The 497,762-nt window shown below is 40.1% G+C and overlaps 1 protein-coding gene and 3 pseudogenes across 10 annotated transcripts; 3 read left to right on the top strand and 1 right to left on the bottom strand.

The window, feature by feature from the left end:
- Positions 1-18,159: 18,159 nt before the first annotated feature.
- Positions 18,160-329,887, bottom strand: PAM (peptidylglycine alpha-amidating monooxygenase). Of its 10 annotated transcripts, none has more exons than XM_065920039.1 (27): positions 329,757-329,887; positions 281,727-281,834; positions 191,262-191,684; positions 190,133-190,253; positions 152,008-152,065; positions 139,441-139,528; positions 123,859-123,944; positions 122,045-122,128; positions 97,119-97,167; positions 95,506-95,573; positions 94,376-94,456; positions 94,018-94,094; positions 93,567-93,670; positions 87,078-87,262; positions 85,941-86,009; positions 72,192-72,512; positions 62,330-62,459; positions 48,675-48,791; positions 46,779-46,851; positions 45,373-45,583; positions 44,793-44,993; positions 42,122-42,237; positions 36,435-36,534; positions 31,523-31,576; positions 22,609-22,812; positions 19,646-19,702; positions 18,160-18,985 (listed from the first exon to the last, which is right to left on the bottom strand). In XM_065920039.1, exons 3-27 carry the CDS (start codon positions 191,348-191,350, stop codon positions 18,810-18,812), a joined length of 2,919 nt encoding a protein of 972 aa, XP_065776111.1. In that variant the 5' UTR covers positions 191,351-191,684; positions 281,727-281,834; positions 329,757-329,887; the 3' UTR covers positions 18,160-18,809. The 10 variants fall into 10 exon arrangements, with proteins under 10 accessions (XP_065776111.1, XP_065776040.1, XP_065776181.1 ...); XM_065919968.1 differs by lacking the exon at positions 329,757-329,887 and adding an exon at positions 329,499-329,632; XM_065920109.1 differs by lacking the exon at positions 329,757-329,887 and adding an exon at positions 329,499-329,631 and having other exon boundaries at positions 19,646-19,699.
- On the top strand, positions 171,934-172,288 carry LOC136169141 (small ribosomal subunit protein eS26 pseudogene; annotated as a pseudogene).
- Positions 235,660-235,798, top strand: LOC136156549 (U2 spliceosomal RNA; annotated as a pseudogene).
- A 33,567-nt stretch (positions 329,888-363,454) lies between the features above and the next one.
- Positions 363,455-364,589, top strand: LOC136158660 (succinate--CoA ligase [ADP/GDP-forming] subunit alpha, mitochondrial pseudogene; annotated as a pseudogene).
- The last annotated feature ends 133,173 nt before the right edge of the window (positions 364,590-497,762 follow it).

Below are 497,762 nucleotides of genomic sequence, written 5' to 3'. Positions count from 1 at the left end.
ATACGAAGATGTAAAAATAAATTAGTAAACTAACTCCAGTGACCTATAAAAATACACACTATGACCAAACTGAGTGGATTCCCAAAATGCAAGTTTGATTTAATTAACAGCTGTATTTCTAAGAGACCTGGCCAAAAATAGAGAAGAAACACAATGTTTTAACAGAAGAAAATTTAAGGAACTTTTTAAAGATGAACAGAACCCACAATGAATGGCTGGGCGTCTGGCAACCAAAAATAGCCAGAGACCTCTAGGCCTGAGGGGGCAAAGAGTGGAAGGGCCCAGTGAGAGATGAATTTATGGAAGAGAATTTAACCATCACTGGTGGTCATCATAGAGAAAGGCAACCTCCGCCAGAACCGTACAAGTCAGAACTGTGACGATCACTGTCAGAACTGACCCTCGGAGGGGACCACCCTCCCATCTCAGGCTAGTGCCTCTCATGTGTTGGCGCCCACCCCGCCCCCCAACGGAAGTCAGTGGCAGGGAGCTTGGGGGTGGAATGCAAGCGATAAGGATCAGCCTCCTGGGGACCAGAGCCGAAAGGGCAGAGAATGGATATGGGTGAGTGATTTGAGAAGAATCAGCAAAACCACATGATCAGATGTAAAAAAAAAAAAGAAAGAAAAAAAGGTCACTTAATCATCTAGTTAGCTGGCAAACACTTTCTGTAAAGTACTTAGCTAGATAGTAAATATTTTTCAGCTTTGCAGGCTATACATTCTGTTGGAATCACAAAATTCTGCCACTGTAGTAGAAGCAGTCATATATACATACTAAACAAAAGGGTGTGTCTGTTTTTCAGTAACATTTTATGTACCCCCCGACCCCTGCAAAAAAATTGTGGACTGAATTCAGACTGTGGGGTCATAGTTTGTAGACCCTTTATCTAGTAGATGAAGAGAAAGCAATTGCTCAATGTTAACATCCATGTGAAATAAAAGATTCTTGGCAAACTCAGAAGGGCATTCTCTTATCCTGATAAAGTATCAGTTCAGCTCAGTCACTCAGTTGTGTCTGACTCTTTGCAGCCCCATGGACTGCAGCATGCCAGGCCTCCCTGTCCATCACCAACTCCCGGAGTTTACTCAAACTCATGTCCATTAAGTTGGTGATGCCATCCAACCATCTCATCCTCTGTCATCCCCTTCTCCTGCCTTCAATCTTTCCCAGCATCAGGGTCTTTCCATTGAGTCAGTTCTTCACATCAGGTGGCCAAAGTATTGGAGCTTCAGCTTCAACATCAGTCCTTCCAATGAATAGTCAGGACAGATTTCCTTTAGGATTGACTGACTGGATTTCCTTGCAATTCAAGGGACTCTCAAGAGTCTTCTCCAACACCACATTTCAAAAGCATCAACTCTTCAGTGCTCAGCTTTCCTTATAGTCCAACTCTCACACCCATACCATAACTACTGGAAAAACCAAAACTTTGACTGGATGGATCTTTGTTGAAATCTAAATACAGTCAATAAATACATTAAAAGAGGTTCAACATTATTAATAGCCAGAAAAATGCAAATTAGAACCATTATTAAAGATGATTTAAAACCTACAAGATTGGGAATATTTTAAAATACTGATAAGGATGAGGACAGACAATACAATTATACATTATTGGTGAGTCTATAAATTGATCTAGCTATTTTGGAAAAACAGTTTAGTATTATATATCAAAGTTGAAGATGCACAGGCCTATAATCTAGCAATTTTGCACCAGGAGCTGTGTTCAAGGAGGAATATTTGCAATAGCAAAACCCTGGAAACAACATAAGTATCTATCAACAGAATGAATAAATGAACTGTGGCATATTCATAAAATGAAATACTTCATAGCAGTGAAAATGAACAAATTACAGGGTAACATAAAAAAGCATGGAGGAAGTCAGGAACACAACAAGGAGCAGAAAAATCAATGTGAAAAAGACAGAGAGACATGGGTAAAGTTTTGAAGAAAATGAGAAATGGAGGCATATGCCTCTGGGATGTGGGGGAGCATTCCAGAGAAGAGACAGAAGTGCAAAGATGCTGAGGTGTTTGTGTTTGGTGTTTTGAGGAATAGTAAGGGGCCCAGGATACTCAAAACAGAGTAAGAGGAAGTATAATAAGAGGTCAGAGAGGCAAAGGGGTAGAATAAATTGTTTCATGACTTGTAGGTCACTGTATGAAGTCTGCCTTTTAGTTTGAATAACATGGTTGGTCACTGAAAGTATCTAACAAAAGTGACCTGATCTGACACGTGTTTTAGATAAAAACACTTTGGAAGCTGGAATCAGCATGGCTTGAGAAAAGGGCAATGCAGGACTGGTTAGGAGACCATTGCAATAATTCAAGTGAGAGATGACAGTAGCATTGGAGCAATGGATGTGCCGAGAAATGCTTAGCATGCATTATATTATAAAGCTAGGTTACATGGAACTTGTTGACACTGAATGCAGGTGTTTAAGGAAGACAGGAGTCTGTGATGACTCTAACCTTTCTGCATTTGTACACCCACACCCAGAAGGATGGAGTTGCCGCTGAGATGAGGACGACTTGGAGGAGCAGGTTTGGGAAAGACAAAACAAATTCAGTTTTGAACGGGTTGTGTTTGACATAAACATGCAAATGGATCTGTTGGGTAGACATTTGGATATAAGAGCCTGAAGTTCAGGGGATAGGAATTCAGTATTCATTTATGCACCACCAGAACTCTTCAAAAGAAAACTTGTAATATGTGTCCTTTGGGGGAAGCCAAGACATTATCTTTGCTTCAGAGAGTTGCACTTGCTGTTGACCCACCACACTCCTTGTTAATTATTGCTGAGGCAGCGATCGAAAGCACTGGGTGATTGATTACACACTTTATGGCATTATTTACATTACCTGGCAGAGCAAACAGATGTTTAAGCAAGGCTCCTAGTTTCATGAATGATGGCAGCTGAGCATTCACCTCCCTTCCCCCCTTTGATAGATATAGCTGATGCTAACACCATGTTGATGAAAGTGAAAGAGGAGAGTGGAAAAGTTGACTTAAACCTCAACATTCAGAAAACTTAAGCTCATGGCATCTGGTCCCATCACTTCATGGCAAATAGATGGGGTAACAGTGGAAACAGTGGCTGATTTTATTTTTGGGGGCTCCAAAACCACTGCAGATGGTGACTGCAGCCATGAAATTAAAAGACACTCGCTCCTTGGAAGGAAAATTATGACCAACCTAGACAGCATATTAAAAAGCAGAGACATTACTTTGCCAACAAAGGTCCATCTAGTCAAGGTTATGGTTTTTTCAGTGGTCATGTATGGATGTGAGAGCTGGACTATAAAGAAAGCTGAGCGCCAAAGAATTGATGCTTTTGAACTATGGTGCTGGAGAAGACTCTTGAGAGTCCCTTGGACTGCAAGGAGATCCAAGCAGAACATCCTAAAGATGTTCACTGGACGGAGTGATGTTGAAGCTGAAACTCCAATACTTTGGCCACCTGATGCGAAGAACCGACTCCTTGGAAAAGACCCTGATGCTGGGAAAGATTGAGGGCAGGAGGAGAAGCGGATGACAGAGGATGAGTTGGTTGGATGGCATCACCACCTCAATGGACATGAGTTTGAGTAAACCCTGGGAGTTGATGATGGATAGGGAGGCCTGGTGTGCTGCGGTCCACGGGGTCGCAAAGAGTCAGACACAATTGAGTGGCTGAACTGAACTGAACACCATGTTTAAGGGACTAAGAATAAAGCAGGTAAATTCTCAAGAATCTCATTCTTATCTACCAGTGGAAACTGAATGAGGCAGAACATTAGTTTCGCAGTCACTGATAACTTTGCCATCACATAGTACTTTGTCTTTCCTAAGGAATTTACAATCTGATGTAATTTCCATAGAATTTTTCTTCAAATATCACCTTCCTATTTCCACTTCAATTTGCACTTGAAAACTGAAGCGAGAACTCCCCCCCCCCCACCACACACATGCATGCGTGCGCGCGTGCACACACACACACACAGAATAAAGATTAGATTCTTTGCAATATCTTCTATTCCGCTTCACAGACTTAAAGTTATTAGTCCTTAGTTGTAATCATCCTTTGAGTTCCTATCAGTGAATAGATTCTAAAAGTCTTAGCATCATACCTAATTTTCCTAAGATACCTGAATTATCAATTTCACTGGGATTCAGGGCTTTACTGAAGCAACTCACTCAGAGGAAGAAGCTGTGTTTGGCTGCCGTGGTGAAAAGGTTTCATCTCAACTGTGACGAGTGACTGGAAGGTCATGCACAACCTGGGAAGCCAGACTGGGTATTATTGAAGGCAGTGAAACAGCAGGAAGCGAAGTATTTTCCATTCTCCCCTCAAATCTCTTCGGCTCTTTCCACAGTTAGCATCACACCTCTCCCCAGGAAGAGGCCTGGTCTTTAGGGTTTCAGTCTCACAGACTGAATCTCCTTGAACTGAAAAAACTAAAGAAGGGAGTAGATCTTCCTGCTGGTGGGACGGGAGGGGGTTAATCACTGCAAAAGGGCACCATCAGGCTAGGAGATTCTGCTGTGGGACACAGACTTCCAAATAAAAGTCACCCCGGATCTGTGAGCCGCCTCCTAAGGGAGGAAGGCAAGGTGCAGGCCACCTTGAAGAAGGCTTCAGAACTGGCTTGGGCAGCCCACCCAGAGACGTTTCCCCCGTGTGCAGTCAGGGGATTACTCACCCAGACTCCTGGTGCGAGTAGGAGCAATTCAGCATTTGAAGACGCCGTGACAGGGCTGGGGAGGCCGAGAATGCATTTTCCTGTGGCCCAGATCTTTGTGGGAGTTTTCAGGCCTTGGGGTTGGACAATGGTTTACCCGACTTGAGATTACGGGATAGTTTTTTTCTTTGGAAGGGCTTCCCCGGTAGCTCAGCTGGTAAAGAAGCCGCCTGCAGGGCAGGAGACCCTGGTTCCATTCCTGGGCTGGGAAAATGCCCTGGAGAAGGGATAGGCTACCCACGCCAGTATTCTTGGGCTGCCCTTGTGGCCCAGCTGGTGAAGAATCTGCCTGCAATGTGGGAGACCTGGTTTCGATCCCTGGATGGGGAAGTTCCCCTAGAGAAGGGAAAGGCTACCCACTCCAGTATTCTGGCCTGGAGAATCCCATGGACTGTATAGTCCATGGGGTTGCGAAGAGTCGGACATGACTGAGTGACTTTCACTTCATTTTTTTCTTAGGAGCTTTGTTGAGATAGTTTACAAACCATGCAATTCACTCATTTAAGGTGACAATACAAAAGCTTTTAGTATTCAGAGCTGTGGGTTTAGTCATGTGATACATGTGCATGTAACCTTGAAACAACTTGCAACCCGCTGCCTGCGGGGGCAGCAGAGGGACACCTGCAAGCTGCCCTCTCTCTATTCCTCCTCCTGCTGCCAAGGAAGCCATGCCCACCCCTTTGTAATCCTTCCCCGCAGCTGAGAGTAAAGTGTCCCCGGGCCCCAGAGAGCTCTTTTGCCCCACGGTTCCCCCGCACCTGGCGGTGCACCGAGGTCTGCTTTTTGTGCCTGAGGTCAAACTTACCGTCTGAGTGGGTCCAGGTCTGGTGATGGCAGTAGTGTCATTCTTTTTTTCTTTTTAATGGCAGTAGATAAATGTTCAGTCATTTTATGAACAGCATTATGTATGCTTATTTTTCCTTCCTAAGTGTGCATGTGACATACAGCTAAGCAACTTCAGGATTTTTCTTTCTCTGATTGGAGAATAAGTTGGAGAGTGGTGGACATCGAGCCTGTCCGTATCGATGTGCGGCCCCTGATGGTCCAGACACTTTTAGACAGCTGCTGGGCATGCGCTGTGCTGTGCCTGCAGGCTTGCAAGGCTAGAGCAACTAGAAGTAAGAACCCAGAGACAGAGCCCCAATGGTTTATTGGATGAGAGATCTTACTCATCTGGAGCAAAACGTCCTGGAGCAACCTCCCCAGGGTGAACAGCAGGCAGGACACGGCAGCCATCCTCACTACCTGGGGGAGAAGGAGGCTACCACGTAAAGGGGCAATGGATGTCAGTTTAGCTCATCAGTTACCAGGGAAACAGGCAGCTAGAGGCATGTCTTCAGGGACCCTTAGGCTAGCAAAGATCACAAGGGCAGATGTTTCTCTTCAATAAGCTAGCAGGGAGAGCCGTCTGGCCTAAGGATTACAACAGTCACAATGGGACAGGGGACAAGCAGACTCGTGTGTACGAACTGGTGGATCAGCGGGGTGTGCAAATCCAAGAGCACACCTGTCCTGAGTGACCTGACTGTACATGCCACCATACAACCCCTGTGAGACCCTTACAACCCTGATGCAACCCTCTTCCAAGATGCCCTTGGGCTCAGTGATGTAGATGTTCATGCATATGCTCAGTTGCTAAGTCGTGTCTGTTTTGAGACCCCATGGACTGTAGCCCACCAGGCCCCTCTGTCCATGGGATTCTGCAGGCAAGAACACTGGAGTGGGTTGCCATGTCCTTCTTCAGGGGATCTTCCCAGCCCAGGGATCGAACCCATGTCTTCTGCATCAGCAGGCAGTTTCTTTACCACAGAGCCACCAGGGAAGCCCTATGTAGAGGTACACTTCCACCAAATACCACAAACTCAGCACAGACAACAGCAGCCGAAGAGTACTGAGTTCAAGCACCAGGTGCTCATCAAGTCAATTTTTCACAGAAGTTCAGGGATGTCATTGGAGCCTTGATGTAAACCCTGCAATCAAACTCCTTTGACAGTGAGGCCACGTTGTTGCTCAGTCAGATCAAATTTTCCCCACTCACAGACTAGGGGTGAAATGTACAATATGGGGAGATCATGGCCATTAAGCAAAATACACGTGGTAATAACCTGAGATCATCCTACTCCTGTGTGGTGTTCATCCCGAGCTGCAGGACCATCCGGCCTGTCCACCCTCGGGGCCCACAACCCCTGCAGAATCCTGGATGGGTGGTCTAACAGCGGACCACAGAGTTCACACAATGGTGCCTTTCTCCAGGGGGCCCAGATGGACTATGTCAGCAGTCTTCAGTGAGGCGGATAGAACACAGGGGCAATCTGGAAATCCCTTTCTAATCCCACTCCCCTCAGGGCAGCGCATCCAAACCACTAGGACTGATCTGCCATCCCAGAGACATTTCACAGTGCATTTATCCCCCGCGGGAGACCCAGTGGCAAGGGCAAAAGCGAGTTACTGTCCTGACCGGTAGCTGGCAGTGGTCTTTTGGTGGTCGCTAGTTGAACTTGACTCGTGCTGACGAGTTGCCTCTGGGTTAACACGGTGTCGGCACTGGGATGATTGTTCTAGCGTCTTCAGTTCTAGTTCACATGGCCTCCTGGTCCACATGTTGAGAGAGCAGATTTCTGCCTCACTTGTGAAGGCTATTCACCCTTTCAATTACCCAGCAGCAGCGGGGTTCTAGGACAGCTGGAAGTGCCAGGGTACAGCTTTTTTGTCAGCTCACTCCTGATCTTCATGGCTTGTGAAATCGGTTCTTTGCCTACTACCGATGTCCCTGGGGGGCCCCTATGTAGCGTGTAACTGTTCTAGACCCTGAACATTCTTTTTTGACTTTTCTCCAGGACTCAGGTAGGCTTTTTTTTTTTTTTTAAACACATTCACAGGCTATTTTATTTTTTTATTTTAAATTTATTTAAATTGGAGGCTCATTACTTTACAATATTGTAGTGGTTTTTACCACACACTGACATGACTCAGCCATGGGTGTACATGTGTCCCCCATCCTGAACTCCCATCCCATCCCTCAGGGTCATCCCAGTGCACCAGCCCTGAGCGTCCTGTCTCATGCATCGAACCTGGACTGGCGATCCATTCCACATATGATAATATACACGTTTCAATGCTATTCTCTCAAATCATCCCACCCTCGGCTTTTTAGAATGTCTTCTACCTGTTATTGGAGAAGGAAATGGCACCCCACTCCAGCATTCTTGTCTGGAAAATCCCATGGACGGAGAAGCCTGGTAGGCCCCAGTTCATGGGGTCGCAGAGTAGGACACGACTGAGCGACTTCACTACCTGTTACATCACAGTGCAGACTGCATAGAGCTGTTGTTCCAAAACACCAGATGCTTGCTTTGTCCCCTTCTAGGGCTCGGATCAAAAGTCCGAGAGTACTCTTTTTATTATTTTGCTCTTGGCACAGGCCTCAACCAAACCCTTCAGGAAAACTGATCACGTCCAATACACAAGCCTGTCCCTGAATTGATATTTCTAGAACCTGTGCCTGAAATTGTTTAGGGGTGGTGGATTGGGGCTGTGCCTATATTTTGGAGATAATCCAGATCCTTGAATTTTGTCTGTGTTCGCCAGGCATTGCACTGCAGTCAGATGAGCCCTGTGTGTGAGGTTTTGAGGTTAACAGGATGTCACCAACATAACGGAAGAGAAAGACATTTCTCATGGCAGATACAGCTGTCACAGGGCCCCACAAACTAGCGGGCAGCCGCCTCAGAATTACCCCTGTAACTTTCCATTCTGCATCCTATTTCCTGACATCCTAGAGCTCACAGGAGTCTCCCCCAGCCTCCTGGCAGGCTTGTCCACTGCGGTGTTGGGCTACACCCCACAGACCTGTAAGCCTTGTAGTTGCCCAGCCAGGAGGATCCTACTTAAAACAAAAGATTCTGCCGCAACGCCCCTACTGTGGACGGCCAATGGCCGGCAGGATATAGCAGCAATCTACACTACCTGGGCAGAAGGCGGTCACCATTTACAGGGGAACTGATGTCAGGCTGGCTCGTCAGTTACTAAGGAAACCAGCAGCTGGGGTGTGTGCCTCGTAGCCCTTCAGGTTCGTGCCCATCATAGGGGCAGACATTTCCCTTTAATAAGCTAGCAGGTGGAGCCATCCTTGCCCAAGGATTAGAGCGACTACTAGCCAGGGTGAGGGGCAATCACATTGATAAGTAGGGTATAGATGAAGCAGGCCCTGGTCCAGCAGGGAACACAGAGAGAGCGAGAGAACAACCATATTGATAGGCCTGATCATACAGTATGATGCAGTCATACAAAGTAGGTCACTAGGAGCACTTTAAATTACTCTTCTTGAAGGCAGAGCCATCACTCACTGAGCAGCGCCGCTTTTCTGAGGACAAAAATCCATGCAGAGTTTTTGCTAAGTTTTACCACCAGATGTCAGCCATTCACCGCCCTGCTAACAATTACCCTGAAGCCATCTTTATGAGGAATCTACAAATGTGGATCTCTTTGATCTTTCGTTCCCTCTATCTCTCCTTCACTCCTTCCGGCTGTGACTGTCAGTCTATCAACCAAGCATCTACAGTGTGCGTGCTGAGTCTGAGTCTCTGCGACCCCACGGACGGTAGCCTGCCAGGCTCAGGTTATCCACGGGGATTCTCCAGGCAAGAATCCTGGAGCGGGTTGCCATGGATCTTCCCGACCCAGGGATCAAACCCGCGTCTCCTAAGTCTCCTTTGTTGGCAGGCGGGTTCTTTACCACTAGTGCCATCTCAGAAACCCATTATCTATAGATTGATCATCAATTTATTGACTTGAAAGGTACATATTTATTCTAATTTATCTAAATAATAAAAGGGCTACACTAGGCATTTTAAGGAAAGTAACACAATAAAGAGTGCCCAGTATACAAATGTGAAAACTTCACTAAAAATGCTTTCTCAACTTTGGTCTGTAATTGTGGTTCTTTTTACCCCCGGAACTTTGGGACCAATGCAATGTTGTGCAGCCTTTGTTTTCGGAACATCCTTTCATCTGTCAACTAGAACCTTTGTGTTTTGGATCTTAGCTCTTGTTACTCTGGAATTTTATAATTTTTTAAAAAAATTTTATTTATTTAAATCCATTGCTCTTTTTTCATAACTAATATTTATTATGTTTACCTTTTACCAAATGTATATAAATAATAAAATACATATTTACCAGTGTAATATATAAAATGCTCTATTTCTGTAAATTTTCTAAATTCAATGTTCTTGTATCAAAGGTTTACCATTAGGTAAAAGTTGTTGGGGAACGCCGTCTTCACATGTCTTAAAGTGTTTTCTCTCAGAAACACTGTCTAAAGACAACTGGCCTGGATTTTTAAAAATATCCATGTTTTGGAAGGAAAAAATGACAAGAAAAGTCACTTTAAAGGAAACAGCAGAGATATAATAAATGCATATTTTCTGAATTTTAATAGGATTCTGGATCAAAACCAGAAAGCTCTGTGGGGCATTTAGGGGACATTGGGGGTTTGAATGTGGGCTCCATATTGGTTGATACTAGGGAATCTGTTAAACTGTTGGTTGTAATAGTGCTTCTGTGGTTATGTAGAAGGATGCCTAATTCTTAGGTGGTATGGTTGAAATATTTAAAGGTTATGATGTCCTCAACTTTTTTTCAGATGGTTCAGCAGCAGTTGTATTGGGGTGTGTGTGTGTGTGTGTGTGCAGGTGAACACATATATGCATGTACACGTGAGAAGGGGAAAACAAGTATGGCGAAATGTTAACTGCTGGTGAGTCTAACTGAAGAGTATGTAGAAGTTCATTCTAATAGTCTTTAGCATTTCTATAGCTTTGACATTTTTGGAGGAAAAAGTGGGGACAAAAAGAACATCATGATTTGCTTTGTTTCGGAATGAAAAGGACTGAGTGAACACGAATAATTCATTTTTTTTTTATAACTAAAGCAACCATCTCTCCTATTGATTGGAAGCTGTTTCCATAAACCTTGGTTGAGTAGAAATCATTGTATAAATATGGATTTTAGACCTCAAATCTCTGCTCTTGGTCCTCTGTATATTTTTTATTGTCATTGTTATTGTGACAAGCCAATGTTGAACATTTTTCTTGTATTCAATACTGTTTGTGAGCCTTTGAGACTATCTTCATGAATACACTGGTGTAGACTTAATCACTCAATGTCCCTTTTTGATGTAATAGTTTAACCACCACACACATAACTACTTCAGTAAACCCCTTGGTCTGATAAATATGTTTTAAGTGGTTATGGTCTTAAGATAATAATAATGATTGTATGCTATTTTCTCTTCCCAGAATCTACTCTATTCAACTAGCAATAGTATCAAAAATTTTCCTAGGGAAACAGATCCCTTATAAATCAGCAGTGTGGTTACTGTGGGACGTGACCTTATCTAGATTTGATGCATCACACTTTCCTTGTCTATAGTGACTGGTTCTGAGGTTGGTGCATGAAGCAAATCAGGCCAGTGAGTCAATGTGTTGAAACACTTCAGAAAGAGAAGCTATTTGTCTCAGAGTTACTGCTGGTAGGATTTAGACTTAGAGCTGCTGATTGCCACCTTCATTACCATGTACATGGAGAGTCTACATGAAAGTGAATCCTAGAAGGAAGAGAACCAAACCGAGGGAGCCATCCATGAGGGATGCAGGGAGAAGGAATCCTGATGGCATCAGCTGAGTCTTGGCACCTAGCCAGACTTGGGCTTTTTTGTGATGTGAATCTATCAGTAATAATCCTTTTTCTTGACGCATTAGTTCTTGATTGTTATATATTACATCATTATTAATTCTTAATAAACATGAGTTATTCTTCAGCCTATTTCTTCGGTGTTTTTTTGTTTTCTTAACTGACTCATTTGAAAAGACCCTGATGCTGGGAAAGATTGAAGGCAGGAGGAAAATGGGACGACAGAAGATGAGATGGTTGGATGGCATCACAGACTCAATGGACATGAGTTTGAATAAACTCCGAGAGTTGGTGATGGACAGGGAAGCCTGGCGTGCTGCAGTTCATGGGGTCGCAAAGAGTCGGACACGACTGAGCGACTGAACTGAACTGAAGTATAGTTGTTTTGATCCAAGGTGGCTCAGTGGTAAAGAATCTGCCTGCCAATGCAGGAGCTGCAGGAGATGTGGGTTTGGTCCCTGGGTAGGGAAGATTCCCCTGGAGGAGGAAATGGCAACCAACTCCAGTATTCTTGCTGGGATAATCCCATGGACAGAGGAGCCTGGTGGACTACAATCCATGGAGTCACAAAGAGTTGGACATGACTGACTGAGCATGCATGCCTGCATAATCTACAATACTGTGTTAGTTGCAGGTATACATCAAAGTGATACACGTGTTCTTTTCCACATAACTTTTCCTTATAGGTTTTTACAAAATACTGAGTTTGGTTCCCTGTGCTACACTGTAGGTCATTTTTCGTTATCTATTTTATGTATAGCCATGTGTATAACATTCATATGTTGCTGGCTAGTTGAATTCAGTTGTAATTAATGATTGAAGTCTGACTAGACTTCGCTTGCAGAGGTAGAGTCACAGACGTGGAGGGCAGACTTGTGGTTACAGGGAGTGGGGGGATGCACAGGGGAGAGTGTGATAGATTGGCAGACTGGAGCTACATATGCACTCTCTGACATGTTAGAGCAGATGACTAATAGAGATCTGCTGTGTAGCTTGGGGAGCTCTTCTCTAATAATGACCTCTCTATAATGGATGAGGAATCTAGAGTAGAGTGGACATTATGCATATATGTGGCTGATTTATTTACTATACGGCAGAAACTAACACAACATTGTAGATGAACTATATTCCAAAAAAATGATCAAGGAAAAGAAGTCTGACTAATACAATGGCATAAAAAATCATCAATGCTAGAACCTGGAATTGCAGATCTTTCTGATCTTAATTCAGTGTCTTTCCAAACTGCATATTGGCTAAGACTGGGCCATACTAATGAATATCACTTTCTCCTTATCTGGAAGTGAGTTGTAAGAATCAGCGCAATTGTGCTGTTCCATCCATAGGCATGCTTAGCCCACAATTCCCACACAATATATTTTTTTTCCCAAAAGATATGGAGAAGGTTGCAGTATAATAGAGGAAATATTAATAAGTAGAGCATTCTCAAGTAATTGGTTTTTTCATTTAGTAGAGTATACATTGAATAATGAAATGCATTTTTGCTCAGAAATGAAAAGGGTTCTCTTGGCTATTGTGAAACTTGTTTTTATAAACTCCTATTTTGTGTATTAACTCTGGGATATCAAACCTTACAACTTCATTGCCGGGTCTTCACTGCTAAACCCCTTCCCTATGACAGTACAGTGAGTCCTCAGTTTTGGAGCATGGAAAATACGTGCACTTGTTTTGGACCTGTAGTTTGGATATATAATTGACATCTTTGTGCTTTGGTGTTTCAACCATTTTAAGGCTGTACTGAGGAGTCATATTTACCATCATCAATATATGCTCTACAATGAATATGGTCCCTTAATTAAATCATGTTGCTAAAAAAACACACCAAATGGGTTTGGTTGATTCTTGCCTCCTTTAAATGTGATCGCACTTGTCCTCACGTCCCTCATTGCTGCAAACAAAACACAAAAAAACCACACAAAACCAAATACACAAAGTCTAGCATAGCAACCTGCTGAAGACATCACTTGTATCTTTGATGCTGTTTTAAACAAGGTTCTAGGGAGCCCCTAGAAGCCTTTCTGTGCATCTAAGTTATTTCCCATGCTGGGATAATCAGTGTCAGGGAATGACAGAAAGAAGCTTCTGGTAGATAAGTTCTGGCCCTGAAGATAATTTGCAACTGAGCTTTCTGCGGTCTACATTTGAGGAACCGGGGTAGATGACTTCTGGGCCTAACCATCATTCTACAGAGACCACATTATTTGAGAAAATGGTTTTGTGTACCTAATACTTTGTTTTACAGCTAAGCTACTCTCTGGAGGACAGTATTTCTTGGAGATATTCCATGGAACACCTGGATCTAAATCACCAGGAGTGCTTTTAAAAAATGCAGCTGTCTAGGCTCCAGCTAATAGAGTGAATCAGAAAGTCTGGGAATGGGACCAATAGTCAGTCCTCTTAAAGTAAGTACCTGTTTGGTTCTTAGATTCACTGACATCTGAGAACTACTCTAGGTAGGCTACATCAAATCTGACTTAAATCAACTTGGACCTACTAGGTAGGTGACGGTCTGGGGAATAAGCTCAAATACCAAGTCTGTGGCTTCCTTTGTCATTCAGCTACTTAACTATTTAATTTATGTAACATCTGAGTGAGACTTTAAAGATGCATGAGAACTTTGAAAAAGAATATGCTGATTTAATAAACTAAGAAGAAAGCTTAGAATAAAAGATTTTATGCATATGATCATTCAGGGCCAACTCAATGAATGAGAAAGCTATTCTTTTAGCTCCCCCAAATAATATTCTCTGGATAATTTATTTAAAAAAAAAGATCAAGTCCAGTTATTTCCCTTTGCCTTATTAATAAGTCATTATGCCTATTCTAGTTATCCAATTTAAAACATTCAACAATTAAGGCATTCAGATCTTAGTACTAATGGTCATATCAAAACACCTCAGACCACATCTTCTTTTGCCAAACATCTGTAAACTATAATTTATATGAAAATATAGCTATCCACTTGGAGCAACTGGCAAAGTATCAATAAAATAAAACAGTCATTCTTAAAGACAGTGGTTTTCAGTTCTGACTGCACATTAGAATTACCTGGAGAAATTTTAAAATATGACCCATAGCAACATAGTATAGCAAGCCAATCAAATCAGAATCTCTGGAGGTAGCGTTCAATCAGTTTTTTCTTAAATTCCCCAGTGACTCTGCTGTGAAGGAATCAATTCCATTAGGCACGTCCCAGGCAGTGCAATCTCTAACTCAATAACTGAAGTTCAGCTCAGGATAAAAGTCAGTGGAGAGCGCCTGAAGTTCACTCATTCATTTCTAGTAATACCCTCTTTAATTAAGCCAGGTTGGTAGAGTAGGTGTGGTGTTCCAGGGCAGGATGGTAACGCAGGCTTTCTCTTCCCTCAGTTTTCTTTTTGATAAGGCCGTTTGCTTATATTCGACATATAAGGCCATGCGTTATAATGAGACACAGGTAAGGGCCCAGGCACACATCGACGGCTCAATGCAGGGGCCCCCTAACCACGGGCCAAGGGCCGCTATCGGTCCGTGGCCTGTGAGGAACCCGGCCAAATGGCAGGACGTGAGCGGCGGGGCAAACCGAAACCGTCCCATCGCTCCCCGGTCGGTGGAAAAACTGTCTTCCACGAAACTGGCCCCTGGTGCCAAACATGTTGGGAACCGCTGGGTTAACGGATAGGGGCGCTTACATGTCTGACGCAAGGAAGGTTCCGGAGCGACACCTCACCACACGTCAGGTGAAACATGGCGGCCGGCCAGGCTTCGCTCTGGCTGCAAGGGGCGCTTGCCAGTTACAGCAGGGAAGAAAGTCAGGTTGCCAGGGAAACCAGCAGAGGCGCCGCCCACACGGCCTCTCTGATTAGAACAAGCGTTAGCTGGGCCTGCGGCAAGGGTGGCGGGAGGTCCGTGAGGGCAGTTGAGTGTGTCAGGCAGGCACTGCTTGAGCAGACGACGCTCAGAGAGCAAGGGGACGGCCATCTTGCCTGTGCTGCCTACTCACTCAGCTGGGCTCTTCACGGTCCGCCTAGGCAGCACAGGGTTCTAAGATATCCTTAGGCTTTCTACCGGAAGCAAGACCCGCAGTTCAGCACCACTTTCATTTTCGGCTTCCCAAGTGGTGTTAGTGGCAAAGAACTTGCCTACCAATGCAGGAGACAGAGGCGTGTGTTCGATCCCTGGGTTGGGAAGATCCCTTGGAGGAAGGCATGACAACCCATTCCAGTGTTCTTGCCTGGAGAATCCTATGGACAGAGGAACCTGGTGGGCTGCGGTCCATAGGGTCGCAAAGAGTCAGACACGACTGAAGAGAATTAGCATGCACCAGCAGGTAAGAAGACACCTGAAAGTGTTTTTGTCTACTCTGTGGATATTCACCCTTATGGCAGAAAGTGAAGAACTAAAGAGCCTCTTGATGAAAGTGAGACAGGAGAGTGAAAAGTTTGGCTTAAAACCCAACATTCAGAAAACTAAGATCATGGCAGCTGGTCCCATCACTTCATGGCAAATAGATGGGGAAACAGTGGACACAGTGGCTGACTTTATTTTGGGGGGCTCCAAAATCACTGTAGATGGTGATTGCAGCCATGAAATTAAAAGATACTTACTCTTTGGAAGGAAAGTTATGACCAACCTAGACAGCATATTAAAAAGCAGAGACATTACTTTGCCAACAAAGGTCCATCTAGTCAAGGCTATGGTTTTTCCAGTGATCATGTATGGATGTGAGAGTTGGACTGTGAAGAAATCTGAGCGCCAAAGAATTGATGCCTTTGAACTGTGGTGCTGGAGAAGACTCTTGAGACTCCCTTGGACAGCAAAGAGATCCAACCAGTCCATCCTATAGGAGATCAGTCCTGGGTGTTCATTGGAAGGACTGGTATTGAAGCTGCAACTCCAGTACTTCAGCCACCTGATGCAAAGCGCTGACTCATTGGAAAAGGCCCTGATGCTGGGAGGGATTGGGGGCAGGAGGAGAAGGGGACGACAGAGGATGATGGTTGGATGGCATCACCGACTCAACGGACATGGGTTTGGGTGAACCCTGGGAGTTGGTGATGGACAGGGAAGCCTGGCGTGCTGCAGTTCATGGGGTTGCAAAGAGTCGGACACAACTGAGCAACTGAACAGAACTGAATGGATATTGTTGAAGACTTTAATTACCCAATAAGGTGCTATCTTTCAGAAGCTACTTGGGAACAAATTTTTCTAATCTTATTATTAGCAACTCTACAAGTTTAATTGGCTCATGAATCATGTAACTAATCCAGTTTTATTTAATGAGCTGCTAGAAAGTTTAGAGCCAAATTCTTCTAATGAACAACTATAATAAGAATTATTCTTGTATAAATTTTTCCATTTTTATCTTTGTTTTCCCTTCTTTCCCACTTTCTTATAATTTATCATTTTGATCTATTTTTTTTCCCCATCCATGAGCCACTGTAAAGCCGTTCAGGAACAAAACTGAGCGTACATAACATTAAAGATATGTAGTTAACAGAGCTGATGATCAAATAGTGCACCAGAAAAGATGGCTTTAGTGCAAGTCAACTAATTTCCTCAATGTAAGAAAACTTGAACAGCATCAAAGTCAACGTATGCGTCTTGGGCACTGTACTAACACTGATGTTGAAATACAAGTATGTAAGATATAGTGAACAGGCACCCAAACTGGATTGGCCAATAGGTTTGTTGGGTCTATCAATAAGAGCTTATGGAGAAAACATTAGGAACATCTTGGCTCCCCCATATGTCAGAATAGTGCTGTTGTGAGTCTACATTTGTTAATGTGGTGTTTAGTTCAGTTCAGCCACTCAGTCGTGTCCGACTCTTAGCGACCCCATGAACCGCAGCACGCCAGGCCTCCCTGTCCATCACCAACTCCTAGAGTCCACCCAAGCCCATGTCCATCAAGTTGATGATACCATCCAACCATCTCATCCTCTGTCATCCCCTTCTCCTCTTGCCCTCAATGTTTCCCAGTGTGGTGAAAGGGGAATAAAAGAGTGATCAGGGGGAGCAAAAGTGTGTTTTCACTTGACAAGGAAAGAAATCTTTCAGTTAGATCAATTGGGTGTCAATTATGAGGGAAAAGAATCTAGGTTGTTAGATATTTTAAATAACTTAGCTAGAAGACAATTCCATTTTTTTTTTGCAAGTTATTCTATTTTGTTTTAATCTCTAATATGCCGCTACTGAGATGCCTGAATTGCAAGTAGGCATTCTGAAAAAAGGGTTCTAGAGTCTGATTATTATAAAAAGAAAAGCTATCAGGTTCTTACTAAACTTCACTGACAGATCATGAAAAATATGTTTTAAAAGTAATTTGTAGTCACTGTAAGATAGAATATTCCTACAAAATACAAGGATATTTGGGGTAAAATTATTCTTTAGAAAGAAAACCATTATTAGTAACTTACACTGATGGATTAATTTGTATGTAATTTGAGACACAGGTTTCCTCTTAGCTATGATCACCTTTTATTATTTACCTTCTGATTGTTATACAAGCAACAATCCTCTTTGAATTTTTAAAGAAAGCCTGGTTTTCACATGTATATAAACTCTTGGGCTGGTTTTTAATTTATATCTGCTACATAATCAAATGACTTCTTAATTTTAATACAATGCACTTGTTTTGAAACATTGAATAGGTTTCACTATAGCTTAGGTTTGTGTAATTATTACAAAAGTTGTATACAAGCCCTGCAAATATGCAAAAACTGCAAAATACACTCTGACAGCTAATGCTCTGAAAACACTTTATTACACAAATTACATTCAGATTCTGAAAATAGTGATCTAACAGTGTAACCATCTAAAAATAAGACATCCCCAAAACACACCAACTGAGGAAGGAAATTAAAAAAATTTAAATAGAGACTTTTTTCTTTCCCTTGTTGCAATATAATGTTAGTGATTTTAAAAAAATAGGAGATTTAGCAGCTTTGTCGTCATGTAGCACAGAGTTTCGCTTCACTGCCACAGGCTGAGAATGCTGAACAGGAAAGGCACCAAAGAAAGACACTGGCAATGGAAGTGCTATTGGGAGAATACTGTGTTCAAGCAGAGAATGGAGTTATTTACAAACTACAGAAAAGTCTCAAAAATGCAGATGAGCAAACCTTCCATCCCTAAATGACTAGCGTGATAGAAGAGGATCGTTTCTCTATCCTATGTTCATATAAAGACAATGGCATGGTGAATGAACTTTCAGGAAACTCCTCAACTTGGAACAGAAGCCAACTAATCCCAAAGGAAGTAAATAAAAGGTGTACAGTCCCACACAGAAGGGTACAGTTTACAATTAAATATGCAAAACGCTCAACGTGCTCAAGGGAAAGGAACCTGACATCCTTGGTAAATCTTGTCGACCTAAAACAAAACCCCGTTTCTCAGGAGGAAGGGGTGGGCATGGGCGGCGGGGCCGAGTACTCTTCTTCGGATTCGCTTGCATCCTCATCTTTCTCCTGGTCGCTTCCCTCCGTGCTGAGGCGGTCGAACCCCTTCCGGCTGTAGCCCTTCCGGCTGGCGAAGAAGTTGCCCAGGTTTAGGCCTCCACCTCCCTTTCCTGGAGAAAGCGAACAGGGACAGAGGATTGAGGTAAGGTCTGCACAAATGATTTTCAGTTTCCTCGCAAATTCTTCTGGGGATGGGAAAGGGCAGGTATTAGAGAGGGGAAAAAAATGACATACAGAGACACTGATCCGACAGAGTCAGAAAGATACGACTCCACAGGTTCATTAAAATAAATAAGGGGGGAAAAACCAACACCCTAACTCCCCAGCATTATGTATTTCTGCAGGATTATTTCAGTTTCACTTTTCAGCTCCTGCTTTTTCCAGGCTCTCGGGAATGGACGTCCCCTTGAGCAGCTCTTCATTTAGGTGACTTTATGAAAAGGTCGTCTTGACTACCACACGCACTGAAACACCGATAGGAGAGACAGAAAATCCGCTGAAGACAAATGCAACGAGATAAAAAGGCAGGGAGGAGAATTCGATGACACAGAATGGCAAGGAGGGAAAACGAAGCTGGGGAACATGCCGCTGAAGTCACACACTTTGAGCTGGTGCACGGTTTGCATTTGGCATTTGCCAGGGACGCTGTGTGACACAGAAGGAGCCTAATTTCCAGAGAGAAAATACAGAGTATCTCCTTGCTTTTTAAAAGACATGAGCTTGTTGACTGTGAATCAAATGGGAAGGACTCTAAAAGGTCACACGCATACCTCTAAGTCTTCCCAGAACTCTTGCTGAACTGGCCTCAAGTTTACGTTCAGAATCTGCTAGAAAAAGAGGGCATATTTCAAAATAAGTCCCAAACACCCTCCTCAATCCATGGGCCCAGCTGTCAATACAAAATAAGGAATTAATTCCTAAATGATTAATAACAAAGCCTGGCTCTTGTCTGTATGTATTCTTAGAATTCTAAGGGGGCAAAAGGCAATGTATCATTGTCATGCATACCAGGGCCAGAGCTGGGTTTGACTCCTACCTGGGTCTCTTACAGACTGTGCAATCTCAAATTACTTCTCTGAGCCTCAGTTTTCTCTTCTGAAGAAAATATGGGACCGATGACAATCCCTACCTCTCCGTAAGCATGTGACGTGCTTACAAGCAGTGCTTGGTATATACATAGGAAATGCTCAGTAAATATTAGTTACCTTTATTAGGACAAAATTAAAAATTACCCATAATTTGTAAAACCTTGGAAGCTTTGGTTACAACAATTTAGGAGTATTGGTCTGAGGTTTAAGGCTTTCTATTCAGAACAGTACATGTCCTGATTGAGGAAGCTCTGGATCCAAATGTACAGCATCTGCTTTTTATATAAGACTGAAGGCAAAAAACTTCTGAAACCCTGAGTATCTGCAGCCATACACGGTGACCCAAATTCTTGATCCATGAAAAACTGACTTTCTTTCCTTGGGTGGAGGCTGGACTCCAGATGGACTTTGCTTCTCCACGTGCTGTGTATCTTACTGTGCTCTCTGCCCTGCTTCCAACTCTCCCTTCCCGACTATGGACACAAGGCTCGGGGTTCTCCTCCGAAGCCTCTAACGGGAGTGGGGGCGGCATGGTGAAGCACGGGCAAAGGTAGAAGGGGAGGTGGGGAGAGAAACGAGCAAGCAGGGAAGAGGACTCTGATAAGATGTTAGCAAGCCGACAAACGAAGACTGTGAACTGCACAAGGATATGGGATGGCCCTTAGTTTGGCGTCCCGTGTGCCCAGCACAGTGTCTGACGTGAAGCTGACAAGCTATACGGGTGTGCTGAATAAGTGGAAGGCCTTTCACGAGGGTTATTAAAACCCTCACAGACTGGATAAGATCTATCAGGAACAAATGTTGAAACAAGGTGAGAGGCTGGTATACTTTTAGAATTAAATGTATTAGACTGAACCATATAAAGCTGTAATTTTTAAAATAAAACATGATTGAATGTGAATGGACAAAAGGTGAGAGGCTGGTATACTTTTAGGATTAAAATAGAATTAAATGTATTAGACTGAACCATATAAAGCTGTAATTTTTTAAAATAAAACATCATTGAACGTGAATGGCAATTTCATATGGTTCGACCTGGGTCCCTCTCTTCCCAGCATACTCCTGTGGACAATATTCTGGCAACAGTACCACGCACATGTGCTAACAGCAAAGAGGCTAATACCAGACCTTCTTGACACCCCATCTACTCCTCCTTTAAGTGGACTGATCAGCAATATTCCTGGCCCCCAGGCCTTGTGTATTTCTGATACTCCATACATTTATCACTGTATGCACCATCCTCTATTTATACCTTTATGTGTCATTTCTTTTTTAAGTCTTATCTATTCTGTGAGCTCCCTTTATTTATTCCATCCTTTCCCCAGTGACTATTTATCAAATCCTCAGGGCGAGGAACTGTTATTTCTGCTGGAGATATATCAGGAAAAAGCAAACATACAGGATTCTTGCTCTTTTGAAGCTTCCATCTAATTCCATGAAGACAATGACTATGTCTACTTATCACTGCCTCTGCTCAGCCCTTGTTGGGAAGAGTTAGCTGTATTTTTGAAGAGCTTTATTAACTGCAGGTGAAAAGCAAGAAGTCCTAGAAAAACTCCCTTTCACAAATTATTAATTTAAATCCTTTGGTTTTGTTTTCTGTGTCCTTTTCTGTGTCAGGGCTTTGCCGTGGGCCCTGAATCCCTGCCAGTCGCCTTGGCCTGAAACAGGATCAGATGCTGTTTCTTGATTAAATGCTGCCCACCATTCTGGTTCAGGGATACCTTCCCAGATGCAGCTGTAGCCTCCTGCCTCAGGACCTGCGGACCCCACCAAGGGACTGTTTCTGAGAGGTGAGAATCACAAGTTGGATTATTTGTTTATTTATGTGGATACCTCAAAAGGAAGTCAGCTACTCAGTCTGATACTATGATAATGGTTTGATAAAACACTGACACCAGTATTGGACTGTCCCCTCCTTCACGCTACTCTTTTAAAACTGTCAAATGGTTTTCTATGGAAATAGCTGGCTTCCTGAGAGAGGTGAGGTCTAAGACAAGTATCTTTTATGACTTTTTATTACTTTATTACCAATGATTATTCCTTATAATCACTGGTGTTATTAATTGAGCACTTATAGGTGCCAGGTACTGTGATAAATGCTTTATGAACATTATTTCATTTAATCCCTACACAACCTTTTGGGTATTTTATCCCCACTTTACAGATGAACAAACTCTGGCTTAGAGAGGTTAAGTAACTTGCCCAAGGTCATGGAGCTAGGAGCTAGAGCCAGGACTAGGAAAAATAGACAACTTCTAAAAAACTGACCCAGGCGTTTTGAGGACTGGGCCTGTTTCTAGTAGCAGGGATTCCCTCCTTCCTGACACTTCAGCTAATTTATACAGACTCTACTCATCTACACAGTTTCATATGGAGACAGCTAATGACTTTAAGCCAATGCTAAAAAGCAGTAATAGAGGTTGGGCTTTTATCTAACTATCCAAATTCTGAAGCTCCAGGTACATTTTCCCACTTAGATGCTAACTATAGACAATATTTGGAACACAGACAATCACACTGAAAGAGGTACAGAACACTTAAAAAAAAAAACACTGTTAAAAAGATCACAACCAAACTTTGATAATCAGGCCAAACACTCTGTCGCAGGGAGGTTCCCAATTCAAGGGGCTCGTTCTACTTGCCTCCAAAGGCCCTTGATTTTTTCCAGCGAATAAATAAGGCAATGGCCAGCAGGACCACCACAGGAATAACCAGCAGGGTTGTAATGAGAACAGCCGGCACTCCGGAGCCCGGCTCTCTGACCAGCTTCTGTTTCTCTTGTATCTTCTGCAGTTCTGAGGAGGTGGGTTTGTTATCCATTTTGGTTTCAACAACTGCCTCGGATTCTTCAGGGAAAGAAGAGTTGACAATATTCAACTGACTCAAAGACTCTGTAACCGTCCCACCCGCCCCTGCCCAATCAGATTAACAGCTGCTCATGAAGAACTTGTTGAGCTTAATGCATGTGGGGTTCAGGCTTCAGTATCTGCAGCTACTGAGCTAGTACGTGTGACTGGCAAATTCCCATGTAATGGTTTTTCACCTTTAAATTGGTTTTATTTGATTCTACCCTTTGTTCCCTCTTTAGGTATAATTCCACAGAAGATGTATCCTTCTTTTGCATTTTTTCAAAGTTAAAATGAACAGGTGACATGGTGTAGGGGACCAGAATTGGTGTGCATACTGGAGTTGGATGAATCTGGGCTCAAATCCCAATACAGCCAGCTTGCGTAACTTTGGGCAAGTTACTTAAATGACGTGGGCCTTAGACACCTCCTCTGTATAAATGTGATGACGACAACAACTTCCTTCATGAAATTCCTGCGTATCAATGTTTATCACTGGGTGCTTCGTAAGTACTTATTTCCTTGTGATTTTAGTTTATGAACCTCTTTCATGTTCAATGAGTCACTGGTACCTCACATGCATAGATGCATGCATTAACTCTAGAATTAAGAAATGGAAAAAGAGAGCTGTGTCCTTCCCAAGTTCTGTTCTACAGTTTCCAGCAAGTTATAAGTGTACCTGACGCACTATATGTCCGTTTGTTGTCGAGGAAAATAACTTACACAACTGTTCTGTGATACTGGCAGATACTGGGTACACATCAGGCCTAAAGCACTACTTGGGAACTGGTAACAACAAAACTAAGTAAGCGACTGCAGGAATCTTAACAACTACTGACGTAAGAATGAGGTTGAACCTTGAGATGTTCTTGCCCCCAAGAAACACACACATGTGTTTGCCCAAAACCCTGTGTGTGAAGCTAGAAGTTACAACTGTGTTTGCCGGAAGGCTCACAAGGCTTCTGAACTTCAGCCTCAGAAACTGAGGTGTGTGCCCGTTTGCCCTGGGATACAAACTGCATCGGATGGCCTCATGGTAATTTTGACAAAGTGGCAGGGATTAATGTTTTAACACGACCAGGAAAATCTTTGGTTAATGTTTAATATGTGTAGACATATTGGAAATGCTTCTCCAAGGAAGCATTTCTCAAATTACTTAAGAACTTGTAAACACTGTTTACGATACGCGCTGGTAGGTTCCAGCATTTTGCTTCAATATTCAGAGCAAGCTTCCTGCCTGGTCTCAATGGTATCTATGGAGCACATACACTGTTTCAGGTACTGTTCTCATTTAATCATCACACCAAGCCAATGAGTGGGCACTATTGTGATCACCATTTCACAGATGGCTTCACAGTTCTCATTCCCTTTCCTGCACTATCTTTAAGGGGAGACCATTATTTCTCTTCTTTTATCCCTGGAAGTGGGTCTTCAAACTTGAGTGCGAAAGGAGGAAAGGGACTGGCTCATAGATCTGAATGGTTCAAACTTAATCCAAGTCTGAGTTTCCAAGAGCAATAAGAGTATGAGTCTTACTTTTCCTGCCTACTAGCTGTTTTGTCTTTTTCTTCATTATTGTTGAAAAGGTATACAAATTGTTCTATGTTTAAGTGGAAAACAACAATAAAGTGATGACAGGATTACAAAATACAGGCCAAAGATGTGGAGATTGGAGGACAGGAAATTGCTGCCTTGGAAGAAGAGTTTGTGTCGGTTTGCAAGTGACTATAATCAGAGTAATTACATAGCACTTTCTACCTGTCACTTAGCACATTTACCTACGCCTAGGAGATTGGCTGTGCTAACTCATATCTAATTTCGTTTGTAAGTCTGAGCTAAGACGGAGCTCCACAAAAAAAGGAAAGAAGAACTATGATGTAGGTGACAGACTAAAAGAATCATTTTACCATTCACAGAAAGTGTGCCGAGAACAAGGCAGTGAACTTGCTAAGATACACACACTGTACTTTAGAGATCCTGGATATCCACACCTCTTCTGTACTCTGCATGTTTTCTACTAAAAATACTGCAACATTCTAACGTTTGGGACCAGGTGAAACATGTTTAGATTTTAAACAATGCTCTACATTTTAAAGAATGAAGACAAAAAAATTTTGATTTCCTACTGTGAAAAAAGCAATATGCTGCTCTTAGATAACTTGATAAGGGGGTAAAAAGCCTAAAGAATAGTTATCACTTAAGAGTCTAAGAATTTCACTCAAAGCATAAAGAACAATCTAAATTCTGTCACTTTTACTCTTTATCCTAAATTCTTTCACTAAAACCCCCAGTAATTCAGAGCATTCCTGATGAAGATGGAATGGAGAAGCTCTAAGCTTAGCCAGGACCTGGTGCTACTGGAAGCTGGGGAGTACCTCACTGACATTCTCCTATCATACAAGATGCCAGATAGATTCAATTGACAACAAAAATGTCTTCAAACAAGCTTTCCCAGCATCTCTGCAGATACCGGGAAATAAAAATAATCTTGAAGACTGATGCATACGTTTTCTTTCTTCTTTAAAGCAATGCATTTAGAAAGGGAGGTGCACTCTCGTGTGAGCTCACATACACAAGCACATGTGTGTCTCTCCCCTTTACAGAAGGGGAGAGGCCCAGATGCCTTTGGAATGGAAGCAACTGGAGCAGGAAGGAGAGATGTTCCAAATACAGCAGCACAACAATTACTACCCCGCTCATCACAGGCGGAACTGAAGGCTGAAGGTTTACATGGCATACTGGCAAGTAATGTGTGAGAAGAGATGCAAAGTCCATCAATCAACGAGATTCCAGGCTTATTTTGGAGCCACTGAGGTTCAGTTCTGGACCATTGCAATAGAGCGCATACTGCAATTAAGCAAGTCACATAAATGCTTTTGGTTCCCAGTACATATGTAAGTTATGTTTATACTATACCGTAGTCTATTAAACATACAATAGCATTGTCTTAAAAAATGTACATGCTTTAATTAAAAAATAGTTTCTTGCAACAAATGCTATTATCTGAGCCTTCAGCAAGTCAGTAATGTCAAAGATGGTGATCACAGGTCACCATAACAAATAACAATGAAAAAGTTTGAAATATTTCAGGAATTACCAAAGTGTGACAGAGACAGGAAGTGAGCAAATGCTTGTTGGAAAATGGTGCTGACAGACTTGCTCACTGCAGGGCTGCGTAAACTTTCACTTGTGAAAAGCATGAGTGTAATAAAGCAAAGTGCAACAAAACAAGGTATTCCTCTGCACTTTTCTGGGTTTGTTTGTTTAATGCACTGTGCTTCCTCCACAATGTATTGCTCTCCATACGGTCTAAGATGCCAACAGCATTAGAGAATTTATTTTTATTTTCCTAAAACAGATTCGCCATCATCATCTTCCACTGTGGGGTGTGGGAGGGGTGAAGGCTATGCTTTTGGAGGGATATTGGTGTTATCATGTTTCATCTTTAGTAACTTCATTTGAAAGTTTCAATCCCTTTCCTAAGTTTCTTATCATCACAAATTCTCTGATCCCTGAAACTCCCTGAGAACACAATACTGGTTCAGAAAGTCTGCTATTACTGATCAGTTTTGTAACCATTCAGTGAGGATGAGGGTCATGAAAGGTTAGTGGAATTTCAAAATTTACAATTACCATGTATCTACAGAGTTGTTAATCTGGGAAGATGTTTCTCTCTCTCTTTTGTAACAGCTGGTTGAAACCAAGCTTCTAGATTGTGATAAAAGACAAAAACTCTTAGAGATCCAGCATGATTTATATTCCTTTACGTAGTAAGAAAATAATCTTTTTTTAAAAAAAAGTTTAATGAGACTCATATGGGTTCAAAGAGGACTAGAACAAGTGCATTTGGGCTTGGGTATTCCTAACTATTAAAACAGGACTGTCATGACAAGAGACTTCAATCGCATTTACTATTTGAACTGCTGGGAAGTTCCATGACCAAATGGACCCTCTGGTGTGCAGAGGGAGAGAGAACGTGGTCAGTGCGTGAGCACTGCTCACTGTGACTGGCCAACCAGGGTGCGAGAGTGCGGCTGGGCTATTCACACAGGCCAGCCAGTTCAGTCTCAGGGTTTCGGTGGGAACAACTGAAAGGTAAATTGCAAGGGGTCAAACAGATGGCAAGAGTGAACATTGACATTTTAGGAATGAGTGAACTAAAATGGACTGGAGTGAATGAATTTAACTCAGATGACCATTATATCTACTACTATGAGTAAGAATCCCTTAGAAGAAATGGAGTAGCCCCTGTAGTCAAGAAAAGACTCCGAAATGCCATACTTGGGAACAATTTCAAAAACAACATAATGACCTCTGTTCACTTCCGAAGCAAACTATTCAATATCACAGTAATCCAAGTCTATGCCCCAACCAGTAATGGTGAAGAAGCTGAAGTTGAACAGTTCTTTGATGACCTACAAGACCTTCTAGAATTAACACCAAAAAAAAGATGTCCTTTTTAGCACAGGGGAATGGAATGCAAAAGTAGGGAGTCAAGAAATACCTGAGTAACAGCCAGTTTGGCCTTGGAGTACAAAATTGCTTCACAAGGCAAAGGCTAGCAGTTTTGCCAAGAGAACGCACCGGTCATAGCAAACACCCTCTTTCAACAACACAAGAGAAGACTCTACACATGGACATCACCAGATGGTCAACACCGAAATCAGACTGATTATATTCTTTGCAGCCAAAGATGGAGACACTCTATCCAGTCAGCAAAAACGAGATCAGGAGCTGACTGTGGCTCAGATCATGAACTCCTTATTGCCAAATTCAGACTTAAATTGAAGAAAGGAGGGAAAACCACTAGAACATTCAGGTATGACGTAAATAAAATCCCCTGCAATTATACAGTGGAAGTGAGACATAGATTCAAGGGATTAGATCTAACAGAGTGCCTGATGAACTATGGACAGAGGTTTGTGATATCGTCCAGGAGGCAGTGGTCAAGATCATCCCCAAGAAAAAGAAATAGAAAAAGGCAAAATGGTTCTCTCAGGAGGCCTTACAAATAGCTGAGAAAAGAAGAGAAGTGAAAGGCAAAAGATAAAAGGAAAGATATATTCATCTGAATGCAGAGTTCCAAAGAATAGCAAGGAGAGGTAAGAAAGCCTTCCTAAGTGATCAATGCCAAGAAATAGAGGAAAACAATAGGATGGGAAAGATTAGAGATCTATTCAAGAAAATCAGAGATACCAAGGGAACATTTCATTCAAAGACGGGTACAGTAAAGGACAGAAATGGTATGGACCTAAGAGAAACAAAAGATATTGAGAAGAGGAGGCAAGGACACACAGAAGAACTATACAAAAAAGATCTCATGACCCAGATAACCATGATGGTGTGATTATTCACCTAGAGCCAGACATCTTGGGGTGCAAAGTCAAGTAGGCCTCAGGAAGCATCACTACAAACAAAGTTAGTGGAGGAGATGGAATTCAAGCTGAGCTATTTCAAATCCTAAAAGATGATGCTATGAAAGTCCTGCACTCAATATACCAGCAAATTTGGAAAACTTCAGCAGTGGCCACAGGACTGGAACAGGTCAGTTTTCATTCCAATCCCAAAGAAAGGCAATGCCAAAGAATGTTCAAACTACTGCACAATTGCACTCATCTTGCATGTTAACGAAGTAATTCTCAAAATTCTCCAACCTAGGCCTCAACAGTACATGAACCTTGAACTTCCAAGTGTTCAAGCTGGATTTAGAAAAGGCAGAGGAACCAGAGATCAATTTGCCAACATCCACTGGATCATAAAAAAAAAGCAAGAGAATTCCAGAAAAACATCTACTTCTGCTTCATTGACTACACTAAAGCCTTTGACTGTATAGATCACAACAAACTGTGGAAAATCCTTCAAGAGATGGGAATACCAGACTACCTTACCTGCCTCCTAAGAAATTTGTATGCAGTTCAAGAAGCAACAGTTGGAACTAGACATGGAACAATGGACTGGCTCCACATTGGGAAAGGAGTACGTCAAGGCTGTATATTGTCACCCTGCTCACTTAACTTATATGCAGAGAACATCATGAGAAACGCTGGGCTGGAGGAAGCACGAGCTGGAATCAAGATTGCTGGGAGAAATATCAATAACCTCAGATATGCAGATGACACCACCCTTATGGCAGAAAGTGAAGAAGAACTAAAGAACCTCTTCATGAAAGTAAAAGAGGAGAGTGAAAAAGCTGGCTTAAAACTCAACGTTCAAAAAATGAATATCATGCATCTGGTCCCGTCACTTCATGGCAAATAGATGGGGAAATAATGCAAACAGTGAAAGACTTTATTTTCTTGGGCTCCAAAATCACTGCACATGGTGATTGCAGCCATGAAATTAAAAGACACTTGCTCCTTGGAAGAAAAGCTATGACTAACCAAGACAGCAAATTAAAAAGCAGAGACATCACTTTGTCAACAAAGCTCTGTATAGTCAAAGTTATGGTTTTTCCAGTGGTCATGTATGGATGTGACAGTTGAACCATAAAGAAAGCTGAGCGCTGAAGAATTGATGCTTTTGAACTGTGGTGTTGGAAAAGACTCTTGAGAGCCCCTTGGACTGTAACGAGATCCAACCAGTCCATCCTAAAGGAGACAGTCCTGGGTGTTCATTGGAAGGACTGATGCTGAAGCTGAAGCTCCAATACTTTGGCCTTTGGGCACCTGATGTGAAGAACTGACTCATAGAAAAGATCCTGGATGCTAGGAAAGATTGAAGACAGGAGGAGAAAGGGACAATAAAGAATGAGATGACTGGATGTTATTACCGACACAACGGACATGAGCTTGATCAAGGTCTGAGAGTTGGTGATGGACTGGGAGGCCTGGCATGCTGTAGTCCATGGGGTCACAAAGAATTGTACATGACTGAGCAACTGAATTGACTGATTTAAATAGAAATGGTGTGAGGCTACTTTGAAATCTAGCAATTTCAGAATAAACTACAACTGTCCCAAATCTGTAATTCTTGGAAGAACTTCAGTTCAGTCGCTCAGTCGTGTCTGACTCTTTGCGACCCCATGAATCGCAGCACACCAGGCCTCCCTGTCCATCACCAACTCCCAGAGTTTAAGGTGAATAAATTGGTGGTACTCATTTCTCCTCAACAGGATAGTAACAGTGGTTCAGAACATAGCTTTGTTGCCAGACTGGTTTAAATTCTGGCTTTACCATTTAATATCTTCGTATTAATTCTGTTCCTCAGTTTCCTCACATATGTAAAATGAGGATGAGAGCAATTATCATTTGGCTGGTGTAAGGATTAAACTTAATTTTTGTATAGCCCATTTTTTGTGCTCCATAAATGATGGCTATTATTTATAATAGTATCTTTTCCAATATCTCTATTTCAGTGCAAATAGAACTTATCAATAATTCTATATATAACAATAACAGAAAATAGGAACTTCTTCAATATGAGTGTTGTATGAATGTCACTCAGTAGTGTCAACTGGGTATAATCTCTACAAATGCCAAACAGTTACTATTAACTTATTTTATAATATTGTCTTACCCCTTTCAACCTTGAGCCGGCTATATTTTCTTATCTGCCTATATAAAATCCCTAAACTCCCTCTTGCTTCTCGCTTCTTTACATGTCTTTTCCACCTGCTTTCATGAGAAAGGAAAACAAGTAAGCCTACGGTTAAGTCTTAATATCTAGGAGAATAATTTGTAAAGTAACTAAGAAATGAACCACTTGGCTACTTAAACATTAGGAACACCTCTGGTGAGTTCTTAACTACACATGACCATGTCAAACCCCTGCAAATAGTAGAAAACGTATAAATATAAACTGAACCTAGGAAAGGGAGAAAATGACTGGGATTCCAAATGAATCCAGTAGTTATACCAGTACCTACATTCTATTTCCCCATTCCTTACAATATACACCAAAGAGAGAGGGGCTCAGATAGGAAAGAATCCGCCTGCAATGCAGGAGACCTGGGTTTGATCCCTGGGTCGGGAAGATCCCCTGAAGAAGGGAACGGCTACCCGCTCCAGTATTCTTGCCTGGAGAATCCCATGGACAGGGAGCCTGGTGGGCTACAGTTCATGGGGTCCAACAGAGTGGGACATGACTGAGCACCCAACACTTTCATGTATGCATATATGTATGTATGCACACACAGAGTCCTTATTACAGGCTATAAGCGTCTTGAAGTTAGACACAGTTTCACTTACCTTAAGCCTGCTGTCTCTTCACATAGATGGCCTACAGTAAATGCTGGGGGCCGAATGGTAGTAAGACTAGAGCTTAGGGAGCAGCTAATCTTTTCAGGCCCTTATATTATTAACTCACCAAAGATATTCTTCACTCTAACGATTAGAGCCTATAAAGGAAGCCTTTCCCAGTGTGCTGGATGTTATATTTCTAATTGCCTGAGGTTAAAAAAGTTCCAGAAGTGACCGACTGTTTGCTTCTCTAAATGTCTCTGGCCCACCTGTTGTAGATTTCGTACATCCCCGATCACTTTTCATCACTTGGAATCAGTGAATTTGAGCTCATTATTACTATTCCAGTTTATCAGAAAAAGCAGTGGCATCCTATAGATTTAAGGGCTCAAGTACATAGTAGAAATTATAGATAATTTACCAGGTTGTATTATACTTTTACCTGAAAAATTTTAAGTGCAAGCAAGAGCCATTTAAAATCATTCAACACAAACCGCCTTGGGTTTCACAGGCATAAGAGGAATCTGACCAACCTTTGATTTCCTGAACCTCAATGCCAGCCTTCTTAACTGATCGATGTTCCATTTCTGTAACATAGCACAGCAAGTAGAGAGAAAAATCAGAATTCCCCCCCGCAAAAATGTGAAACCTTAATTTTGATATTCATTTTTCTCAGCAGAAAAATTTCTTTAATTCATCAAATACATTTTTATACTAGAAAAGAGTTTAATGTTACAAATCACTGATTAGGTGCCTGGTCCTTGAATCCTGGATAAAATCCTCCTAGGGAAAGCTGAAATAATCTAAGAACTTTGTATATAAAACGAGACTTTCCATGTGCAGTCTACAATCCTGTATTATTTCTGAAACATCAAGGAACTCTGTTTTCACATGGATATCTCACAGGCAGATTATTGGATCTGTCACGTTTGATTATCAGTCTTCTAGTTGACAAACTGATTTGCCCAGTAAAATACTACAACATAAATACCCAAGACTCTTGTTCAGCCTCCCATGGCGGTGTTACTGCTCCCAAGGTACTGTTTTCCAGATTTATTACTTGGTTGCCTTCTGGACTATGCAGAAGGCTTCTTTTTCAAAGCTGAATGCTGTACTGAAGTACCTCTCAATCAGGGGATATTTCAAACCAACTCGGGAAGTCTTTCCAAGTACTCATATTATAACCCCTCTTTTTCCTGTAGATTTTGAGTGGGATCTGGCCATGTGTGCTCTGAAAACCTTCCCCAGGTGACTCGATATGAATCTCTGTTTAGTACCAACCCCTGGAGTGGAACTGGAATACTGGAATAAAGAGGCTTAGACAGAGTCTTAATGAGTTCAAGTACCATGTTCCTATGTGTAAAATGAAGATACTAGTTAGATTTCTGAAGTTTTTCCCATCTTGAAAGGTACTTCATCATTTATTTTTATTCTGAAAAGCCTGAGTTCAGTCATGCAGCTGAGAATTATCCATCTCTCCTTGCTTTCCTATATGCCCAAACCTTCTGGTTCCTCTTTGTGGAGACAGGTGGTAAAAGAGTCGTGCTTACAGAGGAATGTGCAGTCCACAGGCACCTCTGTGCACTCAGCCCTAACTAGGCCCTAACAAAACAGCAAAAATTACTCAAAGGACAATTCTGAAGACAACAGTTACCAAATTTACTTGGGCTCCAAGACCTATATTTCAGTACAGTCGCTCAGTCGTGTCTGACTCTTTGCGACCCCATGGACTGAAGCAGGCCAGGCCTCCCTGTCCATCACCAACTCCCGGAGTTTATTCAAACTCATGTCCATTGAGTTGATGATGCCATCCAACCATCTCATTCTCTGTTGTCCCCTTCTTGTCCTGCCTTCAATCTTTTCCAGCATCAGGGTCTTTTCAAATGAGTCAATTCTTTGCATCAGGTAGCCAAAGTATTGGAGTTTCAGCTTAGCATCAGTCCTTCCAATGATTATTCAGGACTGATTTCCTTTAGGATTGACTGGTTTGATCTCCTTGCAATCCAAGGGACTCTCAAGAGTCTTCTCCAACACCACAGTTCAAAAGCATCAATTCTTCACTGCTCAGCCTTCTTTATAGTCCAACTCTCACATCCATACATGACTACTGGAAAAACCATAGCTTTGGCTAGACGGACCTTGGTAGGCAAAGTGATGTCTCTGCTTTTTAATATGCTGTCTAGGTTGCCTGGAGAATCCCAGGGATGGTAGAGCCTGGTGGGCTGCCGTCTATGGGGTCACATAGAGTCAGACATGACTGAAGTGACTTAGCAGCAGCAGCAGCAGTTTGATCATAGCTTTTCTTCCAAGGAGCAAGCGTCTTTTAATTCAATGGCTACAGTCACAATCTGCAGTGATTATGGAGCCCAACAAATAAAATCTGACACTGTCCATTTTTTCCCCATCTAATTGCCATGAAATGATGGGACCAGATGCCATGATCTTAGTTTTCTGAATGTTGAATTCTAAGCCAACTTTTTCACTCTCCTCTTTCACTTTCATCAAGAGACTCTTTAGTTCTTCCTAGCTTTCTCCCATAAGGGTGGTGTCAGCTGCATTATCTGAGGTTATTGATATTTCACCCAGCAATCTTGATTCCAGCTTGTGCTTCATCCAACCTGGCATTTTGCATGATGTACTCTACATATAAGGTAAATAAACAGGGTGACAATATACAGCCTTGACGTATTCCTTTCCCCATTTGGAACCAGTCTGTTGTTCCATGTCCAGATCTAACTGTTGCTTCTTCACCTGCATACAGATTTCTCAGGAGGCAGGTAAAGGTGGTCTGGTACTCCCATCTCTTTCAGAATTTTCCATAGTTTGTGGTGATCCACACAGTCAAAGGCTTTGGCATAGTCAATAAAGCAGAAGTAGATGTTTTTCTGGAACTCTCTTGCTTTTTCAATGATCCAGCAGATTTGGCAATTTGATTTCTGGTTCTTCTGCCTTTTCTAAATCCACCTTGAACATGTGGAAGTTCATGGTTCAAGTACTGCTGAAGCCTCGCTTGGACAATTTTATGCATTAATTTGCCAGTGTGTGAGATGAGTGCAATTGTGCGATAGTTTGAACATTCTTTGGCATTGCTTTTCTTTGGGATTGGAATGAAAACTGACCTGTTCCAGTCCTGTGGCCACTGCTGAGTTTTCCAAATTTGCCGGCATATTGCGTGCAGCACTTTCACAGCATCATCATTTAGAATTTGAAAGAGCTCAACTGGAATTCCATCACCTCCACTAGCTTTGTTTGTAGTGATGCTTCCTGAGGCCCACTTGACTTTGCATTCCAGGATGTCTGGCTCAAGGTGAGTGTTCACACGAAGATCTCCTTTGTACAGTTCTTCTGTGTATTCTTGCCACCTCTTCTTAATATCTTCTGCTTCTGTTTGGTCCATATCCTTTCTGTCCTTTATTATGTCCATCTTTGCATGAAATGGCCCCTTGGTATCTCTAATTTTCTTCAAGAGATCTCTAGTCTTTCCCATTCTATTGTTTTCCTCTATTTCTTGGCATTGATCGCTAAGGAAGGCTTTCTTATCTCTCCTTGCTGTTCTTTGGAACTCTGCATTCAGATGAATATATCTTTCTTTTTCTCCTTTGCTTTTCACTTCTCTTCTTTTCTCAGCTATTTGTAAGGTCTCCTCAGACAACCATTTTGCCTTTTTCTATTTCTTTTTCTTGGGGTTGGTCTCGATCACCAGCTCTTGTACAGTGTCACGAACCTCCATCCATAGTTCTTCAGGCACACTGTCTATCAGATCTAATCCCTTGAATATATTTCTCACTTCCACTGTATATTTGTAAGGGATTTGATTTAGGTCATACCTGAATGTTCTAGTGGTTTTCCCTCTTTTCTTCAATTTAAGTCGGAATCTGAGCCATGGTCAGCTCCCGGTCTTGTTTTTGCTGACTTTATAGACCGTCTCCATCTTCGGCGGCAAAGAATATAATCAGTCTGATTTCGGTGTCGACCATCTGGTGATGTCCATGTGTAGAGTCTTCTCTTGTGGAAGAAGGTATTTGCTATGACCAGTGCGTTCTCTTGGCAAAACTCTGTTAGCCTTTGCCCTGTTTCATTCTGTACTCCAAGGCCAAATGTGTCTGTTATTCCAGGCATCTCTTGACTCCCTACTTTTGCATTTTAGTCCCCTATAATGAAAAGGACATCTGTTTTGGGTATTAGTTCTAGAAGGTCTTGTAGGACTTCATAGAACCGTTCAACTTCAGTTTCTTCAGCAGTACTGGTCAGGGCATAGACTTGGATTACTGTGACATTCAATGGTTTGCCTTGGAAACGAACAGAGATCATTCTGTTGTTTTTGAGACTGAATCCAAGTACTGCATTTCAGACTTTTGTTGACTATGAGGGCTACTCCATTTCTTCTAAGGGATTCTTGCCCAAGACCTGTATGCTATATGGTTAAAGTTTTTGGACTCATTATTTTCTTTGATATACCTTGTATTTTTTCCTTGTTATAATCTGCATTTTTCCATATTATAAGTAATATTTCTCATCTTCATCAAGCCCACCAGTCTTTATTATTTCTCTATTTAAAGAAACCTGTTGTAACTCCTGATACCTCAAATTTATTATTTATCCTCAATTCTTCTCCTTAACCCCATCTTCTCCTACTGTTTGGACCCTGACATATTTTAAAAGCATCTCTGGACATTGAATTTTGTGGCCTATTAAGCATTTGGTATAGTTCAAGTTAGAAAGCTTAGGTTTTTCAGCAGAATATCAGGCTGGTTGAGTATACCCTTTAAGAATTAGAAATAGTCTCCAAAGTGCAATTGGAAATCCCCAACTAGTGGGGCCCGGTCCTGATAGAGACACTCTTCTGTCCCCAGACATGATTTGTGAGTTCATGGAAAGACAATTCAGTATTTTGAACAAGCAGAAGTCTGAAGGGAAAATGCAGAGTGCCTCCTATTTGGGACGCAACATGCGTGACTCAGATACGAGTGTTTTGAGATGCTCTGCGGCTACTGACAGCCGAAGAGCCACGTGGGAAGTGATGCCTCCCTCAACCTCTCTGCTTTGCTAGAGCCAGCTCCTGCCTCTAGAGCTAAGTGGGAATTAACGTGGGCTTTCAATGTAATAGACATTGCTTCAGGCATCAAGAATTTCCTGTGGAATATCTATGGAAAGAAGACGATAACTGCCAGCAGGGGAAAAAAAAATGTTGCTTTCCACTTTAAACACATTTAGTTCCTGAAATGACTACCAAAGAGGTCTTTTAACAACTGCCAATCATACCTTGGGGTCGCAAAGAGTTGGACATCACTGAGTGACTGAACTGAACTGAAGTGAACTGAATCATACCTTCACTTCCTACGCTACTAACCATAACAAGAGAAGGACAGGCACATTTCTGTTCACGTGTTTTTAAGCAATAAACCTAAGTGAAAAGTGTGGACAGCCACGCTGCAAAAGCCGTACTTTCGGTGGAGGTGAACTTCCACACGGTGTTGGCGTGAGCGTCTCCGACGTACACGGTCCCGTCCTCAGACGCAGCGATGTCATGGGGCATGTCGAAGTGCTGCCGGAACAAGAAGCATAGGGTAAGGGCGAGCCTGCACCCGGTTCTTCATGAAGAGACAGAAAGGCACAGCGGAGCACACCAGAGAACTGTAAGCATGTGACTCAAACCAAAGAAACAGTGATGCAAGCAGCTCAAGACCAAAAATTTGAGTCATCCATTCACGCACTCAACACTGCCTTTGCCAGACCTAATTCTATGAGGTGGGAGCCACCCTGGCAGCCCCAACACTGACTTCAAGTCTTATAAAAAGCGAACATTTACAAGCAGATTACTTTTTTACAGTGTTGTTTAGTTGGTGTTATGCCATTTATCTAATTATTTATGTTTATCTAATTATTTATTTTTGCCTTCGGGCTTTCTTCGTAGCTCAGTTGGTAAAGAATGTACCTGCAATGCAGGAGACCTGGTTCTGGAAGATTCGCTGGAGAAGGGAAAGGCTACCCACTCGAGTATTCTTGGTTTTCCCTTGTGGCTCAGATGGTGAAGAATCCGCCTGCAATGCGGGAGATCTGGGTTCGATCCCTGGGTCAGGAAGATCCCCTGGAGAAGGGAAAAGCTACCCACTCCAGTATTCTGGCCTGGAGAATTCTATAGTCCATGGGGTCACAAAGAGTCAGACACAACTGAGCGAGTTTCACTTTTCCCTTTTGCCTTCATATTTTCTCTAACTTTGACCACTATCGAACTTGCTGGCTTAATTTAGACAACCAAAAAGGACCAGGCATTAATTTTTTTTTTTTTATTATTCTCATCAAGCTATCACATGCTTCCTTAAAAAGTATTTATGTGTTACTGATAAGAGGAATCATTTTAAAGATTCAGGGCATTCTGATTATTTCTGAAATGGATATTAAGAGCTGTGCAGTAATATGGCGTTCTCTTACTCTGAAGCCCAGTGTTGACAATATTTTCGGTCAGCAAAAGAAACAAATGGAGTGTTCCCTCCAGTACTTGCTGGCTTTTGTGCCTACTGCAGCTACACTGGTGTTTTACGATGTCTTTCTGCACCGCACATTTTCATTTCAACATCATGCCATCTCACTCACGAGGACACAGCAGAAAGGGCAGCTCTCTTATGTGACCTTCTCAGGGTCCCAGGCTAGTTCCTGGAAGAGCACGCTGAATATGCTGGGCGACTGACATTTCCATCTGTCTACTGAAGCTTTCAAAGGTGCCACGTGTCTACCAGTTGGCAGGAGGTGGATGGTATTTTCACCTTTGAGGCCAGGAGGCCTGCCTGAGGACACCATTCTATAAAATATGATTTGTGAGTATGAACAGGAACATTATCCTGACTGTGGACTCATCAGCCGGTCTCTGTCCACTTTGGTCTCCTAAATGTAAGGGGCGCAAAGGAGGCAAGCTCCTGTTCTTTGCTCACCGAGAGAGGGCCAGAATACATGCTTTGGTGAAACTACTGTCTTTTAAAATCAGTAACAACTGGTCACAGTGAAAAGAAAAAATGAGACAGCCATGCCAAGGAGGCACATTCCTTCAGACCATTAAATGAGCTCAAAAAAAGAGCAGAAGGACAGAGAGTCAGGAATCACAACACTGCCTTGTTGCAATCTCCTCGGCCAGTCAGGAAATGTTCATCTTCATTTGGGGTTCACCTGATTGGTGGCAAAAAGGCTTGAAAATCACAGGGAGTTCCTCTTCTCTACAAAAACACGTTTTAAAAAACCTCTTTGCAAACAAGGAGATCCAGCCAGTCCATCCTAAAGGAAATCAATCCTGAATATTCACTAGAAGGACTGAGGCTGAAGCTCCAATACTTGGGCCACCTGATGTGAAGAGCTGACTCAGTGGAAAAGACTCTGATGCTGGAGAGACTGAAGGTGGGAGGAGAAGGGGACGACAGAGGATGAGATGGTTGGATGGCATCACCGACTGGATGGACATGAGTTTGAGCAAATTTCAGAAGATAGGGAAAAACAGGGAAGCCTGGTGTGCTGCAGTCCATAGGAGCACAAAGAGTTGGATGTGACTTAGTGACTGAACGACAACAATAATATGGGTGTAAAGTACTTCACGTTTTCTGACGGGAAAAACATTATAATAGGTGGAGGAACAAAGGTGAGGAGGTAATGTTCGAACTATTCATTGGAAGGAACTTTATTTAAGTAAATTACAATATGCCATCAGTTCAAGGCTATAACAACAATGAACCTCTATCTGTGCTTCTCAAACTGATCTAGGGAGACAAGAATTCAGTGGAAATATTTTGGGGCCACAGGAGGGGTTCAGGGGAAGCTCAGTGAATGGGACTCTGAGACTTCTATTCCTACTGCAGTCACAGGCACTCAACTGCAGTCTTTTAGATGCATTATTCTACTGCTCTGTGTCATTTGAAACAACATGATGTTGTCAGATCTAGGGCTAAGTTTTACGACTTCAGAGTCGAAAAGATTTAAAGATCTTCTACTCTAGGCTTTGACATTTTCTCTTGAGGTTTTTCTCCCTAACAAAATAAAATTATAGAGGAAAGAATGCTAGCATCCTCCTCGGCATCTGGTGACACAGCCCAGAGCAATCTGCCCTCAACAGCTTGTGTTTTGCTTTAAAAATTCATAAGGAATTTGTGTTCTCCATATCCTAAGTACGTTTGCTTTAAATAAGACAAGTTGAAACTTAAAGTAAAATCGTTCTCTAAGAAATATGTTCATGTTATGGTTTAATACGTCTCCTGGCCTCAATGTTAAAACGCGTTTCAAAGTAAAAAAGACCTGTGTTTAAGATCCAGGTGTGGTACTTCCTGTTTAGCTTTGGACAGGTAACTTCCCTCGTGTGAACCTCAGGCTCAAATACTGTCAAATACTGTGATTTTAATCTCTATAATTAGGGTCAGAGAAATAACATGAATCTGGGGTTACTGTTCCCTTCTTTCTTTCTTTTTTTTTTTTTTTTGGTATTGTGCAGTGGGGATTATTTCCTTCCTTTTCCACATGAGCAGCCTTGCAAATAAAGAAGACAAAAAAATTCCAGCCTGAAGGGTGTGTGTGAAAGCAGATGGTAGGGCCCACAGTCTTTGCTGTGGCTATGGGAGGATGAATGTGGAGGGTGACTATATATATCTTCTGCCCTCAGCACTTTTTGACACCATTTGCTAGAATCATCTTCTCTACTGTCCTGCCATCTCAGTTCGGCTGCACAGGGAGAAAGACGGAGACTGTATATTCCAACATAAACATTCCTAAAGAATGTCATGGAAGAGGGAGATCTGAACTACATAAAGGCACAAGCAGTGGATACAAACAAACAGTGGCACAGACACAGTATGTAAAACTTGACTTCTGACTTGAAGGAAAAAAATCACTTCTTACATAAGAGTAAGTAATAATAATATTATATCATATTATCCTCCTCACCCAAACTTAACCTTTGTGATGATAATCTAATTAAATGAAAAGTCTGAGAATGTCATAGATGGGTTTCAGCTTACTGAGTCAACACAGAATACATTTCCATGTTTCAGTGTAATACCAAGTCCTGTTTATTGAAAGGAAAAGCAAATTTCACCTTGGAGTCAGAGTCTCTTTTCAAGTTTGCTGTACTGACCTGTATATTGTGACTTACTCATCATGGAATGTCTGATGAATACTTATGTTCAGGCACAAGGCTTCCTGAAACCTTCCTTCAGGGATGCTTTTATTTTTATGACAGTAAAGCTTATTTAGAATCTAGCCTCTGGCTTAGCACTTAGTGTTGCTCTCTAGATGCACATTTGAATTAAAAGTTAATATCCCGATTGACACCGTATTTTATTATTAAAGGAACAATCAAGCAAACACTGTGTGAAAACGAAGCGAAGCTCGGACAGGAAGTGAAGTGTCTGCCTTTCTTTATCAACAGATATGAAGAAGCCCAAAGTGGCAAAACAAGATCAGATAATCAATAAAGATCTGAAACACAACTGAAATAAACCATCTATTATCAACCTAATGAATTTGTTTCTGATCTGAAGGGCTATTATGATTGAACTGATTGTTTATTGCTTTTCAGGTGAAATACTTCTATGAAAAGTCCTGCTTCTTGTATCAATTTATCAACAGAAACAACAACAACAAAAAAGAAATTTGTACTGGAATCTTTACTTCAGATTTAGTTTGGTTCAACGTGGATCCTGCACGTTTTGCTAAAACTCCATTTGAAGGAAAGGCTGTGCTCTGTCCTGTTCACTATCATAGCCTTAGTATCTAGTATAATGTCCGGCACAGAGTAGGTGCTTAATAAATACCCTTAGAATGCTGCTGCTACTGCTGCTAAGTCGCTTCAGTCGTGTCCGACTCTGTGCGACCCCATAGACGGCAGCCCACCAGGCTCCCCTGTCCCTGGGATTCTCCAGGCAAGAACACTGGAGTGGGTTGCCATTTCCTTCTCCAATGCATGAAAGTGAAAAGTGAAAGTGAAGTCGCTCAGTTGTGTCCGACTCTGTGCGACCCCATAGACGGCAGCCCACCAGGCTCCGCCGTCCCTGGGATTCTCCAGGCAAGAAAAGTGGAGTGGGTTGCTATTTCCTTCTCCAAAGCATGAAGGTGAAAAGTGAAAGTGAAGTCACTCAGTTGTGTCCGACTCTGAGCGACCCCATGGACTGCAGCCCACCAGGCTCCTCCGTCCATGGGATCTTCCAGGCAAGAGTGCTGGAGTGGGCTGCCATTGCTTTCTATTTAGAATGAAGCTTAGTAAATCCCAGACAGGCTGTCAAGTGTTCTAACTGGCATTGTAAAGTTTTTTTTTTAAGCTAGCAAATTTGGTGACTTAAGAGAATACGGTAAGAATTTGAGTTTGGAGATATTTATACAGTGGCTTATGATAAGTTGCATTTTGACCCACTGAAGCTGATAAATCTTTACAAATTTTGAAAAATAACTCTTCTTTGCAGCATTTTTAGCTAAATGTGATGTACCACAAGCACATTCAGGCAGAACATGTGAATATTCTGATCATTCTGACAGTTATTCTGCAGAGAAAGTTAACTGAGGAGGCAGAGGGCTGTGGGTACACCACACCACGGTAGTTGGTATAAAGCACTGTTAGAATAGACCATGGGATATCACTGTGAGGTCAAAACTAGACGAGTCTTTTACTGAAACCAAGTCTCTGGAACTTGATTCCACGGGTGCTATTTTCAAGTCTTGTTGCTCAGTGTAGTAACATTAAAATAATATTTAAAAAAGCAAGCAAGATTTCTATTGAATCTAAGAGAACTATAAAATTACAGTTTAACATATTGTGGTATCTTTTCTACTTGGATGAAACCAGGAATATCTAAAATGCAAAATATCTTACATTTCTGATATTCTAACTATAGTGAATTTAAGCCTGCTAACATGTACAAAAGTCTACTAAGAACCTTAGAACTGCATATAGTGTTAACTTGCATCTGAAGAAATTCATCTAGGAATAGACAAGGACGTTGTTTCTAAATAAAACACAGTATACAGCATTCCCATCAACCTAGCTAAGAAACTATCACGTCGCCTTTAAATTTTTAAAAAATTACTGAAGTATAAATTGAGATCCAAGATTCACATTTTAGTTTTATCCTCATGAAAACTGATACATCGTTAATGTATGTGAATACCTTGCGCACTGGCTTGAAGACATCTATAATTTCCCCGCTGGAAAAATTCATCACAAATCCTCGCACAGGTTCTTGGTCCTCAAAGTAAGGCTTTCCATTCACCGCAAAGAGCAAACCTGTGACAACATATCCAATTAACCTTCCTTTAAAATACAGATAAGACTGGCTTTTAAATACATGTGTGCACATCACACAGACAAGAAACGTAGGGTCAACCCTACATTTGGCAACAAAAGCGGACAACGAAATACTTAGTAGATGTCTCTGAGTAATAAGAACAGGAGCAGACAGGTTAGGAGCCTAACCTTGTAATAGGAAAACCAAGAACTGCAAGGGCTGTCCCACTGAGGAAGCCCGTAGAAATCAGTAATCCATAGTTATAGAGGAGATGACATATGTAGAGGAATATATATGTAGATATATTAAATAGGCATGGGAAGAGTCAGGTTATTGAAAGCAATCATTTTAGGGTATCAGGTCTTTTAAAAAAATATATAATATCTACTATAGCTACAAGTAGAATCAGAGAAAAATAGGCAAAGAAAGTGAAGTTATAGCATAAATAGAAGAATGATCTGATTTTAAACAACTACCCCTTGGAAATGTGAGATGCATATTTCAGATTATCAAAGACATTTTTTCCTAATTAAAAAAATTAGACCAATTTTTATACTAATTCAATGAATACTCTTTGCAGTAAATCGTATTTCTTAGATTAGTAGTGTTTATCCAAAAAACTGCAAACTGTGATGCTTTAACTAGTACTGCAGATGACTGAATATTATATTTTAAAGAATAAAACAATAAAATACACAGAATACTGAACCAGTATTGAAGGTTTTTTCATCTTTCTTTAATGATTTCAGGACAGGGTTCTTTAGCACATCATATAAAAAATATCAACACCATCAACATCAGTTACTACTGTGTAACACTGCAGAGAGAATTCCAATTATAGTACACTCTGTCTTTTGCTGAAATTCTCTTTTTAACCAGATTTCCTCTAATCTTTTGTCCTGATGTTTTTCTTCTCATATTTGATTTATTTTTATTCACTATGAACTTGATCACCCTCTTTCTTAAGTAAATTTGTTGTTGTTCAGTCTCCCAGTCATGTGCAACTCTGTGACCCCATGGACTGGAGTATTCCAGGCTTCCCTGTCCTTCACCATCTCCCGGAGTTTGCTCAAACTCATGTCCATCGAGTCGGTGATGCCATCCAGCCATCTCATCCTCTGTCGTCCCCTTCTCCTCCTGCCTTCAATCTTTCCCAGTATCAGGGTCTTTTCCAGTGAGTCAGCTCTTTGCATCAGGTGGCGGAAGTACTGGAGCTTCAGCCTCGGCATCAGTCCCTCCAATGGATACTCAGGATTGATTTTCTTCAGGATTGACTGATTTGATCTGCTTGCAGTCCAAGGGACTCGCAAGAGTCTTCTCCAACACCACAGTTCAAAGGCATCGATTCTTCGGCGCTCAGCCTTCTTTGTGGTCCAGCTCTCGCACCCCACACGACTAACAGAGAGACCTCAGCTCTGCCGAGACGGTCCTCTGTCAGTTATGTCAGTGGTCCTGCCAGACTTATTCTTTAAATAGGAGGCAAAAACCAGCATGATGATTTATCTTTCATTGACATTAATGAGTCTTTTATTAGTTTTTAATTACTTATTCCTTAGGGACGCCAAGTCGTTTCTATTTCAGTCACTTGAGTCCCTTCATTCCATGTCTTAAATAAACTGGAGGCTGCCTGAGAAGATATTAGTTATGTGTGTGTTAGTTGTTCAGTTGTGTCCAACTCTTTGAGACCCCATGAACAGTAGCCGGCCAGACTCCTCTGTCCATGGGATTCTCCAGGCAACAGTACTGGAGTGGGTTGCCATTTCCTTCTCCAGGAATATTCCTGACGAGGGATTGAACCCGTCTCCTGCATTGCAGGAAGACTCTTTACTACTGGAACCACCAAGGAAACCCTGATTAGCAGCCATATGCAACTTTAATACCATGAGAAATATAAATATTATTGTGATAACTATGTAGTAATGCAACTTCAATACATGTATAGATGTATTTATTAAGTGTATTGCAAAAATCATATATAAATTCTAGAAATATATATTCAGTTGTTCAGTATTCATGATATAAAGAAATGCTAAGTTTTTTTAATATGAATTAAATAAAAGTTATTTAGTAAGTTTGGATTATTTTTCTGGTTTTCTTTAAGTCAAGAAAATCTATTTTGAAAATGAGAAAAAACTACAGATTTCACTGATCATTTCTCCTGACAATTACACATAAGCCCCCACTTACTTTACCTATTTATCTTTAAAAAATTGGCCATCATTCCTTAAAAAAATGTGAAGCAGAAGTATTTTGAATACTGACCTTATCAACATATACCATCTGTTGATGATGTATGAAGATAAAATATTAATGATTTAATAACTAGAGCAAATGATCAAAATTAACAAAAAATAAAAATTAATATATGGGAATACTTTTTTAATCCATCACAAACAGTTGCTAAATCTTTTGAGCTCATTATTTCCGTATAAAGAACAGTGGCACTTGAGTTTAAAATGGTTTACCATAAGATATGGTAGATATGAAGATCATACAGACACTTTTTAAGATTGGAGAGCAGTATGAAAAAACACAGAAAATAAACGTGAAATACCTGGTATGTATGAAATTGCAAACACATTTCTTCCAAACGACGGGTGCTTAATCTCGCGCACAAATTCTTTGGTGTCGGTTTTAAAACACTGGATCCGACCGTTCTCCCTGTCCGCCACACACAGCTGGCCCAGGGGAGGCACCAGGGCCAGGCTGTGCGGAACTCGGAGCTGGCCGGGTTTGGGGTCGCTCTCCGGAGACGCTGCAGAAGGAAGAGAAACCTCAGACTTACACTGCGTAACACGACCCAAACTCTGACTCTGGGGTCTCCCAAACTTCTAATTCATTACAGAAAGCCACTAAGTATCTGGAACCAGAGGAAAAATAAGGTAAGGCAGTTTGTATCTTTGCCCACAAACTCATGACAGATTTTCTCCCTGTATGGATAGAGTTTAAAGCTTTTGGGTAGAAGCATTCTTTTCCTCCTGTAAGACTGTGTGGGTGTGAGTGTGTGTGCGTGTGCGTGTGTGTGTGAGAAAGGGAGAGAGTGCACAACCAGCTGGATGCATACGGAAGCCCCGTCTTCCTCACTCAAGGGACAGTGAGTCCAAGATGAGAAGCAGGATCAAGAGTCTGAGTACCTTCTCCCCACTGCGTGATGAATTTTCCGCTTGGTGAAAACTGCACAAGGCGACTGTTGCAGTAGCCATCTGACACGTAGATGGTTCCAGTGTCTGGATCCACAGCCACGTCGGTGGGCTGACAGAAGTGATTCTGGTCACTGCCTGGTTGCATGCTCCTTCCCAGGGTTAGCAGAGGGCCTTCTTTACCGTGCGGGTCTAGTTTGAACACCTTTTTAAAAAAGAACGAAAGCCTCACTCACTTTGCATGGTTATTTATTGACGCCCACCGACCTGACTCAGGCAATCTGAGGGTCCGCTCTCAGAGACGTATTTACAAGCAGGTACTGTTCAGAACTGGATGGGACTCTAGAAGTGATCTGGTCTGCTTCCTTCATTTGATGAGTGAGGCTCACAGAGATTAAGGGACCTGCCCAAGGATCTTCAGGTCACTAGCGGTAAGCGGAGACTAGCACGTGGATGCCCTGTTCCACCCTCCTCCGCTTCCTCTTCCTCTTCCTCGGCTATCAGTACGGTGCGCCCCAGACAATACAAGAGCAATAAATGTCCACTGAGATGATGTTTGAAGGCTAGCAGTGCCTTCTGAGTTCTAGTTTCTTCTCCTAGTTTTCCTATTTCTTTCTCACCTATTCATCAAACAGGCATTAAACACGAGCTTATCCTTTAAGGAAGAAACATCATGACTACACTCTGATGGAAATAGAACTTTCTCTAAAAAGAACAAAAAATTGCTGTTTTACATATAAACATGTATGTACTAGAGACCCTGCCTCAATTTATAGAGGATTAAGGTGGTGTATGAAAAATACATACAACACATAAAGTAATACAACAGAACTAAGACCTGGGGACAGAGGAAAGAAATATGGAAAGCTCAGAAGGAGGCCGGGGGAGCCCAGACATTCGGTAGGGGGAAGCTTCACCTCTTGTCCTAAGATTCCTGCCAGCCCCACACAGGTGGGTGATTGGATCATTTACGTTCAAGTTTTCCTGACCACTGAGTGCTAAATGAACCACTTCAGACCTGGCCATTTCATTTTTTTGTTATAAACTCTTTGGGTCACAGAAAAAGACCCAGACAACTCCAGAGCGTTCTGAAAGCACAGCCTCATTAACTTCTATGTGCGTGGGTGCGTGCTCAGTAGCTTCTGCTGTGTCCGGCTCTTTGCGTCCCCATGGACTACAGCCCTCCAGGCTCCTCTGTCCATGGGATTCTCCCGGCAAGAACACTAGAGTGGGTTGCCATGCCCTCCTCCAGGGGATCTTCCTGCCCCAGGGATTGAACCCGCGTCTTTTGCACCTTCTGCGTTGCAGGTGGACTGTTGACTGCTGAGCCCCCGGGGAAGCCTGACTTCTATTCGAATAACCAAATGGAAATTCTATTTGAACGCCAAGTGCAAGATTACCTGATGAAGAGCCACATCTGTGACCCAATAATTTCCATCTTTGTCTATACTCAAGCCATGCGGCAAGTAAAACCTGCAAAATACAAATAACCATCCTGATTATGTAATTACTCCCAAAGTATATGAGAAGAAAGTTTTTTGCTAATTAATTTGTAATGGCAATATAAATTTATATACTGATAAATGTATACCTGCATGACTCTAGAAAAGGCCAAAATGAATTGTTAAATCAAAATATCCATTTTAATAGAAACTGCCTTGTGAAAAAATTTAACTGGCATTTAATCTTCTAAAAATATGTAAATGAAGCATACATATCAATTACAAATATTTATTATAAAGTATGATATATTAAATAACAATATCAATTTGAAAACAAGTTCTAAAATCATAAAAGAATGTGTATAAAACAAATGACATAGAGAAATATAAATGTGGATTTGTATGGCTTGAATAGTTCAAGTATGCTGCAAAATAATATAGCATTGTACTAATATAAAATATCAAATATATGGCTGAAAAGCTTTAAGAGTGATTATTAATAATAAAGACAGTAAAACACAAAGAAAACACCTTCCAGCAGATATGGGCTGTGATCAGCCAAGCAAAGTTAAGCGGTATGCTAGATAATAAAAAGAGAAGGTTAATCTACTTAACAAGTCAGCTAGGGTGACCTGGATAAGAGAATCATAAACTAACGTGAACAGAGACTCACAGGCTTAAGGTACGTGGACAGAGCTAACAAACACAAGCACAATGTCTTCATGTTTTGGGGATCAAATCCGACAAGCTACAAGTGTCAGCTTCTAGCCTGTGCAAAGTGTTGGCATCACAGATTTTTGTTTTCAGGAGCCAAGAAGCTAACACCTTGATCTTGACTAATACACTGAACTAGATCTCCCTTTTGATCACCGAATGTGAGGGCTATTATGACTCGCTTTCAACACAGACAAACCACTGCTGGCCACGTTGATTTAGCAGCAGCTGCCCTGCTCTCCTCTTTAACTCCTATCCAGAATGAGAATACTGCTGACTGACGCCCGGAGTACTGAACAGACAGGTTCGAATACCGTGAGTGCTGGGGCTGGTATCAGAACTTGGCCCGTGACTCACCATTTCAGGATCCTATAAAAAGCTGATTATTAGCATCTCCATAATCAGCTGTATTCAAAGTGGATGGCTCCCGCCTTTAAAGAAGCTGGCTCTCCCTCCCTGTGCCTAAGCAGATAAAGTAGGATATTGCTCCCGAAGCGGCCAGGCCACAGTGGTCGTGGACGCTCTGTAAGCAGGCGCCCCTTTCTTTCAAAGGCCATGAATATCAGCCAACTTTTTATTGGCTGCCAGAAGCCAAATCTAGGAATAAGACCAAATGATGGGCAGCTTTCAAATTAACTATGCATGCTATGGGAAGGTGAAAATGACATTTGTTTAAACTTCATTTTGAGACGGGAAGAGAGAAGCCTTTTTTTTTCTTAATGGTAACTAGTTGCTGAGTTTGGTTACATAACTTTTCTGCTTAAGAATTTTTTTTAATCTTCAGATCTAGCTGAGCAGCAACTCACTTCATTAGCCATGTGTATCAATTTTCTCTGAAGCTTGACTACCATTAGAATCACCGAGGGAGCTTTCACACTACTATTTTGATACTTGGGCCCCATCCCAGACTAAATATGAATCTAAATTTTGGAAGCTTCCCAGGTGATTTTAATGTTCAGTCAGAGTTTAAAACCACCTCTTTAGAAAATGAAAGACAGGATGGCTCTTTCAGTCTCCTACTTTCTTAAGCTGTGTTTTCTCACCACTGCTGTACAATATACTCTTCCTAAGGCCAGACCCAATGATACTCTTTGTACCAAATAGCACAAGCATTAATAACAACATACGCAATTTACTCACAGATTTTTCCCACTGGACTGGAGGACCGCAGCATTATTTGGATCTATGACAAGAATAGTGTCTTCTTCAATTGGTCCGAGACCTCTTTGCTGGTAAACAAACTTGCTATCAAAAGAGCTAGTAAAAAAAAAAAATGTAAGAAAAAGGCATTAGAATGGGAATAAGCCAATCAGAAACATCAGTGACCCTGAGAAACGCAGACCATTCACTTGAGATTTTAAACATGGAGTCAAGAGAGGGGCTCAGACGTGCCCGACGGCACTCTTTGCCCTTCATGCCTCAGTATCTTGGATCACAGACACACCATCGCCTGAGGAACTAGGCAGCGGTCAGGGGGGCAGCAGCCGAGGAACGGCCTGGAGGGGCGAGGTTTCCTACCCACCAAATCTGAATCCACACTTTCACAAGATCTCCAGGCGCGTCACGGCCAAGGAGACTTTGAGAAACACCGCCTAGAACTCTGAAAGAAGCCAATTTTTTCTCAAAAGTGCCTCAAATTGTTTAAATTCAGTAGTTACTTTCTTTCAAAATACAAATGAAGGTATAATTTATTTTAACTTTCCGTGTAATGGTAAGGAAAGTGTAAACGATAGGATGAAGCATAGTGATCAAAACTGTGTTTGCTATTTTACTCTCTGTAGGTACAACATGCAAATACACATTACAAGGACACAGAACAGAATGTTCAAAATATTTCAAAAATATAAAACATGATTCTTGAAACAAAAATGTGTTTAGAGACATAAAATTTTCTGTAAGTACAAAATGGATATCTATGTAATAATAAAAAACATTAACATGAATGACAATTTCTGCTTTTTAACTCTATACTGTCCAGGTTATTATAAAATATTGTGAAGATTTATATATATTTATATTTCTATCTGAATTATAATATAATATCTTTCTTTAAATTGATAATTATCACAGACCTTGTACCTATTTAAATTCCAGTTTCGAAAATTATTTGTGATATATCACAAAGACAAGTCCTTCCAATCTAAGCTTATGTGACAGAGAGAAAAATATATGAAGCACCAACAGACCAACTTATATTTCAAGAGCAAAGAACTAACTGATTAGCACACAGTTGAGACATGTGTTTGTGGGTGGGGAGCATAAAAATATAAAATGTATATGTTTTTTGCCCGATGAAGTCACTGTATAGATCAATAAATATTCCTGTAAAATATAATTTCCTTTATAAAATCAGACAAGGTTGTGGAAAAAAAACTATTAATACTTTGTAGTTCAACCATATAGTAAAAAATGAATCTGAACAACATTAAGTATTTATGGAGAAACATTTGCAATTTGGAAGGCAACAGACTGCTCAAATCTATCATACTCCTATTGATTAGTTGGTTGGTATTTTTATGGAACTTATGCAGAGTCCCAGCAGGAAAACAAAAATTTCAAAATTATACTATTTTGCCACTAAAAATAAACACCACATAACTACTTGAGCTTCTTAACTGTCATAGTCTTTGGGTATACTTTCCTGAAAGATAATAATAAGTCCCTGAAGCAGTTCTTATTAATGATGCATTCAATTGAATAAAAAATATTGATTCAGCTTTGTCAACTAAAACTTAAGCAATACAGCTTACATATGCTATTATGTGTAGTTAAAACCACACAGCAGAAAAAAATACATAAGTAGACGAAATGGAAGTAACATCACTAACAAAGCATATTTTATAAGACGATTATGACATCATTATTAAATTGAAACATACAATCTTGTTAGTTAGAATTAATGTAAGAATACGCAAGATATTAATAAATCAGGAGACACCAATAAAAGGCACACACAAGTAACTCTTAGTACTACGAAACACCCAGCAGTTTATCCTCCGTCTGACGTATTTTTCTTTATTTCCTTCTAATTGGAGGATAACTGCTCTACAGTACCGAGTTGGTTTCTGCCATGCATCAGATGAACCAGCCACAGGTATGCACATGTCTCCTCCCTCTTGAACCCCCTCCCCTCTCCCACCCCAACCCGCCCCTCCAGGCTGTCTCTAAGCACTGAGCTGGGCTCCCTGTCACACACAGCAAATTCCCTCTGGCCATCTATTTTACATATAGTAATCTATATGTTTGGACTTCCCAGGTAGCTCAGCTGGAAAAGAAGCCGCCTGCAAAGCAGGAGACCCTAGTTAGATTCCTGGGTCAGGAAGATTCCCGGAAGAAGGGATAGGCTACCCACTCCAGGATTCTTGGGCTTCTCTGGTGGCTCAGGCGGTAAAGAATCCACCTGCAATGCAGGAGACCAGGGTTCAATCCCTGGGTTGGGAAGATCCCATGAAGAAGGGCACGGCAACCCACTCCAGGGTTCTTGCCTGGAGAGTCCCACGGACAGAGGAGCCTGGTGGGCTACAGCCATGGGGTCGCAAAGGGTCGGACACGACTGAGCACTCACAGTGTCTATGTTTCAATGCTATTCTCTCAATTTTCCCATCCTCTCCTCCCCCCGCTGTGTCCACAGTCTGTTCTCTACGTCTGTGTCTTACTGCTGTCCTGCAAATAAGTTCATCAGTACCATTTTTCTAGATTTCATATATATGTGTCTCTTTTTGATGCGACTTTCTGTACTAAAAATCATAACCATTCTCATGGCAAACAAAGGTGTCGAATTCAACCATCAATGATATTTTTTTGCCAACTTGTCTAGGATACTGGATAACTTAAGTGCAGCATGTCTAACACTCATAGTATGCTACAGTTTTACATTCATATGTAGCAGCAAGAGGGCTTCCCTGGTGGGTCAGTGGTAAAGAATCCGCCTGCAATGCAGGAGACACAGGAGACGCGGGTTCAACTCCTGGGTCAGGGAGAACCCCTGGAGGAAGGCATGGCGACCCACTCCAGTATTCTTGCCTGGAGAATCTCACGGACAGAGAAGCCTGGAGGACTACAGTCCATCGGCCTGCAAAGAGTTGGACACGACTGAAGTGACTTAGCATGTACGCACGCACATAGCTGGATGAAGTCTCTTCATTCATTATTTGTTTTAAGGCCGAAGTCATACTCCTCATTATTCAGAAACGTTTCATGATTTGTAATGGTATAATGGTAATCTAAATAATGTGGGAATTATGTTTTTTTCTGACTTTAAGGAGTTAAAATTTGTTTTCCCCTTTTTAATGGAAATTTGATATAACTGTAGATTTACATGCAGTTACAAGAAATAATTCCTGCAGAAGGGAATGGCAACCCACTTCAGTATTCTTGGAGTATTCTCCAGAATACTGGAGAATCTGGTATTCTCCAGAAGAGCCGGGAGGGCTACAGTCCATGGGGTCACAGAGAGCTGGACACAATTTCACACACACACACACACACACACACACACACACAAATAACAGGGTTTCCCTGGTGGCTCACAGAGAGATTCTATGTACACTTTACCTAGTTTCCTCAATGGTAGCATTTTGAACAACTATGGTACAATATCATAACCGGGATACTGATATTGGTAAAATCCACTGATCATATTTAGATACCCTTTTCCACTTTGTATTTCCTAAAATTTTCATTTATTCTTACAGTTTATATACTTGGGCATGGAATACACTACTGTATTACTTCTCCACCCCACCCCCACCTAGGAGTTAGTAATATGGAAAGTGACCAAGTCTTCATAATTCGTACCAAGTGCTGTCCACGTGACATGCAGTGTTCTGGCCCACCATTGGTAGCTAATAACAGTGGCAGTCCAACTGTGTATATCCTGATAAAACTGGAACCTAGCATACCTCATTCTATACTTCTTATTTGCAAAATGACAAGCCACATAGGAAGCCTGACATATTTACTTGTTCATGATTCCCCCAAGCAATAGGTTGTAGTATTCTTTGGTCTACTTTGTCATTCACTTAAATATTCACCATCTGTCTTCAAACTCTGGTCCTACTATTTTACGAAATAACATTCTTACAACTTATTGATGGAGAGAAAGCAGATTTCCCCCACCCAACATCTTCAGGGGCATATGCTAAATTCCTCTAACTTAAATCATGTTTTTTATAGCTCTAGTTTATTTTTCCAGACACTTAAGTAATTGGAAATGTAAATTCTAGTTTAAATTATTCTCTGGTAGTCATGTAAGCTCAAAGTCAAGGACCTGTGATGCTGGGCTTGGCTTCCAAGAGAACAAGCTATGTCAAGGAAAAATATAAATAAACCCAGGCTCACTACTTATATGAGTCATATTGAATGAAATGTGGCTAATGGACAGGTAAGTAATAAAATATCCTTTATCAATGGAACAGTTCTACACTGTTCATGAATACAGAAAAAATGTATCAAGTACACAAACCCAAATTGTGTATGGGCATCTACACTCATAATTTAGAAATGTCAAATTTCTAGTGGTGAGAAAAATAGCAAAATTAACTAATTTGAGGATCATACTGTTTTATTATTCATTTTTTGGTGATATTATAATAAATTGTGAAATAGCAAATGAAAGAGTCAGAAGAAAAGTCAGTAACAACATGAGTAAGCTATGGAGTAAATAAATCATATTTTTATAATAAAATATTAGATGTATGAAAATATCAGCTCTCTCAAATTATCAAGTTTTTTTCTTAGTATCTTGTTGTTACACAATGTAACAACTAGTAATATGGTTTATCTTTTACGGTTTTTTAATTATCACAAATTAGCCCCCTGTCATTAGCATGTATAGAGGGCATTTTATATGATACTTCAAACTAACCACTTTTCCTATGGAATGCAGTTCTATGGTTATTAATAATAATATTACTATATTTCCCCCATATCCATTAAGGATTTCAGTGACTAGGCAAGTTTTTTAATTTACTGATACTAGCATCATTTGAATATTTTAATTTACTTCAGTAAAATAAGTAACAAATAATAACACTCTAGAATTCTTGGGGAGACCACAGCTTTAAAGGAATTAACCACAATACCATAGGTCCAACTACTTCATTGAAAATCTTTTGTGATACCCTTTACCAGATGTCTGTATGTTTAAACTGGCAGCATCAAGGGATATTAAGTCACTCAATAGATTGGTTGATGAGTCTTAATCCTTTCACTTGGGATAGCTGGAGCTTCATACAACTAACAGCTGGCCCCTGGTAGACACACAGGGCAGGTAATAAAAGAAACTGATGGGTTTTTTCATTCTGAAATGGGAAAAGTCACACACATACACACACACAAGCACACATACTCACATTAAATCTGCCAAATAAAGTAATTTATAAACTCCCTTGTAATTCAAAGAAAAGTAACCTTTGAACAGTTCACAAATGGATGTCAGATTATAGAGCTGGATACACCGTTGCTATAGCAAACTGCTTATTTAGTCTTCTAAAGCAGCTACCCCGCATTATATGCTGCAGAGAGGTCTTTATTTCAACCACATTTAACTTTGTACAGAATATAATAATACCCTGCACATTTCACATAGTGCCTGGAGCACTGCTGATTTCTGCTTGCTTCTCTGAAAAAGCACTCAGCGGAAAAGTCTGAATGGCGGCCTGTGGGCTGGAATTCATCAGTTCTTTATTTTAGCAGTTTGAATCCCCCATTAATGATTTTGCACATTAGCAGCTAATCAAACAGTTTAGATAAGGCTGAAAAGAAATGCATTGCTATATTCACACACAAAAGAATTTAGAATAGAGAGAAAATAAACTTCTGTGCCATCAATCAAAATTAAGGGAAATGCAAAATAAATTAAGAGCAACTGAAGACAGAAGCAAAATATAATGTTGTAATTATATAAATTAAGAGGCTGGAGAAAGGACCACAGGTTTTCAAGTGAGAAAATAAAGGGAAATATACCTTCAATGTTAGGAAAGCAAAGACATACCACACGAAGACTAAAGACTTTAAATGGAATATAATTTAATACTATGTTTAAAACATTTACTTCTTATACACATTGCAAAAATTCCCTATGAGGAGGAAAAAAGGTGGGCAGATAAGTCAGTAGGACTACTTGTGCCCTGATGGACCCAGCACTAGAGACACTGCAAACAAGGATGAAAAGAACAAAGAACTAGGTATCACAGCACCAGGCTCTACTCGGTCAGTGAGGCCACTGGGAACGTGTTACTTAACAAAGTGACTTTCGTTACTCAAGAGAAGGAGGGAGATTTTAAAGCCTTCATTTTTTTGGACTAGGGAACAGAGGCACAGAACTCAAATGTCTCGATACAGGCCTCAAAGCTAGAAAATGGAAACCAAGTTTGAAACCCGGATGTCCTGTCTACAAAAACATGTTTTTTTCTTATTAGGATTAACCTCACTGGACTGGCAGTCTCCCCTCCAGCTATCATATTTAATTTGTAGATGTAGAAGAGACAGGAATAGTCACATAGCCAAGAAGAATCAGAGAAAGTGGCATAAAACGGAAAAATTGGCTTGAGTACAACAGGAAATGGCAATACAGACAGAAGGGCAGACTGTGGACAAACATTCTTTTTGCAGAACTCCTTACAATTTTCTCTTGGATGGGAAGATAATAAGTTCAATTTCCCAGGTCTAGTTAATTCTAAAGATATGAAAGAATCTGCAGATACAGAAGCAGAACCTCAAGCAGATATCTTAACTGAAACTTCAGGCAACTAGTGAGGGAAATCTTGAGCTGATTTTTACGCAAGTTAGGAAGCAGACAGATTTCTGAAACAAAAAAACTTGGCAAGATTCCATAAAACATTGATGAGGAGATGGTTTCTGATCTGGGGGGCAAATGGGAGAAGATGCCCAGAAGACCACATCTCCAAGGATAAAACTTGTTAAACCAAGCAGTTAAGTATTCAAGTTTTATAAACAATGTGTATGAAGATACGAAAGGCAAATTCATCAAACAGACCTAATACCAGGCTGGAAGGGACAATTCATTCTCTGGTTAATTAAGAATAAAACAGTATTTGTAAAAATTGAAGCAATGCTAAACCTAGCAAAGTGAAATATAACTGGAATAAAATGCTGAATTCTGTGTTCACTGCATAAATAGAAATTTCCAGTAAAAACTTCTGCACAATTTTATGAAATATAATTAGAGATTTCAGTACATTACACATTCAACACAAGGTAACAAAGTGATATGACTGCTGAAGAAAAGTGAATGCAATCACTAGTAGATATCTAGAATACACATCAAGGAAAGTAACTGCATTGCTCATCAGGTAATACATGAAGTATTGTGGCTACTTCTCAACCAAACACTTTAAAGGATTGAGAAACCAGAGCACCTTCAGATAAAAATGTCATGTCAGCATGAAGACTGGCTCAGGGCGTGTGAGATATTTAGTCTGGAGAAGACAAGACTTCCTTCAAATATGCAAACAACTGACATGAATGAATGGAAGTGAATTTACTCTCCATCTGGCTGTGATGGAGGTGAAGTTATAGGACACAGATTTGAGGTTAACATGATGAAGAACCGAATGACATCTAGATGAGTCCCATAATTGGGAAGCATGTCTCATTCTAGGGAATTTCTTGCCTCTGAAAGGGTTCAAGCCCCAGATGACCGGGGAAGGTTTTGCACAGAGACATCCTGGCGGGAACCTGGCGCTGCGCTCTCTGGTGGACCCTGCTACTCTGGGGGCCCAGTGTCTACTGCCCCATTTCATGCCAACGAAACCTCAGTTTTTCTCTAGCTGACCCCACATTCTAAGCCTCACTCTCAGTCCACTTGTTTTGTTTTGTTTTTTTTTTTTAATTGAAGGATAATTGCTTTACAGAATTTTGTTCTTTTTCTGTCAACCCCCCACTTGCTTTTGATAGTATCAACTGTACTCTCACATTACAGAGATAAAACAAAAAGCTAAGGCTAAGCCAAAGAGTGGATTTCATTCCTTTGCCCACAGCGACTGGTTCAGGATGAAAGAAAAATGTTCTGCTACCTACCTAAAGTCAGGTAGAAGAACACTAAATGACTCAATTTAAGGATTTCTTGTGGACTTATCAAGGACACGGATGGTCTCTTCTGGTATTCTGGAGTTGCAAATAGGGAGGAATATCAATCTGAGCCTAAGAATGGAACTAACCAGGAGAATATGTGTTAAATAGACCCTGGTGGTATCGTCTGAGTTACCACACCCTGAAAGTTTTTCTTTATACAAACTAATAAATTTCTTCTTTTTATAAGCTAGTGTGTATTGGGTTTTCTCCTTCATTGGTTACAGAAGGAATTCCAAGTGATACAACTTTCAAAATCCCTTCCAAGTGAAGAATGACACATGGTATAATAGAAATACCTTCTATATAATAGAAATACCGCCTAAAAATAAGGGATAAAACCCATGATTCACTGAAGAGGGTATGGGACATGAGGCCTGTAGAGGAGAACCTCAACCATAGTTGAGATAAATAAAAGAGAGGCTGGGAAGCAATACCTGAGATAAATAAAAGAAAGGCTGGGAAGCAAGCCTCTGACCATGCTGGTGATTTTAAGACACACAACCAAAAACAACTGTTACTGAGGCAGGAGCTACCCAGCTCCTGCTGGAGGCATTTAAACTTTAAAGAGCCCTAGCTGTCCTGCTGCCCTAACATTAGGGCAGACAAGAGGCTCTTTAAAGTTTCATTACACCCTGTTGGTAACTGGCATTTCCTTTCAGCTAGAAGAAGTGTCTTAATGTAACCATGGGCTTACCCGATGACTCAGACAGTAAACAATTCTCCTGCAATGCAGGAGACTAGGGTTAGATCCCTGGGTTGGGAAGATCCCCTGGAGGAGGGAATGGCAACTCATTCTAGTATTCTTGCCTGGAGAATCCCATGGACAGAGGAGCCTGGTGGGTTATAATTCATGAGGTTGCAAAGAGTTGCACACAGCTGAGTGACTAGCACACCTACACCAAGTAGCCATACTGAAGTAAGGGGCTGACAAGGAGGAAAATGGAAATCAAACTGAGAAAGGGGATAACAGTCAACTTTATCATCATCATCACTGTTATTATGATTTTTGTTGCCATGCCTATTTAGCATAATTAAGTAGAAGAGTAAGGGCTGATTAAGCCTGTTGGGCAGTAACAATACTGCCAGTATTGATGAGGAACAGTACTCATAAAGAGAACTGAAACTGAAAGCTGCACAGTCGTGTCCAACTCTTTGTGACCCCATGGAGTCCAAGGAATTCTCCAGGCCAGAAGAGTGGAGTGGGTAGCCTTTCGCTTCTCCAGGGCATCTTCCCAACCCAGGTCTCCCACATTGCAGGCAGATTCTTCACCAGCTGAGCCACCAGGGAAGCAAAGAGAATTGATGTGATATCAAAAGAGTTTTGAGTACAGAGTATTAACTAGGGATTGTTTCTAACTAATAATAACTCCTAATAACTCCTCCTTCGAGAAGATGGAATGGCAAACTACCCCAGTATACTTGCTGTGAGAACCTCACCAACTGCATAAAAGGCCAAAAAGATATGACACCAAAAGATGCGCCCTGCAGGTCTGAAGGTGTCCAATATGCTACTGGGGAAGAGTGGAGGAGAATTACCAATAGCCCCAGAATGAATGAAGCAGCTGGGCTGAAGTGGATATGATGCTCAGTTGTGGATGTGTCTGGTGACGAAAGTAAAATCCAATGCGGCACAGAACAGTCCTGCACAGGAACTGGAATGTTAGGTCCATGGATCAAGGAAAATCTGACATGGTCAAGCAGGAGATGGTAAGAATAAACATAGACATCCTAGGAATCAGTGAGCTAAAATGGATGGAAATGGGTGAATTTAATGCAGATGACCACTGATCATCGAAAAAGCAAGAGAGTTCCAGAAAAACATCTATTTCTGCTTTATCGACTATGTCAAAGCCTTTGACTGTGTGGATCACAACAAACTGTGGAAAATTCTTAAAGAAATGGGAATACCAGACCACCTGACTTTTCCCTTGAGAGATCTGTATGCAGGTCAGGAAGCAACAGTTAGAACTGGACATGGAACAACAGACTGGTTCCAAATAGGTAAAGGGGTACATCAAGGCTGTATATTGTCACCCTGCTTATTTAACTTATATGCAGAGTATATCATGAGAAACGCTGGGCTGGAGGAAGCACAAGCTGGAATCAAGATTGCCAGGAGAAATATCAATAACCTCAGATATGCAGATGACACCACCCTTATGGCACAAAGTGAGGAAGAACTAAAGAGCCTCTTGATGAAAGTGAAAGAGGAGAGTGAAAAAGCTGGCTTAAAGCTCAACATTCAGAAAACTAAGATCATGGCATCCAGTCCCATCACTTCATGGCAAACAGATGGGGAAACAGTAACAGACTTTATTTTCTTGGGCTTCAAAATCACTGTAGATGGTGATTGCAGCCATGAAATTAAAAGACGCTTGCTCCTTGGAAGAAAAGCTATGACCAAACTAGACAGCATATTAAAAAGCAGAGACATTACTTTGCCAACAAAGGTCTGTCTAGTCAAAGCTATGGTTTTTCCAGTAGTCGTATATGGATGTGAGAGTTGGACTATAAAGAAAGCTGAGCGCTGAAAAATTGATGCTTTGAACTGTGGTGTTGGAGAAGACTCTTGAGAGTCCGTTGAACTGCAAGGAAATCCAACCAGTCCATCCTAAAGGAAATCAGTCCTGAATATTCATTGGAAGGACTGATGCTGAAGCAGAAACTCCAATACTTTGGCCACTTGATGCGAAGAACTGACTCATTTGAAAAGACTCTGATGGTGGGAAGGATTGAGGGCAGGAGGAGAAGGGGACGACAGAGGATGAGATGGTTGGATGGCATCACCAACTCAGTGGACATGAGTTTGAGTAAACTCTGGGAGCTGGTGATGGACAGGGAGGCCTGGAGTGCTGCAGTCCATGGGTCGCAAAGAGTCGGACACGACTGAGCAACTGAACTGACTGACTGGCCTTACGAAACTTACACTTTTGTGAACATGAGAAGAATCAGGATGGGATTCTGAGGAAAATTAATACAGAATTTCTCATCTTTCTAAACAAACAGTGGTAGCAATAAGAATGCAATTTCCTCCCCATTTTAAAATGTCCATTGTCTCTCACCAGCACATAAGAAATTCCTCAGGGAAGTGCTGTCTTTTTCTTTGTATAATCTTTGGATATTCAATGAACAAAAAGAAAGTTACTTTGCCTATTTTCTATAATTCACTTGCACATATAGGAAGGATGGACATGCACAACTGTTCAACACGACCAGGATCAGCATATGTGAATCTATTTACCTATAAAACTACTAGCAGAGTAATCCACTTCTAAGTCTCTTTATGAGTAACAAAGCAGACAGTGTTTAAAGCAGAGACTGGAGTGCTCAAAGAGAATTTCCATGAATGGCAAAGGCTGCTAGAGGCCAACAGGAAATACAAGAGAGGCAAAAGGAGACGGATGACAAATATTCTTACACTTGAACAATAAAGAAGAAGGAGAAAGAAGAAACGGACTTAATGGTGTAAATTAGCAACCCTGCTCTGAAGTCTTAAATTTTTAATAAGACCGCTTTGTCAGAGCCATTTATCAAGGTGAACGCACCAGGGCTTTGGCAACGGAACTGGAATCTATTTACACATGATATTGGCAAGTTATCTAGATGAAAGCATGAAGCCAGAAAAATCAGGTCTTCTGCAGGGACTGCCATGTATGTCCCAGAAAATATTCTTATGTGGCTCTTGTTTCAGTCTTGGGTCATTTACCCCAGGCTGGCCTGTACTGATCCCTTTTCCCCCCCTATTAAACTATTCCAGCCTCTGCTGTTTACTTGGAATGAATATCACATTAAAATGGAAAATTGGACTCTGTCCAATTTAGCTTTAGCCAGCTGAAACAGTATCAATGGAAGAAAATGATGCTGTAATTTTCTCGTCTGATAAAATGTGGCTAGAAATCCATGCAGAAAATGTAGTAATATTCATTAAAATGAAGAATATGCTACAGTGAATAGTAGTAGTTTCCTTTTGAAAGCACTTGTTAAAATATCATTAGATGTTCAATAATGACTAAGATGATGTAACAGAGATGTATAAACAGGGATGCTGAGCTTGATGGCTTTGAACTCTGAAGTGATCTCTTTCTTAGATTCCATTCTCAAGCATGACAATTGCAAAGGATAATTAAACAGTATCAAAGCTATCAATCAATCTACTCTAAAATGCTGGCTGAATTTCATTTTCAACTGCACCAAGAAAACTACATACATGTGTATGTGACAGCGCAGGTTTAGCCTAAGTTTAATCAGCATCTCTGAAAATGGAGGAAAAAAACAGTTGAACTGTATGTGTGGATCCTCAGTTTTCCAAATGAAACCCTAGAGTTGTACACTTGAAAGAAGAAGAAGATTCATTATACTTAATTCATAAGATATTTAAAAACTCACCTTCATATGAAAATTTGTGATAAAACAAAGGAATAAATGGATATTCAATACTCAGGAGAATTAAGATAACCTGATAAACTTTGGAGCCAGCTTTGAAAAATACAATCGCATAAATGTGTTCACAATCCTCTAAAAGGAAGTAAGTAAGTAAGTGGGTAAGTGGGCAACTCTGAGTCAGACGGACAACTGAAGCCTGACTGCTGGGCTAACTGTGAGACGTGGGGCAAAACACTTGTCTTCTCTTGACTTCTTCATGATGACACTACCCGTGCCAACTGCTGGGAGCTAATTCATGCAAACATTTAGAACAGTCACAGAGGCACAGCAAACGACTCAATAAATGTTAGGCGTCTTTTTAAACCAAAAATCCCTAAAAGATACTGGAAGACAGAATAAAAGGTTGGAAAGAGAAACCCCAAGGGAAAAGCAGGAGCATGAGTCTTGGCATTAACCTTGTTAAGTCTCCAGTGCTCATGAAAAGAGTGCATTTGTGCAATAGAAATGATCTACATGAACATGTGAGATCTACATGAACAAGGTACTATTTCTAAACATACGGTGGCCACACGGCTCCAACCACAGAACTCCCTGGAAGGCACCGCCACGGAGCAGCCTGAGGGGAAGCGAGAGTCCAGCGGCCTTAGTACAGCTCAACACCCAGGACATGGAGATAACGAGTGTCTTACTGCAGTCAACCAGGAACTTTTCTGAGTTGATCATTTATCATGATACGCTTCGTCTGAAGTCTTGAAATGCCTCAGCCACATACTGTCCTAATTTCTTTAATATTTCTCTCCTTAGGAGTGTGGAGGTGGCTTCAAGGAGGAGAGAGCAAAACGCCAAGTAGGTAGAAAGTCAAAGTGAAGTCGCTCAGTCGTCTCCGACTCTTTGCGACCCCACGGACTGAAGCTCACCAGTCCCCACCATTCGTGGGATTTTCCAGGCAACAGTACTGGAGTGGGTTGCCATTTCCCTCTCCAGGGGATCTTCCCAACCCAGGGATCGAACCCGGGTCTCTCACATTGCACACAGACGCTTTACCATCTGAGCCACCAGGGAAGTGGGCAGAATCACAGACTTCCTGCCCTCCTTCCATAAACTAGCTTGTAAAGCTATCTTAATCGTTTTCAAATGCACAAGACCTCCTCTTTCCTGTGAATCACAATCATATACTACAAGAACACCTTGTGTTCACAAAAATTATGTTCAAAAAGAACCTTGATAGTACTCTCACCATTATTCTTAGTTTAATGGAAAGCGACATATGCTATTTTTAATTTCATTTACGTCTCGAAGGAAAAATGATTACTTACTTTCCATCCCAGACGTGGTCACCTCGATGGAAAATCACTAGATTATTCTGAGGGTCCAGAGCCACCCCAGAAACCTGGCCTGGTAACAAGTATACTCCAGGCCAATCCAGTGCCTCTTCTACATGGAAATCTAAAAGAGAAACCCATACATTTAGTGTAAAAAAGAAAGTATAACTCCATGAAGATTCACAATGATTGTAAGAAGTTCATGCAGTAATGTCACTAGATGACAAAAAAAAAAAAAAAAAACAAGCATGCTCTATATAACATATACCACATGCGCATGCCATGGTGTAGCCTCCTGGGCTGTGAATAAATAAGTGACTGTGACCCTGCTTGGGCACTGAATGCTCTTTTCCTGTTGATAAGATGCCTTATAAAACCAGCTTATCCTTCACTCATTAAGGAGCAAATTTGTGACTACCTTCTTCAAGATTCTTACTTTAAATTAGTATCTTGGAAAATATGGTAATATGGGTAATATCATTTTAATGCAAAGCCTTTAAATATTGTACATGAATAGCATTCTTGGGCAATAAGCCTGTGTGTGTGTGTGTGTGCGCGCGCATGCAGCTGTCTCTCTCATCTAACTTCTGTGTAAACTGTGGATATTCAATATACATTAGACCCTATAATAAATCATCATTGCTAATCCCTTGTAGAAGGAACTACATAAGATGCCAATTTCATTCTGCCCAGCCTCAGTGTTCCTAAAACAATGGGAATGGAGAGATACTTTTTCACAGCTTATATTTCACTGTTTCCTAACATGAGAAAGGAAAATATAACAGACACTCTATGACTGAATGATTTACCAATTATGCTCACTTCTGTTCAGAATGCATTTATACTTAAGAGAATATCTAGGTTCAATTGTGCTGATCCCTTTTATAAAAATGCTCATGAGTAAAGAGGTGTGAGGTACAGAAGAGCTCTATTAACAGGATAAAGCTATGAAGATACTGTGAAGTCCTCTGTATCAATGTCAACATTTCCTTCTCTCTGAAATGCTTCAGGAGAGATGCTGAGAAGTAAAAAAGCAATTTGAGTCCCTTTCTCCTGCTTGTACACTGGAGAATGTGGCAACATGCAGTGATTCTCAAAGATGAACATTCAAGATTGGAGGAAGAAAGGGACACCCAGGGCTCGTATAATCAGCTTCTGAAAACTTGAGAGGATGCCACTGTGAGAATAAACACTTTAAGGTAATTCTCTTAACTACAGAAAAAGGACATAGTATGTTTCCACTCCAAATGTTCTTACCTTTGTAGGTTTAATTTTTTTAAATAAAAATTAGCAAAATATATCACAATCAATACAATGACTAAAACAGTTTTGCCTATAACCTTTGCTGATACATCTTCAACAAATATCCCCTAAGTGTACTGTCTATGTAAGGTATCATGCTAGATTCTGGGAACACAAACACGGCATGGTTGGGGGCCTGGAGGGACTCATAGGATAAAATGAGAAAAAAACAAACCCAAAACAGAAAGCAAGTACTTATAACTCAGTGTGGTGCAGGAAAACAGGAAAGGGCCCATCATCTTTTCTGAGGCTTGTCTGGGAGAGGGTAGGTGTTTTCACTTAAAGGTTTATCAAATACAGAAGCGGGTAGTCAGAAAGATGGAAAGTGAGGATGTTTATGACTGCAGAATGTATTTCAATATCTTTAAGTAATCTGTATATCTTTGAAGACACCTGTGTATGTCAGGTGGGGGGATGGAAGTGAGAAGCAGGATTAAACAGACCCCAAGACCTAGTGTAGACTGGAAGATATACTGTCAAGCACGTGGAAGAGTATGGATTTAACAATCAATGAGAGCAGTTCTATGCTGTGGTGTCTTGATCTATACTATGATTAATTCTGAGGTATGCTGCAAGTACTTTATTAATAGTAGTAAATCCCAGAGCCTGGGAATAATTTACCTTTCAAACATACTAGAGCACGTGAGAGTATCATTCTTAATCGTGTGTATTTTGCTGTCTTCCTGAGCTGGGGAGAAGGGGGCAGACTGACAGCTGGCATGCCTAAATTCACACAGCAGTGGCTATGAATGGGGCTGCTTGGATGAATAGCACTAATCATCTATCACGCTTGTCACAGTAGGAGAAAAGGAAGCAAACTGTGGGGCCACCGATAGCTTTCAAGCAGGGGGTGGCATGGATAAAAGTGTGGTTTTGAAGGTGAACTCAGGAAACAGGGTCTACGAATGATAATTAGAGATATATAGACGGATTCCCCAAAGAAACTATTTTAAATCATTTTAAAGTTGTATGAATCTCAGGCTGTACTTCATTCATTCTCATCTCCGTTACAGCTGGTCCTTTGGTGGTCATTCTGCATGCAATCAGCATCTCTTGAAGACTCTGGATCTTAAACCTTGAGCCTCATAACAACAGAGATATTTAACTGCTTTCATATGCTTCTCAGAGCCCAGCACCACTACAACTAAGTGAAATTTTGTGAGGGCAGAGATCCTGTCTTGTTCACTGTTTTCTCACTAAGTCTTGCTCAGGGCCTCGACCATGGTACTGGCCTAATAAATGCACTAAACTAAACTCTGTGCTCCACTTTCTACTTGCTTATGTTGCCAACCAGCACTTAAACACCTTTATCATCTTATAGCTCACCGGCACTACCTCTTTTTACCCCTAGCATTGTGCTGAAGACACCGTGAAGAGACTCAATTAAAAAATGTTAATTGGCTAATTATTTTCACTGAAGGCAATCAACAAATGTCATATTTACTGGAACTTTTTAATTCAGTGGTCTACCAACAAGGACTGGAAGCAAGGTGCTCATGAAGATTTAGAGATGCTAATTCTGATAGAAAATATGTGCTCTCCTAAATATACTATTCTGGGTTCAAATGAGGATTTCATAAAATACACGAAATACTGCGTAAAGGACTTTAATCTGGCTGTGAATATCCCATATTATCACTGGCCTTAGATTGGTAAACTCTCAAAATCTGCAAAAACCACGGACTGATAGGTTGTTAACAACCTATTCTGTCACTTACAAGAATTCCTTTTGGTTGGAAACTTTCAAGATGAAAAAGTAGGATAACTATCTAGGGTACATTTATACACTTTTGGTAAATTTTCAAAACAGTAAAGGTGATATGTGAGGAAATACATGAGGGTTAACAATGTGAGAAACTTGCTCTTTCAGAACTGAGTCTGTGCAAAGAAGAACAATCTTGTACAAGGCAAGAACATTCAGAGAAATTATATTAAATTACTTTAAATTTCATTAAAAATATCACTGCACATTCATTAAGATTACCTAGCTAAGACCTCAAAACTTCCAGGACCTGAAAACCTAGGTCTCTGTGTTAATTACAAATTCCCAAACAGTTAAAGAAAAACTGAGTTCACATTTTCTTATGTGAACACTAGCTCTGTGAACTGCTGTTTCTGCTTCCAGTGTCATCATCTTTTTTCATTATTACACAGTTTAAGGCTGTTCTCTTTAAGATAAAGTGATTAAGAATCAAAGCAGTCATGGAGGACTAGTGGTGTATGCATATGGAATGAATATTTATGCTTTCACAAGCATAAATATTTCACAGCATAAATATCCCTGCCCATCTTTACAAGGGAATTATAGGATGCTCGGACAGAATCCCAGGTCATTTTCTCTACTTATAGAAGAGTGATAGGCTTGGGCCTGACTTTGATCATCAATAGCAAGGGTGATTATTTTCTAACCCTCAAAAATATTTCAAATCCTTATTAAAAACTGTCTGATAAAATATATTTGTGTTCTAAGTTAAACTTGACATTTTCAATCATGGAAAAGTTAGAAATTCGAGTTCAGATTCCTCTTAGATTTTACTTAAGAAGTAATTCATTAGCATATATGACTAATGTTGTAAACTGACAGTCCTAATTTGAAAATTAAATACACATTTCTTACATATGACCTTGGGCACGCCATTCCCAACTCCAAGTGTCAGCTGCGCTAAATTCAGATGTCAAATGAGAGGGCTATTTCAGAAGAATCCTTGCATTCATTATAAATAAAGGTAAATGTACAGCCTCATATTCTACCACATATTTTTAAAAAGTTACTTTCAGAAAAAATTTAACATTAAAACTAAAACTATCAAATCAAAGAGGACACAAACAGATGGAGAAACATACCGTGTTCATGGATTGGAAGAATCAATATTGTCAAAATGGCTATTCTACCCAAAGCAGTCTATAGATTCAATGCAATCCCTATCAAGCTACCAACGGTATTTTTCACAGAACTAGAACAAATAATTTCACAATTTGTATGGAAATACAAAAAACCTCGAATAGCCAAAGTAATCTTGAGAAAGAAGAATGGAATTGGAGGAATCAACCTGCCTGACTTCAGACTCTACTACAAAGCCACAGTCATCAAGACAGTATGGTACTGGCACAAAGACAGAAATATAGATCAATGGAACAGAATAGAAAGCCCAGAGATAAATCCACCAACCTATGGACACCTTATCTTTGACAAAGGAGGCAAGGATATACAATGGAAAAAAGACAATCTCTTTAACAAGTGGTGCTGGGAAAATTGGTCAATCACTTGTAAAAGAATGAAACTAGAACACTTTCTAACACCATACACAAAAATAAACTCAAAATGGATTAAAGATCTAAATGTAAGACCAGAAACTATAAAACTCCTAGAGGAGAACATAGGCAAAACACTCTCCGACATAAATCACAGCAAGATCTTCTATGACCCACCTCCCAGAATATTGGAAATAAAAGCAAAAATAAACAAATGGGACCTAATGAAACTTAAAAGCTTTTGCACAACAAAGGAAACTATAAGTAAGGTGAAAAGACAGCCCTCAGATTGGGAGAAAATAATAGCAAATGAGGAAACAGACAAAGGATTAATCTCAAAAATATACAAGCAACTCCTGAAGCTCAACTCCAGAAAAATAAATGACCCAATCAAAAAATGGGCCAAAGAACTAAACAGACATTTCTCCAAAGAAGACATACAGATGGCTAACAAACACATGAAAAGATGCTCAACATCACTCATCATCAGAGAAATACAAATCAAAACCACAACGAGGTACCATTACACGCCAGTCAGGATGGCTGCTATCCAAAAGTCTACAAGCAATAAATGCTGGAGAGGGTGTGGAGAAAAGGGAACCCTCTTACACTGTTGGTGGGAATGCAAACTAGTACAGCCACTATGAAGAACAGTGTGGAGATTTCTTAAAAAACTGGAAATAGAACTGCCATATGACCCAGCAATCCCACTTCTGGGCATACACACTGAGGAATCCAGATCTGAAAGAGACACGTGCACCCCAATGTTCATCGCAGCACTGTTTATAATAGCCAGGACATGGAAGCAACCTAGATGCCTATCCACAGATGAATGGATAAGGAAGCTGTGGTACATATACACCATGGAATATTACTCAGCTGTTAAAAAGAATTCATTTGAATCAGTTCTAATGAGATGGATGAAACTGGAGCCCATTATACAGAGTGAAGTAAGCCAGAAAGATAAAGAATATTACAGTATACTGACACATATATATGGAATTTAGAAAGATGGTGGCGATAACCCTATATGCAAAACAGAAAAAGAGACACAGAAATACAGAACAGACTTCTGAACTCTGTGGGAGAAGGTGAGGGTGGGATGTTTCGAAAGAACAACATGTATATTATCTGTGGTGAAACAGACCACCAGCCCAGGTGGGATGCATGAGTCAGGTGCTCGGGCCTGGTGGGCTGGGAAGACCCAGAGGAATCGGGTGGAGAGGGAGGTGGGATGGGGGACCGGGATGGGGAATATGTGTAACTCTATGGCTGATTCATATCAATGTATGACAAAATCCACTGAAAAATAAAAAAAATAAATAAATAAATAAAACCAAAACTATCAATAACTCACTAAGCAGATTAATGAATTATATCTTTCCAGGAAAGATTAATGTTAGCAATCAATGCTTTCATATGAAACTATTAATAAGCATTTAAAAGGGCATTCCTTTATCTGTGTACACATGACTAACAGAATTAGATGAAAAAATTTGAGGAAAAAATATAATGTCAAACCTAGGCTACGACTTAACTTTACTGTAACAAAGCTCTTTATATGTAATTTTAAGGAGAAGACCCTAGAGGAATCAGTAGATTTCAACAAGAATAAAATAAAATTGTTGCTTTTTCTACACAAGTAGATTCGCATTTAGTGATGAAAAGATGCCTTATTTTGGTCAGGGATTGTTATTCATCAAGTGCCAGCAATAACTATAATTAAGACTATAAGAGAAATATTTATACTTAAGTGAGAAAGAAAACAAGAATTAATTATAAAGTCTAATTTAGTGGGAGTGAAGTAAGAGAGTTAAGATATAATTAGGGGCTCAAAGTATTAGCAGACTGCTTTTTCTTTTAAAAATTTAACTGCAAGTGAATATTCAACCTTAGTCAAATTGTTTGGATATTGATTCAGAAAGTATGATCAAAGGCAATCTACACCTAAGAGTTATTAAAATTGTAGAAAAGATGGTGGGAAGGTTGGAAAAAAACAGCCTGTCTATTATTTTATTGTGAGACAGAGTAATGAAGTAATTAAAAACCAAGACTTTGAGCAAATCTGCCTGGGTTTGAATGCTGGTTGACTGAACTGTGGCATTTTGGATACATGGCATGCATCCTTCCTATGCTTCTATAAATGGGTTTCTTCCTCTATAAATGATCTTATCACAGATTTTTGCTTTCATTATGCTCCTCTCCTCCAGAGATGAAAATTCAGCCTAGTGAATGCTTCATTTCACCCTGGGAATTCTATAAAACTTGAACCTAGAGTCAGCATACGACTGAAATAAGTTAAAAGTATGGCTTCTGAGTCAAGGAAAAATTGTCCATAGAAATTAAGTAAAATTTAAATGCACCATGACAATATTTAAAGACTGCACATTCTCTCATCTTGTGGGCGGTCTCATACAAATGTCTATGTATTTTCTGATGTCCAAAGGTGTACAGGCGGACGCTTTTCAGTCGTGTCTGACTCTTTGCCAGTCCATGGACTGTCGGCTACCAGGCTCCTCAGAAGACAGTCCGTGGAGCTTTTCAGGCAAGAGTACTGGAGTGGGTTGCCATTTCCTTCTCCAGGGGATCTTCCCGACCCAGGGATCGAACCCAGGTCTCCCGCATTGCAGGCAGACGCTTTACCCTCTGAGACACAGGGAAGCCCACCAAAGGTGTACAGCATATGTCAAATCAGGGTTCCATATGCTAGCAAACAGCAGTCCCATCAAATTTAACAGGAAGAGATTAGCTATTGGTAGTTTTAAATTTATTTTTCAATGAGTCTAGTTTCCAGAAGGCAACTAGAAAAGAGACTGTGATTTTCTTTCTTCTCTATTAATGCTGCCTTAATACATACATCAAACTAATGGTAGGAACCAAAGGACACTAAGAGCAAAAAGGGGTGTGTTTGCTTCTCAATTTACTAGGCCACACACTGTCACACTGTACATCATTATTATGGGAAAACATCAAGCCAGATCAATGTAAGTGACCAGTAATTTGAAGAGCCACAAATTCTCATTATGACAGAACACTGCTAAGTTACATTTTGTTAATCAACTTAGAGCGTCGACTTTTGCAGCTTTCCTACATATTCTAAGAAAATTCTCTCATGGATGCTGCTTAAGCTAAAATAATTAATATTTAGTTCTACTACTTTGGTGTTTAAAGTTTTGAAATCTTAGTCCAACATGACACTAACAATAGCAGCTCTAATCATAATTACTGTTAACTTATTATACCATTTACTAAGTGTTTTCTTCAATTAAAGTCAGATATTACATTGTGCTGTAGTAAAAAGTGAAAGAAAATTGAAAAGATTTTTTAGAAGTAGCTTATCTAAATATGGGCTTTGCTATTTTGCATTTAATTTTATAAAAACTTGGAATCAGAGTAGTGAAATAACACTAAAATAAATCATTTCAGAAAGAAAATACATGCACATTTTCTTCCTGTAACTAGAATTTGTATTGTATGTTTCTCTAACTCAATGCTTTATTTCAGTGACATTCACCCACATACTTAAAATGAAAGGAAACTTCCTGAACCAGGTCTTGGAGAAACATCTTTCTTCTGGGCACTGTCATTTTTACCACCTCGAAAGGAAGATGGAGACTTGGCCAGTAACTGTATTTTGAGTGTTTTAAGTATTTCTTTCTTAGAAAAACTTAGTAGGTCTTAGGAATATAATTCCTTAAGTCAAACTATGATTTTCACACTGACACTCAGGATGTCTATAAACGATCATGACGTTATTTCAAACTGAAGAGTAACAAAGGCAAGTCATAGACAACCAGAAACTAAATTTTTGGTGCTGGGCACACTGAAGGGTACACAGAGACAGAAATCTAAGGCTGCACACACGAAACTTATAACGTTATAAACCAATGTCACTTCAGTAAAAAAGATTTAGAAAAGATAAGTCATGAATAAAGCATGCTGTAAGGCTAACATTTCGAACTTGAACAGACTTGTATTCTCACCAAAGAAGCCCTTTTATATTTATGCATTGTTCAGGTTACAATTTACTGTCTTTAATACAGAGGTTCAGACAGACAATCCAGTCTGTCTATGAAATGGATAAGGGCATCATCAACTGCAGGTTCCTAGACACTGTGCTCAGAGATATCAACTCAGCTGTTCTTCAGTAGGATTCAGAAGTCTAGATTTTTCACAACCATATCCTAGGTGATTCTGATGCAAGGGGAGGTTCAGGGGCCACCTCTTTAGAAACAGTTTTATTAGGTAAATTTAGAAGGAGTTAGAGCAGGGCTGACCCTATTTAAATATGAAGAGGTAAAAATCTGGGTTCCAGTTAACACCTCATAGAGACTATTAGGCTAGTCCTAATGGACAATGCTTGAAACTTGTGTGTGAGAAAGAGGCACTGCATGCTAATTTGTTTTTCAATTATAAATAAAAATCAGTTGGGTGTTGAATAATTTATGGCTTCCTGCAAAGCTGTATTTGAAAACATCAAGCTGGCAGCCTGTGCCATTCCAGCCCACGCAGGGACTGCTGCCATGCACGCACACCCGTTACTTTTCTGGAGATTATCTCCACATGCTGTATGATCTGGCTTTCCACATTAGCAAGTAACATGAAACACGATCAATATCACAGAAGCCACAACACAAAGACAAAGATGAGGCATCCATAGCTTGCTGGTACAGAAACCTGAAGGGAATAAGGTACTGTCCTCCAATTACAGAAGCCAATCCTGGTTAGAAGATGAATCTGATAGTTACTGACTTGCCGGAGGTCCCTTCAGATATAATCACTCAGCTTTCCAATTAAGATGATAAATTGATCATGGAACTTAAGAAATCAAAGTCATAAAAAGGGTTACATTTTACAAGTCAATTAGATAAGAATGTTGGAAGTGTAGGATTCCTCTGAGAGGAATTAAATTACCTTAAAGGAAGGTAGTATATAACCATTTCACACACTGGAACTTTATGTATTAGGTTTGAATTTTTGGTTTATTCCCAATGTTAATTTGGTTAAGTATTGGTTATCCTGAATTTTATATGCCACCCTTCCCCATATGATCCAGAGAGTTTGGGTCCTGGAGATTCTGGCTCATCAACTGAACAGAAATGGAACGTATGTAGGATTGGACCAAAACAAAAACTCGTACGGAAGTGGTATCCGATAATCCAAATAGAATCATGTTTTTCTAACTGTGAGTTCTTTTCATCGGTGAATTTTCTCATGCATTGATTTTTATTCCCTTCAGATTTTGCTAACGTGGATTGTAGTATATCACATTTTATTCTTTAAAAGAAGCACCTAAACGCACCTCCTGTGTGTTCTGGCTCCCAGGTGCCTTCACCAGGTGGGGGCTGCTGTAATGACAGAACTCTGCTCTCTGCGGGCCTCAAGGTAGACACTAGCCTGTGGAATTTGTGGATTCTGTCTCTGACAAGAACAGCATTGCCCCTCTCACGTTCTGCACTCTCTCTGGTATCAGACCGACCAAGGTCCTTCTTCTGGACTACGTTTGCAATCTCAGCTACCAGGTCAGACTCTGATTCTGCCTTTTCTGTAGGATTATATTTATGCACATGAACAACATCTTCCCTTTCTCCTAGCAGCTTGGAAAGTAGTGAATAGAAATCACCTGCGGAAAAAAGAGGAGAGAGAAGGGGTGGGGAGTTGATAAGACTTCAAAATTTACAAAACGTTGTACCTTAAAAATATCATCTCTTGATTCCTGATAATAAGCGAGAGAGACGGTTGCTCTCAGATGCTGAAGCATGGGGAGGAAAAAAAAATGATTTTCTAGAACAATGAAAAAATAATAATGCTTCACATTTCATTTTACAAACCACCCATTTCCTTCTGTTATCTCAGCAGCCAATAACACTAAATAACGGCTATTAGCAAATAGTAGAAACAAAATCATGCATATGTGACTGCATGGCATGTTTCAATAACGGTTTTCACAAGGCTGTTAGACTGATTTAGAAGTCAGAATTCATCAGTTTTTCAAAATAAAATATTATCAACAGTTACATCAGAAAATAGCTGTATTCACAGGCAAACCCTTTGAAGTTGTCTTTATTTTTTTTGAAGTTGTCTTTAAAAGCCTATTAAAGTACAATATACAAAAATAAAATGTATGTTTCTGAGCAGGTGCTATAAAACACAAAAAATATAACATCCACTTGGCAACTGGAAAACCAAAGTTTTATTATTATTTTGTTAGCTGTGCTGCTCTAAGTAGCTCCAGTTGTTCATTTTAAACAAGAAATGAACAAATTCCTGAAAAATAATTTTGTGACAAAAGAATATTTTTAAATCAGTTTCTAGCAAAAAATATTTTTAACAAACTAGTATCATTGGAATGATTCATCACTGCAACGTTATTCCATGTCTTCCTGTACTAAGAAGTAAATATGGTTATGATAATGTAGCTTCATGAAAACAAATTATTTATAAAATATTATGACAGATTCAAAATACAAGTATGGAAGGTTCATGAAGCATTTTAATCTTCATCATTTACAATTATGGCTTCAAATCCATTCAGTCAACTGTGTGAATAGGAAACATTTATATTTCCAATGAAATCATAAATCTGCTTTTCTAACCCAAATCCCAAGGTAACCCACACTTCTTCCTTTTCCTCACCCTATATTAAGTACTGTTAATGAAACTTATGATTGTGGAGTCCTTTTGCTTAAGCTTTAATTACATTTATAGCATGATCAGATAACATTTATAAAATCTTTTATGATCATCAGGAAACAAAAATAATAACTGGTTTAAGCAGGATACATTCCACTAAAGAATATATTATTAAAATATATCGGTGTGTATTTGCAAATAATCTTGGTTTAATGATTTGAAGTGGGCTTTCAATTCTTGCTCATGAAAGCAGCTTCTCCCAGGTGAGATCTTCAATCACAGAATAATTACCAAGTATTAGGACCAGTATCAGTAAAATGAACAGAGCAAATCACAATGCACCTGATTGTGGTAGGCTACAGTGGCATTCTGCCTCACAGAAGAGAATTAAATCTATCACTGAGAAACTTACCTGCCCCACACACTAAACATAAATAGCTCAATATGCTATTGTGCAATGAAACGTTTTACATAGCGACTAAAAACAAGATTTCAGGGACAGATGAAGAACACAGTTTTAAAACTTGAGTCCATGACGTTAGGCTAACGGTGAGGAAGGAACACAGGCTTAGAACGAGGCATGGCTATTCAGGTTTGTCAGTAAAAATCTAGAAGCTGTGATAAAATACCAAAGGCACAGCACTTGGTTCCTCTGGAGTGGTCATTTACAATGATCACTGGGTCAGGAAAATTAAAAGTGAGCAATGTTATATAGGGTTGGCTGCACACAAATGCACTGGCCTCGTGAGAACACTGCTTCCAGAGCAGCAACTCACTTCTAGAGATTACACGCAGGAGACCACTAGATGGCTATCTCTTACACGCTTGTACATAAACCATGAAAGTGTTCCCCCCACCACCTTCTTCTCTGCTGGTGTCTGAAATAGATGAAATCTGGAAAGGCCAACCATTTTTCTTAGTCATGTTAAGATCTTGACTTAGGAAATCTAACCTTGAGTACAACAGATGGAATAGACTATAAATGGAGGAAGTTGGATGGTCTCTACCCCAGTGTCATCTCTCAATATTCTCTTTTTTATTTTCAGTTTATACTATAGCCACATTGGACTTTTACTTCCTTGAATGTCAACTCTAAGAAGATGCTGTTTCTCCCTCCCAGTACATTTTCTCTCCCCAGGGCCTCAACCTTCAGATGTTCCTTAGGCGTCACTTGTATCCAAGAAGCCTGCCTTTACAGCTAGATTAGGGGCTGCTGCTATGTGTAGCTACAGCTCTCTGCTCTTGTTCTGTATTGCTGTTACTCAGGGTCTGGTCTGCATTTCATGGTAGTGTTCGAATCCAACCCCTGACACTTAATAGCTACTCTGTGCCTTTAAGCCAGTTACTTAACTTTTACAAAGAGAAAACAACAGCTACCTTTAAAATTGTTCTGTGGATTTAACGGAGATAGTTAATGTAAAACGCCCAGTCCAACAGATATCATAAACTACATATCATTAAACTGTAGTTATTATAATTACTAATGACAAAGATACAAACTCCAGTTGCATCATACATCTGCTTCAATCTACAGTTTACTAAAACTTTTAAAAATCAGCTCTATTTCTTATTGAAGTACTGGGACTGTCATATGGAAAAAAGCCCCCTTTACGTTTACAGCCCTCTATTTTCTCAACAAGTCACCATGGCTACCTTTACGATCTGCTTCCTGATTTTGCCAAAAGAGCTTGTGTCTGTTCTTTCTTTTGCTTCTCAAGTCTATTTCTGGAGAAAGAATCATCCCCACTCCAGCGTTCTGGGTACCAGCCCTCTCTGAGCCTTTGAGGGCCTTTCCTATCTGCTCTTCCTTTCCTTCTCTGACACAAGTTCTCTGCAAAGATATGAGTCAGGTTATAGACACACACACTCTGCGTGTGTTTATCTCGAGTGGTCATAGAGGTGAGAAGAGACCTCTTTTGACACACTATGTCTTTTAAGTTTTTTCCATTTTCCCTCTTTCTGGAACAAGTTCCAGCACCATCTGCAAGAGTTTTCTGTGATAATGGAAATAGTCTTTACCTGTGCTTCCCAATAGGACAGCTCCTAGACGCAAGGGGCAATGGAGTGCTTGTAATGCAGCTAATACAACTGAAGGGAGAGTCGCTGAGTTGTGTGCAACTCTTTGCGACCCCATGGACTATAGAGTCCACGGCATTCTCCAGGCCAGAATACAGGAGTGGGTAGCCTTTCCCTTCTCCAGGGGATCTTCCCAACCCAGGGATTGAAACCAGGTCTCTGGCACTGCAGGCGGATTCTTTACCAGCTGAGTCACTAGGGAAGCCCAAGAATACTGAAGTGGGTAGCTTTTCCCTTCTCCAGGGGATCATCGAACTGCAGACTCCTGCACTGCAGGGGATTCTTTACCAACTGAGCTACCAGGCAAGTCTTAATTTTTGTTTGCTTACTTTTAATTCATTTATATTCAGATTTCAATCACCACATGTGGTTAGAGTCTACTGTATTGGACAGTGTGGGATGATGTGCTGCTTCATCCTTCCTCACGTCCTCTTTCTTCCTAAACGGAAGGTATCTGCTTCCACTCCCTACTCCACTCCTCTACAGTAAGAGTCACCTACAAGCTCCTAGTTGCCAAAGCCAACATACTCTCCATCCTGACCTATTGGTGCATGGAGCACTTTTAGAGTCCCTTCAGAAACTCTCCTTCTAATACTGTTCTTGCCAGCTCTTCACCTGTCATCTTTGCTTCCTCTTATTTCACTCAACATGTGGAAATGCTGGTGTTTTCTGAGGTCTACCCTGGGCATACTTTACTTCTGCTTCACTGACTACACCAAAGCCTTTGACTGTGTGGATCACCACAAACTGTGGAAAATTCTTAAAGAGATGGGAAAACCAGACCACCTGACCTGCCTCCTGAGAAACCTGTATGCAGGTCAGGAAGCAACAGTTAGAACTGGACATGGAACAGACTGGTTCCAAATCGGGAAAGGAGTGCATCAAGGCTGTGTATTGTCACCTTGCTTATTTAACTTATATGCAGAGTACCTCATGCAAAATGCAAGGCTGGATGAAGCACAAACTGGAATCAAGACTGCTGGGAGAAATATAAATAACCTCAGATATGCAGATGACACCACCCTGATGGCAGAAACTGAAGAAGAACTAAAGAGCCTCTTGATGAAAGTGAAAGAGGAGAGTGAAAAAGCTGGCCTAAAACTCAACATTCAGAAAACTAAGATCATGGCCTCTGGTCCCATCACTTCATGGCAAATAGATGGAGAAACAAGGGAAACGGTGACAGACTTTATTTTCTTGGGTTCCAAAATCACTGCAGATGGTGACTGCAGCCATGAAATTAAAAGACGCTTGCTCCTTGGAAGAAAGTTATGACCAAACTAGACAGCATAGCAAAAAGCAGAAATATTACTTTGCCAACAAAGGTTTGTATGGTTGAAGCTATGCTTTTTCCACTGGTCATGTATGGATGTGAGAGTTGAACTATAAAGAAAGCTGAGTGCTGAAAAATAGATGCTTTTGAACTGTGGTGTTGGAGAAGACTCTTCAGAGTCCCTTGGACTGCAAGGAGATCCAACCAGTCCATCATAAGGAAATCAATTCTGAATGTTCATTGGAAGGACTGATGCTGAAGCTGAGGCTCCAATACTTTGGTCACCTGATGGGAAGAGCTGACTCCTTGGAAAAGACCCTAATGCTGGGAAAGATTGGAGGCAGGACGAGAAGGGGATGACAGAGGATGAGATGGTTGGTTGGATGGCATCACCGACTCGATGGACATGAGTTTGAGTAAGCTCCAGGAGTTGGTGATGGACAGGGAAAGCCTGGTGTGATGCAGTCCATGGGGTCGCAAAGAGTTGGACACGACTGAGCGACTGAACTGAACTGAAGACCTCTTTCTGTTAAGTAATCTCAGACATTCACAAAGTTTAAGCTGCTACATTTGACAAATGACTCTGAAATCTGAAGATTTCCTAGTACCGAGATCCTAGAGGTATATAACTGTCATCTGGAAATTTCCACTTGGATTGAACGCCCAATTCAATGCGACTTTGAACTCAACAGGCCCAAACCAGAGCTCTCTCTCTTCTCCTGATACTTTACCTTTTAAAAAAATAATATCTCAGTATTAAACCATGTCTTAGGACAATCAATCCAGAAAGTTAGATTCATTCTTCTCTCAGCAGTGAATCACGAAGTCATTTGATTCATTGATGGTATTTGTCAACATCACGTTTTCCCTCCCTACCACAATTACTCATCCGAGATGCTTAACACCCTGTAACTGTCATGTTGAAAGACTCTACCCCTTATTCTTCAGAGTAAATCCTCAACCCTGCCTTCAATAGAAAAATCTGTTTGGACTTGGTATTAAAAATACTCTAGGTGAGGTCGCTCAGTCGTGTCTGACTCTGTGACCCCACGGACTGTAGCCTAGCAGGCTCCTCCGTCCATGGGATCTTCCAGGCAAGAGTACTGGAGTGGGGTGCCATTGCCTTCTCCAGGGGATCTTCCCGACCCAGGAATTGAACCCAGGCCTCCCGCATTGTAGGCAGACGCTTTACCGTCTGAGCCACGGGGGAAGTCTCTATGGAGTCTAGAGCAGGAAAATGCTCTCTCTTTGTGCAAATGACTTGTGATTGAAGGGAGCCTGCCTCCCCTCGATACTCCCCGGGTGTGACTCCTTTTCCTCAGCTCTGTCAACCTATGTGCTCCGGGACAGTATTTCCTCACTCTACTCTGGGTCCTGCTGCTAAGGGACCAGATGATTTAATTGCCAACTGGGACACATTTGAGAAAGAAAGGGGTGTTATTAACATTTATTCTAGCCATAAACTGGTACAGTCCTAGAAAACTGGCATGTATAATTACCCTACTTACTCTTCACAGAGATAACACATGAGGAAGTACTTTATAAACTGCAGAAGACAGTAATAGTAATAACAGCTAATGTTTTTTGAGAGCTTAGCATGACCAGGTCACTTTACTGGATACGTTACACTACAGAACACATTTGGCCTCCATGAGGGACTCATTTCAGATGAGGGAACTGACGGTCTGGTACTAAGGCGCACCGCTGCAGGTGCTGAACTGGGGTTTGAAGGCGACAGCCTGACCGGGGGCCTGCCTTTTAAGGGTGCTGGATCCAGGCTCCCCTCTCTGCTCTGCCCCAGCCAAAACTTCTCTGTGAAGTCACCTCGGACCTGTCAACCTTACTAGATTAATCTTCTTCTTTCTAAAGTAGTAGTCTTCTGAGAACAGGTGCTCAAGATTTACTCTCTAATTGAACAAGTTTCTTTTTTGTCCTATCCTAGCTTGTCTTTTTCTTACAACTGTATAAGACTCTAATAAATTAATCAATACATACATATACTACAGTGATTTTCACAATGCTGGCCTAAAGAATGATGACCAGTTTTTGGTTGCAAAAAGTGTGAGTTTTCTATTTTCTATCCTTTTTAATAATTTCCACTTACCACTGGCAATATATCTTACATGTATAATAAAATTCTCTAAGGTATTCTAAAAAAATTTTTTTGTACATTTAAATTATCTGAAAAGGGACAAGTAGCAAGCTACAAATATGATTTTATATTAACAAAAAAATCCTCTCATTTCTTATTCATTATCATATTACCAGCAGTTAGTACTGTTCCCATCACAGCAGATATTCAATAAATGATTCTGGAATGAATACTGTTTTAAAAATGCCACTCTTGGCTACTGCATTAGTAAAGATAAAAAATATTTCCTTGATGATTTTAGACTGCAGTGAGTGCCAGTTCTTTCTTCTTCTCACTTCAAACTTTGTTTCTTAAGAAATGTAGAAATGCTCTAGGTCTTTAAGTTATTTGGCTAAGTGGGTTTGGTATTTGGGAAACACAAGAAAAGGAGCAGCTGACTGTCAGAAAAATATGCAGCATAATACAAGAAAATCTAAAGCACTACAAATTAAACTCCACGTTTGTTAGCTGTTTGCTTGCATTAACTATTTCACGGCTCAACAGACAATTTTCTGTTTAGTTGGGACCACTCACTATTCCCTACCACCAGTATGGAAATTTCTCTGGTTTACTTTCAGAAATATGGTGAGATCAAAGTAAACAAGAGAAACATCCTTTGAAAAACTACCCCATACTTAAAAAAATATTTTAAGATTATTGGATTAAAAAATAACTACCCCTACTTTTAGAAACATAGAATCTTAATTCCGGCAGGCATTTTATTTTTAAAATGATCAAGAACCTCTTGGTAATCTTTCAGAATATAAACTCCCATTTTCCACAGAAATCACTAGTACTTCATCACCTAAAACAAATAGTTCTTGTTACTGCTTATTGCTCTGTGATTTCTATGGTACATGGAGAATAAATAGGATATTCATTAGCAATTTAACAAAATACGCCAAGTAACTAAGCTAATGAGGTTATAACCATGCAACAACAACTGTAATAAGAGGGATACAAAGAATGAAAAATGAAAGCATTTTTTTTTTTTTTTTTTTTTAATTTCATATCTTGGTTTATGACTCAGGCAGAGCTGACACTTTCCCTTCTGGTTAAACCTGATTTGGCTTACTGACTGTTGACTTATTACTAACCCACAGACGGTGACTCCAGCCATGAAATTAAAAGACGCTTACTCCTTGGAAGGAAAGTTATGACCAACCTAGATAGCATATTAAAAAGCAGAAACATTACTTTTGTCAACAAAGGTCCATCTAGTCAAGGCTATGGTTTTTCCAGTGGTCACATATGGATATGTGAGTTGGACTATAAAGAAAGCTGAGTGCTGAAGAATTGATGCTTTTGAACTGTGGTGTTGAAGACTCTTGAGAGTCCCTTGGACTGCAAGGAGATCCAACCAGTCCATCCCAAAGGAGATCAGTCCTGGGTGTTCGTTGGAGGGACTGATGTTGAAGCTGAGACTCCAATACTCTGGCCACCTGATGTGAAGAGCTGACTCATTGGAAAAGACCCTGATGCAGGGAGGGATTGGGGGCAGTAGGAGAAGGGGACGACAGAGGATGAGATGGCTGGATGGCGTCACCGACTCAACGGACATGAGTCTGGGTAAACTCGGGAGTTGGTGATGGACAGGGAGGCCTGGCGTGCCTGGAGTCTCAAAGAGTCAGACACAACTGAGCGACTGAACTGAACCCACAATATCTGTCCTACTAGCCTCAGAGACATAAAACACAAGATCATGGCACCTAGCTCAAGGATCACAAGTGAAGTCAACTTTATTACTTTTTCCTTCTATAGGATTCATCTGATTGGGAAACGATCAGAAGCAGAAATCGGCTTTTTGCTTGTTTTTGTTTTTTAGGAAAATAAGACAAATATAAAAAATGAAGTTAGGAGATGACTTTTGTGACTGCCATACACACTGATCTATATCGCAAGGGCCGACTAGGTGACAAATGATCATCCACATCTATTTACTCTGTTATTAGGAAACCAATTCAAAAGAGCATCCGCTCAGCTTCCCAGAGCCTTGGGGGGTATTTAAAATTGCGTTTGATAGATGAATTCAATAAATAAAAATTTGTGAGCCACTCATATATCATAACAAACCGATAAATTTTTAGTGACTGGAAAGAGAAACAAGACTCATGTTTTCCTTAAAACAGCAAACTGCATTGAGAATGCTTGGAATTAGCTAAGATGCTACTAAAATCATTGGGACTTTACTAGGGAATGAAAGGAGGGTCCTATTTTGAACAACAAAGGAATTAAATTTTAACCACTAAGCCCAGCCTGTATTTCACTCTTCTCATAAATGGTTTATCAACTCTTACTTTAATAAGCTTTCCAGCACACTATTGTCTTTTTAACTTGCAACCTTGTTCCCTTGATTCTCCTTGTTTGATAAAACATGCCAAAGGTAATTCATTTTTGTCAGCATAAAACCACTGTGAAATTATTCTGTTTCACAGAAGGTGTCTGAAGACCTTTAACTATCTGGGGCCATGGAGTGATTTCCCTCTACAAATTGTATTTTTGTCATACTCCTTCTGCCTTGGGAATACAGAAGCTCATGCTGACCTTTGAGTAGAAAGATTGATTTATATTAGGGCATGAAGACTACAATGAGAAGAGTTTGGAGCAAACTGAATAAAACACACTAAAGGCTCTTTCTGCTAAAAAAGAAATGCTGTCCAGAGAACAGTGTACAGTAACAAGGACACACCACGCCTGTAGATTTGACTTTTAATTCGGCCTTGAGATTTTTTTAAGGCCTAAAATTTTCCCAATACAATCAATACAAGTTTCAGTATTAGATCTATATTTTTAATTTTAAAGGAGAGAAACACTCAAAATTCAGAATTCTTAACAGCTGTCATGCCTCTTAGTTTCAGCCCACATTCCTTGCCTAAACAATATTGCCAGAAGGTTCCGGTTGTACTTTTGGTATAGTGAACGTTTATGAAAAAAATCATAATGCATAAGAAAAAAGAGGAAAAAACATGCCTCAGTTTTCTAAAAGTGCCAACCGGAACATACAAGTAAGGAATATATTTGCACGTGTCTGCTCTGGAAAATCTCAACACCTTTTTCATTCTGTATGATCTCCTAGGATTCATTTCCTCCGCCCAGAATCACTGTCTAGTTGGGTTTTATTATTTAGCTTACTGTACATATTACATACACAGGGAATTCTTCACTAACAATATTTTCAAAGCATGGGGACATTTTCGTTTGCCTTGAATATCCGTTAGTGCTTTTCTGCATTCACTCATTCACATAAGCTTACTATGTGAATTCACATAAGCTTACTTACTCACTCACCTATAGACAAAATGGCTATTTTTAAAGCACTATGGGCAGGAATATACGTATATTATGCAAGCACTGAAAGTCACACATGCCAATAATTTTTATAGTTGGAAGAAATACTCAAGATACAGTATTTTAAAAAGAGGATATTAAAAATCTGCATACATTATGATCTAAATATTTCAAAAATAATGTATGTATATATGTATAATACATATTTCACATACAGGATGTACATATACATCCATATTTCTAGGGATTATGGATGATTTTTATTTACTTCTTTATACCTTTCTATAATTTCCATATCTTCTATAATGAATATGATTTTTAAAAGCCAAATAACATTATTAAAAAAAAATCTTTGCAGATTTAATTAAAGCCTCATTAAAATGTTTTCCACTGTTGCACGATCCAGGACAACATGATAGGTAAAGATGTGCATATAATGAGGTTCCTCTGGTGTTTCCATAATTACACCTTTTGAGACGGAGTCTGAGATACATTTGCCTTCGGTCAAAATTCTGTTCAAGAGGGAGCAAAGGCAGACAAGGATCCTGCAGCAGGTTGGGCAATTCTACATGGATTCACAAAACTCAGATGTCGCTTTCAAACTTGCAACCTTGTTAGCTAATTTCCAACCAGGACGAATATTCTGGCAAAAATTAATAGCTAGCATTTTTAGTGATTAGAATTTCAAAGAAAACAAAATATTATATTTTTCCTGGGGAAACAGAGTATTAGATAAACCTGTGTTAAGTAGATTATTGGTTTGATGTGACTTTTGTTTTCTCTCCATGCTGGGGGTCCCTACCGCTTCCTGTCCATTTCTGGCATGGATACAGTTCTTTTTTTCAGGCTGTGGCATATGAGTATTTCTGTCTCACCCCCCATCTTTTTTTTTTTACTACCTCAATAAAGGTCATCCCTTCTTTCCAACACAGCATTTAATATTATACATCATGACCTTTATCTTTCTGTCTGCTTTGCCAACATATTAAGGAGCAGAAAAAAAAAATATTCTTTGCACTATCCAGGTAGAACTTTCTCTACTATTCAGCCGTTGTCAGGCACAGAGCTTGCCTTTGGGTACATGTCCTCTAATGTTTTGGGTCTTTCCTTTCCTGCTTCTTAACTGTTCTGTTTCCAATGGGAAATAGAACATAAATGCTGTCTGCTAGCTTATGGCTAGCACAACTGAAATAATTCAGGACTTCTATTTATCAGAAATTTAAAATATTGAAGGAATCAATACAACTAGGAGTAGTTGAACATAAATTGTTCTGGCTAGAACACCAAAATAAGGCAAAGGGTTAAGTCTGAGGGCTTTCTTTTAAAATTAGCCTACATGGTGTAATTTATTTGAATAACTAGAGCCCTCCTATCAGCTACTCAGTCAATTTAACACCCCAGGGGGATGAATACAAATAGATATTTTGTGCAAACAAACATCTCCGAGAAAAATAGGACACTCTCTCAGTAATGAGTAGATTTGCCCTATGTATTGCAAGGAGATAGATTAATCTCATTAGAGAATCAAATGGACAATGTGTACAAATATACATTTGAAATATTTCTATATTTCTCTTTAAATTCCAGGCTGGTGAAGACCAGCGGAAGAATAGAGAGGCTACACTGGCCATTGAAATGGCTTTTGGTGAAGTATTTGTCTTCACAAAATATAGGAGGTGACATTCTGATGGACCCACTAATTTTAGCATATAAATACCATAGCTTTTTCCCTGCAGTATGAAAACTGAGTCAGCCTAATGGTTTCTTCCTCCCAAGTTAAATAACTTAATAGCATTTTTATTCATAAGTAGAATAAAATGGTAACTACAGGAAAATAATTTATGCATCCCCAGAATTCTTCTCTGAAACCATTAAGACTATACTGGGTATACAGCCCAATATAAATATATAAGCATATATTTAAACTTAATATTATATGTACATGCTGTCAAACACAAAAGGGTAAACAAACAGCAATATATAAAAGTATACCACAGGCTTTGGTTTTTAGGCATATATGGCACCTCCTGAAATCTTATTGTTTGAAAAGAACTGGTTAAATCGAATATTTAAGGTTACTCAGCTAATAAAATCTCTAGGTTTCTAATCTTTCAGGGCCTTCAATATCTTCCTTGATCAACTCAACTTCAAAAAGAAGACATAGTCCAGTCTCAGTTTCCACAGAAGTATTTTACAAGCTGAATGGACTAAATGGGAGTCTCATTCCTTACTGTACCACATATGTTGGTGTCTGGAATTGTGTTCTAACATGACTCCAATTATTTCAAAGACATACAGTTCAAACAGTGTCAAAATAACTCATTTTAAGTCTGATTAAATTTCTGGACAGTTAGAGTAAACACTTAAAACTGCTATGTTTTAGGCTATAAGTTAGGCCATAAGTAACTAAGTTACTATGTTTAGGCTGTAATTATTGATTTCCTTACAAATTATATACACAGCATTAATAAACTTGGCTATTTTAAGTCATACTCAATAGTTCACTATGAACCATTTAGCATAGATTATTTAGTATAAAATTATCTCTTTTTTTTACTTAATAGAAAAATAGAAACAACTTTGAGCTAAGTTTTTAGATCACTTTGTAGAATGAGATGTTATGGAACATACGCCATATAATTCCAAAATTTTTATATTACAGTTCACCCTACTCCCCTTTCAGAATGCATTTTTTGCTTCAAAAAGCCTGAATTTTTAATCTTGCATATGCTATTTGTGTACTATTATTAGTGTATAGTGCATTAGCTATAAGTGTATCTTTGACCTAGACCTATTAAAACACATTTTGAGTGATTCCTATAGTGGTTTTCAATATCCAAAGAGTCACAAATTTCTATATCTGCTAATAGAAAAATCTTATTTCCTATATACTTTATGTTGTCATTAGAAGTGTGTTTACATTAACATTAAACTAATGTTTTAAAATATATTACATCTAGGCCAAAAACGACTTGATAACATACTTCAATCTAACACAAAGTACTATCTTCTAAACAACTGCAAGAAAGCAAGATTTGGGAGAATAAATTTTCAGGGCCAGCACATGCAGTATATAACTTACAACATCAAATATACCACTTTAAGTGAACAGAAGAGAGGAAGAACAAAGCCTTCTTAACTCATCAGATGGCAACTTAACACAAAACAGCAATTGCTTAAGATGATAATCCCTCCTACCTTAACTGAAGGCAGAGAAGAATGACTTAAAAGAGAGGCAAGATACGGTTTAACTCAATTTCTTTTTTTCTTGAACCTCAAATATAGCGAATGAACACACCATACAAAACACATAAGAATTTAAATGTTAAAGGTCATAAGGTTTCAAAAGCAGCCCACTAACCGTTTCTAATGACTATTATATTTGTACTTATTGCACTCTGTATAAAAGTGACAATATTAAATAAGATAAAACACAGAAAAATTTAATGGGACTAAATTACATTAATGAATTGTCAAAGCCAAAGTGTAACAGTTATTTTCTCATGAATTATACATTATATAAAATCTGTAAAATGGAGGCATTAGGTTGATAAAGAAAGACCTAAAATATCTCAATAACTTTAAATTTTGGTTGCCTGTTTGGAAGTGAATACTTTGATATGACCAGCTATAGCAGGAAGCATACATACCCTGTTCTAACACTTCTTCTTCTCGTTTGGGCTGCTGTAGTGGAGAAGTCTTGTCTTTGTTCTCTGTTTCTATAAAGGATCAAAAGAGCTGAGCATAAATTTGCAGTGTATATCACACACTGTAAATAGTTTTCTGGAAATATGCTATCAACATAAAAATATTTTCAGGATCCTGTGTTTCATAAAAAACAATAGTATTAAGAATTCATATGGTAGAAATGCCCTCCTAATTTACAAAAACTCTATCATAACTACCAAGTGCCAGACTCTGGCTTAATACCAGAGTCAACTACCATTTCAGTAATATATAGATGATACAGAATTTTTAAGATGCATTAATAAAACTGCTTGTATTATTTTTAAAATTGAACTTAGGATATTTTCAGAACATTTACAAGTACATTTTAAAAATATACTGGAATGTTAATAAATGACCTGCTTGCCATGTTAACTTCTTTTATAAAATATCCTGTAGAAAGAAATAAGAAGTTGTTCTGGCATTAAGACTGAACTTGTAATACTCAGTCAAGTCTCATGATACTTCATCCAATAAAAAGTATGGGTTTTGCAATTTTAAACTAAAGAAATGACAATCATGACCATTTTGCAGATGAACAGTCAGTTAAAGTACCATTCTGAGAATGCGATGAAAAAGACTAAGGCTAGTAATGCCTCATAGATCAAGAATTGTTCTTAGCTTGAAGAGACTCACTAAACAGATAATGTAAGGTATGATCAGAGATGATAACCATTTCCATGTACAAACTGTGGCACTCTTTAGAACATGGTATATAAATTCATAAATTGCATAATTCATTACTGGCTACAGAAAGAATGAAATGAGGAAACTAGAAACATGAACTACATGAAGAAAGATCTTTATTTACAGACTTGGTCGCAAATGAATCTGTTTCATCACTAGTTGAGAATTTTCATTTTAACTGTTTTGATAGGGACATGTCAGGAGGGGAGAAAGAGGATAAAAGGGGGAAAAAAGAGAATCAGATTTCATGAACATGTGCAACTGTTTGACAGAAAGAGGATGATTTGAGCTATTAATCATATCGTCAAGTAAAACATGTAAGAAAATGAAAAACATAAAAACACATGTTGCTTTAAATTAAACCCCAATTTTACCTTTGTGATGTCCATGCATCATAACCATATCAGATTTCACAGGAATTGGAATATTGGCCTCTGGTGGTATGGTTCTGAACACATCCGGAGCTACATTCTGTGTACAGGTCATGAAAGAAACTGCATGCTTGGCTTCCATGTAATACATAATGTATAAGTTGCACATTTCATCACTAGACGTGCCACTGCAGGCAAAAAAACAAAACAGAATGAAAACAACCAACCAAACAAGAAAAAAATCCACAGACACGACAGATTAGTCATTCACATAAAACACATTCTTCCTGCAAGAAAAATGTAACTGGTCAATCTGCCAGCAGTAGATTCAAAGGTGGACATATTATGCATTTATTTTATAGCTTTCATTAAAATCCATCACAGTTTTCAACATCAAGAGCACATTGTCAATGGCATTTTTCCACTTAATAATGGAATATCTTTTTGTAGTCACTCCATGGATATCACCAAATACTACAGATGGAAATGACATTTTAGTTGCAATGAGAGGCTTTCTTTTCTCTTCTAAATTCTTTTATTTTTTAGTCCTTCTTCTATTTGTTAAAACTCATTGATAAAGCAAACTATTTTTCTCATGGGAAAATTTAACTATTTACTTAATAACAATAAAATTCAGAACAGTTCAACAGAAATATCATATATTATTTACAAGTTTATATTAAAATGGCTTTTTCCATCTAACCATGAGAGTCTGGGATCTCGCTTTTGGTTATTGCTTTGTTCCTTAGGGTGAGATGAATCAAGAATCATGTGTTGATACTAGGATATCATAAACGTATCTCTCCTTTCTGACTTGGCACCTTGATTTCTATAGTAGGGAAGAAAAGAATGCCTGAGGAATGATACAAAGTGAAAGCAGGCCTAATCTCTTCTGAAAGTTCAGATCTGAATGGGGTAGTGCTGGACAACTGAATAACTCAAGGTTAAAAACAGATTTTTAAACAGTGGGGTGGTCATTTCCAAGAAAAAAACGTTTCAAATAATATAAATCATGCCTAACAGTTTATAAAACATGTTTTCTTCTTCCTCAATTCACATGGGTTATTATGCATTTCATACTCTTTTTCTATTATTCGGGAGGAAATGTTTAGGTACACCATCACCAAACTTTTATAAACCAAAGTGGTTCTGGCAAAGGAACATTTCCTTTTTGGTACTGGTTCTGACAATTTTTAGCAAGCCTCTGCTAATAAAAAACAAGCTCTGAAATGGACTATTTGCTGTACAGAAATACGTCAGTGTTGATTTTTCCAGCAATGTCACGCAGCACTTACTTCCTCTCCATAGCAACAGTAATGACGTCACCAAGGGAAGGGAAAAAAAGAAGAAAAATCTTTTCCAAACAGGGACGTGGTTTCTCTAAGCCCTGAAAATGGAGAGCCCTGAGAGACCACAGGAATGGTCATAGGGAGCTCTGTTTATGCTTCGAAAATAATTTGGCTTTCCACCCTTCGAATCTGATACCTGTCAGGGTAATTGCCTCTCCCATGAAATATAAGCAAAGGGTGAAGTCCAATCCCAAACAAACACCTGTTCCCTACACGTATCTTCATGTGTCGAAACGCCACCGCTAAGAATTATATTTTAGCAGCTTAGGAGTTGGTCAGAAAATTATGTGCTATGTAAAAGGAAGGACTGGAGCCAAAGTAATAAGCTGAAGCCTCTCACTGTATTATCTGCCCTTCCCATTCAAAATGAGGAAAAGGGTATATAGACTAAGACAGAGAAATGAGCGAAAAGGAATTTAAGATGTGGCCCTGGTTTAGAAAACCTTGAAATCATGGTGCAGAGCAGGAAAGTGAAATGAAACCTTCCCAAATTAGGGAAAGGAAAAAACTGAATAGGTTTATATAATAATAAATGAAACTTGCAATTAACCCATGGAAAGATCCTTCTACATTTTATCCGCTTGGGAATGTCGTGCCCATGTTCATCTCTAAACACGTGTGATTTTGTGAAACTGCCTCATCAGTTTACCAAATATAGCTCATTTGAGGCATTGACTCTATGATACAATATTGAGCTGATTAAATAAGAGTCTTCACAATCACAGAGAAAATTTCATTTTACAGCTGAAGGAAAAGAAAAGCCATACTTTCTTTCCTTCCACCGATAATTGAACTTGTAGTCAAAGGAACTCTGAGCTCCTAACTGACAGAGAAACTATCATATCTTAAACAGGTTAGGATTCAAATGATCCTTAGTATCAGCCGACACAGTTTGCCTATATTATTCCCCATTCATCTTTCTTTCACTCAAAAGATTTGACTTTAAACCAAGTTGCTTTCTATGTTCCTAAGGAAGAACTGCAACACGTCCAGCTCCTCTTCCATAGAGAACAATATATGCAATTCGACTCTGTCAACCTCATGCATGTTAACGTAAGCGAGCGTGGAGGAGGACCGTGTTCTGACTTTCTCCGGCCCCACCAAATGGCCCTTTCAACAGTCCCTGTCGCCACTGTTGGTTCCCTGAATGATGACGGCTGGTATCACCTAGATCCCCAAACTACAGGGCTGCTTTTCTCTCCTCTTCACGCATAATAAGGCATAAAAACTTCACGCATAAAAACTGTCACATATGTGACAGTTACTTCTTTTACACCAGCTAGCTTTAATCCTGACAGCGTGTGGGGAGCCTGAAAATAGTAAGTCCTCAATAACTATCTGTTGAATGAAGCAGAATAAATCATTTGTCTTAACAGATGCCTATAATTTATTACAGGTAGCATAACCTGTTACCCCCAAACATCATACTGCTGAGTCAGGTCAATATTATGAACTCAATTTACAGCATTTGTCATAAATATTTATGTCTGTCTGTTTCTCTTTCTTTCATCTATCCATCTGCCAGAGTTTTATTAAAAATATATCATTTCATATTATAAAGGTATGTAATAGATATTTAAGGAAGCATCAAGTATTCTGAAATGCATCATTTATAAAAACCCAAACACTGCAGAACGCCGTGACTATGTTTCAGCCAGTGACACGCCACTCTGGCGATTCCCTCATCCCTAGCCCTACATGTATCTTCATATGTCATGCTAGACTGGGCCAACAATGATAAAAGACTAGCTTTGGAAAGAAATACAAAGACTTTAAAGACGTTATTTTGCAAAGCTCTGAATTGTTTCTTAAAAGGTTTCCTGGTGCTTTAAAACTTGTACACTACTACGAATACATGTGTGCTCAGCCATACCTGACTCTTTGTGACCTATAGGCTGTAGCCTGCCAGGCTCCTCTGTCCATGAACTTTTCCAGGCGAAAATACTGGAGTGGGTTGCCATTTCTTTCTCCGGGGGATCTTCCTGACCCGGGGAGCAAACCCACATCTCTCGAGTCTCCTGCACTGGCAGGCAGATTCTTTACCCCTAGCACCACCTGAGAAGCCCTAAAACTTGTATATTAAGGTGCTATTGACCATGTAACTTTATTTGCATATAATATACTTTAAATGCCGATTAAAGTGTTGTGCTTGGTAACTACAAACATTTATTAGACCTTCTCATATGTATATGAAATAACTGTCTCCAAACGAAAAATATGACCAACAAAACTGACCAAATTGGTAAATAATATCTACCAATTCTCAAGAGGTAATTCTAAATTTTAGCATATATACTTTTAGGCAAATTAGCTAACTTAATTAGCTTATTTGGCTCACTCAATTTAATTCTTCTTTGGATGTTTAAACTTGACTAAACATTGAAATGAACTAAGAGAAGCCTCATGTTGAATATAAAATATACAATGCAGTGTCAGGCACAAAATATTGCTTATGTGTAGGTCAATTAGTACTATATTGTCAATATATACATGAGTACAATTTGCCTAAGATATATTATTCATAGATACTATTTGAAAAGAAGTAACGTATCTGGGTTAAAACGTTATCATTAAGTTTATTGATACATTTTGTCTTAAATTCACGTGTTTCTAATAGCTGCATTTTGAGTTGAACCTCTGGTTAAAAACTGTCCTGAGTTTTTTAACTGTTTCTGATTAGTTAACTCTGCTCTACGTAAGTTTTCTCCAGGTCTAAAATTTCTAGCGTAATGCAGAGTTAAACCAGCACTGGGCAGATGAATCACTCAGCTGAAACTCTTACTGGTAAGGCCACTGATGGTATAATTTTCCCGTTAAACCTAGTTTCCAGGTGGCTGGGGAACAGGAAGGTTAAAAACTGGGAACCCACAGTTCTTCCAGCACATGGAGGGGACATCTGCTGGCCCCATAAGACCTCTGGATAAGTGAGACTTGTGTTTAAGTTGGGCTTTAGGCTCAGGGCTCAAACCTATGCCAGTGGGAGTGATGTCTGTGTATGTGGGTTGGGGGTTAGATGGGAACAGAGAAGAGAGGGAGATTTACAGAATATCATTTACTTAAAATGGGCTTCCCAAGGGGCACAGCGGTAAAGAATACACCTGCCAATGCAGGAGATGCAAGAGACGTGGGTTCAATCCTTAGGTTGAGAAGATCCCCTGGAGTAGGAAATGGCAACCTGCTCTAGTATGCTTGCCTGAAAAATTCCATGGACAGAGAAGCTTGTGGGCTACAGTTCATGAGGCTGCATACAGTTGGATATGATTGAGCACACATAACACATGTTTAGTTTAAAATACATCATAAACAGACTAGTTTCCTCCTTTTATTGGTTACCTTCTCAATTGTGATACTATAGTACCCTATGGAGGTGGTATTCTGTATTTTACAAAATGGATGCATTGTTGTTATTACTGAGAAGCATACCAAGTGCTATAGGAATGCTATGCATTATTATGAGGATTTAATTCATATTTAAATTTATCCAAAATTTCCTGCTCTCCTAGTACAAATTAAATATTCAGAATATAGATTGACCCATAAGTTAATTTCCTATAATTTCTTTCTACTTCATTTATATTACAAAGTGGCGTCTCATTTAGCCCACAGGACATTTACAAAAAGATAGATTGGTATAGTCATTTTAGCATATTATTTTAAAGCAAAATGCACATTTTAAAAAAAGGCTAGAATTATTCCAGACTCATGAAACTGAAAGAGGCCCCTAGAGATCACTTTGACCTCTCATCCTGGTACTATAACAAGTCATTAATTTCCATGGCTGATATTGCTACACAGAGGATACTCAAAAGATAGAATCTGTCAGAAGTTACAAACCTGCCCAAATTGTAAAGGTACCTTTAAGCAAAAAAAAAAAGTTCTACTTATTTCACACCTGAACTTGAAAACTAACACAAAAAATGTGTTGAAAGGGACTTGTTTTAATCCTTTGTTTATTTCAAAGGTTAATAAAATAACGAATGGCATTTAAATAAAGTTCCAGAAACACTACACTTCATGTATTTAAAGATTGTTAGTAAAGTGAATTATTATACTTTTTAAAATCTAATTATATCTACTTTGTCAATTCTTTTGTTACCATTTTATGCAACTCAATAATTTTATTGCTTTCCTCACATTTCCATCTTAAATTTACCAAATTCACCTAAAAGCAAATCTGTTAAAATTTCCTTGTTTAATATAAAATGATAACTTTTTTCTATTTATCATTAGTCTCAAAATTGATGCTTATTAATAAAAAATCCTTTTAGGCTGACATAAAAAAATCCTATTCTACCATCTCAAATGGTTTTTTCTTTTCATTCACCTGCATCAGTACCTTTTCTGTATCCCCTAACAACCAACAGCTAGCGTTGTCATCATAAGAATCATCTGTGCATCTAATGCATATTTTCAGATGTCTACTCTCTGTAACTCCTCTTTGATCAAAAGATAAATGGTTTAAAGCTCCATCTTCTAGGTGGTGTCAGTAAATATTTTATAACCTAGTTTAAAATGGAAAGGAGGCTCCTTAGTTCTTTTCTAACCAAAAAATATGATAAGAGACTTTATCTTTCATTTTTAATTTAGGCAAACCCTTTGTGAAAGAGTTCATAGTGCTTTGAAAAATGTACTTGGTGTTATAAAATATACTTATTTCAAAGCAGCTAAGTATTTTGAAGCTTACTTAAAAGTTGAACATTCTCATAATGAATACATAAAGGTTTAAACAGGTAGAAAAAAAATCCTGGTTCTGAGTAATTAATGGACACCATTATATGCAGAACCTATATATTCACCTAAATTTGACTATAGGGCAAAAGGACACTTGAGAAAAAAATTATAATCATTACATTTTTCTTTATTAAGATGTACAGGAAGTAATATACACTCTTGTGGCAACTATACTATGTAGAGGTGTGATCCTAAAGGTCTTCAATAAGCAGGAAGAAAGGAATTATGAAAATCGAAGCGCATGTTCTGCAGTTTGACCAACTCAGTCCTAAAATCATAAAACGCTAGGGTTTGTCCTAACTGTTTATAATAGAGAAAAATATGCCATTCATTCATGCAGATAACTGTCACTTATAACCATGCCTTGTCCTAATACAAGTATTTTTAAATAATGGAATCTGTGAAACCATACCCAATGTGGGTGACTTCTGTCCTTCCTTCACCAGTGAACACACATCTCGCTGCCAGCACGTCACCAAAACTAACATCCACTGGGTGCTCTGCTGGGTAGAAGGCCTGCAGAGGAGACAAGCACAGTAATTCCTTAAAATTATCAACAAAACCCAGAAACTCACGCTTAATAACGTGAGGCTCGGGGTACCCTGGGTAGAGAGGATGAATATACACGCATACACAGATACACTTCACCCTGCTTAGAAATACTAAGAGAACTGATAAGGAAACCATCACATTGGAAATAAATAAAAAAAAAAGAATATACACAGCTTAGATATAGAGTAAAGGTAGATTTAGAGATGTTTAGATTCTAGAGAAATTCACAAGGGTTCTATAAGGGCTTTACAAATTACTACCTGCTGATTAATAATTTTTTTTCTCTCAAAATTGTACTATATTCTACACACCTGTGGCAGTTGGGGGCTTTGGCGTCCAATCAGGGTCCACTGTCCATTTCTTACTCTGTATCCACTTACTACCTTGCCTGTAATGAACACAAATTATAACTATATAAAGTATTAGAAAGATAAAAGGCATTATTTGTTTTCTTACTGCAAAAAAAAATACAAATATTTTCAGAAACCAGAATGCCCGGCACTTTAATGAAAACAATATGATGAAAACACATGCAGAATTTTAAGGTACTGCACAAAATCTCTTTCACTGAAACAGATGAAACAGATTTAAGGTCAGATATACTCTACATTTTACATTTACAGCATTAGCAAGCACAGTGGCATATCATTTAATATGTGCAGTTCTTACCTAAATGGTGAGTGTGAACTCTATAGGCAAAGACATGCATTGGATACTTTTTATAATGGCATGAAATATCAGAATTCACCACTGTTAGAAATGAAAACACAGAAAAAAGTCATTACTCAACTGGAAAATAACATTATTTTTGACTAAAAGTATGTATAGAGTATCCACAAGCAGCTAAGCATGGGATTTTTAAGTAAATACAAACTCATGTACTCAGAGGTATTAAGCACTTACTATGGGCCAGCTTCTTACTAAGATGAGTTAAGAACCCCTTATATTCTGTTTAACTCATAAAATGACTAGAGTCAGATCAACACACATTGTCAGTGAAAACTCAGGCTTAATTTGATACCTTTATCATGAAATTTGTGCAGCTGAAAAAACTTAAACATTGGTTTTTATTTTCAGAACAGAAGGATTTTTGAAAAATTTATTTTAAACACCTAAGATAATGAGATTGACAGTTCCTGTGGAGAAGGAAACATTTCATATACTTTTCCTTCCTTATAGACTAACACACAGCTAATTTTTCAATAAATGTCTTTTTAAAATTAGACAGTGAAAAGTAATGAGATCGTACTCGTCATTAACTTTAACAGATCCCCAGTAGGAACAAATGAATAATACGACACTCCCACCAAAGGATAAGATATTTACAGCAATAAATAATATTATACTCATTCTAATAGTTTTTTTTGTAAATTTAGGAGAAATCAGCTATTATTATACCCATTTTACAAATCTATGTTCAAAGACTGGATTTGATAGCTTTTGATTCTTAATCTGATATTCTTTATAGTAGTTTATGCCACAGTATGATAAGAAATTTGTTTTGGCATCTGAAGAATGGATGATTTATTCGTAAAATACTCAGGAATTATATTTAAATTTATATTACTCACTACGTTCCTATGGACCTCAATTCTTGGCATACAACTGGAAAATAATAAACTGCTGGCTTGGTTTAACACAAAAACCCATTTTAACTCCAAGGATATTAAAGAACTGGTTTATTTTTCAGGGGTTCAAAAATATTGGTCATTTCAAGTGTTTATAAAAGATGTACTGTAAATCCATCCTTAAAGATTAGATAATGAAGTAATGGTAAATTCCAAAAGATCATTACTCACCTTTCCCTCCTGGTGGTATAACAGTGTCAACAGACATCATAAGGTACATGCCAGCAATTAAAGGCTGTCTGCACAAAATAGTAACATTTATTTCAACTATTGGAAAACATCAAAACAATTGCCTTAGAAAAATAAAGTATACTTCAATGCATTGATCTATAAAATATGATTCATGTGGAAATTAAACTAATACATGGGGAATGAGGTAGAATATATATTTTTCTTGAGAATAACTTATTTTCTTGGGCAAATAGCTGAATACACATTTTTGTGGCATGGTAAATGTTTCTACATGTGCGTGTGTGCTAAGTCAGTTCGCTTGTGTCTGACTCTTTGTGACCCTATGGACTGTAGCCTGCCAGGCTCCTATGTCCATGAGATTCTCCAGGCAAGAATATTGGAGTGTGTTGCTATAGTCTCCTCCAGAGGATCTTCCTGACCCAGGGGTAGAACCAGCATCTCTTAAGTCTCCTGCATTGGCCAGGGGGGGTTCTTTACCACTAGCGCCACCTGGGAAGCCCAATCTCTAAATGGCTCCTGTAGTGATTAATTATAGGTATCAAGTCAGCTAGGCTCTAGTGCCAAGATATTTGGTCAAGCACTAGCCCAGATGTTGTTATAAAGGTATTTTTGAAGATGTAATTAATATTTAAACCATTGACTTTGGGTAAAGCAGATTATGGTCCAAAATGTGGATGAGTGTCTTAAGAAAAAAGACTGAGGTCCTCGGAAGAGGAAGGAATTATGCCTTTGGACCCAAGATTGCAACATCGGTTCCTGCCAGGATTTCCTACCTGCCATCCTGCCTTGAATATTTTAGACTTGCCAGATCTCACAACTGTGTGGGCCAATCCCCTCAGGTCAATCTCAATTTCTCTTTCTCTATCGTTCTCTCTCTCTCTCATACATTCTATTGGTTCGGTTTCCCTGGAGGACCCTGAAGGGTACACCTCCCAAGGACCCACAGCTCTGACATTCTTGCCCGTGTTCAATCATCTTCCCTTGACGCAGGCTGGGCCGAGTAACCTGACCCAGTAATCTGTTATCTCTAACAGACAGAATACAGCAACAATAACTTTTCTTCCGTCCACTGGAATCAGAGTAGGAAGACGCGTGGTCACCACCTTCTTGACCTGTCGCACACAGGCTGGTAACCTCTGAGAGGAGGATACAGGAGCACCCCGGCTTCCACCTCGGTCGCCCTCTTGCGCTCTCCCTCGCTGACTGGGAGGCGCAGCCGGCGGCACCAGGCTGGGAGCTGCCCTGTCTAGAGCCCACACGAGGAGGAAACGAGGGGGTCCTCCAGCCCGCGGCCAGCGAGGAACCGAACCCGGCAACAGCCACACGAGAGCCCGCGAGCGAGACGCCCGGCCGCGTCCCCAGACGGCCGAAACCCTGGCCGAGGCTCTCCCTGTGGCCTCGTGGCAGACCCCCAGCCCCAGCTGAGCTCTGCCCACGCTCCCTAGCCAAGGCCACCGGGACGATAACGTCTGCTGTCTGAAGCCACGACGTGGAGAATAATTTGTCATACAGCAGTAGGTAACAGCGTAGTGGATCTCCCACTTCTAAGCTCTTGAACGTTGTCACTCGGCGAGGATATCCGAAGTACTTACGGCAGGCGTGTGAGGTGTAAGGAGACGCCAGAGCAGTCCTTGTGATTATCTGCAAACACACACACAAGACACACATCTCAAATACGAAGAACGAATTTCAAATCAAAAATGTTAAGTAATAAATCAGTCCTAAGTTTAAAAACCCTATATATTTCGTTTGCCTGGTGTTCTACAGTTTACGGAGTACTTTCATACTCATAAAATCCATTTAATTCCAATGTATCCAGAGCAACAACAAAACTATCATTTCAAGTAGTTGTAGCTTTTTCTTGACTCATCAAACTGACCGGTTATCTGCTTTCTAGCAGACACACTGAAATTCTAGCCATAAGCTCACAGAAGAAAGCTATGCCCACTCTCTATGAAGTGAAGTGAAGTGAAGTCGCTCAGTCGTGTCCGACTCCTTGTGGCCCCGGGGACTGTAGCCCACCAGGCTCCTCCGTCCAGGGGACTCTCCAGGCAAGAGTACTGGAGTCGGTTGCCATTTCCTTCTCCAGGGGATCCTCCCGACCCAGGAATCGAACCCAGGTCTCCCGCATTGCAGGCAGACGCTTTAACCTCTGAGCCACCAGGGAAGCCCACAGAAGTTCACAGAAGAAAGCTATGCCCACTCTCTATAAGACTATTTGTATTGTTGAAACATCCAGAAAAGCTCGTGAACTGAATTGGTTTTGTTCTACGGGTATCCAAACAATTAGCTTTTCTACTTTTCAAAAACTGAATTAGTCCATAATTTGGGCTTTCAAGGTATTATCATTTTTTGGAGCCTATAATGTCTCAAATTTATGTATAGGAATCACCTTACTTGGTTTCTAAGCCTCGCTTAATCCTACCTTCTAAATAGGAACCGTATGTTCATTCTTTTTATACCCTAACTTCAGTGGAAAGTGTCTGAGTATCTCTGTACCTTTGCCAAGGACACTTCAGAGACCTCTTACACATCCTCTCCTTTCTTCCTTCGTCTTTCTCAGGTAGAAAGAAGGTAAAAATTTAAATCACCCATCCAAATTCTTATCTCTTTTGAAATTGCTGATCTTTAACCACAGACACCATGAACAGTAACTCAGACTTACTCATTCCTTCCATTCCTGTATATGTTAAATTCTTTCTACGCATTTTGTTCTAAGGAATTGTAAAACCTTATATCTCAACTTGGATTTGACTTTAATATAACTATTGAGTATGTACAAGAATGTTAGATTTATATTAGAAATTAAGACATGAAGTATACTAATAAATAATAGCATATAAGTTTTTAAGAAAAAATTTTCCTTTCATCTGCAATTCTCATAAGAAAAGCAAAGGCAACATCACATAAAAATGTATAATAACAGGTAACTTAACTAGTAATATAGACATATTGATTTACTATAGATAAAGTTTAGCAAGAAAGTATAAAAAGTCATGTTTAATAATTTAGTAGTAAAACACAAAGGAAACTTCTCTGTATAGTATTAAGCTTGATCTTCACAAAAATAGTACAGAAATAAATGCAATGATGAACATTTTATAGTTAATTTTACATTTAACATCACATTAGAGTCAATTTACAAACAGACTTTGTCTGCTCTCCTAAATTGATTTCAGTGAGATCCTATTTTCATAATAATTTCATTGAAATCTTTTTAAAAAAATTTCAACTGAGTTTTAAATAGATGAGTAAACAGTAATAAACAAAAGAATGAATACAACAGGTTTATCTTAATTTTTGCCTATGCTTTAGATATAGAAAGGAGAATTGAATATTGTTGCTTAATTTATTAAAATTGTTTATTGTTGAGAACAAGTTTTCCTAAGTGTGCTGATTGAAACTTAGCAGATACACCTACTTTATACTGCTTTCAAAATGATTAGCCATTGGATTCACCCTGAATTACCTAAGTATCTTCACTGATCAAAAGAGAATAGTGGAAAGTATATCATTCATTTATACCAAATGAATTCTACACTCCAGAGACTCATCTAATTAGCTGAGTTGTTTTCAGAAAACATTTATCCTGTGTATAAGAAAATATCTATTGTCAAAGGGTATTTCGAGAAATGGTAATCATCTGTGCATTCAGTGAATATTCACTGAGCAATTGCTATATTCTTCACAACTGGGATACAGTGAAAAGCAGCAGGTCCAGATCTCCTGCTCTCATAGTGTTTCCGCTCTAGTGGCAGTGGAGACACAGGGAAGTGGGGTAGGAGGGACAAGGAGAAACAAAATACCAAGCAGATAAACATGATACTGTCACGTTGTGAACTCAACAGGATAATAGGACCCTGGGTAGCTGTTTTATCTATTGAGGTCTAGGAAGGACACAGTGGCCAAGAGACAGGAGACTGGCTAGGCCATGCGGAGCATCTTAAGATTCTGGGTTTCATTTTCTGTCTCCCGAGAAGCCCACTGGAAGATTTAGAGCAAATGAGGACAGGATCATAGAAGGTGTGCACCTAGGACATTATCTGGCACTTACAGATGACTCATTAATTACTGAGTGGCTGGGTTTTGTAATTTTTTATTTTAATTAATAACACCAGGTGAGAATTTCTCCCACTCCACTAATGTCCAACGAAGCAAAAGGTTCTAAGCGGATAACTGTCTCTTAGTTTTATATTATATCCTTGCTTTGAAAGAATCAAGTTAATCACATTTTGATGTTCAACTTGGCTATATTCTTTACCACGACTTCAAAAAAAAAGTCCATGAGAAAAATAAATAAGTTAACTGACACATTTTGGCAACTATTAAATAATTTATCACTAAAGCTGAAATATGTCACCAAATTAAAAGTAGTAGGAACGTTGTTAACAGCAACATGCCAGCTATTGCCAGTAACTGATCATCCTCTTAGGTAATGTTCTTGATGAGAACTGTCTAAATTGAGTAGATTTTTAGTCAAAGGCATGAAAATAAGTCAAAAATAACTTTTAATTTGAAGACATTTTCTAAGCACACATCAACATTTTCATGAAATTAAAAGATAGGAAATTAAATAATTTCTATATAATTGCTTTTTCCTTCCCTACAGAGATTTAAACGTGATCAATCAATGCCATATTCTGTAAGACAGTCAAGGATATCTCACAAAATAACTAATTAGCTAAAAACTCAAGTAGTAATATGAGAAGCTCAACACATTCTGGAGAAAAATATACTGAACTTCTGACTTAGGTATTATAATATAATGACTTTAGGGAAAATTGTGTTTTGAGACTCTTAAGTTTTGTTTTACAGAATGTACATCCTGTATAGAGCTTCCTAGGTAGCTCAGTGGTAAAGAATCCACCTGCCAGTGCAGGAGACGTGGGTTTGACCTCTGGGTTGTGAAGATCCCCTAGAGCAGGAAATGGCAACCCGCCCCAATATTCTTGCCTGGGAAATCCCATGGACAGAGAAGCCTGGTGAGCCACAGTCCATGTGGTCAAAAGAGAGTTGGACACAACTCAGGGACTAAACAACAACAAAATCTCATATGGTTAGAAGGCTAGTGAATATACAAAGTGAAAATCTTACCTGTTTAACAAAAAGCTCCAGAAATCAAAATATACAGAAGGAAAACTGGTGAAGAAACACACTTAAAAATCACACTAAATAGAGTTCCTTAGTCATGGATGAAAGAATTTGTTTCCATCAAATTTATCTTGGGAATTTGATCCACTGAGTCAGCAAAAAATGAGGCATTCTAAAAAAAACTGCTGTGTGAATGTGTGCCTATGTGTATGAGTGTTTAGATATTATGCTTTATGCTTTAGATAGAAACATCACACTTTAGATATATATATATCATTATTTATCCATGGGGTAGCAATCACAAGACCAGCTGAGTAACTTGAGGAAATTCTTTAACTTAGTAATGTATAAATATTTTAATGATGATATTTTAGTTGAGCAACATGCTAAGAGTTATCACAAAGTAAAGAAAATACTTATAAAGCATATTCAGATACATTTTTGATATTGTTTGAATCAATGGCTGTGAAAATACATTATTTCAGAATCAAATTTTATTGTTATAAATCACTAGGATTTCTTCCAGTTTGACTTTCTACAGTTTGACCTAAGGAGCCCATGTGTTTGCATATACATACATTGAGAAGTTTCAGCAAGAGTAACCTGAACTCCCTCAGACAAGGTTGTCTGGAGGTCTGGAGGGCTCCAGGATCCACAGCTATTCCTATTGCAAGTGGCAGCTTTGGAGAGAAGCATATTTCAGCCTAGCATTTGGTGTGGAGATTATGACCTTTTAACTCTAACATGACCCTAGCCACAGTTATGCAATATTATTTCCATAACCTCCACACTGATCTTACTTCTGAACTCAGAAACTTCAGTTGGTTTTCCATATTTTACTGATGATTTCCAGTGGGCTCTGACTTTGCTTGCCCTTCTATTGTAACATGGCACTTCAGCCACAAGATATGAAGCCTCATAAGAATTAATTCATTTCAACTCACTAGGCTATAAATGAAATCTGTCTCTTAAAATGGATGACGCTTTAAAGGTTTATTATCCTAAAGAAACACATCAGTGCTTCTGCTAATATTTTACCACACACGATGAAAAAATGCAGTCAGGACAGAGATAGTTAAGAAAGGTACAGGAAATGAACTCGAGTATCCAAATCATATGCTGCTTGAAAAAACTAGTCGAGAAATGTAATTCTGTGACTAGGATAAAAGTAGACAGAAGAGAGGAAGAAGAATAGATGGAAAAATTGAAGCATAACAGAAGACCAGAGAAATGGAACACCACAGCTTAAGTAAAGATTGAATGGTGATGGATAAAATAACTGAAATGGCCTGAAATCACAGGATTGAAGGTCTGAATGAAAGGTAGAACAGGAAGTGAGGACTATTCTCTTGACTTATATTTCAACACAAATGTTGCACCTTTCCAATGTACAATGTGTAAGGTTTGTTGGGTGGAAACTTTAGAATTAACCTTTACAGTTTCATCACACACAGCTACTTGACCACAGTCCCTTACAAAATCATCACATGTTTCCCCTAGGTCCTCTCTGTTTAAAAGGAGTAGGATCTAAAAAGTTATCTATTTAATATCTGATACAGTAGCACTCATGATCAATAATGACACCACTAAGAAACTTCAGGCTATACATGAGACATATACATAAAGAATGTAGCACTCTATTTAGATCATAGAAAATACCCAATAAATATAAGTTACTATGATCATTACTCTTTTTATTGGTAGATTCTAAAAAATTTCAGAACATGAATACTTTACTTTTAAGAACTATATTTTCAAAGTTATAGGTCAGAAATTTCTTTAACTGAAGAAACTGAAGCACATCACATTTTTCCAACTTAATAACAGGAATGGAACAAAGTGGGGGGGAATGGGAATATCAAATGAGCAAAGAGGATTAAAAAACAGAATTAGAATTGAAATGGTGTGCTAAAGATATTGCACAAAATAGGTATTTTGAAAATGGAAACAGAAATGCTGATTCAGAAAGGTACAAACTAGGGAGATACAGAACAGAGTCATCAGTGATACAGTGAAATGTCAGTGAGACAAAAACATCCTGGTCTGGCTAAAATGAAATTGTTGCATTAGGGACTACAGCACCTTGATGAAGTTGATAATGCACTATTTCAAAGTCCTTCCATGACTTTTAGTAATAAAGATCCCCTTGACCAGACTCAAGATAACCTGTTTCTAAGTTCTGGACTAGAAGAAGTTAGTTCAATAGGATTATATGTTTATTAAAAAAAATGAGTGAGGCAATTTTTATACTGATTTTGAAACTGTTCTCTTAATTATTCACTTGTCCTGTACAGCTATCATCATGCAAAAATCTTGACAGCTCTTCTTTCCAGGTATCTCTACTTATTTATTTTAGTCTTTTTCAAAAACAAATTGCTCTCTCTTTTACTGTACTGGGCTGTAGGCACACGCTCTCTCCAAGGTACACTGGTGAACACCTGACTTTCAGCTATTAATGTTTTGTATTTATAGAAGATTGAACCCTAGATATCCCCGTTAAAAGGATCTTTCATGACTGCTGTTCTCCTTCATTAAGAAATGCTTTTAGCCTTTCATTAAGAAATACTTTTCACCTTTATTTATTTTTATTTATTTTTTTTTTGAGCTTTCTGAAAGATCTTTAATAAGGTACCTTGGGAACTCAATTCATTAAGGAAAAAAACCAGGTTGGTTTAACTATAACTGATGTTTCAGTGCAGCTCCAAAAATCTTTATAAATACAGTCAATTGGAGAGGTGGTCCTGGTCCTGGATCAGATTATTCCTTGTGTTTCTGAGAACAGTAAGAAGGGGGAGAATTGTGATGTTGGGAATATGCTGCTGCTGCTGCTAAGTCACTTCAGTCGTGTCTGACTCTGTGCGACCCCATGGACTGCAGCCCACCAGGTTCCTCCATCCATGGGATTCTCCAGGCAAGAGTACTGGAGTGGGTTGCCATTGCCTTCTCCATACTTTTCACCTTTAAATCAACCCTTTTAAATTGATTTAAAGAAACAGTGATGAAACTTCATTCACTAAGTAGGGATCAGATGACATTGGGAAGTATATTTCATTTTATGTCATTACAATCCATTATAATGTCATGTGTATATACTGGAACTTTTTGTAATGGTGAAGATATTAACAGTGAAAATGTTAAAAGAATCATTTTTAAAAAGAAAATAAAGTAAAATCAAGTCTACTAATGTCTTAGAAGCACATCAAGCCATAGAAGTACTGGTGGTTCATTGGTTAAGACTTCTAAAGAATCGTCTGATAATGAAAGAAACAAGTGCTTCCAGGCTCTGGATGAAAACTGAAAATAACATTCAATCAGAACCTAATCTTGAGTCAGATGAAAACTGGATGACTGCTCCACAAGGGTTTCAGCTTCTCTTTTTGGAGAACTGTTCTCTGCTTAGGCAGAGATGTATAACCACAGCGAGGTATTTTATCAAACATCTAGACTCATTGAATTTCAGAATAGGAAGGCACCCTGGAGATGATGGAGTTCAGTTCTTGTACTTTATAGATAGGGGGAAAGTAGCAACCAAGACTTAATCTTGACCAAAGTAATTCAGTTAACTGGTGATACATCTGGGTATCAATGCTAATCGGTACTAATTCTCAAAAGTCAGTATTTAGTAAACATTATTTACTTATTTACTTATTTAAAAAAAGAATTCTATTTCTTAGAAACTTCCAAGGAATTTTATCTATGAAATGTCTTGAAACTAAGATACAAGAATTAAGCAAGGATGGATAAGTAACCAGTGGTACTTAAGGATACCCACTTAGATAGGAAGTTCATTTCTCTTAATGGGAGGTGGATGCATGGGATATGAGGTTATCCATTCCACAGTATTTAGCTTGCTTTTCTAATAATAGCTTTTAGTTCCTGCTTGGATTCATAGCTAAGTAGTAAGGATGTGGAATAATGCATGATGATAACCTATTACATCTTTGGTCCTTAAAAGTCTGCTGTCCTAATCTTTCCCTCAAGAGATATATTTCATGAGCTCATCTTGTCCTGGATGCTTCCTGCTTCAATAAAAAAAAAAAAATTGTTCCTGAGGGAACCAATGTGTTGTTACAACAACATCCCACTAATTGGAAAAGTCCTTCAGAAAGACAGTCATAGCAAGGATTTCAATTCACTGCACTCTCCTCAAAAGGTAGAGGATAAAGCACACCCATTATCTCCTATCCCCACCACAGTTTTAGATGATGGATCCTTTCCTCATGGAAGTACTAAAAAGCATGCCTGGAACCACTGTCAAGTCTTATGAAAAACAAAGAACTAAGATCTTTAATATCAAAAACATATTTTAGAAAATGTGAGCAAACAGTAAACTGTCTCGTACCCTTCCACCCTCTCAATCGAGTGTTCTGAACAAAAAATTTAACGATCTCTTTCTGTTTTTCTGCCTGTCTTGAATTAACAGAAAAAAAATGATTTAAGGGTATAAGACACACCAATAATTTTTCCATAATATATGTCCACAGATTTCTTGATAACAATTTGAATGCTGGCTTGATCTTAACCTTATGATTCTTTGTTCTGAATTAACACCATTAAATGAATGGGACAGATGATGTTTTGTTTGCTGAGATTAAATCATGGCTCCCAAAGGTGGCAAGGAATAGATTACTTGGGGATTCATTTCAATAGTCAGGGAAAATTTCATATACTCAAAATTACTTGGGGAATCCCTTAGGAGAGTGGAGAGTGAGGTCTCTTAGTAGATGCAACACAGTCAGCTTCCTTGGTACTGGAGCAGCCTGCTGTCATTTCTGTCAGTTGAGCCATATCTTATTTTTTTAAGTTATTTCCATACAGTTGGACCATGCTGTTATATAAAAAGGGTTATTTCTGTACATCTGGAACCCTGCTGCAGCAGAGATGACACAAGAATGAGAGGCAAAGAGGAAGCCACGGCGGGCACAGTGGCTCGGGGTCCTGTGTTCATTCTGAGCACAGGCACGTTGAATGGAACCCTGGTTTTAATGAAGATAAGACACAGCTCCTTTACTGTTATTTTTGGTACTCCTGGAATATAAACGCAGGTCATGCAGTCACTTAATAGTACTCGATAAAAAGATGATTCTCCAAAGTAACCCAAACAGGCATATATCGAAGTTTTTTTGTTAAAGAGTTTCCACAAAATGAGATCTCAGTCACCGAATTTCTCCTAGAGAATTCACTGAGAGCATATTTTCATCATCTCAGGACTCTCCAGTTACAGATACATTGATATAAAAATGTCTCCACTCAAAAAGCGCTAACATCTTAAGCCGTCACGGCAAATGTGTGTCTGGTGGGCAAATAGAGCCAAAGTGGGGGCACTATTAATACACAACAGAAACTGCACAGAGGTGTTCCTGGAGGCTGCTAAAAGCTGGCTCAGAGACAAGCTTCGGTGCTAAATAAACCAGCACTACAAAAAAAAAAAAAAAAAAAAAACTTCAAAAAAGGATTCCTTTTGAAGCTGTCACTGCAGTGAGTCAGCCTCCTTTGATTTTGTATTCACTGCCATGGGACTAGAAATTACTAGCTCCCATTTGTCCTGTGGCAAAGAAGAGAAAATGCATTTATCCATCCTGCAAGAAGATGACTTTCACGAATGATGGCTTGTGCTGTTCCCAAAAGAGATCAAATGGAAGGCAGGCAGGCAGGCTCACCAGCGAACTTTTATAATCGCTGTGTGTGCAGAGGATGTTACGGCAGGACAAGTGTTGGAGCACGTTCCTCTTTCCATCTCTTATGAATGCAGAGAAAAGACTCCACGGCGAAGCTTAGGCTTCACACTGGTTCTTCTCTCACAACGATGAGCCTGCTCTAGAATCATGCTTCTAAGAGAGTAAAATTAAAAGACGAAACCCCCGAATCCTAAGTAAATACATAATTTTTAAAAACATGGCATGTAGATTTTAAAAAGATTGACTGTTTTTTGAACTTTTTGTTGAACTATAATATACAGAATAGGGCACAAATCATAAAGTATAGCCTGAGAATTTTAAGAAAACTAACACACTCTTGTAACTAGCATTCAGATCAAGAAGCAAAAAGCTCTCTACTTGTGGCCCCTTCCCGAGGCATTAAGTTTTAAATCTTTACTTGGTGTACACAGTGTATTTAAACATTCATTTGTCTTTCCAAAGGTGCTGTCTTTTCACACCTTTAACTAGCCTGTCTACTAGTTCCATGGGCTTTTGGCAGTTTTTAAATATGATACCTGGTGGTGTGTGTTTAGTTGCTCAGTCGTGTGAGACTCTTTGTGACCCCATGGACTGTAGCCCCCCAGGTTCTTCTGTCCACGTGATTTTCAGGCACGAATACTTGAGTGGGTTGCCATTTCCTCCTCCAGGGGATCTTCCTGACCCAGGGATCGAACCTACGGCTCTTGCATCTCCTGAATCGGCGGGCAGTTCTTTATCACTGTGCCACCTGGGAGGCTAAATACCTGGCACTAATAGTTATTTTATTATTTCCCCTTTCTCTCAGTGAAAAGTCCTTCAAACTCTTTTTACTTCCTGTGCATATGTCAGTTTTTAATATATACTCATCTTTAAAGTGGAAATCTAATTTTTTTCTTCTTTTTTTGCATTCTCTCAATTGTCTGTCCTCCCCACTGAGGGCAGAATGTAAATGCACAAATCTAGGAACCACAGAAAGGAAGAATAAGTTATGGAATGAAGAGGAACCTTAAGAGTTTTAATCAAGGAAACTTAATTTGAAATATAAAGCTAAAATCACATGTCTCATATAAAGTGCTCCATTATGAATTTTTGAATCATCTTGAGTGCATGTTTTGATATACATAAAAGGCTTATCTTTCACTTTCTTTGGAATTCTCAATTACTTTCTGCAATAATGTGTTCTCCCGTCTTTATTTAACCGAAACCTCTAAGTGCTCATAAATGATAAACAGAGAGAGGGTAACCTAGCAGCAACACCATCCTATTTTCTTTTGAAAACAGGAAGCTCATGTGGCCCAAATGCTGTAATTTAGTTGGAATATGTTTTTTGAACCTCAGCCTAAAATCAGTGGCTGAATTTGCAATGCAATTATCTTCATCAACTTAAAATACTATATTGTGCATTGTATTTTGGTTCTTCAATTAAAAAATCCAAATTTACATAAAATTATGCATGCATATAGTCCGTGGTATTAATTAGGAAATATACTTTGGATATTATAGCTTATATATTTGATTTAGCATTAATTTTCAGTCATTTCAATATATTCAAGTTGTAATGTGGCAGGTGGATTATTAAAATAATTTTTATACAGCATTTGTGAGTTAACAAGTAGTAAGGCAAACACTAAAATCCTTCAGTGACCCAGATTATCAGTCAAAATTTCCTGAGACCATAAGCAAATCTTCACACTCTAAGATAAAGGTTTTGTTTGGAAGGATCTTCAGTTACTGCTTAGATTTTATTCTCGTTTCTGTTATTATAGGTGATGTGTTACACTTCAGTTGGAAAAACAAGGATAAGTAATACTTGCAAAGAAATGGAGCTAGAAAATTGTGTGTGTGGGGGGTGACATCCCTACAGGAAGATAGACTCAGGAAAATTTCCAAAGAGGGACAGAAGAAGAATTCATCTAGAATGAGAAGAAATAAGGAGCAGGATGAAGGGTTTCCAAATTGGATGAAGAGGAGAGGAATGTTTCAGTTGGCAGAAAGAGGAAGGTGAGAAGGGTCTCTTCCAGGCCTATGGAAGGTTGGACTTTTATTTTTCTAACAGAATTATTTTGTAAATATCACTAAAGTAATATCTGAATAGCTTTCATTAAATGTCTTTTTGGTAATGTACTTATTAAAGGTATCTCTTGCATTTTATAAGACAGTCAACTACCATAAAAAAGGAATTAATAGAAAATAGGAAATGGAATGTACAGGTGCTAGCATTTCTGTCTGATGACTTCCATCTTTTACCAGAATTCCTGTAACACAGGAGACAAGACATAAACATGCCAAGGCAATGAGGGGACCAGTAAGGGACAGGCCGTAGACACCAGCCTGAGTACTCATGGAGTACGTGAAAAAATGCCTTGAGTCTCCTAATTTTAATGTAAGCCCATGGGCAAGTAACTTTATTTCTCCTCTTAATTTATTTTGGTTAAAAATGAAAGGTTATCTGGTATTAATTTAAATGAAATTAATTAGTGACTATGTACCCCTGACCTGCTTCAAAAAGGTGCTGGTAATTATGGGTGATTAAAACAGCATGAGCTGCAAAGGGGTACCTGAAGGCCAAGTATAGGCCTGTCTTGGAAACAACTAGAAAATAAAGGCAAAATATGAAAGCTTGAATAGTATCAGGGAATTTTTTTTTCCTAAAAGACATCACTTACGCTAAATATTATATTGTTCAACATTACACTGCTTTAAAAAACACATTTTAAGGAATAAAGACATTCTGAATACATTCCTTAAAAAGCAATAATACTGCAGGGCTTTCTGCATCTTCTCATAACCAAATGAATGAAAATGCAATTCTTGAAACTTAATGACCGTATTTAGGTATTAAAATAAACAGGTGCCCCACAGAATGAATGAGACGAATAAGGACCATTAGTCTTCCAAACTGAAGATGAGTAACAAAATTGAAATTCAGGAAGCTAGAGAATCAGGGAGCTCACATTTATGTGATGAGACTGACAAAAGCCAAAAAAAAAAAAAAAAAAAATTGCAGGAAAATAGACTTCGTCTGCATCATTTGAGAGGTATTGAAGAGTCCTAAAATCATTCCCGTGACTCACAACAAGCTGCTTGTGTTTAATGAAGGTTACAGAACATGAAGAACATCCTATTATAATTATCCTGAAATCAGAGGGATTATCAAGCAACCTGGTGTAGAACTATCCCTCCATAAGGGAAGTGGATTCCTTCATACATCAGAATGAGAAGGAATACATGAGATGAGGTGAACATTCCAGCCTCTACTCATATTTACTCTATTGGGCAAGGATGATTTGTGCAGAATTTCTAATTTGTAGCTTGTTAAAGTTCATGTCCTCTTTGTTCCTAGTGGTTCAAAGGACTTGAAGAAGGACTGACTCCATTATTTATCTTATATAGTCAGAACTTGAACTTTGACAAGCTACAAATTAGAAATTCAACACAAATTAAATTCTTCTAGTTTTAAATACCATTGGACTAGTAGCTATACCACCTCGGGCAAGTCACTTAACCTTTCTGAGTATTGATTTCCATTTCTGTAAACTGGAGGGGCTGAGATAGATGGAGACATCTTTACAGTCACACTTCTACCATCCCAAAGACTGTCTCTGGTGTTAAAAGCAAATGTTTTAAAAATGAATTAGTACATAAGACATAAGATCTTTGGTTTTTACCCTTTATGGAAGAAAGTAAAAGTCACGGTTTCCTTTTCCACAATGCCTTTTCAGCAGTGTTCCAATCTCATCCCCTTTGAAAATGCCTAAGAGGCTAAGGAATTTCATGCAGGTTGAACAGTACCTTCCTGCCAATCATTTATCTCTCACAGTTGGTCTCATGGTCTCTGCCATTCTCTCACTTTCTAGTCTCTGTCACCCCATATATTCCACTTAAAAATTTTTTTAAAATGGAAAAAATGGAAGGATATAACTTATTTTTGTTCATTTTTTGAAAAGGTCTATCTTGATTAAGTGTCAAGAGTGAACATTTGCATCCCTATATATAGAGAGGGGTGTCTCCAAGAAAGTCATACATACATTCAAAGTGTCTTCTCTATATTACTAGAATAGCATCTTAAAATCCAAACACCTAATTTTGTGAAAATGTTACGAACAAACATAAACTCTCCTTCAAATTTCTAAGTGAAATAAAAAAGTGGTAGAATAACCAGACGGTAATTAAATGCATTTTCTTCTTTCAGAACTCCCCTTTTCTTAAGAGAATTGAGATTTAATTATACTTATTGTGATAAATGCAAATTATTCTGCTCATGGCCCAAGTCTCAGGAGATGTCGCTGACATACCAGGAGTACAGGGGGAAAAAAAAAACCTAGAAGTAGATTTAATCCTCTAGGAAAATTTGCACAGAAGTCAACTGGGGAGCTCGTTAAAATTTCAGAATGTTGAGCTCCGGGGTGTGCTGATAACACACAGGCTGTCTGAAAAAAATGTGCACATGTATGTAAATACACATTTATTATAGTTTTTATTAACATAAAAGATATGTAGGACACAACTTATAAAAATAATAAAATAAATAATACTATTTATAAATTCCATATAACCAGATGAATTTCACAGAATTATTTCCTTAATTCTTGCTGAACTTTTCTTAGTTCACCTATGGTTACAAGTGATTAGTGAGTCCTGCAGATAAGAATGTTTGTTGATATCCTGCTTTATTGAAATGACAAAAGATACAGGCTGAAACTGCACTTGCTCATCAACAAGGTGAGCAAAATCTTTGCAGTGTTGGATAGTACTTTTTGAATTGAAAAAATATTTCCTAAAATATTTTGGCTATTCACAATAATCTGCACTACTAACATCGTTTTCATTATTTTCTTAAGTCTAAACAACCAACAAAATAGTTTATGAAGCACTGATTTGTAGCGTTTGTCTATTTCAGTGGTGTAAATTTTCCCACCATGACTGATTTCAAGTTATCAATGTGACATTACTGAGCACTGTGCTGGGAAAAAAATGAGCCATTCATGCACCATTCTATAGTATTTCCACCATACAGATCAATAGACATAAATACCAACCAGAGTACAGATAATAGTAAAATGTAGTAAGATAATTAGAGGATGATGATCTTTGAGCATTTATTGCCTTTATTTTTCATCACAGCTATACTTAACAATGGACCTCCTTGGTGGCCCAGCTGGTAGAGACTCCAGCTACAATGCGGGAGACCTGGATTTGATCCCTGGGTCAGGAGATCCCCTGGAGAAGGGAAGGGTAACCCACTCCAGTATCCTTGCCTGGAGAATCCCACAAACAGAGGAGCCTGCTGTGTCCAAGAGTTGGACATGGCTGAACAGCTAAGCACACATGCACACTTAACAACAAGCTCACTAAATAGCTGAAAATTAACAGTTGGCTCCTTCTGGTCAATAGAAATAGTTCCAGGACACAACAGCCAGTCCTGTGCTTCTTGTGCATTTGACTCAGTAGGTCTGGTTGGAACTAGGAATTTTCATTTTAAAAAGCACCCCAAGGAGATTCTGGCACAAGTAGTTGACATAAGATTTTGAGAAATTCTGACATAGACTGCTATGTACTTTAGAGGTAATTCTATTAAAGAACTTTTTGCTAATTCTAATTGTTTTAATGGAACATTAAAAAGAGTTCCTTGATTTAAGTAAACACTGGGTAAAATGTTTCAACTATGAAAACATCTAGTGCATGTTAGTCCCTTGGATTGCAAGGAGATCCAACTCGTCCATCCTAAAGGAAATCAGTCCGGATTATTCACTGGAAGGACTGAAGGTGAAGCTGAAACTTCAATACTTTGGCCACCTGATGCAAAGAACTCACTCATTGGAAAAGACTCTGATGCTGGGAAAGATTGGAGGCAGGAGAAGGGGATGACAGAGGATGAGATGGTTGGATGGCATCACCGACTCAATGGACATGAATTTGAGCAAGCTCCGGGAGTTGGTGATCGACAGGGAGGCCTGGTGTGCTGCAGTCCATGGGGTCGGAAAGAGTCGGACACGACTGAGCGACTGAACTGAACTGAGTGCAGATAAGGATATGAGGCCTGCTCATTCATTATGCACTGTCAATTGGAAAAATCCTTCTGTCGGGTAATATGGTGGAATCTCTTAAGGTTTCAATATTCTATAACCCTAAAATCCCATTTCTAGACATCTACCCTGCAGTAGCAATACATGGTTACCTAAAACATTTCTAACATTAAAGTTCAAAATTCAGAATTGCTTATAATAACAAATAACTCCGTATATAAATGTCTTTAATGGGGAAAAGGATATATAAATTATAATATATTCACCCAACAGAATACTAGGTAGTCACTATAAATAATGAAAGAACCTTACATGTGCTGCCTTAGAAATATGTCCAGGGTACATTGTTAAATTAAAAACAACAGCAGATGCAGATCTGTGGTGAGAGTGATCTGAATTTTGTCCAAAAAAGGAAAAAAGTGCAGATACACATATCTGTGGTTTCTGTGTGTATACAGAAAAGTGTAAGGGATAAGCACATGGAAAACCAGCAGATATAAACAGCAGTTACCTGGGGGTAGGGCTGGGGGTAGAAAGGGAGATGGGATTGAAGAAGGTATTATAAACTTTTTTCTTTTTCATCTATATACCTTCTCTTCAATAATTTTACTGAGATACACATGTCAATGTGTGGCAAAAACCACTACAATATTGTAATTAGCCTCCAGCTAATAAAATATATGGGGGGAAAAAGAATTAAAAATAAATAAATAAATAAATTGCATGTCTGAACAACAACAACAAAATAATAATTATACTGAGATATAATTTACATGCGTTACAAGTGACCCCTTTAAACTGTATAATTCAATGGCTTTTTAGTATATTTACAGATATGTGCAAATGTCACCTCATATTTATATATATTTTTAAATAGGTATTGTGACTTTTTACTTTTCTTTTTAATGGTCTTCTGTATTTTTTAAAAAAATGAACAATAAAGCTTGAGAGAGATTATTCTAATGAGAAAATATTCAGATATATCCAGAGTCCTTTAATTCTTGTTAGCATTTTAACTAATTAAGGCTTCTTGTTCCCCAACTGGAACTTTTTCCAATTCTGAGGCCTGAAAAGCTCTAGAAGCCTAAAGTTTTTCTGGTTAATGTTCGGTAGCAAAATCTGATCAGAACGAATGTGATGCTACTTATTACCTCTGTCTTTAACCCTCTCAGTGTGACCACCTGAAAAATGTGCTACAGGAATCTAGCACATTTGACTAGGGACAGGGTCTAGACTCCCAAAGGGGACATAAGGTAATATATGATTTCTGCACCTGAGTATCTTTCAAAAGGGTTTAATGCTCTTAATTCCAAATGGCATGTTTCCCAAAGCATGTGAATGAAAGTTTGGGCCCCTACCTCAAAGTATATTAGAGAAACAGAAAATGGGAGGTGGGAAGGAAGAAAGGAGACTTGCTGAATGGCACGGGAATCTCAGGGTTGACAGTGAAAAGGGAAATTCAGATCAAGAGCACCCTTCCTGGAACCACGGGTGCTGCTGTCCCTGGAGTTGAACTTGGAAACATGTGTGCCCTGGGGAAAAAGATCACGTTGAGAGCTAACCTCCTATATGCCGGAAGTGATCAGGACTGCTGGAACGTGTGCAGGTCAGGGTCCTATTTAGAGAAAGCCGGACTGAATGCTAGAAAGGTGTCATCTTCGTCTCCTTTGGTGTAGAGATAGTGGTTTTCAGGTTTCTCCTTGGGGAGGGGAAGCTTTAATCACCCTCTCCCCATTTGGAATTTCAAGGGAGATTCTTACACATGGAAAGTCATCCGGAACACTTGAAAATACGTGGGCTTAAATACCCCGAGCCACAGTATCGCTCACTTTGCAGGGGAGAGAGTAAAAGCAGGTGTGGTGTATCTCCCTGGAAAGCACGCAGGAGGAAGCTGCCTCAACAGATTGAGAAGACAGCGCAGGAAGCATGGGGAGCAGCCTTCCACCTGAGTCCCGGCAGCTCCACTTTCAGGAAACAGTCAATTAAGAGCATCTCGATTCTTTCACTGAAGCCAGAGGAATCTGCTTTCTACTCAGTTCAGTTCAGTTGCTCAGCTGTGTCCGACTCTTTGTGACCCCATGGACTGCAGCATGCCAGGCCTCCCTGTCCATCACCAACTCCCGGGGTTTATTCAAACTCACGTCCATCAAGTCAGTGACACCATCCCACCATCTCATCCTCTGTCCTCCTCTTCTCCTCCCTTCAATCTTTCCCAGCATCAGCGTCTTTTCCAATGAGTCAGTTCTTCAGGTGGCCAAAGTACTGGAGCTTCAGCTTCAGCATCAGTCCTTCCAATGAATATTCAGGACTCACTTCCTTTAGGAAGGACTGGTGGGATCTCCTTGCAGTCCCAGGGACTCTCAAGAGACTTCTCCAACACCGTGGTTCAAAAGCGTTCTACTACAATGACATAATTTGAAGCACAGCTGCCCTGCCACTGATCTATGCTCTGCCTTGTTCAAAAATGCATTAGCAAGGGATTTTTCCTGGGCTCACGATTTCAAAGCTTTTTCCAACAGCTTGCCAGCAGCAGTCTTGTAAGAGGCAGATAAGCAGCAGGAGTCACCGTGGAATCAGAATTCCTCCAGGGTCCTCTGTTTTCCCTTCTCCCCGCACTGCTCCGCTTACCTCACGCTCACTCAGCCACTGCTTCAGTTGTGGTGGAAAGGAAGCCTCTGTGTGTGTACACGTGTGAGCACGGAGGGTGCATTTCACGAATGCGTGACCCATGTCTACTAACACGTATGTCTAATAACACCCACCTGTGTGGGACTAAGCTACACCGAAAAGTGAAAGCGTTGGTCCCTTCACTGTACCCAACTCTCTGCCACCCTATGGCCCGTAGCCCACCAGGCTCCTCTGTCCACGGAAGTCTTTAGGCAAGAATACCGCAGTCGGTAGCTGTTCCCTTCCCCGGGGGATTGAATCTGGGCCTCCTGCATTGCAGGTGGATTCTTCTCTATCTGAGTCACCAGGGAAGCCGCACAGCAAAGGATCACAGCCAGGACGGAACAACACACGCGGGTGAGAAGAAATCAAGTCTGAAGGCTACCAAGTCCAGGCCCCGGTGTTCCCATGATTTTATTCAAAGAACGCCCTCTAAGGGTTTCAACTCAGAGTCTGTGTACTCTAAATTTACAATTATATGGAACCTGACTGCCGAGATGCCACATCGTCAGCTTAGGACGAGAGAGAAGGATGCCTAGAGATCATCAATCTGGGAACACAGAATCTCTTTCTGAACGAGGTGTGGTCTTCTTTGCTTCCCACCCCCTCTCTCACTGCACTGGTTGTTCCGGCTCCGGGGATCACAGTTACTGTTTTGTTTTCATGTGCCCCCACCGGATGAGGGCAGACTTTCCTTCTCACTCATCTTCGCCTCCACACGCTGCTCTGTCTGAATTAAAACGAGTTGAAGCGGTAGCTTGACAACTGAGGAAACTATCACACAGAAGTAGACGGAAGAAGGCAAGAAGCCCAGTAACACGAAAAATCTGTGTCTACTCCTAAAATTTGGGAGGAAATTATTGTACAGTAGTTGATATTCAGAATAATCGCCGAAGACGATGATATCCCCCAACGGATACGAATAAACGAACATTTACTGCCAGTCTGCTCTCTGTTGGGCAGAGCATCAGGTAGGTAACATCTGCCACCTGTTCCACTTTCATCAGGCCCATCATGTATTTGGGAAAGATTTCTGTCCAAAATGTTTTAAGGTTATGGTACTTACAATGTTAAAATCTTAGCTTTCTGGAAAGCTTGGCTACTGAAAATGCTTTGTTCTTTTAAGAGTTCCAGCTAGAATTTTGTGATTTTACTAATATAACCTCAGAAATTTGGAGATGAAACTTCTCAGGGCTCACTCTTATATAATGGAGCATTGAAAACAGGAGTCTGAGGCTTCATTCATCTCATTTATAAAATAAGCATCGAACACTCACTCTAAGGAAAATGAACGTTTCTGCTGTGCTCCCAGGAAAATGCTAAAACATAGGTGCACTTTGAGGGTTGTAAGGAAGGGTTCGTAGAAGCAAACTCTGAATGTGTGTGTGTGTGTGTGTGTATGTGTGTGTGTGGGGGTCTCTATCCCTGATAATACCTGTCAGTTTTCTTATAGGCACCACACACTTAGGGACGAATAGTTTATAGCTTGGAAATTCTGCCAACTCAAAGACAGTCAGAGCTTGTGCACTTGGGAAGAAATTCTTGCCTCCTTTTTACATCAGCTCCAACTTGAGCTGGTCAGTGCAAGAGTTTTCTGATTTGAGAAATGAGTTATTGTTGGAGACTAGTAAGCTGCTGCCAGAAACTCTGCAAAGAAGAGGTCCAGTTCTTTTAAGATTCCCTTGGGCCAAAACATCTAGAAGAAAAGTGGTGAGTTTCTGCAACAATCTCAGGAGAATTTTCTCTGTTGGAATAAGACATTACTTAGAAAAAAAGCTGGCAATGAAAAAACTAAAGAAAGAAACAGGACCAGGAGGAACCTCTAGTTTCTGCTATTCTAATTTCCTTAAGGGCAGGGGACTCGGCCTTGTGGTTTATCTCTGTACAACTGAGGCTCTGGATGGCAGAAACGGCTGCGGAGAGCAGGAAACAGGGCCGAACTAGGACACTTCCACTGGCGAGGTGACAAACGCAAATACAGCTCTGCGTCTGAATGTAACAAGAAACTCTGACACCCTTGAAAAGCAACCAACATATTCTTTATATTATGGTAACTAGGACAAAAGGTGGCGTTTAGGGGAATTTATATCACCTTAAAGTCTGTTATAGAAACTATGAGAGCGGCTAACATGGGAGTGCTTACCAGATAGCTTCATATGAACCGCGATGATCCCACTTTACAGACGAGGAAAGCAGAGAGGTTTAGAAACTCGGTGAGGATAATAAAATTAGCAAGTGCCGTCGCCAGGCCATCTGGTCTTAGAGTTTGATCACGTAACCAAAGACTACGCTTACACTGGACAGGCAGTTCTAATGGGGTTACATTCTGTTTTCTACAGAACATTAATTTCTAAAAAAAATTAAAGCTTACATTAAAAAAAAAAAGAAACTCATTCTGGCCTTCCAGGACCCCATCCAGGCCCACCCTGGCCTCCTAACACCCCAATCTTTCTTCCTAAGGCTGGGGGCTTTGTCATGCACAAAAGCCCCGGACCCAAGTGAAAATCTGATCAGGTTACTGCTGGGAAGCACGCTGGGTGGTTTCAAAGCAGTCCTAACAGGGTCTGTGTGGTCCAGTCCCCACCTGTCAGCTCTCTCTTCATCTCTTGCCACTTGTCCCTTGGCATTTCACACTCCAGTAAGGCTAAGTCACCAAGAGCTCCGGGTGGGCCTGAGGCTCCTCACCGCCCAAATCCACGCACACACTTTTGCTCCGTCTGGGGCACGTCTCCTCCTGGCCCCATCTGAGTGCAGGCTCGATTACCATGTCAGTTCAGTTTAGTCCTGTCGCTCAGTTGTGCCCGACTCTCTGTGACCCCATGGACTGCAGCCCGCCAGGCCTCCCTGTCCATCACCAACTCCCGGAGTTTACTAAAACTTGCGTCCATTGAGTCTGTGATGCATCCAACCACCTCATCCTCTGTCGTCCCCTTCTCCTCCTGCCCCCAATCCCTCCCAGCATCAGGGTCTTTTCAAATGAGTCAGCTCTTCGCATGATGTGGCCAATGTATTGGAGTTTCAGCTTCAGCATCAGTCCTTCCAATGAACACCCAGGACTCATCTCCTTTAGGATGGACGGGTTGGATCTCCTTGCAGTCCAAGGGACCCTCAAGAGTCTTCTCCAACACCACAGTTCAAAAGCATCAATTCTTCGGTGCTCAGCTTTCTTTATAGTTCAACTCTCACATCCATACATGACCACTGGATAAACCATAGACTTGACTGGACAGACCTGTGTTGGCAAAGCAGTGTCTCTGCTTTTTAATATGCTGTCTAGGTTGGTCATAACTTTCCTTCCAAGGAGTAAGCATCTTTTAATTTCATGTCTGCAGTCACCATCTGCAGTGTAAGTCCTTGAAAAGGTTCATCTTCTAAGAAGCCTTTCCGAGACAATGTCCCCCTGCCCTTCCAGGTAGACCCGTCTGCCGGCCACCCCACGGCCCCTGTATCTGGGATGCATTCCTACTTCTGCCTAAAGACGTCCTGTCCCTGCGCTTGTCTCTCCTGCGAGAATGTACTAGACTCCTCTGGGCAGGAAGATCAGCACAGCCCGCACCAGCCCAGATCTGACGTAAGACTGGCATGGCATCGAATAAGACTGGCCCCCTTTAAATGTCGCGTTTACAGCTTCACATTCTGCTCCACTCCTAAAACAAAAAACCAAACCAAAACAAGTATTTCAGGCGATCCCGCAGATCAATCTTTTCCCACTACTAGACGTCCCAGTCCAGGACGCACCCAGCTGGCTTCAGGGTATGTTCTCCAACAAACATCAGAAGACATTTTACCTTCACTTTTGATGCATGATTAAAGAGACGTCCTAGGCTTCTCAAGTCTCTTAAACCTTCCTTGTGTAGGAAAACGCTCATATGCTTAAGCCAAACATTTTCTCACTTTTCAACAGAGCGCAGGGATTTCCTTGTGGTGCAAATCTGCTTCTGATTTATAATTTATATTCTAAAAAATATCATTAATAATTTTAACATAGAGTTCACATCTTCAATAAGATGATTACTTCAGTAAGCAAGAATATGCATAATGTGTATAGATGTGTACACATATCTATATATGTGTAAATATATAGATATGTGTATAGATATGTACATACATCTATATATGTGCACATATACAGAACATATGTAATTCATTTTTAATTATTAAAAGACATGATGCTGTAATTCCACTTCTAGGTTCATCTGGCAATAACTGTGAGATCACCATATAGAATCTTTTTAAAGTATAAGTCACTTCTTATAGTTAATCAGGTACATAGAGATTTAATTTAACACTTTTTCTATTAGGAGGGTATGAGTGGAAGTATAGTGTGCCAACTGGCAGGCACTTAACATAGTGTTTATATTAGGAGAATTTAAAAACATGAAAAGAATTATAACATTGTAAAGGGGGAAAAAAATCGCACAATCCTGTCTTTCAACTTACTGAGTGCTTGCTTTTATTCCCTGTTCCTTTTAACCCTTGAAAACATACAAGCATATCTATGGCTTTATGTAGTCTGTATAAAAATTTATGAGTCGCTATTTCTGTTGTTATACCATTTATTTATTTATTAGTCCCCTATTAAGGGACATTTGTTAACTTTCCAGGTTTTCATATTACTAGTTAATGGTATATAAATAACTGTGGGTAGGGAGTGCCTTAGAAAACGAAACCAAAAAATTCCAACAAAACCCTTCCTTTAGTTGAAGACAGAAGCCTAGAGAAAGGTTTTAATGTTTTATATAAAATGTATATAATATGATAAAGCTGCTTTCCAAAGCACTGCACTAATTCACAGAGCTCCCCAAGCTGTAGCATATTCATGTAAACCCTGGCAGCCCCGGGTTTTATAATTCAATCTCCACTCACACCCAATTAAGTATAAATGCAAAATGCTCCCTTGTTATTTTAGTGAGATTTGATATTTTCTCATGTTGTTTACTTACTATTCTAAGCTATCCAGGTATAGCTTAAGGCACAAGATAGTATCTAATGCTACTGAGTGAATTACACGGGTGAAATTTTTTGTTTACATTTCTATTACATTATAATAAGATCTACAAGTTATAGGACCAGTAATCTTCCTACCTCATATGTACCATTTCTTTGAAAAACGTTTCTCAGAAAAGTGAAAAATGAAACACTAGTATGAAAGTTTCCAGTCAGTCTCTTATAGCAAATAATAACTACATATTTATATATTAAACATCAGTACTTTTTCATGATCCCAAATTAAACATAAATTACAAAACAAAATTAGTTCTTCATCAGTAATAAGTTAAATTATTACAGCAATATGTTTTAAAAACTAGTATATTATGTATTTTCCCTTCACCCTGGGGTGCGGTATCTACAAGGAAGTACTCCAAAGCTCAGAGGAATTAGGTTGAAAGTCTAGAGTTCTATAGCGGATAGATCTGGGGGTGGGGGGTTGTGGGGTATGACCAGCTACCTTAGTTGTGGTGACGGGAAAGCCTTCCCCCCTTCTTTGGGAAAATAATAGTCTTGTCAATGCTTTGGAAGTCAGCAGTCTTAGAATCGGCCTGCTCCCCGACACCCATACGGCAAATTTTAGAGCAGATAATTTGTGTCTTTGTTCCTCAAACACGAACATTATTTATTCCTGTTTTCAACAAAACCTTGGCTCAGCGCTATAATTAACAACTTAAGACTTTAGGTTCTGTTCCAAAAATGGAAAGCTATTTATATATAACTCACAGCATACTTTAAATATAAAACAGGTTTTACTTGGAAGTTAGGCTCATGAGCTGGTCCACAGGAGCTTGTTTAATCGGTAATACATCTGATGGCAATACTAATTATAATTTTTCAATTGCATAAATTTATTCTTTCTAAAAATTTTAACTGAAGCATATAGTTGACTTAAATTTATTCTTTCCAACATCCTTTTCCAGAGGAAGACTGTACTTACTGTCCCAGCCCTGAATGCGGAGAACCTATCGTCACCCTCACCATGGGGTGCTCTCTCAGCAAAGGCCCTGGGGATATTTCACAGGCGGAGATGGACACGTACTTCTGCGCTCTGTTGATGGATAGAAAGCTAACGTATCTAGAGACTAGAATGTATTAGGTTAGTTAGTAGAAATACAGTGTTGGATTAGAGAACTCGAGAAAACACGTATGTCGGCAAGGCAAAGGGGAAGGCTGACATGCCCAGAAGACTGCTTAATGTTTATACTCCTGTGAACACCAAAGTGTGAACCTGGAATGCAGCTGGGGTTTGATTAAATGCAGCAGAAGGTGTAACAACTACAGTCTCGGTTGCCTTGGGAACAGGGCCCCATCCTCATGCTAAAGATTCTATAATAAGAAAAGGAGCACTTAAGCAGAGTGCCTAGTCATATGGGTAGACCAACAAGTTTCCCAGGCAATATTCAGAAGCCTCTGTGGAGTGGAAGGGGTCTGTACATCAATGCAGCTGACAACAGATGAAGTGAGAAGTGTGGATTACAGATAGCACTGACGTGAGCCCAAGTGTCTGAGAACTTCCCTGCTATCACGAAACCCGGTGACTCTCCAGTGACTTGCTTCTAAGAATAGATATTAATTACTAGTCTCTATTCTTTCCAATGCTGCTGCTTAGAAGGAACCTCTTAATAGGAGACAGTGGATAATATAATACCCTGGAAAGGAAGAGAACCCTAAAGTCAGTGTAAGAGAAAGCACAGTAGGATGAATAAGAGAATATGTGTGTAAGAGACTGTAACTTTCAAAATAAAACTCATGTCTGGTGGCTCAAATGGTAAAGAATCTGCCTGCAATGCAGGACCTGGGTTGGGAAGATCCCCTGGAGAAGGAAATGGCAACCCATTCCACTATTCAGCCTGGAGGGCCCCAATCCACAGGGTGGCAGAGTCAAACACGACTAACACTTCTCACTTCCACAGTCCCAAATTCCAGGACACAAAAGCAGCTGTTTCCTAGTGGGCAGAGGGTATAGTTAATTCTTCATTTTATTATATAGGTAACAGTTAGTGCATATAGTTTAAACAATATAGTACTGAAAGTTGAGCTTAATTTCAACATTTCAAAACTTACCTCTAAAAGCACTAATATCCCCATAGTGTACTTGGAGGACAAAGTATTTGCTTCCAGTCTCTCCACCAACTCTGAATCCAACACCTTAAGATTTTCAAAAGAAGATAAATCAGTATTTTAGAAATGGAACTCTAAAATAGAGCTAACCAAAGATTGCTGATCTATGAAATCCAAATGGAAAGAAAATAGCATGTAACATATGCAATTATATGAAAATAATAATAAACTAGCTGTTCAATGAAAATCTCTGATATAGTCTATTATTTCTCCTCAAAACTCTGATGGAATTCTATTTGTAATCTCTACTTCTGAACTAGAGTAATCACTTATACTTTAAGAGGACAACTCATTCACTTTTTAAGAAACAGAACAAAATAAAGAGAATGAAATTCTGTCCTTGTTGATTATGTAACAGACACACACAAACCTATTCTTTCACTTTGTTTTGCATTTACTTATATCCATTTTTGGGCTTCCCTGGTAGCTCAGCTGGTAAAGAAACAGACTGCAACGCAGGAGACCCAGTTCGATTCCTGGGTTGGGAAGATCCCCTGCAGAAGGGAGAGGCTCCCACTCCAGTATTCTGGCCTGGAGAATTCCAGGGACAGAGGAGTCTGGTGGGCTATAGTCCGTGGGGTCGCAAAGAGTTGGACAGGACGGAGTGACTTTCACTCACTCACACATCCATTTTTACTCTGATGGAATAAAGGAAATGAGACTTCTTAAGATCATCTCAGGGGAATTGTATTTTTTCCCATGTGAAAACAGGTATCTGCAATAACATCACTGAAGAAACCAACTACTTACTAGATTATGATGTCAATAAATTATTGGAATCTGAAGGGTTCCTAAGAGTCTTACTAGCAAAGTTTGCTAATAAACCAGGAAAAAAAAAACTCTGCAGAGAAAATATTTACAGACAGAGAAAAAAATATCTTACCTTCTCTACTAATGTATCTTAAAAACATCAACAAATCTATGACAAACCTTCCTTTTAATTTCCAAACTTGTTTGGTAGTGGCTGCCTGGAAAAACTCTAGAGAATATTCTAGCACTTATTTGAAGTAAAGCAAAACAGACATCAAACTGTAGGGCTCGAGAGAGGCTCAAGGCTTAAGTCTTACATGACATGAGGAATTTAGGCAACATTTTGTACTAACTATAAATAGAAAGTAACCTTTAAAGCTGTCTAAAAAGATTAAAAAAATTAAAAATTAGTGCAGGCGGCAGTTAGGGAGGCATTGCAAGATGCCACTACTCCATCCCTGAACCACGGCAGTCCTTCTGGCGTCAGGGCCGCACGTTCACTCTGATACTAAGAGAGATCCCGGTAATAAAGGAGACTCTGGTAATTCTCTCACACCTTGGAAGTTATGAACAATTTAGAGGGGAACTCAGACAGCCAGCTGAGGTTCGGCATAACATTAAATAGCCAGGCTCCAGAACTATTAAAAAGAAAATTTTGTTTGCTGAAATGGCGATTTACTTAATTCCTGGCTCTCTTGGCTCATGGAATGCTCCTGCTGTCAAGAACGAATGTGCCTCAGGCCAAAGGTGATTTGAGGTATACCCAGTTACTTTCTAATTCTATCTAAACTGTTGTGTGAGCAAATTACTTACCAAACAGAGGCAGAGGAAGAATAACTACCTAAATGAAACCTATTCAATACAAGCAGGAAGTAAGGGTACTTTAGTGTGAAATTACAACATAGAACATGGCCAACAGCTGCTGGAAAGAACATACAATAAAAAATATTTTGGAATCAAAAACTAAGCAGCTTAATATAAGACTATCCAAGAGGCCTCAGGTATACCTTTGGGGAGTCTCGTTGGGGGAGCATTTCTTGCCCAGGCATAGAGAATATTGGCTTTATCTGTACAGGTGCCTTCATCACAAAACCTGAAGAAGAAAATAAAGTAACTGTAAGTAAAGACTCAACTACTAAAATGCATAAAGCTCTCCCCATTGGAGGGGTGGGGAGGGGAAGGTATTTGAAAACAAGGTCAAGGAAAGTACAATACACCATCATTATACACCATTGATACACCATCATTATAGCCACATCAGCTTTAAGATCATAATGAAGACTGGAGCAAAGAACAGTTTTATATGTGAAAACAAGCATATGTAAAGAGAAATTTGTCTGTTAGTTGCTCAATGTGAAACAACCCTGTGAGGTAGATATATATATTCAGTACATCCATCCTTGGAATGTACTCTATGTACTCAGGTAGAAAAGTAAGCATTACACGAAGAGTGTGTAAACCAAAGCTAAAGCAGTGGGAATCTGGAACCGGACTAAAACAACGTATGCATTTCCCATTTGGGGATCAGTGTAATTAACAGATCTTTGGCCACAGTAACCAGCAGGACACAATGTCCGCCCTTAGCAGGGGGAACAATGCAAGTACATCCCACTGACAGAGTTCTTGTGGCTTTTTCTAAAGTTTAAGAATACTGGTTTTGCCATTTATAAACTGCTTCAAATCACCTAACCTTACAGAGCCTCAGTTTTCTGTCTTGTGAAACAGGGATCGTTATACTTACCCCAGAGTTGTTCTGTAAATCAAATGATACATAAATGAAAGCACTTCATAAACCTCAAAGCGCTATACCCGGGTAATGCATTATTTAATAAAACATTCACTTTATCTAAAGACACTGCTGAGAGACCGTGTTTCATGGTCAAAGGAGCACAGGCAGAAAGACCCATCTGGAGCCGAGTCCCACAACCTCCCCGTAAGAGGCATGTACCCGGACATGCGCGCCAGCCCTCAAAGGCCCGGTTTCTGGTGGAAACCTCTCTGACGGGCTGCGGGTGACGCGTGTGAGACAGCCACTGCAGTAACCAGCACGTTGGTATCTATCTGGGAGATCCAGTTTCACAAACGCTATACTGTCTGACCCCAAACCACACATTTTTTCCCCATGACACGTCATCTCTTAGTTGGTTCTGTTAGATAATTTGACTTGTTCAAAACACTGTTAGGTGATACTTTCATGCTGCTTTCATAGATTTGCATCTTGATAAACTGGCACCAAGCAAGGTCAGAGTCAGGAATTTAGGCAGAGCTGGGGGCTGTCAGGAACAAGGACGAGGAAAAAGACTGCTTCTTGGCGGGGAGGCTGGCTCACACAGGAGGAAAAGTGCACTGCCTGTGGCCTGGAAGGGAGGTGAAGGTTTCCTCAACAGGTTAGAGACCAAGCCTAGGATCCCAGAGAACACCCAAGCCAGCCTCCGTGGCTGGGACCCCTAACATGCCTCCTGCTCACAGCCAGAAACGGGGGCAGACGACAGGCAACACGCACAGACTGCTGTTTTCTGTCTGAATCAAGGCCAAGGAACCAGGAGGCTCCAGGAGGCTATGCTGAGCAAATGTTCTCGCGTCTCTAAATCAGGCTGCAGAAAGGAACTGGGTGATGTGCAATGTAAAATGCAGCCACCAGTGGTTTCTTACTGTTCACTGTTGAGAACAATATACTTATGATGAAGCAGCCTCACCACGTGAGACGTGCGTTGGAACTAACGTCTGTGACAGCCTTGTGCCAACTGTGCTAAAAGGCTTGGGGTGATGGTGGTACCCAGGAGCAGAATTTCCCTCCGTGGCCTCACGCTATAAATTAAGAAATGAAACTGTCAGATGTGATGAACTTGGTATCTCACTGCTGGGAGCTACTAAAATTTAAAGATCTGCAAGGCAATTTTCACAGCTTTGCAAGAAAGGTCATAAATATGCAAGTGCCTAACATCCATGTGATGCCAGTCTCAGGATTAACAAGGTAATTGTTTCCTCTGATATGAAAGTCAAGTCAGTGTACGACTAGAAAGAACTAGAATGAAATATACCAGAAAAAAACTGGTTTAGTAAAGTTTTCTAAGCGAAGTCAGTGTTTTCTAAGCTATGTGTTTGATTAAAGTCACTTGCTGGCACAAATTCTTTCACATGCTTCCCCAAAGTAACACCAGAATAAAAATTAAACATTGTTGCATAACACACGAGGCATTTATGATCTGGGCCCTTGTCATATCACCAGAAAAACAAAAACAAACAAACAAAAAAAAACCCTTTTCAGTCATGCCAAGTTTCTACCAGTTTTTAATCTCTCTTCTCCACTGTTTTCTCTTCTGTGAAACCCCTTCCCCAACTCTCTGCCTGACACTCTTGTACTCACTTTCTCATTCGAGATTCAATTAAACTCTTCCTCCTCAAGGACACTTCCTCTGATGAGAATCCCACCCAACTTGCATCCTTTAAGGAGAGCAGGCCTCCCAAGTATCAGCTTACTTATCTCCTCTCCAACCAGACTGTGTAGACTTTGAGGTTTTGCTCCTGTCTTTCGCCCTGTACTCCCGGCACCTGCCGCCTTGCGAGGCATTTAGTAAATACTCACAAATGTATGGGGAAGTTCACTTCTAAGTCAATTTTTAACTTTTTATATACAAACACATAGATAATTGAACTGGCCTAAGTTTCATTGTATTGTCAAGTATAACATTTTAAAAATCTTTAGTTGAAAAGTTAACTAAAATATGGGAAAAAAAATTGCAGTATCATCTGCCTGGTATTTTGTACAAAGCAGCTCATTCTCTCACAAGAACATTCCAGGTAGGTTATACTTTATAGCTGAATAAGCTCAGAGAGTTTAAGTAACTGTCAAAAGGTCACACAGCCACATCATGACTCAAACCTATGTCTGTCACCCTCCTTTATATCTCTAGTTATGAGACTGACTTATGGGCAGAGACTTCATGGTATTATATGATCAGCTTTGATGACTACTATCGTACCTAAACTAAGTTGCAATTTGAGTATGCAATTCTGACATCAATTTTAGATAAAATAAGTTCTTCCGATTTGTTCGCGAAACGACAATGATTTTATATTTTATGGTCTTTTCAGGTCTGGTAAAAGAAGAGCTCCAAAAGCAAACTTTGATTTGAGTTTAAAATCCTTTTTTATGATTTTTTTTTTTTTTTTTTAATTTTATTTTATTAGTTGGAGGCCAATTACTTCACAACATTTCAGTGGGTTTTGTCATACATTGACACGAATCAGCCATTGAGTTACACGTATTCCCCATCCCGATCCCCCCTCCCACCTCCCTCTCCACCCGACTCCCCCGGGTCCTCCCAGTGCACCAGGCCCGAGCACTCGTCTCATGCATCCCACCTGGGCTAGTGATCTGATTCACCATAGATAATATACATGCTGTTCTTTTGAAACATCCCACCCTCACCTTCTCCCACGGAGTTCAAAAGTCTGTTCTGTACTTCTGTGTTTCTTTTTCTGTTTTGCATATAGGGTTATCGTTACCATCTTTCTAAATTCCGTATATATGTGTTAGTATGCTGTAATGTTCTTTATCTTTCTGGCTTACTTCACTCTGTATAATGGGCTCCAGTTTCGTCCATCTCATTAGAACTGATTCAAATGAATTCTTTTTAACGGCTGAGTAATATTCCATGGTGTATATGTACCACAGCTTCCTTATCCATTCATCTGCGGATGGGCATCTAGGCTGCTTCCATGTCCTGGCTATTATAAACAGTGCTGCGATGAACATTGGGGTGTACGTGTCTCTTTCAGATCTGGTTTCCTCGGTGTGTATGCCCAGAAGTGGTATTGCTGGGTCATATGGCAGTTCTATTTCCAGTTTTTTAAGAAATCTCCACACTGTTTTCCATAGTGGCTGTACTAGTTTGCATTCCCACCAACAGTGTAAGAGGGTTCCCTTTTCTCCACACCCTCTCCAACATTTATTGCTTGTAGACTTTTGGATAGCAGCCATCCTGACTGGCGTGTAATGGTATCTCATTGTGGTTTTGATTTGCATTTCTCTAATAATGAGTGATGTTGAGCATCTTTTCATGTGTTTGTTAGCCATCTGTATGTCTTCTTTGGAGAAATGTCTGTTTAGTTCTTTGGCCCATTTTTTGATTGGGTCATTTATTTTTCTGGAATTGAGCTTCAGGAGTTGCTTGTATATTTTTGAGATTAATCCTTTGTCTGTTTCTTCATTTGCTATTGTTTTCTCCCAATCTGAGGGCTGTCTTTTCACCTTACTTATAGTTTCCTTTGTAGTGCAAAAGCTTTTAAGTTTCATTAGGTCCCACTTGTTTAGTTTTGCTTTTATTTCCAATATTCTGGGAGGTGGGTCATAGAGGATCCTGCTGAGATTTATGTCAGAGAGTTTTTTTAAAAAAAACTTATGATTTTTTTAAAAAATTATATATAATTCAAGGTTGACTAAAGAATCTCTCATTGGAGGGCTCAGGGATAGTGAAATTCATTCTAAAACTTAAAGTGTGGGAGGACTAAATGAAGAGGAAAAACAAGAGGCCAAGAGAAATGAGTCCTACAATGGATAATATAAAAGAGTAACAAAGAACATTTGGATAAACTCTGCACCTTTTCATCGTCAAATTTACATTTCTCATTTTAAATGGAAACAGTTATCACGCTTCCTCTACATATCAATAAAATGACAACAAGATAAAGATAGTATTGCATATGTGGACTTTCCAAAAAGGGTCCTATAAAAATAGTGAGAATTTTTACAATTCTTATTAAGAAGAAGAAGGGTATTAAGGCTAGGAAGCAAAGTAACCCTTGATCAATGGCTGTTGTAATTTCAGGCCTCATCGACCAGGTTTCTTATTCTTATAATTCTAGGGGCTTCTCCTAAAGGCTCCTCTAGATTAGACCAATTAATTGTGAAAAGATTCTCACAGCTCCCTAGTGGTTTCTTAGTAGTCATAGCAAAAATGGTAAGAATTAACATTTGAAAATAAAACTACTCTGGATTCTTGGGTCTTTGCTGTAGAACCTTTTCACCTCTAATCCATGGGGAAACCATTCAGATGGCATGAATATTTCCAGACTATGCCAAGCTCTGCAAAGTGCTAGCCTGTCATCTTGAATTATACAAATAAAGCACAGGTGACTGTTAAAGTACTCCTCTGGTTCTATCTGTTAAATGCTAGTTAAAATCCAAGGTTACTTAGGGAAAATCAGAACTGATAAATCATTCCTACCTTTGTCTGAAAAAAATTTTTTAACAAAATTGTCATGCCCTAAAGTTAAGTCTGTATGGTCTTCAGTTCCAGTTTTAATGCATTAAGTATTTAAGAGAATCACAGGAAAATTAATCCAAAGTTAGAAAGCTTCTTTAAGAAACACTTATAAAATCAATGACATATATGGTATGTCCTTTTCAAAACTGCATCCAGCATGAATCAGGAATTCAGATTTCATCAACTGCTTTATAAACCCACAGCACATATTTCCCAGTTTAGACAAATCCTATGTGAATTTCAGTGCAACGGGTATACACCAACCAGGAAATTCCCCTGGTGGCTCAGATGGTGACGAATCTGCCTGCAGTGCAGGGCGTACATTAACACAGTAATTAGAAGGATGCCTGCACGCGTGCTCACTGTGTCTGACTGTTTGTGACCCCATGGACTGTAGTCCACAGGGCTCCTCTGTCCATGGGATTCTCCTCCAGGGGGTCTTCCTGACCCAGGGATTGAACCCGAGTCTCTTACTTATCCTGCACTGGCAGGTGGGTTCTTTACCACTAGCGCCACCTGGGTAGCCCAATAGGAAGGATAATTCTCAGAAGGTAAAGAATCTGCCTGCAATAGGGAGAGCTGGGTTCAACCCTTGGGTCGGGAAGATCCCCTGGAGAAGGAAATGGCAACCCACTCCAGTACTCTTGCCTAGAGAATTCCATGAACAGAGGACCAGTATTCTTGCCTAGAGAATTCCATGAACAGAGGACCAGTGAAGGAGAATCCAATGGACAGAGGAGCCTGCCGGGCTACAGTCTATGGGGTTGCAAAGAGTTGGACACAACTGAGCAACCAACACTTTCATTTTAATGCAAAAGCTAAATAGAAGCGATATTTAAAAGGAACCAGCCTGAAAAATACCACAATATCCAGGCTTCACCCTCACTCCCCACCCTGACCCTACCCCTCTTCATCATCAGATCAGAGAGGCTATAAAGTCTACAACAGCAGAAGTGTAACCAAATTCTCAGTGCCTAAGAATGCCCTTGATACACAGTGGGTGGTTAACAAATATCATATTAATAAATAAATAAAGATAATTGCTACCATTTTTTAAGTACTTCTATGTGTCAGGCACTGAACCAACCATATTACTTACACCCACTCCCTTACTCTTCCTGAAGGCCCAAGCAGGCAGAATTAGTAGCCCCACTTTATAGAAGAGGAAACAGACCAATACAGATTAAATAACTGGACCGATGTTTATTACAAGTAGTACAATTGAGATTTGAACCCAAGATGCTCTGACTTCAAAGTTCCAGTTCTATATTAAATGTTACTGTACTGTGCTTTATTTTCCTGGACTCCCAAATCACTGCAGATGGTGACTGCAGTTATGAAATTAAAAGATGCCTGCTCCTTGGAAGAAGAGCTATAACAAACCTAGACAGCATATTAAAGAGCAGAGACATTACTCTGCCAACAAAGGTCAGTCCAGTCAAAGGTATGTTTTTCTCCCAGGAGTCATGTATGGATGTGAGAGTTGGACCACAAAGAAGGCTGAACACCAAAGAATTGATGCTTTTGAATTGTGGTGTTGGAGAAGACACTTGAGAGTCCCTTGGACTGCATGGAGATCAACTAGTCAATCCTGAAGGAAATCAATCCTGAGTATACATTGGAGGGACTGATGCTGAGGCTGAAGCTCCAATACTTTGGCCACTTGATGCAAAGAACTGACTCAATGGAAAAGACCCTGATGCTGGGAAAGATTGAAGGCAGGAGGAGAAGGGGACGACAGAGGATGAGATGGCTGGATGGCATCACTGACCCAATGGACACAAGTCTGAGCAAGCTCCAGGAGACAGTGAAGGACAGGGAAGCCCGGCGTGCCGCAGGCCATGGGGTAGTAACGAGTCGGACAGGACCGAGCGACTGAACAGCAACATAACACTGCTGTCCTAGTGACCTTAAATGATCATCTTGTGAAAACATAGTAATGTTTAAAGCCACGTAATGTTAGCTTCTGTTGAAACAATCAAGATGGTTACAACCATGCCATTCCATTTTATTAAAACTGACACTAGTCCACTAAGAAGTGACCAGTTGCTAAGGAAATCCTATCAACACCTCTAATACAAGCACCTAAAAAGCAGCCAAGGAATATGATCATTGGTGACTAGGAGTTACAGCAAGATGACAACTCTGTTTTAATGAGGATTCTTTATACCATTCGGATATACAATATAACATGAATCTATTACAATCTTAAAGTAGAAAAAGGAAATGGATACAATTAATTTTAGCCTGGCAGTAACTTAGGTCTAACTTTGCTACTACACTCAATGACACATTTTATAGTGCTCAGAACAAGGATGGCACAGATTTTGAAGACTGTTATTTTTATTTATAGTGACAATATGCAATGTATGTTAAACTTTAGAAGTTTCACTATGGCAGAAAAAATAAAGAGGGACTGCAAAAGACACCTGGTGAATCTTGCTGTAGAGCCTATAGATGACAGGTAGCTAGGATGTGGGGAGAAGGCAATGGCACCCCACTCCAGTACTCTTGTCTGGAAAATCCCACGGACGGAGGAGTCTGGTGGGCTGCAGTCCACGGGGTCTCGAAGAGTCAGACACGACTGAGCGACTTCACTTTCACTTTTCACTTTCATGCATTGGAGAAGGCAATGGCAACCCACTCCGGTGTTCTTGCCTGGAGAATCCCAGGGACGGCGGAGCCTGGTGGGCTGCAGTCCATGGGGTCACACAGAGTCGGACACGACTGAAGCGACGTAGCAGCAGGATGTGGAGAGGGTGCCTACTGGCACCATATACAAATACCATTCTCAACCAAAAAATCATTACCATCATAAGGGAGGCCACAAAGCCGCATACTCATCTGGGAAGTAACATCCCCCTAAAAAAGAAACCAGTTATTTAAATGAGTGACCAAGCAGGGTGTCTCACATACAGGCTTCTCTATATGTATATTTATGTTTTAGCTACTTCTCTTTCTTCCCTCATCAGCATCTGTAACCCTGTGGAGACAGTGGGATTAAAAAAAAAAACAAAACACAGCAGGTGGTTAATAAATAGAAGCAGTTGAAAGGAATTTAAGCTAAAGCTTCATAGGATGGTAAAGCAATACCGCTTCAGCTTGAGAATGAGTCCAAGTTAGAACAGCTGGAAACAGCCTCATTTAACCAGCCAGAATTCTTCTTTCCAAAAAAAGATTCAACAACCTGTAGAAGCACCCTTAGATGTGTAAAGTGTAGCTGGTCATAAGCGTCATTAGAAACAGTTTTCAAATCCAGTGTTAATTCCTAAGACTGAAAACAGTCATTTTAACTCAACATAGATGATCATGTCAAAGTACAAGGCACAGTACAGAAGAGGCCCATTCACTCTAATCACCCAGTACTGTGAACAGACAGTCTTGGGGTCTGCAGTCACAAGCTGTCTTGATCCCCAAGCCCTGCGCTCAGTTCAGTTCAGTTCAGTCGCTCAGTCGTGTCCGGCTCTTGGTGACCCCATGGGTTGCAGCACGCCAGCCCTGTACTCAGCAGAATAGAAAGTGTGTGACGATAAACCTCACATTACAAACAGAAAGTGCTCCAAAACTATTCTAAACGCCAAAACAATGTACATGAGCAAAACATTATTATTTTCAAAGCGTGAAACTCATCTAGCTAACCACTTATTATTTTTTAAAAAATGACTATTACAGTAAAAATAGAATAAAGAAATGCATTCATTGAATTAATTCAGTTCTGTCACTCAGTCAAGTTCAACTCGTTTGGACCCCATGGACTGCAGCACTCCAAGCCTCCCTGTCCAACACCAACTCCCGGAGTTTACTCAAGCTCATGTCCATTCAGTCGGGGATGCCATCCAACCATCTCATCCTCTGTCGTTCCCTTCTCCTCCTGCCTTCAATCTTTCCCAGGATCAGGGTCTTTTCCAATGAGTCGGTTCTTTGCATCAGGTGGCCAAATATTGGAGTTACAGCTTTAGTACCGGCCCTTCCAATGAATATTCTGGACTGATTTCCTTCAGGATGGACCGGTTGGATCTCCTTGCAGTCCAAGGGACTCTCAAGAGTCTTCTCCAACACCACCTTTCAAAATCAGTTCTTCGGTGCTCAGCTTTCTTTATAGTCCAACTTTCACATTCATATATGGCTACTGGAAAAACCACAGCTTCGACTACACGGATTGAACAGATACATGGAATCTCCAAGATCTAAAATTTACCATATTTTCATGGAGAGTGGGAATACATCTTTTAATATCTAAACTACCTAAGTTTCAGCACTTCATTTTCTGACCTCATTTTCGTTTACTGACATCTAAAAGCCCCAAACAGTACCTGCTTAGTTATGGTTCCAATTCAGCCAACAAGTCTGGGGAACTTGGACCTGCTACACTTTGACTTAAGCCTGCAAGTACAAATGGGGTCCAGAAAATCGAGCTATTGCTCTGCTTGCTCCAATGCTGATGCCATTACTCCCCCTCGGTCCCTAGATGCAGCCGCCTCCTCCTTTAAAAGTCTAGGAAGGAAGGGATGAGAGTTCCCCCTGACAGGTACTGCTGCCTTCCTGCCACGGGCCAGCAGAGCTGCTGCTTTTCCATCAGCTGGTTATGTGCATCCTCGAGAGGTATGTTAATTTAGAATTGAGCACCAGGCCCACCCTAACTATAAAGGGACCACCCCACAGTATATTAAAAGGTTCACATCAATGTATGCAATTTAAATGCACATGCACATAATTAACTAGACACATTACCAGTGTGAGCTGCTAATTTGGAATGAGACACAAAAGACTGGAATATGTGCAGAGGAAAAAAAAAACTTTAAAATTAAAATAACTACATAATGAAAACTGCTTCATGCTGTGTCTACTGTTTTCATGTAAACTTAATACAACTGTAAATATATTTTAATGAACAGGAGAAAGAGGCAATTACAGAGAGCAAAGGAGGGCAGCACCACAGTGAAACATCATCAGAACAGCTCTTCGCCTGCATATTAAAAGTGCTGCCTGAGGACAGGGGGTGAATTATGACTTCATAATTTCAGGGGGAACTGTTATTACACACACACCTATTTGCCAACTTGCTGGCACTGAAATAAAACACTAGCGTGAAAACAGGGGGAAATCCTAGCTAACAAACAGAGAAGAGAGGAAATCTGAACTTGATGTTTTGGGTATAAACAACAACAAAAAAACAAAGCACAGAGAATGCACCATACGACAGTGTGAATCAGCCATAGATACACATTTGTCCCTCCCTCTTAGAACCTCCCTTCCACCTCTCCCTCCCGCCCCCGCAGGGTGTCACAGAGCACCAGGTTGAACTCCCCGTGGTACCAGCAACGTCCTATTAGCTATCTACTTTACACGTGGTAATGTACATGTTTCAGTGTTCCCCTCTCCATTCGTCCAAACCCTAAAGAAAAGTGTAAACGTTAGTCAGTTGTGTCTGATTCTTTGCAGCCCGTGGACTGTGGCCTGCCAAGCTTCTCTGTCTATGGAATTCTCCAGCCAAGAATAGTAGAGTGGGTAACCATTCCTTTTACCATGGAATCTTAACCAAGGGATCAAACCGGGTCTCCTGCATTGCAGGCAGATTCTTTACCATCTGAGACACCAGGGAACCCCTAACACAGCAATGTAAAAGCAATTATCTTTCAATTAAAAATAAACTTAAAATAAAGAGAAATGTAACACATAAAACTTAAAGTAATGTAACATAAAAATTGGAGTTCTTTATTAAACTTAGAACCATGAGGAAATTAAATAGTTTAACAGGGTTCAAGGTAAAAGAAGGTGGTCTAACACACTGTGTAAAACACTGATTTTTGCTATAACCCCTCCAACTGGACTCAATCCTAGCACTCCTTTTCACATTTTTTCTCTTTATATAATTTTATATGTGACTGAATAAAGAAACACACTTTAAAATTAATGAAATTAACCAATCTAAATGGAACAAAATATTTTTTCCAAACCGTAAAAATAAATTATTTTTACAAGTTGAAAGAGTAGTGACCCTAAGAAAGCAATGGAAAATTTTCTTGGAGCCAAACTGAGGTTTATAACCCAGGAGGCAGTCTCTGAGAACTGTTTGGGAACGGTAGGTGGGGAGGTCAGGACATATCTGATTTTGGTGCAGGGAGCGTGTGCAGCCAAGCACACAACTCCGGACAAGGTTGCTTCTAGTCACGAGGAGCAGACGTCTTAGTTAACGCTGTAAACGCTTTTCTAAGTATGGGCGGATGCAAGAAACTGAGTCATAAAATCTACCCCCCACCCCAAATGTCTATCTGACGGCCAGTTGTGCCAGTTTTCCCAGAGCACGAGGGGTTACAGCCTGACCTTCGCCCTGAATTCCTTTCAGGGTGTACTGCAGGGGAGTGACTGCAGTGGCCAATGACTTGATTCCTATAGAACTGGATGGTGGGCAATAGTCTTTATTTTACAAGCCCTTGTCTTTCAGTCCTAATTTGCACCAAGGTTTGGGAGGCATTCTGTGACCGGTTTGTCCCAGGATGCTTGGAATGCTCATTCCCAGATCAGGAAAACATTTTCTTGATAGACAACTCGATGTTCTATTACTGGGCCTCACCCTGTAACCCACAGCCGAGAGCCTCTGGCCCATCTGTCTTCCGAGTCTGTTACGGTCCAGGAAATGGTTTTCTCCTGTCGCTTCTTCCCGCATCTAGAGTGACACTACCACATTCACTGATCTTATAGGTCTATATATTTGATGAGCGGTTTCAAGCTGCCTAATCATCATTAATTTTCATCTGAGGCTCAGGCACATATCTGGAAGGGTAATGAACAATTACCTTGTAAAACTGGCGGAACACAAATAATATTGCTAGTGATCACAGATAAGGTCACAAGTTAGTATTTCAGGACGTCCATTAGGTATAGCCCAGCATCTCCCAGATTGTCTGACCATCAGTTCTATACCAATCTCTGTCTTTAAGGAAAATGATATATTGGCATTGGACATAAAGTTCACCAAAGATGTCCGCAGGCACACGGTGGGTTCTGGGTCATCATGAGCCCTGACAGGACTGGGAAAGGAATGTTATTTTCTAAAGAAGTACATGACAGCTGCCAGGAGAAGAAAGGCTGATCTTTACCCTTGACCAGGTATTTTAATCCCAATTTCAACTGGGGAGGTCTGACCAAAAGGCGAGAAAAAAATTGTTTAAATTTTTCCTGTCTTGCTCTAAAGGTGGATTTTTAATCTCATCATGGTATTAAAATATCCTCTTCACTTTATCTTTTTTCACTAAAACAGTTGTGTATTCTCAAAATGATTTCCTCAGAGTGTGAATGAGTTCTTGATATTCTTACACATCAAAAACCACTGCTGGTATCATAACCAAAAATATACGTGCAAGTTTGGGAATCTTTATTTAAGTACTGTCTATATCTTGGAGCAACAGAAGAATAGATTTGCAACTGTAAAATGAGTGTGATAAATTCCATGACTCAAACAATGTAGACAAATAATGCAAGGCTTTTGGCACTGATTGACTTTTGCTATTAGAATTATAATGCAGGTGGGAGGATAAGAAGCTAAGCAATCGGAAAATATCTGCTGACTGTCTGAGCCTGAGGGGCATCAGGAGTAGGGTGTAGGGGATGTTTCTGTGAAGCAACTGAAAAGTTCAGCTGTGAGCTCTAATGCTTTAAACATTAGTGGTAGTGTTAGCCGCTCAGCCATGTACGATTCTTTTCGATGCCATGGACTGTAGCCCGCCAGGCTCTTCTGACCATGGAATTCTCCAGGCAAAAATACTGGAGTGGGTTGCCATTTCCTTCTCTAGGGGATCTTCCCAACTCAAGGATCACCCCGGGGTCTCCTGCATTGCAGGCAGATTCTTTACCTTCTGAGTCACCAGGGAAGCCCAAAAGATGCACGGATTTTGCCAAATATTGAGGGATAAAAAGTCTACCTCATTTTTAAATGGAGAATAAGGCTGGACTGTGAAAGCCTGAGTCACTAGAACAGTTTTATTTAATGTACATTTCCTAGCTTGCATATTGAGCAGATCCTACACTTATGAAGTGAAAAAAAATTCTACTTCAAATGCTAGATGGACACTTTGAGCTGGCTGAAAGCATCAATTATTGTCTGTGGTATATGGTTAGAAAGTCAATTATAACTAACCTATAGATTAACAGGGAATATGGGCTGCAAGGCAGATTTTTAAAAGTCCACTTAAAATGATGTGGGTATAACATCATTAAGAATCTAATTACTCAGTGATGCAACTCAATGGCAAAACACAGTGGCCTGCCTGCTTGAGATGAGTCCACCGGTATAACTCATTCCTGTCTCTAGCTCCTGATAATGATGCCTTTGCATGCAATTTATATTCATAGAATTATGAAAGTTTAGAGCATAGAGTTCTATAAATGATCTAGTGTCAGTCCCTTGCTATAGTGAAAAAATAAAGGACAGCCCACATGGAATAAATAATTTACTGATGGAATCCAGATAGTTTATTACACGTTTATGATACCTTTCAAGTAATAATTTTAGCAAAAAAAAATTGCAGCAATTACTTTACTCAAAATGGCTGTTTTTACTTTCACATACATCTTTCTTTGAATTTTTTCCCCAATCTGGAAGTCTCTTGGAAAATATATTTTATAAACTTAATTTCAAAATAGTACATTTAAGGACATTAATATTTTTAAAAGAGTCAAAATAATATGTTTCTTTTGCTACTCCCTAAACATGAAAATGATGAACCAGGCTTAGTTCATTTTATATAATTTTTCTTAATAATTAAAGCCATGATAACAATTAAGTGCTATTTTATTTTTTCACTCATTCTCTTGAATTACGGTGAAGCTAAGGCAGATTTTAAAAGCTTATGTGCCCTCTAGCTATTTTCACTAATTCTAATTCAAAGGTAAATATCGCTCATTTCACAAGAAATATTTTTAAAACATAAAAACCAGAATATGTGATTTGCTGAATAAGATTCAGAAAAAGCTGTCACAGAATAACCTTTTAATCCCCAGGATTTTATTTACAAAAATTTACTAAAGAGCAAAATCTGGAATGTTGATGTCAAAGGGCATTAACTGTGATTTGCTGACTCCATTTTTCCACACACCAGTCATGTGAGCTGGCTTCCTTCGTGATACGCCCCTTTCCTCAAATAACTTAAGCCTGTTAACAAATGCTTTGATGGTACTTGGTCCAGGGAGATTTCTACTAATTGCCCTGTGCTTTTAACAGTTCCAAATACACATTACAATTGTTTATTATAAAAGTGACTAGAAAGCAGTTGCTGCGTGCCTCGAATCAGCCTGATGAACATTAGGATGTGCAGAGAAGGGTCTATCGGCCTCCCTGACTATGCAGGAGCACAGAACAGTCCCTTTCCAAACGCAAAGCAGGACACACCAGTCATTCTGGTCTGTTAAATATGTAACAGTGATTCTGGCTAGAGGTGCAAAATATGAGGCTTAAAACGCACGGCTATTTTCAAAGATCACTGATCTTCATGAACTCCCAGAGGATAAAATGAAAGGGAATTTCTCAAGCCACAATTATGCTGTAAGCTTCTGGAGGCAGAAAATATATCTGTTTATCTGAGAACATCCCCCAGCACCTGCTGCAGTGTTGGCATATAACAGACATTTAATAGATGTTTATTGATTGTTCATGACATGATATTAAGATTCACCACAGTGATTAGAGATTCTAAAACTGCCACAGTTACTTGAATAAATGGGAGGCAGTGTGGTAAAACAGAAATAACTTTGGATTTGGAACCGGACAACCCAAGGTTCAGTCCTGGTGTGACTCCAACAAGCTGTGTTACCTTGCACAAGTCACTGACTCTTTGAGCTTCAGACTCTTCATCTATGGAGTGGGGTAATGCCTCCTTGAAGAGACGTCAGCCAAAATTTTCATTTTCATTTTAAATGGTGTATACAGGTCATCTAGCACAGCATATGGGGTAAGAGGACTCAATGAACAGATCCACGGTACTCTTTGGGTTGAATCATTGACTTAAAAAAATAAACATCAGGGTATCCATCACCTGGGCTTCCGTCTTTCTCTACAAGCTGTCTCCATCTTGACACGCGATCTCGGACAACGACCATATATTCATTAAGTCAGTGACAAAGACTGATGCCTATGCCACAGCAGACTGAACAAGTGTGAAAATCAAACCGTGATAAGCATGAGATGCAAAGGAACAACTCTCTTCTACAAAAGAAATGTTCTGCCTATTTATTAATCAGCCACAAGATATTTGCAAAGATGCACTTTGTACTAACAAAAAATACATTTTCTACACCCCTTTGTATTATGAACCCATCCCTTACCAGTAATTTCCAGTGGACGCTGGCATATTGCATCCAAACAGTAACATATGATGGACAGTATCCATGCTGGCACGGGGTTTGAAGTCAACTGTTAAGAGAAAATGATACATGATCCTGAATATAAGTTATACATCTGTGTACAAGTGTCACAAGAGACCCCAGCGTTCAATATTTTGAATAGCTGTCTAATACAGATGTTTTGATGCTCTTATGATAGAATGCTCTGGTTATAGACATTATTTATCCCTTAAGATGAACATGATTTGATAATTTAATCTAGTAGGATAGAAAACTATTAGTTAACAAAAGAGAAAACGAGAGGCTGAAACTACATATATACCCATATGCACTTATTAAAGCTCTCTCTGAAAGTGATGAGAGATCGTGTGGGTACGAAATGAAAGCTCCAGGCGACATATTCACAATATATCTCCTTCCAGATTTTGGTAAAGTTCCGAGTACCATTCAACACTGTGCACACTGCACCAAAACGGTGAGCGGTCAAAGTGTAAGCCAAAGGATTCATAACACAAATTTATTACCATCTTAAAAGAACGGTAGTCACCGGATGGTGACGCGGAGAAACACGTTATCAGAAAAGTGGCAAAATATATCTTTCCAGAAATACAGAAGAATAAAAGTGTCCAGAATGAACACTGGGCACTTGTTAAAGCACTGTGTACTGAAAACTACACAATGCTATGCCTCATCTTGTCCCAAGAACAGCGGTTGAAGGCCATGAAAATAAACAAGTCAGTTCAGGGCTAAAACAGAGAAATCAGGGATAAGTTATTTAGTAGGATCAGTGCCCAGCATGAGCTCTTTTCTGGTTTGGGGCTGGCTTATCCCCTGTCATCCACATTCAAAACGCTGCCCTACTGGGCGGTTTTCAAGTCATCTTTACAGATACAAATGCTAGACAGTCTTGGGCATGTGCAAAGCTGCGCCTTCTAGCTCTTTCTATCTGTCTTATGAAGTTAATGAAATACCAGTGACTGGGGAAACGTGTATCTGAGACACATATATTTATAAAATAAAAGTTGTTCTATGTCAACGAGAGCACAGTGACACGCATCATGGGCTTGATCAGGAAACACGAGGTGCCACCAGGAGCCACCCCGACTCACAACTTTCATGGGAAATAAACAGCCTTTCATTGACTGCCCTGAAAATAAGAAATTAAAGTCTAAAAATCACATCTTGAGATTTTCATACCACTATCTAAAGAGACAACAGAGAGGTCAGCTGGGAGATGGACTTGATATAACCTGAGGCTGCGTTTTCTATTACCAGAGAATACAGCAAGCCTAGGAGATTGAATATACCGTGGAAGGAAAGAAGCAATTAGAAATTACAACACTTCACACACATCACAGAAAATCATAGCACCACCAAGCCTAAATAACAAGAAAAACGGAAGAGGGATTCTACCTCCGCAGGCTCACTCTCCAGCTGAGGGCAGGGTTTCCTTCCTCTCTTCCAGAATTCTCCCAGAGGATCATTCCTCCAAGGAGGCAAATCTAAAAAGCCTTGGGGAATACCTGGTTTTTGTCTTTTACTCACCTTACATTTATTTTGGTATGTGATGCAGTTTGTTATTTTATATTAATTTTTATCAAATGATTTCTATCATTCTATGGGTTACTATAACTTTTTAGTCTCTTTCCCACTGTTTGTTTTTTCAATATCTATCCCTATGCCAGTCTATGATGGGTTGTCAAACAAGAGGCTGACTGCTCTGCTTTTTCAGAATCGATGTAGATGATGACATGGTTCCCAGTACCCTTAGATTCTTTGGTTATGGGTGGATTATATGAATAGCTTTCCTTATGACTGAGTCATTCTGGGAATTTTGGTAATAAACCAACACGGCCACATGCATTTTATCAAGGATTATATTGTTAAATGAAAATGTGAATTCGAGGTCTCAGCTAAAAATTCGGGTGGAATGATCCAGTAGAAGATTGGAATTACATGTCTCTTATTCAAGGAAGAGGTCAGAGAGTTACACAGTTGGACATCACTCAAAAGCTGAACTCTGAAGCCACGGGGACAGGCAAAAGCACCAACGGTGACACCAGGCGCCACAGAAAAGGCTCAGGGTTGTTTCAGGGAAAGCTCTGAGCTGTGAGGGGCTGTGTAGGAGGCCCTAACAGTGCTTTTTCTCATATTAATGCAGTGTGTATACTGTTGTGAAACAAAGCAAAAACCTTTTTGGAAGAAGAGTAGGCTCTCTTTAAATTTATAAAATGAAATATTAAGCAAAAGATTCAGGTAGGGACAGAGAGGAGACCTGCTGGGAGAAGAATAGATTATGAAGACAACAATACACAGTCTCTGTGGCTTTTCATTAGCAAGGAAAGCCGAGAGTTTTGTGCGGGGCCCCTGATTATGAAGAGGATTTTCTTCTCATTGTCCTTTGTAAAGAGCAAACGTTATTCAAAGTACAACTTCTCGAGCCATTTTCTGATTTTTTTTTCTTCTCTGACATACTATTTTCAGAACCACTCATTTGTTCCACATTGAACTCTTCCTAGATATGTGTTTAATTTCAGTTTCTATAATGAGAAACAAATCAATATCTTTAAGTGCTAGTAAAAGAAAATCCCTCAGAGTTCCGTCTCATAAAAACTGACTCATACATTCTCCAGAAACTCAGGATTTAATTTAAATGCCAAGTAAAGTATTGGTACAGAGTGAAAACAAACAACTAGCCATCTTCCTCATCTCCTGAAGAAAATAAAAACACTGTCAAACTGTTCATATAATGAAAACTCAAAGCAAAAGTCAGTCCAAGTTGAAATGAAAAACACGTCCAGCAAAAGGAATGGCATATCCAAGTGTAAATCTAAACCAAACAGTAGATGCCATAAAACAGAGCAAAAATAAAGCAAGAGTTGGACAATGTCACTGCAGGGCCTGCTGCAAGTACTGGGCAGAGGTCAACTGGGAAAAGATCAGGCTGACAGGTTCATCTCCTGGGTTTGCATCACTCCTGCTTATTAGCCCTGACTTTGCAAGAGAAGACCCCCCACCCCGAGGGAATAAGAATAAGGTCCCTGAGCACAGGATACACAGAAAACTATGCTAGAGATTTCAACACTGCACAAAATCAGACTATGGAAAAACAGTTAAAAATCACACTTTAAATTCCCCCTTCTTTCTTTTTTTCCGAACATACAGGGAAAGAAATAAAGGATCCAAGGGAAAGAGAGGTAGAGAATAATAATGAAAACAGCTGCACCTTTAAGGGTGCAATTCTGACAGGCAGAATAAAGGCGGCCCTGAGATGGTCATAAACAGGCAAAAACACAGCCTCGTGCGAATGCGAGGGAAGATTACACCCGATAAGATTAAAAGTGCCACTGACGCTTCTAACTCAGTAATAGATGACAGTTGCTTAAGTGGAAGTGGTTCTTCAGCCCCAGTAGGTGTTAGCAGTTCAGACTGCCTGATGGATAAGACCTGGGAAAATTTTACAGGCAAGGAAGTGTCAGTAAGGGCTAGAAAACAAATATGTTCGAAGGCTTAAGACTCCAGAAATAGTGACTTGAGAACATCAATTACAGAAAATGTGATGATACTGAAAGTGCATAGGCTGGAGGATTTCTGGGAGAACAGTGCCATCTGAACTGAAAGACTTGAAAGTACGTGTGTGGGCAACATCCCGAGCAGACAGAGAACTAGGCCTCTTCTCTGGAGTTCTAAGCAAAGTTTGTTCTAACTGCATGGGCTCGTTCAGGATTTATGGCCTCTTTTAGCTCACATCAGACTACAATCAGGGCCATAACATTTTCTAAAAATGTGATCTAGGAGAGAATTTCATCTAGCATTTGGCTTTCTCTCCATTTTTCCTTTCCAAAGAGGATATCCAGGTCTGCATGTCAAATTCTGATCTATCTGCCAGACTCAGGGCGTGGAAATATTTCAAAGAACCCACACAGCCAAGTGGAGCAACATCCAATTTAGGAGATAACAATGCACACATATAACCTACCCCCAAAGGCCACTGGAAACGGGAGCAAAGGAAGGCGCTTCTGAAATACCATCAGTCAGTTCGTCAGTTCAGTCGCTCAGTCGTGTCCGGCTCTTTGTGACCCCAAGGACTGCAGCACGCCAGGCCTCCCTGTCCATCACCAACTCCCGGAGTTTCCTCAGACCCATGTCCACTGAGTCAGTGATATCATCCAACCATCTCATCCTCTGTCGTCCCCTTCTCCTCCCGCCTTTGATCTTTCTCAGCATAGGGTCTCTTCCATTCAGTCAGTTCTTTACAGTACGTGGCCAAAGTACTGGAGTTTCAGCCTCAGCATCTGCCCTTCCAATGAACATTCAGGACTGAATTCCTTTAGGATGGACTGGTCGGATCTCTTTGCAGTCCAAGGGACTCTACTTATCCATGTCTAAGAAATACTATGCTGCTGCTGCTGCTAAGACGCTTCAGTCGTGTCCGACTCTGTGTGACCCCGAAGATGGCAGCCCACCAGGCTCCCCCATCCCTGGGATTCTCCAGGCAAGAACACTGGAGTGGGATGCCATTTCCTTCTCCAAGAAATACTATAGACATGGATAATTAACCTGTCAAATAAAGAAGAACTGACTTGCAAATGCAAGTTTGAATCTCCAGAGATGAGGCGTTCCTGAATTATTGCCTGTATATATCATCGGAGAAAACTGTTAACTTTGTTTCTTTTTTCTCCCAGTGGAATCATATTATACGCAGTAAACAGCTGATTTCACTAAACAGCTTATTTCACTACTGTGGATATTTCTACATGCTATTAAACAATTTTTGTCAACAGTACTTTTCAGCTAGTGCTATGCTTTAGAATCACCCTATGGACAGGTGCTCATGGTCAACCCTAGATCAGTTCTGCCTCTTAGCCCAGCAGTATCTTATTTGAATCTACAGAGGCTGTTCCAGGCAAGTGTATTTTTGCAAAATTTCACATGTGAATGAGAGGTGATCCTGACAACAGTCAACACTTTAAGTGGCTGACTATGTTCTATTATGTGAGCATCCTCAAGAGTTTAGTTAACTTATTTAACTTGGATTATTTAGCTCTTTCAAATGTACAGGATAAACAGTAGAAACAAGATTTCTTTTAAAATAAATAAAACCTTTTGAAGGCAAAAATCAGTTGACCCTTTAGAATTGTTTTATTAAATCAGATCATTGATTTAATCACTGAGATCACTGGAATGCTATATTATATCAGACAAAATTAGCTGTATCACCTAAACTCATTTTGGGGCTCAGGTCTAAAGCAAGCATACCAATGGGGCCCCTGGTGACTCACGTCTGTGATAGAGTCAGTTTTCTAATAATCCTACTGCTTTCAAGCCATTTTCAATATTGAGAAAAGTAGGCATAAAGTTCAAGAAACAATAATGTACAAAAGTTGTCATAATTAAAATTCCTGGCCCTTAATATCATTCCCATAAACATTTGCTTTCTAAAAAAGAGATTATAATTCAAGAACCATTCACAGGAACTGAAGATAATGCAAAAATGGCAATTTAAGTGTAGGATATGATCAGCTTTAATGTTCATAATCTTGCAGTTGGGCGAGAAAGGTTCAGACAATTGTAAAGCTCACAGCAGCGGAGTCCATTTGGCAGCTTGCTGAAAACTCACAGCAATGGCATATTATATTATCTCCTGCCAGCTTCCCACAAACCATAAAGCAATTCTACACTAAAATAAAGACCTCTGCTTGAACATTTTTAATCAGAAAGTTTAATAGAAAAGTTGTCGTTAGCTCTCGCTAGCTTGGACCATGATGTACAATTCAGAAAGAATCCTTAATGTGTTTTATGAGGACTTTAAGCTACTGTTGCCAAATTAACCAAGAAATAAGACACCTGAGTGAGCCTATAAATCCAGTGAAACAATCCTTACCGCCGAATAAAGGAATTTCAGCACCAAAAAGAATTAAACTTCTAGATGATATACCTTTTAAAAGGAAACTTTCTGGTATATGCCAGAACCAACTAAACAATCAATAAATAGTATCAGTCAAGCTGTGCAAGATAAAACAGCATAAGCTTCATTAAGCCCTGTTTTTGTAATGTCATCTCTATAACACCCCCCTATTAATTTCCTAGGAACGCAAACCCACAGTCCCCTTATTGCCTTTCCAGAAATCTCCAGCGGTCTTCGACACCTTCCATGATTCCAACAAGACAACCTCCAACATCCAGTCTGAGCTCTTACTGGCTGCCCTTCTCACCTAGTAACCACACCCACTAACCCTGACTGAAGGCTAACCCTGCGGGCTTCACTGGTGGCTTAGACAGTAAATAATCTCCTTGCAATGCAGAAGACCTGGGTTCGATCACTGGGTCGGGAAGATCCCCCAGAGATGGGAATGGCAACCCACTCCAGTGTTCTTGCCTGGGAAATCCTATGGACAGAGGAACCTGGTGGGCAACAGTCCAGTTCAGTTCAGTTGCTCAGTCGTGTCTGACTCTTTGTGACCCCACGGACCACAGCACGCCAGGCCTCCCTGTCCCTCACCAACTCCCAGAGTTTACTCAAACTCACGTCCATTGAGTCGGTGATGCCATCCAGCCATCTCATCCTCTGTTGTCCCCTTGTCCTCCTGCCCCCAATCCCTCCCAGCATCAGGGTCTTTTCCAGTGAGTCAACTCTTCTCATGAGGTGGCCAAAGTATTGGAGTTTCAGCTTCAGCATCAGTCCTTCCGAACATCCAGGACTGATCTCCTTTAGGATGGACTGGTTGGATCTCCTTGCAGTCCAAGGGACTCTCAAGAGTCTTCTCCAACACCACAGTTCAAAAGCATCAATTCTTCAGTGCTCAGCTTTCTTTATAGCCCAACTCTCACATCCATGGGGTCACAAAGAGTAGGACATGACTGAGCGACTAACACTTTCACCTTCTACCTTGTGCATGGCTCACTCACTGTTCACAACGGCCCTGTGAGTCTGGCCCTTCCTCCCTTAACAGACGAGGCCGGGGGAAAGAGAGGCTGAGTGACCGCCCATGGCTATGCAGCCTGCAAGAGCTGAGGCTCATGTGTGAGCTCAGTATGCTCCGAAAATTGAGCGTTCATATGGTTGGCAGCTAGAACATCCTCCTCCCTCTGCAGATCCAAACCGACCATCTTCCCAGATCCAGATCAAACCTTGCCATCTCTCTCATGAGATTATTTTTTTTCCTGACTGAAATAGTTCACATTGGCCTTTTTAGAGTTGGCCACTGAAATTGTTCCCACTGCAATAGCTGAAATGGCTACTTCCAAATGACTGTCAAAATGCCAAGAACCCACAGACATTGAAGGACGTTTTACACATCAAACCTGATTCAACCTTGGGCTTTAAGAATTGGCCATTTTCTGGGGAGGTGAGGAGGGGTGGCATTTTGATATTATGGCATCAAAACAGCTTTGTCAACCTGTCAGTTACTTTTTGGAGACCCCTAGATGCATCAAATTGAAGACATTTCTAACTCTCAGTTTCATAAAATATAATGAAATGGTTCCTACTCCTCCTCATTTTTTTTTATTACCTGACAAAACTCTGGAATTTTGGGGGTTGTCATGTTGGAGATGCGGGTATTTGGGTGACCAAGGTTAGAAGACATTAAAAAAATATGCTGAGACAGAGTATATAGCAACAGTTTCTCGTTCACGATGAGGAGCAAGTGAGTGAGATTTTATCCACTCATCACAGACCTCCAGCACACTGCATCTTATTTGTGCTATTTCAGCTCTCTCCAAGTAGCTTTCACTAAGAAACTAAAATAGCCTCTGAGGGTGCCTGCTGGAAGGTCCCCGATGGTCATGTGGAAGACGGGGACTAAATTATTCATGTTGGAGAAAACCCTAGGTGAAGAGTTAGAAGGAGGGCATGTGCAGTGACTAATGGGAAGCAGAAAGGTGACAGAGTAATTGCGTGGGGATGGACACGCACACACATGCACACCCTTCTATTCAGTATTTATTGCTGCCAAGGCCACAAAATATGGGTAAAAGAGCACTGTACCCTGCCAAACCTTGGTCTTTACAGTCATACTATGTAGCTGAGCCATAAACACGATCAAAACTAGACATGCCTGGGGTTTTTGAAGTACCCCAATATCACCTTAACATGTGCTTTGTTTAAGAAAGCTCACATTTGGAAATGTTCGAATCTAACTGTGCAATTCTGCCGTGTTCCACGTTCAACAGAAAAGCCCGAGAAGACAAAAGGCAATGCATCATTAGATGAAATTTTGACTATTTCTAAATTCGACGCTGCTATCTCATTTGTATAGTGCAATTTGATAGATAGGGACCTGCCATCACTCACTAAGGAAAAGACACATTTATTTACTGGTCATCCATGTGAGGGAAAGCAAGTGGATGAAGATGACAGTCAAATTTCTTGGCTGAGTGGGCTGCTGTCAGAGCCAATTCTTCTGAGTGTCTATAAAACACCTTTTAGACAGCATCACAGTTCAGTGATTAAATGTAGATTTTCTCATACCCTCACCCGTTCCAATTCTGTGGCTCTTTATTAAAAAAAAAAACAAAAACAAAAGCAATGTTCTAGGGAAACTATGATTTTGTTCAAAATATAAGAATTATACTTATCTTCATTAGAGTATTTTCTCAAATACCTACTTTTATTCATATTTAATAATTCAATGCCAACATATAAACACATCAAGCATGTTGGGTAGGCTTATATGTATATATTATAGGCATATGCACATAAAATTTCATGACAACTGTGATGGTATCCTCTCAAAATTGAGAAATATGTTTATTTACATGATACACAATTAGTCACACAAGCATAAAGTCAAAATTAAAAATTACTCAAATGTAATTTTGGGTTTTACCACTATCAGAAGAGTTTGTTTTAGTCCTCATAAACAGTCTGCCTTTTGTGAATTTCTTCGGAAATTTGAAGAGCAAGGGAGAAAGTCCTTTTCCTATGTTGTAACATTTGTATTCTTGTCTCCTAGAATCCTGCCAGGCTGTGATTTCCTTGAATTTGTAACATACCACATCCCCAGGGCTAGCCCAATAATGGGCACATAATAGGATTTTTTAAAATTTGCTGATTTATGGACAAGTGGTTTTTCTTAAAAAAAAAAAAACAATTATTCTCTTATATTCAAACAAGTATAACTTAAGACAAAACAGTAAACTAATATTCAATATATTGCCTTAGAAAATGGGCAAACAAAACACTTTTTTTTAGTAACCACTCATGTATCAGGCAGGAAGTTTCTGAGTGGCTTTTAAATTTTTTTATTATTTTTTAATTGGACTATAACTGCTTCATAATTAGGTGCTGGTTTCTGCTGTACAACATGAATCAGCTGCATGTACACATACAAAGCCCCGCACTTGAGGCTCCCTCGCACACATCGCCCGCTGCCCACCCCTCTAGGTCATCGCAGAGCACTGGGCCGGGCCCCCTCTGTTACACACAGCTCCCCACTGGCTGGCTGCTTTACAGGCGGTCGTGTATACATGTCCAGGCTGCTCTCCTAGCTTGTCCCACCCTCTCCATCCCCAACTGTGTCCACGAGTTCATTATCTACATCTGTGTCTCTATTCCTGTCCTGTAGCATTCAAAAATTTTTATAGCACAAATAATGAAAACAAAGTATAATATATACATATTTATAAATATAAACTATAAATATAAACATTATTTCATATTTTAAAATATTTTAAATATATTAAATATAAACATAAAAATAAAATATAAATATATTAAATATACAAATATAAAATATTTTTTAAAGTGTCTTAAATGGACAAAGTTTTATAGGTCTTTACAAATATTCATTTTCAACCAAATTTAATCTTCTGATAAGGTGCCACAAGACCCAGAATTTCAGACAATCCACAAAAAGGCCAAAGTTTCATTCACGGAAAAGCCTTGGTTACCCCACAAGTAAACCTTTCACTTTGGGAATTAGGATACATTATGTATAATTACCCTTCCAACATATAATCTGTATATCCAAGTGCTTTTCCTTCTGCAAATGTTTACATCTTCTTCCGTACTGGGTTTTATTTTGTAAGACAGTTTGCAGTTTACCTTTTTCGCGGAACTGCCCAGAGTGTTCCCAGTAAGGAATTATGGAATACTTGTTTCTCTGGTGAGGAAGACTGCAACGCGCTTCTGCTGTATTTCAGCTCCTTCTGTCCATTTGATAACTTCTCCCCTTTATTCCCTGTGTCATCATCCCCACACCTACATCTGTTATGACTTAAATGGCATTCAGATAAAGCAGCACCCATACAGTAAAAACCTTGGGCATGGCCTTTAACCTCTCTGAACTTTTGCTTCTTCTTCTATAAAATAGCTTAGATGTGCTTAGTTTTCAGTATCTTAGTGTCTGGCAAGTCCTCAGGAAACGATTGCTGGTGGTGGGTTGGCTCTAGGAACAAAAATTCCTTTAATAGGACTGACTATTGTCTTAGGACCTGCTTAAACCACAGACACAGATGTTCCTATCTCCGTTTCTCTATAAAAACAGGACTACTGACAGTGTCGTCCTAAGAATTAATGAGATTACACATGCAAATATATAAATAATTGTTTGGTACTTCTCTTCGGTTTTCAGTTTTCCAGTTCTATTTTGCCTACACCTAAACTTCTGTGGTTGCTGAATTATATAAACAATGGCAACCAAAAATTTCCTGGGGGTGGTAAATTAAAGGATTAACACTGAAGATAATCATGTTTTGTACAGGTGACAAAATGATTAGTCTTCATGCAGTCCTCCTAGCAATAAAGAAGAAATAATGAAGACATTGTATTGGCCAAAAAGTTCATTTGGGTTTTTTGTTAACACCTGATAGAAAAACCTGAATGAACTTTTTGGCCAAACCGATAGTTATAATTCTTATAAGACCCTTTAAGTTGCCTAAGAAAAACAGACAAGCGTTTGATACCCTGGTTCTAATATAGCCCTTTATGTGTTTCCTGTGAATATTTTCCTTGACTGAATATACTGACTTGTACTTTCAACTTAAAAGTTACATGAAAGTAAACACATTTCTATTAGGAGAGCAATAACACATTCCAGGATATATATTTATAGGCCTTCGAGTCACCAGCTCTGACATCATTTACCACCACCTCCAGAAACAAACCAGGAACCTATTAATGTGAGACCTGTAATACTGCTCTAAAACACGACTACCATATTTACACAGGTGTGTATAGAGTGGCCTTCTCTTCAACAATAGGAGCAATCAAGTCTACCCCGAACATACAAAATTAGTAAAGAGAAACTTCGGGGACAGTTTCTCTTTATTGGCAAACATTATTTTCTCTTAGGCTGTCAAATATGTGGATATGATTGAGGGAAGCTTTACTGTTAGTACTTTAATTATGAATTTATATCCTAAACCACTTTTAGTGTTACTCAAAGCATGACAACTAGAAACTTAAAAATTACTTTTGTCCCTTTAAAGTTCAGGATCTGGAAGCACCAAGTTTCTAACTTTTTTCCTAATAATATTCAATGATTACACAAAGGAATGTCAGTCAGGCAACGCTCAGGTTTCCAAGGTCTGACTTATTTTTAGGAGTTAACTATGGAGCAAGTTTTGTTTAGAGAGTGTCAATACAAGTTGTATTTTCTGTTGTGACTGCCACCAAAATGTGTGAAAAACACTGAGGCATGTTGTTCTGGCTTTGAAGATCTGTAATGTATTTTTCAGTGAAGAATGCCTCATGAAAGTTCATCCTCCGATGGCCCCAAGGCTACTATACACATTTTGTAATTCACATGATCGCCATTTCAGACAGCCCACTTGAAGGTTAGTTTCAAGGCACCAAAGTACAAACTTTCATTAGCATCACTTTCTCTTCAAAATCAACTTCTCAAATCAGAAAAGTAAAGGAAGCGGGGCAAATCCATGAATAACTTGCCAATCACACATCTTCCCCAAACAGCTGAAAGTCTGTCATAAAGGATGTTTAAATTAAAACTACCCAGATGAGGAGCGATGGTGCTCTGTCACCTTCCCCGTCTGACTGAAAGGCTCAGCTGGGGAAGGAGCTGTCATATAAGAGTCCTCTGACTGTAGACAGCAGAGTCTGTCCTCCCCCTCTCCCTCCCTCCTGCTCTTCCCTCCTTCCTCATTCTCTGCTTCTTCCATCCCTTCGTACCCATCCACCTGTCAGACAGGTAAGATCTTATATCCCCCAATGCTGATTCTAAGTGCAGTCGATTTATAGCACGAACCAGCAGGTAAATAGAGGGTCCACTGAGTGCAGCGGAATGAAGCATCCAGCCACAGACAGAAAGCCAATCCTCCATAAACGGGCCACATGGTACTGGCGGCCGTCCACATCGGCCTGCAGCCCCTTAACTGCCATTCCTCATGAGTCTCTCCAGATACAGTCTGTACGCTTGTCTCTCGGTGGCTCACTAGTAGTGTTTCTGCACTAGGCATTATCAATGCGCTTCAGAAACTGGCAGTAGAAGATTAACGCGCTCACAGCCATCACAGAGAAGCCTTCACTGATCTCAAATAGCTGCCCTTCCACGGTCCACCCCTCTGCACCATCCAATTAATACTTACTCACGAAGGCTTCCTCATCCATTGGCAAACGTACTGACATGCAGAAGTACGTATCAGACTGTGAAAGAAAGAAAGACACAAAATTCAAATTAAACTGCTGCTAATGAAAAAGAAATAACTTGTAAAAGCATGGGCTCTATGACTGAAAAATGACTACTGGTCCAGTGAGTCGAGGTTATCTGTCAAATGCTGGGTGCCAGGTGAATGCAAGGGCTAAGTCTAAAATGTAAGTACTCTAAACATTTTCCTATGACTCTCTTCTAAATGCTATTTATAAAATCCCGTATATAATCCTATTTGTAAAACAATGCTAAATCCTATTTATTAAAATAAATTTATGAGTAATATTTCTAGTACTGTCACAGTTAAAAGGCAATATTTTAAACACTTCTACAGAAAGAGTAAAATATTTCAAAGCATTTGATTTTAAAATGTAGGAGTTAGTTTTGACCATTTTTGCTATATGCATAATTAAATATTTAATTTCCAGAATACTTTATTAAATTATTAATTTAACAGAATTAAAGTATTAATTTCAAAGACAGAGTGAATAAAGGGTGGTTTTAATACATATATTTGGTTGTTCTCCCTTCAAAATTTTTATGTAGAGCATTGAAGAAATCAACGTTAATTCAAGTTATTCTTTCTTTTCCAGTTATCAGTCTCTTATCTAAGTTGCTATTTTCCACTATTAAATATACTGACAACAAGATTTGATTGATAAAAACTGCAAATTAAGGATAATGGGGATCTGTTGATCTATGCATTCCACTTTCTTAATGAAAATCCATATGCAGTGAAGTTATGTGCTGTGATTGGTAATATACCCAATGCAAATAGAGACTGAACCCACTTAACAATTCATACTCTATGGATTATTACTGCACATTGTTGGAATCAAGAGACTCCACAAACATGTACAGAGATCATCTGAGTTTCTTTAAACCTACTGGTCAGCACCACAATTGTGAAATTTGAACGTCTTTTTTCACTTCTGTGTTGCAAGGAGATTCAAATACACATTAAAGAAATACCTTAAAATTAGAAAAATTATAGAAACATGATTCAGTCTTTATCATTACTTTTGTATACACTATTTCTTCTATTTGAACAAACTGCTTCATTTCTTAACAGGCTTTGTAATTACTTAGGTTCACTTTTATTTTGGTTAGAAGGATACAGGCTGGGAGATGTTGAAGGCTGCACAGCAAGAAGGTTAAGCCACATAAGTGCTGGAAATGTAACCTCTGTATCCAAAACTCAAGATATATACTAGCAAAATATTAATAATGCTTCAAGATCTTACAATCATATACAAGATTACTCATGAATATTTTCCTATCTCTGAATTACTAATGTTACAAAACAGACCCATTCTGTTCTAATAGAAATAATAATAAATTCAAGATTCCCTACTATTTGATCATCCTGAGCTATGAGTAATTCAGCACTGGAAGATATTAGTGGCTACTAGAGCAGCTGTTGTGGGCTTCCATGGCGGCTCAGACAGTAAAGCGGGAGACCTAGCCTTGGTCCCTGGGTTGGGAAGATCTCCTGGAGAAGGGAATGGCAACCCACTCCGGTATTCTTGCCTGGAGAATTCCATGGACAGAGGAGCCTGGCAGCTACAGTTCACAGGATTGCAAGGAGTAGGACACGACTGAGCAGCTGACACACACACATAGCTGCTGCTGCTAATACTATTTCCAGCCAACCGCTACTGAATTGTTATTATGTGCCAGGCATGGTTCTCAATGTGTTATGTGTATTATACTATTCAATAATGAAAGCAATCCAATATGATAGGTGTGTGCGTGCTCAGTTGTTTCTGACTGTGTGACCTCCATGGACTGTAGACCGCCAGAGCTCCGCTGTCCATGGGATTTTTCTACGCAAGAATACTGAAGTGGGTTGCAATTTCCTACTCCAGGGGATCTTCCCAACCCAGGGATCAAACCCAGGTCCGCTGCGTTGGCAGGTGGATTCTTTACCACAAGCACCGCCTGGGAAGCCCTAATGCGATACAGAGATACTCCTTTAAAGATAGCAGGAGTAGTAACGAGCGTCTGCTGAGAGCTTACTATGAGCAAGCACTGCTCTCGGAACTTCACATGTACAGTGTAACTCCTTCGATCCTTAAAACGTATTCCCATGACACAAGTACTACTATCATCCTCGTCTCACAGACGAGGCAAACCAAGGTCTAGGTAGCAATCACTGGTCTTTACCAATCATTCCAGCCCAAACCTGGCAGTGTGCAGATCGGATCCCGAACCCCTCTTAGTGCAGTTACTTTAGAAGGCTGGCAATTATAAATCCTTCCTCTGCCTGGCTGCGTTGTAAATCTTCCACCCAGAACCGTCTTCTCACGTCAAGGAGATAATTCTGCCCTAGTTCTCGGCCAGTGGCTGCCTTGCTCTAGTTTACGTCACTGCCTCCTGTCATAAAGATCGGACCAGTTTGCTTCTCCTCTGGAGAGGTGCCAGTCAACAAATCCAGACGGTCTAGTCCCCTGGACTGACCACCTCACCGTCTCAGTGCCTTTCCCTTAATGCGGCCCAGCCTTTAAAACAAGGCCTCCTGCTTTTCCTTTCAGCAAAGTTGAACTCAACTCATGCTGGACCTCCTTCCTTATTTGCAATAGTTTTTTACTGAAAACAACAACAACTATCCTTTCTACTTTAACCAGTGACCGTGTGCATGAACGAGCGAAGATGCAGACTGCATTATGCACCATAGGTCACTCAAAGCGATACGAACAATCAATGTCTTAGAAGCGAATACCAATCAAAAGTAAATTTAAAGTCGCTAAGTAAACACTTGTAACAAGAAAGGAACCACAGATTGCAATGAAAAGCAAACCAAAGAGAAGTTCTTTTAAATTTGTACTTCTAATTTAGGGGTTTTATCTTACCTTTGATTTTATCATAAGCCACCCTCAAGTTGCTTTTGGAATAGACAAGTTATGGGCATAGATAGGTATGTCAAATTCAGCAAGTTGGTTCTTTTGCTTTAAAACAAAAAACTAAAAAACTAATTATATGTAACTAATAATGGTTCAATCAGTTCAGTTCAGTTCAGTCGCTCAGTCATGTCCGACTCTTTCCGACCCCATGGACTGCAGCACGCCACGCCTCCCTGTCCATCACCAACTCCCGGAGTTTACTCAAACTCATGTCCATTGAGGGGGTGATGCCATCCAACCATCTCATCGTCTGTCGTCCCCTTCTCCTCCTGCCTTCAATCTTTCCCAGCATTAGGGTCTTTCCAAATGAGTCAGTTTTTCACATCAGGTGGTCAAAGTACTGGAGTTTCAGCTTCAGCATCAGTCCTTCCAATGAATATTCAGGCCTGATCTCCTTTAGGATGGACTGACATAGAATGAACAGAACTACTATTTATGCTCAGAATGGATGAGAACCACATTTGATTCTTGCTCTTATCATCCTTCTCATCACCTGCATAATTTTAAATGACAGAATAGCTCGAGAATTACTTTCTTATATAGATTTTTATTTCTTGCTTATAACTTCCCTAACAATAAATATGTGTTCAGATTTCAAATGTTTCTTTTCTATTGTGTTAAAGCCAGGTTTTTTCAAAAAAAAAAAAAAGGAGAGAAAAGGTGACAAAGGTCCTCCACAGAATAAACAGTATCCTACAAAATTATTTTTGGAGAGTGTATATTAGACCCTGTGTCAGTCTAACATGCACCATCATATGCCCCATTTTCAAGATAAAGAATAATTCTGTTAGAAAAAAGGTAAGACTCTTCTTTTTTAAAAAATGTGATTAAAAATTACAATGTGTATCAGATCAATAATTAGCCTTCAGCTGAAAGCTCTGAAGATCACAGCTCAATAGAACAAAGAATAACAGAAAAGTAATTATTCTTTTCTCGGCAACTATAAAAAGTATCAGCAATTTTGTTCTGAAGTATTCTGGTGCCACAGTTTGGTTCTTAGAATTAAGTTGAAAGGTCAAGTTCTTTGAAGAAATGTTCCTAAGGGTCACTTACAGGGTCCAATGGGAGATGCCAGATCTTCAAGGTCTGTCTCCCTTAGGGCGGCTGAGTAAAAGTTTTTGTATTACTTTATTTTCCTCTCACAATTATGCTGTGAGGCGGTCTAACAGGCACTGCATCTTTTTTATAGAAATGAAGACTTTCACAGAAAGGTTATCGATCCACCTAAAGCCAAGTAGTTAGGGTCAGAACTAGGATTAAAAATCTTCAAATGTATGCCCTCCAGATGATTAGAAATAACTATGAATCTTTCTTGTCACTTGCTTGCCATGAAGTCCTAATCCTGTTAAAACTGTGATTCTTAGGAGTCTTTCAACCTTCCTATCTCCGTTTTTCTAACTATGAGACTAACTTCTATACTTCAAATAAAATTTAAGACTCTTAAGTAAATGAATAACTTTTTAATAAGATATGGGATGAAAAAGATTATTTAGGTGATTATAAATACTGTTTCATCAATATAGGTTAATTTCTATAGCAGGTCACCAAGAATGGATAGTACTTTAAATTACAAGCTGTAAGTAGTGAGCGGTCAGTTTAAGAATTTAAGACTATCCTAACATGTAATCACATAGTTAACTACAACCAACTCTCTGATGAGAAACTTTTTTTTTTTTTTTAAAAGCAAACCCTCGTGAGGCAACAATATTTAAAAAAACAACAACTGGTCAACCACTTGTAAAAGAATGAAACTAGAACACTTTCTAACACCATACACAAAAATAAACTCAAAATGGATTAAAGATCTAAATGTAAGACCAGAAACTATAAAACTCCTAGAGGAGAACATAGGCAAAACACTCTCTGACATAAATCTCAGCAAGATCCTCTATGACCCACCTCCCAGAATATTGGAAATAAAAGCAAAACTAAACAAATGGGACCTAATGAAACTTAAAAGCTTCTGCACTACAAAGGAAACTATAAGTAAGGTGAAAAGCCAGCCCTCAGATTGGGAGAAAATAATAGCAAATGAAGCAACAGATAAAGGATTAATCTCAAAAATATACAAGCAACTCCTGAAGCTCAATTCCAGAAAAATAAATGACCCAATCAAAAAATGGGCCAAAGAACTAAACAGACATTTCTCCAAAGAAGACATACAGACGGCTAACAAACACTTGAAAAGATGCTCAACAACACTCGTTATTAGAGAAATGCAAATCAAAACCACAATGAGGTGCCATTACACGCCAGTCAGGATGGCTGCTATCCAAAAGTCTACAAGCAATAAATGCTGAAACGGGTGTGGAGAAAAGGGAACCCTCTTACACTGTTGGTGGGAATGCAAACTAGTACAGCCACTATGGAAAATAGTGTGGAGATTTCTTAAGAAACTGGAAATAGAACTGCCATATGACCCAGCAATACCACTTCTGGGCATACACACCGAGGAAACCAGATCTGAGACACGTGCACCCCAATGTTCATCGCAGCACTGTTTATAATAGCCAGAACACGGAAGCAACCTAGATGTCCATTAGACGAATGGATAAGGAAGCTGTGGTACATACACACCATGGAATATTACTCAGCCGTTAAAAAGAATTCATTTGAATCAGTTCTAATGAGATGGATGAAACTGGAGCCCATTATACAGAGTGAAGTAAGCCAGAAAGATAAAGATCATTACAGCATACTAACACATATATATGGAATTTAGAAAGATGGTAACGATGGCCCTATATGCAAAATAGAAAAAGAGACACAGAAGTACAGAACAGACTTTTGAACTCTGTGGGAGAAGGTGAGGGTGGGATGTTTTGAAAGAACAGCATGTATATTATCTATGGTGAAACAGATCACTAGCCCAGGTTGGATGCATGAGACAAGTGCTCGGGCCTGGTGCACTGGGAGGACCCAGAGGAGTCGGGTGGAGAGGGAGGTGGGAGGGGGGATCGGGATGGGGAACACATGTAAATCCATGGCTGATTCATGTCAATGTATGACAAAACCCACTGCAATGTGAAGTAATTAGCCTCCCACTAAAAAAAAAAAAAAAAAAAAAATTAAAAAAAAAAATAAAATGGGTACAAATTTAAAAAAAAATAAAATAAAAAACTGGATTGGTACACCTCTCAAACTAATAAAATTATTTTATCAGTGATACAAGTAACCAGTTGTGATTTTTTTCAGGATGAACACCGAGAATGCTATTTAACAATATTCTGATTAGGTAAATATGACCCCACAACCTCTATCATTCAACATTACAAAAAATTCAACTGATTTAAACATATGATCAGTACTTAGCATATAATACCTTGTAAAAGGTAGAACATTTATTGAGCCTTCTAACTCCACTCTATTAGTAGAACCTTCCATCATAATGACTTATCATGACAACGTCACCAGGGAGGTATTATAGACACTAGCGTAAATATGGAGGGAATTCCGTGGTGGCCCAGGGGTTAGGGCTCTGTGCTTTCACTGCCGAGGGCCTGGGTTCAATCTACGGTAGGGAAAGTAAGATCCCATGAGATGTGCAGCATGGCCAACAAGCAAACAAATAAGGATGAGAAAACCAAAGTTCAAGAAGGCCACTTGTAATTAAGAAAAGAATTCTTAAAACTTACTAACTAGAATTTGAACCCAGTTCTCTAAAGCACTTCTCTTTCAGCTATAGAAAGATAGCTATCAAAAGGTTGTTTTTCAAATCTCTCTAATGTTTGAAAAGACAATGCCAGTTCTCAGACACAATGTCATTGTTTATTTGATTAACGGCATAAGTAAAGGCATCAGAGACATAAAATTTAAGAAGTTTTAGCCCCAGTCCTATAAATTTTTAAAAGCACCTGCAAACATTTCACGAGAGCTTGTTGACAAACTGTGGCGAACTACAGCCGCAACTATTTAATTTTGTCATCATTTTGCTTCTGTAAGGTAAAGCAATTTGAAAACCGACACATAATTCAGATCAATGTTTCTCTCCAACACGTTCTAACATTCTGGAGACACAAATACAGCACCTAACTGCCCATTATAATAGTTTTTTTCATTTGAACACACTGTCCTAGAAAGGATGCTTCTATAACTCAACCTAAACTGCCAGTGCAACCTTTCACAATTTTCCATACATCCTCATCACTGGTCCTCTTTTTCTCTCTGTGGGAAGAACGCTGTATCTGTGCTCGGTGCCAGGGGACTATCGGTAAAATTACTGCGGATTCAGACTGCTCACATCAGGCTCAGATGCGCAAAAAGGGAGAAATAACGTGAACGTACATAGCCATGTCTCTCCCCTTGCTATCTATTATAGCACATCAGCCAAATCTGAATCGGGAGGGATATGATATTGCTGATGCCTCTTTACTGCTGCTGTTGGAAACTATCCAAGAAAAGCACATTTTCCTGACAAAAGAGGGTACTGTGGTAGAAATGAAAAAGAAGAAAAACACTTATTCCTAAAGAACTCCCATTATATTCTATTATTACCCATCCTAAGCCAAGAGGTCTCATGTAGACAATAGGGATCAGTAACGCTTTGCTTACAACATTTAAGAAAAAAATGTTCTTTATTTTGATTTAGTCATTTATGAGACAGTGATGCAGTGAATTCTACAGAACAAGCAGTTAATAAAATTGACTCCTTATGTAAATTAATATGGGACAGACAAAACCACCTGTATACTATTGCACATGAAAACTATTCACATAAAACCAGTAATTTTTGTTTTGGGAAACCAGAGGCACCATTCAGATTCGCGTGTCGAGCACAATCACTTGATCCTGTTTGGATAATATCCTCACACACCTTTTATTGTTCAGGCTTAAAGAATCCCCGCAGACTACCTTTCTAAAGGAGACTATGCATTGTGATGATACAAACATGTAGAAACAGACAACACGACGGAGCTTTACCTGAATGTGGCCCCCTTGCTTCTCTCTGTGGCTATCTGCAAGTTGGCTGTTCGCTGTAAGTGGGCCTGAGAAATGTTACACTGTGAACGAGGTGTCTGGTAACTTTCCTCAGGTATCCTTTGTTACAATAACCACAGCAGGGCAACCATGACGCTGTGCCTCAGAGTGGTTACCCACAAAGTCGGTAGTATCCCCCCTCACTCAGATCACACGCAGCTTAAATCTGATCGAGACACACCACACAGGACCCACAAAGCCCTGCATTTTTACACAGTACCTATCAGCGTTCAAACAGCTTGAACTCTGCAAAATAGTAGAGAAAACCTCAGGGGCTGACACCAGAGCTGCCAGCCCAACAAGAGAAAAGTGCAGAAAGGGATCAGGTCTGTTAAGACGAGAATTTTGGTTACCAGAGAAAGAGAAAGCAACTGGAAAATACTTTTCAAAGCCTCTTTTTAATTGATCCAGACAGATACTAGAATCAAACTGCTATTTCCCAAAGCAATTTTAATACATGTAAAGTAAGTTTATACTGACTCAGTGGTATCTGTACTTTCAACGTTTTCCTAGAATAAAAGAAAGCTTGGGCAAAAGAAAAGTGTGCAAAGCAAGTATAATTTTTTGGTGTCAAAACTTCAGGCTTAAAAAAGCTACCGCTCTGATATCAGAATTTAAAGACACTTAATTAGATAAAATTCCTTAAAGTGTCACTTTTGAATGCGGTCTATTCTAATTTTCCTTTTCCTAATGTCTTTCTCTTACCATATAAATAAGATATATGTTCTCTACTTATCAGGCTCTGGAAGAATAACCAGACTTTATGTTAAAACACTCCCTAACGACTAAAAAGAGAGTGCTTTCCAAAATTCTCTACTTTGTTCCTTACCATCTAAGCTATGCTCCATCCTCACCAACTTTTTGGATGTTTGTCTCAACCTACAACACAATCTTGTTGTAAAGGGCTTCCCTGGTGGCTCAGCTGGTAAAGAATCCGTCTGTGATGCAGGAGACCTGGGTTCGATCCCTGGGGTGGGAAGATTCCCCTGGAGAAGGGAAAGGCTACCCACTCCAGTATTCTGGCCTGGAGAATTCCACGGACTGTATAGCCCATGGGGTTGCAAAGAGTCAGACATGACTGAGCGACTTTCAATTTCACAATAATCTACAACACAGTCTTGTTGTAATAATGTCTGCTACCATCCTAAGCATTTAGAATAACACCTGGCACATACTGGAAGCTTTATAAATAAATATTGGTTGAATTCTGTATGCACCTTCCTCTTTGGCTGGCTGGCAATAAACTCACAGTTTAAGAAAGGCTGAACTGAAACCTATATTACAGATGCCACCTAATTAGGGTTTTACACAGCATCACTTTTTCATATGAATTTCATCCTTCAGTTGATTCATCCCAGAATCCCATTTGCATTTTTAAACTGTAATCACACTGGGCTGACGATGACAAGATTCTCAATGCCAAGTAGTTCCAATGGAAGCTACTTTCCTGGCAAGAGCTTTTCTGCGGGAATTACAAATCTGTGCAAGCAAATGAGGAAGGAAAAAAAAAACATTTTGGTGAGGGCACATCTGTCTCGGAGCGCTCACACGCTTTTATTTAAGAGGAAGCAGAGGGCGCACGCTAATAACGGTCTATAATTAATCTCCCAAGCACAACAGGTGGTGACAACGGCTGCATCCTGGCTGGCTTCCTGGTTGCCGGGGGGGTTACGTGAGAGGAAACTCCTGCTCTGAACAGGCGTTGCTGCGGACCTGACCACTCATCTCCCCCAGCTTAAAGCCAGTGGTTCATGCTTTTCACTACATTTCCTGGAATATGAAAGCAGTCCATTTTCTGAACCTTTTGCCAACCTAACTACTCCCCCCACGTTTCTCCCCTTTGGCACAGATGGCTGGAAACTGACTCTATCCAATCTGTTTGGAGATGCTGGGGAACAAAAAGTTCCCAACCACTATCCCCCAAACACCGGATTTCTTGCTAAGTGGTTTACATCTGATTTGGGGACAAGTGACTGAGGTGGAATAGAAAGTCTAGACTTGGATGGTTCTGTCAGCTCATTTATCAAATGAGTTCATTCTACCCTCCTAAAGTTTAAAATGAGTCACCAAAGTGGTATCCACAGTTTTCATCAGATACCAAAGTAGTATCCATGATTTCTGTTCTTTGGGGGCCTGTTCTCATAGATCTTGCCATAAGTTATCTCATTAATACTTGCCTACCTTTAAACTCTTTTAATGTCTGCGTAGAAACCCATTCTCCCGTCCATCTACTCATGCGTCCAGCAAATATATATGCCGAGCAACTCCCAGGAACCAGACCCTCTGCTAAACCCATAAAACTGTGAGAAGAACACTGGTTCCAGTCCACCACAGTTCAGAGGCTACTTGTACAGAAAACAATCACACAAATAAGAATTATTCTATGTGAACTGCTTTAAATGACACATGAGAGAAGTGGAGGTTCCTACAAGAGCTTGGAATTCCAAGGAAAGGATCTTCAGTGAAGGGAGGTGGCAACTGTTTCAGGCATAGGAAATAGCACTCTCAAAGGCCCTGTAATTACAGAGAACTAGGCATGACTGAGAAAACAAAACCAATCCAGATGGAAAGGGGGGACACGTTTCCCTTTAGACTGGACAAGCAGACGTGGCACGCACTGTACACTTTGCAGTCCATGTTCAGGACTCTGGTGGTTTTGCTTTTCTTGACAGCAACAGAAAGCCAATGACAATTTTTTGTGGGAGACTGATATGGAGGCGAGAATTAATTAGACGAGGCCGGTAAAAAGTTCCATAGTTGTTCAGAAAACTGATGATAGTAGCTTGAAAACAAATTATAATGGTAGAGAAGGAAAAAACAGGACAGATTCTGGAGATATTTAAAAGGTGAAATAGACATGACTTGGGAGTGGATTTGACTAGAAGGAAGGCGGCAGTGTTGAGGATGATTCATGGTTTGCATAACTGAATATACTGGTGGTAGCATTTGTTAACACATAAAACACAGGAGGACCAGATTGGAAGATGATGAATTTGTCACTGCACATATAACGCTTAAGAAGCCTTTGAAAAAACCTACATGTAAATGTTAAATGAGCAGCTGGGTCAAATGGAATTTGAAGGAAAGGTTGGCCAAGAGATATAAATTTACGTGACATGCAAGTTGGACAGGGGGTATGAAAGAAGCTGCTTTATGACAGGAGAGAGTAAAACCGAAAAGAGAAAGGACAGAGCTGCAAAACTTTTTCTTTCCACAAAATAAAGAGCAGCCAAGGAGTTTAGAGAAAAATCACAGAGGTATTCTATCTGCCTGCCATGTAGGAGACCCGGGTTCAATTCCTGGGTCAGGAACATCCCCTGGAGAAGGGAATGGCTACCCACTCCAGTATTCTTTCCTGGAGAATCCCATGGACAGAGGAGCCTGGAGGGCTAGAGTCCATGGGGTCGCAAGAGTTGGACGCGACTTAGTGACTAAACCACCACTACATCAGAGAAGTCAGAAGGAGAGAATGTTTCAAGGAGGGTGCCGTTGACAATGTCACCAACCAAAATCCATGCTGACAGTGTTCTCCTGGGGATGGCTGCTGGACACTAACATACGGGCATCTACTTTCCTGTGTGTTAATATTCCTGATTTAATTGAGGAGCCCAGCTCCGCCCGTAGCTCCTTCTATGAGGCCTATGGCTGTGGAGACTCTGGCCGCATGGCCCAAGGCCTTCTCAAGGCGCCAGCCACATTCGCTATCCAAGCTGCCCATGGTCCCTCCAGAGCTGTCCTCTACACTGCCTCCCAGGAAAGAAATGCCTGCAGAGACGGTGGGTAGCAGAGTCGCCTCAGAGTTTCCCTACCAGCTCCTTCAGTGATGGTCACAGAGCCCGGGTAACTTGGGACATAGGAAAGAAGAAAAGAAAACTGACAGAAAAAACAGACAAAAGATTTAGAAAGGCTGATGGAAAAAAAGATGGGCCAATTTTTAAAATGCCAAATATTCAAAATCGAACAATACAAGGAAAATTATTTGAAGCAATACTGGTATTATATAAGCTCCAACAGAGTATAGTACCACCATGCAGAGACTCTCTCTACTGATTTCCAATCTATGAAATTACTCTTATTCTGCAGACCAGTGGTGTCAAAGATAACCCCAAGAATCTGAGTGCCTAATGTACCCTTCTAGCACACACTGATTTTAATTTCTCACAACACATTAAGCATTAATGAGGTCTATGAAAGTACAGACTGTTCACAGAGTTAGAAAAGAGTAAATATCATAATATTAAAATAGGCAACTTTTAGTAACAATCCAATAGAGTTTAACATAACTGTATAAATGCTGCAAGTTCTGGGCGAGGCTTCTGGCCTTCAGGTATTCCCTATTTGTAAGGAGACTAATATTCTGAAAAAATTAAATTAAAATATTAAACTGTTGTATTCACACTCTGCAAAAAGCAGAGACATTACTTTGCCAACAAAGGTTCATCTAGTCAAAGCTATGGCTTTTCCAGTAGTTATGTATGGATGTGAGAGTTGGACTATAAAGAAAGTTGAGTGCCAAAGAATTGATGCTTTTGAACTGTGGTGTTGGAGAAGACTCTTGAGAGTCCCTTGGACTGCAAGGACATCCAACCAGTCCATCCTGAAGGAGATAAGTCCTGAATATTCATTGGAAGGACTGACGCTGAAGCTGAAGCGCCAATACTTTGGCCACCTGATGTGAAGAACTGACTCATCTGTAAAGACCCTGATGCTGGGAAAGACTGAAGGCAGGAGAAGAAGACAGACAGAGGATGAGATGGTTGGATGGCATCACCGATTGAATGGACATGAGTTTGAGTAAACTCGGGAGTTAGTGATGGACAGGGAGGCCTGGCGTGCTGTGGTCCATGGGGTCGCAAAGAGTCGGAAACGACTGAGTGACTGAACCGACTCACTGATCCACACTCCTCTTCCAAATAAACCACATCTGGTTCCCTGGCAGCCATGCTGTTATCATGGCCCCAGGAAACGGGGCAGGGCTAATGCTAGCTAAGAAAGAGAAAATATGACACAGCAGGATACCCTTCCAGGCAGGAGGAGGAGAGAAAAGAAAGTGTCTGGTTAAGGAGAAATTAATTTCATAGTCACAGATGAGGTGCCAGGGCTCATACCAATAAAAGGAACAGAGTCCATAGGCCCTGTTCATTTGGGATCTCTCACTGTCCAATGCCATTCATACAAGATCACCCCTTTCCTGTACACTCAGATATTACCCTCACAAATAAAAAAGGGAGGGGGGAAACACCCTAATCAAAAGTTGAGCAGATTGTCTTGATCCCAAAGAGATCAAGTTGATACTATAGGCTTCAGTTGATACTATAGGCTTTCTTCCCCTGCTACCCAGAGGGTCAGGGGCTGATGAAAGTAAGATCAACTTTAAAAATTAAAATCCTAGTTTCTTTGCACACTTGAAGACTAGGGTACAAATTCAGACTGCGTCACACATAAGCAAGTAATAATTTATAAGTTAATGTATTCATTGTGTTTTTACTTTTTGTTATGTATTGATAACTGGTATCAGCAAAGTCTAAGAATGACTGATTGGTCTCTTGAAGAAGAAAAGATGTAAAATATGCAAATCATCTTAAAAATCTCAAGTATTTTTAGGTACTCATGGCACCTCTTAGCAGAATTTTTGGCCTGAAAGATGATTAGTTTTTTTTATTGGTAGTGGCAATTAAAATTGGTGCAAAGGTTTTTAGGAACGCAATACAGCAACACATAGGAGAAAATCCTTTTTCCCTTAGAGTGGACTGAGCATACAGTCATCAGGACATATCATAAAGGCCACAGTAAATCAAATATATGCCACCTCAGTCATACGTAGGAGGTCTAATCAAATGCTAATCATCACTAAGAATAAATCTGCAAATGACAGAAAGCCAATGGCTTAAGCTAACAGAGATGCAGGCTTTCACGTAATAAGTCCAGAAGTAGCATAGATGTAAGAATGGTAATTTCATGCAGCAGCTCAACAATATCATCAAGGAGCTAGGTTCTTTCCATCTTCCAGCCTTGCCATATTCAATATAATGCTTTCTATCCGTAGAATTCTTTCCTCATGGTCACAAGATGGTTATAGTAGCTTCCAGTATCATAGTCTCACGAAGCAATTCCCAAAGGCTAGCAGAGGGAGAGTCTCTCCCTTCAGGTCCTGTTCAAAAGCAAAACTTTCCCCAAAGCACTTCACCTCCAGTAGAATTCCCTTCACACTTAAATGGCCAGAACTGTCTCACATGCCCGTCTCTACACCAATCATTTGCAAGGGAAGCCTAATCAAGATTCATTTTCTGGGCCAGGGGAGGCCAATGCTGGAACAAAACTGGGGTTCTGTTAGCAAGAAAGGGAGGAGATACATGTGGCGTAGGCACTCAATATGTCTTGAGAAACACATTTCTGAAAGCAGAAACAAAACCTTCATAATTCTAAATTTAACTAAAAGTAGATAATCTTTAGGCGACTTGGTCCATTTCAACATATTCATCTGCAATGGTTCTGAATATTCAGAACCCTGTCTTCCTGTCTAATAAAATAATTAAGTCAAAAACTGTATTTTCAATTACACATTTTCCGCTGCATCTCTTAACTAGATGCAACAAGGCATTTAGATATAGGGATCACGGATGGATAAAATACAAATTCCCAGTTCGGCAAGCCTGACAATCTCAAGGGAAATGAGACATGGAAAGCCAGTTCAAATCTATATTAAATAAAGGCAACTGTGCCTTCTGAAAACTGAACTCCTTTCTTCAAAATAACAGGTATAACTGGCAGTGGGTACTTATGTTTATGGATGAAGTCATATATTTAAATATAACAATCAAGCCATTCTGCTTCTCTCTACCTCCCTTATAGCAATTCCGTGACTTATTCATTTTCCTTAGACTTCCAACCCAAAAAGAAAACATTACAACAGATTTGCATCCTTTGCCTTGAACTTCTAAGAGGAACTATATAATCAAATATAAAAATATTCTTTGGAATGTTCTCTGCTTTTCCTTTTGACTTCATAAACATCTATTTCAACATGAGGCCATCACAGTGAGGCTCCTTGTTTGCTGGTCTGTCTCCTGCTCCTGGACTGTGTTTTAGAGCCGAAACCCTGACTTATCCTTGCTTGTATTCCCAGAGACCACCTGGCGTTAGCACTAGATCTGCAGTGAATGCTGGCTGAATTAGTCTGCTGAAGTCTGCCATGCTACATCACTAATAACCTTTCATAAAGGACCTAGTTCTACAAAAATAGCTCCAGAGCATTGACTCATTTTTTTCCCTTCAAGAACTTTATTTATGCTTTTTGGAACCCAATTTAACCACTGTAATTTTCCAACTTCCATCGAAAGACAATATTAATAATTCAAGATAAGGAATAATGCTACAAAGGTTGACTTTTCTTTGCACTGAAAATCCCTGGGGTGAACCCCTGTCATAAAGTTAATGGACTTATTATTATAATGAACCAAATAGCTGTAGAAACTGCAAATGTCCATTTTCCAAATATGTTTTTACTTGTCATTAGTTCATTTTACATTATAAACATAAACATAGCACTTCAGTGCATCCTTCTTTAAGTCAGTATGGAAACTTCCTAACACAAATGAAAAAGTAGATTCAATGTTTTACAATGAAATTCAGCTTTGTTTTCTTATGTTTTCTCAGATATACACACTCATATAAATGTACAGCATGATAACTACAATAAAACTAACTAATCCTAAATTATCATCAATGTATAATTAGGTTTATATAGTGGCCCTTAGTTGATGTTAAAGGAAAACTTAAACCTTTTCCATCCAGCAGTTTATAGAATATAAAGTACAAACAACATAAACTGAATTCAAGAGTGATCAAATAGTTTACGAGGGAAGCTTTCTTTTTATAGAAATATTTCCAATGACAAATTCAGGAGGAATGACAGAATTAGAATACTCATGATATGTGACTTCTAATGAACCTAGGCAATGATAAACATCCACAGCTGCTAAAACCATAGATGAAAAGTTGACAGGCAACTTTACAGTGGATTAATCAATCTCACAATTCCTAACTTAATAAGAATAACATTGTAAGAAGAGACAATCAGACATTATATGCTTCCTGTTGGTACTATATAACATCACCTATGAAATATTCTTGCCAAAACCCTAACCTCAATCTGCTCAAGCCTTCAGATGTATCAGTATAAGCAAACACAGGTCAGAGAGACATGTTAAGTGATACTTCAGTGAAGCAGTCAGCAAATCCTAGAATGCAGGAAACCCTTTAGGACAAGTACTCTAGAGGAAAAAAAGAGACAAATGGAATCTCAAGATTCCTAAAAGAGACAGAGCCGTAAGATTTACCATATGGACCACATTTGAATTCTGATGCAAACAAAGCTACATTTAAAAATATAAACCATCAGAGAAATTTGATGCTGACTAGATACTTGATGATATAATGGTAATAATGGTGATTGTGATTACATTTAAAAATAAAGTATTCACCTTTTGAAAATACATAGCAAAGTACTATGAAATGAAGTGAGGTTTAGGAGATACCTGAAAATAATTCAGTGTGTGTGTGTGTGTGTGTGTGTGTGTGTGTGTGTGTGTGTATGTGCTGGGGAGGAATCAAGTAGAGGAATATGGATAAAACAAGAATGACCATGTGTTGATAATCACTGATGGGTACACGGGGGTACATTATACAAGCTCCTCAATTTTGTATATATTAGAAACTTGCTATTAAAATGCTTAAAACTAGAAGATACAGTTTGTCCCCAAGAATCTTTGATACCAACCTACCAACCAATTAATGTAACAGCCAGCAAACTGATTCTGTCTATATTCTGCTCCTAGGACATACAATTTGAAAGGAGAAGCTCTTTTCTTAGAAGCTAATGAAGGGAACAAAGCTCAGCCCTGGGAAACAGGGAAGGTGCTGTGCAAGCTCCGGGAGACAGGGCGGGACAGGGAGGCCTGGCGTGCTGCGGTCCACGGGGTCACAAAGAGTGGGACACGACTGAGCCACTGAAATGAACTGCGCTTTGGGTTAAGGGCCAGATGAGTAATAAGAGTTCAAAGAAAGGGTGATCTGGTCCCAGAAGGGACCTGTCAGGGTGCAGGAGAGAAGGCCCACTTGGCTGGGCCCAAGACTCAGAGGTTCTTCTCTCCTAACATGATTAAGCAGAAAGTGGGAGATACAGACAAGAAAACAAGGGGACGCTTATCTTACGCCTTTTAACTCACGTGCAGATTTTACCACTTGTGATGCACAGAGCTAACGTATTTTACAGATCTTGTCATGTTCTTGTGAATGGCACTGTATATGGCAGGTGGCATGGCATGATTTCTACAACAGAAGCATTAATTTTCTGTGTTTAATATTTAAGATGTATCAGTCAAGAGTCCCTTAGGAAACAGAAGGTACCAATAAAGAGGGCAACTGAGGAGCATGTAACCAAAGAACCAAGGACACAGCCGCTGGCTGGGTGAAGAGAAGTATGTAAGGTAGCTTGAAACGCCCTAGGGATTTATAGAGGACCAAGCTGTTACCACTCAAAGATGTATGAGTCAAGAAGAAGGAGAGTTTCCAAGCCCAGGAACTGTTACCGTAGGAGATGACATGGCTATGACACAGGGAGAGAACTCTAGTCACTGCCAACCTGTTGCTCAACAGAGAAGGAACCGGGAACCTTCCCGGCAGTCCAGTGGCTAAGACTCCATGCTCTCAAAGCAGGGGCTCTCAGTTCCATCCTTGGTCAGGGAACTAGGCCCTACAGGCCACCACTAAGACCAGACACAGCCAAACAAATAAAAATAAATCTCAAATAAAGAAAAGGAACCAAGAAAATAAATGCTCTGAAGTCATCCTATTGCTTTCCCGTCTTTTGCCAGTTCCCTCCACTGACCGAAGCCTGCTAGGAGCCAGAGAGCCGGGGAGCCGAAGGATGGCACCCTAAAGGTCAGTCGCCCGGAGGAGGTTGGAGTGGAAAGGACGCTGAAAGAGGCCAGGGGAGCATGTGGTATACAATGCAAATGCTTTAGCATTTCTTAACATGTTAAAAAATGATCAAATGGAAGCTCTGAAACAAAACGAAGTGACCAAGTCTTCTCCTAGGTCTGAGAGGCCCTGAGCAGAGAAGCGGAGTCTCTCAAAGGGGAAGACGTCAGATAAACAAAGGTAAGAAGAAGACCTGAGCTGAAAAATTGCGTTTGAACAAAACCCAGAGAAGGGAGTTAGTGTGGTGGAAACAGAAATAAGCTGGTAAATGGACAAACAGGCGCAAAGGTGACATTTTAGGGAATTCTGAAAAAGGAAGTTGGATAAATCTGAATTAAGTCAGATAATAAAAGAGCTTGGGTGATGAGAATTTAGATTTGATCTGTTCAGATGTGATGTTGGTCAAGGTGCATGAGTTGAGATGTGGAAGAACACTTTGATGGAACTGAGGATGAGCAATGAGGATACAGTGCGGGGGGGAGGGCAGCGGAGTCTGGAACCGAACCAAGAGATGGCTGCTATCAAATCAGGTTACGTCTGTAACAGGAAGGGGCTTCCCTGCTAGCTCACTGGTAAAAGAATCCATCTGCAATGCAGGAGACACAGGTTTGATCCCTGGGTTGGGAAAATCCCCCAGGGCAGAAAATGGCAAACCAAACAATACTACTGCCTTGGAAATTCCATGGAAAGAGGAGCCTGGCGGGCTACAGTTCATGCGGTCACAAAAGGGGCAGACATGACTTAGGGACTAAAAACAACTGTTAACGGGGGAGTGGCAGTGGAAATCCACTCATACTTTCACAGTCTGTCTATCCCACAAATGCATGCTGAGGCTTCTGTTAGTGACCTGGACCAGACCTGGAGGATACAATGGTGAGCAAAGACAGATGTGCTTCCTTCTCTCACAGTCTGCAGTCTGATGAGGAAGGAAAGGTATGAATGGAATAATGACATGGGAAAAGGTAAAATCGCAGTTGTGAAGGATATTCTGCAACAGAGGCAGGAGGAGCTGTGGGAGCTATGACAGCTCTCTGAAAGGCAGGAGTGGGGAGGAGAGATGGGGGGGAATGGTGAGGAAAGGTTCTCCAAGAGAACAATGCTTAGGCTGAGATCTGAAAGCTGGGAAGGCGTTACCCAGGGCAAACAGGGAGGGGAGAGCGACAACAGCAAGGACACGGCGAAGACCCAGGAATGGAGGACAGGGAATAAAGAAAGCCAGTGTCACTGGTTCAGGACAGAAAGGCAAAAATCTGGAATACATCGCAAAAGAAGAAACGAAAAGAACTGCAGACACCTAGAATACAGACCATTAAGGAGGTAAAACAGCCTAACGTGGTTCCAACCATTTTAAGCAAGGAGATGAGATATTTAACTACTGAATCAATCTGTACTTGCCAACGTGCTCTGTGCCTTGACCGAAGAACACAACCCATTCTTCATAAATATTTATTAGGCACTCTGCAAGCAATTGGGGACATAATAGCCTTAGCTAGACAGACAACCTTTAGTATATCATAGGGGTCATCACCCTACTTGCTCTCCTACATGTCCCCAAGAGCAGAAAAAAATAGCTAGGCACAGATTCAAGGACGATCTATTAATCAACAAATATTCTCTGGGTACCCTTCATGTGCAAGACATGATATAAAACACTGTGAAAATAATATCTTGTCTGTAGGAGAGGTATGAGCTGGCTTTTCAATGTAGATTATATTTGTTTGCTCAGCATGAGCATTAACTGACAAAAATATGCACCAAGATTGAATAAGATGCAGTCATTAGTTTCAGAGAGGCTTCCTTTTAGCAGGACAGATTTAAAACATGAGAATGAATCACGGCAAGTGACAATACAATAGGTTTATAAGAATAGCATAAATTATTGAAGTACTAGATCGGATCTCTCTGAGGAGATCAGTCAGATTCAGGGGGAAAGGGACCCAGATTCTGTACTTTAATGAGGCAAGATTTCACTAGGTGAAGAAGGCCTCTCTCGCCTCCGCGCTTCCAAGATGACCAAGAAAAGAAGGAACAATGGTCATACCGAAAAGGGCCGCGGCCATGTGCAGCCTATTCGAGGCACCAACTGTGCCCGACACGTGCCCAAGGATAAGGCCAGTAAGAAGTTCCTCATTCGGAACATCGTACAGGCCGCAGCCGTCAGGGACATTTCTGAAGCGAGTGTTTTTTGACGCCCATGGGCTTCCCAAGCTTTCTGTGAAACTACGTTACTGCCTGAATTGTGCCATTCACAGCAAGGTAGTCAGGAATCACTCTTGGGAAGCCCCGAAGGATCAAACACCTGCACCCCAATTTAGATCTCCGGGTGCAGCCCCACGTCCTCCACCAAAGCCCATGTAAGGATCCATGTCCTTAAAGACTGAAAGAAATATTGGTTTCTCTGAAAGGACAATAAAATGGAAATTAAAAAAAAAAACAGGTGAAGATGCAGGGCAAAGAAATTACAATAAGCAGAAAGAATAATGTCAGGGGATTCAAAGGCATCTATTGGTGGGAATAATAAACAGGCTGAGTGTGGTAGAAAATAGGGAACTCAGAAAAAAAGGAAACCAGGAAATAAGAGGAAAAGTCATTCAGATGGGGACCACAGGGCAGAGAATTAAAAAAAAAAGAAAAGGACTAGGAAGTGTATTTGATCAGAATAAGGAGTTGTTGAGGATTTCTGAATAGGAGAACAGCATGACCAGAGATGATTAAGAAAACTGCATGAAATGAAAATCAGTAATAACATAATGGAATGGCTTAAGAGCACAAGGTCCAGAGCCAGTCTTGCCTGAATTAGAGTCCAGATTTCCCCACAGCTACGACTTGCAATAAAAACGAGCTACTGACAAACACAACATTGTGGATGAATCTCAAAAGCAGCATGCTAAGTGAAAGGAGCCAGACACCAAAGACTACACACTGCTGTGTCACGTCTATATGTATACCCATAAAAGGCTAAACCGGTGACGGAACCATCAGCAGGTTCCGGGGATGCCGGACGCGGATGAGAACAGGCATGTGAGGGGCGTGACGGGACAGGAGGGGATGTCCGGGGCGATGCAAACGTCCTTTATCACGCCATCCTGGCGGTCACAAATGCATGCTATTTGCCAGCATTCATCAAACTGTGGACTTAAAATTGGTGAATGTTTAACTACATTATATCTCTAATAAATTGACAGAAGTGAAAATACCATGAAGGAATCAAAAGTTAGGTAGTAGTTAAAATAAAAACATTGAACTTCAGACTATTTCTTCCATATGGAAAGTACGGCAGCAGGGGACTCCTGAGCCGTGATCCATGTGGAGACACAAAAAACACCACAGTCACTGGTGTCATGCTTGTGTGTGTGTCCAAGCACACGTTTAGGAATACTGGGGCAGAACAGGAAGTATTCTTGGTATGGAGATAACTCCCCTCCTTTCTAAAAGAAATTAACCAAATCTTTATTGGAATACAGCATTGTTTTCAGGCTCAGGGAACAGAATAATGAACAAGACAGGTAAGTCTTTCCTCTTAAGGAACTGGACAGTATCTCTGAAGAATGATAGAGGTGGAGATGATGTTTCAGTGAAAAGTCATGAAATGGAGATTTGTTCCTCTAGTGATTAAAACTCAGATGGCATTCAGATTTCTGCCCCAGGCCCACAAAAGTAATACTGTAAATAATGGCTGGCTAACAAGGCTAGTTTATTCATTTGCATTACATAATAGGTTAGGTACATTATAGTGATTGCTGTACATGGGTATTACAATGATTATTTTATAAAATATAATAAAATGTTTGTCAGATTATTTTATAAAACTTTTATGTTTAAAAGCGATTTCAGAAAATGGTCTGGCAGACAGATATTTAGAAAAGGAAGAGTTGAAAAGATCATTTCAATCTTGTTTACATTTCAATATTTGAGCAAAACTTCTATAAAATTTTATATATGCCTGAGTTAACTCTACTAATATTTATATATTTTCAATAATACTCTTGGATTTCACTAGTAGCTTCAAATATACTAAAAAAAAACTCATTCTAAATCGATGATTTCTTGAACTATCACAATGAAGACTCTAGATCATTCAGTTTAATTAATGTCCTCCTTCATATCATAGTGATTCACAGGTTTGCAAATTTCTATTCTCTATAAAATTCTTAACCATAATACATAGGTTTTAGACATTTTATTTTAAAAATGCAGGAAAACCATCTTGGACTCACATATTTGTCAACTTTTTTCTGGACAACTGACATGTGTTTTTTTTTTTAATCTTGGGGAATACATGTTGTGGGAAGTAAGGAAATAAATGACATGGAGTCTTCCAATAGCAGCAGACTTGGAAGCATTAAAAGAGTGCTAGATTTGGTTTTTATTTGCTTCAGTGGCACTTCAAATTTCTTTGGCTATTGTAGAAGGTTTATAGGTCACCACAAACTGAAGTGAAAAGAGAATACTGTGGGCAGTAACTGTGTGAAGTACCTTATTTATTTCAACTGACTCCTGCTACCATTGATTGGACTAAAAGTCCCCTTACGCCTAACAGCCGTGGGCTTCTAGACCCAAGCTTACTGGGCTGATTAACTAAACTCTAGGTAGAAGATGGAACAGTATATACCTCTAGCAGAGTCAAAGAATTCATGTTGAGTAAGATAAATTTTTCACTCTCAACTCTGAACTATTCAGGGCAGGAACTTAATTTCCTCCCCCTTGAGCACAATTTTCCCCATTTTGTATTATGGAGCGGTTGTGACTGCAGAAAAACAACACAGAGACTATTTGTTAACTTCTAAAGTTGTTTGACCTCACTACAATCACTTCTTTCTTGCATCTGCCTAGGCTACCAATCTATCTTCTTTCTTGCATCTACTGTGTCTGCCTTTAAAGCTCAAGACAAGCAGATGAAACCACAGCAGTAAAATATCTGTGAAGACTGCCTTAGCATTTATGAAAATACATTAAGGAGATGAGTGTAATATTTTAACATGTCCCCAAATGGGGAAGCTAAATATTATAACTAACAATATCAATTGGAGAAACAGTAAGGTAAACAGAATTTGCATCTTCATAGCAAAAGGACCATTCAGCTGGAAGCAAATGATTTAACCATTTGGTACAGCTTACCACAAAACGAAAAACTTTTATTTTCATAAATAGTGAAGACTAAAATATTGTAGTGGTATCTTTCTGCCTGCATTGAATTTGACTTCAGCTTTTGTTAAGAGTTTGTTGTACTGTTTTGGATTCTATTTCCAAACTAAAATATTTAAAGATAATCTATTAAAGTTTTTTCAGTCTTACATAAAATTATTAAATAAGGGTGTTAAAGTGTTAACTGTGTGTACCTCTGAGATCCATGAGAGGAAGTACTCTAATCTTGCAGAAACACCATTTGCCCTTTGTAAATCGATGTTGCCATGGTAAATGTTTTCATTTAATACTGGCTTAGCTGAGTTGGGAGGACGATGCAGTGTATAGAGGCAATGTACTCCCTGTTTTATATACTTTCCTCTTCAAAAATGCTCTGAGGTTTGTTGTATGGGGTGATTTTTGCATGCTAAGACAGAGCCATGCTTTAAATGTGTACATCAGATTTGTCCCTTTATACACGATTAAGTGGAATACATTATCTGTGAAAAGCAATCTGTGCCTAGAAAGAGTATGTTCTGCACTTCTGCTTAAAGAATACAACATTCATGTGGAATGGCTCCAAATGTTCCTCTTGAATAGGGCTTTGAAATATTAATTCAGACTACATAAATCTGAAAATAAGTGAAAGAAAGAGGATTTTTCTGGGGGCTAATAAGTGCAAAGAGCAACACTTTTCTTGCTAATGTGGAAAGAGAAGCATGGTTGCCTTCTGCAAATATCTTCAGGCTGACTATAATAGAAGAATGACCCCCTACAAATCTGGCTCTATTTGTTTCTAAATGTGTACCAAATTTCCTAAATTCTTTCATTAATCAGGCTCTCTTAATAGCACTGTTGCAAAGCAGAGAAATAGGAATTAAAAATTTATCAATTAGAGGCATTGTGTGGAAAACCCCTCTAGAGATTTCTAGAACATTAGGGGTTTATACCAAGAAAGTAGATACTTTTCGTTGGCATTCTTTTTCTTGGTGATATTGTTTGTTTCATTGTTAAATTTTAGCAACTATAAAATAGACGTTCTTTTAATGATAATATAACTTGGGTATATACTAAAAAATCTGCGTCATACTCCTCCACTGCCTCTCCAAAGGAAACAGTTTACAAGCTTAAAATGCCTTTTCCCAACTTCCTCCATGCTTGTACAAAATGTATATCCAAACAAACCCATATATATAGACATTTTGCTGCCTATTTTTATGAAGACAGGGTCACACTCTGCACAGGACTCTGCAGCTTGCTTCTCTCCCTTCATGCACGGTGACAGCTCTTCTAAGGCAAGACAACAGACCCACCTGAGTTTTACACTTAATGCATAATATTCTAAGGGCTTCCCTAGTGGCTAGACAGTAAAGAATCTGCCCACAATGCGGGAGACATGGGTTTGACCCCTGGGTCTGGAAGATCCCCTGGAGAAGGGAACTAGAAGAATACACTCTAGTATTCTTACCTGCAGAATCCCAAGGACAGAGGAGCCTGGTGGGCTATAGTCCACGGGGTCACAAAGAGTCAGACACGACTTGAGTGACTAACACTTCCCTTGATTGCATAATATTCTATAGAATGATCTTCCACAGTTTCAAGGATACAAATATTTCTACTTCATAAGATAATTCCAGATAATTTTATTAAAAAGATTATGGCAGTGCATTCTCCACCAGCAATGTATGAGCCTGCCCATGTCTTTTCATCCTTATAAGGTCTATTATAGCTCTTTTTAATATATTTTGCCATGTTAATGGGTTAAAAATATGGTATCTTATTTTTTTCTCTTTAGTTTTTTATGATGATTAACAGGGTTTAAGCCTTTTCCATTCTGTTAATTTAAAACGAATATCCTTCATTGCTTTTGGGTGGCTTGCCTTCTCAGTAGTCTGTGAGACCCCTTCATATATTTGGCATATTAGTCTTTTTTCTGTCATGTTTTTACTCATTCTCAGTCTATTCTTGGTTAAATAATTCTTACCTTTAAAAGTTTGTGTGTATGTGTATATATATGTTATTTTTTTTTACCTTTCTAGTGTCTTCTATAGTTGGTGGTCTGTTCAGTTTTTAAATATCTTTTTAGGTCAATTTGGATAGCTAGTTATTTCCTAGAAAAATCATCATTTTCTCAAGATTATGAAATATACCAACAGAGGTACAAATAATAATATCTAAAATGTTTTCTTTGTACTTTCTAATAATATATAACTTTTGTAGTTTTTAGTCTTTAGTTAGGCTTTCCATGAGCTTATCCATTTTAATAGATATTCAAGTAAATGGTTTCTTATTTCATTTATATTATTATTTGACCTATTTTATAAATTTCAGCTTCTATCTTTAATCTTTCTTTTCGCTGATTTAGCTGCTGTTTTCTTCATTTTTTAAGTTGAATTATCTATTTAAACTTACTCTCAAGCTACTTTTTCATTATAAAAGAATTTAAGGCCATCAGTTTTTCTCTGCATACTGCTTTAGCTGGATCTCATGGGTTTTGTTATTAAAGTATTTGCCTTGCCAACACTTTATAGGTAATTTATAATTTCAGTTTTATTTTTCTCCCTTTTTCATGGATTGTATAGAATAATGGTCCTTAATTTCTAAGTAGCTGTTTTCCAAAGCATCTCCCCATGGTCTGTTTCTAGTTTTACTGGTTATCATCAGAGAGGATAAGAGCTATAAAACTCTACTGTAGTAGGCTGAGGTTTCTTAACGTCTAGCTATGCGATTTTTAGGATATTTTATATACATTCAAAATACATATGTATTTTATATACATTCAAAAATATATATTCTCTTTTTACAATGTAACATTATATAAATATATATATGTTAAATTACATTTACTATGTGTTAATATATAAAACTACTGTATTGACTAAAATATTCAACTTCTTTACACATTTCCTCTTTGGAGTCTATTTGATATATCAATCATTCCTTTATAAATGTGTTTTAATCAACTTCATTTTGAATACCTGTTTTACATGTTTGACAGTGATGGTTTTGGTGCCTAAAGGTATGTAACTCTTTTCTTAATAAACTGTACCGACCAGATTCTTTTAAAGATAAAATTATAAAAGTTGAGGTTCTGATTATGTCATCTGTTTATAGCACTGATTTCTAGGATGGTGCTTTTTATAGGGATTCCAATTGTTTGTTTTCAAATCTCTCTATTCATGAACTACATTCTCCAAATCCTACTGCCTCCACAAAGATTTCCTAAAGAAGAAAGAAAGAAATGCAGACTCTAATCTGCATGTACTGGGCTTCCCAGGTGGTGTCAGTGGTAAAGAACCTGCCTGAAAATGTAGGAGATGTAAGGGATGAGGACTCCATCCCTGGGTCGGGACGATCCCCTGGAGGAGGGCATGGCAACCCACTCCAGTATTCTTGCCTGGAGAATAATATGAACAGAGGAGCCTGGCAGGTACAATCCATAGGGTCGCAAAGAGTCAGACACGACTGAAGCAACTCAGCACACAATATGCTTATATAATATACTTCAGAAAATTTTAATCGTCTTGACTAAAGCACTGTTGCAATCCCCTTCTTCATGCTCAACTTGATCCTTTGTAATTCTTTCTCTCAACTCTTCTAAGGTACTTTGGTGCCTTGAAGTAATTACTTGATAACATGCCTTAACTCATCTTCTGTAAATGTAATTTAGGGCAAAAATAACAGTAACTAGTAATTTCCTGAGTGGTATTAGGCTTTACACATAATTCACTTAACTACAATCCTGTCAGGTGAGAACTGTTATCATCCCCATTTTACAGATGAGGAAACTGAAGCGCATTAAAGGTTAAGCAGCTCGCCTAAGATCGTGCAAGCTGCAGGCTGCAGTGCTAGAGTTCTGATCTCGCTCCAGCCTTTCATCCCTTGTTTCTGCTATATGTCTTATCCCCACAACAATTTATAACAGGAATAAGGGGCAAGAGACAAAGGGGTGGGAAGACTGCAGGAGTAATGAAGAGCTTTGGAAAGTGAAAGTCACTGGGTCGTGTCTGACTCGTTGCAACCCCATGGACTATACAGTCCAGTCCATGGAATTCTCCAGGCCAGAATACTGGAGTGGGTAACCTTTCCCTTCTCCAGGGGATCTTCCTGACCCAGGAATCGAACCAGGGTCTCCTGCATTGCAGGTGGATTCTTTACCAACTGAGCTATCAGGGAAGCCCTTCCAGTTCAGTTCAGTCGTGTCCAACTCTTTGCAACCCCACGAACTGCAGCACGCCAGGCCTCCCTGTCCATCACCAACTCCTGGAGTTCACTCAAACTCATGTCCATCGAGTCGGTGATGCCATCTGACCATCTCATCCTCTGTCATCCCCTTCCCCTCCTGCCCTCAATCTTTCCCACCATCATGGTCTTTTCCAATGAGTCAGCTCTTCACATCAGGTGGACAAAGTATTGGAGGTGGCCAAAGTATCAGTCCTCCCAATGAACACCCAGGACTGATCTCCTTTAGGATGGACTGGTTGGATCTCCTTGCAGTTCAAAGGACTCTCAAGAGTTCAAAAGCATCAATTCTTCAGCACTCAGCTTTCTTTATAGTTCAATTCTCACATCCATACATGACCACTGGAAAAACCATATTCTTGACTAGACGGACCTTTGTTGGCAAAGTAATGTCTCTGCTTTTTAATATGTGTCTAGGTTGGTCATAACTTTCCTTCCAAGGAGTAAGCGTCTTTTAATTTCATGGCTGCAATCACCATCTGCAGTGATTTTGGAGCCCAGAAAAATAAAGTCAGCCATAGTTTCCACTGTTTCCCTATCTATTTCCCATGAAGTGATGGGACCAGATGCCATGATCTTAGTTTAGAGGTTGCCATAAAGAACTGATGCTTTTGAACTGTGGTGTTGCGGAAGACTCTTGAGAGTTCCCTGGACTGCAAGGAGATCAAACCAGTCCATCCTAAAGAAAATCAACCCTAAATATTCATTGGAGGGACTGATGCTGAAGCTGAAGCTCCAATACTTTGGCCACCTGCTGCAAAGAGCTGACTTATTGGAAAAGATTTCTTGATGCTGGGAAACATTGAAGGCAAGAGGGGAAGAGGGCAACAGGACAAGGTGGTTGGATGCCATCACCAACTCAATGGACATGAGTTTGAGCAAGCTCTGGGAGATGGTAAAGGACGGGGAAGCCTGGCGTGCTGTAGTCCATGGGGTCGCAAAGAGTTCGACTTGACTGAGCGACTGAACAACAAAATAAAGTCTTGTTTTTAAATATGAGGGGTATGGGAAGCTCTTAAAAGGGTATTTGGAGAAGGGTATTGGATGTGAGAGTTGGACTGTGAAGAAAGCTGAGCGCCGAAAAATTGATGCTTTTGAACTGTGGTGTTGGAGAAGACTCTCAAGAGTCCCTTGGACTGCAAGGAGATCCAACCAGTCCATCCTAAAGGAGATCAGTCCTGGGTGTTCATTGGAAGGACTGATGCTGAAGCTGAAACTCCAGTACTTTGGCCACCTCATGTGAAGAGTTGACTCACTGGAAAAGACCCTGATGCTGGGCGGGATTGGGGGCAGGAGGAGGAGGGCACGACAGAGGATGAGATGGCTGGATGGCATCACCGACTCGATGGACATGAGTTTGAGTAAACTCCGGGAGATGGTGATGGACAGGGAGGCCTGGTGTGCTGTGGTTCATGGGGTCGCAAAGAGTCGGACACGACTGAGCGACTGAACTGACTGACTGACTGTGGTCTGATTTCTGTTTTAATAGGATCCCCATGGCTGCAGGAAGGAGCACGGGCTCTCAGGATATAAGAGTGCAAGGCAGGTCAGTTAGAAGAGCTCTCTTCAAGATCCAGGAATGAGAGGCTGGGGCAGGGGCCAGGGTGGGAAAGGTGGGCGTAGGCACAAAAGGCTGGATTCTGGACATACTTGGAAGGCAGAACCAACAGGATTTTCTGGCACATGATTTAAGTGGTGTGAGTAACAGGAGGCAAGAAAGACCCCAGTCTATTGGGTCTAGAGAAACCGTAAGACAGGAATTGCCACTTACCGAGATGGAGAAGTATGATATACAGTATTTCAAATAAGAGAACTCTTGTTTATGACCATTTACTTATAAAAACTGAATAGCTAACTAGGGGACAAAGATCACAGTGCTGTTAACCATACATGGGTATTTTTATTCTCTATGTTTTGTAAGTCAGAAGATACAGTCCATGAGATGTCGAAGGTTAAATCCATTTATTAGCCTAAATGGCATATGTAGTGGTTTCGATCGGGGATCAAGGGACAAGAGCCTATGGGTAGCTGCCTGCTTCAGTAAATAAAGTTTTCTTATTGAAACACAGCCAAGCTATTAATTTACATATTGTCTGTGGCTGCTTTCTAACTACAGAGGTTACAACTGGGACCTTATGGCTGACTGGCAAGCTGAAAATATTTACTATCTGACACTTTAAGAAATAACTTTCTAATCTCTGACTTAGATTTAGACAGGGATAATTCAAAACTGTGTTAAACTGAACTAGGTTGACTGCAATATGTCTTTTAATAGCCTTTATCGGGAATATTTTACCAGAATGTTACCAGAATTCAGATTAGCATCATTTCTTTCTAGACAGACATGAGAAAAAAAATAATATTTTAAGTTATTGAATAATTTAGGATGGAGCTCGTAGTTTATATTTTGATTTTTTTAACTAAAGAAAGCTTTTATTTTATAACATATGTGTAATTAAAAAAATACATGTGTGTGTGTGTGTACACATGAATGTACAGAGAAAAATACATAGTAGTAACATTTTCTGAGAAACACATAGGCCATTAACAGATTGGCAGCAGAGAATTATGAAATAAGCATGCATTTCAGATTCAAGTAAATCTGTATTTAAATCCTTGTTCTTCAATTTACTGGCTATTGGGCTATGGACAGCTTATTTAATCTCCTTGAATTTCAATTTCTCATATAAAAGAACTGGAATATTTGTACCCTGGACACAAAGTTTTTATGAGAATTAATGAGACAATGCTTGTAAAATGCCTAATACAGTAGTGTTACATAATGAGCACTGAATAAATGTTTTCTCCTTTAAAAAATTAACAAAAAAAAACCAAACAAACTAGAAGGACTCTAAATCTTACTGAGAAAACAGGTGATTATAAGGGAGACTCTTATACTGTAGCTGTTTTTTCTAATATCCTCTTTAGGTATCCTGTTAATTCAAAAATATCAAACATTAATTGAAAATAGAAGTCTCCTGTTTCTCATTTTTAAAAAAAAAAAAGGAAAAAATGGTCACGCTCTCTCTCTGTATGTGTGTGTGTGTGTGTGTGTGTATATATATATATATATTTACAAGACTGAACTGAGATATGTGACATGTTTAGATTATTTTCACAGTAGCAAATCTCATTAGTAGTTCAATCTTCCCAAAGTGGACATTAAATAGGTTTTAGTAAAAATAAGGAGGGAGCATCATACTTTAAACTTACATAATTAGCAGTGAACTACATGAGACTTTAGCTGTTTACAAGAGCCATTTTTTGTATTCTATTTATTTGTATAATTGAGCCTTGCTAATAAAACAAGGGGTGAATTATAGAAATAAATACAACTCAAGAATTTGACAATTAGCACGCTAAATGATACCAATCCTGAACTTCCAAAAAAGAAAGTAGAAAAACAATGTGACACAGCTAAGCAAACAAAACAAGGGCCTGGTGACCTTCCTTTCTAGTAATCACTAAATTTTCTCTGCCATTAGCTTCTTTATTGGCGAAAGTGGTAATATTTCTTCCTCAGTTTGGGGAAGGGGAATGGCATAGCATTTTAATCTCTTTTGCTACTCTTTTTCCAAATCTTGGCATTTTATACACATTGCCTAAGTCTTTCTAAATAAAAAACACATACTAGTCCAGAATTTGGATATTTCTTGATTCCCCTTCTTCAATAGCAAGATCACCATGCTTCTATATTTTCATAAAGAGAGAAATAAAGAAGAACAGAGGAAAAAGAAACACTAAAAGCCAAGAATGCTGTTCATTTTAAGACAATGACTTAATGGAACTAGTTTTCACCCATGGTCTTCTCTTCACTGCAACAGAAGTGCCCTGGTGCGGGACTGGCTCCTGGAGGTGTTTCACACTCATGGCCTCACAATTCTTGATATTGTCCAGACAGCTTCTCTCAGTCAAATCTCTTTAGCCATGTCTGTTCTAGCGTACAGACTGAATCAGAAGAGGATGCCGTGTAGTGGCGGACAGGTCAGAGGACTACAGTAGGTAGAAAGGAATGTGACTGCCACATACTCAGAGGCAGTCAGGAAATCCACGGAGGGGTTGCGAGTTCAAGCTCTCAAGTCAGGTGGGAATCGCCCCTGGGCGCTGCCCAGCTGCTTCGATTCATTTTCTACAATGAGGAGAAGAGATAACCTACGGCTGATGCCCAGAGGCTGACGTTAATTTTCTCCTTTTGTGCAATAGGGCTTAATCTGAAAGTCAAGCTGGCCTGTGAGGGAAAATGGAGACACAGAAGGGTGGGATGTCTCCCTTCCTTTTATTTTTGTGCTCACAAGAAAATAAGAGTTTTTATTTTTTCAATGCAAATATTATTACATAATAATAACTAGAAAGGAGACAAGTAAATTACAAACCCCAAAGAACTAAAAATTATTCCAGTAAAGTTTTATTTTTCTGGGCTCCTTTCCTACCTTGTCCTGAATTTTAAGCACTGGCTGGGGAAACTTTTCCCCTATAATGACTGAATTTAAAATACCTAGATTTAACCTATTATAATACACCCCCAAATCAGTCATAAGCCAAACTTCTGTACAACTAAATGACTTTACATGAGAGTTTAATCAGCATTCTGAACATAAGAAAATGAAAGCGCCACAATTCTGTATTTACCTTGTATTATGTATTACCTCTTTGATAAACACATATCCTTAGGAAATGCTGTTTATAATAAGTGATGTTATGATAACAGCTTGATATTTTAAAACTGATTTCCTAAACTAGTGCAGTAAGAAAATCCTATGAGAGTTAGGTGCCTATCACAAGATTGCACATGCCTTGTGGCAGCAAGGGAAATTTTTGCCTTCTTCCATTAGAAAATAAAAAAGTTAAAATATATTAGTAAACATTTTACAGTGGTTATTCATCGGGGAGAAAAAAAGCAAAGAGAAGCATTTTGAGAAGCTCTTGAGAAAATTTTGTAGGAAGTATTTTGTTCATTCCAGTTTCATTCGAATGACTACATTCTTTCACCATTATCTTGAAACAAGTGAAAATTTAAGGCTCTGATTTCAAGTTTTTCAACTTGTTGCTCTAGGGTGTCTGATTTTTAAACTCAGAACTGTTCGGTTTTCTTTCATTCCTGGTGATAGAAATTTGTGCTCAGGAGCACAGAAGAAGACCATCTTCTGCTTTTCAAGCATGATCTGTGACTCTTCAAAAGATAACCAGAATGAGACCATAATTTGCAAGCGGTTCAGAAAGGAAAAAGTGTTTTCCTCCATGGCCCTCAAATCACTCCCAAAATAAGGGAAGAAAATAACAGCCTAACACATCCTGATAGAAAGAAATTCAATTATCACATGATTTAGAGTTATTAGGTTCAAGAGAAAATATTTAATTTTTGTAAAATTATATTTTTTTACAAATTAATTTACATTTGTGAATCCTTAAACCAAGACTCCAGAGAACCTATGCGGCACAAGTGAAAGAAAGTGAACGTGAAAGTGAAGTCGCTCAGTCGTGTCCCGCGTCCAACTCTTTGCGACCCCATGGACTGTGGCCTACCAGGCTCCTCCGTCCAGGGGATTCTCCAGGCAAGAATCCCGGAGTGGGTTGCCATTTCCTTCTCCAGGGGATCTTCCCGACCCAGGGATCGAACCCAAGTCTCCTGCAATGGAGGCAGACGCTTTAACCTCTGAGCCACCAGGGAAGACATGCGGCACAAACAACAATTAAATAAAATGCTATGTAAACACAGGATCTGAAAGGACTTAGATAATAGTAATTTTTTAGTAAGGTCAATGTACAAAGTTCTCGGCAGTGAAGAAATCCAGCCTGACTTCAAATAAATACAGAAAAATTAAAGTTTCATACTGATGAACTGCTTTTGATAACTTATTTTCTAGGCATAAAAGATATATAAGAGTTTTGAGAAAAACATATCCATTCTCAGTGTTCATTCTCTGATCATAAGGGCCATTTTTAATGGAAATTACTCAAGAATAAGCACACCAAAAGATTTACTTCGTTGCGTATTTTCCCCAGATTTGTCTCACCCAGGTTCAAATCTCCTATTTTTCTTCACTGGCCACCTTTCTTATTATTATGATATCTTATCTACCCCGTGAAACAATTACTGAAAGTATAAGGGCTAGTAATTTCTTTCTCATCTTAAGGTTCTTTCACAAAATGACAACGAATTCATATTCTGGGAGAACTTAGATGCACAGGGCAACTACACAATGCCACTGGTACGACTTTGCTCAGTCTTCAGAATTATCCTAGGTAGGTACTATTATTATTCTGTCTATAGAAGAATGGGCAGGACCAGCTAGTTAAGAAAATTCCTGAACTGACACTACAAGAGCTGTAACAAAAATGTTGTCAGCCTGGTTCCAAAGCCTACATTCTAGCCAACTAGATTTGGCTTAGATTGAGACAATATACTTTATGTAAAATCACTGTAATTAGGCTTTATTTATTTCTAATCAAACCTCCATGGGAGAGTTAACACATCAAATTGATGATAGCACCTTACAGTGATCATGCATGAGCTGGTAGTTTATCAAACTGTTTTGTTTGTTGATATGAGAGTTGGTACAAGCAAAAACCCACAGGGTCCCTGGGTAGAAAGAAAATCAAATGAAGAAAATGTGCTAAAAGAAAGAGTCTCAAAATATCGCCACTTCAAGGCTCTGGATTTGAAGTCAGTGACATCAGACACCAGATTCTACTTGAAAGTGTTAGTTGCTCAATTGTGTCCGACTCTTTGCGACACCACGAACTGTAGCCCTCCAGGCTCCTCTGTCCAAAGAATTGTCTAGGCAAAAATACTGGAGGGGGTAGCCATTCTCTTCTCCAGGGCATCGTCCCAACCCAGGAATCAAACCAGGATCTCCTGCATTGCAGGCAGATTCTTTACCATCTGAGCTATCAGGGAAGCCCCACTTTACTTTGTTCTAGGCTACTTAACCAGTCCATCCTAAAGGAGATCAGTCCTGGGTATTCATTTGAAGGATTGATGTTGAAGCTGCAACTCCAATACTTTGACCACCTGATGCGAAGAGCTGACTCATTTGAAAAGACCCTGATGCTGGGAAAGATTGAGGGCAGGAGGAGAAGGGGACAACAGAGGATGAGATGGTTGGATGGCATCACCGACTCAATGGACATGGGTTTGCGTGGACTCCAGCAGTTGGTGATGGACAGGGAGGCCTGGCATGCTGCGGTTCATGGGGTTGCAAGGAGTCGGACACAACTGAGCGACTGAACTGAACTGAACTGAGGCTACTTAAAAGCTGGTTGCTCATCTCCCTAATCTTCCCAAAGCCTGAAAAACATGGATTAACAAGAAATTTATTAAAGGAGAAGGAATTTATTTTTTAATTTTAAGTCATAAAAAAGAAATAGCTCACTTTGAATATAAAATTGACATAGAAATAAATAATAAACTACTTACTTAGATTCTCTAAAGTTGGTTTATATGGGAGCAACTTCTAAGCTTTTTTAAAGCCTTTTAAGAAATTTTTAAGCCTTTTAAGGCTGCTCTGAAGTCTATGGAATGGTTGAATGGAGGGAGGTCTGACATGACTGGATGTTCTTTAGTAAGACACCAATCTAGATTTGTGTTGTATCAACAGAATTAGTTAGATGTACTACCTGTATTATAGCTAAGGTACTTTCCATCTCTACTCAATATCTGCTTGTTTCTCTACCCAAGCCTGCCTAACAATCTGAAGTTCCCCAAGGAGAACACTTAAATCAGATTAATTGATGCATCATTTGTTACTGCCAAAACTTAAGATTTACTTTATTTAAAAAAAAAGTCTGTTGGGTGAATACATCTCTTTAACCAACCTGGTCTGCCTAATTACCAACTCAAGTTCTAGGTTCCCAGTTCCTTCTTTCCTTAACCTTTGCTGCTCTTCTTGATCTTCTGCCATCAAAAACAAACTGCAGTTTAACTTCTCAAGGCCCTTCTTTGTTTCCATGTTTTCCTTACTCCTCCGTTTCTTATATGATTCTTTTAATGTTCTAGTCTTCATATTATGGTTATTCTTGATTTCTTTCTCCTTTTATTTTTGTCCTTTATCATTTTCTCCATGTATTTTGGCCAACTGTTCTTATTCCCTTTCACAGTTTATTTTCATCCTCCGGTAGTTTTTCTTTTTTTTCTTTCTTTGCCTTCTTATCTCTTTCCTCTTAAGAATCTGTATTAAACTTAAGTTTCATTTGCATTTTAAGAAAAGAATACTTCCTTCACGAAAACTACTCATCACAGTTCTAGATCTTCCTCATTAAGAACACAAAGTTGAGGAGGAAAGTGTATCTGTTTCCATCTCACCTTGGGTATGTATACTCAATAGGGGTATAATTATCGTTTCTGGCACTAACGGTAAAAAACCTGCCTGCTAATGCAGGAGACGTAAGAGATAAGGGCTTGATCCCTGGGTCAGGAAGATCCCATGAGAAGGAAATGGCAACCCACTCCAGTGTTCTTGCATGGAGAATGCCATGAACAGAGGAGCCTGGAGGGCTACAGCTCATATGGTCACAAAGAGTCAGCTATGACTAAAACGACTTAACATGCACGCACGCATGAAGGTGTATGAGTCATATGACCTATATATATGTCAGCCAGATCAAGTCAGTAAATACTAGTGGCATGTGGTCAACAGAGAGTGGCAGAGAAAGTAGAAGAAAACAGTCAACAATCAGTTCTGAGCTGACCAAACAAAACAATCAAATCAGTTGCCCAGCTAGGCGGTTTCAGTTACAAGTCACAGAAAATCCAACTCAGTCTGGTTGAGAGGAAAAAGGCTAACACAAGGGCTAACTCCGTAAATGGCAATGTCACCAAGAACCTGCATTGCCATCTATGGTATTAGTTTTACTCTAGACCTGGTTCCTCTCAACAACTCAGCAGACCCTAGGACTAGATAGATGCCTTTTGCTCACACGCAACAAAAAAAATGCATTCCCAGCCAAAGTCCTAAGATTTCACTGGATTGGTCTAGGTCCCACACCTTCTTCTGAATCAGTCACTGTGGAAGGGGAAATGGAATGCAGTGATCTGCTAATCCTAGTCCAGGCGCTCTATCTCTGGATCCTGGGTAGGTAGGATATGGTTTCAGAGAAGGAGCAATGAGGGATGGTATGCTAGAAAGGCAACCAGCAAATGTTCAATGCAGACAGACAGCAAAGCTGAATGCAGACAGTGCAAAATAACAAGCTGTACTCTACTTATTAATATATGTTCTTTTTTCCAGTTATTTTGATAATTATAAGATTATAAAAACTGAGATAACACATTTTATCTTATGCAAATCCAGATCCTTTTCATTCTTTTATAATCAATTCCTCTAGGAACTCTTTCTGAGAATGTTCACCCCAAACAGTTACCTATTTTTATTACTGCTAAATAATTTAAATGTTTTTACTGTAAAATAATGAGAAGAAAAAAAAACAGAATAATAACGAACTACAACAAATGATTATTTGAGAAAATAATGATATTCTTGTAGGAAAAGAGTGCTTAAAGACTAATTAGTGAGTATTTTAAAAAAATATTATAGAGTCATTTTAAGCAAATATAGGGGGAAAATCACTTTTGAAAGTGAGAACAGACATGAAGAAGCACACTTCATAAGTGAGTAACTATCACTGTTCTCTCCTATTCCTACTCTCATGATATCTCTTTTTATTAAGTACTAAATAAAGACCATATCAAATTAAAGGCCAGGATGCTAATAACTAAACATACAGAAAAGTCACCTGCCTGGTTATTTGTGGATGGGCAGGGGTGAAGGGTGAGGGCCAATCTGACAACAGCAGTTATTTACCGATACTTAAACCATACACAGGTATTCAAATAAATGAACGCTAATCCTCAGTCCTCCAAAAAAGACCTCCTGTATTTTTTTAGAGCTTCCGAACATCAATTTCAAAGGAATTCTCTCCAAACTGTAGAATACTTTTATTTTCTCTGTACTTTAAAGTAGAAAGAAAATAAAAAGACCAGAATGTCATCTGCAGCAATGAGTCACCAGCCACGGCAGCTCTACATCACCCAGGTCTTCCCCTTTCTCCGCAGCCCTTTACAAACGCAGACTACCTTTTAATGACACACATAAATCCCGGCGCTGCCTGGATGAAAAGCGTAATTAATTCTGGCCTCTCATGCCTACTGAAACACTTTGCACACATCACAGCAGTGGGTTTGAGCACCCTCTGTATACCCAAAACAGGGAAAGCCATGGTCACAATCAGTTCTACTCAAAATGCTCTGTAAGTCACCATGGTAGTTTTGCAACTACTTCATCAAGTACCTCTCTTATGACAAGCAGATCACGCTAAAGAAAACTCACAATCAACCACCTGTATGAACAGCTTTTTTTTTTTAACTTTTAAAAGTGTGGAATATGTATTTTCCAAATTCTTGGCAGTAAACACATGCTTTCATTTCTCAACTTGTGGCAGCTATAGAGGGGTATTCAAACAACTTAATCTCTTAGATGCAGCTGCTCAATATCATTTAACTTTATTAGAATAATTTTTTCATATTTTAATACATACTTACATGCTCTATTACCAAGGCTATTATTCCACTGAGAATTTCAAAACTTAAATTTTCAAGGTTCCATTTCAAAACGCAAATAATATGGGTAAAATTTTTAAAAAGAAATTTAACTGAAAGATACACCTTAAAAAATTTAGCCCTCTTTACAATACTTAATTATTCTAGCCCTATTTGAGGAGTCTTGAAAGAAAATGTCTACTTTTCAAAGAAGTTACTCCTGCTCTAAGTGCAGTTTCTTTGTTTTAATTACAGACTGTATATAGAACACACAAATAATGAAATACAGAATTCCCTCTCACCTGTTTGGGTGTGACTCCAGGCATGCGAATATCCAATGCAAAATCTGATGAATCAATAGGAATTACTGGTCTGGTGGTACCAAGACATTCATTGGAAAATGATCTGGTAGTTTCCTTAAACCTTAAAAAAAAGAAGACAATTTCAATATCCTTGAACATAATGGGATTTTAACTGGACATGCGAAGAGAACAAAAAAAGAATTCTATGACTTTAAGACTAAATATTGTTGAGTTAGACATGATGAAAAGATGTAATTACCACATAATGTTCTATAACATTCTCAGAATTGCATCATATAGTCCAAGAGCAACATGCACCCAACTTGTGAGCAAAACATAATCAAAGCAACAATCAGGCTACGTTCAAAGCTTGATTTAATATAAACCTGCCGAAATATATATTTGTTTCTGTAAATGAAAGTACAGTATTAATCAATTAGAATTATCATAGGCCTGTCAATACTCTCATGGCAGAAACATTCCTACAAGCCAGTAAAAATTTTTGGGACTCCTTTATGAGTGTCCATTATTACTAGTCAGAAACAAAACAACGAACAATAACATTGCTAGAAGGCAGAGTTTAAGAATGGGGGCGGGGGGAAGCCTGTGATGTGAATTACAAATGTACAAGTGCATAAATATTTAACATGGTAATTATGAAGAGTGTATACAGCTCAATGCTTTCTTGTGAGTTCTTAACAGCCTGTGATCTGCTTCGCCCCACCAGTTACCTACCTTTATATTTTACTCTTCAGGCTGTTACAATCGAGAAGGCATTCCAGCCTAAAGGACGATATTGTACTTTCTCAAATTACCTCCCCAAGAGGGAGTGATGAGTATTGGAAATCACAACTTATAACTGGGAGTTTTGAAAGCCAGGACAGCTCGGCTATATAGGACAGGGGGGGCTTTTTTTTTTTTCCCTGTAAGGGGGAACTTTTACAAGAAGTTTAACCGTGTTAAAATTCCCAGGGATTGCGGCCAAGTGAATCAACCACGTATATTTCTCCAACACTCTTCCGTTTTTTGTTTTTTTTTTTCAACAGCATGCAGAGAAACCATCCAAACCAGATGTCGCCTGTTTAGAAATAAATAAATAAAAATCAAAAACAAACAAACAAACACCCACCTCTTAAAGACAGAAAGTGGGCTTCGGAAGCCCACACAGCCGCTGGGCAACACGAGGAGGAGAACTATCAGGCTCCGCAAGCCAGCCATGTCCTCGGCGCTCCGGCCCGGCCGGGAGGACCGGGGGCGCGGCGCCGGGCGGGCGGGAGGAGCGCCGGGAGGACCGGGCCGCGGCGCCGCCGGCAGCCGCTACTTCATGGCCCGGGGCGCGGCGGGCGTCCCCGCGGCGGCCACACAGCAGCGCCGCGCGCGCTCAGCGCCCGCGGGAGGCCGGGACTTCTGTCAGGTCCGCGAGCGGAAGCGCGCCTCCCCTCAGAGCCGGCGGCGGGGGGCGGCGGGCTAGACGCGCGGGATGCTTATCGCTCGGGCGGGACAGGGGCGGGGAGGGCTCCCACACAAACCCGCGTCAGTCATCGTCCGGAACCTGCGAAAAATAGAAGCAGATAATGGATGACTAAACACATGACGGCGTGCGTCCCCTCAGCAAATCCCAGCTGAGGTGCTTTCATCCGTTCGTCGCTCCGCAGGCTTGAGCCCACGCCTGGGGAAAATGCGGTCTGTTGACCTCCCTCCCCTGCCCCAAAACCAGCCCCCCTCAGATTTCACATCCCCCATACCCCCCAGTTCTGCCTTTTCCTGCTTTCTCCCTCACACCCACTCTTCTTTTCTCTGCGACTTCTTCCCCACCCTTTCCCCTCACATTCGCCCCTGGCTCCGGATTTCTTCTCACTTGCTATGTCACTCCCTTCTAGGATGGAAAATGCACTTGATACCTCTGCTGGTTTTAATATCTGCACTTAATACCTCTTTCATTTCATTACCTTTGATGTCCCTGAACCAAAAGAAAAGGGAACTGAAGTTATGGGTAAAAGCAAAGTTGTTATTGGCAGCCATGAATGGAGAAAAAGGTCTTATAGACATGAAAGCTAATTATGCTTCTTGGTTCTTGAATGTAACAAAGTTTTTCACACAAATGACAGGCTAAGGCAAAAGAAAAGGAAAAAAAAAGAAACTAAAGCAGACTTTATATAGGAGAGTAATCAGATAGAAAAAGACTTTGAGAACAAAGGCATGTTCATATATATATATATATATATATATACACACATCACAGATCTGAGGAGAAAGATAACCCCTGCCAAGAATGATCATCACAGAAGTAATTACTGAAGTTCTCAGAATCATTTTTAAAACAAATCAAAAATCTATAGCTAACACCAAATATGAAATGTAAGCACCTATTTAAAAATCCTGCATCCAACATACAAATAATAATTTCTTACTTAGAAGGCATGCCTCCTAAAAGATATTCATTCCTGAATAAAGCTTGGAGACTTACAGTGCAATGCAATTAGAAGTAAGGAGAACCTCAGCTGACCCCCACATGAATTTTATATACAGAGAGTATGATCTAAAACTTAATATAAACATCAGGCCATACGGAACTAATGCAACATCTCAACCTTTTGTGAAGAGGACTCAACTAGGCTAAATTTTAAAAGGTGTGTGTTTTGACTTTACTCTTATTCTGAATATATTTCAGACTGTGTATCAACTATGTATATTTTAGCAAGGTGTTATTTTAAAATGTATCATTCACAATATGAAAATACTTTATAGAAAAATACTTTAAAGGAAAAGATTTCTTAAAGTTCTGAGTCACAAATAAATCCACTGGCCAGATGAATAACGGTACAAAAAAAAATCAGTAAGATCATAGAGAAATGCTCCATAATAATAAATTAGCATCCAAATCATTCCCTGGAAATCACAAGAGAGTGAATCTAAAACAAAACAAACAAAAAATCAAACAAAAACTAAACTAAGACAAACAGAAAGTATGACCTAAACTTGAAATTAGAAGAGTTCATGGTCATTGCTTTCTAGAAGAAACATAGGTTACATAAACTATAAATAAAACATGATTGACTATCCAACCTATGCAAGGATGCTTGAGGCTCCCCAGCAACCAAGGACCACAGTTAATTTACATAAGCAATGACATTTTTAAAAGACTGATGATATTTGTCTGAACTTTCTCTTTGGCTTGCTTTGTTAGTTTTCAGAACAAAAGACTTTAGCTTTGTCCGAATCCTGTGGGTAAAGGAAAGAACTCCTTGTGCGAGAAGAGAAATAACTGCCTGAAGGCTATGCAATTGCTTTTGTTTACAACAAAATATAATCCTATAAAATGACAATGCTTAACATTCCACAAGTTCTTTTTCTCTTTAAATATATGTGAAGAAGGGATTATATTTTTTCTGTTTCATGCAGAACAGGATTCAAGGACAGTCCTTCTTCTAGTTGGCAGGGAGATATGGAATTATACAAACACTTGAAAACAAATTTAGTATTAACATTCTTTAACAGGAACACATCCTTAACTACTAGTGTTTGAAAAAAGATTCCACTTATCTCTTTGATTTTATTACCTTTGATGTCCCTGAACCACCCACTGAAAGAAAAGGGAACTGAAGTTGTGGGTAAAAGCAAAGTTGGTATTGGCAGCCATGAATGGAAAAAAAGGTCTTATAGAAATGAAAGCTAATTATGCTTCTTGGTTCTTGACACTTTGTACACTAAAGACAAAATACAAATCATCATATGAAAAACATCATGTCTAATCTTTCTATTTGTTATTTTACAATGCCTGATGATTGTGAAATGTATGTGTGTGTGTGTATGCATGTATCATCAACAATAACAAATAAATATATATATGTATACATAATATTCAAATCCTAGTATTCTTTTTTAGAATTAAAAAAATTGAAAATAGAGTTTTTTGAGATAATTCATTCTCTAATCCAAGCATGGGGCTTCCCAGGTGGCTCACTGGAAAAGAACTTGCCTGCCAATGCAGGAGACTTGGGTGTGATCGCTGGGTCCAGAAGACCTCTTGGAGAAGGAAATGGCAATCCACTCCAATATTCTTGCCTGGGATATCTCATGGACAGAGGAGCCTAGTGGGCTACAGTCTATCAGGCTTCAAAGAGATGGACATGACTTAGCGACTAAACAACAATCCAAAAAATGCTTTAATTTCACTTTTTGTACAAAATATTATATGTTGGGGTTTTAGAAAATGAATAAAACTAAAGGAGAATATATTCCATTCTCCTATAGAATATAGGAGAATATATTCTCCTATATTCAGAGATGATTCACTTCACTTTTCTTGCCTTGAGAACCCCATGAATGGTATGAAAAGGCAAAAAGATATGACACTGAAAGATGAATTCCCCAGGTCAGAAGGTGCCCAATATGCTACTGGAGATAAGTGGAGAAATAACTCCGGAAAGAATGAAGAGACAGAGCCAAAGCAAAAGCAACACCCAGTTGTGGATGGGACTGGTGATGGAAGTAGCCAAATATTATAAAGAATAATAGTGCATAGGAATCTGGAATGTTAGGTCCATGACTCAAGGTAAATTGGAAGTGATCAAACAGAAGATAGCAAGACTGAACATCGACAATGTAGGAATCAGTGAACTAAACTGGATGGGAATGGGTGGATTTAATTCAGGTGACCACTATATCTACTACTGCAGGCAAGAATCTCTTAGAAGAAATGGAGTAGCCCTTATAGTCAACAAAAGAGTCCTAAATGCAGTACTTGGGTGCAATCTCAAAAAGACAAAATTATCTCTCTTCGTTTCCAAGACAAATCATTCAATATCACGGTAATCCAAGTCTATGCCCTGACCAGTAATGCTGAAGAAGCTATTGTTGAATGGTTATATGATGAACTACAACACCTTCTAGAACTAATACCCCCAAAAGATGTCTTCTTCTTCAAAAGGGACTGGAATGCAAAAGTAAGAAGTCAAGACATACCTGGAGTAACAGGTAAGTTTGCCCTTGGAGTACAAAATGAAGCAGGGCAAAGGCTAACAGAGTTTTCCCAAGAGTATGCACTGGTCATAGCAAACACCCTCTTCTAACAACAGAAGTGATGACTCTACATATGGATATCACCAGAGGGTCAATACCAAAATCAGATTGATTGTATTCCTTGCAGCCGAAGATGAAGAAGCTCTATAAAGTGAATAAAAACAAGACCAGAAGCTAACTGTGGCTCAGATCATGAACTCCTTATTACAAAATTCAGACTTAAATTGAAGAAAATAGGGAAAACTAGTAGACCATTCAGTTATGACCTAAATCAAATGCTTGACAATTATATAGTGGAAGTAACAAACAGATTCAAGGGATTAGGTCTGATAGACAGAGTGCCTGAAGAACTACGGGTGGAGGTTCATAACATTGTACAGGTGGCAGTGATCAAAACCAACCCCAAGAAAAAGAAATGCAAAAAGACAAAATGGCTGTCTGAGGAGGCCTTACAAATAGCTGAGAAAAGAGAAGCAAAAAGCAAAGGAGAAAAGGAAAAATATATCCATCTGAATGCAGAGTTCCAAAGAATAGCAAAGAGAGATAAGAAAGCCTTCCTCAGTGATCAATGCAAAGAAGCAGAGGAAAATAATAGAATAGGAAAGACCAGAGATCTCTTGAAGAAAATTAGACACCAAGGGAACATTTCATGCAAAGATGGGCACAATAAAGGACAGAAATGGTATGGACCTAACAGAAGCAGAAGATATTAAGAAGAGGTGGCAAGAATACACAGAAGAACTATACAAAAAAGATTTTAATGACCCAGATAATCACAATGGTGTGATCACTCACCAAGAGCCAGATATCCTGGAGTGTGAAGTCAAGTGGGCCTTAGGAAGTATCACTACAAACAAAACTAGTGAAGGTGATGGAATTCCAGCTGAGCTATTTCAAATCCTAAAAGATGATGCTGTGAAAGTGCTGTGCTCAATATACTAGCAAATTTAGAAAACTAAGCAGCGGCCACAGGACTGGAAGTCAGTTTTCATTCTAATCACGAAGAAAGGCAATGCCAAAAAATCTTCAAACTACTGCACAATTGCACTTATGTCAGTTCAGTTCAGTTCAGTTGCTCAGTCGTGTCCGACTCTTTTTGACCCCATGAACTGCAGCTTGCCAGGCTTCCCTGTCCATCACCAACTCCCAGAGTTTACTCAAACTCATATCCACTGAATCAGTGATGCCATCCAACCATTTCATCCTCTGTCATCACACACTAGCAAAGCAATGCTCAAAATTCTCCAAGCCAGGCTTCAACAGTATATGAACCATGGACTTCCAAATGTTCAAGCTGGATTTACGAAAGGCAGAGGAACCAAAGATCAAGCTGCCAACATCCGCTGGATCATAGAAAACGCAAGAGAATTCCAGAATTACCTCTACTTCTGCTTCATTGATTATGCTAAAGCCTTTGACTGTATGGATGACAACAAACTGGAAAATTCTTCAAGAGATGAGACTACAAGACCACCTGACTTGCTTTCTGAGAAACGTGTATGCAGGTCAAGAAGCAACACTTAGAACTGGACATGGAACAATGGACTGGTTCAAAATTGGGAAAGGAGTATGTCAAGGCTGTATGTTGTCTCCCTGCTTATTTAACATATATGTAGAATACATCATGCCAAATGCCAGACTGGATGAAGCACAAGCTGGAATCAAGATTGCTGGGAGAAATATCAACAACCTCAGATATGCAGATGACACCACCCTTATGGCAGAAAGTGAAGATGAACTAAAGAGCCTCTTGATAAAAGTGAAAGAGGAGAGTGAAAAAGATGGTTTAAAATTCAACATTCAAAAAACTAAGATCATGGCATCCAGTCCCATCACATCATGGCAAATAGATGGGAAAAAATGGAAACAGTGACTGACTTTATATTCTTGGGCTCCAAAATCACTGCAGATGGTGACTGCTGCCATGAAGTTAAACCACACTTGCTCCTTGTAAGAAAAGCTATGACCAACCTAGACAGCATATTAAAAAGCAGAGACATTACTTTGCTGACAAAGGTCTGTACATTCAAAGCTATGGCTTTTCCAGTCATCATGTATGGATGTAAGAGTTGGACCATAAAGAAAGCTAAGCACTGAAAAATTGATGCTTTTGAACTGTGGTGTTGGAGAAGACTCTTGAGAGTCCTTTGGACTGCAAGGAGATCCAACCAGTCCATCCTAAAGGAGATCAGTCCTGGGTGTTCATTGGAAGGACTGATGCTGAAAGCTGAAACGCCAGTGCTGTGGCCACCTGATGCGAAGAACCGACTCATTGGAAAAGACCGTGATCCTGGGAAAAATTGAAGGCAGGAGGAGAAGGGGACGACAGAGGATGAGATGGTTGGATGGTATCACTGACTCAATGGACATGAGTTTGAGTAAACTCTGGGAGTTGGCGATGGGCAGGGAGGCCTGGTGTGCTGCAGTCCATGGGGTCGCAAAGAGTCAGACACGACTGAGTGACTGAACTGAAGTGAAGGGAGATGAGGATTTGACACAAGTAATATAAGGTATAGTTAGAATGTAGTATTCCTGTGAGAGTAGAATAAAAGTGAAAGTGTTTGTCGCTCAGTCATATCCAACTCTTTGCAACCCCATGGACTCTAGCCAACCCCCATGCTCTTCTGTCCATGGAATTCTCCAGGCGAGAATACTGGAGTGAGTTGCCATTCCCTTCTCCAGGGGATCTTTCCAACCCAGGCATCGAAGCTGGGTGTCCTGAGTTGCAGGCAAATGCTTTACCATCTGAGCCACCAGAGAAGTGCTACTATAATAGAGACTCGGGGAATTTTGAGGAAGGAAAGATCAATTCAACCTTCAAAAGGATGGTAGGAAAAAAGAGAAAGGTAAAATGATCTTCGGTGGAAGAGGGTGGTTCTGAGCAAGCACTTGGAGTGAGGTTGGGTTTCTGCTGTGGGAGATGGGGAGTGTGTATTCCATGCACAGTGCACAGAGCTCCAATGGGCAGCAGAGAATATTTGACAAACAAGTAGTAAAGGTTCTGCCTCCGAGACTTAAGCTGCAGACCCAGATTTACTATCTTATTTGTAATACAAAGCAAATATTCTGTTTGCACATTATAAATAAATTCTTAGTAAGAATGATGTATAGTTTGTACTTCTACAAATATTAATTCCAGGAACAGTACTGTTATGTGGTAAGTACAGCCTAGTACAGAGGACCTAAGGCTAATGTGGCTTTTACAAAGTAAGCAGTCCATTCTTTTCCAGTTTTATTTGAAAAGAAGAAAAGAAAATCCAAAAAGATAGTTTAAATGAGTAGTTGTTCAAAGAATCAAATAAATAATTCGCCACTCACTTATTGATTCATTTATCAACTAGAGAGAACCATTACAGCATAGAGGCCAAGAGCCTGCAACAGACGGCATCATCGACTCAACAGACAGGAGTTCGAGCTAACTCTGGGAGACAGTGAAAGACGGGACTGGCGTGCTGCAGTCCATGGGGTCACAAAGAGTCAGACACAATCGAGTAACTCCACAACAACAGCTTGTAAGCTGCAGAAACATGGCCTGGACTCTTGCCTCCAATGTTGACTCACCCTATGAAACCGGGCAAGTACTTAGCCTCTGTTTGCCTCAGTTTCCTCATCTGCAAAATGGACATACTCCTATCATTTATCTCATAGGCTTGTTACAAGGAATAAATGAATTTATGTCCTTAGAATAATGCCACACACACAATAAATGTTTGCTACTGTTCTTGTTGCAACCATTATTAATATTTATTTAATGCCTAGGACTATCTTAATGCTGGGAATGGTGATAATCAAGACAAATAAAGTTTCCACTCCAACAGAGATTACTTTCTAGTGGGAGGAAGAACAAATGAAAATAATGACCAAATTATAAATTTCATTTTCTTTTAAGGAGATTTTATGTGGTTTCCTCCAACGACTTATGATTAAACTGATTAAAGTATGCATATCCATTCACTTAAGAATTCAACTCCAGGGATTTATTCTTGGGCAAAAATTGAACCAAGGGCACAAACATATTTATAAGGATATTTACTAGCATTGTTTATAAAAACAGATAACTGGATGTTTATAATAGCAAAGAACGGGAATCAATTTAAATGTCCATCAATAGGACATTGGTAAAATTTGAGGAGTGGGTTGTAACATCCCTTTGAAAAGGACAGATGGGTCTATTTTTTATAGGCAAGGTCACATTCTATGACAATGTTTTCTTTCTACATAATAAAAAATGTTTACAGGCAATCTCACACTTACAGAAATGTTGCAAATACAGTACAAAAAGCTTTTTTTTTCTTTAACCATTTGGGAGTAATCAATTGCTAGCCTGATGCCTCATCACCCCTGAACTCCTTAGTGTATACATTTCCTAACGTACATCCTCTGTATAACCACAACAGTCATCAAAATATTCACAGTGACATATTACTACCATCTACTCCTCTATCTCCAAAGTTTGTCAACGGTCCCAATAATATCCCTTATAGCAAAAGAATCAAGTTCAGAATCAAGCATTGCAGGTAACATCGGCAAGTCTCTGTATACTCTCCTTCACTCCAGGACAGTTTCTCTCTTTAACCTTTGTGTGTGAGACTCTACTGGAGATTGCAGGCTAGTTATTTTGCAAAAGGTCTTTCAGTTAGCGTGTTTTCCGCTTAGTAGGACTAGATTCAGGTTGTGCATCTCTGGCAGGAATATCACGGAAGTGACGCTATATTCTTCTCACTGCATCTATGTTAGTTGCCCATTGTGGCATATCAAATTACCCCAAACCTTAATCGTTGTAAACAATAAACAATCTCTTGCAAAGTTTCTGTGCGTTGGGTGAAGAAGTAGCCTAGCTGGGTGAGTCTCCCGAGGATGCAAGCACGATGTTGGCACAGACTGCAGTCCATCTGAAGGCTTGAGTGGGGCTGGAGGGGACTTGCTTGCATGATGGCAACATCTCCTCACCATGTGGCCCTCTCTCTAGGGCTACTAGAGAGCCTTTACAATGACTTCTCCCAGAGTAAGCAATACCTTTAGAGACTTAGCATCAGAACGCACATACCACCACTTCTGTAATATGCTATCCATTCTACAAGTCAGCCAGCCTCATTGTGGATGAAGACTACTCCACGGCATGAATACCAGAAGATAAGCATCTAAGTGGCTTGAAATTTTTATTTGTCCCATTACCCATGATGTTAACTTTGATCATATAATTAAGGTGATGGCTTCCAGGCTTTTCCACTATCAAGTTACCATTTTTCCCTTTTGAATGAATACTTTTTTGATGGATAGGTTATTTTTTGACTTACAAATATTCCATTTCTCATCAGAGTTCCATTATATTCATTTATTTATTATATCATAATGGACACACAGTTTCCTATTTTATTCAATGGGTTTTAATCTGTTACTAACTTTATTTACCTCACTTACTTTGATGCCTAAATTACCTCACTTGTGACCCCTTTAGGCTAGCTCTTTGTGTATTTCATCCCACTTGGCCTTTGCTGACACCTTACACTGGACTGCCTACACACAATTGTTGCCCTCAGCCTGTTTGGGCCATGGCACTCCATGCCAGGCCATCAACCCCAACACACTGATTTCCTCCTTACTCCAGGTGAACTCCACACCCCATGCCAGGTCACCTGTCCTGAATGCCTACTTTGCCTGCCCCTCATAGCAGCTGTAGGACTGAATTTTTCAGGAAGAGAAAAGAAAGATATTACCTTTAAAAAATCTAATTATAAGACAGTATATACATGTATTTAAAATGCTAAAGTACACTTAAAGAGGGGGAAGGGATAGTTAGGGAATCTGGGATGGACATGTACACATCACTGTATCTAAAATGGATAACCAATAAGGGCCTACAGTATAGCATATGGACCTCTGCTCAATGCTCTTTGGCAGCCTGGATAGGAGGGGACTTTGGAGAAGAATGGATACATGCATATGTATGGCTGAGTCCCTTGACTATTCACCTGAAGCTATCCCAACATTGTTAATCAGTTATACCCCAATACAAAATAAAAAGTTTAAAATAAAATTTTGAAGTAATATATCTCAATTAGATTTCTAATGGTTTTCAACCATAGGTTTTTTTTTTAACCATAGTTTTTTTTTTAAAAAAGGCAGGGATGGGTTGGTCACCATCCATTTATATGCTTTTGCATTCTTTTTACTTTCACAAGATTATATCATTTTTGTAACCAGAAGAAAATAGGGATATTTATACACATACAAATTCATATTTAAAATGTTGAATGTAATTTTACAGATTTCAATTTATGTGTTAATTGCTGAGCTTAGGTCATATTTTGAAATACAACTAGCACTCCTTTTGTTTGGCAAGAACTTTACACACTAAATTTTATGGTAGTTGCAGCTGTAATGTAGTTTCTCAAGCTCAGCATTAGCAACATTTTGGAATGAATAATTGTTTGTGGCAGGGGACTGTCGTGTGCATTCTGAGACATTTAGCAGCATTTCTGGATTCTACACACTAGATTCCAATTGCACTGCCTGCAGTATTGACAACCAAAACTGTCTCCAGACATTGCCAAGTGTCTTCTGGAAGGTCAAATTAAAAATCACCCTGGTTGAAAACCACTGCTATAAAATGGTTCATTAAGATAAAGCTTAATTTTAAATAAAATGATATAATTACACCGGAATCACTGTAAATCAACTATGCCTCAAGTTTTTTTAAATGATATATTTCCCTTCATACAATAATTTTTTTAATAAACTGATTTTTAAACGTGCTTGCAAATATGGAACTTCTAAAGAATGGGAAAAGAATAATCATAACAAAGTACATTTATCGATTACACACAAGGCATTGACCTTATGCATATTATCTCACTGAATTCTTATAACTTTTAAGTACCAATTATTATTCCCATTTTATAGATAAGAGATCTAAAGCTTTAGGAAAATTAATTAAGGAGCTCTGGTTATACCACAGTAGAACAAGGATTCAAATCCTGGCTGGCAAGACTCCAGAATCAATCCTTTTAACTCATATCTTTTTTAAAAAATTGATTTATTTATTTTAATTGGAGGCTAATTACCTTACAATATTGTGGTGTAGCAATACATCGACATGATGTACAACACATTGACATGAATCAGCCATGGGTGCACATGTGTCCCCCATTCTGAACCCCTTCCCACCTCCCTCCCCTCCCCATCCCTCTGGGTTGTCCCAGAGCACCGGCCTTGGTTGCACTGCTTCATATATTGAACTTGCACTGATCATCTATTTCACATATGGTAACATACAAGTTTCAGTGCTATTCTCTCAAATCATCCCACCCTCGCCTTCTCTTACAGAGTCCCAAAGTCTGTTCTTTACATCTGTGTCTCTTTTGCTATCTCGCATATAGGGTTGTTGTTACCATCTTTTTGAATTCCATATATATGCGTTAGTATACTGTATTGGTCTTTATCTTTCTGGTTTACTTCACTCTATATAATGGGCTCCAGTTTCATCCATCTCATTAGAACTGATTCAAATGATTTCTTTTTAATGGTTGAGTAATATTCCATGGTGTATATGTACCACAGCTTCCTTATCCATTCATCTGCTGATGGGCATCTAGGTTGCTTCTATGTCCTGGCTATTATAAACAGCGCTGCGATGAACATTGGGGTGCACGTGTCTCTTTCAGATCTGGTTTCCTCGGTGTGTACGCCCAGGAGTGGGATTGCTGGGTCATATGGCAGTTCTATTTCCAGTTTTTTAAGGAATCTCCACACTGTTCTCCATAGTGGCTGTACTAGTTTGCATTCCCACCAACAGTGTAAGAGGGTTCCCTTTTCTCCACACCCTCTCCAGCATTTATTGCTTGTAGACTTTTTGATAGCAGCCATTCTGACTGGCACGAGATGGTAGATCATTGTGGCTTTGATTTGCATTTCTCTGATAACAAGTGATGTTAAGCATCTTTTCATGTGTTTGTTAGCCATCTGTATGTCTTCTTTGGAGAAACGTCTGTTTAGTTCTTTGGCCCACTTTTTGATTGAGTTGTTCATTTTTCTGGTATTGAGTTGCATGAGCTGCTTGTATATTTTGGAGATTAATTCTTTGTCAGTTGTTTAATTTGCTATTATTTTCATCCATTCTGAAGACTGCCTTTTCACCTTGCTTATAGTTTCCTTCATTATGCAAAAGCTTCTTACATTTAATTCGGTCCCATTTATTTATTTTTTGTTTCCATTACTCTGGGAGGTGGGTCATAGAGGATCTTGCTGTGATTTATGTCAGAGTTAACTCATATTCTTTTAACATAAAACTAACTCTCCACATTCTAGAGGATGCTTTCTTCAAGTACAGCAGAAAGGACATCCTCTGAATATCACTTTATTGTGACATAATAATAATGATTACTGAGCCATTACCATATGCCAGGCACTGCACTAACACGCACTATATAAGATGAGCTCATGGGAACCCTGACAGAAGCTCTGTCAAATCTGTACCATTATCGTTCCCATTTTGCTAAAGTGAAAACTAGAGATGGAAAGAACGGGTAAACTTGTCCAGGGTACACAGCCAAAATATAACCACGCAATCTGATGCCACAGTTGCAGCCATTCAGCTATAAATTTACCTAGCCTTTTTTTTTTTAAGTCAGATATTAAGAAGCAGGAACATTTCCTCTACAACTTTACAAACATACTTCATTTAGCTAACTCAAAAAGGACAAACAGAAGATCGGTGACAAGGGTCCAAATCTGGTGCCCAAAGAGGTTTTGTTTGGCTTGCGAGAATTTTTCCTAACTCTTCCCCTGAATTTGAATTCTGAGTAAACATTTCAAAATGAAAAGATTCCACATAAAGCGTGTCTCTTGAAGAGTTGTAAAAGCTGGCATCCCTGGACCCGAGCTCCCACATGGGAACAATTAGCTGAACCCAGCGTGTCTTCCCTTCCCGGCAGGGTCAGCGATCTGAGGCTCCTTCTCCACGGTCCCCCCTCTTTATCTCAGATCCTGGGGCCAAGAGTAGCTGTTTTAACTGCCACTCAACCCTGAGGTGCAATCTTGTTGCCTGTCCATTTGCTTTTTTGGGTTTTTTTACACCTGGCCAGTTTTTCTCATTAACATTACTAACTACCCTAGAGTCATTTGTGTTGTGACCCCAGAGGTATGCCCTTTCTTCACACAAGAGAATCAACTTCAGCCTCACATAGCGTAACACTTGCCACACTTAGATATACCAAGTTACTGCTTCTTTTCTTTCTTCCTTTCTTTTTGCTTTCTTTCCCCTTTTTGTTTAGTTGTCTTTTTCTTTTTCCTTCTTTGTTAAGCTTCTCTTCATTTTCCTTTTTAAGGCCCTCTTGGCAACCCCCTCCAGTGTTCTTGCCTGGAGGATTGCATGGACAGAGGAGCCTGGCAGGCTGCAGTCCACGGGGTCAGACAGTCAGACACGACTTAGCGACTAAACAGCACCAGCGTCACTAACAAGGCACACCAAATTGAACGGCATTCTCTGCCTGTGGGTTTGTTTGGAATTCATCTCTTCTAAGATGTGAGCCAATCTGAAGCATCCTTCTCCAGCAAGTCAAAATTGGCTGGGTACCTATTAGACTATATATGTTAAACAAGCTCAAGGGTACCATTCAGCATATGATTCTACTGCAATAAGAACTTGCCAACAGCAACAAATTCTATATTTATTTATTTATTTTTTGGTTGCCATGATCTGTACCAGATGCCCTATAAATATGTCCATTAGTCATCCAATTGCTCAGGCCTGTAAATATTTCCGTGGGGAAAAAAGCAAGAGACATTATTCTTAATTAAGTTTCTCAGCTTTGACTAATTCAAGTGTTACTTCATAGCACATGTATCTAAATTCAGCGCTGGCATATTTTAATGTAAGAGAAAACAGATCCCTGTGTTCCCAGCAGCCTGCATCCTCTCGTTCTAAGGATGCACTTCGGAAGTTTTCAACAGACTACCACGCGGCCCAGGAGAGCATAACCCGCGATGTCAGAGCGGTGCAGTGGCTCCTTTGACGAGGCTCATTTGCCCACCAGATAACTTACTTATTTATAAGCTCAGAACGCGACAAAGAATTCAGCATAAGAACCAGAGCACAAAACACTTCTCCTTTAAAGATTCCTGTTTGGGCGGGGAGACCAGGAACCTGGTCCTGCAGTCACTGAGCAAGGTGGGGACTTCTGTCCTAACTCACAGCAAGGGACGGGGGCTTGGACTTATCGGCTGTCCCCATAACATGCCAATTCAAAAACTAATCAACTCTCCTCTTCAATGAAGTTTTTTTTTTTTTTTTTTTCAGGGGAAAGCGCGAACGCAGTCCCCCACTTCAATGAAGTTTTTAAGGAACTAGTTTGAAATATCCGAGACGTTACCAGATTTCAAAAGTCATTTTGGTTTTTTTTTTTCCAGTAAAGTAAGAATCATTGGCCAATGTAAAAATTGAAAGAGCTTTCCGTTACTTTTGTAATGCTTCCCTTGTGGGCCTTTGCGTTATTATTTTCTTCTATTTTTAAGAGGAAGTTGCTATAGAATGGAGGGTGGGAGGGTGTCACATTTAAGTGCAAATACTCACTGCCAGGCACTGGGCTTAGAAGGATGTGGTCAGAAGGTGCAGAGCAGTCTTTCCTTAGGTTTTTCTTGCAACTAATCAACATAAATTTTACAAATGAGATGTCCTCTTTTTGTAGAGATTTTTTTTTTCCTGTTTATGCCTCCACATCCTTAGCTACAGTTATTCCTGCAGCATTTCAATCCATATTTTGTTAAATGCCTCTCTATGACTTCAGAGGCAGGGGTTATTAACTGCACATGAACCTGGCACAGATCCAAAACATGAAGTTACAAAATCAGTATTCTCATTCTTGATAAGTAAAAAATCTACAGGAAATGTCAACGTTTTCATTAAAAAATAACACTTAACTTTATCTTTTGCTTCTTGTGCTATTTACACAGAAGCATTTTTCTACCATAGCAGAGTCCAATTTTCAAATGATTCTGTTTTCCACTTCAAATGTTCAAATCCTTATAATAAATTACTCCTTGCTATTATAAAAGTTTTATTATCTTTGCCTTTAAGCCTTTCAGCTATACAATTATAATACTTAAAGTGGAATATATAATCATATAATACTATTATATAATCGAAAAACTTACAGGAAATTTTCTTAAAGATTATGAAAGAATGTCAAAACATTCTCTCATTTATATAATTCTGCTCAGTTAAGCTTACAGTAATGTAGAGGGCTTCTATAAAATATACATTATACATTGCCCCCTAAATCCATCTCAACTATATAATTTGAAAGCCATTAACAAAAGAAACACAGTTGCTTAAAAACATTTTAATGTCTTTTATTTTGGGGTATAGACGCCACAATAAAATACAGCTTAATCATAAGAAGGCTATTTGAATTTCTAAATATGAAATTCACCATTGAAAGAAGTATGATGTACTGAAGTAACTTATATTCAGATATTTTAATTTCTCATCTATAATAATAACAGTTTTCTTTGATCAGTGTCCCCAAACTCCCCATGAACTATCAATGTCGAGATTCATAATTTTCTTCTGGCTGACAAGGATCAAAGCATTCTTATGTTTGCTAGAAGTCTTTGATACTGCTGCACAAACAGGTGGTGGATTTATTTCACTGCTATTAAACTGTTTCTTGCTGTCTTGAGGTTAGGAAGAAGTGGTTTATTTTAACAAGGTGCTTACAGACTAGCTTGCTCTTCCTCAGTTTTTAATCTTCTTTACAAGGTTTCCCACAGTGATCTACACTACACCCTGGAAATGAAGTAAGAGCTGAAAAAAAGATGAGGCCCTGACCCTCTGGGCATGAGAGACACACCGGGTGCCATCCCAAGGGTACCACTCCACGGAAGTGAGGCCCGAGCAAGCCCAGGTCATCTTATTCGCCTTCTGTCTCCACTACTGAAATTACATGCCCTAACCTTGCATTATATCATAAGAAAAAGTTGAATTTTTAGTAACAATTATCATTGAAGAGTTAAGAAAAACAAGAAAAAAAAAGAATGCATGCTCAGTCATGCCCAACTCTTTGCAACCCTACTGATTTGTTTGTCCATGTAATTTTCCAGGCAAAAATACTGGAGTGGGTTGCCATTTCCTTTTCTAAGTCATCTTCTTGATCCAGGGATCAAACCTGCATCTCTTGCGCTAGAAGGCAGATTCTGTACCACCGAGCCATAGATAAGAAATAACAACAACAACAAAAAAACAGGGTTAAAAACCCCAAACTTACTTTTTCTAACACTGAAAGTAAGAGCAAACACAGTAACTCTGTCATTCAGCAAAAACAGAACTAAAATCTTAACCTAAATCATTTGAAATGTGCACCACTAATCGGGAATAACAATTTACCTATCAAGGGAATTACCACTGTTGCATCAAGACTATTAGGACATATTTACTGGACGCTGGCATTGACAGATGTTTTATGTCATAGCGTGAGTGTGTCTTGCACGATTTAAGGAAACTACACAGAGGCAGATCTGTAGAACCAACAGCCCAAAGAAACCAAGCAGTGGAGGTTAAATAACAGGCTATTTATATTCCAGAAGCAGTTAGGTATTTTCTGAGAACAAACAAATATAAAACGGCACACCCAACTTGGTGCCCAGGATTTAAATGAGACAAACAGATTCTTGTTAGTATTGACAAGAAATTTAACTTATTGCTGCTAAAGCATTTTAAAGATGAAATATGCTATATGACTACTTAGTACTACACAAGTACTAGCTGCTAAATGAGTAATCAATTTGACTACTATTTACTTGATTCTACTGAACTTAATATTTATTTCTAAATAGAGATTATGTGAATTACCTTATTGAAAGGTGATTCTTTTGAAATTGCAATTTGTTTAGCTTCTGAAATGGAATTTTTAAGTCAGTATATATGCATTAATTTTTAAAAACTTTCCTTCCCATTATGACAACTTTCTATTATCATAAGATTACACCTCTCAAACAGTGAAGAAGTCATGCAGATACAAAAACTTGGATCATCATACAAGAATTTCATGACAACATGCAAAATTCTGTTGATAAAGCAAACAATGTACTTCCAGTCCAGTAATTCTACCAAAGGACTATTACCTCTTTTGAAGTGACACATTCCTAAAGATTTGGTAAAAATAGGAAAAAATAGGACCATAAGCTTTTAAATATACTATTTATAAAAGTACAAAGGGGTAGATTTAGTAGTGATCATATTCACTGTTACTTAAAAATACATCAAGGTCATCACTAAACCTTCTAAAATTCATTTGATAATATAAAATTATAAAGTCATCAGTAGATCCCATAACCAGCCTGGAAGTATATCAAAAGATCCTTAAAGTTGACCATTTAATTTTTCAAAATGATTGGGGGAAACTTATGTCTCTATCAGCGCATTCAAAATTAATGGCCCAGGCTTGACTGGCTGGTCGTTTTCAGTATCATAAAGGTTGACACAGGAGCACTCGGTTGATTCAGGGATGGATACCAACTGAGAAAGCAGCTTCTAGACTGGTCACCCTGGCCCACATCTAGCAAAACACTGGACTAATTACTGCTCTTTTGGCATGGTGGATGTTGTATTTATTTCATGATTTCTTCATCTATGATAAAAGAGAAGTTGAATGGCAGAGATGAAAGAACGATCTTGTTAAATACAAGTGAAGTGAAGAAGCGTTAGTTGTTCTGTTGTGTCCGACTCTGAGACTCCAAGGACTGTAGCCCGCCAGGCTCCTCTGTCCCTGGGATTCTCCAGGCAAGAACACTGGAGTTCGTTGCCATTTCCTTCTCCAGGGGATCTTCCCAACTAAGGGCCTGAACCCAGGTCTCCTGTATCACAGGTGGATTCTTTACCGTCTGAGCCACCAATATAATAGAAAAATATGCTTTAAATTCTTTGATCAATTAAGGTTAAAAAAATAAAACTTCTTCCTCCATAAATAATAGTAGAGCACTCACATATGCTCTTTGTTTTGAATAAGACAAAGACATTTTAAAAACATACGATTAACTGTTTCATTCTGATTTAGTTAAAACAACATTTTAAGATGGTCTATTTTTATTTCTGAAACTTTGTAATTGTATCATCTTCTTTAATAAAATATCAAAAAAAATTGCTTGCTATCAACTTTTATCAGTAAGTTTTATCTTAACTGAATGTCAAAAAGGATTGGATATATGTGTAAGTATAGCAGATTCACCTCGCTGTATAGTAGAAACCAATACAACACTGTCAATCAACTATACCTCAATAAAAGTTTTTAAAAAACAAGAAAAAAAAAAAATCAGAAAAACAAATGGATTAAGTAGTATTAATTTGCCTAAAAGAGAGTAAAACTGTGATAAATTTTCCATCTCATTTTGATATTTAAATCACTACCCTGATATTACATTGTAATGAGACAAAGGTTCATTAAGGCGGCCTTTGTTATGTAAAAACAGAACACACTAGAGGGGAAATTCTTTTCTGAGTTACAATTATCCTCCAAGGATCTAGCAAATGAGATATCATTAAAATATTTAAGTTTAATTATGCAATGTGTTCTAATACATAATCAAAATACATGTTTTTTTTAATTTTGATGCACACAACCCCAGCATCTCACTCACTACTGAAACCTGAATTTTCCTCCTAATAAGAAAGTCAGCATTAAGAAAACGACAGGAAGATTCTAAGGAGAGGAAATCACACTTTTATGCACATAAAGTAGCATTTCCTAAACTAACTGGAGAGAGCATCTGATTACTGGGAATTAATTCTCCCCACACATTGATTCAGTTTCTCTCAGTTCTACATTCCAACTGCTCCACACCAATGCAGTCAGTACATTATTTTGTTCTTTGATTTCTCCAATGAAATCAAATATTTTGAGTTTTCTGTCCCCTCACATTTTCCCCACAAATTAATTTATTTGAATCTGAGAACTTATGGTATTCAATGGTTACTCTTGCTTTCCTTTCCACCCATACATTTCTCTTTTCTCTCTATTCTTCTTATCAAAATTTTGCATGAGTATGACTCGCGTAGGGTACAGTGTCTGCTGTGAAGGAAACACACCTCACTTGCCCACAGCTGGGTGGTACAGAAGTGCTGTGCCCACAGTGGCCACGTGCCTTCCTTTAACCAGCCAAAGAACAGAAGTGAGTTATGTCAATCAATCCAAACTGACATTTCGGAAGCCATTTGCTAACTCAACCACACTGTTTCCCGATTTTCCTTCTATGTTACCCTTATGCCTTCTACTCAGTGACCGGTGATGTTTGGAGAGACTATTTCCATCTATCTGAGTCCAGACATTCCCTGAAGAAGGCAGAAGGCAAAAGAAGGAACAGTCCCCTTCACAGGGGCTTGACTTTAGAAGCTCAAGCTCATCTTTTTGCCCAAAGGTGAATGTGAAAAGACAATGTTAAAGCAGAAGAATCACATAACTCTAATTTATTAGGGCAAATTTAGTTACTTCCCAGCTACCCAGCAGGATGGGGGGATTATGAAGAAATTTATGAGCTACAGAGAACAAAGGTTGTGAATTTCAATATACACTCCAATGTCTACTTCTACGCAAGGCGCTATGTTCATTTCCACTTAGGTAAAAAGCTCTTTTTTTCTTTTTATTCAAATCCAGGGCTTCCCTGGTGGTCCGGTGGTTAAGAATCCACCTCTAACGCAGAGGTCACAGGTTAAACCCCCGGCCCAGGAAGACCCCACGTGCCAAGAGACAACGAAGTCCATGTACACAACTGCTGAAGCCTCGGTGCTCTCGAGCCTGGTCTCCACGAGAAGCCCGTGCTCCGCAACCAGAGTCAGCTCTGCACAGCAGGAGACTCAGCGCAGGGGGAAATACACAAAGGAAAATTTATAAGAAATCAGCGAGACTGAAGCATCACCCAGTTTCAACATGGCATAATAAATATTAAGGAAGTGAATGTGGACAAGGGATACAAAGAAAGATGTCACACAGTTCTCCAGGGTATCACAGGAGAGTTTAAGGAAAATTATATACACCAAACTTGGACATACGTCAAGTTTTAGAAAAAGAATATAAACTTTTTAAAAAGAAGTCGCATGGACACACAGTTAAAAGTCAAATAGCACTAAAAACCCGCAATATAACAGCAGTCTTTGGCCCAACTACCACAAGTCCTGTTCATCAGATATGACACTTTGGGATCCTTTTAGCAGACTATTCTGGTATTTATCTTCACTTTTCCAAGTGTGCTGATGTTCTCATTTACCAATTCACAGAGACACCTATTAACGAATAGGTCAAATCTGTTGACTTCGTACTTTCAAAGATATGGATCGAAGGGGATCTTGTAACCCCCTTCTCATTCCACCAGCTTTCCAACAGACATATCATAATTTTTGGTAAAATCAATATTTAAATTGCTAAAGCTATATGAATATTCTCCTCTACTGAACCAAGTAACTATTTTATGATTGTTAACTTTCTCATATACCTTTTTATTTTTATGGAGTTCAGGAACTACAGCATGGTTGGAATATCTTTATTTTAGCTTCATCCTTCATTGTGTTTGGCTGAATATAGATTTACAAGATGAAAACTATTTTTTTCTAAAAATTTAAAAGATATTACTTCTCTATCTTCTTTCTTATAACCTTATTGTTGAGAAATCACATACCATTCTGATCTTTCATACTTTATTAACATTAATAATCTCTCTAAATAACTTCCCAGTCTGGAAGCTTTAAAATTTTTCTCTTTAGCTTTCTGTTCTGAAATTTTACTGGTGTTCCCTAGTATAATGAGTCTTTTTCTCATTCATTTTCCTAAGCACTCCTCATTCATCTTGCTAGGTCACTTTAATCTGAAGACTTATGAACTACTCTATTGATACATATTCTTAAATATTCTTTGATCATCTCTTTTCTTCAATTATCTGATTTCTCTCTTTTTTTTTAGAAGTCCTCTATTTGGATATTGGACCTGATGGAACGCCCCCTCAAATTTTCCTACCATTTCCTTTCTATTGCCTGTTTTTGTACTTCTTAGAGATTTCCTCAACTTGCAACTTCTTCTACTTTCTAGTTTTAGCTTTTTCTATTTTCTGTTCCTTTTCACACTGTTCCAGCTGACTTCCTTTTATTCCTTTTCCTCAAAATTCTCCCTTTCCAGTGAGACATGTCCCTAACTCCCCATCGACCCTGGGGGTTTTCAATTTTCTAGAGCAGAGTCACGCATCTTCTGGGAGAGTGAAATACATTGTCAGTGTTCTGGGAGCAAGGCGGGGAGAGGAGCCTGGAGCAAACTCTCACATTAAAGCCCTGATTTTAGCCCCACATGGTATCCCTACTCTCCATGGCACTGGAATCACCAAGGCTTGAGCGCTTCTTGTGGTGTCTGAAGTTGATCAGCTTGCTTCTCACAGGTTTTGCCTCTGCAGGGCACTTAAATGAAACAGCTTCTCTCATACTAAGCCTGTTATCAATCCTCTCCTCTCCGCTTTCCCAAAATGTATTAATCTCTCACTCGCTGTGGAGTCTCTCCCTTCCCTTTATCTTTGCAGGGGTATATAACTTTTAAAACTCTTTTACCATCCTTTTTGGAGGGATTTGGGGAGGCCAAGAAGATGAAAAATCATGCTGTTGACCTGCCGCGTTGAAACTCAAGTCCCAGAAATACAATTTCAAAGTAGACTACATGGAGATTATCTAGTTCAGCTTCCTCATTTCACAGCTGAGGAAAGAAATGAAGCTAGGTTAAATGCTCTGCTCAGAGTTCCTTCTCCAAATTCAGAGCAGAACCAGGGGTCACACATCTCTTGCCTACCTGTCAGGTGTTTCTTTGACTCCCAATATAATGTCTTTTAAGATTTTTTTTTAATGTGGGCCATTTTAAAAGGCTTTATTGAATTTGTTACCATACTGTTTATTTTATCTATGTATTTTTTTGGCTGAGAGACATATGGGATCATCGCTTCGGGGCCAGGGATTGAACTCACACTCCCTGCATTGAAATGTGAAGTCCTAACCACTGGAAATGCCAGGGACATCCCCCTCAACATAACCTCTTTCTGAGAAAAGCATTTTGTTGGCGTCCTGGATAAGAGTCTAGAAATACACCACTGAGCCATCCACGAATAACATCACTGAAGAGGAAATCATAGCCAAAGCAGGACACGCTGAATGCTGTCTGTCGGAAAGAGCAAGCAGCAAGTGCTGAGAGAAGGGGAGGTCCCCGAAGGCTAGGATGCCTTCACAAGGCACCCCGAGCAGCTGAGATTTGTATGTGATCTTGTGGCAGGAGCTCGAGACGAGGGGTGATGAAGGGCAGTGGTGGCCGAGGACCTCTGCTGGGAGCCGTGAGGCACTGGTCCCCCACAGACCTTCCCCAGGGCTGCTCTGATGAAAGGCAGAAAGCGCCTCTGCGACCAGGTCTTCTCCCACCCGGTCTTCTGACAAGAGCCCCGGACACACGCCCACCAGAAGCAGGGCTCACGCTTCTGGCTTCTGCCATCTATACAGGTCAGTCAAGTGCGCTGACTCTTCCTCTCTGAAGTTTGTATTGTAGAATCAATGGATGGTTTTTTCGGGTTTTATTACAGCCATATTATGTGATGGCCATTTTCAGACTATACAACCTGAAATTTATGACTCAGCTTCAATATTTCTAGGGAGGACACTGTGTTTAAGAACTCAGTAATGAGAGGTCAAAAATAGGACTGAGTGAGGTAGGATTTTAAAATTTCAACTGAAAGGCACCAAAACATCCACAATTCTGGTACTTTTCTTTCTATGTCATCTGCCAAAAGAAAGCAGAAGGCAGGAAGGAATACTTTTTAATAACAAATAAAAGCTTAAAATAATGTTTTCAATACTTGCCTTTCTTAGGAGAACGACTAAATGTTTAAATAGTATGACAGTGGCAAAATGCAGGACCACTTAATTTTGTTGGTGGTGTTTCAGGTCAGCTTTTGTAGGTAAAATAACACTAAAGCTCCACTGCTGTCTGACCTTGGCATATACACTCTCTCTTTCAATAGAAAAGGGCTAATTTCTGTTTAATTGTGTCAACCTAAGTATAAAGGTGTACCTGGATATTTGAAAATAAAACAATGCTTTCGATTAGTGAGGCATAAACAAAAAACTCTTAATCTTTGGTAAAATATTTCCATACACTCCCTTTTAAATTTTTGCTTATCTAAATCCATCGAACTTGTAGGAGTGTTTAGAGACTTTATATGTGTGTGCTTTAACTAATTGTTCAGAATTGCAATGGGAGTCCCTGTTACCCAGAATGCAGTTAGACTGTATTTTGATGAAACTATAATTTAATTGAGAGGAGGAAAGTGGTAGATTTTTCACATCCCTTTAGCTTTAGTAATAGCAGTAGACCTGAGTATCCCATAACTGTGGATTCAACTAGTGGTCAAGAAATACTCTGGAATTTCTCCTTGAAGCATGCTAATTCAAGCCTATCTTGTCTATCAAGTCTATCATTCAAGTGTATCATGTTGAGAATATCTTGGAGGATGTTTCTGAGGCAAAATTAGACTAGGTAAGCAAATCCAAAAGCTTGCTTAGCCCAAGAATTCTCTGACTTAGATCTTGTATCAGGGACGCTCCCTTTGGGTCTTCCTAAGTCTGAGTTTAATTCCTGCAATCCCATAGCACAATGTTGTTACAATTCTAGAATCACCCAGAATTTAAAATGCAGATTCCACGATCCACAGTTAGTAGACATATTTAGATTCAGATTTAGTAACTTTGGTGAAGACCCTAGAATACTTACTTTCTGTTGCAGGTTGGGTGAAGATCAATTTAAAAGCCATGGCCTAGAAAATCGAATAATGGCACACACTGTGTATCAACAGCTACCAAGTGTGTAAACAATGAGGAAAAGTGAAAGTGAAACCGCTCGGTCACTTTCACTTCCCCCACTGTCCCCACAATGGGAAACATAAACAATGTCCTCTAAGAGTCCTGGGGTCCCTTCCAACTAAGACCTCTGACTTTCCTTCTGCTGTTTTTGTTGCTATGCAGTCCCTAAGTCGTGTCTGACTCTTTGTGACCCCATGGACTGCAGTCCTCCAGGCTCCTCTGTCCTCCACTATCTCCTAGAATTTGCTCGAACGCAAGTCCATTGAGTTGGTGATGGTTCTGAGGCTCCAGTCAAACAATGAAAGCTCTAGAAGTGTCTATCTCTGTCATAGTTATAACATACACATCAGACTACAGGACTGGAAGGCTTTCATTACAGTGTAACGACGGCTCTCCTGTCTTGAGCACTGACCCCATGGTAATACTCTGCTGCTTGTTTATTCGCTGCTATACCCACAGCATCCAGAACAGTGTCAAACAGAGAGCAGGGACTCAGAAATATCTGTTGAATGGATGGATGGATGAGTGCTTTACTGTCTGACAACATCCTATCAGTTAGGTTTGATTATCATCCTTATTATCTAAATGAGAAAACAGACGCATACATGGCTAACTGATGTGTTTCCAGGTTACTTAGCTCTTAAAAGAAAAAGCCGAGAATTGAAACCAAGTCTTGTAGGACCAAGTTCTATAAAATGCCAGCGTCAGCCCCTAAACCCACCATATGCTCCGCTTACATGGATGGACCAGCAGAGAGGACGCCGCTTCTCCTCATCTCAAATGAAAGTCCTCTTCCTACTGCTCTGAACCCCCAGGACACTTTATTTTTCTTCCGTTGCTGCTGCTGCTAAGTCACTTCAGTCGTGTCCGACCCTGTGCGACCCCATAGATGACAGCCCACCAGGCTCCTCTGTCCCTGGGATCCTCCAGGCAAGAACACTGGAGTGGGGTGCCATTGCCTTCTCCAATGCATGCATGCATGCTAAGTTGCTTCAGTCGTGTCCGACTCTGTGCGACCCCATGGGCAGCAGCCCTCCAGGCTCCTCTGTCCACAGGATTCTCCAGGCAAGAATATTGGAGTGGGTTGCCATTTCCTTCTCCAGTACTTCCCTTGGGGTCTGGTCAATGCCTTCTTCAATTTATTGAAAGGAAAGAGACCTACCGTTTAATAATTACACATTGAGCTCCAAGTGGGTACTTTCAGAAATATTGCCTTACTCATGTACCCTATCATGATCTACTGGCTATAGGCATATTTTGTTTCATCCCTCATTTCATGAATTAAGAAAATGAAAGTAAAATCTTTGGTCAGTATATCCCAAATTTGCCCAGTACTAACTGGGGAAGCGGGTGGGGTGCTTAAAACAGCAGCAACCCCTACTCCAAACCTTTTGACTCAGGATGTCCCAGCAAGGACCTTGGATCTGTGTGACTCCCAGGGTAAGGGTTAACCCTTTAGGGTGGAACCCATGTGTTAGGCACCTTTGTTCCCTTCACTGCACATACGAGGCCTCAAAAGTGTCTCATCTTTCTAAAATGTAACGAGGCCTCAAAAGTGTCTCATCTTTCTAAAATGTAACAGTTTATAAAGTATATTCACATGATTCCCCAAAATAATCAGAAGAAGCAAGCATAACAGATAGCAGCATTATCTTCTTGTAGCAGGAAAAGTAAAGCATAATCAAGTTCTATGGCTCCTGGTTAAAAGATAAAAGAAGAGTGAGAAAAGCTTATGTGAAGAGAGAGAGATGATAATTCAAAAAAATCTACCCTGTTCTTCTGTTTTTCAAATATAGCTTTCTTTTGATACTCACAGCAGGAAATCACTCTATATATTATGCAAATCCCAGGATGAAATAAGAGATTTGTTTAGAGGATCATGCAGGCTAGTTGGAATAGGCCCCTCAAAAACAATATTTTTCATTGGTAATAATCAATAAAAACATTCACTATATGTTTTCTTCTCTCTTTTACAGAACTAGTATTCTCCAAGATAAATTCTTAAAATAGGGCATCATGAGAGAATTTGTGGGATGGTATGTATTTAAAGGAAAAAAAAAAAAAAAACTCCATAATTCTCCTACCGATTTCAGCTTTAATTGAGTTTCTTTAGGATTTCTACTTAAATAAGTTTTCTTAGAAAAATCTGGTCCCTTATCATCTGAGGCACTCTCACTGGAATAGTCTTAAGAAGTAGTTTGGAGAGCAGAATGATATTAACCTAAATGTAATTTTACTATCTTTAGCTTACTCAAGTAGATAAAATTTCACAGCACAAGGGATAAAAAAAAAAATCCAATTTCCCTTTAAATTTTATTGCAAGTTTCCCCCAAATAAACAAAGAATTGAGCTCCCTGCACCAACCAAAAGGGGTAAAAAAAAAAAAACAAAAAGATTTTACAATAATCCCAGTGAGAGCAGGGATTCCAACTTGCTCTTCTTCCTCAGCAAGGAAACCTTGAGAGGGAAAACCACCCCAGAATTTGGAGAAGGGTTTCCTCATATGAAATGAGATGCTGTGCCCTTCAATCTGGGAACCTTGTCCCCTTTGAGCAAAGGATGAGCAAAACTATATGCAGAAGCTCAGTAAAGTGGGGCTCGCCAGAAAGAGGATTTTCTACTCTTTCTACTTGTGGTGGAATCAGAGCAGCAAAACCAAACACAACCTTTCGCCTTTGAACGATGAGCCCCGTGTGAGGTGGGACCCCACTCCCCAGCCATAGCTAACTGGCCCCTTGGCTTACCAGGGCCAATCCAAATCTCCCTGGAAATTTGAAACTGGGAAAAGGAGAAGTTTGCTGCGTTGGAATTCACGCAGCCTCAGAGCCAAAGCGACACAGGGTAGAGAAGCCAAACCATCACTTTGCAAATCAAAAGAACGGAGCAAACACAGGGAGGAGGCTAGGCAACACCGCATAGGCACCCTCGGCTCCTGACCGGCCTCTTTTAACCCCCCAAATCCTAGCTATACTGACTGCCTTATTCGGGAATGTCCATGGAGCGGCCTGCTCTTTCATTTCTGTAAATGTTTTCTTTGTGATCATTTTACTGGGTTCCTATCGCCTCACACCAAACAGCTCTGACCAAGGCAGCTTCACAGAAGAAGTGATACCTGAGCTAAAACCTCAGGTGTTCACCAGGTGGCCAACGGAGAGGAAGCATCTCAAGCTGGGGAAGCAGCTTACGGGTCAGTCTTGAGGCAGGAGAAAGCAAGCTGAATTCCAAGGACCACACGGACAGCCAGGAAGGCCGGAAGGGGAAGCGGTGGGAATGAGGCTTTAGAGGATGCTAGGCACATGTAGTCCATGCAAGATGTTCAGCCTTTATCCTGTAGCTAATGAGATCAGAGGTGTGTTGTAGGAGATCATTCCGGCTGTGATAGTGGAGGCTACGGGAGGAGACTGGGGCAAGATTGGAGGTCGGAGGCCAGTGATTTCTCAATGAGAGTTTTGCGTGTCTTTTGTTCCACCCTCAGGGACGATTCAAAGGGAAGGAAAAGGCAAACGGCAACAGCTTGGCTTTAAGAAGCAAGGCAGCACAACCCCTGAGAAAGGAGCGTTTGGCCAGAGGCAGGGCTGGACGGTGTTCCACCCTTCATGCCTGTTGTTTTAAAGAAACAATGACAGCCGAAGGGCTCATTGACCCACGAGCAAATCCTCCGCCAAGTGGGACCCAGGACAGGATAAAATACAAATCACAAAAGCAGCTCACCCTGTGAAATACCACGCAATTTCACACTTCATTTCCCCCATTCTCATCACTCATTTATTAATTTCCCATCATAACATTAAGCCCTATCAAGCTTTAGTTACTTCAGGAAACATGGCACCTTTCATAAAGTCTGATGAAAGCATTAATAATTAAAGGACGACTTTGAAAGAAGGGCATCGAAACCTCTTTGGTACAATGTTTTTCTTCTGTTCAGTAATACAAAAGGGAAGCCTGCGTACCCCTGAATAAATGGAAGCTGTGGCTGTTCTGATCTTAATTAGTTTAGATAACAGGACAAATCAAATCCCCAAATACTTAAATGGATGGAAATGGAGCTGTCAGGTCGGATGACAGTCTAGGCTGTGGACACAATAAACTGCCTACCTTATCAGTAATTTCTCTTCCATGTGAATGACAAAAAGTAGACACCACATGCACAATAAACAGCTGTTGTTATTGCAGCTGACCACAAAGCACCACTTTGGATGACTTTGACTCGAGTTTTTCTCTTCCCATGCAAAACACCTGTCAACTGTCTTCACTTATGGATGAGATCCCCAGGCTTAAGCTACACCCCGACAATGGATTCTTTCCTCTCACTCCATGTGCCGCTGGAATGCACCGTCCTAACCCCATCTGAAATGCTGTTGGGTGTCAGGCATCCTTTTAGTGACAAATAGGTATGATGGAAGCACCTTTCATCCCTGCTGCTCAGCGAGTGGTCCATGGGTCACAACATGGATCACAGTCCAAGCATCACCTGGGAGCTTATTAGAAATGGGCAGCCTCAGGTCCCACCCAAGTCTGACCAAATTAGAATCTGCATTTTATCAAGATCTCCAGGTGGTCTTGTGTTAAGAGGCACTGCCAGAAATTTTTTGTAAAACACAGTTGATAAGTTTGACTACAATCTAAGATCTGGTCTCAATTGTTGTTTGCTAGTCTGAAGAAGTGGCTTCCAAAGCCTGCAGGTAAAAATTACTGCCATTTACCCTGAGTGGGACTTTCCAGGAAGATGGCTGGTGCTGTGAAAACATAGACAAGCCTCAGAGTCAGGGAGACCTGAGTTCAAATCTAAGCTCTGTGACTCACAGGCCATGGGACCCTTTGTCCCTCTTGCCTTAGCTGAAGAAACCATTAGGTTTTTGTCTTTTTTTTTTTTAAAGATCATTGTAGACTCACATATATGAAATTTCCATATACCCTTCACCTCATTTCCCCTGACAGTAACATCTTGCAGACCTCTCATCTGATAGTACAACAAGGAAATCTGTTCTCTCTCTTGTAAGTCTGTTATTTCAAGCATGTTATAAAAGCAGAATGTTATAGTGGGTAATTTTCTGAGATGGGCTTTTCACTTAGCATAATTCCCTTGAGATTCATCCAAGGTGTTTCAAGTATCAACAGTTCATTCTTTTGAACCGCTGAGTCTTAATTCATAGTATAGATGTACCACAGTTTGTGCAACTATTCACTTTTTGAAGGACATCTGCGTTGTTTTCCGTTTCCGCCTTCTGCAAATAATGCTGCTATGAATAGGCATGTACAGGATTTTGTGCGAACATAAATTTCCATTTCTCCGGAATAAATGCTCAAGAATGTAATACCGGGTCACATGATAGGGCTGAGAAAATGGCATACTCCTTTCCAGAGTGCCTACACCACTTTACATCTGCACTAGCAGTCTATGAGGGATCCAGCTGACATCTCTGCCATTATTTGGTGTTATCAGTAATTTTTAGTTTTAGCCAGCACGACAGGTATGTAATATTATCTCATTGTGCTTTTATTTTCAAAAGGTAGGAATTTTTATTCTTTTTTAAAAAATTACCATTGTGCTTTTAATTTGCATTTCCCAAGTGGGTGGTGCTGTTAAGCAGCCCTTTATGTGCTTTCTGGGCATCTATCTTATTCAGTGAAATGTCCATTCACACCTTTTTGCCCATTCTCTAACTGGATTGCTTGGTTTTACCACAAACAATTTTGTGAGCTTTTATCAACTGTGAGAGCTTGTCAGATAATGTGGTTTAAGGATATTTTCTTCCAGGCTCTAGTATGTCTTTACATCTCCACAGGGACTTGTGCGGAGTAAAAGTCTTTCGATTTGATGAGGTCTCATGCATCAATATTTTTCTTTTATGCATGCTGATTTTAATGTCAAGTCTGAGAACTTCTGGCCTAGCCCTAGGTGTTGAAGATTTTCTCCTTTGTTTTTTTTCCAAGTTTAATAGTTTTATGTTTTATATTTAACTCTGTGATCCATTTTGAGTTAATGTTCCTATAAGCTGTGAGGTTTAGATTTTTAATTTTGCTGCTTTTGAATGCCTATTTACTTGGACCATTCACTTTGAGATGCACCCTCAACTTAATAGTAACTTTGCAAGGAGAAAAAAATCAAGTCTTTACACTAAATATACATATCAAATGTAAGCAACCACAGTTCTAGAAACCAGAGCTACTTAAAAACCTAGTAATGTTGTGCAGATCCGATGCAGAAATTATGTCTGGCTCAGAGCTGACTCATGAAAGTCATTCAACAAGACTGTGCATTAATTGCTTGCTTTTTCTCACATTTGTAAGTGTTTTGATTTAATACATAATGCATTAATTCATTACATTGTTGTTGACTTAACATAGCAATACTTGGAGTGAATTGTGAAAGACCACATGACCCAACATTCCACATCAATCCCATTTACTTAAATAAAGAAACTTCTATTAACAAATCTGCATCAGTCTCCTTTCTATGCATTTACATACATGTATATATACATACAGAAAAATTTTGGTTGTATTTTGTAAAATCAAATTATCAGTATTTTAGCCTTCATGTTTTTCCTCTCATATTTAAGTCCTTCTCCCATCCTGAGGTTAGTTGAATCAAGATTTAATTTTTGTCAATAACTTTTGAATCCATCAGAAATATACTTTTCTGTATTGTGTGCAATAGGAGGCAAGTTTTATTTGTCACAAATAATTACTCAATTATAAGTATAATTGAATGAAATCCTTTCTAGACAGTCTTGACACATGCTATGTACCTATATAGATTTAAACATATTTTCCAGATGTTTATTCTTTTTCATTGACTTAACTCTCCTTTCTAACATCAGACTTTAACTTTAGATATCTGACAGTTCAAGTTCTCCTTGTCTTATTTGTTAATATTTTGTTGGATACTATTATTTCTGTTTATTCTTCAAAACAAATTAATAAGTCTATATTTCCAGATCCAAAAACACAATCCCAGTGAGTTTCTGATTATGAAAAAACTTATAAATACTTGCAGGACATGATCTACATTTTTTCAACTGTTCTTTACATTCCTTGGTAAAGTTATGAAATGAAGCTTGAGACAAATGGTTGAGAACACTCTCTAAACAGACTTTAAGCATTAAAACTCTCTCTCTTAACCTTTAAAGCTCTTTAAGTCTTTATGGACACAAAACAAAGTTGATACAACCTTCAAAGTACAGAAGAACCACAGACTGTGGATGTTCTGATACATATTGAGCTCTGATTAAAAAAAAAAAGGAGGAAATAATGATCCTTAGCTACAAAGTGGAGAAACAACATGTGTGTGTGCGCGTGTGTGTGTTCAAGAGTTGACGGTGAACAAGTAGAGAGTGAAAAAACAAGACTCGATTCTGGGCCATAGAATATATAAATAAATAGTGTGGTATTACCTCAAGTGCAGAGGACAACTGCCATAATAAATGCAAATCGAAGCCATTTAATCCGGAAAAAAGAGATAGCATTAACCTTGCAATTACGCTAAGTACAATTTGCTAGCATGAGTTGCCTGAAAGAATTAGGTAATTTCACTCTAAATAACTGAATTTTAATGAAACTTATTATGTGTGTTATTTCTTATTTCTATCCCAGTTTGTTTACTATTCACAATGACAAAATTATCTCAAACAAGGGCTCTGAAGCAACCCAGGGGGGTGGGATGGGGAGGGAGGTGAGAAGGAGGTTTAAGAGGGAGGGGGCATATGTATACCCAAGACTGATTCATGTTGATATTTGGCAGAAAATAACAAAATTCTGTAAAGCAATTATCCTTCAATTAAAACATAAATTAAAAAGAAACAGCTCAATGACACACTATTCCTATACTGAAAGGGACAAGGTAAAAATCAAGCAAAGGTGTTTCTTCTAACTTTTCAACAATTAAACCAGTTTAATTATTAAGTCAAAATGTCCTCCGGCAACTAAGACCACTAACCTTACAAGATCCATTTCTCCCTGCCACCTTCCTCACAAGATTCTAATTTTTAGTTGCTGTATTGATGCTCAGTTAAAGGACAGCATGCCCCAGCCTCAACTACAGATGGGTAAAGTCATGTGGCAGATTGCTGGTTGTCTGCCCTTTTTTGCCCCTTCTCCACTCTTGCTGGTTAAAATCAGCATAAGCTGACTGGAGGCTTAACAGTTGTTCTGGACCAAAATGACAGGGTTTATAATGTAAAGATTAAAGAATGCTAAACCAGAAGGAGTCTGGGGTCTTGATAAAGGAAAAGCCATACCACTCTATCCCCAAAATTCTTTCATTTGTGGTAACAATTAAGTTCTACCTTATTCAAGACAGTTCATATGTTCTGTTACACGCAGCTGAACCCAATCCCAAATTACACAGCATTACCGCTGCCCAGTAAGATCAAAGACCTCATGTATTAAACTACTTTGTACAGAAAAGTCTTCTTCAATTGTCAGTTTTAAAAATTCACTATGTTCAAGTCAATACATTTTATGTCTAAAATTTCCAACAAAATATTGATTTTCTCTAGACTTTGCTTTATCCATCAATAGCAACACTTCTGAACACAAAGAATATCCAGTCATCCCTCAGAATCCATGGGGGATTGGTTCAGGAACCCCACATATACCAACATATACATCCACTATACTTTCTGTTGATCTATGTTTTTTCATTAATTTATGAGACCTTTACTCTTTCATTTAGAATCCTTACAGTCTTCAAATGTTATCATGCAAATTCACTTAAAATCTTCTAGTGTATTGACCCAAATAATAACACTTCTCAACTATGTCATGATATGTAGAACTGCTGCTCCCTTAAAGATATTGCCATAATGGCCAGTTTTCTGTATTTTCGTGGTCATTACTTAATGTCAAACTCTCTCCTAAAAACTTTATTCTTTAATCCTGCTATCTTATTTTCAAATCTATGAAATGGAAAGGTACTATAGACAGAAAGTATGTATCTCCCTGAAATTCATGTTTTAATCCTAATCCCAAATGTGATGGTGTTCGGAGGGAAGCCTTAGGTAAATAACTCGGTCTTGACAGCAGAGCCCCCCAGAATGAGATTTCAGTTCAGTTCAGCCGCTCAGTCATGTCTGACTCTTTGCAACCCCATGAACCGCAGCAGGCCAGGCCTCCCTGTCCATCACCAACTCCCAGAGTTTACCCAAACCCATGTCCATTGAGTCGATGATGTCAACCAACCATCTCACCCTCTGTTGTCCCCTTCTCCTCCTGACCTCAATCTTTCCCAGCATCAGGGGCTTTTCAAATGAGTTGTTCCTCACATCAGGTGACCAAAGTATTAGAGTTTCAACTTCAGCATCAGTCCTTCCAATGAACACCCAGGACTGATCTCCTTTAGGATGGACTGGTTGGATCTCCTTGCAGTCCAAGGGACTCTCAAGAGTCTTCTGCAACACCACAGTTCAAAAGCATCAATTCTTTAGCGCTCAGCTTTCTTTACAGTCCAACTCTCACATCCACACATGACTGCTGGTAAAACCATAGGCTTGACTAGACAGACCTTTGTTGGCAAAGTAACGTCTCTGCTTTTTACTATGCTGTCTAGGTTGATCATAACTTTCCTTCCAAGGAGTGAGCGTCTTTTAATTTCATGGCTGCAGTCACCATCTGCAGTGAGATTAGTGCTCTTATAAAAGACTTGCACTAGCGAGCTCCCTCCCCACTTCCTCCGGGTGAGCTGCAGTGTGGGGATGGCCACCTATAAACCAGGAAGCTTGTTCTCATCAAGTCTACTGCAGCCTTGATCTTGGACTTCTTGCCTCCAGAACAGTGAGAAACAAATTTCTGTTGTTTATAAGCCACAAAATCAATAGTATTACATTGTAGCAGCCCAAGTGGACTCAAACAAAGAGGATTATAATATTTTCTCATACTAATGTGCATTTATTCTGAGATTCTCATTCCTCATTCCCATCTATAATTTAAAGGAGACCTGTATTAGACTGAGTTGCACACAAATCAAGAAGGCTATTAAGTCTAAACTGAAAATGTCTCTTGTCCTTTAGCAATTCCTTTTTGGACCTAAAAAGAGAAAATGAAGGATCTGTGGATGTTTCTGACAGACAGAAACAAGGCTGTCATGATCACTTAAAATAGTTAAAAGATACTTATGCTTGAGGTTCACTTTCTAAGTTTCAGTTCAGTATGTGGTTTAGGATGCTACATCCAAGATAGTAGATTCATTTGTCCAGTTACAGAAAACGGTGGCTGTGAGACTCTGGAAGGGAGAAAAGTAATCAGAAGTGGGAAGGACATCACTTATTCTATACATATTCATTTATTCAATAAATAATTTATAGGGGTTTACAATATACCATAGACTTCCCGGGTGGTTCAGTGGTAAAGAATCTGCCTGCAAATGCAGGAGATGCAGGTCTGATCCCTAGGTCAGGAAGATCGCCTGGAGAAGGAAATGGCAACCCACTCCAGTGTTCTTGCCTGAAAAACTCCATGGACAGAGGAGTTGGGCAGGCTACAGTCCATGGGATCGCAAAAGTGTCTGGCAATACTTAGCGACTTAACAACAACAACAAAAATCTATCAGTAGCAAAACATAAAGATCCTGGACCTTGTGCAGCTTACAGTCCAGCAGGAAAATGGACAATAAACACATATAAGTCACTAATACGGTGTGTGAAAAGGTGACTCTCCTCCATGGGAAAAAGAAAATGGGAAGAAGGGTAATGGAGAGAGGGACTGCCGGGTGAGGAGGAAACGGCAGGCTGGTAAGGGGGCCATCAGTTTGAGACTCAAAGGCAGGCAAGGAATGCACGAGGTGGATATCTGCAGGTGTCTCCAGACAGATAAAAGAGCTGGAGCTAAGCAGCTACAAGGAGGTGCCTGTGGTCAAAGAAGAAAGGGGAGCAGGTCCGGCAGGTATGGAGAAGGTATTGTAGGTCCCTGTAGGGCACCCACTCTGCAAGGACCTTGGTTTGTTCCCTGGGTCAAATGGAGAGTCACCGCAGAGTCTGGGAAGAACGGCATGACTGGATTTCCATTTTAAAAGGCTCACTACGACCCCTGAGGTCCATCTAAGGCCACTAAGGTCCATCTAGTCAAAGCTATGGTTTTTCCAGTGGTCATGTATGGATGTGAGAGTTGGAACATAAAGAAAGCTGAGCACTGAAGAATTGATGCTTTTGAACTGTGGTGTTGGAGAAGACTCTTGAGAGTCCCTTGGACTGCAAGGAGATTCAACCAATCCATCCTAAAGGAGATCAGTCCTGGGTGTTCATTGGAAGGACTGACGCTGAAGCTGAAACTCCAATACTTTGGCCACCTGATGTGAAGAATTGACATTTGAAAAGACCCTGATGCTGGGAAAGATTGAGGGCAGGAGGAGAAGGGGATGACAGAGGATGAGATGGTTGGATGGCATCACTGACTCAATGGACATGAGTTTAGATAAACTCTGGGAGTTGGTGATGGACAGGGAGGCCTGACGTGCTGCAGTCGATGGGGTCACAAAGAGTTGGACATAACTGAGCAACTGAACTGAACTGAATGGCCCCTTTATTGATAATGGATTCAAGGGAAGGGCCGGGGAAGGGTTCACACCCTTCTTGCTTAGACAAGGAAAGTATATAAAATTATTGTTTTCTGCTGCAATCCAGGTGGTCAGAGATGAGTGGTTAAAATAACAAGTGGCTGAAACCTTGATACATTTTGAAGGTAGAGGCAATAGGATATGCTAACACTTTGTGTATGAGATAGGGGGGAATTTAACAACCAAAGACCTCACCAAAGAAAAGTAAAACAGAAACACACAGATGGGGTTGTAAGACATCCAGGGAGGGAACCAGGAAAAAATACTGATTAGTTCTTGTTCTTCACCCCATGGGATGACAAAGTGATGACAAAGCCCCTGATCCTTTATTGAACATGTTAACAAGTAAACTCCAACCATAAAATGGAGCACCCCATTCAGAACCCTGTGAAGCCGGACAAGCTGTTTCAAAATTGATATATGGTCCAGTGAATCTCCCTGGTTCTCTTTTCCAAATGTGAAGGACAGAAAGCAAAAAATACAGCAATAAAATCCATTGCAAACCCCGAGGATGGATATTATCCAGAACTCCTGGCTGAAGATATTTTGTGAAGCGTTATTTTTCACAATAGCATCTATGTTTTATAGGTCAAAAGAAAGAAGAACTGTTCTATCTTATACCATATTTAATGTCCTCTAAGTCCTGGAATGCTAAAACATCTCTCTTAGTGAACTGTCACCTCACTGGCTGATGACAGCTTTATCCTGGCAGCAGTGATTATTAAACAGATCCGCTACAGAGTCAGAGAAGTGAACAACGGAGAATGAAAACAAAGAACGATGTGGGAGAGGTAATAATTTAAAATTTAACAGGGGAAGTACTCGTTACACTGCAATTTTAACAAATACATATATTTAAAAGCAATGCTTTTTCCTCTTGGTAGAAAAATTTTCGTAGACCTGCATATGGCTAATTTACTTCTTTCCTTCCTTTTTTTTTTCTGTTCCAGTAATCTAATTACAGATTGTTACACTTTGCCAACAGCTCTCCCTAGGGGAATAATTTTTTTTTTAACAGCAAAACCAGCACCCATCTGCTCTTTCATCCCTAGCACCATTTCATTGATGTTTATAATTCCTTTTACGGGAATAAAGTATCTGCTCAGTGATTAATAATTCAAAATACAGTAAAAGAAAACTAAACAAATGGCCCAATGTAAGAAAGCAGAATAAGAAATAAGTTTGAACACAATGCAGTATTTGTCAAAAGCAACATGCTTTATGGGCAGAGCACTAAGCTACTGAGCTATATATTTAAAGATCTAGTGTCTAGTCAAGAATGGCAGTGGGCATTTTTTCTTTCTAAAATACCTGATTGCATTACTGTGACATCATTTGCCTGATGTCTGATTAATTGAAAACTGCTTTCTAGTATATAGCTGTCTTCTTCTCTGTTATTTCAAAAACTGATAGTAGTTCTATAGGATTTGTTAAATCACTGTGAAATCTGGATTTAATTCATGTCAATCCAAGACTCTCTTCTCCACCCCATCCACCCAAACATCTGCAACTTTTCATCTTCAGCCTCTGCACATTTAAGACTGAAAGAAAGAGGCTCTCCCCCAGCTTACCCAACCAAATGCATCAACTAGCACAATTACCTAACTGACCCACTTTTACTTTTAGCCATTACACGCATTTCAAAAGAACCAGGAATGGAAATACCTCTTGCCTAGACAGGCTTTCTATGGCATTTAACTCTTTTCAATGATAAATCTCTGAATGTGGGGCGAGGAAAATAAAACAATGATTCTACATGGAGACCATGAATAGAAACTTTGAAGACAACTGGAACTAGTTTTGATAGAAAGTGAGTGACATTTCACGTGGAGCAGGTATCTGGGATACTAGCCATGTTCTGTTTCTTGGCCTGGATGGTGGTTCCATAGGAGCTTCTAGCTATTCTTTAAGCTGTCCAAGCCCTCTGGGTGCATCTGTATGTATGATATATATCACAATGAAAAAGTAACGGAATTTTCTTTAAAGATCTTTAGGAATTCAAATTCTCAGGTGTACTTCTTCTGAGAGTCAAGGAGTTGAAGGTGATTATTTCAAGGGATTATTCCAGGCCTCTGATTCTATATTTATTACATATTAGTCAATCCATCACTGTCAACTTTTCATGTTAAAGAATATTAAAGGTAAAAAACCAGAAAGTATTCCATCTTAATCGAGATTTCTTCATCAAGAATAAAGGACATTCACAATATATGTATTATCACTAAAGAATTAGAATAGGAAGTAGAAACTGCAATTCTCTGCCTCTCCAAACTATTTTCTTCTTCTTGTTTAATGCTCTCATTTACAGACAGAAACTCATTATGAAGCAAACATTCCCTTTTGAAGTAACAATAAAAACAAAAGACAACCAGAGATTTACCTTGAGAGTACAATTTATAATGCCTTAAATAATAAGACTTATTTTTCAACCAAAACCTTAGGCATTTAAGTAAGCTTCATTGTCATATATGAAGAGAATGGAAGTTAGGAAACTATTAAATCATATTCATATACTTCCTTCCCTTTTTTCCATTACATTCATTTGAATTCAAGTTTTTAGTATCTAGTAATAATAATTCATGGTGATTGCAACCATAAAATTAAAAGACACTTACTCCTTAGAAGGAAAGTTATGACCAACCTAGACAGCATACTGAAAAGCAGAGACATCACTTTGCCAACAAAGGTCCGTCTAGTCAAGGCTATGGTTTCTCCAGTGGTCATGTATGGATGTGAGAGTTGGACTGTGAAGAAAGCTGAGGGCCGAAGAACTGATGCTTTTGAACTGTGGTGTTGGAGAAGACTCTCAAGAGTCCCTTGGACTGCAAGGAGATCCAACCAGTCCATCCTAAAGGAGATCAGTCCTGGGTGTTCATTAGAAGGACTGATGCTGAAGCTGAAACTTCAATACTTCGGCCACTTCATGCGAAGAGTTGAGTCATTGGAAAAGACCCTGATGCTGGGAGGGATTAGGGGCAGGAAGAGAAGGGGATGACAGAGGATGAGATGGTTGGATGGCATCACCGACTCGATGGACATGAATCTGAGTAAACTCCGGGAGTTGGTGATGGACAGGGAGGCCTGGCGTGCTGCGAATCATGGGGTTGCAAAGAGTCGGACACGACTGAGCAACTGAACTGAACTGAACTGAATAATAATTGACATTTTAGAAAGAACAATATGAAAATGGTCTTTAAATGTAGCAATTTTCACAAAGAAACAAACTTAAGCCTTTGTGTTGTCTATATTCTTCCCCCTTTGAGGGAGCAATTCAGATCCAAAGAACATAATGGTCAGTCTTTAAGACTTATATGGCTAAAAATAGCGAAATGAAATGCAGAGGTAATAAGACTTTACCAGAAACACTGGGAAAATGCCTTGTTGTTTAAAGGCAACCACTGCTAATCTGTAAACTGATGATACTCATGTACTTTTTTAAAGTAACGAAAAAGATGACAAATAACAATGAACTTGTGATTCATTTCTTTCCATCTTAGGAGTAGACAAACAAAAGCACGGTCAATGAAATATTAAAAGTGTATTTTTTTTAAATGTTGCCTTAAAATACTTCAAAATTTTTCTATGAAAATATCTATACTGATTGTTGTAAATGCATGATGACATTATCCACACAAAGTATTTCTTTAGGTCATGGCCTTCTTCCCAGTGTTAGATTATAACTTAAGATAAGCCACATAATCAACTGCATTATAATGAATCATACAAATCTTCAAATGACTTATCTAATTTCACTTGTGCAGTCTAAAAGTGCATCATAATTATGCTGTTTTCTACATGTCTCTAATGTTTGTTCTGATTAGCTCTAAATGTGGTTCAGCATCCTACTCTCTTTGAGGAAAATATAAATAGCAAAAGAGAGGAAACTAGTTATTAAGGTACTGCATTTACATTTTATGTAATTGACAAGAATACATTAAGTTACTTAAATTAGCCCCTTACATTTTGCTTTCATTTAATCACCTAGGTATTAGGAAGGAAAGGCGTATATATATATGGGTTCAAGTTATAAGAGCAAGCACTATAAAATTAAACTATTAATTTGGTTGAAAAACACAACACCTTTGGAAAGTTAACTGTTTCAGACACTGCGCAAGACTCTGGAAATATAAAGATGAACAGAATGATGCTTACCCGGCTTTTAATGGGGCAGGAACGGATGGCATTTTGGAAAGGTTGGAAAACAAGTATTACAAGGCAATGTGAGAAGGCCTACAACAGAGGCAAATTCAACATGCTGCGTGGTTGCTAGGGGGATCGAGCAAGGGGCTGATGAAGGAGAGGACAAAAGCAACCTTCTAAAATACAGAATAATTAGTGAATTCTTAACAGGGAGTAAGAATGTGAAGGTGAATAAAGGAAGGGCAGTCAGTCATCTGTATCCACAGCATATCCCTGAGGAGAGGGAAGAGGGCTGGCTTGCCATGGCCTCAACTCTGGGTACATGGAAAGCTGTGGACGCGGCCGCGCTACTGTGAGTCTGTGGGCCAGTTCAGTTCAGTTCAGTTCAGTCGCTCAGTCGTGTCCAACTCTCCATGACTTCATGAACCGCAGCACGCCAGGCCTGCCTGTCCATCACCAGTTCCCGGAGCTTACTCAAACTTAATGTCCATTGAGTCGGTGATGCCATCCAATCATCTCATCCTCTGTCGTCCCCTTCTCCTCCTGCCTTCAGTCTTTCCCAGTATCAGCGTCTTTTCAAATGAGTCAGCTCTTCGTGTCAGCTGGCCAAAGCATTGGAGTTTCAGCTTCAAAATCAGTCCTTCCAATGAACACCCAGGACTGATCTCCTTTAGGATGGACTGGTTGGGTCTCCTTGCAGTTCAAGGGACTCTTAAGAGTCTTCTCCAACACCACAGTTCAAAAGCATCAATTCTTCAGTGCTCAGCTTTCTTCACAGTCCAACTCTCACATCCATACATGACCACTGGAAAAACCACAGTCTTGACTAGATGGACCTTTGCCAGCAAAGTAATGTCTCTGCTTTTTAATATGCTGTCTAGGTTTGTCATAGCTTTTCTTCCAATTAGCAAGCATCTTTTAATTTCATGATTGCAATCACCATCTGCAGTGGTTTTGGAGCCCAAGAAAATAAAGTCTGTCACTGTTCCCATTGTTTCCCCATCTATCCATGGGCCAGAGTGAAGGAAAAAAAGAACACAAGAAGGAAAAAAGAGCTTGCTCTTCCTTATCATTCAGGATTCAGCTTCCGTGTGGAGTCAGCCGTCCTCTTTGTGCTGCCCCCAGCGCCCCCAGAGCAATTGGAGAAGGAAAAGGCAACCCACTCCAGTATTCTTGTCTGGGAAATCCCACGGACAGAGGATCCTGGCAGGCTACAGTCCATGGGGTCACAAAGAGTCGGACGTGAACGAGCATGCACGCTTGCACACACACACACACACACACACACACACACACACACACACACATTACAATATTGCACTGCTCTGTCACCTCTCCAAGCCTTGAGCTATTCACAATAAACACATTCCCTCACTTAAGTTGTACACTGTTCAGCCCCCTCACAGGACAATACGTTTCTAGAGAGTGAAGAGGTGTATTTCTAGCTCCTAGAATAATACTTGGCATATGGGAGGCATGCGGTAATATAGTTGAGAGGAGGAATTCAATCAGCAAGAAAAGAGAAAGGAAAAGTACAGAGGCGGGCAGGACGTGGGGTCCACAATAAAATGAACAGGAATAGAGAATAATAACAATAAACCAGCACCTCCAATGTTCCCCATGGTACCAGTCCTTCAGCTGCCCCAGAAATCATTCCCTACTAAAAGTTTAAAAAGAACATTTGAAAGCACTATGCTGCCACAGTCTACATATTGCAAAAGCTTGTCAGATTGAAAGCCAGAACATCAACTGTACTTTACACATACTGCTACTTCAACTGAAAAAAAATAAAAATAAAAACATCTTTAATGGGGAATATTATGATTGAGAGCACATTCAAAAAGTAGGGTTTTCAACATAAACTATTAATCTGTTCAATAGTCATATTTGTTAGAAAGTAACGGAGAACTATTGTGTGAACCATAAGTTCAAATTCCTATCCTGAGCACTTAAGTTTTTTCCATAAACATCACTATATTAACCTGCCTTTTTTGCATTTTACTGCTGTTACATTCAAAAATTCAATCTTGTAGACAAATGGTAATTTAAGAACACAATTCAAGTGATATATTATTCCCTATGACTACAAAGGTGTATTTGCCCATTCAGTTTTTTTTTCCATTCAAATTTTGCAACAGCTGGTACATGATATATTTCTGAATACAAAATACACACTCTGCTTTCTCAACTATTATAACATATAGCAATTTCTACAATCTCCCATCTTCTCTGAAACACTTAAAACACATTTTAAATTTAAATTACAGGAAAGTTATCTACGCCATTTTCTTTGATATAACTTGAATGTTTTAATTGCATCCAATGTGGGTTAAAGGAAAATGTCATGAGCCTCATTATTTAAATTTCATATAAGAAAACCATCTTCTCTGGAAGTATTTTGACACATACAAGGAAACACTGTACCCAGTGTTGCTAGTCAGCAAAAATTAAATATCTTTTGGCAATATAATTCCCCCTGCATTGGGGGGATATTCTTCCAGTTTGGGTACACTTTCACTTCTATTTCATCTTTAGAGATGTGAATCCTATTAAAAGAAAAGATACACTTAAAAGGAGAAAATTAAAATCAGTGTTCTCATTGATAAAGAATCTCCTTTGAACAATTGATAGATTCAATTCCAATAACGAAGAAGCTTTTTTTTAGCTTGACAACCCAGCCACCACCAAAGACAGGTATACTCTTTAATGCGTCAGCAGCTGAGTAAATTTCATTAAGTGCACCTGAGTCCCATCCCGCTAGAATAGATAATTATGACCATTGCTTAGCTTGTATGTATTCACTGAGGTCAATATGCACACCCCCAAAGAGAAGGGACAGCTGGGTGACCCTGACATGTGCTATAAACCTGGAAACTGGCATCCATCCAACAGGCCACTGTGAGCACAAGACTCATAAAGCAAAGAAAAGTGAAGTTGCTCAGTCATGTCCAGCTCTTTGCGACCCCATGGACTGTAGCCTCCCAGGCTCCTCCGTCCATGGGATTTTCCAGGCAAGAATATGGAGTGGGTTGCCATTTCCTTCTCCAGGGGATCTTCCCGACCCAGGGATCCAAGCCGGGTCTCCCGCATTATAGGCAGAGGCTTCACCGTCTGAGCCACCAGGGAAGCAAAACACGTAAGGATGGCTTGAAAATGATAAAATGCCGTAAATATGCAAGCTTCATATTACTACCAGTAATGGTCAGAAAAAAAAAAAAATGAAGTCATTGATTTCTCTCTTTCCCTTCTATGTAAGATCTGAACCACAAGGGGAAAAAAAACACAGGCTGCAAAGTAAACCAAAATGGCCCCGTGCCCTAGTGTCTGTACACAATACCCACAGCATTAAATGCACAGTAAGTAGACAGATACCATCTTCTGGTGCCCGGTTATTGTAACTGCCTCGTAACTCATCTCACTGCTTTTGCCCTGGCCACCTTGCAATCTGTTCTCAACACACAGCAATCCCAGTAAGCCTTTGAAGCTAAAGCAGTCCATAGCACTCCTCCACCTGACACCCCCAAGAGCCTCTCATTCGGGCCACAGTAAGAGCCAGACCGCTTTCCCTGGCCCTACAAAACCAGGCTCTCCACACGGGCCTCCACAATTGCTGACCCCTTGCTGCTCTTTCACGCTGCAGGGTCTCTGCACTTACTTGCTGCTTCCTCTGCCTAGAACATTCTCACTGCACGGAGCCAAGTGTGCTTCCCCGGTGGCCCAGCTGGTAAAGAATCCACCTGCAATGCGGGAGACCTGGGTTCGATCCCTGGGTTGGGAAGATCCCCTGGAGAAGGGAAAGGCAACCCTCTCCAGTATTCTGGCCTGGAGAACTCCATGGACTGTATAGTCCATGGGGTCGCAAAGAGTTGGACACGACTGAGTGACTTTCACTCACACATGGAGTCAAGTGGTCTCCTCTCTAGTTCACCTTCAGGTCTTTGATAACCGTCACCCTCTCTGCGAGGTCTTCGCTGACCTCCATATCTCAAACTGCAACCTCCCTAGGCTTCTAGCCTCCCCATCTCCCTTTACTGCTCCAAAATATTTAGTCTCATGGCAGTATTTTAATAACAGGGCTTAATTTCTGACTATAATCCCTATGCGAGCAGGGACTTTTGTGTTTCATTCACTATTATACCCCTAAAACTTAGCACAGGGCAAAGCAGGACATCAGGAACACTATGACATTACAGCAGACTCTATTAAACTCACGTTCAAGCCAAATGTTCCAAAAAGAAGGGGAAAAGATTACCTAAATAATGCAGAATGGAAATGAGTTTTTCCCTTTTTTTTAAAATCATCACATTCCAGTGAATCAGTAAGTTGATTAAACTCAGGAGAGTTTCCACATATTCACGAAATCTTTTATTTAACCAAATGCTCAATGTAAAATTAAAGAATACATTTTGAATCCATCTTTGACCAAAAATTTCAAAAGCAAAAATAATAAGTCGTTAATGTCAAACACACTCAGTAATTAAATTAGCTGTATATGCCTTTGATTCTCTTCTCTATGGAAACAGAATAGTCATGCACATAAGGACATACCAGTACCTCTGCATTTTGGTCCCACAAACACCTACACATACAAATACTGTACTTTGGCCATTGTATTGTAACTGCTTAGTAGGTGATCGCAAATAGCTCAGTGCAGAATCTGCTGCCAGAAAATGTGGGTTTCTGGGGGACCAGAGCAGGAAGCCTTTACCTTGGTAGTTTTGGGCTCCACTCATTGTAATGTGAAGAAGCCAAGTCTCTAGCTGCCTTTCAAGTATTGCTGGCAAATGAGTCAAATACTTAAAAAAAAAAGAACAATTTTTTCTAGGGAACCAAAATCTCACAAACAAGATCTGACTAAATCATGACTTCTATAGTAGCTGTTCCAGGATTAAACTTACTGAATCCTTACGTCAAACATACTTTTATGCCATTTTATTTCAAAGGCCACATCAAATCGCTTCTCGGCCTTTTGGCTAAGATCAAGTGTAGTATCAAAGGCCACATTAAGAAAAGAGTTGTCATTCGTACAAGGTTTGAGCTCCACAATGTGGTCATTTCCTTCCCTAGTAGCCTGTAGCCCTGATAATCTTTCGAGAACAAGCTCTGTACTTCATTTCTTGTGTATCCATATTATTTCTACCTAAGAGCTCCTTGAGGGAAGAAACCTTCAATTAATAAATACCTGACAAGGATGAATCCCTGTTTATAACATCATCAAAACAGCTGAAATGTTTGTCCATAACGGGAAGCGAAGCTGCAGGCGCCAGCAGGGTGTGACAACAGGCAGCGCTGCTGGGCTCCCTCCGCTAAGATCGGCGAACGGGAAGGACTTCGGTAAAGACACGAGCCCGTCACGGCTGCCTTCAGGCCTCAGCTGCTGCTTTCGGCACCGCCCGCCTCCTCCTGGCGTCCACTGCGCATTTTGTCATCACACTAACTGACATTCTCACTGCCTAAAAGCTAAGCAAGTAGTTCAATTTTTTCATAGGCTTTTGCTTTAACCTACCAATACAGTTGATGGGACGGTATTACCTCCATTGTACAGATGAGCAAACAGTGGTCTAAGGGAACTGATGTGACTTGAACATGTTCAGTGACACAGTGTCTGAAAGAAATGGCTTCACGTCAGGACTGACTGATGCAGAGCCCGCGCCCCCAGCCCCGAACCTGTCCTCTTCCTGTCTGTCTAGAGTTGCTTTTACATCCGGTTGTGCAGCTGACACACTTTTCTGTGACTGAGTTTCCCATGTCTTAGCATTCCGACCGTTTCATACCAGAAAGCTGGCATATAATTACAGAATAAAGGGCAGTATATAAGAATAAAAGAAAATGGAGATAATATTTGGAAACTAAGAGAACATAAAAGCCCCTGAAAATACACTGGATTAGTTTGGCCTTGTCCTAGGTGTGAGCAAGGGTTAGTGTTGAGCGTGCCTTAAGAGGATGCTAGCTCCAATAATATTTTAGTATTCCTGTTTAAAAGGAATGACTGCATATCCCTGAAATAATTAACACAGGGCTAGACGCAAAGTGGAACTCTAATGGCAGGACACAGAAAAGTTTGAAAAGTTGGGATCATGGTTAATTTGGACATTTCCCAATTTTTCAAGCTACAGAGAACCATAAAAGAAGTAGAGGGAACAGCTGCAGATAATCTTTAAAGCCTGGGTTTCAATGGGATGTAGGACTTTGGTACCTCTGGTTACTAAAGTGATAAGATGAAAACAAAGCATGTCTCAGGAAAGGCAAATGGCTGGAGGAAGGTGTAGTACGTGAGAGGCAGACAGTGAGGAAGAGAGACTAGTTCTATTTTAAGAAGGATAACACCATAGCGGAATGCCATGAAATTCACTTAGCATCTTAACAGACTTTAAAAATTCTACCACGTGGGCACTGCAGTAAATTTTTTCTACTTAAGGGAAGTACAATATGAGAAAAGAGTTATCATTTTTGTTAGATATCTATTTTGTGCCAACAAAGTTATCCAGGGAAATACACAAACCACACCCACAGGGTTAACAATGGTATGAAATACAGTTGTAGTATCCATAACATCACAGTATGAACATTTCTCTTCTGTACTGATAAATGTATTTCTATCCACACACATATATATGTGCTGCTGCTGCTAAGTCACTTCAGTCGTGTCTGACTCTGTGCGACCCCATAGACGGCAGCCCACCAGGCTCCCGTCCCTGGGATTCTCCAGGCAAGAACACTGGAGTGGGCTGCCATGTCCTTCTCCAATGCATGAAAGCCAAAAGTGAAAGTGAAGTCGCTCAGTCGTGTCCAGCTCTTCGCGACCTCATGGACTGCAGCTTACCAGGCTCCTCCGTCCATGGGATTTTCCAGGCAAGAGTACTGGACTGGGGTGCTATTATATATGTACATGTTTCGGCAATTACAGGCTTACCTTGTTTTAACATGACTTGCAGATAATTTTTTACAAATTGAAAGCTTGTGGCAATCTCATATCCAGCAAACATATCAGTGCCATTTTTCCAACAGCATTTGCTCACTTTGCATGTCTGTGTCACATTTCAATCATTCTTGTGATATTTCAAGCTTTTCATTATTAATTATTGCATTTGTTATGATGATCTGTGATCAGTGATCTTCTTTCGCACATCAAACTCATATTTTTATTATGATTTAAGATGTGTGAATTAGATTCTTTAAAACTTTAATTCAAGTTTAAATTAGTGTCCAACTTGTCAATTTTTAAAACTTTATTTTTATTTATTTTTAATGGGAGGACAATTACTTTACAGTGTTGGGTTGGCTTCTGCCATTCAGCAGCATGAATCAGCCCCAGGTATACACATGTCCCCTCCTTCTAGAGCCTCCCTCCTACCTCCCACTCCATCCTACACCTCTAGGCTGTCGCAGAGCAGCAGACTGGGCTCCTTATGCTATAAGGAAAATTCCTGCTAGCTTTCTCTTTTACACATGGTAATGTGTGTTTCAGAGCTACTCGCTTCAGTTCCTCCCACCCTCTCCTTCCCAGCCTGTGTCCACAAGTCTGTTGTCTATATCTGTGTCTCTATTCCCCCCTGGCAAATAGGTTCCTCCGTACCATTTTTCTAGATTCTACAGGTATGCATTAACATACATTTGTTTTCTCTTTCTGACTTACTTCACTAAGTGATCTTTAAGTTACTATTGCAAAAAGATCATGACTCATTGAAGAATCAGATGGCTAGCATATTTTAGCAATAAAGTGTTTTTTTCAATTAAGTATGTACTTTTTAAAGACATAATGCTAGTGCACCCTTAATAGACTACAGCAAAGTAAAAACATCTTTTTATGCACTGGGAAACGAAAAAATTTGTGTGACTCACTTAATTGTGATATTCACTTTACTGTGCTGGTCTGGAACTGAATCCGCAGTATCTCTGAGGTATGCCTGTACTTATAAATAATTCAGGCTAATTCCCCAAAGATTTAATCCTTGTTGAAATGTGTCCTTTAAAAAGCTGACGGCACACTTTGTAAAAAAAGGGCTTAATAATGAAGGGTCATGCTTAAAATGATGTGCATATGAAACTGTATTTTTCTTTCTCACATTAATTCTGCATTTTCAAAATTGAATAATAACCATGATATTTTTAACAAGATAATTTTCACTTTCTTTGCATATAATAAAAATGTCAGAGTCTTAACTTTTCATGCCTACACAATGGATTACAAGGTTATAAAAATGTATTCAATATAAAGGTTTTCATGAGGTTTATAATAAAATGACTAGGAGAAGTGAAAACGAGATTAGAAACCAAAAGAACTAGATTTCAGATCAGACTCTACCACAGATCAGGGATATGACCTTGATACAACTGAAGAATATCAAGCCTATCACTTCCAAAAGTTCAAATCCTAACTGATTAGATCTGACATGGAAGTTGAAACTTATCCATCCCTGGGCTAGTAAGTTACCTGTGCTGAACTTTCTACTCTAAACTATAAGTCAAGAGAGTTACTTGCATCTGAGTTACTTTGCAAACCCTCTCAGATTTACAAAAAATCAGAGTCAGAGATCTATAATCTGTTAAAAGCACCTGCCTGCCTGCTAAGTCGCCTCAGTTGTGTCCGACTCTTTGTGACGCTATGGACTATAGCCGGTGGCAGAGTAGTCCGTCAGGCTCCTCTGTCCATGAGATTCTTCAATCAAAAATACTGGAGTGGGTTGCCATGCCCTCCTCCAGGGAATCTTCCTGACCCAGAGATCGAACCTGCATCTCTTACGTCTCCTGCATTGGCAGACGGATCCTTCACCACTAGCCCACCTGGGAAGCCCTGTTAAAAGCACTGTTCCTATTAAATCTGTGAAAGTCTTTTAGCCTCAGCCTCCATCGTTTTCAAAGCAAAAATACTTAAGTTGCCATGTACTGCAATATTCTTAATTAACCGAAGGAAAATACCATCCAGTAAAACAGACAGCATAACAGGGGCAATGGACGGGGCCACAATCTTGGCAACCTTGGCATTTGATGGTGTCAAATGACCAGTCAGGATGTGACCTAAGATGATTTAAACGCTCCTTATGACGTGAACCTGATTTCTAGTACTAGCAAATCCCCTACAAAGACCTCTGCCACTCAAGCTTAACGATGGACTTTCCAACGTGTCTTCTCATCAGAGGAATTTCAGGTAATAGGCGAGTCATGGAGAAGGACAGATGAGTAGTTATGAGTCTGTATCTAAACATTCTCTGAAAAAGTCAATAAACCATGATGAAGGTGGCCTAACAACACATTTCAGAGCCGGCACGCCACACCCTGTATAAAGTCCTGAAGTTCAGTACAGTGAGAATTAAGATACAAGCCAGCAGATACTGCAGCTCTTCAACAGAAAGATTCAGGCAAAAGCTAAGAACCATCTCACGCTGGGGCCTTCAACCTTCCTGGAATAAAAGACGAAGAAAGAATGCATAGCAAGATTATATTAGTCTTCCATGAGGAAACAGGGGTGTAGGTATAAATAGTTCTGGGCAGGGGTAATATTCAAAATATTGCACACACCGGCTACTACACAGGTACTGATCAATCAGAAGGAAAGCCAACCACGCAACTGTGACCATCATGCAGTTCATGCCAGCTCGATGTAAGCCCTGGATACACAGAAATATACAGAAATACACAGAAATACTGACCGAGCAGACTGAAAGAAATTTACATATATATGTAAGGCTAGGTATATAAAAGGCTAGGTATATAAGAAGAAACTTATATATATTGTAGAATATTGAGACTGAAAGAAATTTACATATATATGTAAGGCTAGGTATATGAAAGGCTAGGTATATAAAAAGAAACTTATATATATTGTAGAATATTGAGCTAGTACAATGCCAGAGCTGAGAAAGAAGGACTAATTAATCTTCCCTGGATTCTGAGATTTCTAAAGGTAAAATATACATGAACAATCTATCTACATTTGAATAAAAGATACAGTATATTCTGAAATATTTCTCACAAGTACAATTTTCTAAAAACAAAAAAACTCCTAACTGCTAATTTTTGGCTCTTTAAAGACTACATATTAAAGATCCAAAAGGGGCAGCTGTTTATATGAATATATTCTCAAATATATTCTCAAAGTCCAGCTAACTTGATTATTAATTGTAATCATTTAAAGCTTAGTTTTTTCTAATGAAATACATAAAGATCAACCTAAATTGGAACACCTGGAAAGTGCTTTGTACACATGACTTTTAGTCAGTTTTGGGGTACCCAACCTCTATCACAAAGACCTCATCTTTCCATTGTAAAAACTAACTTTCACTGAGGGCTCAGCATGTGCTACGGTCTCTGAACTGTTATATATCTCGGAGCCTCTAAAATAACTCTATGAGGGAAGAGTTTATTATTTGTAAATTCAGTTGATTTACTCATCCATATTTAAAGCCTAGGGTGAAAGTCATATCTACACTGGAAATTACATAGCTTCATTCACTTCTTTTTTTTTTAAAGTAAAAAGCAAACAAAGAAATGAACAACCATCAGCGACTGAGGTCAGAGCTGAAGTCCAAACCCGACCACGTGCATTTTCATTTTCATCCGCCAGGAACTAGGGAACTGAACTGCCTGAGAGCTCCCCATATGCCAGACATCGTTAGACACGATGCAATTTCACGTAATCCTCACCACCACCGTAGGAAGGGTATTTCTAGCCCCATTTCACAGATGAGAAAACTGAGGCTCAGAAAGGCTAAGTATTAACTCACACTAGACGGTCGGGGGGAGGCAGTAAGTCAGAGCTCCAGTGCTGAAATCAGTGTTCCCGAGGTCACACTCCCTGGTTTCCACAGCACAGACACAACCGACATTCCAAGTTATGACCAGACGCCATCAAGACAAGGCAAACGCAGTCAGTAAAATACATCCAAGAAGAAAGGCAGACAGATAGAACATTTTAGAAAAAAAAAATTGAGACGTTTTCCTAAATGATTCAGCATAGTCTGAGTGGTTTTTATATTAAACTCACAGTGACCTTCAAAAGATACGTAATTTATATTTTACATTCCATTGAATGCTAGCTATAGAAAAGTATGCTTCATAAAAACAGACTTGGGATGTTTCAAATTTACAGACATTTGCTAAAATTAGTAATACTTATCTAAAATGTTCATTATTGATATTAGGATATAATTTAAAATAAGAGAATAAGAGTACTAGAATATGATCAGAAAGGTGTCAGAAAACAAGTGTACTAATATTTTATCTGTTTTTATGTTCTAGGGCTCATAATGTCTCAACCTACCTATATCATCATTCCAGGGATTAATAGCTGGCTTGTTGAAAGAGGACAGAAAAGAAAAGAACAGACTGGTTCTTGACTTTCACTCCTTTTGTAATGAATTCCAACCAAACAAATTGCCTCAGAACATTTTTAATTATAAGGGATATACTTAAACTGAAAATATCTCTTAGCATATTTTATTTTTAAAATAGTAAAAAATTAAGGACCTTAAAAGAATTTTTCACGTACTGTTGACTGGCTTAGGAAACCATCATTACTGTACTCTTAAATTCAGGTAAACCATCATGTTCCCTCAATGACACCAACATCAAAGACAAAAGGTGAGGAGCAGCTAAAGTATTTTAAGACTGAATACTTCAGGCTGAAGCCTTTGGATTCTAATCAGGCAGACAGAGGTCCGAGGTCTGTGTTTTCCATTCCAAGAGTGGCAGTTACATGGAAAAACTTGTCCAGGAGCATAGGATTACTAGCTAGAACATTTAGAAACAAATTTGTATCCTCAAGGATTGCAGTCCCAACAGAGCACTAATCCCATTACCTCAGGAAAAAGGTTTGAGGCTGACTCTTTAAATGGATTGTAAGAGGTAAAGCAATCGCTGGTGCATCTCAAATACGTTCTCTAGAGACAGCATGAGCAGCCCAGAGGGCCCTCAAAGGTTTTTTCCCTCTCAAAATTTAAAAAAAAAAAAATCTAAAACCTGAGAGACACCCATTCCTTCTTAGTCCTTTATATCAGAAAGTTAAAACACTACATATAGAGGAGACATTATTTGTTTAAGAAGTAAATTTCTCATTCTACATACAAACAGCTTAAAAGTTATTCTAATTTATGGGAAAGGATGAAGAGTACCAGGTTTTCAAGTAAAAATAATATCTGTTGGGATAGACTTTATTTATTTTTATAAAAATAAATATCTGTTGGGATAGACTTAAAATAACTAAGCAAAATTCTGCATCATTATTTTTAATCCCCAGACTATACTAAATACAGTCACAGAGATTTAGTAAAAATAATAATAATAATAAGTGGCAACAGCAACTAACATCTTTTGAGCTCCTCCTCTACAATAATCAGTTTGCAAACATTGTGTGCTTATTCTCATTTTAAATGGTGGAAAATACAGTTTTACTGATTAGGCAATTTATCCAAAAATACAAGTCAGAAAGTGGTAGAGTCAGAATTCAAACCCAGGCTTTACAATGCACAAACAACTTTCAGAAACAAGCTCATACATGTCTCGTAATACTTCAATACAAGAAAGCAGTGTTATTCTCAAACGTACTCTGATTACTGGTGGTGAAATTGAAACTCAAAGATGTTGCACAACTTGACAGGTTCACACAGCCTGTTCTCCTGGAGCCTGAACTCCAGGCCAGTGACATATAAATCCACATTAAAACAGTCTTTCCAGTAGAGAATGCTAACATTAAAACCTGGTATTCACGTATTCTAACACGTATATACGGAATCTAGAAAAATGGTACTGAAGAATTTATTTACAGGGCAACAGTGGAGAAACAGACATAGAAAATAGACCTATGGACATGGGGAGAGGGGAGGAGAGGGTGAGATGTGTGGATAGAGTAACATGGAAACTTACCATCACCGTACGTAAAATAAGACAGCCAACGGGAATTTGCTGTATGTCTCAGGAAACTCAACTTAGAGGGGTGGGGTGGGGAGGAAGAGGGGAGAGAAGTTCAAGAGTGAGGGGATATATGTATCCCTATGGCTGAGTCATGTTGAAATTTGACAGAAAACAGCAAAATTCTGTAAAGCAATTATCCTTCAATTAAAAAAAAAACCAAAAACTGGTATTCAATAGGTCATCTCATACACAAGCAAACAGTAAATGGTCAGGTTCTTAGGAAGACTGCTTGCTATTGATTCTCTTCTGAGTCTGTTGTCTTGAACTACTGATAATCTATTTGAATTGGGCAACATTTAATTTCCCACCCAAGCATAGATCTAAAACTTGAAATCCTGAAGGAAAGATGACTTTATTAGAGAATCCAAAACCACTCGTGTCTAGGGAGATTCACTACCCAAACTTTCTTCTAAGGAGTTCAGTAAGGAAATGTTTGATGATGACAATAAAACTATAAGCCTCTCAATGCACATATATGAAAATGGCTTGAATTGAGGTTCTTTCTCTTTCTGGTCACTCACACACGACACTGACACATTTAAGGCAGGAGCCAGCATTCTGCCACTGAGCACTGATGCTCAGTGAAAAGGCATTTCCTCTCCAGCTGCAAGTTTCTTGCATCTTAGAACATCCTCATAGGACTGTCCTCAAACTGGGGACTGACCTCAGGAGTGGATGACTTCCTATTTCCTGATCATTCAGCACCCGTCAGGGTCCCCTGAAGTCTAACTGGCATCTAGACATGGGTCTTTAGATCTTGCAACAATATGCTAACTACATAGGTTAAAACACAAAAATGTCTAGAGAGAATCCTTATTCCAGAAAGTTTACATTCCTTAATAAGAAAAAACGAGGTCAAAGGAGCTCACGAATTTTTAAGTGATTTATTTCTGCGCTCATAAAACTAATTAGGAAACGCTGTCACCTGTATTTAACACTGCTTTGAAGCCTCTTTCTTTACCTCACTAGGGAAAAAAAATAATTCTTAGCAGATATGAAGCAGGAAGCATAAAAAATTTCACAAATGGAGTAGTTATAATAAAAGAACAAAAAGAATAACAGGATAAGTCACTAGATGCCAGCTATCACAGTTATACATGCTATCAATTAATTATACTAAGCTTTTTAATATTGTAAGCATTGGGGAAATAGTTAAAGACAAAAACTTGGAGATTCTACATTTGGTGTGAGGGGTTTAAACATATAATGACTATTTCAGGGACTATTACAAATGAAAACTTCCATTTGTACACAGAATGAATAAAATAAAGAAACAGAGCTATAAAATTTTCATTATAAAAGCCTAGTCTCCATAGGTTTATTAAAACGTTACATGAATAAATATTGTGCTATGCTTAGTCGCTCAGGTGAGTCTGACTCTTTGAGACCCCATGGACTGTATACCCCAGGCTCCTCTGTCTCTGGAATTCTCCAGTGAAGAACACTGGAGTGGGTTGCCATGCCCTTCTCTAGGGGATCTTCCCAACACAGGGATCGAACCCAGGTCTCCCGCACTGCAGGCAGATTTTTTTTTTTACCATCAGAGCCAAATACCACAGATTTGGAAGTGTTTGCAGAATCCTCCTCCAATGGAATACCTCTTTGGTTTCATATACTAAGCTAGACCAACCTAGACAGCATATGAAAAAGCAGAGACATCACTTTGCCAACAAAGGTTTGTCTAGTCAAGGCTATGTTTTTTTCAGTAGTCATGTATGGATGTGAGAGTTGGACTGTAAAGAAAGTTGAGCACCGAAGAATTGATGCTTTTGAACTGTGGTGTTGGAGAAGATGCTTGAGAGTCCTTTGGACTGCAAGGAGATTCAACCAGTCCATCCTAAAGGAAATCAGGCCTGAATATTCATTGCAAGGACGGATGCTGAAGCTGAAACTCCACTACTTTGGCCACCTGATACGAAGAACTGACTCATTTGAAAAGACCCTAATGCTGGGAAAGATTGAAGGCAGGAGGAGAAGGGGACAACAGAGGCTGAGATGGTTGGATGGCCTCACCGACTCAATGGACATGAGTTTGAGTAAACTCCAGGAGACAGTGATGGACAGGGAGGCCTGGCGTGCTGCAGTCCGTGGGGTTGCAAAGAATGGAACACGACTGAGCGACTGAACTGAACTGAAATGAACTATGCTCATGAACACTTGCTTCTGATTTTTCCTAAATATTTATGAATAACAGAGTCTTCTCATTCAACAGCAATGTTCTTGGCACAGCTCTTCTTCCAGATGCAGCATCCAGTATGGTCTTAAATTAAGGATCAAATGGCATCCTGAGTGCTGCTTCCCTCGACCATCTGCTAGCTTTGTGGGGTTTTAACAAACCAAATGTCATGTTAAATGTTTCCAGTGCTCCTAACCACAATAAAATAACTGTTAAGTAAAATTAACTTAAGGCTTAGTAAACTAGAAACACACACAAAAGAGAATAAACTGATATCTTTTGTGTGGTCAGAGTCTATCCGAGATACAGTCAAGGCATATCAAACGTGAGTAAGCACGGGATCTGAGGGTTTCTAGTAAACTTAACCTCAGGACCACCAGAGTTCAGAGATTCCTTCTAGGTTACTTTCCATTTCATACTTCATACCCATGTTTTGGAAAACAGGCACATGAGAAAGAGAGGATCCAAGCTCTATAAATCTTAGTCCAGGGTGCCCTAAGATTACTTGATTTTAATTGCTCACCCCGGTTGTAGCTTGACATCTGCTCCAGTGTTCCTTCCAGGAAGCAAGTCACAGATGCAAGAAGTTGCTTAGTCTTTCGTGTCTAATTACTTCCCACCCAAGGTCAACATGACAATCAGATACTCAAAAGGAAACCTATTAAGGAGAAAAAATATGTTAACCTCAGATTAGTATTTTTTAATATTGGGGGTACAATATACCGTTCATCCTTACTTTGTTTAAAAAAATTATTTTAATTCTCTTGTAACTTTTCTTCCTTTGAGTGTAGTAAGACTTTATAGCAATCTGTGACTCTATTTCAACTCAGCATTGCTAAGCAAACATTGTTATTTTATTCGTGCCTGTAACAAACTGTGATACTGTTAAAATTCTCCGCTTTGGTGATAAAAGTTTAAAATGTGGAGGATCTAGGAATTCTGAGTAGCTTTAAAAAAATATTTTCTCTGTCTTCTCTGTAACTCTAACCTTCACTCAATTCTTCTCTTCCTCAATTTTTCTATTTCAAAGAGATAATGTTTGAGAATTTTTTGATTCTCAATATTGTACAATTCTATAAAATAGCTTCAATCACATCTATTTGGAAAATTTTAGATATTCATTATTCAGAAATTTTGTAAGATTGGCAGTGGGAAAAGAACAAGCAATTGGCTGGTGGGGGGGGGGGGAACCATAAATTTGGATTTCTAGCATTATCCTCAAATTCTATTACACATCCAGGCAGTGTATTTTGTAACCGTGTTAAGAGGAGTCTAACAAATTTAATGTAAACATTTACAGCATGTTGCAGTTTTGTAATCTAACTTTGGCGTTTAGATTCTGATAGTCCAGGATTCTTTAAAAATATAAGTGATGCTCTGTTTCTCTTCATTTGAGAGAACTTGGTGTTAATGTCCATTTGGGAATTCATTAATCTTGAGGCTTAGAGTCTAATCTGGCTTCCTATCAAACTATACTATAAAGAACCGTCTTTGAAGTGACATTGTACAAAGAACACTGGCAACATGTTTATCTTCTTTATAAAGTTTTCTAATCCCATCCCTTTGCCCCCATGACTTTAGACACCGCTGCTCCCATTGCCTATTTGTGCTCTATCAACACTCTCAGGTTAGATACCCTTAATTATCAAAACCAGTACAAATTAAACCACCAAACCCTTTGGGCAGCTTAGAGTTAGCTCTCCTGGGAGCCAGGGTTATAATCACGTGTTACTGAGCCTGGATCCTCCTTGTTCTTACCTGCCTAAGGAAACGGATCCAGCCTACCTCTACTTGCTGGAGAACGGGAAGTCACGCACTGCCTTCCAGGACCAAACCACGGTCCACCCTGCCCACCTCATCTTTATCTACCACATCCCAACTCCTCATGCCTATGCTACTGTTTTGGACTTCCCTAGTAGCTCAGCTGGTTTAAAAAAAAAAAAAAAAAAATCTGCCTGCAGTGCAGGAGACCCCAGTTCGATTCCTGGGTCAGGAAGACTCCCTGGAGAAGGGATGGGCTACCCACCCCAGTATTCCTGGGCTTCCCTGATGGCTCAGATGGTAAAGAGTCCGCCAGCAATGTGGGAGACCTGGGATCAGTCCCTGGACTGGGAGGATCCCCTGGAGGAGGGCATGGAAACCCACGCCAGTATTCTGGCCTGGAGAATCCCCAGGGACAGAGGAGCCTGGTGGGAGTCCATGGGGTGGCAGAGGCGGACCCGGCTGGGTGACCAAGCTCTGAACAGCAGGCCACTGCTTCGGTGTCTGTCCTTACCCCGCTCTCCAGGGCCAGTCTGCCTTTCGGATTCGGAGGTCAACAACATTGCGAATGAACTTCACGAGTTTAGGGGACTGAGGAGAAAAAGAACGCCAAAAATACTCGGCACTAAATCAGAACGGCCCAAAATGAGCTCAAACCAGCAAAACCTTGACTGGTCAACTACGTCAATGGCCTGAGGATAGTGCAGAACAGAAGGAACATCACAAACAGCGCAGACACGGATCCCTCCCGTATCTTGTACCTCTTTACAAGCTTAATACTTCATTTTAAAAAAAAAACATTTATTTATTTGACTACGCCAGGCCTTGCTTGGTTACAGCATGAGAACTCTTAAGTTACAGCATGTGGATCTATGGATAATTTCCTTACTGGGAATCAAGCCTAGGCCCCCTGCACTGGGAGCATCGAGTCTTAGCCACTGGACCATCAGGGAAGTCCAAATACTCCATTTTTCAAGATGAGTGTTATTCCAACTTCTTATGTCTCGTTCCCCTTCCTTCAATCTTTCCATCTCGTTCAATGCAGGGCATTTTAGTATAATGCATTTTAATTACTTATATTCTAATACTGGTGTCACCTAACAGCGGATCATACATCGCCAATCACTCTTTTAACTTTCAGACAGGATGTAACAAAAGAATCTGTTCCAACCACCATCACTCTTCTTTTGCTCTCTGCATCCCTGGATAAAGTAGCTGACCACCAGCGTGACAGGAGGCAGTAAAATAACAGTTTAAGATTTTTAACAAAGATAAGAATTTTAAATAAGAAAGAACCAAGGAAAATTTTTAATGAATACTCAAAAGTATACTAACATATCTCTATACAAAAAGGATAAAAAAAGTAGATGAATGTTTAATTGGTTAAACGGAAAAACACGCAGCATGCTGAAGCACAAACAGTGAAATAAACTCAATGGTTCTGTGTAACTAATATTTATAAAGTGTTAACTAAGTACCAAGAACTGTCTAGATGCGTATGCTTCACACAGTGGCTGCCGGATTTTAAAAAAGAAACTAAGACGGGTCATTTGAAGAAATGGCAGCAGCTAATTAAAAAAAAAAAAAAGGAAGGACAAAGAAAAATGTGATGCAATGTTTAAAAGACACGGAAAAAGAAAAATCAAAAAAATCTCAAACATATTTCATGAAACAAATATACTTAAGGGAGCAAAGTTTACACATATAAACCAGCCTCTGTTACCGGGCTTAGATCAGCTTCCTAATGGAGCATCTCTCGAGAATTTTTTTATATATATATATATAAATACATGATATATATCATTTATATATAATTATATATATATTATATATTTTATATATAAAAATATATATACTTTTATATATAATATATCGCTATATATATATACTTTTTTTGCTTTGCTTTATTTTTGAGCATACTTTATCTTTAATGCCCACCTGAAATATACAATTTAATGAGTAACCACATATCAATAAGCAACTTCCACTCCAATCAATCTCCACATCCTCATGAGCAACCTCTATTATTACTTCTTTCAACATGTCAGCTTTTCCCTATATTTAACTTCTTACACGCATTTCTCATGTCTGCTCAGATAGACTATTAGCCCTTTATCACCAGAAACTTTTTTTTCAGAATTGGTAGGGACTCCGGAACTCTTAACTTTATTGCCCACAAGGAAATAAAGAAGCTCAAGAAAGTTAATGTAAAACCTGGGGCTGAGACAAGGAAACGCGCTCTCAGACCTGGGCACCTTCTGTCATGTTTGAAGGAGGAGGTTCAGTTTTGCACATCTCATTCCATACCTAGTCTAGGTGCTCAGAAATCCTTTTTAACTGGAAAAAAACATTAATGAAAGGAAACTTGTATTCCACTCGGGAGTATTCTTCCTCACCTGTCTCTGAGCTGCCCGTTGGTCTCTAAGCTGCCCATTGGCCTTAAGAATAGGCATCAGTGAAAAGTGAAAGAAAGTGAAGTCACTCAGTTGTGTCCGACTCTTTGCGACCCCATGGGCCATACAGTCTGTGCAATTCTCCAGGCTGAATACTGGGGTGGGCAGCCTTTCCTTTCTCCAGGGGATCTTCCCAACCAGGGATCGAACCCAGGTCTCCTGCATTGCAGGAAGATTCTTTACCAGCTCAGCCACCAGGGAAGTCCAGACACACAGTAAGTACTCAATAAATGTTAGTTATTATTATCCAAATGACATTGGATAAAGTTCTCTAGGGATCCATATTATATCAGTTCAGTTCAGTCGCTCAGTCGTGTCCAACTCTTTGACCCCATGAATCACAGCACACCAGGCCTCCCTGTCCATCACCAACTCCTGGAGCTTACCCAAACTCATGTCCATTGAGTCTGTGATGCCATCCAGCCATCTCATCCTCTGTTGTCCCCTTCTCCTCCTGCCCCCAATCCCTCCCAGCATCAGGGTCTTTTCAAATGAGTCAACTCTTCGCATGAGGTGGCCAAAGTATTGGAGTTTCAGTTTCAGCATCAGTCCTTCCAGTGAACACCCAGGACTGATCTCCTATAGGATGGACTGGTTGGATCTCCTTGCAGTCCAGGGGACTCTCAAGAGTCTTCTCCAACACCACAGTTCAAAAGCATCAATTCTATTCGTATTATATAATCATAATATAAGAAGGGTGTTTACCAATGCAAAACTATACAGCAAATGTTGACACAATACAACTGGCACAGAAAGAAGAAACGGGTTGGGGAATAAGACATAGAAAGTTAGAGCAGGAGAACCAAGTGAATGAGCGTATATATTTATGTGCAGGTGGTGGGGGGCTCCTCTTGACTTGGGAACTCCCTTCTTGGAACTTCTGCAGTGCCCTGTTTATGGGACACATCCTAGTCCATTGTATCAAAATTAGTCATATCCTTCCCCTCAGGAGAATGTTGACATCTTAGGATAAATGTTTACCAAATAAGCTGAAATACATTTCAAATAAAGTTAAAACTCTTTCTTCCCAACCCCACTCCTTACCTTGAAAAGTTCCAAGCCTGAATAGAGGTGATTACATATTCAAACAAAATAAGATCTAATTCAAAGTTTATCTTTAAAGATTTCTGGCACTAGGAGATGATACATTTCTATACATTTGTAACTATTTTCCTTCTTTGCTGTTGGTTCACCTTCAAAATTCATCTTATTTTTCACTTCACATAGAGCGATAAGCTTCATAAATTTATCTTAAAATTCTTGCCAAAGTCCCAAGTCACTCCTGCCCTTTACCATAACTGTGTTTCCACAGAAACCAAAGGCAGTGAGTGTATTCCAAGGTTCCTCAGAATGTTTCTCAACCTAATTCCTTCATTCTTTGTTCTAACATTCTGGAAGCAATAGTCTAATTCTTTCAATTTTCCCCATAAGTACTCCATAGCATGTTTTTCATTTTGGCAGTCATAACTAAGTATTCATTTGGACGGCAAAGTTTTCCATTAATTAATTATATAGAAAATTCATGTTTTATGCATAATAAATGTGTATTCCTCATAACTCTAGACTATATGTTTGTACAACTACACATTTCAAAATATATTTGTGGGATAACTAAAACAAACATCTTTTTCTTCTTGTTAAAAATCCATTCTTTCTATGTTTCCAATACTTGAAAGTATGTTTTTCCACAAAATAATCAACCCACATCCACTTACTTGCAACAAAATTGAATGAACCTAAATTTCTATCTAATTCTTATCCTGATATTTAAATAAAGAAGTAATTTCCAACAGTAGTAAAGAACCATTTCCAAAAGTAATAAATATACAAAATGTTTAAAATTAGCAAATCCTTCTGTGCTATTTGTGTTGGGTTTGGGGACAGCTTAACACAGTTTGTTTTATTTGTAATCAGTACTTGGCACTGATGGTTCAAAACACAGGGCCCCAAACTGAAATAATCTCTAACAACCTCAAGATGCCTGTCAGCTAACTTTGTCTAGAAATGTCAACTTTTTAAGATGCAGTGATTTATGTTACGCTTTAAATATTTTAATCAGAGCAAGGGAATAGTAGATTCAAAAAATATGTATGAGTGTTTCACTAAGTTGCAAGCCAACTTCATGAAAATTCTTATATATTGTATGTAATTTTTTTCATAAACCATCTGATGGCTTCAGCAAGAGAAATATATGCTATTTAAAGTGACCCACGTGATGATTAGGAAACTCCGCTGCGACCAGTCGCTAAGTCAGCTGAAGGCAGATGGTGCCGATGTGTTCAGCTGAAAGAAGTGTTGATCACAAAGCATCTGCCAATCAAACACTTGGGAAAGAAACGAGCTCCATCTGTGTTTTAATTACTCCAGCAAAACCATCCAGGGTAACTGCCAGAGCTGCACATTTTCACAGAGCACAAGAGACATAACACGTACTTTCTTTCGTAAGTGAAATGAGAAATTTCCATATACAGTACTGGCCAGAAAACAAAACAAATCAAAAAAGAGTACTATCAGTTTAGAGTAAAATCTAGTGACAACATGAATATTCTCTCCAAAATATTATTTTGCCCCAGTTCTATGTATACTCTTTTTCGAAGGCAGTTCTAGTATATTAAAGAATTACATACATGAAAGTGAAGATGTGAAAATCTAAAGTTAAAATAATATTCAAATATTTTGAACACCTAAATATTTTGGACAACTAAATACTTGGCTTCCCTGGTGGCTCAGATGGTAAAGTATCTGCCTGCAATGTGGGAGACCTGAATTTGATCCTGGGTTGGGAAAATCCCCCAGAAAAGATAATGGCTAACCACTCCGGCATTCTTGCCTGGAGAATCTCCATGGACAGAGGAGGCTGGTGGGCTACAGTCCACGGGATCGCAAAGAGTCGGACACAACTGAGTGGCAAAGCACAATAGTAATCCCACACAAATATAATAAAGTGAAAAAATTTACTAATTTTAAAAATGCAATTTTATATTTTACTTTATAATCACATGGTACTATATTTGTTAATACATTCTTATATCATTATAAACATTTATTTTACTAAAAGGAATAAAACACTTCGGAAATTTTCTAGCATGGGGCATCCTGTTCCATTTTTTTTCAAACAATACTGTGTTGTTTCACTGTTGGTCTACTTTGTATTTCTGTTTGCTATTGTTCTCACAAGCGAATTTACTCTAGGACTCAGCTTATTTCATCACTGTGTAAACAGAAAATGTAAGAGTTCAAAATAACAAAGTTAGCGCTTCTCCTCTGGAGGTTTCAGGAGAACTTGGACATGTCTGATCGACCGAACTTATAACTGGGACGTGCAAGTGAGCAGAAAGAAATAATGCTCTCCTTTGTCTTTGCTCTCTCACCAGCAACAAATTTCTGGCAGTAAGGATTACAGAGTAAGTTAAGAGATTCATACCAAGTTCAAGGTTTTAGATCTGTTTTGAAATCTGAGAAAAGCTGAGCATACACAAATGTTGATGATATAAAGATTTATGAGCGCTAAATAGAATGGGAAAGACTAAAAATAATAGAATGGGAAAGACTAGAGATCTCTTCAAGAAAATTAGAGATATCAAGGGAACATTTCATGCAAAGATGGGTTCAATAAAGGACAGAAATGGTATGGACCTAACAGAAGCAGAAGATATTAAGAAGAGGTAGCAAGAAGACACAGAAGAACTGTACAAAAAAGATCTTATGACTCAGATAATCACGATGGTGTGAGCACTCCCCTAGAGCCAGACATCCTGAAATGTGAAGTCAAGTGGGCTTTAGGAAGCATCACTCCAAACAAAGCTAGTGGAGATGATGGAATTCCAGTTGGGCTATTTCAAGTCCTAAAAGATGATGCTGTGGAAGTGCTGCATTCAATATGCCAGCAAATTTGGAAAACTTAGCAGTGGCCACAGGACTGAAAAAGGTCAGTTTTCATTCCAATTTCAAAGAAAGGCAATGCCAAAGAATGTTCAAATTACCACACAATTTCACTCATCTACATGCTAGCAAAGTAATGTTCAAAATTCTCCATGAGAGTCTTCAATAGTACGTGAAGCGAGAACTTCCAGATTTTCAAGCTGGATTGAGAAAACGCAGAGGAACCAGAGATCAAATTGCCAACATCCGATGGATCATCGAAAAAGCAAGAGAGTTCCAACAGAAAAATCTACTTCTGCTTTATTGACTACGCCAAAGTCTTTGAATGTGTGGATCACAAAAAACTGTGGAAAACTCTGAAAGAGATGGGAATACCAGACCACCTGACCTACCTCCTGAGAAATATGTATGTAGGTCAAGAAGTAATAGTTAGAACTGGACATGGAAAAACAGACTGGTTCCAAATTGTGAAAGGAGTATGTCAAGGCTATACATTGTCACCCTGCTTATTTAACTCATATGCAGAGTACACCATGAGAAATGCTGGGCTGGAGGAAGCACAAGCTGGAATCAAGATTGCTGGGAGAAATATCAATAACCTCAGATATGCAGATGACACCACCCTTACGGCAGAAAGTGAAGAGGAACTAAAAAGCCTCTTGATGAAAGGGAAAGAGGAGAGTCAAAAAGTTGGCTTAAAGCTTAACAATCAGAAAACTAAGATCATGGCATCTGGTCCAATCACTTCGTGGGAAATAGATGGGGAGACAGTGGAAACAGTATCAGACTTTATTTTTTTGGGCTCCAAAATCACTGCAGATGGTGACTGCAGCCATGAAATTAAAAGACGCTCACTCCTTGGAAGGAAAGTTATGACCAACCTAGACAGCATATTAAAAAGCAGAGACATTACTTTGCCAACAAATGTACGTCTGGTCAAGGTTTTTCCACCAGTCATGTATGGATGTGAAAGTTGGAGTATAAAGAAAGCTGAGTGCCAAAGAATTGATGCTTTTGAACTGTGGTGTTGGAGAAGACTCTTGAGAGTCCCTTGGACTGCAAGGAGATCCAACCAGTCCATCCTAAAGGAGATCAGTCCAGGGTGTTCATTAGAAGGACTGATGCTGAAGCTGAAACTCCAGTACTTTGTTCACCTGATGCAAAGAGTTGACTCATTGGAAAAGACCCTGATGCTGGGAGGGATTGGGGGCAGGAGGAGAAGGGGACGACAGAGGGTGAAATGGCTGGCTGGCATCACTGACTCGATGGGCATGGGTTTGGGCAGACTCTGGGAATTGGTAATGGACTGGGAGGCCTGGCGTGCTGCAATTCACGGGGTCGCAAAGAGTCGGACATGACTGAGCGACTGAACTGAACTGAACTGAATATGTGCTAAGCATTGTTTCTAAAGCTATAGATATAGCAATGAATAAAACAAAGGTTCTTGCCCTCAGGGAACTTACGCTCTGATGGAGAAAGACAGAAAACAAATTCGATTAAAAAACTAAGATCATGGTATCCTTCATGGCAAATAGAAGGGGGAAAAGAAGCAGTGTCAGACTTTATTTTTTTGGGATCCAAAATCACTGTAGACAGTAACTGTAGCCATGAAATTAAAAGATGCTTGCTCCCTGGAAGGAAAGCTATGACAAACCTAGACAGCATATTAAAAAGCAAAGAGATCACTTTGCTGACAAAGGTCTGTATAGTCAAAGTTATGATTTTTCCAGTAGTCATGTACAGATGTGACAGTTGGACAATAAAGAAGGCTGAGTGGTAAAGAATTGATGCTTTCAAGTTGTGGTGTTGGAGAAGACTCTGGAAGGTCCCTTGGACTGCAAGGAGATCAAACCAGTCCATCCTAAAAGAAATCAATCCCGAATATTCATTGGAAGAACTGATGCCAAAGCTGAAGCTCTAATACTTTGGCCACCTAATGTGAAGAGCCAACTCACTGGAAAAGACCCTATTGCTGGGAAAGGATGAAGGAAAAAGGAGAAGGGGGCAACAGAGGATGAGATGGTTACATAACATCACCACCTCAATGGATATGAATTTGAGCAAACTCTGACAGATAGTGGAGGATGGGGGAGCCCAGCATGCTGTAGCTCCTAAGGTTGCAAGGAGTCAGGCACAACTTAGGAACTGAACTACAACAAAATGAAATATATATTGTTGGATATTAACAAACACAAAGAAGAAAGAAAAAGCAAGAAAAGGAGTTAGGGATTGTTGGTGTGTGGTGTGCTGTTGAACAAAGTAAGCCTCTAATTTTAAACAAGGGATCCAACACATGTTTCACAGAGAAGCAAAAACCTGGAGGAAATAAAAGCATAGGCCCTGGCAGCTACCTGGGGGAAGAGCTGGGAAGAGAACACTCCAGGCTGGGAAGAGGAAATACAAGATCCAAGTGGGCTATATGTTTGGCTTATGACAGGAAGAATGTAGAAATAAAGTCCAACGGGTAGATGGGCATCAGCTTTGTTAGAACTTGACTTTTACTGTGAATAAGATGAGAAGCCATTGGAAGGTTTTTGAGGAGAGGAGAGCCGTGACCTGACGTGTGGTTCAAAAATAACTTTGGCCACTATATTGAGATTAGACAGCAGGAGCCTGCGGCCAAGTCAACAGCTACTGCAAGAATCTAAGCAAAATCTAATGTTGGCTTGGACTTTAATGGGCATAGTGGGGATGGTGAAAAGCAGTCAGAGTCTGGATGTGTTCTGAATGTAGCACTAACAGAATATGGAGAATAAGAGGAAGAGAAGAAGACAGGATGACTCCAAAGATTTTGAGCTGAGTAACTAAAACAGAATTGTCCTATAAAAATATAGTGTGGGCCACATATATAATTTTCAATTTTCTGATAGTCACATTTTAAAAAGTAAAGAGACAAAGATGAAGTCAATTTTTAACGCATACCTTATTTAGTCCAATAAAAGAAAATATTTCAACAAGTAATACAAAAAATTATTAAGATTTTTTTCAAACTAAGTCTTTGAAATCTATATTTTACATTTTATACAGTACCTGTTATTGAACCAGCCACGTTTAAGTGCTCAACAGCTACATGTGGTTTGTGGCTACCATGCTGGGATAGTGCAGAATAAGAATGATGAAGTTGTTTTTTCTTTTCTTTTTTTTTGTAACAGGGATACTAAATGTAATGGGTATAACAAGTCATAGTTTAAATTTTAGTAGTAAGTCATGGAAGGCAGTTCAGTGTTCACTGAAAATGTCAGTTAGTAAATGATGGTACAATCAAGTAGCTACTAAAAGCTGGGTTTCCAAAGAATATATGGTAGTGGTTTAGTTGCTCAGTCGTGTCTGACTTTTGCGACCCCAGGGACTGTAGCCCACCAGGCTCCTCTGTCCATGGGATTCTCCAAGCAGGAATACTGGAGTAGGTTGCCATGCGCTTCTCCAGGGGATCTTGCCAACCCAAGAATCGAACCCAGGTCACCTGCATTGCAGGCACATTCTTTATGAGTATATAAAACATGTTCATAGTAAAGGGGTGAGGTGGAGTTAGAGAAAGAAAACAGTGCACGCAAAACTATCTCATGGCTGGTAGTGAGAAATAAAAATACATGCCCACATAAGCCTGGGAAGGCGTATCTCAAAATGTTAACATTATCTGTCGGATAACTGATACAGTAAAGACTGTAGGTTGGACATAGGGGAATCATCAGGATTTTGGGACATATTATATGTAGGATGCCTATTAGATAATCCCAAGTGGAAATATGCTCTTTTGAGTTTGAGAGAGGTTCAGATCATAAATGTAAACCTGAAAACTGTCAGCGTACTATGGAGCTTAAAGCCAAGAAAGAGACCGGATGAGCTGCCCACTCTCGCCAAAAGAGTGAGTTTCAACAGAGAAGAGCAGGACCCGCGACTTCAGTTAGAACATACCCCCTTCCAGAGTCAGCAAGATGAAGAACCAGCAGACTGGAAAGAACAGCAAACTAAGATGAAGCAAAACCAGAAGAGACAGTGCTGGAAGGAGTAGAAAAAGACCACCTTCTTCAGATGATACCTACAAGCCCCAGTCTGAGAGGACTGAGAACCGACCCTGGTTTTGACTAAAGACACTCGTGATCCCGACCGAAGAAGTTGCATTTGGAGAGGTGGGTTTTGAAAGGAGTGCGCTGAAGACAGATTAGGAGGTGAATTGCAGTCCTACATGAGCAGTTTTGCTGTGAAGGGGGGCAAAAAATAGGGGTGTTTGAATCAGCCTGATTGCACACTCCTGGTATTCTCATCTCTCCCACTCTAATGTAAGTCCCTGGAGGCGAGGAACACCTTAATTCTCTGAGCTCCATATTCTTTTACGACAAAAAAACATGTATGTCTAGCAGTAACAGCAATTATACGCAGGCTAGCAGGCTGAATGCTGAAGTAAACAACTGGATGACCGTGATAGTTAATTCATGATTCAGGTCATCAATAGGGGAAGACTTCAACTCAGGATAAACACCTCTGAAAAGTAAGTGAAATCTGATAATTACTGGCTGTCAAGGAGGCAAAGTACACATCTCTTTGTAACTCAGTGAAAGCTTTCATCAAGAATGATCTTTAGTTTTTTGCCAAATCCCAAGTTTAAAAACCACTAAACCCTACATACCTTTGACATTACTGTAAAGATGAAAAAAAAAAAATCCAAATATTGAAACCTCAGACACACAAAGTAGTGAAATATCTATATAACTTAGAAGACCATAGATTGCAAACCAAATCAATACAGGAGACTGTTACAGTGAAAAATACACTGACTAGAAAAATCAATTATTCTTCAAATTTTCAACATTTTACTAAGTCTGGACAAATTTCTAACTCTAGTTTTGCACAATCAGTCTTTCAGCAGCAGCTCAACCTACCTGGAAAAATAATCACAGAACTAACATGTTAGAAGATAATGCTCAAACTACTGCACAATTGCACTCATCTCTCACGCTAATAAAGTAATGCTCAAAATTCTCCAAGTCAGGCTTCAGCAATATGTGAAGCATGAACTACCAGATGTTCAAGCTGGTTTTAGAAAAGGCAGAGGAACCAGAGATCAAATTGCCAACATCCTCTAGATCATCAAAAAAGCAAGAGAGTTCCAGAAAAACATCTATTTCTGCTTCATTGACTATGCCAAAGCCTTTGACTGTGTGGATTACAATAAACTGTGGAAAATTCTGAAAGAGATGGGAACACCAGACCACCTGACCTGCCTCTGGAGAAATCTGTATGCAGGTCAAGAAGCAACAGTTAGAACTGGACGGGAACAACAGACTCTTTCAAAATAGGAAAAGGAGTACATCAAGGCTGTATATTGCCACCCTGCTTATTTAACTTATATGCAGAGTACATCATGAGAAACACTGGGCTGGAGGAAGCACAAGCTGGAATCAAGATTGCTGGGAGAAATATCAATAACCTCAGATATGCAAATGACACCATCTTTATGGCAGAAAGTGAAGAACTAAAGAGCCTCTTGATGAAAGTGAAAGAGGAGAGTGAAAAAGTTGGCTTAAAGCTTAACATTCAGAGAACTGAGATCATGGCATCCGGCCCCATCACTTCATGGCAAATAGATGAGGAAATAGTGAGAGACTTTATCTTGGGGGACTCCAAAATCACTGCAGATAGTGACTGCAGTCATGAAATTAAAAGACGCTTACTCCTTGGAAGGAAAGTTATGACCAACCTAGGCAGCATAGTGAAAAGCAGAGACATTACATTGCCAACAAAGGTCCGTCTAGTCAAGGCTATGGTTTTTCCAGTAATCACATATGGATGTAAGAGTTGGACTATAAAGAAAGCTGAGCGCTGAAGAATTGATGCTTTTGAACTATGGTGTTGGGGAAGACTCTTGAGAGTCCCTTGGACTGCAAGGAGATCCAACAAGTCCATCCTAAGGGACATCAATCCTGGGTGTTCATTGGAAGGACTGATGCTGAAACTGAAACGCCAATACTTTGGCCACGTGATGCAAGGAGCTGACTCATTGGAAAAGACCCTGATGCTGGGAAGGATTGAAGGTAGGAGGAGAAGGGGACGACAGAGGATGAGATGGTTGGATGGCATCACTGACTCAATGGACATGGGTTTGAGGAGAATCCAGGTGTTGGTGATGGACAGGGAGGCCTGGCATGCTGCAGTCCATGGGGTTGCAAAGAGTCAGACATGACTGAGCAACTGAACTGAACAGAATTGAATTCTCAAGTTCAGTATATGTGAATCTTAGCATAGGAACATCTTCCTCTTTAAGATTTATTTAGAAAACACAGGCTGTTTCTAAATAGAATATAGGGACTTTTTTTTTTAATTTGGCACCCAAGATAGAGAAATGATGACCAGAAAATGGGCGGGTTAGTGAAATAGTTGTAGTGATGTCCAAGAAATGTAAATTTCTGAGGTTTATAAACTTAAATTTTCATTTACTGAGAAGGGTAAACCGGTAACTCAGTGCAGAAGTTTCTGCATGTACATACAGCAAGCTACCCTGCTCACCATAAAAGGCCCAATAAAACACAAAATAATTCTGCTGCTGCCGCTTCTTTTCTTGGCCTGATGGACCTAACAAGGCTCCGATTTCCGAGCACAATCTCTGTGCTGTTCCCATTCCCCTTTTCCTTATACAGAAATTCTAACTTCAACTTCTCCTCATAACCAACCACATCCCTTCCCTCTGCCCACTGTATCCTTTAACTTTACCAACCTCCTACCCATCGGAAGGAAACGCAGATAACCATCCAATGAAGGGACTGCAGCGGGGGCAAGGGAGGGGCAGGGCCTCGCTGGGTACATGATGCTTTATGCTCAGTAGGGTTTCAAGAAATAGGATTTGAGGGGCTTAAAGCAAATGTTATCGAGAGGCTGAAGGAAGATGGAAACAAGAGTAAAGAGAAGGACTAAGTCAGGACTCGACCACTGTAAAGTAACTCTGGGTGGGTGTGCTGTGTATGTGGGTACATAAAAAAGACATTTTATGATAGAACGTAAGAGAAAGGTAAAGTGTTTTAAAGTCAGGCAAATGGGACTAAAAGATAAGTAAGGGAATACAAAACTTAGCAGGATAACAATAAGTCTGCCATCAAGTAAATATAGCAGTTCACATGCAATTTTAGAAAAATTTATGTTTTAGTAAAATGCAAATAAAATGAATTTATCAAGTCCCAACCTGGCCATCTGGAATTTGCCACTTGGCAAAAACTAACATGAAAATAAAACAACAATTATTAAGTGATATGAAAGCTATTCTCATTATATGTTATCCTGTTCTTTGGCGGAAACTCCTTGAAATTTGAGGTCACGCCGCCTTTTGAAGAATTCTGCATTGTGCTGGGTGCACCATCCCAGACGGGAGGGCGTTCCATAGTAATTACTGAGACTGCATTCTGCGCAGACGACAAGCCTGGCCTTTGCCTGTAAGGGAAGACACGCCGCCTGACTCCTGGCATGCGCTGACATTCCAACTGATAAGTCACGTTCCTCCAAATTAGGATACGTATTTGTTATGGAAGGTCTGAATGTGCAGAAGCCTTTGGGCTGGTGGTACCCAGGTTCCATCCCTGGGTCAGGAAGATCCCCTGGAGAAGGAAATGGCAACCCAACCCAGTATTCTTGCCTGGGAAATTTCATGCATGGAGGAGCCTGGTGGGCTACAGTGCATGGCGTCGCAAAGAGTCGGATACGACTGAGCAACTTCACTTCCTTTCTTCTTTCTTTCTTTGGGCTGGTGAGCTCTTTCCTAAACTTATGAGTCCTGAAGGCTGCCTGACGGGTCTCCGGGTGCCTCCCCTCTCTCGCACCCTTTGTGGAAAAATCCCTCTAGGACAGACAGGAGGCACCAGGCCGGGGATGCAACTCTCACTGAGCCTCCCCGGCCCCCAGCTGGTCCCACGCTGCAGTGGCCATGGAGCACATCCCACCCCCATCCTCTACCCCCCCACAGAAGACAGCATTGGTCCCCTGGTGCCATTTCAGGGACTGCTGCCCTTCTCTATGTTTGCCCCCGGCCAGTAGATTCTGCACGCAAAACTGATACCCTTTCTTTCTATTAATCCTCACTCCAAAGTTGACTATTTTAGAGGAGTTAATGAAAAAAAAAACTGGTCCTGTTATAGAGACCTCACATCCAGAGCAGAAACAGGGGCATTCCACAAATTAAAACAGCATAATTTTCTCCTTAAATAATTCCAATCATTGCTTTTGTTTTTGCAAGTTTGACCCGTTTTAAAGGTAAGTCAATTTAAAGCAATTAAAAAAAACAAACAAACCCAAAACTAAAGGAAAACAAGGGAATGCAAGGTCAGTGTGGAAAATGAATAGAGACTGCACTACCCTGATCTGCAAAGCCTTTTAGAGCAGGAAAGCCTGGGGAAGATTCCCCAGTTCCATCACTTATTTGCTGATTGCCTTTACTCCTGTTTCTGGGACAATCCCCCTAGACATGAAACCCTGAGCTAGTCTTCAAAACAGTCAATGAGAAAGCATAACAACCTTTGAAGTTTCTGATTCTGAAGTCTCCTTCCATCTTATCCACCACCCACTGACCAAATACAATCCGGAACCTCAAAACTCTCATCTCCATTAGCTCCTTTATCTCTGATTTTTTTCAAAGATAAAACTTCTAAGATAATTTTTAACAAAGTTAAAGGATCAGTAAAGCAACCGAGCCAGTTCAAAATGATTTAAAGATTAAACAGTCTCTTCTATCACAGAGAAGGCAGCTGCTCTGTGAAGTAGTTATTTTTTTTTCTTTAAAGAAACAGAGATTTCATCTCTACTTATCTAATTTACCATAGCTGGGAAAATCCAGCATTAATTTTAACATTCCGTATACATTTTTTAAAGGTTTAAAAGTGTTGGGCTTTATTTATTTATATTTTGGATTTATTTATATCATTTGTCAAACTGTATAACATTGATTTCAATTCTTAAGTTCACTGTCACATAACAGTTTTCCCCTAATGATATTTTGATTGACAAAACCCATGATGATATAAAATCAGATTTCGCTTTCATGTAGAATCCTAAGTTTGTCTTACCTCCCTACTACCAAAAAGAATCAATGTCAAAATAATTACCTCTTGCAAAGAAATGTGTGGTAATCCACAAGTCCTTTTCTCCCAAATCAGGGTCTGAAAATACTATTTAGTTTTCCTCCAAAAGTTATTCCAAAACTAAGAAGGAAAACGATTGGTTTTCTTTCCATCTCCTTTCTTTGAGAGAACCACTGCTGCTGCTGCTGCTGCTGAGTCGCTTCAGTCGTGTCCGACTCTGCGATCCCATAGACGGCAGCCCACCAGGCTCCCCCATCCCTGGGATTCTCCAGGCAAGAACACTGGAGTGGGTTGCCATTTCCTTCTCCAATGCATGAAAGTGAAAAGTGAGAGTGAAGTCACTTAGTCATGTCTGACTCTTCCTGACCCCATGAACTGCGGCCCACCAGGCTCCTCCATCCATGGGATTTTCCAGGCAAGAGTCCTGGAGTGGGTTGCCATTGCCTTCTCCGTGAGAGAACCACAGCAAGATGTAATTTCAGGTTTCCGGTCTCAAAGTAACATGCTTGAGTACGTTATCCTCTGCGTGTTTTACCATGAGTGTTCAGGAAAGAAGGTTTAAAAACTACTACTAGATATAAATTATCTTGTACTTAGTACAGATGGGTTCATATGCCAGGAATTGGCTAAAACTTGAGATAAATATCAGACGTGAACAATGAGAGAGACTATTTTGATGGCCTCAAGTCTAGCATTATTGATTAGGGTAACAGATTGTGCCTCTCCTAGGAAATTGAGCAGGGCATGCCAGCCAGGCTCATTTGCTGGGTCCTGTGACCCAGATGGCTTAATGCTGGATCAATAAGCGACAGTGTTATTCAAAACTCAGGGTTACTAGAGCTCACAATTTGGTCCCTGGAGGCCTAGCTATTACCCTCTTCAGCTTCTAAAGAAACCCTGGCTCATTCACACAGGAGTTAACTAACGGAATTTTCACAGTCCCAGATCAGTTGTTTTAATTAACTTCATCTGATGTGAGCCTCTCACTAAAGTAAGCTGAGAACAGTGTTGCTTTATAAGGCTCACATCTGTCCCTCAGAGTCTTGAACGTTTGACTCGGTAAAACATGTCTTCCTAATGTGATTTTCCCTCCTTAATGATCATGAAGTGTTTTAATATCCTTGGGGATGACTGCATCCACCGAATGAGGTCAAGATTTCACGGCCTATGTTGGCAATCACGAGTTTAAGTAAAAAATTTCTGATTTATGAACCTCCCAACCCAGGGATTGAACCCAGGTCTTGCTTGTTGCAGGCGGATTCTTTACCAGCTGAGCCACCAGGGAAGCCCTTAATGTTGATAAATCAGCCATATATTCTTCAGTCTCCGAGAGGGGCAGTGCAGAATAATGGTCCCCAAAGAGGTCCACACCCTAGTGCCTGGAACCTGTGAGTAGGTTACCCTACGTGACAGGGATGTGATTAAGGACGAGGTTCCTACTCTAAAATGGGGTGATTATCCTGCACTATCCAGTTGGGCCACATCTCATCACATGAGTCCCTTAAAACGAAGGGCCCTGCTTGGGCTCAAAGAACCAGAGAGACAGCCACGTAAGAATTCAGTGTGTACTTTCTGGCTGCTGAGATTGAAGGAGGGTGGCCGTGAGCCAAGGAATGCAGGTGGTCCCCAGAAGCTGGAAAAGACAAAGAAATGGATTCTCCCCTAGAACCTCCAGAAGGGAACACAGCCCCAAATCTTCCTTTTCTAGTCCATTGAGACCACGTCGACTTCTAACCCACAGAGGTTTAAGACAACAAATTTTATGCACCAAGTTGGCAGTAATTTTTTATAGCAACAGGAGAAAAATGATAAACTTTCCCAGTTATTATACTATTTTTATCACTCCTTTTGTGAGGGAAAGGAAAAATGGGCTAGAAAAAAGTATTACTCCAGCTGGGGCACGTGAGACCCTGTACATGAAAACTGGCCTGTTCAAGAGAAGGAGTCCAGGCCCCAGCCCTTGCTCAGACAGGAAACGAACACAAAAAATCAGGCTAAGCACTTAAACAACTTGAGCTCCTCTCCTCTCGTGGGACAAATGGCTCGTCTCCAGGCCCCTGTACTTCAGACAGCTTCCTCTCATTCCCGGTTTCCCTGTGGCTCAGATGGTAAGAATCTGTCTGCAACACAGGAGACCTGGGTTTGCTCCCTGGGTCGGAAGACCCCCTGGAAAAGGGCATGACAGCCCACTCCAGTACTCTTGCCTGGAGGATTCCATGGACAGAGGACCCTGGCGGGCTGCAGCCCATGGGGTTGCAAAGAGTTGGACACGGCTGAGTTACTAACACTTTCACTCTCCCGAAAGCCAAAGCGATCATTTTTCTGCCATGCTGCATCGTCTCACACTGGCAAAGTGTACAGACTTGGCAGACTTGGCATTTCCATGGATCAGCAGGAGCAAGTTCAAGTACGTGCAAAACTTAAAACATGCTTATCAGGACATAAAAAGAAAATGAAAACTCTGCTAAACCAATTTTTAAAATTAGCCTGCCTAAAACTGCTTGGAACCACTTCCCAACGGCAGCAAGGAGACTGTAATTGTTACAGTGCTCTCGCTATAAAATGCTGCTTCTACTGGTTATCAGCAGGAGGATGGATATATATTCAATACATGTATATTTTAAGGGTTCAAAACTGCAGAAGTATTTTTCTTATTACAAAGAGTTAGCTACTTGATAGATTACCTTATCCAAAACATTAATACAAGACCAAAAGCCTGATGTAACATAGCCCAGAATATAAAAGTCTTCTTTCCAACACAAACATTATGAAAGTGTCTCAATGAAAAGGTTTTAAAAGATATAGAAACAGTTTCAACTAGCTTAATTTCTTTACTATTTAACCAGCATAATCTAAAATAGGCAGTATCATAAATTTCTCTCCACTTTTCAGGAATGTTTTAAATTAATTAGCAAATTTTCAAATACATGGTGGTGGTTTAGTTGCTAAGTTGGGCCCAACTCTTGCGACCCCATGGACTGGAGCCCACCAAGCTCCTCTGTCCATGGGATTCTCCAGGCAAGAAAACTGGAGTGGGTTTCCATTTCCTTCTCCAGGGGATCTTCCAGGTCCAGGAAGCAAACCCGGGTCTCCTGCACTGCAGGTAGACAGAGCTACAAGGGAAGTGGCACTGATTCCTATACCAGAAAGAGTTTGGTGACTTGTCTAAGAATATATAAGTAGCATCAAATACATAAGTAGCATTAAATATTCAAAGCAATTAAGAAATTAACAGTCAAAGCATTTGAACACACTTTAGGGTAGAGAAGGATTCATAAATAAGCATTTATGATATTCGAGATGACAGATTAAACCCTTAAAGTAACTTAGCTTTTAATCTTTAACCTTATTTGATACTCTTACAACCATGTCTTTTGCTGATTCTTTAAAGAAAGGAGAATGAAGAATGTCATCTGTCCACTAACACAACATCACACAGAAATAACACAAAGGGAGAGAGCAGGGTCTAGGTCAGAGGACTCCAAAAACCCAGGAAAGAAAAAAATGCCAGTGTTAATCAACACTTCTCTAGAAATGGACAATCTCAACTGTTTACCGATCTCTCAAAAGAGCCACCTGTCTACCTCCTACATAGAATAAAGGCTCAGCTACCCAAAGCAATGGGAGAGTCAACCCACCCCCTCCACTTTTCATTATTCTCCTACAAAGCTATCCACTAATGACTGAGAAACTGCCTTTACTTATCACCTCCATTTAAACACAGTATTACATTCATCACAGAATACACTGTGGGAACCAGGACGAGGAAATAAATCCACAGCTAACATTTCATATGGACAGAACTCCGGATGGAGAGATTCAGACATAAGCAGCGGAGAGAAACCCATCACTTAAGTGTTTACTGCTGGACACTTTGTGGCAGAAAACTTGAAACAGAGAATGAACTTTCCAAGGGACATCTTCATGGCTCCTCTATTTGAATGCTGTAAGTGGTTCCACAGTATTCTTTTCATAAAGCCGAACACAGTTTGCTTATCCTTAACAAGCACGGATATGTGTTGAAGGAGAACTTTTATGAAGCACTGATTTCCTTTGTCACTATAATAGGAGCCTTGTCATTTATTATGAAATTGCAAGATATCTTTTCTTTTGCAAGATATCTTGAAAAGCACTCAAAGTACGAAATTAGTCTGAAATGATAGCTATCAATAAACTTTAAACTTCATATACCCCCCCCCGTAATCAAATCTTTGTTTTACAATTTCAGCTTTAATTTCTCTAACATGCAAATTCTCAATGTAACTCAGTCCTTCTTTCGAATAACATCTTCCCATAACCTTTTAGACCTTTCAAATGTAAATGCTGTTCAAAACTGGATAAAATATATGAAGTATCAATAAAAAAATAACATAATTCCCACTCTGAGAAAATCGCATTTGTCCTGTGACACCTGTCAAAATATTTAAAGAAATGTATATATTTCACATCGTTTGAAGCAAAAAACTCTACTGTGTCTGCTACTGCTGCCTACCAAGGAGAGCAGCCAGCCAGCATCACATTGTGCATTCAGTTATTTTTATGAGCCCACCCCATGTGTGTGTGCACACACACGCACACACACGTACACACACTCGAAGTACAAACTGTAAGTCTATTCTAGGCAACTGGCTGCAATGCTACCATACACGAGGTTTTCGGTCAGTAGCATATCTTAGAAAGCAAGAAACCACGCGCACACCTGAAGCCAGGAACACAGGCATCTGGTAATTCTCCGACACGCACACCGAGGCACTTACCTTCCATGTCCAGGGACGTCTGAGATGGAAGTGGAAACGGAGCGACCGGCGAGGGGCTTTATTGCGGGGTGACTCATCCCCACGCAGAGGCTCTGAACAACCCCTGTATGCATGCTGACATCATCGGGAGAGACTCGGAGGAAGAGGATACTATGGTAACCGAGCGATGTGCTGGGAGACAGAAGCCTTTAATTGCTTTAACAACTTCCTGGGGCTCGAGCTACCAGGCTTGGGTTTACCAAGCAGGGAATGAAGGCTGTCACAGAAGCGGCGCGTGAGACACGGCGAGAGGGGACTCAACGAATTCGGGATCTCTTCACTGCAACGTGACTTTTGAATGACAAATGCCATGCCATGACCCCAAGAGCAATATTCGCCTCACAGCTGAAGCTCTGCTGGAGTCACAGGTCAATAAATAATCCTCCCAAGTAGCAAGGGCATAAGTATTCATAGACGGGTCTCTCACTTAACAAGCATTGATGTTATTATGTTACAAACATCCTTTTCCTTGAAGGGCAATACTTGACTCCCTTTGAAAAGAAAGCTCACATCTGTGCCTTGGGAGGTCGGAGTCCTGATAACAATGAGAACCGGTGCTCTATTTACTTCTCCAGGAGGCGGCGGCTGCCCGTTCCATTTATTTCCGAGCTCCAGTAAATCCCCGCCAATACATCACTTCTCCAGAAAACACTCCCAGCAAAAGGCCCAATTACGACACCCAGATCAAGTCAAAAGAAATCTGCATCTTCCTGCTCCACAGTCTTCCTGATTAAGTTTTCTACCACAGGCAGAATTACTTCTCACCACCCCCACAACTATACATAATTTAAAGCTTCCCTTTGAACTATTCGTCCCCGCCTGCATCTTGTCTCCTTGTTCACAAGAACACAACCCCTATTCAAAATATCAACTTTGAAGCAATAGCTTAAAATAACAGTGTTTCAACATCAAACTGAGTCTGTAATGATATATCATGCTTACTTGATCAGGGCACTGCTTTAATAAGTATATAATTTATCATCTGAACCATAAAAACTATTGTTTTCTTCTCTATGAGTCTTAGATTGACATGTTTTTAAACAATACCATAGTCTAATTTTTCTACTACAAATACTGTAATTGCAAGGATAATCAAGTGACTTGGCAGATCCTCCTTAAGATATTCCTAACACAATAAAAAAGGATGGTTGTCATTCTGTACTGTAGACTCAGGTCTAAGCTATTACAAAGAAACTATTATTATCTCTGTTTCAATTCAGATGAAGCTAAGCCTGGCTTTTAACGCTTCCCTCGTGAGTAAATACTGTACAAATGTATAGCAATAACACCGATTACAAAAACAGTAAAATGAAATACCACAGCACCAATTTACAATCTGGAAAAAAGTAGAGAATTTTAACCTAACTAACAAGTTGGACTTTTCACTACTGTAGAGGTTGGAGAGAATTCCAAAAGGATAGGAAGGTCAACTCTCAAGAAAAACATCATAATTCAGTTTTTCCTTAATGTAGGCAAAGTGAAAAGACTTTCCAACAAAAGGAATTACTTCCATCCTTTCACTTGTTTTGTCTGAGATACCAAGTTTGAGAAGCAAAACATGCAAAGTTTACCATGAAATTCATGAAAATAGTGTGTGTGTCTATATATGTATATATAGACACGCATACATAGATATACAGTATTCTTGCCTGGGAAACCCATGGACAGAGGAGCCTGGTGGGCTACAGTCTGTTGGGTCGCAAAGAGTTGGACAGGACTGAGTGCTGAGCATGCACACACATATATATTCCTGTACATATATATGTATACATAACATATAAGATTCAAATTTTAAAATAAATATATTTATTTATTTGAAAATGCACTGAAAAATGCCTTTAATTACCCAATTTCTAGGAGTGGTTACTTCTGATAGTTTTAATTACAGGCTGAGAGAGTCCTCCAATTTTTATATTACATAATTTTAAACTTTTAAAAGTTTTTCTAATGATGGATATGAATTCAGTTACTATGTAACTGAAAAAGATGGAAATTCATCTAAATGTGTTCTGAACTTGCAATCCTGACTTACCTGCTCTCAGGAAGACCAATGACAGCTGCAGGGGACTCAACCCTAATATACTAGCCAGACTACTTCCAAGTTGGTTCAGACAACTCTTCCTGGGAGAAGATCCACCGGTCTAAACAAATTGAGGTTGGGAAGGGCAAATAAAGGTTGTTTGGACTACACTCACACCAAAGGGAGCAGGTATGTATCGACTGCTCCAGAGATGGGATGGCCAGAGGCGAAGTGCAACAGGAAAGCTAGCCTGTTAAGATTATTTTTTTAAGGTTGAGTTTAGAAAGTAGTCTTTCCAAGTCCCTCCTCGTGCTGAATGCTGAGGCTACGCAAGGAGCCCTGGGTCACAGCTCCTATGCTGAGCGCTCACCCACCCCTCGGCCCGATAACCCAAAGTTACTTTTGATTGTTCTCAAATTTGGTCTTAACACTGTAATTGTTTTAATTGTCTCTATGAGTTAATTTGATTTTTTTCATTGCACTGGTTCTTTTTATACATGTGTAATTTAATTAAATAATTTATACATCATTAAAAACAAAAAGCCTATCCAAAAATAAGAGAAAGCCAAGAGGTCTCCAACCACGAGAGAGGTTGACAGGAACATGGAAGACCTCAGGAAGGAAACCAAGTGTCAGGGAGACAGACGGTCCCAGGTGGCCAGACTTTATATATTATTAAAGATGCTTACTTTAGGGAAAAGGGGCCTTGTGTCTCCAACGTTCATTTTCTAAGTCCAGGCTTTATTGAGTTTTTATTCTCTTATTCTACAAAAACAGCCTATTGTTCATGTTCTCGTGAGGATTCTATTTCCTCTTGCCACTCCACTAAATCTCTCGATCAGAGCAATCTCACCGCCTCCTTAGAGAAGACCAGAAACTCTCTCTCAAACTGATAACTCCCTCCTTTCCTTGGATTCCCCAGGAAAGCACAGAGAGGCCCTGTGAAGTCCACACCAACATCAGGCCAGTCCAACACAGGGCTGGGGGCCGGGACAAAATACCGAGCAACAGCCCTGGCTCCACCAAACTCTGACGTCGTCTTGCTGGAGAACCACACCCAATCTCTCATCTGTCCTAAATGTCACTTCTTATTTCCCAGTGGGACTGAAGCCTTGACAGACATCCAGATAATATTACAATTTTTCAGACTTAGAAAACAAAAGTTCGAAGGCAACAATACTGTTTTCACAGGAAACAGAGACACACGAAAGAAATCGCCCCTTGACTGTCAAAAGTATTATAAATCTCATCGACAAACCACTTTAATCCTTAAATTGAAGAATCAGTCAGTTCAGTTCAGTGGCTAAGTCGTGTCCGACTCTTTGTGGCCCCATGGACTGCAGCACACCAGGCCTCCCTGTCGATCACCAACTCCCGGAGCTTGCTCAAACTTGTCCATCGAGTCGGTGATAGGGTTCAACAAGACTCTGAGCTTAACTTATTTCTTAAACTAAAGTAAATTCGTATTGGCAAGTGCCCATTTGGAAGCAAATGGAAGTTAAAAGTGCCACTTTTAAGGGGATATTTAGCCAGGATTTCTAAAGCTTTGACCAGTCAGCCACAGTAGCCAGTCTGCCAGTGTGGTAGGTAAGGTAGGAACTGAAATTTTACCTTCAGAAAAGAAAATAAAAACAGAATCTCAAAATGATGCAACGATTTCTCTTGAACCACAGAGCTTCTAGGTACTCTGGTACCCCAATAGGCTCATCCCCTGAAAATCTACTGCTTCTGACCAAAGCTAGAAAGGAGGTGCTCTCATATTGCCTCCCAGCAAATCCACTATTTCTGAAGAATTGAGGCCAGATGGCCTTGATTTTTTTCCTTATCAATGACCCATGGCAGAGCCATTCACATCACCATAATACTTTCAAGGCAACTCATGAGGCTTGGAAGAAATGTTTCTTACTACCCATTTCTCTTCCCTATATCCAGCAACAAACCTACTTTTTCTAAGGGGGAATAAAAAAGTATCTCATCTCACTGGTTCAGTTATTCTGGGCAAATCCTTGACTTTTCTAAACATCAGATTCACATTGTCAAAAAGAGAAAAACAGTAGTACGACCTCATATTGTAGTTATAAAGATATTGTATAAAGTACTGGCACATCAAAAGCCTCTCAATTAAAAAGTTATTACAATTAATAATGAACCAAACCAGAGAGAATCAGATTACACCACCTTCTTTGAAAGGCTTCATTTGTATTCCAGGACAGAGCTACAACTGGGTGATGAGGAAGCAGAAACTGGCCAAGTAAGAGCTTGAAAAATTAAATGGGGGCCTTAGTTTTTTGTTGTGGCAAATGCAGGTGTTGATCTTTTCCAGTCTGAAGTTCTGTGTGCTAGGAAAGCATTCGATAGCGATACTTTCATTTCTGCCACACAAACATCTGCCTTCTTCTCTGAGCAAGCTCAAGAGAGTGTCCAATGGATGGGTACTTTTCTCAGGCCATGTAATAGACTGAAATTATTCAAAGTTTTATCCTTAAAGAATTTAAACTTTGCTTTCATTTAAACACCCAGGACTAGAGCTTTATACGACCACTAAACTCACCCATGAGCCCATTAACTTTAATGTTTTCCCAAAACGAAACACTGATTATAAAAGCCTCCAATGTTTTGAATCTGAAAGTCAAAGGAATTATAGATGATGGCTTACTCTAATACCAAGCATTTATTTCACCATTTCATGATTCTAATTTTGATTCTAATTCCCAAAGGAAGCACTGGATTAAATTCTAACACAGTCTTTCTAAAGAAGCCAGTTGGAGATAAGCTCCCATTTTCGTCTGTCAATTAGTGGAACTTGAAAAGACCTTCTTCCTTGGGATATAAATAGAGAACTCTGAGGAAAAAGTAAAGCATTTGTATGAATCCAAGCACAGACACTGTTTTCGTGAAACAAAAGGACGCATAAGAGGGGTTAGAGATGATGCCTGCAGCCTGCAAAAACCAGAAGAGCTGAAAGAGTCTGATGCAGGATTCGGGTTACAAGGTCTCCGAACGAAATCCTTTAGTGCCAGGGTGTCACAAAGGGCAACCAGGCAGGCCTGTGTGTGTTTGGATTTAAATTAATCACCCAGTCAGTTCCACAAAGCTAAGATTCCTTCTGTTCAACTGATTAAGCATGTTTAAGTTCCCAAATGATGTCAACAGTTTCCAAACGGCCAAATACAGCAACATGAGATGGCGGAGGAGTAGGACGGGGAGACCACTTTCTCTCCTACAAATTCATCAAAGAATAACTGAACGCAGAGCAAACCTCACAAAACAACTTCTGATCTCCAGCTGAGGTCATCAGGCGCCCAGAAAAGCAGCCCATTGTCTTCGAAAGGAGGTAGGACAAAATATAAGATAAAAAGTGAGACAAAAGAGCTAAGGACGGAGATTCGTCCCGGGAAGGGAGTCTTAATAGAGAAAGTTTCCAAACACCAGGAAACCCTCGAACTGGCGGGCCTGGGGGAAGTTTTTGAATCTCGGAGGGCAAACTGACTGGGAGGGAAACAATAAATAAAACCCACAGATTACATGCCTAAAAGCAACTCCCAGCAGAAAAGTACCCCAGATGCCCGCATCCGCCACCAGCAAGTGGGGGTGGAACGGAGAGGAGCCAGCGACATTGCTTAGGCTAAGGACCGGGCCTGAGTGCCCTGAGGACAATCGGAGGGAGCTTTTGTGAGTTACCAACTCAAACTGTGGGATAGCAAGAGAGAGGGAGAAAATTAACTGGCCCGAACACACTGCCAGCCATTCGCAGAACAAAGGGACCGAGCAAGTCCTGAGAAGAGCTCGCAGGCTGCGGACCGACCCAGCCCCGCCAGAGGCAGGAGGCAGGGGGAAGGGGAAGGGGGCAGGCTCGGCCCAAGGACCGCATCCCCTACCGCACTGCAGACAGGCCTCCAGTTTCTAATAAAAGACCTCCTGAGATTCTGGATGGTCGACATCCGCCGGGAGGATCGCGGCAAGACACAGGGCGCAGGCACCCGACCGGCGCGGGCGGGGACTGGGGCTGGGGACGCAGAGGGCAGAAGGTGCACGCACCTGACTGGCGCGGGCGGAAACAACTGAGACCGGGACCGCGGAGGGGAGAAGGCGCGCCGCACCCGGGGAGAGAGCGCCCGTCAAGCCCCTGGTTGCCTGAGCCGCTCGGGTGGGAAAGGCACAAAAAGCAGGCGCAGCCGAGTCCGCGCTTTTGTGGAACACCCAAGGGCGGGAACCGCGCACAGCGTGGGGCGCGCTCCATGAAGAGCAGCCCGGAGCCTGAGCAGCGCAGACGGAGAAAGCGCGACGGAACTAGCTACCTGGATAAGAGACCACCTCCGCCCGCCTGTGTCAGGGCGGAAATGAGGCCCTGAAGAGACGGGCAAACAGAAGCCAAATAAACAAAGGGAACCGCTTCAGGAGGGACCGGTGCAACAGATTAAAATCCCCATAGAAAACATCGACTACACCGGAAGGGGCCTGTAGATACCGAGAAGTGTAAGCTGGAACGAGGAGCTATCCGAAACTGAACAGAACCCACACTGACCGCAACAGGTCCAGAGAAATTCCTAGATATATTGTTACTTTTTTTTTTTTAATTAAAAAATTTTTTTTTTCTTTTTTCTTTTTTCTCTTTTATTTTCTTTTAAAATTCCCTATCACTCCCCCATTACTCCTTAACTTTCATTTTCATAGAGTTTTACGATTTTTTTTAATTAGGAAAAAATTTTTTTTGTTTTTTTTTCTTTTTCTCTTCTTTTTTCTATTTTTCTTTTTCTCTTTTTTCCTTTTAAAGCCCCCTATTACTCCTCTACTACTCCTTAATTTTAATTTTCATTACACCATAACCTTGCCAAAAAAAAAAGAGAGAGAAGCCCTATTTTTAAACCACACTTCATATATATTTCTAAAATTTTTTTGTGTTTTTGTTTTTGTTTTTACTATTCTATTTTTAAGACTCTAACCTCTACTCTAGATTTTTAATCTTTGTTTTTCAGTATATGATATAAATTGTGGACATTTAAGAATCCAATATTCAGTTCCCACTTTTATTCAGGAGTGTGTTGATTACTCTCTCCCAATCTTGACTCTCCATTTTCTACCTCAGAACACCCCTATTTCCTCCTTTCCCCTTCTCTTTCCAATCCAATTCTGTGAATCTTTGTGGGTGTCTGGGCTACGGAGAACACTCTGGGAACACACAACTGTGTATATCTGTCTCTCTCCTCTTGAGTCTCCCTTTTTCTCCTCCTGCTCATCTCTATCTCCCTCCTCCCTCTCCTCTTCTTCATGTAACTCTGTGAACCTCTCTGGGTGTCCCTCACGGGGGAGAATCTTTTCACCATTAAGCTAGAAGTTTTATTATCAGTGCTGTATAGTTGGAGAAGTCTTGAGACTACTGGAAGAATAAAACTGAAATCCAGAGGCAGGAGACTTAAGCCCAAAACCTAAGAACACCAGAAAACTCCTGACTGCAGGGAACTTTAAGTAATAAGAGACCGTCCAAAGGCCTCCATACCGACACTGAAACCAACCACCACCCAAGAGCCAATAAGTTTTAGAGCAAGACATACCACGCAAATTCTCCAGAAATGCAAGAACATAGCCCTGAGCGTCAACATACAGGCTGCCCAAGGTCACACCTAACACATAGACCCATCTCAAAACTCATTACTGGGCACTCCATTGCACTCCAGAGAGAAGAAATCTAGTTCCACACACCAGAACACTGACACAAGCTTCCCTAACCAGGAAACCTTGACAAGCCAATCGTCCAACCCCACCCACTGGGTGAAACCTCCACAATAAAAAGGAACCACAGACCACGAGAATACAGAAAGGCCACTCCAAACAGAGCCATCTAAACAAGATGAAAAGGCAGAGAAATACTCAATAGGTAAAGGAACATGAAAAATGCCCACCAAGTCAAATAAAAGAGGAGGAGATAGGGAATCTACCTGAAAAAGAATTTAGAAAAATGATAATAAACATGATCCAAAATCTTGAAAACAAAATGGAGTTACAGATAAATAGCCTGGAGACAAAGATTGAGAAGATGCAAGAAATGTTTAATAAAGACCTAGAAGAAATAAAAAAGAGTCAATTAAAAATGAATAATGCAATAAATGAGATAAAAAACACTGGAGGGAACCAAGAGTAGAATAATGGAGACAGAAGACAGGATAAGTGAGGTAGAAGATAAAATGGTGGAAATAAATGAAGCAGAGAGGAAAAAAGAATCAAAAGAAATGAGGACAACCTCAGGGACCTCTGGGACAATGTGAAATGCCCCAACATTGGAATCATAGGAGTCCCAAAAAAAGAAGACAAAAAGAAAGGCCATGAGAAAATACTCGAGGAGATAATAGCTGAAAACTTGCCTAAAATGAGGAAGGAAATAGCCACCCAAGTCCAAGAAACCCAGAGAGTCCCAAACAGGATAAACCCAAGGCAAAACACACCAAGACACATATTAATCAAATTAACAAAGATCAAACACAAAGAACAAATACTAAAAGCAGCAAGGGAGAAACAACAAATAACACACAAAGGGATTCCCATAAGGATAACAGCTGATCTATCAATAGAAACCCTCCAGGCCAGAAGGGAATGGCAGGACATACTTAGAGTAATGAAAGAGAATAACCTACAACCTAGATTACTGTACCCAGCAAGGATCTCATTCAGATATGAAGGAGAATTCAAAAGCTTTACAGACAAGCAAGAGCTGAGAGAATTCAGCACCACCAAACCAGCTCTTCAACAAATGCTAAAGGATCTTCTCTAGACAGGAAACACAGAAAGGTTGTATAAACATGAACCCAAAACAACAAAGTAAATGGCAACGGGACCACACCTATCAATAATTACCTTAAATGTAAATGGGTTGAATGCCACAAAAAGACAAAGATTGGCTGAATGGATACAAAAACAAGACCCCTATATATGCTGTCTACAAGAGACCCACCTCAAAACAAGAGACACATAGAGACTAAAAGTGAAAGGCTGGAAAAAAATATTTCACACAAACAGAGAACAAAAGAAACCAGGAGTCGCAATACTCATATCAGATAGAATAGACTTTCAAATAAAGGATGTAAAAACAGACAAAGAAGGACACTACATAATGATCAAAGGGTCAATCCAAGAAGAAGATATAACAATTATAAATATATATGCACCCAACATAGGAGCACTGCAATATGTATGGCAATCGCTAACGAGTATGAAAGAGGAAATTAACAGTAACACAATAATAGTGGGAGACTTTAATACCCCACTCACAACTATGGATAGATCAACTAAACAGAAAATTAACAAGGAAACACAAACATTAAATGACACAATGCACCAGCTAGACCTAATTGATATCTATAGGACATTTCACCCCAAAACAATCAACTTCACCTTTTTCTCAAGTGCACACGGAACCTTCTCCAGAATAGAACACATCCTGGACCATAAGTCTAGTCATGGAAAATTCAAAAAAATTGAAATCATTCCAGTCATCTTTTCTGACCACAGTGCAGTAACATTAGATCTCAATTACAGGAAAAAATTTGTTAAAAATTCAAACATATGGAGGCTAAATAACACACTTCTGAATAACCAACAAATCATAGAAGAAATCAAAAAAGAAATAAAAATATGCATAGAAATGAATGAAAATAAAAACACAACAACCCAAAACCTATGGGACACTGTAAAAGCAGTGCTAAGGGGAAGGTTCACAGCATTACAGGCTTACCTAAAGAAACAAGAAAAAAGTCAAATAAATAACCTAACTCTACACCGAAAGTAATTAGAGAAGGAAGAAATGAAGAACCCCAGGGTTAGTAGAAGGAAAGAAATCTTAAAAATTAGGGCAGAAATAAATGCAAAAGAAACTAAAGAGGCCACAGCAAAAATCAACAAAGCTAAAAGCTGGTTTTTTGAAAAAATAAACAAAATTGACAAGCCATTAGCAAGACTCATTAAGAAACAAAGAGAAGAAACAAATTAACAAAATTAGAAATGAAAATGGAGAGATCACAACAGACAACACTGAAATACAAAGGATCATAAGAGACTACTACCAGCAGTTCTATGCCAATAAAATGGACAACTTGGATGAAATGGACAAATTCTTAGAAAAGTATAACTTTCCAAAACTGAACCAGGAAGAAATAGAAGACCTTAATAGACCCATCACAAGCAAGGAAATCGAAACTGTAATCAGAAATCTTCCAGCAAACAAAAGCCCAGGACCAGATGGCTTCACAGCTGAATTCTACCAAAAATTTAGAGAAGAGCTAACACCTATCTTACTCAAACTCTTACAGAAAATTGCAGAAGGTAAACTTCCAAACTCATTTTATGAGGCCACCATCACCCTAATTCCAAAACCAGACAGGGATGCCACAAAAAAAAGAAAACTACAAGCCAATATCACTGATGAACATTGATGTGAAAAACCTTAACAAAATTCTAGCAAACAGAATCCAACAACATATTAAAAAAATCATACACCATGACCAAGTGGGCTTTATCCCAGGAATGCAAGGATTCTTTAATATCCACAAATCAATCAATGTAATACATCACATTAACAAATTGAAAGATAAAAACCATATGATTATCTCAATAGATGGAGAGAAAGCCTTGACAAAATTCAACACCCACTTATGATTAAAACTCTCCAGAAAGCAGGAATAGAAGAAACATACCTCAATAAAAGCTATATATGACAAACCCACAGCAAGCATTACCCTCAATGGTGAAAAATTGAAAGCATTTCCCCTGAAATCAGGAACAAGACAAGGGTGCCCACTCTCACCACTACTATTCAACATAGTTTTGGAAGTTTTGGCCACAGCAATCAGAGCAGAAAAATAAGTAAAAGGAATCCAGATAGAAAAAGAAGAAGTGAAATTCTCGCTGTTTGCAGATGACATGATCCTCTACATAGAAAACCCTAAAGACTCTACCAGAAAATTACTAGAGCTAATCAACGAATACAGTAAAGTTGCAGGATATAAAATTAACACACAGAAATCCCTTGCACTCCTATACACTAACAATGAGACAACATAAAGAGAAATTAAGGAAACAATACCATTCACCATTGCAACAAAAAGAATAAAATACTTAGGAGTACATCTACCTAAAGAAACAAAAAACCTATACATAGAAAACTATAAAACACTGATGAAAGAAATCAAAGAGGACACAAACAGATGGAGAAACATACAGTGTTCATGGACTGGAAGAATCAATATTGTCAAAATGGCTATACTACCCAAAGCAATCTATAGATTCAATGCAATCCCTATCAAGCTACCAACGGTATTTTTCACAGAACTAGAACAAATAATTTCACAATTTGTATGGAAATACAAAAAACTTCAAATAGCCAAAGTAATCTTGAGAAAGAAGAATGGAACTGGAGGAATCAACCTGCCTGACTTCAGACTCTACTACAAAGCCACAGTCATCAAGACAGTATGGTACTGGCACAAAGACAGAAATATGGATCAATGGAACAGAATAGAAAGCTCAGAGATAAATCTACAAACCTATGGACACCTTATCTTTGACAAAGGAGGCAAGGATATACAATAGAAAAAAGACAACCTCTTTAACAAGTGGTGCTGGGAAAACTGGTCAATCACTTGTAAAAGATTGAAACTAGAACACTTTCTAACACCATACACAAAAATAAACTCAAAAAGGATTAAAGATCTAAATGTAAGACCAGAAACTATAAAACTCCTAGAGGAGAACATAGGCAAAACACTCTCCGACATAAATCACAGCAGGATCCTCTATGACCCACCTCCCAGAATATTGGAAATAAAAGCAAAACTAAACAAATGGGACCTAATGAAACTTAAAAGCTTTTGCACAACAAAGGAAACTATAAGTAAGGTGAAAAGACAACCCTCAGATTGGGAGAAAATAATAGCAAATGAAGCAACAGATAAAGGATTAATCTCAAAAATATACAAGCAACTCCTGAAGCTCAATTCCAGAAAAATAAATGACCCAATCAAAACATGGGCCAAAGAACTAAACAGACATTTCTCCAAAGAAGACATACAGATGGCTAACAAACACATGAAAAGATGCTCAACATCACTCATTATCAGAGAAATGCAAATCAAAACCACAATGAGGTACCATTACACACCAGTTAGGATGGCTGCTATCCAAAAGTCTACAAGCAATTAATGCTGGAGAGGGTGTGGAGAAAAGGGAACCCTCTTACACTGTTGGTGGGAATGCAAACTAGTACAGCCACTATGGAGAACAATGTGGAGATTTCTTAAGAAACTGGAAATAGAACTGCCATATGACCCAGCAATCTCACTCCTGGGCATACACACCGAGCAAACCAGATCTGAAAGAGACACGTGCACCCCAGTGTTCATCGCAGCACTGTTTATAATAGCCAGGACATGGAAGCAACCTAGATGCCCATCAGCAGACGAATGGATAAGGAAGCTGTGGTACATATACACCATGGACTATTACTCAGCAATTAAAAAGAATTCGTTTGAATCAGTTCTAATGAGATGGATGAAACTGGAGCCCATTATACAGCGTGAAGTAAGCCAGAAAGATAAAGAACATTACAGCATACTAACACATATATACGGAATTTAGGAAGATGGTAATGATAACCCTATATGCAAAAGAGAAAAAGAGACACAGAAGTACAGAACAGACTTTTGGACTCTGTGGGAGAAGGTGAGGGTGGGATGTTTCGAGAGAACAGCATGTATATTATCTATAGTGAAACAGATCACCAGCCCAGGTGGGATGCATGAGACGAGTGCTCGGGCCTGGTGCACTAGGAAGACCCAGAGCAATCGGGTGGAGAGGGAGGTGGGAGGGGGGATCGGGATGGGGAATACATGTAACTCCATGGCTGATTCATGTCAATGTATGACAAAACCCACTGCAATGTTGTGAAGTAATTAGCCTCCAACTAATAAAAATAAATGAAAAAAAATTTCTTTAATAAAATAATAATAAAAAAAAAAAAAACAAATACAGCAACACACACCAAAGGTCCTAGCTTAAAGAGCACCAATAACTGACCCCTCTATAATCTTCTGAGTGTCGCTTATGAAATGCAGGGGATTATCCCTTTTTAATCAACTGTCCTGGTTTGATTTTTCTTCTTTCCTGTTCCATCAAATAGCTGAAACACATTTATACATTTTAACGATATACATTGCAAGACTGCCTGTTTATTCTATAGCATATCTGGTTAAGGCAACAAAGAGCCCAGTTTCCCCACCATATCTTGCAAGGGGGTCAGGCAACAGGGCAGAAAGGCAAGGAGGTGGAACTATTTATTCAACAGGAGCCAAGTAGAGCCAAAGCATTACCTGTGTTCTTAGCACAAACTCAGAAAAAGAAAGGTATAGTTGTAACCATTGTCAAGTTAAAAAAAAAAATTGCTCAAAAAAACAGCATGTAAATAAAAAAGATGGACCCTGGCCAGGTGGAAAATTCCATCTGTGTTCAAACCCATGGATTCCAGCCCTCAGGGAGTGTCTTTAAAATCTGGCATTTCATTGTTTTCCCCAAGCAGTAAAGGATTGAATGCATTCTTATAAAATATTAATCAACCGTGTCTTGGGCACTGAATCAAGGAGGAAAAGGGAAGAGAAGATAAGCCTAGGATACCAGAACAGAAAGTCATCGGGACCAACTCTTCTCTGACAAGGCTGTATAAAAAGCAATAACCGCTACCCTGGGATTCAAAGGAAGTTCCAGGAACCACAGGGCCCCATGCCTCCCACTGATATCCCCGACCTTCAGCTAAGGAAAGGCAAGCATTGCGGCACAGGATTCTAGCACTGAGCACTCACAGCACTGAGTCTAAACCCCTGCTCAGCCACCTCTAACCCCTATGATCTTGGGCAAGCCATTGATACTGAAACTTCCTGGGCATCGCTTCTCTCAACTATGAAATAAAGAAGGGAATAACCATACCTCTGAACGTTGTTCCAAGCACTCCTGTGAGCCAGGCGCAGAGGCAGGTACCAGGAAAAGACTGCTGACTGAACCACACAAGGACGCTGATTTCACGGAGCCTGCAATCTGGGTCAGGAGATAAAACAGCAAGCCATTAAATGAACACCATAATCTGATATATATGGAAAAAGACTCTGAAGAAACATATAGGATGACTAGATGGGAGAATGACTTAGAGTTGTCACCTCCGCCTCAGTAGAAATGGCCTTTGAACAAGGAGAAGGATGCATAAGATAAAATCACAGGTCCTTCCAGACTCAGAGACCACCAAGAACAAAGGCCCCAAGACAAAAATGAGCTCAGAATGTTCAAGGAATGTTCAAGGAAGCCCAGTGTGATTGAAGGAGAGAGAACCGTGACCAACCAGTGTTGACTCCTATTCGTAAATTGGAGTCAAAATAATAAAGTAATTAATGAATGGAGCCTGGGGTAGAGAATAGCTCTAGAAATACAAATCTGGGCCTCAACCCAATCTTCTGCAAAGTACTCACCACGGTGTCTGAAAATGATGATTACGGATAACCAAGCAGGAATCTCTCCATTCCCACTTTTCCAAGTAACTGCATTGATATTTGCATTAGGGAGACTGTTAGCAAAGACAGAAAAAAGGACTGGCTGGCTCAGGGAGAACACAGACATTGCATGCTGAGTGCCAACTTCTACAAGATAGGAGAAGCTTCCTGCTCTTCTGAGTTAGGCAGAATTCTGAGGCCAGCCGTGGCCTGTGTAACAATATGTCCCATTATTTTCAAAATACATAAATGTGACAGATTTCTAAGGCTTTGGAATTATACTTCTCTTGTTGTAAGTTTTAAAATATTTGTAAATATATTCTTAAGTATTTTTCTTTATTTAAATATTTTTATTTTGTTTCAAATATTTGTTATTTCTCAGCATAATAATATGATTAAATAGCATCACCACTCCTATTTCACAGTTAAGAAATCTGATGCTCAGAAAGAATAACTTATTTGCTCAAAGTGACCAAATAGTCAGAACTGGGAACCAAACTTGGGTATCTCACTGAGACCACACTCTAATCTACTGTCACATATACAAGTAATTTGCTATATATGCTCCTTATTTGTATCCCACTAAGGTGGCTTATTCAACTTATATGCAGAGTACATCATGAGAAATGCTGGGCTGGATGAAGCACAAGCTGGAATCAAGATTGCTGGGAGAAATATCAATAACCTCAGATATGCAGATGACACCACCCTTACGGCAGAAAGTGAAGAGGAACTAAAAAGCCTCTTGATGAAAGTGAAAGAGGAGAGTGAAAAAGTTGGCTTAAAGCTTAACATTCAGAAAACTAAGATCATGGCATCTGGTCCCATCACCTCATGGGAAATAGATGGGGAGACAGTGGAAACAGTGTCAGACTTTATTTTTGGGGGCTCCAAAATCACTGCGGATGGTGACTGCAGCCATGAAATTAAAAGATGCTTACTCCTTGGAAGGAAAGTTATGACCAACCTAGACAGCATATTCAAAAGCAGAGACATCACTTTGCCAACAAAGGTCCGTCTAGTAAAGGCTATGGCTTTTCCAATGGTCATGTATGGATGTGAGAATTGGACTGTGAAGAGAGCTGACCACCAAAGAATTGATGCTTTTGAACTGTGGTGTTGGAGAAGACTGTTGAGAGTCCCTTGGACAGAAAGGAGATCCAACCAGTCCATCCAAAGGGAGATCAGTCCTGGGTGTTCATTGGAAGGACTGATGCTGAAGCTGAAACTCCAGTACTTTGGCCACCTCATGCGAAGAGCTGACTCATTGGAAAAGTCCCTGATGCTGGGAAAGGTTGAGGGCAGGAGGAGAAGGGGATGACAGAGGATGAGATGGCTGAATGGCATCACTGACTCGATGGGCATGGGTTTGGGTAAACTCCGGGAGTTGGTGATGGACAGGGAGGCCTGGCATGCTGCGATTCATGGAGTCGCAAAGAGTCGGACATGACTGAGAGACTGAATTAAACTGAACTGAACTGAAGGTGGCCCAGGGGTAAAGACTCTTCCTGACAATGCAGGAGAGGCAGGTTCGCTCCTTGGGTCCGGAAGACCCCCTGGAGGAGGAAATGGCAATCTACTCCAGTATTCTTGCCTGGGAAACCCCATGCACAGAGGAGCCGGACAAGCTACATGGGGTCACAAAGAGTCAGACACAACTTGGCGACTAAACAACAGAGCAACAACTGCACTTTAAGGCCTTTCCCACAGGGCTTGATTCTGGGACGGGATGTCTTGTACTGTCATCACCCTAGTTCCAGTATGTTCTCTCGTTTCTAAATTCTCATGCCACTTTCTGAAGGAAGCATCCAGGCACAATTCTTTTCTGTACTGATGTTGGTGGAAAACATTTGTTAAAATGCCAAACCCTATTTGATTTAGTGATGAGGTCATCTTATAAGCAAGCTGACGATTGCTTGTCATCTTATAAGCAACCGCCAGAATTTCAGATTATTTTAGCAATCACCTACCTAGTAGTCATCACCTACTCTATTTTTCAGCTGACAGGCATCCCATCTAGCTGCATTTAAAAATACACACGTACACATTATCAAATTAAGTTAGTGCCACTGTTGTTATTGTTACCTCACCCACACAACAGCAGATTCATATACATTAACTAAAGAATAGGAATTTTTCGGAGGTTAATCCTAAATAGGAATTTTATTCTTAAGGATTCCAGGGCAACGAGAAGTAAAAACCTCCAGACTTATCACAACATAGAGAGAAAAGCTAAAATATATTTAACCCTGAATTTCTTTGTCCTTTCCCTCCACTCCATGCTTTCTTTCCCCTCCTTCTATTTTCTGCAAGAAGGCTTCATAAAGGAGAAAAGTATGCCATATACCACCTTGATTTGATTCCAGCAAACTAACCAGAATTTGAATTTTTATTAGCAAGACCCATAGGCAAGAGCAATAATATGCTATACCTATCGGAGTGGTTAGTTTTATTCATGAACTCATGCTGGGCTAAGAAAAAAAGAAGAAGAAGAAAAGCTAACTTCAAAGCATTAGTGAAAGATGATTAACTCTCTAGCCGCAAATGAGAAGCACAAGCTACTTTGATGTGCGAGAATTTTCAGTGCCTAAATTTAAAGAAAGGACATCTATGATACAAGTTTAACCATTAAAAAAAATCCAATAATATACTTCTTTTGCATCTCAAAAACCAGTAATTACCTAAGGGAATAAATAAATTAGAACTCAGCCTCAGAAATTAAGTCTTAAATGCAAAGTACACAAACAATACTCCTCCCTCATCATATAGTTCGGTGGCAAAATGCCAGCTCTAATATGTTCAGTACGGGAAACATAACTCTTTATATTGCCATTTTCTCCCAGTCACCCCCTCCACAAGGCCTTTGGGCATTAACCAAGCTGCATACACATATTCACCTCAAAAAACCAACTAAGCATAAACTGGAGAGTTAGTCAATGTGTAAATGATGTGGTGTAGGATTGCAAAGACTGTGATTGAATAAAAGTCTGTGCCAATACTGAATTTGAAACTAACCTTGACAGTGACCTAAAATTGCCAACCTGAGTACCCTGAGCAATCTTAGCCATTGTCTGCTTTCACATAACAATTGCAAATTATTATTTAGTATGGATAACTCTTAAAGGCTCTATGAAAACAACCCACGGAATAAACTGCATACCTTTCAAGAGAAAACGAAAATTATGAAGGGAAAAGTGAGTGGATTAAAATGTGTGACTTTTCATAGCAGTGGCCCAAAGATATGAGAAAGGTGGAAGGTTGACACCATGTACTTGATATGGCTTTTAGCCTATATTAGATCTGATATTATTTATGAAAATACTTGTATTTTTACCAGTACGAATACATTTAAGTAGTCTTCAAACCTACATGCTGGAGCATCCTAATTTTTTCTTCTCTCTCCTACCAAACTGACACGTCTCCATTAATAACTAGTTGGAAAAATATGCAAGGCAATCTCAAAAAGAATTACTGCGCGTCATTATGTAAAATGGAAATGGAGCTTTTGAAACATACTCTGTCTAGCATTCAGTTCCGTATGCTGCTACAGCAGGTCAAAAGCCATTAGCCACCTGCTGAAAATACATCCTAGGAAATAAAATGCCCTTCAAAATTATTTCACATACGGTATTCCCAACGTAAAATGGGTGAGGTCATATTCTAAATGTCTAAAAATGTGATATCTCAAAAGGAAATACACTTACCATGTCAGAAATTAATGTGAACACAGATTTAATGATGGTCATATAATTTAGAACATTCACATTAGAGAAACAAAGTCCCATGTCTACTATGAGAGAAAAGACCACATAGAAGAGCCTACACTATATGGCTATTCCTCTCTTTATTTCTGATGAAAGTAAGACACTCGATGTGATTCCAGGGATACTTAGGACATTCTCACTTACCATTCAACAGTCTTCTGGGGACTGACCCAACAGTCTCTTTGTATCTTTAATACATTCTTTAAGTCTATTCGGGTAGAAGAAGCAAAACAAGAGGCCCTGTGCTACTGGACATTAAATAGAGTTCACAAGTCTATCTCATTTAACCTTTTGAAACTTGGCAATGAAGTGAATGGCTTTCTATCGGTTTTCTACTAATAGATTCTATGAGCAATTATTAGATAACTGGCCACTTGGCATGTCATACAACCAAGTACTAAGCTAAGTGCTTGATGCGTATTAACACATTTAATTCTCGTAACAACTTTATGATGGAGGTAACATCCTACTGCCATCTTACAAGTAAGGAAACGTTTCCAGATATCAGATCTGCACACAACCAGTCAAAATCTTACATACCATGAGATTAACACAGCGATGAAATCTGCCTTGTCCACTAGATTGCTGCCTTAACAATAATTGTGTATATGTGTATTAGAAGTCTCTTTGGGGGTGTTTTTTTTATTTGTTTGTTTTAGAGATTCTGAAAATAAGCAGAGATGTCCCTTGGTAACTAAAATATGTAGGGTCTCCCTAGTAAGCCTCATGGAAAGAGGTTATTTGTTTAAAACCATGCAGTTGCTAAAGAGATCATTTTATAGATAGCAAGTGACTACTCTTCAGTGAGGGAAACATACTTTGTAAGAGGCAAGGTCCTGAATAGGATGGGGAAACAAAAGGAAAGAAACTGGAAAGGGCAAAATTACAAGGACAGTCAAATGCAAGGATGGAGAGATGCTTTTTCTTTCACTGTTTCCTCTAAACTTAGCTGGCTGACGATGGTGCTTAATGAACAAAAATAAAAAGGTAACAGAATCATAACCTGGTTTGCAATAGCAAAGATGACTCCTACTTAAAAACGGGGAAGCTCACATTTTCTTACCTTACTTAAAAGACGGATTTCTGCTGTGTGGAACTGCAAATACCCAATCTCACTGCCCAAGCTCTGAGATACACATTTTGGTGCCATGACAGATTCAGATTCTAGGGGGTAGGGGCAGAGATGGGTCTGTAAGAGTCCTAGACTATTCACCTATAAATGTGGTTCCTAGTATGGATTCAGGGCAACCTTTAATGACTGAACTCCTAAAGGGTCAGTGGGATCACAGACGTCTAGTTCTAAAGGTTCCAGTTCTCATGGACTTGAGCCAGTCTAAACCTGTTAGCAGAAATCTTAAGGTGGCTCCACAGTATAATTGCCAGTGTCCCTTCCAGGGGCCCTATTCCGAAACCTATTCTCAGACCTCAATAGTTTTTATTGATGCCCCTGGGTTTTGTTTAATTACTTATTAAAAAGACATCTCTCCCTTAAAAATGACATTGCAGGCCTCTAAATCTTCAGGTATAAATTAAAAAAAATAACTCCTAGTTAATAAAATATGAATTTAAACAAAATGCTTCTGTTGAAATGGAGTATCTAAAATATTTCAGGAAAAAAAAAATTCACTAAGCCTGCTGATATTAAGGTTTGGAAACGATTCCCTTTTCCACACTCAAAACAAAGGAAATTGAATCCCTGCTTTAACTGGAGACTGTTGCTATTTGTCTCATGGAAAACGGCCAAATCATGCATATTTTTGCGACTTCAGTCGAGAATCAAGGTCAGTCACCAGATTTTCCCCCACATCAACCACACAGCAGCAGCAAGGATACAGATGTTCCTTGTCCCTTTAGACACGAGTTTCCAAACTCGGTTTTCCCCCTCAGAGCAGGGAAGATTTCTTCGTTTGTCAAAAGGAGAGCCGTTAAGAAAATCACTTAGCTAATAAACAAGGAAATTAACTAGCAAGCCTGATACAAAACAGATAGTAACAACACTAACAGCAGTCTACACACAGGAATCAAGACAGTCAAGGGGTGCTCTGATGAGCACTTTTGACTTGAAACTGCTAGTAGTACTCAGAAAACAGCATCACAGCATTAGGGGTCAGACAGCAGTTGTAACCTTTTTTCCTTGTCTCGCTTGGTTCCCAGAAAAATCTCAGTAAGTTCTGAGTTTGGTTTAAGTATGTGAAGACAAAAAAGGGCAGCAGAAAAGAGGAAACAGAGGAAGCATCAGAGCAGGATAAACTTTCTTCCTTTCCAACCATTTTTCTGTATCTTCTTTGGCTTGTCAATGTTTGAAAGAACCAGATAAACACTTGCTTAATTTTGAGAAGAGCCGCAAAGCCTAAATAAACAACACAATGGAAGCAGGCCTTGTGAATCCCAGGAAGGATGGTGCCAGATTTTGAAGCACGTGGTTACCAAGCAAAAAAAAAAAAAACAAAACAGCAGAGTGTTTATGTTTACATTTTATATGATCAATACAAATCAATATGTAATTTTAAAGCTAATGATCTTTATTTATTTATTTTGCTTTCAGTTCAGTTCAGTCGCTCAGTCGTGTCCGACTCTGCAACCGCATGAATCGCAGCACGACCGGCCTCCCTGTCCATCACCAACTCCCGGAGTTTACTCAAACTCATGTCCATCGAGTCGGTGATGCCATCCAGCCATCTCATCCTCTGTGGTCCCCTTCTCCTCCTGCCCCCAATCCTTCCCAGCACCAGGGTCTTTTCCAATGAGTCAACTCTTAGCATGAGGTGGCCAAAGTATTGGAGTATCAGCTTCAGCATCATTTTGCTTTCAACTCATATACAACTGGGTTTCTATCCTCTACATCAGTAGTCCCCCACCTTTTTGGCACCAGGGACTGATCTGGTGGAAGACAGGTTTTCCACAGATCAGGGATGGAGAGGGTGGGTTTCGGGATGCTACAAGCACCTTACATTTATTCTGCACTTTATTTCTCTTTTTTAATTAATTAATTTAAATTGGAGGATAATTACAATATTGTGATGGTTTCTGCCATACATCAACATGAATCGGCCACAGGTATACACATGTCCCCCCATTCTGAACCCCCCTCCCACCTCCCTCCCCTCCCCATCCCTCTGGGTTGTCCCAGAGCACCGGCCTTGGTTGCCCTGCTTCATGCATTGAACTTGCACTGGTCATCTATTTCACATATGGTAATACACATGTTTCAATGCTATTCTCTCAGATCATCCCACCCTCACCTTCTCCCACAGAGTCCAAAAGTCTGTTCTTTACATCTGTGTCTCCTTTGCTGCTTTGCATGTAGGATCACTGGCACAGTCATTCTAAATTCCATATCCATGTGTTAATATACAGTATTTCTCTTTCTCTTTCTGACTTATTTCACTTGGTATAATAGGCTCCAGGTTCATCCACCTCATTAGAACTGACTCAAGTGCATTCCTTTTTATAGCTGAGTAACATTCCATAGTGTATATGTACCACAACTTCCTTATCCATTCATCTGCCCATGAACATTTAGGTTGCTTCCATGTCCTAGCTATTGTAAAGAGTGTGCACTTAATTTCTAACCTAAAGCCAACGCTAATCTGGCACGTGGTACCAGTCCGCGACCTGGAGGTTAGGACCTCTGCTCTATAATAACTAGTGATTGAATAAACAGCTCCAGAGTTAAAAAAAAAAACACAAAAATTCACACACAATTTTTTGGTGGGGAGTAACACAAACAAATAATTGTAAATCTTACTAAATTTCATATTTTATCAAAATGTCTTCAGCTTATACAAAAATTAAACTTTTCCTGAAAGTCTACACTTTTATCTTCTCCCTGATTTTAAAGTAGGAAAGCTCCTCTGATTTAATCACTCCTTACAGGGTGCGTGAAATGCTTTATTCAGCCCTGAGTTTAGTAATGCCTCCCTTCAATTAGTCAAAAATGTATTTAAATCGGTAAGAACTTACTTCCGCCAATTCATTCCAGGAGAACATTTCCATCTGCCCAAATCCCACCTCCACCCCAGGCTGACCCTCCCCAGCCTTCTCCTAGATGACGGCCTCCCCCCAACCTCCATGGAACCTGGTCGGCACAGGGCAGCACGACCCTCCATACACTAGAAATAAAATAAAACATAACTAAAATAGAGGATGAGATGGTTGGATGGCATCACCAAACAATGGACATGGGTTTGGGTGGACTCCGGGAGTTGGTGATGGACAGGGAGGCCTGGCGTGCTGCGGTTCACGGGGTCACAAAGAGTCGGACACAACTGAGCAACTGAACTGAATACCAGTAATTCCTGATTAAATGATCATTTAAGTTAGCTTCATAAAACAGAAAGAGTCTCAAGTGGCAACCAGCCAAGGATAAATAAATCACTTGAAGTATATCCTAAACTGAAAAGTATTAAATAAATAATGAACTTTATTTAAAGTTCCCCAGTGAAAAGATCAGTATATGAATATGCTTAATGAATTTTTTAAAAGAAAGAAATGTGCATTTAATGTGTTAAATCAGAAATTTTTAGGTAAATATAATGCAACATATTCTCAACATATTGCTGAATTTTTAAGTTCTAAATGTAAAAACATCTGCTCTAACTCTAATGAATTTACAAAATTAATAAATTCATTCTGTATAGAAATCTAAGATAAAGGTGTTGCTGTAATTACTTAACTCATTTAATATTTTCAAAACTCTTTTAAACTATTTTAGTAGTTCGGTTTTTTAAATGAGAAAGGATACTATTATATCACTTAATCAAAATGAGCTTTAAAATAAAGCCAGTACTTACTTACATACTTAAAATAGTGAGGTATATATGTGTACATAATATACCTGAAGTATCAGTCACTCAGTCGTGTCCCACTCTTTGTGACCCCGTGGACTGTAGCCTGCCAGGCTTCTCTGTCCCTGGAATTCTCCAGGCAAGAACACTGGAGTGGGTTGCCATGCCCTCCTCCAAGGGATTTTCCTGACCCAGGACTTAAATCAAGGTCTCCTGCATTACAGGCAGATTCTTTACCATCTGAGCCCCTAGGGAAGTCTCCATGATATACTTAAAATACTGCACTAACCAACTTTTTAAAAGATCTCCCAATAATTTCAAAATTTTTTAGATTTCCATCTACAAAAAGCTTTGATTTAAACATTAAAAACGGAAACATCTAGACACTTTAGATCTAATTCATATAGATATTTAAATATGTTATCTATGTGTCTAAGAATTTTAAATGCAAAGAAGCAGGTGTTCCAGAAAAAATGTACAAGTTCAGAGAAGGTATCTTACATAATTTTAAAAGGAAGAGGGGAGAAAAAGTTCTAAGACACTATTTTAGTGTAGGAAGGAAAAAAAAAGTATATGTATTCAATTCCTATGAGGACAAAGACTCCTGACCATGATGCAAAGAGGAGTTTTCAGAAAAAAAAAAAATTGATTTCCATATAATTTCCACCTCCCATATATTTTAACATATCCATATATCCACATGTATACACACATCAATGTTAACTTTGATATATCTGAAGTTAATTTCCTAAATTCCATAGTACTATGTTGAAATATAAATTATAATCCCCAAACAACATATGGTTCCACTTGGCAGCACTCTTATCTGCCACCAGAGACTTTTGTGGTACCATTTTTTTTTCTAGGATGGCTAAAGAAAGAACATTTCCTGCTCACAATCAAATTCTCAGCCAACATGAGGCTACCAAAAACCTCAAAAACTCTGATTTGCAAGAATAAACCACTGGTAACTATGTGTTACGAATCCTTCACTGGACAAAATTATGGTTTGCAGCGCTCCTTTAGATAGGGAGCACTTTGAGTGTATTTTAAAGAGATTTCAAATTACCAAAACTAAATCTGCCATAAAATTATAGTAGTACGTTGTCCCCTCCAACTCTTCATAACATGTCAGTGGCAAATGGGTGACCATATATCATATGTCTTAAAGCTTGCGCAAGCAAGCAAGATCTTAATAGTCAATTGTTTGGTAAACTGATAAAAAGGCTCTTACAATTGTCAAGTGTTTTTATACAAATACATTCATTTCCTGGAACTTGGAAAATGCTTGTTTTGAAAGTAACTGTATAGTTTTTTCATGTGCCTTTTATCACTATTGAATTGGAGAGCAATTTATGCCAGCACAGATTTTATTGAACTTGAAGGTTTTTCTCAAAGTTGTGATTTTGACATTACTTCTGCCACCTCACATATCCTTTAACATATACACAAAACCACAGATGTACACACATCAATGTTAACTTCAACACATCTGAAGTGAATTTCTTAAATCCCATAATAGTATGTTGAAATAGAAATTATAACCCCCAAACAACACATGGTTCTAATCTTCATTCATGGAAAATAGGGCCAGAGAGTTGCTCAAATACTTTGCTGTAAGAAATTCTCAATAATTAGTTTACTACTATCTTCCTTATGAGGATGGGAAAAACTCTCCACATTTGCATGTTGCTCAGTAAAAATGTCAACTGTTGCTGTGTTTCAGCAATACTTGGCTTAACAGAGAACACCCAAGTGGAAATGCTGACTACAGCCGTCCTCCCCTCAAGAGACTCCTAGCATGTCCTACATAAAGACAAGTTGTCTGAAGTTATCTGGTTACATATCTTAAGGATGATTTAAAACTGACTGACGGTAAGTTTTTCTCACCCGAGGTTGAAGAAAGATCATTGCTTTACCTATGTGGCACTCAGCAACAGCCGCCAAACAGAGTTATGTCATCTGCCTCTAAGGTTTCTTTTTCTTCATCTTGGTAATACGTGGCAAAATGTTGAAAAACAAAGAAATCCATTGGGGGAAAAGTAACAAAAGAAACAATATACAACCAGGTTAATAATATCTTTTACATGTAAATACATCTCACAAACAGAAAAAAGGAACATACCAGATTAATCATGACATGTAGAAATACATCTGCTAAACAATCATATACAAACGCTCACCACCAGTGCAAATTAAAATAAATGATAACAATTATTCACATCTCAAATTGGTGTTATTTAAAAATAACTAATTCCAGGATGGGCAATAGGTGGTCTGATACAGACCATATATCATATATAGCTTATAGTAATATCATTGCTTATATAGAAGTATAAACCTGCATAGACTTCCTGAAGGACAATTTAGCGCATATATATCAAACGCCTTTTAAAATGTTCATATCTTTCTACTTAATTTTACACCTGGGGATTTATTTTTTAAAAATAGGGATAGGCAAAAGATTAAAAGTATTTTCATCACAGTGTTACATACAATAGCAAGAAAAAGAATATTCTAAAATCCTAGTGACAGAGGACTGCTGTGGGCAAAAGATAGAAGGAAATGCAGCTACTTAGAAAGCAGCTGTGAAAGAATATTTAGTGACATGAGAAAATGTCACCATTTAATGCTCAGTGAAAAAATATGCAGGTTATAAAACAGAATAATCATTACAGTCCTAGTTTTATGCCTCTCAGCTTTGTATCTCTGCCTGTTCGTGTATGTGCATATATGCAAGGACAGAACAGTGGAACTGCTGACATGCAAACAAATGGTATCAATGCCTAACTCTAGGTGGTAAAATAATGGGTAACTTTTTCATTTTGACTGCACCAGGTGGCTTGTGGAAATCTCAGTTCCCCGACCAAAGATTGAATCCAGGGCCATAGCAGTCAAAGCCCGAAGTCCTAAACATTAGACTACCAGGGAACTCCCAGTAATGGGTGGTTTTTAAAATACTGTCACCTTTGTGCTTTGTTTTTGAACAAATACAATTCAACACACAATGGGGGGAATGAACATATGAACATATGGGGGGAATATAGTCACTCACAAAAATAAAACTGGATAACCTTTTATACTGGTGATAATCAGTTTTGAATAACTAGAATAAAGCTGCTCAGAATAATGAAAATAATGTTCCTATAAGAGGCTTAAAATAGACTCTACCCATAGAAACAAATAGAGCGGCATCAGCTTGTCAACCTGGTGAAAGCAGGCGACTGAGCAATGATGGGTAATCTACGCATATGCGTGCGTGCTCAGCCGTGTCCAAACCCTTGGGACCCCATCACGGACTGTAACCCTCCAGGCTCCTCTGTCCACAGGATTTTCCAAGCAAAAATACTGGAGTGGGTTGCCATTTCCTCCCCCAGGAGATCTTCCTAACCCGGGGATTGAACCCGCATCTCTTAGGCCTCCTGCATTGGGAGGCGGATTCCTTACCCAGGTGACCTAATCCCATTCTATTTCGATACTCTTTCTACCCCACTACTTGGATCCCAGGATAAGAGTCAAATAAGACCTCAGATGAACCAGAGACTTAAATGAAGAAGATCCTGTCATAGCAAAATACGAGATCCACCGTGATCTTTGTATAGATATAAAACCCAGGTACTAGCCCTACTGATTACTCAGCAGTCTTTCAGGCAAAAAACTGTCCATTTCTCGAGACAATTATCAAAATTGTTTTTATATCAACAGCAAAAATTTGTGGCCTATATTATAATAACTAAGACACACTAGCTCCCATAATCTAATTTTCAATTGCCTGTATTTTAAAGGTTATTATTTGCTACCGGTTCACTGAGCTTGTTAGTAGGCTTAATGGGTAACAGTTAAGTTGATTATTCTGCATGTGATGTTATAACTATAAGTTCCTGAATAAACAAATATCAATCAACAAATATTTACTGAGCGTCTTCCATGTTCAAAGAATGACGTCAAGTACTGAAAGACAGTATTTTTAAATATGGGCAAATCAGTCCCCAGATCATACACAAGATAAGGCAGCTCTCTTTTTCCCAAATTTAGTCTAAAGATGACTAATGAATATTTATGAATACAAATAACTAGCTAACCCTTACATTTGTCTCATTAATTTGTTCTCTAACTGGAAGAATTTCATTACTTTATATTACCATTTTTAGTAAGTTTGGGTTTTTTTAGTGCAGTAAAATATACATGTGAGAGTTGGACTATAAAGAAAGCTGAGCACTGAAGAACTGATGCTTTTGAACTGTGGTGTTGGAGAAGACTCTTGAGAGTCGCTTGGACTGCAAGGAGATCCAACCAGTCCATCATAAAGGACATCAGTCCTGGGTGTTCATTGGAAGGACTGATGCTGAAGCTGAAACTCCAATACTTTGGCCACCTGGTACAAAGAGCTGACTCATTGGAAAAGACCCTGATGCTGGGAGGGATTGGGGGCAGGAGGAGAAAGGGACAACAGAGGATGAGATGGCTGAATGGCATCACCGACTCGATGGGCATGAGTTTGGGTAAACTCCGGAGTCAATGATGGACAGGGAGGCCTGGCGTGCTGCGATTCACGGGGTTGCAAAGAGTCAGACATGACTGAGCGACTGAACTGAATGTAAAATACATGTAATATAAATGTATCTTTTTAAACCATTTTTAGGTACACAGTTCAGCTGCACTAAATACACTGTCATGCAACCATCACCACCATTCATCTTCAGAACTTTTTCACCTTCAAAAACTGAGACTGTACCCATTACACAATTTTCTCCATTCTCCACCTCACTCACCCACTTTTGGCAACCACCATTCTATTTTCTATCTTTGTTGACTATTCCAGGTACCTCGTGTAAGTGGAATCATACAATATTTGTCCTTCTGCGTCTGGCTTATTTCACTTAGCATAATGTCTTCAAGATTCATCCATGTTGCAGCATGTGTCAGAAACTCATTCCTTTTTAATACTGAGTAATATTTCATTACATGTATGCACTTTGTTTATCCATTCACCCATCAATGGGTTACTTACATCTTTTGGCTATTGTGAACATCGCTGCTATGAACATTGGTGTACAAATATCCACTCAAATACCTGCTTTCAAACTTTGAGAGTATACTCAGAAGTGGAACTGCTAGACAAGTTTTGCTTTTAAAAATTTCAACTTGCAATAAATATGTCTCCTGAGTTTTTAAAACATCAAGACCATCAAATTCAGTCTCTGAACTTTTAAATGGCAAAACAGCTATTTTATTCCCTTTCATTGTATGCTTTAAAAGCCCAAGTTAAAAATAAAAGTACTTTTCATGCCTATGATGGGAAGGTGAATCTCCCAACAATGCCAGGGTTAACCAACTTCCCTCTAGCAAAGTGTATCACTCTTTAGTAATGACATCTATAAATATTCTTCCTGTTTCCCACACCTTCTAGCTTCTGCCCTTGAGTGTCAACCATCAGGGCACTTAACCACCAAACCACTCTGTTCTTGGAGTTGATATGTTCCCCTCCCACTATTGACATTCTTACCTCACACTTCCTGATAACACATACTTACTTTAATAATGACACCACAATGCTCACGATTCTGCTGTTAAAATAAGTCACTTAATTGGAAGAATTCCAGCCAAAAGCAATAAAAACAAAGCAGTATGCTTCAGATAAAACGATGAGCCTCTGAACACAATATCTGATTTCATACCATCATAAAAACCAGATGTAACACAACTGGCCCATAATACAGATATTATCATCTGTTACTCAGTAGTGTTACAAATGAATTCCACTTGATCTAAAAAAATATTAATATGTGGGGATTCCACTCACATTAACATGTGAGTAGTTTTTAAAAATTATATAAACACAAACAAGGCATTTCATTGCTCCTATGAGTTGAGGAACAATCCAGAGATGCAAAGTCACCATTTTTGAAATCCTAACTGTGAATAACTGACCACTTGAGAAATGTAGCTCCTATCAAAAAGAAAGAGAGTTATTACGCCTTGCATACGCTCCATAACTTTAAGACACCAGTAGCATGATGAAGTTATTAAAAGTCTTTCTGACAAAGCAAAGACCATAATAACTCACTGCCACCTTCATCAAAGCTAGTGACTTATGGAGTATATGAAGGGTAATTACCCTTTAAATGAAGTATGTGGGCAGTTTCTTCTTATAAATTTTTATCTGTAACACACAAATTGCCACATTTTGTTAACAAACAATTCAGTGTAGGCTGAATTATGTGATTAAATTATAAAAGAAAGTTACTTCAAATTTGTTCCTATCTCATCTATGACATCAAACATATAATTTCTGTTACTAGGGTCCAGTGATTTGCTTGAAGTCAATCAGAACTGTGGATGTACAGATTTAACAGAAATAGGACTTCACTCAAGTATTTTTATAGTGAGAAGGAGCAAAAGGTTTTTCACAGATGTGATACAATTTTATTTCTTAAATAAAAAACTAATATATCTATTTTGTCTCCTGTCAACAATGACAGTAGCAGCCCTGAAATGCCTATACATGTATCATTTAATAAGTCCTGTTAAATCAAGACAGAGAATCATAATTTCTTAGATAGGGAGCTATAAATTAATACTGGAATATCCAGTATTTCTTGAGAACATCCAAGATGGGTATTTACCTGTGTAAAGACATTTTCATTCATTCATCAAAGAATCCACACCTCAAAAAGAGCTACTGACCCTCCAAGAGTATCATGAAATATGGGTTTCCTAGCTGAAAGCTGCACAATAGTTCCCTTCTAGGAGTAAAGCTGGTTGGGGTCTGAAGTTAGACACTTAGACCATAAAGTGGCATGTTTTCAATATCTTTTACTGAGTCTAGGAAGTTTGTCCCAACCATGGGCCATTCCCAGAACACAAGAACTCCAAGCAGCAGAGGAGAGGGTCAGCTCTGCTTAGAACTTCCCTGGACACAGGTCTAAATTAAAGAGCTCTGTGGATCTGATCGGGCCAAACAGTATGGGCTTCCCCGGTGGCTCTGGCGGTAAAGAACCCGCCTGCCAACGCAGGAAACGAGAGAGATGTGGTTCAGTCCCTGAGCTGGGACGATCTCCTGGAGGAGGGCATGGCAACGCACTCCAGCATTCGTGCCTGGAGAATCCCGTGGACAGAGAAGCCTGGTGGGCTGCATGCAGTCCATGGGGTCACAGAGTCAGACACGACGGAAGCGAATTAGCAAGCAGACACTATCCTGAACTACATCCAACCCTCTGCTGCCAGCTCCCAAACCCAAGTGAAACAGGCTGAAAATGTGGACTCTATCACTGTTTCCAGGAGGATAAGTAAAATGTTAAAGATGAAGCATTTCTCCTTGGCCTTGACACCAGCATAATGATTTCTCAAGTAAGGGAAGATTTTAAGTGAAATTCAGATCATTACAATTCAAGAGTGGGTAGACACAGAATTAATTTACAAATCTCACATGCCTGCAGAGGCACTACCTTCCTCTCATTGTACTGTAAGGGTCAAATGTGTCAGCTGGGAATTACCATTGTTATTACTAATTATAATCATACATTGCTTGGTAGCTTTCCTTCATATGATTTTTGATGTAGAAACTGTTACGATATATTCTTGACCTTTATACTATGCATCAAAAGAGTAGTAACTTACTTATTTCTGTTCAGAGTAAATTATTGACTTGCTCCTGGCTATGCTCAGAACAAGTATTAATGAAGCACAATTTAAAATTGTAAAGAATTTGGAGCCTCGTTGCCCCAACCCTCAACATGGAGTCAAAAATCTAGCTCATTTCTAAATGAAAAGGTACAGTTTAATTTCTATATGTTTAGAAAATATACTATATTTTTGGTACATATCTATATTTTCTCCATGAATGATTCAGAATTTAATTCGTAGAAATCCACTGGTTTGTAATCTTTCCCTTCAATATTCAGAAGTTCAAAAAGTTGAAAAAATAATAGAAGACCAGAAATGATCAATAACAACAATTCAGAAAATAAGACTGACACTGAGAAAAGTTGTTTTCAATATTAGTAAGAGCTTACATTTATAGATTATTAACTAAATGTGAACCACTTCTCAAAGAACTTTTTACAAAGTACTTTTACTCTTATTTGTTCAACACTTACAGAAAAACCATATAAGATGGGTAGTATCAAGCGAACCATTTTGCAGATGAGAAAAGCTAAGCACACGGAGTTTTTGTAACATATCCCAAGTTTCAAGGCTCCTCTAAGTGAATGGAACTCAGTTCCAGAACCTATAGGCTTAATCGTGACACAAAAGTCCTATAACAGCTCCTTTAACACAAAGCCTCCTTTAACAGCTGCAATAAGAAATTTATTCTTGTTTTTCACACCTGAATTCTCTGAAAATGAATGTGTTTGGCACAAGAATGGAATAGCAAGTTTATAAAAAGTAACTTTTACTATAATTTTGCTAACATATTCAACAGATTCTATTCACTACTACAAATAACTTCATACAAATGATCCAAATATGAGTTATAGATGTGTTTAAAATTCATTATCCTTGACTCAATCTGAAATGAAATGGACACGTTTAAAAAATAAATGCATATATGGTCATTAGAGTGAATGATTTTAAAATGCAAATACCATAGTGAAAATTCCCAATGCCACACCCTCATCTCCATTTGCTTTCCAAGTTCTAGAACCAAATTTTCAACTAGGCAAAACATCTCCTGAATGATTACAGGCACCTTGTATTCAATAGTCTTATCACTTCCTCAAGCTTACGCTGTCTAAAGCTATTCCTGCCTCATTTAAAGGCATGGTTTAATCCACTCAGAAAGTAACATATTCTCTTTGACCAAGTTCTCTCTTTCAACCTCAATCCAACCAGTCAATCACAAAATTCCATCAGTTCTGTCTCTGAAATGTCTCCTGATCCCTTCATTCCTAAGGGCTTCCCTTGTGGCTCAGTTGGTAAAGAATCTGCCTGCAATGCAGCAGACCTGGGTTCAATTCCTGAGTTGGGAAGATCCCCTGGAGAAGGGAAAGGCTACCCACTCCAGTATTCTGGCCTGGAGAATTCCATGGACTGTATAGTTGCAAAGAGTCGGACATGACTGAGTGACTTTTGCTTTCATTTCTATATTCACTGCTGTAGTTTTTTAACCCATCTTCCCACCCCCATGATCCTGGGAAGGTAGCAGCTTCTAACAGCTCACCTTATCCTCTAGTTTGTTCCTTAAGTTCCCCAGATATCTAGCAGAAGTCTTTATTATTATTATTATTATTTTTATTGAACATACAGATGGCTAACAAACACATGAAAAGATGCTCAACATCGCTCATTATTAGAGAAATGCAAATCAAAACTACAATGAGATATCACCTCCTCACACAGGTCAGAATGGCCTTCATCAAAAAGTCTACAAACAATAAATGCTGGAGAGGGTGTGGAGGAAAGGGAACCCTCTTGCACTGCTGGTGGGAATGTGAATTGATATAGCCACTATGGAAGACAGTAGAAGTATCTTTTAAAACACAATTTTTTAGACACTTTTGACAATTTTCAATTGTCTATCGCAAAAGCTCCAAATTTAAAGTATATTAGATTTACCCAAAGGGCTTGTGAAAACAAACAGAGATTTCTGGGGAGATCCCGCCAACTTTCCAATCCAACAGAACTGGGAGGAGGGGGCCCAGGAACCTGCATTTCCTACAGACTCCTGAGTGGTGCTAATGCTACTGAGCCAGCAACCACACTTCAGCTTCTCAACTGATCCGGGCATTAGAATTACCTGGGGAAGTTTTACAAAGTGCCCTGCCATGCCCCAAACCAATTACATACAAGCACTGATTTTTATTTTTCCCAATCTTCCCAGTAATTCTGGTTTGCAAACAGTACTGTACACTTGGAATTTGTTAAGAGGATAGATCATAAATGGTCTCACCACACTCAGCAAGATATAGTGATGGATACATTAGCTAACTTGACTGTGGGGACCATTTCACAATACATACACGGAAACATCAGGTTATTGCCTTAAATACAATTTTTATTTGTCAATTATGCCTCAAGAAAGCTGAAATAAAGCCACATTTAACCAAGTGTCCTCTATTTTGACTTTCTAAATCTGGCAAGCCTACCCACATTTTCAGTTCAAACTGGGCCCTACAAAAAATGTAACCAATCCTGATCATGACAACAGATTTATTTATTCATTGCATAAGGCAAACAGATGAACTGAGTAATAATGACATCAGCTAAGATTACAATGAATGAGAAGCCTTCTTGCTTCTTATCTGAGCCTCATCCTTTCCTGCCCTCACACTCCCCACACAAACACACCCAACTTTCCTGCCAAGTTCTCCATCTGTGAGAATGTGTTGAAGCGGTGCTACCAATAAGGAAATACAAAGCTGGAAACGAAGGCACATTCGAGTTTCAGCTACAACCAAACAATATGATGAGATTAACAGAAAGAAAGAAAGCTTTAAAAAGAAATGCTTTTTCCACAAGAGCACAGTTTCTTAAAAATAAGAGCTATGTGGAAAAAAGAAGTCATTGTGTTGCCAGTGCCAATATCACCAGTAAAAAAATAAAACGAGAGAAAGAGAGCAAGCCCTGGGAATATAAAATTTAATTGATTCTGCCTTTCCTACTACCTGGAACTTAAAAACCTAATATTGACTTTGGAAATATGTCTAAGCCCTGCGATGCTATTTTCATTTTTAAATATTATGTTTGAAAGGTCTGCATCCACTTCTCAATAAATATAGACGCTTTTCCTTCAAGAGTCTTGCTAAAATAAGGGCTGGATGTTTTTTTTCTTTCTTCTTTATAGCTGTCAATCATATATATTATTTGTGTCTACTTCAAACTCATTTTGCAATAAAGGATTTCAAAATCTTCTCTTCCTCCTAGGGGGAGTCACAGAGGGTGAAACAAATAAGGAAAATGACTTTATATAATCTTTTCATTTCAGATCCTGGCCCTTCCTGCTATGAACTTCATGCCAAAGGTCTGCGTTACTGTGCTTCAGATACCAACACGATGAAAGAAGCTTTTACATCCTATAAAGAGCACGTTCACCTTTGGCGTCAATGTTGGAGAAGAGTGAGGAATGATTCAGTCTTGGAGGAAAATATACCGGGTTCTGAAAGTGTTCAGGTTTGAAATTCTCTGCATGTTTGGCTCTTAAGAAAGTCAATTTCACGAGCAAGCTATAACAGCAACCCATCCTTCATCAGTTCCATGCTGAAGGCTTAAAGCAGGTAGACTCGAGTAGGTAGCAGACAAGAGCGTGGACATGGGCAACACACCGCATGGCTTCAGACCCCAGCTCAGCCACTGATGAGCCCTCTGACCTTGGACAAGCCTCTGAGACTCTTCGCACCTCATCCACGTGAGATGGATAACAGTAACAGTGGCTGTTATAAGCATTAGAAGATACAATTCTCAGAACAATGCCCAGTCCACAAAAGCACTGTAAAAAATATTGCAATTACATTAGTATTAAAAACATTTCTGGGCTCAATATGTGAATATAAGACTCAGTATATAATAGCTAACCTTCTCACTTAACGTTTCCTGGCCTGCACTAGAGATCAAGATTTTAAAGAAAACCATTATCTTGTCCTTTATTTCCTATCAAGACTTTGTGCTTGCAGAAAGCTAAAATTATTTTACAAATATAGCCTGGCTGAGAGGCATCACAATGTCAGAGGGGCATCCAAGACATGGATTAACGCCCTGGTTCACGCTCAAGCTGGGATGCACTTCAGCATTCAGTTCTTTTCTCATCTGTAAAACGAGAAGGTACCCAGCGAATTTCTAACATTTCTTGCACACCTAAAATTCTGTCTTGTAACCTTTAACATTCATGTCAAACTTGTCAGAAAGGAATTTGGTGAACTTCTGCTTATAAAAGGACCTTCCTGGAGCAGTTTTTCTTGAAATTCTCTCCCTAGGCTCTCATGCTACAAAATTTATCCTCCTATACTGTACATGCTTCCCATCCCTCCAAAGCCAGGCTATAAAATAACCCCAATGTTAAATGACCAGAAACACAAGAATGAGGAATTAGCAAAAGCACCCATTACTAGCACAGTTGGGCAGAAAAATTAATGCCTATTACCGTGGTAAAGGAGATCAGTCCTGGGTGTTCATTGGAAGGACTGATGCTGAAGTTGAAGCTCCATTACCTTGGCCACCTGATGCAAACAGCTGACTCATCTGAAAAGACCCTGATGCTAGGAAAGATTGAGGGGAGAAGGAGAAGGGGACGACAGAGGATAAGATGGTTGGATGGCATCACCGACTCAATGGACATGAGTTTCAGTAAACTCCGGGAGTTGGCGATGGACAGGGAGGCCTGGTGTGCTGCAATCCACGGGATCAAACAGAGTCAGACACGACTGAGCGACTGAATTCAACCGAACTAATTACTGTGGTATGCAATGGCTTTATCCATAATAATGAATAGTACAGTATCCTAAATTCACATTTTGGGAGCTGGTTAAGACCTCAGAGCCGCTTCCTTGGTGGCTCAGAGGTTAAAGCGTCTGCCTGGAATGTGGGAGACCGGGGTTCGATCCCTGGGTCAGTAAGATCCCCTGGAGAAGGAAATGGCAATCCGCTTGAGTATTCTTGCCTGGAGAATCCCCTGGAATGTGAAGTCTAGTGGGCCTTAGAAAGCATCACTACGAACAAAGCTAGTGGAGGTGATGGAATTCCAGTTGAGCTATTTCAAATCCTGAAAGATGATGCTGTGAAAGCGCTGCACTCAATATGCCAGCAAATTTGGAAAACTCAGCCGTGGCCAGAGGACTGGAAAAGGCCAGTTTTCACTCCAATCCCAAAGAATGCTCAAACTACCGCACAATTGCACTCATCTCACACGCTAGTAAAGTAATGCTCAAAATTCTCCAAGTCAGGCTTCAGCAATACGTGAACTGAGAACTTCCAGATGTTCAAGCTGGTTTTAGAAAAGGCAGAGGAACCAGAGATCAAATTGCCAATATCTGCTGGATCATCGAAAAAGCAAGAGAGTTCCAGAAAAACATCTATTTCTGCTTTATTGACTATGCCAAAGCTTTTGACTCTGTGGATCACAATAAACTGTGGAAAATTCTGAAACAGATGGGAATACCAGACCACCTGACCTGTCTCTTGAGAAACCTATATGCAGGTCAGGAAGCAACAGTTAGAACTGGACATGGAACAACAGACTGGTTTCAAATAGGAAAAGGAGTACATCAAGGCTATATATCGTCACCCTGCTTATGTAACTTATATGCAGAGAACATCATGAGAAACGCTGGGCTGGATGAAGCACAAGCTGGAATCAAGATTGCTGGGAGAAATATCAATAACCTCAGATATGCAGATGACACCACCCTTATGGCAGAGAGTGAAGAGGAACTAAAAAGTCTCTTGATGAAAGTGAAAGAGGAGAGTGAAAAAGTTGGCTTAAAACTCAACATTCAGAAAACTAAAATCATGGCATCCAGTCCCATCACTTCATGGGAAATAGATGGGGAAACAGTGGAAACAGTGTCAGACTTTATTTTTGGGGGGCTCCAAAATCACTGCAGATGATGATTGCAGCCATGAAATTAAAAGATGTTTGCTCCTTGGAAGGAAAGTTATGACCAACCTAGACAGCATATTCAAAAGCAGAGATATTACTTTGCTAACAAAGGTCTGTCTAGTCAAGGCTATGGTTTTTCCAGTGGTCATGTATAGATGTGAGAGTTGGACTGTGAAGAAACCTGAGCGCCAAAGAATTGATGCTTTTGAACTGTGGTATTGGAGAAGACTCTTGAGAGTCCCTTGGACTGCAAGGAGATCCAACCAGTCCATCCTAAAGGAGATCAGTCCTGGGTGTTCATTGGAAGCACTGATGCTGAAGCTGAAACTCCAATACTTTGGCCACCTCATGTGAAGAGTTGACTCATTGGAAAAGACCCTGATGTTGGGAGGGATTGGGGGCAGGAGGAGAAGGGGATGACAGAGGATGAGATGGCTGGATGGTATCATCGACTCCATGGACATGAGTTTGGGTAGACTCTGCGGGTTGGTGATGCACAGGGAGGCCTGGCGTGCTGAGATTCACGTAGTCGCAAAGAGTCGGACATGACTGAGTGACTGAACTGAACTGAACTGAAGACCTCAGAGAACACTTCATTATGTTTCTCAATCTGGGCAAGTTTCCTCCCCCAGAAGACACGTGGCAATGTCTGGAGCCATGTCTGGCTGTACCAATTAGGTAAGTGCACTGGCAAAGTAGAAGCCAGGGATGCTGCTAACATCCTGCAGTGCACAAGACAGATCCCACAACAAAGGATTCACTGTCTCAAAACACTGAAAGTGCAGATGCTGAGAATTCCTGGCAGCTCAGTGGTAAAGAATCCAGTTGTATTGCAGGTGATGTAGATTAGATCCCTGGGTTGGAAAGATCCCCTGGAGAAGGAAATGGCAACCCACTCCAGTATTCTTGCCTGGAGAATCCCATGGACAGAGGAGCCTGGTCGGCTAGAGTCCATGGGGTCACAAGAGTTGGACACGACTGAGCAATCCAACAACAACAGAGCAATGGCTTTCCATGGAACTAGCTCTGCCCCCAAGAGAACAACTTGGAAACCTGGTCATTGGGGTTGGTGTGGGGAGAGAGCTATTTGCCTGAGCAGACAGGCGTTCACAGTCAGATCATGTGAGGTGCATTAGCTCTTGATGAAGTACCGTATCACATTCTATGCAACTTATTCTACATATAGGCACAAGTTTCTGAACACCTCATTATATCTTCCCATGTAATCATAATTAAATATTTACATGTTGAAATACATATTATTTTATTATAAGCTGCTTGATCTGTATCACTGTTTTATGTTATGGTTAGAGATTTTATATAAACATATATTTTTAATTATGCAGGTAGGCAGGTTATATTATATATGAATTTCATTTCATGGTAATAAAGAGGGCACTAAAAATACATGTTATATTGAAACATGTATATTATCATATGTGAAGCAGATCGCCAGTCCAGATTCGATGCATGAGACAGGGCACTCAGGGCTGGTGCACTGGGATGACCCTGAGGGATGGGATGGGGAGGGAGGTGGGAGGGGGGTTCAGGATGGGGAACACATGTACACCCATGGCTGATTCAAGTCAGTGTATGGCAAAAATCACTACAATAATGTAGTTAGCCTCCAATTAAAATAAAATAAGTAAAATTTTTTAAAAAAGAAAACGAACAAACAAAAAAATACATGCTATAATAAAGAGGCCTTGGATCCAATAGGGTCCAATGAATATTTGCTTTACAGATTACCTCATTCAACACCTTCATTTTATGGAAGTCAAGCTGGAGGCACAGAGAGGAGCCCAGGGTCTTCTGATGGCAAGAACAGGACGTTTCCACAACAGGTAATTCTCTTCTGCTCTGATCTTAGATCCACACTATCATTACATGTCAGTTCTGGGGACTGCCTGATTTCACATTCACACAAAATACTTCCTCCAAACACAAAACATAACCCTGACCTGTACAACATCAACAGACAAAATACCGCCACGGGGACTGTAACAAGGGCCGACTGAGCAGACTGCCATCGCCCACCCACAGGAAAACTAAGCTTCATTCACTGGGCTGTTTGTCTATATAATTTTCCATGTAAAAACAAAATGAATAAAAACGAGAATGACTCATCTCAGAGGTTTCTAATTTGGCAAGATTAAATCACCACAGGTCTAGAATTTTCCTGGCACCAAAGGCCACAGACCAGGCTTTGGAAGGACACAATAGCAATAATCTACTTGAGCAGTCCCATAACTCATTTTACCATTCATATGGGGTCCAGTTTTCATTTCACTCTAAATACCACGGAGACCAAATGCCTGTTTTGATTACTCTGACTCCTTAATATGATTTTTGGTAATATCACAATCTCCTTCCTGAAACCTTAATTTTCCCTCTTGTTTACTGGTGAGGCAAACATTAATCGAGTGCTTCTTGTACAGCTAAAACACTGTAGAGAGTGCCCTAGGGAATTATAAAGTACAAGACAGACCGTCTGCCTTTGACAGTGCCACCACCTAAAACCAGGAGACAGAAGAAACATAAACACATAAACACAAGTGCAGGGTAAAATCAAGGAGACTGCAGGAGAGCAATATGCAAGGAGTAAAGGGGAAGAGAAGTCAGATTTTAAACAAGGACCACAAAACCCCTGGGGGGACCTGAGAAGCTGAAAGGCAGTCCTCCCAAGTTTCTTCTTTAGTTTTCTGTGATGCAGGCTTTCTCCTCTGAACTTACTCAAGATGGGGGGGGTCTCCCAGGGGCTTCTGAATACTTCGTCCCATCTTCTTGTGTAATCGGAACTAAGCTCTTCACGTACTGAAATATTACTTTGTTAGAAGCTACTCGATCTGTATTGCCTTTTATATTACAGTGCGGTATATACATAATACATATCTAAATATATATTATATCTGTATTATATTTAAATATAGATTATGTAATATCTGTACATATTCAAGAAGATACCCAGTCTGCTCACACCTAAGTGGCATGATGCCATGGAAATGCTGTGTCACAATAAACACACTTTTGCCCGCAGAATAAATGACTGCAGTCCTTCGAGGGCAGACAGAAATCTGGCAGATGACCTTGCATCTACAGCACCACGGAAAACACACACAACTGTCCCATACGAGGCTCTAATCTAGCCAAACAACTTTTCCCCTCGTTTATTTTCATCTATAAAAATGGAGAAAGATCACTTCAATGACCTCTATTTTGCAGAGAAAATAAAAGAAGAGGGGAAGCCAACATCCTCTCCATTTCAGAGAGAAAAAGCAAAGACTTCCCTATGGCAAACAGGGCCCTGGGAATGAACAGTGGCATCCCTGTTCCTCACAGACTCAAATATAGATCTCTCACCTCTTCGCCGCAGAGCTCTTTTCTTAACACGCTTTTTACCCACAGATTTCTTCTTGGAAGAAAAAGCCAAATTTGTATTAACTTTTAAATGATCTGGTAGGATCAGATTTCTCACCCTTACTCACACACTTAAGCCACTATTTTCAGAAACTTTCACTTAAATACTTGATTTTTCTCCATCTAACGATTTATTCATTCAACTAAAATGTTAGAACATTTGCTAAACTCTAGGCACTGTGCTAAAAATCCCAGCCCAGGGAAGCTTTGGTTTCAGTGAAGTAGACAATAAGGGGAAATTTTTTAAGTAAATTATACAATATGTTAGACACTAACAAGTTCTATAGGAAACAATGAGAGCCGGGGACAGCAATCAAGAATTAGAGGGGAAGGTTTATAAATTTAGATAGACTAGTCAAGAAGGTCTCAGTGAAAAAGTGACTAGAACAGTCTGCAGCCAATAGAAAATCTCCTTTTTCTCTAGATTATAAGTCAATTCATCTGTTGCTTCACCTTTTTCAGTTTCACATTTCAGTTTTTATTGCTACATGTTAATTCTGAAAAAGATCCATTTCAATGAAGACGAAGTTCCACATAAAGACGTTGCAGCATAAGGTTCCCGCTTCCCTCCCCCCCAGACTTTTCTGCAAACTCAAAAAAACAAATTAGAAAATATGAGGGAGCAAGACAGAAGCAGAGCCGATGCACAATTTTTTTTTTAAATAAAGAAAGAAAGAAATAACACTGGCATAATCCTCATAAGAAATGTGTGGGATACAAACAAAGAAAAGGAGAAAAATTTTTGCTGAGAACTATAAAAGCAGCCATGAAACAATGGGAAATAAATACATACTGTTAGCCAGTATGAGAAGAATAAATACTGCAAAAATGTTATTTCTCCCAAAATTAATTGCTAAGTTTAATGCAACTCCATTAAAAATATCAAGGCTGAGTAGAACAATTCTAATGTCACTGAACAGAGCTTCTGACACACGGACACATGTAAGAATCCACCACGGAGTTTCCTCGGACTACACATGGTGTGTCCCTCCTTAGACTCACTAAATTCTAATTTGTAAAGACCACATATGTTCTGCCACAGCTTCCCAGATAATTCTGATACACAACACTGAGGAAGAATAGACGATCAGGGATAATAAACAGAAGGAAAGCTAACTAGAAGAAAAAGGAAATGAAGTACAACTCACCAGTCATTACAATCTATTTTAAAGCTACAAAAATGAGATCAATGCAGTAGCTAAAGTAGGATAAACACATCAATGGGAAAGAATAAACGTCTACACTTCCCAGGAATGCTTTGTATTCACATACGATAAAAGAAAAGTCTAAACTGACAGGGAAGAAACAGGCTGTTATCTAAATTGTTTTTAAGAAAATTGGGGAGGAGATTAAACTTCGACTATACTTCGAACTACAAAGACACACACCACCCCCCCCCACACACACACTATATTATATAGTATAATATATTATTATACTATAAAAACTAAGTTAGGTGGAGGGTCAAAAAGACAAGGACAAAAGAAATGACTAAGAGAGAAAAAATAAGAAAATTTAGGTGTTTTTTTTTTTTAACCAGATCACTTAAAAGGAAGAAAAAGGGGGAACAGACATAGACCCACAAATTAGATTAGAATACAAACAGTCAGTAAACAGGTGACAGATTACAAAACAGTAAACAGAATATGATTCTATTCTACATTATCAGCTCACCTATTTGTTAGGGTATATACTCAAATGCTAACAGTAATTGACTCTGGTTGATTTTTTTCCTTCTTAGTTTGTGTTTAGTTTCTTAATGTCATGCAATAAATTTATACCACATTTTAAATTTTTTAAATGGCAACTTTTTCAAAGCTATTTCGTTAATTTGTTCACTGATTTTTTTTCATATAGAGGCAATTTTGGCACATAATAGGCCAGGCTTAAACTCATCACGTGTTTTTAAGCGTCTTGTTCATCTGAAAAAATGCTTTCTGCTAAATACTGCTTTGTTATTTCTTATAAATTTTCAGCCTGGCAGTTTTTTTTAACCGGAATAACTTATTGTCCAACCATAGCAGTAAGCAGTAAGCTATGACAATTGAGTATTCAATAAAAAGGATATACTGCAGCAAACCAAATTTCCATTAATACAATAGAGGATAATCGAGTTTGGCACAGAGGAAGTGGAGTCACTCAATCGTGTCCGACTCTGCGATCCTATCGACTGTATGTAGCCATCAGCCTCCTCTGTCCATGGGATTTTCCAAGCAAGACTACTGGAGTGGGTTGCCATTTCCTTCTCCAGGGGATCTTCCAGACCCAGGGATCAAACCCACATCTCCTGCATTGTACAGAGGGAACCTGGTAAATAACTGTTCAATAAATGAGTCAGAATAGGATTGTTCACCAGTTTAAGGGTCCTACCCTAAGATATCAGCAGGAACAACCTGAATGTCCAACATAAAATTCTTGCAGCACTGTTTTTATTTTTTTTTCTACAAAACGTATGCATGCTCTTTAAGATAAACCCAAATGTACAAAACATAAAGAACATTCACAATCCCAACAGATCAGACTAGATTTAAAACATTTCTATTTGATCCAGAATTAGCAAGATACCTAAAAAAAGGAAAGCATGTCTGCAAAAATTTGTTCTAAGTGACATTATGTTAAGTGAAATAAGCCGGTTACAAAAAGACAAACACTGGATGAGTCTATTTATATGAGGTATTTAGTCAAATTCATAGAAACACAGAGTAGAATGGTGGTTACCCAGGGCAGGGGGAGGAGGAAGTGGGAACTGGTCTAGTGGGTTGAGTTTCGCAAGATAAAAAAGTTTTGGACATCTGTTATATTATGACTACTGAACTTTACACTTGAAAATGGTTAAGAGGGTAAACTTTGTGATGTGTGTGTGTGTGTGTGTTTACTACAATTAAAAGGTTGATAAAAATTCTTAAATTAACATAAAATGCCTCACATTACACCAAATTACCAAGTCAAATGCCTGCTGTTGCTTCTGTTCACCTTTCAAGCTAAGAATGCATGGTTTTCACGTTTTTTAATTATTGGAAAAAAATTTAAAGAGTGGTATTCTGAGACGCATGAAAACTGTAAGTTTAAATTCCAGTGTCCATCAGTAAAGTTTTATGCATTGCCTAAGGCTGCTTTCCTGCTATTACAGCAGGGCTACATAGTTGCTTCAGAGACTGTGTGTGTGCATGTGGTCGGCAAAGCTTAAAATATTCACCCTACTGGCGCTTCATGGGAAATGTTTTCTAATTCCTGATATGGGATGTGGTAACCTGGGCTCTCTTCTACAAGCTGACTGTAAATGGCAACGAAAAACAACACAAAGCAAGAACTTCGTATCTTCATACTTGTTAACCCAGCACTTTTAGTTTATCACAAAGAAATGTAAAATTCATAGAAATGTTTATGTAAAACAAATTGTTGCAGCGAGATGAACCCAGGAAGTCTGACTCCAGACCCTAAGCTCAGAGCCAAGACTGAGGTGCAGTCTGCACTTAAGTATTGACACCAAAGAGAATAAAACAGCTTTTCATGTTTTATCAAGTAACAGCCATTAAAACTGGTATTCCTGAAGTTCTGTTATTCTGAATTAACAAATAACACCTTAAAGTGATTACTACCAAGTTATATATTTATTTTAAAAGACATTTTTTAGGTTGAACCATATGAAATTAGAGATATTCAAAAGTTTACGACATGAGTAATGGGGCTTCCCTGGTGGCTCATTTGGTAAGGAATCTGCCTGTAATGCAGGCAACCTGGGTTGGATCCCTGGGTTGGGAAGATCCCCTGGAGACGGAAACGGCAACACACTCCAGTATTCGTGCCTGAGAAATCTCATGGACAGAGGAGCCTGGTGGGCTACTGTTCATGGGGTCACAAAGAGTCAGACATCACTGAGTGACTAACACTTACTTAATATCATAAAATGAAAAGTAGATGCAGATCAAACATAATCCATCCTGAGTATGGATGAGCCCCAAATCGACAGCTTTCTTTCAGCAAAATAGCACATCTGTCACATAAACTAATGTAATTACTTGAGTTTTTATTGGTTGCATAGCTTTGTTGGCATTTAATTTTAAATTTATTTTCTTTTATAACTTCATAAGTGCTATAACCTGACATTTATTCTGCACTGGCATCGATGTACATAACATTATGACGAACACAATTAAGTCAAACTGAGGATGTTTTCCTTGGAAAAGAAACTATTTCCAAAGTTTGAGGACACTGTGTGTATCTCGTGAACATCAAAAGCATCCTAGCACATAATTCTGAGAAAAAAGAACAGATCCCAAACCACTTCCGCTCTGTCTCACAAACCAGCTGTCAGTGGCTACCAGCAGACCACAAGCATCAGGGCCAGGGGGTGGCAACAGAAAGACCCTTCTCACAAGCCTTCACGCTCAGAACAAAGCGGTCATCTCTGCGCCTCAATTTTCTCTTCTGTAAAGCTGGTGAGCCTAAACCCCAGAAAGGCCACGCCTTAAACAATGAGCCTGTTTTCTGCTTCTTTTCTATGTCCTTCCTGCTTGTGTGTGTTAAGTCAGTACAGTCGTGTCTGACTCTTTGCGACCCCATGGACTGCAGCCCACCAGGCTCCTCTGTCCATGGAATTCTCCAGGCAAGAATGCTGGAGTGGGTTGCCCTGCCCTCCTCCAGGGGATCCTCCGGACCCCAGGATCAAACCCGCATCTCCTAACGTCTCCTGCAATGGTAAGCCAGTTCTTTACCACTAGCGCCACCTAGGAAGCCCTGCTCCTGCTCAGAATGCAGCAAAAATGACAAAGATTTTCAAGTTCATTCCCAACTGGCAAATGGGCTTATTTTCATTTTTCAAATGAATATATTAATAGAATGATAATTTTCAGAAATGAGAAAAAAACGTTATAAGGCGCTATAGTTCTCAACAACCCTCAAACCTAGAATCAAGTATACAATGTACCAAAAAATAAATATTTTACATTGCAACAGGGCCTAACTGTTTTTGGAGAAAATCTAAGTAGCCACCAGCAGTTTATAATTCCCCAAAAGTTTAACCAAAGCCCTACAGTTTTGATTTTTTTGGCCCCTGCACAGCTGCAACTTTGAAATGTTCCAAAATACTTCATTATATGGCCCTGTTAAAATGTTAGGTTTAAAAACAAATATAAATCCCTTTGAGAACCAATCTAAGCATGACTTCATTGATAGAAAAAACATGAGAAAGACACTATTAGTGCCGTTTTTTCAGTCTGTAGAGAGTATTTAGGAAAATTATTAACTACTATTAAGACGCGGTTAGGTATGAATCACAGTAGGCAATAAGAGCAGTAAATGATACAAATAAACGAACTTACAAAACAGAAACAGATTCACAGACACAGAAAACAAATCTATGGTCACTAAAGGGGAAAGGGAGAGGGGGTGTAAATGTGGGATTAAGATATACACACTACTATATATAAAACAGACAAACAAGGACCTACCTTCAGCCCAGGGAACTACGCTCAGTTCCCTGTAAAAACCTACAATGGGAAAGTGAAAGTGTCAGTCAGTCCGTCGTGTCCGACTCTTTGCGACCCCAAGGGCTGCAGCCAGCCGAGCTCTGCTGCTCACAGAACCCTCCAGGCAAGAAGACGGCAGCTGCCATTCCCGTCTGCAGGGCGTCTTCCCAACGCGAGGTCGGGCCCAGGCCTCCTGCAGGCCAGGCAGGTTCTTCCCAGCCGGAGCCCCAGGGCGGCGCCAGCGCAGTCTGCTTGGCCCACAGCGGGCAAGCATCCGAGAGGGTCTGTCAGCGCGCTGGACCCTGACACTAAGGCCGCACTAGCGGGGGCGGGCGCGGGCCGGCCGTCTGCAGGCCGCCTCTGGCCGGGGCTGCACGCGGGAAGGCCAGGCGTGAGACAGCCATCCCGGCGGGCACGCAGAGGCAGGCAGCGGCCGTCCCGGTGCGCGCTCCGTGCCAGGCCCCGACCTACGGGCACCGCCGGGCACCGCCGCGCTCTCCGGTGACACGGCCCCGAAGGCAGAGTCTGCAGACGCCCTGGCCCCAGCACTTAGCACCCTGTGACCTCGGGCAAATCGGCCCGTTTTCCTTACTTGCACCTGGAGATAACAGACGCTACCTCTCAGGGCTGCTGCGCGCATCCTCCGTCAGAAACACGTGATGTGCTTAGAACAGCGTCTGGTCCATAATAAACACCAAAGGGCCGGTCCACTGTCATTATGATCTGATTTCAGAGAGGACGACATGAGGCACAGAGTGAGGCACCTCTCCGGAGTCACAGGGCTGGCAACGTCACACCAGGGGCTCGAACCCGAGGCTGACTCAAGTCCATGCACGTATCTTACGACGTGTGTGTGTGTGTGTGTGTGTGTGTGTGTGTGTGTGTGTGTAGAGGAGCCTGAAGGGCTGCTGTCCATCGGACAAGACTGAAGTGACTAGCATGCATGCACGCATTGCAGAAGGAAACAGCAGCCCACTCCAGTGTTCTTGCCTGGAGGATCCCAGGGACGGGGGAGCCTGGTGGGCTGCCGTCTATGGGGTCGCACAGAGTCAGACACGACTGAAGCCACTTAGCAGCAGCAGCATGTATAAACATATATATATATTCATGTTTGTATTTGTGTCTCAGGAAAATGTGTAAGCAGTTGACCATGGAGGGTACGTGGTACCAGCGAGATGGGTGACTGTGCTGGATCCCACTGGCTGAGCACCCCGGGGTCAAACACTCCACTGGATGCCGAGATTACACAAAACTCCAGGCCGTCCCAGGCGGGGCCTGAAGGTCACGTTTTAGGGAGAAAGAACACACACATAAATGTTTTAACTTGGAACAACAGTGGACGATTGAAAAACCAGAAACAGCAAAAAAAAAAAAAAATTTAAAACAGTCAGCAACAAGGTTTTTTCTGACTCCAGGAACTCACATACCTTTTAAAACACCCTGCCCTAACCTCCCCGCCCCCAGCACCACCATCCACCTCACTCCTCAAGCCATGAAATTTTCTATCTGACACACTCTCTCTTCAATATATTTTTGGTCGCTCTTATCACTTTAGTAACTATTTTGACCTTCTGGTATTTATGTTTTTGAGGGAAAATAGTTGTGAAAAACTTTATTTACTTAAGAACAAGGAAGGGGGCGTCCCTGGTGGCTGAGGGGTAGAGAGCTGTCCGGCCAGTGCAGGCGATGGGGGTTCGGCCCCTGATCCGGGAGGATCCCACATGCCCCACAGCAACTAAGCACAGAGCCACGAGTACTGAGCCTGTGCTCTAGAGACGGGGGCCACGGATACTGGGTCCAGGTACCTCAGCTACTGCAGCCCGTGTGCCCCAGAAGCCCTGCTCCACGACAAGAAAAGCCCCTGCAGTGAGAAGGCTGTGCCCCGTAGCTAGAGAGAAGCCCGCCCAGCAGGAAGACCCAGCACAGCCAAAAATACCTAAATAGATAATATTATTTTAAAAAAGAACAAGGAAGAATCAAGACTTACAGATGACAAAAACTAAGGTAGCAATAAATTTAATCTCCTTTTATTTTACCCTTTTCATATACTTTCACCTTTCTGTAGTTTCAGAAAGAAGGTATCCTCTTGCATGTGGAAGAGCAAGATCAAAATACTTTTTTTTCTCCTACTTGATACCTACTTGATAATACATTAAGAGGGAATGTATTTCTACAATTCATTGTTTTTATTTTTTTTCATAAGCAGAATTAGCAACTTATGGCTAAGAAAACTTATGGCTGTTTTTTCCTTTAGTGAAAATCTCAACGCAGCAATAAGAATGAAGCAAATTAATGGAAATGCAACAACTAAAAACTTTGTACGTCACGTTTTTTTAGAACACGGGAGCTATGTTCTTCCAGTTGACCAAAAAACAACCACTTTTCTATATAAAAGTCAAGTATTCACCAAGGCTCACTGACTTTCTATAATAAGCTTCTGTGCCAAACTGTTAGGAAATAAAAAATGGTTAAAGTTTTAAATTGGTCAGCAAAGTACAGGAAAATCGTACACCAGCTTCAGGTACCTTCCTTAATGGCCCTAAGGCAAAGGCTGTCTTACATGCCAGAATAAGAAAGCCTATGAAGATTAACATGTTCACCAAATAAAATGTTAACACCATAATGTCAAATCTGGTCAAAATCTAAAAGGGATGCACTTACGTATCCTCCAACATCAACAGATTAACAATGCATCGAACTGTCCCATGCATTATCGAAAAATAACAAAACAGCAACAGCAACAAAACTGATGATAAAAAATATACCAATGATATTTTTTAAGTCTAAGAGAGGAATGAGTTTTATCAACAAGGCTGGAGCACCTAATAAGAGAAAAACAGCAGACTCTTTTGGGTGTTTAGCAGAGAAGGGATCAGTTCGTCATAGGACCGAATGTGGCCTTCCAGAAAGTCAAAGAGAAGCAGGTTGGGCCAAAAAAATAAAAGAAAGAAAAATCAATAGAAGCAATAAAATTTGCCACACAAAAAAAGTTCACATGAAGATGATATGAATACACACATGGACCGCATAGTTTTTTTCATTCACACCAATACAACAACTGATGTACTATTATAAAAAGAGAAGAAAAGTTATTGAGTTCTTTTGTTCCTTCTCTTGGCGGGCCCTCTATGCTATAAGTTAAACCGATTTGAAATGAACAGGACTTGCAGGACTCTAAAAGAAGCATTTCACACCTAATTTTTTTTTTACCAAGTATTTCATTTATTTCACCCCATATCATACAGGAAACTAGCTCTAACACACCTAATGCAGCTCCTCTATGAGTCATTCTAGTATTCAGAGCTAGTTCAGCAACTCTGTGACTTCCCTTTCTCATATGCGTATTGAATCATGTCAATATGAACTGAATTGGAGCCCTAAAAAGATGTTCAAGTCTTAACTTCAAGTACCTATGAGTGTGACCTTATTTGGAAACAGGGCCTATAAGGATGATCCTGCTACGATTAGGTCACAGGAGTGGGCTATCAACCAATGACTGTGTCCTTAATAAACACAGGAAACAGTGTTGTAGAAGTGATGCAGAAGAAAGGCCAGATGAAGACAGAGGGAGAATTGCATCGACAAGCCAAGGAATGCCTGGAGCTACCAACAGTTCAGAGAGAAGGTGGAGGGGTTCTCCCTCACACTCTAAAGGAAAGCAGCCCTGCTGGTACACTGGTCTCAGAGCCTCCGGAACTCTGAGACAGTCAGTTTCTGAGGTTTAAGCCATGAGCTGGTGGGGTTTTGTTGCAGAGCCCCAGGAGAGGAACACACAGGCCATGGACTGAGTTATCCCCAGCTTGCAGGATGTGGCTGGGCGCTCCAGACACCTCCCAGAACCCTTGCAGCACACACGATCCCACCCTGGTGCGAACTGATGTGAAAAACCCTGAGATGAGGGTAGGAAATACGTCCTTCTGAAATATTAAAGAGGTCCTACATTTGTGTCTACGCATTTTCCATGTTTTACTTCCCTTCGTACAACCACGCTGGGGAAGAAATAGGTGAGCAGACAAGGAAACTAAACCTCAGCCAGCTGAATGTTCTGGCCAGTGTTGCATGAGTACCAGAGCAGAGCTGGTGTCCCCATCAATTTTTCTCTAGGAGGGAAGAATATAAGCCTAAATATTTTCATCTGGAATGACGGTGGCGCTGAGAAGTAGTGCCTTTTCAAGTGACCCCAGGAAGAAAAAGAATGACATCACACAGACTGAGTTGGCTGAGGACCTCCGTGACCCAGGCCAGGTGGCGCAAATCAGAAGAAAATGGTAGAAAAGGTAACATATCACTTGTGAACTTGGCCCTGAAGGAAGAGATGGAAAGAGTAATAGGAAAGAGGTACCGTGGGGGTCGCAAAGAGTCAGACGTGACTGAGCGACTAAGTGGTGCATGGGCTTCCCTGGTGGCTTAGCTGGTAAAGAACCCGCCCGCAATGCAGGAGACCAGGGTTCGATCCCTGGGTGGGGAAGATCCCCTGGAGGACGGCACGGACACCCATTCCAGTCTTCTTGTCTGGAGAATCCTCGTGGACAGAGGAGCCTGGCGGGCTACAGTCCACGGGGTCGCAAAGAGCTGGACACGGCTGAGCGGCTAAGCACAGCACAGGGCTGTGGTGAATACATGTGATGTCAAGGAGGAAAACAGTAAAGTATATGGAAGGTCTCAACGAACACGAGGAAGGCCTATGACTGACTAATTGAGAAGTCCAGGAAGAGCTGAAACGGGCTTGAAGCAAGAGACGCCCTGCTACTGACCTCACGGAGGGGTCACCATCGCGAATGGACATGCAGACATCGCCGTCAGGTTTTCAGCAAGGTGTGAGGAAGGGAGCTGTTCCAGGAGCAGTGTTAAATCAGGTGAGTGGCCAAGCAACCTGGGGCTGGCTGGTTTTGAAAAGCAGGTTATGACCGAAGAGAATGTAATGAATCTATTCAGACGCTCTACGTTTCAAGCATTGGCAAGGCATCCTTGACATCTTTCTTCTTTCCGCCTGTATTTCTACACACCCTGGCCTCCTTGGTAATCTCTGGGGGAGGGGATTCCCGTGCCAACCTCAAGACCTTGTGCGTGCTCTTCCCTCTGCTTGGAAGAGGGTTTGTGCATCGTGAGTTCTCCCATTTCATTTGGGTCTTAGTTCAGACGCCACATCTTCAAAAAAGTCCTTCTTGACTGTCCGATGAGGGGCCCTCCTCTGGCAGTCTCCAGTTCCTTACACAGCTTCATTTTTCCTTACAGGACTTATCTGAAACTTTGTATGTATAATACATATTTATATTTATTTATAAAAAAGCAGAGACATTACTTCCCAGTGAAGGTCCATCTAGTCAAGGCTATCGTTTTCCCAGTGGTCACGTATGGATGTGAGAGTTGGACTCTAAAGAAAGCTGAGCACTGAAGAATTGATGCTTTTGAACTGTGGTGTTGGCGAAGACTCTTGAGAGTCCCTTGGACTGCAAGGATATCCAACCAGTCCATCCTAAAGGAGATCAGTCTTGGGTGTTCATTGGAAGGACTGATGTTGAAGCTGAAACTCCAATACTTTGGCCACCTGATGCGAAGAACTGATTCATTTGAAAAGAATGTGGGAAAGATTGAAGGCAGGAGGAGAAGGGGATGACAGAGGATGAGATGGCTGGATGGCATCATCGACTCAATGGACATGAGTTTGAGTAAACTCCGGGAGTTGGTGATGGACAGGAAGGCCTGGTGTGCTGCAGTCCATGGGGTTGCAAAGAGTCTGAAACAACTGAGCAACTGAACTGAACTGAATATGTATATATTTATTATTATATTTATATGTTTATTATACTTATATATATTGTTTATATATTTATTATTATTTATATATATATATTAAAATTTACTGATTAGCCACCATGCCCATTAATATGTAAACTCCATGAGTACAAGGATCTTGTGTATCTTGGTCATAGTTATAGTCCCAGAGCTTGGCATAAAGTTTAAAACTCACTAAATACTTGTTGAATGAATAAAAGAACATCCCATCTCATTCCCAAGTAAAACTGATGCTATCCCCTGAAACTCTTCTAATCCATCGTCACTGCCTCTTCCCAGTACACACAGCAGGCTTAGCACTTCTTCCCAATGCACTTGGATTAGCGCAGAGGCCACCCACCACTCCCCACCACCACCCTGGGCCCCCTCCAACTCACCCCCCACAGATGACCCTGCCAAAACACAAACCTCACAGGGTCAGCAACCCCTGTTTCAACACTCTCCACGGTCCTTGGGATGAAGACCAAACTCTTAACTGGCCGCAGCCTGAGCGTCCAGCCTCACCTCACTCCATTCTCCCCTGCGTTCCAGTCCTCAGTTCCTTGGTTCCAGGCTGTTCCCTTCCCAGACCCTGTTGCAGGGTCTCCGCGCTAACTTCCCCCTGCTGTGAGCAACAGTCTTCTCCCCACCTCTCACGTTCTCCTACTCATGCTTGTTATCAAGCAAGCATCAGTTCCTCGGGTTCCTGTTATACAAACCCACAAAACCTACCGCTCTATTCAGAGCATTTACCTCTGTTTGTAATCATGCAATTATTAATTGCTGTGCTTTTTAAAAAGTTAATGAATGACTGTCTTCATCTTGGACTCTATGCTCCACAACAACCACGGATCATCAACGTTTTGCTCCCTCTCGGATTTCTAGGGTCAAGAGCAGCCCTGGGAACATGGCTGGCACAGAATAAGTGATGCTGAATAAGTGATGTGTGCGTGTGTGCCAAGTGGCTTCGGTCGGGTCCAACTCTTTGCAGCTCCATGGACTGTAGCCCCGCCAGGCTGCTCTGTCCATGGGATTCTCCAGGCAAGAACACTGGAGTGGGCTGCCAGGCCCTCCTCTGGGGGATCTTCCCGCCCCAGGGATGGAACCCGCATCTCCTGTGGTTCCTGCATTGCAGGCAGGTTCTTTACCGCTGAGCCACCGGGGAAGTCTACCCTATCAGGAACAAAAAGCTAGAAGTTAATATCAAATACACAGATGAAAAACTTTCCACAAACACTTAACAAGAGCCGAGGATAAAGAAATTAGTGGAAAACTCTTTAACAGGATGACAAGCTGCTGTTGAAACAGCAGACAGGGAAAGCCCAGGGCGATGCAAACTTTGAAGTGGGGCTGACTGCAGACTAGAAAAGAATTGGACCAACACGCTCTGTTTTATTAAGTAACTGGAACCAGTTCAAACAATTTGCTAAAACTACATAGTTATGACTTAGGTAATGGCAGTAACTAGGTGAAAGGTTACATTTACATATCCTACTAACAGACTCCTTGACTCATCAGTCCCTCTGGAGAGATTTATCTATGCTAAGAAACCCTTCAGACTCTCCTCCTCGGCATTTTCCCTTATAAAAATTCTCCCCAAAGTCCTCAGTCCCCTGGAAAATGTTTTAAAGACATTTCACTGTGGTCGATTAGGCATGCAGTAATAGCTAAGTGAGGCAACTCGGCCATGGAGGAAATGGTTTATAATAGAACGAACCTACTTTGTTCCTGATTAAAATTACTGGTGTGCAACCTGAGAAAATGCACCAGCCTCCAAAGTTCTGAGCACCCCAGGAAGTCACAGGTTAAAGGACGAGGCCGAATGTGTGACCCTCAGGCTTGCTGTTATAATCACCTAACGTCAGAACCCAGACCCCTCTAAATGCTCTGGGGGAAAACAAAGAGCTGATCACTTTATTTTGATTTCCTTATTTCGGGCCGATTTTAAAGATATTCACAGTGACGTGGGCGAAAAGCAATCTGGTATCATTTCCTTTCACGTGAAGCCACCGGTGACTCATGCAATAAACAGCACGTCTCCTGGTTTGTTTCACTACTGAAGCCAGTTTTCCAAAGATGATTTACCACACCCGGCCTGAGAAGGGACAGCGTGAAACTGGTGAAATTCCGATCTTCAGAAATACAACAGACAACAGTGATTTCTAATGTCACGCTGTCTGCATGAAGAGAAGGGAGGCACGAGGCAATGCAAGCCTGAAGCCCGGGTTAGGAACCGCGGCAAGCCAGCCAGAAAGAAAAAGGGAAGCACACGGAACAACTGATGTGGCCACATTTCGGGGGGCAGAGGAGGGGAGAACGTGGCCGGGGGAGTCACCAACCTTTTCCACTCCTACCAAAATAAAATATTTTTAACTCACAATTTAAAAAAAATAAAACATTTAGCAAAGTAGCATTAAAACAGGAAATGGAGTAAAACCTCCCTAAGTGAAACCTCAATGAAGGGACTCCACATTAATACAAACCCTGAGAGCAGCTGACCTTGACTCTCCCAGAAGTTACTGAAACTGGAGAAGGATTATCTGTGGAAATTAGCAGGGCAAGCAAGAGGTAAATGTGCAACTCATGTAAGTTTTCCTTAAACACTACAGAAGCCTCCAGTTACATATAAATGATCATCTTTCTACTTCAAAATTAACATTTCCTCTTTATGAAAGCTTTCTTCAAAAGCGTTCTACAAGGGGGCATCCTTAGCAGGTTCTGGGTCATGAATATAAACATTCAGTAGGATCAATCTTTAAAACAGTCTAAAACTTCGATTTTTTAAAAACATGAGTTAGTCCTTGTATAAGTGAAATTTGATTGTGCTACAAATAAGGACCATTGTGAAGCAAGTTTCTTCCAGCATAGGTACATGAAATTCACAATATCTGAAATTTTTGCAAAGGCATTTTTACCCATAGAAATAGCAGATGGTAGCCTGAGTCTTCCGTAAGGGTCTCCATCTTTAGAATTCCTACCACTGTCCCTTGTTTTGCTTATGTTGTTACCACAGAGCCAGCAGTCAACGGCACCCTCAATACGGGTCAAAATGTGTCCCTTGCGGCTGCCGCAGCTGTTGACTAAACTAACAGAATTACAGAAGGACAGGAAGAAAGTTGTGCTGTCTCTTCCCAGCGCTTGTGGTCCATGCCCTCCTCAACACGAGCTGCCCGCATCTGATAGGAACGCGGATCTGTTGCTGTTCTTGGGTCCTGGCGTTATCCCCCACCTCCGCTGTGTCATTTAAGGTTGTGATTTACACTTCTGTGTTTCTGTGGGTTGGGTTTTTTTTTTGTTTGTTTTTTTGAGTCCAGTTTCTTCTTTTCCTGAGGCCATCCACGTAAACTCCGTGAACCGGAGCCACGTGGAAATCTCCCTGTCCCCCCATCCTCTCCTTGCGCACAGGCGGCCCAGCTGGGTGGCAGCAGGCGCTGTCTGGGTGCTGCTGGACCGGCTGGGTTCCGGAGCCGCGCTGCCAACATGCCACTCTTGTCCCTGCCCGCTAGGCATGGCGGGGAGGTGGAGCTGAAGGCAGCGTTCAGAGGCGCCAGCTCCTTCCAGCCCAGATCTCTAGCTCACAGTCACATGTGATTTTGAGGAATGCCACCTGTATGGAGAACTCGTACAGCCACGTGGCCCCCCTCTGCCCAGTCTCCGAGCCAACACTGCAGACAATTCTCTATGTTTTTCCCCCAGCAGGTGTGAACTAAATACTGTACTATTTATTCACGCGGAAATATTTCCTTTGGACAAAGGAACCTCTATGAATCTAACACCATCTAACAGGCATCACTTGCAGGCTGCCATAGTCAACGACATCTGCCTCTCATCCAAGAATACTAAAAGTCTGAAGCTTTAAACCAGAAACACCCAGCAGACCTTTCTGCAACGACGGAAATGTTCTATTATCTGCTCTGCCCACTACAGTAGCCACTTGCCACGTGTGGCTATTAAGCATTTGCCATGTGGCTAGAGTGACTGAGGAAGCAACATTTTTTTAATTTTAATTAATTGAAACAAGTCTAAACAATGTGGCCCCTGGCTAAGCTCCATGGCTAGTACTAACAAATAAGCATGCCACAGTTTCAGGGATGCTGGCACAAGGAATGAGATTACTAGGTCATAGACAAAGGATTACATTACTCAAAAAAAAGAAAAAAACCAGTAGCAGGAGTATTAGCATAGTTATGCCAGTTCTGTGAAACCCAATTCCCACGGTATGACAGGCAGAGGGCAGGCAATACCTATCTACCCAATGATTTGCACTAGAGAGGGGATTCCTGAGCTTAGAGTATACCAAATCTTTTATAACGCACAGTAAACCGACCTATGCTTTGCTCTTTAATCCATAGAGAAAGAATACTTCTATTTTCCATAGCTATATGCTGTACCAAAGTCCCTGAAAAGATATTCTGGAATGAAAACAGTCAGTGCCTCTGCTCCCAAGATGTGCGGACACCTGAGGGATTAAGGGAGAGCTATTTCCCACCAGTGGCAGTTCAAACACATCTCTGCAATCTACCCATCTCTCTCCAATCCTGCTTGAGTCTCTGCTTCTAGACGTATTTCTTAAGAGCACCACTGTGACAGCTTTCGAAACAGTTATCACCAAAGCCTCTTCCAGGCATTTTTCCATACAGTAGCTAGAATAGGGTTTTCCCAGGTGGTCCAGTGGTAAAAAAAGAATCTGCCTGCCAATGCAGGAGACGCAAGAGACGCGGGTTCAATCCCTCAGCCAGGAAAACCCCCTGGAGTAGGAAATGGCAACCCACTCGTCTTCTTGCCTAGGAAAGTCCGTCCATGGGGTCGCCAAGAGTCAGACCTGAATGAGCAACGGAACACACGCGCACGCGGACAGACACAGCCAGAATGTACCCTGTAAATAAAAGCTCAGCAGGCGGCTCTGGGTTCAGCCTTCGATGTCATCCGCCGCGCTCGGGATTAAGCCAGCCCTCCTCGGCCAGCACCCCGAGGCCCTGTAGGAAGCAGGCCTGCCCCCACCTACGGGCTCTTGCATCACCTCTTCTAAGATGCTTTCCTTTAGCCGCACTAAACTTCTCTCATTCCCTAAAAGGTAGGCCATACAGTGGTGGGCCGGGGGTTGAATACCAACTACAAAATGCGTCTGTTTTGCGCCCACGGTAAGTTTTAAAAATATTTGGGCCATTTCATATTGATGAAATATAAATATTCAGCTCCTCTTTAAAAATCAGGGCTTCTGGCAACACTTGGCCGCAGCCAGGTTTCTACCGGTCCCTTTAGAGGAAGCCTGGGTTCTCCGGCCACCACAGGGCTCCAGCTCTCCCTTCATTAATTACGCTTCTACATCATCTTCCTGACTTCCGTTCCATGCCTCATGCTCTGTTCACCTTGGTCTGGGACACTTCAGTCCTCCAACTCCTTCAGTGGCTGACTATCACTCATTCTCCAGGTCTTAGTACGTTGACGAGAAGTCTTCCCTGACCACCACCAACCCCGGTTGGGATCAGGCGATCCACTGTACGACACCCATCCACTGAGGCCTCCCAAATCATCCTGTCTGTCTTCTGTGGTTCTCTGCATTACTCCACACACCAGTCACCTAAGACTGTAATTCTCTCTTTACAAGTCTGTACCCTTCCCCAGACTTTTAGGTCCTAAGACCTAAAAGACACTAACTGACTTGTATTCCATTGCATGCCAGTGCCTACGAAGGCCCAACACATAGTAGGAGCTCAACAAACACTTGCTAAATAAATTAATAAAGCCAGTGGGAATGGCTAATTCAAAACACTGAAGGTGGCGATGTACTCAGATTTTTATGTGCTTATTTATTTTAAAACTTTGGACCTCTGAATTATCATTCTCCTCCCCCCAGGAAACTGAAATAACTACCTGCATAATAGGGATGAAACAAGTAACAGGCAATGTGCTAATAAGCACTTCACATTGATTCGTTCATTTAATTCTTACAATAGCCCTTTGAGCTAAGTACTTCCTTTATTACTATTTGGCAGATGAGGAAACTGAGGACTTAGGAGATTAAGTAATTTACCCAGGGTTACAAGACTAGTAAATGCCTGGTGGGACGCAAACCCAGGTCCATCAAAACCCCAAAGCCAAAATTCTTAACCATACACAATTTATAAATGTGAGATTTTTGATGCGCCCTGGATAAGAGAGCACGTGTGGTAAGGACAAACCAGAGAACTATTTTCAGGCAGTTGAAAGTACAGTTCTATTCCTGCCATTAGTTGTTCAACCTTGGCTAAGAAGAAGGTCTTGTTTTCTATATCAGTACACTAAACTGTACAGATAAGATGATGCCAACCTCTCTCTTGAAGGCAGGAGGAGAAGGGGATGACAGAGGATGAGATGGCTGGATGGCACCACCGACTCAATGGACATGGGTTTGAGTAAAGTCCGGGAGTTGGTGATGGACAGGGAGGCCTGGCGTGCTGTGGTTCATGCGGTCGCAAAGAGTCGGACACGACTGAACGACTGAACTGAACTGAACTGAACTGAACTCTCAGGAGACTTGAGAGCACAGGCCACCACTATCAACATAATGCAGACAGCCCTTCTCTTCGGCTATTTGTATGTGCTTTTCACAATCAGCTTTTACTAGCTGAAGGGAGTCAAAAGGCAAGAGCAAGTTCTTACATGCACAAGAAGCTTTCTGGCTTGATATTCATGACCATTACACCAAATCATACAGATCCAGGGCAGTGACACAAGTTTTAATCTCAGGTCACAAATAGGAAAACAAAGGTAACCAGCAATAAGGCCAAGCGTAAAGTTAACTTCATATGCCTCAGGCTGCCCAGAAACCTGTCTTGCCTCCCTGTGTGAGCTGAATCCAAGCTCTCAAAGCCGAGTGGTGGTGGTCGTTTAGTCGCTCAGTTGTGTCTGACTCTTTGTGACCCCATGGACTGTAGCCTACCAGGCTCCTCTGTCCATAGGATTCTCCAGGCAAGAATACTGGAGTGGGCTGCCATTTCCTTCTCCACCCAAAGCAGAGTACTGGTAGGTCATGTCTATGAAATCCTACACATATCCTGCAGATGGACGAATTCTTCCACGGAGCAGAAAAAGAATCAGCAATGTCACGAAGTCACACCAAATACAACCCGATGGTCCACCTGGTTTTTCCAAGTGGGATTGCTGCCCGTTCTTTGCACCAAGTCAAACCTTCTTTAAATGGTTTCTTTAAAAATGTCTCACTAAGAATATTGCAACCTTTTTTTTTTTTTTAAATCTTGTAACTTTTCAAGCCAAATTCTAGAATCAATCCAGGGCCCACCAGGCCACGAGGTGTTCAAGTTTCAACTTATTTCTATCTCTGTATTTTATTTCCAGGCATTATAATTTCCTTTCTCAAGGACTTGAGAAAATTGTATATGGACATCATAGATTCACTAACTGACTAAAGTTAGAATTTAAATTTCTACAGTTTTTAATGGGCTTCCCCTGTGGCTCAGTTGATAAACAATCTGCCAGCAATGTGGGAGACCTGGGTTTGATACCTGGGTTGGGATGATCTCCTGGAGAAGGGAAAGGTTTTTTAAGAGTTTTTAACATTTATTACTACATACACATATATAGATACTTTTCTGAGCTTTCATTCTAAAATTATAGATTTTATTTCCAAGGATGGCCCCCATTTGATGATTTAGAGGCACTTGAAATTTTATTTCAGAAAACACTGGCTTAACTAAACTCATTGTTTCCAATCTATTGAGCATATTCACCAAAAAGTGGTTTTAAAGGGCCTTCAGTAATATATTCTTGACTACACTGCAATATGTAGTTATTAGAATATATGATATTTATATAAAATATGAAATAAAAATATTAGTATTTAAGTTAGATTGAAAGTTTCTCTAGGATAAGGAATATATTCTATCAGTTAGTTCAGTCACTAGTTGTGTCTGACTCTTTGCAACCCCATGAACTGCAGCACGCCAGGGCTCCCTGTCCATCACCAACTCTCAGAGTTTACTCAGACTCATGTCCATTGAGTCAGTGATGCCATCCAACCATCTCATCCTCTGTTGTCCCCTTCTCCTCCCGCCTTCAATCTTTCCCAGCATCAGGGTCTTTTCCAGTGAGTCAGTTCTTCACATCAGGTGGCCAAGGTATTCGAGTTTCAGCTTCAGCATCAGTCCTTCCAATGAATATTCAGAACGGATTTCCTTTAGGATGGACCGGTTGGATCTCCTTGCAGTCCAAGGGACTCTCAAGAGTCTTCTCCAACACCACAGTTCAAAAGCATCAATTCTTCAGCACTCAGCTTTCTTTATGGTCCAACTCTCAAATCCATACATGACTACTGGAAAAATCATAGCTTTGACTACACAGACTTTTGTTGGCAAAGTAATGTCTCTGCTTTTTAATATGCTATCTAGGTTGGTCATAGCTTTTCCTCCAAGGACCAAGGATCTTTTAATTTTATGACTGCAATTATCATCTGCAGTGATTTTGGGGCCCAAAAAAATAAAGTCTCTCACTGTTTCCATTGTTTCCCCATCTATTTGCCATGAAGTGATGGAAGTGGATGCCAGATCTTAGTTTTCTGAATGTTGAGCTTTAAGCCAACTTTTTCACTCTCCTCTTTCACTTCGATCAAGAGGCTCTTTAGTTCTTCTTCTCTTTCTGCCATAAGGGTGGTGTCATCTGCATATCTGAGGTTACTGATATTTCTCCCAGCAATCTTGATTCCAGCTTGTGCTTCCTCCAGCCCAGCATTTCTCATGATGTACTCTGCATATAAGTTAAATAAGCAGGGTGACAATATACAGCCTTGACATACTCCATTCCCGATTTGGAACCAATCTGTTGTTCCATGTCCAGCTCTAACTTTTGATTCTTGACCTGCATACAGATTTCTCAGGAAGAAGGTCAGGTGGTCTGATATTACCATCTATTTAAGAATCTTCCATAGTTTGTTGTCATCCACACAATCAAAGGCTTTGGCGTAGCTATACTTAAAAGCACATAGCACAATGCATTGCACAGTATAGGAACTCATGAAATGCCTATTAAATCAGGAATTCATGAACAATGGGCCATAGCTATTGAACATCAAGTCTAAAGCTGACTTCTTAGGCCTTTTAACTGCTTTCTTCATAAATAAGAGTGGTGCTAGCAATGCTTGTGCCTGTGATTTTAAACTGAAAATTTAAAAATGACAGTGCACATGTAGTTTGTTTGAGCTAAATTCTGAACTTACTTTCCTAAAATAAGTCTACTTCCTGAACTGTTAAAATTAGAAGCAAATTTAAATTTGCACCTCAGATGGAAAAAAGGAGGTTTTAAAGACTGTCAACCATTCTAAGCAAGCACAGAACTTATTTCCAAAGACGTGTGCCAGTAACGACCTTCCGCTATTTGAAATCCTGTGACCACAGAAGAAATATGTAAGATCCATAGCTCTGCACATTTGGGTGAGGAAGAGATGATTTCAATTCGGAACACTAAATATCAGACCCAGAAACACGAGTTTTAACCCCAAAACGAGTTTTTACCCAAATCACTCAGGGACATATAATCGATCACGTCTCAGCTGAAGGACCTGAACTCAGGTGACTGGAACACAGGACGTTCAGAAGACCAGAGACCGTGGCTCAAAAGCAAGTAACACACCTAGACTATCCAACTCCATTCTCACACCGACCCTCAGCGGTGGACAAAGCGGACCCACGTTTCACAGACGAGAACACAGGGTGTCCAGAAAAGGTCGCGTCCCCAGGCCACCTTGATGGGAAGGAGACTTGGAAGCAGGCTTCATTGCCTAGTTTCCAAGTATCCGAGCGGTGGTTACTTTCCATCCTGCCTCTGCAATCACCCTTGGCGGGCGTGTTATCCTCTCCGGCTGGCAGAAAACGGGCAGGAAGGCGTGCGGAGCTGGGCAAGGACGCGAGACCAGAGCGCAGGGAATTTCCACCGCTTCCCGGCTCTCGCCGACACCCGGGCACCTCGGGCAGCCAGTGGGCTGAGCCCCGCGCTTCCACCCGAAGCCAGTCCGGGGCGAGGGAATGGGGGTGGCGGGGGCGATCGGGGAACCAGGGAGACTTTCTCACCGGCCGGGAGAGCTCTCCAAGTTGGGGGGGGGAGGGGAGGCGGGCAGAAAAGGGCGAAAGAACTATCTCACCCACAGAGGGGCGAGGGCGCCAGGCGAAGCGCGAAGGTGAGGAGCCCCGGACGGGAGGCTGACCCCTCGCCCACGCCCTCGGCTCCGGTAGGTGCCGGGGGCTGGTCGGAGAAGTTGGGGGGCTCGCGGCTGTTGCGAGGCTCGCTCAGTCCCCGAGACCCTCCCCCAGCGCGGCGCCAGGTCCCCCCCGCGACCCCCGGGCAGCCCGGGTGGAAACCCACGCCCGCGCGCGCGGGCAGCCGAGACAGCGGGCTCCGGGCGCCCGCCGGGCACCCGCGCAACTTCCCGGGCCCCCACCCGCGCCCGCGCCCCGCGCGCCCGGCGGCGGCCGCGGCACCCACCTGCGCGGCGGCGGGCGCAGCCCGGGACGGAAGCGCGAGCGGCGGGCGGAGTTCGTCGCGAGGCTCCGGCTCCCGGGGCGGGGACAGGCCGAGCGCGCGGCGGCGGCGGGGGCGGCGGGGGCTCCCGGTGACTCCGCCCGCCGCGCGCCCTCCGCTCCGGGGAGCGGCTCCCGGGCCCGCCCCGAGCCCGTCCTCCCGCGCGCGCCGCGTCCCGGGGGCCTCCCTGCGGGGGCCTCCGTCCCGGGGGTTCGCACTTACGCGCGGCCCGGAGGCGGCGGCGAGCCGGGACTCCCGCCCGGGGCCGGGAGAGGGGTCAAGGCCGCGATCGAGAGCCTCCGGAGGCCGGAGGAGCCGCCCGGCGAGGTGGCCGCGCCGGCTGCCCGGAGCGAGGCCGCGGGAAATGTCCGACTGGCTCCCTCCGCCCGGCGCGGGGCTGGGACGACTGTTCCCGAGAGAGTCCAGGACCCCCCCCCCGCCCTCCTGCTCCCGCCCCGGGTTAGGGACGCCCGCCAAGAAAGTGCGCGGCACCGGCGAACCCGGGCCGCCGGGTGGACCCTGCGGGAAAAGTGCAAGCTCCTTTCCCGCGCACGTGCCTGGCCACCTGATTGGCGCTGCTCCTTCCCGCACCCCCGGCCGTGGCGGGGAAGCCTTTGCCTAGCTTGGCTTCCCACGTCTGTGCATCCTTGTTTGTTTTTCAAAACCCTTTTCATCCCGCACGACGCCCAGCGCGCACTCTCTGACCACGTTCGTCCCTAAACTGCAGGCACGGAACCCAGGAATCAACCCCCACCCCCACCCCAAAGCAGGACAAAACTGGGCGCCAAGGATCTGGAATGTTTCAGTCGGAAGAGTTTATACCCAAGTAGCCAGACGCTGTGCATTACTGACTCCCCACCCCCCAACACACACCCGGACACCCGCACACACACAAATTGATAGACGCACTTTGCAGTACCTTTACCTCCCCGGACTGGAAAGAGAGCTGAGTGCCGGAAAATTGATGCTTTTGAACTGTGGTGTTGGAGAAGACTCTTGAGAGTACCCTGGACTGCAAGGAGATCCAACCAGGCCATCCTAAAGGAGATCAGTTCTGAATATTCATTGGAAGGACTGATGCTGAAGCTGAAACTCGAATACCTTGGCCACCTGATGCGAAGAACTGACTCATTGGAAAAGACCCTGATGCTGGGAAAGATTGAAGGCCGGAGGAGAAGGGGACAACAGAGGATGAGATGGTTGGATGGCATCACCGACTCCCTATGGCCATGAGTTTGAGTAAACTCCGGGAGTTGGTGATGGACAGGGAGGCCTGGCGTGCTGCAGTCCATGGGGTCGCAAAGAGCCGGATACGACTGAGCGACTGAACTGAACTGAAGACACTTATTTGTCTCCTCTGCCCTGGGTTATTAACTGAAGCAAGCAATTGGGACCCCGCCCCGCTCCCCTTAAAGAAGTCACTCTAGGTGAGAAAAGAAGGAAATGGGGAGGGACTGGAGTCCTAAGATTGTAGTGGTTGTTATTCTTAAGTTCAATTCAGTGCATTTGTAATGTCAAGGTCATTTTCCTGTCCAGTGGGTTGACCACATTTTTACCTTAAAATGTATGTGGATGCTTGGGACACCACCACCGGTGTTACCTCTGGGCAGCCTTCTCTGACACCCTTGAGGTCCTGCTAGACCCGGCCACGGCCTCAGCTGCGCTCACAGGGAGCCAGTGTTCCCGAGGAAGCCGCCAGCAAGCCTGCAGGCCAGCGGGTTACAGCCTCAGGGCGTTGCTGGTTGTACACAGTCCAGCCACTGACCGCTGAAGCTTGGCATGTACTTCGTGAGCCAGCCACCACCCCCACTTCGCAAGTGAGGAGAAGACGCCTTTGTCCCGGCCTCTGGGAACCCCTCGCCTGGGGTCTGCTTCTGCACCCTAGAAGCATCATCGCAGAACCGGTCCTTAGTGTCCCAGTTTCCCTTTTGGAAGCTCTGCTTCCAATTTAATTGTAAAATCTCCTTTCCTTCTCTAGTTTCCTGTAGTGCCCAGGAGGCTAAGCTTTTGAAAGTTCAAGAGGCTCGAAGAGATCTGCATAAAGTTGTTCTTTGTCTTTCCATTAGAAGAAACATCATCTCTGAAATGGAACCTTCTGCGCCATACATCCTTTCTGAATATGATAATCCCCCTGTATCTAGCAGTTACCTTAATTTTACATAAAGAATACATACAATCTTGTGAAAAATGTCCAGGCAGCTAGTGGGAATAAAGAGTCCTGTTTTCTCCTGGGAAAAATTCTGGTAGCTGAGCTACCAAAAAAAGAAGCTGAGCGAGTTCATTTGCCGGCAGCAGAATTGGGCTCAGGGTGTGTTAAAAGTTGGTGCAGATGGACATTTGCCCATAAACTTCCTGCTTTCTCAGTTGACCTTCCCAGCAGCGTTGGCCACTGAATCCTGCCGGTTCTCCAAGGCAGCCCACCTCACACCAAAGCGTCAGGGTCTTCAGATGCTGGTCTTGGAAAAGACAGTGTCTTAGAATTTCAAGCACAAGTAACAGAGCAAATGAAGATCCATGGAGAATCTTTCTCATACTCCTTATTTTTAGACTTTTCCGAGAGTCATTTCATTGTAAAGTTGGGTCCAATGGTCAACACTCAACCTGGGCAGGTGGAGGAATGTGCTGGCCTATAGGGTTCCCTGAAAAGAAATAAAAGGGCACCCTTCCTCATTACACAGCACTTCCAATAAAATCTAAGAGTTCCCAACCTTTATCGAGAACAGAAAGTTACATCCAAATGGTATAACAAGCTTCAAATTGGTTGTATCAAGCAGTCAACTTTGCTTATGCACATTGAGAATGACAAGAGAGAAAATATTAATTTCAATTTGCAAGTCATCAAAAAGCACCTTGTGGGCCACATAATGAAGAGCCCCGTGTTAAATTAGTAATATATGTTTGTTCTTTCGCAAATAAATTTTCCTCTGAAATACAGACATCTGTCATGGAGTCAATTATCTTGCACAGCATGTGCTATAAAAGCACATAAAAGAAATAATATACTGCGTTGCTTATTTGAAAGTAATCAGGAATACCATGAAGGCTGGCATGTCTTTAATTTCATGGTGTTAAGAAAAAACTATAGGAGTATGAAGTAGCAAACCCTTTCCTCTCTGTATACTAATTGAATTACCTATCGTGATATATATAGGAGGAAACATTTTTTTCCCATTCACTGCCAGAAATACCAGGGGACTGTTTTCTTGTCTTCCTCTACTAACCCCTGTAGAGGGAATGTGAACATGAAGTTTCCTTTGAAAGCAAAGGGGTCACCACGCTCTGGCCGGCTGTGAAGTATGCAGAAGAACAAGGCTAGAAAATGACATTCTGAGTACATAAATTATCATTTGAATGAGGCTAGACCTTTAAGGGGCTTCCCTGGTGGCTCAGCAGTAAAAGAACTGACCTGAAATGCAAGAGACAATTTGTCCAGAAAATCCCTTGGAGGAGGGCATGGCAGCCCACTCCAGTATTCTTACCAGGAGATTTCCTGGACAGAGGAGCCTGCTGGGCTACATACGGTTCACGGGGTCACAAAGAGTCGGACACGACAAGCAACTGACCGCCTCACACAGACTTTTAAGAAATTTATGCATCATACAGATCTCAAGATGTGAAAAGTGCAAAAGAAATCATTCGTTGTTGTTTAGTCCCTAAGTCATGTCTGACTCTGTGACCCCATGGCCTGCAGCACACCAGGCATTTGCGTCCTTTACTATATCTCAGAGTTTACTCAAACTCATACCCATCGAGTCAGTGATGCCATCCAACCATGTCATCCTCTGTCGTCCCCTTCTCCTCCTGCCCTCAATCTTTCCCAGCATCAGGGTCTTTTCCAGTGAGTTGGTTCTTCATTTTGGGTGGCCAAAGTATTGGAGCGTCAGCTTCAACATCAGTCCTTCCAATGAATATTCAAGGTTGATTTCCTTTGGGACTGACTGGTTGGATCTCCTTGCTGTCTACAGAGCTCTCAAGAGTCTTCTCCAGCACCACAGTGAAAAAGCATCAATTCTTTGGCTCTCAGCCTTCTTTATGGTCCAACTTTTACATGCGACATGACTCCTGGAAAAACCATGGCTTTGACTCTCTGGACCTTTGTTAGCAAAATGATGTCTCTGCTTTATAATACCCAGTCTAGGTTTGCTATAGCTTTCCTTCCAAGGAGCAAGTGTCTTTTAATTTCATGGCTGTAGTCACTGTTCACAGTGATTTTGGAGCCCAAGAAAATGTAAGGTTCTTACCCCTTACGTTGTAATATTGCTTCTTGCCACACATAAAGGCTTTTCAGGAGACAAGTAAGGTGGTCTGGTATTCCAGTCTCTTAAAGAATTTTCCACAGTTGGTTGTGATCCACACAGTCAAAGGCTTTAGCATAGTCAATGAAGCAGAAATAGATGTTTTTCCGGAATTCTCTTGCTTTTTTGATGATCCAACGGATGTTGGCCATTTGATCTCTGGTTCCTCTGCCTTTTCTAAATCCAGCTTGTACATCTGGAAGTTCTCAGTTTGTGTACTGCTGAAGTCTCGCTTGAAGGATTTTGAGCATAACCTTCCTAGCGTGTGGGATGAGTGCAGTTGTGTGGTAGTTTGAGCATTCTTTGGTGTTGCCCTTCTTTGGGACTAGAATAAGAACTGACCTTTTCCAGTCCTGTGGCCACTGCTGAGTTTTCAAAATTTGCTGACATACTGAGTGCAGCACTTTAACAGCATCGTGTTTTAGGATTTGAAATGGCTCAACTGGAATTCCGTCACCTCCAGTAGCTTGGTTTTTAGTCAAACTTCGTTGATGGAATGCAAATGTGAAACCCTTCTCTCTTTTTCCAGGCAAACTCCCACTCTCCCTTCTTTCACTGCCTGATACACACATAAATAAAATGCCAAAGGATTTTGCAGCAAGCTCTGCCAGGTTAGGCACTCAGAGCCTTCTCGAATATCTTACTCTATCTTGTGACACTTTAAAACAGACTTGAAAAAAATTTTAAAGAGACTATTCTGATAGCTTTCCAGAGAGTAGAATGAATTATCATTATGGTATAAAGGGGCATCATTCATTTTTAATTCTTGGCTCTACAGGTGTTCCCTGCCCAGGCTGTGGTTGACACTTAAAGGGCCTAATTATGATTCATATATGCACCATGTTCCCCAGGAACTGGTACGTCTAATTTCACACAATCCCTTCATTCATAGGACAAAAGTAAATTTCAGTCTCAGTGGCTAGGCATAGCGATTATTTTTTGCTTTGGTTTGTTTTTAATTAATTTTTATTAGAGTATAGTTTCTTTAAAACCTTGCATTAGTTTCTACTGTACAGAAAAGTGAGCCCTCCATATCTATGCATATATCTCCTCGTTCTTGGATTTTCTTCCCATCTCGGTCACCACAGAGCCCTGAGTAGCATTCCTGGAGCCAGAGAGTAGGTTCTCATTATTTATCTGTTTCATTCATAGTGGTGTTTGTTTATCAGCCCCAGTGTCCCCACTTGAATAAGCACAGTGATTCTTGACCCTGACTGCACAATGAAATTATCTGGGGTGCTTCAAACTCCCCGAAACTCTGCTTCAGACCAAATAATCAAGACTCTCTGGGAGTGGAGTGAGAGGATATATGTTCAATTATTTCCCTAAGTAGTTTTATGTGTAGTCGGGGCAGTCACTGGTAGAGTATAAACACCTTGCAAATAAAAATAAAACATTTTTGTTTTATATGTTTAATATGCTATTTAATATGGGCTAATCTACCTATTAGAGGCAGTTTTGTTTTGTTTTACTGCTTTTGATTCAAGAAAACTGTTAATTTGTTTTGACATGCTAAGTTTTTCATACCAGTTTATGTTCTCTTTCCCCAGCTTTCTGGCTAAGATAGCAAGGCTGGCTCACAGTGAAAACTCATGACCTACTCTCATTTTAGTGGGTTTGTAACTAAAATCAAAGCCATAGATCACTGCAGAAAAACAGACTTGGGGGAAATTGAATCTTATAAGTCTTAAATTCCTACAAGTAATACCCTTAGCTATTAAACCATTATCCAATTTAGCAGTTTAAAAACAGATACATGTTATAATTAATTCTGTCTGTAAAGTCCAAGGTTTAGAAACAAAATAATTGCAAAGACAGCCAGGATCATCAATTTTATGTGGAGTCAGTGCTAATGAAGAACCAAATATTTGATTCTAAAAAGAGTGTTGAAATGCTACCAGCAATATCACAAAAGTAGTTAATACTTTGAGTATGCTTGTGAAATGAAAATAAATCTGACCCCAAAGAGAACATGTAATAGATTTTATATATAATATTATGATGTAAGCTATAAAAACTTTCCCCATACACAATTTAGTATGATGGAGGGAAGTGGAATGGGGGGGTATATAAGAAGGAAATCAATTAATAGGAAATGGATTTACTGGGAAAGTTGAAGAGGCTAATAGTATTTGACTGGACAGTAGAGTTTACAAGGTCAACCAAGTCACAAAGTCTAAGTGTATACTGCTGCTCCCCACTGCCTTTTTTGGAAAGTTACTAGCAGGATGAGAAGTTGATATGGCAGAGACAAGGGCTGCAGTAGCCACTGAATCACTAGAAATTTCTGGAAATCAATATCTCCAATACTGTTCCATAAGCTTTGATTTTTTTTAAACAAGAAATTAATTTCAGGAATTCCTCACCAGATAGAGTAATTTAGTTTCCTAATTAAAACGTGGGAATCCCATGTATTTTTTTAAGTGAAAAATATACAGTTATTAGTACATGTAGAGGAAGTTAGTAGGCCTAAAAGACTCTTCAAAAACACTTGAGTGTATGATCTCAATTTTGTTGAATAAGAAAAAAAAAATATATCACACTTTTCTGGACTTTCCAAAATAAGTATGTAATACATTTATTGTTAGAAAAATGTTCAGTGTTATTTTTAAAAGGCATAATCTGTGCCCTTTGTCCTAGCATTCTGTTTCTTTTCAGTGACTTGAAAACGGAAAATGAAACACATTTGCTACACAAATAGCTTTCTTTCCCATCGAATTTGTATTTTATTTTCATTTTGCAGCTGTAGATTTGCATCTCTATTTAAGTCCTTAGTGGGATGGAATAGGAGATTTGGTTTCAATAAGAAAAGCCTCGGATGTGTGAAGAATGACACAGACTTTTCAGTCACATTTAGAAGCAAAAGAAAACTTCATAACGTGGAAAAGTTTTCTTTTTTAGTATAAATAGAAAAAAAAAAAAAAGGTTTTCAAAGGAGCACACAGGAAGTCAGAACACCTGATGCTCAGTATCAGGCATATGTTGTTAACGAAAATTATGTGACACGACACGCACATCGCTTCTCCTCTCGGGGTCTCAGTTTTTCCAAAACAGAGGGAGGGGTTGGCCTCGAGCACTGAAAATTTCGTTCAAAAATAAGGTGAGATTATTTTGTGAAAGAAGCACCAGCATTAACACAAAGAGATGCTTTGAGATTAGACTCCTATGTTTCTGAAACACTGATGGCTACAACAAGCACCTCTTTTTAAATGCCAGCATTTTCTTGATGTTTGACAACAGTCGTGTTTCTTAAGCTCTGGCCCTTGTGGGAGGAGGCTGCTATGCTGGGAGGATGCTCTGGTGGGTCCGCCCTCCTGAGATACAGGCCTGAGCCTCCAGAAAGGACACCCGAGGCCTGCATACCTGACGCAGATCCCGGGGGGTGGTCAGTGGGGCCACGTTGGTCCCAGCAGCAGAGCAATCAGAGAGATGGTCAGCGGCGGGGGGCTGAGGGGTGGGGGTGTCACTGTGCTGGGGTACGGGAAGTAGACTCTGTGAATAGTAAGAGCAAATATTCACGTTTATTCTCCCTGTCTACATTGCATCCGTTTTCTCACCCCCATATCTTAGCTTTGCTGAGTTTTGGAGAATGAAGGGAAAGGCGTGGGTCATTGACTAGGTAGGAGCTGGCAGAGACGTGTGCAGACAGCGGCAGCCGAGGGGGAGCGGTGCCGGCGTGACCTGCGGGCTCCCCGGGGTCGCGGCGCAGACCGAGGGGGACCCCGGCCATGGTCTGCGGGGCACGCAGTGGGCCTCGCATCGCCCGAGGAGGGCAGCGCGGCAAAGGCAGCCCTTCCTGTCAATCCGCGCAAGTGGGGGACGGGACTATTGCTTGACTACTGAAGAGACGGCATCGGAAGGTGGGATTATTGATCGTTGAGGAACTTGGGCTACAAGTGATAGCCTATTTGTGGAATGCTTTCTATGTGGCAGGCACTGTGCTATGTCCCTCACTTGCTGTCTTTCCAGAAAAGAAAATTAGAAAGGATAGAAAAGCTATCTCAAAGGATAGCTCTCCTCCTTTTTTAAACCAGGGCGGCTCCTTGAGTCACCAGTGCATCCAAAGTCCAAAGTGAAGTCGCTCAGTCCTGTCCGCCTCTTTGCAGCCCCATGGACTGTAGCCTGCCAGGCTCCTCCATCCATGGAGTTTTCCAGGCAAGTGTACTGGAGTGGGTTGCCATTTCCTTCTCCAGTGGATGTTCCCGACTCACGGATCGAACCCGGGTCTCCCGCGTGGCAGACAGATGCTTCACTATCTGAGCTACGTAATAGAATGTGCACCAATCCATGGTATATACTAATGAGTATGTGGCTTCTACGATTTCATTTTGCAGATTTAAAAAATTCCATTGTGGTACTCAGAATTAATGGCTTTCAAAGATATTTACACACTTCTCCCTGGAGCCCGTGAATATGTTACTTTATGTGACGAAAGGGAAATTGCAGATGTGATTAAGGTTAGAAACAGGGAGGTTTTCCTGGATTATCAAGGTGCGCCCAACCTAATCATATGAGTCCTTCAAAGTGGAAGGCAGGAAGGCTGGTCAGAAAGATTCAGTGAGGGAAGAAGACACAGCAGAGACGAGACAGGAGAATGACTCAGCTGCTCCTTCGGACTTGGAAGCTGTCAGCCAGCAAGGAAGCTGGTTCTAGGGTGCTCATTCCTACAACCCCAAGAGACTGCAGTCTGCCTCCAACATCAATGCGCAAGACTACAAACGTTCCCGAGAGCCTCCAGAAAGGACCACGGCGCTCCAACACCTTGGGTTTGGCCTGATGAGACCTGCTTTGGATGTCTGACCTACAGATAAAACATTTGTGTGTTCCAAGGTGCTGAGTTTGCAGTAATTTTCTACATCAACAATAGAAAAGCAGTACACCCACTAGATTTTTTTTTCATAACTAAAAGAATTAATTGAAGTATAATTAATTTACAATGTGTTAATTGCTCTTGTACAGCAAAGTGGTTCAGTTATATATAATATTCTTTTTATGAATAGTATTCTTTTCTGTGATGGTCTATCATGGGATATTGAATAGAGTGCTCCATGCTATAGAGTAGGACCTTGTTGTTTATCCATTCTAAGTGTAAAAGCTTACATCTGCTAACCCCAGCTCCACCCCTTTCCTAATCCCCTCCTGGTTGGCATCCACCAGTCTGCTTTCTATGTACATGATTCTCTTTCTGCTTCACACGTAGGTTCGTTTGTGTCATATTTTAAATTCCACATAAATCCATTTTTGTCTTCCTCTTTCTGACTTACTTAGTATGATGATCTCTAGTTGCATCCCTGTTGCTGAAACTGGCATTATTTCTTTCCTTTTCTGTGGCTGGCTAGCATCCCACTGCATGTATGAACCACACCTTTCTCTATTTATCTGTTGATGGGCATTTGTTCCCACGTCTTGGCTATTGTGAATAGCGCTGTTGCTGATTTGCATCGTGTGTCCTCTGCATCAGGAAGTGCTAGTTGAATATTAACTGATGTTATATAATCTTACCAAAATGGATCATGAATTTCACATTGAACATGTATTTCCTCATAGGCCCAATATGACCATCTTAGATCAAGTCCTTATTTGCTTTCAGATTTTCAACTTGTGAAATGTATCACAACTTACCAAATAAAATGGACCTATACAGTTAAATATCAATAAAATAAACATATCTATTTTGAAAGAAAATAAAAATGGAGTTGGTATTGCTAAGAGAGTCCTCTAAAATGGAGCTGAAGGAAGTGAGATTTATGTGTGTCTCAGCCTGGATGGAACTTGACCTTCTGACTGAGTCATCAGAACACCTCCAGAAACTCACGATACTTGTTGAACTCTGACCCTAAAATAACTGATGACCATCGATCTACTTACCAGACGTCTCTGCTAATACAACCTGTGATTTTTTTAAGCTGTTTTAAATATTTTCTGACTCAAGTCAGAGTCCGTTAACAGTTCTCACTAGGCAACATTCAACAGCCTCATGGCTTTCTGTCTTTATAAGCCCCTGACTCTTTTTCTTCCTGGGAACATTCTGGGTTGCCCAAATCTGTCTCCTGTATTCCCTGCCCGGAATCCATCCCTCTCCTCTCTGCCCGTTCTTCAAAACCCACTGATACAATTTGACGATCCATTGACTTTATTCCCTGTTGCATAAGTTGGGCAGCCTCCCATCTATTAATAAATCAAAGGCACTCGAAGGAGTAACACAAAATGGAAGGTTTTTATGGAAGGAGGGTGGGGCAGTGATGTCATTAGCAAAAGAAAAGAATGAATTGTTTCCAGCCAGGTCACCTTCTGTGGAGGGAAAGGCGAGTTCTATCATGCAGATTACCTCTTCTGCCTCTGAGGGGTAGAGGCTCACATGATTATCTCACTGATGCTGACCAGAAAATTCTAGACTGGTGGTTTGATGTACAGAACAGACTTTTGAACTCTGTGGGAGAAGGTGAGGGTGTGATGTTTCGAGAGAACAGCATCGAAACATGTATATTATCTAGGGTGAAACAGATCACCAGCCCAGGTTGGATGCATGAGACAAGTGCTCGGGCCTGGTGCACTGGGAAGACCCAGAGGGATGGGGTGGAGAGGGAGGCGGGAGGGTGGATCGGGATGGGGAACACATGTAAATCCATGGCTGATTCATGTCAATGTATGACACAAACCACTACAATATTGTAAAGTAATTAGCCTCCAACTAATAAAAATAAATGAAAAAAAAAAAAAAGTATCGTTCCAGGGAAGGTTGAAACTATTAGGTCAGGTATTCAATCTGGATTTGGTATAGTGGGTTTTTTTTTTTTTGCCATTTTAGGCTTGTGGTTTTCTCTTTAATGCCTGCTTTTCTATGGTATGTTCCCTGGCGATTTCCATCTGCATTCTCTGAAGTGTGGCATCACTAATTTGTATAATATAAACCCCCAAATTGTGTTTTAATGGTTAAAGCACCTTAAACACAATTTGGGGGTTCATGTTATGCGAATTCATGACATACACAAAGAGAAAAACCAAGAACCTAAACAAAGTAAGGAGACTGTTTTCAGAACAATATGCCCATCAATCATGTGTCATTCTTTAAGCAGAAGCTAGGTGGTCATTTGCCGTGGAGGCCTAGAGGAGGAAGCCAGGGTTACGTGGTAAGGGGACCTGACCATCACCACTGTCCCCTTCACTGTATGAGTCTATGGCTCTTTGACTGGCTCTGGGAGACCTGGCAGGGAGCCCTCTATATTCTGATCTCAGCCCTCCTTTCCTTCTTCGTCTGTCCGCAGGCCCTGACAGGACCATGTGCTCTCATCCCAGTTGGTCTTCTTCCTGTTGTTAGGGCAAGCACACTGACTGAAACCGCCCGCCCTGGCCAGGCACCACAGTAACCATCTGCATGAGTTGTTTTACACAGGAGGTCCTGGTAAGGAACACGGAACCAATAAGCCACCGCCCACCGGAAGCGTTCGGGAAAGGTCAAAAGGAGACACCACGTGTCCGACCACCTCCCAGAATCCTCCTCTCTGGCGTCCATCTTGGCTGAATGAGGCAGGCACCACCAGGAAGGACCTGGAGTCAGAACGACTGGCCAAAGACAACCCGGAAACTAATCCCTTCACCATAAAACCCAAGATGGCTAGCCACATGGCAGAGCTGTTTTCCTGGGTTCCCTCACCCTCCTGCTCTCCACCAGGGCGCCCTTTCCCATTAAAATCTCTTGCTTTGTCAGCACATGTGTCTCCTCAGACAATTCATTTCCGAGTGTTAGACAAGAGCCCAGTTTTAGGCCCTGGAAGGGGTCCCCCTTCCTGCAACATTATCTTCTAAGCTCATTCTTCTGACCTGTGTGTCTAAGGCTCTGCTAGGGCCTCTACCTCTAAAAAGAGGACCTCAACATTTCACCCTGCCCAGCTAAGCACTCTCCACCACATAAGAACTGTCTAGGAAGCCTCTCCAGGCTGTGATCCTCTTCTCTCATAGAATTTTTGGTGCTCAGCATGTATTGCCTTGTATAGTTAGCTGTCTTTTTAGGTATAAACTTCAAAATCAGAAACCATGACTTAAACTCAGCTGAACAGAGTCTTAAACAGTGGTATTATTCAAGGAGACTAACTCTTGATTGACAGATGATGGATACTGTGGAAATGACTCTGATTCTGATTTCTATTTGGGTTTTATAGAGGGCAGATACATTTTGCATTCAAAAAGATTATATTTCCTGCGTTGGATTTACTCACATCAGCAAGATTTATGCTTGAATTCTTAGCTGGAATATTATTTTGTGATGATTATTTTTGTTCTGTTTTTTACTTTACCAACCTGCTAGTATTAAATACATAGTGAGAAGCAGGATATAGGACACATACAGTCCAAGGATGCTGCCAGGCTTTGATTATATCCACAGTAGGAATACTTGGCATCTGTGCTGTTTTGATATGTTTCTCTATTGCTAACCTAATCATTAAGCTTTTTTGAATATTTGCTACTGTGGTTTTCTTTATGTTAGACCTAAGAAAGACCAGCTTCTAATACAAGATGGTTTGACCTAGGATTGCTGAAAAATTGTATCTTAGTTTTCAAATCTTAGCATTTTTTGACGCAAACATTTTCTTTTAAGCCTAGCCTCATTTAAATGCTAATGTCTGTTTTCATGCGGCCAGTTTCTTGTTCTCCTCACTATATCCTCAGAACTGATCTGAGTGTGGAGATTCCATTCACTTCAAAGGAAACTTCACGCTTGAATCCTCTCCACAGGGGTGCTCAGGCTAAGACAAGAAACAATCCCTATAGCTTTTCTCCCCTACATTTGGGAGGAAAACAAAATAAAAAGAAAGATTATCTAATGCATTTCACATTCCAAGTCACTGAATCAGTACAATATACTGGAGCATTCACACACTCTTGCTAGTTCATGGTCTTAAAGACATTAACACTGGGACATTAAAGGTATTTCGATAAGGTAGAATATTCTAGTGTACCTACGACTTTCAAACAAACCGAATACTCTGTTATTACTCTCATGTGCGTATGTTGGGAATGGTCTCATGCTGTGGGAGATAATTGACTGTGTGATAGATAGACATACTTTACATGCAAAAAATATTTTAAAAGGAGGACAAAATACATTACCCTAATGTGGTCATAGATAGTTGTTAGCTATTAAATGTCCAGTAAGTGTTTTTATCAGAGGTTTGTAAATTGCAATTAATGTTATTTAGCTTGATAACTTAAATCTCAAAATTCTTCTCTTCTGTTTTTATTGGGAGCATTAGGACATGCATGATTTAGAGCTCATCAGTTTGGAGATAAGAAATGATTGCTTAAACTGCCAGCACTTTTTATTCTCAAAGATAGAGTAGCAAAGAAATTTCAACCAAGTGTCTGCAGGGATAATTCATTCATCTATTCATTCTTTGTCCAACAAATATTTATGGAGTACCTACTGTGTGGTAGTTACTGTCCTACTAACTGGGAAATTCTAGCTGAACTAAAGAAGCAAAAGATGTGTTCTAACAGAGCAATAGCTATCAAAAATGCAGTCCCTGGAACCCTGGGAATCTTGTACCCCTTTCAGGGAGGGTCTATGAAGTCAACATTTGAAAGATTTGCATAACTCAGTGAGCCAATATTTTTCAAATGACCACCTGTGATGTTACTGAATGATTTGGGGGTTAAAGATGCATTTAGCATGAAGACGGACTAGTTGGTTTTCATGTAAAGAATTGCTGTGTGGAGTGTTTACTAAATGTCTTCAGACCTGGAGATTGTGCTTTAAGTTCAATATTTTTTTTTTTCTGTTTTTTTCTTTTTTTCTGCTTTGTATCTAAATGTTCTATCAATTGTTGAAATAGGGATGTTGAAATCTCTATCTTGTGACTTTATCTATTTCTCCTACAACATTTCTTTTTCTCTTTTCCTTTTTTCCTGAAAACTCCACATCCTCCCCAAATCTGTGAGCCAGTGAATTATCTTATTGTTATTCTAGTTTCTGTTGCATTTCTACCACTTACAATAAATTTGACTTGAGTGCTAGACAGAAGCAGAGCTTCATCAGTCATTCCCTGGTAACATTATTGTGGTGACCCAAGGACAAAAGAGCAGATAAAGCCAAGGAGGGTCTGGGAACGCAGGAACAGAAAAACAAGACCCTGATTGTCCTTCCCTGTCCCATGTTGTAATTATTAATGGAACAGTATAACCTGTCTCCCCTTCTACCCCATAGGGAGAAGGCGTTTGCCCTACTCTCCCTTACCCAGTGACATGCCTCATCCAATCAGCAAGTTACCCACAAGACCCCTATCCCACTCCTTGTACCCTGGGTATAAAAGTGGACTAAGGGCCCCTGTTCAACGTTGGTTCTCCCTTGAGTGGGCTCGCTGTTCTAACAGCACCTCCCACTCCAATAAACTTTATTTTCCCTGTCATTCTGTCTCATGTCTGGAAATTCTTTTCCAACCCGTGCCCGGACCACAATTATTTCTCAGACTAATGTCTACCCAAAAGACATGCAAAATTATTTCTCAAGCTAATGTCTACAAGAAAAAGAAATGCAAAAAGGCAAAATGGTTGTCTGAAGAGGCCCTACAAATAGCTGTGAAAAGAAGAGAACTGAAAGGAAAAGGAGAAAAGGAAAGATATTCCCATCTGAATGCAGAGTTCCAAAGAATAGCCAGGAGAGATAAGAAAGCCTTCTTCAGTGAGCAGTGCAAAGAAATAGAGGAACACAGTAGAATGGGAAAGACTAGAGATCTCTTCAAGAAACTTAGAGGTACCAAGGTAACATTTCATGCAAAGATGGGCTCAGTAAAGGACAGAAATGATATGGACCTAACAGAAGCAGAAGATATTAAGAAGAGATGGCAAGAATACACAGAAGAACTATATAAAAAAGATCTTCACGACCCAGATAATCACAATGGTGTGATCACTCACTTAGAGCCAGACATCCTGGAATGTGAAGTCAAGTGGGCCTTAGGAAACATCACTATGAACAAAGCTAGTGGAGGTAATGGAATTCCAGTCAAACTATTTCAAATCCTAAAAGACGATGCTGTGAAAGTGCTGCTCTCAATACGCCAGCAAATTTGGAAAACTCAGCAGATGCCACAGGACTGGAAAAGATCAGTTTTCATTCCAATCCCAAAGAAAGTCAATGCCAAAGAATGCTCAAACTGCCACACAATTGCACTCATCTCAAATGCTAGTAAAGTAATGCTCAAAATTCTCCAAGTCAGGCTTCAGCAGTACGTGAACCATGAACTTCCAGATATTCAAACTGGATTTAGAAAAGGTAGAAGAACCAGAGATCAAATTGCCAACATCCACTGGATCATTGAAAAAGCAAGAGTTCCAGAAAAACATGTATTTCTGCTTTATTGACTATGCCAAAGCCTTTGACTGTGTGGATCACAATAAACTGTGGAAAATTCTGAAAGAGATGGGAATACCAGACCACCTGACCTGCCTCTTGAGAAACCTATATGCAGGTCAGAAAGCAACAGTTAGAACTGGACATGGAACAACAGACTGGTTCCAAATAGGGAAATGAGTATGTCAAGGCTGTATATTGTCACCCTGCTTATTTAACTTATATGCAGAGTACATCATGAGAAACGCTGGGCTGGATGAAGCACAAGCTGGAATCAAGATTGCTGGGAGAAATATCAGTAACCTCAGATATGCAGATGACACCACCCTTATGGCAGAAAGTGAAGAGGAACTAAAAAGCCTCTTGATGAAAGTGAAAGAGGAGAGTGAAAAAGTTGGCTTAAAGTTCAACATTCAGAAAACTAAGATCTTGGCATCTGGTCCCATCCCATCACTTCATGGGAAATAGATGGGGAAACAGTAGAAACAGTGACAGACTTTTTTTTTCTGGTCTCCAAAATCAGATCGTGACTGCAGCCATGAAATTAAAAGACGTTTACTCCTTGGAAGGAAAGTTATGACCAACCTAGACAGCATATTCAAAAGCAGAGACATTACTTTGTCAACAAAGGTCCATCTAGTCAAGGCTATGGTTTTTCCAGTGGTCATGTATGGATGTGAGAGTTGGACTATAAAGCAAGTTGAGCGCCGAAGAGTTGATGCTTTTGAATTGTGGTGTTGGGGAAGACTCTTGAGAGTCCCTTGGACTGCAAGGAGATCCAACTAGTCCATCCTAAAGGAAATCAGTCCTGAATATTCATTGGAAGGGTTGATGCTGAAGCTGAAGCTGAAACTCCAGTACTTTCGCCTCCTGATGTGAACTGACTCATTTGAAAAGACCCTGATGCTGGGAAAGATTGAAGGCAGGAGGAGAAGAGGACGACAGAGGATGAGATGGTTAGATGGCATCACTGACTCAATGGACATGAGTTTGAGTAAGCTCCAGGAATTAGTGATGGAAAGGGAGGCCTAGTGTGTTGTAGTCCATGGGGTCGCAAGGAGTTGGACACGGCTGAGTGACTGAACTGAAATGAAGTGAATGTCTACAGACACATTTTTAGAATGTCCAGAGAACTATGCAAATATTAAAGTACTCATTTTTATTTCAATTCTAACTTAAAATAATTAATGTTAAAATGATCAGGTATAATTGAGGCTAACATTAATTTCTTTGCTTTTGTTTGTCACAAGTCATTTTTGTAAACCATAGTGAAATACTTGTGGTTTAATTAGATATCTAGTTCTGGAACTTGACTGCCTGGGTTTGAATCAGAACAATATCTTTTGTATAATTTACTCTACCCTGTTAGTATACTTGTCTGTAAAATGCAGAGAAAGATAGTACTAATCATAAGATTGGTGTGAATTTTAAAGGAGCTGATATGTGTAGAGATCTTGGAATATTGTCTGCCGCATAGAGCTTCTGTAGTGGCTCAGATGGTAGAGAATCTGCCTGCAGTATGGGAGACGCAGGTTCGATCCCTGGGCTGTGAATGTTCCCTGGAGAAGGAAATGGCTACCCACTCTAGTATTCTTTCTTAGAGAATTCCGTGGACAGAGGAGCCTTGTGGGCTACAGTCCACGGGGTTGCAGAGTCGGACATGACTGAGCGACCAACACGCATATAGTAAATGCTCAATGAAGTTCTCTTATTAGATAATGTTTTTGATTCAAGAGAAGTACATGTAGCATCAGATATGCTGTAAGTTTTGCCATAGTTTAAATAGAGAAAAATTGTAAAATAAATGACTTATTTTATATATATATATATATATATATTCAATCAATGGAATATTATATGGTAGTTAAAATGGATAAAGTGAAGTATCACAGAGTAATATCATGTGGATGGATATTGCAATCTAATAATAAAGGAAAAAAGTCTCCAAATATCAAAAATATCATATTTTTCCTTCTACGAAGTTATAAACTATAAAATTAAAATAGGTATGTTTTATAAACTTTTTAAACGCATACATAAAACTGTGCATTGAAATAAAATTATACTTTAAAAAGCAAAAAGGATGACAAGTGTAGCATTTAGTATGGTTGCCATGGGTAGGAGGAGCCTAGGGAATTGAATGAGAGGTCTGTATTGTTAGAGAAAACTATTGTCAGGATCTTAAGTTTTATTTTGAGTTGCGCGTTTACCGTCTCTTATGACACGTAAGGCTTCCCTGGTGACTCAGGCAGTAAAGAATCTGCCTGCAGTGTGGGAGACTTGGGTTAGATCCCTGGGTCGGGAAGATTCCCTGGAGGCAGACTTGGCAAACCCACTCCAGTGTTCTTGCCTGGAGAATCCCACGGACAGAGGAGCCTGGCGGGCTGCTGAGCGACTAAGCAAACATATAAACCTGTACAAATTAACTAGATAATGAAATGAAAGGGGAACATGAAAAGATCAGAGATGAGAATGTGTCCTGAACTAAAGATAATAATTCATCTAATTTTGTGTATCTGAGTTCCAGTGAAAGAGAGAGAGAGATGTATTACACATGGCAAATGGTAATACATACACGCTGAAGAACTGTGCTACCAGAACAACACTGTATTCTTGTTAGATGTGGTGATTTTGTTTCAGCAAGAATCATCTGTCACATTAAGTTAATATTAAGAATTTAATGAGAATTTCCTGGCAGTCCAGTGGTTAGGACTCTGACCTTCCACCTCAGGGGACACGGGTTTGATCTTGGGTTAGGGAATCCCACAAGTCATATGACTTGCATCCATACTCCCCCCAAAAAAATCGAGATTTTTTTTGTTTATATTTACTTATACCTTTGCATTTTAACATGATTGTTGTCCAAGTGATTATGCAATGGGATTTCCACCTAGTTTTTAGTTTATATTATGATGGAGATAATTTAAGGAATCATTGGATAGTCCTTGGAATTATTTTTGCTTCAAGAGGATTCTATTCTATGTTCACCTTTAGCAGACACAGCACTATACTCTCAGCGGTTCCATTCTCAAGTTCCTTATTCCGGGGTTTCTCAAAATGAGATCCAGGGTCGCCTGAGGGATGCCACGCAAAGTATAAGACTCCACAGTTGTGAGGTTAAGCTACAAAAAGACAGTTATTTGATTAAGAGAAGTCAGAAATTTCATTTAATTCCGGCCATTCTGTCAGACATGAAGATTTGCCAAAATGTAAATAATGACCTTTTCCTCACTGCATTTCTTTCACTGTGGAAATACAGCACATATTTTCATAAATACATTATTAGTGTTACCCTGTAATGGGTTTACTATGATTATTTTTGAGATGAATAAATAAATAATTTTTTTAAATGTCTGCTTTCCTTTCTAAAACAATATAGACCTTGTCGACGGAAGCAAAAACTCCTTGGGGTCCTCAATGGCTTTTAAGAGACCAAAACTTTTGAGAATTGCGGCTTTGACCTATCTCCTCTTATTTTTATATTCTAACTAGGAACACATGAAATGCATAAACCACGACATCCTGTCCTGTCTCATAGTGTATTGAGCAGCTGGGAATTTATCCATCCCTGAGAAGGACAGAAGGTTGTCAAGGTGACAGGCTCCTGAGGACGCTTGGAGGCAGACTCTCGGTTAATAGAAAGCAGCTGGGCAGGTGTGCATAGCTAGACGGCCAAAGCCGTGGAGTTTCTGGGAGAATACTCACGTGAACGGCATTAAAGAACCCCAAAGGCAGCAGGGGAGAGGGAAACAGAGGATGTGGTCCTGGATGTCTGCTCTTTATCTGGCAACTCACTGTGTTTTTCACGGCCTGACATGGTTTGCTAAGTAACGTGTCCGTCAGTTTGCCTGAAGGCCAGAACATTGAGAGCAGGCCAGCTATGTTGTTTTAAACTATGTATAAGTGTGTATACACACACACCACACACACACACACACACGCACACACACACACTGAAAAATGCTCAGATCTCTGTCAAATATATACAAATCACTTTCCATAAGCTCCTGGAAAATAACTGCATTTACTGGATAATCTCTATTTCTATTTGATGGAAAATGCGATGTCTGGTTTTTGTTTTGTTTTTCTGTTTTGACGTTCATGTCACTGGAGGGAGATGAGCCATATTTTAGGCATTAATACAGGTTTCTCAGTTTTTGCCTAAACCACATAGGGATATAAATCTGAATAAAAGAAACTCAACAAGAAACAGATTTTTAAGCAAAAGTGTGCCATTTTTGGAGAGTTTAATAATAACATCTGTGGAAATGTGTATGCTTTAAAATCTAATATTAGCTTAAAAACTTCCATTTCCTGAAACTAATTAGCAACGTCATTTCATTCCCTGATTTTCAGTCCCTCAGCTTTGTTGCTTCCTCGGGAAAAAAAACAGGCATTTTTCATTTTATTAAGATTCAGAATATTTTTAGACCCACACACCATTCTTCATGTAATAGACAAAATACTTCTCAGACATTAAAAAAAAAAAAAGGCTTCTGCTCCCTAAGTACTTCACCAACAAACTCTGATCACGTTTATCGTGTTTTATGTAATTGGCTCACACAAGCATATCAATACCACCCACATAACTACATTTGTGAGAGGACATCTGAGGCCATGCCATGTACAAAGCGTGCCACTTTCTCTGCCCTTAACTCGGGCTGTCATTCTGTACGGTTTGGTGTCTTAGGAAGAAATATGCCAATGTCTCTGTTTTTTTCTATTGTTCTTCTGAGGTTTAAAAACACAGGAAATTATCGTATTTCAACAGAAGATCCTGCTGGTAACAAGAAAGCAGGGAGAATCTTCAAAGATCTCTTTTGAGGATGGAAATTGTCCCATCAGTTCCTGCAGGCTTACGAATCCTTCCTATTTTCTCTGCAGGCCCTCACCTTTGTCTTTCATCCGCCCCACCCCACCCTGCCTCCTGATAGCTCATCCTGAATTTCACTAATTTCACTGCTTCCAGTGGAAGGAGAACCTGCTGAGATCCAAACTCTATCCATCAGGGCACACGGTTCTCCTAAACGGATGTGCTGAGCCACTGATACTAAGGAGAGAAACATTGATTTTAAAAAGTCAATAAGATGCACATTTTGTGAATTTAAGAACAGTGTTTAGGATTTCTATAAGATTTCTATATTCCTGTTTTGGTTTTGGTATCTGCACCGGTAAGACACTGCAGAAAAAGTGGAGGAGATGTTGGAATGAGTTAAACAGGAGGGTGAAATACTTATCTCATATATCTATCATAAACAACTGGAGAACAATTCCTTTTTTTTTTTAATGTATAGCAGTTAAGGTAATTTTCACCATTCTAGTTTTATTTTAAAGTGCACTCAAAGGAAAACAGGAGCAATTATATGCAAATTAATTTGAAAAATGAGATATTTATTTAAAAATATTTGATATAGGACTTCCCTGGTGGCTCAGTGGTAAAAAATCCCCCTGCCAGTGCAGGGTTTTGGGTTCGATCCTTGGTCTGGGGAGAACCCACCTGTTGTGGGGCAGCTAAGCCCGTGTGCCACATCTACTGAAGCTTGCACGCCCTGGAGCCTGTGCTCCACAGAAGAGAAGCCACCACGGGGAATTGATGCTTCTAAACTGTGGTGGTGGAGAAGACTCTTGGGAGTCCCTTGGACTGCAAGGAGATCCAACCAGTCCAACCCAAGGAGATCAGTCCTCAGTGTTCATTGGAAGGACTGATGCTGAAGCTTCAACTCCAATACTTTGGCCACCTCATGTGAAGAGCTGGTTCTTTGGAAAAGACCCTGATGCTGAGAAAGATTGAAGGCGGGAGGAGAAGGGGACAACAGGGGATGAGATGGTTGGATGGCATCACTGACTCAATGGACTTGAGTTTGAATAAACGCCGGGAGTTGGTGATGGACAGGGAGGCCTGGCGTGCTGCAGTCCATGGGGTTGCAAAAAGTCAGACACGACTAAGCGACTGAACAGAGTGGAATTACACTACTGTTTACTGATAAGGTTAAATAAAATGATAACTTGGTAACATCCTCTGCTCAGTTAGAGACTTGTTAACATAATTTAGTTGTGCATGAATGTGTCTGTATGTCTTATGAAAATATGTCCTCTGTTTTTATTTATTAATTATTTCCATAAAAATTTTAAGCTCCACGCCAATAACCCTTATGTTGATATCCTAAATGAACAAAAAAGATGCTTTTTCCTGTAAACTGTATTGGTTGATGTCCTGGATTTGCAGTGGGTTTTTTGATATCTTTTGTTTTTAAAGTCCGGTCTTCCCTTTCTTTTATAGTAACAGTTGAGAGATAAAGCTTGTTTTCAGTGGAAGGGCTAATTCACTTCTAACGCTGATCAGTGTTAAGGAGTGCTCATAAATGAAAGAGGTTACCGTGGGAGCCAAGATCACTGGAGTTTGTTGCTTACCATAAATCCTTGCCTCTGTCCTTGTCTGCGCTTGCGGGTATCAGTCTTGCCCAGCTCTTTGCGACCCCATGGACCACTGTCCATGGGATTTTCCTGGCAAGGATGCTGGAGTGAGTTACGATTTCCTTCTCCAGGGGATCTTCTGGGCTAAGGGATTGAACCCGCATCTTCTGTGTTTGCTGCATCGGCAGGCAGATTCTCTACCGTTATGCACCCGGGAAGCCCAAGAAATAGGAAAAAGATTCCACTGAGATTTGAACTCCAGTCGCTGGATTCCGCGTCCAGTGCTAACCATATTCCATGGAACCTCTCTTGTTGCCTCTGTCCTTACAGTCTGTATTTGGACAAGTTGCTAAACCTCTCTGTTTCCCTATTTTCTCATTTGCTCTTTCTTAATGGTTTCTGGCGCAGCAGGAACTTTTTTCTTCTTTTCTACACCGTCCAAGGTTGCAGCTGGGAAAGAGGTACGTGAATTTTTAAAATAGGATAATCTAAAATAAACTGGCAAAATCCATTGAACAAACAATTAAGTTACTTAATGGTCTGTGCCTTTGCTTAATTGGCTAATTTCTGAAAATACTCTACTGTAGGTTATAGGCAGTTTTAAGAGGATAATAGATAATATGAAACGAGTAGCAGGAATGTGAAAAAATTTAAATACAATTAACCAGTTAACATATAAGCCTATAATTAAAATCAGTCCTCGAATTTAAAGGTGGGATAAAGGTTTTGTACATTATTGTTCCTATGAATCGTGTTTTGCTTTTCCTAAACTTTCAGATGCAGTGCTGTGGGATGTGGACATAGTAGGAATGAGAGGACAAGGAAATGACCAGGAAACTATCGCCTACTTCACAGTTTCTACATGATATCACTTATTAACTAGATAGCAGGAACTACTGACCTTGTACAGCCTTCAGTTCTAACCTCATGACCTGATCTTGGAAACAAGCCTGGTTTCTTGTTTCAGAAACTCAGAGAACCCGTGTGACAACATATTGTAGGACCTGGAACTCGTTCATGTCGGTACTGAAAGCACCAAAAATTTTAAGAGAAGCCTGTTAGAAGAAAACCATCTTGCTAAACAGCAACCTGGATGTGAGGAATAGCCACATGCTCATTTTCCAGCTGTGACACAGAGCAAATCCTTTTGTAGCGAGAGAACAAGAGGGAAGTCAAGAGAGTGGGTACTGGTAGGAACACGGAAGAGAATTAAAGGCATATTTCTACGTCACATTTTCCTCTAGGACTAGGAAACACTAAGGCTTTTTCTAATTCTTTTGCTAACATAAGAATGCAAGCAAGCGTATCCCTCTGTCCATATTGTTACATTTTCCATGTGATTTCTTTTACTGTCCTAAACGTTCTTCCTTAGTTAAAAAAAGAAAAACTATTTTTAACGGAAAAAACTCACAGTTTTTCACCTTAGTTTTCTACTTTGTATATTAAAGACTCCATAAATGAAAATGAGCACTAATACAAAAGTTGCAATTTAACCCAAGTGCATTGGTACTAGCCATGCAGAAACTTATTTTGGAGTCGCTTGGCTGAAGCTTTGTTTTTGTTTTTTTTTTAACAGAATGACATTAGCTCTATTTCAGGGTTGTTTCAGGGTTGTTCATCATTTCCCCCTTCCAATAAAATTTTGAAAAATTAAAAGAAAAGATGTACAATAAGCAACCATATATCTACTTTCCAGATTCTACACTTAGCATGTTGCTATTTTTGCTTTATTATATATTTACTCATCTATTCATCCTTCTATTCATTCATTGTTTCATCTTTTTTGAACTCTGCCTCTTTCTATAAAATAGGAATAAAATTACTAATATGTGCATGTATTTGAGACTAATCAGGACTGCAAATATATTTTGTATTTTTCAGAAGATAGTTCTTATGGAGGATTGTATCAATTTCCTGCTGTTGCTGTAAAAAATTATACAAACACAAGGTTAAAGGCTTAAAATCAACACAAATTTATTTCTCTTACAGTTCTGGAGGTCAGAGATCTGAAATGAGTCTAACAGGATATAATCAAAGTGTCAGTAGAGCTATATTCCTTCTGAGTACTTGAGAGGAAAATCTGTTCTCTTGTTCTTTCTAATCTCTAAAGGATTGCTTCATTCTTTGGCTTATGGGCCCTTCATCCAGTTTCAAGGTACATCCCTTTAACTTTTTCTTTAAAAAAAATTTTTTTTTGATTAGAAGATAATTACTTTACAATATTGAGCTGGCTTCCCCTCTAACCTTTTCTTCCATGCTTTAAATGTGTGTCTCTATTAATGACTAATCCTCCAGCCTCCCTGTTATAAAGACGCTTATGATTACATTGGGCCCACCCAGATGGTCCAGGATAATCTCTCTGTCATGATATGTGCTTAGACGCTCAGTCATGTCCAATTCTTTATGACCCTATGGACTATAGCTCACCGGCTTCCTCTGTTCATGGGATTCTCCAGGCAAGAATACTGGAGTTGTAGGTCTTCCCTTCTCCAGCGGATCTTTCTGACGCAGGGATGGAACCCTGTCTCCTGCATTGCAGGCAGATTCTTTACCGTCTGAGCCATCAGGGAAGCCCAATCTTCCCACAGTACCTCCTTAATTTAATGACGCCTGCAAAGTTCCTTTCGATAGGTAAAGTAAATAGTCACAGATTCTGGGGGGTCAGAATGTGGACATCTATAGAAGTCCAGTATTCAGCTTGCCACAGAATATTGTGTGTGGTCTCATCTGTGTGTTTGGTCATTGGTATCCTTAAGTATTAGGAGAAAACATATGCTGAGTTTAATTCTTTATCTGTTTGGCCCATTCTGTGAAATAAATAATGCTATCTTATGAATGGTTCTTAACCATACGAGAGAGCAAAATCATCAATAATCTACCATTCACCATGACCATGAAAATGTAGCATTATTTTATGCTGAAAGAAAAGAATACAACACTGCCTAATAAACGGATTCACTCCCTAAGATGCATTTTGATTTGATACATGTTAAAATGTGATAAAATACATCTTAAAATGGATGAAATACTTGACATTGTGGTTTTAGTGGACTGCATGGCACAGAGATGGCTCAAGAACTTCCTTTCTTATCTGTAACAGTATGACTATTAAACAGTTCCCATTTATGGTGGGGAACTCTGGTTCTGTTAACAGGTAACACTAAAAGAAGTACCCCAAGTGATGTAGAGCTTGCGATGACTAAATGTATACACATTTCTATAGCCAGTTGTCGTTAGCAATTTCCTTTACTCCAATACCATGGACACTAAAATTAAAAATGCTATTTCTGTTAAGGCCACATCTCTTAAAGATGGACTTATTATTTTGTACCTCCCAGTCATAAAATGACAGTGCAATCATCTATAGCATGCATTAGATACCTAAAAGGGACCGAAGTAATTAAGTTTACATTATTTAACTGGAGCTTCCAGATCTCTGGGTTGACAGTTTATTTCATAGCCAGGATGGATAGTAATGAAATGGAAACACAATTTTCTTTAAATAAAAAAGCAAATAGGCTGCATCCTGACGTTGCTTATCTGCATTTCACCTTTATCGTCTCAGGAACAATTCTTCCAGTACTCAGCACAGCCTTTGTGTTTTCATTATTTTCTGCCAACAATCTTTCTCTTCCTGCGAAAAACATCTAAAGTTAATAAAGAGATAAAAACCTATTTTCTTCCAGCTGTGCTTTTTCAAATTTTTCAATATTCAATTAAGGAAAGGCAAAAGTTGCCGACCACTGTAGAGGAACACTGCTAGACGACTCTGATGTTTTTCCCCTCATAAAGGTATTTTTCAACTTGGGCTGTGAAAGAAACTTAATAAACAGCGATAAAGCTTCTGAAGTCCAGAAAACCTTGGAACAAAAAGGAAATTCTCATTTTTCAGAGCTCTGCCTTGTGAAGGGCTCCCCTGCTTTCAAGAATATATTTCTGAAAATTCTTCTTGGCATAAAGGTTTAAACCTTACACTTTTTTGTCTACTGTAGGAAATAACATGACTTGAGATGTGGGTCTCATGAGTTAGGATCACCTGTAGCTTTGTTACCTAGCTCAACCAAGAGGAAAAATGCTTAAACTTAGAGTGTTTAAACATAGAATGTTTAAACTCATGAGAACTATAGACTTAATCTAGTCCAAATCCTTTTTACAGTTTAAGCAACTGTATCTGAACTGGTGCTGTAGATCAATTTTTCCATTTGGGGGGTAACTTCTCATTTATTTACTACTCAATTTCTTTCGGGTTTTGGGTCTACAGAGCTAAATTAATTTGCAACTCTAAATTAAGGCTGCTACCTCGAATTCAAGCCTTCAGACATACTGAGATAGTTTTTTTGTTTTGTTTTGTTTTTTTGTACTTTCTGGAAGAAAATGTCTGCTGCAGCAATCCCATTAACTGAGAGTATTATGCAGCTGAGTTGAAAGCACTTATTCTTTGGGACTGCGATACAAACAACTTCTATGAAAAGTGATTCCTTTTCTCTCCCTCAGAATGATTTGGATGTAAGACTAAAAAAATCATTTGGTCTATGAAACTTTATGCTTTCAAGAGTAAATACAGAGGTCTCCTCTTATCTGCAGCTTTGTTTCCCGTGGTTCCAGTTACCCACGGTGAACCACAGACCGAAAATACTACGCAGAAAATTTCAGAAGTAAATGAGTCCTTAGTTTTAAATTGCACAGCTGTGCTAAGTAGAATGATCAGGTAACTCTTACTTACTTAAAAACGGCCCCAAAGTGCAAGAGTAGCCATGCAGGCAATTCAGACATGCCAAAGAGAAGTGGTAAAGTGCTTTCTTTAGGTGAAAAGTGGATGTTCTCAGCTTATTGAAGAGAGGAAAGAAAACATATGCTGAGATGACTAAACTCTAAGGTAAGAAGGAATCTTCTATCTGTGAAATTGTGCAGAAGGAAAAAGAAGTTTCGGCTGACTTTGCTCTCACACCTCAAACTGCAAAAGTCACGGCCATGGCTGCGTGGTAAGTGCTTAGTTAAGGTGGAAAAGACGTTGCATCTGTACAATAAGATATTTTGAGAGCAAGAGACCACATTCGTATAACTTTTCTTTATTACAGTATGTTGTTATAATCATTCTTTATTATTATTGTTGTTAATCTCTTACTGTGCCTAATTTATAAATTAGAATTTATCACGCATATGTATAGGGCTTCTAGGAGGTTCAGTGGATAAAAATAATCTGCCTGCAATGCAGGAGACACCAGTTCAATCCCTGGGTCCGGAAGATCCCCTAGAGAAGGGAATGGCAACCCACTCCAGTATTCTTGCCTGGAGAATCCCATGGACAGAGGAGCCTGGCAGGCTACCATCCTTGGGGTCACAAAGAGTGAGACCCCAGTGAAGTGACTAAGCATGCATGCATAGGTATGTGTGGACAGGAAAAAACATAGTATATATACGATTCGGTACTATCTAAGCTTTCAGCTTGTATTTCCTGTTTTGATGATAGAAATTGCTAGGAACTGTCTCTCACATTGTGAGTGTCTGATACCAAAAATTTGAGATTTGTAGATTAAATATCTTTCTTTTTTTTTTTTTTTTTGGTATACTCAAGCAGCATTTGCTAACCTTGTTGACATTCTGCAGTCAATGTAACTGTAATATTTACATGTGAGTCATATTCCCAACTGTATATCCAGTTTACAGACTACCCTGTAGCCATAAATTTAATTTTTTAAAATTTTTTTTAAATTTAATTTTTATATTTGGCCACACCATGTGACATGTGGGTTCTTAGTTTCTGGGCCAGGGTTTGAACCCGTGACCCTGCAGTAGAAGCGTGGAGTCTTAGTCACTGGACTGCAGGGAAGCCCTGCCCTGCAGACCATTAGAAACCAAAGGAACATCACTTCCAAATTCTAGCAAGCAGGTGCAATCCCTCTTCTTTCTCTCCTGGTCTGGAAAGCCCATTGGACATCAAGTACAAGAGCATATTGGAGAAAACATTGGATCTACTGTAGTTTATTAAAAAAAATCATTCCTAAGCTTTGATATTATTTCTTTATACAGAATACTTCATATCTACTAGGGACAAAATATTTTGGAGCATTATGCTTGAGAACAGCTTTGGTGCTGCATTCACTAATTAGATATTGAAAAAGGTTAGGAGTGCAGACAGTAGATTTTGCTTCATTTTTCTTTCAGCATTTCTTACTTTTTTAAAAAAATAACATGGTTATATTATTAAAAAATCAGGTTGATGTAAAAATCTATATGCTGAGAAGCCTAATTCTCACATCTGTTTCCTTAATCACGTTCCTTTTCATGCTCTCCTGATGACCTTTTTAAAGATTTTTGCCTGTGTTTCTTTGGGCTTCCCCGGTGGCTCAGATGGTAAAGAATCTACCTGCAATGCAGACCTTGGATCGATCCCTGGGTCGGGAAGATCCCCTGGAGAAGGGAATGGTCACCCTCTCCAGCGTTCTTGCCTGGAGAATCCCATGGACAGAGGAGCCTGGCAGCTACAGTCACTGAATTGCAAAGAGTTGGGCAGGATTGAGGGACATTCGCTTTCACTTTGCGTTTCTTCATCTATTGGGTTCGTCCAAAGTTTCATTTGGGATTTTCTAAGATGTTACAGAAAAAAAATTTCTTAAACAGTCTAACCTACAATATACTTGTATAATAAATTACATGTATATAATTTCCTTTTTACAGCTACACAGTCTATATCATAAGCTATTTAATCAGTTCAATATTGATGAACACAGGAAAATTCTACTCTTTTACTATTATAAATAATATTGCAACAAATAACCTGCTGCTGCTGCTAAGTTGCTTCAGTCGTGTCCGACTCTGTGTGACCCCATAGACGGCAGCCCACCAGGCTCCCCCGTCCCTGGGATTCTCCAGGCAAGAACACTGGAGTGGGTTGTCATTTCCTTCTCCAATGCATGAAAGTGAAAAGTGAAAGTGAAGTCGCTCAGTCGTGTCCGACTCTTAGCGACCCCATGGACTGCAGCCCACCAGGCTCCTCCGTCCATGGGATTTTCCAGGCAGGAGTGTTGGAGTGGAGTGTCATTGCCTTCTCCAAACAAATAACCCTATAGGTGTACTATTTTGTAAGCAAGTGATATGGATATCTTCTGGTTAAAAAACAAGAAGTGTTTAAAATAACATGGGTTTTGGGTTCCAAGAAGTTCCAGAATCTGAAAAATGAAAAGTATCCTGACAGTCCAATTCCTTTTTTATAGATCAATATAGGATAAACTACCAGAAGTGGAATTGCTGATAAAGGGTAGATGAATTTGTAGTTTTTATATATTGCAAAATTCCCCTTCTTAAGATTTTAACAGTAACACGGAGTTTAAGTTGTCAGACTTTTGCATTTTTCCAACCTTGTGGGTACAAAGCAGAATCTTTGTATGCTTTGCATTTCTCTTGTTGTAAGTGAAGGTAAGTGTCTTTTTGTATATTGGTGTAAAACCTGGTTATATTTGCTTTCCTGTGAACTGTCTGCTCAAATAACATACCTATTTTTTTGATTGTTGGTCAGGTTTTTATGGAGTTCCAGAAGCCCCATAGATATTAAGAGATTGTGCAAGATGTGCCAAGTCTCTTCAGCTGTACCCAACTCTCTGTGACCCCACAGACTGTAGCCCGCCAGGCTCCTCTGTCCGCGGGATTCTCCAGGCAAGAATGCTGGAGTGGCTTGCCATGCCCTCCTCCAGGGCATCTTCCCCACATAGGGATGGAACGCAGGTCTCTTAAGCCTCCTGCATTGGTAGGCGGGTTCTTTACCACTAATGCCACCAGAGAAGCCCATTAGGAGATCAGCTGTTTCTAAAAGCAGCTCAGTCGGTAAAGAATCTGACTGCAATGCAGGAGACCTGGGTTCAGTTCCTGAGTTGGGAAGATCCCCTGTAGAAGGAAATGGCAACCCACTCCAGTATTCCTATCTGGAGAATCCCATGGACAGAGGAACCTGGCGGGCTACAGTCCACGGCGTCACAAGAGTCGGACATGACTTCATGACTAAACTACCACTGTCATTTATAACATGAAGAGTGTCCAGTCTTTACCAGTATGTGTGTTTAAGCTTTGGCATAAGTCATCCACGTTTATGTCAGAGGCTTGTCTTTGCAGGGGCTTCAGCTCTTTCTAATTTCTCCCCTTTTGCTCTGGATCCTGTGACCCACGCCGGCCTGTATTAGTCACCCCTTTCTCCATCTCATGTCTCCCCCTTGTTGCTGGAAGTTGCTGAATTATCCTCAGTGCATAGCATATTTACACATCTCCTATCTCAAACACACAAGATGTCTGTATCTTACACTGCCCTTCCTTCTTCACTCTTTCCTTTGTATCTAAGTTTCTTGAGAGAAAAGTTTTCACTGCATGTCTGGTTGTCTTTCTCCAGAGCTCTGAGCTTAAAAAGTCACTTCTGTGACTTTACAAATAGACCTCTAGATCTCAAATGATCGTGTCCTTCCCCCTCTCACCCTACTTCATCTCTCTTGCAGAATCTGCCATTTCAGTCAGTCTTTCTTGACATCGTCTCCTTCTTTGGTGGTTTTCATGATGCACTCTTGTCTGTATTCTTTAACTGTTCTATTCACCCTACCTTATTCTCTTTGTTGTCCTCATTATACATGTTAAAGGATGTGACCATTACATGTAAGTGAAGGACTCTTTAATCCGTGTCTGCATTGCAGACCCTGGCCTCCGAAGACTGGAGTGTTCCTGTTCAAATGCCCTTGATGGAGAGGCCGCCGACCCCAATCCCCCCTCCTCTGCCTCTCTCCTCTCACTCACGTCTGCTTCTCAGATGACTTGGATCAAGTGACCTCACATCTTTGCATCCTGATTTACGAAAAAGTAAAATGGGGTCTGTAGTGTTACCTACCTCTCAGAGTTAGGATAAGGATTTTATAGGAAAAGAAACACTGGCAATTAGGAATCCCTTCAGATTTCCCCTTCTCCTTTCCATCCTCTTTCTTATTACTGTAATTATTATTAATAGTATAATTACCATTAGTGAGTTTCAAAATTTTGTTCAAATATCTCCTCCTCTGGGAAGTTGTCACCAGCAAGGACTGTGCTGACAGTGATTTTGCTTTTAAGCCCTAAGAAATGTAAGTCTACTTGAAAAGGCAGATAAGAGAATGAATCATTCTTGTAATACGTGAAAAGTGCTAAGGTAGAGGTAAGCCATGCGTTGCTGAGGCTACCAGTATGTCTGGTACATAGTAGATGTTCAATAAATGCTTGGAAGGAGTGTTTATAAGCTGGTTTAACAATACATGTCAAAAGAATATACTTAAAATTACATGTAGTGGTTTAGAAATCTGTTTGATTTCCATCATAGTAAGATGTGCTAGGATTGGGCTCTATGATTCTGCTTCATGTTAGTATTTGTATTTGTAGGGGATGTATTAGAATTTAAGCTGTTAATTCTCTATTTTTGAAGAGTAAAATTTTTGTCCACTATAATTAGAACCTTGAGGACAAGTGAAACAACCAGAATTTTTTTTTTATCAGCCCTGAAGGAATTTCTTTGGTCCTGGAATTATTGTCAAAAAATCATTAATCCTATAATTTGTTAGAGCAAGAAATTTTATATTATCTCAAATGAATGGTATTTTTCTCCCTTTCACTGTATCCTTTATATTCATCTCATTTTCATGCCACTAGATCAAGAAAACTAAAGGCAACTATAGAAAAGACTCTCAGGATATCTCACACACAGGATCTTATGAAAATCAAATAAACTGGAACAGAAGAAAGAGGCACAGAATAAGAGGCTCTAAAGCCTTCTGAAGTTTTCTTTAAGTCTTGGGGTTTATTTTGATATCCATAATATAATATAAGCTGAGAAATACAGCTTTGTGACCACTGCCTCATTGTTATTTCACAACACTGGGAAGCATAATCTATGTGTTGATAATTTATCTTTGAAGTATAAATTATTCAGTATTTTCAGGGTGAAAGTCATATGGTTTAGAGTCGCAAGAAAATTCCATCAGCATTCTATCTTTATAATGAATGACTAGGGTTTATTATTCCATTGACCTATGGAGACACTTTAGAGAATTAATGTAGTGTACTGTATGTATTATATACGAGGCTTGACACGTATAAATATTCTGAAAAATTACTCATTTAGTTGGCTGGATCATTTAACAGATTTAGCAGAAATAATAATCCTTTTAGCAAATATTTGTTAATATTGCCCAACTATTGGTTTAAATCTGTATTAAATATGTATGCAATTTGTGTACAGTGGCATTTGGAAGAAAGATTAAAGCAATCACATTTCTGTAACAAGTGGCTACATCTCTAGTTTCTGGTGTACATGAATCAATTCCTATCTTCCTTAATCTCTAAAGTTCCATTAAATAATGTGACTCAGACCAAAATCAAATATGATCCCTGGCACTGTCATATTTTATGCTGGACTGCAGTTCAGAAACAAATTAGACCCTTGTTCTGAAGTTCAAATGATAGTTTCGTTTCTGAGACTTAACATGAAGAATCATATAATCTATCCAACATGAGGACCCAGATATTTCAAGGAGAGTAGAGCTCTCCTTTTTATTTGCTTTTCAAGCAGCCTTAATTATTTTAATGTTGTTAAAGAATATGGATGTGAGAGTTGGACGATAATGAAAGCTGAGCACCGAAGAATTGATGTTTTTGAACTGTGGTGTTGGAGAAGACTCTTGAGAGTCCCTTGCATTGCAAGGAGATCCAACCAGTCCATCCTAAATGAGATCAGTCCTGGGTATTCATTGGAAGGACCGATGCTGAAGCTGAAACGCCAATACTTTGGCCATATGATGCGAAGAGCTGACTCATTGGAAAAGACCCTGATGCTGGGAGGGATTGGGGGCAGGAGGAGAAGGGGACGACAAAGGATGAGATGGCTGAATGGCATCACTGACTCGATGGGCACGGGTTTGGGTAAACTCCGGGAGTTGGTGATGGACAGGGAGGCCTGGCATGCTGCGGTCCATGGGGTCACAAAGAATCAGACACGACTGAGCGATTGAACTGAACTTTATTTTCAAGATTAAAAATAAAATAGAACTATGTTTTTTCCCTCCTACTTCTAAATAAGAAAAAAGAAAAAGAAGCCAACTCTCCCTATTACCTCTCAGTTCTTAAGTGCTGAAGTTAGGCAATAGAAACATATACAACTTAAAAACTTGAGTATCAGAGTAGAGAGTAGTAATTTGTGTTTTAAGCTATATGTTGAAAAATGGCACTAATTCTAGGCACACGTGTGAGTGCACCAAAGTGTGTGTGGTTTCAGACCCATTAGCCCCTGAGGGCCAAGTCACCTTCACTTAATGACTATTGCTCTGATGATAATTTGTATTTTGAATGTCTCTGTTTCCACATGTGTAAGTGACCTCTTCATGGGCCTGTGTTTCTGGAGTCATATATGTAAGGTAGCTCTGGTCTTACTCATCTTCACAAGGCTGCCCAGGCCGGTCAGTAAAGACCTACCTAACGAAATAGAGTCCCCGAGTGAAAATGCGTTTTTGGCTTTATTGTATAGGGTTGGAAGATACCATTCCTTGTTTATATGAGTTAGGATTGAAAGCAAAGCTCTGCACAATGACTTGCACATTAAAAAATGACTAATAAACCAACAGTTTTGTTTTGGCATTTTTATTATTAATATACTGAAAAACTGTGCATTCTCTTCACTTGGGAAATCTGGAATATTACCACATTTGGCAATTATTTGGAATAGCAGTGATGTATTCGTCCTCTGTCCTTTGGCCAAACTAAGAATATTTAAGTGCTCTAACCAGCTGGTCCATCGATGAAGTTATACTGCCTTTCCTATACCCAGTGGCAAATAGAAGGTGGAGGAATTTCCACTAAGAACATAGCACATGCGCCCGTGCTGCTGCGACCATGGCCTCTGTCTCCGCGCCTTCCTCTTGCAAGAGAATAGAATTCGGCATTGCTCTTATACAACCTCCAGGAAGCATCTCTATGTTGATAAAAATGCGAAGATTATTTGCCAGGGTTTCACTGGTAAGCAGGGCACCTGTCATAGCCAGCAGGCACTGGAATATGGCACCAAACTAGCTGGAGGAACCACTCCAGGCAAAGGAGGCAAGACGCGCCCGGGCTTACCAGTCTTTAACACCGTGAAGGAGGCCAAAGAACAGAGTGCGGCGACAGCGGCTGTCATTGATGTCCCGCCTCCCTTGGCTGCTGCTGCCACTGATGAAGCTGTGGAGGCAGAAGCGCCCCTGGTCGTGCGCATCCCCGCAGGTATCCCGCGCAGGACATGGTGCACAAACTGCGGCGCCAGGGGAAGGCCAGGCTGGTCGGCCGAACTGCCCCGGAGTCATCAGTCCCGGAGAATGCAAAACCGGCATCATGCCTGGCCATATTCACAAGAAAGGAAGAGTCGGTATCGTGTCTAGACCCGGCACCCTGACTTACGAAGCGGCTCACCAGACAACACAGGTTGGGTTGGAGCAGTCTTTGTGTGTGGGCCTTGGAGGCGATCCTTTCAATGGAACAGACTTTACAGACTGCCTTGAAATCTTTCTGAATGATCCGGCCACGGAAGGCATCATATTGATTGGTGAAATTGGCGGTAATGCCGAAGAAAATGCTGCAGAATTTTTGAAGCAACATTAATTCAGGTCCCAAGGCCAAGCCTGTGGTATCCTTCATTGCTGGTTTAACTGCTCCTCCTGGCAGAAGAACGGGTCACGCAGGGGCGATCACTGCTGGAGGAAAAGGTGGAGCTAAAGAGAGGATCGCAGCCCTGCAGAGTGCTGGGGTTGTGGTCAGCATGTCCCCGGCACTGCTGGGAACCACCATCTACACGGAGTTTGAAAAGAGGAAGATGCTCTGCAAGAAAGACAGGAAATTCCTTAAGCCTATGGATGAATCATTGTAGCAATGGGAGCGGTGGCTGTTTGCGTCTGATGCCCACTGACCCTCCGCCTGCCCACCTGTCGCTGGTCTTTTCCGCACAGCAGGAAGCCAAAACAAGGTTTAGAGTGTCCTACACTGAGGTGTTTCCACCTCACCAAATAAGAGAAGCAGCCAAGAAATCTACCACTTGATTTGAAAAAAAAAAAAAAAAAAGAACATAGCACATGAAGTTCTTCTTCTAGAGCCGTGGTAGTTTTCTTATACATTCACTGGATTTGAAAGCAGAGACTTCAGCTTTCTGGGAATATCTTCTCATTTCTTAGGGTTCTTAAGGTGGCCTTGCCCCTATTGCCAACAATCCAAAGTCAGCAATAGTTCCTAGTGTTTTGTTTCTTTCTTTCTTTCTTCTTCTTTTTTTTTTTAATTGGCTGAGCCCGGAATATAATAAGAGCTCAAGAAATATTTGCTAGCGCATGAATGAATGATTGAATATTCTGTGCTTTTCTGTCTGAGACATTTGATTTAACACCAAAGAAAATTTGTAACAACTTAATAGCGAATGTGATATTTTATCATTCAGTTGTTACGTCAGAGCATTTAAAGGAGGTTAGGGGGCCAAAGGCAGGTTGGAAAAATTCATGTCCGTAGGCTTTGTTTGTTTGGCTTCATTTCCTTTTTGCTTCCATTCACCTCCTAGTAGCATCTATCAGCCAATGTTGCTGGCGGGCTGGGGAATGGGGTGGTTTATACAGAAGCGGTGGTGACTTCTGGATTAAGAGTTACTGTTAGTTTGTTTCTCAGTGTAGGTGAAAGCAACCTTGCCACAAATCTGTATGGAGTGGTGGCAACAACTTAGTCCTTCTAAAGGAATAATGAAAGTGCAAAGGAAGTTCACTATTAGTCACTCAGTATGTAAAAGCATATGGGACTATACCCCAGAGGAGAGAGTACCACCTCACATGGAAAAGTATGCATTTACTCTTCCTCTAGGAAAGTATGTGTACTTCTCTTATATCTTATTCCTTGAGATAAGTCAAATGCCAAAATATATGTATATTTATGTATATTGGATGTGTGTGTGTGTGTGTGTGTGTGTATTCTGGGGTTTTTCTCTGTCTAATTTTCCCGTGTTCTTCTTTAAAATCTGCCACCAGCTAAACTGAATAGATGCGAAAGAATGTGGTAAGAGGGTCTACTAGCAACTATCCCACAAAATTGTCATAAGGATTAAATAAGATTTTTGCTCGTGTTTTTTGTTGCTTTGTTTTTTATTTTGTTTTTTTAGTAAAGCACATAACACAAAGTCTGGCATGTTTTATGAGTTTAGCAAATATTAATAGTATGTCAATTATAGCAGTGCCCTCTCACTGTGATTATGCCTCCTCTGTGGTTTTGCATTTTCTGCAGAGAAAATATTAAGAAAAAATCCAAGGTATCTTCTTGAGGTTTGACTCTTTTTATGTGGGCAAGTGAGAAGCACAGTTTTAGGAACTTGTACTCTTCCCAGGCTTTTAAAGCCTTTTACTGTAGTAATCTGAACCTTCATTTTGTCCGTTGGAATATAGGAACAAGAAAACAAAAAGCATCTACTTTTCACAAAGTGTGTTTCTACCTTATTGCATTGAACATTAAAACAGAAAAGCAATACTGAAAAAGTTAAGCCACAGGGAGAACACCCAGGATGCTTGCAGGCAGAATCCAGCTTCCTGAATCCAGGTGTGATTCCCCACTTCAGCCCACGTGAGAGACCACGCTACTGTTTCCACTTTGCCAGGGATGGCTTACACATTTCAGGAGGGTAGACGCAGTGGGCGTTAAAAACAAGAGCCATTTCCTTTACTGCGTTTTTCCTACTGCACTAAGAACTTTCCCATAGGGTGAATTTCTCGCATCGCTCTCCATGCTCCTTTTCTAAACTTTGGTCATGCTTTCTAGTTTTTCTTCTCCGTTCCGGTCAACCACAGATGACACAAGAAGGCCAGGGTCGAGACCTGACCGATCTGACACTGCTTTGACAGCAAGCCACTTTTAGCTTTAGAGAATTTATTGCTTCCACGGAGAGGGGAAGGAAGAGTGGTACAGATGCCAGTTGCCAGGCCTGTTCCTACACAGCGAGCAGGAGGTCACGGGTACCTCTTCACTGGGCAGCCCATCTGGACTGCAGCTAGGTAAGCAGATGGGCTATGTCATAACCTGGAGAAGCCGAAGCCGAAACTCTCATACTTTATCAGGAGCAACAAGACCCTGTATCCTGACAACCTTCTGGAGGAGACAGAAAGTGGGGTGGAAGATGCCTGAAGTAACACATCATCAGCCCCCCCGATTCATACCCTTCTGGATGAATCTCAAGTCCTCTTTCCAGGACACTGAAGCCTCCTGTGGATCTTTGCAAAGTGCCAGGGCACTGTGGAGAAGGCATTCCCCTGCATTTCTTTAAAAAAATTAATTTATTTATTTTAATTGGAGGCTAATTACTTTACAATATTGTAGTGGTTTTTGCCATACATTGACATGAGTCAGCCATGGGTGTACATGTGTTCCCCATCCTGAACCCCCTCCCACCTCCCTCCCCATCCCATCCTTCAGGGTCATCCCAGTGCACCAACCCTGAGCACCCTGTCTCATGCATTGAACCTGAACTGGTGATCTGCTTCACATATGATAAGATACATGTTTCAATGCTACCCTCTCAAATCATCCCTCCCTTGCCTTCACCCACAGAGTCCAAAAGACTGTTCTTTACATCTGTGTCTCTTTTGCTGTCTCGCATATAGGGTTATCATTACCATCTTTCTAAATTCCATATATATGCGTTAGTATACTGTATTGGTGTTTTCCTCTCTGACTTACTTCACTCTGTATAATAGGTTCCAGTTTCATCCACCTCATTAGAAGTGATTCAAATGCATTCTTTTTAATGGCTGAGTAATATTCCACCCCTTACATTTCTTAATTCTTTTCCTCCAGGTGTTTGACCTGTCTTTCAGGATAGTTTATTTGTGTCCTTATACACACACAAAGTTGGAAGATCCTTTTAGTCTATAACATGGGCAGTGGGTATAAATCTTACCATCCTCAAAACTTGGTTGAAACGTTTTATACAATCCTTTGTTTTCTTCAGAGATGGCTAGAAATTCAGTCTTGGTCATGAATGTGACTCCTTTTCCTTCAAGACAATGCTGAAGCGAGACAGTGTGAAGCAGTCCAGCAGAGAAGAGGGGGTGTTCTCAGCTTTGCTCCCTATTGGACTCGGGGACCCCACCACTGTGACTCTTCATCTGTCCTGCTTGCCCATGTGATGCATCTGTGACCAGGTTGTCAGTTTCAGGGTGGTGTGCAGCTCTCCTAGGGGATTAAGCGGGGTACCAACTCATTCTTCAGGGCTGTGCCAGATACTTTGAGTGCAATTTCCATCTCTTCCCTAAACCCCCCAAAACCTCCTACCCATATGTTTATCTTTGTAGCTTCTTCTCAACCTCCTTTTCTTAGGAGTTAATCGACATAATCTCTCATGTTGAGAGATTCTTTTAGGAATGCCACGTTCTCCTTTTTAGGAGTGGGTGTGAATGAACCACAAGCTAAAACCAATATTTTTTTTTTTTTTTTTTAGTAACTCACCCTGTTTAGCACGTTGAATCATCAACAGATCACGTGGAACTGGAAAGAGATACACAAAGAGTTGACCTCATCCTCAAAGTTTCTGATGTTTTTTCAAGTATTTGCTAAATACATAAACATTTATAGAGCTCAGAACTTATTTTTGCAAGTTATTTTTAGAGGCAGGCCAATGACTCATGGAGATATTATTCAATCCACTGTATTATCTCTAGATTTTTCTATTCTTCTCTAATTACTTGAGAACAAAATGTTGATTGTGCCATCTTACAGCAAGGCCTCACCCTAACTATTCCTATTTACTGATAATTGTGTGAGTTCACTGATTACACTGGTTATTAGATGCTTGCTGAGAGTGGAGTCAGTATAATTATGGGCTGAGATCTGGAGTTAGAATGACGGATAACTTTTTAAGGACAGTTTCCTCAGGTGGGGATAGACTCAGTCAGGAAGCTCAAAGTGAAAAATGTAATACAGTTGAACTGGTAGGGTGGTGGCCGAGTACCAAGAAGGCGGAGACAAAGAAAGACTTAGGCCAAGGGCAGTGTGCTTGCCGGTGTGGAGTGTGGAGAAGTCCAGGAAAAAAGCCCTGCCAAATGGTGGTTATTCCCTCTCCAGATCTTGCTTACCAGCCTCATTGAGGGTTGCAGACAGTTTGAAACACCTAGTCCTTGGGCCCATCCTGCCCAAACCCACCAATACCTACAATAAGACGCTTCTGCCTCCCACAAGTGGGTGTTTGGAATTTATCTTGCTTCTGTACACGGAGGTCCCTGAGAGGAGCTCCTAATCACCTGATTACCATATTGCAGATTTCTTCTCAATCTGTACTGTGACATTGTTCACTCATTATGTGCTCTGTCTGCATTACAAATAGTTACCGGGAAGAGAGCTGTAACACCAGCTCACTCAGTTATTTGGAGACTGGGTGTCTTGGTTATCTCTGAATGCTCCTTTCTTCCTGTATCTATCTATGGTAACTAGTTCAGATCTTTCAAACAGAATTGCCACTCACAGCTGGGAAACTCCTGTCTTTTATATCAGGAGCCTGTTAGGAGTTAGTTCTGGTCTGGTTAGACCCAGAGTACACTCTGATACTTTGGCGACCATGGTTTAGAGCACCAGTTACTCTTTGAACCATGGACTCTGCCCTTTCCTGACTCCCTTTCCCCAGAAACCATCATTAACTGACATCTCAGTATGCCTCATGGGTAAGTCCACATAGATTCATTGGCTGGCTATCATTCTACGTGTCCAATTTATCCTGGATACATGCACAATTTTTTTTAAATTCTTCAGCCAGCTTTTTAAACAAAACTAAACTCAGGAATCACACTGAGAGATCAGCCTGTTTCAATTTGTGCAGAAGTAGAGGATTTTGAGATGAAAAAGTTTAAATTTTTGGTCAAAAAGCCTCCTACCATATACACTTTTTCTTCTGAGAGTGTTTCAGGGGAAGATTTCTAAACGCTGTCTGTGCCGAGATAATTCATTGTTTTCTCACCATGGAAAAAGATGGCAAGTGATGAGGGTGAAGATAAGGCTCACGGATTCTCACCTTCTCATCTTCCCCTTCAGACACTGACAATGGAAAGGTCTAAGGATCACCTTCAAGATGAGCTCACAGATTTGAAATTTACACGCAAGTGACCCTAGTGCTTTTAGTGAGTGCCAAGACAGGGAGACATCAGCTAGAGTTTTAGAGGCACAGGCTTTGCTTTCAGGACTCTGGTATTCTTACTTGGATATGTGTCTAGACTCAGTGGACTGTTAAATTTTTACCAAGTTCAGCTGATACAGATGTTCACTCATACTGGCAGTGTCCCTGCCTCCTAACAGATCATCTCAGCTCATGAATCTCTCCTGCCACTCGTCCTGACAAGCTGGAGTGGAAGAAGCTGCCTACAGATGGTGTTTCAAGTGTGTGCAGTACCGTGGGCTCCAAACACATGCAGCCTTTATTCAGGTTGCCAAAACTCATGGGGCTCTCACTCATAGTAGATGCATCTGATTAAAAGTATAAGCAGTGTTTTCATGATTAGAGGGGGAAATATTGCCTTTCTTGGCCAAGAAGCAAATTTTAACTGAGCCCTCTGAAGAAGAGAGAAAGCAAGAGTCACTAATTTTAAAGAAGTAGCTTGTCCTAGATCCTTGTTTGTTACTTCATTTCATCCATATAGGAGGTCTCACTACTTGGCTTTGTCAGATTATAAGTAACTATGTTGGAGAAGACTCTTGAGAGTCCCTTGGACCGCAAGGAGATTCAACCAGTCCATCCTAAAGGAGATCAGTCCTGAATATTCATTGGAAGGACTGATGCTCCAATACTTTGGCCAAAAATGATGCAAAGAACTGATTTACTAGAAAAGACCCTGATGCTGGGAAAGATTGAGGGCAGGAGGAGAAGGGAACAACAGAAAATAAGATGGTTGGATGGCTCACTGACTCAATGGACATGGGTTTGAGTAAACTCCAGGAGTTGGTGATGGACAGGGAGGCTTGGCGTGCTGCAGTCCATGGGGTCCCAAAAAGTCAGACAGGACTGAGCAACTGAACTGAACTGAATTGAAGTAACTGTGATTGGGGACAAGAGCACCCAAATCCTTTGTGATTGCAATGATTCCCTGTTCCCTTGAGTCTCTGCAGGCTTTTCATTAGTCACATTTATCATTGCTTCACCACTGGCAAACTGATGAATGTTCATTTCCACATCGAGTGAGGGATCCAAAGTTGGACACACATTTGTACCAAAGTCCAGTTTTGAGAAAGAACTATTGGGAAAGTTGAGGATACCTGGGGAGCAGAAACTTCACTTTTGGGAAGTGATAAACATCCCCGGTTTGTCTATAGAACTGAGAACTCCTCAGAGATATCCACTGGGTTTAGCCCAATGCCTGTTTACAGTCAGCACTCAATAAATGTTTGACTGTATAAAGGAGTGAATGGCCTTGCCCAACACAAGCAATTGATACTGTATTTAGAACAGACGAGTTTTATCTTTCCTCACTAATGTTTTCTTTGAATCGTACAACATTGAAAGTAAAACTGCAAAATTTTAGGAAAAAGAGGAACATGGTGACTATTTTACTGATGGTTGAACATGTCTTATTTAAGTCTCGTAACTACTCTATAAATAAGTGCTATCCCATTGTATAGATAAGGAAATTGAGGCATAAGAAGGCTCACAGAGCTAGTAAGTGATAGAGCTAGGGTTAAACCCAGGCTGTCTCTCTTATCCTTTCTCATTTTCTACTTTGGGTGTCTATTTCGGCTTCCTCTTCGGCTCTAAGAAGTTGGATGCCATATCCAAGACTATCATGTGATAGGGTCTCGAACTTTATCTCTTGATTTTCAGATGTATCACTTTTTCTCCTATAATACATTTTTTTGAGTTAAAAAGCCTTTTCTATAACACATGCCCCTCAAATTACAACCTAAGTCCCAGAGATAACTGGAATCAACTGGTGTTACTGATAGGGTACACAGGTTAGGATGCTAGCAGCAGCAATGGTAGGAAATCCTGAGTCAGGCCCACCAGGCTCCTCTGTCCATGGAATTCTCTAGGCAAGAATGCTGGAGTGGGTTGCCATTTCCTTCTCCAGGGGATCTTCCTGACCCAGGGATCGAACCTAGGTCCCCTGCTTGGCAGGCGGATTCTTTACCACTGAGCTACCTGGGAAGCCCAGAGACTAGCTTGCTTAGAAATTTAGCCAGGGGCAAAGTCCCAAGGAGTATAGGCTTCTAATCTTACTAGATTCTTATTCTCTCTTCATGAAAGGAAGGATCTCTAAATTAATTTTAGTGCGTCCATATAACTTTAAATACTTTTAATTTCACCAGTGAGAGGCCCAATTTTAACATGCATCATGCTTGTCAACAGGCTGCTATTTTTATCACTAAAAGCCCTTTTCTGACATTCAGCATGTTAATTAGCCAAGTGTAGGTTACTGAGGAAGACAGAGCTAACAGAAGTTCTTGTAAGAGCCCTTCTGGAATTTAGATTTCCAGATACAAGTGCCAGCAACTGCTCCTATGTGCCTGCGTCCATTGACCGGTCCTGGATGAGGAATCTGGGACGAGAATGCTTGGAGCTCAACCCAAGTTACACTTACATAATATCGCAATGTTTATGCTGAAGCATTAAGTATAAAAATTTTCACAGTGGCATCTACATCGGTTAATTCAACAATTAAATGAAATTTGCAAGAATCCAAGCTCCCCCAGTGTCTGCCCTGCCATCTGACTGTGTCTTTGACTAGCACCCTTAACAGTAGAGAGGGGATGATGGCGCAAGTTCTAGGTGCCATCCCGTTTAGACTTGATACCATCTCAAAGGAAAAGGGGTTCGGGGTAGTGGACATCCCTTTCTGTGTTCCTTGGACTTTTATGGATATTGGTAAACTTCATTAGGACTTAACTCAAAGTCATATTAGAAGTGGGGGAAAAAAACATAGAACTTCATGAAATGAAAAAGGAAGAGTTGATTGAGAAGGCAAGATCTGCAACATGTGGAATAATTTCTTTTTATAAGTGTGGATATCTTTAAGAGCATCTTTATTTGACCATTTATCCCATATTCTCCCTTATTCCCAGCTCTCTTTTTCCATTTTTTTTTTTTTTGGTTGATTTGTCTTTGCAGCTGTATTCCCACTCACTGAGAGTCTGCAGTTAATACCCCGACATCTTGAATTAGGGGAAGGAAGATACAGCTTTAATGAGCATTTCTAGCTTTGATAGTTAACCTAGAGTCACTTCAGGCTCCCTGATGCATTCTCTTCTCAGTGCATGCTGTTTATCATGTTAAATCTGGGATGAACTCGTCAGGGAATATTCCTGATTTGAGAACACAGAGGCCAAAGAAGAAAGATTTGCTGGGGCACTGTGCTCACTGAAACCATCCCTCAAGAATGCTGTTGTCAGGCCATTAGCTGCCCTTTCCTGTCCAGCTAGAATCTCACTCAAAAACCAGTGCTTGACATTTTTCAAAAATGTTTGATTTCAAGCGATCACGTCCAGCTTATTTCTCTCCTCCCGGCTAGTCTTAAGATGAAAGAAATTGCAGGGTGTTTTAAAAGCAGACTAGAGAGCCCATGTCAGAGGATAAGGGCATATTCACTAAATATTTACTTCTCCATCGTCTTTAGAGAAAAGAAGGTAGATGCTAGACAAGCAAAGGATGTGTTTTTTGGGGAAATAAAAGGAAATGAATTAAACTTTCTGCAGATTATAGAATTGAATTTTAAAAGCTTAGCTCTTGTCGCTCAGTTGTGCCAGACTCTTTGCGACCCTGTGGACTGCAGCGCACCAGTCTCCTCTGTCCAGGAGATTTTCCAGGCAAGGATACAAGAGTGGATTGCCGTTTCCTTCTCCAGGGGATCTTCTCAACCCAGGGACTGAACCCGGGTCTCCTGCACTGCAGGCAGACTCTTTACCGACTGAGCTACAAGGGAAGCCCCTTTAAAAGCTTAGGCTTATTTAATGCAGAAAAGCAGCAAGTCCAGATGGAACATTTAAAAGTTATGGTCAGGGAAATGCAAGTAGATTTAATTGATATGCTTAAAACTTTAAAACTTTCATTTTATATGACCCAATTCAGAGCTAGTGATGAGAAGACATAAATAACACTTGAAAACGTCTAAATATACTATGAATTGTATCTTAGCATTCACATCTTGTGGAAGGTTGTCTTTTTTAAATGCATCATTAAACCTCCCATCATCATTTATTTCCTCTCTACTGTGACATCATTCTTTCTTTGTCCGTACCCCCACCCCACTCCACTAACACGCACAACGCAGACACACATATACAAACCTAGTTCCCTTCTGTGATACATCCCACTCCACTAACACGCATAATGCAGACACACACATGCAAACCCACTTCCCTACTGTGGTACCCAGCTTCGTTAACAGTGTCACCATCCTCCTAAATTCCAAGTCTTGAAAATGTTTTTTTTTTTAATTTCTTCCTCTTTCAGTTCTCACAACCGATTACTGACAAGCCCTATTGATTCTACTCTGAAATACTTCTTGCTTCCATTTCTTTCCTTTATTACTTCCCTCCTTTCCCCTACTGTTACACTCAGAATTTGGCCATAACCACTCAGTGGGACTCCTTGCCTCTGGCTTATTTCCGGCGGTCTATCTTTTACACCATCACTGCCAGAACATTGTTTTCATAGGATAGCTCGAGCCACTCTGCACAACCTAGACACTGAGATACTTGAAGAACTTCTGCAACTGGCCCTTTTTGCCTGAAGAATTTTAGCCACACCCCCCAGTGTAGCATCCATACTCTAGTCACCAACTACATTATATACTCACCTCTTTTCATAGTATTTACTCACAAACCACTAGACACTTCTTTTACCCTCTTTGCCTTTGTCCTCCTTCCATTAGCACAGTCCCCGTGATCTCTCACGTCAAGATGCCTCCGTATTTCAAGGCCTTCTTCCATGGTGTCTTCCCCTGTGACTTTCTGCCCCTCTTCAATAACCTCTCTAGATTCTGCCATCCAAGAGCTTTATCCGTATTCTGTTATAGTACTTATCATAGTCTCTTCTGAGTTGTAATTGGTTCTGTGTCTGTCTTTCTAATCAGTCAGTTAACGTCTAACACAGGGCTTCAAAAATAGTTTGGTTGTTGGATTGGGTTGAATTTGGGAGCTGATGGTACATTCTATTAGCTTCTCTAACGCAGAACCCATTCAAATATATTCTTTGACTTTCAGTAGCATCCAGGAATGACAGCAAAGCCCACTGCCGGATTTCTCTTAAAGCCCACTGTGATTTTTAATATCCATGAATGATAAGCACATCCCTTATATTGTACTCTAATTTTCCTTTTTTCTTCTGTATGCTTTCTGTGCCATCTCAAGCTGACTTTCTTACTGGAGTTCCTGCACCCGGATCTATGATTTCTATCTCCCTTTGCTTATTTGTACTTCTGTTTCTATGCTGTGGTGGTCAGCTTTGAGGTTTGCTTTCCTGGTATCATTCTCCCTTCACCTAGTGATACACACTAACCTTTCTTTGGAGGGTGATAGGAATGGGCATGGCAGAGTTCCAGGAAATCATATTCTGGCTCCACGGCCACGGGTATGGGCTGTTTGATAGGCATGTGTTCAGTGAGACTCCAACTCAGTACTATGAGTTTGATGAGTGAAACGAAAAGTTCTCTTCTGGGTGTGATTCCTAAAGCGATGAGAGCTAAGCCTGGAGTCGGGCCTGAATCTCTCCAGCCCTCCAGCAAGAACCACCACAAAGGCCAGCTGACGCAAAATACAGAGACTAAATGCTGAGGACAGCATTTTCACTAAGCTGATTGGAGCTGAATTTTCTTCCCATGTAGCCAAGCGGCCCTATTATTCACATACAAAAGATAGGTTTCCTCACCCAAACTACCACTTGGAGCATCTCTCTTTTACACTGAAACACCCCCCTTCCCCATCCACCCACACACAGCCAAGCCGTTTATGAAAGAAGTTTTTTAAACATGATAATAATGATGCTTGTACGATTTGGCTTTTCTGAGGGCCGAATGAATGTAAAATGCTTGAAAATGTGCCTGGCATACTATACCACGCTAATGTTAGTTTCTGTCTTTGCCATCAGCATGCTTTCTATGTTACTCATTGCAGTAATCAGGTCACACAGTTGAAGACTTAAACCCACTGAAACTTCAATTTCTAGAAACGTTTATTTGTGAATTGGCTTTTATTTGGTTGGGATATCACTTCTTGACAGGCTATACATTGCTCTTTGTATGAACGACTTTCTATGTTTGGCACTGCATTCCATTTATAATATAGATTGTGTTTATCAACTCTACTCTTGGGAGATGCATACCAAAGAACATAATACTTGTACTGTGAATTTCTGTATGCCTTTAAGGTGGCTGAAAAGACTGTTTCTTTCATTTTGCAGATAAAGAGAGATAGCAAAAGAACATACTTCTCAGTGGAAACCTATTAATGGGGACAATGAAACATTGGTCTCTAGATTTCTAATCTAGGAAATGAGTGTCTCTTAAAACATGAGATTCAAAATTTTCAGTATGACCCTATTCTTAATTTAACATTGTTTTGATTGGGAATTAAGTTCCCTGGTTTCTGATTTTTGCTCTGACATTAATTAACTGAATAACTTTGAACAGACCGTAGAATCTCTACTGACCACAGTTTCCTCCATTATAAAATGAAGAATTTAACATGCATGCCAACTTGAACATTCTCTAAATTCCTTTCAAGGAAAGATTTATCATGAACACACTTTAGAATCACTGCTATCTGCAAGACAGAAGAACTTCCAAGAGAGGCCCTGAAAATTCTTCCTTTAAGTATGCAGATAATATTCAGTTTGTAAGATTCATTTGAAGAAATAAAGAGAAATAACATGTATAATGCAAAAAGGTTTAGATCAATTTAAAATGAGAGCTTAAAGGTCGCAAGTTCAGTTCATTCTAGTAAAACAAAAACTAATTAAAGTGAGAACTAAGACTCAAATTGGGAAAAAGGTGGTGAACTGTACAATGACACTGCATAGCAATGGGGAACAGGGTTTGGTGGTTAGGACAGAGGTCACCGAAATTGTCATCTTATGCTGGAGGAAGATGAGGAGACAAACATTTACCTTTACCAGTAATAAATGCCAGTGCATTTATTAGGCTCCACACACTTGTCTAGAACTGAAAAGGCTCTGAGATGAAGCTTTTGCCAGAAACTCCCTGCTGAAGTGCAGTCAGGCTATATAACTTGGCAAACATTCTGAGTCAGAGCTCTTTTCCCAAAATTAGCTCTTGGACAAGCACACACACAAGATTTATTTCTTTTGGGTTTGTGTTAATTAAAAGCAGTCAAAGTGAAATCAATTCCCTCTCGAAGTGACAGGCTTGCTACCTATCAGAAGAGCTGCAACAATTAGCTTAGACCTAGCAGTTCAAAGCACTTATTCCCTAGCGGATTATCTGTATCTATCAATTCAGTAGACAGGTTTATAGATTTAGGTTTATAGATGTAGAGAGGTATATAGACATTAATTGATGTATCTTGTTATTGACCGTACTGTGTCCCCTCAAAATTCATTTGTTGAACCTTTAACCCCCAACGTGACAGTATTCAGAGGGAAGGACTTTAATGGAGTAGTTAAGGTTAAGTGAAGTCACAGGATGGGGTTCTAATCTAAAAGACTAGTATCCTTCTAAGAAGAGGAAGAGACATTAAGAGATCTCTCTTCTTACACAGAGAGGATGCTGTGTGAGGACCCAGTGAGAAGACAGCTGTGTGGAAGCAAGGAAGAGAGGTCTCCACAGTAACCAGCCCTGAAATCTCCCTGATCCTAGACTTCTGGCCTCCAGAACGGTGAGAAAATAAATGTTGCTGAAGCCACTCAATTTGTGGCAACTTGTTGTAACCTGACTAGCACATAGACATCATCTGCCTACATCTGCAGTCTATCAATCATCTATCTGTCATCGTCTATCTACCCATCCATAATCTGTCTATCTGGTTACGTTTTCTTATACAATTGAGATTTTTACCCAACCCACTTTATTTGCCACTTTATTATTTATTTGCCCCCAGTTTCCCCATATTTAATACTTCACAGTGAGGTATAACTATACACTGATTTTTCATTCTGAAATGAGGAACACAGGGCCCCCAAAGAAAATCCTGTAATTCAGTACGTTATCACTATGTCGAGTGGGTCTCAAGCTGAGGACTGATATTGGAATCACCAAGGAAGATTTCTTTAAGCTTTTAAAACTAGACACACTTTCTCTGGGGGTTTTATCAGAAGCTTCAGAAGAGAAATGGTATGAGTTGTTTGAGACAGTTCGTCTGCTAAAGCCTGTCTAGACTGTCCTTCCTCCTGCCTCCTCTAACTTTAGGAGGAAAATATCAGGCTGTGAGTGTTCCCAAATCATAATCGTTGGGGGTTCAGTGTGTGTCATTTAAATATATGTTCCATCTCTCCAGTCAAAATTCTCGAGTTTAGGTGTATGGTTTTAATCGTTATAGTTCTGTTGCTCAGCCCAGAGGTATAAAAGGTAGGTGGGTATGGAACACACTCAGGATGATGCTTCATCCTGACATCACCTATTCTAGACACCCGACAGAATGATCCTGCACCAAGAGAATTTAATGTTGCCACGAGTGCTAAAACAGTGGCCCCAAACTTGGTTATTTCCTCATGTCACCTGAATTATCACCTGCAGTCTGTTTTCACTCCTGCTCCACTGCAGTCTGTTCTTAACATAGCAACAAGGCGAATCCTTTAAAAACATCTTCAGTGGCTCTCCATTTACTCAGGGTAAAAGCCAAAGTCCTTACGCTGTCCTGTAAGTAGACTAAACCTATGTTCTAGTTGGCCTCGGATAGACCTCCTTTAAGCACGCTGGTTTGGTGTAATTTATTTTTTAAATTTACTTCACTGAAGTATAGTTGATTTACTATGTTAATTCCTGCTGTACGACGAAGTGATTCCATTATACACACATATATGCTTTTTCATACTCCGTTCCATTATGGTTTATCACAGGGTATTGAATATAGCTCCCTGTGCCATACAATAAGATCTTGTTGTTTATCCTTTCTGTATATAATACTTTGCATTTGCTAATCCCAGACTTCCAAGGCAGCTCTGCCCCACGCCCTTCCCTTTGCAACCACAGGGCAGTTCTCTAAGTCTGTGAGTCTTTTTTTTATTTTTGTACATAAGTTCATTTGTGTCATATTTTAGATTCTGCATATAAGTGATATGATATGGTATTTGTCTTTCTCCTCCTGACTTACTTCACTTGGTATGATAGTCTCTAGATCCATCCATGTGGCTGAAAATAGCATTATTTCATTCTTGTTTATGGCTGAGTAATATTCCATTGTGTATGTGTCTACTCTGTCTTCTTCATCCATGCATCTTTCTATTCACATTTAGGTTGTTTCCACGTTTTGGCTGCTACGCACATAGGGTGCATGTATTGTTTTGAATTATAATTTCGTTTGGGTATATGCCCAGAAGTGAGATTGTTGGATCATATGGTAGTTCTATTTCTAGTTTTCTGAGGACGCTCCATACTGTTTTAGGGCATGGCAACCCACTTCAGTATTCTTGCCTGGAGAATCCCATAGACAGAGGAGCCTGGCGGGCTAAAGTCCACGGGGTCACAAAGAGTTGGACACAACTGAAATGACTTAGCATGTGCGACGCACATGATTACTAAAGAAGTGTGTCCTCTTTCACTCCAATCAGGTCCTGGATTGTATGTTAAATTTCGGTCACCACCTCTCTGATCAGGCCCCATGTAATCTCCTTGGACTCCTTTCTTAGCTCCAGCCACTTGGCCTCTGTGTTGGCCCTCACACACCAGACACTCCTACTTTAGGAATTCTTTTTTAACTCTTCCCACCACATGGAAAACTCTTTCCCAGATATGTATATAGCTCCCTCCCTCACCTTCTCCAAGTCTCCTCAAATCTCACCTTCCCCAAGAGGTCAGCTCTAACCACCTGCTTAATATAAAAATTCTCGTAGAATGAGCAATCGAACATGAAATATTTTCCTCTAAATTCCTTTTTTTAACCTTAAATATCTTCTTCACTCTTAGTCCTAGCAAATTATGTGGGTGTGATAAATGTTACATTTTCCCTAATATACAATCCTAATGTTTATATTAGAACAAATGTATAAAAACTGAGTAAAGGTAGAGAAAAATGTTCAGTGTTCCACCTAAAATTATCACATGACAACTGCGCGTACTGAGCTGCTACAGTTATGTCTGACTCTTTGTGACCCTATGAACCATAGCCCATCAGGCTCCTCTGTCCATGGGGCTCTCCAGGCAAGAATACTGGAGTGGGTTGCATGCCCTCCTCCAGGGGACCTTCCCAACGTAGGGACTGAACCTGCATCTCTTATGTCTTGTGTGTTGGCAAGCAGGTTCTTTACCACTAACGCCACCAAGCAAGTCCTAGCAATGTGCATGCTGGATTTGATGGAACGATACATGAAAGTTTCGTGAAAATGGCAACCCAGAATTCTGAGACCCAGGAGCTCTGTGTCTATACTGAAATGTCCAATAGTCTCATTCAATACGGAGTAAGTTTATTGTTTGTAGTTGAATACACCTCCCAGGACCTTCCTAGCTAGTATATTGTATCTTACTGGGCCCAAAGAGAGCACACTGTTGTATATCTTGATGGATGTTGACATCCCACTTGTGAGTTTATTGTATCACCAGTCTTCAGTTCTCCAAATTCAAGGGTTTCATTCCAACTACTAGGTAATTTGATTCTTTCTTACTTGTTTGGCACAATCACTAAACCCTTATCTGGCTTGTTTTTGCTGTTGAATTGGCCAATCAAGCTTAATTACATTCAGCTGTCTGACCCCTTCTAGTTTATTTTTTTATGCTACAAGGTTCAAATTTAAGAATCTAATCTGGACTTTCTGAAATTAAAAATAGCAGATAAGAGAAATAGAAACTGTGCATATGCATATACTTGGAATAAAATAGAAGAAAATAGAGGACGAATAACTCATGGCATTAAACAAATGGCAGAAGGACATTGAAAGCAAAGGAAAATAATGGAACTAATTTTCATTCATTTGAATCAATTCCAATTTGATCTTGAATAGAAACTGCCATTTAGAAAGCTCAAATTATCTATGATTTCTCCCCTTAAATCATAGTAGTAAGTGTAGTTTGAGCAAGATATTTTGATTGCAACAATATAGATAGAAATTGCATTATAAGACTAGGTCTGTCTGAATTTATTAGAAGCACTTAAAAAAAAATTAAGTTCACTGTAGCTGTTTAAAGAAATAGACTCTACTAGAAATGGCCAAAATCTCTAATGTGTTTCTTTCAATTACTGGCATTTATAAGCAATTTTTTATTTTAGCAATTATATCACTGCAGTAACTGAGTATAGTACTGTTGCTGTTGTTTAGACTCTTGGTCGTATCTGACTCTGCTACCCCATGGAATGCAGCACGCCAGGCTTCCCTGCCCTTCACCATTTCCTGGAGCTTGCTTAAACTCATGTCCATTGAGTTAGTGATGCCATCCAACCATCTCATCCTCTGTCGTTCCCTTCTCCTCTCACCTTCAATCTTCCCCAGCATCAGGGTCTTTTCCAGTGAGTCAATTCTTTGCATCAGGTGGCCAAAGTATTGGAACTTCAGCTTCAGCATCAGTCCTTCCAATGAATATTCAAGACTGATTTCCTTCAGAATGGACTGATTGAATCTCCTTGCAGTCCAAGGGACTCTAAAGAGTCTTCCCCAACACCACAGTTCAAAAGCATCAACTCTTCGGTGCTCAGCCTTCTTCATGGTCCAATTCTCACATCCATACATGACTACTGGAAAAACTACAGCTTTGATTAGATGGACCTTTGTCAGCAAAGTAATGCCTCTGCTTTTTTTTTTTTTTGCCTCTGCTTTTTAAAATGCTATCTAGGTTGGTCATAACTTTTCTTCCAAGGAGCAAGTGTCTTTTAATTTCATGGCTGCAATCACCATCTGCAGTGATTTTGGAGACCAAAAAAATAAAGTCTGACATTGTTTGCATTGTTTCCCCATCTATTTTCCGTGAAGTCATGGGACCGGATGCCATGATCTTAGTTTTCTGAATGTTGAGTTTTAAGCCAACTTTTTCACTCTCCTCTTTCACTTTCATCAAGAGGCTCTTTAGTTCTTCTTTACTTTCTGCCATAAGGGTGGTGTCATCTGCATATCTGAGGTTATTGATATTTCTCCCGGCAATCTTGATTCCAGCTTGTGCTTCCTCCAGTCCAGTATTTCTCATGATGTACTCTGCATATAAGCTAAGTAAGAAGAGTGACAACATACAGCATTGATGTACTCCTTTTCCTATTTGGAACCAGTCTGTTGTTCCATGACCACTTCTAATTGTTGCTTCCTGACCTGCATATAGGTTTCTCAGGAGGCAGTTAAGGTGGTCTAGTATTCCCAACTCTAAGAATTTTCTACAGTTTGTTGCTATTCACACAGTCAAAGGCTTTGGTGTAGTTCATGAAACAGAAGTAAATGTTTTTTCTGGAATTTTTTGGCTTTTTTGATGATCCAATGGATGTTGGCAGTTTGCTCCCTGGTTCCTCTGCTTTTTCTAAATCCAACTTGAACATCTGGAAGTTCTCATTTTGCATACAGTTGGAGCTTGGCTAGGAGAATTTTGAGCATTACTTTGCTAGCATGTGAAATGAGTGCAATTGTGTGGTAGTTTGGACATTCTTTGGCATTATTTTTCTTTGGGTTTGGAATAAAAACTGACCTTTTCCAGTCCTGTGGCCACTGCTGAGTTTTCCAAATTTGTTGGCATATTGAGTGCAGCACTTTCATACCATCATCTTTCAGGATTTGAAACAGCTCAACTGGAATTCCATCACCTCCACTAGCTTTGTTTGTAGTGATGCTTCCTAAGACCCACTTGACTTCGCACTCCAGGATGTCTGACTCTAGGTGAGTGATCACACCTTCGTGGTTATCTGGGTTGTGAAGATCTTTTTTGCACAGTTCTTCTGTGTATCCTTGCCATCTCTTCTTAATGTCTTCTGCTTCTTTTAGGTCCATATCATTTCTGTCCTTTATTGTGCTCATCTTTGCATGAAATATTCCCTTGATATCTCTAATTTTCTTGAAGAGATCACTAGTCTTTCCCATTTTATTGTTTTCCTCCATTTCTTTGCATTCATCACTTAGGAAGGCTTTCTCATCTCTCCTTGCTATTCTTTTTAACTTTGCGTTCAGATGGATATATCTTTCCTTTTCTCCTTTGCCTTTCACCAAAATGTTATAATATACAAAGAATCATACAATAACCCCAGGTAGAATTCCATTATTTCCAATCACTAGTAATGTACTTTGTGCTAGAACAGAAAAACAAAGGGAAATTAGAGCTCTTTTATTAATTATGAATGAACCCACACTGTGCGCAGATAATATGAAGCCCGGAGAACTACCATCACAACAGCATAAAATGTCTTAAGATATCTGGTCATACCTGGGGTCATTTTAATTACTTGTCTGTCCATCATCCCTCTCTTTGGAGGACCAGTTCTTCCTACCTCTGTAGAATTCCTCCTCTTCTTCCCCCTGACCCCATCCCCAACCCCAGTTCACCACGTGGTTTGAATTGAGGCTTCCTTTCTTCCCTGCACTGTCTCACGGACTCTAGTAATGAGCTGGAGGCTAGCACTTCAACTTGGAAAAGCTTCAGGCTAAGGTTAGGGTGAGAAGGAGTCAAGAATGGTGGAAAAGGATTTATTCTTTTTGATGGTGAATCTGGGCTAATCTGAACCCAGAGCTTGCTGCCGATATTCAAGTCTCCTGCAGCCATGGAAATATCATCCTGCCCTAGGAGAAATTAACAGTGGCCAATAAAGAAAGAAGCAACGATCAGGCGTCCTGAAGATGTATGTGAGTCCCTTGGTCCAGCCATTCCTGCTTTTCCCTTGGTCATGAGTTAATAATTCCTCTCTTTCTGCTCCAGTTCATTCAACTCAAGTTTCTTCACTTGAAATTAAGAGCCATAACACACATCCTGAACTTCTATCTAGAAACTGTGTGAACATGTATACAAATAAGTTCTCACAAATGACTGATTAGTGAAAGTCAGATCTGTTCACTTACCTACAATTTCCATTAAGATTTTAGGCAATTGAGAAAACGTGGCTTTAAAAATCTGTTGTGCAAAGATATCCAGTATAACAAGTGTGAAAACAAAGTGCTTTTTCTACAAACATAAAATCCTGAACTTTAGTCAATGACCTGCTTACCCAAAGTCTAAAACACAAAATAATCTGGAAGATAACTATGTTCTTTGTAATGGAATCTAGTCTTGCTCTCTTTCCTTGGAATTACTGGTAGAAAGTTTCCTCTTATTTCCTGTGCTGGTGCCTGAAAATATTCCTCCCAGTTTACATAAACAAAAGTCTCAAAAATAAGATTAGTAGCAAGTCTTGACCCCTGACTTGCAGATTTTTAAAATAGCTCTTTGAGCACATGCCTTTTCTTGCATAAGAGAAAGATTGTCCATTTTAATCTGTGTAGCTAGTCATGGTACCTAAAGTGCTGTACTAAGTACTATGTTCTATGTACTACGTACTTTTTCTGCTGTTCAGTCACCAAGTTGTGTCCAACTTTTTGTGACCCCATGGACCTCAGCATGCCAGGCTTCCCCATCCTTCACCATTCCCCTAGAATTTGCCCAAGTTCATGTCCATTAAATCAGTGATGCCATCCAACCATCTCATCCTCTGTTGCCTTCTCCTTCTGCCTCCAGTCTTTCCCAGCATCAGGGGCTTTTCCAATGAGTCAGCTCTTCACATCAGGTGGCCAGAATATTGGAGCTTCAGCATCAGTGTCAGTCCTTCTGATGAACACCCAGGACTGGTCTCCTTTAGGATGGACTGGTTGGATCTCCTTGCAGTCCAAGGGACTCTTAAGAGTCTTCTCCAACACCACAGTTCAAAAGCATCAATTCTTTGATCCTCTGCCTTCTTTATAATCCAACTGTCACATCCATACATGACCACTGGAAAAACCATAGCTTTGACTAGACGGACCTTTGTTGGCAAAGTGATGCCTGCTTTTTGGTTAGTTAAAAAATACTTGTTGAATGAATGAATGAATGATGGAAGATTGGCCAATGCAAGACAACTCATTTTCTCTAAAAAGAATTTAAATTCTCTCATCTTACTTCCTCTAACTGCATTTATAATTCCTTCTTCACGAGGCACATTTCCTATACAGTTTATGAATGGTACAAATAGATTTCTTCTGTTTTCTGTGCTGCTTTCATCTTACTATAGAAGCAAACCAGACAGAAAAGCAAGAAGAAAAAAAATAGGGAAAGAAGAAGAAAAAAAAAATTCATGCTGTATCCTGTGGGTTATTTACAGTCTCTTTGTAAGCTGCAAGGAGACTCAGTGCAGTGGGATTGATGGATTTGCAAGAGCTGGTGCCAGATGTTGACCAAAACAGGTGCATAATAAAAACATCCATGGAGGTTTTCCCTCAGAAATCTAAATATATTTGGAAATGGGGGAAACATCTACTTGATACTTCTTTCATTGACAGATTGCTATAGCTTTTTGAACTGTGGTTTTTTTTGTTGTTGTTGTTGGAGGGATTACTTTTGTGACCTTGTACTTCCTCTAAATGTTCTTCACAAGCAAAATTCTAGCCCATGTTTTGATACCATTTCCCTTACTAAAATGACTACATTGTTTCTTACATTCCTACACATCTGTCTTTTGGTTCAGAGCAAAGTCAGGAATGCTTAGTAAAAAGGGAGCAATACTATTTATTATACTTTTAAGATGGCAAAAATCGTGCTGCACCCAGAGGATTTTTTTTTCCTGCAACGTGGCCTGTAGTTACTGTGGTTGTGACAGCGTTTGACACATCTCTCTGCAGTTAGGTTAAGGATGTGTATGAGAGCCAGAGAAAAGTAGAATCTTACATTCGAATCAGTGGCTTTACCATAGCTGTCAGTGGTGCTCCCGGGACAGCACCATGATCTGACCTTCAAAGGGCTGAAGAGCTTCTATCTTAACCTATTCAGTTTTGACATCTCTGAGCAACACAGAATGAAAAGAAGTTAGCAGTAACTCTGATGGCATATTTGCTCAGTTTGTCCAGCAGAAGGCATGGATAAACAGAGATGTTTCTTGGAATTCATGGTGCAGAGACAAGTGCAAAAGAGTGAGTTACTGCGCCCTCGATGGCAGTACTGAAGCACGTGCAGGGTTTGGAGCTGGAGTGGGAGAGAAAGGGCAAAGGGGTTAACTGGGGCCAGGACCTGGCTCCACCAAGCAGGAAATCCAGCCGCTTCTCTCTTCCTGACAATTAATATTCACATAATCCCCAAAGTCCAGCACTATACTTTTTTTTTTTTTAGCTTCAGCGAAATGTTACATACAGTCAAGAAAGCCTTTATTTAAAACAGATTTTATCCTACATTTTGGAGAATAAAAAAATAAATGTTAAGAACTGTGGGAGGTAGATATAGTTTAATGTTTTGGGTCATTAGTTTTTAACCTGATGATAACATGGAAAAATAGGGGTCATTTCAAAATGAGTGGAGAAGAGTCTGTAACTTTGGTAGCAAGTCTGTGGGCTACAGGAACAGCTTGAATTTGCTTCCTTAATATATTTTAGTTCTTCCTTTCCCCATATTGTTTCTCTGGTGCAAAATCCTTATGTTGATCTCATTGGCCCCCCAGCTAGCGACCCTTGGGCTAAAACCTAGGTTTGGGCTTTATGAGTTGTGAATCCTCTGGCAAGACATTTGGAAGTTGGGTTGAGTGAATATGTGTGCTGTTGAGCATATTTATGAAAAGGTTTCCATAGGTTTAAGCAAATCATCAAAGATAATAAAAAAGAAGGTTAAAAAAGAGCTAAAAATTTGCTTTTCATTTTTTTCTGTCTTCAGCGGTAAGTTTGTGTACTTCCTTTTTTCCTTTGATATTTTCTAGTAACACTGATTTCAGGAAAATGATCTTCATATTTGTCAGTTACACTAGAGGTGAACAATTAATGTGGCACTTCTCAGGAATAGCTGCTCTCTTTTGTTTCATTTCTGCTGTTGGAACTACAAATGTCATTGCATGTTTAAGGAGTATCAAACTTTAGGATGTGAGAAAGGTGGTACTTTGGATGGAAAATTTTTCTAGATTGGTTGAAATCATACAGATACATTCCAGGAGACTATCAGTCAGTTCAGTCACTCAGTTGTGTCCGACTCTTTGCGATCCCATGAACCAGAGCACCAGATGCCATGAATCTGATAGACAGATCCCTCCCTGTCCATCACCAACTCCCGGAGTCCACCCAAACCCACGTCTATTGAGTCGGTGAGGCCATCCAACCATCTCATCCTCTGTCGTCTCCTTCTCCTCCTGCCTTCAATCTTTCCCAGCATCAAAGTCTTTTCAAATGAGTCAGCTCTTTGCATCAGGTGGGCAAAGTATTGGAGTTTCAGCTTCAGCATCAGTCCTTCCAATGAACACCCAGGGCTGATCTCCTTTAGGATGGACTGGTTGGATCTCCTTGCAGTCCAAGGGACTCTCAAGAGTCTGCTCCAACACCACAGGATACTATAGAATTTATAAAATCAACACAGTTCTATTTTTCATGATGCTGAGAAAGCATCTTTGTGTCGTGAAAAAGTGCTGTACTTGGCTCTGGCCTGTTTTGGCTTTAGTTCTTGGATCTACCAATTACTAATAGTGAGACTGCATATAATATATTTAATCTGAGTTTCTCTGTCATCATCTATGGAAGCTAACAGTGCTTCCATTACAGGGTTGTGATGATTAGCAGTAATTTATGCATTTACCATGCAATATTTTTACCATTTGTTACCATTCAATATTTGGTCACTACAACAGATGGAAGTACATTGGGAAAACAATATAAAGACTACAACAGTGATAGTGATAAGCTTTAATGTTTTACATACATTGTTTTGTTTAAACCTCATGATAACATAATTATTGCTCCAATTTTACAGAGGTAAAACTGAGGCAGAAATTTCCCAGCAGTTTGCTAAAAGATATTCAGCTAGCAATGGCGGAGCAGGTGAAGCCAGTGAGCAATCTCTAGAGCCCACCCTCATCTCCAGTCCAGACTGCCTACCCTGGGGGGTATACATTTGAGAATCTTGAGCTTTGGTGCTATTTGGTTTTGTATTCTTGTGTTATTTAGAAATGAAAATCCATAACATTTCATTAATGTGCTCAACATTATATTATCCACAAGTTTTGCCCTGATATTAAAACCGGATGTTCCCCTTGATGTTTGCTCTTTCAGTTTAGAGAGCGAAAGACCAAACAACCAACTTACTTGAAGTCTATCATGCCCAGGCATTGTACTTAGCTTTTTAGCCTTAAAGAGCTCACAGGACAGATGAAGAAACACACGCAGAAATGCACCACGTAAATGTACATAAAGTAGGGAAAAAACATAAATGTATCTGGGTTGCCATGGGAATATGAGGAAGGGGGCCTCCCAGAGGAGATGGTCATAATAAGTCACGATGAGTAGGTTAGAATCAGCCAGACAAGGAAAAGAGGAGAGTGGGTGCCGCACTCAGAGGAAGGGATGGCAAGAGGGAAAGCCTGGGGACGGCAGCTCAGCGGTGGGCAGACGGGCAAGCAGCGGGCTTTTCCAGACGCAGACGGACGTGGGGCAGAGCGGGCGGGTGGGACACAGGGCCTGAGCGGTTAGACACTCTCTCATGGACTAGTCTGGCTGGCCGACTGTTCTATAGAGGCAGGAACCAAAGGAGAATTCAGATGGAATGAAACACGGACGTCCCTAAGACTTCATCTTCCAGTGCAGGGGGGATGGGTTGCTAAAATTCCACATGCCCCGAGGCCAAAAAAACAAAATATAAAACAGAAGCCATATTGTAAAAAAGTTCAGTAAAGACTTTAAAAATGGTCCAGATGAAAAAAAAAATCTTAAAAAAAAAAAAAAAGGAGTGAAGTGGTCAGCTCTCCTGCCTTCCCTGTGGAGACTGGAGAAGTGATGTGGACACGATCTATTTCCTGAATTCCCTTTCATCAACCAGCAACCTCTGTGGGAGCTTTTCATCCCCCTATTATCTTTTTCCTTTCGTCCGTCTCTGCCTTTGTTTCTACAATCCAACGGGGAGCTCAGAATTTAATAACTAGGTGTAGTAACTTACGCATCTTCTGCCCTTGCTTTCTTTTCTCAGGCCTTCTGTGGGTTCAATCTGATCTACTCAAGCTTCTATTTGGTAGTGATGGCTGAGTGAGTCTCATTCTCTTGACGAACCCTGGAGACCTGGGCTTTTCCAGATATTCTGATGGAATCCTCTCAGAAGTAGAATAAGAATCCCCACATCCCGAATCTGAAAATTGTCTGCGTTGTTTGCCGTGGAGCCATGAAAAATACTGAAGCCAAGAACTTAGGAGAGTCACGTGAGAAGGTAAGAGAGAAAATCTGCCCTTGGTACATAGAAAGCCTGTCCCCTAGTGAAGAGAAGGTGGGCCAGTTTATACAGAAAGCCCCTAGCAAAGCTCACGGTCGGCGTCTCGGCGGTCCAGCTCGGTCACACGAGGGCACGCCTGGAGACTCACCCGCCTTGCCCTGTTCAGCTCTGCACGCTGGGGCAGCGATTCTCAAGGGGGCTGGAGGGATAATCAAAGCCAGCCCTGGGCCTTTTCCAAACAGACCTTTGTCAACACTCTCCCACCGCCCGCATCTCCTACACACCCACAACAACCCCCAGTGGAAGTTACTGCCAGAGGGAACTACAGCTGGTGATGGGCTGTGTCCCACCCCCAGGGGCCTCTGGGTGAGTGAAGAGTGGAGGACCGCTGTCGACCTCCTCAGGGGTGGATGCCGAGGTGTGCAGGGAAAGCTGCCGGAAGCCAGGCGTGGTCACACAAAGCTGGCAGCCACGGCTCTGCTTGTTCCCCACCGCCAGTGGATGTGTGTGAGTGTGTGTGTGTGAGTGTGTGTGTGCGTGCACGCGTGTGACAAAGAAGTAGTGACTTACACAGATCGGAAACCAAAGCCTGTTCCCTTGCTAGTGTTCAGAAGGCAAACACTATGTCTTAGTTACCTTTCTAGTCCCACGGCCTTGCCCAGTGTCTGGTATGGAACAATGGCCCAGAGAATGACTGCAAAATGAATGAGAAATGATCTTGACAGGGGAGTGAGGAAGAAGGCAAAGATTTTTACAAACTTTGAATTGCTCAAAACACTGCATTTTCCTACCCGAATGTTTGAATCGGGCCTTTTATACATTAAGAATTTGGCTTATTTGGTAATTATTGTTCTGCTACCTCACGTTTAGAAGACCTAGCATTATGAATAAAACTAATTTGAGGCCTCTCAGCAACTGTTGATTTTCAAGACTTTTCCTCCCTGCAACAAATAATACTCTTTAGGGGATACTTTCCCCCCTATGGTTTTTTAAAATTTTGTCTTAATGAACAGAACAGCAATAATGTGACAGCAAAGACGTTTAAATCATGCACTCTAGTGCAGTTCCCAGAGCCAGAGGAGACAGACCACTGTGGCTGAAGCAATGGATTGAATCTCTCCTGCCAGATGGCAGTTGGAATACAATGGGCTTACAGCCGTCAGCCGCAGCTAGAGGTTTGCACACAAAGGGTACGCCTCTCAGTGATCTAAATGGGGAGATGGCAGGTACTTGAAATTCTTGCATTGTTCCTAGTGGCTTAGAAAGGCTAAGGGAAAACTCTATCCCCACAAATGCTGTTTAGTATAGTGTCTGTAATGGAGCTGTGTAAACGTACTGCTTGCATCCTGGGTACTATTGCTATTTTCCATGTGTGCTGTGTTTGACTTTTAAACATGTGCCTCTGAAATCAGAACCAGCATTGTATTTCTCCATCTATGATGCTTACATGATTCTGTTCAAATCGTTCTTAAAAAGCACATAATCGGTGAGAAATGGCTTCCCACATCCCAAAAGCTTTTACGTATGAGTTTTCAAAATTTTCTCTAATGACTGATTTGATTTTTCTTCTTGTGCTGTACGCTACAACTGGCTTCCTGCTCGTGTCAGAATAGCCCTGAAATAATCTGATACTTGATAGAATGAAGCTGTTCTCCATGTTTCCATAACTTCTGTTAGAGAATGCATCTGGATCCATTCAACCATGTTCAGTGTTTTTAAAATGCCAAATGAGAGCCTGAGAAGAGCCCCTTGAGAATGGAGAGATGACATTTGCCGAGCTCTGCTAATATCAACTCAGGGAGAAGAATATATCTGGCAACACATTTATCCTGATAAACATGATGATAGGAAAATTTTTGTTTAAGTAGTGGCAGAATGTATTTACTGCTACATCTATATACGGGCTGTCAGCTCGCATAAAACAGGCCATAACAGAAGACAGTTGCAGGGAATAGGTTATGTAATGAGATCAAGCCAGTGGAAGTCTGGCATCCAACTGTAATTCTACTAACAGTGAGGGGAGTCTGCTTATCCATCCAAGTCAAGGATATATATATATATATATATATATATATACACACACACACATATATATATATTTGGTCACTGTTCATGAAATTACATTGTTAACCGCCTCAGCTGTTTAATGATCCACTAGAAAGCAGAATAAAATGTATAAAAAATGGGAGGAAAAGGAGAAAGGCCTCAGGCTATAGAATTTATGGCTGCAGAACTCAAGATTTTTATGCAGGTGAATTTCCTAAATAGAAAAGGACCACAGAGTCTTGGGCTATTCAGAAATAAATACGCTGTTCTAAGTTTATGATGCTCACAAAACCCTATAGTATTGTAACTCTCATTCTCACAAATATAGGACACTAGTCTTTAGAACAGCCTGAAAAAATCATTCAAATGAGGGCGATATCAAAAACTACTGAAGCAGAGATTCCATAAGTGTAAGTTAGTAGATTCTCAATTGCTTTGGTTTCACAGTTTGACATTATTAAGGCTAATATATAGGTGCCTACCAGCATAGCTACCATTAGGAATCTATCAGTATTTCCATTATAAATCCCATTTTTCAGGGGTTAATAACTTGGTCATAAAAATTCACTGCAGGCAGAAATCAAGTCTTGAAGGAAAATCTCTTTCTTGAATCCCAACAGGGGAGTTTGCTCATGTTTCTGATGCAAAGATAGTCGGAGACCAGAAAAGGGAGACCATGCATAAACTTTCATTTCTGAAAATTTAGCATCAGTCCTGGTGCTGTCGGATGCGGCGATATGTGCAGGGACTTCGTTGGCTTGCTTTTTCCTCTTCTCTCCTCCTTTCCTCTACTCTTCTTCCTTCTACTTACCCCCTTTCCTTTTTTGTGTTTGGTCCTAGGTGGAAGTTGATCCTTCTAAAATAATTAACATGTAGATTTTTCTCGGTGGAGAAGGAACAAGGAAGTCAGAGTTGATATAGATTTTTCAGAAAATAAGCTCCAAACCACTTTTCTTTCTGGTTCCCTAGAATTTTTTCAGCATTGAAATGTTCTGCATGGAAACATTAAAATGTTACCTCAAGTAGGGAAAGCTGTAAGGGCTTACTTTGTGGCTGGGTGAGAAAATTGATTATCTCAAAGCCTTTTTGGGTACTCAGCAAAATATTTATCAACTCTTTCTACCTTTGGGCTTCCCAGGTGGCACAGTGGTAAAGAATCTGCCTGCCAACGCAGGAGACACTGGAGATGGGGTTTTGATTCCTGAATCGGGAAGATCCCCTGGAGGAAGAAATGGGAACCCCTTCCAGTATTCTTGCCTGGAGAATCCCACGGAGAGAGGAGCCTGGCTCTACGTTTAACAAATGCATGGCAACTACAAAGGGGCGTCATATGACTATAGTGAGACTAGTAAGAAATTAAACAATTCTATATTTTCGTATTGCCTGATATCTTTTAGATCTAGCTTAATTTCTTTTAGGGTCTAATTCTGGGCATATTCTGATAGGCAAAAGCTAGACTACTTTTAGAACAAGCTATTTTTCTGCAGTTATACACAACTAAAAGTCCTTCTTCTCTTTTCCCGGGAGAAACTCAGTAGTCGTAGACCACCAAACTATTCAAAATGTTGTTCGGCTGCTTTCCGTGAAGGCTTAGTCAATGAATAGAAAGAAAAATGTCTCAGATTTAACTGTGAGAAGTCAGGGCTGGATAACTCCAACATTCTGTGCTATTTTAGTGATTTCGGTGGAAGCATTAAGAAATTTCTAGAAGGATAAACATTCTCATTTCCAACCCCAAGTATTCCATTGGTGTACAAAAAATTTTGACTTGTGTGTTTCTACTGTCTCCTCTTTCTAGGGCTTGGCCCGGACTTATAAGAGTTGTTTTTTTTTTTTTTCCATATCTGAGGCTTTTGTGTCTCACCCAGACACTTCCTGGTTAACCTGGCAAGCCTCCCTAGAGTTTCAGACACTGAGGGATCGCGTGTGCCTTGCTGCCCCCCCCTGGTGACCAAAGACTGTTGGAATTGGGCCTTCAACAAGACAATCTTGGCTCTTTTAAGTCAATGCCAATATTTGAGCGGTACTTCCTATGGAACCGTTTTATAAAGTTTTAAAAAAATTATTTACACATCATGGAGTGATTTTATTTATAATTAGTGGCTTTGTTTTTTTAATGTTTAACTTGATTTCCTTCATAAATTTATAAGGAATTTATTTAAGTCATGATTTTTTCTGAAATTGTCACTCCATTACTGACAGTGCAATGCCAAGTTTTCTACCAGAATTGCACAAAAGTTTTCTTTCTTGTACATTTAAACCAAGACATTGATTTCTTATGGCTTTGAATGAATGCAGCTCTTTCTCAAAATTGAAAGCATACATATTGGATTTGCATATTGCTTTCTCAAAATGGGTTTCTTTTTTGTCTTGTTTTCATGATGTATCAGTCTATTGGGGTGGCCAGAAAAAGATACCATAGACTGGGTGGTTTAAACACAGAAATTTACTCTCATTGTTCTGGAGGCTGGAAGTCCCAGGTCAGGGTCCGGCAGGGTCGATTTCTGGTGAGAATTCTTTTCCCAGCTCGACGTCCTTAACTGGCAGAAGGAGAGCGTTCTGGTACTTTCCTCTTCTAACATGGGCACTGTTGGCTTATGGCTTCATCCTGTGGCCTCAGTAAATTGCTATCACCTCACAGGCCCTTTCTCCAAATGCAGTTACATAGTCGGTTAGAGCTTCAAGTACGAATTTGGAGATGGGGGACACAGACAACAAAATGTTGATATATGAATTTTAATAATCCAACTTTGTGAATTAGTCAATCAAATTATTATTGTTTTTTAAAAATCACATACCATGGGCTGAGAATACATGGGAATGGGGTTGGTATTAAAATAGTAAAGCATGATCTTCACTATGGTGAACTGATAACACAGTTAAGAAAAACGAATTAAAATAAGACAATAGAAGTGCAAAGTACTAAATTATCATGCTGTCTTTAATTACAAAAGAAGTTGTAAGTGTGAGCTGAAAAACAAGAGAAAGCTTCTAAGAAGAAACTATATTTAGCCTCCTACTAAAGGATGACTTCAGTTTGATTCAGTTCAGTCGCTCAGTCGTTTCCAACTCTTTGCAACCCCATGGACTGCAGCACGCCAGGCCTCCCTGTCCATCACCAACTCCCGGAGTTTACTCAAACTCATGCCCATCAAGTCGGTGATATGCCATCCGACCATCTCATCCTCTGTCATCCCCTTCTCCTCCCGCCTTCAATCTTTCCCAGCATGAAAGATGATTAGGGTTTTATTAAACTTCGACAAGGATGGCACTGGCTTCAGAATGTATACAAAATAGGCAACACTGTTTAAGAAGCATGGCCTGTAAGAGAAGACATTTAAAGGCCTTCTGCAATAAAATGTAATTGTTTAATATTCTCTGAGCATTCATAGAGTGCTAGTTTGGAATATATCAATACATGATATGGTCTTTGTTCTTTGGAAGTTTACAATCAAAGGCCATAAATACTCAAGTCTGGTAGCTCAGTGCTTTCAGAATCTGATTAAGTCACCTGATATATTTTTTAACCAGGCTACTGCTCTTGACGAAAGCAACGGGTTCTGTGTCTTGGGCTGAAGCATGCCACAGAGTCGTTGATGTGAGGCTTACAACAAAACCAAACTCTTCCTCCGTTTGGTTCTTTATTTGACTGCCTGGTGAGTCCAGAACAATTTCAGAGCGTCCAGTAGAGCTGCTAAACACTGCAGAGGGCAAAGGGTTGGAAACACTGATTGATTTGAAAACCTTGCTGTCTAATACCTTCTCTGGCTTCTCTGTGTGTTTGACTCAATAGTTCATTTATTTGTTACTCCAACTATAGGGAAAACAAGCCTGAAAACACCCGTTCTTAACACTAAATTATGAATGTTAAACACGCACACAGCTCTACCTATCAGCAACACCCATGGGCAGAGTCTATCATACTGTACACACTGACATATTTCTAATTCTACCATCTCTGATCATATAAAATACCCTGGGTTGATCAGGAAAAACAGAAAGTATCACCATGATCAAAATAAGTCTGTAATTTAAGCTGGATTTTTTACCACCATCAGCCAATTTTTTTTTTAAGTTGTGCTGTAAATCAAGTCTCCTTTTGGAGGATCTAGTATGAAGGAAAAATTGTGTGGTTGAAGCTTGTCTTCGAATTTACCTCTAACTTCAAAATCATTTTCCTTCCTCTGTGGACCCTATTCCCAGCTGAGATTCCCATGTCTCGCTTATGTTCTCACTTCTGCTCTCCCCCATTAATCACAGGAAAGTATCTGCTATCAGTCATGTGAAACCTGCTATGGATTTAAGTCATGGTGTTGTTATCTCTCTTTGGGGGATTTATAATATTGGATTTATCTGTAGTCCTGGAATAAATGCCTTTGTCTCCTGCAAAAGAAGATTTAGGCATGAGCATAGTCAAGAGACGTATTTTTGGAGTTGAGGACTTTCTGTTACAGTTGAAATCACAAAATGAGCTAGCAGTCAACTTTATTGAGAAGCTGGGTATCTAAACTGTAAAAGTATCTCCAAATTAGGGACTTATGTAAAATGAAAGATCAGAATTACAATTAAGGAATGTACCACTGAAGTATTTTGGAGATGAGAAAAGGAAACAAACATTTATTGGGTATTATATGCCAGGAAATGTGCCAGGCATCCTCACACTTCTTTAGTGCATTTAAAGCTGCCAGCAATTCTGTAAACTCTTCACCTCATTTTGCCATCAAAGAAACAAAGTTCTGGAGGTTAAGTAAGTTGCACACATATCCTGCAGCTAGCAAAAAATGGAGCCATGTCTCTCTGGTTTCAAAGTCCATTATCTTGGTGTAGGAAAGACAAAAGTTGTCAAAGTACACAACATTTAAACTTGTGATTTATTTCGTTAAAAATTTGCTTTGAACATTTTGAAGTAAACTTCTTTAATCACAGGATGGTATGTACTTTGCACATCCCACCTTGCTGGTTTTTAGTATGCAGAGCCAAGATGAATTGCCTTAAATTTTTTTTTCAATTTATTTCTGCAATCAGAAACTGTCAATATAAGAGGATAGTGAGACTACAGTGCAGGAATTACAAAGTTATCCAAGAACCACCTCATATATAGTTGATAGATGTTACTCTCTAAGAAATCTTCAGATATGAATATTTCTGTACTAATTGAAAGTAACCAGCCAAAGTGAACCTGCACAATTGCATGGGTGGAATAATCGTATATCATGAACCCAAAATTGAGACACAGCAGCAGACTATTTAAAGTTATGGCTATTACATTATAGCTAGAATATATGGTTAGTTTAATAAGGGTTAGGTGGAGAAGGAGATGGCAACCCACTCCAGTATTCTTGCTGGGGGCATTCCATGGACAGAGGAGCCTGGCGGGCTACAGAGAGTCGGACATGACAGAATGACTTACACTTAATAAGGGTTAGGAGGCTAATTGTGCATTTTTCTTCAACTAAATTTTCAACTGTAGGTTTATTTGACAATGTGTTTTAATGCTTTATTGAATGAATCTACCCACTTGAAAAGGTTTATTTTTTTTTTAGAAATAATGAAAAAAGTGGTAAATAGAAACTATTATTAAAGTCATGTTTATGAAGCAAGGCCAGGTTTAAGAGGTTATATTGAATCAGTGTGAATAATAACAATAAAGCTTTTAACTTAAAAATGTGAGGTTTTTAGGGGTGTGCTTTGGAGTGCATTATTAACTGGAAATATTAATCTACAAAAGCAACAAAAAGTATATTTTAACTCTTTATCTAATATGAAGATTATATCGGCTCTTTGCTTTTCCTATTTTCCCTGCAGTTACATGTCCTTGAGTAATCCTCTCTGCTTGTAATCATCATGACCAGAGATTGAATAGGAAAATTAAAGAGTATATGAATTTCTCAGGGCTTCTTCTGTCTGTGCATGTGTTAGTGGTGAGGAAAGAAGTTGAAGAAGTGGTGAGGAAAGAAGTGTGTAATGTGGTACACTTAGGTTTTCTAAGGGTTCATTTATAGAAGATTTATATTCCCAATTTGGCATAATTAGAATTGAGGCTCAGACAATGTAATTTAAAAAACTGACCCATGGTACAATAAAAGCTGGTTTCGTAAAAATGTATTTCAAAATATAATGACAAAATATTCTGGCCATCTTTAAAAAGTAGACTTTGTCTGATTTGAAAGTGCCCAGGTCACTTTAAAGAGAATTTTTAGTAGTCTATGGAAGGCAATGTTTATAACAGCTTGAAACTCAAAGGACAGGGAACTCTGGTAGAAGCACGTTCAATAATTTCCAAGGTAACCTGAATGCACACTGTGTATGCTTCTTTCATCTCATTTCTTACTGCCACGGACTTTCAAGGGAGAAAATAATATATTCTGCATGCAAAAAAAGTGCAGGGAAAGCCGCACTTTAAGAACTAATTGAAGTGCTCATGTGCTTCATCACTCAGCCGTGTCTGACTCTTGTGACCCCATGGACTGTTGCCCACCAGGCTCCTCCGTCCCTGGCAGTCCCCAGGCAAGAACACTGGAGCGGGTTGCCATTTCCTTCTCCAGAAGTGCTCACGAGGCAAGTTAACTCTTTTTTGCCAATAACTCGTGTACAGATAGGTTCAAGGATTTTCAACCCTCCTCTGAAGACACTCCCCCACCCCAAACTGGGATATGTTTACTGAGAAAACCAGGCTTGTTCTGGCATTTTAAAAACATTACAGACATTTTATGTGAGTAGTTTTTTGCTTAGTAGAGTCGAGAAAAATCAGGATTCATCAGGTACTAGGTGGTCACTTTAAAAGTGATTGCGAGGAGGACGCTTTGATAGTCTCCACGGCCAGTAGAAGGTGATAGGTTGAAATGGGGAGGGAGCAGGCTGTGTGCAGTCAGCTCTAAACTCTGCTGAGCTTCGGTGCAGATGGTGAGGACTGGATGGCTGAGAGACTGAGGGAGAGAAAAATCATCCCCAGGACCAAAAGAGACAGGGACAGGGCCGACTTGGAAAGCTGCTGTGACAAAGTCAGGGATGAGAAGCCAGACCCCTGGGGTGGGGATCTGATCATGAAGCAGAGAAATACAAAATAATTTTTTCAAAGGAAGAAAAAATGAAAACAATCTTTGCCAACTATGTAGATGGAAATAGTGTATAGTTTTTGTTTGTTTACTGGTAAAATTATTTTCCGTACTTTTAAAATTTTTGCTCATTTTTCCCTTTCAAATGGAACTTGATGCCTTAATTTTAGTAAATGTAATTTATCTCCTCTTTATATGTAAAGCAGGGAGCCAATGATGTGGAGACGGGGGCTTTGAAGAAATAAAAGAAATGACAAATCCTTTTTCTTAAAACCATATACTGGGTGGAGAACACTTTGTACAGAATAATGTGAAGGAAGTAAGGAAAAAATGGGGACTGGGAAAAGTGGACAGTTACGTGTTAAAAAAATGAAATTAGAACACTCCCTAACACCATATACAAAAATAAACTTAATGTGAGGATCAAAGACCGAATGTAAGGCTGGACACTAAAATTCTTAGAGGAAAAATAGGCAGAACACTCTTTTTATGTTAATTATAGCAATATCTTTTTGGATCCACTTTCTAGAGTAATGAAATTAAAAACAAACAAACAAATGAGGCCTAATTAAACATAAAATCTTCTGCACAGCAAAGGAAATCATAAGCGAAATAAGAATACAACCCACAGAATGGGACAAATATTTGCAAATAAAGCTACCAACAAGGGATTAATCTCCAAAATATAAAAACAGCTTATGCAACTCTGTGTCAGAAAAACCAAACAACCCACTCACAAAACAGGCGGAAGACCTAAATAGACATTTCTCCAAAGAAGACAAATAGATGGCCAAAAAGTACAAGAAAATATGCTCAACATCATTAATTATCAGAGAAATGAAAATCAAAACTACAATGAAGTATCACCTCATCCTGGTCAGAATGGCCATCATCAAAAATCTCCAAACAATAAGTGCTGGAGAGGGTGTGGATAAAAGGCAGTTCTCCTACATTATTGGGGGGAATGTAAATCGGTGCAACCACTATGGAGAACAGTATGGAGGTCCAAACATAACTACCACCTGGTCCAGCAATTCCATTCCTGGGCATATATCTGGAGAAAACCATAATCTGAAAGGATACCTGCACCCAAATGCCCACTGAAGCATTGTTTGGAATATCTGAGACATGGAAGCAACCTAAATGTCCATCGACAGAGGAATAGATGAGGAAGATGTGGTCCATATACACAGTGGAATATTACTCAGCCATGAAAAAGAATGAAAGAATGCATTTGCAGCAACATGAGTGGGCCTAGACATTATCATACTAGGTGAAGTAAACCAGGCAGAGAAGGACAAACATCATATGATATCGCTTATATGTGAAATCTAAAAAGAGGTAGAAATGAACTTCTTGGTAAAACATAGAGTCACGGATGTAGAAAACGAACTTATGGGGACCCGCAGGGGAAGGGAGGGAGGATAAACTTTTAGACTGGGATTGACATATACACATTCAGTTCAGTTGCTCAGTCTGAACTGAGTATGCCCACTACTGTGTATAAAATAGGTGACTCATAACGACCTTCTGTGCAGTGCGGGGAGCTCTGCTCAATGTTCTGCAATGAACTATATGGGAAAAGATTCCATAAAGAGTGGGTGCAACTGATTCACTTGTTTCTGTACTGCAGGAACTAACATTACATGGTAAATAAACTACCCTCCAATAAAAAATGTTTAAAAAGAAAGAAATGGGGAAAGGAGGGAGAGTGTTAATGAAGACACCCTTCAGAGCAGCTCTCTCTAAGGCTCTAAGCAGCACCACGGGGGAGTGGAACTTGCACACCTCCTCTGAATTCCGTCCCGGTGGTCAGTGTTGAAGAAGTATGTCCGGATCTGGGGGTGGAAAGAGCAGGACAGATGGGCAATCCATGAAGCCCTCTGAGATTCAGTGAATGCTTTATAACATGTTTACCTGCCGGCTTGTGAGTTGGAAATGGCAGGAAGATTTCAGGTTTCACTTCCAAAGGGATAAAGCACGGTTCTGTTCAAAGTGGATACTCCTGAGGCCACTGGCTGAAGGTCTTTTCATTTTCGGGAAAGCAAAATATAAAGAAGAGGAGACATTTTGCCCTGTGTTGTACCTCCCTCTGGGCTTTGACAGTGTGCCCAGTCTTCGGCAGGGAGAACCAAGTTTTTTTTTTTTTTTTTTTTTTTTCCCCTGCAGTCTTTGATTAATGAGCAGGACCATTCATCCCATCCACAACCATGTTAGTGACTTTCTCAAGGGCTCTCAACTGGAGAAGCCAGCAGATGGCTGGGAAATACCCACCTGCTGTTTACAGGCAGTCTGAGGCTTGTTGAGCTGATTCTTCCAGGAATCTCGTGTGGACATGAGTAGCTCCCACGCTACTTTATGCACATTTTCAAAAATGCCTTCTTGCTCTTGGTTCAACTATCAAACGGTTGAATGGCTTAAGCGAAATATTTTGCAGGTCTCTCTGAGATAAAAGGAGTTGGACACTTATGTGAAGACAGAAAAATTGCATGTCAGGTTTCGTAGTGACAGCATGGACATGAGACTTAGTGTATCTGCTAAAACCTGGAAGTTAATCCATCTATCAATCATTCTTTGAATTCAGAACCGGGTAGTGGAGAAAGCACTTAAATTCTTTTCTTGGACATATCATTTATTTGTCTCCAGCGTGATTCTGGGTTTTCCAATGAATTATAGTTTCCTTTAATCTACAAAATGAGGATTATAAACAGCAAGCCAGCACACTTCACTGGGTGTTACAAGGACCTAAATAGAATGCACAAATGAAAGAATTTGCAGTTTAAATATGATACAGGTGTGAGGACTTCCTGCCAATAAGAAGTATGTGCAGATCACCTGTGATGTTACTGATACAGCTCTCGGTTATTAGAAGATGACAGAAGAGGTAAGAGGTATGTCTCCTGCGCTCAACCTTTATACACTTCAGACTGAGAGCAGCACGAGGTAGTACCTAAGTCAAGACCCGAGGGGGCTGATGGAAACGAGTTACCACCCGAGCTTAGAGAAGTATGAGATGAGCAAGGGTTAATGTCCGGATTGACAGCATCATGGAAGAGGTCCGGATTGACACCTTATGGAGGAGGCAGGCCCTGAGCTGCACGTTGGAACAGGGAAGTGGGTGAAAGAGAGGACTCATTTTAAAAGATCAGAAAAGGACTTAAAATTCTAAGTTCAACCTTCTCCAAAAAATGTCCTTTGCCTACTCTGCTCACTGTTAAGCTCCTTATTTATAACTTAACACTTTCTAAACCCTAGGAATTATTTTCTAACCCTTCCAAATGGAGCTGGGTCATTCTGTTCTCTAGCGGTTCCTATCCTCAAAGGATACACATTTGTATCTTTGAAAGTATCTCATGGTGTCAAAACATTAATGCAAACGCAGTTTTAAAGATGAAACAGACCTAGGTTCTACACTCAGCTTAACTGCTAACTGGCTCTCTGACTTAGGGTAAATCATTTACCCTTTACCAGCTGAGCTGATATTTCATCCACAACCTGGAAGTGATAACAGCATTCTGAGCAGTAAATAAGGAACAGTGTCTCAGTGAGTCCTGCGTTAGGGAACACGGCAGAAATGATGTCTGTTGCTGATTTTATGGGTCTATGTTGCCCCTCTTGGATGATGGGGAACTCTCATTATGCTTTTGTGATTCTAGCACCTAGTCTGGGGCCAGAGTCCCTGGCAAATATTTGAACCAAAATGAGCGTTCGAGATGGAGAAGTCGTTTTACGATACGGCAGCAGTGGAGACTCAGAAATAATCTGGGTGAAAAGTAGTGAAAGTGGGAGTGGGAGGGAAGAGGTAGCAAAGTAGTTCCTGTGAGCTGATGAGAGGAAGGACTTTTACAGGAGAAGAAGTTGTGCTGGATGGGTTGATGCAGCACAGGCAGAGGAGGACCAGGAATCTGGGTTTGATGCGGGTAATAAGGAATTATAGTTTTTTGAGGAGTGATGAAAAATGTCAGGCTAATAGATTTAGACTTACATGACCCAATAAGCAAATTATTTTAAAATTTATCTTTTAATTGGAGGAAATTTTCTTTACCATGTTGTGTTGGTTTCTGCCATCCAGCAACACAAATCAGCCCTAGTTACACACATATCACTTCCTCTTGGGTCTCACCACCCTCCACCCCCCCACTGTACCCTTTCGTAGGTCATCACAGAGGACCAAATAAAAGATGTATCACGATGACCATTGGTGACTATACTTTGCTGCCTTCTTAGTCTATTGTAAGAGAAACCAGTTAATATTCTTTCTTCTGTCCGAGTTCTTAAAGCAAAAAGAGGCACTGTGTCATACTTGTTAAGGCTGTGTGGCGAGGCGCCTTCAGATCAGTGAAAGCCCTCCTTTCTGAAGACATTGAAGGGAGTCTTAACGATAATGATTCACGGCTCTAAAACACCCATCAATCTTTGAGGAATGGACAAACCCCTAATAGAGCCATATGTTGCCCTCGCTCTTTGCATGGGACTTCTATGGAAGTCACTAGGAGTTCGGTGGAATGATGAAGGGAAGCATATGGCTCTCAATCTGAACTAAATTAATAGCAGTATGAAAGCACAGTTAAATAGTGATAATCTCCCTTGTTATCCAGCTTTGTTCCTTTTTCAGACAACCTCATGGTGCATAGTTAACCACTGAAAAGATACTCGTTAAATGGGGAGAGCCGACCTGCGAGCAGAAACCATGTGGCACTGTTTTTTGAAACAAGCTGAAGAGGCGGTGGTTTGGGGCCGCCTTGCTCAGGACTGCCGTGGAATCATTTAGCGATCAAAAAAGAGCAGAAACCCGGTGATGCTTTAGGCACTGCGTCTGGCTCTCGGTCCCACACTGTTGCCATAGTCACCCATCTCCTAGCAACGATGAATAGCATTTTCTGGTCTCTAAAAGTGACAGAGCATGTGAGTGAAAAATATAAATGTAATCCCAGTAGGCTAGTAATCTAAAAGGTTATCTTATGGCTAGAGTTCATTGTGAAGATCTATATGAAACTTTGGTTTCATGATCCTCTCTTCTGTGATGGGATTTAATAGGAAAACGCCTTGGCTCAAATTGAGGCAGCAAAAAAGCTTGCTATTGAATATAAAGACTACAGATGTCATTACAAAGGACACGATAAAGGAAAGTCTATTTTAAAAGGTGGGAAATGCTATTATCACTTTGAATAACCCGGCAGTCATCATCTAGAACTCTGGGTAGAAGGGACTGGGGTGGGGAAAAACCCTGGCCTTCTGTCTGGGAAGAAGGAATATTCCATGCTAACATATTCAGGCTCAAACAATCTATTAGCAGCCTTTGCAATGAGCAATGAGTCTCAATTGAGGTCACTAATCAGAAGCAGTAAAGAAGCTGAAATAAAGATAAAAGGAAAAGGCTACATGCATCCTGCTTGTCCTTGAGGCAAAGTGAAAAACACACTATGTGATTCCACTTAGAGAATATTTAGCTGTTTATTTCTAAATGTTTGTGCCATATTTCAAGTAATCTTTATTTAAATAGTCTACCAAAAGAAGCCCATTGAGATACCAGTCTTGTTTTTTTTTTCAATGTTATAGCCTTGCATCCAAATAAACCTCCTGATTACACCAACCCTTGTGCATAAAATGAGGATGCAGAAGAGTTCAGACAGCCACAGAGATGTTAGTAACAAAGAAATCAATGCCAATTTTCATCTTTAAGTGCCATTTTGTGTATCATTTACAGCATCTACATCTCCTGGCCCATTTCTCTTTTAGAAAGAGGAATACCCGTCTTTCCTGATTTTGTATCAGCACCTGCGCCTTTGGTAAATGTCAACGAAAGATGCACGCGGTGGGAAGTGGATTCAGGAATGTCACTGAGAGATGTCACTTGAGGGGAAACGGAGCCCTGAAACAGTGCTGTCTCCAAGATGAAATAAATAAACCCACACCTAGGCGGGCCACTCTCGTGTGTTTACACACTACATGCGGAGCCCAGTTTAGCTGTGCTAACTGCTTGGAGAAGAGAAAACCCTCCTGAAAGTAAATAATTAAAGAAGATAGGTGAGTGCTGATTTTGTGAAATAAACAGTGATTGAGGAAAGAAGAAAAACCAGCAGGACTCAGCATGAAGCAAATTAATTCATGTTGGAGATTTACTCTCCTGAAGAAATTAAATTGCCCACTTCCTAATCAGTACAGTTCTTGGCATGCCGTTTCTTTCTCTTTCTGTCTGAATTTGTTTCGTGTTAGAGCTCCTTCATTTTTCTTCCCACTATTTTTAAAATTACAGTTTGAAGCTCCAGTTCTCTGCGTGGTTCTGTGAAGTTTGACACTCATTTAGTTTCTTTACTATTTATTTGTTTAGGAAAAGAAGATTTTTTTTCACCCCAATCATCTCATTGTTTATTTCATTTACCTCTGCTCCAGAGGAGATAGGGAGACATCATACTTACTTCGTCTCTTCTGCATTATACTGATTTAGTGACTCAAGGGATAAGAATGTTTTCATTACACTAATTTGGAGTCACTGAAGGAAAACTATGTCTCAGAGTCCATTCACAGTATATGGCATCTCAATGTAAATACAGATTACTGGGTTCTTTCCCTATTCTTCTCCTCCTGGAGCAAAAGGACAAAAAAAAAAAAAAGCACAAACTGTTGTTCTTCCAGTTAATTCTGCACACAGAGAAAGATGTCAACACACATTAAGGCTGAAACCACATTTGAGAAGACACGCAGAACTTTGCAAATGCCGTTGCTGTTTGTAGAGCTTTGAGCTGGAGGGGATATCATATGTTTTTCAATCTGTTTTTAACTCTTCTGCTGTCTTAAAATAAACCATGTAATTCTTGTTCTTGGCCTTAGAATGTGAGTTGTGCCATCAGACTGCTTTGATCCATTTGCTAAAATGTTCCAGGGACGAATGACTCTTGGTTCCTGTAAAAACTGTTGTCATGTCACTTTACCTAATGGAAGTCACTGTGTCTTCTGGAGGGCCAACGAGTAGGGAAGGATAGCCATGGACAGAAGCCCTGGATGACTGCCAATGCTTGTAAGACTGCGTCCGAATCCTATCTCTCTTACGGGCACAGTTGGCTGGTGGGAAAATTCCATTGGCACCACCTGCATATCAACTTTGATTTCAAATGGTGAGGCCAGATTTCTAAAAGTAAGGTGCTGGAATACGGCCATACTGTAGAGTTGAAGCCAATATTACACTCTGCTCTCTAACTTAACGTATGTGGAAGTAGGTTTTGTGATGACTAACTTGTCCAAGCGGTCTTGTTCTGCCTGACATATCTGGATGTGACTTGTTTATGTAAAGGCTTGTGGGTGGTATTGATACCTTTGGAGCATTAATTATAGCTTCTTATAACCATCAGAAGATGAAAGGGCTGCTCTGAATATCTAACAGCTGGGTTATTGCAAGATATTCAAATTACTCAAGGCAAGGAAGACACTTATTTTTGGCACTTAGTGGAAACCAAGTCTGTTGTGGCCACTGTGATTTGAATGTGTTTTAATATTGGCAAAGATCATCCCCTTGGCATGGTGTGGTTGGTGGGAGGTATCCCCTGAGGGGTGAGTGAGGAGTGGTGATTTAGAAAATGTCCATCAGAAAGGACTTGGTCAGCTACTGGTCTTTGGAATGCCAGTTCCTTCTGTTTTGAAAACAGAGCTTGAAATAATATCAAATAGAGGACAAGCTTCAGAAGAAGAGACAGCTACACGTATGTCTGCTGAGATAATGTGTTTGGCATCTATGACCCATGGACTCTAATGAAGCCACCTTAGATACTGGCTAGAACAAAAGGTGAAGGATGGGGTGAGCCTCAGTGCTTAATTTAGTTAGAATTAAGTTAGCAGCTATAACAAGTAAACTCCTAAGTCGTGTTTAACAATGGAAACCTTGTTCTCCTCCTCATAATGGCCCATTGCGGATGGTTCAGGTAGGCAAGATTCTTTCCTCCACATAATGGTTCTGAAACGCAGGCTCCTTTCATCTGCTAGCTCTACCATCAGCAAGGAACTCAGAATTTTCTGATTCAGCCAGTGAAAGGAGACTTTTAAAAGGATTAAGGACAAGGTGCACCTCCTGCTTATGTTCCTTGGCCCCAGAGTCATACTCACCACTTTTGTTCATATGCCATCAGAGGCTGTAGTCACACAACCTCATCAAGATTCAAAAAGGAATGGGAAATATTACTCAGCAACAAACCAACACTATGCAGAGGGAAGCTTGAATCTTGGTGGACAGCCAACTGGCAAATGTGTCTCAGAATAGTTGGAAAAGGAAGGGCTCTGGGTCTCAAATGGGAAAGTGCTTTATTACAAATGTGTGAAGGGTGAGGACAAGGATAATACGTGCAAGGATGTCATGTGGGCAGATAGAATATATTCAAGTTTTATCCTAGACGAAATATAAGGAATCAAATTCTAAAAGAGACTAAGATTCCATAAAAATGTTCGTCCAACACAAAGCTTCATCAACCAAATAGCTATATCAGACATTACCAGAAAGGTTTTAGGGTTGTGGGTAGGGGGAATGTATCAATGTATGAGACAGCAACTTGTGATCTTTGGCGGGATAATCTAAAAAGGGAAAAGTGTTTGGTTTTGAATGATGTCTGGCTGTAGTACTCGATGCAGTTTCCCTCATATTTCAGCTAAATATTATTAGAGACTAGAAGGTGTAGGGGCTTCTCTGGTGGCTCAGATTGTAAAGAATCCATCTGCAATGCGGGAGACCTGGGTTCCGTCCCTGGCTTGGGAAGATCCCCTGGAGGAGGGCATGGTGACCCGCTCCAATATTCTGGCCAGAGGTGGCTGGTGGGCTACAGTCCATGGAGTCGCAAAGAGTTGGACATAACTGAGGGATTACGCACACACAACACACAGAAGAAGGTATAACTTGCTACTGAAAGCTAAGGTTGTCAGAAAACTTAATGTCAAAATCCGAGACAGGTTCTCACCAAATAGGAAGAAGGTTCTCACCAAATAGGAAGACAGGTTCTCACCAAACAGGAAGCTGTATTGAGAAAAAATAGTTATGTTACACGTTTATTCTGGCCCTTACCCACCAGGAAATAGTTCAGGTACCCCTGTAATGTGTGAATTCTGCTTTTTAAGGTATTGTGAATCCTTGTCCCTGCTTCATCTTTTCATTTAGAGAGAGAGAAAGGAACTAAGAGTGAACATTGGAACCTGGCTGATTAAAAAAAAAAAAGTGGAGCACAAGAAGAAAGAGCTTCAGCAGCAATCCATGCTGGATGCTGGTATTTTTACAAACTTTGTTAAATCAGAAAACCAGGCAGGAGAGGTGATGGAAAATTCCACTTTGTTATAGGAAAGATGCATTATAGGAATGCCTGTAAGGCACTAGAAATGAGCTAAAGATATGTGTGTCAAAATGCTCTCCTACTATAGAAGGGAATGCCACCAGTATTCCTGGTCTCCTGGTAGGTAGACCGTTGCCCTGATTAAATGTCCCTTTGTTAAAAGATGAGAAGGAGGACTGTAGGGAAAAAGAGGTTTACTATAGAATTACTGGGCCATGAGTTAGTGTATGAAGTCGCTCAATCATGTCCAACTCTTTGCAACCCCATGGACTGTAGCCCATCAGGCTCCTCCATCCATGGGATTTTCCAGGCAATAGTACTGGAGTGGGTTGCTATTTCCTTCTCCAGGAGATCTTCCCAACCCAGGGAATGAACCTGGGTCTCCCGCATTGTAGGCTTTACCATATGAACCACCAGGGAAGCCCAAAACACTGGACTATGGGCTAAGCCAGAGTGTACATGTTCAATTTTAGTAAATGTTACCTGGCCACGAATGAGATTCCAGCCACTCTATATTCTTGTCAACTGTTGGCATTTTCTGAATTTTTTATTTTAGCCATTCTGTACAGTGTGTAGTAGTATTTCATTGCAGTTTGGTTTGCTTACCCCTGAAACTCCAATATTTTGGCCACCTGATGCGAAGAGCCGACTCATTTGAAAAGACCCTTTTGTTGGGAAAGATTGAAGGCGAGAGGAGAAGGGGACGACAGAGGATGAGGTGGTTAGATGGCATCATCAACTCAATGTGCATGAGTTTGGGTAAACTCCGGGAGTTGGTGATGGACAGGGAGGCCTAGTGTGCTGCGGTTCACGGGGTCGCAAAGAGTCGGACACGACTGAGCGACTGAACTGAACTGAACTGACAGCTGATGAAATAGAGCATGCCTGCTGAATTAATAGGGCCATCTCTAAGAGACCAAGAAACCAGCTAAGGGAATATCTCATTCAGTGTTAAGTTCAAAATATTTAACAACGAGTAGGACACAGCATTGGTCAATCAGAATGAACGCTGGCTTGGATGAATGAAGTAAGGTCATGTAAGCCCTGTCTGTGCCAGGCACTGAACCTCCAGGTCTGAGTGGTCCTGGAGGAGGCCTGGGTTGGTTGGGGATGTAGGAGGAGGAGTTCCACTCAGGTTCACGGAACAGCCGCTGTTTTCAATCCAGGAAGGTCATTCCATATTAATCAGCTGCGCATCCAAAATGGTTCACTCTAGTGCCAGAATATCAGCCATGTCTCCTCCTAAGGGAACAGAGAATCGGGTTCACAAGACTAATGAAATGGAAGGTGAAGAGAAAAAGCAATTTTGAGTACAGTGGTAATTAGCTCAGTGTGTCTGAGTACAAGGTGGGGAGGTTTGCAGTGAAGACTGACGGATTATTAACAAAACCGGAAAAAAATTTTTTTTACTAAAAACACTTTAAGATGTTGAGGAAGAAGAATCATAGCTTCTATATACCCTTTATGGAAGGCATAGCTGGAAGGAGATCATTTTCTCCCAATTTAGTTTTGACATCTCAGATCCATGACTTTGGATTCCAACAGGAGGTGCTGGTGCTCAGTGAATAGTGGGAACAGAAAAAAATTCACATATAGTCGGTTACAGCTCGACAGAATGATTCTGGAACACACACAAGGAACTCCTCATGAACTTCATGAGTAATTAGAGGTAAATTTAATCAGAAGACTGGCGGACCTTCACAAGAAGGGCAAGGAAAGAGCTAGGGCTAACCTTTATTTATTTATTTTAAAATTGTGGTTAAAAGTAACTTAACACATACCATTTTAACCATTTTAGGTGTACATTTTAGTGACATTAGGTACGTTCACATTGCTGTGTAGCCATCACCACAATCCATCTCAAGAAATTTTTCTCTTCCCAAATTAAAATCCTGTGCCCGTTAAAGACCAATTCCCCTCTCCCCCTTCCCTTTAGCCCTTGACAATCACCATTCTCCTTCCAGTTTCTGTGAGTTTGACAACCCTAGGTGTCTCATCAAAGTGGAATCCTGCAGTATTTGTCTTTTTGTGCCTTGCTTATTTCACGGAAGTTCTTCAAGTTTTGCTCATGGTGTAGCAGGTGTCAGCATTTCATTCCTTTCTAAGGTTGAATAAAATCCCATTGTGTGTATATTCCACATTTGTTTACCTGTCCATTCATTGATGGACATCCGGCTTGTTTCCACCTTTTGCCTATTGTAAATAAATCAGCTATGAACACTGATCAACAAATACCTGTTTGAGTTAGGGCTACCATTTGATAACTTAGCAATATGGCCCTGAGACAGTAGCCTCTGTAAGTGGATGCAGGCCCTTTTTGGAACTTTGTCATCGCTTCCTCTCCACATCTATAATAAGATAAAAATTGCTAGCTTTTCTAAGTGGTTACTATATATTTTGTTTGATGCTGTTTTAAGTATGTTACCTGTATTATGCCATTTAAAGCTCAAACAAATCCACAAAGCAGGTAGAATATTTATACTTACATATGTTATATATGGAGAAGGAAATGGCAACCCAAACCAGTATCCTCGCCTGGAAAATCGCACGGATGGAGGAGCCTGGCAGGCAATACACCATGGGGTCACAAAGAGTCAGACACGACTGAGCGACTCGACTCACACACACAGGTTATATGTCTAGATAATCTTACTTTTTCACAGGGAGGGTTTGGCCCACAGTGCCATGCTGTTAATAGTATGTGCCTGAGTGTGCTGGCCTTTACATTGGGCTTAGAGATGCTGCAGATCTCAGGTAGACTTCAAGCCCAAGTCACAGGCTCTGTATCCCGGTATCAGTAGTGTTGATCCCTCAACAGCAACCCTCAATAGTAAGATAAAAGTTTGTCTTCCAATCTATCAGTTTTCCCTTGTGAATAGTATCTTTAAGGCAGGGACTGGATATCCATGAACCTACTGGTCAAATATCATCAAATATCGTTTCTCTTGTGAATAGTATCTTTAGGAACCCAGGGCAGGGATTGGATATTCATGAACCTACTGGTTCATTGGTTTCATGAACCTACTGCTCAAATATCATCAAATGTTGTCAAAAACTTTATCATAATCCTCAGAAGATTGCTTGACTCCATAGGTTCCTGCCTATGGGCGACAACTGTGGAAAATAAACACAGATGCCAAACTTCTCACGCACAACCCCTGGAAGCAGATGTGTTTCAGAATTGAAAAAAAAAACTTTTTTTGGTGTTGAAAATAAATTCTGCAAAATCCCCAGATTGTGGGAATTATGCATCATATAAAATTCAAATGTTAATGTTTCCAACAACAAAATATATGAATATCCATACTAAGTGAGGTAAATTAAGATTATAAATAGCTTCATGTCAGTTCCAGCTATGTCTTGTTGCCAAATAAATTTTGATGCCAAATAATAAATGTATCTTTAGTTTTTCAGAACTTTTAGAATTGTGTCATTAAAATAAAGGTTTATAGAGCCATAACCTGAAATAAGCATGTCCTGAGCCTGCCTTCCCAAAAGTCACCCATGCTCCACCCAGGAGGCCAGCTAAACCAGGGCCTTTGGAGTTGGTGTCATTCGCTGGCAGATTCAGATTTCGTGCGCTCTGAAAATTAATTTGATTGGACTACATATAAGAAAAAGAACATAAAACTGCAAATAGAAAATTAGATATGAAAATGAACATTTATTTAAAATGATAAATCATAACAAATTACAATAAAAAGCAAATAATGAATATCATATGTATTTCCCTCTGATTTATGATTTTGGTTTCTACTGGAATACCTTCTCCTTGATATATTTGAATTTTGGAATGCTCAATAATTCTGAAAAAAGAGCAAAAGGAATCTGAAATTAAGGGATACAAAGAGCAAGTTAAATGTACTCTAGAATTGCTGCTATGTTTAATGGGCTGCATAATTGTGTAATCAAATTACTCTTACATAATACACATTGAATAAGTACATGTAGGTGCTTGGTCATAGAAATTCTTTTTCTTCAGGGTGTTTGCTTGCCTTGGTAGCATTTTTTGTATGTCATTTCATTTGGAGCCTCTGGTCTTCATTAAGACAGTGCATTTCATATACTATGATGTGATCTAACGGAATTAATAAAACATGTGACTTTACATACAGCTGTATTTGTTTTTTATAGTACTACTTCTAGTTCGTGCCCTATAAACTTAGACATGTGGATACCTTCTTTTTTGGACCATAAAAAGATATCCATTTTTAATTGTATATGCTGTATTATTATTTATATTTGTGACAGGAGCAAACCAATTTTGATCATCATTGATGAAAATTGGTGCCTATTATTATAATTATTACTATTATTACAATTCTGCAACTCTGATGATTAGAAGAATTTTCTGTCTGCAGATTTTCAAAGCTCACTTATCCACTACTCACATACATAAATCACAATAAAAACTTTGGCCCTGTTAAATGATGATAAACCATCATTTAGCCATTCTTAGAAGACGTTCCTGCATCAGGCTGCCTGTATATCCTGATGCAATTCACAAACTGATGTACATACAGAAATAACTGCATGCCATACTAAAATCATATTAAATGACTTTGCACCTGAAATTTCCTTTAGCTGAATCTCAAAGAGCTCATGGCTACTCCAGTAATGCCAAACACATAGGACAGTGTAATGAAGAGGAAGTTGGAGCAGAAAGGGATAATGGTATTAATTGGTTGCAGTTAAAATAACTTATTTTGCAAATTTTCAAATGCGCCAAGTCATAAAAATGCCTCGCTAAAGCCTCTCTAGGCCAAGAAAGTGGCCACAAAAGTGAAGGGTTCTGAAGGTTAAGCTTCGCTGTTATTTACTCAGTCATGTCCAGCTCTTTTGTGACCCCATGGACTGTAGGTTCCTCTGTCCAGGGGATTTTCTGGGCAAGGTTACTGGAGTGGATTGCTGTTTCCTCCAGCAGGGGATATTTTCAAGCCAGGTATCAAACCCATTTCTCCCCATTTCCTGCATAGCAGGCAGATTCTTTACTAGGGAAGCCCCTAAGCTTCATCAGCTTCACAAAAATCTTTCTGTCTTTCACTGCTGTCTCTCACTTAAACTGGTAGGCCCCCGCTGGAGTCTGAAGTCCAGGTTTGCAGTTTGTGTCTGAACACCCCAGTTTTTTCAGGTAATGAGAAATGTGGAGTTGGAGTTGAATAAATGCTTTTACAGCTATTCAGAGTAAAACAGGTTAAAAGAGCCCACCCAGAGCTTACTGCCAGACCCTACACAAAGCTCTTCTTTGGGAAGCAATACGGGATGCTGGGAAACTTATTATGACAATAAGCGAATGTTGATGGAAGCTGAATCCTGCATACTACTTTACTGTTTATCTAGCTTTGGGCCTCAGCTTCTTCATTAGCAAAGTGAGAATGCTACTGACCTCACAGGGTTGTTGTGAATGCATGTCAACTGTTTAGCGTTGTCAGTGGCAGGTATTAGGCATTCAATAAGTGCTAATGAACCCAGCGATGAAGCACAGCACAGCACAAGTGCTAATGAAATGTAAGCAGAAGGAAGGGGTCCAGGACAACTCCCTTGGACTGCAAGGAGATGCAACCAGTCCATCCTACAGGAAATCAGTCCTGAATATTCACTGGAAGGACTGATACTGAAGCTGAAGCTCCAATACTTTGGCCACCTGATGCAAAGAAATGACTCATTGGAAAAGACCCTGATGCTGGAATTCTTTGTTGTCTCTAAAGCAATCTTCCCCACCCCCTCCATGCACACCCCCTCCTCAGCAATTCTGCAGTAATAGTTGTTAAGATCAGAATGACGCCATTTGGAATATTGCTGAACATCTTGCAATCTGTCTAAATTCATGACTTGATTTTCTGGCAAAATGTGAGGGCAGCCTGGCTATAACATCTGTTACTCCTTTAATGGCCAGGACTGATTCAACTAATTTTAGTTTGGTTAACTTTTCCTAAGTTTACCCAGTTTAGAATTACTTCGAGGTATGGGTTGTTTCATTGATGATGAAAATGAAATTAGTTTTCCCTACATAATGACTTTTTAGAGGCAGACCTTTGAGTGGAGAAGAATAAAAAACATGAATCCAGATATGGAAAATTTCCTTGTTAATTTTGTAAATTGACCATATCCCTTCTCTTGATTGTCTTGGTAAGTTGGGTAATATGGTAAGATTCTTCACCTGCAGAAGTTGTTAGTCAGTTCCATGTAGTTGTCAGCTCCCAGGTCAAGCTCCCTGCCAGGAGCAACAGAGTTCCACTTGCCCTCAACGCAGCAGGCTTGTGGTACCCAGTTTTGGTGCTGCAATAACTGATGGGGAGCTGTCAGCAAATGCCTGGCATGTAGAAGTGAGGTACGTAGGTACAGAGTCTGGGCTTGAGAGAGGAGGGGTGATTTCCTCATACCTCATGGGGAATCTTTCAAGCGAATTTTACAGCATGTTCATTGACTAATTTATACATCCATTTATTCACTAAATAAATGTCTCATGTGCTTTCTGTGTGTTAGTATATAGACAAGTGTTATGCATGAACACTCACCCTTTAGTGACTTCATCCTGAATTGAGAACCCATGTTTCCTATAATTCTGTTCAATATTAAAACTTATAATCCCTCTCCAAAACACTCACAGATTTAAATCTGGAATTAAGTTTGAAGGATTAGCCTTCCATTCTCTCTTAGTCTTGATTTTCTTCTTCCAGCTAATCTGGTCGGTCATGAATCTCAAGTCCACATTCTCAGACTTAAAAGAAGCTGGAGATGAATCAGTGTGTATGCAGAGAGGTCTTCAAAAATTACGAGGATGGCAGGTAAGGGAGAAAAGTCAAATGATTAAGCTTGTATTTAACACAGTTGAAAAGACTGGGAAATCATTAGGGAAGATTTCTGTCCTTAGATTTCTAGGTAAGCCCAGAATGTGCCTTGGTTATGGGTAAGGTAATTGCTCTAGATGATCAGAGCCTTGTAACATTTAGAGCTATGAATTGCTTCAGTAAGCTGAAGTAGTATAGAAAACTGTTATAGGGAAACAAACTTTTGGCAACTGGAATCAAGTCATCACATTGGTTTGAGGAATGGATAAGTCAAGAAAAGAGGAATTAAATTGGTTTTGGACTTATACTTGCTGTCTGAGAAATGTTCCCCAATTATGAATTTTCTTCTAATCCTCTCCGCATCACCTTGCTTCTTCATGAATTCTGGTCTCACTGTCTGCCTGAAAGAGGTAGCATGTGGTGCATGTATAACTATAATGTGATGTATTATTAACAGCTTTCAGTTAGAGATCTGTCTTACTATACGTATGTTTAAGGACTTAGAAATTTTAAGTCACCAGACAATTGCTACAGAGTTTATCCAATGTGTGGTGATGCAGATCTTTGAGATTTCGGCAATGCATTTACCATCACTGTTGTAGGTCTCCAGACTCATGTGTGAATGAATTTCATTGAGTAAGAGAGAAAACCTAACATGAGATGCCATCAGGGATCTGGCATTTGAGTGAAACTGGGCTAAAATAAGAGCAGGAGATGGAGGAGATTGTGGTAAACCAGATCAGTGCATTTCAAACTACCTATTTGGACTGAAAGACGTATGATTGGTTTGTTAAATTGTTATTAAAATTCCTAAAAGCTGAGACTCAGTTTCTCTTGTTACTTGTTGCAGACCATTAACAGTTCATGGATTGACATCAGTTTGTGGATGAGACTTAGAGCAGGCTAAGTAAATCAAATTTCAGAAAATTTAAAAATATGTACAAACCAGACAAAATCTACCTTCAGACAAAACCTGATCTGAAGCCTTCAGTTGTGACCTCTAAATTAGATACTAGAGAACTTTTAATGTCTTGTATTTCATAATTTTGTCAGTTTTTCCTATATTGTGTAAGCGTGGTCTAAGTCACTTAATGTTTAATTTCCCTTATGAGCTCTGTTCAACATTTCTTACAATTCCAGACTAATCTGGTATTTTTTAAAAAATAATTCATTTAACTTCTCATGTAAGTTTTTCCATCTTATAAAATCTGAAAGTACAGTGACCTGATTTTTGACTTACTGGCATTTATTTATTTTGCCATTTACATGTGAACCCTTCTCCAGGAAATCTCTTCAAATAGAACCTTCTTAACTCCTTAAATTTAATATGGTGACTAGCACTGTATCTTTACTTTGATTTTAGGTCATCATTTTGAACATACTGAACATACTCTAGTTAAGTCCTGTGAGGCTGATATGTGGGATTGGTGGTCTTTCTAGAAAATGGCCGCAGGTTCTTTTATATCAGCTAACAGTTTGGGATTTTTGTCTTGGAACCAGTAAAAAGCCATTGCAAGACTTTAAGCAAGACCATGAGGAAATCAAATTTATATCTTCAGTTCAGTTCAGTTGCTCAGTTGTGTCCGACCCTCTGCGATCCCATGAATCGCAGCACACCAGGCCTCCCTGTCCATCACCAACTCCTGGAGTTGACTCAAACTCATGCCCATCGAGTCGGTGGTGCCATCCAGCCATCTCATCCTCTGTCGTCCCCTTCTCCTCCTGCCCCCAATCCCTCCCAGCATCAGGGTCTTTCTCAATGAATCAGCTCTCCGCATGAAGTGGCCAAAGTATTAAAGTTTCAGCTTCAGCATCAGTCCCTTCAGTGAACACCCAGGACTGATCTCCTCTAGGATGGACTGGTTGGATCTTCTTGCAGTTCAAGTGAATCTCGAGTCTTCTCCAACACCACAGTTCAAAAGCATCACTTTTTCGGTGCTCAGCTTTCTTCACAGTCCAACTCTTACATCCATAATATCTTAGAAGTGGTCATTATGGCAGCCATTTCGAGTTTGGGATTTTAGGGGTTGAGATAAGAGACAACATATTGTAAAATAAAACATTAAGATACTCTGACTGACAGTGTATATGTGTATATAATACATATGGTCCAAGAATAGCAGATAAAAGAAAAGAATTGAACAATTTCACTTAAAAAATCTGAAACCATTAGTAATCATACAGTTATGTTCACTATATTCAGCTTAAGAAATCAAGTTGGAAAATTTAGTTGTCCAACTCTGAAATGTGAAGAGATGGAGACATTTACATGGAAAGCCATTTATAGAGAAAGATAATCAGCAATCTTTTTCAGGAAGGCCATTAGGACAGAAGAAAGTGAAAGAAAGTGAAGTTGCTCAGTCGTGTCTGACTGTTTGCGACCCCATGGACTGTAGCCCACCAGGGTCCCCTGCCCATGGGATTCTCCAGGTAAGAATACTGGAGTAGGTTGCCATTTCCTTCTCCAGGGGATCTTCCCAACCCAGGGATCGAACCCAGGCCTCCTGCATTTCGGGCTGACGCTTTAACCTCTGAGCCACCAGGGAAGCTACTATCTAGGACAGTAGAGGCAGAGCTATTGGAGCCTAGCTTTGCCCCTACTGGTTTGGGTGAGTTATCCTCTCAATCTTGGTTTCTTATCTATAAAATGAGGGTAGATAATGTTTCTTCTGAGGGTTGTTAAAATGGTTATCAGGATAATTAGAAACAATTTAATGTTCCTAGGCCAGTGCCAGGATATGTAGCTTTCATCAGCATCTTCACTGTTGTCACTTCTAATCAAGCTTGTCAGAACTAGGTCAGCAGACCAATAGCTTCTGAGTGAAGACCAAGATGCTGACCAGAAGAAACTCAGGGTTTGGCATTTCAGCATTAGCACATCCATTTGGACACTCAGAAAACCATTTTTGCTAGTTATTATTTTCTAACTACTTTAGGATCATTAAAACTGCTAGAAATATTCTAATACTTTCATCTACATTGTCTACATAGGTGTTATAAAAATAAAGCATCAAATATTAGGCAAAAAAGACAAAAAATTTCTGCAGATTGTCATAGGATGAGTATCAAAGATAATGGGAAAGCCGTTCTCAAATTCTTCAGAAGCTTTCTGAAGAAAATCAGGGCCCCGTTTTTGGGCATGACCTTTGCGGACCTTGTGAGTTTACCGCTGAGCTCATAAGTCACAACTCAATTTTGTGGCCAACAGCCCTCTCTCCCGCTACCCTCACCTTTTATACAGTCTGTGACTTTGTGAACCTGTCACATTGTGTCTCTTGGAAGAAAAAATTAGGCAAAATTTGCAGTTTCTTCTCTCATATTAAGACAAAGTCTAGTGGACGCACTATTATGTAACCCACTGAAATAAAAAACTCCAGGACAAATTACCAGGCTTATCAATCAAAAGAGACAGATCCAGCTTGATGTACAGAATTTTGAACGTTTCCCTATAAGATATCAGCTTTGCACTAAAGTCTGTTAAGTCACTTTTTGAAAAATAAACCAGCTACCGTGGTAGCCCGACAGTTTGAGGCAAGCAGGATTTGTGCAAGGTCAGCATGTTCTCAGGATACATGGGCATTCCCTCAGAGGGCAAGCCATTCAGTCTCATTTGCAAGAGGGACAAAGGCTTATGAATGTTTTAGCACTTTAGTGATCTGACTTGAGTGCATTAAATCATACAAGCTTGCTCTTAACTAAAGGATGTCTGAAGAACTTGTTGATGATTCTGGGATAAACTACAAAGTTTACCTTATGTTCTAACCAACTTTGTAGCTGATCCCTGAATGGTCAGTTAGAAAATAAGAACTTCAGAAAGATTAATTGAACTGGGATTATTCTGCTTGAAATTGAGAAGCTAGTGAAAAATTTAGTAGCTGTCTATTCCTATCTCTGTTGCTTTTACAGGTTAAAAGAGTGACAGATGCTTCTATAAAAAACTCAAGTGATAAATGTATATGCACAGAGGGAAGGATCCCTGTCATTCTTCAGCAACAAATAGGAATATAGATTCTTCCACACTTTCCCTCCAAGCACGCATAAATATATTAATAATACTCTTAATTAATAGTGATAGTCAAGCCCAAAGCCTCTCAGATTGGTGGGAGCTGAGGTGAAGGGAAAGAGAGAAAGGAGAGCTGGAGACAAGTAAAAAGGCAGTGAGGAAGAAACTTTGTGTCTCTAAGAATATGGAGAATGTAGATTCCCTCTCTGTTTTCTCCATTACCACGTTTCAGAGTGAAGGCGAAGGGCAGAGTTCACACCAGTGGGCATGTCCCAAGGTACACATTGATTCCTGTGGCTGTCTAACCCCATCCACGCTTTCAAGTCCATCTCTACTGCCACCTGCTAGGGGATAGAAATCCCCACATTCATTTTGGGCAAAAAGATGCACGTTAAAGCCAGACGGTGGAAGATTAAATGCAGTTGGTACAAACCACTTCTCATCTTTTTCCTACCTGGAACACAGCATGCTATGAAACTGTGATAGCTATCGATATTAGGAGGTAGTAAGCTTGATGGAAACCAAAACACTAGATTGAGGACCTAAAGATAGGAAGAACCTGGATCCCTGACAGCAGTTTTGAGCAGCAGTAACAATGCTGTAACCATATAACTCTGGATTTTATTTTATTTTTTCCGGTTGTGGAAAAATAACCTCAGTTTGCTTACGCCATTGTCAGTCAGGACATTTGTTATTGGCAGCTGAAACATCCCTAACAGATACACTGCCAAATCCATCCCTATTATCTGCCTGGACAATACTGGTGGGTAGAATCCAATTGTCAGTATCTTTAGAAGTTGAAATCAAGCTTCTCGTAGGCCAAAGAGACATATAAAATAAAATCTATAGTTCCAGATTAGAGACCTGTTAGAGAATATGTCTTTTTTGGATATCCTGGTGTCTCGGGACACATATCAGAGACAAATTGTCTTAGAGCTATATAAAAATACGCATCAGAGATGCAAGGGCTACTGCTTGCATAGGGAACCTGAATTGCACCAGCCCTGGGGTCAGAAAGTGCGACATACCAACAATTATTATTTCTAATGAACCTGAAATGAAAGCGTTTTAGACTTTAGTTCTTCTTAGGGGTAATTATAGCATAGTAGTTTAAAAAGCAAACCAGGAGTTTAAATTGCCTGCGTTTTCACTCTATTCCCAGCTATGAGTCCTTGAGTGAACCAGCATTTTGGTGCCCCTCTTTCCTCACAGGCAAATTGAGCAGAATAACAGTATCACTACCCAGGGTCTTCACAAGGACTCAATGAAGTGGGTATATATATATATAATTCCTTAGAAAATGCCTGATCCTCTGTAAGTGGTGAGTCTATAAGAAGGCTGTTATTGCTTGGCATCATGCTTGTCATATGAAACATGCCTGATAATGTGAGTGATTACTTAACTGGTTCTCCCCCACATTTTCCATATAGTATATTTGGAGGCCATAAATAGAAAAAATGAAAAATCATGCTAACAGCACTTTATTACAGTGCTGTCTTCTTGCTTTGTTTTTGCATTAAGCTCAGTTTATACCTTTGTAGATTATTGGCCCTGCCTTGACTTCATATAATCTGTTTGTTCTTTTACAAGTTATCTACAAAACAGGGATTCCCTGGTGGTGCAGACGGTAAAGCGTCTGCCTGCAATGCAGGAGACCTGGGTTCAGTCCCTGGGTGGGGAAGATCCCCTGGAGAAGGACATGGCAACCCACTCCAGTACTCTTGCCTGGAAAATCCATGGACGGAGGAGAATGGTAGGCTACAGTCCATAGGGTCGCAAAGAGTCAGACATGACTGAGCGGCTTCACTTTCACAAAGCAGTTTAGTGGGTGCTCTGCATGACATTCTGCCTGGGACAGTTCAGTCTGAACTGATTTTAGCATCATCTCCTTGCCCTAGGGCTTAGCCACTGGGGCTCTGTGGGCGGCCAGTAACTAGGACAATCATAGGACTTACTGTCTGAAGTGGGAGATTCCTGATAGAGAAGAGGGGTGCTTAGAGCTAAAAAAAACTAGGACAGCAGGAATGAACACATAAAATACAAAATGAAATCTTTAGTTCTACAGACTATAGGTTTTAAAATCTACAAGTATATAACAAAGCGTACAGACTGTAAAATCTGTGTGGTCCCTAAATGACTCCTTCTGTTCAGGTACAGCTGTTTCAGGGAATCTGCCCACCGTACCCTGACGGGCCTTTTCATTAGCTTCCGGTTTCTAAGCAACAGAGTCATCTTGCCTGGATTTAGGGAGCCTCAGATCAGGGGACCATGTAGGAAGACGAAGAGGCTGAACTTCCTAATAACTGCGTCACAGTGAATGTCCTACTTGGAAAACGGCATAACAAACTGGTTAAAAGTCCAAATGCTATAACATTTTAATTTGTTTTGTAAACTTTTCGAAGTGTTTTCTTTTAGCTTCACATATGCGAGGTCCTCCTGAACCTGTCACTCAGTTTGGGATGCTGTAACAGCTACCCCAGACCGGGTGGCTTAACCAGCAAAGCGTATTTCTCACAGTTCTGCAGGCTGGAAGCCCAAGACCAACGTGGATTCCATTCGCAAATGATCACCTTCTTGCTGTCACTGTATCCTTACATGGTGGGGGAAGAGAGAGAGGAGGAAAAAATCTCTTGTGTATCTTTTTAATAAGGCACTAATCCCATTTGTGAGGGCTCCATCCTCACGACCTAATCTCCACCCAAAGGCCCCACTTCCTAATTCCATCACGTTGGAAATTAGAATTTCAACCAAATTTGGGGAGTACCCAAACATTCAGCCAATAACACTGACATTATGTGCTTCTTAATTATTTTGTGTGGAAACACCTTGTTCAAGCCAAAATGTTTTGTTTGCTATTATGCAAACATACTGTTTGCATTTCTATCTCTAACCTTTTATATACTTGGTCCCTGTTTTTAATACCCTCTCCCATTATCATAGGCTTACATATATATATAACAATTACAGAAGTAATACATTGCTTCTACTTGTCATCATAATCGTATAACATAGCAACGTAAAGACTCCCTCAAATGACCAAATTAGAATGAGAGTTTCTTCTCCCATATCAGATCAATTCTATTATATACTTTCATTAACTTTCTTAAAATTAGGTTTATGATCCTGTAAATCCTGTAGATGGAAAGAAGTGGGTTTTTTTTCTCCTTTCTCCTTATAGAAGATTACATTCCTGACATTTTTGATGTGGTCTTTGTGTTGGAATTTGTTGCTCGGAAGGCAAAAGTAAGCATTAAACTATGTGGTTTGTTTTTACTACTGAAATAATGAACAAACAGGGATAAAAAGCAGATTGTGTGGCTCTTTCCTATTTAAAGCGTCCAGTGCGTGGTGTGTGTGTTAGCCGTTCAGTTGTGTCCGACTGTTTGTGACCCCATGGACTGTAGCCCGCCAGGCTCCTGTGTCCATGAGATTCTCCAGGCAAGAGTACCGGAGTGGATTGCATTTCCTTCTCCAGGGGATCTTCCCAGCCCAGGGGTGGAAGGCAGGTCTCCTGCACTGCAGGCAGACTCTTTACCCTCTGCGCCACCAGGGAAGCCCATTTCGAGTATTCAGTACAGCCTCCTAAATGTACATGTGGTCTGGGCTTTCCTCACCTCTCCTTGTTTTTGGCCTTGCATCCGTTGATATCAAACTGAAGACTGACTTACAATGGGCAGAACTCTCTGAATGTGCAGCCTCACCGAGTGATGAAGCCACAGTACATGAGAGCATTTAACAAAATGTATGATGTGGAGAATAATTTTAAAACGTGAAAAAGTTTTACCTTCTTCTTAATCTCTAGTCACTAGGGTAAGCTAGTATCTAGAAAACCCCTAGTTAAAAGTACTTTTTACAGCCACTTACAGTATTCCCCAAATGCTTAGTGTATAATTTCTTCCAGACCTCTACCTAATGACTCAGCTGCTATTAATTTACTTAGTTAGGTTTCTAGCATTAAACTCCTATCGTTAGTTCTATTCCTTTTAAAATTTCCTCAAAAATTTATATGATAAGATGTTGAATTTTTGAGAACACTTCTTCTCTATTGAGGTGACTATATAGTTTTTCTATTCCATTTAAAATTTCCTCAAAAATTTATATGATAAGATGTTGAATTTTTGAGAACACTTCTTCTCTATTGAGGTGACTATATAGTTTTTCTTCTTTAATCTGTGGCTGTGTTCACTTACAATACTAGGGTTTCTAATTCCAACCATCCTTGCATTTCTTGAAAGAATCATAGTCTCAAGTATTTTTTGAAGTCAGTTTTGCTAATATTCCTATATCCAGGTTTATAAAAGAGGTTGTCCTACAATTTCTGCTTCTTGTGATGTCCTTATCTGATTTTTTAAAAGTTAATCACTCATTCTTCTCTAGGCATTTGAAATGGTTTAGTATCATAAATACCTCTTTCAAATGGCATTTGAAAGAGGCCTGCTGCTTTTACCTTCTAACTATATAACATTTCAGAAACTGTCTTTACACTTAGAATTCAAAATGTTATATGGATTGTAGTTCATGATTATATTACTATTAATTAATAAGGAGGAATAAAAAGGACCCCCAAATCTAAAAGAACTAAAAAAAATAAATAGGGTCTCTGGTTCTCATTCTGACAGTTATTTAAATGAACTGTGTGGTCTTTGATGTAACAGGAGAACTTTATGTTGAGTTACACATTTTAAAAATTTATTCTGTTCTTAGTGTAGATGATGGACTGACAAGGAAGAGAGGAAAACAGATTAGGAGGCTGTGGCAATAGTCTTAGCAGCAATAAGACCTAGAACTAAGGTCACAGACATGGAGACAAAGAAGGGTGCAGATTTAGATCTTTTGACCACAGCTGATCTCCATAACCTTCTCTTACTTCTACTGGAATTTAGACAGACACATATCCAAGCAGAGGTTTTGTCAGTTAGCAATTTTTACATTTTATGCTGTATATAATTCTCTAAACATTGCTTTATTCATGCTACATATATATATGTGTGTGTGTGTGTTCATTTCAATTAAATCATCATGAAATTTAATGGGAAATTCTAGATAAAGTTCTTCTTATAACACCTGAAGCACGTGAATAGCATCTACTCAATAAGTAAAGGGAGTTATAGTAAACTATTTGGACCCGAGATGTGCTTCAGTCAAAGCGGAGTGAAAAGGGAATGGAGGGAAGAGGCAGGAAATTTGGATTCTAATCCAACTCTGTAACTACAGAGGGATTTATCTTGGGGGAAAGTCGAGCTTCAGTTTTCTAGTTTGTGAAATGAAGAGTCTGTATGGCCTATGTGGGTCTCAGCTGCAAGTCGTGCTGGCACCAGCAGTCAGGCAAAGGAGTTGTCCGGGTGGGAACCGTGCTTTTCAAAGAAGCCAGCCAACAGTCCCTCTTCCTCTGTCTCTATCATCTGCCATCTCCTTGCAGTTCTTCCTCTCCCTAGTCATCAGTCCTGAGCTGCGAATCACAGCCTTGAATTGTTTCAGTTCATCACGCTTCTTTCCTGAAGATGCCTGAACTCCTCAGATGCCCTTCATTTAGTCTAGACTGGTGAGCTAGTGTGTATCGGAAACTCCTTCACCGCTCTTGGAAAGAAGTCACATTGATGACACCATGGAGGATCATCTTGGTCCGGTGGGCAGACCAAGAGGATAACAACCTGGAGGACTGTGCCCATAGTCTGGCAACTCCTGGACTCTAGTTGCTCAGGGCTCTGTTTCCTGATTTCCTTGTGTGTGTGTGTGTGTTTTTTTTTTAACTGTGGTGTTGGTTCCTTGCGTTCTTGCCACCTCTTCCTTGTTCTTTTGGATTCCTCAACCACAATAACTAACTGATTGAATTTTTTAAACACGAAATGGTCAATTATGCTAGGAAAGTTAAGTCCTAAGGCCTTGCCAAGCATAAGAGTTTTATTCTAAAATTATTCAGGAAAAACTTCTTCTAGAGTTAAAATAAAACAGTCAGTTTGATGTTTAGCTGAGAACTGATCCTTTTCTTCATCATAAACAGAAAATAGAATGCTTATTCAAAAGCAGAAATTAAGTGGTGTTTGTCCTTATAGAAGATGTCTCTGAGATTTGAAGAGCTAAATTAAGGAGGCTGCAATTATTCTCAGAGTAGGAATAAATAGTTATTAAAAATGAACATCTGATAGGCAAATGGTTCTTAAAAAGTTTAAACCTTCACTTTTGCAAAGACAAGAGAAGGTTAAGAGAAAGGCTTGATTGACCTTCCGAGTGCTAACGGACATCCTTTATCCTTCTTTTGGGAGAGTTGGTGATATGCACAAGCCATTTAAAAATTAGGTCTGAGAGTCAGGCGTGAGGAGATGAACGCGTTGTGGCTGAGTTATGAGTGTCAGCTCCATCACTTCTTATCTTAACTAACACCTCACTAAACCTGCTGGCGGAGCCGAGCCACTTCATCAGCAGACTCTCCCTCTCATGGCTGCCCACCCTCGGAGGGCGAGAGAGGCCCCAGAGGCAAGTGTGTTTTGAGTTCCCCATTTGAGGAATGGCATGTGAGGATCAGCTCTGGAAATTAGCAGCTTTGGGGTGAGCTGGGTCAAGAGCCCGCGATATACGCTCAAATGCTCTCTCAGACAAGAGCAAAACATGCTGGAAGTGTGCAGAGCAGGAAGCAGGGTGAGTTTTGGCACTGTGATCAACAAAAAGTATTATTGGGTATTTTTGGCAGGAAAGTGTTAGACTTCCCAGACTCCTCAGCACTTAGCCAGTTGATATCCGTTTATGACACCGATGGTAATTTTAGTGGAATGACATGACAAGTTAGGCAGACTAGCAATTCATTTCTCTTTGGACTACTGCAAAGCCCTACATGGTTATAATTTTCTCATTGCATTTACCATGACCCAGGGATGAGCAGCACTCTCATTATCATTTTCTTCACTATCAACCATCCCAATATTAAGACTCTGGCAATGGAAAGAGAATGGTTCCTAAATATTACAAAGTTAAGAGATTTCCTCTGCTGAACACAGGATGAGTAGGAACAAATATATGAATAGTACTAAGATCTGTTAAGCATAGAGATTATAGATACTATTTTTTAAGTAGATAGTATTTTTACTGTTCCTTTATTTAGGAAAAAATTAGCTTCTTATAATCATCCAATTTAATACTAATATGCAATAGTATATTGAATATGATATATATATATATATTTTTTTCACTTAAAAAAGAATATCTGTCTCCACGGTAGACATACGCTCCTGGAGAATAAGAGAAAAATTATATTTTATTTATCACAGGGTCTAGCAATAAACAGATAATAAAAAACATCAGTTGAATAAGAGAATGAAGTACTTCCAGATCCCTTTACAATACACTAACAGAAAGACTTACTGCATGTTAGGCTGTATAAACCTCTTTTCACTTGTTTCTAACTGCCGCTGTAAAACCTAGGTGCTTTCACTCTTTCTAATTTAGGGAACAAAGGAGGAGACGCTTAGCACGTTAAGTAACATGCCTAGTGGCACAGCTGGTAGGCGTTGCAGCCAGAATTTCAAAGTAGGTCTTCCTAACGTTCTATAGTGAGATTTCCAGTTAAAATGAACATATTTTGAGCAAATGTTTGTGCTTTACTCATCAAGAGAGAAAGGCTTGGTAGTACTACTTTTTGTACAAATTTGAAGGCACTATTAAACTTGGATTAGTGACCCTTGGGACGAACGTGGTACTTTTAAAATCCTATGGCTCTTAGACCATAGGGTGAAAATCTTTACTTACTTAGCTAAAGTTATTGTTCTATGTTAAACAGGTTTGGAGATAGACAACCAGGAGCTACCGTAGAGCACACGGAGTAATATTCAGTATCTTGTAATATCTGGTACTGCTGCTGCGGCTAAGTCACTTCAGTCGTGTCCGACCCTGTGCGACCCCATAGACAGCAGCCCACCAGGCTCCCTTGTCCCTGGGATTCTCCAGGCAAGAACACTGGAGTGGGCTGCCATTTCCCTCTCCAATGCATGAAAGTGAAAAGTGAAAGTGAAGTCGTTCAGTCGTGTCCGACTCTTTGTGACCCCATGGACTGCAGCCCACCAGGCTCCTCCGTCCATGGGATTTTCCAGACAGGAATACTGGAGTGGGGTGCCATTACCTTCTCTGAGTATCTGGTAATGAAAGAGTCTAAAAACACTATATATGTATATATAGCTGAATCATTTTGCTGCAGAGCTGAAACTAACAGAGTACTGTAAATTAACTATACTTCAATAAAAATTATTTTAAAAGAGATTTTTAAAGAAACGATCTGGACAGAAGAATCTGCTGATTCTAGGTATGCACTAGGAGAACGGGCTGACTCAGAGCTCTGTGACCTTTTCAAAATGGCCTAGGAATGCTCTCTGCTAGCTAGACCACAGGATGAGTCATGCAGGGGGAGTAAAATTATCCACGGTATTTTATTAATGGAAAATTTGTCATTCTGCTTTTAATTGAAAGATTTAAAGGGAGGAACAAGAATGCTTCAGATTTGAATTCCTGTGTGATTTAGGCTTCCAGGCTTCAGAGACTTCTCCCAGGCAAACAAGGATCGCAAGACTTGGTCAAGGGATACTACCTTTGCTTGATTTTCCCCCTAAAGCATACTGTGAGACAAGGATTCAAGTGCATGTGGTTTAGTCAAAGGCATCCCAGGAAACAGCAGGAGGGTAGTGGGTAGGTTAGACAGGGAAGTCTAGGAAACCAACAAAGACTTTTGCATGGAGCAGGCTGCTACTGTGGTTAATGGACACTTGTTCCCTCTGAGAAGTTACAGGATGCCCTGTGGAGGGTGCAATTCAAGTTATTCCATCCAAGGGACAGAGAAGCTGAGGTGTACTGTCTACCAATCTCTCTTTCATCATTGATGGATGGCCACATCTGAGATAAGTAACTGGTACTTTCTGCTTGCCTGGAGTGCACCAAGCTTCTCTTCTGATCAGAAAGTCACAGTTGTTTTTAGTGATCAGATTTGGGTGCGCAGAAGTGAATATGAGGGGTGTATGCAGCTATATACCTCAGCAACAGCTACAGGTATGAAGGGAAAAGTAATAAGGCCCAGCCACATCATCAGCACTTTACATTTACAAAGGATTGTTAGCAGCAATACCTGGTCTTCGTTTCTATTTTCACAACCGTCTTGGGAGATCAAGACTGGTACTACTATCTTTATTTTACAAAAGAGGAAATAGAGGCACAGAGAGGTAAGGTAGGCTTTGCACTCACAGACCCACTCACTTATATATCCATTTACCACTTAGGGCTAAAAGAAGAGGGTGAGATTATCTAAGAGGAAGAACATTGTTTTTAAAATCTCATGGCAACTATATACCACCTAAAGGGACTACTTAAATTATTAGGTTTTATTACGGTTTAAACTGGTGGTTATTTAGTTTATTCTTTTCCTACTTAGCAGAGGAGTAAGGATGAGGAATCAAAAGAAAGACCACATCATTTAAAGACAAAATGAAAACATTATTATTTGCTCTTCACTTCCAAAATATTCTGTGACATAACAATTTCTACTCTGATATATTCATGTTCTTTAACATATCAACCCTCTTAACCCTTACAAATGGGGATATCAAATTAGCCTTTTCCCAAATCCTCGTCATTCTACCTCTGTTATATGTCTAAATGTCCTTTGTCCTATCTCCCTTGCTGTTACCCTAGTCCAGAAACTTTTTTTTTAAATCTTACTTGGACTAAATCTTCTAATGTGTATTCGATCCATACCTTCACTTTCTAGTCCATCTACAGACTTGTTGTCATGTGAATTTTACTGAGAACACCTTACATCTTGCTATTTCTTGCTCCAGAATCTTCTTGCGTAAAGAATAAATTCAGTGTACATCAAACTAAGATTTGAAATTTTGTTTTTAGACAGAGCCTCAGTCTACCAATAGATCCCTCCAGGATCTCTGAAACAGTATGTATGTTCCCCTGTTGCATCTTTATACTGTCTTTACTTCCTGGAAGTTCCTTCATTTTCATCTGTATGGGCCCCTGTAGTCTGCATATTCAATCTTTAGAAGCAAAGGCCCCACGTCTTCCAGAAAGCCTTTCCTAAGTTCAGGCAAAAGCTGTTTTGATACTTAGTCCCAGCATGTTTGCATGGTTAATATCAGGGTATCTGTCTTCTTCCCCCTTTCAGTTCAGTCAGTTCAGTCGCTTAGTCGTGTCTGACTCTTTGTGACCCCATGGACCGCAGCACACCAGGCCTCCCTGTCCATCACCAACTCCCAGAGTTTACTCAAACTCATGTCCATTGAATCAGTGATGCCATCCAACCATCTCATCCTCTGTCGTCCCCTTCACCTCCTGCCCTCAATCTTTCCCAGCATCAGGGTCTTTTCAAATGAGTTGGTTCTTCACATCAGGTGGCCAAAGTAATTTAGTTTCCCCATGAGATTATACCCTTTTCAGTGCCTTGCTCATGGCAGATGTTCAAAAGATGTTGATGTTTTCAATTTTTTATTTATTTATTTTTATTTATGTTTGGCTGTGCAGGGTCTTCACTGCTGGTCGGGCTTTTTTTTTTAGTTTTGGAAAGTGGCAGTGGTTACTTTCTTGTTGAGGTGTGGTCTTCTCATTGCAGTGGCTTTGTGTTGCAGAAAACAGGCTTTAGGTGTGCAGGCTTCCATAGTTGCAGCACGTAGGTTCAGTAGTTGTGGCTCCCAGCTCTAGAGCACGGGCTCAATAGTTATGGCACACCAACTTAGTTAGTTGCTCTGAAGCATGTGGAACCTTCCTGGATTACGGATTGAACATGTGTTTCCTGCATTGGCAAGCGGATTCTTGACCACTGAGCCACCAGGGAAGCCCAATGTTGATTTTCTGGAATGATAAAATGGAGGTAATATATCTGTTTAACTATAATACCTAATTAGTAATGCTGAACATCTTTGTGTTATTTGCTATACATGGACACTGAATGATTTTTAAGTATAAATTAAATACAGATAATTTCTTATGCCACGTGGCATGTCTATAAATGTTGTTGCTGATAAGTTAAAGAGGAATGTGTGAAAAGTCATTGCAAGATCTAACAGTTGGGGTGGATGTCAAAGCCTATAAATACCTAAAGAGGACTCTTAAAAACTGAAGGATGCTTTTAATGGCACACATTGTTCTTTGAAGATTACATAAATGCATGGTTTAAGTACATAATTAGAATCTTGTTTGTAGTTCTCTATTTACTGGATCATAGCAGAGTCTTTATTTCAAACCACTTGAAACAAATGAAAACTTATATAACATGAATGAGTTTTAATATTTTTAACCTGATATAGTTTTTAATGGAAAAGATTTTTTCCCTTTGAATCACCATGGGTAATATTTATTCTGATGATGAACATGTTTTCAACAGAATTAATAGCCTGTAATTTCAGATAGGTGAAACAATATTGGATTTCACATATTAAAATACTTTTATTTTCCATCTCTTTGAAATTTAGACATTCTCATTGATTTTTGTTTCCATAGTCTATATTCCAAGGACACTGCACATTTGGATCCAAACAGTGTTTTCTTTCTTTTTAATTCTTGTTTTTGTGCAACAGGAAAGTTTGGATGGCCAATAAAATTAAATTTTTAGGCATTTCTCTGAACAGTAAAAAAATATGGCCAATGAACTGAATAAATATTCCTTAGACTCTTCAGGCCCCTCATTGACTTAGAATTCTTATAGTTAGGAAAATCTTCAGTATAGGGGACCTACTTAAGGAGAGAGAAATAATACTTTCATATCTATAACCCTCCCCATCTCCTGTTCCTTCTTAGAACAAGACTTGAAAACATGAAATGTGATTAAATAATCTAATTTTAAATTATAAAATGAACACACAAAAAAAGAAATCTCTGTGTTTCAAATGGAATTAATTCTTGGCATCAGGGACACCCCAAAGAGAATCATTTTTTAACCAGTTGTGGCTTAGCTGGTAAAGAACCTGCCTGCAATACATGAGACCTGGGTTCAATCTCTGGGTTGGGAAGATCCCCTGGAGAAGGGAAAGGCTACCCACTCCAGTATTCTGGCCTGGAGAATTCCGTGGACTGTATAGTTCATGGATAGCAAAGAATTGGACACGACTGAGCGACTTTCACTTCAAGTTGAGCCAACTCAAGAGTAGTTTACACTTTAGTAGACTAAGCAACAAGAAAAAGGCCAATTCACACAAAAAGTGTGTCTATATAAATATTTTTAAAGACAGACTGGGAAAAACTGGGCTATCAGGATGTGCGTTTAACCGTAACCCGGCAATCAGTTCCCTTGCCCTTTGCACTCCAGTGGAAGGAGACACAGGGAGGATTGCTACTTTCTGAGACCTCTATCTTTTTCTTCTCTTTGGTACAACTTGATTGACAGCCCTTCACATATTGTTTCCCTCCAGCTGGTTTATAAACACAAGGTGACTGTTTTGGGGGCTATATGATGACTACGATTGTTTGGTACAATTGATGAGCTTTGACCTCATAAAAACTGTATTGAAATGACATAAAACACAATTGTTTTCAAATCCAGCAATCTTACAGCCAATTAAAAGCCTCTTTAAAGAAAACATAATGCATTTTGTCAGGTTAAAATTCAGTGATTCGTTTGAGTGCATGTCCCTCTTTTGTTGTTTTTTTGGTTTCTATGCTATGAGAATGGTTCACCAGTCAAATACCCATTTGCAAAGCAAGTATTATAGACTGATACTCTATGGTATTTTTATTACATGGTTAGCTTAGATATCTTTCCTTTCCCTAATGAAGCATTTTGATAATTAGTTGCTTGCTTCTAAAATTTAGAGTTTAATTCACTCTTTAAATCTATCTAGGAAGAAATTTAGTTAAAATGATAAATGTGGTATCTCACACACACTAATTAAATTGTCTTAAAGAAAAGATGGCTTGCATGTGTATCTGTTTAACATGTTTCATCAAAACTGTTGTGGTGGTATGTAATTTTAATGTAAAATAGCCCTCTTTGCCAGGAATTGAGCCTGCTGCTGGATCTTTAAATTTTCAGTGTCTGTTGCCATAGCAATGAGAATTGACTCTGGTACCCACTGTGTTCAACATAAATTAATTTAAAGACATAGCACTTGAAAGAGTTTAGTCAATTTTAAGTCCATGTCTTGGTAGGCCTCTGATTTCAGTACTGCTTTATATTTAAAATGTCATTAAAATGTGTTCCTTTAATGTTAATTATAGTTATTTGTGAGATTCAGGGACTTAAATGTGATTTAAGAAAATGTTGGAAGACTAGTTCCTGAATTGTTCGTGAGATGTAAGCTTCTAATAATGTAGAGCATTTCCTTTTTTCAAACAGTAGGATGTTACTTCTCCTGCCCAAATACCCTGATATTAGCTGAATAGCTAGGCTTGATGTTACCTAAATAAATCCTCCTTTTTGCAAGCTTTAGTTGATGCCTTGGGCTCTGTACTTTGATAATCTTCTGAGAAGAAGAAACCTGGCTATCTTCTGGCAATTTTATGCCTAATCAGTCCCTATTACCTTAAGGAAACATAGATTTTCTCACTAAATAATTCTAGCCAGCTTTAAAATATTTTTCTAGCATAAACTTTGGGGCACTTGGTTTTCCAGATAGAGTTAAAAGACCAAAGAATTAATATATATAGGTATTTTGATGAGATTCAAACTTGTCCTGCTTTCTTTTTTTTGACCTAGGCAATTTTTATAGCTAAATCTACTGTATTTGTTCAGTGAATATTCTTTATTCTGTGTTATTATAAAAGCAATTATATGGAAGTAGACTACACATTGTGATAGATGTGAAGGCTTATGTAAGAGAGAAGCTGGGCTGTTTTTTCACAATAATATAATATTAATATTTTTATTATAGAAAAAGATTTCCAAAATTTTCTAATAGTTCTACTTTGTCCAGTAAACGATATTATACCTCAGGAAAGACTGTTTCCCATGGTGCTATTTAGATTTATGTCATGCCCTTCCGATCATGGGAAATATGGCTACTATGTAGAAAATAAAATACACTTTAAAAAAATCTCCTCTTTCCAGAAAAAAATGTGTGATTTTCTTTGAAATGGTGCTATTTCTTCTGAATCATCTAATGCCAGCTTGGAGTCATTTGAACCGTAACCCTTCACATTTGGATTTGAAATGAGAAACTAGCTTGTGGGATTTCAGGAGCACTGCCTTCATATTTCTTCTGAAATTAGAAAGAACCCTGTGTATTAAATATTTAGTAAAACTCAGCTGCTACATCAGCCTAAGGTCTACATGCATGAGTTGTTTTCTACCTTGCTATATTGATGTAAACTAGAACAAGACATTTAAGGAAAGACAGGAGTCTGTTACAACCCTTGTGTGATTCATCGATGCCCACTAGACAGTGTCATTAATAAACCAGCAGAGACAACACGTCTGAAATTCACTGCTCCTGAGGGAATTTGCTCTCTCTCTCTCTCTGTGAGAGAGACAGATATATATATAATCAAAATGTGGAAGTTTAAAAACTTTCCTGTTTGAATTAAATCCCACCTGTCTCTGGATGAGCATGCCATCAATCATTATGTTAAAACTTTTTTGCTGATTACCATGAGTAAATTTGGAAGTTTATCACTAGAGTCAACTGAGAGGATGCTTTTCAAAGAAAGTGAGAACGCCTTAAACCATAAGCACCTATATGGCAGTTAAAAACAATCATAATTTAGTGTGATAATTTGACCCATAATTCAGAGCTTGACGTGAATGGAATCTGATGCAGTTTAGAGTAGTCCAGAAGAGGTAATAGTTAAGGACAGAGAAAAGAGTATACCAAGAAATTTCTGGAATTTGACATTATTTTCTTCGAATGATTCTTACTTTCATCCCGAGAAGCTTAAATCTATTATGATGACTCAGATTCAGAGAGCTGGGGAAAGGAGGAGTTTGACTTCCATAAAGTATTATCCCGATGCTTGTGACGAGAACTGCACTCTTCACTAATCTGAGAATTTCATGCTAAGGAATTCCATCTGAAATGCAAGGGGCCTCAAGACTCATATGACTAGGAAAGTTATCCTGAAACAGATTTCTGCCTTATAGCTCTGTTCATATCATATAGTTGCAAATAAAGTACATTATTGAGTAATAAATGTATTGCTGTACTTCTCCCTTTTTCTTTGTCCTAGTCAGCTTTGCCAGTCCAGATGTCTAGGGAGAGATCAGAGTTTGCTGGAAAAGGAATCCAAAGACAGAATAAATAGCTTCTGCTTTGCAAAATATGATGATAAAGCAACCACAACAGTCAGACCATTGTTTTAAGACAGGATTTCCTAATTTTCTTTATCCCTTTCCTGCTCTCAATAGCTTGGGTATGAAAGCTGTAGGACTCTGCATATGGCATTCTTCTGTAGAATAGACATGGTGCTTGACAACACAGAAGGATATAAACTACAGGAAGTAATAATACTTTCTCTGGCCTGGGAATTTTTAGAGGTTGCCAAGAAAGTAAGTAGGATTTCCTCTCTCCGAGCTAAAATCCAGAGGGTTAAAAGTCATAGAGTACCAGTAGGTTTGGGAGTGGAGAGGATAGGGTGGGTTGGGAGACAGGGGGAAAGTGTCATCTCGCTTCCCACGTGGGACTCTGAAAAGTGGTTACCCCTGGTTGTACCTGTACCATCTTGGAGGCTAGGCTATATCAGCGAGACTGTTCTTTCTGTTCGGTGGTCAGAAAGGAGACTGGGACGCTCCAGATTCCAGCGTGGCATTAACACATGGGAGTCAGCAGCTCTTGTTGTAGCGGGAGAAGCCAGTGTTGAACCCAGGGTCCAAGAGGCTGGAAGAAGAATGTGGGAGATACTTGACAGACAGAAGGAGTGGGAGCTGAGGGGAGGCTCGGTCAGCCTCTGTCCTGCTCACTGCAGACCGTAATCCCACTAAACACAAGCTTTAGGGTCAGAAGGGGCAGCTGCATTCAGGAGGACAGGAACATTATCCCAGAGGCCAGAGGACCCGCTGCCTGAGGACCCCTCTCTGCAGAGGGTCAGCCAACTGCTTTCAGCAAAAAACTAGCCATCACCTTGGGGAAAGAACCTTTGTGGGATGGAGCATCTTTTCCCTCAAAAGATTGAGAGCTGCTACCTATAGAAACTAGATTTTCAGATAGGACTGAGTTTAAAACTGAACTGAAATCTACATATCTATCTATCTAGTTGTTTTTTTCTCCCTCACATTTCTCTCTCTAGGATTTCAATCACTATGTTTTCCAAGTTCACAGAGGATTTGTTCATTATTTTTTCAATTATGCTTCAGGTTGGGTGATTTATTTTGAGTGTCTTCAGGTTCATTAATCCTTTCTTCAGTTATGTCCAATTTACTATAAATTTCATCCATTGAATTTTTTATTTTAGATTTTTTTCCCACTTCAAAAAGTTTTTATTTAGATAGCTTCCACATCTGTTCTGAAATTCCCCATCTCTTTACTTATTATACCCAATTTTTGTTATAGATTTTCTAATATATTTATTATTACTATTTTTGAAGTTGTCTATCAATTCTAACAACTATTTTATCTTGTCTAGTAATGTTGTTTTCCTCTTGACTATGGGTCATGTTTTTAAATTTGTTCATACATCTGTTCATATTGATTGCAGACTGCATATTGCATTGATACACTATAGAGACTCTAGATTCAGTTGTCTTCCTCTGAAGGGTGTAATTTTTTCCCTTCAGGCAGTTAAATTGTTAGTAGATTATTTAGTTCTGGTTTGTGGTTTTTAATCCTAGAATGGGGTCTTCTGATGGTTTAATGGAAACCATCATGTATTTATCAAGCCTCTCTAACTTACTCAGCAGAACACTAAATTCCCAAATCTGACTGCCTTGCAGTGTTCATTCACTGAATTCTCTCCTAGCTATTGCCCTCCTCCAAAACCCTACATATCCGTAGTTTAGCAGTCAGTTAAGGATTTGAGTGGAGGGTTATAGGTGTACTTGAGGGTTTTCTCTTCTATAGCTCTTTCCTTTTCAGAATTTCTCCCTCTCAGTTTCTAGGAAGCCTCTAATTTTCTTCTTTGACTCTTCAAGCTAGTAATGTTTTACTTGAGTTCTACTCACCCAGGATTGTAGACTGGGGAGTGCTATAAGTGAAAAAATAAGTGTGAATCTCCACCAGTTAGGTTTCCTTCTTTTGAAGATTGGATCTCCTTCTGTTACTCCTCCATGCTTTCAAACAGTAGTTCTTTTCCTCAGGGTTTCTGATTGTTACTAGAGGGAGAGTTAGTCTGATACAAACTACTTTGCCGTTATTGAAAGCCAGAATTCCTACAGTGGAAATGAGCTGCAGTATAGGGGCCAAGGAAGAATGACGGGAGGTAAACTTGGAAGTATAAACAAATAATCATATAGGGCTTGGAAAGCCTTGGCAAGAAGAGTGAAGCTTATTCTAGGCATTATATCAGCATTAGAGAATTTTAAGGAGTTATTCAATCTTATTTTTAGACACAGTTGTAGTTCTACATGGAAACATACTAGATAATAGTATTAGCAATTCTATGTGAAAACACATGGTAAATAATATTGGCTAGGGTTTATTCATTATAAAGCATATGTTTAGGTCAGTAAAGGTGGCATATCATAAATCTTCATAGTGGGAAGTAATTATGACTTTGCTCCCCAAGCAAGGATGCTCACTAGTTGACTTAAAAAATAAAAGAGGGATGGTTAAAAACTGAGATTTTTTTTTTAATAATGGAGATACAATACCACATTCATTCATTTATTCACACTTCCTAGGTACTATTCTAGGTACTAAGGAAACAATAAAGAGATACATTCTTTGGAGAAACATGTCTATTCAGTTTTGATGTTTCGTCTCTGACATACCTCAAATGAAGTTAGAGACTTGTTTTCTCAATGAGACCTGACAATTGAACTTTTCTCTAATTTCCATTACTAGTGATTCAAGTCTAGCCTTAAATTACAGAAAAATATGTATAGTGGAAAGAACATTTCAAACCATGGATACAGTATGACAATAAATATTCCTTTTGCACTAGGTCTGATTTAACTAAATCAGTTAATTTTTTGGAACAAAAGATTATTCCTGACAGCTTGGACTATTGCACACTTCTTACAGGAAAATGATGAGTTAGGGTTGTAGTCTGTGTTAGTATTTTAGTTTCACCAAGAAGACTGTAAAAAAATGATTTAAATTAAGAAAAAGACTTGCCATCAGTTTCAGAATAAAAACCATGTGTTTCCTGAGGAAAATCTCTGAGGGATGTGTGTGTGTTTGAGTGTGGGCAGCTCAAAAGCCAGCAGTCAAGTAATAAAACTCAAAGGAATATTTACAGATCCATTGCATGCAGATTTGTTTCCTAGGTTTGTCAGGGAGTCCTACTTAACTTTATTATTTCAGGGTTTTTGGCTCGATTTTGAATAAACAGTGCACATCCATGTGGGAGCAATGAGGAGGAACCGTGGCATCTGGTATGACTTTAAAAATAGCTTCCTACTTATATAACTGAGATCTCACCAAAGATCAATGAGATTTCTTCAAGTCTGAGACCTAAGGTTGTATACCATGAAATAGTTCCTTGGGAAGCTGTTGATTCAGGTAGCGCTGCTATTTTGAAAGAAAAACACTCCTACTCAAGCAGCAGATGTTAACAGACCATGGCCCTAGAGTCATAACTCCAGGTTACCGAGATGCGAGTTTATGTTCTCAGCTTCATTTACAATCATTAAGAGTCTTTTACTTTTAATTACTTCTTTATTGATCTCATACTGCACATTTCCTCTACTCTGCACAAAACGTCAACAACTTTGGTGGAATGGGCAGGACAGCGTTCACAGTTCCTTATCAAACTGGCTTTCTTAGCTCCAACACAGAATGGTGCCTACCAGTTCCTTCTTCCTGGATAACAGTGTTATTCATGATGTTGCATGCTTCTGAGACAAAAGCCACTTTATTCCTTTAGCTGCTAAGCCCTGGGCTGCTTCTGAAATATAATATAGAACTGTCTTTAACTTTTTAGCTCTGGAGAGATATAGAACATTGAAATCAGAACTTGTGCCCCATCCAAAAAAAAAAAAAAAAAATTCATCCATTTTTGAAAAACTTTCTTTGGAGGAGGGCTTTCTTCAACAAGAAATGTATCTGCAAGTGGAGAGCTCTTCCCAAAGAGTTCTGAGCTTTGACAAGTCACGATAAATGTTTCACTATCTCTGATAAGTAACAATTTTCTGAAGATTAGATTATAAAGCCCAGTGTAAAATAGTGAATGTTAATCCTAGATCCTTTAGCAATATCTTTAGGGGAGATGGGTTAAAAAGTGGGTACCCATCCTCATTTCTTGACAAATTGCTCCTAGCTGGCTCAGACGGTAAAGAATCTGCCTGTAGTGCAGGAGACTGAGGTTCAATCCCTGAGATGAAAGATGCCCTTGAGAAGGGAATGGCAACCCACTCCACTATTCTCGCCTGGAGAATTCCATGGGCAGAGGAGCCTGGTAGGCTACAGTCCATGGGGTCACAAAGAGTTGGCTACCACTGAACAACCACTTTCACATTTCTATGACTTATCCCCCACTTTGGGCTTCCCTGGTGACTGGTAAAAAATCTGCCTGCAATGAGGGAGACCTGGGTTTGATCCCTGAGTTGGGAAGATCCCCTGGCATGGCAACCCACTCCAGCATTCTTGCCTGGAGAATCCCCGTGGACAGAGGAGCCTGGCAGGCTACAGTCCATGGGGTCGCAAAGAGTCAGACACGACTGAGTGACTAAAAACTAAAAAAATAAAAGTCCCTGCTTTTAGGGTCCCTGTTTTCAATTCTCTATCAAGGGCATGTGAAGTTGCTGCTCTCATGGAATGAATCGGAGGTTCAGAGGAAACTGAATTAACGATGAATATTTTAAAAGAAAGGTTTGTGAAGGTCTTCTTGTACAAACAATTGAAAAGAAATGAAAAGAAAGCGAGCACATATTTTGTAGGCTCTGGCAGGCCTACCACATATTTCTAGCCTGTCATTCCATTAGCTGGTCACTAGCAGTCGAGTTAGCTATTCTGCTTGTTTTTAATAATTCCTGTCACTTTTGAGTTCTAGAAAAATAATTTGTGCATCCTAATTGGCCATCTTTGTCTTATTTCTTTGAATTATGCAAATTTTAGTCATTTCTATACCCCAAATAACCAAATTACTGTGCTAATAAAAACAGACTACATACACTTAGGCCACAGACTCTACTATCACGAGCTACAAGAAACACTGTTGCTTTCGTAAATCATATTAAATGTTAATACAGAATTTTTTTAATGCATAAGGAAATAGGCATTGAAAAATGTTAGAGAAACATGCAAGAATGGAAAAGAATGGGCAAGGAATCAAAGAAAGAGTTCAATAAAGTACTGAGAGAAGGAAGTTTAGAAAACTTCTACTTCTTTTAGTTGAATGTATATAAATATATGTTTAACACTTCAAGAAGCATCAAATAATACTGGGTTGGTGGTGGTTTAGTTGCTAAAGTTGTGTCTAACTCATTGCGACCTCATGGACTATAACCCACCAGACTCCTATGTCCATGAGATTTCCCAAGCAAGAACACTGGAGTGAGTTGTCATTTCCTTCTACAAGGGATCTTCCCAACCCAAGGATCAAACCTGTGTCTCCTGCCTTATAGGTGGTCTCCTGCACAACAGGCAGAATCTTTACGAACTGAACCACCAGGCAAGCCTTAGGCTATGATTTGGTTATTTATTGTACCCCTAATGTGTGCACAGGTTTCTGCTGAAGGAACTCAGATACAGTTAAAACCAAGACCCACATTGTAATATTCAAGCTGGTGCCCAAATGTACCAGTTCTCCAGATACACTGTCTGCTCAAAATATTGTTTGATTTGGCAGATTTTCTCCAAGTTCTCTTAGAACCTTTAAAATAACTAAAGGATGGGATATTTCTATTAAGCAGACTATGAGGTTATTGTAACTAAAATTAACTACTAGGAAATGGCTTGCAATAATAATTTGGCCACCTAATGCAAAGAACCTACTCATTAGAAAAGACCCTGATGCTGGGAAAGATTGAAGGCAGGAGGAGAAGGGGACCACAGAAGATGAGATGGTTGGATGGCATCCCTGATTCAATGGACATGAGTTTGAGTAAATTCTGGGAGTTGGTGATGGACAGGGAGGCCTGGTGTGCTGCAGTCCATGGGGTCAGAGAGTTGGACGTGACTGAGTGACTGAATGACAACAAAACCTTGTCATTAAATTGCATGTAAAAATGGAAATTCTCCATGCTGACCCAATCCCAAGCTTTGGCCTTTTCTTTAATGAGTGGTGTGTCTTCTTGCTTCATCTTTCTCATTGATTATCTAATGCCTGCTCTCAAAGCAGCCCTCCCAGCATTCCAAATCAATATTCTGTATTCCTGCTGTGTGCAAGGCCTCCTGTTTTTTGCTGACTATATTGCTTCCACTTTGCGCCTTTACGGAGAGAAAAATTTGAGACACGGTATATTCTTTTCTTCATCTTATTGTTTTTATATTTTGTATCTTATTGTATTTTGTATCTGTATTGTTTTCTCTTTCTGTTGAAAATTTGCCATCCTCTCCAATAAAATGCAATACAATTTACAAAGTCAAACCAAACCCAGCATATTCACATATGGTAATTCCTATCTGAATATTTCTTCTGTCTTTCAAATGGTGACAGGGCATTCTGGCTGAGCTAGTGCTGAGACTCATCAACACTATTTGTGTGCAGTTTGACAAACCCTATCTCTCCAGGTCCTATCCCAGAGGTACTTTTTGTTTTGTTTTGTTTTCTTTCTTTGTGTTCTGTATAGGCAAAGCCTCCTTAGCCGTCATAGAATCCTTAGGGGATTTCTCTTGAGAGAAATGTTCCTTTTTGTGAAGAAATGATCTGTTAGGGTAGGCTAGACTAGCAGCAAGTCCTAGTAGTGTTCAGACCACCACATCAAGAATTTTAGCAGTAACCGTATGCATTGAGAAGAAGAGAAAAGGGGGTGAGTGTAAAAGAACTGCATTGCTAGGTCTCCAGCCCGTCTGTTCTTAAGCTAAAAGGAGACTAGATGAGGAGCCTCACAAATGCTTTAAATTTGTGATTCTCAGACTTCGGCAAGCACGAGAATGATCTGGAAAACTTGCAAACCAGCATCTGAGATTCTGATTCGGTAAATTCAGACTGTGGCCAGAGATCTTGAAATTTAGCAGGTCACCAGTTCATCTGATACTGCAGATACATGGGCCAGAGTTTGAGCAGTTCCGCTCAAAAGCACAGACTGTTCGATTTTAGTGTGCGTCAGAATCAGTTAGGGTTTATTAAAACACAGACTGCGAGGGTCTCCCCCAAGGGTTCTGGCTCATAAGTCTGGATGGGGGCTCAAGAATTCGCATTCCGGAAAAGTTCCCAGGTAATGTTGAGGCCACTGGCCCTGGGAGCACACTGTGAGAACCACTCACTACTCTAAAGGATGGAGGTAAATAAAGCGTCACTGGCACTGTGTGGTGAGTCTAGGGAGCCAGCAGCAGTTTGGGTCGTGACCAGTTTGGAGACAGATTGAAGTGCTCTAAGTGGCAGCTGTGAGATAGAGTTTCTAGCAGTCCACAGGATTCTTGGAGACATTTTGGAAGCATGTTCCATTTTGTTCAGTCCAAATTTTATTTGAATCTCAAAGAACAAGTATTGACCTAAAACAAATAGACTGCCAGTTATTTCTCTAGCCAACAATATGGCTTTGTTTAGAGATTAGCAGAAATTTGCAATTTGGTGCCTGCAAATATCCTGGCATGATGCAGTCCATGGGGTCCCAAAGAGTAGGACATGACTCAGAGACTGAACTGAACTGAACTATGGTAAGCCACAAGCAATTCCCCTGTACAGCAGGAGAAGGAAGAACTCTTTCATAGAAAGGAACAAGGAAGTTGGGAGGGCTATAGTAAACATAGAATCCCTGGCTTTTCATTGGCCGAGTCGTTGCCAGGAAAGAGGAATCTTTCTTCTTCCTGCTGAGCTGTCCTCACAAGGAATGAGAGCTCCCCCTTCTGTTCTCCCAACTAACTGAAGTTTCTGTTTCTTAAATTTTTTCTTCATGATAACTTCCCTTGACACTTGGTTTGTAAAATTTAGAACAAAGAAAATGCAGTGTTCCAGGCATGACTGATTATACTTAAGATAGTTTCCTTCTTGGGGACTCATAAAAACACACAAGAAAATAGAAGGCTAAGTGAGACACTGGCTTTACCAGTGTGTGTGACTAAATGAGCGGGATGAGGGACACACTTACCTTAGTCCAAATGAGTAAAGCAAAAAAGAAGGAAGGCTTTCGGCTGTGATACTTTAGTAAGAGTAGGTAAGCTTAAAATAGCCCCTCCCCCAACCCATTTTCTTTATTTTTGAAGTGGAATACTCACCTTTTTTCACCAAAATGTCAAGGGTGAAGTGTTTATAGCTTTTCAGGAGAGTCACTCTCAAAACACTTCAAAGTGAATCTCTTAGTAGTAATCTGTGTGTGTTCGTGTTAAGTCGCTTCAGTGGTATCTGACTCTTTGTGACCCCATGGACTGTAGCCCGCCAGGATCCTCTGTCCATGGGATTCTCCAGGAAAGAATACTGGAGTGGGTTGCCATGCCCTCCTTCAGGGGATCTCCCCAACCCAGGGATTCAACCTGCATCTTTTTGTATTGGCGTTCAGGTTCTTTACCACTAGCGCCACCTGGGAAGCCCCTCAACCTGCATCTTTTTGTTTGTCTGTTTGTTTCTTCTTCTTCTTATTTTTTAAAATTAATTAATTTTAATTGAAGGATAATTGCTTTACAGAATTTTGCTGTTTTCTGTCAAACCTCAACATGATTCAGCCACAGGGATACATACATCCCCTCCCTTTTGATCCCCCCTCCCTTCTCCCTCCCCGCCCCACCCGTCTACGTTGATCCAGAGCCCCTGTGTGAGTTTCCTGAGCCAGACAGCAAATTCCCATTGGCTATCTATTTTACGTATGGTAATGTAAGTTTCCATGTCACTCTTTCCACGTGTCTCACCCTCCCCAGAACCTGCATCTTTAAGGTCTCCTGCATTGGCAGGTGGGTTCTTTACCACTAGCGCCACTTGGGAAGCCCAGTAGTCATCTATTCTTATGCATTTCAGTTCAGTCTTGGAAATCAGTATCTCTAAGGGAACCCTGTATCTGAATGCTCAGTTGGAATAAAACCTCTTTCTGTGACAGGGAAATTCTCAGCAGGAGGTTAGGAGTCAGCCCATCATGGGGGTGCTTGATGAGAATCACATGGTAGGAAAATGCCACACCTCCTCCTGACAGCCTGATGTAGCTTCTTAGGTGTGTGTCTCCCTTCCCAACTCTCTTGCCTCCCACACTGAGAATTCTAGTCAGCCTTATGGAGGAGAATATGTGAGGCTCCTCAGGGATGCTGAGACAGAAATAAAGGTAATTAAATACTGCATTTGAGCCTGGTGCATTGAGATTATGCTCACAGGTTCCATCCACTGAGATTTTTCATCAAGCCAGACTCTGCCTTCCCTTAGGCCATGTCTTACCATATGTAAAATAGATAGTTTCTCTTGTGGGAAACTTGAGGAGCTGGATAAATGGTTGAGCAGAAAATATTCCTTCCTGCTGAAAGTAATTCAAGGTGAAAATATGTCTATCAACTGTGGGTGAGTTGGGCTATCTTCTCACAGATGAAAAATGCACATATACTTACCAATATCTTACAGAGAAAGACACAATTACAGTTTGACCCCCATCTGTATAAATCCTTTAGGATATAGGGGCAGGCAGGACAATTGCAGCTCATGTATGTTGGTTTTTTTTTTTTTGAAGCCAGTGATTAAGATTTTTTTCCCCAGGGGTTTCCTTGTTGGCTCAGTGGTAGGGAATCTGCCTGCCAATGCAAGAGATGCAAGTCTGATCCTTGACCTGGGAAGATGCCACATGCTGCGGAGCAGCTGAGCCCATGAAAGCCACTGCTATTGAACCTGTGCTCGAGGGTCTGAGAGCTGCAAGTGCTGAGCTGGAGAGCTGCAACTGCCGAAACCAGGCTGCCCTAGAGCCCAAGCTCCTTAGCAGGAGAAAGCGCGATGAGAAGGCCACGCACCGCAATTAGAGGGTAGCCCCTGCGTGCCACAGCTAGAGAAAAGTCCACAGAGCAACAAAGACCCAGCAGAGCAAAAATAAATAAATATGAACATGTCAAAGAAAGATTCTTTCCCAAATTTAGGCTAGTCCCTGCTAACTCAAGATTTGGAATTTGGGAGCTAATATGCTGCTTCTTAAACATGCCCAGGTAATGATTGCTTGGATCAAGGACATCACTTTTAAAGTGATGACAGTCCTGCCTTTTGGTTTATTACCTTTTTGGAAGGTAGTGAATTTTAAAAACACTGCATTGAACTTTTTAACGATCCAAAATGAAGAAGATAAATTCAAATAAATACCAAGAATTGATCATGAAAAGAGGATACAGCAATATTAAATAAAACTGATATGGTTTGCATTTGAAATGCAGTTCACCTAAGTTCAACAGCCATTTATTGAATGCATATTATATTCCAGGTTCTGATGACACAGATGAATAAAGTACTATTTCTGTTTTCAGTTAGTCCCAGTTAAGGGCTGGGGGGAACTGATATAAACAAAGAATGCATACAGAAAAGGAGGTCGACGGTGGCAGTGGGCAATGTATAGACTTTGAGATAGACAGGACTGGAGCACACTCCTGAGTCTTGCTTTAATTTTGTGGCTTTAGGTAAGCTAATTTACTCTTCTTAAATAACCTTTGTTATTTGTTTTATCACCTCTGGAGCAAAAACCTGCAAAAAATAGAAGATAATAATAAAAACTGGGTATATGATACAGAGGTAATATAGCAGAGAGAATGATTTTGGTGAACTGATGAGGGAAGGCTTCAAAGAGGAGGTTGTACCTCCAAAGTGTTTTGATACATGAGTAGGAAATTTCCTAGTAGACAACATTTGTGAAAGGACTCCAGGCAGAGGAAATAGTACTTTCAAACACATAGGAGGTGGAAACTGAAAAATAATAACAGTTTAATATTTCTGTTGCATTCATTATTTGTGAAAAGTAATTTGAGATGGGGCTGGAAAGGAAGCAGGGGCTAGTTCCTCATCTCAGCCTGTGCTCTGATAGGAAGATTGACTTGATCCTTTAATTCAGAAGAGCAAGATGTATTTTTTTGTAATGAATTTTCTGTTTCAGTTTTGTGTTATTTTTATTTATACCATCTAAGGCTTAAAAATAGGGATATTTCATTTAAAATCCCAGTTTTTTTCTGACTTCTCCTGGAAATTTGCCAAAGTGAGTCTGCATCTGCTCATGGCATCAGCTGGTTGAAACAGAGGCCACCCCTCAGGGGAGCCTGCGATTTCTTGCTGTTGATGAGAAATAAGGACACTTGAAGGTTTTCAGTAGGTTGGTTATGTGGCAGGGTACATACAGGACTGTCTGTGTCTTCCTACCGCACTTGAGGGAGAGGGGGCCAGGAATCAAGGAGAGGTGATTGGACGTGACACCCTCCAAGGCCAGGTTTAATGGATGAGGGATCTGCAATGTATTCATGTTGGTAAGAAGAGAGATACTTTAAAAAAAAACAAAATAAAATAAGGCTAAGTGTTACTCTAGAAGAGGGGATATGAATGTCAGACATAGACTCCATGAGTATTATTGGCTGGAGAATAACACTTGTAGGATAAGATTTCTGGTTTTTTTTTTTTTTTTTTGAAGATACCTCTTAATAAAAACAGAAAAAATAAAAATTAAGCTACAAGACAAAATGACAGTCACTCCCAATGTCCTTTCTCACCTCTTCTCAGAACTGGAAATTGCCCTCCGTCCCCTTAGTCAGCCGTAGAAGTGAATAAAGATAATAGAAGGGCTATGGCTGACTCACAGCTCAAAGCCAGCAACACTCAGCACACAATGGAAGACCATAGAGAGCTGTCAGTTAGACGATCTTTTAAACAGTTGGAAGAAAGAGGAGGGCCTGAACTCAAGCTTGGATGTGTGAATAGAAAGGGCATGGCTTCATGATATTTTGTGTCTCTGGGGCTTTGCACGTCCCTCTTACTTTACCTGGACTAGATCACCCTCATTCCCTTGTCCATTCAAACTCAGTGCTAGCTCCACTGTGAAGATTTCCGTAAGAATTTTCAGATATTTCTTCTCTATATATGTTCTACCTCGTAAATAATTCTAACCAGGAAGTATTTCACTGAAGCATTGTCCACCCGCTTGCCAGAATTTAAGTTTCTTAAATCTAGGTCAGGATGTCTTTGAGAACAGTGATCACCTACATCAAGGTGACATAGTTAATGGGGCTGAGAACAAAGATTACCTGTATCAACATGAGTTAGTGTTTTGACCCAGGAAACACTTGCCCGAAAAAGATAAGACTGTAAACTGATAAATACTCTCACTATTTGCATCAGATAGTTCCTGCAAATCAATTTACTTGAGACAATAGTCTCCTCCTCTAGGCAAATAGCTCACTTATCAGGACCGTTATCTCATTATGATGACAATCATGAACTATTTCGTCCTGACCACTGCTCAGTCCTGTGAGTTTCTGCTTTGAAAGACCCTTTTGAGACCACTTGAGCCTAGACACACTCCCACCCCCTGCCACAAACCCTTTGAATATCTTGTCTTTCGTGACACTGCTAAGACTGTAAAAGAGATGTCCTCCCTTACTATAGAAAGGGACACTGTCTACTGGTGATATTTTGGGGGTATTGAGCATCTTTAGTCTTAATCTAGCCTAGACTAGCACATAGTGGTGCTTAAATTCCTGTTGAAATAAGTGAAAAATGGAAAAAATGTTAGTCATTCAGTCGTGTCTGCATTTCTTTGCAACCTCATGGACTCTATGTAGCCCATCAGGCTCCTCTGTCCATGGAATTCTCCAGGCAAGAATACTGGAGTGGGTAGTCATTCCCTTCCAGGGGATCTTCCTGACTCAGGGATTGAACCCCGGTCTCCCTCATGGCAGGCAGATTCTTTACCATGTGAGCCACCAGGGAAGCCCGTTGACAGAAGTAGTTATTAATAATAGAGAAAATCAATATACACGGTGCAATGATTGGATGTAGGCAGGTGGAGAAAGAGTCAGGAATGCTTCTAAAGTATTAAGTGTTAATTTATGCCATGACTTAACCTGGCAAAAGCATAAGAGTAGGTTTTCAGTGAGGAGATAGTGATTTCAACTCCAGACATGTCGAATTGTGATATGGCAGTAGAGGTGTTTGATTCTATGCTCAGTGATAGGAGGCTCCAGATATATAAGTTTTGTGAGGGAGGCTGTTTTTTAATCACTGGTTCTCAAAGTGTGGTCTTCAGATCAGCAGCAGCAGTACCACCTTGGAACTTGCTTGAAAATGTAAATTTTGGGACTCAACAACAGATTCGCCGAATTGAAAACTCTATGGGAAGAATTCAACTATCTGTATTTTAGCAAGCTCTCCAGGTGATCTGATGCATCAATAACATTTGAGAACTATTGTCTTAGAGATTAATCTCAGCCACCAGGGTCTAAGACAAGATTTTGATCAAACTTCTGATGAGGTATTTGCTAAGCAGTGATAATCCTGTGTCTTTGCATGAGCAGGTGGCCTCTAATACGGTGGCCTGAGAGGCTACACAACAAAGCAAATGAAACATCTTACTTGCTACATCTGAATCTGGCTATACTACTTTCTTCTTGTGTGCCTTAGGGAGACAGTGGCTTAAACCTTCTGAGCCTGCGTTCCTCATCTGTAAAATGGGAACACGAATAATACCTACCTTGTTGAGTTCTTTCCCCTGGAGAAGGAAATGGCAGCCCATTCCAGTATTCTTGCCTGGGAAACCCTGTGGACAGGGGAGCGTGGTGGAATACAGTCCGTGGGGTCACAAAGAGTCAGACACAGCTTAGTGACGAAGCAGCTGAGTTCTTATGATAGTTATATGAGCTAATGTATATAGAAAAAGTGTTTAAATCTGTAATATTTATGGCTTTTAAAATCTTTACTACTTGAGAAACTCATTTCCCTTTTATCTGCTTAACTCAATGTTTTCTGTCTTTACAAGTTTGCCTCAAAGATTCACTCTGAAAGCATCTGCTGGTTAGCCATAGCTGTTGATTACCTTACACTACTTGGCCCATAGGAGGTATTCAACAAACTGGTAGTTGAATGAATGCATGGTCTAGTCCTAATTTCCTTATTTCTTCTCTAAGTTTTATATCTTCTACTAGCAGCATTCTTGTTTTTGCACCAACTTATGCATTAAGCATATTTACTACTTGCTTACTGGTTATATTATAAGCTCTTTGAGGAAAAGTCCTATGCCTTACTTACCTTGTCCACCTACATAGCACCTGGCCCATGTGTTGAGAGCATAAATGGAATTCAGCCATAGTCTGTGAAAAATAAAGAACTGAATTTATTTTGGTCTCAAATCTATTTCCTCTACTACATTTTTGCCATTTCCTATCCTCCAACCTGCCCATCATGATTTCAAAATCTTAAACCTCTACTATCACTTTCTCCCAAGAGTCACAAGATGAAAAGAACAGGGATTCTATATCTATTTCTGTTGTCATCCAATAAGATCACTCTTATTATTTTGAGCTTCCCTGTCAATCTCATAAATTTAGCCTAATATTCCTAAAGTAATTTCTTCAGTCAAAGCTAGGATATTATGAATGGCCTGTTACTCTTAGCCCAGAATAATGGTGTGTGCCATCTCTCTCTCTCTCTCTAGAAATACACCTTTAAGGCTAAGATATGATGTTACTTATCCTTTATGTAGCCTTATTTTTACCAGCAGCTTCCTTCAGCTTTCCTTTAACCTTTTAATTAGCTCACTGCTTTGTGTAGCCCTGAGTAGAAATTCTGCTGGCATGGAGAACTGGAAATGTCCCTTTCTATATAGTTTTGAAACTCCTTTAAACATGCAGAAAATTGATATTATTTATATAATGAAAGAAGGCACACTTTGGAGGCAAATAAATCTGAGATCAAAATGTTAGTTCTGTTACTCACTTGCTATATGACTTTGAGTAAGCTACTCAATATGTCTCAGCCTATTAACTGGTCTATTAAGCAGGGACATAAATATTTACCTTATGGTGTTCTGTGAGAAGTTAAATAAGCTATATATTATACTCAGCTATGTATTGTGGGAGGTATTTAATTAATGGTGGATATTATTTCAAAACAAAGGAAAAGAGCAGAATACTCTAAATTTCAGAAACAGAAGCTCCTTTAGAGTCTATATACTCCTTTAGAGTCTATAATATGTAGACTCACAATATCACTGATATTGTGGACATTGGTTTTATTCTGAAGTTCTATTTAAATTCTAATCAAGGATGATATCATCGAATCTCAAATCACTTTACCTTTGACAATTGCTCTTCAAAGAAGATTTTCCAACTAATTAGGTAACTGAAAGGTCTCTTCCCCTACGTGTAAAAGTGAGCCTCCCACTCTCTACCCTGCAAATTGTTCATGGCTCACCTGTGATTTAGTAGACAGGGAATTCTCCTAACCTTAGGCGAAGGCTGACTACAGCTAACTGATTATTCACTAAGTCCATTTCCACCCGTGGGGAAGTTTCAGTGTCCTTCCTTTAAGGTCTGTTGGGAATAGTTGTTCTTCCCAGGGGTTCTTCCAATTTTATTCTAAGACTCTAACAGAGACAGTGAGAAACTGGAAATCCAGTGACACTTTTTTAAAGAGGAAAACAGAAAACCCTTTCTAGACAAGCAAGTCCAGTGGTCTTGGGTGGCTGAGAGATTTCTGAAGGGCTCTTTGGAGATCAGGATATAGTGAAATACAAACATGTCACATGGTTTCTAAGGATCTCCGTCTATTTTTTTTCCCCCCTGCAAGGTACCTGGAATAAAATTCCTAACTAAAATTCTCAATCCAGTTGTAAGTACCACTCACTTAAACACATTAGAATAGTCACTATCATCCCTTCCCTCTTCATCATCTCCTGCAGGGCCCTGAGCCATATCAGGACCCAGCATGAGGGAAACAATCTTCTTAAATAACTTGGGCCTCAGAAGTGGAGGCAGAGAAAAGTTAGGGCTGGTTTACAGAAGCTGACTTCAAAGAAGGACTCATGTCCAGCCAGAGGGCAGACTTTGGTGTAGGTCTTCACATTTCTTCTTCATATTGCTTCAATTTTGCTAATAAATTTTCTATATTTTAAAAGTTAAGTCTCTCCAAGGAGTCTGGAAACTCAAGCCATTCACACATTGGCATGAATGACTTACTTGAATCCAATAAGTTATTATTGTCTAGCTGTCTACAATATGAAACCTACTATAGATGCATGATTGAATGAACACAATAGTAAACTATTGACACCTATAATTAATGGGCATACTGATTAAATTATAGCTAAATATATTTTGTGCTGTAAGTTTTGTTCTCAATTCCTCTTCCTCCTGTCGAGAAGATTGAAGGAGTATTTTTCATTTTCAAATAAACATGGTTCTCAGTCCTTTCACTTATGACTATAAAGAAGTATGTGTGGAGTCAGGAGTCGTCAGACTATTTGCACTGTTTGAATTTGTTCTTTGTGTATGACAGTATGCTTCTAGCACTTGTATTTTGAGTTATTTTCATCTTCTTTCCCTGTCGTGGTCTCCATCTTCTGTCTCATCATTCCTTTTACTATCTTGAAAAATTAGCTTGCATTTCCTTCTACTTCCTCTCCCTTGTTCACTTTTCAAATCTTTTAATGCAAATTTTGTCCCCAGTACTTCACTAATGAACTTTCAGAACAAAAAGTTATCCTCCTTTTGTTGGTCAAATGGAAGGCCTCTCTCAGTTCTGATTCACTCAATTCTACTGCCAAATTGAATAATCTCAGAGCTTCAATTCAGTGGTTTTTGGGCTTCCCTGGTGGCTCAGATGGTAAAGAATCTGCCCACAGTGCAGGAGACCTGGGTTCGACCCCTGGGTCGGGAAGATCCTCTGGAGGAGGGCATGGCAGCCCACTCCAGTATTCTTGCCTGGAGAATCCCATGGACAGAGGAGCCTTCAGTCCATTGGGTCCCAAAGAGTCAGACATGACTGAGCGACTAAGCATGCATGCATGATCCCATCTCTTGGAAGATTCGTTTTACTCACTTCTCTTCTAGTGCCCATAGTTCAAAAGTAAGAATCACTTCAAGATTCTTACCATAAACCAGTGGTACTCAGTCGTAGATGTACATTTTAAACACTAATGGTGCCTGCATCTCCCTCCCAGAGGTTCTGATTGAGTTGTTCTGGGGTGTAGCCTACATACTGGGGGCTATTATCCACAGTTCCCGCGGCATTTCTAACACTCTGCCAGGACTGACAACCATTTTAAACTATAACTCAGATTTCAGGGGGAACGCTTAATCGCCCTGAGGCTCAAACAATACCGACTCAAGCTTTCATCCATCCCATGGGAAGGCCCAGGACCTCTTTAACATAACTGTGAATCCTAAGGGGTGATGTGATCTCATGGCCTTCTGGTTCCAAGTTCCTAACCTCCTAAGCACTTGGTATCATTTGGATCCCACCTTCTAAATCAAATGACCCTCTTGCCTCTGGCTCTACACAAGTCTTGATGCAGAACTCAGCATCCTTTCTTGGCTATCTCCATAATACACACACTGACAGTTTTATGGTGGGAGAATTACTGAAGGTATGAGTTAGTAGAAGGGTTTGCAGTCAATGTTAGGTTTTACATTAAAGTAGACATGGGCAATTTCGATGTGGACTCCAATCTCCAGCTATATACCCAAGCCTTCCCTTGCCAGCAATATATTTCTCAGACTTAATTGTTCTCATCAGTTCAGTTCAGTTCAGTTGCTCAGTTGTGTCCAACTCTTTGCGACCCCATGAACCATGGCATTAGTTCAAACATATATGCAATAGTGTGATAGAATGGCATGTGATATTAAAAGAGAAAAAGAAATGAGCCTGAAAATATATGGTGTTTGTAGCACAGATCCCTAACCTGGATTTGTGGTGTGGGTGCTAAGTCACTTCAGTTGTTGCGACCCCTTGGACTATAGCCTACTAGGCTCCTCTGTCCATTTTGATTCTCCAGGCAGGAATACTGGAGTGGGTTGCCATCCCTCCTCCAGGGGATTGAACCCATGTCCCTTATGTCTCCTGCATTGGTAGGTGGGCTTTTTTTTTTTTTTTTTACCACTAGCACCACCTGGGAAGCCCCTGGAATTGTGGAGACATTGCTAAATGGATCAAAGCCATTCTTCTCACTTAGAACATGGTCTCAGAACCCTCTTAATGTCAAGCTCCAAGATGCCATTATCGGGACCAGAAATTTATAAGCCATACATATTGTAGAGTAATAGCTAATGACATAGAAAAATGTTCATTGTCTACTGTTAAGGGGAAAAAAATAATAGTCTACCAAGGAGTATACATTGATGATTACATTTTCTTTAAGAAGTATTCATGCTTATATATGTATAGATAAAAATGTTGAATGTTAAAAGTAATTATTTTCAGGTGATGGGATTCTGTGTGATTTTTATCTTTTTACTTGTATTTTCCATAGTGAAGTAAGAAATAGTAAGAGAGTTTTACTCATTTTTCAAGTCCCAGCCTCTAAGAATCCTTCCTCATATCGAATCAATTTCTCCCTTGACTCCCTTAGCTTTCTGAGCCTCTTTCATCACACTTACCAGAGTCTAATCTTTGCTAGAGTAATCTGTGCATGTGCGTCCTTCTCCTCAACTAGATGGAAGGCTCTGGAGTGTATTACTCAATGAAAGTGGATTGCTGTCAATAGGTGCTAGGACACATTTTGTTGAATTGAATTGAGTGAACCTTTGGAACACACTTTCATCTAAGTCAGATAGCAATAATTCCTTCCACCCTATGCTCAAGTACAGAACCAGTAATTGGAGACTCTGATTCCAAGGGTCTGTGGCACTTGAGAAGAAAGAAATTGGGTGTCAGATTTGGGGAACTTAAATCCCTTTGTAGAGCTCTTCCCATACAATATTTTCATCTTGTGCAAACAAAGGCAGATACTTTATTGTCACTGTGTGGAAGTTGGCAGGATGAATTATTTAAGCAATAATTTTTCAGTTTTTTTTGGTCTGTAGCTGAGGAAGAGTTCACCTTTTCAAAGGTTCTTGCAGACAAGCTGAGGTAGACTGCTTTCACCCCTGAGTCCTGAGGGCTGTGATGTGCTATTATTAAGAAAGTTTGAACTGTAATAATTTCTGCACAGGGACGAATACTCAGTGATGTGATAAAAGCATTTCCCTACTCTGATACCTTGTCTATATCTTCAGAACTGATTTTTAGTAGAAGGCATATGAAAGAGGAAAGAATCTAAGCTCAGGACCAGAAGTGGAGTGAGAGAGAGAAACTTCTGATACCTACTTAATGGAACAAAGAGCTTGAGAAGCTAACCTGGGCCTGGAAAAAGGCAGAGGAACTGAAGATTAGAAATCCAGGAGAATTAAACTGAATATTGTTAGCAGGCAATTTTTTCTTAAGGCTTAAATCATAATGTCACAGTGACAACAAATCATAATGCTAGAGTCCATCTTGTTCACTGGTTTGCTTTTCCATTGGTCATTGCCAAGCCTTTCAGGAAAAGAAAATGTGTCCTCTTTGTAATAATCCTCAAAGAAGGAATGTATATAGCCTGTCTTGGTAAACTATTCTAGAGTTGAGCAACACACACTCTAAACAGGGAAAGTGAAAAGTGAAAGTGAAAGTTGCTCAGTCTTGTCTGACTCTTTGCAACCCCAAGGGCTATACAGTCCATGGAATTCTCCAGGCTAGAGTACTGGAGTGGGTAGCCTTCCCCTTCTCCAGGGGATCTTCCCAACCCAGGGATTGAACCCTGGTCTCCTGCATTGCAGGCAGATTCTTTACCAGCTGAGCCACAAGGGAAACCCAAGAATGCTGGAGTGGGTAGCCTATCCCTTCTCCAGGGGATCTTCCTGACCCAGGAATTGAACCAGGGTCTCCTGCATTGCAGGTAGACTCTTTACTAACTGAGCTATGAAAGAAGCCCAGAAGTGAAATTTATTCAGTCATGTCCAACTCTTTGGGACCCCATGGACTGTAGATTGCCAGGCTCCTATGTCCATGGGATTCTCCAGGCCAGAATACTGGAGTGGGTAGCCTTTCCCTTCTCCAGGGAATCTTCCTATCCCAAGGTTTGAACTCAGGTTTCTTGCATTGCAGGCAAGTTCTTTACCAGCTGAGCCTCCAGGAAAGCCCCTAAACAGGGAAGGGCCTTATATATATAAATAACTGACAGTGAAACAAAAAACGATACCCTTCTGTTCTATGCTTGATAGACATGGGACTAGTGATCCTGGTTCTCAGTATTATCAGACTTCATATACATGACCACTGATAGCAGCATCACAGTTATAATTATTAGAGAGATATCAACAGGAGATTTAGATGCGCCCAAAGTTAACCGCACTCAATCCAGTCAATCCAGTTACTTGTGGGTAGTTAAAGTAGTCATTTGACAGGCTGAATCATTATGTCTATGGCCATAGGTAATTTTTTGTAGGTCATGGAGCTGCAACCAAGCAACCACATAGTGACAAAATATTCCACTTTTTTCTTCTCCATGTTAAATAGCCTGGATCATTTTTCTTCAGAAGTCTTTATTTTTAAATCTTTAGTGTTAACCTCAAACATGACGTTTTCAGAGTTGGATAGGAGGACTAAAATCATCTACTAATCTCATGATTTTCAAGTGAGAAGACTGGAGGACTAGAGAATTTCACTTAAGAAAAGAGCTAGGAGAGAATACAAGGTTCCCAATCTTCGATCTTGGGCTTTTAGCCCCACATGTTTGTATTGCTCTGCCTCTTCAGCTCTACCAGCAGTTTTCAATTAGAGATATATGGGGCCAGTGCCACGCCAAGTGGTCTTCATGGCCCTGTGTTGATCCAGGAATGTTTCGAACTGGCTCATAATGAGACAAGTAAAGACATCGAAAGTAAGCATTTAGGAACTTGTACACGCAATTTGGCAGAACAGTTTATGTCTATTGAATGTAACAATAAACAACTTGGACTTGTTTTTGTCTGGTTTTATAATTTAGTTTACCGTCTATGTTATTTTTAGAGTATTGTATAAAAGCATCATTCTTCAATGGATTACAAATAAAAATCAGTCTGTCACCACAGATGGGTTGAGAAGCACTGGTCTAAGTAGGTCACTGGGTTTTTATAACAAATAACAGGACATGCATGAACAGGGTGCTTATAAGCTTATAAAAGTAATCAAAAGAAGTGAGTTTAGTGTTTATTTTATGGTAGCATCTGGATACTTTGAGTAGTTTACGGGAAATGAGACAGGAAAAGCTGGAGAACAGTGAGCTATGTGTGATACATTTTCATTGTTGTTCAATCTCTCAGTTCTGTCCGACTCTTCGTGACCCATGGACTGCAGCACGCCAGGCTACCCTGTCCTTCACCATCTCCCAGAGCTTGCTCAAACTCATGTCCACTGCATGCTTTCACGGCGCTGTTCTAATTACTCTCCAGTTTTTAATGTTCTTTTAGAAATGTGATTTTTTCTGCAAAGGTCAAAAGAATCTTTAAAAAACTTATAGCAGATAAGACAATTATTACGTACTGTGACTCTAATACATTTTCTACTCTATTTTTAAAACTATTTTTTATAGGAGGATAGTTGATTTACTATGTTTAGTTTCTGCTGTAGCGTAAAGTAAGTCAGTTAGACATATACATAGATTCAGTCTTTTTTAGACTCTTTTCACTTATTGGTCACTACAGAGTGTTGAGTAGAGTTCCCTGTGCTATACAGGAAGTCCTTGCTGATGATCTGTTTTAAATATAGTAGTGTGTACATGTCAATTTCAAGCTCTATTTATCTCCCCCCCCCACCCTACTCCCCTTCCGATTTGGTAACCATGTTTGTTTTCTACATCTCTGACTATTTCTTTTCTGTAAGTAAGTTCATTTGTACCCTTTTTAAAAGATCCCACGTAAAAATGATGTCATATGATATTTGTCTTTCTCTGCCTAATTTACTTCACTCAGTATGACAATCTGGATTGTCCACTGTATCTTTTAATACAAAATCAAGTCTGCTGTATTTTTCCTTAATTTGAATTTTCTTCCTGAAGCATGTTAGTACCTTTTCCAACTTACTTAGCCAAGTTTATTCTAATCGCCAGTCAAATTTTATCGACTGTAAAAATTCTAATTCAGTCTTCTGGGCTTTCTTTCACCTCTCGATTCAGTAAGTGTAATTGTCTCTATTATCCAAGTCAAAGAAAAATGCAAGGATACTTGAATGTAGTACCAGTCACAATAAATATTCCTGGATGGCTCCTCCAGGGTTGATAACAACCTACAGATAATTGCTCCCTCGGATACTCTTAACCGTTTATTAACCCATATAATGCAATAAGGGCAGACTCCCAGCAACCTCAACTACCTAACATGGCTTAAACCTAAAAGTACAAAAAAATAAAAAACCACCAAAAAACAAAACCTCTGTGAGCATTGAAGGACAGCTATCAAGCAGTACATGGTCTAAATACCAGGTTGGAAGACGGGCTGCACCAGGTCAGAGGGTAAAGACTTGGTGTTGTGAGTAGACTAGGGCTGGGACTGATGCCACTCTTCTTGCCTGAATAGCCTGGCCACCCGGCGTCCCAACCCTCAGACACCACGTCCCCCTTCAAGTCCACCCTGAGACCTTCACCCTCCGTGCACGGACGAAGACGTGTATGTATTTCTATGGCTCTGACCCAGCTCTGTTGTACTTTTTTGTTTACACATTTGCCCGTTAGTCCTTTCCAATGAACAGGCAGAAAGGCAGGGACTATGTTCTCTGTATATTTGTATCCTTAGGACTTGTATAGTATAAGCATTCCACACTGTTGAAGGAAGGAAATATAATTTGACCTTCAGTTCTTCTGAGGTATAAAAGCACTCAGACATCCCCACCTGTTGCAATTCTCCTTCTTAAAAAACAAACCAAAAAAATACATATACAACTGTAGTACTATGGTCTACCAGTTGGTTATAATTTCCACTTGTAAACATCTTTGATTCTGGCAGGAAGTGTAAGAGGCTGGAGTAGAAGATTCTTCTTGTCAAGAAGAAAGCTCCTGGCTTCGCTTCTGCCTCTGGTGCCGTTTTATTAACCCACCTTCCCTGGTGTCTGACTCTTACTTTCCTTGGCCAGTGGAGAGCTGGTTGCTCTGTCTTCCTCGGCATTTCCCTTCCCTTTCTGCCTCCTTCAGGCTCTCATGTCCAGCACAAACCGTCCTGTCTCCTCTTCCGTACCCTTACTTGAGCTATCTGCCCCATGTAATCATTAGCTGTGAAATATCCTTTCAAAATATGAAATATTGAATTTATAGCAAGTCCATACTTTGTGCTAGGCTTCTTATTATATACAGTGGACACATAGGAGCAATGTATCATACTTGCTCTTGAGGACCTCAGAATTTAGTGGGAAAAATAGATGAGTTGATAAATTATTAAATTACTGAGACCTATTATTGACCATTCTCTCTGACAAGTCTTTTACTTTTATAACCTCATTTACTTTTCATTAAGTGATAGTATTATTTCCATTTCACAGATTAAAAAAAAGTGAATCTTGGGGAGATTGTGTAATTGCTCAAGATCCTGTTACTTGTAAGAAACAAAATGAGAATTTAAAATTAAGGTGTTTGAATACCAGCTCTGCACAAGTAACTGTGCCCTATTTTGTCTCTATGGACACTTGGGTCCCTTCACAATCTCCTTTCCTATGTTATCTAGAACATTCACAGGCGGGAGAAGAGTAGACTTCATTTCCCAGCTAGGTTTTTAAATTAGCAGGTACTATAGCTTTCATGTGTGGATTTATTTTCCTGTAACATTTATGAAGAACATCATGCAGAATATTTAGAAAGTTTGTAAGAGATTAAAATATGTAGCTCTGCCCTAAAATACTAGGCCTGTTTACCTTAACATAGATTAGATTATTATATATTATTAAAAAATAGATTATTATTTACTATTAAAAAATAAGCAGGTTTAATATCCATTGTGTTATCAGTAAGGATCTTGCAAATCATTTTGCCTTTGGTTTCCTCTCAGTATTTGTTTCAGCCAAGCTAACAAGTTTTTGCTCTAATTATCCAATATTTCCTTTTTAAAATAGATTCACCTTTCTCGTCTTCTGAAATCTGTTCAATCTTGTTCAGATACACAACAACAACAGCCAGTTGACCCATAAGGACCCTGATAATTTCATAAACAACTTGTTATGAAAATAATCAGGCACTTCAGACTTGAACCCATTTAATTTATTCCTAGGAATCCTCCTACTGTAGCTTAATTTTTCGCCCTTCAACCTTGGGTGAAATCTATTCTGTATATAATTACATTATATTTTACTACTTAATTTTTCTTAGTATTTCCTTTAATCAAATCTTCATTGCACTATCAGAGAAAAGTAATGCACCCCTTTGTCATCCCCATGGTGAGATATGACTCATCCTTAGCCAGAGTCATGCTTTCCCCTGAGATAGCAAAGCCCTTGTCTTTCTTATTCTTCAGGTGACTGGCGCTGAGAGTGGAAATGTCCTTTCTCTTTTGTATGTTACAGCTTTTCTGATACTTTTTTAAAAAAACAAAACAGAAACCCCATAATATGTTGAAAAAATAGATATTGGTAACTCACTGGTGAATTAACGTATAAGTGAGTGCTTGATGTGACTTTTTGAATTGTATTTTCATTTAAATTACTTTCTGTAGTATTTGAAGTTATTTATTTAGGTGGGTAATGCTGCTACCCAAGAAGAAGCAATAGTGAATTCAGTGTATTTAAGTGGAAGCAACACGTTGATTTTTGCCAAATATTTGATTATTCATGTTGCAATTAGCCTTTTTTATTTCCAGTGGAATTAAGCAATAAGAATTATGTTGTTGACGTACTATCAAATCAAGAATCACACTCTAGAGAAAAAATGTCTTATTCCTTTGGAGACCTCAGTTTTTTCCTCTTAAGGCCTTCTGTTGATTAGATGATGCTCACCCACAATATGGAAAATATTCTTCTTTACTCAAAATTTACTAATTTAAATGTTAATGTCTAAAAAGCAACACCTAGATTGGTGTTGACCAAATATCTGGCCACCATAACTTAGTCAAGTTGATACATAAAATTAACCATCTCAAGTGGTCATGTTTTTAACTAGTTCTCGTTTCAAAATTCACCACAAAATTTAAAACCAGTACTCAAAATAATTAAAGTAAGAATAACTTTCTAGAATAGATGCAAGAAAATTTTGTAAGATCTCATATAAGAAAAGAGGGCAAACTGAGGCCATTTCCCCCAGTATCCCCAGTTTAGGCACAAGTGTTTCTTAACGCGGAGATGCAGTTTGAAATTAAGAAGTGAGGTGACTGTAATGATGACTGTGTCATCTCTGAGCTCAACATCAACATGAGGTGAATAACAAAAGTTATTGTCATTTCCCCAAAGAAGAAATAAGCATCCACAAATGAATTTCTTGCCTTCCATATTAAGTTGTAAACTGCACACGAACAGGGAGTGCGTATTACTTTTCCTCTGTACCTCATAGATCTCAGCATATTGCTGGATACTGTAAGTGGAAAAGCGGATCTCTGAAAAAGGCAGCCCACAGACTCAGTAAAGCCAACATAGATTGAGTAAAGCCAAAATGGATCGAAGGCAGAGTAAACTGTAGGTAAGTGAGTGGCTGTAGGGCTAGTGAGGGGGGAGATCAGGTACTATGAGTGGCGATGGAATAAGAGATGTTTGGAAAAGAGGCTGTTGTTCAAAAAAAGGCAGTGAACTAGACACTTTGATCATAGAGTATTGCCTTTTGACAATCTGATTCCCCTTAAAGCACAAATGTCCTGAGGTAGATGTATATCACTGACATGAGGCAGAGCAAGAATGCGAGGTTCAGGTGGCCCATGATTTATGCATACATCGTATGCTACTTGGGAGGATAACAGAGAATGTGAGCTGCAGGAAAAAATGGGAGCCGAGTACCATGTTATCTAGAAAGGTGGGAGAAGTTCATGAAAGTTATACATGAAGCAGCATTGTCAATATTAAGTTATTTGACAGATATTTATAAAGGTGGTAGGAAAAAAGCAGTGCTTTGGGAAGGCATTAAGGTTTTTAAGACTAAGAACCTCAGAGAAGGTGTTCGTTTCAGATTCTTAAATGGCACCCAGGGTGGAAAATTATGTCAGTTCAAGGGCTGTTTTGGAAGAAGTAGGGATGAAGTAAAATGTCTGTGAACTGACGTGGATGAGTTTTCAAGGGAGCAAAAGTCTGGATTCAGACTAGTTGCTTTGGAGAACAGCATTTCAGAAACTGTGGGTTGGGAATAACAAAGGTCACATATTAAAGACACAATCATCTTCCCTAGAAACACTGGGGATTTTAATGTTTTCTGAACCTTGTTACACACACCCCCAAGCATACACACATAATCATCAGCAATGCCTCAAATTCTATTAAAAATTTAAAAGTAAAGTTAAAATTATGAAAAGCAGGACATCTCATTGTTTATTTGCTAATGTCAAAGGGCATTGGTTTCAAACAATACTTGCATATAGAATATCTTAAAAATTTAAATCTTTGTTAAAGAGTTTCAAAGAATGTTGTTTGTAATACTAAAACATGTACAAAGAATCACATAGCATTTAGAATCAAATTTCCTGTACTGTGGATTAAAAATGTCATCAATGATGGATAAGACTTGGAAAGTAAGATGCAGAGTAAAGTGAAAAGAAGGTAGAGCAATTAGTAATCTCCATCATCTTATAGTAGATGGACCCAAAACACTGCCAGCTTGGTATTTGCACATGAATGATGGATAGTGATTTACAGTGCTAAATTGCATCCAAATGATAACTTACCTACCTAGATATTCTGCTCCCAATACTCTTCTTTTTAAAAATTATTTCATCTTATTTATTTATTAACTTCATTTTTGGTTATACTGGATCTTCGCGACTGCTCAGGATTTTTCCCTAGTTGCGGCAAGCAGGGGCTACTCTCCAGTTGCACGACCTCCCATTTCAGTGGCTTCCCTTGTTTGGGAACATATGCTCTGGGGTGTGAGGGCTTCACACCTCTAGAGCCTCCCGGGCTCTAGAGCGCAGGCTCAGTAGCATGGGCTTGGTTGCTCTGTGGCATGTTGGATCTTCCAGGACCAGACACAGGGATCGAACCTGTGTCTCTTGCCTTGGCGTGTAGATTCTTTACCACCATGCCACCAAGGATTCTTCTGAATCAAGAAATTTACTCATATGAAGACAAGCACCAGATCTGAGTTCATTACTGTTAAATAGACACATCTGCCTTTCACCATATGACTCAATCCCAAGGCAAATGCAGGGAGAAACCTGGCCTCAGTTCAGAGAACAGCTTATAAAGCAGAGCTGAGCAGTGATCTCCAAGGCTCCTCCGTTCTTTGATACGCTTCTGGCGCTTATTCTCTTGTCTTTCATGCTGTAGCTTTTTTCTCCTTGGAGGGTTTTTTTTTCCTAAGGAGCAGATACAGAGAAACGTTTCCGTGTAGCCAGCTATGCCAACTGCGCCATCACATGTGGTGTACCATTAACTTTGGGAATCCACCCACTCATGACTGTACAAAGAACAATCAGCTTGGTTCTCCCCTGCTCATTCTGCAGGCTACAGCAACATGTCCTCTGTAGGGAGGAGCATAAAAGCTGTCTGTCTCATCCTGCGGGAGGAGCCTAGTTCTCCCTGTGGGAGGAGCCTGGTTCTCCCTGTGGGAGGAGCCTAGTTCATGTGGGAGGAGCCTACATGACCCTGACAAGGGCCCGCTTTAGCAGCTGCGCCGCTTTGACCCACGGGCTGCAGAACCGGACCGAATAACTGAGTACCTTGTGAGATTCCTCTGGAAGACGGATGTCTCTTCCAAGACAATCTGTGCTCCTCAAAAAATGTACAAAGGAAAAACTCTGGGTTTGAAATGAAAAGACGTGACTTTGACTCTAATCCCACAACGTGCTAGCTGTATAAAATTAGGCCAGTTGCCTTTCTGAGTCTCCTTATAAAATAAGAATAATAAGGTTTACCCTCAAGCTGCTCTGGAGAAATAATGAGATGGTACATGAGCAATAATCTGGCAATGATCCTGGTCTAAAAAAGGCTGCATAATAAATGCTAAGCCTGTCATGTTCTTAGTGAGTCGCTGATAGAAGCCATCCATTGTGTTCAGGACTTTCCAGATACCGTCCTAGTTAATTGTCCCCGCCACCTGGTAAGGGAGCCATTGTTCAATCCCAGGACTCCGATGAGGAAATGAAAGCAGAGAAAATCAGATAACTTGCCTAAGTCACCCAATAGTAAATATGAATCCTGGGATTTGAGCTCATTTGACAACACACTCTTTCCTGTAGCCAGCATCGGCTGTGAATGTGAAGTATAAAGTTAAAGAGACATAAAAAAGCATAGCCTGGAGCCCTACTGGGCTCCTGTCCTCATAGGCAGGCTAGTTAACCTTCCTCTTACTTGACCCTTCTACCTGATCGTTCCCCAGGAGTCATTAGAATATAAGCTTGGGTATCTTGGGTATCTCTTTGATTCTTTGTTGCTGATGTTATTATTAGTAATGTAGTAAGCACAGTGACTGGCATACGGTGAACTTCAATAAAGGGTTTTTAAAGATTGATGATTTCATCGCAGACTGTGGGAGCTGCATGGAGGGAGAAGGGTCCACAACTGCTCAGGAGTCAAAGGATGAGGCATGGGATCAAACACAGCTCTCAGAATTAGTGAGAACTTACAAGAGAGTTCTGGACTGCTGCTAGGTCATTCCAAAGGTTCCTTACCCCCAGAAACTAGCCTGGAAACTAGCCCAGATCAGAAGGAGGTCTTGAGATGATTTGGGTTTCTTTGAAATTCCTTGTCACACAGGCACTGGTTGCAAGACACTAGTGATTCTTCAGGATTCCATGATATGAGTCAGTCTTAGGCCAATAATGCCTTGTACAAGCCATGCAGATACACTTGGAATTGCAGTTCTTTCAGAATAAAATGGAAGTAATAGATAAGATGATTTACAAAGAAAGTTGTTTCTCTCAGAAACCCACTACAGGAGGGGATCTGTAGTATTTGAAAAATAAATCATAATAGCATTTCAAAATACTGAGAGAAATCCTTGTGGAAACTGGTGGTAACCTCATCAAGGGTTTTAAGAGAAGAGGGCTCTTCTCTTGAACATTGATTCTGAAAATTTTTATCTTTTCTCCCCTTGTGCCATCTTACGATCTCTGTCCAATAAAGGCAAAAAGCATATAGAGAATAATTTGGTGGCTGTTCTTTTGAGCTGAAGACATACCTAATAAGTAGATTTGGGAGAAGGAGAAAGTAGGACTGGAGTGAAAAGTTGGAAGCAGTCACCAGATTAATGGGGGCTTCCTGGTGGCTCAGATGGTAAAGAGTCTGCCTGCAATGCAGGAGACCTGGGTTCAATCCCTGGGTCAGGGAGATCCCCTGGAGAAGGGTATGGCAACCCACTCCCATATCCTTGCCTGGAGAATCCCAGGGACAGAAGAGTCTGGCGGGCTACAGTCCATGGGGTCTCGTAGAGTCAGACCTGACTAAAGTGACTTAGCACGCACAGTTGGCTCAGTAGGTAAAAATCTACCTGCAATGCAGATGCAGCTTCCATCCCTGGGTCGGGAAGATCCCCTGGGGGATGAAATGGCAACCCACTCAGTACTCTTGCCTGGAGAATCCCATGGACAAAGGAGCCTGGTGGGCTACAGTCCATAGGATTGCAAAGAGTTGGACATGCCTGAAGCAGCTGAACATGCACATTTTAGATAATGGAAGAGAGGGAGACGGATAAGGAAATCTTCCCAGAAATTAAAACAAAAGAAAAAAGAAAAAAGGATTTTCAGATCTGATTCACTGTACTCTGGTAGGTCCCTAACATTCATAGTTTTTACTTTTGAGGTACTATTGTAGTATAAGTGTGGAACACAAATTTTAAGCTAAATTCTTCTTGAGTGCTCACATTTTAAAACTTTTAGAAAACGTTTACTTCGCAAGATGGCATATATTTATCAGGTTATAATTTCTCAGTAAACAGGTTTAAAAATTAGAACCTCTCTTTAGAATAACATGTTAGCAAATGCTTTTCAGTGCTAGAATTTCTTCGAGAAAAAAAAGGTATTTTAAGTCTGTTTAATATTCATAAGACTCAGGATTCTAGGAAGAAGGTGGCACAGTTTCGGTGGGAAAAAAGAGAAACCACAATATTCTCTAAATTTATAATCAGATACCTTGCATCCTGGTTTGGATACTGGAAAAAATCATCTCATTTTCAATACATATTTTAAAAACTATCTGATACATAGCAAATTATTCTCTTGTTTTGTTTTGCTTTTTAAATTAATTTATTTTTTAATTGAAGGAGAATTGCTTTACAGAGTTTTGCTGTTTTCTGTCAAACCTCAACTTGACTCAGCTATAGGTATACATATATACCCTGCATTTGAACCTCCCTCCCACCTCCCTCCCCACCCCACCCCTCTAGGTTGACACAGAGCCCCTGTTTGAGTTTCCTGAGCCAGAGCAAATTCCCCTTGGCTATCTATTTTAATATGGTAATGTAAGTTTCCAAGTCACTCTTTCCATACATCTCAATCTCTCCTCCCCTCCCGCCATGTCCATAAGTCTGTTCCCTATGTCTGTTTCTCCATTACTGCCCTGCAAATAAATTCTTCAGTACCATCTTTCTAGATTCTGTATATGTGTGTTAGTATATGATATTTACCTTTCTCTTTCTGACTTACTTCACTCTGTAGAGTAGGCTCTAGGTTCATCCACCTCAATAGAACTGACTCAAAGGCATGCCTTTTTATGGCTGAGTAATATTCCATTGTATATATGTACCACAGCTTCTTTATCTATTCATCTGTTGATGGACATCTAGGTTGCTTCCATGTTCTAGCTGCTGTAAATAGTGCTGCAATGAACAATAGGATACATGTATCTTTTTCAATTTTGGTTTCCTCAGGGTATATGCCTAGGAGTGGGATTGCTGGGTCATATGATGGTTTTATTTCTAGATTTTTAAGGAATCTCCATACTGTCTTCCATAGTGGCTGTATCAATTTACATTTCCACCAACTGTGCAAGAGGGTTCCCTTTTCTCCACACCCTGTCTAGCATTTATTGTTTATAGACTTTTTGATGATGGGCATTCTGACCAGTGTGAGGTAATATCTCATTGTGGTTTTGATTTGCATTTCTCTAATAAAGAGTGATATTGAGCATCTTTTCTTGTGTTCGTTAGCGTCTGTATGTCTTCTTTGGAGAAATGTCTGTTTAGATCTTTTCCCCACTTTTTGATTGGATTATTTGTTTTTCTGGTATTGACTTGTATGAGCTGCTTGTATGTTTTGGAAATTAATCCTTTGTCAGTTGTTTCATTTGCTTTTAGTTTCTCCCATTCTGAGGGTTGTCTTTTCACCTTGTTTATGGTTTCCTTTGCTGTGTAAAAACTTTTAAGTTTAATCAGGTTCCACTTCTTTATTTTTGTTTTTATTTGCAAATTATTCTTGTATCTGAATTTCTATAACATATATTTTCAAGCTCCTGTGCATTCCTTCCCCACTAGTTCAAGCAATTCTACATATTTGTGATTTTTAATGTTTTTGTTCCGTTACTTTAAAAAACGTGCTGTGTATTTACATATGTTGCAGTTGTAACCATGAATAAAAATTTATTGTATCAGGAGGGATTATTCCTGTCTAGAGTCCCCCACACTCAAACCCAAACCAAACCAATGGGTGTGTGCACTGCATTCTCGATGTCATGGTTAGATAGAAGTAAGGAGTATAAAGCAGTATAAAGGAAGCTTTTTGAGCTCCAAGGAGGACAGCTGCTCCGTGCAGTCAAGACATCGTTATTATTAATTACCTTTACTGATTTTCAAAACCTCTGAGGTCTTGGGGCCTGATTCTCCTCTCTTAGCGCCCCCCAGTGTGTCCCTTAAACATGTTTAATCTTCAGCTGATTTCAAAACAAGCAACATCTTGTGGAGATGGATGGGCCAGGAACAGAGGAAAAGCAGAATCCATTTCTTTGATGACTCTTTTAGATTACTCACTCGTACGGTGAGCTGTTGTGAATACTTTGCTGCTGGTATTATGCCAGTGGGCTTCCCATGAGGTCCCAGTACAGGAGAGGCAAGAGAGGCAGGTTCACCCCTGGGTCAGGGGACCCACTCCGCTGCTCGTGCCTGGAGAAGCCCGTGGGCACAGGAGCCTGGCAGGCTGCGGCCACAGGGCCGCGGTGAGTCAGACACGGCTGAGCACACACGCCGCGTGTTACCTTAGGAAGTTTTTGTTCTTTTTTTTTAACTTAAAAAATTAAATAATGCCATCTGGTGGTGAAAATAAATACATTAGTATCTGGATGATATTTCTAGAATTTAAAAATTTTCTCTTTGTATTGTAGTAGCCTTAGTGCTCCAATAATTTTTAATGAGTTGACTGAAATCTTTGAAAAATAAAATGAAGATTTAACACATCGGATATCACTAAATAGTTTGGAATTTATTTAGCCAGACACAAATGTACAGTGATAAAATTCCCAACTCAGAAATTCTTTTCACCCGTAAAGAGTGGTGAGAAATTGTGTAAAGCTGTGAAGCGGGTTCTCATCTTAAATAACAAGAGTACTAATTTCCTGGTATCTGGTCTTGTCATTTCCTCTCTGGTCACACATTTTAAAAAACGAGATCCACCTATGAAATTCTGGGCTGTTCTTGTGTGTGATGGGCCAACTGCCTGGAGAGATATTATGTTTGACCAACTCCCTCTAAATTTCTCTCACTCCTGCAATCTATGCATATCTGAAACCTAGTGGGGTAGATTGCTGGAAGGTGTTTTTGTTTTATTTTCTTTGCGTGAGAGCCTGTGTGAACCCAATGGGGATATACGGATGAACCTGGAGGTCAATATAAATGAAAAACTGTATTTTACTCATCTTTTCTATCCTTGAAGGACTAAAGTATGTCTTAAGAGAGGACTTGTCAAAATGGGAAGTACCTCCAGGCAACAAAGTTGATTCTTCAGTCCTTTGATTTCACTGAAAATTGGCTTTTTCTGGGAGGATGGGGAGTAGGTCTGGCAGAATGACAGTGTTCAATAAATGTTTGCTGAATTAAATCAAAATGAAGACTCCTTCTTCCCTTGCAGGCCTCATAAGAGGAGACTTCAACCAAAATGAAATTTCTAATATGCTAATCTACCACATCCCTTCCCTGCTTAAAAATCCTTCAATGGTTTCATAATCCAGATTAAACTCCTTGCAGAGCCATTTGCAGCCTGGTCCCTGTGCAGATTTTTTTTTTACTTTTGGCCACACGTTGTGGCATTCTGGGCCAGGCATCGAGCCTGTAACCCCTGCGTTGGGCGGCAGTCTTCACCGCTGGACCACCAGGGAAGTCTGCCCCTCCGTGCACTTTTCTCGACTTACCTCCTCTCACTCTTCACTCCCTCACTTCACTTCTCTGTCCTAAAACTATATCCATGTGCAGTCGTGTGCATGTACACACACGCACAAACACACACACACACACACACACACACACACACTGAATAGATCTACTCATACGAGACTATCTGCCTTTCCCCAAGGCCTCTATGTTCTCCCAAAACTTTTCTCACCGAAGCACCCTTTTTCACTTTAAACTCTTAATGATTTAAAAGCGTTTAGCTCGAACACTATCTCTGCTATGAACCTTTTCTTGACTTTTTCTTGTGGACAACAGTGTTTTTTTCCTTTGTGCTCAAAAAAAAAAAAAAACCTCATAACACACTCCAAAATAATGCAGTTACTCTGCTAAAACTGTTTCCATGGACATCGTTTTCACTATACTGTTTCTCAGGAGCAGTAACTGTGTTCCATTTTTAAAATCATTATTTGCTGTTTTGAATGGTAATGGACCCCGTCAAACACTTATTAAACGTTTGTTAAAGGCATGTATGATAGGCAGTAGAAAACCAAGCACTAATATACAATCTCTCCTATTTAATAGAAAAACCCACTGAAGAGCTGTTTATAGCTCCCCAGGTTGGTGCGGTCACACCACTGAGGTCTTATCCATAAGATGTGACTCAACAAGATGTGTGACACTTCCTTGCCACTTCCTTATGAGGACACTGCTTGCTCTTCATTTCCTTCATCTTTTCTGCTTCTCACTAACTGAAAAACAGTGACAGCTGAGCAGTCTTGAACCCACAGATGGAAACTTGTGTTGAAGTTAGCTGAACTTCCCTGACAGCCTGGGAACCTACATAACCTAGGCGAGCTGCCAGACCATCCTACTCTGGGTTGTCATGTTAGAGAAAAGTAAATTTCTGCCATATTTAAGCCATAATATTTGTTAGAACAACTCAGTTTTACCTTCAGTCATATGGTTAAAATGGAGCCTATTTTCTACGATGCTGAAGCCTTATTTTCTTTAGTTTTGTGGTGTAAAAAATAGCTTTTGTTTTTATTTTATATTAGGGTACAACCTGAAAATATATCACGAGAAACATTTAAATATTACTTTGACTTATGAGCTTCAAGATTGTCTCAAATTTCTCAGATCGTATTCCAACATTATCATTCCCTACCTGTTAAACTCAAATCAGAATAAAAAACAAGAGCAAAAATTAAAAATTCAAGCTGTCTCAGAGAATAGAAACGTTCCTTTAATCTTTAAAAAGACTCCAAGTTACTCTCTCCTGCTTCTTCTTTCCAGGCTTAGAAACTGGTCATGAATTTCAGGCTCAACCTTGTCTTGTTTGCTAGGAAAACCCTGACCTTTGGAGGGAGAGTGGAAAGAACACCGGACCAAGAGTTGGGGCTTGATACTTGCCCTCAGCACTGATTCAGATTCATCTAGTTTTTAAAAAAATTAATTAATTAAATTAATTTAAAAAATTAATTCCAGAGACAGAATGTCTTATTCCTTTGGAGACCTCAGTTTTTCCTCTTAAGGCCTTCTGTTAATTAGATGAGCCTCATCCACATTATGAAAAATATTCTGCTTTACTCAAAATTTACTGATTTAAATGTTAACATCTAAAAAGCAGCATTTAGATTGGTGTTTGACCAAACATCTGGCCACCATAGCTTAGCCAAGTTGATACATAAAATTAACCATCACAAGTGTTTTTTTTCAATTGAAGGATAATTGCTTTACAGAATTCTGCTGTTTTCTGTCAAACCTCAATACGAATCATCCATAGCTATACATACATCCCCTACTTTTGAACCTCCCTCCCCTCTCCCTCCCCACCCCACCCTTCTAGGTTGACACAGAGCCCCTGTTTGAGTTTCCTGAGCCAGACAGCAAATTCCCGTTGGCTGTCTATTGTACATACGGTAATGTAAGTTTCCATGTTAGATTCGTGTGCTTTTTTTTTTGAAAACCCAACATGCATCCTTCTTTCTCTCTCTGATATCTGCAATCATGTTTTTGAAAACCGAATGGTAACCCAAGGTACTGTAAGACTGGAGTTCCTTCTTTGCAAATACCAGTGACCTTTGTCAGGACACAGTTCCTTGATTCAGATCATATGACCCAGTGCTTGGCCTGCTTATTAGAAATGCCCACTCTTTGGAGATTGTCCTCCAGTAAGAACTACTAGATGTCTATTGATACAGTCTGTCCACAGCATCTTTTGCTCGCCACAAGACTTTCACTATACACATAGTCTGGTTTACTCTCCCATCCCAACTCAGTGCCTCGCACTCTCAAATGACAAGTCCTTGTTTTAGTATTTCTTTGTTCGCTGGAGTTATGGGTAGTTGTGATTATGTCCTGAGATATGATGCTGTTGGTGAATTGCTTTAATTTGCCTCTGTCATGCATTTCTTGCCTTTTTTTAAAAACCGTAAGCTACTCCTCCCCACACTTCTATTACCAGCTTCTCTTACTTCCAGTAAGGCTGGCGATCCAATGTCTCTCTTCCCACTCCTTTGGCCTTCCCAGACGTGAGCGCGTAAGCTGGGCTGACCACTAAGTGGCCTCCTTTCACTGCTAACATCAATTGACCCAAGAGTGGGAAAATGGCTTAAGCGAGACCTCAATATCTTTGCAGGGACTGATATTTTAAAAGTTGCTAGAGCGGACAGTTTTTCCTCTCTCCTTCTGAGATTATGAGCTGTAAAGGCATTTCAATCTGGAGATGCTAATGGCCCATAATGGGGAATAGATACATCATGACATCTTTTGAACACTTAGGCTCATGTTTTTTCCTGTTGCTTGCAATAAATATTCAATAAATTAGAGCTGGTTTTCTTTTATTTGCAAGAAAATTTGTCTAGAACAAGGGTTACAGACTATGATCCTACCATCTGCTTTTGTAAATAGTTTTACTGGAACATAGGTACACTCATTTGTTTTCTTATTATCTACGGTTTATTTCTCACTGCAATAGCCGAGTCAAGTAATTGTGGTAGATATTGTATGCCCCACAGAGCCTAAAATATTTACTACATGACCCTTCATAGCAAAAGTTTGTCAACTTTTATTGCTTTTAAAATAGACTTTCGTAAAGGAACTTTTTCTTTTTGAACAATTGAAAGCATTTTCAAATAGAACTTTTTTGTTTTTTTCTTTTCCCTTAAGCACTATGTCTTTCCTGAAGTGGGCAGAATAAAAAACAAATTATGATTTGAAGCTGTAATTCAAAATGTGGCCCCAAATAGAAGGCAATTTTGGTACTGTTGGTTTATGCTTGATACGCTTTGTTGATTTCTAAGTGATTTCTAAACATTTGCCTTGGGTATAATCAAGTTAGGTATGCCTTAAGAATCTTATACATTATAACAAGACAGGTACCAGAGGAGCAGTTTATTTCTGAGGTGATATTGGCAGTTTCTGAACCTTATAATTTGTAGAAGTTATTTATAGCTTGTATAAAGCATCTGGTTGTCTGGTGTGGTAGCTACTAGTAACAGGTGACTATTGACACTTGAAATGAGCCAGTCTGAATCAAAATATGCTAATGGTGCAAAATACATAACTGACTTTAGAGTTAAAAAGTGACAGAAAGGAATGTAAACTATTTCAGTGATAACTGTGTGTGTGTGTATGCTGAGTTGCTTCAGTTGTGTCCGACTCTTTGCAACCCTATGAACTGTAGCCCCCAGGTTGCGCTGTCCTTGGGATTCTCCAGGCAAGCATACTGGAGTGGGTTGCCATTTTCTCCTCCAGGGGATCTCCCTGGCCCAGGAATTGAACCCGTGTCCTTTGATTCTCCTATATTGACAGGGGGGTTCTTTACCACTAGCACCACTTGGGAAACGCAATGATAACTTTAATATTTATTAAATGTTGAAATGATAATATTTTGGATATATTGAATTAACAAAAAATATATTCTTGAAACTATTTTTTACTTATTCTTTTCAAGCTTTAAAAAAATGGATCCTAAAAAATTTACCTTTGTGGTTCACATTATATTTTTTTTTCTTTTCCAAATGTTTTATCAAATTAAATTGCAAAGTTTAAAAAAGTAAACAACCCAGTACCCAAAAGTTTATCTTGATGTCCCTACTTCCTGTCTCTACCTTCCACCGAGTCAGTCACTCTGATTTTTTTTAGCTGCTTTGTCTCAGCCGTCTAGGCTTTTTAAAAGCCCTACACTCAGTCTCAGACAGAGTGGAAGGCTTTTGAGTACCTCGAGGCAGGAGACTGAGCTTGAAGTTAAGGATTCAATCTGCTTCTTCAAGGTAGAGGTCAGCCAAGTTCAGAGTGGAATTTATTGTTTCCAACTTAATGGCTTGCACAGCTTTCTCTACAACCACAATGGCATCTTCAGCAGTGTAATCCCTCAGACTTGCATGATACTCTCTATTGGGGTTTTTTTTTCCATAGCATTAACAGTTTTTCCATAGAATACTGTATGGAATGAGCCTTAAGGTCCTAATGATCCTCTGTTCTAGAGGCTGAATTGCAGACACTGCGTTTAAGCGGCAGGTCACTTCAGAGCCCTTGATGTTGGACTCATGGAGTTCCAGGTGGCCGGCGACATTGCCCAATATCAAAAGAACTGTAAATGGCAGTCTCTTACTGGCAAAGTATCTTCTGACTTCAGGGACAAAACATCAATGGAATCAAACTGGAAAAAACGGTTCTTGTTGTCCAGGCCTTCTTGTTGGGAAAGACTAGCGGCTGGGATTTATCTTTTCCCTTCAAGAGTTGGGGTCTAGTTAACATTACAGTCAAGAACTGTCCTGATCATAAACCCAAGTACATTTGATAAAACAGTGGAGCTAGTCTATTCTGCCCAGACTTAAATCTTGTGCTCACTTCTCTTTTCTACTATTAAATCTTTTTTGTGGCATTTTCCCCCAAAGTAGGGCATTTTAGTCTGCATTAAAGACATGTTCATGCATGTATTTATTCTCCTCAATGATTTTCTTAATGATACGGGAACTTGTCTGCTGACTCTTGGTCAGCTGAAGCTGCTTCTTCTGTTATCTCGACATTTTTAAAGCTAAACATCTTTCTAAAATTATCAAACCATCCTCTGTTGGCATTAAATTCTCTAGCTGTAGATCCTTAGCCTTTCTTTTGCTTTAAGTTGTCATATAGTGACTTTGCTTTTTCTCGAATCACATCAGTGTCTACCTGTATGCCTTTATCATAGCAACCTGCACCTGCATAAAAGCTGCACAAGATAAAGAAGGTATTTCACAAAAATGTGCAGCATTTTTGTGTCTGCTGGTGTAGCTGCAGTGACAGCATCACAAACATTCTTTTTCTAACAATGATCCTTACTGGATTTATTTATCTTGAAATGGCAGACAACTATACCAGCAAACCTCAATCTGTGGTACACATCAAGCAATTCAACTGTTTCTTGTAATGTCATGACTCTTGTCTGCTTCTTAGGAGCACTTCCATCATCACTGGTGGGACTTCATATGGGTCCAATGGTGCTATTCAGTGTTTACAGTATGACACTAAACATGATGAAAAATATGAGAACTGCAAGAGATGACTTCTTACTGCAGTATGCAATTTACTGGAGAGATGAACGGCTCATGTGATGGTTAGCATCACCTGGCATTTTAAGCCGATACTAGCAACATTTGAGTTCTCTGCAATTTTAGCAGGCAGTGGCTATGAAATTATTACATTAGTGCAATATGTACTGTAATTAGTTTTGTGCAGTTATGATTTAATACTGTATCTTTATGTCTGTTTATATTTCTCTTGACTGAAAATGGCACCATGCATGTCTGTCAGTGTTTTAAATAAGTTTTGATAAATTTTAACATTTTGTAATAGATTTGTGTAGGCTTTATAGTAGTGAAGATAAAATAGACTAATACAGATATTTTATGCATTCATGACATATCTAAATTTTCTTAATTTTTCAACATTTCTAGTCTATGTGGTTTATCTGAGAGCCTTTTAAATTGTCATAAAAAATCTCCACAAAAGATTCCAATGTGTTTATTGTAAAAAAAAAAAAAAACAAAAACCTGTGTATAAGACTCATGAAGTTCAAACTTATGTTGTCCAAAAGTCAGCTATAATTTATATATGTTGTTGATAAAATGTGAGTCCATGAAAAAAAACCATTACATATGTAGAGTTAATCACTAGATACTAATAGATTCTTTTTCTTCAAACTCAGTTTTTAAAAATTCTATGTGGAGGGCATACAGGAGCATGCAAAATGTTGGTTAGATTCTTTTTTTAAAAAACATATTCTATTTTTTTTCAAGTAAGTCTAAATATATTCAAATGCCTGAACATTGTAAGTATGATTGAAATTAACTTTTTATTTCATCTATTTCCAAAAACCTTGTTCTCTGAAATTTCTTATGTTGAAAAAGATAGACTTTTCCGTCTTATTTGTTTGACGTGTTGTCAGACTAAATCGGTATTAGTAAAATGGGAATGATGGTTGAAATGGAAGTTGTTCAAAGATTGCAACCAAATGGGTCTCTTCCAGATTTGTTTGATTCATTTATGTTGATTTCTATTTTTAATTTAAATGTACCAATAATGCTTGAAATTAACAGTAATGCACCTGCCCTTTTCCTTCTAAATGAAAGCAGTGGTCTGGAAGGCGCAATGAGTTCAGGACACATTTTATATATTCCATTTACACATGAATGGAGTTAGCATGTATTTTGTCAATGTGTCGTTTCTGAGAGAGAAAGTTAGCTGTTAGGATATAAAGCACGGTCTCAAGCTCAATACACTTCAGCTCACCATCTCAATGAGAAAGCAGCATTTTTAGCTTCCATTGAGCCTCTGTGGCTGCAAAAGGTGTTTTCTTATTAGAGATGAACAGAAATCTAACAGTCATTAGACAGTTTTCCAGTCACTTCTGTGCACCATGACCTTTGGTGAATGCATAACATATAGATCAAGCAGTGTATTTTTCTTAAGAGTTTTAAAATAGACTCAATACAGTCTATATACTTCAGACATTAACAGGTCCCTCGTTAAACAAAGGCTAAATGTTTTGTTCTGCATTTGCTATTTCAGAGAACAGTATAGGTATTATGCAAATTTTTGACTATTTTTATTTTAGCTTGTACAATTTAAAAATTGAAATTCCTAGTCAGTGATCGCAGAGAATATATTGAAAAGTTTTAATAATGAATTATTTGGATTTGTTTTAGATCACAAAATACATATCTAGACAGGGATAAGGAATTACAGCAAAAATAGATTTTGCAAAGGTGTTAAACAGCAAACATCTTTTGTAAACTAAGTTTTAAAGAGTTTATATGCTTTCATTGCGGGATATTGAGTGAAAGGATAACACAGGGATCTCTCTGTGCTATTTCATATAATTGCCTGTGAACTTAAAATTACCTCGACATTAAAAGTTTAATTAAACATAGCACTAATGAGAGAATCCAATAAGATTAAATGCAACATCAACAAAGAAAAATCAATAGTTTACCTTTCCAGAAGTAACCAACTAGAAAATAAAAAAGGGTAATACCTCATTCTTAATAGCATCACCAACAATAAATTGCTATGGAAGAAACCTAGTAAGTGATGTTTAATATTAAGAGCTTAAGGAAAATGTAAAATTTAGCTGAAAGTTTTCGAAGAAGATGAGTAAATAAGTATAAGATGATCATAAAGCCTGGAAGGCACTGTACTATAAATAAATCAATCCCCTTCAAATTGAGCTGTGAATCAAATGTGATTTCAATTTAAAAAAATCCCAAAGTAATAAACGGCTAGGACAAAATTTCAAAATTTCTACATAGCAAAAGTATTCTGCGAAAGAGTAGAATAAAATAGATTGCAGTTAAAAATATTTATATAAAAGACAATTTTGCATAAATATGAAGCACATATATTTATAAAATACTTTGACAGAGTATAAGTGTACTCAGTCGTGTCCTATTCTTCGCGACCCTGTGGACTATAGCCCACCGGCTCCTCTGTCCATGGAATTTTGAAGCAAGAATACTGGAGTGGGCTGCCATTTCCTACTCCAGGGCATCTTTCCAACCCAGGGATTGAACCTGTGCCTCTTGCATGAGTCTCCTGCCTTGGCAGCGGATTCTTTACCATTGTACCACCCGAGGCCAAAATATTGATCATATCAATAAATATAAATAGACTTAAGAAATTGTCTCTAGAATGTATTAAGTGAAAGAGGCAAAATGAAGTAAAATATGCATTGTATACTACCACTTATTATGCATAAACACATTTGCTTATGCTAAGGTAAAACAATGGAAGATAAACCGTAAAATTACATGTTTTAACATGGATAAGGGTAGCATTAGGTAGACACAACAGGGTAGAAGTTAGAATTCTTAAGCTGTACCCAGTAGATTTGGAGAAATTTTTCTAACGAAGATGTGTATTTCATATATTTATAAGATAATTAAATACAAAAAACAAATGAACTTCAATTTTTGTCTAGTTGGTGGCATGAATATACAAGTAGGAACTATTCCAAAAAATTGTGAGACAGAATGATATTTTTATACATCTTTAGAGGATACACTGAGAATAAAATAATATGGAAAAAAGTTCTAGTGTCTTCAAGGTTATTGTGGTGGTTATTCTGAGATTATTGAATATATAGTGTTGGATAAAGCAAATGTGTAATTTTTACTTTGAGAACTGGGGTTTTGGCATGAGAAAAACTATATCTTGATTTAAGGTCAATTAGTCCAGAATTTTAAAATGGAAGTATCAGTATGACCTGTTGAGATACAGCTGTTAAAAAAAAATACTTCTAGCTCTGGCCATTACAAACCTATAGAAACAGTGAACAACCCAGTAACATAAAATTTTTCTGGTGCCCCAGACTGTGGCTTCTGAATACAGTTTTCCATCAAAAGGAAGTAGAGCACCTCGGGGAAATGGCAAATTCCAGGTCTGGTCAGGGGATGTAGAGATTGATTTTATAATTTCCTGTTACATTTGACAGCAAAAATGATGCAAGAAACTAATCTGATTGTATCTAAAAAACAAAACAAAAAGAAATCATGTGAATAGGTTTTCACTGGTCAAAGAGTACACAGTAATGAGTTGAAACACAACGAATGCACATGTTTATGTTATTATTAATTAATAGAGAGCTTCCCAGGTGACTCAGTGGTAAAGAATCTGCCTGCCAATGCAGGAGACACAGGAGACGTGGGCTCAACCACTGGGTCAGGACGATACCCCGCGGGAGGAAATGGCAACCCACTCCAGTATTCTGGCCAGGAAAATTCCCTGGGCAGAGGAGCCTGGCGGGCTACAGTCCGTGAGGCTGCAAAGATCCGAACGCAATTAATGACAGCTTGTGGGGAATTAATTAATGTATTATTAGTTAATTTGTCACTCACCCATCCACCTGTAGTGACAATTGTCTAGTCAGTTTATTCCCCAATGTTTCTGCATCTTTCATAACACTTAAATTGTACTCCTAATTTGAATTGAGGGTCACTGTATCTTTTTTAGTGAAAAGAGAAATATTTAGTAATTTCTTTCAGTAATTTGTAACCTACAGTTATCCTTCAGCCAGAATTAAACTGCTTCTCAGATCTTGTTGTCTTTGTCTATCTTTCTGAAGAATACGTGAATTTCTTTTTCAATGAAATTCTTCAGAACCGCGCAAGCGCAGGCATACAGAACTCTCCCTGTGTCATTTTTGTATGTAATGGTTATGCAACTGGCTTTTCTTAAATGCCCAACAAGCACCCTCCAGGTGGACCTAGAGCATTTTGCATGATGCTGTGGAATAGCAGCCTACTGAGGAATTCTTACCATAAAATGCCAGGCAGCTAACTTTTTACCTAAGATGTTAATGATGATGAAGAGGGAGTTAACTCAAAGTTGTGTCATTATCTAAGAAGATAGCTTTAGTCTTTAATAACCATAAGAAGATGATTATAAGTATAGCTAAACTCCCTAAAAATTTCAAAATAGTGGAGTTTTATTTTGGAAAAGGAATCTAGAAAAATATAGATCTAGATTTCCCTAATTTATTAACCAAATTAATAAACACCTTGGGCATCTCTCAGAATTTCTGAAAGATTTGGGGTATGTCCACTCTTTGAAACTCCTGGTATCTTAACGATGGAGAGCTAGCAACACAGATGAACAGCATTGTGATATGCTTTACAGGTTTATTGCACAAAAAAGTCTGATTAAATGCAGATTTTTAACACAAATACAATCCTCTGACTGCATATGAAAACTTCTTTGGTGATAAATGGCCAAGGGCTACATCTGGATCTTGGTGCTGTTTATGAAGTCCTATGCAGGTCCTTAGCTTTCGCTTTCCCAGGAAGCGTAGGACCCACTTTACTGTCTGTTCTGTTGTTAAACTTTAGAATATGTTCGTGGGCAAGGGGCCCAGTCTCTCTTGCATTCAGCTGCAATTGCAATGAACTTGGAACAAAATACTTATGCTAGAAAGAAGCTGAATCGTATCATTTCTTCAACCCAAAAACAGAGTGCATCTGTGCTGAGTTGCTTCAGCCATGTCTAGGTCTTTGTGACCCCGTGGACTGTTGCAAGCCAGGCTCCTCCGTCCATGGGATTCTCTAGGCAAGAAGACTGGAGTGGGCTGCCATTCCCTCTCCAGGGGATCTTCCCGATCCAGAGATCAAGCCCGAGTCTCTTATGTCTCCTGCTTTCTCAGGCAGGTTCTTTATCACTGGTACCACTTGGGAAGCCCCCCAAAATGTATGATGTAGAATTTTTCTTCTGCAAAGGCCCTTGGTTCTGCTCCTCTGGAGAACTTGCTCCCTAGCTTTGAGCTCTCATCTTAGTTTGTCCCTCCCTCTTCACTATCACTGAGTTCTGCAGACTCACCTAGGCGTCCTTAAACTGTGTGCAGGGACAGATAACTGGACCTTCACATACAGCAGTTTCTGAAAAGCCTCAGGAAGATCTAGCTCTTGAGTATACCTGAGTCTGAAGGAAGGGCCCTGGGAACTTAGCATTTGTCTTCCGGTTTCCATCTAAATGACTATGTTTGAGAAAAAGATTTAAAGCCATTCCAAGTAGCAAAGAATATATTTTAAAATCTGTTTTCTCGTAATATTTATTATATAATTTAAAATGATATTAATATTATAATTAACAATAGGATAAGAACATTTTGACAATATTATTTAACTGCTGTTTTAAGAAATAAATTAACATTTCTTTAGTATAGGGCATTAATGCTGTCAGTTTTCATTTTTGTATTTTTGCTGATTCATGCCATTTATGACCAATCTAGTTGAGGAAAGCAAATTAATCATTGTATTTGAAGAGTTGATATTAACAATATCATTTAGAATAAAAGTAATTGAGTCTGGAAATTAGAGCATCTAGTATTTTATAAAGGGTTTTCAGCAGCCATGATTACCACTGTGTGTGTGCTCAATTGCATCTTGAATCTTTGCGACCCCATAGATTGTAGCAGGCTGTCTGTCCACGGAATTTTCTAAGCAAGAAAAACGGAGCTGGTTGCCATTTCCTCCTTTCTCCCTTTCCTCCCTGACCCTGGGATTGAAGCAGTGTCTCCTGCTTTGGCAGACAGATTCTTTACCACTGCGTCACCTGGAAGCCCTTTAACTCCACTGAAAAATTTCCACTGTGTTTACAGCGGTCTTAGAAATACACAAGCAACAAACCACAAAAATTAACCTCATTAGCTCAAAGTCCCTTTGGCCAATCATTTCCTGAGGGGATAGTGGAGTTTCTAAGGACAACATAGAAGCTTTGCTGTAAACAATATTAAGTATTGATTTAGAGGTGTTCTGCAGATAAGAGGTTAAGCTAGCTAGAATACTTGAGGTCTGTTTTATATGAATGTTTAATTGATTGTATACAATTGATGATCAATGACACATTTATTTCTATGTAACATCAAAACATAGAAAAAGATTTCTTTCTTCTATTTTTGATTTGCCAGAGTTTTAAGACACAGAGGAAAGCATAGCCGTGTTTGTTTTAAGTAACCTTAGTAACAATTAAAGCAACTTCTTCAGTGAATAAAGTTAAGGCTAAATGTTTGGACACATTCATAATAATTTTCCTAGTTCAGTTCAGTTCAGTTCAGGCGCTCAGTCGTGTCCAACTCTTTGTGACCCCCTGAATCGCAGCATGCCAGGCCTCCCTGTCCATCACCAACTCCCAGACTTTACTCAAACTCATGTCCATCGAGTGAATGATGCCATCCAGCCATCTCATCCTCTGTCGTTGCCTTCTCCGCCTGCCCCCAATCCTTCCCAGCATCAGGGTCTTTTCCAATGAGTCAACTCTTCATATGAGGTGGCCAAAGTATTGGAGTTTCAGCTTCAGCATCAGTCCTTCCAATGAACACCCAGGACTGATCTCCTTTAGGATGGACTGGTTGGATCTCCTTGCAGTCCAAGGGACTCTCAAGAGTCTTCTCCAGTACCACAGTTCAAAAGCATCAATTCTTCGGCCCTCAGCTTTCTTCACAATCCAACTCTCACATCCATACATGATCACTGGAAAAACCACAGCCTTGACTAGACGGACCTTTGTTGTCTCTGCTTTGTAAAATGCTCTCTAGGTTGGTCATAACTTTCCTTCCAAGGAGAATAAATTTTAAAAGCAAAATTATGCATATTTTAATCAATGAATGCAAATGAATAAAGCATGTTCCCTAAGACTTTAGTCATTTCATGTTTCCTCTGGATTGTATGAGATAACTATTTTCTTGGATAAGGAGTGCACATTTTTTTGAATGTCTTTATTTTGGTCTACACAATATATAAAAATAAAAATGATAGCACTTTGAAATAGATGAGATGTTTTCCCATTATCAATAATGCATTGCACTTTGAGGAAAAGAGATGTGTTCTAAAGTATGCAATTCATTGATAGGGTGTGCTAATAACTATAAAGAATTTATATGAAGCTAAAGGGGAGAAAAAAATCACACATTTTAAGTAGATTTGCATTATATTGTATCCATATTCAAAGAGATAATAGTACCCCTTACTTTGTTTTATGTATACATGAGTACCTTTTAATGGATGAAATAAGCTCTGCTAAATATTATAAATGTGATATATTGAAAAAACAGATTTGCTGTTTACTTCAGAGCTATGAAAATTAAGAAATTTCATCAGCGGTTATTATCTGGTTCTGTAAGAGGGGAATAAGCCAAATATGAGACTATAAATACTGGATTGTGCTAATGGGAAGGGAACAGTAAAATTAGTGTATTAATTCTCATATGTGCAGCTCTCTTACAGACCGCATTTTAGTTTTAGTTGTGGTTATTGTCATAGTATGTAGTTGCCTTTAATTATTCAGAGCTCAATGTTGATAAACTAAAAAATCTTTCTTATGATCTTAATTTGACATCAATCAGTACTTACCCCACTTTCCATTTCTTATTTCATTGAAATAAATATGGGAGTTGTGTGATGTGAGACAGTAAAAAGAACCCAGTAGTTTAGAGTCAGAAAGACTTGAGTTTAAAATTTGAACCTGGTGGCATTTATTAACTATGTAAATTTGGTCAGTGTCTCGAGTGGGTTGCCATTTCCTCCTCAGGGGGCGCCAGTATTCTTGTCTGCAGAATCCCATGGACAGAGGGACCTGGCAGGTTATGGCCCATAGGATTGTGAAGAGTCGGCCACTGAAGCTACTTAGCAGACAGGCACATGTAAAATGCCTCATTTATATACTTGTATAATTAAAAATGTTTATAAACGAGAGATTTATTTATAAATTAGAGCTGGTAAAGACCTATGAATCTCAATTGTCGCAAAGCTATGTTATTCACGGTTAGGGTAATTAATACAAATAGAAAAAATTTCAATGACTTAATATAAGCTTTTTTCTTGCTTTAGTCAAGATAAAAGTCATTGGGCTAGGGGGACATCTATTGGTTCTGCCATCCCCTAGTACCTCAGCATCCTCTGCTGGTTGAGAGACTGATCAGAGAGCGCATAAGTTCAGTCGCTCAGTCGTGTCCGACTCTTTGTGACCCCATGAACCGCAGCACACCAGGCCTCCCTGTCCATCACCAACTCCCGGAGTTTACTCAAACTCATGCCCATTGAGTCGGTGATGCCATCCAGCCATCTCATCCCCTGTTGTCGCCTTCTCCTCCTGCCCCCAATCCCTCCCAGCATCAGGGTCTTTTCCAATGAGTCAACACTTTGCATGAGGTGGTCAAAGTATTGGAGTTTCAGCTTCAGCATCAGTCCTTCCAATGAACACCCAGGACTGGTCTCCTTTTGGATGGACTGGTTGGATCTCCTTGCAGTCCAAGGGACTCTCAAGAGTCTTCTCCAACACCACAGTTCAAAAGCATCAATTCTTCGGCACTCAGCTTTCTTCATAGTTCAACTCTCACATCCATATATGACTACTGGAAAAACCATAGCCTTGACTAGATGGACCTTTGTTGGCAAAGTAATACATAAGGAGTCATTTTGGAGGTTTTATTGGGCCAGGCCTGAATGTTGCATAGATCATACCCATTCATATTCCATCAGCCAAAATTCAGTTGCATATACAAATAGGCTAGCTGTGGGCTCAACGCAAAGAAAGAAAAAATTCTGGTGGCCATCTAGCCGGGTTCTGCTCACTGACTAAGTGACCTGAATCAGTCTAACTAATAAAAGTAATTTATGCCAATTGATTTAGACCAGTTCAGCTTTTCAAAAATTTTAAGGTTTTTTGTTTGCTTGTTTTTTAGATAGATATCAGCAGCCTATAGTTACAGTGATGTCTACGGGTTTTTATCCCTGTTATTCTTATTTTTGTTTTGATGTATTTAACATGTCTTCTGTCTGGCTATTTTACAATTTTTTTTTAAAACATGACTAGTTTTCAAGAGTTTGATTTTGATGTTCTCCAGTGTTGTTTTTCTTGTTTTATCCTGTTTTGGGTTTGTTGTACTTCTTGGATCTATAAACTTGTAGTTTTCATTAATCTGGACATTTTGGTTCATTATCGCTTCAAATTATATTTCCTTGTCCCTATGTTCTCTGCTTCCAGGACTATCAGTTTATGGGTGGCTCAGACAGTAAAGAATCTGCCCGCTGTGCGGGAGACCTGGGTTCAATCCCTGTGTCGGGAAGATCCTCTGGAGAAGGGAATGGCAACCCACTCCATCACTCCTGCCTAGAGAATCCCATGGACATGGGGTCGCAAAGAGTCAGACACAACTGAGCAACTTCGCTTTCACTTTTCAGATTGCTTGGTGGTACCCCGTAGGTCCTTGATACTCTGCTTATTTCTACTATTTTCCTCTCTTTCATACTCATTAATACTTTCTGTTACTACATCTTTTCATTTACTTATTACTGTATCTAAACTTCTCTTAATCCTTTTCCATTAAATTTTACTTTAGTCATCAAGCTTTTACCTCTAGAACTCCATATGCCTCTTTCAACAGATTTTCCATTTATCTCCTCATTATATTGATGCTTTTCTTCAAACACTTGAAGATCATTATAGCAACTGTTTTAACATCTTTGCCTTCAAATTTTATCATCTCTGTTGCTTGTGTAGCTGTTTCTGTTGCCTGATTTTTTTCTTTGATGTGGATCACATTTCCCTGCTGCTTGGAATACCTCACCATTTTTTGTTGGATGCGGAAAATTTTGAATGTTTCATTATTGAATGTTTAGATTTTGTTGTCTTTTTTTTTTTTTTTTTAAAGAAAGCTGGATTTTGTTTTTTATAGGTTGTTAATTTAGTTCAGTTTAGCTTGACCCGTTGATGACTTGTTTTTAAGTTTCGTTTAGATGGATATGGAGCTTCCTCATTGGCTCAGTGGTAAAGACTCTACCTGCAGTGCAGGAGACACAAGAGATGTGGGTTTGATCCCTGGGTGAAGAAGATTCCTTGAAGGAGGACATGGCAACTCATTCTAGTATTCTTGGGTAGAATCCCATGGGTAAAGGAGACTGGCTGGCTACAGTCCATAGGATTGTAAAGAGTTGGACATGACTGCAGTGGCTGAGCACACACGTATACATATGGATATGGGGTTTTCTTTGTTCTAGAATAATTTAGTCCCACCACTAGGGTATTGTCCTTCTGGATCTTTACTAAATATCTCAAGAATCTACACTCTAGGTAACTGGAACCCAAACATCTCCAAGTTTCGAGTGAGTTTAGCATGATTTAACTCATGCTTCTGCAGCTTCTGTTTTTCAGCCTTTGCAGATTTCTTGGGTTTTCAGTAGCTCTTTCTTCTCTGGAACTCTGCGCTGTAATTTTCAGCTGCCTCAGTCACCAAACTCTGATATTTGGTATCTTGAATTAGCAAACTGATCACCTTGCTTGGTATTCCCCTTTCTACCCCACTGTTCTGAATGTTCCTCTGAAAAGAAGTTGGTCAATTATAGGACTTAAATCTATTGTATTCTTTTTCTCAGAGATCACATTTTGATGTTGGCTATAGTCCAATGTTGGAAAACTCAGCAAATCTGGAAAATTCAGCAGTGGTCACAGGACTGGAAAAGGTCAGTTTTCATTCCAATCAATCCCAAGAAAGGCAATGCCAAAGAATGCTCAAACTACCACACAATTGCACTCATCTCACATGCTAGTAAAGTAGTGCTCAAAATTCTCCAAGCCAGGCTTCAGCAATATGTGAAAGATGAACTTCCAGATGTTTAAGCTGGTTTTAGAAAAGGCAGAGGAACCACAGATCAATTTGCCAACATCCGCTGGATCAGCAAAAAAGCAGGAGAGTTCCAGAAAAACGTCTATCTTTGCTTTATTGACTATGCCAAAGCTTTTGACAGTGTGGATCACAATAAACTGTGGAAAATTCTGAAGGAGATGGGAATACCAGACCACCTGACCTGCCTCTTGAGAAACCTATATGCAGATCAGGAAGCAACAGTTAGAACTGGACATGGAACAACAGACTGGTTCCAAATAGGAAAAAGAGTACGTCAAGGCTGTATATTGTCACCCTGCTTATTTAACTTCTATGCAGTGTACATCATGAAAAACGCTGGGCTAGAAGAAGCACAATCTGGAATCAAGATTGCTGGGAGAAATATCAATAACCTCAGATATGCAGATGACACCACCCTTATGGCAGAAAGTGAAGAGGAACTGAAAAGCCTCTTGATGAAAGTGAAAGAGGAGAGTGAAAAAATTGACTTAAAGCTCAACATTCAGAAAACTAAGATCATGGCATCTGGTCCCATTACTTCATGGGAAATAGATGGGGAAACAGCAGAAACAGTGTCAGACTTTATTTTTTGGGGCTCCAAAATCACTGCAAATGATGATTGCAGCCATGAAATTAAAAGATGCTTACTCCTTGGAGGGAAAGTTATGACCAACCTAAAGACCACGTTAAAAAGCAGAGATGTTAGTTTGCCAACAAAGGTCTGCCTAGTCAAGGCTATGGTTTTTCCAGTGATCATGTATGGATGTAAGACTTGGACTGTGAAGAAAGCTGAGTGCTGAAGAATTGATGCTTTTGAACTGTGGTGTTGGAGAAGACTCTTGAGAGTCCCTTGGACTGCAAGGAGATCCAACCAGTCCATCCTAAAGGAGTTCAGTCCTGGGTGTTCACTGGAAGTACTGATGCTGAAACTCCAATACTTTGACCACCTGATGTGAAGGGTTGATTCACTGGAAAAGACCCTGATGCTGGGAGGGATTGTGAACAGGAGGAGAAGGCGACGACAGAGGATGAGATGGTTGGATGGCATCACCGACTCAATGGGCATGAGTTTGAGTAAAGTCTGGGAGTTGGTGATGGACAGGGAGGCCTGGCGTGCTCCGATTCATGGGGTCACAAAGAGTCGGACATGACTGAGCTAGTGAACTGAACTGAACCGATAGTCCAATGTCTGAAAATCTCTAAATATATATTTGTCTAGTTTTCTAGTTATTCATTGTAAGAAAATAATTAAGTTATTGTTACTCTATCGTGGCCACAAGTGGACATCTTAAGGTGAATAAGAATGAATGAATAAGAGAGCTTTGCTCTCGTTGTTGTTGTCCGGTTGTTGCTTAGTCGTGGCTGACTGTTTGCGACCCCATGGGCTGCAGCACACCAGGCATCCCTGTCCTTTACAGTCTCCCGGAGTTTGTTCAAACGCATGTCCATTGAGTGAATGATGCCATCAAACCATCTCATCCTCTGTTGACCCCTTTTCCTCCTGCCCTCAATCTCTCCCAGCATCAGGGTCTTTTCCAGCGAGTCAGCTCTGTGCATCAGGTGGCCAAAGCATTGGAGTTTCAGCTTCAGCATCAGTATCCTTTCAATGAATATTCAGGGTTGGTTTCCCTCAAGATTGACTAGTTTGATCTCCTTTCAATCCAAGTGACTCTTAAGTGTCTTCTCCAGCACCACAGTTGGAAAACATTGATTCTTCAGTGCTCAGCCTTCTTTAAGGTCCAGCTCTCACATCCACATATGACTACTGGAAAAACCATAGCTTTGACTATACAAAACTTTGTTAGCAAAATGATGTCTTTGCCTTTTAATATGCTGTCTAGGTTTGTCATAGCTTTTCTTCCAAGGAGCAGACATCTTTTAATTTCATGACTGCAGTCACTGTCCACAGTGATTTTGGAGACCAAGAAAATATTCTCACTGTTTTCATCCCCCCCACCCCCCATATTTGCCAAGAAGTGATGGGATTGGATGCCATGATCTTAGTTTTTTGAATGTTCAATTTTACTCAGTTTTATAACTTTTTCACTCTCCTCTTTCACTTTCATCAAAAGGGTCTTTAGTTCCTCTCTGCTTTCTGCCATTAAAGTGGTATTATCTGCACATCTGAGGTAATCGATATTTCTCCTGGCAAACTTGATTCCAGCTTGTGATTCATCCAGTCCACCATTTCGCGTGATGTGCTCTGCATGTAAATTAAATAAGCAGGGCGACAATATACAGTCTTGATAGATTCCTTTCCTGATTTTGAACCAGTCCGTTGTTTCATGTCTGGTTCTGCTGCTTCTTGACCTGCATACAGGTTTCTCAGGAGGTAGGAAAGATGGTCTGGTATTCTCATCTCTTTAAGAACTTTCCACAGTTTGTTGTAATCCACACAGTCAAAAGCTCTAGCATAATCAATGAATCAGAAATAGATGCTTTTCTGGAAATCACTTGCTTTTTCTTTGGTCCAGGGTATGTTGGCAATTTGACCTCTGGTTCCTCTGCCTTTTCTAAATCCAGCTTGTACATCTGGAAGCTCTTGGTTCACTTACTGTTGAAACCTAGCTTGAAGAATTTTGAGTATTGCCTTGCTAGCATGTGAAATGGAGCTCATGTTCTATTGACAGGAGATGGGAAAGGAGAAACACACAAGCAAGCAAACACAGGAACAAACAAGAAATTCAAGTAACAACAAGAATCGTAGTATAAAATAAAATAGAGTAGGATTCCAAAGTAATTTCTCTAGAAGGTAAATACTGGTTGAGGAAGTGAAAATTAAGATGAAATGTAAATGACAGGAAGTTAAGTATGTGAAGGTAAGTGCAGGAAAAACTAGTGCAAAGGCCCCAAGCAAAGTGTGTTCCATAACAACCATCTGTCTTCCCAAGCAAAAGGAGGAAGAGAAAGTAAAAATTTAGTGTGACTGGCTGAAGCACTGTAGGATATTCAGTTAAAGCAAGGACCAGATCATATGAGGCTTTGAAATTTATCATTGCAAATCCTTTGGACAGTTGGACAGTTTAGAAAACACTCTATTTTTTGAATATGTTACTGTAGAGCTTTGACGTTTCCATATGTGATTTATGGATATCATTTTCTTCCTATGGCTGTGTTCTCTTGGGTTATTAATCCACAACTGATTTTGGATGTCTGGAAACTCTGCAGCCCAATGAACACAGTTATATGTCTTTCCCAGTCATTTCTTGGCTCATTTGCACCTGCCGAAAGATGGTATGCATTGGACAGCCATGCATATTTGCTGATACTTACTATCCTAATCATCTTTCCCACTGGATTAAAATCTTTGTGATAAGTGATTCGAAGTTCTTTAGCCTATAATCAAAGCCTATACTACTCTTGTAGTATAATGAGTGCATAGCCAGCTAGTTCCTATGCGTATTACACAGGTCCACTTACAATTCTAAGCTTCTAAAGGATTGGGCAGTTTAGCTCTAACTACCCTTAATATCGCTACTGTAATGGCAAGCATGAAGATGCTTATTACATTGTTGCTGCTGCTGAAAAGCAGAAATGGTCAGAATCCCAAGTGTAACACCAGCTGTGAGTGATTCTATATTAAGAAAGTGTTTTTTCCCCCAGAACAACTATGAATGGAGAAAATGGAGCATATTTTTGTGTCCATCTGTTTGTGGCACAGTTTAGAAAAATATTTTAAAGTGATTTGAGGACTAATTTTGGGTACTCCTCCACAGTTTCAAGTATTTGATAATTTGGCAGCCATTTAGAATACTTTGGATGCAATCGGCTTAAGTAGCTCATTTATATTGGTTCCAGAATATTCAAATACCATTCCAAAGGGCAACACTCTATTCCTGCATGCATACTTCATAACCCCTGTTATTAATGCAAAGAATCAAACACCCACACACCGACAGACCCATATGAGCTATTTGCAATATCATGCTCTGGAGTCTGTGGTAATTTTCCTTCCTTTTGGCTGACAATTTTCAGCTTATCAACAGATAACTTTGTACTGATGATGTGAACAATTAAAGAGATAAGTGAAATTTGAATATTTGAAGGGAATGTCAGCTTCTAGATAAGCCATTAGCTAGGCTTTCATAAAATCTCTGGTCTATGAACATCACACAAAATTGGACAGAAATCCTAAAAATCGAATCTCTCATCTGCAGCTGCCAAAGGTAAATATTGCCTCAAGAAAATGTTTTTAAAGTTTTACAAGGGCAATAATGTTTCTAAGAGAACTTCATTCTCCTCTTAAGTATTTCAGCACAAGGGTAAAAGTTCACAGTCTGGCTCTGCTTCAAGATTTCTCATTTGTAAAGCTTTACTCTTCTTTATTCTTTACACAGAAAGAACAAAAGTGCTTTCAAAAGATTTATCTGTGAAGGATCCAAAAATGTATTTGAGAAAATTTTTATTTAGCGATGACCACTCACAACTGTGATTTGGCAACTGTTTCTCTTTTCCAAATATTTCGTCTCCTTTCTCTGGTTATGAAAAGTGAGTTTGAAAGAGATGGTATTTGTGAACGTTGCTGCCTTTCTTTAGTGTTAAGAGGGACTTCCTGTGAGAATAACTGGGTGAGGCTCTAGATACAGATTTATCCAAGAAACTAAAAGCAGTCACAGGATATTTGTTGAATTCCCATCACAAGCTAGGCATGATGAACAAGGTAATATTCCTGCCTTCAAGTAGTTTGTTATGTACTGAGGAACTGAAGCACGTAAAAGGAAAATCCAGTACAGCTGAGCGTGTGTGTCTGTGTGTGGTGCCCTCAGAGGGCAGGCTTCCTGGGGAAAGCGCTTCTAAGCCGAGATCTGAATGGTACCTGGGTGTTGGCTAGCAGAGGAGTGGGAGGCTGAAGGGAAGCGCGTCTCAGGAGGGAGGGCCGCGCGTGCCATAGTCTGGGGTGGAGAGAACGTGGGCCCTTCTGAGAACCAGGAGTCGTTCAGAGCAGTTCAAAGATAGTGGTTCAGAATACAGTATCAGTTGTATGTTGTGAAGACTGGTGTTTTAGTCAGCTCAGCCTGCGACAACAAAATATGATAGACCGGATAGCGTCAAGGGCAACGTTTGTTCCTCACAGTGCTGGAGACTGGAAGTCAATATGTCCACCCTAATAATCTTATTTAAATCTAATAGCTTCCCAAAGGCCCTACCTTCTAATATATCACATTAGTGGTTAGAATTTCAACCTATGAATTTCGGGAGGGGACGCAAAAATCCTAAAAAATAGGATTGTTCTCTAGGATATCAAAGCATTAAATCATAGTTATATTATTAACTATTTGTTATTAGTCAATAGTATATAGGACCTTATTGCTAAGTGCTTAATAAAAATCTTTGAGTGGGATAAGAAATCCGTAAAACAATCTGCTCTGAGTTCTTCTCCCCAGAAACTTTAGAACTAGAATTTTAGATGTTCCTTTTTTTGTTGTTGTTCATCTTAAGGTAATTTCCTGGGGCTTCCCCAGTGGCTCAGAGGTAAGGAATCTGCCTGCAATGCCAGACTCGCAGGAGATGTGAGTTGGATCGGAAATCCCCTGGAGCAGGGCATGGCAACCCACTCCAGTCTTCTTGCCTGGAGACTCCCATGGACAAGGGAGTCTGGCGGGCTGCAGTCCGTAGGGTCTCAAAGAGTCGGACACGACTGAAGTGACTGAGCACACATGCAAAGTAATTTCTTAGTATTTTCTCTGGTTTAGTGAGTAACTAATACTATTCTATTTTTGACCAGAAAAGAATATGCAAACTCTGGAGAGGAATGTCTTGCTGAACCAGTGCTCTGCATAATAGGTGTAGGTGAGAATCAGGAACAAACCAGCTTGATCAAATATAGACAATTATACACAGCTGTCTCCTTTCCTTCTTCCCTTTAATCTCAATTTTCTTTAATAGCAAGAAAAGTTACATTGAAATGAAACTAGGCAAGAAAACATAGTTTAGATCTGCTCATGTGGAAAATAACAAGGTTAGAGATTTTATCAGTCAAGCAGGAGACAGTAATCACACAATTATTTGAACAGAGAAGATTTAATATACGAATTATTAATTATAACACAAGACTGATTATTAAGATTTGAGAGAATGCTAAGGAATATCCAACCAGTCCATCCTAAAGAAAATCAGTCCTGGGTATTCACTGGGAGGTCTGATGTTGAAGCTGAAACTCCAATATTTTGGCCATCTGATGTGAAGAACTGACTCATTTGAAAAGACCCTGATGCTGGGACGGATTGGGGGCAGGAGGAGAAGGGGATGACAGAGGATGAGATGGTTGGATGGCATCACCCACTCGATGGACATGGGTTTGAGTAAACTCTGGGAGTCGGTGATGGACAGGGAGGCCTGGCATGCTGCGGTTCATGGGCTCGCAAAGAGTCGGATACGACTGAGCGACTAAACTGAACTGAAAGAATATCTGAGGGAGTACCAAAGAAGGGAAAAACTTGAAGGGTTGACTCTCCCTCAGGCTAGGATTCTGACCTCATTGGAGAAAGGAAGGTTGTAGCCTGCTAGATGCCAGAGAAATTGATGGGGTTGTCTGGACCAGAGCTGGCCCACATTCCCCAGGCAAGTAGCAGAGGTAGGTGACCTGAGGCTGAGAGAGTGGGGACCGAAAGGAGGAGAGTGTTAGACTCAGCAGGCTGGCACAAATCTTGGGGTATGAGATGTCTGTGTCGTGAGGGTCTCAGCAAGGTGGTCAGTGGGCTGGGTTTGGAGCTGTGCGCTGACCAAGTGGCTCCATGACATGGGCATGGCCAAGGGGCGGATGTCCACTGAATGTGGGTATCACCTCTGGCTGTGGCACAGTGGGGCCAAGAAGAAATAAACAGAAGGCATACAGGAACAAGAAAGATGATCTCCCTTCTTCCATAATGTCCTTTCAGTCTTCTCTACTGAAGGAAAAAAAGGCTTAACCCTGGGTTCACTGCAAAGGGGGATTGCTTAGAGGGTCGGGCTGCATTGTCCCGGATGAGATGATGAAGGATATGTTTGGATCTGAGAGGCAGTAAATGAATAACTGTCACAAAGCTGAATGGAAGCTAAGTTGGCAAAGGGGAATTATCATTTTAATCTTTCTTTGACTGAGAGAAATATATATATACGTCTATGTATGAGCCTGCTGTTCCTCTCACCACGGCACCTTCTACTACAATATGCCTGGAATTTGATTCTGAGGCAATATGGCTGTGGCGAAAATTGCCAATGGCTTTGGCTCTTATTTTTCTTTATTCTGCCCCCCACCTGTGTATATATCTACACACACATGTCACCTGAATTCTAAGCCCAGCTCTGCAGTTGTTAGATTGGTAAATCTCTAAGACCCGTATTACATATTTGTCAAAGTGGGAATTAAGTATGCCCTCACAGTGTTGTAAAGATTATGTAATAATGTTTGTGAAAACACATTTTAGGCACTTAAGTAAATGTGGGTCAAATTCAAATTCTTTGTAATTTTCTAACTCAAAAACTGTTGTATACAATAGTATATAAATTGAAAGGATTGGATCTGGGTTTTAGCTTCTATATTTGGAGGAAACCACAGAAAATTCTAATGGAGGCAGCTTCAAGAAAATATTAGGAGCATATCTATGATTTGCAATTAAATTGATTAGGCTTTATAAACTAATTGAAATCACAAAATCATTTTCTAAGGCCTCAAACTTATATGTGATAACAATTATTAATTGCTATTCTGTTTACATAGATGTTTGAACATTATAGTTTAGAGTTGATAAATTAATCAATCCCTCAATATGGTTGCTTTTAATAAGGTTTCCCCCTTCAGCTGAGTAATTGCCATTCTCATTCATTATATACTTCTAGATACAAACACACACACACACACACACACATACATGCATGTGCATGGTTTATTCCAGTGAGAGGAAAATATTCTTTGTTGAAAAGTGAATGAAGTTGTTCCCTTCCAAATTTCAGCACCAATCATGTTCTCTGTTTTTTACATTTTCCAGTTCTTGGTTCTTCCCAGTAATGAACCATACTATTGTAATCAAATTGTACCATTTCTTCTACCTTGAATTTCTTTGGAAAGTAATGTATCCATCAAACTTCACTGATAATGCAAGCAGAAATAATGTCTCAGTCTTCTGACTTTCCCTCACTTCTGAGAATGTGGTCTGCACACTTCTTTCATGGGTGTTTTCCTCATGCTTGTAGGCTTGTGTATATTTGTTGTATCCAATTAAATGCTCTTGAGTGGGAGGGTCAAGATATCCTTTGTGTAAATACAATGTACTATGGTACATAATAGTTGGTACAAAATGATACTTGTGGAGAAGGAAATGGCAACCCACTCCAGTGTTCTTGCCTTGAGAATCTTGTGGAGAGGAGCCTGGTGGGCTGCTGTCCATAGGGTTGCATAGAGTCGGACACGACTGAAGTGACTCAGCATGCATGCATGCATTGGAGAAGGAAATGGCAACCCACTCCATTGCTCTTGCCTAGAGAATCCTGTGGACAGAGGAGCCTGATGGGCTGCTGTCTATGGGGTTTCACAGAGTCAGACACGACTGAAGCGTCTTAGCAGCAGCAGCAGCAATGATACTTAACTGTAGTATTAATAGTAATATCTGTTAATATAAGGGAAGTTATATGAAACTTATAAATAATAATAATAATATTGGCTATATTTTAAAATTCTCAAAGCTAATACTTTCAAAAGATTCAAACTTCAAAGAGTGTAAACAGCTGTACAGTGAAAATGCTTCCTCATGGCTAATTCATGTCACTGTATGACAAAAACCACTACAATATTGTAAAGTAATTAGCCTCCAACTAATAAAAATAAATGAAAAAAAAGAAAGAAAGAAAATGCTTCCTCTTCCTCCTACCACTCAGCTCCCTTCCAGATAAATTTCTTAGCTATTCTTGCAGAGAAATTTTATGCATATTTGAGTTAAAACGTATATGTATATATATTATTGTCATTATTTTTGGAGAAGCACTGCCTTCTGCCTATATTTTTTAATTGAGCAGCATTGCCTTCTGCCTGTAGTTTTTAACTGAGATAACACGAGTTTATAGCATTGTGTTAGATTCATGCAGGCAGTATGACAGCTCTGATTACCCTACCGCGTGCTCACCAGTGGAAGCTTAGTTTCCACCGTCGCTGTCCAGTTGACTCCCGTTACCATTTCTTCTCCTCTGGTAACCACTATTCTAATTACGTTCATTTCTAAAGGTGTTCATCACCTTGCTTTCTCACCTTAACAACTTAGGATACCTTTCCGAATAACATATAAATAATTATAACTAATGCTTATTTACTGTACCAGATTGTTTCTCAGTGCTTTATATGTATTAACTTATTTAATCATTGTGGGCCTCCCAAGTGAAACAGGGGTAAAGATTCCACCCACCAATGCAAGAGATGCCAGAGACAGCGGTTTGAGCCCTGGGTTGGGAAGCTTTACAGGAACCCTAAAAAGTAAGCAGTATTATTAGCCCTCTTGCCGAAGGAGAAACTGAGGCACCGAGAAGTTAGGTAAACTGCCCGAGGCCACGTGGTGACTAAGCATCACAATTTAATATTAGAATAATGACCGTAGGGGTTCTGCGGTGTGTCTTTTTGTTAATAACCATACGCTTTGCCGACATGTACAGAACTTCCTCCTTCTTGTTTACAAGAGAAGACTGAACTGAATACTAGACATTTAACCACCACACTTTTTTAACGCTCGCTGTGCCAGGAGCGGGGGCAAGCGCGGTGTGTGGCTGCAGCAGGCACGATTCACACGGAATTCTCTGTGACTGCCACTCTTGGAGTTGTGTGACATGGTTACCCTGAGAGGCATCTTCTAATAACTCATGGAGAAAATTAAGATTGGCAATGTGCCCAAGATTGGACGCAGTATTTGTACGTAGTAGGACTGGAGACTGAACACTGTCTACCCGACATCCAAAGTCATGCCCTTAACCGCCACGCTTAACGTCCTTCATAGCAAAGAGAAAATACGGCTTTTAGGCTGTAGATGCTGTTGAAGGAAAAAGCGTTAGTGTCATCTTCGCTGAGTTCCCCTTACAGTGATCACATGGATTCTCTGAAGATAGCTCTTTTCCTATCCACTACTCCCTCTGAACTTGCTTTATCTATTCCATTCTTATGCTTCAATCATAAGAGAAGATATCAGAAGGACTCATTCGGGTAATACAGATGTTCAGTTTAAAATATGGATTCTGGTTCATTCAGACAGTTTGCTTTTCAGACCACACTTCCCAGACAGCGTGAGAGATGCAATGACAAACTTCACTTAGAATTTAAAGCAGAGGTTTTTTTTTTTTCCCCTGATCTGGTTCAGCTCTGATGGCCTCTGCCCTGGTTGGGGTTAACTCTTCTTTGGGTTGCATATGGATGACTCATAATTCTAGAAATCGATGGAAATTTGTTAAGTGCCTGAGCAGCCTTTTGAACTCCCCCTGCAACCTTCGAAAGGGATTACTCTTCTGGGGGGAAATGAGCAGATGGTGCCTAAAGCAGTTGGCCAAATTTCTCTAGCAGTGCTATTACTTGAATCTGTCATGGGCCGGAGCATCTGTCAGGAGGAAGAATTACGCTTCTCTGCTTCTCTCCTTAGACAATTAATCACATCTCTCCTCCATTTCTCACTGTTCAGGGTGTTGTCTTTTTTTCAAAACCTGGTGCTGGAAGATTTCAGTGATTCCCTGACATAATTCAAAAAAGGATACTACAACAATAACATTATTGAAAGTCCTGTGAGACAGAGAGAGACTGCTCTAGAAGAGGGGCTGTTTGTTCAGTTATTTCTGACAAGAAGATTATTTAGAGCCAGTCACTTCATCTCAAGGGTATTATGATCTATGATGACATCTTAGTAAAGGAAAAAAAAAGCCTAATATGCTATGAAAACTTCACAACATCATTCTCCTCCATCATTCTGACTTATTTCCAGTCCATATCCAGATGTATACACAGTGAAGGAAACCCATCATTTATTCTTGCTGTGTGTTGTTATTACTACATGAGAGGCCTGCGTCAGAGATGAGGCATCAAATACAAATTTGTAATATTGTCTAGATCAATTAAGACAGTGATGTTAAATGCCCATGACTAGGCTTTGACCATGATAATGGAAGCAAGGACACAAGACATGCCTGAAGTTGGAAGAGTCATAGTCTTAACAGTGAAACCATTGGTCTGGGTGTAGACATAGTCTGTTCAAGTAAAACACTGCAAGACTCTTCAGGGATAGAATGAGTAACTCCATGCCACACGTTAAAAATCAGGCCATGCTTTGTATCCCGGGCATCCAGCAATTCTTGTGCTTTCCAGACACTATCTCAATGACCCCAGGCTGTTTAAGCCAAAGCCATAAATTTTAAATGTTTCTGCACAGCACTGGAGCGGTCTGGCTGAGGCCGTAAATGGGTTAAGCTAAGCCAACAGGCTGTTGCCATACATTTGAATTAGAGCTGTCCCTGGGAATAGGGCAAGGCAGATGATGCAGTTTAACTTTTCTTTTCCTCTTTGTCAAGTCCTATGTTTATTGTTCTCATTGTTACTGTTTTGTTTGTACATATTTTTATATTTGTATATATATTTTTTGTTTTCTTGAACTGATTTTGGAATAGAGAGCATATGTATGACAAAAGGAAATGAGAGCAGGAACTAGCCAGGGGAAATGTGGAAGGAAAATCAAAACAGAGTCGATATTGCTAAGAGAGCTCTATAAAATGGAGGCAGGAGGCTGCTGAGTAGGTGTGACTTACGGAATCTGACCCTTCGACTACTTAATGTCCTAGTGGAGACTTCCAGAAAACCTTCCAGAAACTCAAGATACTGATTGGCACCTTATCCTGAAACAACCTGTGACAACCATCCCTTGAGAAATGTTTGCTTTTAATGTCAGAGGGCAGCGTTGTGGCTTTTGCCTTTATAAGCCCCTGACTCTCTCTTCCCTGGAACATTCTTTTTGTCTTACCCAAATGTGTATCTCCTGAACTGCACTTCTTAAGACCACAAATAGACTGCTTTATTTGCAAATCTCTGCATTATTTTGGTTGAGAATATCTCATCTAGCATGCTATGTTAGAAAGCAAAAGGACTTCTTTCCCATTCCTCTGTTCCTTGGAGACTTTACCAAAATGATATGTAACTGTATCCTCTTCTGCATAAACAATGGGAGCTCTAGATTTCTGTACAAAAAGCTTAGGGGCACAAACGAGGTGGAATTATTGGGAGCAGGAGGCTAGAGAGTTTGCCTTGAAGTTTTACTTGCTCAATGTGATTTACTTATATTTTGTATTATAGACAAATGTAGCAAAAATTATGAAATTCTTTTATGATGTGTAAGATGAAGGGAATGTCAACTGCTTATATCACATAATAACATAATAATTATAATAATTGTTTTTATCTGGAATGCCTTTCAGGGATGGTAGATCTAGCAGAGCTAAAGTTCCCCAAGGTCAGCCTTTGTTTCTAATTCTTTTCATGAGATCTTCCATATCGTTCTCTCTCCCATCCCAAAGTCGTCACCTCTACCCCATGCTTCCACTGCATTTAATATACTTTTCTGTTGTAGTTCTTATCCCTTAGGGTTGTAATTATTAGTTTATACCTTCCACTAAAATATTTTCTCTTCAAGGGCAGGAGTCTTATCCTATTCATGTTTACATTCATGGCACATATGTGTGTGTGTGGGTGCTAAGCGACTTCAGTCATGTCTGACTCTTTGCAATCCTAGAGATCATGGCCCCCCAGGCTCCTCTGTCCTGTGAACCTCCAGAATATTGGAGAATACTGGAGTGGGTTGCCATGCCCTCCTCCAGGGGATCTTCCCGACCCAGGGATGGAACATGCATCTCCTGCATTGGCAGGCGGGTTCTTTACCACTAGCGCCACCTGGGAAGACTCACGGCACATTGACTATGCTCCACGTCAATATTGACTGAATCAGATACAGAAAATGAATGAAAGTTTGGATCAATCTCTGGGATGATGGAGCTCTACTTACTCCTTCCTCGGTGTAATTGATAAAACTTTTTTTTTTTTTTTTTTTAAAGAAAAACCAACCATTCAGAGCTTCTGGAAATGGTCCTAAAGACAAACAGCAAATGAAACATCTATTCAAGATCTATCAACATTCAGTAAAAAAAGGTGAGAGTTTGTGATATTTGAGCCAAGACTGCTTCCTCTTTTCCTCTCTCTCTGCTCAGCAAGATGAAGAGTCTACTCCAGACTCCTGAGCCCAAGAAGATAGGACCAATTCTTATCCCAGCTTCTAGTCCAAGGGCTTTTTTATCCCTGGAGGAGAAGCTTATCCTGCTTCTGGCAACCTGTTGCTGAGGCTAAACTCCAGGTGGTTGCTAATGAGAGGTGGGACTCTCATTTTCCACCCAGCCCCTATTTGTTGAATGGAGTTCTACTTTGAGTACACTGAAAATGCTGGGATCCTGATCGTCCTTGCCCTGGTTCATCAAGCAGGGGTCCCGTGCAAGGAGAGCTGAGCTGAGAGCACCCTGACTGCTGCCCACCCGCCACCTCCACACTGAGTCCTCAGCTTCCACAGTGGGGTAGTCATGCAGAGAGATGCTTGACTCTCTGGTCAAGGTTCAAGGTGGTAACAACCCCTGTTACCACCCCCAGCTCCAGAGCCCCGGCTAAGAGAGCTTGCCTGGGAGAGAATCAGGCCACAAAACATACAGCTCTTAATTCTCTTCCCAAGGGAACTGACTTCATTTGCAACAGCATGAAGTTCAAGCTTAAAAGCACTGTAAAGAGATCTTCAGTTCAGTTCAGTTCACTTCAGCCGCTCAATCGTGTCCGACTCTTTGTGACCCCATGGACTGCAGCACGCCAGGCTTCCCTGTCCATCACTAACTCCCGGAGCTTACTCAGACTCATGTCCATCGAGTCGGTGATGCCATTCAAAGATCCAAAGAGATCTTGGATCCAGAGATCTTGGTGAAAGGCAATTGGGAGGTGATTCTTGGATTTAATGACAGTATAGCCTAGACTGCTGGCTGACAAGTTTGTAGAAGAGAACTAGAGGATAAAATAGCTGGGAGAAGCCTTCCAGGGTTAGAGTAAATATTAAATACTGACCAGAGAATTTGTCTCTTCAAAGGAGGCAACGTTTATTTGGATTAGTTTGTAGAACAACAGAGCAATCAGCTGGCAATTAGTGGGATTTAGCAGCTGGTTGTGGTGATTGAAAGAAAGGAAGAGAGTCATACACGTACTGTCATCCCAGAGAGACTGTAGGCATACCTAAACTGTGTCTTCCTGAAAAACAACCACAGAATTTTAACATTGAATCTGTGTGTGTGAGTGCATGGGTGGGGGGAAGGTTGGTATGTATGGGGA

This window comes from Muntiacus reevesi, chromosome 1 (assembly GCF_963930625.1).
Source record: "Muntiacus reevesi chromosome 1, mMunRee1.1, whole genome shotgun sequence".
NCBI lineage: Eukaryota > Metazoa > Chordata > Mammalia > Artiodactyla > Cervidae > Muntiacus > Muntiacus reevesi.
This window is presented reverse-complemented; position numbering and strand designations above follow the sequence as displayed.

What these genes read in the sequence shown, in the direction of transcription:
- PAM (XM_065920039.1), bottom strand. Translation starts at nt 191,350, where the DNA reads ATGGCTGGCTTGCGGAGCCTGATAGTTCTCCTCCTCGTGTTGCCCAGC. An exon ending in GATGCATGGACATCACAAAG is followed by an intron (nt 86,010 to 87,077) that starts GTAAAATTGGGG and finishes GATCCTTTATAG; the next exon opens with AAACAGAGAACAAAGACAAG. An exon ending in AGAAGAAGTGTTAGAACAGG is followed by an intron (nt 72,513 to 85,940) that starts GTATGTATGCTT and finishes TTTTTTCCGCAG; the next exon opens with GTGATTTCTATTCACTACTT.